This window comes from Cetorhinus maximus, chromosome 4 (genome assembly GCF_964194155.1).
Source record: "Cetorhinus maximus chromosome 4, sCetMax3.hap1.1, whole genome shotgun sequence".
In the NCBI taxonomy this organism is placed as follows: domain Eukaryota; kingdom Metazoa; phylum Chordata; class Chondrichthyes; order Lamniformes; family Cetorhinidae; genus Cetorhinus; species Cetorhinus maximus.
In genome coordinates this window covers 48,231,570-48,648,815 of record NC_135882.1, presented here as the reverse complement: position 1 = coordinate 48,648,815, position 417,246 = coordinate 48,231,570, and the positions used below count along the sequence as shown (strand labels likewise).

The window sequence follows — 417,246 nt, the reverse complement described above, 5'->3', positions numbered from 1 at the left end:
TAATCAGCTGCATGCACACAAAATCCTACACATACATATAAACCGCTATAGATATAGAAATGTGAACGCAACAATATGCACACAGACACAAACATTTGCAAGCGCACATGTGTGCACAGTTGTATCTATACATATAGGCAACTACACAAATAAAGGGAAATATATCCATCGGAACAAATTACTTTACTCTTACTGATTTATTAAGTCTCGCGAGATATTCACATAATTTAAGGCGGTTTTCTTGTATTTCTATGGCAGACGCACTCTATACTTCTATATTTGTGAAAAGGATGCATTGATGATTCAGGACCGCGGATCATCGTGCCGAATTTAACACGTGGCATAAATGCACACACGATCCAATCTGTAGCATTGCATTTAGAAGTAGGTTACTGGTGATTTTTATTCTGTACCTGTAATTTATTTATATGCTTAGTTATTGCTAACTGGAACTTGGAAAGTTGAGAATCTTTCGGCAAAGTGATGTTTACTTGTCGATAACATTCTGCTCAATATCATTAATTACATGAGTTTCTATTTCCCATAAAAATAGCACAAGCAGAAAAACGAAGGATTCATTTTCCAGTTGCGAAAGGGATGTGGACCCATTGATCTAACCGCGATTCCAAATCCTGAGCCTGTGTCTCAACAGTGTGATTAAGTTCAGAAGGGGTTATATGTGTCGCAGGAAGTTCATCAGTGTTCAGTGTCTGCTTAAGGTTGGTCAAACCTTTCCTTAAAGGCAGAAAAGAAACGTGATGATGGAGTAAAGTCGAACTACGTCTGGAAGGTGTTAGTTGAACTTAATTTGTTAAAATAGACAGAAATTTATCTTATGTCCACAATTTTTGTTCTTTCATTACAGCTATTAACTCTGCTTTTTTCCCCCCCAAGGTCAAATCTCAAGGTTGCACATTTAGCTAGTTGAAGTTCCCCACCTCCATCAAAATGAATGGTTCCTCCTTCCTGGTGAGGTCTACACATGATCTTGCCAAAGTAAACCATGGACAGAATTTTGCCCTTGGTGGGCGGGCTCAGCAGAGGTGGGCAGGGACGGTTGGGAAGGTGACTGCTGCCTACGATTGGGAATGAACTGCGATTTCACGCTGGCAGGCCAATTAAGGCCCAGGCAGCGTGAAAGGCAGCTGGGGAATCTGTGAGAAGGGGTGGGCAGGGGAGGGGGCATGACGTCTGCCAGGTCCAGTGGCAGCCAGGCGGCCCCTGGAAGGCTGCCATGGAAGAACACTGAACTCTCGATGGATTCCCGCGCGGTTGGACATGGCAGGTGGGAGGGCAGGTTGGCAGGGCAGTTGGCCCTGCATTACATAGCTGAGTGCCTTGCAGCCCTCCTAGAGGAGGTGGCAGCCGGGAGAGAAACCCTTGTCCCCAGAAACGGGAGGATGAGGCCCCCGCACCTCACCAAAAAGGCCTGGGAGGAGGTGGCATCCAAGGGTGAGCAGCCATGATGTGGTAAGGTGCACATGGGTGCAGTGCCAGAAGCGCTTCAATGATCTGCTGCAATCAAGAAGGGTGAGCACTGTGTTGGCATGGGTCACTTTGCAGAGCAGTTAAGAGCTACCCATCCCCCCCGTGTAGCTCAGGGTTGTTAGTCTGAGTGTCAACTGTCAATGATACCGGAGCTGGCCAAGTGGGTGAGCCCTGGCTGCTTGGACTGAGTGCCTTGCGGCTCCAGGGCCATGAATGGGCTGAGCCATATGAGGTGGTCCTCAGCTGGAGTTGGCCAGGCTGCAATGCCACTGCAGGTAGAGAGTGGACTAATCAATGCTTCTCTATCCTTTCAGGAGAAGACATTGCATAACAATATTGAGGGGCTGCAGACTGGCAGGGGACCCCCCACACCTCCTCATCCTCACCCACTATGAACACTGGAGCTCGAGAGGTGGCATGCACCTCGGTCAGCCAGCCGCGGTGAGGTTGGGGTGTCAGACAAAGGTAAGAGTGCAGTGCACTGAGGTGAGAACATCAATTATTGCAACTATTCTACTATAGTCTCTTCACTGATGTGAGCCTCGAACCTGGAATCCCCACTGATAATCGAAAGATGAGGGCACTAAGATGCAGATCTCCATTGTCTCACCAGGGTGCCTGGCATGCACACTGCCAGTGTGATGACTCTCACTAATGGCATGTCCTTCTTCTCCCTTTTAGGTTCACCATCAGGCGTTCGCACTGAGGACCCTGAAGGCCCACCCCTGACCTCGGAGGACCATCATGCTCAGCACGCACCTGCATCACACCCTCTCTGTCAACCAGGCAAGGGTGCAGATACCAGCACATCAGTGTGTATAAGATCGCCGTCTAGTATCTCAGTGCACATTGGTGAGGGCACTTCACACTCGCTTGAGGTGCAGGTGGAGGCAGAGAGTACCCAGGGTGCTGGCAGTCGGAGGACTGCTGGAGACCAAGACAGTGCTCAGTTGAAGGCTGATGATAAGCCTCTGGAGTTGTCCATTAGGCAGCAGATGCTGGATGTCCAGCAGGGTGTGCGGGAGGATCTGACAGAGATACATGAGGGAATGTGTGCCATGGTCTCCATTTGGTAGGAGTTCCTGCAGAGCATGAACACTGTGCTGACCCTCATGGCTGAGGCACTGCCTCCTCCATGGAGAGAGTGGCAACTCTCATGGAGAGGCTGCTCCAGTGACATAATCAGGGGTCCCTGGGGATGAGCTCGGACCTGCAAGCCCACACACATGCAATTACTTCAGCTGGTCAATGTCAATGTGGGAGATGGATTGGGCACCCAGTATCCCAGCTAGGTGCCCGTCCATTAATAGTGAGCAGGGAGGTCCAAAGTGACCTCATGTTGGTGCATGAGCTGCCTGTTGTCTCGGCGGGCTTCTCTCAGGGTGCTCCGGATGATGCCAGTGGCTCCTCCACCCCTCCGCCAGTGACCATGGCATCTGATGAGGCTGCGGTAACTGGGGAGATGCCAGCCATGGCACTGGCTGCTCCCCCACAGATGGGGCCTTCGCAATCTCCACAGGCCAGAGGACGATCGCCAAGGTCATCAAGGCCAACAAGGCAGCAGAGTCAACAGGCTGCCTCCAATGCCGGTGCCAGCGAGTGGGGAGCACCTAGACATAGCACCCACAAACGTAAAAGTAAAGCACCTTAAGTACAAGATGGGCTTATCACGGGTGATATTTTGTTCCCCCATTTTGCTTTATCTATTTTAATGGTGTGCTAAACAACACCGGTTAATGTTCATTTCAGCTATATTTCACATGCACAATTAAATGTGATTTCATTTTGTGCTATTGGCCTCAGTATGCTTCATTTGTTCTGTAGGTGCAGGTTAGGCCATTATGTAATGATGGGCATGTGTCTCCTGAAACTTTATTACACAGGCACAGAGTGTATGTTGGTGGCCAAGGGAATGTTCCTCTCTGGGATCGAGTATGGAGGTTGCAGCCCTGGCATGTGGTGGTGGTTCTTATTTGGTAGGCTAGCTGAAGGAGTGTTAGGTCAAAGTGTCCCGGGTATCCCTGCCTCCCTGGAAGTTACCCAGGTCTGCATTCATGCCCTCAGCATTCTCCTCAACACTTGTCCTCAAACTTACTACTGGACTCATCATCTGTGACCTGTGCAGCTGTGTCAACAGCCTCTTCCTCCAGTGGGGTCCCCCCCTTGCCAGTGCCAGATTGTGGAGAGCGCAGCATGCAGCCACTATCAGTGACAAGCGCTCTGGGGGGGGTATTGCAGTGCATCCCCTGAACGGTCCAGGCATTGAAAGCGCATCTTGAGAAGACCTATGGTTCTCTCTGCAACGTGCCCTTGTGGAGGTATGGCTCCTGTTGTACCACTGCTTGGCCTCTGTTCTTGGGTGGTGGAGAGGCATCATGAGCCATCTTTTCAAGGGCCCTTGTCACCCAGCAGCCATCCATCCAGTCGGGCTGGAGCACTGAAGAACCTTGGCGCCTGGGAGTGTCTCAGGATGTAAGCATCATGGGAGCTGCCTTGTACCAAATTGCAGAATCTGCATCTTGTGATCACACACTATCTGCACGTTCATGGAGTGGAATCCCTTCCTGTTGATGAAGGCACCCGCTGGTGCCTTGATGGCCAAATGTGTGCAGTCGATGGCACCCTGGGCAAAGGGGAACCCAGCAATCGCTGCAAAGCCTCTGACTAGCTCTGCTCATAATGAATGAAAGTCAATACTCGCCTGAACAGCGCTCCTATCGCCAGTTTGACGCAACTGTGGACAGCTGATTGGGAGATGCCACAAAGAACCCCCACTGACCCCTGGAAAGAGCCCAGGGCCTAGAAGTTGAGGGCCACTGTGACCTTCAGGGCCATTGGCATAGGATGTCCACCCACAAAGTCGGAGCTGATCCCACCCCCGATCCTCTGACAAATGGATGTCACTGCCTCCCTTGAGAGATGGAGCCTCTTTCGGCATTGCACGTCAGACATATTTAGGCAGTTTCATCGCCACCTGTAAATCCTGGCAGCGGGATAGTGTTGTTTTCTATGGCCACTTCTGCCTTGGACTGCCAGCTGGCCCTGCACCCCTTGTGCCTGCACCTCACCTCCCACAGGTCGCTCCCCTGGAAGCTGCATTGGGACACCTGGCCTCCTCTCCCTTCTGCCCTTCTGCCCCTCTCTTCCTCCTCAGAGGAGGTGCCTCCAGTGGAGACCACAATCCACATTACCAGGGTTATGGAAGGCTGTCTGATACCTGGAAGGGCCCACATGGTCTGAATCCCCTGGGGGTCTGGGAGACACCAATGAGTCCTGAAATTAAGCCTAGAAATGCTCAGAATGAAGCTCTGAAGCGAGATATAGCTGTCCAGTTCACAAAAGCAACCAGCAACACACGATCTTCAAAACTCCTCACTACTCACATTGACAATGTTCCTGACCCTTCTTATTCTGCCCATGCATGAGCTTTTGCAAATTGTGGCCTACCCATTTTGCCCGTGCGACGGCCGAAAATTTGCATGGGCTACATAAACTCAGCGACAATTGGGTTGTCAAGGGCATTAACTGGCCTCTTAATTAATGGCGGGCGCGTCTCTGTCTCCCTCGCGCATCCGCCTAGCAAAATATCGCGAGAGTGCGCGTTGACGTCAGCACACTCGGCCAAGTCAACACGTGTTAATTCACGCTTGAGTGGGTCGGGCGGTGCCCACCGAGCAAAATATTCTGCCCTACGTTGATTTACGAGTTGATGAAAGCAATGGAAAATTGGAGAAAAAAACATATTCTCCCAACAAAATCAGGACCAATTCAGGAGGATCTTGACTTCTCGAATACTGTTTCCTATCGTTTGGCCATTGATTGAGATCTGCTCTAAACTCTACATTCTCTGGTTACACTGTGTACAGGAATCAGTAGACATCTCTTTCCATTCAACCTTGCAATTCCTTTTGTGATGCCTTCTCATTCGACTCACTAGCTGTCCGTGGAATTTACTTACAAGTGATTACTAACAAATAAAATATTCAATTTTATTTGGGCTGTGAAAATAACCTCATACAAACATGTAAGTTGCCAATGCCACTGTCAGTCTCATGCCCCCTTCCTTTCACGTGTTGGTGTCAGGTCCCACATCCCTCTTCCACGTGCTGGCAGATACCACAAAAGTGCCATAGTTCACATGGTTTACTCCAAAACCAAACTGGCACTGGATGGCAGGTTTAGTGGCTGAGGTGTTTTACCATGTTCTCACCACCTCCCCACCGACCGCCCCACATTTACAATGATGTGGGTATCGGATCTGAAATTGCTTCCTTCTGATGTATGGACATAATGTTTGTTGCTTTTCACTGAAAGAAGACTGTAGTGCTCATTCTTCAGTGTTTGGTTGTATGTGTCTGGTAAATATTCTCTATTCTCTGAGTGGGATTTGTTAAGCTTGGGTGTGGTTACTGAGAAACTCAACTGAACCAAGCATTTGCAAGCTTGCGAGCAGACATTTTTGGGCAGAATTTTACATTCCCATGCCAATGGGTTTGTAGGTAGGAGATGACCACAAATTTCTTTGGAAGGCTTTCCCACTGGGCTCCCACTCACCCTGACCTCTCTGCAATTTTATGGTGTGACAATGAGGCCTAGACTGGTCCGCCCACCCTTGCCCTAGTTGAGGCCCTTAATTGGCCAATTATTGACTACTTAAGGGCCGCTTCCCATTCAGCCTCAAATTTCAGGCTGGCGGGAGGAGTTCAGGGCCAGGGAGAAGCCCAAAACATTGACCCTGCTCAGGCCTTGGGCAGACGCTGGAGGGAGGGGGGAGTGGGGTTGGGGGGCGGGGTAGTGGTGCCTATCAATAAACAGTCTGCTTTTAACATTAGGTGCCCTCCCCAAAAGGTCTGGCCTCTGTGGGCCTTTCCACAGCCTCTCTGCTAACACACCCCCCCCCCACCACTCATCTCTCTGGGCCTCAACTCCTCTCCTCACCCTGAGACCCCCACAGTTATCTGGTCCTGGACTCCCAGGACTTAAGACTCTAGGAACTGCTTGTAATCCCAGTCCTGGCCACCATAGCTTCTGGTGCTGTGGGACTAGAGAACTGCCAGCCAATCAGATTGGCCAGCAGCTCTCGGAGGCAGGACTTCCTCCCGACACTCATTGGAGATGGTAGGAAGGGGAAACCCTGCCATCCTAAAATCTTAGCCATTGAATAAAACTCCTGCCCAGACATAGAATCTGGAATGTATCATCGCTGCATATCGGCAACCACTGGCAATGAGGATGTTGAAGATTAGTTTAAATTTAATGACTCCTGCACCTTTCCTTTCTTTGCCGGGAGATGCACCCTTGCTTTAGGATCACTGGATTTCGAGATTCAAGACCTACTTGCTCACTATGGGGATGGACAGTCCTGATGTAGCAGCAATCTGCAAGAAGGTGATTCTCATACATTGTCTTAGAGCAGAAGGCTAGTGAATATTCAAACAGCTCACAGAAGACACATACACACTTGTTACAGTGGGAAGTGCTCTCAAAAAATACTTCAGGCCAAAGAGAAATGTGATGATCAAATAATATACATTCTGCCAGAGATGCCAGAGAGCCCATCAAGGTCAGAAACCCATAAAAGTGTGCCCAAATAGTGGAAGTGCTCGTCAATTCACAACGGCATGCCCAGCTCGAGGGAAAAAGTGTAACTCATTCTTAAAGTGGAATCACTTCGTAAAGGTGTGCAGGTTGAAGAAGAGGACTTCATCAGTTTGACATGTGGAGGAATCCCTTCCTAAAAGTGAGGTACGAAGTGTGTATGCCATCACATGTGTGTATCATCATAGACATTAAAGTACCAGGTCATTTTAAGAAATGCTAAGCTGAGATCGCGGGCATCTCAATGTTGCTTCTCATCGATATTGAGTGACAAATCCTACCATTGGTATTTTTTGCAACTTTCTCTCACTCCTGTGACAGACACTGTTCAAGCTTACTATTCAAGCTCTCTATTATTCTGGTATAGGGAAGGATCACAGTTCCAGTACACTACAAAATGTCACCCTAGCCAAGTTCACATTCTACATAGACAAAGGCAGAGGCCCTATGGGGTAAACCTTTTCAGTAGATTTGTTTTCAAACTTGCAGAGCCCACTGGAGCATATATTAACATGATTGATAACACTGACTATATCAACCAATATCCTTCCTTATTTACTGGATTTGGGGAGATTAAGGAGTATTGTCTTGATCCTCATGTCAACACATTAATTCCGTCAGTTTTGCAAAATTCGTGACGGTTGCCATTTTCAATCTGTGCCAAAGTGTCACAGGTACTGGAGCAACTAGAAGCAGATGGAATCTTTGAACAATGGACTCATCACCATGGATGTCAAATCCAGACAATGCAACACAAAAATGGCAAACTTGGGCTATTCATCGATAATAAGACAGTCAATAAATCTATCATTCCAAACAAGTATCCACTTCTTGTGATCCAAGAACTATCAGCATCATTTCATGACTCAGCAATTTTTACAAAGCTTGACATGAGACAGAGCTATCTCCAGGTACCACTAGTGGAGCAAAGCCAATATCTTGCAGTTTTTGTTGCTCACAGAGGTGTGTTTCACTACCGCAGAATGCCCAATGTATCAAGATCAGCATCTAGTGCATTCCAGAAGATCATTTCTTCAGTCATGTCAGACGTTCTTGACAATCTTCTTGACACTGTCATTTTCCATGGAAGAGGCAAAGCAGAACATGATCAGTGGTTATCAGTGGTCCTTACTTGATTCAAACAATACAATTCGATGCTCAACAAAGACAAATGCACATTTGCAGCATCGAAGATTGACTTTCCAGGGTATAGAGTGACATCAACTGGAGTAAAGCCTACACACGACAATGTCAAAGCTATTCCTATGCTTCTGACCCTGCCTAACATATAAAAGTTGGCATTGTTCCTTGGTTCTCCCAACATTTATCGCAAGTTCAATCCTAAATACGCAGAGATTGTGAAGCCTTTTTGAAAGACCCTATGCAAGGTTACACAATGGGAATGGACGATCACACAGCAAGCAGCGTATGATAACTTAAAGGCAAAGGTAGCATCTCTACCAGTCCTCGTGCATTCAAACCACATATGGAAAATTATGTCACAACAGATGTGTCAGGAAATATGATTGGAGTTGTACTCCCACAGTAAATTAAAGGAGGTGACCAACCAATTGCTTATGCTTCACGCCTGTTGTCAAAAACTGAATGCAATTACTCCACTGGAGAGTGGGCAGCACTAGCCTGCATCTATGCTTGTGAACATTGGCACATGTATCTCCATCCCAAACTCTCTGATCGAAAAGGCACCAGCCAAATTTATGACTGGTCATACCTTTCACATGCTGCTGACCATTCTTAAGCCATCACCACTATCCAGTGCGAATGTCAGAGTGAGAGTAGAAGAAATTGCAAAGCAACAAGGTAAAGCAAAAGTATGTACACACATTTGTTGTTTAGGATGGTTTAATTTAAAATAAGGCATTTAGTTTTACAAGGGGGAGAAGATATAGGACAAGACTTTCCCTTCATCGGGCAGGCACGGCAGGCGGGCCCGGGAGCGGCTGCAAAATGGACCGCTGCCTGCGATCGGGCCCCGACTGCGATTTCACACTGGCTGGCCAATTAACTGCCAGCCAGCAGTGCTGAGAAACGAGTGCTGAGTACCTCAGTGCTGCTGGGGTGGGGACGGGAGGAGCGTGAGTGCGAAAGTCTGCGCATGCGCGGGAGAGCACGCACTGAAAGCTCCCTGAAGGCACAGAGCTGTCTCAGGGAGTTGAAGAATTTTACAATGAAAAATAAAGATTTTAAAAATAAGCGAAACATGTCCCCACATGTGACTCAGTCACATAAACAAGGACATATTAAAAATGATGTTTAAAATTTTTTATTTTTTAGAAAATTACTGTTGGAAACCTCATTCTGCCCGTGGATGAGGTTTCCCAAAAAATGCAAAGGCTGCCTGGCCTATTCACCTGCCCGCCAAACCTAAGGCTGGACAGGCAGTGAAAAATACAAATCAGTTGCTAGTGTAATGGCCTTAATAGGCCTCTTAATCATCGGCGGGCGCACTGCCAACTCTTACGAGTGCCTGCCAACCAAAATATCGTGCATTATTTTACTCCTGATTGGGTTGGGTGGGCGCCCACCCACCTGCGCAATGTAAAATTCTGCCCATAGTGTTCAAATTTTCTGTGTTTGATTATGTTACTCTGTTTACTATTGATAGTTATTATGCTTGACTTGTTGAGTCTGGGTGTGGACTCAGAAGTGTAAACAAACTGTAGAAAGAGCTGGAAGCTATAGCTGAAGCATGAAGTAGACATTTTAAAGCACTGTGAATAAAATCTGTTACTCACATAGAAACTAGTGTCATCGCTGCATAAATCCAAGATATAAAATATACAATATGCAAGAAGAGGTTCAACGACCTCAAGGTCAGTATAACGCTAAATCCTCATCAGAGGCCTCTGGCAGTTTCATATGTCAAGGAGTAACTGGTATTGGCCATAGATTGGCCATTATCTCTCTATGTCTCTCTTATTTCCTCGCAGGAGAAATGGGATCATAATGCCCACAAGAGGCCCAGATAGGATAAGGGATCCCCAACTTTCACATTGTCACTTCCATGGAAGTGGGAGCGCTAGAGATCACTAGGGACTAGGGTTGTTGACCACGAGCAAGTCAGGAAAGGCAAGATAGGCATCTCTATGGAGAGGAGGAATTGAAACTGGAATGGGTAGACTAAGGGATGCATTGTGCTTAGCATAGCAGAGGTTTCTGCTCTCCAAGATTAGTTCTCAAGATCTCTTCTTGTATCTCCCATTGGGCCCACCATGCAGGAACAATGACAGACTCCTGCATCATCACCGGACCAGGCACTGCCAAAGGAGACCTCAGGGCAAGCACAGTCATAACTTATAAGAGAAACCACCATCAGCGAAACTACAGTCACTTTGGTGGGTCCTTGTGCAGCACAGCTAGGGTGGCACTGGGTGTTAAGCATGTCATGAGTGTGCAGGAGGAGGTGCAAGAGGCAGAGGCAGCTGTAGGTGGTTCCCCTCAGAGGATGGAGGACAGACTTAGCCTTGCTCAGGTAGGCACAGATGTAGGGCCTTGAGAGAGACAAATATAGGGTCTACTTAGACAAGCAGCAACAGATGTGTTCCCATATGTCAGAGCCCCCTGAGGCAGTGCAGGGTCATGGGCTGTGAATAGAGGAGCCCATTCAGCTGAAGTGTGCTACCATGACTCAGGGCTTTGAATACACAAGCTCTTCCATTGAGAGAATGACCAAACTCATGGAGAGCCATTGCATGCATTCATCAAGGGGCATCATCATCAAGGGCCTCCTTGACCCCTTTAACTGTGGGGACATCAGTGCAGCAGGGCACAGTGATGGAAGCTGCCCATGCAATGATACTGGTGCAGCAGCCTCTGGAGCTACCCCACTGGCATTTCCACAATGAGGACAACCACCATATGCACCTCAGCCACAATCAGAGACAAGTGGGCAGGCTGCCTCCACCTCCTTCCAGGCCATAAGGGAAGCACAGCATAGAAATGCCCAAGAGTGGAGGCCACCACATCGAGCTAAGCATTGGGTGGGTCACTGGAGTTTATTTCATCTGTAAATATGTATTTTTTTACTTCTTGAACACCATGCAAATATTGGCAGATGAAGCCAGATTTGTGAACACCCTTTCATTAATGGCCGGACAGAAAGAAGGGATGACGTGATGAAGGGGGAACAAGGGTTCTTGAAGGGGAAAATGCTGTGCATCTTTTATTGGTGGTAGAGTGGATCTATTTCAGGCTACATCTTCAATAGGCAGCTCAAAGTGAGTTCTAGACTATAACGTCCTCTTGGGTTAGAGGGGTTCAGCTGAAACATGCCTGGATCAGATATCCCTGACATTGGTGGCATCCTAAAGAGACCCTTGAGCCCTGTACCATGCCTGGCTACCTTCCTGTGCAGCTGGAGCACATCTGTGTTCTGCATCTTCCTCCTCCTCCTCTTTCTCCTCCTCTTCCTATGATGAGCTGTGTCATTTCAGGGCCTCACTCACTTCAAGGTCCACACCTCTGTAGAAGGTCATGTTATTGAGAACACAGCAGAACACCACAATATGCAAGACCCATGCAGGAGTTTACTATAGAGTGCCATCTAACTGGTCCAGGCACCAGAACCATATCTTCAGAAGCCCAATGGCCTGCTCAATGGTGGTTCCAGTGAGTAGATCGTTCTATACCTCCTTCTTGGGTTCTCAAAAAAAGGTAAGTAGCAATCTCTTCAAGCCTTGTCCCCTGGGATACATCCACAGGCTTTGGAGGGGAAGGGCATGGAATGAAGAGCAGTGGTAGCTGGAGGATGAAGGAATCGTGGCAGCTGTCAGGAAAGTGAGCGCACACAAAGAAAGACCATAAGACATAGGAGCAGAAATTAGGCAATTCGGCCCATCGAGTCTGCTCTGCCATTCAATCATGGCTGATAAGTTTCTCAACCCCATTCTCCCGCCTTCTCCCCATAACCTTTGATCCCCTTACCAATCAAGAACCTATCTATCTCAGTCTTAAATACACTCAATGACCTGGCCTCCACAGCCTTCTGTGACAATGAATTCCATAGATTCACCACTCTCTGGCTAAAGAAGTTTCTCCTCATCTCTGTTCTAAAAGGTCTTCCCTTTACTCTGAGGCTGTGCCCTCGGGTCCTAGTCTCTCCTACTAATGGAAACATCTTCCCCACGTCCACTCTATTCAGGCCTTTCGGTATTCTGGAAGTTTCAATCAGATCCCCCCTCATCCTTCTAAACTCCATCGAGTATAGACCCAGAGTCCTCAAACGTTCCTCATATGTTAAGCCTTTCATTCCTGGGATCATTCTTGTGAACCTCCTCTGGACCCTCTCCAGGGCCAGCACATCCTTCCTGAGATACAGGGCCCAAAATTGCTCATAATATTCTAAATGTGGTCTGACCAGAGCCTTATAAAGCCTCAGCAGCACATCCCTGCTTTTATATTCTAGTCCTCTCGAAATAAATGCCAACATTGCATTTGCCTTCCTAACTACCGACTCAACCTGCAAGTTAACCTTAAGAGAATCCTGGACTAGGACTCCCAAGTCCCTTTGCATTCCAGATTTCTGAATTCTCTCCCCATTTAGAAAATAGTCTATGCCTCTATTCTTCCTACCAAAGTGCATGACCTCACACTTCTGCACATTGTATTCCATGTGCCACTTCTTTGCCCATTTTCCTAACCTGTCCAAATCCTTCTGCAGCCTCCCCACCTCCTCAATACTACCTGTCCCTCCACCTATCTTTGTATCATCTGCAAACTTAGCCAGGATGCCCTCAGTTCCTTCATCTAGATCATTAATGTATAAAGTGAAAAGCTGTGGTCCGAACACTGACCCCTGCGGAACTCCACTACTCACCAGCCACCATCCTGAGAAGGACCCCCTTATCCCCACTCTCTGCCTCCTGCCAGACAGCCAATCTTCTATCCATGCTAGTACCTTGCCTCTAACACCATGGGTTCTTATCTTACTGAGCAGCCTCCTGTGCGGCACCTTGTCAAAAGCCTTCTGGAAGTCCAAGTAGATAATATCCATTGGCTCTCCTTTGTCTAACCTACTCATTACCTCCTCAAAGAATTCTAACAGATTTGTCAGGCATGACCTCCCCTTGATGAAACCATGCTGACTTTGCCCGATTTTACCATGCACTTCCAAGTATTCTGAAATCTCAACCTTAATAATGGCCTCTAAAATCTTACCAACGACCGAGGTCAGGCTAATCAGCCTGTAATTTCCCGTCTTTTGCCTCACTCCCTTCTTAAACAGTGGGTTACATTAGCGATTTTCCAGTCCTCTGGGACCCTCCCTGACTCCAGTGATTCCTGAAAGATCGTCACTAACGTCTCCACTATCTCTTCAGCTATCTCCTTCAGAACTCTGGGGTGTAATCCATCTGGTCCAGGTGATTTATCCACCTTCATACCTTTCAGTTTTCCTAGCACCTTCTCCTTGGTAATGGCTACCATACTCACCTCTGCCCCCCGACTCTCTTGAACTTTGGGGATGTCAGTCGTGTCTTCCACTGTGAAGACTGACGCAAAGTACCTATTCAGTTCCTCCGCTATTTCTTTGTTCCCCACTACTATTTCTCCAGTGTCATTTTCCAGCGGCCCAATGTCCACTTTTGCCTCTCTCTTACCCTTTATATATCTAAAAAAACTCTTGCAATCTTCTTTTATATTACTGGCTAGTTTACCCTCATATTTAATCTTCTCCCTCCTTAGTTCTTTTTTAGTTGTCCTCTGTTGGTCTTTGTAGGCTTCCCAATCCCCTGGTTTCCCACTGCTCTTCGCCGCTCTTGTTCTTGCATACCAGCTGAACATTGAGGAAATGAAAGTCCTTCTTGTTAATGAATCTCACTAAGCAGCCACTTGGCTCAAATTGAATGTACTGCCCAGCTTTCGCAAATCTCTTCATTCTTTCTTGTCTGCCCTTCAAGTAGAAGATGATGTAAAGAACATATCTTTTTTATTTCTGTTGGACTGTGGATTAAAATTACAATGGCTGCAGTTGAAGGGCATGTCTAATGGAACAGTTGAGTGATATATACAAAGTTGCTGCCCTGGAACAGTGTGCCATGAAAGACAGGATGGTGCCGAGGAGGAGTCTGATCTAATGGGAACTGCCTGGCAACAACATTTTAATTGGCTCCTAACCAGGTGACTAAGGTTTGTGTGAGAGTAGTGCTACAGAATAGCTCCTAGCCTGAAAGGAAAAAGACCTAAAACCTCTCTATTGTGTGTGTAAGATTCCAGTAATCCTACAATATTAGCTAGCTGGCTTTTTCTCCTCATATCTCTATAACCTGCTCTCTCTCTGAAAGCCCCCGTTAAGAGGCAAAGGGGAAAATCACTGTTAGAGACATTGAAAGGCTAGTGCTCAACCAGTGAACTAAATACTGAAAGTGCTGGAAGACCACCTTGTGTCATCAACAAAGAACTGAAAGGAAGTTGGAAGTTATCAATCAAAATCAACTCATCGAATCCTGTACTCTGGAATTGGTGCTATTGAACTGTTTTATCCCACCCTTTAAACCTATGTTTTTGTGTGTCTTATGTATCTTGTATGTGTGTGTATATGGATTTAAGAAGGGATAGAGTTTAGGTTATAGAATTAAAAATTAGCAGTTCATATTTCTTTCTTTTGCCACTGGCTAAAGGCAATTTGTTCAATAAACAGTTATTTACTTATTAAGTTTACAAGCCTGGTACTCATATTCTGTTAACCTAAATTAAACAGTTAGGTGGTTTGATCAAACTTTTTCACATTTGTCACAGCTCAGGGAGCAGTGGGGCTTGATATTGCAGCGCACTATCCCCAGTGAGTCTTGACAATGACCATGGTCATGATCTGGGGCATTCGTTTGGGTTCTGCTGGATATGTAGGTGACTAGTAAGGTGACTACTAAGGCCAATTTGCATGCAAAGGACTCTGCTGCAAATAGGACAGGTTAATGAAGTCAACTGAGTTTTGGATGAAATGCTGGTTCGGGATTTCCTTGCCCTGTGTTTTCTCTCTGCCTCTGTTATGTGCTTGCTTTTTAAGGAGGCCGTGCCATTTTTTATTCAGTTGCACCAGGTGGAGCGATCCTGGGCAAGAGTGTCTCAGGACTCAAAGTTGATATCAAAACTCCTAAGTGAAGCCTTCAATGTCCTTGTAGCAATTCCTTTGACCATCATGAGAGTGCATCCCAAACTCAAGCTTTCCATTAGGGATTCACTTTGATAAGTGCGTGTCAGGCATTCTGGCTATATGACCAGCCCGAACTTAGTTGTGAATGCCTCAATATGATGTAGATGCCTGGCATGCCAGCTCGGGTGAGCACCTTAGTGTCTGGTATTTGTCCTGCCATCTGATCTTCAGAAGCTTCCAAAGGCAGCTCAAGTGAAAGTGGTTGAGCTTCTTAGCATGATGCTGTTGCACAATCGAAGTCTCGCATGCATAGAGTGGACAGGACTATTGCTCTGTAGACTTTCAATTTGGTACGCAGTCTTCACAATGGGCATTTTCACAAATAGGGCATCAGTAACCCATGAGATGCAATAGTATGTAGCTTTTAGTGAAATGACACCAAGGTCCTCAGCTGATCCTTGGAAGGAACCAGAGGCAAAGAAGTTCAAGGTCACAGTGACTGTCTTAGCTACTAGCAGGGCCTGACAAGCAGCGCTGTGAGGTGTGAGATTCTCCATGATGTGGGTACAAATCTCTCCAACCTGACCTCAAAATCCAGCCCATGATGTTTAAAGATTCTGCTGAACTATATCAATAGTTTAGGGGTTAAAATAAATACTGTTTCACAAGGTCAAATCTTTCTTCCTTTGTTGCCAGAAAATCTTACATGGTATGATAAGTCAGCTTGTTATGAGCTGGTGAGGCAGCCAGATGCATAATTCAATTACTCTTTCCAAAAAAAGTTTAATCGGCCATTTCAAATAAAGCTCAAATCATAATAGCAGAATGAATGTCCGAATCTTTGATAGACACAAGTCCATGTTACCTGTCCATTAGCTAATTGATCAAGAATGTTCAGCAGCTTTGTAACAACTTTGGGAAACTCCAGAGTATGGTAGGTTTAACATAATGTCTTATGGTGTAATTGCCTGAATTTTATGCCAACCACAAACTAATAGTATGGTTATTTTCATTACAATTTTACAACTAACAGCATGCCAAAGGAATAATTTTCTGACTTTTTTGTCACCTGGCTGGAAGAGCCATCCTGAAGCATGTTTTGAAGTTCGGGCCTGCTTCTGAATTTCCAATATGGGCTGCCAGTGGGTAAGAATTCAAACCATGAATTCGGAAAATTATTCTGTAGATACAAACCAAAGCTGGATGAGATTCTACGGCACATTTTCCAAAGTTAACTATCCCTTTGAAGCACAGCAATGTGTCAATACCTCACCTCCAGAACCAACATGCACCCTGCAGATTGTTCAATTTACACTGAGTGCTGAATAGTTAATTAATAGACCTTGTGAGGTTCACACCAAGCATGTCTAACGTACAATGCGTTCATGGACTTCAAATGGGAAATTAGCTTTTAAGTAGTCATTACATCATTCTGAAAATGAGTGCATTTAGGGAGGGAGAAGCATAACATTAAAAATCGATCTCTATGGAAAAACAATATTTTGCACAGAGAATTAGATACGCTTTATCCATCTCTCCACCATGATACTAGTCCCTTTGGAAGAGAAAAGGAAAATGTCTTTAGCTATATCACACTTACTTGGTATGGCAATTGCACTAAACTGCTGCTGTCAGAATTTTTTTGTTTTTATGACTCTAATAGACATTTAAATCAGTGCATCAAGAACATATAGAAATGCTCATGGGCATGGAACCAAACCTCAAATACTGCAACTAAGCATTTTGTATCTTACAAGTTGAACTGATTCGCTTCTCAGTCTTCAAGTTAAAAAAAAATCTATGTTATCAGGGAAACAGAAAGGCCCAGCGCTGGGAACATTATGATAGTTGGAATTAAAACAAATATAGGAAAAAATGTGGAAGTGGGGAAAAGGGAAGACAAGATGGTAAAAAGTAATTTACATTCTTCAGTTAAAATGTTTAAAGGCTATTTTGGCAGTTTAGCATTACTATTATAGTAATACATATACTCCTGACTTATTTAATATGAGTTTGTTTGGTGCCATAGGGCATCTAAACTGCTGGCATTCTCTTTATTAACACTGGTCACAGCTAGAACTGCAACACTTAAATTGCAAAAATTGAGGTTTGATCATGATAATGAAATTATAAACAAAAGGCCCTAGAATTGCATGTATGATGGTAAATTAGCCAGCCTTCTTTCTCTTGCTTGAACCAAGGGTTGATTGGTAACATTGGTACTGCAGTGCAATTGAATAATTACTTTGTGATTTTTCTTTCATGTGAGTCATTCATTGATAGGGGCAAGTAGCCAAAAATTATTAGCTCAAGAAGAAATAATTCTAGGCACAATCTTTTTAACGTGGCCAACAAGCAAATTAATCATTTCATTTAAGAGCTCATGGCATGCATTCCTCTCACTCTCACTCACAGAACCATTTCATCCAATTCAGGGGAGTCAGAGCCTATCCCAGCAGGCAATGGGCACTAGACAGGGTACACCCAGGACAAGACACCAGTCCATCACAGGGTACACACACTGTGGGGCAATTTACCATAGCCAATCCACCTAACCAGCACATCTTTGGATGGTGGGAGAAGCAGGAGCACCCAGAGGAAACCCACACAAACACAGGGAAAACATGCAAATTTCACACAGACACCCAAGGTCAGAATTGAACCTGGGTCCATACAACTATGAGGCAACAACACTAACCACTATGCCACCACAATCAGATGAAACTGTTAATGTGAAATTATCAACCCGCTCAATTGTGGCAGCGGCAGATCAATTTTCAAGGAGTGGAAGCCTAAGAAGATTTCAAAGGTGTCAGGGGTCTAAGACCTCACTCTATATTTTAATAAAATATATATATAACATCATGGCTAATTTATAAAGTTGTAAAAACTGCACAAAGACTTTAAAATTAAATAGTCATTTGGAGTACAGAACTTGAGTGTTGCTGGAAAAAGGGACTTTTTTTGTCAAAGCTTTTCATCTTGCAGTCATCAGGGCAATTCACGAGAAAATGCCAATGTCAAGGGAAACAACATTCTTATACTGTATGAGAAAAGAATGCTGATTGGTTGGCAAGTGGGCTCTGATTGGTAGAGGGGTTGCCATGGAAAATGTAGTTAATGGTGACTGACAGTTAGCTGCCAAATATTGTTTGAAATTTAAACTAGGCAGCTTGACTCTGCTTGGTCAAGATATTGCCCTGGCGAATGAACCAGCAAATGATTGTCACTTACTTTGTTCAGCTGAGTTTAGCCTAACATCAGTAATTGGGAAAATGCTGGAGTTTATATAAAGGATGTGATAACAGGACACTTAGAAAATATCAATGGGATTAGACAAGGTCAACATGGGTTGAGGAAAGGGAAATCATGGCCAGAATTTTTCGCTAATTCGGATCGGGCGTGCGGCGTCCCACGTCACCACGCACTTGCGCGATATTTCAGCCAGCAGGCGCATGCAGGAGTCAGCAGCATGCCCGCCAACAATTAACAAGCCTATTAAGGCCATTAAAGCACTAATTAAATGAAATTTTTCAATGCCCATCCAACCTTATGGTTGGCGGGCAGGTGAAAAGGCCAAGAGGCCTTTGGATTTTTTAGGAAACCTCATCCACGGGTGGGATGAGGTTTCCAACAGCAATTAAAAATTAAATAAAAATGTTAACATTTCATTAATAATGTGTCCCTGCTCATGTGATAAAGCCATTTGAGCAGGGACATGTTTTTTACATTTTAAAAGCCTTTATTTTTCATTTTTTAAATATTCAGCTCCCTGAGGCAATTCTGTGCCTCAGGGAGCTTTCATTGTGCACTCTCGCGCGCATGTATGAACAGCGTGAAATCACAGTTGGGCCCCAATCACAGGCGGCGGTCAGCTTCCCGACCGCTCCCGCTTGCCCCCGCTGAGCCCGCCCGACGAGGGCAGAATCCTAGCCCATGTTTGACAAACCTGCTTGAGGTTTTTGAGGACTAACTAGTAGAACAGATAAGGGAGAACCAATGGATGTGATGTATTTTGATCTTCAAAAGGCTTCTGATAAAGTCCCACATAAGAGGTTAATAATTAAAATTAAAGCACATGGATTGGAGGTAATATATTGGCATAGATTGAGAATTTGGTTGACAGACAGGAGACAGAGAGTAGGAATACATGGGTCTTTTTTCGGAGTGGCAGTCGGTCATTAGTGGCATACCACAGGAATCAGTGCTTTCGGCCCCAGATATTCACAATATATATCAATGGTTTAGATGAGGGAACAAAATGTAATATTTCCAAGTTTGCTGATGACAAAAAACTAGGTGGGAATATGAGTGATGAGGAGGATGTTAAGAGGCTTCAAGATGATTTAGACAAGTTGAGTGAGTGGGCAAATACATGGCAGATGCAGTATAACGTGGATTAGTGTCAAGTTATCCACTTCGGTAGGGAAAACAGAATGGCAGAGTATTATTTAAATGGTTATAGATTGGGAAATGTTGATGTACAAAGGAACGTGGTTGTCCTTGTACATCAGTCACTGAAAGCAAACATGCAGGTCCAGCAAGCAGTTAAGAAGGCAAATAGTATGTGGAATTTACTACCACAGAAAGCTGTGGAGGCCAAGTCACTGAATATACTTAAGAAGGAAATAGATAGATTTCTAGACACTAAAGGCTTCACGGGGTATGGGGAGAGAGCAGGAAAATGGTGTTGAGATAGAGGATCAGCCATGATCATATTGAATGGCAGAGCAGGCTCAAAGGGCCAAATGACCTACTCCTCCTATTATTTGCAATGTTTCTATGAATAGCTTTGACAAGAAACTTTTTTTTTCAGCAATACTTTAAAGTGACTGAAGCTATGGCTGGTTATAACTCAAACAGAAGAAATTTTCTGATGTTATGATCCCCAGCTGATGTTACAACTGGACAAGCCTGATCCCAGGGTGGAACCCAACTTGATAGATCCTAACTTTTATTTTGTTGTTTAGATATACGGAGAGTAGCTACTGAACAGAGTCACAAGAGTCAGCTGATGAACTTTTAACAATAGAATAAAACATTTATTAAACAAGAAAAGATTAACTCTGTTACAATACTCCTTCACCCACAACTATACCTTTACAGATATATACAGATTTGTAAGGAGAACACAAGTTACAAAAACTATCTTATACTCTAATGTTCACAGTGAGTACACAGTCCATGTAAACCAACAGGCAACCTGTCAGACAGACCACTCTCTGAAACCAAGTGACAGATGCCACCCCAGACAGAAAGCCACACCGTGAACCAACCGGTCTCACTGAACTCCGTCTTTCACATGAGGGCTTCCAACCCCCACTCTCCAAGAACTTGCTTTGGGATCTTCTCCCAAACCGACTCTTTCTCTCAGATGCCTTCCGCAAGGGTTCACCTCCAGGATTTTGAATTCTCCTTCCGATGTTCCTCTCCCCCGGGTCACCACATGCATTCAAGCTTTCTTCCATGCACTCTCCCTCTCTAATTCAGCCGTGCCAACAGTACACATTCACATGCCCATAGTAAAGAGTTACAGACCTTCAGCTGTCTCTTTAGACCTTCTGACTTCTCACAAGCCGTTCTCACTTTAAATCTGCTTCCTGCAGCTTTCTCCCTTTAAGCTCAAAGTTTGGAGCCTTCCTCTGCTCCTCACTCTTAACTTCATTTAACAGGACTTTTCCAGGTTCCTGTCCTTCCTTTGACTAGAAGGTCCTCTTGGGACTTTCTCCTGTTCCACTCCTCTGGATTTGGAGACTTTCTTCTATAGCTTGGAACTTGCTATCTGTCCCTTTGCTCCATCCTCTCTCTGGCAGCTACTTTCAACTGAACTCAAAATGCTTTCAACTGCTCTACCTCTGTGTGTGTGCGTGTGTGTGTGTCCCTCTCTGGACCCCTGCTGCTAGGCAACAGAGTTTGCTTTAACTTCTCTTCCAGTGATAAAACTCATTAGAAATGCAGGTAAACATTTTTCCCTCAAAAATGAAACTAAATCCCAGGTTTCACCTTTTAAAATGGAATTAAAGCTCAACTTGACCTTTTCTTAACACACAAATACAGAAATACTAATTAAACTTAAACATTAAAGTTAAAACTCATACCTAACACCCACAAAATATTACGGAACCACAGAATCTTAACGGCCCATCATGTCTGCAGCAGCTCTCCAAATGAGCATTATGACCTAATGCCATTGTCCTGCCTTTTCCCCATACTCCTGCACATTGTTTCTATTCAAATAATCATCTAATGCCCTTTTGAATTAATTACTTAAACTATCTCTATTTCCTAACACTGGCATTCAGAACAGCTGCCACCTCATTATTTCTGAAGAGACGCTAATAACCAGTGAGCTGCAGAAGACCAACTTCCAAGGGAATTATATAAAGGCCATTTACATATCTTAAGCCAAGCCTGGCCGATGGAGACGGCCAGTCTGCTAGGACAAGGGACCCTGAAACCTCTTTTGAAATCCGTAATGGTTAAAACATTACCAATCTCAAGAATCCAGGCTAAGGAATGTACATCCTTTGTCCAAGCCAAAGTGGAGAGGTGGGAGTCACATGACTCCTATACCCCCTAAGCTGGTGGAACCAGTAATATTGTCTTGTGGGGCTGCAAAGCAGTCTGCCATCTTCCACCTAGCAAGCAGCAGCTCAGAACCAGAGCTCTGTCCAGGTTAAAATACCTGGCCCTTTCTACACTGGACGGAATTCTCCCATGCCCCCCTCGACAGGATCAATGGTGGGTGAGGGGGGAGAGTTTGGTGGGAGGTCTAAAATTCAGTTTCACAATGGCATGAAGTGATAGTGGGAGCTTCTGATATTGCCCGACATGGCAGATCATGATTCCTGCTAGACACCGACGTGGAACCGATGTTGGAGATCTGAAGAAGCAGCATGGGAGTTGTGTCAGTGGGTGGGTGGAGAAGAAGGTCATCTCAACTGGACAACTGAAAAGGAACCCCAGCATGTAGTATTGACAATGCTAGGGACCTGGAGCACATGAGACTTTGATGGATGAAGGTTCAGTGTGTGTGGGAGAGTGCTTGCATATGGCTCGCAAAGACCCTGCCACACACCCTTCTCCCAGCAGAATCACTCGGGGGGTCAGGTGTTTGCAGGAGAGGTGCAGGGGGTGGAGGGGTCAGCTTTCCCTAAGCCTTAAGAGCCACGCTGAAAAAATACAGTAGACATTACTGCAGTGAAAGTGATTACATTTACAGAAGTTATAATTGTGACAATCAATTTTTCACCCATGCAACCAGTTGTGATCAAAATTTCTTTATTTTCCATGGCCTACTACTTCTTCTAGGTGCTCCCCAACATCCGCAGCAGATGCTGGCTATTTTGCCCTGTTGCCATTGATGACTTCGGCAGCCGTCCTCTGGAAAACCAAGGTCTGGAGGGCCGCGGCTTCCTTTGGCTGTCCTGTGGGCCAGCTGCTCTCCTCTGTGCTCCCAGAGGACGAGGCTGAAGGGGGCCACAGGCAGATGGGAACTGGAAGGTCCGTATAACCTCTGAGATGCCTGAATGGATGACCCAGGGATGTCCAGCTGCTGCTGCTCCTCCCTTAGGGTGTCCAAAGGCCCTGGCCTGACTCCCTGAGAGGAAGAGGCACCTTGAGGGAGGTTGAGGTGCCCCGTCCATCTCTCCCATGCCAACTACTACAGATCCCTCATAGCTACTGCAGCAGAGTGCAGGTCTGCATGCATCTCTGATAGGATCTGTTGGTCTCTCTACATGGAGTCCACTAACCTCCCCATAGGGACCTCGATGCATGCACAGGTTGACACCACTTTATCAGAGAGCAGGCAGACGGACTCACATGCAACTCTGTTGAGCGCCTCCAACATCTCTGCCTAGATGATCCCCCGCCTCTTGCTGACTGTCCAGTATTAGTTGGAAGGCCGATTCCAGAGGCCTGTCATCGAACTTGGACCTCAAAGATGCCTCTTCCCCAGCAGTCCTCTGAGTGTCAGAGAGCTCAGCTGTCCCTGCCTCCTCCTGCTGCAGGCACGTGTTCATGTGGTGACCACCAGATTGTGAGACCCTTCCTAAACTAGAACTAATACCCACTGAAGTGTCTCTGCGCTGGTGGGGGGCGCAGGTGTCTGCTGTGATGCCTCTACAGGTGTACATCTCTCCTCTTGTCCACTCTCCTGGCTCCTCTCCAGACTCGGGCTTCTGCTGAGGCCTGACACGGAGTACTCTTCCTCGGACCTAGGTCTCTTCCTGGTAGCACCTGTAAGTGAAAGAGGAGAGAGCAAGTGACAATATGAGCTACCTCCAACATGGAGGCATTTTGACTCTCAAGTTTCTATAATACGGATGTATTCTTCTTGGGTGGACACCTGTAATGAGCTTGAGGTACCGGACAGGTTTCTTACTTGAAACAGATAACTTTATTACAGAGCTCATTTAGAAGCCACATGTTTGAACCAGGTCCCTGACTAGAAAGCTCCGCCCCTAAGATTACCCGTGCTTAGGGATCATTCGTCAGTGCAATCATTTGACCCTTAAAGGAAGTAGGAAATGTTATAATTACAATCACTACATTTCCTCCCCCTTTGGTTTTTTTTTACATTTCCAAGTTACAAAGAATATTTTAATCCATATACATATGTACACATGTCATGTGATTAAAGATTAAGGGCATAATATTGTGCTCGTTGGGCAGGCATGCACCCAACCCGAATGAGCGTAAAATGACACGAGGTGAGCGTCCCGACGTCATTGCACACTCACGCGGTGTTTCAGTCAGCGGGCGCGTGCAGGAGTTGGCAGCGTGCCAGCCGACAATTAATTGTTTGGAATTTTCCATTGTCCATCCAACCGTACGGTTGGCAGGCGGGCGAAAAAGCCAAGCGGCCTTTGCATTTTTGGCAAAACCTCATTCCTGGGCAGGATGAGGTTTCGTCCAATGATTTAAAAAAAAGGAAACTTTTTGCACTCATATTTTGCATGACCCTGCTCATGAGGGGACATGTTTTCATTAATTTAAAATTCTTTATTTATATTGATAAAAATCTTCAGCTCCCTGAGGCAGCTCTGTGCCTCAGGGAGCTTTTACTGCACGCACCCGTGCACATGCGTGAACATCAGCGCTCGCGCTCCTCCCGCCCCCAGCCCGGCAGCACATGATTCATGCAGGCTGGTCAGCTGGCATGAAACCCAAGTCGGGGCCTGATCGCGGGCGGCAGTCAGCTTCACAACTGCTCCTGGGCCCACCCCCACACCCACCCGCGAGTGCAAAATTCTGCCCTAAGTTTCTGAGGTGGTTTTCTAATTCGATTCGAGCAGCATAGCTCTACTACTTGAAATTCTCCCACTGGATCAACATGATCAGGCAGTGCAGCCTGAAGGACATCCTTCAAAAGTGGCAGTTCAGGATTAGGAATTCAACAGAGACATTAGGTGTGTCTATTCTAGGTCAGTCTGTCACCTCAGGGATTAAAGACATCAATTAGAGACAGAATAACTGGTTGTTGGAATGTTTTTCTATTCCTTAGTTGATCCAAATGTTTTTGAACAATCTGGTTTTCCACATCCACTTAGAATGACAAGGATGCAGTTTCAGAGACAGTTATACCAGGAACCCAACTAGGACCATTTTCAAAATTCTGCACGATAACTGTATCTCCCACAGTAAATCGTCAAGCTCTGCTATGAACATCGTGATTTAATTCCTGACTACTCTAGTTCTTCTCTACCTTCCCCCCTAAGTTTGGAAATGCCAAACTTAACCTTGTACGAAGGCAACATTTCATCAGTAATTCAGACGGTGTTGAATCCGTAATTGCATGAGGGACCGTACGATAATTGAGAAGAAAACGTGAAAGTCGAGTTTCTAAAGTACCTTCGGAAAACCTCTTCATCCCTGAATTGAAATTTTGCACTGCTGTTTCAGCTAAGCTATTTGATGAGGGATGATATGGTGCTGTTTTAATATACTTAATTCCTCTTAAACTCATGAATCTCCAAAATTCCATACTAGTGAAGTCAGTACCATTATCTGAAACAATGAATTCAGGTAGGCCATGTACACTAAAACATTAGCTCAGCTTTTCAATAGTTGCATGGAATGATCTCATCTCTTCAGACACTGGTGAATTTGGCCATCCTTGCAATACCTGGTCTCGGACTTTTGACAGAATTGGATCTCTGTTTGTCCAATTCCTTATTTGCTTTGCACAGATGGTGAAGAGTCCAAGAAATTCAACACAAGCACAAATTGTTGAGGCACTGGAACATGTACAGAGCTATCTGGTAACGGAAGATGACTGAGTGCGTCTCCATTTGCAATATGCACACCAGGATGTTGCATAAGGATGTAGTTATATACCAATAATTCTTGCTGAAGCTATTGGCGGAATGGCTTTATCCTCATTAAATAAACCCATTCATGGCTTATGGTCCGACACTATGGTGAAATGTCGACCATGCAGATACTGATGGAATTTCTCTATTCCAAATATTACTGATAAACCTCCCTTTTCAAGTTGTGAATAACCCTTCTTGGCTGCAGAGAAGGTTCTGGAGACATAGCCGATTGGCCTTTCGGAACCATCTTCCATCCTGTGTGACAACACAGTTCCCACGCTGTAAGGAGATGTATCACAGGTTAATATTAATTCTTTTGATGGGTCATAATGTACTAGTAGGTATGACAAATGTAATAGCTTCTTGATTTTTACAAAGCTGCTTCTTGTTGCGCATTCCATGATCAACGATGGTACTTTTTCAATAATAAGTGTAAAGGTGCTAACACTGTTGGCAAGTTTGGCAAGAAGCGACTGTAATAATTCACCATACCCAAAAAAGACCTGAGTTCAGTGACAGTGGTAGGACATGGCACCTCTTTGAATGCCCTGACTTTATCCTCTACTGGATGCAATCCTTTGGGATCCACTCAGTGACCCAAGTAAGTGACTTCAGTCACTTGGGATGTACATTTCTCTTTCTTCAATTGTACACCAACTTCCAAAAACCTTCTTAAAAGCTCTTCTAGGGTGGCCAAATGTTTGGCTTCCGTTGATCCTGTGATAAGGATGTCATCCAGGTACACCACTACTGGGGAAGTCCTTGCAATAGGTTTTCCATGGTCCATTGGAAGATTGTACATGCAGATGATACACCAAAGGGTAGGCGTGTATATTGGTGTGTTGAGCATGTTGATGGTTACATACCCTCTAGATGTGCTGTCCAGCTCTAGCTGTTGGTATGTATGGCTCATGTCCAGTTTGGTGTAGGATTTTCCTTCATATCTCCATATTAGCATACAAATCTTCAATCCTTGGGATAGGATATTTATCAAATTTAGCAGCCTTTTTCACAGTTAATTTGTAGTCTCCGCAAATGCGAACACTTTGATCTAGTTTCATCACAGGAACTATGGGCACTGCCAATTCTGAAAATTGGACTGGCTGGATGATGCCTAGCTTCTCTAAGCAGCACAATTCTGCATCCACCTTCTCCTTTAGGGCATAAGGCACAGGTCTGGCCTTAATGAAATGGGGTGTCACCTCCAAATCTACATATATTTTTGCTTGTAAGCCTTTTATCTTTCCCAATTCAGCATGAAATACACTGTTGTATTTCCTTAACAGCTCAAGAATTCCTCCTGTTCTCACTTGAAATATTTCTGACCGGTTGAGCTTAATTTTTTGTAACCAATCGCAGCCCAGGAGACGAGGTCCTTCACCTGTTAGTATGATCACTGGAAGCTGGGCTGTCTGTTGCCTATAGGACACAGATACTGTGGTGACGCCCTTTACCTGTATTGACTTTCCAGTGTATGTCTTCAGTTGGGCTATGGTTTGCTCCAGATTCAGTAGCTGGGTACCTTCATTTAGGTATTTAAATGTGTGTTCTCCCACCATTGTGGTCAAGGCTCCTGTGCCTACCTCCATGACCAGGGGCTTCCCGTTCACTTGAAGGGTGATGGTGATTGGTTCAGTTTTTACTGCTTTGACATTGTAAAAGGAATAGATATCAGTATCAACAGCTTCTGCTTCAGTTATATTGTGCACTTCAATCATTTTGGTCTGCTGTCTGATTGGCTGTCTTGATTTCACCCTGCTTTATTACTTGCCTTTTTTTGTGGCAGTAATGGCATTCTGCCTCTTTAAATCTGCAGGTTTACGGTACATGGTTACCCCCACATCGGTAACAGATTAACTTCTAAATTGCTACTGAGATGCTTCCATTATGTCTTTTCATTTTTTGAGCAGCAGAGGCTGTCTCTTGCTCCGTAGCTGTTTCTCTGGATTTTGTGCCATGCATGGCAGTAGGTTCCCGCACCAACTGAAGAATGGCGCCATGTTGCACATTCTGTAAAGCTTGTGAGTTCCTCTCAGTGCTCTCCATTGCTAGTGCTATCTCCATGGCACGCTTCAAATCAATATTAACTTCTGCAAGTAAATGGCACTGAATGGCGTCATCATGAATGTCACAAACCAACTGGCCCCGCAAAATGTCATTGCGTGTATCTCCGAAGTTGCAGTGCTCAATCAACTGCTTCAACTTCGCTATATAATTTGCGATGGACTCTCCCGGGGCCCTTACTCTGGAGTTAAATTTAAATCTCTGCACAATTACCAATGACTTCGGCTAAAAATGCGTCTTCACGAGGTCAACCAATTTGTTAAAAGATTTAGAATTAGGCACGTTCGGGGCCGTCACACTGCAGATGAGGTTACATGTCTTGCTGCCTCAGACACTTAAAAGAATTGCTTTCTGCTGATATTTCATTCACCACAAAGTAAAAACTTAGGCGTTCTATATACTGGCTTCAGTTTTCCATGGATGAGCCATAAGGGTCGATTCTGCCGAAAAGTGACATAACTGATGAGCATACTTTTTTTCCTTTCCTTAAGAATTGGTGTACTCACATTCACAAGGCAAGCTGCAGTGCCGGAGCTATTTAGCCCCGTTGCCAATTGTAATGAACTTGATGTACCAGACAGGTTTGTCACTTTAAACAGATAACTATTACAGAGCTCATTTAGAAGCTACATGCTTGAACCAGGTCCATGACTAGAAAGCTTTGCCCCTAAGATTACCCACACTTAGGGCTCATCGTCGGTACAATCTCATGACCCTTAAAGGCAGTTGGAAAGGTTATACCTACAATCACTACAACACTCAAGTCCAAGCTCCCCATCGCCAACTGGTTGGTCCTGCTCAATGCCTGCCAGCTGAGCTGCCCTCTCTTCGAACTCTGTGAGAGGCCTCAGATGTGGGCGCACCCTTTCTGTCTTCTTCCGTTCTCGATGATTGTGCTTCATCTTCTCCTGCCAATGACAACAGAAAATATGGGTTTGAGAGGAGTTTTATATTGCATCCATTTGTACATTGCAATTTGATGTTCAATTCTCATACTTCCACTTTTAGATAGCCCACTGTTGTGTGGCATGGCATTACCGTGCTGCCAGTTGTCCAGACTGGTTGTGGGCCTGCTGCCTCCAGAGCGCTGAGCCCATCCACATGCAAGGAGAGGGCTCAGACAGGCATCTGATTTGCGGAGATTACTGGTGTCCTCTGCACCTAAGCCTATTCCACCCCACAACGACCACCCCCATCCATACAGCGATCTCTGTATGCGAAAGGGTGAAGGAGGCACAGTAGTCACTCCACTGCAGGGTGGATGTACTGCAGTGGGGCTCTGAGGCACAATGACGTTGTTGTCACTGAGGCCCATGTACCCTGACATATTGGTCTCGTGGTTAATATGAGCAGTTGAAGCTTTATTTACCCCGGCGGAGCAAATGAGGTCATTCATCCTTTCACAACATTGTGTTGCTGACCTGCTCTGGACAGCTGGACACCTATGGCATCGAACACCTGCTCCCATGCTGGTAAAAGCAAAATACTGCAGATGCTGTAAATCTGAAATAAAAACAGAGCAGGCTGGAAAAACTCAGCAGGTCTGGCAGCATCTGTGGAGAGTGAAACGAGGTAACGTTTTGAGTCTGGATGGATTTCATATGGACTCAAAATGTTAACTCTGTTTCTCTCTCCACAGATGCTGCCAGGCCTGCTGAGTTTTTCCAGCGTTTTCTGTTTTTGCCCATGCAGGGTTGGTTTTCCCGCTCGGCCTCCTCCTCCCATCAGCCGGGTACGGTACATTCTTCTGGACCTCAACATAGTCCAGGAGGATGCGCAGGGAGGTGTCACTGAACTTTGGCACTGGATCTTCACCTCTCCTTCCAGACATCTCTGTAGTTTGTATTGACAGTGAGGATGTCCGGGTACCTTTTAAATGTGGTGCCCGGATATGACAGCGGGGCATATGCCATCCAGCCTGCCTCGCCACACAAGACGTCGGGAAATTCCTGACTGCATAATTAACAATGCAGAAGCCAGAAGAAACTGTGGGATTTCCCATTGGCCTCTGCAGTGGGAAACACTCCCCAACCCCACCCCGCCACAGGATTTAGTCTCGGATGGGAGAATTCTGCCCACTTCTGAACTTCTGTGCCAGCACCAACAAAACTAATTCATCTCTACATGCCTATCACATTGTGGATGTATCACCTCTACTGGAAAAGTGAATTATCCAGCATCAGTCTTCAACCTGCCAACTCGGCGAAGGAATACTCCATTGGAATTTGATTCTGGACTCTGGATTCACGTGAAACAATAATTCTTTATCCTGTGGTTTTTGCCTTGTAAACTCCTTTCTTTCTCTATTCCCCTCTTTTTTTATTGTATGAGTGATAAAGGAAGCTATGTTGCAACCCCTCCTCTTGTGTTTGAGTGTGTGCAAATAAACTACCCCTCCAAGTTTACCCTATCTCAAGTTTGCTGAGGAGTTGTTAATAGAAATTGGATCATGCCAAAAAGGGGGAAATCAAAGTCAAAACAACTTTCTGTTTATCGACAGGTGGTGAAGGGAGAAATCAGGGCTGTTTAAATTAAACCCTCTCCTGTCGTAACAAAGGAAGTTATTAGAGTGTCTGCCTTGTCTCAGTACTTTCATCACTAAGTCAGATCATTGATCTGAATCCCACTGCAAAGACTTGACCACAAATCTAGGCTGACAATCCAATTCAGTACTCAGAAAGCACTGCTTGTCAAAGGTGCTGTCTTTCAAAAGATTAACTAAAATGAGACCTAGTTTGTTCGCTCCAGTGGACATAGAAGATCCCACGGCAGTATTTCAGAGAACATGCAAGTTGCCCTGTAGTCTTTACCAATACGTATTTTTCAACCAACAGCACCAGGCAACCTGGTCATAATCTCATTGTTGCATAAATTGGTTGCTGCTTTTTGCTACATTACAACAATGACTACACTTCAAATGGTATTTCACTGGTGATGAAGCACTTTGGGAAATGCTGAGATTGTGAAAGAACATATGAACATACAAACTAGGAGCAGGAGTAGGCCATTCATCCCTTTAAGGCTGTTCCTCCATTTAATAAGATCATGGCTGATCTGATAGTTACCCGAAATCTGCATCCCACCAACTACCGATAACCTATCACCCATTTGTTTACCAAGAATCTATTCACCTCTGCCTTAAAGACATTCAAAGACTCTGCTTCCACCACCTTTTCAGGGACAGATTCCAAAGACTCATGAGCCTCTGAGTGAAAAAATTTAACCTCATCTCTGTCCTAAATGGGCGACCCCTTATTTTTAACCAGTGACCCCTAGTTCTAGATTCTTCCACAAGAGGAAACATCCTCTCCACATCCACCTTGTCAAGGTCCCTCAGGATCTTACATGTTTCAATCAAGTTGCCTCTTACTCTTCTAAACTCCAGCAGATACAAGCCTAGTCTGTCCAATCTTTCCTCATAAGACAACCCATTCATTCCAGGTATTAGTCTGGTAAACCTTCTCTGAACTGCTTCGGACGCATTTACATCCTTCCTTAAATAAGGAGACCAATACTGTACCCAGTAATCCAAATGTGGTCTCACCAATGCCCTGTACAACTGAAGCATAACCTCCCTATTTTTGTATTCAACTCCCCTTTGCAATAAATGATAACATTCTATTAGCTTTCCGAATTACTTGCTGAACTTGCACACTAGCCTTTTGCGATTCATGCACTAGGACACCCAGATCCCTCTGCACCTCAGAGCTCTGCAATATCTCACCATTTAGACAATATGCTTCAGATTTATTTTTCCTGCCAAAATGACAATTTCACATTTTTCCACACATCTGCCAGATCTTTGTCCGCTCACTTAACCTATCTATATCTTTTTGTAGCCTCCTTATGTCCTCTCCACAATTTACTTTCCTATCTATCCTTGTGTCATCAGCAAATTTGGCAACCATCCCTTCAATCCCTTCATCCAAGTCATTTATATCAATTGTGAACAGTTGACGTCCCAGCACTGATCCCTGTGGCACGCCACTCGTTACATCTTGCCAACCTGAAAAAGACCCATTTATGCTTAGTCTTTCTGCCTGTTAGCTAGAGAATCTTCTATCCATGCCAATATGTTACCCACTATGCCATGAGCTTTTATTTTCTGCAGTAACCTTTGATGTGGCACTTTAACAAATGCCCCTATATCCACAGCACATGCTACTTCCTCAAAGAACTCCAATAAGTTGGTTAAACATGATTTCCCTTTCACAAAACCATGTTGACTCTGCCTGATTACCTTGAGTGTATCCAAATGCCCTGCTATAACTTCTTTAATAATAGCTTCTAACATTTTCCCTACTACAGATATTAAGCTAACTGTCCTGTAGTTTCCCGCGTTGTGTTCCCCTCCCTTTTTGAATAGTGGAGATAGATTTGCTACCCTTCCACTCCCCAAATCTAGGGAGTTTTGGAAAATTAAAATCAATGCACCAACTATCTCACTAGACATTTCTTTCAAGACCCTCGCATGAAGTCCATCAGAACCCGGGCACTTGTCAGTCCGTAGCTCCAACAATTTACTCAACACCACTTCTTTGGTGATTGTAATTTTCCTGACTTCCCTCCCACCTCCATTTCCTGGTTTATAGCTGCTTCTGGGATATTACTTTTATCCTCCATAGTAAAAACTGATGCAAAATATCTGTTCAATTCATCTTCCATCTCCTTGCTTTCCTTAATCAATTCTCCAGACTCAATTCCTAAAGGACCAACACTTACTTTGTTAACTCTTTTCTTTTTAAAATATTTATAAAAATCCTTACTATCTGTTTTTATATTTCTGGCTAGCTTTCTCTCATACTCTAATTTTTCCCTCCTTATTAATCTTTTAGTCATCCTTTGCTGTTCCTTATATTCTGTCTAATCTTCTAGCCTTCCACCTATCTTTGCACAATTATATGCTTTTTCTTTAAGTTTAATACTACCTTTAACCATTCTAGTTAACTACGGATGATGTGTCCATCTCTTGGACTTTTTCTCACTTGTTGGAATGTATATATTCTGTGCATTCTGAAATATCCCCTTAGTCTCAGACCCACTCCTCTCTCCCTCAAACTGAATGCAAAATTCAATTATATTATGGTCACTTCTACCTAAGGGCGTCTTCACTAAGAGATCATTAATTACTCCCTTCTCATTGCACAATGCCAGGTCTAGTATAGACTGAAACAAAAACCAAAATTGCTGGAAAAACTCAGCAAGTCTGACAGCATCTGTGGAGAGGAAGACAGAGTTAACGTTTCGAGTCCATATGACACTTCATCAGAACTAAAGAGGAATAGAAATATAAGCTGTTTAAGGGGGGTGGGACAGGTGGAGCTGGATAGAGGGCCAGTGATAGGTGGAGGCAAAGGAGAGATTGCCAAAGATGTCATAAACAAAAGGACAAAGGGGTGTTGACACTAGTGATATTAGCTAAAGGATGTGCTAATGGTGACATTAAGGGTAGAAAGCAGGATAAGTAAGTGACAGATGGGGCAGGAGGAAGGGATTGAAATAGGCTAAAAGGTGGAGATAAAACAATGGATGGAAATAAATTTTAAAAATAATAATAGAATTAGGTGGGAAAAGAAAAAAAATATATAAAAATACATAATAGTTATTAGAAAAAAGGAGTATAGCCTGCTCTCTGGTTGGCTTCAGAAGATGCTGTTCTAAGAAACTATCCCGTAAACATTCAATGAACTCTTCATCTAGGCTATCTTTGTCCATCGGACTTTTCCAGTCTATATGTAAATTAAAATTTCCAGGATTATCACCGTGCCTTTCTGACAAGCTCCAATTCTTTCTTCCTTTATGCTCAACCCTACCATGTGGTTATTGTTAGGGGGCCTGTACCCAACTCCCGCAAGTGGCTTCTTGCCTTTACCATTTCTCGTCTCTACCCAAACTGTTTCCACTTCCTGGTTTCCTGAACTTAGGTCATCCCTCTCTATTGTGCTAATACCATCACTGACTAAGAAAGCCATCCCTCCACCTTTTCCTCGCTTCCTGTCCTTCCTAAATGTCCTGTACCCTTCAATATTCAGGCCCCAATCTATGTCCTCCTGCAGCTATGTCTCTGCAATGGCTATCAAATCGTACTTATTTATTTCTATGTGTGCTTTCAGTTCATCTGTTTTGTTTCGAATGCTACGTGCATTCAAATACAGAGCTTTTAGTTTTATCCTTTTATTCTCTTTATAACCTTTAGTTTCATCTGTTGATTTACTGTTAGATTTGTACTCCCTATCCCTTCCTGTCACGGTCTGTTTTTCACTCCCTATAATAATTCCTTTTTCTTTCGTCTTGTCTCTGCTCTTTGATTTACCACATCTTCCCAAATTTGATCCCTTGCCCCCACTATTTAGTTTAAAACCCTCTCTACTTCCCTAGTTATGCGGCTCACAAGAATACCGGTCCCAGCGCAGTTCAAGTGTAGACTGTCCCAACGGCACAGATCCCACTTTCCCCAATCCTGGTGCCAGTGGCCCATGAACCAGAACTCACTTCTCCCACACCAGTCTTTGAACCACACATTCATCTCCCTAATCTGGTTTGTCCTATGCCAAGTTGCACGTGGCTCAGGTAATAATCCAGAGATTATGACCTTTGAGGTTTTGCTTCTTAATTTGGTGCCTAGGCCCTCATACTGACTATTCAGAGCCTCCTTCTTTGTCCTGCCTATGTCATTAGTACCTACATTGACCACGGTGACTGGGTCCTTCTGTTCCCACTGAGCATATGTCCCGCATCCTGTCACTGGGCAGGCAACACAGCCGTCTGGACTCACGCTCATTGCTGCAGAGTACGGTGTCAATCCCTCTGACTATGCTATCCTCTACTGCCACTACATTCCTTTTTTCTCCCCCAACTTGAATGGCTTCTTGTACCACGGTGCCACGGGTAGTTATGTCATCCACCCTGCAGCCCCACTCTCATCCAAACCAAATCAAGCTGAAATAACCTCAAACCTATTGGACAATTGCAGAGGCTCACACTTCTGCGCTCCTGCCGTCTGAGTCCCCTTACCTGTCTCACTCACAGTCACACTCTCATGTCCCTGACCTCTGACCAAATCAGAAGATCCTGTCCTAAGAGCTGTGACTGCCTCCTGCTACAACAAATCCAGGTAACTTTCCCCCTCCCTGATGCATTTCAGTGTCTGTAGTTCAGCCTCCAGCTCATAAATTCTGAGCTGAAGCTGCTCAAACTTCAAAACACTTACTGCAGACGTGCTTGGATCAAACTGGCTTGCAGGAGCTCCCACATGCTGCAGCTGTGACACATCACCTGTCCTGACATCCTTAGTGTGTTCTAATTAAGTATTTTATTCAATTATATATTTTATTTCTGTTTTTACATATTTTATTAACCTTACCACCAGTTGCTATACTATTTTGAACTTTAGGAATAGCATAAACCTTAGTCACTTACCAGATACCCACCAAATAACAAGCTTCTTCTCCTGTAGCAGAGTATGATTGCTTGCTGAAGGCTGAGAAAGTTGGAATACAGAAAGCAAAAGAGAACCTCTTTCCCCTCCTTCCCTAACACCCTTAATTACTCAGCATTCTATTCTAAGTCACACTTCTTGCAGTAAACATTACCTACAGCATCATCGCCCCCTGAGGCACCTAATTCCCACTTGAACCAAATTCCCAAATATACTCATTCGGTCTCACACTTTATAAATGCAAGTATTTATTTTTCTTTCTCCTGGCATCACTTTTTCCTCCAAATATTGTCCCCTTTCTTTAATTGTATAATTTTGATGACAGTAACCAGTTACATAGGGGTAAGCTATCTTGGTCATTTTTGGGTGGTCTCCACTCTGGGCCTTACTACTGATCTACCAAAATTAATGTAGGAAATTTATCAAGATTATTGAACTCAGAAGATGGAGACAACCATTTTTGCTCCCTGACCTAAAAAGTTATTTGTAAAGGATATTAATGTTGAAGGGATTGTCCTTCAGTAATCTCCAGGATTGATAGACCAGTGATATCAGAACTTGGCTTTTACTTGCATGAAATTCTCCACAGAAGTTTAATATGATATATCTATCTGGTATAATGTGAATTTTATGAATCATACTGATTCCTGGAGATCTTCACAGATTTCTATGGAATAGTACGTAAGTCAGATTTGAGGCACAGACTTAGCTTGTATGTTTCCTATTAAAGGTCCCGATGATTATATGCTGAGGTACTGCTTTAATTTGTGTCATGAAAAGCCGATTATAGCCACGAATTACTTACAGGCATATTGAACTTTTTGAGGAAGAGGTGTGTGCTTTTAAATAAATATAAGGAAGGACACTGAGCAAAAGATGGCTGATTATGTAAAGTGACCACCTTCTGGAAAATTCCTATGTGGATAAAACTGACAGGCCTGTCCTGAGAGAACATGGAATGTTGCACCTAGAAAGGTGTCATGGCTTCTTCAAGCAGAGACACTTAAAAGGGAGATAGGAAAGATGCAAAAGACTGAACTTTAATCTCCTGTGATTGCAGAGACAAAAGACTGATTACCACATCTCAGCAGTCATCTAAAATCCATCTCCCGTTGATTCATATCTCAGAATGTGCAAAATGGTTAGAGATAAAAGAAAACAGACTCTAGGCGCAAGTCATGGTTTTTTCCCCCTTACAGGAATACACAATGAAAAATGGTTAAAAAGCTAGCTGCAGGGCAGTGCAGTGTGTGCTAGTGTACTAGAGAGCTAGTGTGCTGTGAGAGTGACAGCACAAAAAGACCCACTAGTCACCCCTGCAGCTACAGGCAAATTCTCCCTCTCTCTCTTGCTGGAGGCAAGGCAGCTGAAGCCACAATCAAAAAGGATATAGGGCAGCTTCTTTAGCTAGCCTGCAGAGTCAAGTGTCTCCAAACCCACTGTGAAATTGCAAAAGTCAACTCTACCAGAATTACACAACTTAACAGCACAACATTTTGCCATCTGCATCTCGCAAACAAGCCAAAAACTGATTCATATATCTTTTTTAACTTTTATTTGGACTCTTAACTTCTCAATTCTGATCTGTCTGTTGCTTTATTATTATTTTATTCAGGTTTTTAGTAACTAATAAACTTACTCTTTCTTTGACTCAAGAAAGCCTGGTTAAATTGGCTCTTTCCAAAAAAATAAATACATTTGGGCTGGGAAAAGGTATCCACAGGGGAAGGGATCTCTTTTAGATTAACCTTGCTGTGACCAGCCAAGCGAGTTGAGTGAAGAAGGGGAGCCAGCTCATTCCTCCTCACCTGGGAGCATGACAAAATTAGGGCCCTGTTTGGGAAGTCAACAAATGGGGGAACCTTGCCTGGGGACTAGTTGTAACATCTGGAATTGAGCAGCTAAATTGTGAGCTCATTGCTTTTCCAATATTGGGGAAATGACATCAGAGATAATAACTGCTAGTATTTTCTTTTTCATTCATTCATGGGATGCAGGTGTGGCTGGCAAGGCCAGCATTTATTGTCCATCCCTAATTGCCCTTGACAAAGTAGTGATGAGCTGCCTTCTTGAACTGCTGCCATCCATGTGGTATAGATACACCCACACGTGTTGTTAGGGAGGGAGTTCTAGAATACTGACCCAGTGATAGTGAAGGAATGGTGATATAGTTTGAAGTCAGGAGGTATGTGATTTGAAGGGGAACTTGCAGGTTGTGGTGTTCCCTTATGCCAGCTGTCCTTGCTTTTCTAAATGGCAGAGGTCAGGGCTTGAAAGGTGCTATCGAAGGAGCCTTTACAAGTTGCTAAGGTGCATCTTATAGATGGTTCACACTGCAGCCGTTGTGTGTTGGTGGTGGAGGGAGTGAATGCAGAAGGTGGTGAATGTGATGCCAGTCAAGTGGGCTGCTTTGTTCTGGATGGTGTCGAGTTGCTTGAATGTTGTTGGAGCTGCACTCATCCAGGTAAGCAGAGGGTATTCCATCACAATCCTGGCTTGTGCCTTGTAGATGGTGGAAAGATTTTAAGGAGTCAGGGGGTGAGTTACCCACTGCAAAATACATATCCTCTTATCTGCTTTTATAGTCACAGTATTTATCCAGTTGGTCCAGTTCAGTTTCTGGCTAATGGTCATACACAGGATGTTGTTGTGTAGAATTCAGTGAAGTTAATGCCATTAAATGTCAAGGGGAGGTAGTTAGATTCGCTCTTGTTTGGGATTGCATTGCCTTCACTGTGTGGCATAAATGTTATTTGCTACTGATCAGCCCAAGCCTGATTGTTGCCCAGGTCTTGGTGCATCCAGGCATGGATTGCTTCATTTTCTGAGCAGTTGCAAATGGAACTGTGCAGTGTGAAATCATCAGCAAAAATCTCCACTTCTGGCCTAAAATGGGGGGAAGGTCATTAATAAAGCAGCTGAATATGTTTACACCTAGGGCATTACCCTGAGTAACCCCTGATGTCCCGAGGCTGAAATGATTGGTCTCCAACAACCACAACCATCTCCATTGTGCTAGGTATGATTCCAAACAGCAGAGGGATTTCCCTTAATTTTCATTGGCTTCAATTTTACTAGGACTCCTTGATGCCTCACTCAGTCAAATGCTGCCTTGATGTTAAGGACAATCACTCCCACCTCACCTCTGGAGTTCAGCTCTTTTGTCCATGTTTGAACCAAGGCTGTAATGAGGTCTGGAGCTGTGTGGTCTGGCTGATTATTGGTGAGTAATCCATCCTCAAAGATGATTTGTTACCAGTGGTGTCTGCAATATAGGTCAGGGAATGTATATTGCACCTGAAATCAAGATACAAACAAATCTTCCAGAAAGTAAGGGAAACATTTTGAAATTGTCACAATCCTGCCAAAGGTCCAAAAGTGCCATAGACATTGCTTTGCATGCTCCACATCTCAATCCTGTCATCTTTCTCAATAGAAAGGGAAACCACAACCTCCTTGTCCAGGTTATTTGCGACCGCAGGCAGTACTTGAAGTAAGGCTGTGCCAAGCTTCCAGTGAGCAGTCATAATGCATTCATCCTGCACCAGTCCTCTGTTCCACCATTAGTCCAGACAAGCTGACAGGTCCCAGGCTGACTACTGGACAACAAGATTATATCTCCTATCAGGAACCTGGGCTGTCATGAAACTAACATATTATTTTCATTATATTATTGTGGTTTATTGCAAAGTAGGTTTATGGGTGTGAGTGTGGATGGTTGCCAGTGTAGCTGATTTAATTGAATTAGAGTCAGATAGACTGCAAGCTTGAAATTATCAAAAGAAGTTGGGGGATGAGGGTTTAGCATGTAGGATGTGGTGGAAATTTGCATTTTTAGAAATGTGACGGGGTTGTTTAGGTTGAAAGGGATGATAGGATGTTTATAACTAACAAGATAAGCAAGGCCAAACAGTGTGTTTATTTTTCCCAAAGGTACTGACCATATTGGCAACATGAAAGATTTTTATATTATGGGAAAAGTAAATTTCCAAAGACATATAGAACAATGGAATTTACAGGTTAAAGAGAGAGAAGCCTATAGAGAGAGGAATGGAAGGCTGTGTTGGGGGCTATGTAAGATCTAAGATGACCATGTAAAACAGCCTTGGTGAAGCTCCCAGCCACTTTTGCAGAAGTCTGCTGTGTCCAATACCAAAGGTGGAGGAAAGCCTTTGGAGTTCCACTGTCAAGTAGGTGCTGTGGTAAACTTGCTGGCTTGCTATTTAAATTTAAAATCTATTTTGGATTGTTGCCTTAGTTACTTCAGGTTAGTTAGGAATTTTGGGATTTGCTATCATATTAAGTAACTGTAATCTTATGTTTGTTCTTGAAATCTTTTCTTTTGTTAATGAATGTTTTAATTTCATTTTTTTAAATTTCTAAAGATTTTAAAGATTTTGTGGACTTATTACTTCTGAATTCAATGCACAAATCTTCTCGTAATGAATGCAAATGGAAAAACCATTGTGATAACGTGGCCAAGTTTCCCATGTGGATTTGGTCCACCTGGCACACATCACCTTCCACATCATAACAGGGCACAGCCACAAAGGTGGCCTTTAAGTGGCATTAGTCGGTCCCATTTCACACCACCCCTCCTGTTCTCTGTGCTGCAGACTCTTCTAATTTGAAACAAGATCGATCTATCACAGTGCTGCTATCTTAAGAAAAAAGGTCAGACATGCAGTTTTACTGACCAAAGGAACAAAATTTCTACAGGCAGGTTTGAGTGCTTGCGGGGAGTTAACTCTCCTAAGTGTCGTCGGACCAAGATTCTGACATCATCCCACTTCTGGGTTTTACCCAGGCGAGTCTGAAGGTGAGCTAGAAAGCCCCTTACAGCTATTGGGTATGTCATTTAAACAATCCAATAAGTAATTAAATGCTGTTTTAAACAACCATTCTGGCTTTTACCACTGCATCTATTTCCTGGACTGTCAGCAACTTGCCAGCAACCAGGTGAGTGGCCAGTGATCTTCTTCAGTGAAACTGACAAGCTGGGAAGGCTTTGATCAGTGAAACTGAAGACTGCAGTCATGGCCAGGTGAGAGTCTGCTTCTCACAGCACTCCTTCTCTGAGAGAATGTAATCACTGCTTGACAGGTCAACTTACCTGTCTTCCAATTCACTCACCTTCAGCTTCACATCCCTGCTGCCATGATACGGGAACAGCTTACGTAGCTCAAACTTGCACCTCTGATGAGGATGGAGATGAGCGGCAACACAAAACACCAGCAATGGCAGGGGAAACACCACCAACAGCTGCAGCAGCTGCTTACTCATCAGCCACATGCCAGTTCACAGGAAGGAGTGGATGGTCACAGAAATCCAGTTGGAAGGAAGCAAGACTCCAAACACCAGGACTTGAATTTTCAGCTCGGCAGGCGGGTGTGATCTGCGGGCCCGGGATTGGCCAGGAAACCAACCGCTGACCGCGATTGGCCCCCGACTGCGATTTCACGCTGGCTGGTCAATTAACAGGCAGCCAGCATGAAGCGCGCGCTGAAAAGCTCAGCACTGCTGGGGTGGGGGCAGGAGGAGGATGGGCGATGATGTCAACGCAGGCGTGGGTGAGTGCTAACAGAAAGCTCCCTGAAGGCAGAGAGCTGCCTCGGGGAGCTGCAGATCCAAAAATGTTCCAATAAAGTTTTGAAAAGCAGAAAAAAATGTCCGATCACCACAAGCAGGCACCTGAAAATATAGATGATAAAAATGCTGCCCACAGATTTTTTATTTTTATTTGATTTCATTACAGAAACCTCATCCCGCCCTTGGGTGAGATTTCATGAAAAATGTAACGGCCGCCTGGCCGATTCGCCTGTCCACCAACCGAAAGGTTGAATGGGTGACGGACAATAGCAGACAATTGTGCCATTAATGGGCTTAATTGCCCTCTTAATTGTGCGCTTCCAATTTTTGTGCATGTCTGCTGAGCGAAATATCGCGCGAGTGCGTGATGACGTCAGGACGCTCGCCCGACATCATCTCGTGTGGTTTCACACCTGATCAGGTTAGGCGTGCGCCTGCCAATCTATGTAAAATTCTGCTCCAGGTCTAGCAGCAGCGGATCAGCTGTCTTAACATGTCTGAGCACCAGTGCTTCAGGAGTCTCAGGCTGTAATGGCAGGTTGTTGGTGACACCTGCAGCCCCCTGGAACAAGACCTCCTTCACAATGGACCAGGTGGGTACACATTGCCTGTCACCCCCACAGGGCTCTGCCTCTCCTCTAAGGTTTATGGTCTCTTCCCCTGCGAGGAGGGAAACCAGAGTGTTATGAGCATTAGAAATGGATTGTGTGGAGAGAAGGGAAGGACAACATTTGTAGAAGGTGACTGTGAGGATTGGGTGCAAGAGGAGAATAGGATGAGGATGTATGTTGGCTATTGAGATGGGGAAGTGAGGTGCCTGGAGAGTGAAGAATGAGTGGGGCTACAAAGTGAGTTGTCCTGACGAATGCTGAGCAGGAAAATGCTGGACAAATCAGAGTGTGGGGCTTGGCACCTGTATGTTTTATGCCCTCACCTTCCTGAGGCCATCCTGAGGTCCTGGATCCTTTTGGTGCACTGTCTCTGGGTTTGGGGGGCCACAATACACCTGCTAACTACCTCGGCCAATTCTATCTATGCCTGCTTGGTTGGAGAGCTTGTCCTCTTCCCATCCTTGGCAAACTTCCTACACTTGCAGCAGGATCTCTGGGTAAGAGTGAGAAACCCAGGGAAAAGCCTTCCCAGGTCCTCTCTCCGTTCCTATGATGTGCAGTTCAGCCTTCTGCTGTCTGTCGGGGTCCTTTTAATTGGAAGTACTTCCTTTAACAGGTCTGAAGTGTGATCCCATCCTCTGTCGCTGATTGGTTGGGGATCCCAGAAACAGGATGCAAATGTCATAGCCAGTAAAGAAATTTCAACGCGTTTCCGACCTCTTAAAGGTTCAACCATTTTGGCAGGGACTCAGGGCTGGATTTTCCCAGAGGGTTCAGGTTCCCGCATCAGGACCAAATGGGTGTCTTGAGCCAGCACTTGCTGGCAGCAAGGCAGTGGCATAATCTTCTGGGAGTGGGCCTGCTAATTGGCCACCCCCACATTCGGCTTCCTATTAAGGAAGGTGAGTGGGCTGTTGATGTCTCTGGCTCATTCAGAGGAGCTCTTGTGCTTTGGCAGCCCCACCAAGAGAGGGAGGGGCTGAGGCAGATCCAAAACCACGAGGGTGCCCCAACATGGAGGTGCTCTTCGAGGTGTGACATGGGACCTTCACTGCTGACCTTCACCTGACCTAGCCATCAACTGAAGGTGTGGCGATACCCAATAGAAAATGATCAGGTCTGAAGCCATTAAGCCCTTTGGAGTGGAGAGAAAACATCTTCCGCAGAATCGTTCGGGCTCTGGGTATAGCTTTTCCTGCCCACGGCCCTGTCATTGAGGTATGGATCCTCCAGCTCTGATGGCCCCTCTGACATGTTGCAGCGAGGCCTCCTCCATTGAGCTGGTGGCCTCCGCACAGTGGGTGGGTTGCCCCAGCATCATAAAATGCTGCTGAGGGCACACAGTCACCCCCAACTGTGTCCCTACTAATGTTAATTGGCTGCCCACTTGCCAACCGACCCCAGGGAAAGCTCTCCAGCAGCAGAAATGTTTTGGGGAGTCAACCCGTTGCAGCTCCCTCCCCCTTTTTTCCCAGCGCACCCCACCTCCAAGCATGCCACCGTGGGGCAGGGACAAGTCAGTGCGACATATTGAAAATTTCACTCAAGATCTCTAACTTATGAGATAACGAATGAAAATTTGGCTTATTGATGACGCACTTATCACTCTGAGTAGCTTCTTGTGCATTGCTTTGCCACACCCCTAAACATCACCTCAGTTAATGGCTAGGTCAGGTGAAGGTCAGCAGTGAAGGTCTTATGTCATGATATTATTACTGGTGGATGAGATAGGCCCTGTCTGCTTGTGGGAAAGGCCATAATGGTGTAGTGGCATTGTGATATGGAAGTGGATGGATATAAAGCCAGATGCAGGAACAATCATGGCCATCCATAGCATGCAGGCAATTCCCCTTCTGTCCCTAGGTTTGCCATGCAAAGCAACGAAAACAAAAAATGCTGGAAAAACTCAGCAGGTCTGACAACATCTGTGGAGAGAAAGACAGAGTTAACGTTTCGAGTCCAAATGACTCTTCTTCAGAGGAGGATTCTTTGCCAAGCAAAGAACGTGCAACAACAAAGCAGCAAAGCAACTAGCCCACTTATATCCTACTCAAGACTGTAATGTTTGAGACTGGAAGTGGAGTTAAGAATTGAAAATACTTTGGGAATTGGCAAGTGACAAAACAATCACCCTAAATGACAATGGTGATTGAAGTTGTACATCTGCACATAGACATCTCAATCCAAAACTGAAGCAGCTCCATCTCCTGGTAGTATCCTGAGTGACATGGCAACACTTTTTAGATCACAGTAAGTGGAGGGAAGAATTCAGGTGGAAAAGGTAATAACAATTCAAAAACAAATACAAGGGAAGAGAGTAAGGGGAAATCTAAAAGATGTAAAGTAGTTAAGCCAGGAGAGAAAAATAAGAAATGTGGAAGTAAAATATTAGAGCAGAAATAAAGGTTAGGACGTGTGCCCCAAATAAGCATACTTTATAAAAATGTATGGAGTATGGATTGAAGGTGCAAATGTAACTTGGGTGGTATGACATGGGTATGACACAACTGAGGCATGGCTGCAGGACAGTCAAGGATTGGGAACTAAATATGCCAGGTTATCAGTTCTACAGGAAAGGTAGGGAAAATGGTAGAGAAGGAGGAAAAGTCTTAGTGATTATGAATGAAACCATTTCAATGATAAGAGAAAATATAACAAGAGGTATGCAGACAGTGAAGACTTTATGGCTAGAATTAAGGAAGAGAATAGGATCTGAGACTTAAGTGGGAGTTGTGTATAGGCCTCCTGGTAGCAGCCATGAAATGGTAGATTGTATAAGTGTCGAGGTTAGTCAAGCACATAAGAAAGATAGAATGGCTTTAATGAGAAATTTTAACTTTCATATAGATTGGGATAAGCAGAGTAGCACTTGTCAGAAAGTTGGTGAATTTCCTGAGTATTTCTGGGATAGTTTTCTGCAGCAACATGGCCGAAATTTTACAGCCCTGTCATGGCGGGGATGGGCCGTAAAATGTGGCAAGCCATTCTAAACTCCATTGACTTTGGCAAGAACGTAAAATTGCACTGTTGTAAAATTTCACCCTGTGTCTTAGAACCAACAAGGTCTATGATTTCGTAATGAGTAATGAGTAAGATTTAGTTAACAGTCTAACAGTGTGTGAACAAGTATCTAGTGACAATCAAAATACAACCAAGTGCTTAAAAGGGATTAACACAAACAGCTACTAAAGTTCTAGATTTAGGTAAAGCTAACTTCGATGGGATGAAATAGAGACTGTCCACAATAAACTGGGAAAATCTATTAATGGATAAAATGAGAGAAGTTCAGTGAGAGATGTTCGAAAAAGAATTTAATATTTTACAGAACCAGTTTGTTACCCTAAGGGGCAAGAGCTGTACCTGCCAAAAAAGACAGCCAATGACAACTAAAGAGGCAAGAGACAATATAAAGCCAAAAGAAAAAGCGTACAAAAATGCAAAAAGAGAAGAGCAGATCCTAGTTAATGGGAAAGATACATGGAACAGCAAAAAGGTGACAAAACACTACTAACTACAAAATGGTAGTACGAAAAGAAACTTGTAAGGGATTTCAAAATCAATACAACATTTTTACAATTATGTTAAGAAAGCAAGGGTGGTCAGGAGCAATGTAGGCCCCTTAGCAGCTGATTAATAGTGATATTGTCAATGAAAATAAGGAAATGCTGAACATGTTGAATAATTACTCAGTGTCAGTATTTACAGCAGAGGATGTGAACAGCACGCAAAGCATTCCAAGGAAACTAATATTGAATCAGGGTCAGGGACTTGTTATGATCCTGTTAGGTACCATTAATATTTAAAGAGAAATCCAAAAACTTCATTTTAACCAACTAAGCCACAAGATTTCAGGTTTATAAACAAAAACAATCTATATTGTATACAATATAAAAGACTAAAACAAAACAAGCACTGGTTTATAACTACATATCTTTGCACTCAGTTTTACTTCTTACTTCTCTCAAGTCTTTTCCTTCACATCATATCAATCTTAAAGTTATTTACTTCTGTAAGGACCAGCCTCTTGTGGCCCAGTGAATAGAGTCCCTGCCTCTGAGCCAGAAGTGCCAGATTCAAGTCCCATTCTCAAACTTGATGGCAGATGAAGGTGGATCCATAACATGAACAAATATGTTGAGTATCAACTTGGAACTGCTTCCAAAATATGCCAATGGCTGTGGCTGAAATTCCTGGTCAGCCATGTGATGGAAAGAAATTGGAGCCTCTACCATCACTATCCATAACTCCAGGCTACAACATGTATGTAAAAGTGTATGTTGCCACAGCAGCTTGGGGTCTGGTTGGCTCAGATGGCTGGTGTGGATCAGATTGGTACCAACAGCACAGGGTTTAATCCCTGTTCTGGCAGGGATGGATTCAGGACCTGGCTGTGGTGCTATGGGTCAGACCTGCCTTTGGGTGGAAAGCTCAATACAAAGAATGGACCATCCATAAGTAGGTCACAGTCCTCTGAAATTCTCCTCAGTTCCAGCTGTTCTCAGGGTAAAACTTTCATTTGACAATGACAATGAATGCCTCAGTCCGTTGTTCTGGTGAAATTCTCAATACTTCCAAACTAATCTGCTGGTTGCTTTCTTTTTCACTAGCTGCAAGCTAGAACAAATTTTCCAATTTCTGTTCCCTCATGAAATCCAAACTGAGATTAAGCCTCACCTGCATTCCATGCAGTGAATGACAAAGATAACTTTTCCTCTGCTTAAGCTGCAGGCCTAACTAACTGTATCTACCATTTGGTCAGTCAAATAAAGTATCTAAGCCTGGTTTTATTGTTGGTGTTACTATGGGTGGAATTGTCCCAGATTTGCTCTAAGTGCAGTAGCAGGTGGAAAAAAGGATGTTTTACCCGCCGGCCGCAATGGTGGCTTTTCATGCCATGTTATCCCAATCCCACCTCATTAATCATGCATTCTCAGGAACAATGCCGTTTCAATGGCGGCAGGCTCTCTTTCACCCGCTATACCATCACCTCACCTCTTCATCACACCAGGCACCATATTTAAAGCACAGCCGCGCAAACACCTCTCAGAGCTTCCAGCCCAGGACTGCTGCAAAGAAGACATGGCTCTGAAAGGCAAGAAGACTGCAGCCCCCCCAGTTTAATGACAAGTTCCCCAAGCGCCTTTTGGATGCGGTGAAGGCCTGCCATGATGTCCTCTACCCAGGTTCTGGCCGCAGGAGGGGTAGCAACATCACCAATCCAGCACAGTGGCAGCAGTGGTCAGTGCCAACGCCCTACAAAAGAGGACAGCCACCCAGTGCCAAAAAGGATGAATGATCTCCTCCATTCCACTAGGATAAGTCACTCTTTTCATCACTCTCAACTCACATACTCACAAACCCATCACTCATCCACAGGGCCTTCTCTCACTGCCAGTTCAAGGGACATCACCATTCACTCTCTCATACACACCTTCATTGTCCTCATCTCATTCATGGCACCACTCGCCACCCATACATGCCAGGCACACTTATCATCTGGCCTGGCAGGTGTCTTGGTTACACTCTCTCCATCTCCATCTCATGCAGGACAAGCTCGCACACAACAACAGGGCAAGGTTGTAGACTGGTGGAAGAATGCCTGAAATCAAGGTCCTCACGGACTTTGAAAACAGAGTCATCCATCAGGCCGATGAGGATCTGAACCGTTCCTGTGCTGACGGTGAGGTCGGCGCTGCTCTACCAAGTGAGGATCCAGCAGTGCAACACCCATCAGACAACCATGCTGTGAGTGATGTTTCCTGTTTCACAGGCCACTGCCATGCACTGATTATCTCCCCTTGCTTTCGCAGGCACATCTGGGAAACAGCCAATGGAATCTATGACCCACGCCCTCAACTCAAGCCCCAAAGTTACCTCAGAAGAGGAATCTGCTTAAACCCTCCTTGAAGTTCCGTCACAGCACTCACCCACACCCTCCACCAGCGCAGAGACATGTACCTCAGTGGGATCTAGCTTTAGAGTAGCCTAGGGGTCACAATCTGGTGAGCACATTGCACTGTCTGATCCACAGCAGCCGGAGACAGGGACTTCCCAGGTTTCCGGCACTTGGAGGACTGCTAGAGACCAGAAATCTGCTGAGTCTGAGTCAGACGATGAGCCTCTGAACTCAGTCATACCTCAGTTGCTGGAGCTGCAAAGGCAAGCTTGGGAACATCAGGGAGGGATGTCTGCTCCACTCCTCAGATTGCAAGGCATGATGAATGAGTCCATCTGCCTTCATGCTGAGGTGATAGCGCTGGCATGCCAATGCACTGAGGTCAACACTGGTAGGATGGCGGCTGCCAAGGAGACCTTGGTCCAGGACATCGGTCCTGCACTGCTGCGCAGGCAGAACTCCATCGCTGATGCCATAGTTGGCCTCCAACCGTGTGTACTAAAGGGTGCAGGGCAGCTCGATCTCACTCCAGCTACCCCTTCTCCTTAAGGAGTCACCCAGGGGCGCTCGGGCACCCCCAGAGGCGAGGATCAGCAGGTGCACACCACTGTGCCATCTACCCAGGTGACTCTGAGAGTGTCTGGCACGTCCGAATCCCCTCTTCCTGGGACCCCAGCAGCTCCAGCCCCACAGGCCGAGGAGGGTACCACTGCCACACAGCAGGACCCTGAAAGCAGGCCAGGGCCCTCCAGGTCTCAACGCTCCAGAAGACACCCGCCAAAGTCATCACAGACAGTGTGTGGCAGTCAGTAGGCTGCCTCCACCTCAGCTGTGAATGTCAGGGGGGCACCAAGATGTAGCAGGGTTAGGAACGTTAAGAAGATGCAGTGGCACAGTCTGAGCTCGGGTATTAATCACTTGTACATAATGTTCACTATTGTAAATAAACTCCCAAGAATGTCTCCCTGCCTCTGGCTCCTTGTTATGATGAGCGGTGTTCGTGTCACTCAGATGTGAAACCTTGGTTCCTGCACAAGATAAAGGCAGGTGTCTGAGTCCAGGGCCTCTTCCCTGTGCTTTGTGCAGTCTTCAGGGCAAAGTGATAGTCTGGCCCCACACTCACAGGACACATTAGTGATGGTGCTTGTCATTGTTTCCAGAATGTCGCGGGCAGGCGTCACAGGGTTCCGTCATTCTCTGTGTGCTCCCAGTACCTTTGAGGTGGGGCTGGTCCCCATCTCTTCAACATTGTAACCAGGGACGCTGTGGTCCTGAAGCAGTCAGATGCTTAAGGCTGACAAAGGATCAGGTGCATTTAAAGTTTCACAGCTGCATCTCCACGATATGACCCTGATCACAGAGCACAAGCGAGCTGCCCTTAGCCAGACAGGAGTCAGACATTCACAGAGACCATGTGAAGATCGATGGAGTGTCCTCATCATCCTCCTGGAATCTAGTGACTATTAGGGCCTCTGTTGCATCTGCTTGACAGGGGATTCTCACAGAGGGTATTCACGCTGCCATCAGCCAGACTGCAGTCAAACGTTCACAGATGCTATATGAGGATCAATGGTGTCTCCTCACTGCATGTCATCATCATCCTCCACAAATCTAGCAGCTATGAGGGCCTCCCGAGCGCACCTGCCTCATCTGGCTAGTGCGTTGGCCTCATGGCTGTCATCATCACCTTCAAGGACCTCCTCACCATTATCCCAATCAACATCCTCCTCATCGGAGGAGACGTGCAGCTCCTCCATCTCCTCCTCAGCCCTTTCAGCTCCTCCTCAGCCAGCTCCTTTCCCCATTGCAGTGCCAGGTTGTAAAGGGTGCAGCAGGCGACGATGATGCATGACACCCTCTGTGGACTATATTGCAGGGCTCCACCAGACCAGTCCAGGCACCAGAGCCTCATTTTCAGCATCCCAATGGTTTGCTCCACCAAGATGCCGGTTGCAGCATGAGCCTCGTTAGACCTTTGTTGCTGCAGTCTGAGGCCACTGCATGGGTGTTATCAGTCATGTCCTCTGTATGTAGCCCTTGTCCCTGAGGAGCCATCCCTGCAGCCTCTGTGGACCCTAGACGACGTCAGAGATCTGAGACCGACTGAGAATGTAGGAGTCGTGGACACTCCCTGGGAACCAAGCACAGACCTGCAGGATGCATTTCTAGTGGTCGCACACCAGCTCAACATTCAGTGACTGGAAGCCCTTGTGGTTGACATAGTTGACCACATTTTGCCATGGAGATCTGAGCACCACATGAGTGCAGTCGATGGCACCCTGCGCTTGTGGGAAACCTGAGATCTGGGCAAATCCCAGCGCTCTTGCATCCTGGCTCTCCTGGCCCCGGGCAAAATGCACAATGTTGTGTGCCTTCACGAAGATGGCATCTGTGATCTCATGGATGCACTTGTGGGTGGCAGCTTGTGATATCCCACAGAGGTCACCTGTGGAACCCTGAAAGGAGCCATTGACGTAAAAATTGAGTGCTGTGGTCACTTTCACGACCACAGCAGTGGATGTCCTCCATGTCCCTGTGGCACCAAATCCTGCAGCAGCTGGCAGATGTCACCGACCAGGCCCTTAAGACATGTGCAGTCTTCGGCAACACTGGTTCTTGGTCATCTGCAGGAATGAAAGGCAGTGTCCATAGACCCTGGGTCTAGCTAGGCCTTGACCAGCGATGGTTCACTGTGGCTGTTCGGCGGCGTGCGCAGGAGTCCCAGCTGCCCCTTCTTCCAGAGGGTGCTGCTCTTCCCTCTGCCCAGCCAGGCACCTCCTTTCCTCTCTTTTCCATCGTCTTCGCTCTCTGTACATCACGGGGCATACAGCTAGTTCACCAGGCTCCATGCACCCGTTGTACTCCTCCTGCAGAATGAAAGAGAGAGATGTGTGGGTCAGCTTGGGTATACTAAGAACCTCCCTTGGTTAAGTTTGACGGCCCCTTAACACATCCCGGAGAGTGCTGGCCACCACTTGGATGGCCAGAGTTTAGTGCGCTGCATGGCTGCCTGAAACCCCACCCACTGCTACCCCACTCCACCGAATGGCGGCAGCTTTGCCCACTGGGCCGCATGCTGTGCTCTCAGCTCAGGCACAGGCATTCTCCTAACCCGCACTGCAAGGCTGCACTGTTAGCTTGAACCATGGGGGAGACTGGTCCAAATCTGAATGAAGACATTGCAAGGGGCTGTGAGAGTCTCCACCAGTGACTGCTCCATGGCCAGCTTTAGCAAGGAGATTGTACAATGTGCCCAGTTATCCAACTGTTCTGCAGTCCACTAAAACGCTCATTAATTTGCAGTCTGTACCTGAGGGGTGAAACGTTCAGGAGCATTTGGTGGCACTTTCATGCCTCTGGTTTGCTTGAGTGGTCAGATAAGCTAGAGGCCCAACTCCAAACATGTCATTGTGGCTGTGTCTGAGCTGTCTCAGCTGTGGAGGAATGGTCATTTTATACAAGATTTCCCTAATGCATGGCCGCTTCCCTCCCTGCATGCCGCACATACTTGTGCAGTACCATGAACTGCAGTGCAGTCCTTGCTCCTGCCAAGTCACCTCAACTGCAGAGAATCCCTTGCCCTGGCCAGTCAGCCAGGAAAAGGCAACTTTTTTGAGAATGAGGGACAACACACATTAAATCTATTATTATCACATATTATTATTGCTGTTACGATAAAGTGAATTATAAATACTGTAATGCTGAGTTCATGTTCTACTCTTGTTGAACTCAATGCCGGCATAGTTGGCCTTTAAATCTCACTCATACCGTTTTGCTATATTCCTACTTCACACTTTCAGTTGATCCCCAAAGTTCACTTAAACTTGACATTGCAGCAGAAAGATGCAGGCTGCTTACTTCTATAGAAAATAGCTACAGTGTAGCATATTTGTAATGCTCCAATTGGGTAAGCATCAGCAGTGAGAACATGAAAGAGCCATCAGGAGGCAAATAAGGCTTAGGGAGATCCCATTGATATACACTGCCGTGGGTCTGTTATCCCAGCCACATCTATCTAGAAACAACTTGAGGAGCAGCGGCTGAGGGAGATAAGACTGATGGCAAGCAAAGGGGCTATGAAAGTCATCATCTCTTCTATGAAGCTGTGTGGAGGTGGTGGTGTGTTACAGTTCACCCAAGGAGTCCAAGTTGCTGTGGCAACATGCACTTTACATGCATTTTGTAGTCTGGTGCTATGGATAATGATGGTAAGGGCTCCAACTTTCTTTTCATTGCATGGCTGACCAGGGATCTCTCAGGTTCTTACCATTAGTGCGTGTTGGAAGGATTTTCAGGTTGATACACAACCTGCTTGGCTATGTTATGAACACATCTTCCTTAGTCATCAAGTCCTCGGGTGGGACCAGAGCCCAGAACTTCTAACGTAGAGGCAGGGACACTACTCACGGTGCCACAAGACTCCCCCATGAAGCTGTGCAGACATGGGCATACATCCACTTTTCAGTACAAAAGGCTATATAATTCACCAGGACCCTAAATTTTCCATGGTCTTTACAAGTTAGTGATGTGACATGGATGATACTAGACCAAAACAATTGGGATCCTGATGCAGTCTGTCTGATACCTAGACTGATGATGGGGCGGCATTCTTCCCCATGGTTGTCAAGAACAACTAGCACTTACTGCTTAGGTTTACTTTGCAAATGGGTTTTACCATCGAGGAAGAGCAGAATATTGAAGTTGGAGCACAGGAGAGTGCATGACAATGAAGTATCCACTGCAGAGTCACTAGTAGGGCTAGCAAAGCTGCTGTGGCAGCCAATGGGTTAAGGTGCCTTCCAAAAAGTGCCAAAAGCTACCTCTTTAATAAACCATTAATGCATATCCGCAACTTAACCTCCCCCATACAATCTTCTCCAACACTGCTCTTCAAATATCATCTACTACTATTCTTGCTGAGATCCTCACCTTCTCAATCATTGACACATAATACTTGGCACAATATATGAATCAGCCACCCAGTGCATTAACTGAACGTTATCGCTGTGCATCGCCACAGTGCATTTGCTTTGTACTTGTGATTTGTTTGTGGCATGAGACACCAAGCCTAACAGATGTAAATGTGCAGGCTGATTTTCAAGTTTCATTGCATGCTTATTGCATGGTTTGAGACCCCACCGTGGCATGGGTTCCAATGCTCCTGTATGAGTTAATCATGACCGGTGCCGTTCTGGTTACCTGATCCCGCATACTTTATGACAAATTAACTGTCACTTAGTAACATAGGGACATAAGACTTAGGAGCACGAGTAGGCCATTCGGCCCTTCAAGCCTGCGCCACCATTCAATAAGATCATGGTTGTGATCCCAACTCCACTTTCCTGTCTGTCCTCCATAACCCTTGACTTTCTTGTCTATCAAAAATCTGACTAACTCTGCCTTGAATAAGTTCAATGACCCAGCTTCCAATGGGTTTTGGGAAAGAGAATTCCACATACTAATGACCTCTTGAAAAATAAATTCTCCACATCTCAGTCTTAAAAGGGAGATTTCTTATTCTTAAATTGTATCCCTTGATGGCTTCAATGTGGCTTTGTCATAAAAAAGGAACAACACCATGCATTTATATAGAATCTTTAATGTAGTAAAATGTTTCACAGCTATGAAGCCAAAGGAGGAGATATTGGGAGGGGTGATTAAACGTTTGGTCAAGGAGGTAGGTTTTAAGAAATCTTAAAGGAGAAGAGATGGAGAGGTGTAGGGAGGGAGATACAGAGCTGAGAGCCCAGACAGCTAAGGCACAACTATAAAAAGGACCAAAGGGTTTTCAGTTGTAGGGCTGTTGGGTGTTACAGAGGCAGGGAAGGTGAGGCCATGAAGGATGTAAAGATGAAGATGAGAATTTTAAAATGGGAGTGTTGCTTGGTTTCATGCCAATGCCGGTCAGTGAGGGATGAGTGAACAGGACTTGGTGCATGTTAGGATACAGGTAGCAGAGTTTTGGAATGAGCTCAAATTTAAGCAGAGACTCAACCATCTGATCCTTACCAACAGCACAGAATCCAGCAATTGAGTACTTCTTTGAGATATTGATTAATTTGTCTGAGAGTTGAACTTTGACCATCCATGAAACCCATGAATTCTGGGTTAAAGATTATCTTTATCTGTTCTTCAGGACAAGCAGCAGAGATTTGAGGTTGGATTCAAAACCCTTATAACAGCAATAGGAGCATTCATGGGCAATGCTCCCATTATGCCCATCACCTGTAGCATTGAGGGTTCCGCTGGAGTTGCACATTTTCATTGTTTGGTTTTCGGTGTAGGCAGCCAATCATTCATGATTGACTTGGGCAATGAACTCCTTCACAACCATCTCAAAAACAAAACAAAAAGCTTCCTCCACATTCTTTTGTCATGTACTGAATAACATGTTACAATGTTCCTTATCTATTTAATACAATGCAAACTAAAATTATCCTTACAGTCTTCAATTCAATTCCAAAGGAGCTCAGATAATTAGTGTTAACTAACTCCACACAATACTCCACACACCAATCAATTTCAGAAAAAAATCCTACAAAATCACTAGTCCACGGTGGTTGGTTACTTTTAATTTATGTTCTGTAGTCTCATAATTACACTCAAAACTGCAATCAAAACTCCAGCTGCCTTTCCTGAAATCATTATTAATATTTAACAAGTTAAACATCAGTAATACTTACCCACTAGATTTCAAGGTAATTGCAAAGATTTTCTCAGCATGATAATAATTTTATTAAGGCTTCCAAGTCTGTCCCAATGACCCATTTTAAAATACCAGAATTATGTTGAGACACTTCTGAATCTTGAAATATCTCTCTCTTTCCAATCTGATCAGCAGAATCCTTTGCAAGTTAAAATTTCACTAATTTCAATCCCCGTCTCTTGAGATTCATGGGTGCAATTTGCCTGGAACCAATATTTTGTCTGTTTTAAGAGAATCTGACCTTTTGTAACTATATATCTTTCATTTTTGCCATTGCTGAAAATCTGATATTGTTCATTATATAAAAACTTCCACCCTCATCTTAAAGCAAAATTATTCTATCTTTTATTGTGGGCGCATTTAATGACCTATAGTTACAATGATGTTCTGATTAGTCATCCTTCTTTTGACTGCCCATTACTTTTGTTTGTATCTATAATATAATCAATCCCTAGTTTACTAGATTTCATGCACATTTGAAAGCTGTGCTAATACTACCCTTTACATGACAATATAATCATATTGGTCTTCTCCTTTTAGTGAGCACCAGGGATTCGATGTCTTCATACCAGTTACCAATCTTACAAAGAATAATTACTTATTTCTAAAGTTAATTACTCTAAATTTATATTGTAACGTTGGGGCTCTTCCTTTACCCTATATGCAAGATTATAACCAGTACATTCTTAAAAATATGCCTCAGCACTGATCAGACTTGTCAATTATCCAACACCTTTCTTGAGGAACGACAAGGACTTGATGTAGCACATTGTGTTCTCTAAACAAAGATAACTTTCTACAATATGCAGCATATTATGACAAAGTTATCAAAATGGTCATAAGCATAGCAAAAAACTCAATTTCTAGAGATGAAATTGATAAGATCCTAGTGCCCAAAATTACACAACACAACATAACCTTAATCAATGGAATGTACAATCACAAAGTTATTACGTTAAATAGCATGGCAACAAAACTGAAGTTTTCTTTTGTAATGATAGGTTATGCAAATGATTTAGCTAAGGCTTTATTTGCTGGTAGTAAATAGTTTTTCTGTCTGCCTTTTTGGGAACCACTCCAAGGGATTGATGGAAATAATATGGCTGGTGTCTTGTCTGAAAAGACTCACTTTGTTCAACAGAATATGTTTTATCTCTTTCTGTGAGGTCTTCAGAAGCAAATGTTTGTCAAAAGATGCTGAATGGAAATGCACACTGAATTCTGTTCACATAAGGTAATCTTCTTTATACACATCAAAATGCACCTCAATTTTAAAATTCTCATCCCTGCATAGTCTTGTTCCACCCTATCTCTGTAAGACCCTTGAGGTCTAAAATCCTTTGAGATCTCCATGGTCCTCCAATTCTGGTCTCTTGAGCATTCCTGATTTTAATCACTCCACCACTGATGGCTGTGCCTTCAGCTGCCTGGACCCGAAGCTCTGGAATTCCTTGCCTAAACTTTTCTACCTCTCTCCCTTTCGTTAAGATAGAGTCATAGAGTCTTAGAGGTCTACAGCACAGAAAAAGGGCCTTTGGCCCATCGAGTCTGCGCCAGTCAAACAAGTACCTAACTATTCTACTCCCATTTTCCAGCACTAGGCCCATGGCCTTGTGTGCCATGGCATCGCAAATGCACCTCCAAATACTTCTTAAATGTTATGAGGGTTTCTGCCTCTATCATCCTTTCAGGCAGCGAGTTCCAGACTCCCACCACCTTCTGGGTGAAAACATTCTTCCTCACATCCCCTCTAAACCTCCTGCCCCTTACCTTAAATCTATGCCCCTTGGTTATTGATCCCTCCACCAAGGGGAAAAGTTCCCTCCTGTCTACCCTATCTATGCCCCTCATAATTTTATACATCTCAATCATGTCCCCCTTCAATCTCCTCTGCTCCAGGGAAAATAACCCCAGTCTATCCAATCTCTCTTCATAACTAAAACTCTCCAGCCCAGGCAACATCCTGGTAAATCTCCTTTGTACTCTCTCTAGTGCAATCACATCCTTCCTATAATGTGGATTCCAGAACTGCACACAATACTCTAGCTGTGTCCCAACCAACGTTTCATACAGTTCTAGCATAACCTCCCTGCTCTTATATTCAATGCCTCGGCTAATAAAGGCAAGTTTCCCATATGCCTTTTTAACCACCTTATCTACCTGTCCCGCTACCTTAGGGGACCGGTGGGCATGCACACCAAGGTTCCACTGATCCTCGGTACTTCCCAGGGTTCTACCATTCATCATGTATTCCCGTGCCTTGTTTGCCCTGCCCAAGTGCATCACCTCACACTTATCTGGATTAAATTCCATTTGCCACTGATCAACCCATCTGACCAGCCCGTCTATATCCTCCTGTAACCTAAGGTTATCCTCCTCACTATTTACCATCCCACTAATTCTCATGTCATCCGCGAACTTACTGATCAACCCTCCTACATTCAAGTCTAAATCATTTATATATACCACAAACAACAAGGGACCCAACACTGATCCTTGTGGAACCCCACTGGACACAGGCACCCAGTCACAAAATTAACCCTCAACCATCACCCTCTGCTTCTTGCCACTCAGCCAATTCTGGATCCAATTTGCCAAATTGCCTTGGATCCCATGGGCTCTTACCTTCATTATCAGTCTCCCATGCGGGACCTTATCAAAAGCCTTGCTAAAGTCCAAGTAGACTACGTCAAATGCATTGCCCTCATCTACACACCTGGTCGCCTCTTCGAAAAATTCAATCAAATTGGTCAGACATGAACTCTCCTTAAAAAAACCATGCTGACTGTCCTTGACTAATCCCTGCCTCTCCAAGTGTAGATTAATTCTGTCCCTCAGAATTGCTTCCACTAGTTTCCCCACCACTGAGGTTAGACAGACTGGACTGTAGTTCCCTGGTTTATCCCTTCCTCCCTTCTTGAATAACGGTACCACATTGGCTGTCCCCCAGTCATCTGGCACTTCTCCTGTGGCCAGAGAGGTATTGAAAATTATTGCCAGCGCCCCTGCTATCTCCTCCATTGCCTCACTCAACAGTCTGGGATACATTTCATCTGGACCAGGAGATTTATCTACTTTTAAGCCTGCCAGACCACTTAGAACCTCCTCCCTTTCAATGCTAATTTCTTTAATTATATCACATTCCTTCTGCCTAATTTCCATACCCACGTTGTCCCTCTCACTTCTAAACACCGACACAAAATATTCATTTCGAACCCTACCCACGTCTTCCAGCACCACACACACATTACCACTATGGTCCTTAATGGGTGCTACTCTTTCCCAAGTTATCCTCTTACTCTTAATGTACTGGTAAATTAACTTTGGATTTTCCTTTATTTTACCTGCCAATGTTTTTTCGTGCCCCCTTTTTGCTCTCTTAATTTCCTTTTTAAGTACCCCCCTACACATTCTAAACTCCTCTAGGGCTTCCACAGTTTTGAGCCCTCAGTGTCTGCCATAAGCCTCCCTTTTTCTCTTTATCCAATCCTGTATATCACTTGACATCCAGAGTTCCCTGCATTTGTTGGTCCCACCCTTTATCTTTACTGGAAAAGTTGGCCCTGTACTCTCCCTATTTCCTTCTTGAATGAGTCCCAATGCTCTGACGCAGATTTACCTAAAAGTAGCTGCTCCCAGTCCACTCTGGTCAAATCATATCTGATCTTATTAAAATCGGCCTTCTCCCAATTTAGAACTCTGATTTCTGGCCCTTCCTTGTCCTTTTCCATAACAACCTTGAACCTAATGGAGTTATGATCACTATCTGCAAAATGCTCTCCCACTTATACCTCTACCACTTACCCAGCTTCATTCCCTAAAATTAAGTCCAGGACCGCCCCCTCTTTTGTAGGACCTTCTACGTACTGGCATAAAAAGCTCTCCTGGATGCATTTTAAGAATTCCACTCCCTTTAAACCTACCACACTATGACTAACCTAGCTAATGTTGGGGAAGTTGAAATCCCCCACTATTATTATTATTTTTATTGTTATTAGTTTTACACTTCTCTGAAATTTACCTGCACACCTGTTCTTCTATTTCTCTCTGACTGATTGGGGGCCTATAGTACACTCCCAGCAATATGATTGCTCCTTTTTTGTTTTTGAGTTCTACCCATATGGCTTCATTTGAGGAGCCTTCTAAGATGTCATCCCTCCTTACTGCTGTAATTGATTCCTTGATCAATATTGCGATACCCCTTTACCTCCTTCCCTGTCTCACCTGAAGACCCTATATCCTGGAATATTGAGCTGCCAATCCTGCCCCTCTCTCAACCATGTCTCTGTGACAGCAATGACATCATACTCCCATGTGTTAGATTGTGCCCTCAACTCATCTGCCTTATTTGTCAGACTCCTTGTATTGAAATAAATACCATCCAACCTTGCTAACCTTCCTTGTGCCTTAACTGGCTTATAATTTCTATGCCTTCCAGATTCACTTGCTCTCTCTTCTAATTTTGGCTGTGCATCTCCCCCTGCTGAACCTCTTCTCAGGATCCCATCCCCCTGCTAAGTTAGTTTAAACCCTCCCCAACAGCACTAGCAAACCTCCCCGCAAGGATGTTGGTCCCATTCCCGTTCAGGTGCAACCCGTCCGTCTTGTACAGGTCCCACCGCCCCCAGAAATGGTCCCAATGTCCCAGAAATCTAAAATCCTCTCTCCTGCACCATCTCTCCAGCCACGCATTCCTCTGGACTAACCTTCTATTTCTATACTCACTAGCACTTGGCACCGGAAGTAATCCAGGGATTACTACCTTTGAGGTCCTGTTTTTTAATCTGCTTCCTAGCTTCCTAAATTCTACAGGCAGGACCTCATCCCTCTTTCTACCTACATCATTGGTACGAATATGTACTACGATCTCTGTCTGTTTGGCCTCCCCTTTTAGAATGCCCTTCAGCTGTTCAGTGATTTCCTTAACCCTGGCACCAGGGAGTCACGTCTACGGCCGCAAAAATGCCTGTCTGTTCCCCTTACTATCGCGTCTCCTACCGCTATTGCTCTTCCCCTCTTTTTCCTCCTCCCCTGTGCAGCTGAGCCACTCACAGTGCCATGAGTGTGGCTGCACTCCCCAGAGGAACCGTCACTTTCGCCATTTTCCAACATAGAAAAATGGTTCTTGAGCGAGATGCACCCTGGGGATTTCCTGACTACCTGCCTGACGCCTTTCTTCTGACTGATGGTCACTCATACCCTCCCTGTCTGCACTTCCATAAGCTGTGGGGTGACCACGTCTAAAAATGTGCTATCCACAGAACTCTCAGCCTTGCAGATGCACCTCAGTGCCTCCAGCTGCCGCTGAAGCTCCGAAACTCAGAGCTCAAGTTGCTGCAGCTGGTGGCATTTCCTGCACACGTGGTCGGTCAGAGCACAAGGAACATCTAGGACTTCCCACATGTTGCAGGCGGTACATAACACAGGACTGAGCTGCCCTGCCACGCCTCTATTTGATAAAAAACCCTTTACTTTAAGGTAAATACAGTAAAAAAACTTTAATTATTTATGTATTTTAAATAAAAACTAGAACTCTTACCTTTCCTTGGCTTAATCTATTTTAAACTGGAGAAAAACTGGAGAAAAACACTTACCCACTACTCACCAATCAGCTCTCACCTTTGTGCTGACATCACATTTTGAAGCTTCCCTGCACTCACGCTGGTTCTGAACTCTCCACCGCTCTCTCGCGCTGTCTTGTAATGTTGTTCTTGTTATTTTCAACAAGAACTGACTGCAGGACACTCTTCCCAGACTGCTTCACTGCGATGCTGACTGCAGGTCACTCTTCCCAGACTGCTTCACCATGATGCTGACTGCAGGACACTCTTTCCCGACTCATGCTGTTTAAATTCTATCCCTTGGACTAAGCATTTGATCATATCTCCTAATGTGGCTCATTGTAAAATTTTGTTTCATAACGCTCCTGTAATTTGCCTTGGAATGTCTTACTCTATTAAAGGCAACATATAAATGCAAGTTATTGTTGTAGTAGTAAAATTGAGGATAAGTAGAGAACACACAAGAGGAGATTTAACAATCTACCAAACACTAAAAACATCCAGGTTACTTTTACTTAAATCTTATTTATCGAACTATGAAGAGAACATTAATACCTAATTAAAAGGAAGCCTGATCCATGGAATGGTTCCCAATAGAATACTTCTGCAGTACTTCTACAGTTGAGATAAGTATCCACCAGCAACATTATATTTGCTATGGCCACAGAATTTTGAGACAGAAATCTTCATTTGTGCATCTGTAAGAGGAATGGAATTGAACGGGTGTAGGTATTTAATAGTATTTGAATCCTGACCCCTCTTAAATAACAATTGTGGTACTAATGAAACTCAGTTTAGGTGCATTAGTTTTCTTTTGCTGTAAATTCCACATTACCCTGGAAGTTCTTACTGTCATCAAAATTATGTTTTTAAAGCAGTATTAGACAGTGATTTATAAAGGTGTGGCATGAATCACTTGCTTTCGTGCTCCCTGGATGGAATTTACTGGAATTTGTCCCTGCCAAAATAGTTGGACATTTTTTTTATTCATGCACGGGATGTGGGCTTCGCTGGTTGGGCCAGCATTTATTGCCCATCCCTACTTGTCCTTGAGAAGGTGACGGTGAGCTGCCTTCTTGAACCACTGCAGTCCATATGGCATTGGTACACCCACAGTGCTGTTAGGGAGGGAGTTCCAGGATTTTGACCGAGGCAACAGTGAAGGAACAGCAATATATTTCCAAGTCAAGATGGTGAGTGACTTGGAGGGGAAATTCCAGGTGATGGTGTTCCCATCTATCTGCTGCCCTTGTCCTTCTAGATGGTAATGGTCGTGGGTTTGGAAGTTGCTGTCTAAGGAACCTTGGTGAATTCCTGCAGTGCATCTTGTAGATGGTACACACTGCTGCTACTGTGTGTCGGTGGTGGAGGGTGTGACTGTTTGTGGATGTGGTGCCAATCAAGTGGACTGCTTTGTCCTGGACAATGTCCAACTTCTTCAGTGTTGTGGGAGCTGCACTCATGCAGGGAACTGGGGAGTATTCCATCACACTCCTGACTTGTGCCTTGTAGATGGTGGACAGGCTTTGGGAAGTTAGGAGGTGAGTTATTCATTGCGTGATTGCTAACCTCTGACCTGCTCCCATAGCCACTGTATTTATATGGCTAGTCCAGTTCAGTTTCTGGTCAATGGTGACCCCCAGCATATTGATTGTGGGGGATTCAGTGATGGTAATGCCATTGAATGTCAAGGGGCGATGGTTGGATTCTCTCTTGTTGGAGACGGTCATTGCCTGGCACTTGTGTGGCGTGAATGTTACTTGACCTTTGTCAGCCCAAGCCTGGATATTGTCCAGGTCTTGCAGCATTTGTACATGGACTGCTTCAGTATCTGAGGAGTTGCAAATGGTGCTGAACATTGTGCAATCATCAGCGAACATCCCCACTTCTGACCTTATGATGGAAGAAGCTGAAGGCGGTTGGGCCGAGGACACTACCCTAAGGAACTCCTGCAGTGATATCCTGTAGCTGAGATGACTGATCTCCAACAACCACAACCATCTTCCTTTGTGCTAGGTATGACTCCAACCAGTTTTCCCCCTGATTCCCATTGACTCCAGTTTTGCTAGGGCTCCTTGATGCCACACTCGGTCAAATGTGGCCTTGATGTCAAGGGCAGTCACTCTCACCTCACCTCAGGAGTTCAGCTCTTTTGTCCATGTTTGAACCAAGGCTGTAATGAGGTCAGGAGCTGACTGGCGGAACCCAAACTGGGTATCAGTGAGTAGGTTATTGCTAAGCAAGTGCTGCTTGATAGCACTGTTGATGACCCCTTTCCAAGTTGGGAACCTGTTTGATCAATTTGTGGGCTTTGCTGAGGCTCTTGCACTGAGTGACGGCATTATCATCCCACTTCCTGACAGTCGAGCAGGTGGGGTGAAATACCCAAACATGCAACAAAGGATGTAAAGGGACCCCAGAAGAGTTCATAATGGCAGCAGTGAGTGCAGCAGTGAATGTCCCAGTGGATAGGAAGAAACTGCTGCAGGATGGAAGCAAGACATGGGAAGGTTTCCACCCACCCTATTTCCCAAATTAGTCCCTAGAGGTCATGATGAAGACAGTCAGGGCCAGAAGAGATGTCCTCTAGCTCGAGGATGAGAGGCAAAGAACTAGGAGAGTGGACCTACAGCTATGAGCACCCTGACTGTGATGGAGGAAGATGCTGTTAAGATTAGCAGGGTGGCACAAATACTGGCCATTGATGGAGAGAGGGGGGTGTCAACAGCTGAGGCTTTTTGGTGTACAGAACACATATGGTATATGAGACTGCCAAAGGATTAAAGAGCTATGGTGGCTCCCTGGATACCTGGCACAGACATGCATGATGATCTTGCAGTGATCGCAGACCAGCTGTACTTTAAAGGAGTGCAAGCTCTCGTGATTCATGGAGACATTTAATTGTCCTGATGGGCCTTGATTTCCACATGGGTGCAATCAACGCCACCAACCCCCCACCACTGAGCCTGTGGAAATCCTGTGAGTGAAGCTAAGCTGACACCCTCTGGGCTTTATCAATGTCAAACTCAATCTAGTGGGGGCAATGGCAAACAAGGCATCTGTGACCTAGGTGATGCAGTTGTGCACAGCGGATTGTGAAATCCTGCAGTTGTCACCAGCAGATCCTCAGAAAGAGACAGATATAAAGAATTTGAAGGCTGTAGTGACCTTGACAGCTGTGGACAATACATGGCCACCTGCTCCTCTTGGGTGGAGGCCAAGCACAGGGTCCATAGGCCAAGGGTCAGCTTCTTTGACGTGTCTGAACAACATGGCCTCTGAAAGGCTCAGGCTCTTGAAGCAGGTAGTTGCAGACATCTATTGCCTCCTTCAAGTTACAACTGTATGTCCATCCTCTTTGTCCTGTGAAGGTGCATGTGGCTGTGGAGGAGGCTATTTTTTTCTTTATTCATGGGATGTGGATGTCGCTGGCTGGTCCAGCATTTATTGCCCATCCTTAATTGCCCTTGAGTATGTGGCGGTGAGCTGCCTTCTTGAACCGTTGTGGTCCATGTGGCTGCTGAGATGCATCAAGCTGCTGTTCCTCTTCAGATCCAAGCTACTGCTGCATAGGTAGATTACATGTTGCAGGGAAGTATCACAGGCAAGATGTTGAGATTCAGCTCAGAAGACTCTAAGGCACTTGAAAGTTATTGCACAAGTTGCAATTCCCAAAGGAAATAGTGAATTCAGGCTGAAAGAACTACTCCTGTCAGCACTAGCCTTTCACTGTGGCTAACCACAAGCTTGCTGATTTCAGCCTTTAAAATGTGATTTTCAGATCAATTTCATTCAGCAATGATTTCCCACAGTGCACTTGCCTCCTCCAACCCCACGAGATGTGGAAACAGTGCAGAAACATGCACTGGCTTGGAAAGTCAGATTGCAGGGTTAAAGGATAACGTAAGTCAAAGGTTATACCCAGGCAGGAAAGTAGAGGCCACAATCCGATCAGCCATGATCTTATCAAATGTTGGAGCAGGCGCAAGGGGCCGAATAGCTTACTCCTGCTCCTAACTTGTATGTTCATATGTTTAAGTGTCTTACCTCTCACCTCAGAACCCCCCTAGGTGAAAGCTGGAAGAAGTTGGTGTTGATGTGATGATGCTGTCATCTTAACCTTTTTGTCACATTTAGTGGATTTAACCACCCACCAAACACACCAAAATCCACCTCTCCCCAGGTCTCTATTTATAAAGCCAAATATGCTTTAACAGCCTTACCAACCTTTCTTGTCATCTTCAAGTATTTATGTGAACTCCCAAGTGCTGCTGTTCACGCACCCCTTTAAAATTGTACCACTTAGTTATATTGTCTCTCCTCAATCTTACTTCCAAAATATATCACTTCACACTTCTCTTCATCAAATGTCATCTGCCATGTGTCTGCCCAGTTCACCAAGCTGTCATATGTACTCCTCAGGTCTCTTATTATCCCACTAAAAAATCTGTCTGTGCCACCCTGTTTATCACAATTAAATTTTGATGCTGTTCTAGCTCTTTCAATTACTATTTCCCTGGCTCACCAATACTAATGGTGTAGGAAGTTGTCAGGAAGTTGAGTGTAACCAGATGGTGTTTCAGTCAATGCAGATTTCATGCACATTCAGCTCCTGTTTAAAGAGCCACAGGCATTAAACAGAGTGCATATATACTGTAAGGTTTTATCAACCTAGTGAAACCTTCTATAAACTGCCTCCAATGCAAGTATATCCTCCTTAAAAAACAAGAGATCAAGACTGTACACAGTACTCCAGGTGCAATCTCACCAATGCCCAATACAGTTACAGCAGGACTTCTTTACTTTTATACTTCTTCCTCCTCTTTCAATAAAGGATAACTTTCCACTTGCCTTCCTAATTACTTACTGTACCTGCATACCAACTTCTTATAACTGATGTGATGACCCATGTGCTTTGGAAAGCATTATTTTATTTTTAAGGCAAAAATAGACTGGGGCATTTTGAAAGAGGGTTAATTGGTTTCCTGGTTATGACATCATTAGGTTCCAAGGATTGCCCATCTCATCTGGTGCTGCCAAGGGATGAACAGCTAGGAAGCAAAGGGTAAATGGAAAACTAATTGCAGTGCAGCTGGATCAGCCTGTTGTTTTCTATTTGGCAGTTCAGAACACAAATTAGAATTCACGTAAAGAGCAAAAAAGCAGGATTTCCTCTAAATGGAAGTTTTGTGTTTGGCATTCTTTGAACTGATCCTGGTGTTGAAGTGGTTTTCTGAGAATAGAGCACCGTTTCTGTGTGTGTTACATAGTTGGAAAGAGCAGATAGCAGAAGACAGGATGGGCAAGGAATTGTGGATTGGACCACACCCATTACTGCTCGGTGTTGTCAGAGCCCATTAGAGTATTTAAAGAGGTTGGAAAAGGGAGTCTCTGGAGATTCTGTGCCATCAAAACTGTCAAGATATGAGTGAGAAGAGGCTTGTAGATGTGTGCCTTGTCGATGGTAACCATGTCCAGGGAACTTCAGAAGGAGTATAGCTGCTGGTGAATGAACTTGTGCAGGAAGTAATATGAGTGAGGCATATCTTTGCTGTATCAATTCAAACATTACTTAATTAGTTATGTTGAGTTTAGTTCGTTTAAAGTAAAAAGTTTTTTAAAGTGCAGTTTTCTTTCTGCTGGCATTGTAGGGATTTCTGTCTTTTCTCTTTGCAAGTTATCAGTCTCTGAGGACACCTAAATCCCTTCATACCACAGCATTCTGTAATCTCTATTTAAATAATATTCTGCATTCTATTCTTCCCACCAAATTGGACAATTACGAATTTCCCCATGACATACTCCATCTTGCCACATTTTTGCTCACTCACTAAACTTATCTATATTCCTTTGCAGGCATCCACACAACTTGCTTTCTCGCCTATATATTGTCAGCAAATCTGGCTGAAATGAACTCAGTCATTTCATCCAAGTCATTGATAAATTTTGTAAATAGTTGAGGCCCCAGAACTGATCCCCGTGGTACCCACTAGGTACAGTTTGCCAACTTAAAAGTGACCCAGTTATCCTGACTGTTTTCTGTTAGTCAGTCAATCCTCTATCCTGTTAACAAATTACCTCCAACACCACAAGTTTTTAACTTGTGCAGTAAACTTTTAGGTGACACCTTATCAAATGGCTTTTGGAATCCAAATGCATTCCATCTTCTAGCTCCCCTGCTTGTTACATCCTCAAAGAACTCTAATAAATTTGTCAAACGTGGTTTCGCTTTCATAAAACCATGTTGACTCTGCTGATTGTATTATAATTTTCTATATGTCTTGCTACTACTTCCTTAATAGTAGATTCCATCACTTTCCCAATGTCAGATGTTAAGACTAAATTGGCCTATAGTTTCCTGCTTTCTGTCTTCCTCCTTGCTTGAATAGGTGCACTACATTTCCAATTTTCCAATCTGCTGGGACCTTCCCACAATCTATGGAATTTTGGAAAATCACAATCGATACATCCACTATCTCTGCAGCCACTTCTTTTAAGACCCTAAGATGCATATCATCAGGTCCAGGGGTCAGCCTTTAGTTCTGATAGTTTGCCTAGTATCTTTGCCCTAATGATTGCAGTTGTTTGAAGTTCCTTCCTTCCTTTTACTCCATGAATTTCAAGTATTCTTATGATGCTTTTTTTGTGTCTTCTACAATGAAGATAGAACAAAGTACTTCACCTAAGGAAAGATCTACTTGCCATAGAGGGAGTGCAACAAAGGTTCACTAAATTGGTTCCTGGGATGGAGGATTGTCCTAGGAGGAAAGATTAAATTTATTTTCTGGAGTTTGGAAGAATGGGAGGTGATCTCATTCAAACATACGATATTCTTACAGGGTTTGACAGGGTAGATGCAGAATGTTTTCCGTGGCTGGGGGATCTAGAACCAGGTACACAGTCTCAGAATTAGGGCAGGCCATTTAGTGCTGAGATGAGGAGGAATTTCTTCACTCAGAGGGTGGTGAATCTTTGGAATTCTCTGCCCCGGGGGCTGTGGAGGCTCAGTCATTCAGTAAGTTTAAGACTGAGATTAATATATTTTTACATATTAAAAACATCAAGGGATACGGGGATAGTGCAGGAAAATGGTTTTGGAGTAGATGATCAGCCATGAGCTCATTGAATGGCAGAATGGGCTGAATGGCCTACTCCTGCTCCTATTTCTTATGTTTGTATGTAGCTGTTCAAAGCTTCTGCCATTTACTTGTTTCCCATCATTAATTTCCCAATCTCACCCTCTAAGGAACCAACACCCATTTTAGTTATTCTTTTCCTTTTTAAATACTTGTAAAAACTCTATCTGTTTTATATTTTTAGCTAGCTTTCTCTCAGACTCTAATTTCACCTGCTTTTTACCCCAGTTGTTCTTTGCTAACATCTGACATTGGGAAAGTGCTGGAATCTACTATTAAGGAAGTAGTAGCAAGACATATAGAAAATTATAATACAATCGGCATGGTTTTATGAAAGCGAAACCACGTTTGACAAATTTATTAAAGTTCTTTGAGGATGTAACAAGCAGGGGAGCTAGAAGATGGAGTGCATTTGGATTCCAAAATCTGTCCAATCTTCTGGTCTACCACTGATCTTCTCAGTATTATATACTTTTTCTCTCAATTTGATACTATCCTTAACTTGCTTAGTTAGCCACAGATGGTGCATCCTCTCATAGAGTCTTTCTTTCTCATTGGAATATATCTTTGCTGAGAATTATGAAATATCTCCTTAAAAGTCTGACACTTCTTCTCTACTGTCCTACCTTATAACCTATTTTCCCGGTTCACTTTTGCCAACTCTGTCTTATTAATTTAAATAAAGGCAATTACAAGTCTTAGATCCACACTTCTGACCCTCAAATTGAAGTGAAATTCTATCATTCTATGACCACTGTTACCTAGAGGCTCCTTTACAATGAGGTTATTAAGTAATTCTGTCTCATTGCACATTTCCAGGTTGAAAATAGCCTGCTCCCTGGTTGGCACTAGAAGGTACTGCTCTTAAGAAATTGTCCCGAATACACACTATAAACTCATCTTCCAGGCCACCTTTGCCTATCTGAGTCATCTAATCTGAATGAAGATTAAAATCACCCATGATTATTGCAGTACCTTTCTCACAAGCCCTTATTATTTCTTCCCATATACTCTGTCCTTCAGTGTAGCTACTGTTAGGGGGCATATAAAGTACTCCCACAAGTAGCTTCTTTGCTTTGCTATTTCTTACCACTACCCAAACTGATTTTAAACCTTGATCTTCTGAACAAAGGTCATATCTCACTCCTGTACTAATGTCATCCTTATTTAACAGAGCTACCCCACTACCTTTTCCTAGTTTCCCCGAAATATCAAATAGTCTTGAATATTTGGGTCCCAACCTTGGTCACCTTGCAACCACTTCTCTGAAATGGCTTTCAGGTCATGCATATTTATTTCTATTTGCGCTATCAATTCATAGAGTCATAGAGGTCTACAGTACAGAAAAAGGCCCTTCGGCCCATCAAGTCTGCACTGGTCAAACAAGTACCTAACTATTCTAATCCCATTTTCCAGATGTTTATCTGTTTTGTTACGAATTCTATATGCATTCAGATAGAGAGCCTTTTTACCATTCTTGTGAACTCGTGCCTTATCTGCTGGTGCACTGTTAAGATTATATGCTCTGTCCCTTCCTGCCACACTCTGGTCATTATTACCCACATCGCAATCCAGGTCTATTGCCTTATCCTTTCTCCTCAATTTACCACATCTCCCCCGTGATCACTCCCAACTATTATTTAATTTAAAGCCCTCTCAACCACCTTAGTTATACAACTCGCTAGAACACTGGTCCCTGCATGATTCAGGCTAAGAATGTCCCATAGGTACAGCTCCCAGTTTTCCCAGTGCTGGTGTATTGAATTGAATTGAAACCTATTTCTCCCACACCAATCTTTAAGCCACTCTCTAATCTTATTTACCCAATGCCAATTTGTCTATGGCTCAGATAGTAATTCAGAGATTATTACCTTTATGGTTCTGCTTTCTAACTTAGCCCCTAGCTGCTCATAAAGTCCAAGCAGCATATCTTTTCTGGTCCTATCAATGTTGTTGCTACCCATTTGGACCAGGATAACTCCAACCTTTCCCCCATCCCTTCCTGCCCCATTGCAAGCTCCGCTCCAGCCCCGAGCAGATGTCCTAAACCCTGGCACCAAGCAGGCAACGCAGGCGTCTGGACATATGTGTTCAGCTGCAGGGAACTGTGTCTCACCCTGATCCTAGTATCCCCTCCTGCCACAACATTCCTATTTGCTCCCTGCACTTGAATTGCTCCCTGCACCACGGTGTTGTGGTCAGTTCATTCATCCACCTTGCAGCCCACGCTCTCATCCACACAAGCAAGAACCTGAAGGACAATTGCAAGGCTCAGGCTCCCCCAGTGCTGCCTTCAGGGTCCCCATACCTGCTGAACTCGCAGTCACAGCCTCCTGTCCCTGATCACAGACCAAATGTTATTCATTCACGGGATGTGGGCTTTGCTGACTGGGCCAGTATTTATTTCCCATCCTTAGTTGCCTTTGAGAAGGTAGGGTGAGCTGCCTTCTTGAACCCCTGCAGTCCATGTGGTGTAGGTACACCCACAGTGCTGTTAGGAAAGGAGTTCCAGGATTTTGACCCAGCGGCAGTGAAGGAACAGTGATATATTTCCAAGTCAGGATGGTGAGTGACTTGGAGGGGAAACTCCAGGTGGTGGTGTTCCCATCTATCTGCTGCCTTTGTCCTTCTAGGTGGTAGTGGTCGTGGGTTTGAAAGATGCTGTCTAGTAACCCTAGCCAAGTTGTTCCAGTACAGCTACAACACTGGCATCTGCCCGGCTATGTGGAAAATTGCCCAGGAATGTCCTGTGCACAAAAAGCAGGACAAATCCAACCCGGCCAATTACCGCCCCATCAGTCTACTCTCCATCATCAATAAAGTAATGCAAAGGGTCATCAACAGTGCTATCAAGCGGCAGATGCTTAGCAATAACCTGCTCACTGGTGCTCATTTAGGTTCCACCAGATCAGCTCCTGACCTCATTACAGCTTTGGTTCAAACATGGACAAAAGAGCTGAACTCCAGGTGAGGTGAGAGTGACTGCCCTTGACATCAAGGCAGCATTTGACCCAGTGTGGCATCAAGGACCCCTAGCAAAACTGGAGTCAATGGGAATCAGGGGAAAAGCTCTCTGCTGATTGGATTCATATTGGTTGTGGTTGTTGGAGGTCAGGACATCACTGCAGAAGTTCCTCAGGGTAGTGTCCTAGGCTCAACCATCTTCAGCTGCTTCATCAATGACCTTCCTTCCATCATAAGGTCAGAAGCAGAGATTTTCGCTGATGATTGCACAATCTTCAGCACCATTCGTAACTCCTCAGATACTGAAGCAGTCCAGTTCCAAATGCAGCAAGACCTGAACAATATCCAGGCTTGGGCTGACAAGTAGCAATTAATATTCGTACCACACAAGTGTCAGGCAATGACCATCTCCAACAAGAGAGAATCCAACCATCTCCCCTTGATGTTCAATGGCATTATCATCACTGAATCCCCCACTATCACATCCTGGGGGTTACCATTGACCAGAAACTGAACTGGACTAGCCATATAAATACTGTGGCTACAAGAGCAGGTCAGAGGCTAGGAATCATGCAATGAGTAACTCACCTCCTGACTCCCCAAAGCCTGTCCACCACCTACAAGGCACAAGTCAGGAGTGTGATGGAATACTCCCCACTTGCCTGGATGGGTGCAGCTCCCACAACACTGAAGAAGCTTGACACCGTCCAGGACAAAGCAGCCCACTTGATTGGCACCACATCCACAAACATTCACTCCCTCCACCACTGACATACAGTAGCAGAAGTGTGTACCATCTACAAGATGCACTGCAGGAATTCACCAAGGCTCCTTAGACAGCACCTTCCAAACCCACAATCACTGCCATTTAGGACAAGGGCAACAGATAGATGGTAACACCACCACCTGGAAGTTCCCCTCCAAGTCACTCACCATCCTGACTTGGAAATATATCACTGCTCCTTCACTGTCGCTGGGGCAAAATCCTGGAACTCCCTATCTAACATCACCATGGGTGTACCTACAGCACATAGACTACAGCGGTACAAGAAGGCAGCTCACTACCGCCTTCTCAAGGGCAAGTAGGGATGGGCAATAAATGCTGGCCCAGCCAGCGAAGCCCACAGCCTGTGAATGAATAAAATAAAAGGGAGCCTTGGTGAATTCCTGCAGTGCATCTTGTAGATGGTACACACTGCTGCTACTGTGCGTCCTTGGTGGAGGGAGTGAATGTGGCAAGTTTTGGAGCACAAGTCTTCAGTACTATTGCCAGAATATTGTCAGAGCCATAACCTTGCCGTATCCAATGCTTTCAGCCATTTCTTGATATCACATGGAGTGAATCGAATTGGCTGAAGAGTGGCATCTGTGATGCTGGGGACCTCCAGAGGAGGCCGAGATGGATCATCCATTCGGCCCTTCTGGCTGAAGATTGTTGCGAATGCTTCAGCCTTATCTTTTGCGCTGATGTGCTGGGCTCCTCCATCATTGAGAATGGGAATATTTGTGGAGCCTCCTCTTCCAGTGAGTTGTTTAATTGTCCACCACCATTCACAACTGGATGTGGCAAGACTGCAGAGCTTAGATCTGATCCATTGGTTGTGGGATCGCTTAGCTCTATCACTTGCTGCTTATGCTATTTGGTACCCGAGTAGTCCTGTGTTACAGCTTCACGGATATGCAGTCTTGAGTTGCTAGATCTGTTCAAAATCTATCCCATTTAGCATGGTGGTAATGCCACACAACACGATGGAGAGTATCCTCAATGTGAAGCCAGGACTTTCGTCTCCACAATGACTGTGCGGTGGTCACTCCTACCGATACTGCCATGAACAGATGCAACTGCGACAGGCAGGTTGGTGAGGATGAGGTCAAGTATGTTTTTCCCCCTTGTTGGTTCTCTCACCACCTGCCGCAGACCGAGTCTAGCAGCTATGTCATTGAAGTCCCTCACCCAGAGTACTTTCTGCGCCCTTGCCACCCTCAGTGCTTCCTCCAAATGGTGCTTAACATGCAGGAACACTGATTCATCCACTGAGGGAGGGCGGTACATGGTAATCAGCAGGAGGTTTCCTTGCCCACGTTTGACCTGATGCCATGAGACTTCACGGGGTGCGGAGTTGTTGAAGATTCCCAGGGCAACTCCCTCCCGACTGCATAACACTGTGCTGCCACCTCTGCTCGGTCTGTCCTACCAGTGTGACAGGACATACCCAGGGATGGTGATAGTGGAGTCTGGGACATTATCTGTAAAGTATGATTCCATGAGGATGACTGTCAAGCTGCTGCTTGACTAGTCTGTGAGACAGCTCTCCCAATTTTGGCACTAACCCCCTGATGTTAGTAAAGAGGACTTTGCAGGGTCGACAGGGCTGAGATTGCCGTTGTCGTTTCCCTTGCTTAGGTCAATGCCGGGTTGTCCGTCCAGTCTCATTCCTTTTTTGTGACTTCGTCCTGGAACAAAGTGTCCAGGTAATTATCCCCTCCCCGAAGCTCATACTCCAGCTCATCAACTTTCAAGTGAAGTTCCTCGAAGCGGTTGCTGTGGATCACAGAGGTGTCCACCAGCTCTCACATACTATAGCTGCCCTGCCATCTTTTTTCAGAATCACTAAGTTAATAGCACAGAAAGCAGCCATTCAGCCCATCATGTCTGCACCGGCTCTCCAAATGAGCATGATGACTTAGTGCCATTGCCCTGCCTTTTCCCCATACCCTTGCACATTGTTTCCACTCCAATAATCATCTAATGCCCCCTTAAATGCCTCGGTTGAACCTGCCTCCACTACACTTCCAGGCAGTGCATTCTAGACCTGTACCACTCGTCGTGTGAAAAAGTTTTTTTCATGTCACACTTGCTTCTTTTGCAAATCACTTTAAATCAGTGCCCTCTAGTTCTTGATCCTTTTACAAGTGGGAACAGCTTCTCCCTATCTACTCTGTCCAGCCCCCTCATGATTTTGAATGTCTCTATCAAATCTCCTCTCAGCCTTCTTCTCTCCAAGGAGAACAGTCCCAACCTCTTCAATCTATCCTCATAGCTGAAGTTTCTCATCCCTGGAGCCATTCTTGTAAACCTCTTCTGCACTCTCTCCAATGTGTTCACATCATTCCTATAATATGGTGCCCAGGATTGTACATAATATTCCAGCTGAGGTCTGTGTGTCTTATATAAATTCAGCATAACCTCCCTGTTCTTGTACTCTGTGCCCCTATTAATAAAGCCCAGGATACAATGTGCTTTATTAACTGCTCCCTCCACCTGTCCTGCCACCTTCAATGATCTTTGCACATATACACCCATGTCCTTCTGCTCCTGCAGCCCCATCAAAATTTCACCCCTTATTTTATGTGTGCATATGTTCTTCCTACCAAAATGCATCACCTCATACTTCTCCGCATTGAACTTCATCTGCCACCTATATGCTCACTCCACTAAATTGCATATGTCCTCTTGAAGTTCCACACCATCCTCCTCGCAGTTCACAACACTCCCAAGCGTCTTTTTTCCGCAAACTTTGAAATTGTCCCCTGCACACCAAGATCTACATCATTTATATCAGGAAAATCAAGGGTCCCAATATAGACCCCTGGGGAACTCCACTACAAACTTCCTCCAGCCCGAAAAATATCCATTGCCCATTACTCTCTGCTTCCTATTTTTCAGCCTATTTTGTACCCACGTTGCTACTGCCCTTTCTACTCCATGAGCAATAACATTCCATGTGTTTTGTTTAACTAGTTAAGTTTAGAAATATCACTCAAATTATCTGCAGTTATATAAAGCGGTTAACCAGTTAAGCTATAAATTTAATGCAATAATTATATCTCCACGGTATCAGTTTAAACTACTGTCCCCATTTAGAGAGAGAAAAAACTCACCAAGTACTCACCTGATTAATGCTTCCAGGGTTTAGCTCTTACATCTGCATAAATTTCAAAAGGGAAAGTTTTGCTTGACCAACCTCACTGAACTCTTTGAATATGTAACAAAATGTAGACAAGGGTGATACAGTAGAAATAATATACCTAGATTTCCAAAAGGTCTTCGGTAAGGCGCCACATAATAGACTAATGAATAAGAACATGCAGTCAGGGGTAATAGATAATTAGCTATAGTAAACAAGGGACCATAGGCATCTCTTTATGTTAGAGAGAGATAGACAAGTGGTCATATGGCTTGAGGGGCACCACTCCACATCAAGCATGGGGCAAGGCAAGGAGACAAGCCTCCATGAACTACAAGAGCTGGTACGGGGATTGAACCTGCACTGTTGATATCATTCTGCACCACGGTCTTGCCATCTAAACAAGGGACAAGTAGTAGAATGGAAAGCTAGAAAGCAGAAGATAGGGGGAAAGGATAGCTATTCAGATGGCAGAAGGTAGAAAGTGAGGTTCCACAAGGATCAGTGCTGGGATCACTGTTCATAATTTATTTTAATGATTTAGCCTTTGGAATCAATAGAACTATTTCCAAATTTGCAGATGAGACAGATTGAGGAAATCCTTAAAATTGAGGAAGACTACAACAAATTATAAGAAGATATTAGTCACCTTGCAGAATGGGCACATGACTGGCAAAAGAGTTTTAGCACAGAGAAGTGTGAGGTATTACATTTTGGTAAGAAAAATAAGGAAATATTACTTGGAAAGTAAAATTCTAAATGTGGTAGAGAAGCAGAGAGATCTGGGACCACAAATGTACAAATCCTTAAGTGGTGCAGGGTTAATATGGCCACAATAAAACAAACCAAGCACTAGGGTTAAATTCTAAATGGATGGAATTGAATAGAGAAGATACTCTAAACTTATATTGAGCCTTGGTTAGAGTGCATGGAATATTGTGCACAGTTCTGGTCACCATATTATGAAAAGAATATAGAGGCACTGGGCGGGGTGGGGGGTTGCAAAAAATATTTACAAGGATGATGCCAAAAATGCAAGGCTATACCCATTAGGAAAAGATGAACAAGCGGGGTCTCTTGTCTCTTGAAAAGAGAAGGCTAAGGGTGACTTAATAGAGACCTTTAAAATTATGAAAGCTTTTGCTAGAGTAGACACATAGGGTGTTTTTCCACTTGTGGGGCAAAGAAAAACTAGAGGGTATCAATATAAGATAGTCACCAAGGAACCAAAAAGCGAACTTGGAAGAAATTTCCTTACCCAGAGAGCGGTCAGAATGTGGGACTCGCTACCATAAGTAGTCGAGGCAAATAAGTGGAGCATTTAAGGAGAGGTTAGGTAAGTAAATGAGAGATAAGGGAATAGAGGGTTGTGCTGATATAGTTAAGATGAGAAAGGATGGGAGGAAGTTTAAGTGGAGCACAGACGTCGGTATGGACTATTTAGACGGATTGGCCTGTTTTTGTGCTGTATATTCTATTTATTTCTATGTAATACTTAACTCAAAATATACAGAAAAAGATGCTGAGGAGGAGCTGTGTCAGTGTGTGCTGCAAAGTGTGCTTCACTACATTAGGCCAAATAAGAAAATAACCATAGTCAGTCTGGAATTTATGAAACAAGTTATTTATCACAGGATATTTCATACATGGTTACCTCTGCTGCACAGCAACACATGTAGCTCAGATTTATTTAGAACGGTAATGTACAATTACAAAGGCAAAGAAATTTTAACCAGGCTGTAACTTTAACAAACACTAAAGCTATTCTGCAAAAGGTCAGTCATTGCATAAAAGACAAACAGGCAACCTGCGCTCAAGACTGCTTGCTTACTGCATTTAGATGGAGTTACATGCAGTTCTCCAAGTGCTTTCTCCTCTACGAGTTGGATGATTCTAAAGTAACTTTTATTGATAGTTGGTATTTGACATTCATGCAAGTACTAACTTCGAAGAAGCAAGCCAATATTTGACAGAAAACAACTTATATTACAACAATTCGGCCATTTTAAATTAGTGGTCCTCAGTCAAATTCATCTCATGTTTTAAGCCTCACTCAATCCACTGGCAGGTCCTCGACGTTTTGCACTGCAGATATTGCAGAACTGTTTAAGATCAAAAAAAGGTGTTAATCTGTACTGTTCCCACAATGAAGAAGCTGAAATAACATTTTTCCTTAGATACTAGAAGACAGGAAACATTACAGAAAGTTGTCACTATTACTGACATTTTTGACACTTTAGGATAAGCTTTTTTGAGGAGAGGATTAATGTGACTTAATTACTAGCCCACAGCAGAATCCCTTAGTTTATTATTTACTTGCACTGTTACAAGCAATTTCACAAACCAAAGGTTTAAAATGGAGAAAAGCAGTAGAAAGATCCATGACAAAGCTTTTTTCGCTAAAATAGTGATTTTTATTTTTTCTTTAAGAAACTTAGGGCTATTTATCACATTTTCTATCGGTGATCTAGAATGTTAATAAGTTTTCCAAAAACAGCTTCAGCTGAAGTAAGGGCTTATGCCTGACATGTCTTGTGACTGAGTGCACTTCCTCCATGTCTAAGCAAGCTACCCCACACTGCAAACTGGATGTCCTTACCATCAGTGCAGGAAATTGCAAGCATGCAGAACTGCTTGCGAAAGTAACTCTGCTTTAAAGGACTTGTTTCATGGAGCTTAAGTGCTTTCTGTAATATTTTTGCAAGATAATGTTCATCTAATTAAATATTGGGTAGACCAAAGCCAGTGTCTTCAGCAGCTGCCACAAACTCCACTCCCAAGCTATGGATTCCATCCCCCTCCCTGGCCATTGTTTGAGGCTGACCCAGGCTATTTGAAATCTCAATATCCTATCTGGCCTTAGGCTAATCTTCCGATTCCATATTCTCTCCATCACCTAGTTCACTTACTTTCACTTTCATAATATCGTTCATCTGTTGTTGAAACCCTCACCCATGAATTTGTTAACTCCTGATTTGACTGCTTCAATGTTCATCTGGCAGGTCTCCCATCATCCTCTGGAAACTTCAGCTTCTTCAAAATTCTGCTGCCAGTATCCTACTCACATCAAGCCCTGTTCACCCACTCCTGTGCTTGCTGACTTACATTGGCTTTCAGTTCAGCAATTCCTCAAATTTACAACTTTCATCCTTGTGTTGAAATCCCTCCAAAGCGTCCGCTCTTCCTGTAAACTCCTCCAGCTTTTACAACGGTCTTAAAAACTCTGAGGTTCTCCACTTCTGGCCTCTTGTGCATATCCAATTTCTTTCACCCCACTACTGGCAGCTGTGCCCAAAGCTTTGGAATTGCTTCCCTAAATCTCGCTGCCTCTCTCTTATTTAATGGCACCCTTTAAAGCCTATCTCTTTGAGCAAGCATTTGATCACCTGTCCACTATCCCCTTATGTGGCTCAGTATTTTGTTTGATAACTCTCCTCCGAGTTGTCTTAGGACACTTTACTGTGTTAATGGTGCTATATAAATCTCAGTTGGCGCTGCTGTTTCTCAATGGAAAAGAAAATTGGGTGGTTTTAATTCCCTATCATCCATTTTGTACTATCAGCCCATGGTTAATTTCAGTCCCATGGGATTTGTAGAGCCATTCAAACCTTTCTGCCTGTGCCGAGCTTTCAGAGACTGTTTTACATATTCTCATTTTCCTGCTTGCTATTTCCCTTTTAAATAGAAGAATCTCAGAAGGGATTAATTTATTTCTAATGGCATGCTTAAGAGATGAGATGAGGTAAAACTTTTCAGGTTAGACTAGATGGTGCCTCTGCATGCAATTGAAAGAAGCCTTCAAAGAAAATCTCAGGAGACAAACTAAAGATCTTTTGGGAACTCATGTAGGTTGACAATCAGCTCTCCTGTGCAAAGTTGTTATCAGAAAATCCAGTAAGACATTGTTTTAAAGAGTCAATATATATTGATTATAAACTACAAACAAAGACGACTTTGTTATCAACATTTAAATCTAAAGAATTCTAGATGTCAAATAGTACTTAATGCAAGGTTTACCAGGCTAATACCTGGAATGGGAGGGTTGTCTTATGAGGAAAAGCTGGACAGGCTATTCTTGTATCTGTTGGTATTTAGAAGAATAAGAGGCAACTTGATTGAAACATATACGATCCTGAGGAGTCGTAACAGGGTGGATGTGGAAAGGATGTTTCTTCTTGTGGGAGAATCTAGAACTAGGTGTCACTGTTTAAAAATAAGGGATTGCCCATTTAGGACAGAGATGAGGAGAAATTTTTTCTCTCAGAGGTTTGAGAGTCTTTGGAACACATTTCCTCAAAAGGTGGTGGAAGCAGAGTCTTTGAATATTTTTAAGACAGAGGTAGATAGATTCTTGATAAGTAAAGGGGTGAAAGGTTATTGGAGGTAGATGGGAATGTGGAATTGAGGTTACAGTCAGGTCAGCCATGATCTTATTGAATGGCGGAGCAGGTTCGAGGGGCCTACTCCTGCTCCTAATTCGCATGGTTGTATGTAGGACTTCCTACTGCAATTGGATAAAAATGGAAAAATATTCCTGTTGCATTTGTAGAATCTTTTTCTTCTCAAGTTTTGTATGAAGTTGGACAAGAAACTGTCTTGGAACCATCATTTTCGATCGCAATTTGTAGTAAGTGGTTTAGGGCAGTGTGCCCCCAAATATGAAAAGATCCAACAGCAATGCACAATGGAGCAAAATTGGAAATAACAATACCACAAATGATATATAACCCTTATTACTCTACACAAACTGTCATAGTCAACAACATACCATGCCAGGAGTTGGAAGGCAATCCTTGTGAAACATGTGCCTGCAGTGAAAGACCACCACATTGAATGTTTTTGCAGTGTCTAAAATGAGGAAACACAAAATATTCACTTAAAGAACCCATACATTAAAAGGACACTAATACAAAGGAAAATACTGCAGATGCTGTAAATCTGAAATAAAAACAAAATGCTGGAAATACTCAGCAGGTCAGACAGCGTCTGTGGAGGGGAACAGAGTTAATGTTTCAGGTACTGATGATGGATCAGCATGGCAATGTTAACTTTGCTCCTTTCCATAGATGCTGGCTGACTTGATTATTTCCAGCATTTTCTGTTTTTATTATACAGTAAAAGGTCTAAATCTAAATGTAGTAAAGTCAAAACAATCAGTGCTTTAAAGGAGCGTATGGGGAAAATGGAGTAGCAGAGTCTTTTGAGACCTCAGAGGGTAGTCGTACCTGCCCTCTGGAGTCTCATCTCAGGCCCAGGTGAAGGTCCTTTGCTCAGGATTATGAACCATGGCCAATAGTGGAGCCAGAGGATTTTCGGTGGTGATGGCAGAACAACAGGAACAATTGCTGCTTACAGGCGGAGGGTAGATCCTTCTGGAATAGGACTTGCGTTTCCTTTGAGCACATGAGGAAGGCAATGGGAAATTACCTAACGTATTCTTTTCTCTAGTCATAATGCACATCGAAATTGAAAATGGGAGACTCTTACGATCAACTGAAGAGGAAAGCAGGAGACCATGAGGCATGGAGAAATGAGCTGAAGACCTGCCCTTAGGCAGATCACTACCATATGGGGAAACCTGAACACCGGTCAAAATACAGAGACACCAAAGCTTGCTGCAATATGGAACTCTGACTGGATGTTCTATAGAGTTGAAAAAAACTAGGTCAAAGTTTATTGAGCTGTTCTCATTGTTCAGCCATGATGAGTGCCATATTGCAACCACACAAAAGGACATCTGCATCAAAGTTGAATGTAATCTGGAATCAATTCAGCAGAGAATAAAGACCAGACACTGCTGACTTTTCTTTCTTGCAGGCCAACTGGGAACTGTGTCTGCTTGGAAACTTGGAGCATTTTCAGAGATTCATTGAAAATATGACGAGAACCCAAAGATAGGAGAAAGCATAGGCAATGCCAAACAGAGGCAGCAAGGCAACTAGATGCCAACGGTGAATCCCTGGAGAAATATGGATGATAATGAATCTGCATGAGTTTCTGGGAGGGAGATCATGATTGAAAAATCTAATGGTTTACTTTGAGAAGATAAGTAGAAACCAACAGGGATTGTACGTTTATATTTTAGCAATAGTCTGAGAAGATGGGGAATAGGGAAAAAATATTTGGGAATGATCAGAATGTAGCTTAATTAGAGAGAGCAGAGTTACTGTACATGGAGTTGCCCCACATTTAGGAAGATTGGCAGACAATCAATTTCAAATTCCAAACTGCAATTACCTCCAAGAATCATTAGTTGATCCTCGAGGGGCTGAAGGAAACAAGATCCAATACCATTTACCATTCGAGTCAGGTAATGCTATGATTGCAACCACCACCAAAATATGAGCCAGGTGCCAGACACAACTGACAACTATGAACATTAACCATGTGAAAACCCAGAAATTTTACACCATTGCTAACAGTGGAATGGGATTGTAACTGAGGTACAGGAGCCTTCTATTCAGTCATGCAAGCCTACCCCACCATTCAGTTAGATCATGGTTGATTTGTAACTCAACTCCAGGGGCTGGATTATCCTCTTCGAGGTGGAAATTGTGGGTCAGGAGATTTCCCACCCTGCTCACCCACACTATTTTCATGGTGGAGTGGTGGGGACAGGCTGGAGTCAGGGTTGCGACCTTCTGAAACAGGCCCGAAGCAGGAACAAAGGTGGACAGGTTAGAAGGCCTGACTCCGTTCACTGGGACATTGGTGGAATTCTGTACAAATGTTTGGCACCCTAGCCCTCACTGCACCCCCCCCCACTCACAGCCCCCCCTTCCATACTCCCCCACCTCCCATATCCTCCCTTGCCCCTTCTGTACTCGCCTGCTCCTCCAAATATTCCCACGCCCCCTCCAAAGACCCCCATGCCCACTCAGCTAGTATGCACTATGGGCAGAACTCATGAGCCCAATAATATATTGGAAAGTCTTTTGACATGCGACATGCTCATGAACTGTCAAAATAAACAAAGAGCCATTTAAAAAACACTCAAAATGTAATCCTTTAGGGGCTCATTAAACTGTCAATCTAAACAAAGCTCACATTCCCCTTGACAGGGTCGGGGAAGCAGTGGCATAGTGGTATTGTCACTGGGGTAGTAATCCAGGCACCCAGGATAATGCTCTGGGGGCCTGTATTCGAATCCCACCACAGCAGATGGTGAAATTTCAATTCAATAAAAATCTGGAATTAAAAGTCTGATAATGAACCTGAAGCTATTGTTGATTGTCGGAAAAACCCAAATGGCTCACTAATATCCTTTAGGGAATAAAATCTGTCATCCTCACCTGGTCTGGCATACAAGTGATTCTGAAATGGCCTAGCAATTCACTTAATTATATCAAACCGCTACGAAGTCTAAAAGGAATGAAACCTGGACGGACCATCGACCTAAGCGCTGGAAACGACAACGGCAAACTCAGCCCTGATGGCCCAGCAAGTCCTCCTTCTTAACATCTGGGGGCTAATGCTGTTTCACAGGCTAGTCATAGTCAGGAATCATGGAATCATACTTTACAGACATTGTCCTAGACACCACTATCACCATCCCTGGCTATGTCCTGTCCCATCAGCAGGACAGACCTGGCAGAGGTGGTGGCACAGTGGTATACGGTCGGGAGAGAGTTGCCCTGGGAGTCCTCAACATTGACTCTTGACCCCATGAAGTCTCATGGCATCAGGTCAAACATGGCCAAGGAAACCACCTGCTGAATAGGTGCACAACCACCACCCACCCACATCAAGTGATAGATAGAGCTAAGCGATTCCACAACCAACGGATCAGGTCCAAGCTCTGCAGTCCTGCCACATCCAGTCACGAATGGTGGTGGACAATAAAACAACTCACTGGAGGAGACGGCTCCACAAATATCCCCATCCTCAATGATAGGGGAGCCCAGCATATCAGTGCACAAGATATAAGGCTGAAACATTTGCAAAAATCTTCAGCCAGAAGTGCCAACTGGATGACCCAACTCGGCCTCCTCCAGAGTTCTCCAGCGTCACAGATGCCAGTCTTCAGCCAATTCAATTCACTCCACGTGATATCAAGAAACGGCTGAAGGCACTGGATACTGCAAAGTTTATGGGCCTTGACAATATTCCGGCAATAGTACTGAAGACTTGTGCTCCAAAATCTACCGTGCCCCTAGCCAAGTTGTTCCTGTACAGCTACAACACTGGCATCTACCTGGCAATGTGAAAAATTGCCCAAGTTTGTCCTGTACACAAAAAGCAGGACAAGTCCAACCTGGCCAATTACTGCCCCATCAGTCTGCTCTCAATCATCAATAAAGTGATGTAAGGGGTCATCAACAGTGCTATTATGCACTACTTGCTTAGCAATAACCTGCTCACTGATGTTCAGTTTGGGTTCCAAGAGGGTCACTCAGCTCCTGGCCTCATTACAGCCTTGGTTCAAACATGAACAAAAGAGCCAAACTCGATAGTTGAGGTGAGAGTGACTGCCCTCGACATCATATGACCAAGTGTGTCATCAAGGAGCCCGAGCAAGACTAGAGTCAATGGGAATCAAGGGGAAAACTCTCTGCTGGATGGAATCATACCTAGCGCAAAAGAAGATGGTTGTGGTTGTCGGAGGTTAATCATCTCATTTCCAGGGCATCACTGCAGGAGTTCCTCAGGGTAGTGTCCTAGGCCCAACCATCTTCAGCTGCTTCATCAATGACCTTCCTTCCATCATAAGGTCAGAAATGGGGATGTTCGCCGATGACTGAACAATGTTCAGCACCATTCGCGACTCTTCAGATACTGAAGACGTCCTTGTCCGAATGCAGCATGACCTGGACAATATCCAGGTTTGGGCTGGCAAGTGGCAAGTAACATTCACATCACACAAGTGTCAGGCAATGACCATCTCCGACAAAAGAAAATCTAACCATCGCCCTTTCACATTCAATGGCATTACCATTGCTGAGTTCCCCACTAACAACATAGCCAAATAAATACTGTGACTACAAGAGAAGGTCAGAAGCTAGGAATCCTGCGGCGGGTAACTCACTTCCTGACTCCCCAAAAAGCCTGTCCACCATCTACAAGGCACAAGTCAGGAGTATGATGGTGTACTCCCCACTTGCCTGGATGAGTGCAGCTCTCACAACACTCAAGAAGCTTGACATCATCCAGGACAAAGCAGCCCACTTGATTGGCACCACATCCACAAACATTCACTCCCTCCACCACCAACACACAGTAGCAGCAGTGTGTATCATCTACAAGACGCAGTGCAGGAACTCACCAAACCTCCTTAGGCAGCACCTTCCAAGCCCATGACCACTACCATCTAGGTCAAGTGCAGCAGACAGATCAGAACACTTGGAAGTTCCCCTCCAAGCCAGTCACCATCCTGACAGTGTAGGAGATGCTGCTGCAGTCTTTGTGGTAACTTTTACTGACACACTTAATATCATGGAGCAAGGTCCTATAGGCAAGTGACTGTGCTTTGACACTGACACCGTCAACTAGAATCTTGTTCTAGTAAACCAGTTTAGTAGATGTCAAGCAATGGAAGGTCCCTGAAAAGGCAGTGAGTGACCAAGTAAGAAAACACCACTTAGTGCAGATTTACAGAATCACAGAATTGTTACGGTGCAGAAGGAGGCCATTCGGTGCCTTTTGGAAGCCCATTCACATCACATCAATGGCCTTGCTCTCATCAACCATCTCTGTTACCTCTTCAAAAAACTCCAGCAAGTTAGACACGATTTTCCTTTAACTAATTCTATCCCGAATAATTGTTTCTAGAAGTTTCCCCACCACCAAAGTTAAACTGACTGGTCTGTAATTGCAGGGCAGATCTTTGCAACCTTTTTTTAACAAGGGCATCATTTTTGCAATTCTCCAGTCCTCTGCCACCTCCCCTGAATCCAGGGAACATTGAAAGATTATTGCCAGTGCCTCTGCAATTTCCACTCTCACTTCCTTCAATATCCTTGGATGCATCTCACCTGGTCCCAGTGCCTTATCAACTTTAAGTACCATCAGCTTATCCTATACCTCGTCTTTATCAATTTTAAACCCTTCTAGTGACTGAGTTTCCTCTTCTGTTGCCATGGCCTGGGCAGCATCTACTTCATTGGTAAAGACAGGTGCAAAGTATTCATTTAACACCTCAGCCATGCCTCTCGCCTCTATGTGTAAATCTCCTTTCTGGTCCCTAATTGGCCCTACTCCTCCTTTTACCACCCTTTTACTGTTGATGTGCTTATAGAATACTTTGGAATTTCCTTTGATGTTAACTGCCAGTCTTTTTTCATAATCCCTCTCTGCTTCTCAGATCTGCTTTTTCACAGCCCTTTTGAACCTCTGTATTCAACTTGGTTCTCAACTGTATTTGCTACCTGACACCTGTCGTAAGCACCCATTTTCTTCTTTAACTTAATTTCTATCTCCTTTGTCATCCAGGGAGCTCTGAATTTGTTTGTCCTACCCTTCCCTTTTAAGGGAACATACCTCGACTGTTCCCAAACCATCTCCTCTTTGAAGGTAGCCCATTGTTCAGCTACCATTTTTCCCACCAATCTTTGGTTCCAGTCTACCCTGCCCAGCTCCATTCTTGTCCCAATGAAGTCCGCTCTATGCCAGTTGATTATTCTTACTTTAGATTGACCAATATCCTTTTCCACCGTCATCCTAAACCTTATGATACAATGATTACTGTCCCCTAAATGGTCCCCCACTGTCACTTGATCTACTAGGCCCACCTAAATCCCAAGAACCAGGTCTAGCAGTGCCTCCTTTCTTGTTGGACTGGACACATACTGCTGTAGGAAATTCTCCTGAACACAATCTAGAAACGCTTGTCCCTCACTGCCCCTTACACTACCACTATCCCAGTCTATATATAGGTAATTAAAGTCCCTCATTATAACTACTCTACGATGTTTACATCTCTCAGTAATTTCCTTACAGATTTGTTCCTCTAAATCTTCCCCACTAGGTGGTCTATATATTACACCGAGCAATGTAATTTCACCCTTCTTATTCCTTAGCTCTAGCCAAATCGATTCTGTCCTTGAATCCTCGACACATCCTCTTTCTCCAGTACTGCAATACTCTCCTTAACCAAAACCGCCACCCCTCCTCCTTTTGTCCCTTTCCTGTCTTTTCTGAACACTTTGTGACCAGGAACACTTAGCACCCAGATCTGCCCTTCCTTGAGCCAGGTCTCCGTTATCGCCACAACTTCATAATCCCATGAAGCAATCTGTGCCTGTCACTCCCCAATTTTATTAACTATACTCCATGCATTCACATACATGCAGTGTAACCCTGATTTAGACTTCATTACTTGCTCTCTTACTCTGACTCCATCTATTAACTTCTTATTCTCTATTTTAGTGCTATCTGCCTCTCCCAACATTCTATGCACCCTGGTATTACTTCTAATATTCTCTCCTGGTTCCCTGTGAGTTCGTTTAAACCCTCCCAACAGCACTAGCAAAACGACCCACAAGGAACTCAGTCCCGGCTATGTTCAGAGGCAACACGTCCGGCTTGTACAGGTGCCATTTCTCCAGAGCCAGTCCCAGTAACCCAGGAATCTAAAGCCCTCCCTCCTGCACCATCTTTCCAGTCGCACATTCATCTGCCTTATCTTACTATTTCTGTACTCACTTGCACGTGGCACTGGGAGTAATCTGGAAATTACTACTTTAGAGTTCCTGCTTGTTAATTTTCTACCTAGCTCCCTAAGTTCCAATTGCAGGATCACATCCCCCTTCCTACCTATGCCGTTAGTACCAAAGTGGACCACGACCTCTGGCTGTTTGTCCTCCCCCACAGAATATCCTATAGCTATTCTGTGATATCCTTGGCCTTAGCACCAGGGAGGCAACAAACCACCCTGGAGTCACGTTGACGGCCGCAGAAACGCCTGTCTGCTCCCATAACTAAAGAATCCCCTGTCAGTACTGCCCTCCCGCTCTTTTTCCTCCCCTCCTGTATAGCTGGGCCACCCGTGGTGCCACGGGCTTGGCTCTTACTGCACTCCTCCAAGGATCCATCGCCCTCACCGATATCCAGAATGGAAAACCAGTTAGTGATCGATACCTCTCGAACTCTCGCTGTTTTATCTTCCGAACTCTTGCTGTTTTACCCAAGTAGAAAATTATTTTAGTTGGCCCTACTTAATGAACCTTACCAAAAAATACAGTTCATACTTGATTTTAAACCTTAGGAATAGGATAAACCTTAAACACTGACCAGATATTTACCAGATACTCAGCAAACAGCTAGCTTCTCCAACCAATCAAATTGCTTCTTTCCTGTCCTATCACAATTTGTTTTTTCACTTTCCTTTGAACTTAGCGCGGGCTGGTTCCGAGCAGCTGACAGCTCCGACTCGCCGACTGCTCTTCCCCAAGGTGAGTGATCTAGCGATTTAGTCTTAATCTGTGCAAAGATATGACTTTTCCTTTATGCCTAACCGTTTAGACTTTGTGTTGAGAAGTATAAGATTTTTCTCCTGAGAAACAGTCTACCTTTGTCTTCTTAACATCCAAAACAGTAGGTATAGTACTAGACCACACGCCACTGGTTGTGAGGTCAAATCCCATCATGGAAAGTTGCATTGTTAGGAAGAGTGAGAAAATGAAAAAATTTGTTTCACAATATGGATTAAGGAAAGGAGAAATTTTGAGATGGAATAGTTTGCACGCTACAGACACAAGAAATAATATTCTTCCCTGAGTACAGACGTGCTCCAGATTGTAGATTTTAGATAGATTAATATATTGATCATTTGGATGAAAACTCCATGGATTCACAGGGCTGTTCTCTTTACTCAGGAGGGGAGGGGAGTGGGTTAAATGGTTAATCTTCCTTTGTGCTAAATCATAATAGTAACTTAACACTAAAATTATGTTTTAACATCAAATGAAGAGAAAAGAAAGTTAATCTGAAACGCACCTGCAGAAAAGTACTTTGAATAAACTGAACTGCTGTATCACATATCCTGCTGCTGAACATTGAAAGGTAAGACCTCTAGCTCATTGAGTTTTACTTTGTATTCAAGCCACATAAAGAACACGACAAAGTGCTTTGTGTAGTTCAGATTTACAAGCCTTCTTCCCCATTTCTGTTACCTACCTGCAGGCAATATGGGTGAATGGCATGATTCACAAATATTCTCTTCTGCAAGAAAATAGACGGCAATTATCATATATTTTGCTGACAAGACATAATTTCTATGAAAGAATAATTATCTGACCCCAAACCAGTCATTTATTAAATCATACAGCCTAGGGGAAGGTCATTTGACCGATTGACTTTGTGCCAGCTCTTAAAAGAGCTATCTAGTTAGTCCCACTCCCCTGTTCAAATATTACTTGGTGTGAAATGTACAGTGGGTGCAGAATTCTTAAAATATATTCAGGACAACTTTTTGAGCCAGTACATAGCAAGCCTAACGAGAAAAATGGCAGCTCTGGGCTTAGTTTTAGGAATGAGAAGCCTAGGTAGAGTTTTCTTTTCATTCCTTCATGGTGTGTATGTGTGTGTGTGTCACTGGCTAGGCCAGAATTTATTGCCCATCCCTCATTGCCTTTGAGAAAGTGGTGGTGAGCTGCCTTCTTGAACCATTGCAGTCCCTGTGGTGTAGGTACACCCACAGTGCTGTTCAGAAGGGAGTTCTAGGATTTTGATCCAGCAACAAGTGGAGGAACGGCAATATATTTCCATGTCAAGGTGGTGCGTGACTTGGAGGGGAATTTGCAGGTGGTGGTATTCTCATGCATCTACTGCCCTTGTCCTTTTAGGTGGTAAAGGTCATGGGTTTGGAAAGTGCTGTCGAGGGAGCCTTGGTGAGTTGCTGTAGTGCATCTTGTAGGCGGTACACACTACTGCCACTGTGCGTCAGTGGTGGAGTGAGTGAATGCTTAAGGTGCTGGATGGGGTGCCAATCAAGTGGGCTGCTTTGTCTTGAATGGTGTCCAGCTTCTTGAATATGGTTGGTGTTGCACTCATTCAAGCAAGTGGAGAGTATTCCATCACACTCCTGGCTTTTTGGGGAGTCAGGAGGTGAATTACTTGCCGCAGAATTCCCAGCCTCTAACCTGCTCTTGTAGCCACAATGTTTATATGCATTTAAAAAAAGTCTTGGATATGCATCTCAGGTGCAGTGACCAACAGGGGTATAAACCAAGTAATGGAAGGTGGGATAGGCTGGATAGCTTTTTTCAGCCAGCATTGATAATGGACTGAATGGCCCCCTTCTGTGCCATAAATATTTCTAGGTTTCTCTATCTCCAACACACTACAAATTTTTTCCTTTTTAAGTATGTATCCAATCCCTTTCTGAAATTTATAATTGCATCTACTTCAACTACCCTTTCAAGCAATACATGCTAGACCTTTATAAGTCTGTGCCAAAAAAAACATTTCTCCACTAATTCTTTTGTCTATTACCTTAAATCTGTATCCTTTGGTTAGCAGCCCTTATGCCACTGGATGCTGTTTCTCTTTTTTATTCTGTCAAAACATTCCTTAATTTTGACCTCAATTAAATCACTCCATAACCTTTTCTGCTCTAACAAACAATCTCTATTTCTCTAGTCTCTCCACATAACTGAAGTCCCACAGCCCTGGTATAATTTCAGCAAATCTCCTTTGCAACCTCTCCAAACCCTGGTTTCTATTGTTTGTAAATTGTGGTGCACAGAATTGGACAACACTACAGTTGAGGTCTAACCAGTGGTTTATGAAAGTTTAACATAACTTCTTTGTTTTTGTATTCTTCCTCTATCTATAGAGCATTATCAACTTGTCATATCACCTTCAAAGATTTGAGAATGTAAAGCTCCAGTTCTCGGATTCTGCATCCTCTTTAAAATTGTACCATTTCACTTATATTGCATCTCCTTATTCTTCCAAAAGGGATCACTTAACACTGTATATAAAATTTAATCTGCCATGTGTCTGCCCATTTCACCAGACTGTCTGGGCCCTCCTTTAGTCTACTATTCTCATTACTATTATCAAGAAACTCAGAAATGTTGTTATCTGCAAACTTTGAAATTATGCTCTGTATAACCAAGTCCAGATAATTAAAACATAACAAAAAAGCAGTAGTCCTGATACCGACATGTGGAAAAGCCCACTGTATATTGAACTCCCTCTGAAGAACAATCTTTACCACCACTCTTTGCTTTCTGTCCCTGTGCCACATTCGTATCCTCTCTGCCACTTGTCCTTTAATTCCACGGGCTATAATTTAAAAACATTAAAACCAGTAGAGACCCTGAGAAAGAAAGCTCCAAAAAAAAAGTCAAATTCCACTCATAAAACCAGATTTCTAAATTTAACTGCACTGACCTCGATGTTTCCTCACTAGGGGAGCATTTACATTTTAACTTTGAACATATTTTATTGAAGGTTGAACAGCATGATGAGTCAGTGGTTATTCAGTGTGAAAATATAATCCCTCAAGGAATATTTCTATGGAGAAAGTCGAAATACTCAACAACATTGACAGTCAGCACAATTTTAATTATAGCCTCGCTATAAGCGCAGCAACCTCTGTTGTATGGATAGACACAAATTTTTTTTTACCATCAACGCAAACTCCTCTCAGCTGGGTTTTATGCATTTTTCTCAGCAACGTCAGACAATCAGAAACAATAATCTTTTTACAGCCCTCCCGCAGCAAAATCTGTAAGAAAAGATGAGTATAGTTGAAACAATACAAAACATAACGTTCGCTTCTCTAAGACAGTTGCCTATTAAGACGTCAGCAGGCTGGAGTGTGTTGGGTGAGGGGATCAAGAGAGAGGTTGTGTATACTCTTGTCACAGAACAAAAACTACTGTTGAATATAAACCAAAGTGAGTATTTGCATTTATATAGAACTTACGTCCTTAAGGCACTCCAAAATGCTTTGCAGCTGTTTTGTGAGGAGTCACAGAGAAAACTGGCAGCTGGTTTGCATAAAACAAGGTGCCATAAACAACAAATAAGTTGAATAACCAGTTCATCAGTCTTAGTTGGTGTTGGTTGAGGGAAAGGATATTGATCAGGCCACAGAGAAAATTCCCTGTTCTTCAGATAGTGCCATGGGGTCTTCTAAATCCACATGAACCACTGGGGGAGTGAGACGAGGGCTTAGTTTAACACCTCAACCAAACAAAAGGTACCTCTGACAATTGCACTGAATTGTTACCCTAGGTTATGCATCACCCAGGCTTGAGCCAACAGCCTTTTGATTCAAAGGTAAATTGGCACGATACTGTACTAGTTTAAAGAAAAACAGGAACCATGTGACAATCAGCTCAAAAGCACCTAATTTGTTGAAAACTTGCAAGAACTAAAATAGCATTCCTCACCACGGGCTCATCCAGTTGAAATTCAAACTCTATTATGGACTAGATAAATCCAAAACCATTCAAAAATGGAGTCACTTACAAAAAGACATTTGTTAAAACCTGCTATATTGCCTCATTCTTTACAAATGTCAGTATCTCCAATGAGATAAGATGACAACGGTTGTCCTAATGCACTGACTTGTTTGGAAACAGTGCTGCGATATTTATGAGGAGGCAGGGGGTGCAGATTGGTAGGGGAGAGAAGGCTGGTTGATCACAGCAGAATATCGGAGTGGGGGGCTGGGAGGGGCACTCTTGCTCCTCCTGGCGCACAAACAGGACCATAAAAAGCAATAACCTCCTCGATCTGACTGTTCCATTCTTCCCTCGGCTGCCGGATTTCCCAAACCCCTGGAAACCTATGTAGGTAGCGTTAAATACAAATTACTGTCAAAATATCAGGAATGAAGCCCTATTTACATATTATAACTTGTGGGCCCACCTCTCCACTGTAGGTTACTCAGACGCTCAGAAAGCCTCTGTGGTTAAAGTGAAAGGAGGTGGGTTCTGACTCCATAAATGTAATTATTTAACTCTACACCCCCTCAGTGATACACTAAAGCTGAAACACCCTTCTGTCCTTAGCAGCTTGTTTTTGGTTTTTCACAATATCTCATCGGGTTTAGCTAGTTATTGGCTGTGGAGGTCCTGTGGCACAGCGGTAGCGTCCCTACCTCTGGGCCAGGTTCAGGTCCCACGCCAGAACTTGCTGGCCATGGAAAGAACATTCATGGTGCAGTTCAATGGACAGATAACCAGACACCTACCCACTATTCCCCAAAGGAAAAAAGTGTGTGTGTGTGAAGAAAAACTAAAAAAAAACGTGAGTGGTTAAGCCCCAGACAGATTAAGAAAGTCCCAGGTTTGATTCCTGGTTTGTGCTGAGGAACAATGGAGGGCAAAAAGTCTCTCGAAACTTCACTGTGTTCCCACCTCTCAGTCTCCTCTCCCAAACTCCATTGTAATTCCAGCTGCCAGTCTCCTCTCCCCATCCATCTGCATTCTTCAGGGTGTGCCAAAGCACTTCCCAATTGAAAATTTCTGAAAGTCAGTTGTGATTGTCATGAAGCCTATTTTACAAGGCCTACAATTCAGTTGCATGCAAAATGTTGGAATCTATTTAGGTAGCAGCAGCAGGGCATTTCAAAAACCATAATACAATCGGGCAGTGTCAACATGGTTTTATGAAAGGGAAATGGTGTTGACAAATTTATTAAGAGTTCTTTGAGGATGTAACAAGCAGGATGGTTAGAAGGGAACCAGTAGATATAGTGTACAAGATAAGAGCTCATGGTGTTGGTGATGATATATTAGCATGGATAGAGGATTGGCTAACTACCAGAGTGTCAGGATAAATGGGTCATTTTCAGGTTGGCAAACTGTAACTAGCGGGGTGCCACAGGGATAAGTGCTGGGGCCTCAACTATTTACAATTTACATTAATGACTTGGATGAAGACACCGCGTATATTGTAACCAAATTTGCTAACAATTCAAAGGTAGGTAGGGAAGCGAATTGTGAGGAGGATGCAGAGTCGGCAAAGGGATATAGATAGGTTAAGTTGAGTGGACAAGAAATTGGCAGATAGAACATAATGTGGGGAAGTGTGAAGTTGTCCATTATGGTGGGAAGAACAGAAAAGCAGAATACTATTTAAATGGAGAGAGACTGCAGAATGCTGCATTAGAGGGATATGGGTGTCCTCGTAAGTGAATCACCAAAAGTTAGCATACAGATACAACAATGAAGAGGAAGGCAAATGGAATGCTGGCCTTTATTGCAAGGGGCATGGAGTATAAAACTAGGGAAGTCTTGCTACAACTGTACGGGGTATTGGTGAGACCACACCTGGGGAAAAATTTTCCCCATTTGTGGGGGGAGAGTGTGTGTGGGAGTGGGCGGGTGGGCACGCCTCCGATCGGCGTCCCCAAAAGGGGGCGCACCACCATTTTACATGGGCAGGCCAAATAATCCGTTCACCAGGAAGCGCTATGTGCTCCCTGTGCGGGCAGGGGGGAATTCCCTCAGCTGGGAATGCGCTCTTTCGTGCATGTGTGCAAAAGAGCGCACAGATCTCCCTGAGGCAAAGTGTTGCCTCAGGGAGATCAGCTCCGATTTAAAAGTTTTATTAAACGTGTTTAAAAATTTTCCCTGCCATGTCCCCTCATGTGTCACTGTCACATGAGTTGGGACATGTCCATAAGTTTTACTGAAACCTTTCTTAAGATTTAAATACCCTCATGAAACCTCATCTCGCCCACGGATGAGGTTTCATGCTTTTTCCGAAGCCCGCTAGGGCACCCAGCCTAGGTCCATTAACGACCTTAATTACTTTCTCAATGGCCTCAATAGGCCATTGACAGGTCGTCGGGTGCGCAGCTGACTCAGCTGTGCCCCTGCCGACCTGAAAATGGAAATGATGCGGGGTGACGTCGGGAGTTCCACCCAACGTCATCCCGTGTCATTTTACGTGTTGGCGAGCGGGCTCCGCCTCCGCTCGCCGACCGGAAGATCCTGCCCCTGGAGTACTGTGTACATTTTGGTCTCCTTACTTAAGGAGGGATATACTTGCATTGGAGGCAGTGCAGGGTACGTTCCCTAGGTTAATTCCTGGGATGAAGGGGTTGTCTTATGAGGAAAGGTTGAACAGATTAGGTTTATATTCCTTGGAGTTTAGAAGAATGAGATCTTATTGAAACATATAAGCTTCTGAAAGGCTTGACAGGGTAGATGCTGAAAAGGATGTTTCCCCTTGCGGGGAAATCTAGAACTAGGAGGCACAGTTCAAAAATAAGGGGCCACCCACTTAAGACGGAGATGAGGGGGAATTTCTTTTCTCAGAGGGTTGTTAATCTTTGGGATTCTCTACCCGAGAGAGTCATGGAGACTGGGTCATTGAATATGTTCAAGGCTGAGTTAGACAGATTTTTGATCTATAAGGGAGTCAGGGTTTATCGGGGGTAGGCAGGAAAGTGGAGTTAAGGCCACATTCAGATCAACCATGATCTTATTGAATGGCAGAGCAAGTTTGAGGGGCCGAATGGTCTACTTCTGCTCCTTTTTTTTATGTTCTTATATAGAATAAATACTTGGTTAGTTTTACAATGACAATGGAAAACTTGGCTTTGGAACAAACATTGGTAAAATTTCCACAGGGCTTCTCTGCATCAAATACCTCAATTTCAGTGGAAGACTGGTGGAAACCAAACAGCATTGGCATCACCAGCCATTTTACTCTGTTTCTCTGAGGGATCTGCCGATTTTCAGCTAAAGTTAACTGCAAGGAATGAGGAGAACTCCTGTGGAAATTCTACCCAAGGCTATTGTTGCTCCTTTTTCTCCAACCCACTACCTCCCCCACTGAAACTGACCTGCAAGTTATAATCTTGAAGGATCTTCACTAGTGAATCACGCAGGTTAGGGATCTCCATGCCTTCCTTTATTCGGTAGATCAAGAGGATAGGGTCAACATGGGTCCCAATATTGTTCAACAGTCCAGTTATAAATGCTGTGGGGGTAGAAGCAAAACTCTTGTTAGCAGGCAGTTTCAGGTACTGGGCCAATGCACGATATTTGTGTACCAGCCAACTGCAAATCAACGTCTTACCTAAGTGCTGAATTCCAACCTCTCAGGTCCCATCCTATGCTGTAGTATGTTAGTGTCTTTAAAGTGATGAAACATCTTAAAGACTTGTTTAAAAACCACAATTAGCAACTGTTTGGAATAATACCATAATTCCCATTTTCCTCAAATGTGGCCAAAGCAAGGAAGGTCATCAGCAATCAGCCAAATCTAAATCAGACATTAAGTTAAGCCTGTCTCACAAAAGTTTGATTTAGAAGTTTGCTATAGTCAATTGGCACTCAGTGACCAAAATAGGGGCAACCCCAATCTTGCTATCTATCTACACTTAGCTTGCTTTACTTGCAAGCAAGTCTAGGCATTCAGAATTCTGCATAACTGTACATACGTTTAATCTGAATGGGTCATGGTATAAGAGCATTTGCTCTGAGGGATTCTAGTTATACCATGATCAGTCCAATTACACAAATTTCAGGTGACAATAAAATCCTGTGTTTTAAAAAACTTGAATAGGCACTTGTGGTCTCAAAATTATTTACTGATTACATCCAAATTCATGGAAAGCAGAGTGAATGAGAACCTACGGCATCAACGCAAGTCACAATGCATTTGACCATAATTTCACTTTGAGAGCAAATTAGCTAACTTGACAGGTTTAATGCTCAGAAATAGGATTTTTGATGTACATCACTGCAACTGTTACAGCCTTTCATAGGTTATAACATTGTAGCCCAGCAAACTAAACAGGCAACTTCCTCGGAGGAGACAACCATCTGAGAATGATAGGTGGACAAGCCTCTTTTTTTTTTGTGCATCCCCTCAGGAAATCAATTTACTCGCAGTTTAATTTTCACCAAAGGTCTGGCGAATATTATCTCAAAGATGACACTAACCATTACTGTAATGAACTTCAAATCTAAAAGACAAGCAGAGGAGAGAGGTAGGTTAAGTTAAGATGTTTAGAGAGTGTTCCAGAGTTTAGTAACTCCATCATTGATGATGATAGTGGGTTGGGCAGGGGATATGCACCGAGTTGGAGAACGTGGCAGAGGTTAGTTCAGCAGATCACGCAGGAAAAGAAGTTAAAGGGGAATGAGGCCAGGAAGGAATAGGAATTAAACAAATACAAAGTTTTCAGTTGTGGTATGGTGTTATTTTTCACTCAGTATAAGAAACCATAAGTTATGCTAAGGGTAGAAAATACATCTTGAAAGGCTGTCATGACTGAGGAGATCACGAGAACAAAGTTAGAAACTAAGGTAATGTTTTTTTTCTCCCATAATTTTTTGAACTTTATAGAATTTATTAGGTTTGGGCAATTCAGTCTTGACTATGTAGCATTTATTAGTGGCTTGAGAATGACCTATAATTGGCCTTATAAAAGTTGCCATATTATCATGGACATAAATTGTGATTAATTTCTTCTTAGATAGCAATGAATTTAAAAAGTGAAGACAAAAAAAGATAAAATTGCACCAAACAAAAATAACTTGATAAATCTGTTTTCTTCACAGTAGTATAATGAGCTAATAATAGGTACCAAGCCAAAGCACGCAACAACAGCACAGGAGACCATTAGCCTGACCAGAAGAGTGGATTTAAGGACCATCTTAAAGGAAGAGAGTGAGGTACAGAGTTAGAGAAGTATAGGGAGGGAATTCTAGAGATTTGGGCTTCAGCAACTGAAGGCATGACCTTGAATGCTGCTATGAAGGGAGTGGGGATGCACAGAAGTCCAACAATGGAGTACGAGAGAGTTTTTTTGGGAGGAGCAGCTGTATGAGAGTACAGAAGTAGGGGAGGGCGAGGATGTGAAGGAACTTATAAAGGGGATAAGAATTCAAAATTGGTGAAGTTAGGGACTGGGAGTCAATCTGGTCATCAAGCTCATGGGTGATGGGAACGTGAGACTTGGCAAGTTAGGATTCAGGCAGCAGATGTTAGGAAGATCTGAAGTTCACATGGAAGGTGAGAGCTTGGCCAAGAGGGTATTGTAATAGCTCAGTCTCGAAATGAGAGATTGAGCAGTTGATGGGGTGAGGGAGGAGTGATGTTATGGAGATGGAAGTAGGCACTCTTTAATGGAAAAGATATGGGATCAGAAGTTCAGTGTTGAATAGAATGCTAAGGTTGTAAATCATTTGGTTCAATTTGACACAGTGACTGAAGAGGGTGAAGGGTCAATTAGAAGGGAACAGGTTTGTGGCGGGGCCTGAAGATGATGGCTTTTGATCTTCCTAATGTTGAACTAGAAGAAACAAGCTAATACAAGACTGGGTGTTAGGCAAGCAAATGGACAATACAGAGGCAGTGGAGGGATCACAAGAGATGGTAGAAACACACTGCTGCGGTTTTATTAGTGCAATTGTGCAAACTGACCACATGTCTTTGGGTGATATCCCCATAGGACAGCACATAGCTGAGAAAGTGGAGGGGCCAAGGGTACATTCTTGGGGAACTGCAGAAGTGACAGCACAGTGGAGGTTGAGAAGCCATTTGTGGAGATGTTCTGGATAGATAAGAATGGAATCAAGGGTAGTCCCACTGTACTAGACAATGGAGGTGAGGCCATGGAGGAGAATACTTGTGATTAATTGCATCATAAACTGCAGACAGGTTGAGAAGGCGAGGAGGAAATGTACCATGATCACAGTCACTTAGAGTGTAACTTGTGACTTTGATTAGGGTCGTTTCAGTACTGTGGAAGAGACAGAAACCTGATTGGAAAGATTTAAGCGTGGAGTTGCATGAGCAATGGGCACACATTTGGGAGACAACATCCCCAAGGACTCGAGAGCAAAGGAAGATTGGAAATGTGGTGGTGGTTTGCAACAACACAGGGGGTCGAGGATATATTTTCTGAGGGGAGGATACCATTTATACTATCAGCCAGCATGGGGCCCAGGGACCTAATTTGGGTGGTCTGCAGTTTAGTGGGAATATTGTCAAAGGAGCAAGAGGTGGGTCTCATGGACAAGATGAGTTCAGAAAGGGCATGAGGGAAAATGGAAATCTGAAGAATGACCCTGTTTACTGCTTCTTCACTTTCCCCCTTGTCCACTAAGTGGGAGAGTTTGGCTTGGTGGAAAGGAGAAAGAAAAGAAGCAAAGTCTCAAAGTTACTTATGAAGAAATCCATGAGTCCCTCACACTTCTTGTTGGTGAGGATGGAGGGGGTCAGGGAGAGGAGGTTTAAACAGACAACTGGTAGAGGAGAAAAGTAAGCAGTTTGATCTACTCTCCAGGAGATCCTGGAGTCCAGTATTGACAGAGGAGAGTGAGGACCTGACGATGTTTGATGTGGGTCCATCCAGATCTGGTGATGGATGGCTAAACCAGTTGTGCACCACACACACACACCCTTGAACTTGAGGCCATGACAAAGGGGAACAAACAGGACAGGAGTGATTGAAAGTTTTACTTGGGTGGCAAAGTTGGAGGTGAAGGAATGATTGAGCAGATCGACATTTACACAAGTGGTAATGGAAGGCCCAAAGGTTAGGCATTGGGAGTTTGAAAGGGCCATTGTAAATGCCTTAACAGGTTTTGGCACATAAGCAAAGTGAGTTGTTGAATATTAGAAATGTCCAACAGTGCTAATGTTTTAAGGCAATTTACATACGTGGCTTGTCAATGGAATGGGAGATAAGGTCCTCCCACAGTTCAGCATCATCTTGCTCCTTAGCAAACTCAATGGCCTTGTCTACGTCTTGCAGCTCCTCAGTTATCATCTGGAGTGCACGCCGGCTATTACCCATTCTACCTGTATGAGAAAAGAAAGCATTAGATTTCAGTTGTGGAGAGATGCAATCACCAACCCCAAAATTTTATTCATTCTGCTCCAATAGGAATGACAGTGGGGTAGATTTTAAAACTTATAACATTGGGAGGAAAATATATAATAGCAGATCGACGCCCTATTTACATGCCAGGCTGATTTTCCTTTCTACTGACTTCAAAGGAAAAAAAATGATAGCAAAGAAACCAAGGACGTGGGACAACCATCTCTCTAACACAAGATATTCTGAATATTCTTCCAGCTTTCTAAGTTACTCCTCATTTTAATATCCAGAGACTTGGCGATTTTTGCTACAACAACCAGATATTTGCACAACCGAGTTAGTAGTGGGCATTTTCACCAGTGGTTTAAAAGTTCTGTAGAAGAGTGGGTCTAATCCGGTCCTTGAACTGCACAGCTCCAAAAAGGACAGTTAAATTGGTAATTTTTCTGGGTGTGTAAATGGCTAATGAATTTCAATGTCAATGTACATTATGGTAGTAGAAATAAGGAGGCCACATAAGCCTGGGAAAATAAAAACCTAAGGTGCAAAGAGCTGCAAAAGGATCAAGGATTACAGGTTCACAAATCATCAAAGGTATCAAATAAAACAGAAAATGCTGGAAATGCTCAGCAGGTCTGGCAGCATCATTAGAAAGGGAAACAGACATGCTTCAGGTCGATGACTTTCCATCAGATGGCTGGCAGCTCTCGTGGGGGTTGGGGGGGTGAGGAGGTGGGACTTCCTCCCCAGATGAGAGCGGAGGGCCCATCTTCAGCTAATTAACAGGGCAAGGCTGTAGGGCAGGCGTCCAGAGGGGACTGGGGGCTGAGCTTCGAAGACGGGGTCGGGAACCTTGCCACCCGTTAAATTTTGGTTGATATTACAAAAAGGTTAGAGAAGCACTGGAGAAAAAGGATGCCACCAGAACAGAGAGGATATAGCTATCAGGACAAGACTGAACAGATTGGGGCTCTTTTCTCTAAAAAATAGAGAAGGATGAAGGGTGCCCTAACAGAAGGTTTTAAAGTCATGAGGAGTTCAATAGGGTAGATTTAGAGAAGATGTTTCCAGTTGTGAAGAAGGCTAAAACCAAGGGCCATAAATGCAAGATAATCACTAACGCATTCTATGAGGAATTCAGGAGAAACTTTGTTGTTCAAGAGTGGTGAGAATGTGGAACTCCCTACACATAGATCGGTTGAGGTGACAAGCATACTATAGATGCATTTAAGGGGAAGTTGGATGAATACTTGAGGGAGAAAGGAATAGAAGGATATATCGATGTGGTGAGATGAAGTAAAATGGAAGAAGGCTTGTATAGAGCATAAGCACCAGCACAGACTGTTTGGGCCAAATGGTCTGTTTCTACACTGCAAACTCCATGTAATTCTCTAACCCGCTGGCCACAGACCTCATTGACTAGAAGGCGACACTGGGGAAACAAAGTTGAAAGAAAAAGGCTTTTAATGATACAAGTTAAGTAAAGAAGTCATCTGTAGCTTTGTGACTCTCAGTCTGGTTTCCGGTCCTCCTGGCTGCAACCTGAATTGCCCCACTCCCCATGACTCAGGTGTTTCAGGGTGAGCCAAGTCCCAGCAACCAACCAGCTAGTTTATGGACAATGACTCTGGTGGTGCAGAAGCCGAACGGGGTGACACTGGGCGTTGTGGAAGGTGCTCAGTGCATGGGCTTGAACAGGTAGGCAAAGCTTCAGTTAAATACTGCATCTGAAAGATGGCACCTTCGGTGATGCTGCACTCCCTCGACAATATGCTGTAATGTCACAGCCTACATTGTGCAATTTGAACACTCAACCTGTTAACTTGGTGCGAACTGAGACAATCTGACAGGCTGAAATTCTCACCCTATAAGCCCTTAATGATTCGGCAACCTGTAGGAAGTTTCTCATGGCAGTATAGTGGGCACCTTCCTGCTAATGCAATTTGCCCACTATACACGTTGGGCAGTAAATCCATGACAGGATGCAGCATGTGACAGCTCCTATAGTTAACAGTGTGAACAGCTGATTGAAGCGAGGAGGTACATTAGCATGGAAAAAAAATACTGAAATGTGAAACATATGTGAAGTAAACCATTAGTTATCTGATGGTTGGCTTGGTGCTGCAGAATTAATTTGTGTGCATTCCCCTTGTTGCACAGTTGGACCTTTGGAAGTCAGTGTCTCCACTGTTGCTCCATCTCTTTGGCTTGTGTCTTCCCCTCTTACTGCTGCCTCCCTCACACACCAGCATCTCCCGCCCTGGCCTGTCCATCCCCTCAGCCTGAGCCAGGTCCCAGCCCCAACTCATGTGCCACTGCTGCTGAGCTTGGATGAGCATCGCTGACTGAGGCCTCCCGCTGCTTGTAGCTATCCTGCTTTTCCTCACATAGGTTGGGCTCAGTGTCAGGCCATCGATGGAGATTTCCAGCTGGCAGAGCTGCTGGCCAAGTCCAAGTTAAATGCTACATGTGGATGTATAGACTGCATGATGAATTTTTATTACCGCACAAACCAAAAAAACAGTATGATGCTTTCATAATTTAATTGTGTGAAATCGCCTGAGCAGAATACAGGCTTGAAAATCAACCTAACTAGGTGACAATCAGCCCAGATTTCTGAATTACCAATCTCTGTCGATTTATAAAGTAGCCCCTCAGATCGGCTCACAAAGTGAATCTTTGGTTATGCGCACATTCCCCCATTGAGACAAGTCTGGAACATCGCTGAGGGGTTGGTCTGGAGGAGAGGCCTATGGGTGAAATTGCTGCGCTAAATTCATAGGGGAGAATTTTCTCCCCATTGGAGGGGGGGGGGTTGGACGATAGGGGGCACGGGCTGCGCGCTGCCATTTTACGCGCGCGAAAGAGCACAACAATCTCCAAGGCACAGAGCTGCCTCAGGGAGATTAGTTTGATTTTTGAAAATTTTAATTAAAAAAAGTAAATTTTTAAGACATGTCCCCTCATGTGACAGTTTCACATGAGCTGGGACATGTCAATGAATTTTATTAAAATTTTTTATTAATCTTTAAAAACCCTTATGAAACCTCATCTTGCCCGTGGATGAGGTTTCATGATAAATGCGAAGGCCGCCTGGGCTCTTCGCCTGCTCACCAACCTTAAGGTTGGACGGGCAGCTCAGTTAATTAGTTTAATTGCTATTTAAATGGACTTAATAAGCCTTTGACAATTTGGCGAGTGCGCAGCCGACCCTGGTGCACGCCCACCGAACTCAAGATCTGAATGATGTGCGGTGACGTTGGGACACACGCCCGACCTCACCGTGTGTCATTTTACATGTCGGTGTGCGGGCCCCGCCCCCAAACCTGAAGATTCTGGCCATATTGTATCTGCCTGTGGCAAAGTATTTTAGTGCATCAATTCTTTTACTCTGAAATATGAGTCCCATCACTTTATAGAGATTTTTTCCAGGGATCATTGTCAAATCGTGCATTTATTTCCCTGCTTTGATAGTCCTGATGTCAATGTGTATAGAAAGACAGTAGAGGGCAGTGGTTACCATAAAGTAAGACACAATCAATTATACTCCGAGATTAATGGAAAAGTTCAAATTTTTCCCAAAATTAGACAGCCAAAAATGCTTTTCCTTTTGGATAGAAATTACAATAAACCATCATTTTAGCATTCCTATTTTATCAGCTTTTGAGATTAATCTTGCAGAACAGAACCACTAATGGTCAACTTCAACCACAATACCGAGAATGTCACAATGCTTTCGCTAGTTTTATTTCTGGGCTTATTACTTGCAGGCTTTAGTTCTTTTGTATCGTGTAACATTCCAGGAAGGTTTTGAACAGCAATGGTTGAGGTGGGGTAGAATGACTTCTGCATTTCAGCTGCAACAAAGCAACATATTCTACTGGACTTGGGGCTTCTCATATTAAACGGTTCTCTTCACTTTAACAAATGAATCAGCCTGGAGAGACACAATTCAGTTCTAGATAGTTCTCCCCCACCCTGCTCGACAACAAATATGTTCTTACTTAAGAGAAAAACGGTCTCTGCAACAAAGTTCCGTTGCTGACAAATTTCAAGGGCCTGTGGGAGAGAAAAAAATTATTTAAGTTGTCACTCTACCTTATTAATAGTTCAGTTTTACATTGCCTGCTTTTTCTCCTTCAGTGAAGGTTTGGGATGTTTCTACAAAGTTGCACGTCTGTACTTTACATATATTTATTCTTGAGTTCGAAGATGATATTTGTTTCTCAGGAAAGTTTGGTTCTGGGGGTGTGTTTCACAGAGACCCAAATCTGATCTTGGTTCCTCCTTGTACTTGATCTCAGCTGGGGAAACCCCATCAGCAGGACTTTTAGCTAATGTTCCAAAAGGTGGCTATGCAGGACGCCAGGGGTTGGGGGGTGTGTGGAGAGGTGGTGGTGAACTTTTATACCCCGCCCCATTTTCTTTTCCGCCTTCAATCTTACCACCTAAGTCCAATTTAATCTTCATTGCTTCTGCACCATGAGCCATTTCCCCAGTATTACCCTAATTCTCAATCATGATGCTCCTACTTTAACCCTAGTTTTGCAAGATTTCCTTCATTCTCATCATCTGCTATTTTCCCCTTTAATAAATATCATTCTTTATTTTTAAAAGCAGCAATTTCAAATGTAAATTTTTCTCGGACTGTCCATTTACATTTCTCCTGGGGCTCCAATTTCACAGATGGTCTCCAGTACAGGTGGCCAATGTTCAGCCTTGAACCTAGACAATGAGTTTATTCCAAATTAACGCTGTCAAATGTTTCCAGTTATTTTGCTGGGGGTTGTGGGGAGCCTGTCACTGGATTTAAATCAAGAACAGCCACTTTCCCCTTGGTGCCTGCTGCAACATTCTCTACCACAATCACAGCACAACACCACTGGGAACTGATACAGAGGGAACCTTCTGTTCTATATTATTTAGTTGCCCTCTTCCTTACTAAATGAGCCTTCATCGGTTTACAGCCTATAACTCCAGTCTCCTCTTGCAACGTGTTCCCCCTTGTAAACAAATGCTTTCCACACCCAATTTACTGAATGGATTTGTATGGCAATTTCCAGTTTTGTAAGGTAAACAGCAAATTCTCAACCTCTGGCCTTAATCACCTTAATGACTGAAACAAACTGCAGACAAATGGCAAAATTAAGGAGGTTCCATAGCCGAGTCCTGCATGCCCAAAAAAACCATTTCATTTACTTGGTATACTCCAGCCTATGCAATGCCTGAGCTTATGACACCATCCTAGTAGCATCCAACTAAGACAAAGTATTTTGAAATATGGAGGGAAAGGGGCGGAGTATTGAAGTGTAATAAGCCCTCTTGTATTTTATGTACTCTTAACAAAGTGTAATCAAAACAAAAGCCAAAGGAGATATTAAGAGTGGCTAAAAGCTTGGTCAAAGTTGTAGGCTTTAAGAAGGGACTTAAAGGAGAAGGTGATAGAGAGATTTAGGGAGGAGAGTAATATACTCTAAATAGTTGAGTTATTTATTACATTATTTCTGCCCTTAGCCTTTGGCACAAAACGAGATTTAAAGCAGTAGAGAGCAGAGCCCACTTGATAAAGAAACAACAAAAACAGAGCAAAACGAAGGACGGTAATTATGATACAGTCTATCCTTTCCATACCTCAAACAACAGCTTTTAAAATGAAAATCTTGCATTGTATTTATATTAGTGTATTGGCTGAGGAGACAGACCTAACTCATAATACAATAGTATTATAATCACAACCAGGCAGTATTTGAATACCAATAAGGTGCAATACCAATTGGGTGGTGCTTGTAATAGTGGGCTGGTAGCCTTGTGCCAGCTGCCCCATGCTATGTGGAGTCCTGACTGAATTCAATTGCAGATCTCAGCAAGGAAAGGATATCACATCTCCCACTACAGCAGCCACTTGCTTTTTAGGAATGATAAAACTGGTTAAAATACTACTCTGGAAGGATGTTGAAAACTAACATGGCAAACTAATGCCTTTTCGCTAACCAGGCCTCTTTGGCCTCTATAAACCATAAGTGTATGTGCATTGGGCCTGTACCAAGGTAAGAGCAGGAGTTCTCCTTGCTGCACTAATATGCTCCTATGAATTTTACATGTCCAAACAAATAATTTTTCAAACCACAAGAGTAACAACAAAATTATAAACTTGCATTGAAAACATTCAGTCGTCTCAATTTCTGATAGAGGGCGTTAACATTATGAAGGGGTTTGATAGGCTACAAGGTGGGAGATTGTTTCCACTACTGGGTGAACCCAGAACAAGTTTGCATAAAGACAAGGCAGCCACAAGCTGATCAAATAAAGAATTTGGAAGGAATTTCTTTACACAGAGAATGGTGAGAATGTGAAACTTGCTGCCAGATGGTGTGGTTAAAGCATTTTTACATTTAAGGGAGGCTTGAACCATACATGTGAATGGAGAAGAGAATTGAGGGTTATGGGGGTAGGGTGGGAAGGGGTAATTAGAATGAAACAAGGCTCGAATGGACAGCGTAAGCACCAGCAAAGGTCAGTTGGGCTGAATGGCCTGTAGATTTGGTGCAACATAACTCTCTTGCACGTGCCATTTAACAACCAAAGTCCTTGCATTGCACTATGATAATCACTTAGCAGTAGCATTCTTGCAACAAGACACATAAGAGAGCTACTAAGACCAATTTACTTTTTCCAGTGGACAATGGGTGCTGTCTCTCAGGAATGGCAACAGGTTTGGTCGATCATATTCGGCGTATAGGCTGATCTGTTGTTCATGGAACTTCTGTCCTTTATGGTGATCTCGTTTGAACAGGTTATGCAAATACTGTTTAAAGAAAGCACAGAGCAGGGCTTATAAAACAACTACATAGCTTGTTAGATATAAACTTTAGAATAAAATTAATGGGTTTAGCATCCATAAAATCTTTTTTATAATTGTATTCTCCAAGAGGAGAATGCTAATACAACAAATACTGATAAACACACGTTCAGACACTTCCTCTAATACAGCTTGTAGAAAACAGGACAATGACGAAAGAGGTAAGAGCTAAACACATTTAAAGGAGCAGAAATACCAACAGAGATAAAACTTTGGCATTTTCAGGTTGTAATTCTGTCCAAAGATTACCATAAAGCATATAAGCTATCCATATTGGCTCACATTTTACTGTCAGCGGCAGAGAACCAGCACTCACTGTTGACTTTAAAGACTGTCCAAAATATCTAGCATGGTTTCTCCCCCAGCTCAATGGCATCAAATCTGGCACCTTAATTCCAGAACCAAGTGAAGGGGGTGACTTGGCGTGCAGTATGGTGCTGTTAGCAAGCAGTCAGTCGCATGGAAGTATTCACGCACAACAAACTAGGAAGTTAAAAACGCTTAATATCCTAATATTAATTTAAATTTTCAGATAGTGAAAGAAATTATTACTATTTGATTCATTTAGAAGCTAGAATAAAATAAAGATAAACAAACTTAATTTTTTTTCTGCATTATTTTGAGCATGTGTGGATTCCAGAATTTGCTGTTAGTTTTACTGGAGCAATGACAATGAACGCTGACTGTTTCACCATCATTACCACTGCAAAATCCTGGCCATTATGCTCATGATTTTCAATGTCATCCAAGCCCAATTACATTCTGCAATTGCAATGGCTACAACCTATCCAACAAGCAACAGTCCTGATCTCTACTGTAAAGTAAAACATGGAAATAATGGAGAGTAAGTCACAAAGTGATGAATGCCCCATGCAAACACTACCGCTTCTCACAACACTGAAGGGGCAAGGAGACAGCAATTTAATTTTACACGTTTGATAATGAAAAGACCCATCAGAAAGAAGCAAGCTAAGGCCTAATCTTAAACTGTAGAGAGTAAACTCTTCGATTAAGTTGCTGAATGCTTCAAATTATGGCCTCATCTGCCTCCTTAGATGACACATTACAGATCCCCAGGAGCTATTTGAAGAGCAACAGTGGAGTTGTCTATGTCGTGGCTAGCATTCGCCTCTTCATCACCTCACAGTCAAAAACAATTAACCAGCCATTCACCTCATTGTCATTTGCAGGGTTGTGATCAGTGTAAAATGGCTGCGCCACACTTGCCTGGATAAGACAGGGCTCAACATTTCATTTGAAAGACAACATCTCGGACAATGCAGCATCCATCAAGACTGCACTCAAGTCTCTGGAATGAGGATTGAACACCTGCTCTTCTGATGGAGGCGGGAGAGCTACCACTGAGTGAGGACTGATACCTTATATGTCATTTTGGGACAAGTGATGCTCTTTGAGCAAAGGTCATTTATTTTATAAGGTTCCATTTTAAAAAAAAACTCATTTCCTGCAACAAGTATTTTAAATAATCATGACAACATGAGTAAGCCATCCCAGATTGTGTAACAAGGAATACTACACCATGGAATTGAGCTCCCACTTCAGGTTCAATCGGCGATCCAGGTGCAAAATAATCTAAATTTACACAAGTTTTGAGAAAACTAGTGCAATATCTAGATGCAAACTTATTTGCATCTCTCTGAAACGAAATCTGCCATGAACCAGCACAATCGAGCAGCATTTGGTACTGTGATTTTAGAAAAGATTTCCTTGATATATTTAAGAATGGTAACTTGGTGCAGTTTGATTCATGTAGGTGAAAATGGAATTATCTACAAAAAAATAAGCATTTTTATCAGTGTCTAGTCCACCACCTGTGAGTAACCTGATTTTAAATAACTGGGAGTTTCACTCATATTTAAAGTCATTTTCAATGATGATTAATTTGATCTGGGCCAGTTTTGAGGATGGTGCCATATTCCAACATAATTCTTTTCAATATAAAGGCAAAATACTGCAGATGCTGGAAATCTGAAACAAAAACAAAAAATGCTGGAAAAACTCAGCACGTCTGACAGCACCTGTGGAGAGAAAGGCAGACTTAACGTTTCGAGTCTGTATGACTCTTCTTCAGAGCTGAAGAAGAGTCATATAGACTCAAAACATTAACTCTATGTTTCTTTTCAAACTAGTGCAAAAGATTGTGGAAACTTGATTTGCAGCGAATGTGACTTGCGCTTGAAAATCTTCACCTTCCTTGACGGCATTCCGTAGGGATCGTTCCCTCTGGGACACCCTGGTCCACTCCTCCATCACCCCCTACTCCTCAACCCCCACTTATGGCACCTCCCCATGCCCACGCAGAAGATGCAACACCTGCCCCTTCACTTCCTCTCTCCTCACCGTCCAAGGGCCCAAACACTCCTTTCAAGTGAAGCAGCATTTCACTTGCATTTCCCCTAACTTAGTCTACTGCATTCGTTGCTCCCAATGCGGTCTCCTCTACATTGGAGAGACCAAACGCAAACTGGGCGACCGTTTTGCGGAACACCTGCGGTCTGTCCGCAAGAAAGACCCAAACCTCCCTGTCGCTTGCCATTTTAACACTCCACCCTGTTCTCTTGCCCACATGTCTGTCCTTGGCTTGCTGCATTGTTCCAGTGAAGCCCAACGCAAACTGGAGGAATAGCACCTCATCTTCCGACTAGGCACTTTACAGCCTTCTGGGCTGAATATTGAATTCAACAACTTTAGATCTTAAACTCCCCCTCCCCCTATCCCCACCCCGTTTCTTTCCCCCCCCCACCCGCCTTTTTTTTCAATAATTTATATAGATTCTTCTTTCCCCACCTATTTCCATTATTTTTAAATCTAAAACTAAAACCTTTAGTCTTTCCACCCCACCCCCACTAGAGCTGTACTTTGAATATCCTGTCTTGCATTCTTAATTATCACTTTTCTCAGACAAAGACCACCACCTTCAACACCTCTTTGACCCTTTTGTCTCTGACATCTTTTGATTATCTGCTCACACCACACCCTCAATGTGTCTCTTCCCCCCCACCCACCTTAAACCAATTTATATTTCTCCCTTGTTGAAACTATGCTTCAGTTCTGCTGAAGGGCCATGAGGGCTCGAAACGTTGACTGATTTCTTCTCCGCCGATGCTGCCAGACTTGCTGAGTTTTTCCAGGTAATTCTGTTTTTATTTTGTTTTGGATTTCCAGCATCCGCAGTAGCTTTTAGCTTTTTGTTTTAATCTTCACCTTGTGTTGGTTTGGTCAATTTCTGATGACTTGCCACTGAAATTCAAGCGCAACCTAATGGAAACGCCAAGCTTCTCAAATTTATAATGTGTGATACACTAATTTTAACGTTCCATTTCATTTTAATTTGAGATGTTCATGCAGCACCTGATGCACTGATCAATACTAACATTGCATTATAAATTGCAATTGCAAACCGACTTCCTTAAGCTACATTTCATCATAATCTCTACAAGAATTATAACATTTTACTAACATTATGTTCACCCTAACTTATAACTCTACAGTAGAGCATACTTAGGGTTAGCATATGAAATTAGCTAGGTAGCCCTGATTTGGTGTTTAATTTCTTTGAGCTCTAACATAGATCTTCGATCTGAACAGCTGCGTTTCTAATGTGTACAGCACAGCACAAAAAGCAGCCATCCAAAACTAATAATCACACTATCCCCTCTCTTATATTTCCCTCTGCTTAAAATATTTATCCAATTTTCGTTTGAAAAATGTAATGGTCTCTAGCTTAACCACTCTCTGTGACAAAGCATTCCATGGTCCAGCAATCCTGTGTAAAGACATATTGCCTACCTCTCTCCTCACCCTCAGTGACAATTTTAAACTGATAATCCCTTGTCACTGACTCCCTTACTGGAGATAGCATTCCTTCCCTATATCTTTCCTATCAAAACCCTTCATAATTTTAAATCTCCTCTTAGTTTTCTCTGCTCCAGTGGAAATAATGCCATTATTTCAAATTTCTCTTCATAACTATGGATTGACTAATATCTCTCGTCTTGTGCATAAAATTACTTCTTTCCTGTCTCATGTAGTTATTTACATTACAAAAATCTGGCCTTTTACATGCAGCACAGCAACACTACAAGAAACAGGAACATCTTACCAAGCTTCATGGGACACTGCACACCAGCCACAATTTTGAAACAGATGAAATGCAGTCACCTCTTACTTTGAGTACATTGGAAATCAATAGGTTTGTCTTCTTGTTACAAGCTTTGAAAATTGATAGATAAACCTTCCTGAAGCATGCAATAGTAAAATAAATCCTTTTTGTCACAGTACAAGTTTTTAATCATTGAGACACAAGCTGTTATCTCCATGTAGCTAATCACCTGATGACAAATTCCAAGTTTCCAAATCGCTGTAAAACTGATGAGAGGAACCAGTATACTGCACAAGGCTAGAAAGTTGTTTTGTATTATAGCCAGAGCCCAACACATCACATGATTGTGGAGGAGTAGAATGGGGGTGAGACCAGTTAAAGTATCTCAAACCTCACTGGAATTATAGGAACAGGAATAGGTCGCTTAGCCCCTCAAGTGTGCTCACCACTCAATTAGGTCCTGACTTATCTGCACATCAACTCTATCCACCTGCCTTTGTTCCATATTCCTAAAACACAACAAAAATCCACCTGTCTTCAAAGCTCCAATTTACGAAGCATCTACAGCCTTTTGAGGGAAGAGTGTTCCAGATTTCCACCATCCTTTGTGTGAAAAAGTGCTTGCTGATTTCATTCCTGAACAGCCTAGTTCGAATTTTAAGATTATGCCCCCTCATTCTTTATTCTCCCAACAAAGAAAACCGTTTCTCTTTATCTACCCTATCAAATCCTTTTAATATTTTTAACACCTGGATTATATTACCTTCAATCTCCTATACTCCAAGGAAATACAAGCTAAGTCTATGCAATCTGTCCTCAAAATTTAACCTTCACACCCCAGTATCATTCTGGTGAATTGCGCTGCACCCCTTCAAGGTCAATATATCTTTAATGAGGTATGGTCCCCAAAACTGAATATAATACTCCCAGTGGGCTCTGAGCAAGGCTTGATACAACTGAAGCATAGCTTCCTTTCTATTCCAGCTCTCTAGAGATAAAGGCAATATTTCATTCACCTTTTTGTTGTTCCTGTGCCTGTCTACTAGTTTTCAATTGTTTTTGTACTTGAACTTCAAATCTCTTTGCTCCTCCACAATTCCGAGTTTTTCATCCTTTAGAAAATACTCCATTTATTTTTCTTGGGTGAAAAGTACATGATCTCATACTTCCCCCATACTGAACGTCATCTGCCGTAGCTCAGCCTACTCGCTTAATTCAGCTATGTCCCTTTGCAACTTCCTGATCTCATGCCCACAATTTACTATCCTTCCTAATCTGCAAACTTGGATATACAACTCCCTGTAACTTCATTCCAGTTATTAATAAATATGGTGAAAACTTGATGCCCCATGACAGATTCCTAGTGAATATCACTTGTCACATCCTGCCATTCACAGCATGCATATTTATCCCCACTCTCTCTCCTATCTCCCAAACAATTTCAAGTCCAAGTCAGAGGGCTACTTCCAATTCTATGCTCTCTCATTTTTGCTGATAATCTCTTATGTGGAATCTTATTGAAAGCTTCCTTGAAGTTCATATAGATAACACTATAGACATTCCCTTATCTATCCTATTAGGGACCTAAAAACAAATTCAACTAGATTACATAGCTACTCTTAACAATGCCATGATTTCTCAGATTGCATTTGATCCAAGTGCGGCATCCTACACAAATGACAGATTCTAGCAGTTTCCATAAGTGATGTTACAACGGCAGGGTTAGAGTGATCTGGCTTCTCCCTTCTGTGCTCCTCAAAATAACAGGATGACATTCGCAAATTTTCAAACTAATGACACAATCCCCAAATCAAGGGAACTTTAAAAGATTATGACTAATGATTCTCCAATTTCCTCATCTTCCTTCATATCCTGGGGTGGAAAATATCAGATCCTGCTATTTCCCATTATTTTCTTGATTATGATTTTCTTTAAAACCCAATGAATCCAGTAAATTCTTCCACCTTGATTTATTCTTTGTTTCCCTTCCCTCGTTGGTATTTTATCCTCATCTTTTACAATGAAAACAGATTTTTAAAAATTGCAAATAAAATCTGCCATTATCACCTGCATCTGCCTTCAATGGGCTGACAGCTCCCTTAGCCAGTCATAATATATTAATACAGTTTAACTATTCTTTATATTAATTGCAGTTTTATTATTTCTTTGTTGCAGTTCTTAATAATGCCTGAGTTCCCCTTTATTATTTTCTATATTCCTCCCAGTTTTCTGGATAACCACTTCCCTTGCCAATTGTTTAGGACATTTACTGTAGTTTTGTACTGCGTCTGACGTCATTTGTCTGACCATGGTTGCTGGTCTTGCATTGTACAAAACACTACTTTGAATACCATCCACTGTTTCTTCTGTAGGTTCAGTTTAACATGTTCAGCATTGTCATGAAGATATTAATGTATATAATTTTATTGGAAATTATTTTAAATCGGACTTGTAGTAGGGTCTGTGTCTGTGGGTGTGAGTGTGTGCCTCTTAATTGGATTAAAGCCAGCTAATCTGGGTGCTTTGATGTATAGTAGTTTTGAGATGCTAAACAGTAGAGTACATTTGCATTTTGTTGAATAAACCATTCAAAGACTGGGGTGAAATCTTGCACCTAGCTAGGAGATACCAAGCAACATGTTTATAATATTACTAACAAAATTGGTACTATAAAAGGGTTTTTATTGTTAGAAGAGGTGGAGTTCAAAGGGCCTGGTGATATATTGAGAATTTGCATTCAAAGGGAAGGCTAGGTATATACAGAAAAGAGTTTTGTGCGTGAGTCAGAGGCATGCCACCTATAAGCCAACAACTGTGCGAAAGAACCAAATTGAAAGGAACCTCATTTTGAATTTGTAAGATAAAATTTGCTTTGCCTGGTGTCTGTTTAAGTCTATGGGTTATTGTTGCCTTGGTGAAGATTTACCTAGGAGTGAATTAATTTGGGGTTTGTTTAAAAGTTGTTATGGTAGAAATTTGTAGGCATGTGTACGTGTTTAATTCCTTGTTAAATTAATAAAGGTTTAATTTAATTTATATAAAAAAAAACCTCTGGAGGTTTGGTGGTTTCATTTCTGAATTCAGAGCTGCATCTCAAACATACCAATTGAAAGTATAGGTTATGACAGTTGTTTAAAACTTCCCTTGGGATTCTAAATCACTCACCCTTTACCAACTGCTGTGTCATAATAAGCATGAGTCTCACTGTTTCAAAGTCAGGCTTACATAAGTTTAAAACACTGGTTTGTGTGTGATCCTTCTCGTTCTCAAACTTAATGTCAAACTCTTAGGTTATGGTCACTGATTTCAGGATGCTTCCTTACTATCAGGTAGTTCATGAATTCTAATGTGTTACTCATTTTAAATCTAGTACAGTCTGTTCCCTTGTTGGTTATAAAAATATTGGGCTGGATTTGGCTGACAAAGCAATAACGATGAGGCTAATGGCACTCTATTATTTATGCATAAATGGTACAGAAACTTCAGGCAAGGGGCAGATGGATCGTTAACTATGAATATCCAAATGTTGCTTTCTGAGTTGCACTGCTTTACTTTGCAAAAACAGTATTTCACTTTCTGTTTCACTGTTGATGGCATGGACAAGATCATAAACTCGCAGCTGCAAACCCACATCCAATAACTTTGTGGCATCTTCAAATGTAAAATGTTGCCCTCAAAGGCAACCATTCTGAACAGAGATATTTGATGTTTATATAAGGCACAAAAGAAAACTAACCACATGCTGCAGTTCTGGTTGATCCTTCAGCTCCTCCACAACTTTGTCAATCTTCAACAGAAAAGCAAAATGAAAATTAGTCAGAACTAAAAACAATCTAATAAGCAAGATGTTGACCTCTGGCCACAGTTAATTCTGGCTCATTACTTCCTGTTCCAAAGTATTTCTCAAATGCACCGCTCATATTCTTACATCACAACGGTGCCTATACTTCAAAAATATGTTATTGGTTGTAAAGTGTTTTGGGGCCTTCTGAGATTGTGAAAGGCACTACATAAATGCAAGTCATTCTTTTTTTCTGTAGTTTCATTTTAAAGTTTATGCTTTCAATGAAAGGCAAAATTGTAGCTAAAAGAATTTGTTACTTACTGAAATTTTATCTTCATTGTCCAGGAGCATGTTAACTGCTTGCTGTAGATGAAATACAGAATAATGGTTAGAAGAGGCTGGACTAGTAATCAAGAGAACCAGGAACCCAGAATCCAGAATCCTGCCATGGTAGATGTTGGAATTTGAGTTCAATAAAAAATAAATAAATCTGGAATTAAAAGTCGAATGATGACCATGAAACCATTGTTGATTGTTGTAAAAACCCATCTGGTTCACTTATGCCCTTTAGGGAAGGAAATCTGCTGTTCTTACCTGGTCTGGCCTACATGTGACTCCAGACCCACAGCAGTGTGGTTGACTCTTAAATTGCCCTCTCAACAAGGGCAATTCGGGATAGGCAATAAATGCTGGCCTAGACAGTGATGCCACATCCCATGAATGAATTAAAAAAAAATGGTTAAAAAATGTAATGTTTAAAAGTAGGCAGCAATGAGTCAAACAGTATTTTTTTTAATAACTTGCCATCCAGTTGGCTCCTAGAGTAAGCTTTCTAGCAAATATTGGAATTTGAAATCACATGCTATCAGCAGTATTTTAGTCGAGCTTCCCTGATACACTGCAATAGGCACAACCTATTCAGCACCATTAGTGCAGACAAACATCCCAAGGTGTTTCATGTTGTGGGGCAGAGAAACGAATGGCGACCGCATTCAGTGAAAAGTGAGGAAGCAACTGAAAGTTTGTTGAATAGGATAGATTTAAATACTTCTAGAGGCAGGGAGATTTAGAGAGATAAGCGAACATTTAACCTTGTGGTGGCTGAAGGCACACCAAGGGATTTTATACCAATGAGACTGCCCAGAGCTACTATGGAATTGGCTTTACTGCTTGACTTGTGCACTAGTAAGTAGAGAGAAAAAAAGAGGGGATAAAAAGAGATGTTTATGTTTGCACTGAGAACAGTGAAATTGTTTGCACTTCAGTAATACCTCCACTGAAATTTCTCATGTGTGTAATGTCAAAGAACATAGCTGAGGATTCAAATTCATACAACAATAGCTCATCTTTGTTGCCATCATAACAATGTACATTGGAGTTGTTCGAATAAATTCACTGTGAAACATGCAATCCAGGAGTGCTTCTAGTACAATCCATGGTCTCTGATGAGCTGGTTAATCTCCACTGCGGCACTGGCAGAGACACATATTTGTGCCTCAGTGTCTGGTGGTGGAGAAATCAACATTCCTGTTCCTGATCAATACTCTGTGGCATCTACAGGAAAATGCCCATGTGGTTTAAATCGGGCTGTGGTTCCTTCTGTGGTTGAACAACATGCCAAAGCTCAGCATCTAAGCTCATTTATGAGGAATGGTCACTTGGGAGGAGATACCAGAGAACAGTGGATGCCCATGGAATCATGCTGTTATTGGAAGAAGAGCTGTGAATATCAGAAGTAGAGAGACCCTTGAGCCTCACGGAGAGCTTGGATTTACATAGGTCAATAATATGATTCCTATCAATGAATCATCGAAACTTTCTCCTTATGACAAAAGTCAGCAGGTCCACTTAAGGGACAGGTTTAAACATAGGATGAAACTTGAGGCACACAGAGATCTGCCAGGTAATTATTTACAATGCACTGACATGTGAAGGAATGACCTATGTACAATATCACACCAATTCAGACTTCCAGTTACAGGGGTGCTGCTAATGTGACTGCATGGTGAATTTACAGCAGCTTCCAATTAAAATGTACTTAGTTACTGTGGTGTAACAAATGATTACTAATTACGGTTTTCCAACCAAGGAATTTAACTTAGATCTGTTGTACATGCCACGGGCTGAATCTTCGGCTCAGTGAGCTGGGGCGGGGCCCGCTCGCCGAGGCGTAAAATGATGTGGGGTGATGTCAGGCGTGCGTCCCGATGTCACTGCATGTCATTTAGATTTTCAGTTCGGCCGCTCGCCTGCCAAACTGTCAAAGGCCTGTTAAGGCCATTAATGAACTAATTAAGCCTATTGTGAAGGCTGCCTGTCCAACCTTAAGGTTGGCGGGCAGGTGAAGAGCCCAGGCGGCCGTCACATTTTTCATGGAACCTCATCTACGGGTGGGGTGAGGTTTCATGAATGATCTAAAATTTTCAGAAAAATTTTAATCAAAATTAATGCACATGTCCCAGCTCATGTGACAGTTTCACATGAGGGGACATGTCATAAAAAATTTTACAACACTTTAATGCACTGTTTAAACTTAAAACTAATCTCCCTGAGGCACAGCAGCCTCTGTGCCTCAGGGAGATTTCTGTGCTCTTGTGCGAAAGAGCGCACTCCCTGCCCGCACAGGGAGCGCTCAGCGCTTCCGGGCATGCGTCACACTGGGCGTGCCTTAATTGGCCCGCCCACGTAAAATGGCGACACGGACCCGATCGGGGACGCCGATCGATTCTGTGCCCGCCTGTGCCCAACTCTGCACACCCCCCCACCGACGAGGGGAAAATTCTACCCTACATGTACCAGCTTTAGACTGCACAGAGAAACATGGGAAAGGATTTTTCCCTCGTCGGGTGGGCTCAGCGGGGGCCATCGAGAACCTGACCACTGCCCACAATTGGGGCCGGACCGCGATTTCACGCTGACAGTCAAATTAAGGCCCATCTAGCATGAGTAGCATGAGTCGCACGCAGCAGCACTGCCTATGTGTGTGGGGGGGGCGGGGGAGGTAGGAGGGTGAGCATGAACTTCGCGCATACACGCGAGTGCACACTGGAAAAGTTCCAAGGCACAGAGCTGCCTAAGGAAGATGAAGAGTTTTAAAAATTAAAAAAATGGCTTATAAAATGTTATAAAACATGTCCCCTCATGGGACTTTGTCACATGAGCAGGGACATGTTATTAATTAAATTTTAAAATTATTTTATTTTTATTTGCTGTTGGAAACCTCATCCCGCTTGTGGATGAGGTTTCCTAGAAAATGCAAATGCCGCTCGGCCTTTTTGCATGCCCACCAACTGCAAGGTTGGACAAGCAACAAAAAATTTTATTCAATTACCTTTTAATAGGCCTTTTACATGTTGACGGGTGCACGCCGGCCGAAATATCACGCGAGTGCGCAATGACATTGGGACACTCGCCCGACATCATCGCGCATCATTTTATGCTTGGTTGGGTAGGGCGCAAGCCCACCCGACAAGCAGAAAATTCTCCCCATGTGCACAGATAGTGCTTAAACTACCAACAGCACATTGGTACCAGCTCACATTTATAGTACATCAACTATGGGTGTGGCCAGATAACATAGCCTCGCATCTGGCACTACATGAATTGCTCATTTAAAACTGATGCAGTATATGCATGTACTGATCTTTTGGCTGCACACTTCCTAAGTTGGTAAGTATACTTTAAAAAGTACTTAGTTAACTGGGCAGTTCTGATGAAAGGTCATTGACCTGAAATGTTAACTCTGGGTGGAATTTTCCATGCCCACTGATGTTGGGCATGCTCGGCGACGTGAGCGGACAACATGGAGAGAAGTCCAAAAATCGGTTTCACGATGTTGTGAAACCAGTTTGCGATCATCCGCTCAGCCTGTCGATGGTGGACCGTGCTTCCCGCCATCGGACGCAGGGAATCTCATTGTAACACATCTGCATATCAATATAAGGCTAGCCCACCGGACTCATCCCCCTATGTTGGATCGCACACCATGTTTCACAACAGCACAAAAGCGACGTGTACCTGGCAAGCCCCACTTCGCTTGGGACTTTGAGATTTGTTTGCCTACCTTGCTTCGGGCAGCACTCGCAGTCATCAGCGCCAGGCTTCGCAGACAGAACCTTTAGGGGGGCTCACGGGCAGGTCTCTACCTACCAGGCCAGCCGTAAGGTGGGGGTGGCTTTTCAATGGCTGCAGAGCGAGGAAGGGGGAGGGGAAGTAGCCTCAGGCAAAGGAAGAGGTTGCAGGGTGAGGGCTGTACTGGGGAAGGGGGGTATCCAAGGATTTCTATGGGGGCACAAGTTGATCTGTGCAAGTAGCCTCAAGATGGTGATGGCTGAGGAGGCAATCTCCTGAGCAGATGAGGCCAGACGGAGATGTGAGGGTGTGAGTGAGTGCTGATGTCCCTTGAGCTGGCAGTGAGTGAGATGCCAGTGCATGTGCGATGAGCTTGAGTGTGTGAGTTTAGAGTGACGAGATGGTTGCCTTATCCTGGCGGCACGGATAACATCATTCATCCTCTTTCTGCATTGGATGGCCAAACTCTTCTGTGCAGCATTGGCACTGATCAGCATTGCCATCACCTACCAAGCTGGAGTGGCAATGTAGCTGCCCCTCCTGCAGCCTGAAGTGGGGTAGAGGACATCACAGCAGGTCTCTACGGCGTCCAAAGGGCATTTGAAGGACGCGTCACTAAACCCGGGGGCTGCAGTCTTCTTCCTATCAGGGCCATGTCTTACTTGCAACAATCCTGGGCTGGAAGCACAGAGGTGTGCATGCGGCTGTACTTTAAATATGGCACCTGGCGTGATGAAGTGGCGAGGTGATGGCGTGCATAATTAATGTGGCAGGATTGGGACGATATATGGTGAGAAGCCGCCATTGTGACTGGCAGGTAAAACGTCATTTTTCCCGCCCACTACCGTACTTAGTGCAAATCTGGGATGATTCCGCCCTCTGCCTCTCTCTCTCTCTCTCCCTCTCTCACTACAGACTGCACGTAGGCACAGGTGCACAGATGTGCCTGACCTGTGTATTTCCAGCATTTTCTGTTTTCATTTTAGATTTCTAGCATCCATAATATTTTGCTTTTGTGTCAAAAGAACTTAATTTGTTGTGAAGTACTTTGAGACATCTGAAGTAACGACAAGTGCGATATACATACAAATTCCCTCTGTTTTTTTAATGGAATTAGTTCAAGTTAGATGTGGAACGATGACGTTCTGCTATGGAAATATTTAATATCCAAGCAAAATATACCAAGTGTGTCCTTGTTTCCAGCTCACACTGCTTTGGCAACTCAGATCTGTCATATATCATTCAATAAAAATGTTGAAAAATTTAATTACTTGGATAAAAGCCAGTCTTTAAAAAAAATACTAGTTGGTTTGCAACCCATGTAATTGTTGATGAAAATAAACATCACTTGTAACACTTCCCCGATATTGACGTTACTGGTAATATAGGATGAAGTAAATGCTAGCATTTCTTGTTAGACAGTGGTTGGTTTGTATCTAAATACACTGATTTAGGGACATATATTGAATGCATCATTTAGCAAGGTCAGTATATTGCTCACTGACCAGCAGCATCAGCAGAAGCCAACAACTCAACTCTACAGATATGTGCTAGCTTTATAAGAGTCACGGGATTATTGATTGTGTCCATCCGACTCATGACCCAAAAGGGTTTGCGCTCCAATTAATGTGGTCTACAACCACAAATTCAGAATTACGTTGCTTAGTCCCTGTTTACTCAATGCTTTCCACATTACCCATCTCCTCCAGCCTCATTTAAAGGAACAGGTAAAGGGCAGCTCTTAAAAGACACAGGCTACCTTCTGCCATTGTCTAATGGAATCATTGTGCCAGCCAGAGACAGAAACAGAGCACGAATATCTCAAAGTCACTGATACTGCCGGATAATTTTGGGCATACCATTGCAACTGTGAAACAGCATTTCGGATGAACAACAGGTGACAGGATGCAATGCAGTACGACCCTATGGTTTGGAGAGTTGTTTTCCATATAGAGAAACCTTGCCACTGAGCAAAAGCAGCTGAAAATAATTTATTCTGGAAAGTTAATTAAATAAAAGTTGATATAATTTACAATCGACTTGATTATTTGACTACTCAACGGAAATACACAGGAGTGTAACACAGCAGGATTACATGCCCTATCAGCTGGTAATTAGGGATAGTGGAACATTATATGCAACCTCAGATGGTATATAGCACTGCCTACATTCTGACCCCTACCATGCTCTGCAACTCTCTCTACATTCTTCCATATTCAACGCTCCATAGCACACTGTGCAATCTGCCCCCAATGTGCTCTACATTCTTTCCTCTATCATACTCTGCTGCACATGCTGTTCCATTTCATTCCATCATCAGTAACACAGTATTCAGCCATCACGCCCCAGAACACTTCTTAAATCCTTCCCCTTCGCTACCACTCTCCTCACCTTCAAGTCTCCTCAATACCTACCTAGTTGACCTCAGGACCTCTCATATAATTTTTTCCCCCCTACTCTGTGTTTCCCCCATCCAGGGTTTATTCTACAGAAGAATGTGATAAAATCCCATCCATTTTAGAGATGAGCATTTCTGGCTTTGTTGCATGTAAGAAAAAAAGTAACACAATCAAATGAAAAGTAAAAATGGAGAGCAACATGAAAATTAAACTTCTGACCTCCTTATCAAACTCCATGAGCAGAACAATCTTATCCTTGATGGAACTGAAGAGATTGTGCTTGTGTATGAGCTGGAAGACATCTTTATGTCGCAACTTTAAGTAAATTTCAAGAGCTTTGTCATAACGCTGGTCGTAGGTGTACCTGGGTGGAACCGAAACAAATGTTAACCTTGATGCCAAGTACAGTCTTAATTCAAAGTTGCATAATTCAAGATAGATGATAATTTGTTTTTGCACCAGGTTCCCATTTTTCTATTTTATTAAAGTTGCTCAATTCAAATTCTGGGATAATTCCTACTTTGTAAGCACAAAATTAGTGATCCAGTTTAGATTGTAAACGTAAACCCAAGTAGGCAAACAACACAGCAGATGCAAAAACATCACAGTTTCTAGAAAATCATTGCAGAATTAACTAGAAAGGGCAGTTATTGTAGAATGGGTTGGATAGAAAACACATCTGTACAGAACAATGGAAGATTAAATTTAATATATAGAAGCGTAAAGTACTACACTTAGAAAAGAAAAATAATCCACACACAATGCATTAATGGCATTGAAATATCTAAGGATGTCGATATAAGTGATCTTGGACTCTTCATGGAGCTGGAGCTTAATGTGTCTGACCAAATCAGAGCAGCAATCAATAAAGCCAATAGAATGCTGAATTACATGGTGCAGAGACAGATGATTTTTATAGAAGTACATTTCTTCTTCATAGAAGAACAAATAGTTAAAGGCATGATAAAAGATAAATATTACTTTAAATCAAATTGAGAGAGTAGGACATAGGGACATCTGTTCAAACTATAAAAGGTAAATTTAGGATTGTTTAACAGGAAGCTCTTCTTCACACAACAACTGATCAACATAAAATGGACTCCCTGATAGAGTAGAGAAAGCAAATCCCCTGCATTTTTAAGAAATAGCTAGAAGTAGCCATAATAATGAGGTGGACGGTGAAGGCAATATGGTCTTTGTCAATGGATGAATTAAGATGGGCTAAATGGTCTTCCTCATCCAATTTAACATTCTCAAGATCAAAGTACAAAAACAGACTATCAAGTTTGTGCTGATTTTTTTCTCCATATAGGCTCGGGCTGCTGAGTCTAATCACACACTTCTGCTTTTACCCCATATTGTTTAATACTTGTCCTGTTCATACAACTATACAATTCACAATAAAAAATATAATTTTTTATGTCCCCAGATTCAACAAAAGTTTGCAGCAGGAAATTCAACATTCCAGCCATTCTCTGTCTGTCTCATTTAGTTTTGTATTGTAGCAAATTGCCCTCCTTAGCAACGAAACTCTGAGGTCTGTGATTGATAAAGTGCTACATAATAGGCTTGTCAGCAAGTTGAGGCCCATGGAATAAAAAGGACAGTGGTGGTATGGATAAGTTGGCTGAGTGACAGGAAACAGAGAGTAGTGGTAAACACAACAAAAATAAAAATACCTGGAAAAACTCAGCAGGTCTGGCAGCATCTGCGGAGAGGAACACAGTTAACGTTTCGAGCCCGTATGACTCTTCAACAGAACAGTTGCTTTTCAGGCTGGAGAAAGGTATTTCGTGGTGTTCCCCAGGGATCAGTACTAAGATCATTGCTTTCCTTGATATATATATTAATGGCTTAGACTTTAGTGTACAGGGCACAATTTCAAAATTTTCAGATGGTACAAAACTTGCAAGAATTGGGAACTGTGAAGAAGATATTGATGGACTTCAAGGGGACACAACACAGGCTGGTGGAATGAGTGGACACGTGGCAAATAAAATTTAATGGTGAGAAATGGGAAGTGATACATTTTCGAAGGGAGAGACAATATAAACAAAAGCTACAATTCTAAAGTGGGGTACAGGAACAGACAGATCTGGGGGTATATGTACACATGTCATTGAAGGTGGTAGGGAGCAGCTTGAGAAATTGGTAAAAAGTTATATGGGTTCCTGGGCTTTATAGATCAAGGCATAGATAGGGCACAAAACCAAGGAAGTTATGATGAACCTTTATAAGATACTAGTTCAGCCTCAACTTGTTTACTGTTTCCAATTCTAAACACTGCACTTTAGGAAGAAAGTGAAGCCTTTAGAGGGCACAGGAAAGATTTCTGAGAGTGGCTCCAAGGATGAGGGGCTTCAGTTATGAGGATAGATTGGAGAAACTGGGGTTGTTCTCCTTAGAGAAGATTGAGAGGAGATTTGACAGAGGTGTTCAAAATCACGAGTAGATAGAGAGAAACTTCTTTTTGGTGAAGGGTTCGAGAAGCAGAGGACACAGATTTAAAGTGATTGGCAAAAAGTCTAAAGCTGACATGAGAAAACACATTTTTACACAGCGAATAGTTAGGATTTGGTATGTATTGCCTGAGAATGTGGTGGGAGACTGTTTCAATGATGGCTTTCAAAAGGGAATTGGAAATTATCTGAAGAGAAAAAATCATGCAGGGCCAGAGGGAAAGGATGGGGAGAGGGACTAATTGAATTGTTCTTGCAGAGAGCTGGTGTAGACTCGACAGGCCGAATGCCTTCCTTCTGCACTGTAAACATTTTATGATCCAAGGACACTGATGAGAACAGACAGATGCACAGAAACAGGTACTCACAATTCTGCTAGCGTTGTCAACAACGTTCTGTTACTTGGAGCCCGATCCAGATGGTCCAATACAGAGCGGACTACAGTCTTGTTGTTATAAATGTCACCTGGCCACTCTCTTATTAAGGATGCAAACCCCTTTAAAAAAAGATAGCAGACATGAATTAACAGCTCTGTAATTCAAGGAAAGAAACAAAGAACTTGCATTTATATAGTGCTGTACCACACCCTGATGACATCACAAGAACTGCTTTTTGAAAATACAGTCAATGCAGATTATGTGGACAAATAGTCACAGCAAGGCCCACAAGTAGCAAGTGGCTGAACGACGAGATAATTCTTTTTTTGGCAGTACTGGGTGAGCAGGAAAGTAACCTTTTTATGAAGGGGCAAAAATGAACTGCACAATGTTGTTGGTCTTGGAGTGGGATCCCACATGTAGTCTTGCAACATTAGTATTACTAATGTGGCTTCTCCAGAGCCAATGAAGCTGGGACTGTACTCCTTATGGCATGTGATGAATAATTAGAGGAACAATGTTCACAGAAATGGCTTTCATATTGCTGCAGAATAAAATATTTTACAAGCCTGTCTTTTAACTTCTGTATGAAATCCACAAGTATTGGGCAATTGAAAGCTGAGAACTGTTGATCTTGTTGCCAGTCATAGGGCGGAATTTTCCATTTTTCACGCTAAGTGTGGAGGCGGGACCAGAAGTCAGCTTTGAACTTACTCCATGGTGAGCGGGAAGAACTTCTACAATTATGTGACGCTCAGCTTAATAGCTATGCATGATCATGAAAAACGGTGAATCTTGAAGCAGGGCAGGCAGGAAGTTGATGCTCCCAATACCTCATGGGTTCAAAGGTCTGCATGCCATATTTAAAGGGCATCTGGACAGATATTCATTATCTGAATCCCAAGAATGGCTCCCTTCATCGCTAAGCACCACCTCTGGAGGTTGACACCCCCTACCTCTCCTGCCTGCAGGTAAATGCCTGAAACCAGACAGCGTGTGGCTCCACATTTTAGCGATGTCTCGCTGCAGGTTCCCTTCCAGGCCATCTGGGAAAGGAGGGATGTCCTCTTTTCCCAGGAATGGCAGCAACAGGCCATCCTGCCAGACCAAGTGTTATGGCGCAGTGAATGGTAAATGCTGAGCTGTTCAAATCCCAGAGGGAAACTTGAAACAACTGCCACAACTATTTTACAATTTGTATTTATTTCGAGATGCATGCCTTGAGTTCAGTAGTAATAAGACCACCGAGTCTTATTAGTTTCTTACAAAATTAAATTAAACTTTTATTAATAGAAAAAAGATTTTACGCACATACACAGGCTTACAAATTACTACGATAACTCCTAGATCCCCTAGTTAATCTAACTCCCAGTTACAGCTCCGTAAGGCAACAGTAAAATACAGATTTTAAAAGTAACACAATATCCTGAACAGTCAAATTCAAAGTGACTTTTCTTCTCTTCAGTTCATTTAGACAGCAACTTGAGCCTTAAAGGCTGGAGGTTTCTTACACGTATTAGATCTTAGAATGCCTTCCTCTTACACATAATCTCATCTCCTTTATACAGGTTTCTCCCTTTTTAATGTAAATCTCATTGTCCCAAAATATCTTTTCAACTCTACTTTTCTAATAATAAAAATCTTTCGTAGTACCAATTTTATCAGTAAGCTTTGGGAGAAATAAACATACTGTTTGGCTTCTTCTGGCTAAGTGTAACAATTCGCTGCCTCTTTTGAAATTCAAATTACTCTGGTTTATCTAAAAAAGCAAATTTTCCCTTTATACCTCAGATTCTAAAACTCCATGTTTACCTATTTAACATTTCAAACCTAGCTTCTCTTCTGATACATCAAAGCCTTCAGGCCAGCTGTCTTTAATTCAATTAAGTCCCATCCACACACAGGTCCCACTATTCCTACCTTACAATAAATTCAAATAACATGACGAAAATTATTATATTTTCTTGACACCAAGGCAGTCTGGATGGAGGTAGCAGCACAAGTTAGTGCTGGTTGGGCCCACAGGAGAACCTGTGCTGCAAAAGGAAGAATGATCTGCTGTGTGCCACCAGGGTGAGTGCCACTTTCTACTCAATGCAAAGTCACATTTACAGGGGCATGAAGCATTGTAAGTTTGCAGAGGGTTGACACAAGGGAGGATGGGTTTCAGGCATCTCCATCAGATGCACAAGTGGGTTGAATGTGTGAGTTAATTAATGATTTGAATGTTCCACAATGTTGTTAGTGGGTCTCGTGCCTGTGCAGGGGTTTAAAATAAAAACAGAAAACGCTGGAAAATGCTCAGGTTAGGCACCGTCTGTGGGGAGAGTGTGTCAACATTTCTGGTCTGTGACCTTTCATCAGAACTAGGCAAAGTTTGAGATGTAATAGGTTTTGAGCCAAGGGTAGGTGGGACAAGGACAAAGGGTGGCTTTTGAACAGGAGAGAGAAATCCCATTGCAAGATGAGAGACAATACGTGCCATTCTTGTAACTCTTCCAAAACAAGAACAGCATGTATTCAACAGCTATTACTGCTTAAATCCCCATAGCAGATTCTTCTCACTAGTAAGGTGGACACAGAAATTGGCAGCTGTGGGGGTGGCAGGAGAATATGTAGCCATGAATGCTGCAAAACTGCTCATGTACCCATGCCAATGTCTCTCAATGCTCCTCTCTGTCTGCAGGAGAAGAAAGAGCACAATAAGCAAAAGCATGCACAGATGGGGAGGAATGCCTGCCATCAGGATCCTAACCCCATTTGAAGAAGAGGCCTTGGAAGTGGCAGGAGAAGAGGGTGACTATGCCTGTACCGAAGAGGAGATTGAGGTTGTCCACCATCTAGTGAGAATGCCTCCTGTCTGCTCCCTGCATCTGGACATGAAGCAGCTTTTTCGATGTTATTGCCAATCTTTCGTGTGGTTTTGCTAATACCATGCTTTCTCGTCTTAGTGAACCTTAATGAGGCTTTGCTTCTCTCTGACAAATTTACTCTAGATTAATCCATTACTCTACAGCAGCCTTTTACACATCTTGCGTAAGCCTCACGGCTCACAACACTAATAATTCTTATGTTCTCCAGAGCCCATTTCCATTTGAGGCACAAGAACAGAAGACCCCTGTCCCAGCTCACCTCTGAGGAGGAAGAGTCGGGACCCTCAAGGATGCACGCGTTCCTCTGCACCTTCCACCGGCACAGAGACATTCATCTCGGTTGGTAATCTATCTAGAGTAGGCGCAGGGTCACAATGTGGTGATCGCGTCACTGAAATGGGTCCACAGCTGGCGGAGGAAGTGACAGCCGAGGTCTCTGACACTTGGAAGGTTGCTGGAGACCAGACCCCTGTTGAGCCCCATGCAGATGATAAGCCTCTGGAATTGGCCATAAGAGACTTGTTGGAAATGTGGAAACAGGCAGGGGATCATCAGGCTGATATGCCAAAGACCATACGCAGACTGGACCAAAGGCTGGAGGAGTCCTTCCACGTCTTGTCAGCTGTCGTGGCTCCAGCATGCGGGTACTTAGCTGCCTCCGTGGAAGGAGCCCACCTTGGAGACCAAGGTCTAGCGGAACGCGCAGTGGCTATCGGATATGCGCTTGCACCTGCGCTCCATCGCTCTAGTTATGGGATGCAGTGCAGCAGTGGCTAGATAAGAGGGGCATGGGGCACCTCGACCGCCCTCCAGGTGCCCCTTCTCCCCGAGGAGTCAGGGAGATGCCATAGCGCACTGACAAGGAGGAGCACCAGCAAGGCACCCCAGGGACTTCATACTAGGATGCTCCAAGGGTGCCCTGCCGCTCAACCCCCTCTCTGCCAGCGACCCCATTGCCTCCAGCAGGTCAGGCTGACAAAGGTGCACGTGCACAGGAGACCCTTAGCAGGCTGGAGCCCTATAGGCCACAGATCACCAGAAGACACCCATCAAAGTCATCACAGTCAACAGGGCATAGCAGTCAACAGGCTACCTCCACCTCAACTGTGGATGTCAGGGCTGCACATGAACATGGCAATAGAAAAAGGCAAAATTTTGAAGCCGCATAAGTGGCATGGGTGACCAATCACAGAAAAATGATTTGCACATGTATTTAAATGTTTAACTGCACTGTGTTCAGGTTTGCTGCATTTTCATTATGCTGCTAGTTGCTGCATGGTTGCAGGGATTTAAGGGCATTGCACTTCATTCCCATTCAGATTCCGAAGATGGGGTTATCCTGATACATCATCAGTGCCATCACTGAGTATTCTGACATGAGTGTGTTTCATCTTTGGCCATCATTCGTGAATGTGTGGCCTTGGCACGCATCAGGCAACCCAGCAGGTATTGCTCACATGGTTTTGAGCCCTCTGAGAATGCGGTCCGTTCAACATTTGCAGCCAAGTCATTGCATGTCCTGCTGGTGTTCTGATGCGAGATGAAGAGGTCTCAAAGTGAGTCAGATAGGCTAAGTGAGTGGTCAGGATCATGGTTGTCGCTGTTGACGATGGGGTCCTGGAGGTTGAACTGAAGGTACTGGACAGTGGACGGAACAGTCAGAGTGAGACAGGGCAGTGCGCTGTGGTAGGGTGGCAGATCCACGATAATGGTCGGGTAGCGGTCAGTGTCATGGAGGTGGGAGGCCTCGTGCATGCCTCTTACATATTTTTTTCTGAAAGCACATTTTTCTCACTCATTACTAACAAGATTGTGACCGTGAACGTAATACTGGCAGGCTGGGGTTTTAATGAATATGTATGGCATGCTAATGAATGTAAAAAGGCTTCCCGATCATTAGCGTTGGGAAGGTCAACTCGCCTGAAACGTTCTTCTATCTTAATACCAAAAGCTTAACCCATTGTCGGGAATCTGAATTTTGGCCTCCCATGCGATTAAGTTCTCCCTCCTGCCTTTCTTCGCGTTCCAAGTGGGGCTGGAAAATTCTGCCCATAGTTTCACTCTAGCTACTGCTTAGAAAATGGACAAGAATATGGATTTCATGCAAATATCTAAATTCAATAAACATTATTTAATTACACTGGTGCTTGACTGTGAATCTATTTTAACACTTTTAGGAGAAATCCTAAATCTAGTCATTGACCTGGAGACAGAGAGAATATTCAGATTTATTTCTGGTTAGAATTGAATTGTTGCTGCATTTTTTTTGATCCAAACTATAGTGTAAAGTTTCATTTCAAGTTTATGCTTTCTTAGGTTCCAGCACACTGGAGCTGGATCAACTAGCGAGAAAACCTCAATCATATTGAAATGATGCATCTATTGCAGATCAGAAGCATTACATGTACACTGAATGGGAACAGTGCCTGTTAATCCAGTGAGACACTCTTCTAAATGAGTGAGATGAAGGCATATAGATCATCGTCATCGGGAAAACAAAGTACTTCAGTAGTTTTTAAAGGAATAGATTAGCCCAATATCTCCTAGTACACCGGTAAAATGACAGGTGCCACTCATGGTTCAGTGGTAACACTCGAGCCAAAGTCAAAATGTTGTGGATTCCAGTTCCTTTCCAACAGTTTGAGCACAATCTCGGTTGGCAGATTTCCTAAGGGGGTGCTACACAGTTGGAGGTGCCATTGGTCAGATGAGACGTAAAGCTAAAATGCTTGCCCTCTCATGAAAATGTAAAAATTGCACAGTGCTATTTGAAGAACAGAGGAGTTCTCCCTAGTGTCCTGGTAAGTATTTATCCCACAACTAACAATCACAAGATTATCTGGTTATTTAACTTATTGATATTTGGGGAACCTTGCTATGTGCAAACTGGCTGCTAAGTCTCCTATGTTACAGCAGCGACTACACTTCAAAAGTATTTCATTAGTTGCGAAGTGTTTTGAGGCATGTTGATAATCATAAAAGATTTTTTTGTTCTTAATAGTGTTACAAATAATTGACCTTTGTATTAATACAATCCCACCTGTTAGCCATCATTTTAAGCATATATGAGTTTGATGTGAATGTTCCATGGCAATTTTACACATACCAAATATTTCGTAGTGAACAGAAAACCACCCAGAAATATACCTACTATTCCCCTATACAATTTTTCATCTTGCAAAAGCAATTTTCAGTCATGCATAAAGTATTCCTACACCAATTTTAAATGAAGCACAATTGAGAAAACATATTTAAGTGGTTACAATTTAGGTGCTTTAAAAATGTCAAACAGCAGTATTCTTACACGAGCCCATCTTCCCTCCAAATTATTCATCTTCATGTCTTGTCTCTAAGAGTTTCCATCAGTAGTGCACAAGTAGTTTTAACTGGTCACATATAATACACATTGTAATGGCATCTCTTTCTGCCACCACACCAACAGCTCTGGAGTTCCCCAAAGATATATCCTTGGCCCCTTCCTCATCTACATATTTTTCCTTGATTGCATCAACCAAGAATACAATGTCAAGTTTTAAATGTATGCTGATGATACCCGGTTATGTTTCCATAGAACCTCTCTCAATTGCTCCATTGTCTCTATGCTGTCAGGCTTCTTGTCTGACATCCATTTTTGCCTGAGCTTCAATTTTGTGGCTACAGATAGGAAGAATGAAGCCATCATCTTCAATTCCCATCAACAACCCTGTATCCTTGTCACATACCCCATCCCCCTCTCCAGCCACCGTTTCAGGTGAATTATTTTCAACCTTGGCAGCCTATTTGACCCAGAGTTGAGCTTCTGTCCCCATATCCTCTTCATCACAAAGACTGTCTGCTTCCACCTCCATAACATCAGCTGCATTCACCTCTGCCTTCGCATATTGGCTACTGATATCCTCATCCAGGCCTTTTTCACCTCCAGATTCAACTACTGTAATGCTTGCCTGAATAGCTTCTCCCCCACCACACACTAACTTTAACTTATTAAAAACTCTGCTGTCCGGCTCCTATCCCACACCAAAGCTGCTCAGCCATCACCTCTACATTTTCTGACATTAATTAGCTCCAATTACTCCAACACTTTCAGTTTTAAAATTCTTATCCTTGTGTTTAAATGGCCTTGCACCATCCTATCTCTATGTGTTCCTCCAGCTCTACAATCCCCCCTGAACTCTCCATTCCTCTAATCCTGGCCTCTCATGCATACCCTTTCCTTTTGACTGTACTTCAGCCGCCTGTGCCCTGTGATGTGCAATTCTCTCCCTAAACCACTCCAATTCTTCAACACACACCTTTTTGATCAAGCTTTTAGTCACCCCATCCTAGTATTGCCCTCTTTCACTCAATACCCATTTTTCTCTGATTACACCTTCGTGAGACACTGTGGGAAGCTTTTCTACATTAAAGGCGCTATATAAATGCAAGTTCTAATAATAATGCCTTGCTCACTTCTCTGTTATGACCGGGTTGGGAGGAGTGTGCAAATTATCAAGCTCCACTACTCCACAGGCCGTACCATTAGTTTAAATGGCCAGTTGTGTACTTAATACTTCTAGTACCCAGGAGAGACTTCTTTCAAAAAACTCAATGATTAATTTATTTTAAAACAAAACTTCTTTTAACAAGTTTCAAGTACTAGTTAACAGACAATTGTAATCGGGAAGTATAACTTTCTATCTCTTCCTAAAGAATTCTCTTGCGTGCGCACGCACACACACACAGGACAGAATTTTCCCGTTGGCGTGCAGGGGCTGGCCCCGCACGCACATGTGTAAAAGGACGCGCGGTGATGTTGGTCAAGTGCCCCAACCTCACCGCACGCCATTGCGATATTTCGTTAGACAGGCACGCGATGCTCTCCCGCCATTAATTAACGGGCCATTTAAGGCCCTTGACGCTCCAATTGACCGTGACTTTTCGGCGCCCGTGCAATCTTTGGATCGGCGCATGGGCGTAATGGGCAGGCAGGTAGGACACATTTGTATAAACCTCATCCACGGGTGGGATAAGAGGGCTCAGTGGGGTGGCGAGTGTGCTCTGTCTAATATTGATGTTTCAAAATTTCTGAAACTTGCTTGATCTGCAATACTTCAAAACACATACCAGTTGCTTGGTCTAGACTCACAACCTTCAGGTCAGCACTCTGCAGTGAGGAATCTTTTTTGGGCCTACATGTTTCAGGAAGCTTTCCCTTAGCCTGGGAATGGGAGCTGAACTCTCCACTGGAGGCGCCTCCTTTGAGGAGGAAGGGAGGACTAGAAGGGGCAGGAGGCCAGGAGTGCATTCAGCCTCCAGAGGAGCCACCTTTGGGAGGTCAGTCGCAGGCACAAGGAGTGCAGGGCCAAGAGATAGTCCAAGGCGGAAGGGGCTGCAGAAGACACCACTATCCTGCTGCCAGGCGGTGAAGCAGCTACCTCAACATATCTGAGGTGCAGTGCCAAAGGAGGCTCTACCTCTCAAGGGAGACAGTCAACTATATCTGTCAGATGATTGGCCCTGAGATCTCCGCTAACTGTGTAGGTGGACATGCCAGTGGCTATGAAGGTCACAGCTGCCCTCAACTTCTATGCCTCTGGCTCCTTCCAGGGCTCGGTAGGTGATCTTATGGTGTCTCCCGATCAGCTGTCCACACCTGTGTCAAGCAGGTTACAGATGCTCTGTTCAGGCGTGCATTGACCTTCATCCACTACCGTTGGGACCAGGCAGGACAGACACAGCGAGTCAGAGGCTTTGCGGCCATTGCTGGCTTCCCCCGCATCCAGGGTGCAATTCTCTGCACACATGTGGCCATCGAGGCGCCAGCAGGTGAGCCCGGTGCCTTCGTCAACAGGAAGGGCTTCCACTCCATGAACGTGCAGATAGTGTGTGATCACAGGATGCTGGTTCTTCACGTCTGTGCAAGGTACCCAGGCAGCTCCCATGACGCCTATATCCTTAGACATATTCAGGCAAGCATTACAGTAGTTGAATCTGGAGGTGAAAAAGGAGGTGCCGGGGCTCTTCAGTGGCTCATGACGCCTCTCCGCGGTCCAAGAACAGAATCTGGGCAGTGGTACAATAGGAGCCACACCTCCACAAGGGCTGTGGTGAAGAGAGCCATTGGTCTTCTCAAGATGTGCTTCCGATGCCTGGGCTACTCAGGGGGCGCACTCCAGTACCCCCCAGATCACGTGTCGCTGATAGTGGTTGCATGCTGCGTTCTCCACAATCTTGCGTTGGAAAGGGGGACGCTGTGGACAACGAAGACGTGACGCATTGGCTGCAGATGCACACAATGAATCCAGCAGTGAGTCTGAGGATGACCACGGACAGGGAAATGCTGAGGGGGTACATGCTGACCCGGGCATACTCCAGCGAGGAGGGACAACCGGGAGGCTTTAATCCAACGAACCTTCAGCTAGCAAACCACATATGGGCCTCCAGGACAAGCCTGGGCTGTAGGCTCCATATTCGAGACACAAGTGCATAATTTGCCTGGTTTGGAACATTAACTAAGGTCCTTGTTAATAAAGCTGACTGTCCCACAAAGCACACATTACATTATTGGAAACCATCCACCTGCAGAACAAAAGAGGCAACCTCAGCCATGGTGACATTTCTGAATTTATTTTTGCAAACAAAGAAACTTAATGAAACAAAATAAAAAAGGTATTAAAAATCACACCAACTCATAAAAATCTCATTGCGGGCCAACACAAAAGCACCAGTTAAAACCCGTGGTGTGCCTAAGGTGCCTTATGTTTACGTTTTCGGGTGCTACGTCTTGGTGCTGAACCCTCGCTGGGACTAGCATCTGAGACAGCCTGCTGACTCTACTGTCCTGTTGGCCTCGATGACCTTGGCAGTCGTCCTCTGGCCCGTGGAACCTGTGCTGACCCCGCCTGGGAGGGAGCTGCCAGTTCCACAGCTGGCATCTCCCCAGTCGTCACAGCCTCATCGGATGCTACGGCCATTGGGAGAGGGGCGGAGGAGCCACCACCCTCATCCGGAGCGCCCTGAAAGGAGCTCGCAGAGATGACAGGCAGCTGCTGCACCAACGTTAGGTTGCTTCGGACCTCCCTGCTCGCCATAGATGGATGGGCACCGAGCTGGGAAACTTGGTGCCCAGGCCATCTCCCACACTGGCACTGACCAGCTGAGGTCAATGCCGATGTGAGGGCTTGCAGGTCCAAGCGCATCCCCAGGAAGCCCTGATGGGTCTCCTGGAGGAGCCTCTCCACGAGACTCGCCACTCTCTCCATGGAGGACGCATGGCGCTCGGACATGAGGCTCATTGCTTCAGTGATAGTCCGTGTAGACTTCTCCACCACGGACACCAAGCCAAGCATTGCCTCATGTATCTCTACCAGATGCTCCTGCACATCCAGCCGCAGTTCCTGCGTTTGCTGCATTGCGGACGACTCCAGAGGCACATCAGCAAGCCCAACTGAGCATGTGTCTGGTCCCCTGCAGTCCTTCGACTGCTGGCGTCATGGGCACTCTGTCTCTGCCAGCTCCTTCAGCGACTGTGAAGTGCCCTTCCACTGTGCCCCGGTACACTAGCCGATGCTTTAATTCCCACCGAGGTGCTAGTATCTGCGCTGGTGCCTGCCTGGCAGAGATGGTGTGACGCTGGTGAGACTTCAGGGCCCTCAGGTATGAGAGGGGACCCCTGTTGCTCCTCCTCCCGGCCCTGCTCCGCTGGTGCTGAAAAGAAGAACAAGGACATTGAATCAGTTAACGTGGAGACAATGTCAAAGTGCATCCCTGTCCCCCGGATCATTATGCGCTCATTCTTCCATGGCCATGGTCAAGCTATGTTGCAAACTTCAATCACTGAACATTCAGCACTGCCATGACTGTTGGGAGAACAATGATGACCTCACTGCTGGGCAAACATACCTGCCTGTGGCACCCCAGCCTCACCGACGCCAGTGGACCTGGGTAGATGGCGCCTCTCCAGATCAAGGGCCTCTTGCTCAAAGCAGCGGAGAATCGCCAACCAGGCCGGCCCTCCGCCAGTTCTCACCTGCTCGGCGGCATTATGTGCATTCTTCTCCTGAAAAGGAGAGAAGAGCATTGATTAGAGCTATTTGTACCTGCATTCTCTTCGTGGACCGCCCACCCCAACCAGAGTGGGACATTGGAGGGCTCCAGTGCCTCCTCACCACACTGCTGCCGAACACTCACACAAAGATGCTAGGCCTATCCCCACTCCGCCCTCCCACCATTGGCCAAATGCTGCCTACATTAAGCACCACACGGTCTAACCTTCCATAGCAAGGAGGCGCAAGCACATGGAGCGCAGAGGACAGCAGATCGATCGGTGCCACACTACCATGAAGCTCTCCTCCCAGCATGTCATCATCCTGACTTTGACATGTCCTGGAGTTCCAGCTCTGCGGCTAGGTGCAGCTCCTCCAGGTTGCCCCCAAAACAGTAATGTGGGTCTCACTGTACCACTTGCTGCGGGGACAGAACCCATCTCTTCACCACCCTCTCAGGGTGACCTTGGCATGGGCAATATCTGCTGGCCCACTCAGCGAAGGACGCTTGCCGTCAATGATTCAATGCAGTCACTACATTCAGACTTAGTCGGGGGGAAGGTGGGGGGGGGAGGAAAGAGTGGGGGTGGGGAGACGCCGGGGGAAAGCCTACCTGCTGGGTTAAGTGACCAATACCAACATGGTACTCACCCTTCCTGAGCGCAACAGGTCATTGAAGCGCTTGCGACACTGGATCCAGGTGCACTGCCCCACGTCGCGGGAGCTCACCATCTCTGCCACCTCCTCCAAGGCACGTTTAGTCATGTGGGGGGGCCTCCTTCTCCTGCCCTGGGATCCCAGGACCTCCCGCCGTGCTGACACCTCCTCGAGGAGGGCAGCAAGGCAATCATCGGGAAAACGAGGGGCACAGTGCCCCCCTGCCCTACCCTCCTGTCTGGCCTGCTCACCAGCAGCGCTCTGGGAAGCCCTTCCACTGGCCATAATTTGCAGCCTTTGAAAGGCTGCAGCAACTTTTTAAAAACAGGCCGCCGAGTCAGCATTGGACCCGGTGGTCTTTGTAGACCCACCGTCGCCTGCCCACTCCTGCTGTTCTAGGGAGTCGTGATTCACGCTGGGTGGGCCTTAATTGGCCTGCCTGTGTAAAATGGAGGCGTGGACCCGATCGCGGGTGGCGATTGGGTACGCACCCACCCCCGCCCGCTTCGCCCCCGCCTGCCAGAAAATTCAGCCCACAGAGACAAAGGACAAACAGATAGAGTATCTCTGCAGAGAAGGGTTTTGGAGGATGGATGTTATAAAATAAAGGATAAAGTCTGCAGAGACTTGATGCTGTCAACCTGGAGATCCCTCATGTGAAGACGGGTCGCTGGTCCTGGTGGGTGTCTGGAAGTTCTCACCAACTGGTCTCAGCTTTGCAGGTCCAAATGCAGACTAGTTACACTCAGATGAGGGTTCTCTGGTTACAGGTTGATAGCCACACACAATTTTAGGTAAAGTTAGAGAGAAGGAACCAGCTAAGGTAGCCTTCCTTCCTCAACTTGTTCTCCAACAAAATTGCCTTCAAAACCAGCAGGAACACAAGTTAAGTTTTTTTCCTTTCACCCACGTGATTGGCAGCAAGTTACCAGCCTTTTCAGTTTTTTCTCCCCATCAATTAAAGTGCTTGCAGTTCAAAACAAAACAACCAGATCTTACTCAGGTGATTTCTCGGAAGAGACCTGATGGCTAACAGTTCCAAGGTGAACTTATGACCTTCCATTAAAAAAAAATCCCAGGTTAGTATCCAAATGTCCAGATCATGCCATATCCTTCCATTTTGTAAAAGAAAAATTCAGTCTTGAGTGATAGGGTTCTAACACCTCCTTGTCACATATACCACAAATATAGCCCTGATTGCATCTCCATGTTACTTATAACACACGTATGGCTCAAATCATCCCTCATCACATAAACAAAGCTCTGATCATACGTTCTGTCACTTATAATTCATGTATGCCTCTATTCACCCCTCACAGATAATAATCACATTGCCCTAGGTATTATTTTAAAAATCGAATGCATTTGTACCTGTTATGGGGCTATGGAGTGCTGTAACAAGCTGCTATGTGGACTGTCATATCCCAAACTGCTGAACAACTACAGTCTGACAAAATATACCCAACCCAATTGAGAGTGAGTCGAGTCAGGGACTTAAAATAACCTCAGGAATTGGCAATTAAATGCTCAATCGCTTCAGTTACTGAACCAGCACCGTCATAGGAATTAAAAACCACCGTACCTCGTAATCACTCTCCAAGAACTCATACAAGATCATTTCGTATATAGCAGGCCTCAGGCGTAGGTCACCTCTGGGTAAGTACTGACTAATTGCCTAAAAGGAACAAGTTAACTTGGTATAAGTACATAGATCATTGTGTAAGAATTTTGACAACAGCTGATAAAAAAAACAATTAATTCCTTTCTTTTATTTTGTACCAAAGCCCTTTGAAACTGAAATGCATCTGGCTGTTTTGCAGAGTTTTACGCCCAACACAGGAGAAATTGCCGCACCAGTATACTCAGAAAGGAGGCCCCCAGAGCCGATTGTTATAAAGCTATAAGAGACGAAGGCTATTCAGAGCAGGAAACATTCCTTTGGGATCAGTGCTCACTCCATCCAAGGAAATCAAGCTCTCTTGTCTCCTACTAGATGTGATTGGACCAGAGCTGTGAGGCCAAAAATCTTTTTTTTTGTGTCTAGTCATACTTGACAGTCCTCGTGTAAGGTGGCTGTAAATCTTATAACTTCTGTCTTAAGGTTTAGATGAAAGGACTGTGTTAGTTTGTGGCTCCATCTTAGGGACACAGGATGCATTAGATCTCAATTTAAAGTTCTTTCCAAAGCACAGAATAATGTTTCTTCTTTCTGGCCATAACAGTACTGCTCGGGTTTGTAGTATAGTTTGCAGTCAAAAAAGCTATGAACAAAAAAGCTATCTAAAACCATAAAGTGCTTTTGTTAGAGATCCTCCAATAATTTGTCTTTGTTTCATGGATGTAAACCCCTCAAACTATTCAAGGGGCATTGGTTAATTGCCACACCACTAATTTTGAACGCATTTTGCACAGGAAGAATGTTCACAAGCATTACATTAGCAGATTTAACAGTTATAACACTAATTCCTCAAATGTTTTGGATTCATTGATGGTAAGGTAGACTTTCTAAAGATCACATCTTAAATCAGTGTACAGCATGACATTAATGATGATTATTGTTAAAGGAACTTAGAGACAACTCAGAGAATGTTTTTTGCATTAACAGCTGAGGTCAATAAATGGCCCTGTTTTACATGCCCCGACAATTTGGATAGTAGTACATTTCTAATTTAGCCTTCTCAGCACCAAGTTTGGATCACCAGAGTGACATGGTTATCTTTAATGCATCGATGCTGGATTGAATTAATCCTTGCTATCCATTTTGGTCAGTGTTTATGCAGATAGAGATGGTCACCTTTTGAACAGAGGTGGCTGCTTTTCTTGTTTTATCCAGTTAATTCTAAGTTTGAGAATTGCTTAAGAATCTGTTTGGCAACAGTTCTTTTTCTCTCTCTAGCTTTCTTTCCCTCTCTACGCATTTTTTCTGGGAGTTGTATATACTTTGGGTTTGTGCAAATATCCCAATTAGACAGTGGCTCCAATTTGACAGCTGTGTTTTCACCTGGTGATTCACACCTCACAAGTGAGCTTGAGCTGACACTGGTAGCAGGGGCAGCTTTTATCTTTATCCTTTCAGGGGGTGTGAGCATTCCTGGCAAGGCCAGCATTTGCTGTTTCATCCTAACTCTCCTTGAGGAAGTGGTGGTGAGCCACCTTCTTAAACCGCTGAAGTCCATCAGGTGTAGGTAGGAAGGGAGTTCCAGGACATTGATTCAGCCACAGTGAAGGAACAGCAATATAGTTCCAAGTCAGGATGGTGTATGGCTTGGAGAGGAACCTGCAGGTGGTGGTGGTCCCATGCATCTGCTGCTTTTGCCCTTCTTTGGCATTGGTGAGACCGCACCTGGAGTACTGTGAACAGTTTTGGTCCCCTTACTTGAGGAAGGATGTAGTTGCATTGGAGGCGGTTCAGAGGAGGTTGATTGATTCCAGAGATGCGGGGCTTGTCTTATGTGGAGAGATTGAGCAGTTTAGGCCTATACTCACTAGAGTTTAGAAGGATGAGAGGAGATCTAATTGAGGTATGTAAGATGCTAAAGGGGATAGACAAAGTAGACGTGGAGTGGATGTTTCCCCTTGTGGGGCATTCTAGAACGAGAGGCCATAGTTTTAGGCTAAGGGGTGGGAGATTTAAATCAGAGATGAGGAGGAATTACTTTTCTCAAAGGGTCGTGAATCTGTGGAATTCACTACCTCAGAGTGCAGTAGATGCCGGGACACTGAATAAATTTGAGGAGGAGATAGACAGGTTTTTAATTGGTAACTGGTTGAAAGGTTATGGGGAGAGGGCAGGAAATTGGAGTTGAGGCTGAAATGAGGTCAGCCTTGATCATATTGAATGGTGGGGCAGGCTCGAGGGGCTGAATTGCCTACTCCTGTTCCTAGTTCTTATGTTCTTAAGTAAAGGTCATGGGTGTGGAAGGTGCTGTTGCAGGAACTCACTGAGGCTCCTTCAATGCATCTTACAGACGATACACACTGCTGCCACTGTACTCTAGTGGCGGAGGGAGCGAATATTTAATACGAACATACGAGTTAGGAGCAGGAGTAGGCCACTCTGCCCTTCGAGCTTGCTCTGCTATTCAATAAGGTCACGGCTGATCTGACTATAACCTCCTGCCTACCCCAGATATCCTTTCACCCCCTTGTTTATCAAGAATCTATCTACCTCTGCCTTGAAAACATTCAAAGGCTCTGCTTCCACAGCCTTTTGAGGAAGGGAGTTCCAAAGGCTCATGACCATCTGAGAGAAAAACATTTCTTCTCAACTTTGTCTTAAGTTGATGACCCCTTATTTTTAAACAGTGACCCCTAGTTCTAGATTCTCCCAGAGGAGGAAACATCCTCTCCACATCCACCCTGTCAAGACCTCTCAGGATCATATAATTTTCAATCAAGTCGCCTCTTACTCTTCTAAGCTCCAGCCGATACAAGTCTAGCCTGTCCAATCTTTCGTGATAAGACAATCTGCCCATTCCTGGTATTAGTCCAGTAAACCTTCTCTGAACTGCTTCTAAAGTATTTACATCCTTCCTTAAATAAGGTGACCAATACTGTACACAGTACTCCAGATCTAGTCTCACCAGTGTTCTGTACAACTGAAGCATAACCTCCCTACTTTTACATTCAATTCCCTCACAATAAACAATGACATTCTACAGGCTTTCCTAATTACCTGCTGTACCTGCATATGAGCCTTTTGTGATTCATGCACTAGGACACCCAGATCCCTGATTCTCAGAGCTGTGAAATCTCTCACCATTTAGACAATATGTTTCTTTTTTATTCTTCCTGCCAAAATGGAAATTTTCACATTTTCCCACAATATACTCCATTTACCAGACCTTTGCCTACTCACTTAACCTATTTATGTCTCCTTGTAGCCTAAGTCCTCTTCACAATTTACTTTCCTACCTATCTTTGTATCATCAGCAAATTTAGCAACCATACGTTCTGTCCCTTCATTCAAATCATTTATATAGATTATAAAAAGTTGAAGCCCCAGAACTGATCCCAGTGGCACACCACTCGTTACATCCTGTCAACCAGAAAAAGACCCATTAATGGCTACCCTGTTTCATGTTAGCTAGCCAATCTTCTATCCATGCAAATACCTACACCATGGGCATTTATTTTCTACAATAACCTTTGATGTGGCACCTTATCAAATGCCTTCTGGAAATCTAAGTGCATCCACTCCTTTATCCACAGCATATGATTCCTTCAAAGAACTCCAATAAATTGGTCAAACATGATTTTTCCTTTACGAAGCCATGTTGACTCTGCCTGATTGACTTGAATTTTTCTAAGCGCCTTGCCATAACATCTTTACATTTTCCCTATGACAGACGTTAAGCTAACTGGTTCCTAGTTTCCTGCTTCCTGTCTCCCTCCCTTTTTGAATAAAGGAGTTACATTTGCTATTTCCCAATCTAATGGCATCTTTCCTGAATCCAGGGAGTTTTGGAAAATTAAAACCAACCCATCAACTATCTCACTAGCCACTTCTTTTAAGACCCTAGGATGAAGTCCATCAGGACCAGGGGTTTTGTTAGCCTGCAGCTCCAACAATTTGCTCAGCACCACGTCCCTGGTGACTGTAATTTTCCAGAGTTCCTTCCTCCCTTCCAATTGCTGATTTACAGCTATTTCTAGGATGTCACTTGCACCCTCTATAGTGAATGCCAATGCACAATACCTGTTCAATTCATCCGCCATCTCTTTATTTTGCATTATTAATTCCGTAGGCTCACTTGCTATAGATTCAACGCTCAGTTTGTTAACTCCTTTCTTATTTAAGTATCTATAGAAACTATTACTATCCTTCTTTATATTTCTAGCTAGCTTTCTCTTGTACTCTAATTTATCCCTCCTTAGTAATCTTTGTCATTCTTTGCTGTTCTTTATATTCTGCCCAATCGTCTGACTTGTCACCTGTCTTTACGCAATTATATGCTTTTTCTTTAAGTTTGATACTGTCTTTAACTTTTTTAGTTAATCATGGACAGTGGGTCCTTCCTTGGAACTTATTTCTTTCATTGGAATGTATCTATTCTGTGTAATCTGAAATATACCTTTAAATGTCTGCCGCTGCATGTCTATTGACTTATTCCTTAACCTCATTTGCCAGTTCACTTTAGGTAGCTCTGCTTTCATTCCCTTTTAAGTTTAAAATACTAATCTTGGATCCACTCTTCTCTTCCTCAAACTGAATGTAAAACTCCATCATATTATAATCACTGCTACCTAGGGGTGCCTTCACTGTGAGATTATCAATTAATCCTATCATGCTGCACATCGTTAAGGTGATGGATACAGTGCCGATCAAGCGGGTTGCTTTGTTCTGGATGGTGTCAGTCTTCTCAAGTGTTGCTAGAGCTACACTCATTCAGGCAAATGGAGCCTATTCATTCATACTCCTGAGAGTCAGGAGGTGGGTTATTTGCCACAAATTTCCCAGCCTCTGACCTGCTCTGTAGCCACAATGGCTAGTCCAGTTAAGTTTCTGGCCAATTGTAAACACAGGATGGTGATAGTGGAGGACTCAGCAATGGCAATGTCGTCGAATGTCAAGGGGAGATAGTTAGGTTCTTTCTTGTTTGAGGTGGTCATTGCCTGGCACTTGTGTGGTGCAAATGTTATTTGTGTCATGCTGAACAGACATGAGGACATCACAAACTTTTAAAAGCCTGTACGTCCTCTTTAAAAAAGGACACTGTTGATCTTTAAGATGGCTACCCACAGGTTACCTGACGTTTAGCACTGCAAGTTGGCCAAGCTTCAGGAAGCTTCTAAAAGGTGGATTACAATGCACATGCCTAGGCCACATCCTGGTAGAATGTCGCACCTGCCTTTGTCAGGACTTACCCCAAAGCAGAAAGGACAAAGCGGCCTCACTTTGTTTCCAGAACTACCAAATAACAAAGGAGAACTAACAAAACTGATTATGAACAAGGGAAGTGCAAAGGGCCTCTACTGTGTGGATGGGTTTTTGACCATGGAACTCCATTAACATGAATAGACGATCAATTGTTTTCCATTGTGTATTAATGGCCATTCATTACATGGCCCAAACTCTTTGATTTTTGAAAGCCTTTTACTATATGTGAGGATGGATTTTTTAAAAAAAATTTTGGGAATGTGGTGATATTCTGTAAAGATGGCTGTGTGTGTGTGTGTGTGTGTGTGTGTGTCCATGATTAATTAAACTGGGTGAAGGATTGGTAAAGATAGCTTGTCTGTGCGAACTGAGAGATGAAAGGTAAAGGTGCTAGACGCACGCATTTGTAATGAGAAGCCATGGTAAAGTGGGCTTATAAATAAATAGATTAGGTTTACAAATTTGCATTAAGAGATAGATAGATTTTCAACTGTTGAGTTTCAAAGGGGAGTAAGGGGCTTTTATAACTTGCAAAGCTTTCATAAGTAAACAAGGGAAGGTTATTAAATTGTATTTGACCTGAAAGGGGAGGCAATAGGAAAACATGAAATATTTTATATTTTGGAAAAGTGGAGTTCAAAGACACGCTGAGGACAAGGGAATCGAAGATGAAAGGGAAAAAGGATATTTAAAGAAATATGTTGAGTTGTGCTGAGTTGTGTTGGCTGTGTGGAGGAGGCATCCTGGGACCAGCTCAGTGTTGAGAGAAGTTGTGAAATCTGAAGCAGCCATCCAGAAACCAGGAAAGTCTTTGTTTCAGAAAGCAATCTTGTTTCTGCATATTCTTTGATTTCCAAAGCAGAGTGGAAGAGAGTGAGAAGTCATTTGGTATACCTTTACTAAAGTGACAGCAGTTTTGCCTTGGGTAATATTACTGGACTTTTAGAGCTATAAATCTATAAGAGAGTGTTGCCAAGAAGGCGTTTACTTTTATGTTCTGATCAAGTGGGTTCTTTTGGGGAGGTTTTGTCAGACTATTTTAACTGTGTAATTGTAATTTTAATCCTATGTGCTTGTTTTCTTTTATTCTTGTTAATAAATCTTTTAATTTTTAAAATCCCAAAAGTGTTACTGGAATTCTATGCTTCTGGGATCAGTAGGTTTTTTCTCGTTTTCAGAATGCAAAAAAAAAGGTTATGATCAGTAAGGCAAGTTTCCTTCTTGGATTTGGCTTGCTCAGCAAACAACATCGACTGTGGTTATAACATATAAGCCCTGCTTGCTTTTTGCAGCAGAATGCAGAGTAACATTAGAAGGGATCTGGCTATAACATCTCACCTTCTATCAAGCCAGAAGGCTTAAAGTTTTAAAGCCTCCTTGAAAGTCTGTTTCCAAAAGATCCAGAGTTGCCTGAAAAAAAGGAAACTGTTTCTCTGGCTATAAGCGTCATCAAGACTGTCTACTCTGCTTGCTGTGCATCTCTCATTCCAAAGAAACTCCACAAAATCCTGTCTTTAGCTATCTGGACTTGTCCGAACTTCAGTTCCCGAGTGGAAAGCCCCTATTACTGGACTCTTACAAACATGTGAACTGTTAACTATTCTGTTTGGCTTTAACATTCGTAGAAGTGAAATTCCTTTCTTTTACTGTATCTTCCTTGTGTGTATGCGGTGTGTGTAAAGTAGCGGTAAACCTTTCTGGAAAAAATGCTCATGAATAAATAATGCTCCTGGTTTTAAAAATCCATGAAAGTCTGCTGCTTGTGACTCTGTAAAAACTGACCACACACAAATGGGGTTTGGACCTCAGCCTTATTTAAATTAAATCACACAGATTACAGAGAGCAGGGTAGAAGAATTAGGGTGCTTCAGTCTGTCTCCCCTATCTGTAACACTTGCCACTGATCAGCTTAAGCCTACACACTAATCTGACTCAGAACTATGTTGCTATTCCTTTACTGTTGTTGGGTCAAAAGCCATACAACCTGTTCCACTTTGAGGTGCCTCAATACAATTGCAATACTCTTGATATTCACAATATACATTCCTTTTCAGGCATATAGTCCGAGGGCAACATATTGCAAATGAAATATTACAGAAGGTGAAGCAGAACTCAACTTTTCTCCAGACAGCATGTTGCACTCTCAGGCATCTCAATACATTTTCAATATTCTTGACATTTGCAATATGCATTCTTGTCAGGAATACAACCGTGCGGTTTTACATTGTTTCCCCTCAGTGTACTATGGCTGAAAGGCCTTAGAAGGCGATCTTTTCCCATTGCACCTGTGGCAGCTGCCCCAAGCTTTAGTGCATTCCTCAGCACGTACCTTTCCTCTTTCTCATTTACATGCTGCCCCTCAGTGGGTTCATCTGAAAACATGGTGTCCATTTCCACATTTGCATTGACAACTCCCAACTTCACAGCACCACCACCTTTCTCAACCCTTTCACTGGGTCTAAATTGCCTGACGTTCAGTACTGGTGAACAGAAATTTCCTCCAAGTAAACATTGGGAAGACCAAAGTCATGGTTTTTCAGTCCCCGTGACTAACTTTGTTCCCTATCAAGCTGCTCTATCCCTCTGCCTGGCAACTGTCTGATGTTGAACCAGATTGTTTGCAACCTCGGTGTCATATTTGTCCAGGAGATGAGCTTCCAAACACATACCTGTGCTTTGCCTTGTTGCGTCCTCTCTTAATTATATTAAGGCCCCTGTAAAAGGTCCTGCTTATCTCCAAGTTTTAGATCTGCAGAAGCAACCTGAAGCATTGATCTACCTTTACTATTTTGCAGATACTGATAGGCTTGCTATACACTGCCAGCATTTACCATCTTTTAGCTCAGCAATACATGCTGAATGTGTCCTTTCAGTCATTTTCGGATTTGAAGGTAGTCTTACAAACTGCTTAATTGGAAAATATATCAGAACATCGTGGATGAAAACTAACAGCGGAGTACTTTAATTTTTAAGGCTTGTACACTTTTATTTGCTGCTGGGATGTCTGGTCTCATTTGTGGACTATATCAGAGAGTGGGGCCTTACTACTGTTCTATTGATAAAGTTACTTTTAATGGCCCTAAATTACCACACAAATATATCTCTGTGGAGTTTCTTCATTGATTATTTTTTCCTCCCCCTGCACCCAATGAAGAAGGTTCCTGTGCCCAGGATTTCTTACAACGTAAGCTGCTTTTGTATCAGAGCCAGGCATGAGGAGAGTAAGCTGTCCATGTAGTGTCCAGTGCACAATAGTGACTTCACAACTTAATGTCCACAATTAGCAGCGTGCATATGTGAGAAGGGTAAAAAATGTAAAAGTTCTACATTCATCTAGTTGCTGACTGCTGAAGATACAAACTACAGGAATCAACTATGGAACATCAATACAAAAGCAGTTTAAGGTTTAATGCTCAGTAACTCAGTGAATTAAACCTGCATCATGCTGCTTGGTTGCATTTCACTTCACTGCACCACCAAGCTACAACTTATAAATTTGGTTTTATGTTGACACAAAAAGAAACTCAAAAAGGCAAATTATATAAAACCCGAAATTTTCCAAGGAAATGGATTTTAGAGGTTTATTACTCATTTACAGAAGTTTCTTACTATGAGCCATTACCACCCTATTAGGCATCACAACGCCAACATATGCTGTACTTACTTTAAGTTGCCCTATCTTTTTAAATCGGTACACTTCATTTTCCCAGAGATCCATGTTTTTGCCAAGAATCTTCTGACATTTTCTAGAAGACAACAGCGCAAACATTAAAAAAAACATGAAATTTCCTTCGAGGTAATCTTTAAAAATATGTTAACATGCATTACCTTGCAGCTCCATGATAGTCTCCCTTGTCCACCAGGTAGTTTACATAGGCTCTGCCAATATCCTACAAAATGAAAGGCCATCAAAACAGATATTTAATTCTGTACTGACATATTTCAATGTGACATATTATCATCTATTGTCGACCAGATACTTGAATATCTTTGTCATTTAGAATGCACTGCCTACTCGCTCACAATTACCTTCAAGTTTCCATCTTCTGTTACTCTAGCTGTGGCCTATTGAGTGACAGTGGTCACAATGGGTTGGGGGAGGGGGGTCAAATCACCTGTGTTCTCTGCTCCTCTCCCATTTACATTGGAAAAGGAGTAGGCTATTCGAGTAGCCCCTCAAGCCGGTTCAGCCATTTAATTAGAATTTGACTGCTGTGTACCTCAGAGCTAATTTCCAGCCTTTGATCCATATCCTTTCCTTATAAACATCTGTAAACCTCTGCCTTGAAAACTTCAACTGACCTAGCTTCCAGAGCGTTCTTGGGGAGAGAACTCCAGGTTTCCACTGCCCTTAGTATTAAATGGGAGTATTAAATGGGGGCTTTCACCCCCGAATGGCCTGTAAAATCTCTGTTCATAATGTGAAATTCCACTGAACGACAAAGCTCAGCTTTGTGCCAAATACATCAAATATTGTGACAAATTCCAGTTGTAGCCCGAGTAAACTGTAATGCCTTCTCTTTTAACTCCTACACTGTTACCTCTGGTGTCTCCCAGCTCCCACACCTCTATCTCTGGTATTCCCCAAGGATCTATCCTTGCCCTCCTCCTAATTCTCATCTGCATGCTGCCATTCAGCAACATCTTCCAAAAATGCAGGAGTTTCCACATGTATGCTGGAAACACCGAACTCTACCTCATCACTAACTCCTTCAACTCTGGCCTCCTTCTGCGCTGTAAAGATTCTGTGATTCAAATTGCTTGCCCAACATCCAATACTGGATCAGCAGAACTTTTCTCCAACTAAATATTGGGAAGAACCAAGGCATCGTTTTCTGTTCCCACCACAAACTTTGCTTGCCACCCACCGAATCTATCCCTATCCTGGAAATTGTCTGAGGATGAATCAGGCTGTTCACAACATTGGTGTCATACTGGACCCCCGAGATGAACTTCCAACCACCATATCTGTACCATCAATAAGACTGCCTATTTCCTCTCCCATAACATCTGTCGACTCCTCCCCTGCCTCAGCTCATCTGGTACCGAACTCCTCATCCTTGCCTTTGGTACCTCTAAATTTCCGTGCTCCAATATCGGCCTTCTACATTCTATCCTTAATAAACTTAAGGTTATCCAAAATTCTGTAGCCCATGTCCTAACTCCCGCCAAGCCCCACTCACTTATCACTCCTGTGCCTGCTGACCTACACTGAGGCATTGCTTTATCCGGAGCCAAATTTAAAATTCTCATCCTGTTTTCAAATCCCTCCATGGCCTTGCCCCTCCCTATCTCTGAAATCTCATCCAGCCCCACAACCTTTTGAGATATCTGTGCTGCTCTAATTATGGCCACTTGAGCACCCCCAATTTAAATTGCTAAATTGGTGGCTGTGCTTTTAGCTGTCAAGGCCCTAAACATTGGAATATCTCCCCCTAAGCCTCTTTACCTCTCTCTTTCCTCCTTTAAGACACTCCTTAAAATCTATCCCTTTGACCGGGTTTTTGATCATTTGCCCTAATATCTTTTGATTTGGCTAGCTCTCAAATTTTGCTTTATAATATTCTTATGAAGCACCTTAGGATGTTTAACTACTTTAAAAGTATAAATGCAAGTGTTGTTATTTACTACCACGTGCTTGAGTTACCAGTATATTATGTCTTTTTATATTCTTCTGGCTAATTTCGGCTGCCATCATAGCTTCCTAAAACACAAAAAGAAAAAAGAAAAATTGGCTAGCCATTTCAGAATCCAGCATTAAAAAACAGCTTTTATCATCATTTTGATACATAGGAATAAACGTAAAGGAAAAGAAAACTTACTTCATACTTCTTTTTTCCAAGTAGCCATTCAATATGGTCATCTTGGTCCCGCTCCTTTGCCACAACAATGTCCCTTGGGCTGATGATATAAAACAGCGATTCGCCGTCAGAGTGTTCTGTATGAGAGAAAGGGTATTTTTCTTTTAAATTAAACCAAACACATTTATACAAATTGCTTTGCAAATTAAATTTTAATTTTGAAGTAGTAAACCATCACTGAAAATTTGCACCAAGTGTATATCCATATGGGCAACAATTCTGCATCTATCATAGCGGCAAGTGGGAAAATATCCTGCACAAAATTCATGTCAAGATTACAGTAGCAAAAAATGTCATTATGAAAAACATAGATCAAATCAATTACTGTTAAATGAATGATGCTGATTTGTTTGAAATATTATCAAAAAGCCACTGAATGAATAAGTAACAAATAGGTAGGAAAATTACAATGAAGAGGCAGCAAACAACTGCATTAAACAACAAGCAAACAAGTGGTATCACTGAAGTAATTCCAAAAATCTTCTGAAAATATTTTCGGTCACTGTCTATTATTATTAGGCTTGTATCATAACAAACATGTAAAAATAATTCATGGAAAAATTATTTCAATAGATTCATAAAATAGAACTCATGGGTCCTTTTGTAGCACAATCTTCTTCATTCAGTGCTGACACTCTTGTCTGACTCAAAAGGTTGTGATTGCAAAAACCCCATTAGAGACTTCAGCCCACAATCTGTGCTGATCCTTCAGTACAGCACTTCAGGTGCTGTCTTTTGGGTGAGTTGTTAAGCTGCAAACCTCTCTGTCCTGTCCTGTCCAGACCTTTTCTGGACGTAGATCATCACATGACATTACTTGAAGATCAACGACGTTGATCCTGTCCAATATTAATCTCTTAGCTAAACATTAGTAAACAGGATTATCTGGTCATTTATTTGATCGTTATTTGTTGGAGCAACTTGGTGTGCAACTTTGCTGCTCTTTTTCCTGCATTACAACAGTGACTAACTTCAATATTATTTAATTAGCTGAAAGGGGCTTTGAGTTGTTCTGAGGTTGTGAAAGAGGCTATAGAAATACAAGCTTTTTCTTTCCATATATGAGAGACTTATAGGAGTGTGAGTCACTTGTCAAGTTTGCTTTAAACTGAATTGAAATCTGATGATTTTGTTATTGTTGTGGATTGAAATCCTGACTTTTACTGGATTAGTGTCATTAGATTTACCAAAAACTGCAGATATAATTTTATTGTTAAAGTCACATTTTGGGGAAAGAAAGGATCAAAAAAATGCACAAAATCTGAAGTGTAAAAAAAGATGTTATGAATGTATATTTCTAAATATAATTTGAAATTCACTGTACTCTTATTCTTGAGGAAGAATCATATGGGCTAAATTTGTGGAATCACACGCCCAGTAGCGAGTCTGACTGTTCGGGAATTTGAGCTCCCTGAGATTCCTGGAAAATTGTTGGGAGTGTGTACCCAATTCCAGAGTTGCACTCTTGATGGCTGAGGATCCCAGACAGTAACAGAAATTTACAAAGTTACTCCATGAAGGTCTGATTAAGAGAAGCACAAGGCAATAACATAAACATATTATGTTCTAACTTTGCCCCAACATTTTTAGAAATTAAACTAAACTACTTTCTTTGCTAATCTCCCCTTCCAGGGCTGACACTTAACTTCCAGCCACTTGAAAAATTGTCATTTAAGGATGTGGGAGTCTGCACAGTGAGTGTTGGTAGGCTATTTAAACAGAGTGCATCATAGCCAAGCTTGATCCTGTCCTCAAGTAATGCCAGCACATCTGTACTTTCCAGTGGCGAGCATTAGGTAGAAATCAGGAGTGGGAAGCCTATAGACCAAGACCACAATACCAATTGTAGTCTCCCAAACACAACCTGTGCTGAGGTTAGCAAACCTTTAGGTTATATGATTCAGTGCTACAAGAGGCACTGAGCTAGAGAGATCTAAATTGATTTGCACTTGACCTGGCTATGTGACTGTTCTCAAATTGAACTGTGGTAGGCAACAGGATGGATGATTGGTAAATATTCTGCAATTTTACCCCCTTATCAAATGCTATAGCAGAATTTCATAGAGCTTGTTGGTTTGGGTAAGACTGATGGCTACTTTCAAACTGATCTATAATTCAATGCAATGTTCAAATAAGGTTGATTTGTTCATTTTGGTACCTGACTGTATGAAACAAAATCAGTTTTCATAGGCTGTGTTAAAACCTACACGCCTGTTTTCCTATGTCCCGTACAGCAAAGCTTATTTTCAACAGTTAATTACGGTCTATTTCTCACCTAAGCTGTAGTCTCTGCATTCATTTTCTTGGAAACCTCTTACAGATAGAGCATCAGAAGATATCTCCTCATATGAATCAGGCAAGTGGTGAATGATGTCAAGTCGAGGTCTTGCACAGTGTTCTTTATCCTATTGCACAAAGAAAGAGTATCTTATTTCTTGTTCATGTAAATGCAGAAAAAAACACTGCCCTCCACCTCTTGATTTCTTCTCTCAACATATCTCCCATCAATGCTAACCACTGTTTGATTCATTGCGCTTCCATGATGCACAATGGAACCTTCCGGTCCATTTTTATTTAAAAGTTTCCCTCATAATTTAACTAAAAGCAACAAACTTGCCCTCCATTGCAAAATGGATTCCAAATGACAGTGGAAACTGGGCTATTATCTCCGGTCTTCTGATGCATAAGTCCATGCCAGGATTCAGCCCTGACACATGATCATCACTGATTCTTTTTAACCATGTTTAAAAGTCACTCATGTAGACACTCTGACATTAACAACAAATGTCTGGAATCATCTGTTCCTGTTGGCGGCGGCCATCATGGCGAGCGTGAGTGGACAATATGGCAAGACGACCAAAAATTGGTTTTACGGCGTTATGAAACTAGTTTGCGGTCGCCCATTCCGCCCATCAATGGAAGGTCACGTTTCTTGCCGTCCGAAGTCAGGAACTTAATTTTAACGCATTTGCATCTCATTATTGTGGCTGCACACCACATCCCCCCACATCAAATTTACCTCCCACGTCGACATGACTTTAGAATGGTGTGATTTCTGACTGCCTTTAAAAGGCATGCACCTAGCGAGCTGAACTTCGAGGGGAACTTAGAGGTCAGTGCACACAACCCTTGTGCAGCGCTCACGAGGATCGCCCGTAGGACATCAAGGAACAGGCGCTGCGCATTTGGGGGGAGTACAGGCGAGTCGCTTTTTCCCGGCTGGCTTTCAGCGCGGTGCTGGGGCTAGGGCTCCAGTGTGGGTGAGGCTGGTGGGAGGACAAGACAGCACAGACTGAAGGAAGGAAGTACGGAAGCACATGTCGGGCGTGGGGGGTGTGGAGAAAGAGGGCGAGGAAAGCAGCCGTGCACTTGGGAAATCAAAAGTGAGCATTCTTCCGCAGCTGAGGCCGTTCAGCAGCAGCTCCAAAGACATAAAGCAAAATACTGCAGATGCTGGAAATCTGAAACAAAAACAGAAAATGCTGGAAAAACTCAGGTCCGGCAGCATCTGTGGAGAGAGAAACAGAGTTAATGTTTCGAGTCCGTATGACCCTTCTTCCGAGCTGAAGAGAAGTGGAGATGTAATGAAATTTATACTGTTTAAGGGGGGTGGGGCAGGTGGAGCTGGATAGAAGGCCAGCGATAGGTGGGGACAAAGGAGATATTGACAAAGATGTCATGAACTAAAGGACAAAGTGGGTGTTAATTGTAAAAACAAAAAGCTAAAAGCTACTGCGGATGCTGGAAATCCAAAACAAAAACAGAATTACCTGGAAAAACTCAGCAGGTCTGGCAGCATCGGCGGAGAAGAAATCAGTTAACGTTTCGAGCCTTCATGGCCCTTCGGCAGAACTGAAGCATAGTTAGAAGAAGGGAGAAATATAAATTGGTTTAAGGTGGGTGGGGGTGGGGGGAGAGAGACACATTGAGGGTGTGGTAATTGTGGAGATGAGCAGATAATCAAAAGATGTCACAGACAAAAGGGTCAAAGAGGTGTCGAAGGTGGTGACATTTGTCTGAGAAAAGTGCTAATTAAGAATGGAAGACAGGATATTCAAAGTACAGCTCTAGTGAGGGTGGGGTGGAAAGACTAACAAGGTTTTAGTTTAGATTTAAAAATAATGGAAATAGGTGGGGAAAGAAGAATCTATATAAATTATTGAAAAAAAAGGGGAGGGGGGGAAGAAACGGGGTGGGGATGGGGGGAGGGGGAGTTTAAGATCTAAAGTTGTTGAATTCAATATTCAGCCCGGAAGGCTGTAAAGTGCCTAGTTGGAAGATGAGGTGCTGTTCCTCCAGTTTGCGTTGGGCTTCACTGGAACAATGCAGCAAGCCAAGGACAGACATGTGGGCAAGAGAACAGGGTGGAGTGTTAAAATGGCAAGCGACAGGGAGGTTTGGGTCTTTCTTGCGGACAGACCGCAGGTGTTCCGCAAAACGGTCGCCCAGTTTGCGTTTGGTCTCTCCAATGTAGAGGAGACCGCTGTTAATTGTAGTGCTTAGTGCTAAAAAAAAGTGCTGATAATGGTATAAAGGTAAGAAAGCAGAATGTGATAATAGCAGAACAAAGGTGACATTGTGTGAAAGAACATGGAACAAGTAACAGATAGCCCTGTAGGGGATGGGGTGGGAAAAAGATAGAAAATAGGATAGAAGGGGGGATAAAACTGCAGATAAATGAATAAAAATGAGTGAATAAAAAAAATAAAAACGTAGAAAAAAAGGGATTAGAAAAAGGGGGGTGAGGATGGAGGAGAGAGTTCATCGTCTGAAGTTGTTGAACTCAATGTTAAGCCCAGAAGGCTGTAAAGTGCCTAATCAGAAGATGAGGTGCTGTTCCTCCAGTTTGCATTGGGCTTCACTGGAACATTGCAGCAGGCCAAGGATGGACATGTGGAACGCCTCTGGTCTGTCTGCAAGCATGACCCAGACCTTCTGGTCACTTGCCATTTCAATACACCATCCTGCTCTCACGCCCACATGTCCATCCTTGGCCTGCTGCAATGTTCCAGTGAAGCCCAATGCAAACTGGAGGAACAGCACCTCATCTTCCGATTAGGTGCTTTACAGCCTTCCGGACTTAACATTGAGTTCAACAACTTCAGATGATGAACTCTCTCCCCTCCATCCTCACCTTTTTCTAATCCCCTTTTTTCTACATTCATTTTTATTTTTTATCCACTTATTTTTACTTATATTCATTTATCTGCGGTTTTATCCCCCTTTTTATTCCCCACTTCAATCCCATTTTCTACCCTTTCTTTCCCCCACCACCGCCTCGTCTCCCATCCCATCCCTTACAAGGCCATCTTTTACTTGTTCCATGTTGTTCTTTCACACAATGTCACCCTTGTTCTGCTATTATCACATTCTGCTTTCTTGCCTTTATGCCACTATCAGCACCTTTTTTAGCAATGACCACTACAAATAACACCCCTTTGTCCTTTAGTTCAAGACATCTTTGTCAATCCCTCCTTTGTCCCCACCTATCGCTGGCCTTCTATCCAGCTCTACCTGCCCCACCCCCGCTCCCCTTCAACAGTATAAATGTAATCACATTTTCACTTCTCTTCAGCTCTGAAGAAAGGTCGTACGGACTCAAAACGTTAATTCTGTTTCTCTCTCCACAGATACTGCCAGGCCAGCTCCATCGACATGCTTGGAGTCGGGCCTTTGAAGCATTCCTGCCCACACAAGCAATGCAAAAGCATGAATATGCTACCAAACGCTCGAGAACTTATCATCTCTCGGGCACAGGCTGCGCGTTTTAGGGGCTGCAGAACAACTGGACAATTGGGCAAGTTGCACAATCCCCTTGCGAAAAGTGGCCATGGCGCAGTCAAAGTGGAGGTGCTCAGAGCCCGTTGTGATGTCTTTATTAAGGTTTGGACTAGAATTCCTCATGGCTTAAGCTAGCAGTGCAGCCTTGCAGCGTGAGTTAGGAGAATGCCTGCGCCTGAGCCGATAGCACAGCATGCATTCCAGTGGCTGAAGACGCCGCCAATCAGTCGTGGAGTGGGATCGGTTTCGGAAAGCCATGAAGCACACAAAACACTGGCCATCCAAGTGGTGGCCAGCACTCTCCAGCAGGCGTGAAGGAGCCTTGAGACTCAACCAAGAGCGGTCCTTAGGGCGCATATGCAAACCCATGCGCCTCTCTCTTTAATCATGCAAGAGGAGAGCATCAGGATCATGGAGCCTGGTGATTTAGTGGTATGCCTCATGGCTTACAGGAGGAAGAGAAGAGTGCAATGGAGGCACCTGGGTCACCAATGGGAGGAGCATCACCCTCAAAATGAAGGTGTGGAAGGGCTTCCTGCGCATGCAGCTGAAGATCCACAGCAAGCCGTTGCTCATAGGCGTCTCGCTAGACCCAAGATCTATAGACAACACTTGTCATTCCTGCAGATGACTAAAAACCAGTGTCGTTGAAAACTGCACAACTGGGGAACTGGTCAGTTACATATGCCACCTGCTGCAGAATTTGGCACCACGGGGACATGGAGGGCATCCACTGCCAGTGGCTATGAAAGTGATCATGGCGCTCAACTTTTACACCAGTGGCTCCTTCCAGGGCTCTTGGAACTCACAGGTGACCTGTGCAGGATCTCGTAAGCCTCCACCAACAAGCACATCCAGGAGGTTACAGGCTCCATCTTCGTGAAGGCACAGAACTTCGCGCATTTCGACCAGGATCAGGAAAACCAGGAAGCAAGAGCACTGGGATATGTGCAGATCTATTGTTTTCCATAGGGGCAGGGTGCCATCAACTGCACTTGTGATAACGAGCAGTCAACCATAAGGGCTTCCAGTGTCTGAACATTTAGCTGGTCTGTGATGCATCTCAGGAGTCTGTGCAGGATTCCCAGGAAACATCCATGACTCCGACAGCCTTAGTAGGTCTCAGAACCCGACTTCTTCCAGGGTCCAAATCTGAATTCATACGAACATATGAAATGGGAGCAGAAGTAGGCCATTTGGCCCCTCGAACCTGCTCCGCCATTCAATAAGATCATGGCTGATCTGTTTGTGTTTTGAATTCCATATTCCCATCTACCCCTGATGGCATTTGATTCTCTTGCCTAACAAGAATCTATCTACCTCTGCCGTAAAAATATTCAACGACCCCTCCTCCACCACCTTCGGAGGCAGAGTCATACAACTCTCAGAGAAAATATTTCTCCTCATCTCTGTCCTAAAAGGGCAACCTCTAATTTAAAAAAAAGTGGCCCCTAGTTCTGGACCCACCCACAACGGGAAACATCCTTTCCACATCCACCTTGTCAATACCATTCAGGATCCTATATGCTTCAATCAAGTCACTCTTCTAAACTCCAGTGGAAACAAGCCCAGTCTGTCTAATGTTTCCTCATAAGATAACCTGCTCATTCCAGTTATCAATCTAGTATACCTCCTCTGAACCACCTCCAACCAATTTACATCCTTCTTTAAATATGGAGTCAAAAACTGCACACAATATTCGGATGTGGTCTCACCAATGCCCTGTATAACTGAAGCATAACATTCTTATTTTTATGTTCAATTCCTCTTGTAATAAAGGATAGCATTCCATTAGCTTAATCATCCTTCTTAATTACTTGCTGTACCTGTATACTAACATTTTGTGACTCACGCACAAGGACAACCAGATCTCTCTACAGCTCGGAATTCTGCAGCTGTTTTAAGTAATATTCTGTTTTTTTTATTCTTCCTGTTAAAGTGAACAACTTCTCACTTTGCTACATTATACTCCATCTGCCAGATTTTTGCCCACTCACTCAGACTATCTATATCCGTCTGCAACCTCATGTCCTCTTCACAAGATACTTTCCTACCTATCTTTGTGTCACCTGAAAATTTAGCTCCCATGCCTTCACTCCCCTCACCCAAGCCATTGATATAAATTGCAAAAAGTTGAGGCCCCAGCACTGTGGGACTCTATTCATCACATCCTGCCAATCAGAAAAAGATCCATTTATGAATACTGTTTTCTGCCAGCCAGCCAATCTTCTATCCACGCTAATATATTACCTCCTACACCATGAGCTTTTATTTTCTGCAATAACCTTTGATGTGGCACCTTATCAAATGCCTTTTGGAAATCCAAGTACAGCACGTCGACAGGCTCCCCTTTATCCACAGCGCATGTTATCCCTTCAAAGAACGCCAACAAGTTGGTTAAACATGAGTTCCCTTTCACAAAACCATGCTGAATCTTCCCGATTACCTTGGGTTTCTCTAAGTGCCCAGCTAGAACCTCCTTAATGATCGATTTTAACACCTTCCCCACAACAGATGTCAAGCTAACTGGCCTATAGTTTCTTGTTTTCTGCCTCCCTCCCTTCTTGAATAGAGGAGTTATATTTGCTACTTTTCAGTCTGATGGAACCTTTTCAGAATCTAGCGAATTTTGGAAAATTAACACCAACGCATCTACTACCTCATTAGCCGCCTCTTTTAAGACTTTTAAGACTCTTTTAAGATTAAGGGTGAAGTCCATCAGGACCTGGAGGCTTGTCAGCCTGCAGCTCCATCAGTTTGCTCAGTACCACTTCCCTTGTGACTGTAACTTCATCAAGTTCCTCTCTCCCTTCCAACTCCTGATTTACAGTTATTACTGGAATGTTTTTATGCCCTCTATAGTGAAGACAGAAGCAAAATATTTGTTCATTACATCCTCCATTTCCTTATTATCCACTCTTCACTCCCCATTCTCACTCTCTAGAGGACCAACACTCACTTTACTTACTCTTTTCCTTTTTAAATGCCTGTATTTACATTTCTAGCTAGCTTCCTCTCATACTCTGTCTTTCTCCTGCTTAACCTTTTAGTCATTCTCTGTAGTTTTTTATATTCTGACCAATCATCTGACCTGCCACTCATCTTTACGCAGTTATATGCATTTTCTTTAAGTTTGATTCTTTCCTTAACTTCTTTAGTTAACCACGGATGGTGGGTCCTCCCCTTAGAATTTTTCTTTATAGTAGGAATTCTGAGTATTCTGAAATATCCCCTAAATGTCTACCACTGCTTCTCTATTGATTTATCCCCTAGCCTAGTATCCCAGTTCACTTTAACTTCAATAAAAATCTGGAATTAAAAGTTTGATGACGACCTTGAACCCATTGCTGATTGTTGTAAAGTTCACTAATGCCCTTTAGGGAAGGAAAGCTGCCATCCTTAACTGGTCTGGCCTACATGTGACGCCAGACCCACATCAATGTGGTTGACTCTTAAATGCCCCCTGAACAAGTGGCAATAAATGCTGGCCTAGCCAGCAATGCCCACATCCCATAAATGAATTTTAAAAAAGAGCTACGCATCTCCTCCGATGAGGATGATGTCGAAGGGGATGAGGGTGATGAGATCCTCGAAGACAAGGCTGCCAGCGATGAGGCCATCGCACTGGTCAGGTGAGGCAGGCACGCTCATGAGGCCCTAATAGCCGCAAGGTTCATGAAGGATGATGACGAGATGCAGTGAGGACAGTCCTGACATTCTCATCTTGCATTTGTCAATGTTTAACTCCTGTGTGGCTGATGGCAGCACACAAACCCTCAGTACTCAGACTTATGTCATGGAGACCCTAATAATGGTGCCCTAATAGTCTCAAGATTCCAGGGGGATGAAGAGGACATGCAGTGAGGACACTCCATGGATATTCACATTGCCTTTGAGAATGTCTGACTCCTGTCTGGCTGAGGGCAGCTCGCTTGCACTCTGTGATCAGGGTCATAACATGAAGATGAAAGCAAAATGTTCTGGATATTGGAAATCTGAAATAAAAACAAAATCTGCTGGAAAAGCTCAGCAGGTCTGGCAGTATCTGTGGAGAGGGAAACAGAGTTAATGTTTAGAGTCCGTATGACTCTTTTTGTTCATACCATGGAGACACAGCTGTGAAACGTTAAGTGCACTTTGGAAGTCTTCAGCACTTGTTCTGTTTAGGACCACACCATCACCGGACACAGATGCTGAAGAGATGGAGGGCCAGCCCTACCTCAAAGGGTAGCACACGGAGAGAATGACTGTACTCTGACAACTGCCCATGACATTCTGGCAGCATGACAAGCACTACTGAGGCGCAGGCATCACTGATGTGTCCAGTGAGTGTGAAGCTGGACCATCACTTTGTTCTGAAGGTTACACACTGCACAGGGGAGAGGGCCCTGGACTGAAACACTTACCTTTATCTTGTGTAGGAACCAAGGTTTCGCAACTGAATGACAGGGACACTGCTCATCATAATAAGGAACCATAAACAAGGAGACATTCTTGGGAATTTATTTACAATAGTGAACATTATGTACAAGTGATTAACACCTGTGTCCACACGATGCAATTACATCTTCTTAACCTTCCTAACCCTGCCGCTAAGTCTTCGTGCTCCCCTGACATCCACAGTGGAGGTGGAGGCAGCTTGCTGACTGCCACGTCCTGTTGTCTCCTCTGGAGGCTGTGGACTACTTTGGATATCCCGCTGTGGGCCAGGTGCACCCTCCTCGGCCTGTAGAGCAGAGATGATGGGGTCATAGGAAGAGAGGACTTGGATTGGCCGGACATTCCTGGAGTCACCTGGGTGGATGGCCCCGGGGTGTTGAGTTTCTGGTGGTCCTCCCTGTGGGTGCCTGACGGAAGCTGGAGTGAGATCGAGCTGCCCCACACCCCTCTCGCATTGACACTGTTGGAGGCCAACTATGGCGTCAGTGATGGAGTTCAGCATGGGCAGCACTGCAGGACCATTGTTCTGGACCAAGGTCTCCATGGTAGCCGCCATCCTGCCAGCGTTGACCTCTATGAGTCAGCATGTCAGTGCTATCATCTCAGGCTGAAGGCAGATGAACTTTTCCACCGTCACTTTCAATCTGAGGATTGCACCAGACATCCCTTCCTGATGTTCCTGTGATTGTCTTTGGAGCTCCAGCAACTGACTGAGGACTGAATCCAGAGGCACATCATCTGACTCGGACTCAGCAGATTCCTTGCATCCAGCAGTCCTCGGATGTCCCTGCCTCTGCCTACTGTGGAACAGGTTGTATGCTGTGTTCAACAGAATGTGATTCAGAGGCTACTCTACATCTAGGTCCCACCGAGGTATGTGTTGCTGCACTGGTGGAAGGTGTGGTGAGTGCCGTGAATGGTTTTCAATGGTGCTGCCCTCAGGGTCCTCATCCAAAGTGCCATCAGCACTGATTCAAGGTCAAGGATGCCTGAGAGTGATGTGACAGATGTGCCTAGGAGAGTAAATGGAGGTTATTAGTGCTTGGCAGCCTCATAACAAACAGAACAGTGGACTCAGAGTAGTGTTGATAGAGGGATGACGTGGTGCAGGATCCTCATGTGGATGCTTGCCACCAGCCTCACCATTGCCGCAGGAACAGTCCACGTCCTCTCCGGCTAGCTCAACACACGATTCTTGAACGGAGTGAGGACTTTGATGACCAGCACTCCATCTTCGGTCTGGGACCTCTCCCGATGATTGTCTGTGATCTTGTCCTGCACAAAAACAGATGGAGACAGTGTAAGCAAGCCGTATGCTCGGCCAAATAAGCAGGATACCAGACATGCGTGTGTGCTGAGTGGAGCCATGGATGGGATGAGGAGGTGATCTCCAGAGGAGATGAGGCCAGATGGAGATGTGAGGGTGGGTGTGAGAGAGTGAGTGGTGATGCCCCTTGAGTTGGCAGTGAGTGAGATGCCAGTGAACGTGTGTTGGGCTTGTGAGTAAGAGAGTTTGGAGTGGTGAGATGGTTGTCTTACCCTGGCGGCACGGATGAGATCATTCATCCTCTTTCTGCACTGGATTGCCACTGCCTCCCAAGCTGGAGTAGTGAGACTGAAGGGCCTCCTGTGGCAACAGTGGGGGTAGTGGACATCGCGGCGGACCTCCACAGCATCCAAAAGGCATCCTATGGATGCATCACTGAACTGGGGGGCTGCACTCTTCTTGGCTTTTGGGGCCATGTCTTCACCGGAGCAGTCCTGGGCTGCAAGCATCGAGAACTGTGCGCGTGGTTGCAGTTTGAATATGGTGCCCAGAGTGAGGAGATGGTGAGGTAACGGTGTGGCGGGCAAATCGGATCCAGCCACCAATGATCTGGCGTGACTGCGTAATTTATGAGGCGGGAAGGGGACGATATGGTGTGAAAGTCTGCCATTGCGCCCGGCGGGTAAAACATCTTTTTTAACGCCCGCTACTGCACTTAGTGCAAATCTGGGACGATTCTGCCCAATGTTTTATTACCAGGCTGTGACTCTAAAGCAAGTGATGTTAGCTTTGCTGGTTTTAACACCTGATAAATAGTATGCTTTATTATAAATTGAGGTTATTTCAAAGAATTAAATCTTTCACAGGATGAAATACTTTGGAAATGGCACTTTTATTCCTTTTTGCACCACACAAAATCCCTGTAAATAGAAATCCTCTCACGTCATGACAAAAAATTTCTTATGGCTTAATTTATTCCCTATACAGAATATCAAACTTTCATTATATTTTCAAAATTTCCTGCAAGAAAAAATACTGAACATAGTAGAGCTATTGGTACATTTACATCCTGTAGATTGCCTACAGATGTGTTAATTCTCACTTTCACACATTGTTCAGAAATAAGTACTGCATTAAATTTGGAGAAGTACTTAAGACATTTCTCACTGAAAGTTTTAACATTACCCAAGAGTCTTTTTAGGCAGATTATATGCAAGCAGAACTGAATGCAAAGTAACTATGCCCCTCCACCTGACTAGATAACACAGAGACTCATTCAATATGCAAAAATATTAAATAACAAGGTGCATGGGAGTAAAGGGGGTGGTGGAAGGAGGGCAGTGCAAGCAAGTAGCGTATCCATATCACTGAAGATTTATTCCCTTTGTGATGGTCAAGTCAAAGCTTATTTAGTTATTGTCTATCTTAATTCTCTAACATAGAAGAATAATGGTAAATGAAAGAGTTCCCAAGACATTAAGGTTTGATTTTCTAAGAAGAAATTGAAAAATACAATATCCTGTTATAGCTGTACCAGTCAACAAGGGATGTGCGATACAATGGATACCTTTGCACTTTGGTGTACATACTGAAAATATTGACCAAATGTCTGTCAATGAGTTGCGTAACTTCCCAGGGACAATCTAACTACAAATAACTAATTTCAACAATGTGCACCTGAATGACAGATTATAAAAAGAGAAATCTATCGGAGCATTTTTATCGGGTGGGGATAGTGAGTAGAAACTTTAGCAGTGAAGGTTGAAGGATAAGCATCAAGAAAAGGCAAAGGACATTCAAAAACAAGGGTTTTAAAGAGAATGACGGGGGTTAAATTATTAGGAGAGGCTGTATACTCAAGGCTTTTATTCCCTTGAATATAGAAGATTGAGGGTTGATCTGATGAGGGTGTTTAAAATGTTCAAAAATTTGATTGGATAGATAGAGAGAAATGATTTCCTCTGATGGGGGGAATAAAGAACAAAGAAACAATTTTAAAATCAGAACTGGCCATTCAGGAATGAAATCAGGAAACACTTTCACAGAAGTTTTACTGTGAATCCCATAACTTTGAGCTTAACTGTCATGTGAAACTTGGTCACGAGTGATATCATACAATGATCTGACAGAAAAGAGAATAAAACGGTGGACCTTTGTTTTACAAAGGTCAAATTTCTCAACCACACAAATCCATTATTTTAGTATTGTTTTTAAAAACCAATGCACAAGAAGAGTCTGAACAAAAAGTATTCCTCCTACTCTTCACCTTTCCTTTAACTGCACAGTCTTTAAATCGCTACTGTTTGAATATTCCTTTACCGTTTGTTCCAACATCTCGTTCACATACATTAGGAGAACTAGACGCTCGCCAAGTGGTGCAAGTCCACTGATGTGAAACTCTGACTCGAAGGCAGACACTGCAAAGAAAAACATTACACATCACAGACACTTTTTTTTAATCTTCAGAGATGCAAAGCACCATTAGTTTACTCAAGTTATGACTCAGTTAATGTTAACATTTCAAAATGAATATTGATAAATTGTGTCCAAATTAATGAGAGCCAAGTGAGAAATAACAGTGGGTGGACTCTCCAATGAAGCTATTTCGCCTTTAAAAAAAGTAATTTTCTCCATGTGTCCTAATCTTATCCTTGGTAAGATTACAGCTCTTAAAAACGCTGTTACCGTACAAAGTGCTGAAAAATGTCTGAGTGCATCGCTATATTTATAAAGTCACGCAAAATCCATTAGATCTAAAGAATGATCCTTGTCATTTTTTTGGTTGAAATACTCGAGAATTGTTGTAGAGCAGAGGGTAAAAGTTCAACATTATCACCAGAGCCGTATGGGCGTGGCTAATATCCAAAGATCTCCAGTTCATTATATGCACTTTTTGACTGAGTGCTCTCCCCTCCCCCGCAACTTGCACTTCAGGAATTTATCAGTTATTGATACCAGAGGTGGTATTGCAGGTCATGATCTCAAAACTTCTGTCATTTGGACAAAAGTGTGGGCTGTCTTTGCTAGAATAGCACTAGCTGAAGTGATGGATCTTTTCACAAATGGGCTCCTTGTGGGGTTGGAGGAATGGTAATGCTGTGTGAGTAACCAGAAATGCAGAACTTAATTTTAAACAGATTCAGCTTAATGGAGCTATGGCAATTGAACCCATGCTATGAATCTTTTTCAGATAAGTCCTAGCTGGTGCTAAAGCCTAACTTGGCCTCTGGTTAAGGCAACACATCCCCAGAATAACTATCATGCTTACAGACTGCTAGCAAACACTGCAGCCCATTATGAAATCAACTGCATTTCATTAAGGGGATACTCAATAACCTTGGTCTGCAGGCAGACCAAAAATATGCAGCCAAGTATTTGGATATGCTGTTAGCAGAAGGCTGCACTCATTTTCAGATGTGCAATAGTATATTACCGTACTGCAGGAAAGTGGCCTACATAAAAGCTCACTAAAAAAGCTTCCTTACAAGGATATTGCACAGTACACATAAAAACTGGGATGCCCTTTACTGCAAAAATACTGCCAATGAAAATGGTAGCAGGATAATTAGATCTTGAGTTTTCGTAAGCTAGAGTCCAACAACTTGCACCTTTTATTCCAACTGGAGCACAGAGGTCTCTGCATTCCCTCCAGAGCACTAGGCCCACATTTTGAAGGCTGGTTTTGCTGTTTTTATACTTCAGTTAGGAAAAGAAAAAGTAGAATCAGTTGATAAAACATACAACTGGCTTGTGTAACTTATACAGTTATCACTGCCATCACAGAGGCTGTGCAACACCTTACCCCATAGTGGTCTGCAAAGTCGGACCTGTTATAAACCCAAATAAATGTCCCATTTCTGTAGTTAATACCCGTTGTGCAATCTAGAAACCCCAAGTACGCTTGTAATTATTCAAGCCTGCTTGAAAACCGCCTCCAAACCCTAGTCATGGCCACTGATGAGCCTAAAAGCCTAAATGCTTACTGCACAGTGTTTGAAGGTCCTTGGTGTGATAATTGGTTGATGATAAAAAAGAGAAAACACATTGTTGTTTGTTTTTCAAAGAGCCGTTGTCAAAGCAATGAAGAGAAGCACTTCAGCATGAGAAATTACAGTATGTTCCTTGTTGGCACTCTTATGTATCAGGCCAGAGTCTCTATACAATATCAATCATTCTCACCCTGAATCCACGCAATTCCTCATGTTGACAACCTGGGCTTCTTTCTGACCAGAATTAGGTGTAATGACTGAATGAGGGACAGTTTAACTTAATGGCCAAAATAGTCTTTTGGTACAACAGAACATTGCACTGGTTACATACATTCTTACGCTACTCAAACTTGTGGGTTTTTCACATATGCAGAAGGATGTGAGCAATAAAGCCCTATTAGGAAAGCTTCTTGATTGAACATAACTTGTCAGCACTTGTTTTGCTCATGGGTATATATGCACTTTGTATGATCCAATGCTTCTGCATTGTATGTCCTAAAAATGGCTTCATGTACTTTCTTTCTAAAATTCAACATTCCTTCAAACTTCTGTGGAAAGTGTTTCAACTAGCAGGAGCTTCAACAACCAGGGTTGAATGAGGAGATTTCTTTTTGCATAACAAACCTGACAAACTCATTAAAACTGACAATCGCATTATATTCATGATAAAAAAATTAGACCACACGACATTCAAAACTAATTGCTGTGCTTGCAGTTCCTGTAGCAACTCAACTAGCTAATGACAGAATTACTATTTCACAAAGATGTGCGTTGAAGTAGAAACGTGGCTGACTTAAGAGAAGATTTTTTACCGATTTCAACATAACGAGTGGGCAAGTCCCTCAGATCAGTGGGATCACGCTCCTTCACCACACATACCTGAAAAAAACAAGATGGCTTACAAATTAAAACAATCAAAAATTCTCCTCCTGATCAGAGGGTGCCACCTACTATGGCATTTTACAATTTATGAGGTGATGCTGTGTTCCAAACAAATTGCTCTGTCCTAAGTCACTTTCTAATCCTTCGCTATAAACATATCTGAAAGAGCATGTGAATGACAGTACACCACATTCTAAGGGAGTATGCCCAACATTTGTGTCAACATCAACAGGTTTCACTAACATAAGCATGTTAAAGACGCATCACACAGAACTTCAAATATCTCCCAATTTTCTTTACTTTGGCCTATAGTACAGAGTAAAGACAAAGGTGCAAAAATGCTGTTCTCTTGAGAGTGCTTTTAACCAAAGGTGTTTTAAGAAAACATTTCAACTCACTACATCCTCCAATTCACAAAGAACCCTAAAATAACATTGTCCTTCCTGCATTTACAGCCTGTAACTCTGGTCCCTTGTTTCCCCAGCTTCTCCATTTATAGCCTCTAAGTATGGTCTCCACCCCTTCCCTCAGCATCTGCATTCAAGCCTTTAGCTGTAGTCCCCATTGCCTCAGCAAAGCATTCAGTCTACAACTGTTTTCCCAACCCACCCCCACTCCAACCCTACCTGCCAAGGTAGACCAGATCTCAGGCTGCTTTGAAGTCAAGCCACTCCCCTGCGCTCCCAAACCCCCTCACCCGCCCGTATCCAAACCAACCTCTATGTGCAACAGAGTCAGCTCAGGTGGCTTGCTGCAACAGATGTAATTGGAGTCTTCTAACAAGGTAGGAGACAACTTCTTGAGATTTGTCATGGTGAGGAAACTGGTATTTTCAACAAGAAAAAAGTCATGGAAATTTAAAACACATTCAACTCTTTCTTCCACAAAAAGGAAGTAAAAACAAAAACACTTGGACTTTCTTTCCCCTTGAAGTGTAGAGACGGTAAAACTAAATGATAAATGACAGGCTCTATTTGCAAATTCTAACAAATCTCTTCATGGATCAAGATCTAAAGCAATGCAAGCCAACTGGCATAAAATTTAAAAATCCGCTATAAATCACTACACTTACTGTCGTGAACTGAGGGAGAAAAACAGCAGATTGGATTTTTATTTGAACAGATTTTAATCTATTCAGTTTTATTTTTCATTTAAGCATTCTGAGCAACTGTCAAGAAAACGACCAGGGAAAGAATGCATAAAATATTTCAAATAAATTTATGATGAGTTACTTTCGATTTCAGTGGTGCTGTTTACCTTTTCTTTTTAAGTGCTTTGGCTGCCGCAGCAAAATAAATCTTTTAAAAATTATTACTGCATTCTAAAAAATTTACAATATCTACTGTGCATATTAAAAATATAGATACATATCTTATTCTTCCCTTTTACTTTGAAATTTGGTCATGTCACAGTCTCACCAACCAGAGAGCAGAGAAATCTCATTCAGGTCTCAGCTAATTTTGCTGGTCACTAGGAGATTTTTAACAAAGGCCAAGGGATAAGGGTTTCCCCCCAAAAATAATTCACTCACTAATCTAAAGATTGAAAAGTTTTCAAAATAAGAAATGTAACTAAGAAAATGCATGGACATTAGGATTAATTGCCTTAACTGATCTACCTTCATAATTTTGGGAGAATTTAAAACTTTCACAAGATTGCCGTTGATATTAACTGGAACGTACCTTAACAGATGTTGCCCAGCCAATAATGAGCGTTATGTTGTCTTTCCAGCAGAGGCTGCAGAGGTACATATCGGGACGAAAGTTTAAATTGTCTCGAGATATGTTTGTGATTCGTTGCTTTGAGCTAAAATCATATATCTTGACCCCCTGAAGGAAGAAAAGTAGCTTGAGTGTGATCAGAAAGGAGTTTTAAAAAAATGTAGAGTTTTTCCATTGAAATAAGTCACAACACAGCAGAGATGGTTCTTGTGAGAAGGGGGGAACCACCTCATAGCACATCATTTAACCATCTTGATGTATTCTATGGGCATGGGCTTTGGTTTCTTTTTTAAACTGTTGGCATGAACATGACGGCTCAAATAGCTTCCTTTTCTGCTGTAACCATCCTATGATTCTCGTCGATGATGAATTAAGACTAAGCATTTTCTAAAATCCTGCCCTGCAATGTCCAGATGTTTCAAGTAAAGGTGCTCATGGGGGTCAGTGGTCACCACAGTTATTACTACAATGAAAAGCAGACCTCAACATGATAAAGATGTTCTTTGTTGCCAATATCATTAAGGAAATCAACACTAAAATTAGGCATTCAATGGAAACATCATTGTTAAAATCACAAAGGTGGGGACACTTTAGAAGCAAAGACGACATTTTGCATTGTTTCTCTCATTAAGGCAGCACTCTTAAGATGCATCTAAACATTTTATACATGGATCATATAATAAAAAAGCAACTAAGTACTGTTGAATATGTATAAGATTTTCCTTAGATTACAAATGGAGTATTGTCATTTTTGGCCATGCCAATATAGCAAGGATAATAAGGGTCATCTTTCTCTTTCATTTAGTTGATGTAGATGTAGAACAACAAAGATACTTTTACAGTCTGATCGTTAAACTAGATAATTGCATCAGCAATGGAGTGTTTCGCTATGACCTCTTTTGTATTTGTGAATCGGGTATTGAGTTGTCATATGTTCCATGGTCTGTTCTGGATGATCACAGTTGCACATGGAATTTTTAATTTTCCATTTGTGCATCAAGCGTCCACATCTGATGCGGTTGATGCAGATGTGGTTTAGGGTTATCCATCAGCTTTGCAAAAGAACAAAACCAGGGATCTTTTACGTCAGGTCTTTCACAAGGCATTTGTGACTTCCCGTGAACATTCGGCTTTCCAAGCTTCTTCAGGGTTGAAATCACATTGTTGAAGGTTAAGTAAAGATGTAAAGTGGCTACAGGAGGATTTGGACATATTTAGTAAGTGGATAAGAAAATGACAGATGATATATAATGTGGAAAAATGTGAGGTTATCCAATTTTGTAGAATGAACAGATCTGCAGAGTATTTCCTAAATGGTAAGAGATTAGAAAGTGTAGAAGCACAAAGGGACCTGGGTTTCCTTGTCCAGAAGTCATTGAAAGCTAACATGCAGGTGCAGCAGGCAATTAGGAAGACAAATGAAACGTTAGCCTTTACTGCAAGACGGTTTGAGTACAGGAGTAGTGAAGTCTTGCTCCAATTGTATAGAAGCTTGGTTAGACTGCACCTGGAGTACTGTGTACAGTTTTGGTCCCCTTACCTCAGAAAGGATATTATTGCCATAGAGGGAGTGCAACGAAGGTTCACCTAACTTGTCCCAGGGATGGCGGGGCTGTGTTATGAAGAGAGATTGGGGAAACTGGGCCTGTATTCTGTAGAGTTTTGAAGAGTGAGAGGTGATCTCATTGAAACCTACAAAATACATCAAGAAATAGACAGGGTAGATGCAGGTAAGATGTTTCCCCTGGTTGGGGAGTCTACAACCAGGGGACACAATTTCAAAATATGGGGGAAGCCACTTAGAACCGAGATGAGGAGAAATTTCTTTTCTCAGAGGGTTGTGAATCTTTAGAATTCTCTACCCCAGAAGGCTATGGGAGCTCAGTCATTGAGTATGTTTAAGGTAGAGATTGATAGATTTCTGATTAACAATAACTTGAAGGGTTATGGGGGTAGCGTGGATAAAAGGCATTGAAGTGTTCGATCAGCCATGATCGTATTGAATGGCGAATCAGGTTCAATGGGCTGAATAGCCTTCTCCTGTTCCTATGTCCCTAAGTGTGCACAGGTCCAAACTTCAAGTGATGTTGGGGGATGTTGTTGAAGGCCTGATTGTATAGGGAGATGTTAGTATTCCTCAATTCACTGGACTTCCTGGAGAGTTACGGCATCATGGGGAATGGATGTGTGATGGCATGGGCAGCAGAGTGTTGGGGATTACTCAAAGGTTCCAGTGCTATATCGCATTGCAGTGTTCAGTTGGACCAAGTCAAGTGTGACTGGTCCCTATCTATGCACGGTACGCGGATACACAGTACACAAGGGCTGTTGTCCGAAAAACTGACGCTGATGATCCACATCCGCTTGTATTTTCCAGTTAATGGACCAGGCTGACCCAGTCTTCATCTTGGTGGACACCTTCTTCAGTTGGTCCTGGAAGGTTAGGGTGCAGTCCAGCTTCCTAGAGATAGTTTGGGCTGGAGTCATGTTGCATAATATAACTGCAGAAAGTCACTTTCAGGGTTTGCTTAGTGTTCCTGTAATGAAGATGGAATGCACTAACTGTTTAGTGCAGGTTTAGCTTTAGTTTCCAGAAATATTCCTCCATGTTATTTAGGCCCCGATTCAAAATGAACTTAATGTCGTAGATGATGGCTGCAAGTGTTGCGAGGGCAAGGTCATCGACATGCAAATTTGCATGAATTTGTTGGTGGCATTGAAGAGCATCGATGTGAGTACTGAGGTTTTGTGGAAATCCATTGTTGAGGAACTGCAGCAAGCTGGCATTGTCATCCAAATGCACACAGTCATCTATTGGCAAAATTACAATCACTAGGGAAGTGGTACAGAGCAAACTGATGGAGCTGCAGGCTGACAAGTCTCTGGGTCCAGATGGACTTCATCCTAGGGTCTTAAAAGAAGTGGCTAATTAAGTAGTAGATCTGTTGGTGCTAATTTTACAAAATTCCCTAGATTCTGGAAAGGTTCCATCAGACTGAAAAGTAGTAAATATAACCCCTCTATTCAAGAAGGGAGGGAGACAGAAAACAGAAAACCATAGACCAATTAGCCTGACATCAGTTGTGGGGAAGATGTTAGAGTCGATCATTAAGGAGGTTATAGCTGGGCAGTTAGAAAAATACAAGGTAATCAGGAAGAGTCAGCATGGCTTTGTAAAAGAAAAATCATGTTTAACCGATTCATTAGAATTCTTCGAAGGAGTACGTGCTGTGGATTAAGGGGAGCGTTACTGTGCTATACTTGGATTTCCAGAAAGCATTTGATAAGGTGCCACATCAAAAGTTACTGTGGAAAATAAAAGCTCATGGTGTAGTGGGGTAACATATTAGCCTGGACAGAAGATTAGCCGGCTGGCAGAAAACAGAGAATATGCATAAATGGGTCTTTGTCTGATTGGCAGAATGCGACTAGTGGAGTCCCACAGGGGTCCGTGCTGGGGCCTCAACTTTTTACAATTTACATCAATGACTTAGATGAGGAAAGCGAAAGCATGGTAGCTAAATTTGCATACCACACAAAGATAGGTTGGAAAGTATGTTGAGAAGACGACATAAGGAGTTTGCAGATGGATATAGATATGTTGAGGGAGGGGCTAAAATCTAGCAGTTGGAATATAATATGGGAAAATGTGAAGTTGTTCACTTTGGTAGGAAGAATAAAAAAGCAGAGCATTACTTAAATGGAGAACGGCTGCAGAATTCCGAGGTGCAGGAGGATCTAGGTGCTCTTGTGCATGAGTCACAAAAAGTTAGTATGTAGGTACAACATGTAGTCAAGAAGGCTAATGGAATGCTATTGTTTATTACAAGAGGAATTAAACATAAAAGTAAGGATGTTACGTTTCAGTTATACAGAGCATTGGTGAGACCGCATCTCGAATACTGTGCACAGTTTTGGTCTTCATATTTAAGGAAAGATGTAAACACGTTGGAAGCGGTTCAGAGGAGGTTTACTAGGTTGATACCTGGAATGAGTGGATTGTCTTAAGAGGATAGGTTGGACATACTGGGCTTGTTTCCACTGGAGTTTAGAAGAGTGATTGAAGTGTATAAGATCCTGAATGGTCTTGATAAGGTGGATGTGGAAAGGATGTTTCTTCTTGTGCTGAGTCCAGAACTAGGGGGCACTATTTTAAAATTAAGGGTTTTCCTTATAGAACAGAGATGAGAAGATTTTTTTCTCTCGAAGGGTTGTGCGACTTTGGAACTCTGCCACAGAAGGCAGTGGAAGTGGAGTCACTGAACATTTTTAAGGCAGAGGTAGATCGATTCCCTCGCCTAACAAGAATCTAAGATTATCGGGGGTAGATGGGAATGCAGAACTCTAAACACGAACAGGTCAGCCATGATCTTATGGAATGGTGGAACAGGCTTGAGGGGCCGAATGGCCTACTGCTGCTCCTATTTCATATGTTTGTATTGCTCAGCATCATCCATAGTAAATGTAGTATTTGAAGTAGGGAATAATTATTGCGAGTTTCAGCATCCACCCTTTAATCCAGAACATGTCATAAACTGAGGACAGGTCTACAAAGGCTGCACCAGTCCTGGATTTCTTCTGGAATCCTACCTTGATGCGCACTCAAGAAAACTTACTCACAGCAACAGAATCCTGCCTGTTCATCAGGGATTACTGACTCAATGAGATGCTGATTCTCCAGAGGATGATAAATTCCAGGGGTTTGTAAGTCACGTGCAAGAATGAGTTTGGCTAGTTTCCAGAACAGTTTATTCAGTTTGAATATGACAATGACTATCATTTTATTCCATGGTTTTGATGCATCCAGATTCTATGGTATTGATGTGCACTTTCAACAGCCATTGAAGTCCCTCAGGCCTAGCTAATGAAGGAATTCCAGCGGAGATACGTCTCCACTGACCACTTTCCCTTTCTTCATCGCGGCTAAGCCCTCCTTCACTTCATCTATGCTGATGATGGTGGGTTCTTGTGGAGGAATTGAAGTCGTTGTCCAGTGTAGTCAAAGATCTCTTGTTTGGTATTTTTGATACCCAGTTCTTTTGTGCTCTCTGCAAGTTTGGAGTCTAAGGAGTGGGACAGGCTTTTGAGATCCAATGTTCTGTTGGATTAGTGGCGCCAAGATGTTGTAGCAGGGCCCAGGCACAGTGACTAAAATGTGTGAAATCCACACCATCAACATACTCAATTCACCATCACATTTTGGCTTAGAAACTTTGGTCGGGCCTTTGAAATCTGTGCCCTACTGGTAGCACCGTCAAGCCGGTCCAGAGTCTCTTTTGTAGATCAGAGGGTTTACAATTCCTGGAAGCTATATGGGATGCTTTTCTTGGTGGCAGCAATATGGAGTCCAATGAACTGATGACAACATTCTGGTGTCATGGGGGTTTGGATCACCAATTTCTCAATTGCTGCCCTATAGCAGTCCCACTTGGCTTTGCCAGGTTCCACTGTGGCATTTGTTTTGACAGTATCTCAGTGCCAATGTGAGTGATGATGGGCTTCTGTTGGCTGTTAGGGAGGTAGGGAAGCATTCTGCAGAATGTCTGAGGAGGCTCCTGTTTTGATCTTTAGGTACAATGGTGAGGTCCAGGTTGTAGTTGTGTTGTCATTAAGCAGACTGGAAAGCTGTTCTCTGTTTTGGAAAGAAGGCCAGTTGCAGATCTTCCGTGGATATCTAGTCTGTGAAGCCTTCACCATTGGCTTTATAAGTCCACATAATGTGGTGGCCATTAAAGTCACCAATGTATAGGCCAGGATTGGTGCGCTTCAGGCCACTGGCTTTGCTCAATTCAAATTCGTGTCTTTGTACATGTTGGTAATGTGCAGCTCCCTGATCTTGATGGTGGTGATGCAGGTGGCATCTCCCACAGTTGTGGAGGGAAGGTAGATATTGAAATCCGTGATGGTGTTCTTCACAGATATGGCCAGGGCATATTTCAGGTAATAGTAGCAAGTCAGGAGGTTGCATCTGTTGTGTTTTCTACCTTACACAAACATGCCAAACACAGGTACTATACATGCTGTTGGGTGTTCGTACATGGTCCTGGACAGATGCTAATAATTTTTGCTGGATTCCATGTTCCATCGTTTGGGTGCTGTATTTGTACCTTTTGTCCAATGTTTAAGTTGGGTAATTCTTTGCCTGCATGTCTGTCATGTGCATCCTTCATTTTCTCCTGTTTTTCAATGAATGTATCTCGTACTCCTGGAAGTTTTGATGAATGACGACTGGGAAGGGTTGTTTGCACTTGCCTGCTGAACAATAATTCTGCTGGTGAAGGAATGGTTGCACTGAGTGGTGTTGCTCTAAGGTATAACATTGTGGCATGCAAATCTTGCTTAATTTGTAGGCATTTATCAGTTGCAATTCTGGTCTATGGACGTGCAGGTGCTTCGCAAGGTAATAATGATTCTTTTCAGTTTGTCGTCTTCGCCATTGTCTTGTTGATGCCATGAACGGTAATCAAGGTCAGGTCTCTGCATGCTGGTAGGCCAGCAATCACAATCAGTGTCCACATTATAGAATATCTGGGATGAACATGGCGAGTTGTCATAGCAACATTCAAGTATGATGGATCCTAGAGATGGAATCTTCAAGCCATTGTAGGCTATAAGCTTGGCAGTGGTTGGTTGAGCCATCACCTTCCACTTCTGCAAGTATATGTTCTTTAGTATACAAAGTGGAACAACATTAGCACCTACACCTATATTGATTTTTGTCCACACTATGTTTCTCAGGTTTCTGTGGGCATACAACATGAATAATGGTAAAAAGGCTTCGGATAGTTTAACAGTGTCAATACGTTCTGTGATGTTGACTGTATGGAATGCCTGCTCACTGTGTGTTAATGCTCTGGTCATCCTCATCATCCAACTTTGTTTGGATGCTCATTTTGTGGATTTTTGTTTGTGATATTTGGTACACTCCCTTTGTTTGTTGGAATGCTGTGCCTGTCTTACATCTGACCATGTTGTGGCGTAGAGCCACTTGTTCTGGCTTTGGTTTCCTACATTGGCACTTCCAGTGTCCTCTGGTGCCACATGCTTTGCCTATATTGTGGAAAGCTGGGCAATTTCTGGGTGTATGTATGGGTCTGCAACACCTGCATGGCTTAGAAGGTTTGTTTGAATTGGCTATATGCCAATGGTACATGTAGCATGTAGACTCTGTCTACCTATAAGGGTTGCTTCATACTTGTGTCCACTTTTTGTCCATGGCAGGAACAAATATTCAGCCTTGCACAGTTCTTCAAGGCTTAAATTTTGTGGTTCCACTTGCTTGCAGTTCCTTGGATGGCCATAGCCTATTGTTAGACATCAGGTCGATGGCGCTGTTGCTGCCATCCCACGTTTTTACTAGGCCCTGCCCACGAAGCTTTGATTCGGTGTGAACATGTCCCGACATTGAAAGAAATAATTTAATGGCGATGAAGTTCTTTTTTAGCCTTCTTCAAGCTAATGGAGGCTGTCGCTCAACAGACTCTTTTGCTTGGCCCTGTTACAAACGTTTGGTTGCCCCCACCAACACCACTGCCCTCACCGCCCCCCCACCCCCCCCCCCCCCCCCCGCCCCGGGTACTCCCGATCTGATGACCTGCAGGAGAAGCAGTTGCTCACGTTAATGGAGCCCTGCCCAGTGCTACACCTCACCAGGTTGTCTACCAGGTGTTCTCGTGCAAGCTGTTACAGTGGCTGAATTTACACTCCCTTGATTTACAGTTTTTTTTTAACCAGTACCAGGACCCAACACCTGCCTGTTGGAGCAAGATGTGATGTCCCGAACACGCAGATCTGCTGTGTACTGGACACCTGCACTGCTGCAGAATCACTCATGGAGCCTTCCATGCTACTGTAAGGACTGCAGATGTACTTGGTGGGTCTTCAAACTTTAACACACTGGAATTCTGTTGCATGTGGAGGAGTTCAGTGTTGCAAGTTCTGCAAAACTTCAATTCAAATCTTCAAACACCACCAGCTGCCATCATGTTGTGTTTTCTACCTTACACAAACATAGCAACCACATGAAGAGGATTGGTAACTCAATTAGGTGGATCCTTTTATTTGAACAGATGAAACTATATACAGGAATATCTGAGAGGGCTCCATCTTCTGTCCAATGATCACATGAGCATATACATTACATCTTATCTGGTGATGCACAGTAGTTTAGTACCTTAAAGGTATGCCACAACAGTATCCATGGATACAGTAGCGGCTGGCCTATTGATCATTGGTGTGTGATGATGTTGTGCATCTTCACATATTTGCTAGATACTTGCAGTTAAGCCTGGAAAGACGCTCAATGTTGAGTTGGAGAATTCCTGTTCCAGGGCCTATCTGGCATGTTGCTTGATAGAACCATGAGAAGGGAACAGTGAAGAATCAGTAAACAATACTGGGAATAAGGAAAGGCTTGAAAAATTGGAACTTTTTACAACTGGTGTAGAGAAGGTTAAATGGGATTTAATGAAGATTTTCAAAATTACCGAAGATTTTGAGGGTAAATAATGGAAAGATGCTTGCACAGCTTGACAACTGAGCAACATGAGGGCAGGAACTTAGGATTATAACTAGAAACAGAAAACAAGGTGAAACTATTTATACATAGAGGATTATTACAACATGGAATGCTTTATCAAATAGTTACTGAGGCAGGGCTTAATTTAAAAGTGAACTAAAGAAGTAATTGAAAAAGAATATGAAACAAAAGAGCAAAGGAATGGGAATGGGACAGACAGCTCCAATTTATAGTTCCCTTGTACCCAGAGCTTCCAGTGAGAATTTTTCAAGTTCCATATATTATTAGTACAGCAATAGATTTCATTACCACACTGTTTGACCATGCAACAAGGTTGCCCCTCCATTTGACATTCATTATGGTGCCTTCTCCTTCGTGTAAAATAGTTGTTTTCCACCGGTTCAACCAGTTCCGTTCATACAGCAGCAACTTGTAGGAAAGATTTGGGAAAGGGTTGTAGAGGAAGAATGAATAATAGAAAAGTTACTGTCAGAAAAGCACCTTGTCAAAATGCAATTCCTACAACCTTTGCACAAGTTTCTGTCAGTAATTATCTTTGCTTAACTAAATCAAATATAGAGATACATCCTTATAAAGATGAAAAGGACTTGTAATTATGGTCATCAGTGTTGTAGCTGTCAGTTGCAATGTACAGTTTTAAAAATCTAAATGAAATGCTGATTGTTAATTCTTGACTATTCTTTCCATTGCTTTTTATTTTATTGCATTTTTCAAATAGATTTGTAGCTTTCTGCAAACATCTATTTTTGACACTTGTAACCTTGAATCTGTATGCAACCTTATCATTGCCATTACCTTGGTAGGAAGTCAATGCAGTTATAACATCAACCACAAGGGGGCAGAACAATGCAAAGAATAAAAGAATGACATCAGTTACTGAGAGCTCGGTGAGCAAAAAATGAGTGTGATAAGAAGGAAATTACAAATAGGGAAGGAAAGAAATTAAATTAAATCCAAGTGAAGTAAAAACAAATCTCATCTGGCACCAAGGCTCCATCTATTTAATGTTGTTGAAATTGAGATTTATCATTATATTTTGAAATGTATCTTTAAATTTAGGTTAAAATGAGGGGGTCATGTGACTATTCCAGATTTGCCCGAGAATAAGCCTGGCTTAGTCAAGGGACTGGTGAGAAAAGCGCAAAGTTCTCACACTTGGGAACAAAGGGCAAGGGCAGCTGTGCTAACAGTAAATAAACGTACTGACTCCAAGCTTTTGGGGCAGAAGGGAAAGAGAGGGAGGAAAAGAACAGCAGTTGATCTGGTCAGCAAAGAGAAGCTGCAGGTTCACTGTGAACTACCAACAGCAGGTGTGGGAGGGAGATGGTCTCTAATCAAAGAAATGCATTCTGTAGCCATTTAAAGAAACTGGGAGATTCATCCTGCCTTGGACAGAAGGGAAGGAGAATCATCTGAATGGACTTTACTACTGGTGGTAGATTTGGGAAATACTCCAAAAACTGAAGGAAGTGCCTGGCGATGGTCATTCAAAGTTGCTACTTGGCGAAACAGGAAAAAAATGAACCCCCTGGAAGCTGGATGCAACTGTGGATTGTTTGCTATAAGGACTGAATTCTGTGGCGAGTGCAATGTGTGGTGAAAGGCGAATGTTCTTTTGTATAATTTAAAATATAAGTTGTCTAAAAAAGTGTTTAGTTAATATTGTTTTTAGTCACTTGTTACAATAAAAATCTTAAAAAGTGAAATCTTGTCGTCATCCTTTTCAGCTACTAACTGGAAGTTTGAATTTCTTTTCAGACATTATCTGCCTCCACAGGGCTGTCCAGACTCCTCTACCAACTTTAAACAGTGACGTCTTTGGTGCTGTGCACCTTGGAGGTGATGTATCTGTTGCTCTTGTCCTCCTGGGTGGTGGAAGTCACAAATTTGGGAGGTGCTACCAAAGAAGACTTGGCGAATCGCTTCAGTGCACCCTGTCGACAGTACACACACAATGCGCCAAAAAGATACCATTGTGTTAGACAATTCATATAAATGATATTTAGATACCATTGTCCTATCGTGTGCAACACACTGTTACAAGAATAATCTATATACAATGAGGGAGCTCAGTAAACATTAAAAGAGCCAAACAATTATTTGTAGTTGAAAAGCAGGGTGTTGGAAATCTGAAATAAAAACGGAAAATGCTGGAAATACTCAGCAGGTCAGACAGCATCCATAAAAAGAAAACAGAGTTAAAGTTTCAGGTTGATGACTTTCATCATAACTGGGAAAAGTTAGAGATGTAATAGGTTATGAACATGCGGTGGGTGGGATAAGGGCAAAAGGAAAGTCTGTGATAGGGTGGAAGGCAGGAGAGATTGAATGACAGAGGGTTGGTCTTACAGTATACTTCTGTTCCAGTGAAGCTCAACGTAAACTTGAGGAACAGTACCTTGCCTTTCGATCAGGCACTTTACAGCCTTCTAGGCTCAACATAAGAGTTCAACAATTTCAGATCATAAACTCTGTTCTCCAATTTTGTTTCCTTTTCTTTGCATATTTCGGTTTTTCTCCTATTTTCGTTTTTAGACAGCAGCACACCTGCTCTAGGCACATCTTTTGTTTCTTTTCTTGCCCCATCACCATTCCCTTTGGCCCTGTAAGACTAACCCTTCTGCTTTCATTTTAGTAGTAATATCTTAGCCTAGTGATAAACTTGAGCACAAGGCAAACTTTCCATTAGTTGAAGGTTTTCACTTTGAATTGTTTAACACAGTGGAATCATTCAACCAGCACTTACCACATGAAGAATGCATTATATAACTTGAAACACATCACTGTGTAAAGGTAGAGGAGCCTGAATAGTGCACTCTGATTAGTTTCTCCACATTAAATAGATGGAGCTAAGATAATAAGTGGTCTCTTTCTTTTGACGTGGCCTTTGTTTTATTTCTTCCCTTCCCCATTTGTCTCCTTTCCTTTCTCACTTCCAGTTTCTGCTTGCCTAGTTTTCAATAACCAGTGTGTCATTCTACAGTTTCATTTTCCTCCATTTCTTTTATTGACTGTTGCGACTTTGTACGTTTAAAAAAAATATATTTTATTTATTGCATGGTCAAGGAATTGATACATTTTAGGTTGTTTAGTAAACCCAAGTGTTCATTTCCATTGCCAACAAAAACTTATGCACATTTCTATAGCGGTAATTTTCCAAACTCAGTGCTACCTTACATAAATTCAATACTACACAGCAAACCAGAATCAGCCCTTTATTACAGCTGTGGCTGAGTAACAGTACTTTTGCCTCTTAAGTTAGGAGATTCAGGTTCAAGTACAACTGAAACTCCAATGCAAACTGGGAAAGTGCTGCACTGTCAGCAGCTCTGTTTTTCGGGCGAGATGTTAAACCGAGGTCCCATTTGCTCCCTCAGGTGGACACTAGGATTGCATGCATTACTTGAGATTGAGAAAGGTGGTATACGAATGCAAGTTTTTTCCTATCATTTCTTGAAGGCTTTGATGAATGAAATGAATTATTTTAAAATGTAAGCTAAATTACTTATTGACAGTGCTGTATAACTAGCACTCAAAGTCATGATTAAACTAAGAAAATGTAGCCTTAAAATTATATACTGATCAGGGATGTTATGGAAATCATACTTCACTAAAGGAGTCTAAACTTCTGTAGCTGTACAGAAGCAAACTTCTTATACTCTATTAAATATCCAACAATCAGTTCTGCTGAAAGCTACTCATAAAACATTAAACAAGACCAGAAGAAACTGAAAAACTCAGACAGCAACTGGGCAGAGAATAGGCAAAGTGATGATTTAGGTATGGACCCTTTGTCAAAACTGGAAATTATTACAACAAATGACATTTAGAAAGGAACAAAGGGAAGAGAAAAAATAGAAATAAGAATTAAAAAATTAACCTTTCCTTTCCAGGCAAGCCCTGAAATCACTACCAGTGGAAGCTAAGCTTTAGTGTGTCAATAGTTGTACTGCTGAGATTTATGGCAGGATATCTATTTGACTGAAAAAAAACAATTAGATCACAATTAATTGGGAAAAAACTATACTAAATTGCATACAATTTGCAATTTAAAACTGTATAAATTGAAGAATCATACAGTACAGAAGGAAGTCATTCGGCTTGTACATGTGCTGATTCTTCAAAGAGCTATCCAATTACCTGTATTTTCCTAAGAGCCCTATAATTTTTTCTTTTGAAGTATAGATCCAATTCCCTTTTGAAAGTTACTATTTAAACTGCTTTCACCGCTCTTTCAGCCAGTGCATTCCAGATCATAACAACTTGCTACATAAAAAAACTTATTTCCATCTCCTCTCTATTCCAATTATAAATTACCTTAAATCTGTGCCCTCTGGTTACTGACCAACCTGCCAGTGGAAATGGTTTCTATTTATTCTGTCCAAACCTATCATAATTTTGAACACCTCTATTAAATTTTCCCTTAATCTTCTCTGAACTGTTGCAGCTTCTCTAGTCAATCAAATTACCTTTGGCAGACAAATGTATGTCCACCTTTAAAAGAACCAGAAGCCAAGTTTGTTGAAATATTTAGGAAAGAAAATGACAAGTAGAAGTGAGTTGTAAGATGGCAGTTTGAAGGATGTGAAAACTCTTTAATTTTGTCCATATTATAATTGCATTAAAAATCAGCTAAAATATAATTAAAGTTTATCATCTGAATTGGATATCAATTTGAAGCAATAGGCAATAAGCAATAAATTAATTAGGTGAACTTTTGACAAAAAAAAAGTCTCAGGTATTAAAATGATTCAACACCTTCTACCAGAAGAAAGACACACATGGACCCCATGACTTCTAGCTGCATTAGTATTCCTGCATAGTTGTTTTGCTTACACCTACCTTGTCTATTGTACAGGGCCAATCACTAAAATGATTAAAAATAAGACAAATCACAGCAAAACAGTGTTACACCATATATGATATACACAGGCCAGTTTTGCAAACTGGCAGGAACAGCAGGTCAGAGCCAATCAATAATAAGCAAGGTGTAGTTGTCAACTAAATGTCAAGATTAGATTAAATAATGTTGCCAATTCCTGCAGCCTTCACAAAGTATGGCTTCATTAAACTACTACAGTAAATACTCTCCCTAAATTCAGAAAAACTGCAGAAATACCTTGTTTTCCAGTCTTTTAGGCTGTGAGAAAAGTCTTTTATCAATCGATCCTGCATAACACAAAGGCAATACTGAGGCTTCCTCAACTCTCAGGTAATTCTATCAGCTTTCCTAAGCTATAGCACTTGCATTATAGTGTACTTTTAACATAGTGAGTGCACCAAGACATTTCAGGGAGGTGAAAAGAAAGAAAGATTGGGAGAGCTATTCAGTGGGGAGGCTTTTAAAAGTGTGTGCTGCAGAATGCTGAGCCAAGCCAGATGAAAGACTTGTGACTGAAGTACGGAGTGAATGTCCAAAAGAAGCCAGGGTTGGTAGTGTAGAAGCACGCACTTATTCTGAAGCAGGTCCCTGATGTAGGGAATATTTGCAAAAAAGAGAATTTTGAATTCTGTAGAGAAGTCAACAGAGGGTAGCATGGAGAGGATAGTAACCATATGAAAATGAAATGAAAAACTTGCATTTATATAGAGCCTTTTACAAGCACCAGATGTCCCAAAGTGCTTTACGGCTAATTAAGTACACTTTGAAGTGCAGTCACTGTTGTAATGTAGGAAACACAGAAGCCAAACTGCAGACATCAAGTTCCCACAAACAGAATCCGATAATGACCAGATAAATGTTTTTCTTGTGATGTTGAGGAATAAATATTGCCAGGACATCAGGGATGACTTCCCTGCTCTTCTTCAAAACAGTACCATGGGATCTTTTATATCCACCTGAGCAGACAGATGGGGCCTCTGTTTAACATTTCACCTGTTACGATTCCCATGGAGATCAATAACTTTTAAAAAGAAATTCAAGCTTCCAGTTAACAGCTGAGTGGGTGATCCAACAAGATTTCACATTTAAGACATTTACTGCAACAGAATAAAAGCACTATTAACTAAACACTATTTTTGTAGACAGCTTATAGTTAAAACTACAGCACAGGACTTTGAAAACAATTGGAAAAAAAAACACCATCAGGTATACATTACACTGTCCTTTAAGTAAACATTCAACTCTCCCAGAATCAGTGGTAACTTCTAACCCTGGAACTGTCCTTCTTGGTGAGAGTGTTCCTGGTGATCCTCCCTCTAGCGCAAGCTAGGTGAATCTTCCAACCTTGTTTTAACTCCTGACAGACTTTCAATCCAAGCACAAGCTTCCACCTGCATTGTGGCGTGGTGAACCATAGAGACTTTTGGTCTCTTGTTGCGCTCTCTCTCTCCTGAATCTGGGAAGACTAACCCGCCTGTGATATTCAGTGATATTTCAGGAAAGCCGGTAACCCGATATCACAATGGTTTTGTCTATACCGTTGCCATTTCAAAGCTCAACATGAATCACATGGGTCTTTTACCCAGGTAGAGATGCTGGTGAGCAATCCTTGACATTCCAACTCTATCTTGGAAATAAATGGGCAGTTTACAACTCAACATCCTCAACACTTTTCTGAGACTTCAGAGACTCTCAGTCTATTCACTGTTTACACACAGGCTGATGCCATTGTCTCCAAGTGTAAATGCCTTGCACCTTTTCCCCAGGTAAAAAAAATCTGGGTCCCCTCTAATCTCTAACAATCAGGCCACCCATGCTTGCTGTCAGATAGTCTTCAGAATAGATCATATGACCCCCTTCATTTTACCTTAAATTAAAGACACAGTCCCAAAACATAACAATCTTATGCACCTCATAATTGTAACACATCTGAAAGTCAGCACCTCCAACAACACAACACTCCCTCAGTATTGCACTGGAGTGTCAACATAGAGTTTTGGGCTCAAGCCCTGGGCTGGGTTGGACTTGAATCCAGAACCTTGCGACTCAGAGGTGAGGGTGCTACCGACTAAGCCACGGCTGACACAAATGTGGCGATGAAATTCTGCACGAGTTGATGTTTATAGGGTGAAGCTCAGGAAGCCTGTCAGAACACTTCTGAATGTTTGGGGGTCAACAAAAAGTATTTTTTGTTGTAGAGTGTGAGAGAGAAGGTTGGAGAAAGTTAATGCTAAAGAAAAATAAAACTTGCACTTGTATTACACCTTCCATGGCCTCAACATCTCGATGCACTTTACAGGTAATATTACTAGTCAAATTAATCTTCCTTACAAGACAGGTCGGTTTTTTGTCTATTTGGTGGTTCTTAAACTAGTTGAGTCTTTAAGCACTATGCAATGTTATGGCAGCACTCTAACGTTCAGGAATCTTCCATGATTCAGTGCTAAAGTACCTAGAAACGATTGCGAGACTGAAAAAGCTTGAAAACCTAAAAACATTGTGCACTTTTCTAATGATTTTTAGAAAGTTTTCATATAGAAACGGCTTGCATTTATATGGTGCCTTTCACAACTTCAGAATGGCCCCAAGATCTTTGCAGCTTTTGAAGTATAGTCACTATATGAAACCCCTTTGACCCAACCCAACCCCGACCACCCGACTAACCTTGACCCAACCCAACTAACCTCTGAGCACCTGACTACCCCCCGATCTGACCCGACCACCAACTTGACAAACCACCGAACTGACCCGGCTAACTGCCAACCCAATCTGATGACACCCCACACCCAGACCCACCTACCCACTTGACCTATCCCCGACCTGATCCGACTAAACCCCTGCCTGACCCAACTAACCTCCAGACACGACCTGACCAACCCCCTCCGACCATCACCCTGATCCAACTAACTACTCACCCACCCTACTCATTCACATTCAAAGAACGGAAACTTAAAAACTTACCATAAGGCAGCCAGTGCCGTAAAAAGGGGGCTTGTCCTGTCTTCCCCTGACTCTACTCCACTCTGACGGAGTTCCACGAGGGATATTGTGCTACGCATTTCTTTGACAGCTGGGATTGAAAGATCCCAGAAGAAACGTGCAGCAGCACTGAGTCAGGGAAATCTTCGAGCACAGCTGAAATCGGCTCAGCTTTGCCGCTGCTTGGAAGATTCAGACCAATATTTTAAATAACTTGCAATGGAACAGCTTACTTACAAAAACTCAACTCTATATTCCAACAACAGAAGGCTATTCTTGAATACAGCATGGAAGGATGTTCATGTTTTTCTTTTAGTGAGCCACACATTAAGTTTAAATCTCTGTTCCCCTTAAAATACTAGATAAAACCAAGAGAACTGATGGAAGAATAATTCATCCTATTGAGCCTATTGAAGCTTCATGTGTTCTCAGAAAATAGGCATGATAATTAATCTACAGATGGGTCAGTCACTAAAATGAATTGATGAATAAGCCTGGAGTGCATTACACTAGATTTATTTATAGCTAAACATTCATTTTATATGTTAGAAAAATATAAGCACAAGAACACAACAAGATGTGACAAGACTGTATTACTTGTCTGGGCTCATTCCACTAGTACCCCAAACTTTGTAGCTTAACTGCTTGTGGAACATACCAAATAAGGAGTTGCCCTGGGAGTCCTCTACATCGACTCTGGGCCTCATGAAGTCTCATGGCATCAGGTCAAACATGGGCAAGGAAACCTCCTGCTGATTACCACGTACCACTCTCCCTCAGCTGATGAATCAATGCTCCTCCATGTTGAACATCACTTGGAGGAGCACTGAGGGTGGCAAGGACACAGAATGTACTCTGGGTGGGGGATTTAAATGTGGCTCAGTAGCACCACTACTGGCCGAGCCCTAAAGGACATAGCTGCTAGACTGGGTCTGTGGTAGGTGGTGAGGAACCAAGAGAGAAAAACAAACTTGACCTCATCCTTACCAGCCTGCCTGCCGCAGATGCATCTATCCATGACAGTATTAGTATGAGTGACCACTGCACAGTTATTGTGGAGACAAAGTCCCCCCTTCACATTGAGGATACCCTCCATCGTGTTGTGTGGCACTACCATCATGCTAATGGGATAGATTTCAAACAGATCTAGCAACTCAAGACTGGGCATCCATAAGGCATTGTGGGTCATCATCAGCAGCAGCAGAACTGCAATTTGCAACCTCATGGCCCGGCATATCCCCCACTCTACCGTTACCATCAAACCAGGGGATCAACCCTGGTTCAATGAAGAGTGCAGGAGGGCATGTCAGGAGCAGCCAGGCATACCTAAAAATGAGGTGTCAAGCTGGTGAAGCCATAAAATAGGATTACTTGTGTGCCAAGCAGCATAAGCAGCAAGTGACAGGCAGAGCTAAGTGATCCCATAACCAACGGAGCAGATCTAAGCTCCACAGTCCTGCCACATCCAGTTGTGAATGGTGGTGGACAATTAACAACACACTGGAGGAGGTGGCTCCACAAATATCCCCATCCTCAATGATGGAGGAGGCCAGCACATCAGTGCAAAAGATAAGGCTGAAGCATTCGCAACAATCTTCAGCCAGGAGGGCCGAATGGATGATCCATCTCGGCCTCCTCCGGAGGTCCCCAGCATCACAGGTGCCAGTCTTCAGCCAATTCGATTCACTCCAAGTGATATCAAGAAATGGCTGAAGGCACTGGATGCTGCAAAGGCTGTGGGCCCTGACAACATTCTGGCTATAGTACTGAAGACTTGTGCTCCAGAACTTGCCGTGCCCCTAGCAAAGCTGTTCCAGTACAGCTACAACACTGGCATCTACCTGGCTTTGTGGAAAATTGCCCAGGTATGCCCTGTACACAAAAAGCAGGACAAATCCAACCCAGCCAATCAGTCTACTCTCCATCATCAGTAAAGTAATGGAAGGGGTCATCAACACTTGCTTAGCAATAACCTGTTCACTGATGCCCAGTTTGGGTTCCGCCGGGGCCACTCAGCTCCTGACCTCGTTATAGCCTTGGTTCAAACATGAACAAAAGAGCTGAACTCCCGAGGTGTGGTGAGAGTGACTGCCCTTGACACCAAGGTAGCATTTGACAGAGTGTGGCATCAAGGAGCCCTAGCAAAACTGGAGTCAATGGGAATCAGGGAGAAAGCTTTCTGCTGGTTGGAGTCATACCTAGCACAAAGGAAGATGGTTGTGGTTAAAAGCAAAATACTGCGGATGCTTGAAATCTGAAACAAAAACAAAAATAGCTGGAAAAGCTCAGCAGGTCTGACAGCATCTGCGGAGAGGAATGCTGTTAATGTTTCGAGTCCGTATCACTCTTCATCAGAACTCTTCTGAAGAAGAGTCATACGGACTCGAAACGTTAATTGTATTCCTCTCCGCAGACGCTGTCAGGCCAGGTGGCTGTGGTTGTTGGGAGGTCAGTCATCTCAGCTCCAGGACAGCACTGCAGGTGTTCCTCAGGATGGTGTCCTAGGCCCAACCATCTTCAGCTGTTTCATCAATGGCCTTCCTTCCATCATAAGGTCAAAAGGGGGGATGTTCGCTGATGATTTCACAATATTCAACACCATTCGCGACTCCTCAGATACTGAAGTAGTCCATGTCCAAATGCAGCAAGATCTGGACAATATCCTGGCTTGGGCTGACAAGTGGCAAGTAACATTCGCGCCACATGAGTGTCAGGCAATGACCATCTTCAACAAGAGAGAATCCAACCATTGCCCCTTGATGTTCAATGACATTACCATCACTGAATCCCCCACTATCAACATCCTGGGGGTTACCATTGACCAGAAACTGAACTGGACTAACCATATAAACACTGTGGCTTCAAGAGCAGGTCAGAGGCTAAGAATCGTGTGACGAGTAACTCACCTCCTGATTCCCCAAAGCCTGTCCACCATCTACAAGACACAAGTCAGGAGTGTGATGGAATCCTCCCCACGTGCCTGGATGAGTGAAGCTCAAACAACGCCGAAGCTGGATATCATCCTGGACAAAGCACCACCGCTTGATTGGCACCACATCCACAAACATTAACTCCCTCCACCACCGACGCACAGTAGCAGCAGTGTGTACCATCTACAAGATGCAGTGCAGGAACTCACCAAGGTTCCGAAACAGCACCTTCCAAACTCACGACCACTACCACCTAGAAGGACAAGGGCAGCAGATAGCTGGGAACATCACCACCTGGAAGTTCCCCTCCAAGTCACTCGCCATCCTGACTTGGAACTATATTGCCGTTTCTTCACTGGGTCAAAATCCTGGAATTCCCTAACTAACAGCACTGTAGGTGTACCTACACCACATGGACTGCAGGGTTCAAGAAGGCAGCTCACCACCACCTTCTCAAGGGCAACTAGGGATGGGCAATAAACGCTGGCCCAGCCAGCGAAGCCTACATCCTGTGAATGAATTTTTAAAAATGTACTTACTTCTACAAATCTCTTCTCCATCTTCATTGTATAAAGATCCAAATCTGGTTCAGTTAGAGGTTAATAAATCCCAGAATGTTCCCATATCTTCTTTAATATGCTCTTCTATATTTTAACTAAGCACGCTTATGAATTTACAACAGGAAACTGACCATGTCCATACATAAAATAGAAAGCGCCGATGTAAACCTGTCACATTCTAACTACACCATCCTGTCAGTGGAGATGCTGCAGGGTCCTCACGAGTAGGAAGGTTTTCTTACAGCATAACCAGTTCTTATTGTCAGTTCCATTATAAACTGGTAGATAAGAAGCTAGAATAGAAATATATCAACAGGTGGACAACATATGATCTTAAAATAGGGTTAAAATTACATCTTCATGCCCTGGTTCAATTATTCCCTGTCCTCCACTACATTTTACTTGATTGCTTTCCCAGCTCATACATGTCCCAGACCCCTTGTAGAGGACGCTGCACTATGTCGGCTCTCAATTACTCTAAATCTCAGTGCACATAAAACCTTGCTGCCTGTGCCCTGTCATGTCAAATCTTCCCTGTCCATATCACCATCCTCCATGACCTACATTGGCTCCTGGTCCCTCTAATGCCTCAAATTTAAAATCCTCAGCCCTGTGTTTAAATCTTATTATGCTCTCACCTCTCCCGATCTCTGCAATCTCCATATAACGAACTCCCATTGCCCCATAACCCTCCATTCTTGGGACTCTGTCATCTTTTCAGCCCCCTCCTTTGTCCAACCATGTCCAATCTGATAGCCATGCATTCAGCCACCAAAAGTGGTTCCACTCTCTTATTTCCTCCCAAAGCCCTTCAGTTTCTCCACCTCCCTCATCTCTTTAAAGACACTCAATAAAATGCACTCTTTGATCAGGCTTTTGGTCAACTTTCCTAATCTTCCCTTCTTTGGCGCTGTATTCATTTTTCCTTACACCCTTGCATACTGTTCCTACTAAATGCAGAATGGAAAAGGCAAATTGCTGTTGGTTCACTCCTGTCAGACTAAATGAAGAATTACTAATTCTGCGAACTTACTTCCTTTGATAAACTTTCAACTAAGCGGAACGGAGATCCTAATGAACTACAACAGTCGATACCTTATGATATTATTTTATCTGTTTATTCGTGCAAAACTGTTTTTGCTTAATGTGCGCTGTATAAATGCCAATTGTTGCTATTGTGGACTAAGTAACAATGGGTGCACTTTAAAATGCCTGTTAAATTAAGTAGATAAAGAAATGATATTCAGTGGTCCTGGCACAATTTGTAGCATTCAGACATAGATCAACATGCTTACCTTGTTTGCCCCTGTGATGAACTGCTTACTGCTGGATCTGGCAAACTGTGGGTGAAGAGCCACTACCTAAAATAAAAATGAAAACAAAAATCAAACTGAGAATGGTGAACGGCATTTTTACTGCACACTTTTAGTTCTTGGGATATGGGTGTCACTGGCAAGACCAAGAATTACTTCCTGTTCCTAGCTACTGTTAGGGAATAGAGATACTTTAAGTTAAGTTATATTTGTGGATGTTAGGAATGAGTTTTAGCTTTAATGTTTAAGTTTGAATGTTTTTCTATATTTGTGTTAAGGTCAATTTGAGTTTTAGTTTCACTTTAAAAGGTGCTTACATTTCTAATGAGTATTTTACAACTGTAAGCTAAGTTAAACAAATAAGAGTAGAAAAAAAACAGTCCTGTTGCCTAGAAACAGGGGTCCAGAGAGGCAGGTCCCTCCACAGATACACAAGAAAAATAGTGGTTTGATTTTGGAAGCTGTTTGAGTTCAGCTGGTTTTGAAAGTAGCTTCTTGGACAGACTGGAGCAAAAGGGACAGGTAGCCAGTCCCAAGCTAAAGAAAAGACCCCAAAATCCAGGGGAGTGGAACAGGAGGAAGTCCCAAGCAGGCCTTCTAGTCAAAGAATGGACAGGAACCTGGAAAAGGTCCTGTTAAGTGAAGTTAAGAGAGAGGGGCAGAGAGAAAGTGCTCAAAGCTTCAGATTTAAAGAGAAAAGCTGCAGCAAGCAGATTTAAACGAGAACAGCTTGCAAGAGGCCAGAAGGTCCAAAGAGACAACTGAAGGTCTGTAACTCTTTGCTATGGGCATGTGAAGCAGTGGTACTGTTGACGGCTGAGTTGGTGAGCGAGAGTGCGTGGAAGACAGCTTCCATGCAGTCACCCAGGGAAGAGGAACATTGGAAGGAGATTTTGAAATCCTGGAAGTGAACCCTTGCAGAAGGCGTCGAGAGAAAGTATCGGTTTGGGAGAAGATTCCAAGGTGAGGTCTTGGAGGGTGGAGATTGGAAACCCTCATGTGAAGGGCGGAGTGCAGTGAGACCAGTTGGCTCGTGATGTAACAAGCGTCTGGGGGGGGGGGGGGGGGGGGGAGTTCAGGAGAGATGCATAGCATCTGGCTGAGGTGGCATCCGTCACTTGGTTTCAGAGCGTGGTGTGTCTGACCACAGGGTGCCTACTGTTTTACATGGACTGTGTATTTACTGTGAACATTAAAGTATAAGATAGCTTTTGTAAGTTGTGTTATCCTTACAAATCTGTATATATCTGTAAAGGTACAGTTGTGGGTGAAGGAGTATTGTAATATAGTTCATCTTTTCTTGTTAAATAAATGTTTTATACTTTTGTTAAAAGTTCATTAGCTGACTTTGGTGACTCTGTTCAGTAGCCCCTCTCCACATATCTAAACACATAAATAAAAGTTAGGATCTATCAAGCTGGGTTCCACCCTGGGATCAGGTTTGTCCAGTGGTAACCTCAGCTGGGGATTATTACACTACCTCCAGAAATTGGGGGCAGCAGATCCATGTGAAGAAGGTGAGCCCACAGTGCTTTAGAGGTAGGGAGTTTAGGAGATGTACAAGGAATGGCTCATCCTTAGCCTGACAACAATTGTCTGCAATTAGTTGACTGCCCCCTCTAGTATTTCCAATATTCCTCTAAATTCCTCTATACATACCCCCTGCATTGGAGTTAACTCACTACAATTACATCAGTAAATATTACTTTGCCTCACTACATCCAATTGGGAGCATCAGGATCAATGTATATTTGCAATTCCTACCATGTGTACACAATGTTCATGGTTTTAACTCCCAAGTTTGCTTTGCCCCAAGTGAACATATATTTCTTTCCACAAATTTTGAACGGGGGCTGGTTAAGAAAAACAGTAAAAATGCAAATGGCACTTGAGGCTCATTTGTGAAGTACAATACAGAGTGACAATGTATATGTCATTGATAAGTCATTCCCCTGCATTACACACTTCCCTCAGCTATCATATTTTCTGGCAATGCATGTGCTGTCAAAGTAGGCAGGTATTGCTTCTAAGTCCATGCAACAAGCAAGCAGGTAGTGAAACAATTTTAATTTACTTATGTGATCAATTACTGCTGCATGAGATATGTATATGAGCAGGAGAACTGGTGTTTACAGAATTTTCTGGAATTAATCACTGATGTACAACCTTTTTCTGTTACTACACAGTGGTTACAAATGAGTTCTGCTTCAATAGATTTTCAGCTTTTCACAAGATTGAAAATCGATAAAACTCTTACTAGCCTCAGGGGTACAGCAATGAATGGCAGAATGTGGGCTCCTTTCAAGAAATTCCCAACACAGGGAGTTCCTAACCTCAACACCATTGATCCACATGTACATTACCAAGGAAGGCAGGAAAATTGGGAGGATTTAACCAATGTGTGGCATTTCAATTTAGCTGGTTAACAGATGGTGCTTACTGTATGTGGCAGCAAGAAATGTGAATGAATGAGAAACTCAACAGACATTTTAGTGACAGCATTTATCCACCCAAATCTCACACTACCTATGCTTCTTTTTAAAAGCCAAGTCATTACAAGTATTAATGATTAACTAATCATTTTTTGTTTAGAAGAGCTGAATGGCAAAGCGTGTTGTCACAATGCCTTTTCAACAGAAATGTGGGTTTGAATTCAGCTGAACTTGTGGCACAGCATGATCATATCCCAGTCCAACGGTCTGTATTTCATCAGTCTCAGTGCAGAGATAAGAACATAGTGTGGGACTGGTAATAATTTAGAGGCACATGAGCGCATAAGTGGGGAGAGTGCCACATTGTCGGGTGGCATCCCATGGGTGAGTTAACCCAGACCATGTATGCCTGACCAAGCAGACATTAAAAAAAATCTCATGACACTAATTTTAAAAAAAAAAGGAACTTTTCCAGAATCTTGACCAGCATTTGTTCCTCAACCAACATGACTGAAAGCAGATTATCCAGTTGTTAATCTCATTTCTGACTGCGGATTCCTGCTCTGCATATAGCTGCTAACTTAGTTTACGAAATAACTGTGATTATACTTCAAAAAGTAATTAATTGAAGCACTTTGAAATGGTTTCAAGAGATAGAATGAGACAATATATAAATACAAGCCTTCTGCTTTTCTAATTGGCAATTAAATTCAATGTAAAATGTCTATTGGGTATGAGGGAAAAAATGTTACACTGATGCAAGAGGCACTTTTCAGAGGCTGGTACAAGAGCACATTTTTGAGACAGACTAAAGGGTGCTTTCTGGTACTGGCACTTTTGCAATGTGCTGTGGCTTCAGCTGTGTATTAATACAGAAGTGGCAGTGCATCTCTGGAATCAGGTTCTGATTTAATTTTGCAGTGCACTACAAATGGTGAGAGGATCCACTGGGACATAATTGCATGCTGCTTGGATTTAGCATCATGTGCAGTACAAATCCAGTACAATGTAAAGCTGGATCCACTTCATAACCTGGCAACTTTACAAATTTACAGCACACTCTTATTTTCAATTCTTTGAAAAGTAGGCATGTCTGCTTTTTCAAAACAGAACATCTTAAACGGGACTCTTGGACCAGATAGAAACACAGGTAGGTAACAATATGTGATTCACAGCCATGGGAAGTGCTAATATAACATTAGCCTTACTAGCTATGTTTCACATTCTACAGTTATTGATTTCAAGAGCATTGGGCCAGCACAACCACAGTCTTAATTTGCATCTAATTCATGATCTACTTGGCCTGGTGGGACTTGATACGGTCACTAAAATAAATATAGTGAATTTTACAACCTCAGGGCATCCCACAACCAATTACTATTTTTGAAGTGTAATCACTGTTGGAATGTCAGTAACAACTTGGACACTGCAAGGTCCCAGAAACAACAGGAAATAATGGTCAGGTAACATATTTTTACTACTGCTGGTTGAGGGAAAAACTGGCCAAGGTATTGGGAAGAGTATTCCCTGCTCTTCAATAGTCCACTTGAGCACAAATCGAGGCAGAGACTTAGTACAATACTTAGCAAGTGCTGCACTGTTGGATGTGCAGTCTTCCAGCTTAATTATTAAACAGAGGCCCCATCTGTCCTCCAAGTCAATATAAAAGTTTCCAAAGAGCAGCAGGGCCATTCTGCAGTGTCCTGGAAAAAAATTCCCCTCTCAACCAACATAATTTAAAAAAAAATTCTCTCATCATTTATCTCACTGCTTTTTGTGGGGCACTGCTGTGTGCAAATCGGTTGCCATGTTTCAGAATTACTGCATTAGCAGTGAAGTGTTCGGTGATGGTCTAAGGTTGTGAAAGGCCCAATATAAAACGTGAGCTCTTTCTTTATCACTGAGCTGAACAATGGGAGTGAATTGCACTGTCATTGATTAACAACATGTCCCTTAGGTCAAGCAACTTCTCAAAGTCAGTTTTCCCCTGTAAGGTCACCGTTTAAGAGAGTAATTAAAAACAAAAACAGAGAGTTGGTAAACTAAAGTCTTTGTAGTGTTTTGATTTTTAAAAGGCGGCAAATGACAGAAAGAATTCTGTCCCCTTGCTAAATTTTGGTTCCAATAGTAATTTTGAAGTGTGAGGTCACCAACTCTTGTAACAGAAATTGCCATCTGTAGTTGTAATGCTTAACTTTTGTGAGAATTCAACAGGAAAACTATTAAATATTGGTAAAACCATCAATCACTTCAAAAAGAGTGATGCAAGGCAGAGAAATACCTTCATGCTGAGTTAGTTGTGAATCAATTTTAGATTTTGTAATTACCAAGAAAATTCTGAATGCAGTCAATCACCTTGACATGCAATGAAAAACTCCCACCATGAAAAGGAATGGTCTCAATGATAGGGGAGGATCATGATTTCCAACTTGGTATCAGTTCACCACAAGATTAAAGAGTTCATTTTGCAAGACTGCCTAGCCTGTATGGAGCCACTCTAGGTGCAAGCACAGGTCCGAGATAGAGCTTATATAGTCCTGATTCTTCAACTTGCAGTCATTCTTAGCAAGATTGCGTGCTTCCTGTGGAATTGTGCCACATTATCCCTTGTGATTATCGAGAAATGAATGAACTGACCAAGTTACTCAGATACACAGCAATTAACCAAAAATATGGATGTTGTTAATGGTGATCCATAGGAATTATTTTGATAAACCAAGAGAAGAACTGATAAGAGAAGTCACTGGGTGCATCTGGCTCACTCTTCCACAGAAGCATATAATTTCTCCTACCCTAGCAGCCAATTGCTAAAATGACAGTTTTTGCCACATGACCCTCGCCAGTTGTTAGTCCAGGGAGTGATCAGCGTGATCTGAATCTGAAATAAGGGTCCTAAGCCTAAACAAAGGAAACTACGAAGGTATGAGGCATGAGTTGGCTAAGATAGATTGGGGAACTTCATTAAAAGGCATAATAGTGGATAGACATAGTGGTATTGTTGCTGGACTAGTAATCCTGAGACCCAGAGCAATGCTCTGGGGGCCCGGGTTCGAATCCCGCCATGGCAGATGGTGGAATTTGAATTCAATAAAAATCTGGAATTAAAAGTCTAATGATGACCATGAAATGATTGCCAATTGTTGTAAAAACCCATCTGGTTCACTAATGCCCCTTAGGGAAGGAAATCTGCTGTCCTTACCTGGTCTGGCCTACATGCTATCACTTTCACATGCAGTGTGGTTGACTCTCAAATACCCTCTGAACAATAAATGCTGGCCTAACCAGTGACACCCACATCCAATGAATAAAAAAAAAGGCAATGGCTAATATTCAAGGAACTAATGTACACATCGCAACAGTTATATATTCCTTCCAGGCGCAAAAATACAACAGGAAAATTAGCCTACCCATGGCTAACAAAAGCAGTTAAGGATAGTATTAGATCCAAAGGGGAGTCATATAAATTTGCTAGAAAAAGTAGCAAGCCTGAGGATTGGAACAGTTTAAAATTCAGCAAAGGAGGACCAAGAGATTGATTAAGACGGTAAGATACAGTAGGAGGGTAAACGTGCAAGGAACATAAAAGACTATAAAAGCTTCTATAAGTATATAAGAAGAAAAAGATTGATGAAGGCAAATGTAGGTCCCTTACAGTCCGAAACGGGAGAATTTATAATAGAGAACAAGGAAATGGCAGTGCAATTAAGCAACTACTTTAATTCTGTCTTCACGGAGAAAGATATAAATAACTTGCCAGAAATGCTAGGGAATCGAGGGTCTAGTGAAAAGGAGGAATTGAAGGAAATTAATATTACTGAAAAATTGCTGGAGAAGTTAATGGGACTGAAAGCCGATGAATCCCCAGAGCCTGATAATCTACATCCCAGGGTGCTAAAGGAGGTGGCTATGGTAATAGTGGATGTTTCAGTTGTCATCTTCCAAATTCTGTAGATTCTGGAACAGTCCCAGCAGATTGGAGGATGGCAAATTTAATCCCACTATTTAAAAAAGGAGGGAGAGAAAAACGGGGAATTACAGACCGGTTAGCCTAACCTCAGTGGTAGGGAAAATGCTAGAGTCTATTACAAAGGACGTGATAACAGGACACTTATATATCAATGGGATTAGACAAAGTCAACATGGATTTATGAAAGGGAAATCATGTTTGACAAACCTACTGGAGTTTTTTTAAGGACGTAACTAGCAGAAAAGATAAGGGAGAACCAGTGGATGTAGTGTATTTGGATTTTCAGAAAGCTTTTGATAAGTCCCACATAAGAGGTTAGTGTGCAAAATTAAAACACATGGGATTGGGGATAATATATTGCCATGAATTAGGAATTGGTTAGCAGACAGGAAACAGTCGGAATAAATTGGTCTTTTTCGGAATGGCAGGGGTGCCGCAGCGATCAATGCTTGTACCCCAGGTATTCACAGTATATATCAATGGTTTGGATGAGGGAACTAAATGCAATATTTCCAAGTTTGCTGATGACACAAAACTAGGTGGGAATGTGAGTGGTGAGGAGAATGTTAAGAGGCTTCAAGGCGATTTAGACAATTTGAGTGAGTGGGCAAATACATGGCAGATGCATTATAACGTGGATAAGTGTGAAGTTATCCACTTTGGTAGGAAAAACAGAATGGCAGCATATTATTTAAATAGTGATAAATTGGGAAATACTGAGGTACAAAGGGACTTGGGTGTCCTTGTACATCAATCACTGAAAGCAAGTATGCAGGTGCAGCAAGCAGTTAAGAAGGCAAATGGTCTTTGGGCCTTCATTGCAAGAGGACTTGAGTACAGGAGCAAGGATGACTTACCTGCAGTTATACAGGGCCTTGGTGAGACCACACCTGGAGTAATATGCGCAGTTTTGGTCTCCTTACCTAAGAAAGGATATACTTGCCATAGAGGGAGTGCAGCGAATGTTCACCAGACTGATTCCTGGGATGCAGGATTGTCGTATGAGGAGAGATTGGGCTGACTAGGCCTGTATTCACTGGAGTTTAGAAGAATTAGAGGGGGTCTCATTGAAACATATAAAATTCTGACAGGGCTGAACAGACTGGATGCAGGGACGATGTTGCCTCTGGCTGGGAGCTCTAGAACAAGGGGTCACAATCTCAGGATACAGGGTAGGTCAGTTAGGACTGAGAGGACTTCTTCACTCAGAGGGTAGTGAACCTGTGGAATTCTCTACCATACAGGGCCAAGCCACTGAGTATATTTAAGAAGGAAATAGAAAGATTGCTAGACTCTAAAAGCGTCAAGGGGTATGGGGAGAGAGTGGGAGTATGGCGTTGATTTAGAGGATCAGCCATGATCATAGTGAATGGCAGAGCAGGCTCGAAGGGCTGAATGACCTACTCCTGCTTCTATTTTCTATGTTTCTATGATCATATTTCATAAATATCATACTCACAAAGGATAAAGATGACAGACAGCAGAAGAGAATAGTTAAGACCATTTGAATTTAAATCCAGGAACAGACTGAAGGAATGGCATTTATTTAATTTGAAGCAAAGGTTGCTAAGAGTGATACAATTTAATAAGAGATGGAAGGAATAAACCACAAATGAGTGAATCTGAGATACCAGAGAGATCCTATAGACCAAGTACAAAAGCAAAATTGTAAAGAAAGGAAATGAGGAAAAGTATTTTCTGAGACTAGTTGAAGCAGTTTATAATTGTCACCTCCTGTGCTTGCATAGGGCCCACTATCACTGAATTTGATAAAGGTAGGCAAATTGAGGGTTAGGAATTGGTTTGGATTTTGCATTAAAGTAACGGTGAGGCTAACAATGCTCGCTGTTATTAGGGAGAAAACTGGACAGCAACCACTGCCGTCTGCACACACATGTTTATAACATGAAACTCTAAGTTGCTATTAGAAATACCCTGCTCCTCCACAGGATGCCTTGCAGCAGTCCTCGTGAATCAACTCAGCTTTAAGAAACATGCAATAACCTGAAGTTGGGGTGCATGCCCACTGTTTTCCTAATATAGATGCCAGAAAGAGTTAAGTCTGGTCCATTCAGGAGTAATTGAATTTCTAATGGCACGATCATTGATAAATACTGACAAACAACCACTCTGGTCCTGAAAATGTAATTATAAAAGTGTGCAGTCACATTCCTCCAGAAGTTAATTAGTGTTGGAGTTTAATTTTTTTTAACCTTTCCCTTTCATCGCTCTTTCAATCTCATCTGTCTCCCCCAATCTTTAGCTCATTTTCTGCACATGATTTAAATCAAATTTGGACTTCTTGCTTCACATGTGTCTCAGTGAGGATTTTTCAATCTGATTGATTGAAAAGCCTCACTTTTTATCTTTCCCTGCTCACAGACACCCTTTAGAGACCACCACAGTGGATCAAATGCTGGATTAGAGCAAGTCTGGGCTGTAAAGCCCACAAAAACTTTGGAAGGGCAGCTGTCAGTGAAGTGAACAAAAAGCATCATTCCTGTGTCGCTGAATGCAAAATTTGATTCTAGTTATCAAGGAACAGGGAAACATTGAGGCCCTGGAAAAGGTGAGGGGCAGCAGCATGAAGCTGATTCATGCTTCCAGGGGACTGAACTATGAGGAAGGGTTAGAAAAGCTTAGACATTTCACCCTTGAATAGAGATGAGTGAAGGAGGGCCTTAAAGTTCAGTAAGGTTCTAAGTGAAATAAAAAGGGTTGACCCTAAGACATTATTCCAAGTTAAATTTTATGACTGAACATGGGTACAAACTATTAAAACGAAAGCTTTGGACTGACTTCAGGAAGCTTTTCTGCACACAGTTATCAATATCCAGAAGAGTCTCCAGTGAGGGAAATTGGAGGCATTAACTCCAGAAACACTTTGGCTGTAATGGAAAAAATCATAGGGTTTTACAGAAAGGATAAGCTAAATGAGAAAATGGTCTCCCACATCTACCATTCCCTTGGTTCACAAAAAACATTTCTGTGGATCACCAAGAGTTTAATCCATTTATTACTATGGAATTATTTGCCATCAAGTATTTAAAAAGTAATTTCTCCTGTGTGATTATTTATTATATACTTAGGACAAAAGTCCCTTTCTTCCCCACGCCATCTTGCTTCCTAAGAGAGGCAACCTGTAGCCAATTCAGGATTTCTGCCAAAAGTGTCTCTCTGACTCATCAAACACAACGATCCCAAAATGCTCAAATCTTTAGCGATTACCCAAAGTTTTGTCTCAATTATATGATAATTACACCAAATTTTTAATGCACCAATGTGATGAAGTGTAAGGGGTCAGCCCTTGCTACCATCTCTGGACTCCTATCCCCAGGTAAACCACCATCTGAGTAAAGAATTCTTCTGCATGTCCAATCACTCTCCCCAGTTCCTCAATTTCCATAGATGGTCCCTAGTTCTATACAAATCCACCAACCCTCACAACTTACCAATTTGTACATCGTCTATGATTTCAAATCCCTTTCACGTCGTCAACTCTCCAACAAAGCCAAACCCAAGGCATGAAGTCTACCTTCATTGCTCAATGTATCTATGCCAGTCAGTACTCATTCTTGTAGCCTTTCCATAACTTCTCTGAAGGCACAATGTCTTTCTTGCTGCTTTAACACAATTACAGTCTGTTACACCTAAGAAGTTGTTTTTTTAAAAAAGAACTTACTTTGATAGGACAGTCAAAGTTTTCATGAAAGCCTTCTCTGGTGTACAGCCCAACCACCTGGACCTGTTAGGCAAAAAAAGCAGCAAAGTCACAAAGGGAATCACATAAGAAACCAGTACTAAGAAAAATAAAACTACAATCGCCAAAAACATAAAACATAGAAAATGCACAGTTGGTGAATCACCTTTACAGAGAGAAGACAGGTAAATACTTTGGGGTATTATTCTTTGACAGGTCTGTTCTGATGATAGATCCAAACAAGACGTTACCAAAATTCTCACTTTATGGCTACTAATGGAGCTGCTGTATATTTCTAGCATTTTCTGTTCTTAATTTGAATCACCAAGGTGCTCTCAGTAATTAGCTGTCACCGGAAGGTCCATCAGTACATCTCCTGAATTACTGAACATAGCCCTTTCAATTCTAGACCTTCTTTAAGATGTTTATGTTTTAATCCGCCTCTTCAATTTAAGTGAATTGCAGAAATGAAGGGTCATGTGATTTGCTATGAATTCTGCCTGACAACAAACCTGTGTGGCTCAGTTACCATGGTGACTGCTAGGGTGGGGGGGGGGGGGGGGGGGGGGGGGCAGGTTGAATGTTGTTGAAATGCTAGGTTTAATACACAAGAGTCAACTGCATTGCTATGGGTCTGGAGTCACATGTAGGCCAGACTGGATAAGGATGGCAGATTTCCTTCCCTAAAGGGCCATTAATGAACCAGATGGGTTTTTACAATTACGACAGTCACCGTTACTGAGACTAGCTTATTAATTGAATTTAAATTCCATAAGCTGCCATGGTGGAATTTGAACCTATGTCCCCACAGCATTAGCCTGGTCCTCGCGATTACTAGTCCAGTGACATTGTCATCGTGCCACCATCTCTCCCCAATTCCTCAATATGAATAGATGGTCCCTAGTTCTATTCAAATTCATGAAGCTTCACAATCTATCAATTTGTACATCATCTATGATTTCAAATCCCTTCCAAGTCAATTTCGTTATTGTAGATTTTCTGACTCAGAGACTTTAAACTAGAACGAAGAAAAAGGGCAAGAGACAGAGCAGCAACAACAACTATGAGCAGCAGGGAAAGGACAGTTTTGTGTTAGCTACCAAGGAGAATGCTGATGGCAACTGGTGCTCTAGTCAAGCAGAGGGAACGGCAAGAATTTATGAACTTCGAGAGTCGTCCTGGTTTGGCCAGATGAAAGAATCATCAGGGTGAGTCATGCTGCTGGAGGTTGGCTCAGGATTTCTCAGAAGACAGAGGGATAGTGTTCGATGGATGCTGGATGGTACAACTCAGCAAAGCAGGGAGAGGTGTACCCACTGGAAGTGACTTTGGACTGTTTCCTCAAAACACTGCAATTCTGTGGAAAGTGTGCTGTAAAGTATATGTTGCGTGGCATTATTGGGCCCATTAACACAATAATAAGGGTTATCTTTTCTGTAGGTTAGAGTATTAGTTGCCTACTAAGTAATATTTAGTTGATGCTGATGTTAGGCTGTTTGTCACAGTAAACGTCTTAAAACTGCGATTCTTTAAAATTAGTCCATGGGAATTCAAATCTTCCTTTTAAAGTTATCCGTCTAAGGGGGTCATGACAAGATTAATAAATGGTGGTAGTACTTGAATTTTCCCTCGCTTAATGAATCCCAAAAGCTTGAAGGCTCATCCCCATGTACTTACCTTTCCCCTCCCTCTAACCAATCTCACTGGGGACGAAAAGATTCATAAGAATATGCAAAATAGGAGCAGGAATAGGCCATTTAACCTCAAGCCTGTTCCACTGTTCAATAAAGTTATGACTGATCCACCAGCTTAACTCCACCTTCCTGCATGAATACATGTCCCCAGCTTCCCTTTGTATCTAAAAAATATATTGTGTCAGTCATGAATATGATCAATGATTGAACTTGCACAGCTCCTTGGGCTGAAGAATTCTTTTAGTGAAGAAATTTCTCCTCATCTCACTTCTATATGGCCGATTCCTTATTCTGAGACTGTGACCCCTAGTTCTAGACTCTAGACAAGGAAAACACCCTCCCAGCATCCACCCATCAAGACCCTTAATAATTTGATACGTTTCAATGAGATCACTTCTCATTCTTCTAAACTCTAGCGAATATAGGCCTGGCTTACTCAGTAAGGTTATTACTGATTTACCAACTTAACCCCACCTTCCTGCATGAACCCACGTCCCTAACTTCCCTTTGTATTTAAAAAATATATCGTGTCAGTCATGAATATAGTCAATGATTGAATTTCTCTTCATCCCAGAAATCAGTCTAGACTTAAGATGCTCATAGCCAGTTCAGGATTTGTCAAAATTTCCTCCCTAATCCCTCAAAGGCAAATTGGCTAATCATCGAGATGCTGCAGTGGACATAGGCCAACAAGCCACAATAGGTGTCAATGGCCAAATCTTGGAATTGAGTTGGGAAAACTAGGTCTGACTGAGTCTACCACATTGGTCTCAGCAGGTTGGCTGAAGGCTCACCAGTTTGACAAGAAAGTATGACCAAATCAAATGAATGCTATCCCTTGCAGCTCTGGAGAACCATTGGTAATGTTAAGGAACAGGCTGCTGACTGCACATCTGAGCGTGGATTGCTCAGACACACAAAAATTGGGATGAAAGAAATTTCCTTGGCTAGGAGCAGAGCTTATCCTTGAATGTCAGCAAGGCTCGGTGATAGCAATCTGACCTCTGACTCAGGTGATTGTACATTAAAGGCCCACTAAAGACCTGAACACTTAAATTAGTTTAACGTTTCAATCCACTGCCAACTGCTGCGCTGTCTGAGGTGCCAGTTTCCATATAAGACTATCAACCAAGGCCCCTTTTTCTTATTAAAGATGAATATATAAGACTCGCTGCACTTTTTGATGACGAGCATAGCGTTTTTCTTGTCTGACATTCCTCCCTCAAATAACACAAACATTTCATTGGACCTTGTATGCAAACTGACTGCTGTGCTTTCTTTTATTCTTTCATGGGATGTGAGCGTTGTTGGCAAAACCGGCATTTAATGTTAGTCCTAATTGCCCTTGAGTAGGTGAGTCACCATCTTGAACTGCTGCAGTCCATTGGTTGTAGGTACACCTACAGACCTGTTAAGGAGTTCCAGAATTTTGAACCAGTGACAGTGAAGCAATGACAATATAGTTCTAAATCACGGTGGTGTGTGGCGAGGGGATCTTGCCGGCAACGGTGTTCCCATGCATCTGCTGCCCTTGTCTTTCAAATTGGTAGAGGTCCTGGGTCTGGAAGGTGCTGTCAAAGGAGGCTTGGTGACGCTGCAGTGCACATTGTATACGGTGCACACTGTTGCCACTGTGCATCGGTGTTGGAAGGAGCGAATGTTTAGGGTGGTGAATGGAGTGCCAATCAAGTGGGCTGCTTTATTCTGGATGGTGTCGAGCTTCTTGCATGTTATTGGAGCAGCACTCATACTATTCCATCACACACCTGACTTGTGCCTTGGAGATGGTAGACAGGCTTCTGGGAGTCAGGGGAGTTACTCGCCACACAATTCCCAGCCTTTGACCTGCTCTTGTAGCCACAATGGCTGGTCTAGTTCAGTTTCTAGGTAACCCCCAGAATACTGATAGTGTGGGATTCAGTGATAGTAATGCCATTGAATGTCAAGGGGAGATGGCTAGATTCTCTCTTGTTGGAGATGATCTGTGTTGCAAATGTAACTTGCTACTTATCAGCCCAAGTCTGAACGTTGTCCAGGTTTTGCTGAATATGGACGCAGTCAGCTTCAATATCTGAAGAGTTATGAGTGGTGCTGAATATTGTACAATTATCAATGAACATCCCCACTTCTGACCTTAAGACAATGTCACTGACAGATGCATCTGCGACAGGTAGTTGGTGAGGACAAGGTCTAAAAGGTCTTTTCCTCTTGTTGGTTCCATCACCATCTGCTGCAGGTCCAGTCTGGCAGATATGTATGAGAGGATCTGGCCAGTATGGTCAGTAGTGGAGCTACCAAGCCATTCTTGGCAATGGACATTGAAGTCCCACATCCAGAGTACATTCTGTGCATTTGTTACCCTAAGCGCTTCTTCTAAGTGGCGTTTAACATGGAGGAGTACGGATTCATCAGCTGAGGAGGAGCAGTAGACGGTAATCAGCAGGTGGTTTCCTTGTCCATGTTTGACCTGATGCCATGAGCGATCATGGGGTCCAAAGTCAATGTCTAGGACTCCCAGGGGAACTCCCTCCCAATTGTATACCACTGTGCTGCTGGAACCAGATATACTCAAGGATGGCGATGGTGATGTTTGGGGCATTGGCTGTGAGGTATGATTCGATGAATATGACTATGTCAGACTAGTCTGTGGGATAGCTCTCCCAATTTTAGCACAGATGTTTGTATGGAGGACTTTGCAGGGTCACCAGGCTGTGTGTGCTGTTGTCATTTCCAGTACCGAGGTCAATGCTAGGTGGTCTGCTTGTTGCATTCCTCTTTGTGACTTTTCTGTAGCAGTATGGTCCAACCATTCAGCCATTACAAAGGACAATTAAGAGTCAACCATATTGATGTGGGTCTGCAGTCAGACTTAGGCCAGGCCAGGCAAGGGCGGCAGCTTTCTTTCCCTAAAGGACATTAGTGAACCTATTGGGTTTTTATTACAATCAATGATAGTTTCATGGTCACCATTACTGAGACTGGCTTTCACTTCCAGATTCATTAATTAATTGAATTTGAATTTCATCAGCTGCCTTGGTGGAACTTGAATCCATGTCCCAAGGGCATTAGCCTGGGCCTTCGGGTTACTGGTCCAGTGGCATGACCACAGTGCCACCGTCTCAAGTGCATACACAACATGGATTCATTGGCTGTGAAGAGATGAAAAGTGCAATATAAATGCACTCTACCTTTTTTTGAAGAAAAGAAAAAAGAGAAAGTGCAATGGAGTCCATTGTTCCCCGCTTCCAACTCCCATTACCCACTGCTGTATAAATTGCTTTTCCCACTCATATCCAGCAAAGTTCACATTACATTAAGAAAGGGACAAAGTTACATGGGAAACATGGCTGCTTGCTATTGTTGATCACACCCATGCATGATGCCCACACCTTTCAAACTACAAGTTGTTGAGTTTGGTCATCTTTCTCTGCATCGTTCTCTCTCTGCAAGACCTAAAGAGACAACACTGTTTTAAATGGAGCAGGTGGTAGTGATGATGGGTTTCAGGGAAAGAAAACTAGCAGCTGAGTACCACTTCTCTGGTGTAGCTCGGACGAAGGTCACGACCTGAAACATCAACTCTGTTTCTCTCTCCACAGATACTGCTGGTATTTTCAGCATTTTCTAGAATTAAGATTTCAGATTTCCAGCATCTGCTGTATTTTGCTTTTAGTTTGGTTTGGGGACAACCTGTATCATACAACTATATTATACCTTTAAAAAAAAATTGTACATGTTTTGATAGCAGATTGAAAACCGCATTCTTTGTTCATTGGCCTATCATGCTAATACAAATGAAATGAACATTATAGAGTGCAACAGTAAACATCAAAAATTATATCAGGCAATCAGTCTTGCATTGTAGCCCAAGGTGTTTGTAATCTAGGTATTGAGATGAAGGAGGCACCAACATCTAGGTGTTTGGTTTATACCTAAGTGGATCAATGTATCAAAAATCAATGCATGAATTACAGCCTTTGCAACCCTGTTGCTGAATGAATGATTTGAAAGGTAAGGATGGGGTTTGAAAGCAAAATCACTACTCAACTAGTGTTACAACTGCAGCTGATGTTAATGCTGAGCAAGCCAGATCTCAGGGGGAAATCCATCTGGGCTGATCGTAATCTTTTTTTTCTGGATTGTAGAAACGAGGAGGGAAAAGCAAATATATTTAAATATCCCTTTGAGAACTCAAGTTCCCAAATATCAAAACCTTTCTTGTTCCTATTTTACCTCTATTTTGGGACAATGAAATTAAACCGCCTGCCCCTGTTTACTCATAATCTCCTGTAAAATGCAAATGTTCATTTCACCTTTGAGACTCCTTTGAAATGCAACAGATACAAATCAATTTCAAAACTCATTCCCAAATGCAAATTTCAGATCTATTCAGTTTCCTTGTAAGTTAAGACCCACCATAAGGGTCATTACAAAATGCAAGATGATAACACCTTTAGTCTTTCGTCCCTTATATTCTACAGACAATCTGACTCCAACAACCTCACCTTTGATTAACCCTGGACACACACACACAGCTTACCCTTGCCTACACAAAATGCACACATAAACACAGAAATATAAAAATATGCACATATCATCACAACTAGTCAAACGTTGAATTCCTTCCAGTTCATCAATAACCTTCAAGAGGAACAGCAGAAGGGAAAACGGCACTGAGGAGTTTGAATGGATGAGGTTTACATTATTAGAGGGACGTGTAAACAAAAACATAAGAAATTACAAGAATCAAAGCAGTAATTAGAATGGAAGGACATTATGTTGTATGTATCCTTAATCAGTTGGTAAAGACTGGGAATTAAATATTTCTTGCTATAAAATCTTCAGGAAAGATAAAAGAAAAAAGTTAAAGTGTTGGCCTTTAAAATTCAAGACACAATTATGCTATAAATTTTTTTTTGGAGTGGTGCTCAGAGTCTGTCTAGTTTAAGTAATAGTAAGGGATGTTAGAATATTGGGAGTAATTTATAGGCTGCTCGATAAAACATTAGAATTTCAGTGCATCAAATCATTTGGTCCTTTTTGCCTGCACTAAAAGTAGGCCATTTGTGGGTCTAATTTACAGTCCCATTTTCCTGCTTTCGCCTCATACCCTTTTGTATTTTAAGGAGATGAGCATTGCCCCTTTTGAATGTTACAATAGATTTAGCTTCAATCACCAGATGATTCTTCACATGAGAAATGTTCTTCCAATTTGAAAAAAATTGTTCTAAAAGAAATTGTAGATAATTATGAGGGATTTATAACAGCAGTGGAACTGTAATATGGGAGAATATATTATCCTATAGCACACAGAGAAAAAGAAAGGTTTTTGGATAAAAATGGGGAGGGATCATTGCAATATATTTAGACTGTTAATTTAATCAGTACATTCCACGTCCAGCAAGGAATGACAGCACTGGATCTAGTTGTGTAATGAAGCAGAACATGCATGGATATGTCAGCATGCATTAATAGAGGGTAGGGTGAGAATTCATGAATTTAGTGACCTTGTTTGACAATAGAGTGCTTAGAACTTACATTTATGTGGTGCCTTTCAAGTCCTCAGGATATCCCAAAATGTTTTACAACCAATTTAGCTTTTCTGAAATGTAGGGTTATAATGTAGGAAAGTAGATGTTTGATAAGATTCACATGAAACCGTATATGAAAAAGGCTTGCAGTTTTAAAGGGAATGTAGCCAAATGCATAGAGGCCGAAAGCAAATAATAAGAGTAAACGCACAGCTTTCACCTTAGAAGAAATGTTTCCAGAGTTTAAGATTATGTAACATTTTACTAACAGGGGAAAGTGAGACAGAGGCCACATCATTATTTGAAAGGGAATTTCATTAGTATTTGCAAAGAAATTGTATAAAAGGATGTGGGAAAAGGGCAGGAGCATGGGATTGAAGTAAAGTGTTTCATTTTAGGAATTAGTTTGGGAATAAGAAACACATTACTCTGTACTATAATTTCGATATACTTATTAATTGTTCCAAATGTATTTTGCCAATGAATACCTAAATGCATTGATACCCTTATCGTATTGATTGTTTTGGATTATTATTTGTTCACATCAATATTTTATATCAAATGATTAAAATTTCAAGTTGGTGCAGTTTTTAACCTGAAATGCCACACAGGCATCAAAATGCTTTTCTTTCCTTGTGTAGTTTCAAGCTAAACTTCTCAAGTAACATTTATCTACCTGTGCTTTAAGTCAATCCTTTAAGCCCAGAATACACTTTGGTTCAGCATTGGTATTTTTTTAATTCATTCATGGGATGTGGGCTTTGCTGGCTAGGCCAGCATTTATTGGCCATCCCTAATTGCCTTCGAGAAGGTGGTGGTGAACTGCCTTCTTGAAACGCTGTAGTCCATGTGGTGTAGGCACACCCACAGTGCTGTTAGGGTAGGAGTTCCAGGATTTTGACCCAGCGACAGTGAAGGAATGGCGATATATTTCCAAGTCATAATGGTGAGTGGCTTGGAAGTGAACTTCCAAGTGGTGGTGTTCCCATCTATCTGCTGCCCTTGTCCTTCTAGATGGTAGAGGTTGTGGGTTTGGAAAATGCTGTCGAAGGAGCCTTGGTGAATTCCAGCAGTGCACCTTGTAGATGCACACATGGCTGCCACTATGTGTCGGTGGTGGAGGGAGTGAGTGTTTGTGGATGTGGTGCCAATCAAGTGGGTTGCTTTGTCCTGGATGGTGTTAAGCTCCTTATGTTGTTGGAGCAGCACTCATCTGGGCAAGTGGAGAGTATTCCATCACACTCCTGGCCTGTGCCGTACAGATGGTGGATAGGCTTTGGGGAATCAGGAGGTGAGTTACTCGCCACAGGATTCATAGCCTCTCACCTGCTCTTGTAGCCACAGTGTTTATATGGCTAGTCCAGTTCAGTTTCTGGTCAATGGTAACCCCTAGGATGTTGATTGTGGGGGATTCAGTGATAGTAATGCCGTTGAATGTCAAGGGGCAATGGTTAGATTCTCTCTTGTTGGAGATGGTCATTGCCTGACACTTGCTTGGTGCGAATGTTACTTGCCACTTGTCAGCCCACGCCCCGAACATTGTCCAAGTCTTACTGCATTTGGACATGGACTACTTCAGTACCTGAGGAGTCATGAATGGTGCTGAACATTGTGCAATCATTAGTGCACATCCCCACTTCTGACCTTATGATGGAAAGAAGGTCATTGATGAAGCAGCTGAAGATGGTTGGGCCTAAGATACTATCCTGAGGAATTCCTGGATGATGTCCTGGAACTGAGATGATTGACCTCCAACAACCACAACCATCTTCCTTTGTGATAGGTATGACTCCAACCAGCAAAGGGTTTTTGCCCTGAATCCCACAGACTCCAGTTTTGCTAAGGCTCCCTGATGCCACACTCGGTCAAATGCTGCCTTGGTGACAAGGCCAGTCACTCTCACCTCACCTCTGGAGGTCAGCTCTTTTGTCCAAATTTGTACCAAGGCTGAAATGAGGTCAGGAGCTGAGTGACCCTGCTGGAACCTAAACTGAGCATCAGTGAGCAGGTTATTGCTGATCAAGTGCCACTTGATAGCACTGTTGATGACCCCTTCCATCACTTTACTGATGATCGAGAATAGATTGATGGGGAGGTCATTGGCCATGTTGGGCTTCTCTTGCTTTTTGTGTACAGGGCATACCTGGGCAATTTTCCACATAGCCGGGTAGATGCCAGTGTTGTAGCTGTACTAGGGGCACAAGAAGTTCCGGCGCCCAGGTCTTCAGTTCTATTGCCAGAATATTATCAAGGGCCAAAACAAAAACAGAATTACCTGGAAAAACTCAGCAGGTCTGGCAGCATCGGTGGAGAAGAAAAGAGTCGACGTTTCGAGTCCACGTGACCCTTCAGCAGAACTGTTGAACAACAGTTCTGTTGAAGGGTCACGTGGACTCGAAACGTCGACTCTTTTCTTCTCCACCGATGTTGCCAGACCTGCTGAGTTTTTCCAGGTAATTCTGTTTTTGTTTTGGATTTCCAGCATCTGCAGTAGTTTTTTGTTATTATCAAGGGCCGTTGCCTTTGCAGCATTCAGTGCTTCAGCCATTTCTTGATTTCACGTGGCATGAAAACTGGCATCCGTGATGCTGGGGATCTCAGGAGGAGGCTGAGATGGATCATCCACTCGGCACTTATGGCTGAAGATTGTTGCATATGCTTCAGTGTTATCTTTTGCACTGATGTGCTGAGCTCCTCCATCATTGAGGATAGGGATATTTGTGGAGCACCTCCTCCACTGAATTGTTAATTGCCCACCACTATTCACAACTGCATATGACAAGACCGCAGAGCTTAGATCTGATCCGTTGGCTGTGGAATCGCTTAGCTCTGTCTATCGCTTGCTGCTTATGCTGTTTGGCACGCATGTATTCCTATGTTGAAGCTTCACCAGGTTGACACCTCATTTTTAGGTATGCCTGGTGCTGCTCCTGGCATGTCCTCCTGCACTCTGTATTGAACCAGGGCTGATCCTCTGGCTTGGTGACAGAGTGGAGAATATGCCTAGCTATGAGGTTACAGATTGTGGCTGAATACAATTCTGCTGCTGCTGATGGCCCACAGGGCCTCATGGATGCCATCTTGAGTTGCTAGATCTGTTCTAAATCTATCCCATTTAGTACGGTGGTGGTGCCACACAACACAATGGAGGGCTTACTCAATGTGCAGACGGGGCTTCGTCTCCACAAGGGCACCTACATCGTCATGGACAGATGCATCTGCAGCAGGCAGGTTGATAAGGATGAGGTCAAGTTTTTCCCTCTTGTTGGTTCCCTCAGCAGCTGCCGTAGGCCCAGTCTAACAGCTATGACCTTTAAGACTCAGCCAGCTCAGTCTGTAGTAGTGCTACCAAGACATTCTTGATGATGGAAATTGAAGTCCCCCATCCAGAGTACAATTTGCACCCTTGCCACCCTCAGTACTTCCTCCAAGTGGTAGTCAACATGGAGGAGTACAGATTCATCAGCTTAGCGGGGACAGTACATGGTAATCAACAGGAGGTTTCCTTACCCATGTTTGACTTGGTGCCATGAGGCTGCATGAGATCTGGAGTCGATATTCAGGACTCCCAGGGCAACTGTCTGTGCCTGCAACCTCCTTCCATGAGTAACTTGCATGGAGCTAATCCATTCTGCAGGAGTGAGGGTTGGTAACTCAAGAGCGCTAGTTGAAAATCCTCATTCTTTTTTAGTAATGTCTTTACAGTTCAAACACCTGTCTCTGTTTTTTCATTAGCCTGTGGAAACCTCAGTGAATGGTTGTTTGAACAAATCCAAATGATTCTGTAAATTCTTTATTGGCAAATTGTGGACTATTACCTGAAATCATTATCAGGAATCCCATCGACTGCAATAATTTCTTTCAATGACATTATCATTGCCACTGATGTGTGACCATGTAACTGGTTCACTTAAATCCACCTTAAGTGGTAATCTATGACTATTATGAACATTTTCCCTCTATGCTCAAATAAATCCATTCCTAGACCTTCCCAGGGCCTTGTAGGAAAAGGTGATGACATTAGTGGTTCTTTCGATTCTTGCCTGTGAATTGATCTTGTTATGCATCAGGATTTTAATTTAACCAATGATTCGAAAGACCTGGCCACCAAACCGAATACTGTGTTCTGACTCTACACTTAGTAATATCTAAATAACCTTGATGTAGGCAATCTCAACTCTTAATGCCCTTGGGATTACTATTCTTTCATTGTATACCAGTTAATCGTTGATCACTGTCAGATGTGCTTGCTGCTCGAAATACGGTCTCAAGATAGGACTATGTGGTATATATGTTGGCCATCCTCTACTTCAAAATTTTATGATCTGCTTACATTCCACGTCTGATTTCTGAGCCTCTCTGATTTCACTCAATCTTCACGTAGTTGCTGATAATGTATGGACTGTCCTTATAGCAAACTCCTCGACTTCTCCCACAAATTCAATATTGCGTCTTTCTGGGTTCTCTATTTCAATGTGTAATAATGCACCTGCTGTTCTCTGTTTCCTTTAAACATATACCATATAGGTATCAAATGTCATCAATCTCAATTTAAAACTTTGAACTCTTGAATGCATTGTTGCAAGCTCTTTCACATTCTATAGTGCAACTAAAGGTTTTTGGTCTGTTTCTACCGTAATGTGAAGGCCTAAGACGTAGTCAGCAAATTTCTCACATGCCCACGTGGCTTCCTTATCCATTACTGCAAATCTCTTCTTTGTATCTGTTAAACTGTGATGCGTAATAGACTGGTCTGTTTTCCATTTCTTTGTACCTGAAAAAGTACTGGCCCCAATCCCGTAGAGGATGTATCCATTGTGATAATTGTAGGTAACTCTAGATCGTAACGTGCTAATACCTCTGATGACAGCAACCTCTCCTTGGTTTTTACGATTAATTTCTGATGTGCCTCTTACCAGCACCATTCATTGTCCTGGTGTGACAACTGACCATTTCACCAGAAAATTATCCACCATTCCATGAACCTTTGTAACTCCGGAATGTTCCTGCAGATGGAATATTTTTAATATGGCTCCGGTCTTCAGTGGATCAACCTTTATTCCTGAGGCACTCACCATGTGACCAGGAAACCTGATTGTTGGCTGTGAGTGTTGAGTGTCAATCCTCTCTCTTGTAGTCTTCTCAGCACTGCTCTCACTATCATGTCATACTCAGCTTGAGTGAACCCATGTATCAACACGTCATCCATGTGGTAAACAACTCCGTGTATGTTCTCTAAAAGATTTGACATTGGGCTTTGAAAGACATTTGGTGTTAATGTTATTCCAAAGGGTAAACCGGTAAAACAGGATCTTCCAAATGGTGTTATGAACATTGTGAGAAGCTTGGACTCCTCTTCTAGTGGTATTTACCAGAATCCGCAGTTAGCATCTAATTTAGAGAATATTGAGCTCTTCCTTAATTTAGCTAAACTCTCATTTTCTGATACCATTGGATAGATTTATCTTTCCACAGCTTTGTTTAGTTATGAGAGATCAACACACATTCTTATGGAACCGTTTGGCTTCAGAACACTGAGTGCCAACTCGTTCGCTCTTTTACAGTTGAAACAACTCATCTTACCATTGAATCAATTGCTTTCTTTACCTTTGGAAGTAATGGGTGTGGGACCTTTCTGGGTGTATATAAGCGCATTGGTTTTGCTTCTGGGCTTAGTGTTATACAATACGCTGTTCTCAACTTTCCCAATCCTGTAAACAACTTCGGGAATCCTGTTCTGAAGTCTCCTGATTGACCTTGACCATTCTCTATTTCTTCTATTCTGTGAATTAGATTCAATTTCATATATGCCTTTCTACCGACGAGCGAAGAACTTGGATCTTGAATTATGTACAGTATTTCAGCAATTACTTTCTCTCTGTGCTTTAGAAGTAGCTGTTGGTCCTCCCAGAACCTTCAGCTCAGTCCCTCTTGGTCCGTGTAGCTTCCACTTAATTCTTTAATCTTTCTTAAGAAGGGTATCTCGATGTCTTGTGAATCTTCTACTTAATGGACTGTTTCCTTTTAAAACTCTCTCTTTGAGCATTCTGCCCATTTTTTCTACTGCAGCATACTGCCTGAAAATGCCCCATCTTTTTACACCAATGGTATTGTGCGTCTTTGGCAGGACAATTCCCACACCCATGTCTTTCTCTGTCACATCAGCAACAGCTCGCCTGGGCTGTCCCATTAATTGCTCTCCTCCCCTGACTACCAATCGGTTTTGCCTCCTGGTCTCGGCCTGTTGGCTTGATTGATCACCTTCGCTAGAGTCAAGTCATCTCGGGACTGCAAATTATCTGCATCATGCACTGCTCCAACAACTATTCTGTCATGAATTAGCTCCTCTTTCAGATTACCATACTCTGTCCTCTGCTAATCGGTATAAGTCATTAAATAAATGCTTCAATGCTTTCCCATTGTCTTTGGGTATGTTTGTTGCATTTTGCATGTTCCACGACGGTGTTCTTGCTGTGATTGAAGTATGTCTCCAATACATGAATAACCTCAGCTTTACTCTCATCGATCCGCAGGATAACTAGGTTGTCATCCGCACAGTTTTGCCCATTGCATAAAAAAGTGCACTGATGGGCTTTGAGTCTGGCTTCACCGTGAGGCCCAATGCATTGTGAAATCAAGCAAATCTCTTATACCACTTTGCTCATGCTTCAGCTTGATTTAGGTCTGCGACTATCTCAAAGCGCTCCAGTTGAGGTAGAGGTTTTTCTAGTGCCATTTTTTTTTTTTTTTTTTTACTGCTGGCACCATATATTATTGTGTTGCTGGGTTGGAGCAGTTTCATTAAACCCTCAAAGGCTGCTGGCTGCAAGACACACTAACTATAAATATGTTACAACAAAGTTATAAGAACACTCAACACACGCTTCTGGCCATGCTTATTCTCAAGTCCCAGATCACTTGAGTGTACGTCACTTCCTTCCATGATATCACAGGCTGCTTCAGTTAACCCTTAATGGGACTTAGTCTACCATACTCCATTGTGCTACAGCATCAATTAATCAATCTTGATTAAGTACAGAAGACTAACCCAAGGTTAACACGTTGGAGCAGATCTTCATTACGTGTTATGTTCATACTCCTACACCGTTTTGACCTTGGAGTTGTGTTTTTTCCCGATTGTAACTTAATACATTTGTTGCTAATCTGACCACGTAAACACTTGTGATCACCATGGGCTGAATCTTCAGAGAAGTGGCAATCACTATTGCACTGCCACTACATTCCTATTTTTTCACACTAAGGTGGAGCTCTGCCCTTCTGACCCAGACCTCTGAACCGGGCCTCTTCAGATATGTGGAGCACACCAATTCTGAGAATCCTCCTTCAAAGTGCAGGATCATCAGGGCAAGCCAGGCCCCTTAGCTACGGCACTAGCTGCCATATTTTGCTAAGTCTTCATTAACTAACACACTGAAGAACTTTGGGACATTTAAATAACTTATCAGTGTGTCAGTAAATTATTGTCAATGAGATAGGTGGGTAAGTGGCCAGGGTAGCCAATGCAGCTGGGTGGCTGGGATGACAGGGTGGGTAGGTGCTGAGGTTGGGTCAGGTCTGGTTAGGGGAGGGGGGGCCTTGGGGGATGTAACGGGGCAGGGGCCGGGGGGATGTTGGGGGAGCGTCGGGGGAGCGTCAGAGGGTCAGCGTGGGAGTCCGAGGGATGTGGGCAGAGTCAGTCATACTTGGTGGGGGGGGAGGGAGTCGGAGGGACGTGGGGAGGGAGTCGGAGGGACGTGGGGAGGGAGTCGGAGGGACGTGGGGAGGGAGTCGGAGGGACGTGGGGAGGGAGTCGGAGGGACGTGGGGAGGGAGTCGGAGGGACGTGGGGAGGGAGTTGGAGGGACGTGGGGAGGGAGACGGAGGGACGTCGGGAGGGAGATGGAGGATTGGGGGCAAAGAGTCAGAGGGTTGGGTGAGTGTCAGAGGAGTGTCAGAGGGTCAAGGGGAGGAGAATTGGAGGGTTGGGGGCGTAGAGTCGGAGGGTCGGGGTGGTGTCAGGGAGTCAGTGCAGGGCTGTATATTTGTGTAGTTACCCTGGAGTTAGACATGTTTTTTTCCGGTCTAATATTCCCTGGGTAATTATCCGGGTAACTGAGTCAGAACCCTTCGACGTTTCCGATTCTTATTCAGAGTTGGAAACATTTTGGAAGGTTTTGGATGCAGGGGAATTGTCCATCGGAAGTTCAAACTTCCCGAGCAATTCCCGCAGGCTTGCATTGGGATATCCAGGGGTCTTGAAGCCCATCTTCTGGGGTACTCATGCAGAGGCTGGAAGATCTGGGCCTATATGTTACCTCTATTCTTATCACCAGCCTCCACACACACCATCCCCCAACTAAAAATCTGGGAAATTAAAATTATTTCCAACACTGACTGAAACTGGTACAGAAATTGTGCAGAAGTAGTCATATGACAAGCTACAGACCACGTGCCTTGAACAAGCCAACAATGGGTGTTTACACTTTCTTTGGGGTTCCATTAATTTCTTGGAGTTTTAGTGGGAGTTTGGCCAACACCCTAACCTAGAGAAATTCAGGGCCATAACAACTTGCATGTATATAGCATTGTCACTTCAACGGGGCATTCCAAAGCATTTCACATTCAACAAACTATTTCTCAAAAACAATTACTGCAGCGATGTAGGAAATAACTACTAATTTGTGCACCGATGGTTTGATTGGGCAAGAAACTCTTTGCTCTCCAAATTGTGTCATAGGACCTTTTATGTTTACCTGAACAAGCAAGTCTGGCCTCAGTTTAATGTCTGATTGAATAGATTATTCCAAATTTGACAAGGTTTTCTCACACTAGATGTAATTACATGCAACATTTGATTAACCTTGTTAATTTTAGCTTCATAGTCAATGAATGGCCCATAGCGGCAACAAAATACTTTTCTTCCTTTGCTATTGTGCACCTATTCACCATGTAGCAGCATCATGCTCTAAGGTGCATTACCTTAGACTTATTCATACTAAAAGCTATATGTCATTCCTAAGTCCATACGGTTAATTGGTACAGGTTTTCTGAATGTAATAAATTTCTCTGATACTAGCAACCTGCCAATATCAAGGTATCATCAAAAATGTTTTTGTTAGATGCATACATTTCAATATTGTTTCTGACCAGCATCAACAGCAGAGGACCCAAGACAGATGCTTGAGGAACTTCATTACTAACTGACCCCCACCCCTCTCCAGGTAGCCAAGTTCAGTTCAATGGATGTTAAAAAATAGAAATAGGCTATTTGGCATAAAATTGGGCTCGTTTATCCTCAACGCTTTCCATTTTCAAAGAACTTAAAAATTCAGACAGCTAGGTTGCCATCAGTTCTATAAGCCTTCTTCGGTAAAGGCCTCACAAATGAAACATTATCGAATCCTTCCAAAAATCCAAACCAATTACATCCTCCAAATAACCTCCAACCGCTAGCTTTAATTACTTTCACTTTGGTCAATTACCAGGTTGGGGTTGGTGATGTTTGCAGTCAACCAGGAGGTGTGTCATCAAGAGTTGGGGCTGTTGTCAGTTTGTTGGGTGTGGAGTGTTCCAGTCGGGGCCACAAATGGAACATGAGCAACAGCTCAAACTGTGATGGCAGCCATGCAAGTCAGGCCATTGCCCATGTACTGAAATTCTGCCCTGGGAAATCATTTCCTGTGCTATCGCAACCATTCACGCTGCATCAGCTGAATCCATTGAATGGGTTGTTAACCTCAACATTAAACCATAACTGAAATAGTTGGAAAAACTCAGCAGGTCTGAAAGCATCTGCGGAGAGGAATACAGTCAACGTTTCGAGACCGTATGACTCTTCATCCCGATAACTTTGTGTTATGACTGTGCCCTCTGAGATCTAGGGATGGGCAATAAATGCTGGCTTTTCATGTCCCAAAAACAAATAAAGCAATTCTTTTTGATAAATGCTTTATTCTACTATGCTTTCAAAATCCCTGCGCCAAAATAAAAAGGATCTTGAACTTGCGCAGTCATCATTTGAATACGGATATGAAGAACTCATCCTGATGAAGAGTCATACGGACTCGAAATGTTGACTGTATTCGTCTCCACAGATGCTGTCAGACCTGAGTTTTTCCAGCTATTTTTGTTTTTGTTTCAGATTTCCAGCATCCGCAGTATTTTGCTTTTAAACTATAACTGCTTTGCCAGCCATAAGAGAAAAGCTGCCTTCACATGACCTATTGCTTCTAAGTCCATCTGATTACTCCTTATGGACTTTGGACTGCTATTGATAAGAGTCAGTAAATGATAAAACATTTTCTTCACTACAGTATAAGCTAACTTGCCTAGAAATTACAGATCCATGTCTCACTTCTGCTTTGAGTATTCAGGTCTTGCTCTTCTCCAGTCTGCAAGTAAAACTCGTATTTAATGGAATCCCAACAAATATTAACTTGCGTCTTATCAATTTCCTCATTTTCTTGAAGAGTCTAGGTAGGTTGTATGTTATCTGGTCTGGCTGTTCTGCAGTCATTTAGGTAGAGTAGCCTAGTGGTGATGGTACTGGATCAGCAAGCCAGAGGTCATGAGTTCACATCCTACTGTGGCAACTTGTGAAATTGAATTCAATAAATCTACTAATTGGTGAGCCAGCAGCAAAAAAAAGATTGTTAATAAAACCCAACTGATTCACTATTATCCTTCAGGAAAGGGAACCTACATTTCCTTACCCAGTCTGGCTGACATGTCATTCCAATTCCATACTTTGTGTTATGACTGTTGTGCCCTCTGGGATCTAGGGATGGGCAATAAATGCTGGCTTTTCATGTCCCAAAAACAAATAAAGCAATTCCTTTTGACAAATGCTTTATTCTACTATGCTTTCAAAATCCCTGCGCCAAAATAAAATGGACCTTGAACTTGCACAGTCATCATTTGAATATGGATATGAAGAACTCATTCTCAACTCATTTTGTTTTTTTAAACAAGGAAAAGGTCTTTAACTTATGTGGAAAAAAATTCTTTGAATTCTTTTGCAAGCTCCACACAGATTGTTAGATATTCTGAAGTGTGCAGATAAAATCCAAATAGCTACTGTCATTTCGTCTTTTAAACTAGAATCAGCACTTTATTCCCTGGAGCTGGCTTTTCATTTTCCCACTACAAGGCAATTAGTAGACTTACAGCAGGTTGAATCAAAGCAATCAGCTTTTAAGAGCAAAACAGCTCTTATACCATTCTAATTAAGCACTTCATTTTGATTTAAAGCAAATGGTGCAAATTGCTGAGGCAACTGCAGAGCACCTGTTCCAGAAAAATCAAGTGTCAAGCAAAATCTTCCTCTGAGGCAGTAATCATGGCTGTCTTCGTGAGACTACACATAATACGAAAAGGCTTTAAAGAGAAAGACACCACACTTTGGGAACTTGTATAGTCTACATTTATGGTGCTGCCATTATGTTAATATAGAAGTTCCAGGAAATATTGTCATGAGTGACTTAGCTTTAACTGCATCATAACCTTTGTGCACATCTGCTGTTATTATCATGGCTCCATGCCATTAAAATCAATAGCGTTAGTCAACTTGGAGTTCAAGCCTTAATGACTTGGTGTATGGTATATGAGGAAGGGGGTTGTTTTATTTCTCAGGCTTTACAATAAGAACATAAGACGTAGCTTTTGAACTCCAGGGCAGTGAATCTGATCTTGACCTCAATTCTACATTTCTGCCTGCTCCCCATTATCCTTGACTCCCCTGAATATCAAAAATCTGTATAACTCAGCCTCCACAGTTCTTTGGGCGAAGAATTCCAAAGATTAACGAGCCTCAGAGATAAAATTCCTCCTCATTTTGTCTTAAATGGGCGACTCCTTAATCTGAAACAATACCCCCTAGTTCTAGATAGCCCACAAAACCCAAAAATCCTCACAGCACCTACCTAGTCAAGCCTCCTCAGAGTCTCATGTTTCAATAAGATCATCTCTCATTCTTCTAAACTCCAACGTGTATAGACCCAACCTGTTCAGCCTTTTCTTGTAAGACAACATTTTCATCCCAGGAATCAAACGAATGAACTTTCTCTGAACTGCATCTACTGCAAGTATATCCCTCCTTAAATAAGGAGACCAAAGCTGTACATAGTTCTGCAGGTGCAGTCGCACCAATGCCCTTTTCAGTTGTAACAAGGCGTCCCTACTTTTGAAAGCCTTTGTGAAACTTGGCACAGGCCACACCATCAAGTATTGCCTATTGATTCAAATTACCATGAAATGAACAATCGGGAAATGATCAAAGCAATCCAGAACTTACCCTTAATGCAAAGCTATTGAATTTTGAAATAAAAACAGAAAATACTGTAAATACTCAGCAGATCTGGCAGCATCCGTGGATTCATTAATTGGGAATTAGCCTGATTCTTTGTGAGAAGCATTCAAGTGTCCTAACTCCATGAAACCAAGCGGATCTCAGTCAGTCACTTTTAATGCAAGTGACCACTTAAAAACCCTGCTCCTTAAAGAGGCCATAGAAGTTTGTTACACGTCCTGACCCAAGCTACAGAGATACCTGAAATTAAATGTTTGCGTGAATAAATGTTTGCATTTTCGTCAAAACTCTTCCACAGATTATCGGGAACCAAGACAAATCTCTTCACTGTGTCAAAAGCCATTTAGCATTGTCTGTAAAATCTAGGTTAAATTGACTGTTTTGATGAAGTAACAGAGAAGGTGATTGAAGCAGTGCTGTTGATGACATGCATATGACTTTCAAAAGACATTTGACAAAGCACCACACATTAGACAATTTAGCACAATTGAAACCCAAGGGGATAAAAGGGGCAGTAGCAACATGGATACAAAATTGGCTACGGGACAGAAAACAGTCGTGGTGAACTACTATTTTTCAGACTGGAGGGAGGAACTGCAGTTCAAGGTTCAGTACAGGGCCATTGTTCTAACATACCTCAATGATTAAGACTCGGGGGTACAGGGCACAATATTGAAATTTGCAGATGATATGACATTTGGAAGGTTTAGTAAACAGTGAGGAAGATAGTACAGTAAATCCTCACTTAAAGTTGTGGTTGTGTTCTTGAAAATAGCAATTTTAAGTGAAACAACTTCAAGTGAATCGTGAGTTCCCATAGGAATCAATGTTAAAGCTGGAGTTGGGTTCCTTCGGACATTTCTTATCCGGAAAAACTGATGTACAGTGTGAAATACTGTACCATACTTGTGCAGCACTGTGCATTCCTAGCTGGAATAACTTGCAAAATAAAATAAATCACTGAATATAACAGAAATACTACATAAATTCAAATAAAATAACACTAAATCACCCAAACAAGCCCCGAGTAGCACAACTTCTGTGTCTCACTCACAGCATTCTTGAAACTCAGTTCAACTTTTAGCTTGCTTTCCTTTCCCACTCTGCCCATCTGTCTGGCTCTCTCACTCTCCTTCCCCCTCATCCTCAATCCCACCCCAGCCCAGGGGAGCAACTGAACAACCTGAGGCTCTGGCCAAGTCCCACTCTGAGGCTGCAGCTGGGCCCAGTGCCTGGACCCCTCCCTGGGCCAGTGATTGAGCCAGAGATTGGGAGGGGGTGAGGGTCATGGGACTGAGACAGGAGGGGCTGCGGATTGAGCCACGAGGGGCTGTGGATTAAAGCCAGTGCTTGCTCACACTTCACACCCAGTCAGTAGCTTCCTGTCCCAAACCACCATGTAACCTCTCTGTGGCGGTGACTGTCCCAGCAAAGCCTCTGGATCAGGCTCCCTGCCCTGCACGCCTGCTCCCGGATCACTGGCCTCGCTCTTTCCTCGCAGCCTCGGCCTATAGTGACGGTGGTGGTGACTCTGGCATTGGAACATGGCTGCAGCTGAACCAGAGTGGGGGAGCGGCGGGGCCAGGGTGCAAATGACATTAAGGGGAAAATGGCGACACAAGTCAGAAAAACAGGTCCTAAACAACATTAAAACAAAGTGACGTTAAGCAGAGTGGCTTAAAGCGAGGATGTACTGTAATAGGCTTTAAGAGGATATAGGTTGGTGGAATGGGTGGACATATGACAGATGAAATTCAGTTCGGAAAAGTGAGGTGATGCATTTTGGTAGGTAGAAGAAGAAACAACAATACATGCTAAATGGTAGAATTTTAATGGGGGTGCAAAAAGATGAGGTTGGGGCTACCTGTACACAAATCTTTGAAGGTTTGATTGATTATGAAGGCAGTTAATAATGTATATGGAACATGGGATTTATAAATAGAGGTCTAGTATACAGAAGCCAGGAAGTAATGCTGAACCCGCTAGCCTCAGTCCAGTGGACTAGAAAACCGCAAACCTAATACCACGATTCAAGAAAGGAGGGAGACAGAAAGCAGGAAACTATAGGCCAGTAGTCTAACATCTGTCATTTGGAAAATGCAAGAATCCATTATTAAGGAGGTGGCAACAGGACATTTAGAAAATCATAATATAATCAGGCAGAGTCAACATGGTTTTGTGAAAGGGAAATGATGTTTAACGAATTTTAGATTTCTTTGAGAATGTAATAAGAGGGTGGATAAAGAGGAACCAGTAGATGTAGTGCATTTGGATTTCCAAAAGGCATTTGATAAGGTTCTAGATAAAAGGTTACTGCACAACGTAAGGACTCATGGTGTTGATATATTAGCATGGCTAGAGAGTTGGCTATGCAACAGGAAACAGAGTCGGGATAAATGGGTTATTTTCAGGTTGGAAAACTGTAACAGGTGGTGTGCCACAGGGATCAGTGCTGGTGCATCAACAATTTACGATTTAGATCATTGACTTGGTTTAAGGAATTGGCTGAATTACAGCCAAATTTGATGATGATACAGAAGATTGGTAGGAGACAAAGTTGTGAGGAAGGTACGAAGAGTATGCAAAGGGATATACATAGGTTAACTGAGTGGACAAAAAATTTGCAGATGAAGTATCATGTGGGAAATTATGAAGTTGTCCATTTTAGCAGGAAGGCAAATGGAATGTAAACCTTTGCTGCAAGGGGGATGGAGTATAAAAGTTGAGAAATCTTGCTACAACTGTACAGGGCATTGGCGAGACAGCATCTGGAGTACTGTGCAAAGTTTTGGTCTCCTTACTCAAGGAGGGATATATTTGCATTGGAGGCAGTTCAGAGAAAGTTCACTAGGCTGATTCCTGGGAGGAAGAAGTTGTTTTATGAGGAAATGTTGAGCAGGTTAGGCTGATACTCATTGGAGTTCAGGAGAATAAGAGGTGATCTTATTGAAACAGGCTAGACAAGGTAGATGCTGAGAATGTTTCCTCTCATGGGGGAAATTTTGAATTGGGGACACAGTTTAAAAATAAAGGGTCTCACATTTAAGATGGAGGTGAAGAGGAATTTCTTCTCTCAGGGATGTATTAATCTTTGGAATTCTCTACTGCAGAGAGCAGTGGAGGCTGGGTCGTTGAATATATTCAAGGCTGAGTTAGGCAGATTTTCGATCAACAAGGGAGTGAGGAATTATTTTGGGCGGGTGGGGTAGTCCAGGTAGGAAAGTGGAGTTAAGGCCACAATCAGATCAGCAATGATGGCCCCTGATCCTATTCCTTATGATCTTATAACGCCATGCTGGAAGGATATCAGAACCCTAACACGTTGAACATTACCACGGGATCTCAGCCTGTATAGAAAAAACCTGCCGCTGCTACTTTAACAGAGGTTTAAACCCATTTAAATGATGTCTGGTTGTAAACTGATAACTAGAAGAAGCACTTCTGTGCATCATCTGAGGAAGCGTTACATTATTGGAGGTACCCATCTATTCGGCATAGCACCTGTCTTTCTGCTCAGGTGGACTAGAAAGAACACACATCACTGCTTGAACAAGAACCTGGGATTTCTCTGGTGCCCTGGCTAACATCCACCCTTTAAGCAATGCTACCAAAAGTAGATTCATTTCATTCACTCTTTCTGGGACTTTGTGATGAGAAATTAGATGCCACATTTGCCTACAAAACATTGATTGCACTTCTACAGTAGTTAAATGGCAGTGACGCATGCTTGAATCTCCTCAGGTTCTGAAAACCCCCATACATATATATTTGTTCATGGGATATGGGTGGCACTGGCAAGGCCTGCATTTATTGCCCATCCCTTATTCCCCCTTGAGAAAGGGATGATGAACCACCTCCCTAAACCAATGCAGTCCATGTGGAGTAGGTATTTCCACAGTGTATCTTGCACATGCTGCCACAATGTGGTGGTAGTGGATGGGATGCTTATCAGGTGGGTTGCTTTGTCCTGGATGTCGAGCTTCATGAGTCCTGTTGAGCCTGTGGTCATCCAGGCATGAGGAGACTATACCTTCACATTCCTGGGTTGTGCATTGTAGACAGGCTTTGGGAGAGTCAGGGGGCAACTTACTCACCCGACTACCTCTTCTAGCCACAGTATTTGCTTGGCAGGTTCAGTTAAGTTTCTGGCCAGTGGTGACTCTCAGGACTTGGATGATGTGGGATTCAGCACTGGGAATGCCACAGAATGTCAAAGGGAGGTGTTTGGATTCCCCCTTGGTAGAGATGATCAGTGCCTGGCACTCATGCTATGCAAATGTTACTTGCCACTTCTCAGCCCAAGCCTGAATGTTATCCAGGTCTTGTTGCATATGGACACGGACTGCTTTATTACCTGAAGCGTTGTGAATGGATCTGAACACCGTGCTATTATCAGCGAATATAGCCCCCTTCTCACCTTATGATGGAAGGCCACTGATGAAGCAGCTGAAGAAGGCTGGGCTTATTACAATGCCTTGTAAAACTCCTGCAGTGATGTCCTGGGGCTGAGATGATGGGCCTCTAATAAGTGCAATCACCTTCCTCTATGCTAGGCATGACTCAAACCAGTTCTCCCATGCCCACCGATTCTCATTCACTTCAACTTTACTAGGGCTCCTTAACATCACATTCAGTCTAATGTTGGCTTGATGTCACGAGCAGTCACCTCATCTCTAGAATTCAGCTCTTTTGCTCATGTTTGGACCAAGGCTGTAAGAGGTCTGACGTTTAGATGGGCAATAAATGGTCCTGGTGGAACCCAAGCTAAGCATCAGCCAGCAGGTTAGCAATGAGCAAGCGGCGATTGGGAGTGTTGTGTTTTTATCATGGTATAAAGGCACCAATCACTCATAAGGGATTAGGTAAACACCTAAACTAGGCACATGAGAACATACATACATGGATTGAAAGCTTAAAGACATCAGCAGCAGAGTTGTGTGCTCTGCTCACAGGCCAGAGTGAAACTGAGGCCGGATCACATGATACACTTCCCTTCACTGCCATTTAATTACTGTGGAAGTGCAATCAATGTTTTGTAGGCAAATGTGGCATCTAATTTCTCATCACAAAGTCCCATAAGTGAATCTACTTTTGGTAGCATTGCTTAAAGGGTGGATGTTAGCCAGGGCACCAGGGAAATCCCTGGTTCTTGTTCAAGCAGTGATGTGTGTTCTTTCTAGTCCACTCTCTAGTGATGGCCTGCTGCTATCCCTTAAAGGCATATTACAAGGCGAGCACTGTTGCTGGCCCTTCCACCACTTTGCTGATGCTTTTTGTGGAATGGACACATTTGGGTAATTATCAACTATGTTGGTTAGATTCCAGCGTTTACCTGGTTTCCTGATAATTTCAGATTTTTTCTACAATTTTTGCTGAGGGGGACCCTGGTGTATATGTTTTACATGCAGTTTATTCATAAAGTCTCTCACAGATTTACAATCTTACCACTAAAATAACATGTCAATAATAATGTCCAAGGAAACAGCTGCCTCCAACCTATATATTAAGTATCCAAAAGAAAGCAAAAGTTCAGGTGCAACCTAACCTGCTGAATGTTGCTAGTGACATTTCTGTACTTTAAGCCTTGGGTGTCTTTCCATTCTCTCAGGCTCTTTAATTGTGTATAAACACTAAAGATTTTTAATAAAAGCTTCTGCAGGAAAAGAAATGCCTTCAATTTAACTTTTGTGAGGGAGAAATTTTAAAAATCCTTGGATTTTGGGGAGATGGTGGCATAATGGTAATATCACTAGGCTAGTAATCCACATGGACTGCAGCAGTTCAAAGAGGCAACACACCACCACCTTCTGAAGGGCAGCTAGGATGGGCAATAAATGCTGGCCCAGCCAGTGAAGCCCACATCCCTTGAATGAATAAAAAGTTGGTGTTTGTCTCTGTGCATCCCTGGGAACAGCCCGTTCAGCAGAGTCCTGCATCACGGAGCTGCTTGGGGTAAACCTCAACAAAAACCACTGCGTTTCTCTCCAGACCTTCTTTGCAAAGGCACATTCCACAAGGTGGACAACAATGGTCTCTTCCCCACCAAAGCCACGTCAAGGGCAATGTGCAGAGGGGGGTGAGACTCTGGGCGTGTAAGGAGGATCTGATGGGGAGAGCCTTTCTCACAACCAACCAAGTTGCATCTTGGTGCTTGTTTGAAAGTTCTGGTGATGAGGCATTCTTACAAATGACTTTGACAATCTGCTCAGGGATCCGACAGGATCTACCATCTCTTTTTCCCCACAGGGCCTGTCAGATGTTACATGCAGATCACTGCCTGATGGACTTGTGGTCAAAGGTGTTTCTCTGTATAAATTCTTCCATGAGGGATAGATGGTATAGAATGGTGCAACTACTTAGAGTGTTCCATGGCAGCTTGGCCAGGCCCATCTTTCACAACACCGGGGACAGGTAGAACTTCAGCATGTCTTGGCACTTGGTGTTTGCGTAGAGTCTATGCACAGCTTGATGCAGCCACACACAAAGGTAGTCATCAGGATGAGGGCGATGTTGGGTATGTATTTCCCCCTATATCTAGAGGTTTGTACATCATGTCCCTGTGAACACGGTCCATTTCTGACCTTCAGATAAAGTGCAAGATAGCTCAGGTGATTGCCACAGAGCAGGAATGAGGAATGGGCCAGACCAGCAACACAGAGTGCCTCACACTTGATGACAAGGTCCTTACCTGCAATGGAGAGGGAACGTCGCTCCCACATGCCTAGCCTTTTTTTGAAACCATAGCTACTCGCTTCTTCCAATTTCTAATGCATGACCTGGTCACTCCAAACCATATCCCTAGCACCCCAAGGTAATCTGACCCAACGGTGAAGGGGACAAAGGATCGGTCAGCCCAGTTCCCAGAGAACATGGCCTTGCTCTTGCCATGATTTACCTTGGTTCCCAAGGCCAGTTCAGACTGGTCGCAGGTTAATCAGTCTACACACTGACAGTGCATCAAGGCAGAAGATGGTGACATCATCAATGCACAGGGAGGTTTTAATCCGAGTGCCTCCACTGCCTGGGATTGTCACTCCTTTTATGCCTGAATCCTTTCTGATAGATTCAGCAAAGGGCTCTGTGCAACATACGAACAGGACAGGGTAGAGAGGGCAGCCCTGCCTGACTCCAGATTTAATTGGAAAGCTTTCCGATTCCCACCCATTGATGGAAACTGCATTACCAATGTTTGTGTAGAGCTGTTGGATCTAATTGCGGATTCCCTCCCAAAACCCCATTTTGGAGAGCACATCTATCATGTAGGTGTGCAAAACTCTGTCAAAAGCCTTCTCCTGGTCGAGGCTGATGAGGCAGGTGTCCACACCCCTGTCCCTTACATAGGCAATAGTATCCATGAGTAGCGTAAAGCTAGCAGAGATCTTCCTGCTGGGTACAGCACAGGTCTGGTCAGGGTGGATCAACAATTGCAACTTGGCCCAATTGGCGATGACCTTGGACAGAATTTTATAGTCCACATTCAACAGTGAAATGGGTCACCAATTTCTAATTTCCTCCCTTTACCCGCATCAACAAGTGGAAGGGGGAATGATGCCTTTCCTCATGGATTCTGACATGCTGCCGACCTGGAGCACACTCTTGCACACTTCCAGCAGGTCTGGGCCAATCCAGTGCCACAGAGCTGAATACAACTCAGCCAGTAAGCTGTCGCTTCTGGGAATTTTACTCTTCTCAAAGGACGCAAGGGCCTTAGTCAGCTCATCCAGAGTTAGCGGTTGGTCTAGGCTCTCCCGCGTAGTGTCATCTAAAACCTCTGTGATAGAGGACAGGAAGGACCGAGCGACCGTGCACGTCATACAATCCGACCTAAAAGGATTTGCTGATCCTCAAAATGTTGGACTGCAATGAATTTAGGGTCGTCTTCTTCCTTCAGGCTGCTGATCACAGAGCTCTCTCTCTGTACCTTTTGGAAGAAGAAACACGAGCACATTTCATCCTGCTCCATGGAGCGGACTCTGTACGGGAAGATGATCTTGGAGACCTCCGAGCAAAGAACGAGGCTTGCTGGCCCTTTACTTCTTGGGGATCCTCTTGACTTTGACCCCCATCAACTCCAGGTGAAGTAGATGCTACATGCTTTTCTGGAGTCGGGACACTTCCCTCTGTTCCTTTCTAGCCTTCTGAACACCTTTGAGGAAGGAAAATCTCTTGATGTTCTCCTTGATTGTTTCCCACCACTGTGTCAGGGACTCAAAGAGGGGTTTCACGGTTCACCAACCCTTTTGAGTTCCTCAATGTTTTCTGGGGTCAACAGTTTCACGTCCAGGTTTCATGTCTCCCTGCCAACTCTCTGGTCCTCTTCTAAGTGACAGTGAGCCGGTAGGGGGCAGTGGTCAGAAGAGAACACTGGCTTGATGTTGGTGGATCTGACTGTGAACGCTTGGGACACAAAAATGAAGTCTATCCTGGAAGGGATGAACCTTGTCTGGCCATGGCCAGGTGTATCTATGCTGCGCTCCATCTGCAGGGTTGCTGAAGGCGTCGTGCAGCTTGGCATCCTTTACTCCTGTTTCCATCAGGAGTCTGGACATGGCACCCAGTCTGTTGTCAGTGCCGCCGGATTGCCCAGCTGCATCGGTGATGCAGTTGGAGTCACCGCCCATAACAGCCGGCCTGGAAGTTGTCAGTAGCAGTGGGATCTGAAGGATAGCCAGCGGCTCGCTGTTTTGAGCCGGGGCATATGTGTTAATTAACCGGAGAGGAACATTCTTGTGCAGTACGTCTGCTACGTGGAGGTGCCCGCCCACCACCATCTTAACTTCCGAGATGGTGAAGTTGCCTTCCTGCAGCAGAATACCCAGGCCGGAGCAACATGAGTCATTTCCTCCTGACCAGATTGATGGCTCATGGGACCACCATCGTGACCACTGCCTATAGGAGCTGAGATGCGATGGCACACTCTGTAGAAACAGGTCAGCTTTGACTTTGGCATGGTAATCCAAGGTTGTAACACATCGCATAGTAGATTTAACACTACGCACGTTAATAGAAACGAACTTTAACCCCATTTTGAAGCATTCTGTCACTTACCAGGCCTGTTGTCTTTGACAGTTCCAGTCCTTTAGTCTGCTTCTATATACCCATAGAGTTCACAAATAGTGATGGGCTGAGGAAACCGTCCTGAAACACCCCATTGGAAATGTTGCGCCCAGGTGACATCAGTGGGCTCGTGCAAGGAGAGAGGTTTGGATTGTTCTCTGTTGGAGAATCTCTCCCATCCATTCCCCCTCAGGGGTGTTGCTGCTCCCAGTTTCCTAGAGCCAGAGTGTGCCGAGCTCTTCAATGCTCCTGGGCTTCCTGGAGCTGGGGTGCGCTGGCCTCTTCTTTTTGGATTGTGCTGGTCTCCAACATCCTGGAGCTCAGGTGCCTCCAAAGTCCTGGAGCTCGGCTGTCTCCAACGTCCTGGAGCTCCCTAGAGCTTTGCCACTTCTTCTGCAGGTGCTACCCTTGCCCTTCATCTAAAGGGAGCAGCACTGTCATCCGTGTCGGAATGGAGTTGCCTCTTGACACTTATTTGGGAAGTGGCTTGGTCCATTCTTCTTCTGGTCTTTTTCGCCAGCTGCCACTCTCCCAGTTGGTCCTCTGCTGGTTCCTCCTCCATTGATTCAGTCTGCTGAGGAGTGAGAGGTTCAGGGGCAGTGCTGTTTTTTTGGCCATCTGCTTCCCCACTCTTTTCCTTCCTCTTGTCTCTCTCTCTCTGTCCTCCTTTGACCCATTCTGCTCACTGGAGGCTTTGGTGGGTGGAGATTTGCAAGTTTTCTTAGTGTTTTTCACACACACTGTTCCATCTATTTGACCCACCTTGGATTTCGCTGCCTGTGCAGAAGCAGTGAGGCAGCATTTGCGGCAGGTCTTGTAAAGGTGGCCTGCTCCGCCACACAAGTTGCAGCACTTATTCCACTTGCAGTCCTTTGTCTGAAGCCCTTCCTGCTTGCAGATGTCGGCGTTGTAACTGGCTGCCACATGTGCAGATCTACTACAGGAATGACCAACTTTGGGCTGCCTGGTATACACATGGTAGCCATAGCTTCCCCCGATAGCGAAGCTGGAGGGAGAGCAGAGGATTGATTCCTTACCATCCGTCTTGAGAATCACCCTGACCTGCCATTTGCTTGTCCAAATCCCGAAGGCATCCTTGACCTTGGTGCAGTTGCCAACCTTGTTGACATACCTGGCAAGGAAGGTGAGCACATCAACAACAGGAACAAGGGGGTTGTAAAGGTGCACATTCACCATACGGTCCTATTGTGACGGCAGAGTAAACAGCAGCTCTGCCTTGAGGATTCTCAGCTGTGGCAGGTCTCTCTTCTCCTCGAACACCTTCAGGAACTTCTTGCACGCAGCAACATTCTTGAAGATCACGTCAAAGTATCCAGCGCTGGGGAAGTCCTGCAGACAGTAGATGCCCACAGCTTTGAATCCACTTAATAAATAATTTCTTTTTTGAAAAATATACTTTATTCATAAAATATCTGAAAGAACATCACAAAACATTTCAAAATGGCCATCACAAAAAGTGCAATCATATTCAGCTTTTCCACATAGATCATGAGGTGCTTTAATACAATGAACATTACAGACATTTCAATGTGGTCATTACAGACCGTCAGGCAGTGCAATGGTATTCAAGTTATCGACGTAATCATGTTGCACTGAGGTGCTTCAATATAATTACGAGACATTTAGTATTCACTACATACATTCATTGTGAGTAATACAGCCCAAGGGGTCTATACAATTCCCAGACCCTCGATGCACTATAGCAAAAAGGTCTTAGAGAGTGACCTTCCCCCTTTGCGCCTTTGCAGCGGCTGCCCCAAGCTTTAGTGCATCCCTCAGCACATAGTCCTGGACCTTGGAATGTGCCAGTCTGCAACACTCAGTCGGGGACAACTCTTCATAGTGGAAGTTTCGGGCAGACCAAAGAGCATCTTTCACCGAGTTGATGATCCTCCAGCTGCAGTTGATGTTTGTCTCGGTGTGTCCCCCTGGGAACTGCCCGTAGAGCACAGAGTCCTGTGTCACAGAGCTGCTCAGGATGAACCTCGACAAAAACCACTGCATCTTTTCAAGCCTCCTTTGCAAAGGCACATTCCACAAGGTGGTGAACAACAATCTCTTCCCCACCACAGCCACCTTGAGGGAAACGTGCAGAGGGGGAGAGACTCCTGGCATGTAGGAAGGATCTGACGGGGAGGGCCTTTCTCATCACCAGCCAAGCTACATCTTGGTGCTTGTTGGAAAGCTCTGGCGATGAGGCATTCTGCCAACTGACTTTGACAGTCTGCTCGGGGAACCATCCCACAGGATCCACCCTCTCCTTTTCCCGCAGGGCCTCTAAGACATTTCGTACTGACCACTGCCTGATGGACTTGTGGTCAAAAGTGTTTTTCTGCATAAATTCTTCCACGAAGAATAGGTGGTTCCAACTACTTGAAGCGTTCCGCGGCAATGTGGCCAGACCCATCATTCGCAACACTGAGGCAGATAGAACCTCAGCACATAGTGACACTTGGTGTTTGCGTATCGAGGGTCTATGCACAGCTTGACACAGCCACACACAAAGGTGGCCATCAGGATAAGGGTGATATTGGGCACGTTTTTTCCGCCTTTATCTAGAGGCTTGTACATCACGTTCCTGCGAACACGATCCATTTTCGACCTCCAGATAAAGCGGATGGGTGATTGCCACTGCACAGGAGTGGGGAACGGGCCAGACCTGCACCATGTACAGCAACACCGGGTGCCTCACATCTGACGACCAGATTCTTACCCACAATGGAGTGTCGCTCCCACACGCCCAGTTTTCTTTCCATCATAGCCACTTGCTCCTTCCAGTTTCTAACGCATCCCCTGGTCCCTCCGAACCATATCCCCAGCACCTTCAGGCAGTCTAACTTGACTGTGAAGGGGGCAAAGGATTGGTCAGCCCAGTTCCCAAAGATAATGGCTTCGCTCTTGCCACGATTTACCTTGGCTCCTATGGTCAGTTCAAACTGGTCGCAGATGTTGATCAATCTGTGCACCGACAGCACAGATTCGAGCAGAAGACGTTGACATCGCCAATCCACTTAATAAATAATACAGAACTCTCAAATGTGCTTGAGCCAGAATGACTTCAGAAGAAATTCAGGTCATTTGTCTGGCTGGGCATTCTTGCTCCTTTTTAAATTTATGCTGCCTGTCTCTCATTAAGTTACAACTATGAAGGTGCATCAGCCTGAATAGATTGTATTAATTTATACATTATTCATTGATAAGCTGCAAATAGTGTGAGATATTTAAAACAAACACATTAATGAACACATTAATGATTACCTTCAAGTGGCAGCCAGGAAAATTTCCACATTCATACACGGAAGTACTTAAATGCAAAATTTGCAGTTTGTTGCACCTTAAATCTTGATTTGCTTGTAGCTATATGTTGCATTTTACAGAAGTTACTAAGAACAATCCTTGAGCTTTGATTTAAAAATCTAATACTGCATTAGAAATATGCTGGAACCACATGGTTTTTTGATAACTATACTCAGTAACAGGTTGTTTAAAAATAATCAATTGTTTCTTCCTTCCAAATGCTTCAATGGTTCAATCTTATAACAAGCCCATTGATCATCATTTTCCCAAATACACACATACACAGAAGTTAGAACACACTGGGAAATGAAACTATTTCCTTAATTCATTTCTATTTAGTGTGCTAGTGAGGAAAAATACAGGAAGGAGCAGGGAAACAGGGGAAAATGCGGCAATATCAGCAGGGAAATGGGGAAAATGCACCAACAGCAACAAGGCAATACAGGAGATGTAGGAAAAGTTACAGGAATGTAGCTGTAGAAAAAGATATAGGAAATAAGTTATTACAGCTCCTACCTTGCCATCTTCTGAACAAATCCCAATATGCTCTCCACTTTCATCCAAGCTAACTTGATTCACCTTCACAGTGCTCTGAAATGCAGCAATTAAAGCACAACATGTCACTGCTCATTGCGTCATGAACATAGATGTTGTAGTCTTATTAGACAGCTGTTCTGGGCACTCATATTAAAGGCAGATGCAGGAAGGAAACATGAACAGGTCAAGAGAATGTTTTACAAATATTAATAAAAATTTGTATCTTGAAGCCCAAGTTAACAGTACTCAAAATCAGACAAAAATGTTAGACATTTCAACAGACTAATCAATTGTGTGCTTAAGTAACACTGGCAAACTTAAAATCCCACCATAGCAGTTTGAGAATCTGAATTTAGTTTTATAAAAAATCTGTAAAAAGAATGTTGATACTAATAGACTGTGAAAGCTGTTGGATTGTTATTCAACTGGTTCACTAACATCCTTTAGGAAGGGAAGCCTGCAATTCATACACGTATCTGGCTGAAATGACTCCATTTTGACACCAATGTAAATTATTTTTAACTGCCCTCTGAATTGGCCTGGCAAGCCACTCAGTTGTACTTGGGTTTTAGGGATGGGGCGGTAACCATCAAACTGATCATACCCACATCCTGAAAATGAACAAAAACAATTTGTTCCATAAAGTAGGCAATACTATTCCAATAGGTACATCATGGAATAAATGTCTGCTTGTTTTGCAAACAATGGAATAAACTGATCACACTTGACATTGAATATAGGCTTTGTTCCCAGTGGAAAAGGCTCAAGGTCATGTCCTGAAAACATGATTACCTTCTTCAGCACAAATATTATTTGGGATTTCTGTTGGAGTTTCCCCAAAATGGTAAGTGGGCTAATCAAATGCATGAAAGATTTAAATTAGGAAAATTTATTTTATGATGACTTAACAGACTGCAGCCTGGTAGCATGGGGAAGAGGAGAACTTTTAAAAAAACAGACTGGGATGCAGTTAGTCGTTGAAGAGACCATGTCAACATTTAAGAATGCGTTAGATTGGCATATGAAGAAAAGGTGTGATAAACAGATTAGGAACAGGGTGGGAGCATAAGATTAGGACAATGCTCATGTTGAAGATAAACATCAAAATGAACTGTTTGGCATGGGATAGCACCATATAACTTTCTTCCACAATTTTGGCCTAGGAACGGGGAAACTAAAAAAAAAAATGTCCATATCTCATCAGTATCTAAAAACTTTTGTTTATAAAGTGAGTGATATGGATAGGGGTGAGGAGAGGAAGCTTACTTCAGTGTGATATTTACAAAATATAAACATGCTGGGTACAGTTTCAACACAGAGTTCAATTGCCAATCCAGATGCCAATTGTACTAGTTTTGAGAACTTTACATTAACAAATTGGATTTGAGTAAAAAATACAGTTTCTAAATTTGTGGATGACACCAAACTTTGGGGGGCGGCGGGGGGGTTGGTGGAAACAGTCAATACTGAGGAGGGAGGACTGCAACAAGTTAAAGGAGAACATTAATAAAGTTGCAGAATTAGCAAATAATTGACAAATGAAGTTCAACACAGATAAATGTGAGGTAGCACATTTTGGTCAAAAGAATAGGGAGGTCACTAACTACTTGAAAGGTGCGTGTGTAGGGTGGGGTAGCAGAACTCAGGAATCTCAGCACAAAAACACCAATCACTAAAAGTTGTGCAAGGTCATAAAAAAAGCAAACCCCTGAACACTTGTCTATATTTCTAGAGGGATAGAATTGAAAAGTAGGGAAGTTATGCTAAACCTATATTGAACCTTGGTTAGACTACACTTAAGAGTGCTACAAGGATCTGGTCCCCATATTGTAAAATGGATATAGAAGCACTGGAGAGTGTGCAGAGAAGATTTACAAGGATAATACCAGAAACGTGTGGGTAAACATATCAGGAAAAGATGGAACAGGCTGGGCCTCTTTTCTCTTGTAAAAAATGCTCAGGAGTGACTTAATAGAAGTCTTCAAAATTAGGAAAGGCTTTGATAAAGTGGATAGAGAAAAACGTTTCCACTTATGGAGAAGGGCACAACTAGGATCCATCAATATAAGACAGTCACCAAGGAATCCAAGTTTCTTGGGTAAAGAAACTTCTTTACCCAAAGAATGGTGAGAAAGGGGAACTTGCTACCACAGGGAATGGTTGAAGCGAATGGTATCGATGCATTTAAGCGGAAGCTAGACAAGCATATGAAGGGGAAGGGAATAGAGGGTTACAATGATAGATTTAATTAAGGAAAGATGAGAGAAAGCGAGAGGAGCATAAACACTGGCGTGGACTGGTTGGACTGAATGGCCTGTTTATGTGCCATATATCCAATGCAACTCTAGATTTTTTTAAAGTTTCTGCTCAAACTCATTTGCATAGTGCGAATGTAAAGCCTGCCTTGAGGCAGTGCAATTGAGCAGCATTTTACTATGCTTTTTTTCCCTCAAAATTGTTTTTAAAATACTCCTTGCTATATCTAAATATGATCATTTGACCTAGGTGCAGTTTGATTAACATAATTAAAATGGGTTTATCACAAAAAATAAGCATTTTTAATCACAATGTCAGTTCACCACCTTAGAATAACACGATTTTAAATTACTATAAATGACTAAAAGGATATAAACCATTTCTTACTTATATTTGGGGTACAATAGTCAGTTTGTACTAAATTTTTAAAAAATACAACATTTCTATTAGGATCCTTGAACCCAAAAGAGCCAATTTAATTTTTAAGAGTCTCCTTGAAGCCCTGTGAATGAACACAATTAGCAGAAACTCTCAATGGTGGTTAATTAATCTTGGGGATGTGGCCAGTTTGTAGGCAGGGCCAACTTTTTTTTTAAACACTAGTGCAAAGGGCCACAGAAACTTAAGGTTATACTGAAAATGGTTTGCACTTCCACAATTTTATCTACTGGCTAAATTGTTTCCTGCGAATTGTGCTGAGTGGAAATTCTACCTTTTAAAAAACAGAATGTGCTCACAGTTTCACTGCAAATGAAGAGAAGAAATCTTACTATAAAGATGCAATAAGATTTAGGCTCAACTCTAGTGCCATTCACAATTAAATTGTATTTGAATACTTTGCCTAATCTTACACATGAAGAATGGTCACTGGGATGAGATCCAAAGGACTGTTAACATCTGTGTCCCAAGCGTAAACTACACAGATTTACATTGAAATTACAAGATGGAAATAGGCTGTTCAGCCCAATCAGTCCATGTTGATGTTTATCCTCTACATGAGAAAGACTAATCCTATGTTCCTGTCTGCTTTTATTGCATTTTTCCTTCAATCACCTATCTAACCATTTCTTGAATGCTGACATAGTTTCTGCTTCAATCACTGCATTGCATAGTCCCACAATCTTGCGTAAAAGAAGTTTCTGCTGCTGTCCCCTTAAATCTCTCACATTCTATGTTCCCTTATCCTAGATCCCTCAATGACTGGAAACAGTCTGTTTCTATCTATCTTGTTCCATCCCTTCAGAATTTTAAACACTTCTATCAAATCACCCTTTACTCTGTTTTAATTAAAAGAGTGAATAAATGCATAAAGCAGGCGAAAAAATTTAGAAGGGAATGAAATTATAGTTTTTTACGAGAGTATCACAATTTGAAAGGAAATTACCTGAATTTAATGTTATCACAGAATTCTTACAGTGCAGAAGGAAGTCATTTGGCCCATCATGTTTGCACTGCCTTTCCAAATAAGCAATTCATTTGGTACCAATCTCTTGCCTCCTCCCTGCAACCATATGCATTCTTCCGTTTCAGATAATCATCTATTTCCCTCTTGAATGCTTTGATTGCCTCCACCACACTCTCAGGCAGGGCATTCCAGACCTTAAGCACTTGCTGCATGGCCATGTTTTTCCTCATGGCACTATTACTTGTTTTACCAATTCCTTTAAATTCTGTGCCCTCTCGTTCTCAATTGTTTCAGGAGTGCGAACAGTAGGTCCCTATCTACTCTGTCTATGCCCCTCATGATTTTGATTGCCTCTATCAAATCTCCTCTCAGCCTTTTTTTCTCTAAGGACAACAGTCCTGGGATACAGTTCAAAAGCTACAGTTCAACACACACCTGACAGAAAAGCAAACCCAACACAAATTGACCTTAGAGTTCAACTGTGCCGAGTGGAGGACCAGCAATACAAGTGGTAAGATCTCATTGCAATGATGTTCTGTGAACTGCTTAAAACTGTAGGCCATTGTCTGAAATGACTGAATCTGGAATGCCTTTTGTGACAATTTTTTAAAATTTAAGGACTGCTTCCAAGATTGGACCATGAAGACGTTTAACATCAATCCATCTGGAGTAATAGTCAACAATTATGAGGAATGTCTTCCTCTCGAGTTTGAAAAGATCCATTCTGAGACATTCCCACATTCTGGATGGAAATGAGGATAACATCAGTAGTTCCCTTGGCTTCTGGCGATGGATTGCACAAGTGATGCAGCTCAAAATCATTTCCTCTAATGATTTTGAGATCCCTGGCCACCAAACACAATTGCGCACTCTAGCATAACACTCTGTAATGCCCAGGTGTCCCTGGTGTATTCTCCGAAGGATCTTGAGTCTGAAGACTCTGGGTATGACCAATCTCTCATCATAAATCAGCAAATCATCCATGACACCAAGATGTCTTTGTTGCTTGAAGTATTGCTTCAGGGTGATATTATTTGGAACATATTCTGGCCATCCATTGATGCAGTATTACTGTATTTTAGCACATCCTTCATCTGCTTTTTGTGCTTTTTGCACTTTATTTAGCCTTGGTGTTGCTGCTGGTAGAAATTTTGTGGACAATGAAGTATAGGACTCCACATCACCAATGAAATTTATGTCCTCTTGTTCAGGCTTTTCAACAAGAATGTGTAGCAACATTGCTGTTTGTTATTTTCCTTGCTCAAGCTTGTCCATGTGTTCCGTGCTTGATGCAAGCTGCCCTTCCCAGCAATGAACTTGGGCTTTCTTCACCTGCAGTTCATGGGAAATCTGTCAGGTTTTCTCATGGTTCTGTTGGATTCTGATGATCCTGACTCAGTCTTCTCAAGGGCTCTAAACCAGTTCAGAAATTCTGTCCTGAATTCGGTTTGGCTTGGCCCCCCAGTTTGTCTATTTTATAGATGAGTTGTAGATCTGTGCAAGCTTTTCAGCTTAACAGTGAACATTCTTGGTTTTGGATCGCTTCCAAAGTTTGTGATTTCTCCTCCTTTCTACTGAAGTTTAGCAGTCAACTGCCCTTTGACCTTCAGCCAAATGCCTCCTAGACAGAGTTTTATGGTCGATGGTTAGAGGGATTCATGCTTTAGCCACTGTTCAGTATCTGAAAGAACTGAAACTCCTGCTCCAGTGTCTAATTTGAAGTTTGTTTTAAGTCCGTTCACCGTAATGTCTGCGCTCCAATAGTTCCCATTAGAACCTGCAATTTCTCCCAAGAATGGCATTTCACTGTTTTTCATATTCAATTTGTTGAATGCTACATATTTTAATTGGTTTCTGCTTCAATTTCTGTATTAGGAGCTTTTTGCTGAGGCATACAGATTTCAAATGTCCTTTCCTCTTACAAGAATGGCACTCTGCATTTTTGGTAGGGCATTATTTGCACTGGTGAAGCTTTTTGCTACCACACAAGAATACTAAGTAATGGTGGCTATCGCGCCCTCTTCGCTCTTTCCCTCTTTTTGAGTAGGTGCGTCGCTACTTCTGTGTCCTACAAACTGCAGTGTCAGTCATTTTTTTCCATGTTGCCTCAAATAAATACACGATTTTGCTTTCCCAATTCTGCCTGCCTTGTTAACTGCACAGCCTTCAATAGTTGTTAAATCTTCTCTTGACTGCAGAAAATCTGATAAAGTCTCCTCTAAGACGCCTACAACAATGTGATCCCAAATTAATTAGTCTTTCAGGGCTCCACATTCACAATTCTCAGCTAGTTGATATAAATCATTAATGAAAGAATCTACACTCTCCCAGTTGTTGGTTAAGTTTATTAAATTTGCTGTTTTTATAACGGTGTTTCTTCTAAGGCTGAAGGCTTTTATAACCTCTTTGTATGTCGCCATCTCTTCATTTATGTCCTGTCTGTCCACTATGTCATCTGCATTACTGCCTATGACATAGAGAAGGGTAATGGCCTGTTCCTTGCTAAGCTTCTCTGCTTGTCCCAAAGTGTTTCTGAACCTGGTAAACCTATGAGACCAGTTCTACCACTTCTTGACTTGATCTGGGCCTTCCAAATGGTCAAAGCACTCTGGAAAGGATAAGATATTCTCTATGGCTTTCCTTCACTGTAGCCTTTCCTCGAGTTCTACTGGCATTTTTCCTGCACTGTCCTTGTCCTGCAGTCATTTTTCTTGCTGCTTTTTCCTGTCGCTGGGCTCTTCCTCGGCACTTTTTCCATTGTCTTTTCTGCTGTCACCATCTGTTATCATCGTTGTGAGTCTTAGATGAGGTTCTCCTTGGTCAGGATTGATAGAGACTTCTGGAGGCAAGGTTATTGGCAAATTTCACCTTTTATTGAACATTCTACAAACTATGTACAGTACAAGGCTTAGCACAAGGTTTCACATAGAATTCTCTCTCAGCATACTCTGTTGTCATGTGATCTTACATCACTGATGATGTAGACTGTCTGTTTACATATTTAACATTAATTCCTCTTAGGTGTGATGATTGCTAGGAACCAAAATCACAACAAGCACCGAAGGCCTATGGCTTTGGATCAGCCCACTCAACCAAGATTTAACATTTTTAAATTACAAATGCTACGCTGTTATGTTTCTGAAGTTGAAGTCTTCCTGTCCTCAGCATAGTAACTGTTTTCAGGGAAGCCCACTTTGCATTACTTATTTTTTCTAGGCACTTGCCAAGTCTTTACACAGAAGTTCCCATTAGTTATTTTACTCACAATCAATTCCAAGGCAACAAATCATGACAGTACACCTTGGTGATCAGCCACAAATACACTTCAATCTCCTTTTTCTATGCTACATGTAATATCCTCAAAAAACTCCCAAGTTTGTCAAACATGATTTCTCTTTCATAAATCCATGTTGATTCTGCCCAATTTTACTATCCTTTTCTAAATGTCCAGTTATTTTACTCACTTCATCACCCACTTCTCACCATAGTTTCTTCAGCCTTGATTGCCTTGCTTCTGGACTGCTATATCTCAGTACCCCCTACCAAACCATAAACTAAAATGTTGAGCTCCACCCTACTGTCCATCCCTTAAACCATATTGTTCAGCATCATTCTGCTCATTCCATAAGTAAACTTGTTAATTCCCACTATCAACAACTTGTATTTATATAGCATCTTTAACATAATAAAACATCCCAAAGTGCTTCACAAGAACATTATCAAACAAAATTTGATAACAGAGCCACATAAGATGATATTAGAACAGGTGAAAGAAAGCTTGGTTAAAGGATAAGTTTTAAGGAGCATCCTAGAGGAGGAAAGAGACAAAGAGAGATGGAGAGGTTTACAGAGGGAATTCCAGAACTTACAGCCCAGAGAGTTGAAGGCACTGTCTCCAATGGTGAACAATTTAAAACAGGAATGCTCACCAAGCCAGATTTAGAGCAGCACAGATATCTTGGAGGGTTATAGGACTGGAAGAGATTACAGAGACAGAGAAGAGGTCATGGAGGGATTTGAAAGCAAGGGTAAGAATTTTAAAATTAAGGAGTTGCTTGACTGGGAGCCAATGTAGGTCAGCAAGCACAGGGGTGATGGGTGAACAGGATTCAGTGCGAGTTAGGACAGAGACAGCAGACTTTTGAATGACCTCAAGCTTACAAAGGATAGAATGAGGAGGCAGGCTAGGAGTGGACTAGAATAGTCAGGTCTGGAGGTATGGAGGCAACAAAGGCATGGATGAGGTTTTCAGCAGAAGAACTGAGACAGAGGTGATGTCACATCCAATGGTGTTAGAGGTGGTAATAGGTGGACTTAGTGGTGGTGGGTCTCAGGGCCACATATTACACCAAGGCTGTGAACTGTCTGGTTCAGCCTCAGACAGTTGCCAGGGAGAAGGATGGAGTCAATGGAAAGGGAGTGAAGTTAGCAGGGGGGCACCAGCGACAATGGCTTCTTGAGAAGACTGGAAAGCAACAAATGTAACTCCACTATTTAAGAAGGAAGAGGGAGAATGGAGAACTACAGACCTGTCGGTTTGACGTCAGTAATAGGGAAAATGTTTGAATCTATTATTAAGGTTGTGATAACTGGACATTTAGAAAAGGATAGTAAAATTGGGCAGAATCAACATGGATTTATGAAAGAGAAATCATGTTTGACAAACTTGGGAGTTTTTTGAGGATATTACATGTAGCATAGAAAAAGGAGAGCCAGTGGGTGTGGTGTATTTGGATTTTCAGAAGGCTTTTGATAAGGTTCCACAACGGGAGGGTAGTAAATAAAATTAGAGTGCATGGGATTGGGGGAAACATATTAGTATGGATTGAGAATTGGTTAAGAGAAAGCAGAGTAGCAGCAATAAACAGATCATTTTCAGGATGGCAGACTGTTACTACTGTGGTACCGCAAGAATCAGTGCTAGGTCCACAGCTATTCACAACCTATATAAATGATTTGGATCTGGGGACCAATTGTAATATTTCCAAATTTGCTGATGACACCAAACTGGGTGGGAACACAAGTTGTGAGGAGCATGCAAGGAGGCTTCAAGGGGTCTTGGATAGGCTAAGTGAATGGGCTAGAACATCATAGATGGAATATAATGTGAATAAATGTGAAGTTATTCATTTTGGTAGAAAAAACAAGGCGGCAGAGTGTTTCCTAAATAGTGAGAAGTTGGGAAGTACAAGATTCTAAAGGGGCCTCGGTGTCCTTGTTCATGAGTCAATTAAAAGCTAGCATGCAGGTGCAGCAAGCAGTTTGGAAGGCAAATGTTATGTCGGTCTTCATCGTGAACGGATTTGCGTACAGGATTAAAGATGTCTTACTGCAGTTATATGGAGCCATGTTGAGGCCTCATCTGGAGTATTATGCATAATTATGGTCCCCTTATCTAAGGGGGCATATACTTACCGAAGAAGGAGTGCAACGGAGGTTCACCAGATTAATCCCTGGATGGCGGGATTGTCTTATGAGGAGATTAATATGGCTGGGTTTGTATTCCCTAGAGTTTCAAAGAATGAGAGGAAACCTCATTGGAACTTACAAATTTCTTACGGGCATGACAGGGTGCATGTAGATAAGATGTTTCCCCTGGCTGCTGAGTTTAAACCAGGGGGCATAATCTCTGGATAATGGGTAGGCCATTTAAAACAGAGATGAGGGGGAATTCCTTCCCTCAGAGGGTGCTGAATCTTTGGAATTCTCTATTCCAGAGGGTTTTGGAAGTTCAATCATTGAGCATGTTCAAGACAGAAATTGATAGATTTCTGGAGACCAATGGCATCAAGGAATATGGAGTTAGTGTGGGAACGTGGCATTGAGGTAGATGATCAGCCATGATCAGATTAAATGGCGGAGTAGGCTTGATGGGCCGAATGGTCTACTCCTGTTCCTATGAGAGGAATGATGACGGCTGATTTGAAGAAGAAAAGGAGAGAACCATTAGCAAAGTCAGCTAACACTGGGGCCAGGAAGGGAAGCTGAGTGATTAGTAGTATAGTAGGAATAGGGTCAATAGAGCAAGAAGTGGGTCTCATGGGCAAGATGAGCTTGGAGAAAGCATTCACTAAAGGCGCGTGAGGAGACAGGCATCTATGCCGGAGTGAGATGGAGACTGAGTGAATAGCAAATTCGGTTCACGTTGATAAGTTCTGGTAAGTCCTTTTCAGGTTTTAACTATAGATAAAGAATCAAGATCTGACATGCTACTAACCTCCAAGTAAGTTAGGTTAGCTTGTCAAGTAGACAAGGGCCTGGAGTGGCAGTTATCTGACAATCACCTGAAAGCAGTTGGTTCAAGTGGTGTTAATTACTGTAGCAAGAAGCTAAACTAGCTAGTGACTCATCAGAGGAGATGCAATTGTCATGGTCCATGTAGGTACCAACAACATAGACAGGACAAAGAAGAAACTTCTGCATAGTCAGCATGAGAAGCTAGGTACCAAATTAAGAGGCAAACCTCAAAGATAATAATCTCTGGAATATTACCTGAGCCACATACAAATTGGCATAGGGCAAATAAGGTTAGAGAAATAAATGCGTGGCTCAAAGTCTACTGATGGAGAAATGGGTTTTGGTTTGTGGGCCACTGGCACCAGTACTGGGGAAAGTGGGGGCTGTCCATTGGGAGGTCTACACCTGAACCGTGCTGGGGCGAGTGTTCTTGTGAATTGCATAACTGGGGAAGTAGGGAGGGCTTTAAACTAAAAGGGGGTGGGGTGAGGGATCAGGTTTGGGTAGATGTGACAAATCAAGGGGTAGATTCAAGGCAGGAGACCATAATAGTAACATGGGAAATGATGGTCATAGAATAGCAGGAAGGGGCAAAGAGATAAAACCTAAGAATACACCAATAATCAAGACTAGATGTTACAAAGGTAACAGAAAGACAAACCTAAAGGCTCTGTATCTGAATGCATGTAGCATTCATAACAAAGTAAATGAATTGAAAGCGCACATCAAAGTAAATATGATCTGATAGTCATTACAGAGGCATGGCTGCAGGATGACAAAGATTGGGTCCTGAATATGAGGGGATATATGACATTCAAGAAGAATAGGAAGCTAGGTAAATGTGGAGGGTTAGCACTGTTGATCAAGGATGGCATTGGTGCAACAGTTAGAGATAACCTTGGTGGGATCAGGGTGTAGAATCGGTTTGGGTGGAGATGAGGAATAGGAGAGGAAAGAAGTTACTAGTGGGAGTGGTCTACAGGCCCCCTAACAGTAACCACAATTTAGGACAAAGTATACAAGAGGAAATATTGGGTGCTTGTGATAAAGGGATGACAACAATCATGTTTAATTTCAATCTACACATTAACTGGAAAAATCAGATTGGTAGTAGTGGCCTGAAAGGGGAGTTTCGAGAGAGTTTCTCAGAGCAGAACATTCTGGAACCAACCAGAGAGCAGGTTATATTAGACTTGGTATTGTGTAATGTGACAGGATTAATTAATGACCTCAGAGTGAAGACACCCCTAGGTAGCAGTGACCATAGTATGATTGAATTTTACATCCAGTTTGAAAGGGAGAAGAGTGGGTCTAAGACTAGTATTTTAAGCTTAAATAAGGGCAACTATGTGGACATGAAAGCTGAGCTAACTGAAGTGAAGTGGGTTACTACGCTAGGGGATAGATCAATGGAGAAGTAGTGGAAGACATTTAAGGGGATATTTGAGAATACTCAGAATAATTATATTCCTACTATAAAGAATAATTTTAAAAGGAGGATCCACCATCTACGGTTAACTAAATATATTAAGGAAAGTATCAAACTTAAGGAAAAAGCTTATAACTGCACAAAGATGAGTGGCAGGTCAGATGATTGGTCAGAATATAAAGAACGGCAGAGAATGACTAAAAGGTTAATCAGGAGTAAGAAGCGAGAGTATGAGAAGTTAGCTAGAAATGTAAAAATGGATAGCAAGAGTTTCTACAGGTATTTAAAAAGGAAAAAAGTGTGTTGGTCCTCTAGATTGTGACAATGGAGAGTTAACAGTAGAAAATAAGAAAATGGCTGATGAAATGAACAAATATTTTACTTCTGTCTTCACTATAGAGGATACAAAAAACGTTCCAGTAAAAGCTGTAAATCAGGAGGTGGGAGGGAGAGGGGAACTTGGTAAAATTACAATCACTAGGGAAGCGCTACTGAGCAAACTGATGGAGCTGCAGGTTGACAAGTCTCCTGATGGGCTTCATCCTAGGGTCTTAAAAGAAGTGGCTACTCAGGTAGTAGATCCATTGGTGTTAATTTTACAAAATTCCCCAGTATCTGGAAAGGTTCCATCAAACTGGAAAGTTGTAAATATAAACCCTCTATTCAAAAGGGAGGGAGGCAGAAAACTATAGGCCAGTTAGCTTCACAGCTGTCGTCGGGAAGGTGTTAGGATCAATCATTAATGAGGATATAGCTGAGCACTTAGAAAAACCCAAGGTAATCTGGGTGTTCTAGCAATTGGAACACTCAGCACGGTTTTAGGAAAGGGAAATCACGTTTTATCAATTTATTGGAGTTCTTTGAAGGACTAAGGTGCGCTATGAATAAAGGGGTGCCGGTAGACATGCTGTACTTCCAGAAGTCATTTGATAAGGTGCCACATCAAAGGTTATGCGGAAAAAAAGCTCATGGTGTAGGGGCTAACATATTAGCATGGGTGGAAGATTGGCTGGCTGGCAGTAAACAGAGATTATACATAAACTTTCTGATTGGCATGATGTGACGAGTGGAGTCCCACAGGGGTCAGTGCTGGGGCCTCAACTTTTTACAATTTATATCAATGACTTAGATGAGGGTTGTGAAGGCCTGATAGCTAAATTTGCACATGACACAAAGATAGGTAGGGAAGTATGTTGTGAAGAGGACATAAATAGGTTGCAGGTGGATAAAGATAGGTTGAGTTAGTGGGCAAAAATATGCCAGATGGGAGTGAAATGTAGGGAATTGTGAAGGTGTCCACTTTGGCAGGAAGAATAAAAAAGCAGAGTATTACTTAAACAGAATGGCTGCAGAGGGATCTGGGTGTTCTAGTGCATGAGTCATAAAATGTTAGTATGCGGGTACAGCATGTAATTATGAAGGCTAATGGAATGATATCCTTTATTACAAGAGGAATTGAACATAAAAGGAAGGATGTTATGCTTCAGTTATACAGGGCATTGGTGAGACCACATCTCGAATACTGTGTGCAGTTTTGGTCTCCTTAAAGGATGTAAATGCATTGGAGGCGGTTCAGAGGAGGTTTACTAGGTTGATACCTGGAATGAGCAGGTTGTCTTATGAGGTAAGATTAGACAGACTGGGCTTGTTTTGACTGGAGTTTAGAAGAGTGAGGGGTGACTTGATTGAATTATATAAGATCTGGAATGGTACTGACAAGGTGGACGTGGAAAAGATGTTCCCTCTTGTGGGTGAATCCAGAACTAGGGGCCATTTTTTAAAAATTAGGGGTTTAGGACAGAGATGAGGGGAAGTTTTTTTCTCTCAGAGGGCTGTGCAACTTTGGAACCCTGCCTCCAAAGGCGGTGGAGGCAGGGTCAATATTTTTACGGTGGTGGTAGATTGATTCCCTTGCCTAAAAAGAATCTACGATTACCAGGGGTAGATGGGAGTGTAGAATTCGAAACACAAACAGATCAGCCATGATCTTAATGAATGGCGGAGCAGGCTCTAAGGACTGAATGGCCTACTTCTGTTCTTATTTCGTATGTTTGTATGTATGTTCGTGTGACGGGAGATAGGGAGACTGCAGGAGAAAGATACAAAGTCAGTGTTAGAAAAGCAAGGAACCTGAGAGGAAGTTTGGCTTGGTGGGCTAAGGAATGGGAGGGAACTGTCGGACGCTGATCAGATGATCTCAATAATAGTGACAAATCCATGAGCTCCATCCACATATCGTTGGAGGTGAGGGCGGAGGTGGCAAGGGGGGCGGGTTTAAGAAGATGGCTTGCAGTAGAGAAAAGAAGTTGGGTGTTACTTTTGCATTCTAGGATGATTCTGAAAAATGGGACAGTAATCAACCCCATAAAACACACTGCTCAGCCCTGACCCCATTATCAGTCCCATAAATTAAGATGCTCAACCCCACCTACACTGAACATCTCATAAATGGCACTGCTCAACACCCATCAACACAGCCTCCATTTAGTTAATTTATTGTAATTGTAAGAAACCAAAAGACAAAGGTATTCTAACAAACAAAATGTGGCTTAGTTCTTATTATAGATCCTTTGCCAGATGGTACTTGAAATCCATCTATGTTAATCATATTTGACATGAATAATATATTATAACCATACATCGCTGGAAATATATCATTATTGCTGCCTTTGAATTTCTGAGTGCACATCATGAGATGCACTGTTCTCACAGAGTCATAGAGGTCCACAGCACAGAAAAAGGCCCTTCAACCCATCGAGTCTGCACCAGTCAAACAAGTACCTAAATATTCCAATCCCATTTTCCAGCACGAGGCCCATAGTCTTGTATGCCATGGCATCGCAAGTGCACATCCAAATACTTCTTAAATGTTATGAGGGTTTCTGCCTCTGCCACCCTTTCAGGCAGTTCCAGATTCCCACCACCCTCTGGGTGAAAAAATCCTTCCACACATCCCCTCTAAATCTCCTGCCCCTTACCTTAAATCTATGCACCCTGATTATTGATCCCTCCACCAAGGGGAAAAGTTCCTTCCTATCTACCCTATCTATGCCCCTAAATTATATACACCTCAGTCATGTCCCCCCTCAATCTCCTCTGCTCCAGGGAAAATAATCCCAGTCTATCCAATCTCTCTTCATAACTAAAACTCTCCAGCCCAGACAACATCCTGGTAAATCTCCTCTGCACACTCTCTAGTGCAATCACATCCTTCCTATAATGCGGATTCCAGAACTGCACGCAATACTCGAGCTCTGGCCTAACCAGCGTTTTATACAGTTCCAGCATAATCTCCTTGCTCTTATATTCTATGCCTCGGCTAATAAAGGCAAGTTTCCCATAAGCCTTCTTAACCACCTTATATACCTGTCCCGCTACCTTAAGGGACCAGTGGACATGCACACTAAGGTCCCTCTGATCCTCGGTACTTCCCAGGGTCCTACCATTCATCGTGTACTCCGGTGCCTTGTTTGTCCTGCCCAAGTGCATCACCTCACACTTATCCGGATTAAATTCCATTTGCCATTGATCAGCCCATCTGACCAGCCCGTCTATATCCTCCTGCAATCTAAGGCTATCCTCATTATTCACCACCCCACCAATTTTCACATCATCCGCGAACTTACTGATCAACGCTCCTACATTCAAGTCTAAATCATTTATATATACCACAAACAGCAAGGGACCCAACACCGATCCCTGTGTAACCCCACTGGATACAAGCATCCAGTCACAAAAACACCCCTCGAACATCACCCTCTGCTTCCTGCCACTCCGCCAATTCTGGATCCAATTTGCCAAATTGCTTGCATCCCATGGGTTCTTACCTTCGTTATCAGTCTCCCATGTGGGACCTTATCAAAAGCCTTGCTGAAGTCCAAGTAGACTACGTCAAATGCATTGCCCTCATCTACACACCTGGTCACCTCTTCGAAAAATTCAAACAAATTGGTCAGGCATGGCCTCCTCCTTAACAAAACTATGCTGACTGTCCTTGATTAATCCCTGCTTCTCCAAGTGTAGGTTAATTCTGTCCCTCAGAATTGCTTCCAATAGTTTCCCCAGCACTGAGGGTAGACTGACTGGCCTGTAGTTCCCTGGTTTATCCCTTTCTCCCTTCTTGAATAATGGTACCACATTGGCTGTCCTCCAGTCCTCTGGCACTTCTCCTGTGGCCAGAGAGGTATTGAAAATTATTGCCAGCGCCCCTGCTATCTCCTCCCTTGCCTCACTCAACAGCCTGGGATACATTTCATCCAGCCCTGGAGATTTACCTACTTTTAAACCTGCCGGACCGCTTTGAACCTCCTCCCTTTCTATGCTAATTTCTACAATTATATCACAGTCCTTCTGCCTGATTTCCATACCCACGTCATCCCTCTCGCTCGTAAACACCGACACAAAGTATTCATTTAGAACCCTACCCACGTCTTCCAGCTCCACACAAATTACCACTTTGGCCCTTAATGGGCCCTACTCTTTCCCAAGTTATCCTCTTACTCTTAATGTACTTGTAAAATAACTTTGGATTTTTCTTTATTTTACCTGCCAATGTTTTTTCATGTCCCCTTTTTGCTCTCCTAATTTCCTTTTTAAGTTCCCCCCCTACACATTCTATACTCCTCTAGGGTTTCTGCTGTTTTGAGCCCTCGGCATCTGCCATAAGCCTCCCTTTTTCTCTTTATCCAATCCTGTTTATCCCTTGACATTCAGGGTTCCCTGGATTTGTTGGTCCCACCCTTTGTCTTCACTGGAATATGTTGGCCCTATACTCTCCCTGTTTCTTTCAGGGATGTCTTGCTGCAATTATGCAGGCCTTGGTGAGACCACATCTGGAATAGTGCGTGCAGTTTTGGTCTCCTTATCTGAGGAAGGATGTTCTTGCTATAGAGGGAGTGCAGAGAAGGTTTATCAGACTGATTCCTGGGATGGCAGGACTGACATATGAGGAGTGATTGAGTCGGTTTGGATTATATTTGCTGGAGTTCAGAAGAATGAGGGGGGGATCTCATAGAAACCTATAAAATTCTAACAGGACTAGACAGGGTAGATGCAGGAAGGATGTTCCCGACGGTGGGCGAGTCCAGAACCAAGGGTCACAGTCTGCGGGTACGGGGTAGACCATTTAGGACTGAGATGAGGAGAAATTTCTTCACCCAGAGAGTGGTGAGCCTATGGAATTCGCTACCACAGAAAGTAGTTGATGGCAAAACATTGTATGCTTTCAAGAAGGAGTTGGATGTAGCTCTTGGGGTGAAAGGGATCAAAGGATATGGGGAGAAAGCGGGAGCAGGCCACTGAGATGGATGATCAGCCATGATCATAATGAATGGCGGAGCAGGCTCGAAGGGCCGAATGGCCTACTCCTGCTCCTATTTTCTATGTTTCTTGAATGAGACCCACTGCTCTGACGCAGATTTACCTAAAAGTAGCTGCTCCCAGTCCACTCTGGCCAAATCATATCAGATCTTATTAAAATCGGCCTTCCCCCAATTTAGAACTCTGATTTCTGGCCCATCCATGTCCTTTTCCATAACTCCGTTAGATTCAAGGTTGTTATGATCACTACCTGCAAAATGCTCCCCCACTGATACCTCTACCACTTGCCCAGTTTCATTCCCTAAAACTAAGTCCAGGACCGCCCCCTCTCTTATAGGATCTTCTATATACTGGTACAAAAAGCTCTCCTGGATGCATTTTAAGAATTCTGCTCCCTCTAAACCTATCACACTATGACTAACCCAGTTAATGTTGGGGGAAGTTGAAATCCCCCACCATTACTACCCTATTATTTTTACACTTCTCTGAAATTTGCCAACATATCTGTTCTTCTATTTCTCTTTGACTGTTTGGGGGCCTATAGTACACTCCCAGCAATGTGATTGCTCCTTTTTTCTTTTTAAGCTCTACCCATATGGCTTCATTTGAGGAGCCTCCTAAGATGTCATCCCTCCTTACTGCTGTAATTGATTCCTTGATCAATATTGCGATACCCTCTCCTCTTTTACCTCCTTCCCCATCTTGCCTGAAGACCCTATATCCTGGAATATTGAGCTGCCAATCTTTCCCCTCTCTCAACCATGTCTCTGTGACAGTAATGACATCATACTTCCATGTACTTATTTGTGCCCTCAACTCATCTGCCTTATTCATCAGACTCCTTGTATTAAAATAAATACCATCCAACCTTGCCAAACTCCCTTTTGCCTTAACTGGCCTATAATTTCTATGCCTTCCAGACTCATTTGCGCTCTCTTCTAATTTTGGCTGTGCATCTCCCCCTGCTGAATCTCTTCTCAGGATCCCATCCCCCTGCCAAGTTAGTTTAAACCCTCCCCAACAGCACTAGCAAACCTCCCCACAAGGATGTTGGTCCCATTCCGGTTCAGGTGCAACCCGTCTGCCTTGTACAGGTCCAACCGCCCCCAGAAACCAATGTCCCAGAAATCTAAAGCCATCCCTCCTGCAACATCTCTCCAGCCACGCATTCATCTGGACTAACCTCCTATTTCTATACTCACTAGCACGTGGCACCGGAAGTAATCCAGAGATTACTACCTTTAACAATATTACTAGTGTATTCACCATTGGAACCTTGTGACCTTCTTCAGTGAGTTCCAATTTGCTCCTTTTCCAAATAAACTCATTCCAACAAAACAGATAAAATCTCAGGTAAAAGGTAATTAGACATAGCCAACTTGTTGTGGCTCATCACACAAGCAAGATTTCCAGAACTTCAGATTTTCTGAATTCCAAGTGCAAATGGAACCATTCAGTGCAGGAAGGCTCTCAAGCTCCCAGTGAGTGCTGGACATTTGAAGCACTATTCAGGTGATAGAAGGCCACAGCTATAAATGGATTGCAGCTAACCCTAATTACCCGCAGGATAAATTAATATATTTCATTGTCAAAATATGCTCACTAACTCATGTATAAAAGTTGCAATTGGATTATTGAGGGAGATAGTTACATATCAAGTAAAGCTGCTATGGACAACACTGAACTTATTTCTTTCGTTAAGGTGAAGTCTCTCAATATTTTGGACGCAACCACTCGCTCGAAATCGGGGCTACAATGTCACATTCTTAGTTCAAAATTATAGTTCTGCCACTTCGCAAGATATGCAGCAGGTCTCACCTGATGACTTCAATTCTGCATCACAAATGCAGCCATATTTTAGTGTCAATAATTCAGGTTTACATTCAGAACAACTTAGCCAACTTGTGATTCTGAATTCCCCTTACAAAGAGGTCGCAGCCGAATTATTCACATGGAGACGTATCTTTCATCAAGCAATCTCAGCATTGGAGGAGAACAGAGCTACAGAACTAGTGAGCACATCGCAAAGCCAGTGCCTTCGTTCACCCTCCAACAGTGACTCTGTATGTAATATTTGCAATCCGATTTCCAAATCAAGGCTTGCTTTAACATCTGGTGAGATGACACCAACCTTGACAATGAACAACTGATCTCCTTGTTGAACACTCATGTAAAGCAGCGGGAGAATCTACAAAACGTTTCAGATTGTTCCACTTTTAGATTCTCATTTGTACATTGGTCTACTGCTCTTTATAAACTGACACATATTGTATGTGTAGATTACTTCTTGCATGCCCTGATGACCAGGTTACAAAAACTGCTTCCAAATCCCTCCATGGTTTTGCCCCTCCCTATTTGTGCAATCTCTTCCAACCCCACAATCCTCCGAGATATCTGTGCTCTTTTAATTCTGACCTCTCGTGCATTCCAAATTATAATTCCTCCACTAATGGTGGCCGTGCCTTCAGTTGCCTTGGCCTCAAGGTGAGGTCTGGAATTCCCTCCCTACACCTCTCTGCCTCTCCACCTCACTTTCCTCCTTTAAGACACTCCTAAAAACCTACCTCTTTGACAAAGCTTTTGGCCATCTGACCTAACATCTGCTTACGTGGCTAAGTGTCATACTTTGTTTTATAATGCTGCTGTGAAGAAGTACCTTGAGACGTTTCATTTTGTTAAAGGTGCTATATGAACATAAGTGTTGCTGTATACAGGAAAGTCTGCAGAACTCAGTAAACCAGCCTCTAGTTTATCCAAAACAACTGGTGGACCGAGCTCGCTAACAAGTTACAAATGTATGAAGATATGGGAGATAGAAGATCCTTCTATGAAACCTGGAGATCTGTATATGGATCTTCTCAACAGGTGAAGGCACCACTAAAATCTTCGAATGGCACAATGTGGTTCATAGATGATGGTTGGAATACTTTGCTATTTAGTGATCAGTGGATGTTGAAGGAAACGTTTGTTGTAAAAGATCTCAGAGGGAAGTTAAGTCTGAACCACCAACTTGTAAATAAATCAAGACTGCTGCAGCACAATTAAAATCACACAAAGCACCTGGGATAGATAGGATTCCAGCGGAAGTCTATAAACAGGAAGGAGACATGATCCTTGATAGGCTTACAGATCTGTTTACAGGGTGCTGGGAGAAAAGGACAGTGCCACAGGACCCTCGAGATGTAGTGATTGCCTCCCTCTACTAAAACAAAGAAAAAAAAATCTAACTGTTCAAACTATAGTGGCCTCAACTTACTTGCCACTGCAGGCAAAATCTTGCTTCCAAATAGATTTGTTCCAACTATAGCTGAAGAAAGTCTCCCTGAAAGTCAGAGCAAATTCAGGCCGATGGGGATGATTTTTGTGCTGAGACAGATCTAGAAGTACAGTAAGTCCTCATTTAACTTTGTTTTACTTTTAACAGTCAGTTAAGGGGGCCTGTATTATCGTTTGGTCACGAGATTCAACTTCAATTCATTTCCCGCAGGTCTGACATAGGGCTCCGTGACCCAATTAGTGCCATTTTGGAATAGCCTCTCCGGCTCCTTGATTCTGTGTGTCATTGCTGACCCTCCAACTTGCGGCCTGTCCTGCTGTTTAGCCCACCCTCTTGCTGCCGAGCCTCTGGTTTGTAGCCACTGCTGCTCCCTGACTCACCCTCTCGCCGATCCTTCCTCTCACCGAAACTCCTCCTGCTTCCCAACTCTTCCGCTTTCCTCTCCTGAACCTGTGTTTCCATTCAAGGAAGGTCCTAGGTCCAGATCCAGGTTCGATCCAAAGCTCTGGGGTTGTGAATCTGTGGATCCAGATCGTGCAGAATTGCGAACTGGAACTGTTACAAACAAGGTTCTCTCATAAATGCATACAATAGTATGTGAAACGAGGAATGAGTTTACTTTTGTTCCATATCAGTCTGCTGTGCACTTTTCCATCACTCCTCACCGCAGTTGCATCCCCAGGATCCTAGTGCCACTGCAGCTACATTTTCCCACGGTCACATCTTGAAAACCCACTCGCTGTGTGCAAACCATCTTCCTCCTTTCGATATTCGAGGCTAAATAAGCCATGGAGTTCTTTCTTTTTATTTGAGTTGAAAACTTAAGTCAAAGCTGCTCCTCCTGTCTCTCACTTCCAGAGCCTTCACTCAAAGTGAGGGTTCAGGAGAGGGAAGCGGCGAGTTGGAGCATTTAAAACAAAAACATTGATTATAACAGCCCTAGCTCATCACTTCTGCACTATCGGGGACTTGCACTTTCACAACTCTGGAGCTCCAGCTTCGGATCAGATCTGGATCTTGAACAGGGACACAGGTTGAGGGGAGTGAAGTGGTGAGCCGGAGAGTTGGGAAGTGGAAGGTTCGGCAAGAGGGTGGGTTAGGGAGTGGGAGAGGCCGCATGTCGGAAGGTCAGCATCAAGAGAAAGGGTCAAGGATCAGGAGAGGCCACAAGTTGGAGGATTGGCAAGAGGAAGGGTCCACAGTGAGGAGGGGGAGAGCAGGATATGTGGCAAGTGGGGAGTTCGGGAAGCAGGATCAGCTGCGAGCAGGAGGCACGTAGAAAAGAACCATATTTCTTTTATATTGTTAAATTTATTTTATTTTAAAAGTGATTTCCTTCATCAAAATAGTAATTCAGCAATGTGCAGCATTTCAACTTACAGGGTACAATGTTTTAAAGTTTTTTTTTATGAGGGAGGTCCTAAGATTTACAGCTTTTACATTAATTTTATCAGGAAAATGTGAGTCACTTGAAGTTGTTTCATTTAAGGTCACAATTTTCAGGAATGCAACAGCAACTTTAAGAGAGGACTTAATCTACAGAGAACAAGAGGGGCCTGTACATGATTTTCATAGGTCTTATCAAGGCATTCGACACAGTCAGCTGTTATGGCACAGCCGATGGTAAATGCTGAACTGCTCAAATCCCAAAGGGGAAATTTGAAACAACTGCCCCAGCTGTTTTGCAATTTGTATAAATTTTGAGGTGTGTGCCTTGAACTCAGTAGTAATAAGACCTTCAAGTCTTATATTAGGTTTCTTACAAAACTAAATTAAACCTTTATTAATAGAAGAAAATATTTTAAGTACACACGTAGATCTACAATTTGCTACAATAACTTCTAAATCCCCTAGTTAATCTAACTTCCAGTTACACTTTCGTTAAGGCAACAGTAAGACACATAGATTTGGAAGACCCAGGCAAAGAAACACGCTACCCTGAACAATCCAATTCAAAGTGAGTTTTCTGAGCTTCAGTTCTTTGTAGACAGCAGCTTGAGGCTGAGGCGCTGGAAGTTTTTCACACTTGTTTTAGATCTTAGAATGCCTGCCCTTACACACAATCTTTGCTCCTTTATACATATTTTCCCCTTTGAATGCAAATTCCCATTGTTTCACTATGTCTTTGGACTTTACCTCTTTAATAATAAAATCCATCAAAGTACCAATTTTACCAGTAATCTTTGGGAAAAATAAACACACTGTTTAACTTCTCCTGGCTAGGTGAAACATTTCACCCCTCCTTTGAAATCAATGTAGTCTGGTTTATTTAAAAATGCAAATGTTCCCTTTACACCTATGTAACCGATTTACCATTGCAAACTTAGCTTATCTTCAATTCTGTCAAAGCCTTCAGACTTTACTTCAACACGCACCCCACTATTATTCTACAATAAATTCCAATAACATTATGAAAATTATTATATCTCCCTGACACAGTTGAGATGGTAGATACTAGCTAGATCGGGGTGACCTCCATGGCGCCTCATCATTTTCAGTCAACTGCACAAAGACCAGAAAGATCAGGACAAGCAGAGTGGAGCTCTTTCAGACAGCTTCCCGATCTCCAATGTTATTAAGCAAGGATGAGTTCTGGCACCGACTGTTTTCTCTATTTTCTTCAGTGTGATGCTTCAAGAGACAAAGGCAGGCTTGACAGAGGGCAGATACATCTGCAGTCTTCAACCTGCAACAACTGCTGGCACATCCAAAACCAAACAGCTTATTGTGGAGCATTTGTTTGCTGATGAATGTGCCCTTCTGGCTCACACAGAGGCGGCAATCCAGCTCATTGTAAAGCGTTTCTCTAAAGCAGCAGATGCCTTTGGCCTTACTAAAGAAAACAGAAGTGTTGTACCAGCCATAGTCCTGAGAAAATTACAATCCACCACAGTTCAGCATTGACAGCAATCTCAATGCAGTAGAACATTTTATCTAAATGGGCAACAGTATCTCAAATGACGCCACAGTCAGCAAGGATACAGACATAAACAATCGGTTGCCCAAGGCCAACAGCTCCTTTATCCACGTCTCGAAGTGCATCTGGCGAAACCATTCATCGCGCATTGTTACGACCCCTATGGGGGAGCCGTAAACCAAAGTAACCAAATTTACCAAACAACCCCCAAATGTAGAAATTACCAACACAATTACACTTTTTATAACTTTAATTTTAACACGAATCAAAATCATCGCAAATTAAACAGGAATTAACAGGCAAATGATACTCCAGATAAAAAAGATAAAATTTGACTTTAAATAGTTATAACAAATGTCGTCCACAGCCACAAGAACCCACATCACTCCCCTCAAAGGTGGCACCATGTGCAATCTCATTCTTTCCAGTTCAACCAATTTGGCCCTCAAGTCGCATTCACTGGCAGGCGTATTCCATCTGAGGTCCTTGGATATGGTTAGCACCGACAGGGTGCACCTTCTACCAACCCCCTCTCACTTTGGTCATGACAGACTTGGTGACATAGCTTTCCAAAGTTCCTTTGCAACTGAACAACCAACCACATCCAGTTCATGATCTAGTCCTCGGATACAAACTCTCAGCCCTTTCGTATGCTTGAGCTATTCACACCACTTTTCAGGATTTAGTCCCTTTTAGCTCACTTGTACATTACCTCCCCAAGAGCTTCTGGAATTCTATTCTTCTTCTTACTGCCAAATAGAAAATCGACTTTGTAGAGCTGTGCTGGCTTCTCCACACACAAATTCTGCGTTCCTCTTTCTGGCTCTCTTTGTTTTCTCTGCATGTCTGCACTGGTGTGCTGATCACCTTCTCCCTGCAGCTCTCCAGCTTGTAGCTGTCCTTTGCATCTTGCCACACTGCTTCTGTCTTAACTTCCTTCCTGTTGGTACTGCTTCCAAATTGAGGGCTGCCAGGTGACATGGACCAGTATTTCTTATTGTCCAAGAAATTACAATTGGTCTCTTTACAATTGATGCAAACTCTTAGAAGTCCTTTTCAAACGTACTTATAAACAATTACAGATCCCCAAACATTTTAAAGAAGTTACAAATTTTTTTAATGTACTCAATCGATTTGGTCTTCAAGTTGCATTCCATGTCAGCTGTATTTGATCAGTGGTGGCGACAGTTGTTATCTGAACAGCACACTCCTGCAGAATCTCCTTAGCTAGGTCCATGACAGTCTTGATGGCACAGATTCCTCAGAGACTCCTTTATCTGAACCCATTAATCAACCCCGTTAAACAGTCTGGTGGGGTCTAGCAAAATTGAAGCAGCAGCAGTGCAAATGACAAACCTGATGCATTTGCAACCATCATCAGCCAGGAGTGCCGCATGGATAATCCATTTTGGCTCCTCCTGAGCTCCCCAGCATCATAAATTCCAATCTTTCGCCAATTTGATTCACATCATGTGATATCAAGAAGTGGCTGAAGGCACTGGATGCTGCAAAGGCTATGGGCCCTGTCAACATCCCGGCAGTAGCACTGAAGACTTGGGCGCTAGAATTAGCTGTGACCTAGCCAAGCTGCTCCAGTACAACTACAACACTGGCAAGGGTCAGTGTTGGGACCACAACTTTTCACTTTATACATTAATGATCTAGATGAAGGAACTGAGGGCATTCTGGCTAAGTTTGCAGATGATACAAAGATAGGTGGAGGGACAGGTAGTATTGAGGAGGCAGGGAGGCTGCAGAAGGATTTGGACAGGTTAGGAGAATGGGCAAAGAAGTGGCAGATGGAATACAACGTGGAGAAGTGTGAGGTCATGGACTTTGGTAGGAAGAATAGAGGCATGGACTATTTTCTAAATGGGGAGAGAATTCAGAAATCTGGAGTGCAAAGGGAGTCCTAGTCCAGGATTCTCTTAAGGTTAACTTGCAGGTTGAGTCGGTAGTTAGGAAGGCAAATTCAATGTTGGCATATATTTCGAGAGAGCTAGAATAAAAGCAGGGATGTGCTGCTGAGGCTTTATAAGGCTCTGGTCAGACCACATTTAGAATATTGTGAGCAATTTTGGGCCCCGTATCTCAGGAAGGATGTGCTGCCTTGGAGAGGGTCCAGAGGAGGTTCACGAGAACGATTCCAGGAATGAAAGGCTTAACATATGAGGAACGTTTGAGGACTTTGGGTCTATACTCGATGGAGTTCAGAAGGATGAGGGGGGATCTGATTGAAACTTCCAGAATACTGAAAGGCCTGGATAGAGTGGACATGGGGAAGATGTTTCCATTAGTAGGAGAGACTAGGACCTGAGGGCACAGCCTCAGAGTAAAGGGAAGACCTTTTAGAACAGAGATGAGGAGAAACTTCTTTAGCCAGAGAGTGGTGAATCTATGGAATTCATTGCCACAGAAGACTGTGGAGGCCAGGTCATTGAGTGTATTTAAGACCAAGATAGATAGGTTCTTGATTGGTAAGGGGATCAAAGGTTACAGGGAGAAGGCGGGAGAATAGGGTTGAGAAACTTATCAGCTATGATTGAATGGCAGAGCAGACTCGATGGGCCAAATGGCCTAATTTCTGCTCCTATGTCTTATGGTCTTATGGCATCTAGCTGACAATTTGGAGAATTGCAGAGATATTTCCTGTCCACAAAAAGCAGAAAAATCCAACACAGCCAATTACCGGCTCATCAGTCTCCCTTAGGGGTCGTTGACAGTGCTATCAAGCGGCACTTATGCAGCAATAACCTGCTCACTGATGCTCAGTTTGGGTTCCATCAGGGCCACACCGATCATGACTTCATTACAGCTTTGGTCCAAACATGGACAAAAGAGCTGAACTCAAAAGGAGAGGGGAGAGTGACTGCCCTTGACATCAAGGCTGCATCTGACAAAGTATGCATCAAGGAGCCCTGGCAAAACTGAAGTCAATATGACTAGGGGGAAAAAATCTCTGTTCGTTGGAGTTATGCTTAGCAAAAAGGAAGGTCGCTGTGGTTGTTGGAGGCCAATCACCTCAGTCCTGGGACATCACTGCAGGAGTTCCTCAGAGTAGTATTCTAGGCCTAACCATCTACAGCATGCTTCATTAATGCTCCAAAATAAGGTCAGAAGTGGGGGCATTTGTTGATGATTGCAGAACATTCAATATAATTCGCAACTCCTCAAATACTGAAGCAGTCTGTGTTGCATGCAGTAAGACCTGGATGACATTCAGGCTTGGGCTGATAAGTAGCAAGTAACATTCACACCACACGTGGCAGGCAATGAACATCTCCCCCTTGATATTCAATAGCATTGCCATTGCTGCATTCCCCTCTATCAATATTCTGGGGGTTACCATTGACCAAAAACTGAACTGGGCTAGCCATAAAAAAACTGTGGCTACAATAGCAGGCCAAAGACTGGAAATTCTGAGGCAAGTGACTCATCTCCTGGCTCCCCAAAGCCTGTCCACCATCGACAAGGCACAGAAGTCAAGAATGTGATGGAATACTCTCCACTTGCCTGGATGAGTGCAGCTCCAACAACACAAGAAGCTTGACACCATCTAGGACAACGCAGTCTGCTTGATTGGCACCCCACCCACTACCTTAAACATTCATTTCCTCCACCACTGATGCAAATTGGCAGCAATCTGTATACAAGATGCATTGCAACAACTCACCAAGCCTCCTTCGACAACACCTTCCAGACCTCTGACAGCTAGAAGGACAAGACTGACATATGCATGGGAAAACCACCACCTGTAAGTTCCCTTCCAAGTCACACTCCATCTGGACCTGGAACTATAACATGATTCCTTCACTGTCACGGGATCAAAGCTCCTTTCCCAACAACACTTTGGGTGTACCTGCACCAGCAGTTCAAGGCGGTAGTTCTCCACCACTTTCTCAAGGGCAATTAGGAATGGGCAACAAATGCTGCCCTTGCCAGTGACACCCACATTTTCCGAAAGAATTTTTAAAAAGTAAAATTGCCCAATTCACAATCCCTTCTCTAACCCAGTCTTCATCTTTCTGTCCTGTTTCACTGTACTTCACATATACAGCTCCTTATAAATGTGCCTTCTCTGTTCTCCCCTCTGCTGCAGTTCTCCTTTGCTCTTTACAGCAGAAGCTTCTTTGTCTGTCTTCTCTATGTTTGGCGCATGGCAATTTTATATCCCAGCTTCCTTCCTGTTGGCACTGCTGTCAGGGTCGTCACAGGTCACATGGACCAGTATTTCTTATTATCCAACAAAATTACAATTAAACCCTTTATAATTAATGCAAACCTCTTAAAAGTCCTTTCTGAACATTCTTAGAAATAATTACACATTCTCTATATACAGGATTGGATAAAGAGAAAAAGGAGGCTTATGGCAGATACCGGGGGCTCAAAACAGCGGAAGCATTAGAGGAGTATAGAATGTGTAGGGGGGGAACTTAAAAAGGAAATTAGGAGAGCAAAAAGGGGTCATGAAAAAACATTGGCAGGTAAAATAAAGGAAAATCCAAAGTTATTTTACAAGTACATTAAGAGTAAGAGGATAACTTGGGAAAGAGTAGGGCCCATTAAGGACCATAGTGGTAATGTGTGTGTGGAGCCGGAAGACGTGGGTAGGGTTCTAAATGAATATTTTGTGTCAGTGTTCACAAGCGAGAGGGACAACGTGGGTATGGAAATCAAGCAGAAGAACTGTGATATAATTAAAGAAATTAGCATTGAAAGGGAAGAGGTTCTAAGTGGTCTGGCAGGCTTAAAAGTAGATAAATCTCCAGGGCCGGATGAAATGTATCCCAGGCTGTTGAGTGAGGCAAGGGAGGAGATAACAGGGGCTGGCAATAATTTTCAATACCTCTCTGGCCACAGGAGAGGTGCCAGAGGACTGCCAATGTGGTACCGTTATTCAAGAAGGGAGGAAGGGATAAACCAGGGAACTACAGGCCAGTCAGTCTAACCTCAGTGGTGGGGAAACTATTGGAAGCAATTCTGAGGGACAGAATTAATCTACACTTGGAGAGGCAGGGATTAATCAAGGACAGTCAGCATGGTTTTGTTAAGGGGAGGTCATGTCTGACCAATTTGATTGAATTTTTCGAAGAGGTGACCAGGTGTGTAGAAGAGAGCAATGAATTTGACGTAGTCTACTTGGACTTTAGCAAGGCTTTTGATAAGGTCCCACATGGGAGGCTGATAATGAAGGTAAGAGCCCATGGGATCCAAGCAATTTGGCAAATTAGGTCCAGTATTGACCGAGTGGCAGGAAGCAAAGGGTGATGTTCGAGGGGTGTTTTTGTGACTGGGTGCCTGTGTCCAGTAGGGTTCCACAAGGATTGGTGTTGGGTCCCTTGCTGTTTGTGGTATATATAAACGATTTCAACTTGAATGTAGGAGGGTTGATCAGTAAGTTCGCGGATGACACGAAGAATGGTGGGATGGTAAATAGTGAGGAGGATAGCCTTGGATTACAGGAGGATTTGGATGGGCTGGTCAGATGGGCTGATCAATGGCAAATGGAATTTAATCCGGATAAGTGTGAGGTGATGCACTTGGGCAGGACAAACAAGGCACGGGAATACACAATGAATGGTAGGACCCTGGGAAGTACTGAGGATCAGAGGGACCTTGGTGTGCATGTCCACTGGTCCCTTAAGGTAGCAGGACAGGTACATAAGGTAGTTAAGAAGGCTAATGGGATACTTGCCTTTATTAACCGAGGCATAGAATATAAGAGCAAGGAGGTTATGCTGGAACTGTATAAAACGCCAGTTAGGCCAGAGCTCGAGTATTGCGTGTAGTTCTGGAATCCACATTATAGGAAGGATGTGATTGCACCAGAGAGAGTGCAGAGGAGATCTACCAGGATGTTGCCTGGGCTGGAGAGTTTTAGTTATGAGGAGAGATTGGATAGACTGGGGTTATTTTCCCTGGAGCAGAGGAGATTGAGGTGTATAAAATTGTAAGGGGCATAGATAGGGTAGGCAGGAAGGAACTTTTCCCCTTGGTGGAGGGATCAATAACCAGGGGGCATAGATTTAAGGTAAGGGGCAGGAGGTTTAGAGGGAATGTGAGGAAGAATTTTTTCACCCAGAGGGTGGTGGGAATCTGGAACTCACTGTCTGAAAGAGTGGTAGAGGCAGAAACCCTCATAACATTTAAGAAGCATTTGGATGTGCACTTGTGATGCCATGGCATACAAGGCTATGGGCCTAGTGCTGGAAAATGGGATTAGAATAGTTAGGTACTTGTTTGACCGGCACAGGCTCGATGGGCCGAAGGGCCTTTTTCTGTGCTGTGGACCTGTATGACTCTGGACATTTTAAAGAAATCACCAATTTTCCTTACTTTTCTGCTTCTTGGCCAAATGTCATCACAGTATCTCTTCACAAACTGAGAGCAGTTGTCATCACCATCCTCTTTTACGGGTCAGAATCATGAGTTCTGTACAGAAAACAAATGCGACTGCTGCAGCACGTGTCACACATGGAGTATTCCAGAATGTCAACAGCAGTGATTTATGGTGAACTATGCTCCGCTAATAAGACTGAGGTGCATCTTGTAACACTTCAAAGACCAGTTGAAAAGATAACTCTCTGGCTGACGCTGATCAATGGGTGAACATACGAATTAGTAGCAAGAGTAGGCCATTCGGTTGCTAAAGACTGCTCCACCATTTGATAAGATCATGGCTGATCGGATTGTTGTCTCAACTCCACTTTCCTACCTAACCCCCGATACCCTTTGACTCCCTTGTTCATCAAGAATCTACCTACCTCTGCCTTAAAAATATTCAATGACCTTGCCTCCACTGCTCTCTGGGGAAGAGTGTTCCACAGGCTCACGATTCTCAGAAAAAAAAACTCATCTTTGTCTTAAATGGGCAACCCGCAATTTTTAAACTGTGACCCCCCCAGTTCAAGACTCTCCCACAAGGGGAAATATCCTTTCAGCATCCACCCTGTTAAGGTCCCTCAGGACCTTATATGTTTCAAAAAGATCATAAGAACATAAGAACTAGGAGCAGGAGTAGGCATTTCAGCCCCTCGAGCCTGCCCCGCCATTCAATACGATCATGGCTGATCTCAATACAGCCTCAACTCCAATTTCCCGCCCTCTCCCCATAACCTTCCAACCCATTACTAATTAAAAATCTATCTCCTCCTTAAATTTATTCAGCGCCCCAGCATCCAATGCACTCTGAGGTAGTGAATTCCACAGATTCATGATCCTTTGAGAAAATTAATTCCTCATCTCTGATTTAAATCTACCACCCCTTAGCCTAAAACTATGGCCTCTCATTCTAGAATGCCCCACAAGGGGAAACATCCGCTCCACGTCTACTTTGTCTATCCCATTAGCATCTTATTTACCTCAATTAGATCTCCTATCATCCTTCTAAACTCTAGCGAGTATAGGCCTAAACTGTCCACTCTCTCCTCATAAGACAAGCCCCGCATCTCTGGAATCAATCTAGTGAACCTCCTCTGAACTGCATCCAATGCAACTACATCCTTCCTCAAGTAAGAGGACCAAAACTGTGCACGGTACTCCAGGTGCGGTCTCACCAATGCCTTGTACAGTTGCAACAACGCTTCCCTATTTTTATACTCTATTCCTTTCACAATAAATGCCAAAATTCCATTTGCCTTCCTTATTACCTGCTGTACCTTTCAGCGATTCATGCACGAGGACACCCAGATCCCTCTGCACTGAAGCATTCTGAAGTTTCTCTCCATTTAAATAAGTCGCCTTTTTATTCTTCCAACTAAAACGGATAATGTCACACTTATCCACGTTAAACTCCATCTGCTAAATTTTGGCCCATTCACCTAACCTGTCCATATCCATTTATAAATTTCTTATTTCTTCATTGCAACTTAATTCCTCACCTATTTTGGTGTCATCGGCAAATTTAGCTATAGTACCTTCTATCCCTAAATCCAAATCATTTATAGATTGTAAATAGTTGGGGCTCAAGGACCGAACCCTGTGGCACCCCATTAGTTACAGCTTGTCATCCAGAAAAAGACCCATTTATCCCGACCCTCTGCTTTCTGTTGATTCACCCATTATTCTTCTATACTCCATTGGATACAGACCCAACCTGTCCAACCTTTCCATTCCAGGAATCAGTCAAGTGAACCTCCTCTTAATTGCTTCTGATGCGATTATGTCCTTTCTATAGGAACTGTAGACAGTAGATGTGGTCTCACTAATGGCCTGTACAACTGTAGCAAAGCATGCCTACTTTTATATTCCATTCCCCTTACAATAAACAACAACATTCCATTTGCCTTAATCATTTGCTGTACCTGCATACTAAATATTTGTGATTCATGTACCAGGACACCCAGATCCCTCTGTACCTGAAATCTACAATCTCTCCCCATTTTAGTAGTATATTGCTTTTCTATTCTTCCTGCCAAAGTGGTACAAATTCACATTTTCCCATATTATACTGCATCTGCCAAATTTTTGCCCACTCATTTAATCTATCTATATCCATTCGCAGACTCCTTATGCCCTCTTCACAAATTACTTTCCTACCTATCTTTGTGTCATCAGCAAATAAGCAACCACATATTCAGTCCTTACATCCCAGTCATTGGTATAGATTGTAAATAGTTGAGGCAGCAGCACTAATCCCTGTGGCACTCCACTCAGTACATCCTGCCAACCCGAAAATGACCCATTTATGTCTACTCTGTTTCTTGTTAGCTAACCAATCTTCTATCCATACTATGTTATCCCCTACACCATGGGCTTTTTTGTGTAGTAATCTTTGAGGTGGCACTTTGTCAAAATGCCTTCTGGAAATCCAAGTACACCATATCATAAGTTCCCATTTATCAACCCTCTTGTTACATTCTCAAGGAACTCTAATAAATTAGTCAAACATGATTTCCCTTTCTCAAAACCATGTTGACTCTGCTTGAGTGCACTGAGATCTTCTAACTGTCCTGCTGTAACCTCCTTAATAAATTCCAGCATTTTCTATATGGCAGAAGTTAAGCTATCCGGCATGTAGTTTCCTGCTCAGTCTCCCTCCTTTCTTGCAGAGGTGAGTTACATTTGCTATTTTCCAATCTGATGGGACCTTTCCAGAATCTAGGAAATTTTGGAAAATTAAAATCTATGTATCTATTATCTCAGCAGTCACTTCTTTCAAGAACCTAGGATCAAGTCCATTAGGACCTGGGGCATTGTCAGCTTTTAGTTTTGATAATTTTCTCAGTATCCATTCCCTGGTAATTGTAATTGTTTTAAGTTCCTCCCTCCCTTTCACCTCTTGACTTATAATTCTTTCTGGGATTTTATTGGTATCCTCTAGTGAAGACATATGCAAAATAGCTGTTCAATTCATCCAGCATTTCATTACTTTCCATTATTAATTCCCCAGGCACTCTCTCTAGAGGACCAATGTGTGAGAGCAGGAGGATGTTGATAGAAACAGATGGTGCACAACATGAAAAGCAACCCACAAGCTCAAAACAAATAAGTGCGAGGCTGCTGAACAGAGGCGCAGACAACAGGAGTCTGCTTAAACCGGAGCGCCTCAAAACCAGGACTTTCTGTGCCCCAAATGCTCAAGAACTTGACGATCAAGAACTGGCCTGTTCAGTCACTATGATCATGCCAACTAGCACAGAGACAAGCCTTCCCGTGATCTTCAACTAGAAGAATCTGCCATTATCATCTTCATTGTAGCTGCATTTAGATTTTGCTCCAGAATTAAAGTTGATGAACTAATCTTAAACTCTCTATTAAAATTACATGGTGCACTCCTGTAGAGATGCAAGCGATTAAATGTCATTTTTTATTGGTTATAACTTTGGTTTCAATGCTATTATGGTCCGTCGTGCATTCTGAAATCTTTTCTATTCCTTCTTTGTTAAATGCTTTTCAAACTTAGCCCTCAAAATTTGCTTATATTTTCTCACTTGGATGCCTATAATCACCATTACAAATCTGTGTGTTTTGCGTCCAAAACAAATTTTTAAATTTAGTTGTATTTTGTAGCAATTTCATAGATATTCTGTGCTCTTAAGATGCAACACTAGTGTGAAACATTAAGAGGACAAATCAATTGAAAAGATCAAGTAATCTGAGTTAATTGGCTCATTACAGACCCTCCCTGCATCTTTTGTTCAAAATGAAATTCCAATTCAAGTACACAGTGGAGACACCAGAGTTTAAAGAGAGGAAAGAAAGAGAATCTAAGATTTTTAGCACTATTTATACAACAATTTCTATTAACTCACTTCTTCTATCAGGTTCCTGAGAGGCATGAGCTGAAGCAACTGCAAGATCAGATCCGTACTGCTTAAAGCAATATACGGCAAGGGGTGTGAGAGGGCACAGCACATTGCAGCATGTAGCACAGATGTGTATGCAAGGCGCTCCAGTGAGACCCTGATCTTTTCTGGCAGCCATGAAGAAGTTTGAAATGTGGATGTGATACTTCCCCAGACAGCGAATGGTCCTGTCACACAGAGGGAAATAGGAACATTTCCTCCTTGAGATGATATCCCACCAATATTGAAAAAGCAGCCGTTTCCCTACCCCTCCACCTCTAAATCGAGTAAGGGAAGGGTGTAAGCTCATTTCAATAGTATTCTTTACCATCTATGTCTGTATTTTGCACTGGTTGAGAGTGGTGGCCAATCAAACCATTATGCTAGAAAAAATACATTGAAGGAAGTGCAGGCCCACTTTAGCCAAAACTATGCAGAGCAGCTCATTCATTGTGCACTTGATATAATTACAATTTTATACAGATGTATTATTTAGTTACAATTTTATTAGTGCTTCTCACCCAGGAGCAACATTTTTTGGAACTTCAACATTTTTTTAAAAGAATGTCTATGTAGAACACTAACCGTAGAAAGCATGATCCAGGCATTCCAATAAATTCCCACTTCATCCTGCACTTGCCTACCAACTGGGCAGAGGGAAAACAAGCAGTAAATCAAAAGACCTTTTTAAAAAAATTTTGCAGGATTTCTTGGTCTCTCTTCCACCCCATTATAATTTTCATTCCTTTGTCCTTTCTATATAGCTGCATTGTCTCAGTGACAATTATATCAATTGAGCAGTGAAGGTTATTTAACACATTAATTCCATCGCTGTGACTGATGCATTTGTTGATTTTCGCATCACAGCCCCCTCCCTTTCGCCTGCACACACTATGTTTCCAACTTTAGTAATATTTATTTCATAGCAGCTAAGTCTGATAACTGAGGTCTTGTGGCACAGTGGGTAACATCCCTGCCTCTGAGCCAGAAGCTCCGGGTTAGAGTCCAACCCCAGGACTTGATGGTCAAGAGAGATGCGTTCATAACAGCCAAACAGGTTGATCATCAGCCTGCAAACCCTGCCAACACATGCCGATGGCAGACAGTATGAGTGGGAGAGATTCCTGGTCAACCATGTGATGGAAAGAAAGTTGGAGCCTCTACCATCACCATCCATAGCTCCAGACTACAACATGTATGTCAACGTGCATGTTGCCACAACAACTCTGACTCCCTGAGTGATCTTAAGCGCGCACACATACACACACATCTAATAACGGTTACAGACCTGAAATGTTCCCCTATATTACAATAATGACTACATTTGAAAAATACTTAACTGGCTTTGGAACATCTTGAGGTAATGAAAAGGTGTGTAAATGTATTTTCTTTCTTTCTTTCAAAAAAGCAATGCAGACCATCAGACACTAGGTGGCACTATTGCACCTCCAAGTATATAAGCAGTCCACGCAAATTCCAACCCCGCTGTAAGCAACTCACTTTTATTTAAAAATATATAGAAAATATCTGGATCCCTTGTTTCCTCTATTCCCTGCAAAGTCCTGACAAAACTGTGCAGCTTTGTCAAATCAAAAGTGCAAGCCAGCCTTACTCCTTCCTGCCTTGCTCCTGGCTACACCTCTGGCTAACTGGCCATGCTGTCTCTTGCTATACTCTGCTAAATACTTGCCAGCATGTCCCAGCACTTCCATTCCCCGTGCCATCCTCTTGGATTCCAGATTCTCTCTGGCTCTTGCTATGTTCTTCCCTATCCTTCTAAAAATGTTGCTCAGCTCCCAATAAATCTAGGCTCTTGACATGTGGGTCAGTATTTGCAGCATTGGTGGAATATAGGGCCAGTTTTTTTTTCATTGCATTTACAAAACCATGAGGAACAAGATGCAGCATCTGCTCGCAATCTACACACTGTCTTCAAGTCACATCTGCTTCCTGTAACATATCTATTGAGGGCAAAACAGTAATTTCACCATCTCACAATGAAAAGTGTCAATGGGATATAAATATATCATGAAACATATTATACATAATATCTGCTTCTTGCAGTAGGACACATGCATGTATAACTACTGGTATAACTAAAGTTGATTTGATAGAAGACTAATTATTTTATTGCAAAAAATACAACTAGTGAAAAATTCATTACAAGAGACTTGACAATTAAACCCCTAAACTTAGGTTGTAAAATACAGACAAAATACTCTTAAGCATGGATTTTGGCAGCTTTTCAATTTGGAATATTCCTAGCTATTAGGAGAACCTTTTATAATCACATACTTTTTGGCAAAAGCCATCTCCCTCAGCATCCATCACACCAGCTTCCACTACTCAGATACCCAACAGAGGCCAGAGTAATCAATCAGCTAATGGGTCATTTGTAAAGCTTGCCTTGCTAACAAATAGGTAATTGATTCTTTTGCAAATGTTGCATCCCCATGGAAAATCTGTTTTGGAAGTGACTACTGTAAGGAAAAAAACGAGAGTAACTGAAGGAGAGTGAATGACTGTTTGAACAATCCCCTCGTTTTTATCAACCCCCAAAGACAAAGACAAGGAAATAACTGGTGAGATCTTGTACGGTAATAGGCTGCTGCTGAGTTTTATAGTGCCACCAGCTGCATACCTTCAAAGACATGTACACAGCCTTATTTATATTAAAGCTGCTGCTGAGGTTGAGATAAAAAATGGGATTAAAAAAGAAACATTCAAAATTTAAATTTATTTGGAAGGTTACTCAACTAGATATTAGGAATTTCTTTATCAGGAAAGAAATACAAATAATTGTAATTATATAGTATGATGTCAGATCTTCAGGGCATTCCATAACAATGAATTATTTTTTGAAGTGTAATCACTGCTGTATTGTTTGCAAATTAGACAATTTGCATACAGCAAGCTCCTATATATGAGATAAATGATTAGTAAAATTATTTTTGGTGGTTGCAATTGAAGAAATAAAAGTTAATTTGATACAGTGAGAACTTTCTGCTTCCCACGAATTAGTGTCATGAGATTTTAATATTTACCTCTAGGCAAGGTTTAATGCCTCATCCAAGAAACTACACTTGTGACAATGCAGCATCACTTTAGTACTGCAGTGAAGTGTCAGTCAAAATTATGTGCTCATTTTTGTACTGAGGCTTGAACACACAACCTTTTGACTTCGAGGTGGATGCTTTCACCTGAGCCAAGGTTGACACTTCAACCTATGAAGCCTAGATATAATACAGGTAAGAGCTACAAATTATTTACCAAGGTTAAACATGAAGAAACCATTCAAAAATAACAAAATCTGAGTTTTTCAAATTTTAACAGATCAGAGACAATAATCTATAACGACAGTATTTGTGAACCGGATCCCAATGTTTATGATGTTCTGTCCCTTGAGTTAGATCTGAATCTGCTGAACTATGGTATATAGATTTAAGGGTATAAATGACAGGAGCCAACTGCTGCATGCCCTGCTCCTAGAATCTCAATTAATATATAAAAACAGTTTGGTCAACACAGTGGAAGGAAAGCAGTGAGACCGTTTGACATTCAAGCAACTACATGTTATGTTATAACAAAATGTCTTACAAATGAAGTGTTAAACAGAGATCTGCCCCCTCAGGTGAGTATAAAAGATTCCTTGACACTATTCTAAGATTAGTGGATTTCTCCCAGTGTTCCCTTAACCAAACTTGAATGCATTTGATCTGGTCATTTATCTCACTGTTGTTTACAGGACCTTGCTGTGCATAAATTGGTTACTACATTTCTTACATTAAGTGAATATACTTAAAGCACATCATTGGCTGTGAAACACTTTTGTGACATCATGAGGTCATGATAGGTGCTACATAAATGCAGGTCCTTCCTAACAATGTTTGATAGATAGCGGCCAAAATCTAGGACTGCCAGGCCCAGTACATTATATGCTTGAAAAATAAACCTGGTCAAATAGGGAGCACTATTCCCTTGGCTTATAGCCTAACTTCCTCCAAGAATCCCCCTTGTCATAAATCTGAATTTGCATCTTTCTCTTCTTTCTCCTCTCATTTCTTCTCTGCATTCATCTCGTCACTAAGACACATGAATCAAAAAAAGGATCTACGCATGGAGGTAGAGAGCATGGCTGACATACTAAATGAATATTTTGCATCTGTCTTTACCAAGGAAGATGATGCTGCTAACGTCATAGTGACAAAGGAACTAGTTGAGATACTGGATGGACTAAAACTGGACAGAAAGTGAGAGCTGCTGGCTGTTAAAGTTAAAAAAAAATCACCAGGGTGTATGAAATGCATTTGAAGATGCTGAAGAGAATGAGGATAGAAATTACTGAGATAAGAGCCACGATCTTCCAATCCTCCTTAGATATAAGGGTAGTGGTCAGGAGGCTGGACAATTTCAAATGATACACCCTTGCTCAAAACAGAGTGCAAGAATAAAATTAACAACTACAGGCCAGTCAATTTAACCTTGCTGGTGAAAGTGTTTTTAGAAGTGACAGTCCGGGGTAAAATTTACAGGCGCTTAGACAAGTGTGGATTAATTAAGGAAAACCAGCATGGATTTATTAAAGGAAAATCATGTTTAACAATGTGATTGAGTTTTTCAATGAGGTAACAGAGAGGGTTAAAAAGGGTATGCAGCTGATATGGTGTAAATGGACTTTCAAGGCATTTGATAAAGAGCCCATATAATAGGCTTGTCAACAAAGTTGGGACCCATGGAATAAAAGGGACAGTGGCATCATTGATACAAAGTTAGCTGAGTGACAGGAGTTAGAGTAATGGTGAGCGGTTGTTTTATGGAATGGAGGAAGGAATATAGTTGGGTTCTCCAAGCGTGGGTCTTAGAACCGCTGCTTTTCTTAATATACATCAATGACTCAGGCTTGGATGCACAAGGCACAATTCCAAAATTTGGAGATGACTCAAAACTTAGAAATATTGTGAACTGTGAGGAGGATAGTGATAGACTTCGAGAGGCCATAGATAAGTTAGTAGAATGAGCAGACTCATGGCAGAGAACATTTAATGCAGGCAGTGTGAAGTGATACATTTTGATAGGAAGAACAAGCCCAGGCAATAGAAAATAAAAGGGTACAATTCTAAAGCGGGTACAGGAAGGACCTGGGAGTATTTGTGCATAAATCATTGATGATGGCAGGGCAGCAGTTTGAGAAAGTGGTTAAAAAGGCAATGGGATTCTAGGACTTATAAACAGAGCTATAGGTACAAAAGCAAGGGGGTTATGATAAATTTTTTAAACACTGGCTCTGCCTCAACTTGAGTACTGTGACCAACGCTGAGCACCGCACTTTAGGAAGGATGTGAAGGCTTTAGACAGAGTGCAGAAAAGATCAAAGAGAATGGTTCCAGGGATGAGGCAATTCAGTTACATGAAAAAATTGGAGAAGTTGTGACTATTTTCCTTGGACAAGATTTGATAATAGTGTTCAAAATCGTGAGGGGTGTAGGTAGAATAGATAGGGAAAAACTGTTCCCATTAGTGGAAGAGTCAAGAACCAGAGGACACAGAATTAACATGATTGGTAAAAGAACAATTGGAACATGAGGAAAAATGTTTCACACAGCAGATGGTCAGGATCACCAATGCAATGTCCGTGAGTGTGGCGGAGGCAGACTGAATCACAGCTTTCAAAAGGGAATTGGATCAGCAACTGAAGAGGAAAAAAAAATTGCAGGGCCATTGGGAAAGGCCAAGAAAGTGACTAGTTGAGTTGTTCTTGCAGAAAGCTGGCAAGGGCATTACAGGCTGTGCTGCACCATTCTATGATGAATCTACCATCATATCCCTCTCCTCAATACCAACCATTGACCCCTCTGGTCATGCAAACTAACACCCCATCTCCAACCTCTCTTTCCTCTTGAAAGTCCTTAAATATGTTGTTACTTCCCAGAGACATTTCTTTTTTCTTGGAAATCCTTGTTTGAATCTATTCAATTAGGTTTCCACTCCCTCAGCTATTTACAATCTATATTAGTGACTTAGACGAAGAGACAGAGAGTAATGTATCTAAGTTTGCTGATGATACAAAGCTAGATGGGAATGCAAGCTATGAGGAAGACACAAAGAGACTGCAAATGGGTATATTAGACAGGTTAAGTGAGCAGGCAACAAGGTAGCAGGTGTATTAGAATGTGGAGAAGTGTGGGATTATTCACTTTGATAGTAAGAATAGAAAAGCAGAATATTTTTTATAAGGTGTGAAACTTGTAAATGTTGATATTCAGAGAGACTTGGCTGTGCTTATACAAGGAATGCAGAAATTTAGCATGCAGGAACAGCAAGTTGGCATGCTGGTCTTTTTTGCAAGGGGGATGGAGTACAAGAAAAAAAAACTTTTGCTACAACTATTTGGGCTTTGGTGAGCTGGAGTACTGTGTGTAGTTTTAGTCTGCATATCTAAGGAAGGATAAATTTGCCTTGGAAGCAGTACAGCGAACATTCACTAGATTAGTCCCTAAAATTAGAGGGTTGCCCTATGATGAGAGGGTAAGTAAATTGGTTCTATATTCTCTGGAGTTTACAAGAATGAGGGGTTTTCTCACTGAAACATACAAGATTCTGAAAGGACTTATCAGAGTGGACACAGAGATCATTTCCCCTAACTGACGAATCTAAAACACGGGGGCACAGTCTCAGGATAAGGTGCCAATCGTTTAGGACTTAGATGAGGATAAATTTCTTCACTGAAAGGATTGTGAATTTTTGGAATTCTCGACCCCCGAGGGTTGTGGATGCTCCATCATTGAGTGTATTCAAGGCAGAGATAGATTTTTGATTTCTCAGGTTGTCAAGGGATAAAGGAACAGGCATGAAAGTGGAGTTGATGCAGAAGATCAACCACGATCATCTTGAATTGTGGAAAAGTCTCGAGGGGCCATATGGTTTACACTTGCACCTCTTTCTTACTTTAGGTCAAGAACCAAGGAGCTTCTTAACAAAGTCACAAATGACATCCTTGTTCACTATGATAAGGGTAAACTACCCGTCCTCATCCTGTTCGCAGTCTCTGATGTGGTTGACCATGAAATTCTATTCTCAACCCACTCTATTGTCATCCAGATGGGTAGGACTGCATTTGCCTGGATTAATTTCTATCTATCCTATCGTAGCCAGAGAATTACATGCAAGGGTTTCTCTTCTTACTTTTGCACTTTTATCACTGGTGTCCCCCAAGGCTCTATCCTTGCACCCCCCCCACTCCTTTTCCTCATCTACATGCTGTCCCTCGGTGGCATCATCTGAAACCATGCCACCAGTTTCCCTACGTACACTATCTATCTCCTCGTCACCTCTCTTGGCCCTTTTTTTGTCTCTAAATTGTCTGTCTGCTTTTCTAACATTCAGTATCTGAAGAACAAAAATCTCTTCCGATTAAATATTCCCAAGGCAGAAGCCATTGTCTTTGGAAGCAGCTGCAATCCTGTTCCTTCACCACCGACCCCATCCCTCTACCTGGCAACTGTCTGAGGTTGAACCAGGCTGTTCACAACATTTGACCCCAAGATGAGCTTCCTACCACATATCTGCGCCATCACTAAGACTGTCAATTTCATCACTAACTTTGCCTGACTGATCTTGCCACAATTTATGTGCTGCTGAAACCCCCATCCATGCATTTGTACCTTTAGACTTAATTATTCCACTCACTCCTGGCTGGTCTCTCACATTCTACCCTCTGTAAACCTGAGGTCATTCAAAATTTTGTTGCCTGTATCCTAACTTGCACCAAGTCCTGCTCATTGATCTACACTGAGGTGTTGCTTGACAGGGAGCCAATTTTAAAATTCTCATTTGTCTTTTCAAATCAGTCCATGGCCTGACCCCTCCCTATCTCTTAAGCTCCTTCAGCTTTACAAACCCCACCTTGAATTCTGCTAATTTGGTCTTCTGAGCATTCCCAATGGCAGTCATATCTTCAGCTTCATAGGCCCTCAGCTCTGATCTTTTCCAACCCTCTTTCCTACTTTAAGATGCTCCTAAAAATCTCTTTGACCAAGCTTTTGGTCATCTAGCCTGATATCTCCTTATATGGCTTGATGTCAAATTTTGCTCCATAATGTTTCTGTAAAGTGTCTTGGAGACATTTTATTCCATTAAAGACATTATATGAATGCAAGTTGTAGTGTAAGATTTTGCCTGAGCTGATTTTTAAAAACCTGGCATTGAGGATGGTTTTAAAGAATCAATCATCAATGTAAATCTAGACAAAATTACGAAAATCTCTGCCTCTCTAAGAAAGGGAATTATGAGAGAAAGTAACACCAACACATCCTGTAAAAATGGCTAGCCACGACCTAAGTGAACATTGAATCAGGTACCCTTTAGAAAGGTCTTAAAATGCAAAGTCATAACACAAGTGGCAGAATAGCTTGCTAGCTGGCTTCAAGGTACGAAGTAGACTGTGGAATTAAGGGTGGTTTTTCCAGAGTGGCAGGAGTAGGATGTGGTGTTCCCTAAAGATCAGCGCTGGCACCATGGCCATTTACAACTGACATGAATGATTTTGACTTTGAAATCAAGGGCACAATTTCTAAATTTGCAGATGACATCAAGTTGTGAGGGTTAGTCAATATTAAGGAGGAGGTATGCAACATATTGGACATTAATAAACTTGCAGAATGGACAAATAACTGGCAAATGAAGTCCAACACAGATAAATGTGAGATAGCACATTTTAGTAGGAAGAATAAGAAGGTCACTTATTACTTGAATGGTGCAAATCTAGGTGGGATAGAGGAACAAAGGGATCTCAGAGTACAAATACATCAATCACTAAAAGCTGTGCCACAGGTTAGCAAGGTAATAAAAAGCAAACCAAGCTCTAAACTTTATTTCTAGAGTAAGAGAATTGAAAAAAAAAACACGGTTGGACCACAATTAGATGACTGTGTGCAGTTTGAGTTGCCGTATTGAAAAAAAGTTATAGAGGCAGTGGAGATGGTACAGAGAAGATTTATAAGGATGATATCAGAAATGCATGGGTATACATATCAGGATAGGATTCACAGGCTGGGTCTTTTCTCTCCTTGAAGAAAAGTGCCTGAGGAGAGACCTATTCGAGGTCTTTAAAATTATGAATAGTTTTGATAGAGTGAATAGAGAGAGAATTGTTCCTTTGTGGGGAAGAACATAACTAGATGCCATCAATATAAGATAGTCACTAAGAAATTCAACAGCGAATTCAAAAGAAACTTCTTTCTCCAAAGAGTGGTGAGATTGGGAACTTGCTAGCACAAGGAGTGGTTGAAGCAAATGGTATAGACGCATTTAAAGGGAAGCTGGATAAATATATGAGGGAGGAGGGAATAGAGGATTGCAATGATAGATTTAGATGAAGGAAAATGGAAAGACTCTTGAGTGGAGCATAAATGCCAGCATGGACTATTTGGGTTGAATGGCCCATTTCTGTGCCATATATCCTATGTAAAAACATCTCAACGTGCTTCACATGGATTTAATCAGACAAAAACCTGGTCAAACAGGTGGGTTTTAAGGAGTGTACTAATGGAGAGGGAGGTGGAAACAGAGTATTTAAGATACGTCTTAGGTTAACAACACAATTTAAATGGCAGTCCAATAATGAAGCACCGATAGCACATCGGTGGGATAAGGCATCGATTCAAACTTTCACTTCGCCCACTCTGAGTCTCAGTTGAGCTGTTAAAGGGTCAGGTGGGGAGCAAAGCAGGGTACAAAAAATGATTGAAAAGGGCAGTCGATCTGGACCTCTCTCAAGAAACTTCTTGTGACCAGCTCTGGAGGAGTGTGAGGACTTCAGCAGGAGAATAAGCAGCTTATTTTTTCATCCTTTCAACAGGGGCGGGGGGAGGCGAGAATTATACATACTCAGGTGGTGCCAGAAGAGCAGGGGTCTTAAAAAGATGGCTTGGAGAAAACAATTCAATGTGAGTGCAGAAATGAAAAGATATCACACTAGTAATTTTTGTAACAATATCAATTATACTCACAATGTCAAAACGTTGTGTCGCATCCCCCTGAATGTCCAGCAAGTAGACTTTACCATGATGTGTTCCCAGTGCCAAAAACTGAAACAAAACAGCAGCAGAGTAAAATTTATTTACCCTATATGCAATCCTGATGCACTTCTATCGATAGGAACCGTTTACTTTGTTTGATATAAAATGCTTAGAGCTACCTTTGCTGTTATTCCAAAATAATTTAGATGAAAATAAAACTTCGATACTTGCTTCATTTCAGTTCTGGAACGATGTGTAAATCTGCCCATGACATGCCAAGTATATAGTCGGGGAAATGGAGGCGTCAATACATTGTATCGGTCCGACAAGGGGAGTTCCAATATCCTCGTTATATTACAACACAGCCAATAATGGCTGCCCCAACTTCGGGGCTGGTGATTTAAAACAAGCCAGGTAACGCCACTGCTTCATTCTGAAGCTGTACCTGATCACCAGCTTCCAGGCAGCCTGCCAAGTATAAAGCCTGTATGTACGTTGTTTTTCTGCTAGTGGTGGCAAGTTTATGCCACAGTGGAAATGTAACAGATTTAAACACTGGCAGCTCCAGGGCACTGCAGAACCACTTCTTCCTGAACAGACTCCATTAAATAAAAGGGGTCCATAAAATGCCCCCAGTCCTCAACTCTTCTGCAGAAACAGATGGATTATGCAATACATATCATTTCTCAATTCCAGCAAGTGTGTTTACACTGGCCCTGATCAAAGAACTTATAAATAAAGACTATATATGAATTAGTCTATTCTTGTCATGATATCCAAATTATCTATCACACAAGCTTGAAAACAGAAGAAGAACGGGAACACATTGCATATTCATTGCCCTGTAGTTCCCCAGTACATATAAAATCAAATCATTGGAATAAAAAAAATCTATTTACTCATTTTAGCATGCTTTTAAATTCCAAATCCTTCAGGACATTTGTGTGCCGAGCTAAAGAAATTCACAAGCCGCAGTAAAATCACAGCAATTTTTTATACTCTCATGCTCCTTTCAGAGTAGGATTTTGTTGCCTTACATACATGGTGGCTAGAAATGTGTTCCTCAGCATGGACCTATAATTCTCTTTATGCACAATGTTCTTTTCAAAACAAACATCGTTCTACTGTTATCATAATTAGTGTTTCTTTTCTAAATGCTGCAATGTTAACCTGCCTCCCAAAAAAGGGAACATTTTCTCCTTAAGTCAGTAACATCTTTACGCAAAATGAAGCAATATGATTGTGCAAGTACTTGTTACCTGTCAAAATGAGTCACAAGGAAGCCTCATCTACTGACAACAAATTGTGTGCAGTTTGTGCACACTCACTGATGAACTGTGGCAGCTAATTAAAAGTGTAGCAATAAAACAAGAGGAAGATGCACATGCACAGCAAGGACGACAAAATATTTGCGGTATTATTTAATGAGGAGAGTTATAACTGTGTAAAATAAATGTAAAAATTCAAAAGAGCTGAAAATGCAAAGTTTTGGGAATAATTGATTAAAAAATCAAAATACATAACAAACATTCAGGATTTTTGCAAACACAAAGCAACATTTTAAACATTCTCAACTTTTTTCTTAAAGAAAAGGAATCGTAAACAGAGAATCAATATATTTGAGTTCAATGCATTAACCAAATTCTGGGACAACTCAAATTACAGTCTCTCTGTGCATCTGAGCATGCTTGATTGGAGGCTCTAATGAAATGCTCATATTTACAGGCACTACCAAGCATGTCAGTCAAGCAGCACCATCTAAAAAATAACCTTCCATTAACTTGAGGTTTAAAAAGGATTTATCAAGATGGAATTGCTAAACTGAAAATTAAATTCAGGCACTTATAACATGAACCTGCATTAAAGAGCAGAAAGGAAGAAGAGGTTCATTACAAATTCAGCCCGGCAATGTCTTTCGCCCCTGCAAGGTTGCTTTTTTTCAGGAAGAAGAAAGTCCCCCGGGTAAAGAAAATCAATACTGGTTAATAAAACATCAGGTGTGCAGACATAACTAGGTATGACTATTCCACTGCACAAGCCTGCTTGACTGCACCAGGTGCCATGACGATTAGTCATCTAGTACAGACTGATGCTTGTGAAAATGTGATGCTTTAGAAAGGAAAGTGGCTACTAGAAAAATGGGAAGAAAATTCTGAATAAATGCGGAACATTGAATTGTGTGAAACCCATATGTTTTATCAAAACATAACCATCGCTGCTTGATCTGAATCACAATGAGGTGGATAGGCTATGCACACGATTTTAAATTAGTCACCTATAGCTCTGATCAGCTCTATAATTTGTATAGCTTGTTTCAGTGGCCTTAAAGATTGTAACAGGTAAATTAAGTTTTTTGAAAATTACACGTTAAAATTGCTGGAACGAAGAGACTACCTTATCATGCACAGTCATACAACTTGCTGCATCTTTCTGAAGGATTGTTGTCACTCCATTAGCCAGTCTTTCATATTTAAGCTTTGGTTCCTCTTCACTTTCTTCCTCCTGCATTAAGAGAATAAAAAAAAATCAACAGCTAAATAAACTGATAATTTCCAGGTTTTACTCTATTAAAACTATAAAGACAATTACTTAGGAACTCCTGTTATCCCAGGACAACCATGAATTATTGATTGTCTGCCAGGATTCCACCTAGGGGAAATTAAAGTGGCAAGCCAACTATTTATAATTTCTTGAGTCCGCCAAATAAACTCATGTGTCCCGTTATGGCATTTACAGCAATATTTTATTACCATATGGCTGCTTTAGTGAGTAATTCTGCATAGTTTTAACACAATCAACAAGATCTAAACACATTTCACTCACTGAAAACAACAAATCCAAACCATTGCTCCTTTGTATAATGTTTTTCTGGATTGGAGTGATGGATGACTATGCTAGGGACAGGAATTTTTTTTCTCCAAATAACTGACAATGCCAAGCTCTAAGATTAGAAAAGCCAGGAAGCTGTCTCATTCCCACTGCCAAAGCCCACCGCCTTCTTTTCACAACTTAACCAACTGACCTCAATCCCAAGGAATTAAGAGTGAATCCCCACTGCAACATCATTATCCTAATATCTTTAAATAGCCTTTACAACTCTGATTGAAAAGTCCGGGTTATAACGTCAAATTAGCCCAAAGGTGCAAAACACAGGATTTTTTTCTCCTTAGAGTAGATAAGGTTGAGCAGATTTAATAAAGGTGTTCAAGGAAGACAGTGCACATGGAGAAGGCGTGGAAAGAGGAGAAAAGATGAAAGAGAAGACTTTCATATTATAGTGCCTTTCATGACAACTGGGTGCCCCAAAGTGCTTTACAGCCAATGAGGGACTTGTTGAAGTGTCGTCACTGTAATAATGTCGGAAAGGCAGAAGCCAATTTGTGCACGACGAGCTCCCAACCAAATTATGGCCCATAACTTCCGGTGGAGTGGCAACTGAGTTGGATTGTCACTCTGCTCCTAGTTTCTTACCTTAAAATGAAGCTGCTCCTATCTCTCCCGACCTTCCAACTCAAGCCAGTCAAGATCACACCAGCGCAACAGGTTCCCATGGACTACTGTCGAGTCCAGGAGAATCAAAGGTAAGTAAACTGCACCTTTTTTTTTCTAGCACCAGGTAGGTTTAATGGTCCTGCCACTTTGACATGGAGTCCCGTGGGGGTCAGCACTGTAGTTACCCAGAGGTAGAAGTGGTTTTAATTCTAAATTTTTCTGGGTAACTATGCTATATGACCGATGGAACCATCCAAAGTTTGCGATTTAAATTGCATTATCGATGGTTCCCAGGGCAGGGCAATTGCCCAAAGGGAGTCTGAACTTCCCTGAGCATTTGGCGTTCAATCCTTACCTGGGAATTTGTGGGGGTGGGGGGAACAACATATATTTGGTAGTTATGGGCCAATAAGTTTTTGCGGTGTTGATTGAAAGATAAATATTGGTCAGGGCACCAGGGGTAACTCCCTTGCTCCTTTTAAAAATAGTGCAATGGGATCTTTTACATCCACCTGAGTGTGCACAGGACCTTGGTTTAATGTCTCATCTGAAAGACAACAGCTCAGATGGTAGAGTACTCCCTCTGTACTGCACTCTAGTGTCAGCCTTGATCTGTGTTCCTGGAGTGGGGCTTGAACCCACAACGTTCTGACTCAGAGGCAAGAGTGCTACCAACTGAGCCATGGCTGACAAGACCTGCTAACTTGATGTCAGCAGCAAGTGAAATATGACTGTGCTAATAATGATCATTTAAAACAGTCCTACCGTAACAGTTCTATTTCACGTCCTTAGTCTTCCACAGGGCCTTCAAGCATCCTGCAGATGGTCAAGGAGAATAATGATAACTCCTAAGAAGAGGTCATGCACACCAAGGATTCACTATCACAGGACTCATGCAGACCATGCATCAGCTTAACTAGTCATACTTCAGTGGGACTGGTAAGACAGATAGTTGGGTTTTCATCTAGTGACTCATACATCATGCAACGAGCAAGAGCAGATGATAGAGGCAGGGATAACAATGGGGAATCCACAGAGGTCACAGGACAGTCCAAACCCTGTGCATTTGGGTACAGATGTTGTACTTTGGGGCGGTCGACAAATAGTATACATCTAGAGCCACAGCAAAGAACGTGCAGCGTACTGGCAGGCTTTCTGAGAAATTGGCAGAGCTTGTTTCAAGCATGAGTGACATGTTATTGCAGGGCCCTTGTGATGCTTTTGTCCATGGAACATAAACATGGCAATCAAACAAGTGCATGCTGGCCTCGCCAACAGTTTTCACTCTATAAGTGCCACCTTAAACGGAAGGGCGTTACTCAAGCTTTGGCTATTCATCACCCCACTGATCTGGGTAGTGCCTCTGGACTATAAGGGATGATGATTGGGAATATAGGAGGGACTCAATTCAAAGCACTTCCACTTCTCACCTCTGTCAGGATTCCATATGTTGCCTTGTTTCTCAATGGCTGGCTCTGCCCCTGTACATTTCAGGTACAGTAATCTTTACTGGGCTCCAAAGCTCACAGAACATTGGCCAAGAGCATCTTAGCAGTCAGAGCAGGAATCTGAACAGACTGCTGAGATCACAGGAGTTGCACCATGTAGAAGTACAGGGAGAGGAACAGTCAAGACTTATACATACACAGGGGTATGCACTTGGGTGTGTTACACAGTCAGAGTGGTAAGTTTGTTTTATCTTTGCTCCATATAAATATTATTTCTTCCCATCACATTCCCATCTTGGCCATTTTTGTCTGCTAACTGGAAGGTCCTTTTCACTTGTGCTGAATGCCAAGACATGAATACCAAGCAATGGGAGTGGTGTGAAAGTGCTTGGTTGTGTACAGGACTGTTTTGTGTTGGGGATATGGTTGGCAGGGTAGTGACTTTTGAATGTGGTTGCTAGATGGGAGGACTGAAGTGAACTTCACAATAACAAGGACGCCCCGAGCAGCAATGTGCACTAATACTGATGCATTGGCCACAGCTCCTCCTCAGAATCATTGGAAGAGGCTCTATACTCTATGCCTTCTTCCACCTGAAAATCCAAACCTTGCTGCAATGCCATATGCAGCACATCACAATCATTCTGGAGACTCTGGCTGATACGTATTGAAGGGTATTTCCAGATCTGTCCAGGGATCCAACCTGCATTTTCAGCATGCCGATGAATTACTCAATGGCATATCTGGTAGCCCTGTGGCTCTCATTGTATTGTTCCTGGGACTCACAGGATGGATTTATCACGGTTGTCATCACCCACATTTTAAGTGAGTATCTCTCTCATCTCCAAGTAGCCAGTCAGTAAGTCTGCTTCGAGGTAGAAGTGGGTCAAGGAGGGTGGACTGCTGCAGGATGAAAGTATCACGGTAGCTGTCCAGGAATTTTGTGCACACCTGCATAAAGATTGAGTGGAAGCCCTTGCAATTGATGAATATTCCTGGGTGATCTGGGTCAGGGCTTATTTGCTATATGCATGCACTCATTGGTCCCTGCACTTGGGGGAAGCCAGCCAGAGCTGCAAACCCAAATACCCACTCATTCCAACTGGCGCCATCACAGGCAAAGTTGATATAATTGCCTGCCCTGGCAAACAAGCCATTAGTCACCTTTCTTATACATTTGTGGGCTGCCAACTGCAACATCCTAAAAAGTCTCCGGCAGATTCATGGAAAGATCAGAGGCGAAGATGTTGAGGGTGATGACGACTTGGGCAGCCACTAGTAAAGCATGGCCAAGAGATCCAGCTGACAGCTGGTTTTTTTTCCCAGCAGGTTGAAAATGTCTGCCATCACATGATGCAAGATTTTGAGCCTCTGAGACACCGGTGTTCCAACATGTCAAGGAAGTTTATCCTCTGCTGGTGGACCCTGTGTGCCAAGAATGTGTATTTAAGACCAAGATAGATAGGTTCTTGATTGGTAAGGGAATCAAAGGTTACGGGGAGAAGGCGGGAGAATGGGGTTGAGAAACTTATCAGCCATGATTGAATGGCGGAGCAGACTCGATGGGCCGAATGGCCTAATTTCTGCTCCTATGTCTTATGGTCTTATGGTATGGCTTCCTCTAAGCTGCATCTCTCAGCTGATTCCCTCGTTCCTGATGAGGATGATGATGCCCCCATCTGATGACCGAAGAAGCACAGCAAAATGTCAACCAAGATGATGGTAGATCAGACGTACAAACCTCCAAAGTTGACAAAGCAATCTCCAAAGTTGTAAACGTAATCTTCAAAGTGCGTAAAGTTACCCCTCAGCACAAATACTATGAGTGAAGCTATTTACATAAGCAGGCATGAGGTTTCAGTGCCAATATATATATATCCCTGTCGTCTTCAGCCCCTCATTTGCCAAGGTGCGCTCACATTGCTTTCACTGGTTGAGTTCCAGGAGGCCCAGGAAACCTGTGAGCCCACAGTTAAGTTGCAAAAGCCAGGTTAAGGTCGGTGTAATTGACTGATAATATACTGAAATTGACCGCCCTTCTCTCCCGAGGGGGTTACGGGTATGCAGCCTAACATGCTACAGTTAAATGTGGAAGTTGGTGAGTTAAAGCCAGCTTACCAACTTGCTTCCAATTTCCCCAGTCTTAAACTGCGTGCCCCCCCACCCCCAACTGTCAAATTCCTGCACAGTAAAATTCAGACCTTCACCTTTGCAGCTTTTCAGCTGAACCAATTGTGTTTCCTACATTGAATGCTGGAAATCTGAAACATAAACAGAAAATGCTAGAAATACTTGGCTCAGGCAGCTTCTGTGGGGAGAGAAATAGAGTTAGGTTTCTCTCTCTCTCCACAGATACTGTCAAATCTGAGTATTTACAGCATTTTGTGATTTTTATTTGCTCACTATACATATATTTAATTTGCTGCCCTGAGGTCATTAATGGAGCCATAGAAATAAGAGTTTATTCTTTAATGCTTTCTTCCGTTGTTATTTATGACACTTTACTTCCCTTTGCCCAGATTTGCAATTCCTTCATCTTCACTAAGAAACCATATTACAAAAGAAAGACCACGTATCTGATATCACTCGCTGACGGTGCAGCATTTCTGCATTATTAGCCCAAATGTTGGACAATAACTTTCGTAGCATGGTAATCTGTTGGATTTCCACTCTGCTCCTTCTTACCTACACTAAAATGCAGCCGCACCTTTCTCACCTGCCCTTCCAACTCAGGCTGGGTGAGAATAGTGCAATGCAGCGGGTTCCCAAGGTCTTCATTGACTCCAGCAGTGTTGGAGGAAAGGAAGCCACCTCCCTTTTTTGGCACTAGCTGCCGTAAAGTAGGTAAGTTTAAATATCCAGTCACTTTGAGAAGCCAGGGAGAAGATAAATGTGTAAAGTGGGTAGGATGGGGTGGGGTGGTGGTCTTGGGTGGTCAGTGGTGGGGGGATGGTCAGAAGGTAGTCAGGGGGTGGGGGTGTAGTTGGGAGGGTAGTTGGGGGACCAGTACTATAGTTACCCAGGAGTTGGAAGTGATTTTAATTCTTTTAATTTTTCGTGGTTATCTATTGCTCAAGACAGTTGGAACCATCCAAGGTCTGCGATTTAAATTAAAGTATCAGATAGTTTCTTGCGCATGGCAATTGCCCATCAGCAATTTGAACTTCCTGGGCAACTGCTGTGCAATTCTTACATGAGGACTTCCGGGGGGTCCCCTAGCACATCTTGGGATCCCTCCTCCTCCCGCCAGACCTCCTCCCACCTCCCGGGAATGACGCCCTGGAGACCACAAGTTATGGGCCATTGGTCTCCGGATTGGGGCTTGAATCCATGACCATATAAGTCAGGATGAGTGTGCTACCACTGAGCCACAGCTATATATTCCTAATATATGGCAGGTCAGGTGTTCAAAACTGCTACTGTAAAGGCAGTACTACCTGTGCCTAGTCAATGCTGAATGCTGAACAGTGGTTTAAGTAGCCCAGTCACCTCCACAAAGTGACAACAGTTTTGGGTGGATAAGCACCTGGAGGAGGGTAGCAGGACTTGAAGGAGAAAATGTTATCAAAAGGCAGATGAGCTGATCCTTGAGTTAGCCCCTGGAAGCCACTACCTCCAAGCTGTAATGCAGCTGCAACATATCAGCTCTACACATATTTAAGGTGAGACATGGCGCATACTCGAGGGTAAAAGGTACAGAGAAATACAAGGGGCAGGATGGGGAAAAGATAATTAGTAGGAGGAGGCTTGTATTAAGTCTCAAGTATTAAGACTGCTCAGAACTAGTTGGGCCGAATAGCCTGTTAGTGTTCTGTAGATTTGATGCAACAACAAAGATCAGTGCAGATTACAGTTCCAAAGAAACTCCTTCATTTGGAAAGCTCCAAAACAAGCAATAGCAGGGTTTCTTCCATCTGTAGAGAACATATAAACACTGGAAAAAGTATAAACAAAATTACAAGGATGACACGAGAACTGAGAGGTTATCGCTACCAAAATAAATTGGACCAGATAAAGCCATTTTCTCTAGAAAAGACAAAGAGGTGACCTGATAGATATTTTTGAAATTATGAAGGTATTTGATAGAATAGATAAAAGTTGTTTCCCCTCGTGAGGGAGTCCAAAGCTAGGCACCACAAATAAATCCAATAAAGAATTTAGGAGAAACCTTTGACCCACAGAATGGTTAGAATGTGGAACCCACTACCACTTTAAGTAGTTGAGGCAAACAGCATAGAAGCATTTAAGGAAGCTTGATAAGTACATGAGAAAGAAAGGAATCGAAGGATATGTTGATATGGTGAGGTGAAAAGGGTGGAACAAGGTTCGTGTGGAGCATAAACCAGCTGGGCTGAATTCTTAGTTTTCTGCTGCAAAATTCTATGTAATCTGTGTGACATATAACAAGTTAATAAAAAAGCAACCACATGCAACCTAAAACACAACACCAGGCTTCAAGTTCCTGCCTTAGAATGGAATGCAGTACCAGGAGCTCCAACGATGATCGACTGATGATGCTGATATTCCTATACCATGTCCATTCAATTTCTTTTAAAAATTACAAAGTATTTGCTCATATCACTTCATGGTAAATTACATATTTACTTAAAAAATACTCCTTACTTATTTAAAACGGAGCATTTTAATATCACCGCCTCACATGTCAAAAAAGCACAGTGCAAGAAAGCTTTGTTCTTCAAAAACAACTACCTGGAGAAAACTCTCACAAGCATAAATAAAAGGAAAATCAATAATTTTGTTAAATTTTAATAATCCTGCAAACCCACAAATATAACCACTAATGTTCTGAGTTGAAATGACAGTTAGTTGTGTTTCTATGGCAACCTGGTGCAACCAGTAACAAGTTTTGACTTGTAGCAGGACAAAGACATGAACAGAAAGACATTCTACCCTTACACCATGAGAGAAAAGAGGCATCACTGAGCTTCAGAAAAATCAATTGTGTGTGCAATAAAGTTCTACCACATAATATATTTTAATTTGTTCTATCTCATAAGATTTAGCATTATTGATTTATATTGGTGTGGTGTTTCCTAGATTTAAAAAAATCAACATGAAGATTGTATTTTCCCTGATTTAAACGAAGCTTGTGCGACTTTGATTTTATAGCATCATAATGAAATTGTCATTTATAGTGGGCCTTAAGAGACCTTTCATTTGGCTATGAAAATAAAACTGACCCTAGCCCTCCAGACTGTTCTGCAGAGCAGTGATTGAATTGATCTGAGACCAGACCAAGGTATAATTTGTTGATTCGCACACTTAAGATCTCACTTAGGTTGGGATTCCGGTGATTTCCATTAACACATTCTCTTACTGGAAGCAATCCCAGTAACAACATGGACAAGATAAATATTACAGAACATTAAAAACAGTCAAACAACATGTGTGGGGAAGACTTGTCACCTCCCACTTTCCAAAAAGATGCAGGAAACAATTACTTGTAACCCTAAATTTGTTTTCTTGCCCCGACCAGGCGAGAATCGACTCTTAAACAAAAGCAGAAAATGCTGGAAAAATTCAGCACGTCGAACAGCAACTGTGGAGAGAAAGATAGAGTTAACGTTTCGAGTCCGTATGATTCTTCTTCAGAGCTAAAGAGAAGTAAAAATGTGATGAAACTTATACTGTTTAAGGGGGGTGGAACAGGTGAAGCTGGTTAGAAGGCCAGCGATACGTTGAGGCAAAGTAGAGATTTACAAAGACGTCATGAACAAAAGGACAAAGGGGTGTTAATGGTAGTGGTACTGGCTAAAGGAGGTGCAGATGGTGGCATTAAGGTCAGAAAGCAGAATGGTGGTATTAAGGTCAGAAAGCAGAATGAGAGAATCAACTCTTGATTGTCTCAAGTGGATGTAACGATCCCATGGCATTACTTGAAAAGCTAGGGAGTTCTCTCAGTGTCCTGGCCAATGTTGATCCCTCAACAGAAGACCTAAAACATCTGGGCATTGTTTCATTACTGTTTCTGGGTGCTTCCAGTATGTTAATTGACTGCTGTAATTCAGACATAACAGTGACCACACTTCAAAAGTACTTAATTATAATGCATTATGGGGTGCCCTTTGTTCATAGGTGGTGCTGTACAAATGCAAGTCTGTCTCTCTTTACACTGCTGGGTCTCATCTTACTCAAAATGCAGTTGATGGCTCTTTGATCAGAACTGATCAAAAGACTGATTCCTGGGATGAGGGATTGTCCCATGAGAAGAGGTTGGGTAAACTAGACTTACATTCGCCACAGTTTAGAAGAATGACAGGTGACCTGATTGAAAAACAATTCTTAAGGGGCTTGACAGTGTAGAAGTTGGGGGGGGAGGTGGGGGGGGATGTTTCCCTGACTGGGGAGTCTAGAACTAAGGATCACAATCTCAGAATAAGGGTCAGAGATTTAGGACTGAGATGAGGAGAAAGTTCTTCACTCATAAAGTTGTGAATCTTTGTAAATCTCTAACCCAAAGAGCTGTGGATGCTCAGTCGTTGAGTGCATTCAAGACAGAAATGTTTTAAGTTTGGATTCTAAGGGAGTCAAAGCATATGGGTTAATGTGGGAAGGTGTAGCTGAGGTAGATCATCAGCTACAGTCTTACGGAACGGCACAGCAGGTTTGAGAAGCCAAATGGCCTATTTTTGCTCCCATTTCTTATGTTATGAACAGAGACTAATTTATTCCAGATGCTGCACCTGCCTTTTATGTACTAAAAGTTGCTGGTTAGATAGATGAGATTGAATAGCATTGAAAGAAAAATGATTAAAACAAGAGAGAGAAATAAGGAGTAAAAATGATGACCACATTTAATTAAAATTGTATTTTAAGTGTTTATTCTTATACAGCGATGCTTAACAAATGTATAATAAATAAATATCCTGTTTTAAATACCCTTGCACATATAGCTATTCCCCCAAATTTTTCTAGATTTAGTGCAGGAGCTTCCAAGTATTTTGTCCTCAGAAGCCAAGACACACCTATTTATTTCTATATAGTATTTACAAGCTATTCGGCCCAATGATTCCATACGAGTGGTTTTTCTCTACATGTGCCTCCCTCTTCATCTAACCATATCAATATATCCTTTTGTTCCTTTATCCCTTGTGGGTTTATTTATTTCTCCTTCAATGCATCTATGCTGGTCACCTCAGCAATTCCCTGTGGTAGCATGTTCCACATTCTATCCACTCTCTGGGTAAAGCAGTATCTCCTGAATTCCCTATTGGATTTGTTAGCAACTGCCTGATATTAATGTTGTCTTGTTCTGGTCTCCCCGACAAGTGGAATCATATTGGTTCCCTATGCCCTGGCAAACCCTTTCATAATCTTAAAGGACTAAATACCAGGTGACCCTTGAACCTTATCTTTTCTAGAGAAATGAGCCCCAGCCTGTTCAACATTTCCTGAATGGCATAACCTCTCAATTCTGGTATTAAACTAGCAAATCTTTTTTTGCACTCTCTCTAGTCCCTCTGTATCCTTTTTAATAATATGGAGACTAGAACTGTTCACCAGCACCAAATATGGTCTAACCAACATTGCTTAAGTCCAACATCTATGCTTTTCAATTCTCTCTCTTTAGGAATGAATCCTAGTGCTTGTGTTTTTCCCCCCTATGGTATTATTAACCTGTGTAACTACTATAGTGGTTTGTGTATCTGTACCCTCCCCCCGCCTTAATCATCCTCCCAAATTGCACCCTCACACTTATGATGTGATGCTAATTTGCCAATTACATGGCCATTCTGCAAATATATTAATTTTTTTTGCAGGTCTCCCTTCTATTAGGTACACTCCCCTATTTGGTGTCATTCGCACATTTTGAAATTGTACTTATGGTTCCAGAGTCCAAATGATTTATGTAAATATTGAATAAGAGTGGTCCCAGCACCAATCCTTGTGCTACACCACTTCCTAACTTTTGTCTGTCTGGGTACCTACTTTTAAACACTACTTACTGTCTGTTTTTTCCTTTGTAGCCATCTTACTATCCATTCTGCTACTTGTTCCCCGACTCCGTGTTCTGATCTTAGTCATGAATTCACTTGCATAGTACCTTACAGGCATTTTGAAAATCCAAATATATTATGCCTACTTACCCTTTTTGTTACTTCTTCAAAAAATTCAATAACGTTTGTCAAGCATGACCGTCCCTTTCAAAATTTGTGTTGGCTACACTGTCATATTTTCAGTTTATATATATCTTTCAAGACAAATTACAGTAAGGATTCCATTATTTTTCCAAACAGTGGGGTGCACTGTTACAGAGTGGGATTGCTGTGGTGAGATTGGTGAGAATGGAGTTTAGGGGGGGGGCGCTCCTTTCTTTATCTTTGTCTATCTTTCTCAGCCTGCAGGAATTGAAAAGCTGCACGAGAGGGCTGAGTTTTGAAAACATCCAAGAATGGCATCACAGGAGGAGCACAAGTTCATCGGTTGCTGAGAAACTGCTGTTCGGGAGGGTCTTCAAGTAGCTGAAAATTAGGAAAACATTTTCTTCTTAAAAGGAGCTACTTAGATTTCAGTAGGAAACACAAGCAATAGGGAAGTAAAATTAAGCCAAGGCCAGGTAAAATAAAGTTGTATATGTAAACCAAAGTAAAATAAAGTTAACATAAGGGAAATAAATTGAAGCAATGGCAGGACAATTCAGTTGTGTGGAATGCTGTAATATGTGGGAAGTCACAGACGCAACTGGTGTCCTAGGCGACCACATGGAAGTGTCACCAGCTGCAGAGCCTTGAGCTCCGGATTTCAGAGCTTGAGTGGCAGCTGGAGTAACTGTGATGCATCCGTGATGTTGAGAGCTACATGATAGCACATTCAGAGACACCTGCAGCTTAGGAGCCTGGAGGCAGAAAGGGAATGAGTGACTGCCAGGCAGTCCAAGGGAACTAAGGTCGTGCAACAGTCTCCTGGGGTCCTACTCACCAATTGGTTTTCCTTTTTGGATTCTAGTGAGGACGTTGGTTCCTCAGAGGAGTGCAGTCAGAGCCAGGTTTGTGGCACCACAGGCAGCTCTGCTGTACAGGAGCGGAGGAAGAAGAGGGGAAGAGCAGTAGAGATAGGGGATTCATTAGTTAGTAGAACGGACAGGCATTTCTGTGGCCGGAGATGTGACTCTAGGATGGTATGTTGCCTCCCTGGTGCCAGGGTCAAGGATGTCACGGAGCAGCTGCAGGACATTCTTCTGGAGGTGGGTGATCAGCCAGAGGTCGTGGTCCAAGTTGGTACCAATGACTTGGGTATGAAAGGGGATGGGGTCCTGACAACAGATTTCAGGGAGCGAGGAAGGAGATTGTAAAGCAGGGCCTCTAAAGCAGTAGTTTCAGGATTACTCCCAGTCCCATGTGCAAGTAAGTATACAAATAGCAGAACAGAGTGATTGAGCAAGTGGCTGGAAAGCTGGCGTAGGAGGGAGGGCATCAGATTTCTGAGGCACTGGGACCGGTTCTGGGGAAGGTGGGACCTGTACAAGCTGGGTGGTCTACACCTGAACAGGACTGGGATGAATATCCTGACAAGGAGATCTGCTCGCACTGTTGGGGATTGGGGGGGGTGGTGGGTGTTGGCAGAGGGCTGGAAACCCGAGGGCAAATTCAGAGCAGGGAACAGGAGGTGGAGAATTATTGAGTGACTCTGAAAGACAGAAGCAGCACAGGTTAAAAAGTGTACAGCCCAGGAATTTGGCAATGTTAGGTGTATATGCAAATACAAGGAGTATAGCAAATAAAGCTGATGAGCTGAGGTGTCAGGAAGATATAATAATTTCCATAATGTTACTGGAATTTGTTGTAAAACAGAGTAATTAGTGGGCTGTCTGTGTGTGTGTGTGTGTGTGTGTGCGCGCGCGCGCACACATGTGCGCGTGCGAGAGAGAGAGAGAGACTGAGACTTAATTGAATTAGAGGCAGCTACTCTGGGTGCTTTGGTGTAAGAAGAGAAGTTAGGTTTGAAATGCTAATTAAGTAAACATGGAGAAGTTTAGAAACATAGGTGTCAAGGAAACATTTGCATTTTTAAATAAACCAGACTAGATTGTTTTCAAAGGAGGGGTGAAATGTGTCACCTTGCCAGGTGAAGTTTAGAAAGTGTGTGTTTATTTTTCCCAAAGATTACTGGTAAAACTTAGTGCTACGAGAGATTTTTATTATCAGAAGGATAAAGTCCAAAGACATAGTGAAACAAAGAGGATTTGTACTCAAAAGGGAAAATATGTATTAGGGAGAGAAGACTGTTTGTAAGGGGGGGGCAGTTTAAGATCCAACAAGTGTGAAAATCCTGCAGCCTGTATGCACCAAACTGCTGACTCCAGGAACTGAAGTCAAGAAAACTCACTTTGAATTCAACTTGTTCAGGGCATCATGTTTCTTTGTCTGCATCTTTTAAAATCTGTGTGACTTACTGTTATCTTAACGAAAGTGTAACTGGGAGTTAGACTGATTAGGGGATTTAGAAGTTATAGTAGTAATTTGTAGATCTATGTATGTATTTAAAGTAATTTCTCTTATTAATAAACGTTTAATCTAGTTTTGTAAAATCTATAAGACTTGGTGGTCTTATTACTACTGAATTCAAGGTATGCATCTTGAAATTTATACAAACTGCAAAGCAGTGGCGTAGTGGTATTGTCACCGGATTGGTAATCCAGAAGCCCAGGGTAATGCTCTGGGGACCTGGCTTCGAATCCCACCACGGCAGATGGAATTAAAAGTCTAATGATGGCCATGAAACTATTGCCAATTGTCGTAAAACCTATCTGGTTCACTAATGTCTTTTAGGGAAGGAAAACTGCTGTCCTTACCTGGTCTGGCCTACATGCGACTCCAGACCCAAAGCAATCTGGTTGACTCTTAAATGCCCTCTATACAAAGGCAATTAGGGATAGGCAATAAATGCTGGCCTAGCCAGTGAGGCTCACATCCCATCAATGAATTAAAAAAGTTGTTTCAAGTTTCCCTTTAGGATTTGAACAACTCAGCATTTGCCATCGGCTGTGCCATAATGTGAGGGCACAGGCAGATACATGGCAGCATGATATCATCGCTATAACGCAAACTTGGCTTGAAGAGGGGCAAAAATGGCAGCTCAAAATCCTGGATATAGAGAGGTCAGGCAGGATAGAGAGGGGGATAAGAGAGGTTGGGGTGTAGCATAATTGGTTAAAGAAACAATTACAGCTGAGAGAAGGGATGATATACTATAGGAAGCACCAAATAAGGCAAGGAGTATAGCAAATAAAGCTGATGAGCTGAGGTGTTAGGTTGAGCTCAGAAATAAAAAAGGGGCAGTTACGTTGCTAGGGGTGTACTATAGAGCCCCAAATAGTGGAAGGGGAGCTAGAAGAGCAAATATGTAGACAAATTTCAAAGTGCAAAAACAACTGGAGATTTCAACCACCCTAATATCAATTGGGATACGAACGGTGTGAAGGGCATAGAGGGCACAAAATTCTTGAACTGCATTCTGAGAGATTTTTCAGCCAGCATGTAATGAGCCCAATGAGACAGGGCGCAATTCTAGATTTAGTCTTAGGAAATTAAGCTGGGGCAAGTAGCAGTGGGGTCCATTTTGGAGATAGTGATCATAATATAGTTAGATTTAGCATCAGTATGGAAAAGGACAAACATAGAACAGGAGTAAAAGTTCTAAATTGGGGGAAGACAAATTTTACAAAGCTGAGAGGTGAACTGATGAAAGTGGACTGGATACAGCTACTAGAAGAGAAAACAGTGTCAAATCAGTGTTAGGTATTCAAAAGCGAGATTCAACAGGCACAGTGTAGACATGTTCCCACAGAAGGGTGGTACTGCCAAACCTAGAGCCCCTTGGCTATCCAGAAGCATACAGGGTAAGATAAAACAGAAAAAGAGCGCTTATGACAAGTCACAAAAAGCTTAATACTGTAGAAAACCTAGAGGAGTATAGAAAGTACAGGGGTAAAAGTAAAAAAAGAAAGTAGGAAAGCAAAGAGAGGATACAAAAAAATATTGGCAGGTAAAATCAAAGAAAACCCAAAGATGTTTTGCCAGTACATTAAGAGCAAGAGAATAACTAAGGAAAGGGCAGGGCCTATCAGAGATGTACATGGTAACTTGTGTGTTGATACTGAAGATGTAGGCAGGGTTCGTAATGAGTACTTTGTCTCTGCCTTCACACAGGAGAGGGATGATGCAGATATTCTAGTTAAAGAGGAGGAGTGTGGAATACTAGATATAATAAGCATAGAGAGAGAGGAAGTACTGGAGCGACTGACATCCTTGAAGGTGGATAAATCACCAGGGCTGGATGGATTGTATCCCAGATCGTTAAAGAAAGCCAGGGAGGAAATAGCGGATGCTCTGAGGATAATTTTCCAATCCTAACTAGATACAGGCGAGATACCAGAGGATTGGAGGTCTATGAACATTGTACCAATATACAAAAACAGTGCGATGGATAGGTCAGAAAATTATCGGTTGGCCAGTCTGACATCGGTGGTGGGCAAATTATTGGAATCAATTCTGAAAGGCAGGATGGATAAACTGTCACTTAGAAAGGCACGGATTGATCAGGGACAGTCAGCATGGTTTTGTTAGGGGAAGATTGTGCCTATTAACTTAATAGAATTTTTTGAGGAAGTAACAAGAAGGGTTGATGAGGGTGGTGCAGTGGATGTTGTCTACATGGATTTTAGTAAGGCAGTTGACAAGGTCCCACAAGGCAGACTGGTCAGAAAAGTGAGATCCCAAGAGATGCAGGGGAAGGTGGCGAATTGGATCCAAAATTGGCTAAGTGACAGGAAATAAAGGGTAATAGTCGATGGATGTTTATGCGAGTAGAAAGCAATTTCCTGTGGCATTCCATCATATATATATGATGGATTTAGACTTAAATGTGGGAGGCACGATTGGGAAATTTGCAGATGACACAAAAATTGGCCACACAGTTGATAGTGAAGAATCACAGAGTCTCTCAGTGCAGAAGAGGCCCTTCAGCCCATTGAGTCTGCAATGACACATGAGAAACACCTGACCTACCTACCTAGTCCCATTTACCAGCACTTGGCCCATAGCCTTGAATGTTATGACATGCCAAGTGCTCATCCAGGTACTTTTTAAAGGATGTGAGGCAACCCGCCTCTACCACCCTCCCAGGCAGCACATTCCAGACCGTCACCACCCTCTGGGTAAAAAAAGTTTTTCCTCACATTCCTCCCTAAACCTCACCTTGAACTTGTGTCCCCTTGTGACTGACCCTTCAGCTAAGGGGAACAGCTGCTCTCTATCCACCCTGTCCATGCCCCTCATAATCTTGTACACCTCGATCAGGTTGCCCCTCAGTCTTCTCTGCTCCAACGAAAACCATCCAAGTCTATCGAACCTCTCTTCATAACTTAAATGTTTCATCCCAGGCAACATCCTGGAGAATCTCCTCTGCACCCCCTCCAGTGCAATCACATCCTTCCTATAAGAAGCCAGCTGTTGTCTCCAGAATGATATTGATGTATTGGTTAAGTAGGCAGAAAAGTGGCAAACAGAATCCAATCCAGAGAAGCATGCGCTAATGCATTTGGGAATGGCAAGCAAAGCAAAGGAATACTCAATAAATGGGAGGATATTGAGCGGGGTTGAGGAAGTGAAAGACCTTGGAGTGCATGTCCACAGGTCCCTGAAGGTAGCAAGTAAGGTGGGTAGGGTGGTAAAGAAAGCATATGGAATGCTTTCCTTTATTGGATGAGGTTCTGAATACAAAAGCAGGGATGTAATGCTGGAACTGTAGAAAACACTGGTTAGGCTACAGCTGCAATTTTGTGTACAGTTCTGGTCACCAGATTACACGAAGGACATAATTGCTCTGGAGAAAGTACAGTGGAGATTTACAAGATTGCTGCCAGGGCTTGAAAATTGCAGCAATGAAGAACGATTGGCTAGGCTAGGGTTGTTTTCCTTAGAACAGAGGCGGTTGAGGGGTGACCTAACTGAGGTGCACAAAATTATGAGGGGCCTAGATAGGGTAGACAGGAAAGGCCTGTTTCCCCTAGCTGAGGGGTTAATTACCACAGGCCTTAGATTTAAAGTGATCGATAGAAGGATTAGATGGGATGTGAGGAAAAGTTTTTTCACCCAGAGGGTTGTGGGCATCTGGAATTCACTGCCTGAATTGGTGGTTGAGGCTGAAATGATTAACTCATTTAAAAGGTACCTGGGTCTGCACTTGAAGTGATGTAACCTGCAAGGCTATGGACCAGGTGCTGGAAAGTGGGATTAAAAATGAGCGGCTAGCTTATTTTTTCTCTTTTTTTTTGCTGTCACAGATGTGATGGACCGAATGCCCTCTTTCTGTGCCGTAGCTTTTCTATGGTTCTAAACACCAACATGAAGCTAATTGATCTACAGTTCCCAAGATTTGTTCTATTTCCCTTTTTAAATGTAGGACTAAGATTAGCTGTCCACCAATCCTTTTGCACTACACTGTTTCTTTTTCTGATAATTTTAGATATATATATATATATATATATATATATATAAATAATAGTGCATCTGCTATCTCCTCCCTAACTTATTTTCATATGCACGGATGCAATCCATCCAGACCAGTTTTATCCTTTGATTAGTTTATCAATTACCTCTTTCATTTCTATTTAAATTCTTTGATAACTTTAAAAGTAAACCTCAAAAAAGAGATGGCCACAATGTTAGTCTCTCTTTAAAATACCTAGGCAAAGTAATTATTCAATATTTCTTAATTTTTACTGTTATTACTTGACTTTATCACATGCATCCCTTTGTTGCCCTACCTGACTTTCTTTGTTATGCATCTATAGAATACACTTTTTTTTACATTCCTTGACAATCTCATTTTTTAGTCTCTCTTTGCTTTCCCAATTTTTTTTTTTACTCCCATTTTCATATTCCATGGCGTCAACCCCTCCTTTGTTGGTTATGTGCTTAGCTTATGCCTTTTTCTCCAGTTTCAATTTTACCCTTTTTTCTTTATTCATCCACAACGTCACTGCTGGATTATGTTTTCTTTTGATTTTTGTGGGATACATTTCTCTCGGATTTTACCAATCACTGTTTTAAATGTTTCCCGTTGCTGTTCTGTTTTTGTTTGCCAGGAAAATTTCCTATTTTACTTTCTTGAGTTCCATTATCATACTTATAACATCTGCTTCTTGCCAATTTTTACTTTGGTCTTACCATAGATTGCGGCATACAAGTCGATCCAACATATAAGACAGCCCCATTTTTATGGCACCAAAAATTATGTTCCAGCCTATGCTCGGCATATAAGTTGACTCCCACTTTCTGTCAAAAAGTGCTATACTCGCATTAGGAGTCAGCCTCAAATTTTCACCTCAGAAATGCCTGTTTTACTCACCTTATAAGTCGGCACATAGGATCAAGCAGGCAATACAGGTCATGTTGCCAAGAAGGTGCAAAGAAGTTTTAGACACGCTCATACAGAGCAGACCTCGTGTGCTGAGCAACAAACAGAAATGAGTCCTCCGGCAAAAAGTGTAAAGTACAAAACTGTTGTCAAGCTAAAAATCATAACATTTGCAAACTCATCAAATAACTGAGGGGGAATTTGGTGTTAATGAAAAACTGTTGCGAAAATGGGAGGAGGAATCTGTCCTAAAGAAGATGCCCAAGGCCAAATGCGCCATGAGAGTAGGAACCAGTCATTGGGCTGATCTTAAGAAGCATGCATCAGAATGTGGCATCGTCACCAGGAATGCAAAGCAGATATATGCACTTACCATGGGCCAAATCAAACCACGAGCCAAATCAAACCATGAGCCCAGCAAATATTTCAGATCAACAGCTGGTTGGTGTATCCACTACATGGAACAAAAATGTCTCGTGTTGCAGAGAAAAAACCTTCACAAACAGAGCAAATATGCACGCTGCCCAGTTTGAAGTTTTTGTAGTTTTGTCATCAAATCGTGGGATGCCATTAGTGCACAGACTGTCATCAGATCATTCAAAAACTGCAGAATATCCAATTCAATGGATAGAAAGGAAAATGATTTGTTGTGGAAGAATGATTCTGAGATCAAAAATGCCAAATCTGATGCAGAGTGGGATCCTTACCATCAAAGGAACAAAAGAACATAAGAAATTGAAGCAGAAGATTATCATCTAGCTCACTGAACCTGATCTGCCATTCAATATGATCGTGGCCGATCTTGGGCTTCAATGCCACTTTCCCACCCGCTCTCCATATCCCTTAATTCCCTGAGACCAAACATTTGACTGCCTCAGCCTTAAATATATTCAATGATGGCAAACCCACAATCCTCTGAGTGAAGAAATTTTTCCTCATCTCAATCCTAAATGATCAGCTCCTCATCTTGAAACTGCAATACCCCAGCCAGGCGAAACAATGGCTGGGATTTTGCAGCCCCATCGTGGCGGGATCTGCTGTGGGAAATTCAGCGGCTAGTCAAATGCCCACTGCTGACTTTCAGCAGGACCGGACGATCCCAGCGGCAGGCGGGACCGGAAAATCCCGCCAATGTCACAGCATCTACCCTGTCAGGCCTCTTCGTAATCTTGAATGTTTCAATGGGTTCACCTCCCATTCTTTTAAACTCCAAAGAACACTAATTTACTCAGCCTCTCATCATAGGACAACCCTCTCATCCCAGGGACCAATCTACTGAACCTGCCTATAATGCAAATATATTCTTCCTAAATATGGACACCATATTTGCACACAGTATTCCAGGTGTGATCTCACCAAAGCCATGTACAATTGTAGCAAGGCTTCTTTATTCTTGCACTCCAATCCCCTCACTATAAGGGCCAACATTCCATTTGCTTTCCTAATTGTTTGCTGTACCTTGTACAAGTACACCCAAGTCTCTCTGAAGATCATCATTTTACAAGTTTCACATCTTTTAAAAAATATTCTGCTTTTCTATTCTTACAACCAAAGTGAATAACCACACACTTTTCCACATTATACACCATTTGCCACTTGTTGCTCAGTCACTTAACCTGTCTATATCTCTTTGCAGCCTGTGCCCTCCTCACAGCTTGCAATCCTACCTAGCTTTGTATCGTCTGCAAACTTTAGATGTATTAATCTGACTTTTCATCTAAGTCATTAATATAGATTGTAAACTGTTGAGGCCCCAGCACTCCAGTGGTCACAACCAGCCAACTTAAAAATGCCCCATTTACCCCTATTCTCTACTTCCTGTCTGTTAACCAGTTCTCAATCCATGCTAATTTATTAGAGTTGCTAGCATTGACCAGAAACTGAACTGGATTAGCCATATAAATACTATGGCTACAAGAGCAGGTCACAGGCTAGGAATTCTGTGGCAAGTAACTCACCTCCTGACGCCCCAAAGCCTGTCCACCATCTACAAGGTACAAGTCAGGAGTGTGCCTGAATGAGTGCAGCTCCAACAACACTCAAGAAGCTTGACACCATTCAGGACAAAGCAGCCTGCTTGATTGGCACCCCTTCCACAAACATTCACTCCCTCTATCACCGATGCAGAGTGACAATAGTGTGTACCATCTACAAGAGGCACTGCAGAAACTCACCAAGGCTCCTTAGTCAGCACCTTCCAAATCCACGGCCACTACCATCTAGAAGGACAAGGGCAGCAGACACATGGGAACACCACCACCTGGAAGCTCCCCTCCAAGCCACTCACCATCCTGACTTGGAAATATATTGCCCGTTCCTTCTGTCACTGGGTCAAAATTCTGGAACTCACTCCCTAACAGCACTGTTGATGTACCTATGTCACAGGGACTGCAGCGGTTCAAGGCAGCTCACTACCACCTTCTCAAGGGCAATTAGGGATGGGCAATAAATGCTGGCCTAGCCAACGACGCCCACATCCCGTAAATGAATTTTAAACAATCATGCCCAATTCCACGAGCCCTTATCTTGTGTATTAACCTTTTGTGTGACACCTTATTGAATGGGTTTTGGAAATCCAAGTATGCTACACCTACCGGTTCCCTCTTTTCTACCCAACTAGTTACATCCTCAAAACACTAATAAATTTGTTAAACAGTGTTCCCCTTTCATAAAACCATGATGACTCGTTCTACGCTTTTTTAGCACTTTCCAAATGACCTATGTTAGGCTAACTTGTCTGTACTTCCCTGCGTTCTCTCTCTCCTTTCTTGAAAAGCCAACTTCCAATCTGATGGGACAGTTCCTGAATTTAGGGAATTTTGGAAAATCATAACCAGCGCATTGACTATCTCTACAGTTATCTTTTTTAGAACCTTAGGATGTAGGCCATCAGGTTCTGGGGATTTGTCAGATTTTAGTCCCTCAAGTCTCTCCAGTACTTTTTTTATGCTGATATTAATTACCTTAATTTCCTTGTTATCATTAGTTTCTAGGTTACCCTCTATTTCTGGTATGTAACTTGTGCCTTCTACTGTGAAGACAGACACAAAATATTTGTTCAATGTCTCCACCATTTCCTCATTCCCCACGATAATTTCTCCTGTCTCTGCTTCTGAGGGACCAATATTTACTTTAGTTACTCTCTTCCTTTTACTATACATTGTAAGAGCTTTTACAATCTGTTTTTTATATTCCTGGTTAGTTTACTCTCATATTCTAATTTTTTTCTTTTATCAACTTTTGATGGTCCTTCGCTAGTTTCAAAAACAACCCCAATCCTCAGTCTTACTACTATTTTTACAACATTATAAGCCTCTTCTTTTTATCTAATGCTATCTTTAACCTCCTTAGTGAGCCACGGACAGATCTTTCTCACTGAGTTTTGTTTTTCAATGGAATGTATTTTTGTTGAACATTTTGAATTTTTATTTAAATGTTGCCCACTACTTATTTACCATCACACCTTTCAGTCCATTTACTCAATCAATCTTAGCCAGCTCTCCCCTCATACCTAGCTAATTGGCTTTGCTTAAGATTCTTGTTTGGGATTAGAGTATGTCATTTTCAAAGTTAACGTGGAATTCAATTGCATTATGATCAATGTTTCCCAGAAGACCTTTAACAATGACATTACTAATTAACCTGCCTCATTGTTCAGTACTAGATGTGAAATATCAATGTCCCTAGCTGTTTCTGCAATGTATTGTTCCATGAAGCTGTCACTAAAGCATTTTACAACTCATCTTCCAGACCACCTTTGCCAATTTGATTGGTTCAGTTTATATGAAAATTAAAGTCCCATGCCCACCCCAACAACTATTACAATGCCTCTGTTACAGGCTCCAATAATTTGTTTAATGCTCTGTCCAATGGTATAACTACCTTTAGGGGGCCTATAAGCTACTCCCACCAGTGTTTTCAGATTCTTGCTATTCCTAATCACCACCCATTCTGTTTCTTTTTCCTGATTTTCAGGGCCAATATCCTTTCTCACTAATGTGCCTATGTCATCCTTTATTATCAGGGATATCCCTCTCCCTTTTCCATTCTCCCTGTCTTTTCCAAATGTTGTGTATCCTGGAATATTTATTTCACAACCTTGATCACCTTGTAACCATGTCTCTACAATGGCAATTAGACCTTAACCATTTATCTCTATTTGTGCCATTAGTTTATCTTATCTTATTGCAGATGCTCCTTGCATTCAGAGAAATGACCTCAATGTTATTTTTTTACTACCATCCCCTGCATGGACCTCTCTCTCTGATGGACAATTACCGTTAAACACTGTCCTTTCCTGTCCCACTCAGCTTGTCTTTACCCACATCGAAATACTTTTCCATTGCATCAATTCAATGAACTCTTGCGTCGGATGCCAAAGAAGATGAATTTGATGGTTTTTAAAACATTTTAATTGTGGTTAAAGGTAACCTTGTAGAATTAATTCATTCAATAAAACCTATTACATTGAGTTAAGTTGAATTACCGGTGTTATTTTTATTCAGATTTCAAGATAGTGACCACCTACATTAACATCAGCTTCAAAGTATACACTATGATCTATAATATGTTGATTTCAGTCTTTATCTTAAGCCTTATTATGTAGTGATAGCTGTTGCCTGGATGCTCCCCTAAGCTTACTTTCTTATTTATTCTGGTTTATTTTCCATTATCAGGTCCAGTAATACTTCCTTTCATGTTGAGCATTTTACATACAGGGCAAGAAAGGAGTCCTACACACATTGTAAAAGTTCCATTCCCTGTATCCCTTTTACTACCTCTTCTCGCAGGTTTATTTAGAGATAGAATAATAATCATGGAAGATTTCAACTATTTCACATATTTGCTTAAATATTTTTCCTCCACTTCCTTTCCACTATTATGTAACCTGTGGTATACCCCTGTTAACAGAATCGATCCTTTATCTTTTATTTCAATCCATATATATTGTTCCTAACTTTCTATTAGTTGTAGTCCATTTTTCTAAAGTAATTACGTTATTACTTAATTAGTGCATCTACCCCAGTCTGCTTCTTCCTTTTCTATCCGTTCCAATTATGGTATAACCATCAATATTTAGTTGCCGTTACGTTCACTATGTAGCCATACTTCAGACATCCCTGCTACATTTGGTTCCTTGCTATGGGTTGCTGCTTCCAGTTCCTACATTTCAAATTGATGATATTAACAGATTTTGGTGATTAGATTAAGAAGTTACCCACCAATGAATCATCACTAAATAAAAGAACCCAACCTTAGAGACTCCACAATCTTCCCAGGCTGCCTCACTTGGCTGTGACATCTGCTGCATTTCAATCTGGCAGAGTGGGTAACAGTAGTGTTAGCAGAAATAATAGGGAAATGGGAACATCACATGGTAAAATAGCCCATTTAAATAGTCAAGTTATGTTGGGGAGCAGATGGGAATCCATTTAATATTACAATAATGCAGCTACTTCTGACATGCAAGCTCAAGAGCTGAAAACCAAAACAGATCAAAGACCTGCAAGCAGTCTACAGGTTAAACATACATGCATACATTTTCTTTTAAATTCATTCTTGGGATGGGGGCATCACGAGAAAGGCCAGCATTTACTGCCCATCTTTAATTGTCCTTGAAAAGGTGGTGGTGAGCCACTTTCTTGAACCACTGCAACCCTTATGGTGTAGGTATGCCTGCAGTGCTATTAGGCAGGGAGTTCTATGATTATGATGCAGTAGGAATGGAACAGTGATATATTTCTAAGTCAGGATGATTTGAGATCTGGAGGGGAATTTGCTGGTGCTGATGTTGATGCGTCTGCGGTTCCTTGCTCGTCTGTAAAGCCTGTGCCAGCAGTGGGAGGAATTTTTAAGGCGGTAATACAGAGCAAACTTGTGAATTTGGTGAGTGAGGGAATTCAACTCAGTGAAGGAAGAAGTTTGGTCTTTTAGAGAATATGGTGCGGTGCAAGAGAGGGGGCGAGAGACACAGACTTGACAGCTGAAATCTAGAGGCATTAAATGGTTAAGCAGATAAGCGATTAGTTGGTGAGTTTTAAGGTTGCTTTTTTTCCCTAAACTGGGACAGTAGTTTAAAGTTGTACCAGTGAAATATTAGAACTGTATCACATTTATAATATAATTAGTTAAACTTCAAATCCTAATCAATTAAACAAAATACAATAAAGGTGGCAGAGCAGGTGGTGTGTTGCAGCTGCAACAAGTAGGAATTGGTGGACATCAGTGTTTTACACAGTAACCACATCGCAGTAAGTGTCGGCAGCTTGAAGAAATTAATTCGGCTTAGAGTTGATGAGCTAGAGTACAAACTTAGGACACTGAGATGTAGTAGGGAGGGGGGCGCTATCAGGACACTTTGTTCCAGGAGATAGTCACACCTCTTAAGTTAGGTAACTCAGATTTAGTCCGTGGTCAGGAACAGGAGGACATGACTACGAGTGGGGCAGGTATGGGTTTCCAGAGGTAGCAATGGAGGAGCCTCAGCCCTTGCACTTATCTAACAGTTTAAGGTACTTGCAGCCTGTGTGGATGAGAGCAGGGACTGCAGGGAGGATTAGCCCACTGATCACAGTATGATGGTTCAGGAAACCATTCAAGTGGGGGCAGTAAAAAGGAATATCAGTATTTAGGAATAGTTATAGTTAGGGGGATAGATGCTGTTCTCTACAGCCAAGAGTGTGGGTCCCAAAGGCTGTGTTGCCTATCTAGTGCCAGGGTTAAGGACATCTGCTCAGAGCTGGAGAGGAACATAGAGTGGGAGGGGAAGGTTCCAGTTGTTGTAGACCATGTTGGTACAAATGACATGGATAGAACTAAGATAGAGATTCTGCTAAGGGAGTATGGGTAGCTAGGGTTAAATTGGAAAGCAAAACCACAAAACTAAGAATTACTAGATTACTATCTGACTTATGAGAAAATTGCCATAGGGGAAGAAAGATCGGAGAGTTGAATGCATGGCTCAAAGATTGATGTGGCAGAAAGGAGTTTCCATTCATGGGCCACTGGAGCCAGTACTTGGGAAAGAGGAAGTTCGTACTGTACCTCAACAAATAGGGTCAGAGTAGAGAGAAATTGTAAGAAGAATTAAAGGCTCTTTATCTGAATGCATGCATTTGTAACAAGATGGATGAATTGATGGCACAATTGAAATAAAATGGTATATGATGGACATTACAGAAATGTGGTTGTAAAGTAACCAAGGCTGGGAACTGAACATTCAAGGATATTTGACATTTTGGAAGGATAGTAAGAAAGGACAAGGAGATAGGTATCTCTGTTAATAAGGGATGAGATCAGTACACTAATGAAAAATTATCTTGGTTCGGAAGATCAAGATATAGACATTTTGGGTGGAGATGAGAATAGCAAGTCACTGGTGGGAGTAGTTTATAGGCCCCCTAACAGTAGCTACTCTATAGGTTAGAGTATAAATCAAGAAATAATGGGGCTTGTAAGAAAGGTACTGTATTAATTGCAGGGGATTTTAATCTTCATATAGATTAGACAAATCAAATTAGCCAAGTTTCTTAGAATAATACATTCTGAAGCCAACTAGGGAACAGGTTATTTTAGAGGGGCAATGTGTAATGACTCAGGATTAATTAATGATCTCATAGTAAAGGATCATCGAGGCAAGAATGATCATAACATGATAGAATTTCACACTCCATTTGAGGGTGAAAAATTTAGGTCTGAAGCTAGTGTCTTAAAATTAAAAAAGCAATTGCAAAAGGAGTGAAGATAGAATTGGCTACAGTGGACTAGGAAAATAGATTAAAAGGTAAGATGGTAAATAAGCAGTGGCAAATATTGAAGGAGATATTTTCTAATTCACAGCAAATATATATTCCATTGAGAAAGAAAGACTACGAGAAGGATGCATGATCCCTGACTAAGGAAGTTATCAAATTGAAAGGTATAAAAAGCTGCAAAGATTAAGTGTAGCCAGAAAATTGGGAAGATTTTAGGAACCAGCAAAGGATGGCTAAAAGAAATAAAAAGAAAAAAATTAGAATATGAGAATAGAGTATAAACTGGCAAAAAATGTTTTAAAAAAAGACAGTAAGACCTTCTACAAGTATATAAAAAGGAAGTTAGCAATTAAAGTAAAAGTTGGTCCCTTAGAGGATGAGACTGGGAAATTAATAATGGGAAAAAAGGAAATGGCAGAGACTTTGAACAAGTATTTTGTATTTGTCTTCACAGTAGAAGACACAAAATGCATTCCAAGAATAGCAAAAGGGAGGGAGGAACTTAAAACAATCACTATTACTAAAGAAAAAGTACTGAGAAGGCTAATGGGACTAAAGGCTAACAAGTACCCTGGGCCTGATGGCCTGAATTCTAGGGTCTTAAAGGAAGTGGCTGCAGAGATAGTGGATGCATTGGTTGTAATCTTCCAAAATTCCCAGCAGATTGGAAAACCACAAATGAAACATCACTATTCAAGAAAGGAGGAGGGAGGCATGAAGCAGAAAACTATAGGCTGGTTAGCCTAATATCTGCCATGCACAGCTGTCCCTTGATTCGAGGATGATATCTACTCAGGGTCATGAGTTTCTGCCATGGATCTTCATGTGATTGAACAGGCCAATTCTCGACCCGCAGATCTTTGGCACATAGGGCAGGTCGTCCCGGGAGGTATTGGGATCCAGAGTGCATGATCTCTTCCTTTTCTTTTCTTCTCTGCTGCCACTCTGCCTCATCGTTAAGGTGTTTGGACTCAAAGCATAATGGAAAAGTGTCACTATTTTAACGATTGGTACCAAGCTTCCCCCAGTCATTAATGTCAATGATGCCAAGCTTCAGGGAGAGCTTCAGAGTGTCTTTGAAGCATTTTCTTTATCCTCCCCTGGGACACTAGCCACTTGAGGAAAGAGGACCTGGTGTGGGAGATGCTTTATGGCCATCCAGAGCCAGTGTCCAGTCCAACATAGTTGATTTTGCAGGAGTTTTGCCCTAATGTTTGTGGAGCTGGCTTCAAGAAGGACACGAGTGTTTGTTTGTTTCATCTGCCATTAGGAATTGCTGGAATCCATTCTTAAGGAAATATTATCATGACATTTAGAAAATCATAATACAATCATGCAGAGTCAGCATGATTGTATGAAAGAAAAATAGTGTTTCACTAATTTATTAGTGTTCTTTGAGGATATAACAAGCAGGGTGGATAAAGGGGGACCAGTAGATGTAGTTTATTTTGATTTCTAAAAGGCATTCAGTAAGGTGCCACATAAAAAGTTACTACATAAGATAAGAGCTCATGGTGTTCGGGATAATATATTAGCATGAATAGAGGATTGGCTAACAACAGGAAACAGAGAGTTGGGATAAATAGGTCATTTTCAGGTTGGCAACTGTAACTAGTAGAGTGCTGTAGTGATCAGTGTTGGGGCCTCATCTATTTATAACCTACATAGACTTGGTGAAAGATGACTTGGATAAAAAAGGTAGGAAAGGAAGTTGTGAGGACGACAGAGTCTGCAAAGGGCTATAGGTTAGGATAAGTAAGTGGGACAAAAAAAGAGAGATGATCATCATTGCCAACAGCGCAATGACTGCAGAAGATGAACTATGCCCGAAACAACAAAATGCAAAACAGCCATGAATGACAGTCAAATGTTTAGAGAAAAGGCATGATATGATGCAAAGACCAAAGGTGTACAAAGCAGAGAATTGCTGATGTGAAGAACGCATGTATAAAAGTCAAAAATAACAGGCTGAAAGAGCTGAAGTAGCAGAGGAAACTTTCAACAATTGTAACACCAAGAAAGTATATTCACTAGACAAGGCCATAGCTAGAAAGAAGTATGAAGCCCAGAAATAGGTATTAAAGACAAAAACGGAGTCTTGTTAAATGACAAGGACAAGATCAGGCTGAGATGGGAAAATTATTGCAGAAAACTGAAAAACAGCCAGAAACGAAGATTTGAAGTTAAAAGAACTAGAACCTGAGGTACTGAAAGATGAGATAAGAAAAGCTACAAAGAACATCAAGACCAGAAAGGCAGAAGGACAAGGTCAGAAACAAGCAGAAACACAAAGCAGGAGCGAAAGAGTAGCCGATGCAATGAAAGAGATTATTGAAAAGATATGGGCAACATGTCTGCCTTGCGAGTGAACTATATCTGAAATGGTCACAATGCCCAAGATAGCAGACACACAGTACTGCTCAAACAAGTCTCAAGCTAAGTCTCATTAGTCATGCATCTAAAGTCATTTTGACACCATCAGGCAGAGAGTCACCTCATGTATGAACAGAGAAATGGCAGAGAAGGAATCTGACTTCATTCCTGGAACGGGTACAACTGACGCTATGCTTGTGCTCAGAAATCTCATGGAGAAATGTGAATAAAAGCAGGAAGGTCAGCTTTGACTCATGTTCATAGACTATGCCAAAGCTTTTGACACAGTCCAGCATGATGCTCTATGGAAGGCACTTACAGACTTTGGTACATCCAAACATCTTGTGTGAATAATACAAGAGCTATACAGAAATGCATCAGGAGCTTTCAGAGTTGGTGACGGGCATACCTAAGTGCAACTCCAGCAACATTCAAGAAGCTCAACACCATCCAGGGCAAAGCAGCCCGCTTGATTGGCACTGCAGCCACAAACATTCACTCCCTCCACCACTGACGCACAGTAGCAGCAGTGTGTACCATCTACAAGGTGCACTGCAGGAACTCACCAAAGCTCCTTAGACAGCACCTCCCAAATTCACGAATGCTACCACCAGAAGGACAAGGGCAGCAGACACATGGGAACATCACCAACTGAAAGTTCCCCTCCAAGCCACTCACCAACCTGGCTTGAAAATATATCGCTGTTCCTTTACTGTCGCTGGGTCAAAATTCTGGAAGTCCCTCCCTAACAGTACTGTGAGTGTACGTACACCACATGGACTGCAGCGATTCAAGAAGGCAGCTCACCACCACCTTCTCAAGAGCAATTAGGGATGGCCAATAAATGCTGGCCTAGCCAATGACCCCAGCATTCCGTGAATGAATATAAAAAAATACAAACCAATTCCAGTTTGAGAAGGGATTCAGACAGGGGTGTCTTGTATCACCCATGCTGTTTAATTCTGTGGGAGAGAAAATATTGATGAAGTTGCAGGAAGAGTTATCAGAGAGACGTGGTATTATCATAAGGGGTCGCAGCATTGCGAATCTCAGGTATGCAGAGGACACCACACTCAGCCAGAACAAAGGAAGAGCTAGAGGCTTAGCAGGCCTGGTCAAAAGGCACAATGAGCCTTTTGGACTGAACAGAAATGAGGCAAAGATAAAGTTATGGCTCTAAATGGCAATGGAAAAGTTCTGCCGAAGGGTCATGAGGACTCGAAACGTTAACTGATTTCTTCTCCACCGATGCTGCCAGACCTGCTGAGTTTTTCCAGGTAATTCTGTTTTTGTAATGGAAAAGTCAAGATTGGGAGCATTGAGATAGAGTAAGTAGACAATTTCAAGTATTTTGGCTCACTGATAAACACCAAAGTTACATCAAAGAATGAAATCCGGGTTAGATTAGCTACAGCAAGAGGAAGACTAGTGATGTATGTTATGACCACAGCAGATGTTAATTGCTAAGCAAACCAAATACCATAGGGAAACTTGGCTTAAGGGCCATACCCTATTTTTTGAATGTTGAAAATGAGAAGAAAACATACTGATCTCAGCAGCAAGGAGTCCAGTATACTTTTACTTTAAATTTTTGAAATTCCAAAAGTTTTATTAACAAGAAGTAAAGGAAGCTTAAGCACATGGATTTACAGTTACACAGTTAAAATTAGTCTTATAAAACGTTCCCCCAAAAGGCTGCCTAATTGATCAGACTCACAAGTAAAGACCTTCCAGGCAACAATTCCTTATAGATGAAAAACTATAAAAATCCTCTAATATTACCTAAGGCAAACTGCTGTAATTTTAATAAAGGCATACCGCACAACCTCTTAAACTCTCTTCCACTCTGCTGTGGAAATCCAAGGCTTCAGAACAAGACTGCTTTTTACAGCCCAAGACTTTTCTAGCTTGACTGGATGGCTGATTCAAACTGCATCTTCTCCCAGCCTAGAGCTGTTTCCAGGAGACCTTCCTCACAGCCAACAGCCAAACCCCTCCACAGGCACTCTAAAATACCTTTCCCCGCCTTTCATCTGAGGTTCCATTGTTCTCACTAAAATAAAAGCAAAATACTGCAGATGCCAGAAATCTGAGACAAAAACAGAAAATGCTGGAAAAACTCAGCAGGTCTAACAGCATCTGTGGAGAGAAAAACAAGTACTTTTTTCTCTCCAAAGATGCTGTTAGACCTGCCGAGTTTTTCCAGAATTTTCTGTTTTTGTGTCCATTGTTCACACATCTCGTTGAAACTCAAATCCTTTCAAATATAAAATCTTTCATGTTTCTATTTTGTTTGTTTTGGGGTCAATAAAATGTAACATACCCTCTTCTGTTTACCCATGGAACTCCTGTAAGATGCAAAAATGTTTCTTGTCACCTTGGACTTCCTTTGATATTCAAACAAACTCTCAGCTTATCTAAAAATGCAAATATTTGATCCAACCTATTTATTTGTGCCTCACACCCACCATATTTTATTACAAATACACAAACCTAACACCTTTGTCCTTTCATGTCTTAAACATCCCAGACAGCTTGTCTCTAGTAACCTTTCCCCAGCTTAACTGAATAATTCACAGATACACACACAGCCTTCTTCACAGGACAACACAATATTCTCCAAAAATGTCTTTAAAAATACCATCCGTTCTCACACTTTAGTGTTTCAAAGTCCAAAAGCATCAGCATGAAGCTGAAAACACATTTACCTACAGTCACTAGTGTGGAGTGTTGCATTCTATGGATGTGAGAGTTGGACTCTGAAGAAAGAGAATGAAGGGAAGATAACAGCTTTTGAAATGTGGTTACAGTGAGTTTGCTCAGAGTCAGCTGAATGGACAGAAAGACGAATGAGTGGGTTAGATCAAGAGTAGAAGATCAGGAGTCAAAACTGTTGCTAAGTACAGTTAGAAAGAGAAAGATAGCCAGGTACCGGCATTGGAAACAAAGACCCGAGAGATTTGTCCAGGCAATAGAAGGAAAAATTGAAGGTAAAAACACAAGAGGAAGAAGAAAAATTGGATGGGTGGATGACATTGGGACATGGACTAAGGGAGGCTTGAAGTAAGTCAAAACAGCAAGACAATGGCAATGGATCCACTAAGGCAATGTTGAAAATGAACTATCAAAGTGAGTGGGCAAAAATTTGGTAGATGAGGTATAATGTGGGAAAATATGAGGTTGTCCACTTTGGCAGAAAGAATAGAAAAGCAGAATATTATTTAAATGGAGAGATCCTGCATAATACTCAGTACATAAAGACCCGGGTGTCCTTGTACACAAATCACAAAATGTTCGCATGCAGGTACAGCAAGTAATTAGGAAAGCAAATGGAATGCTGGCCTTTATTGCAAGGGGATGGAGTATAAAAGTAAGGAGTCTTCCTACAACTTACATTGCATCGGTATGACCGCACCTACAGTACTGCGTAAAGTTCTGGTCTCCTTATTTAGGAAGCAATATACTTGCATTCAAGGCAGTCCAGAGGAGGTTCTCTTGGTTGATTCCAGGAATTAAGTAGTTGGCTTATAAGGAAAGATAGGTCGGGTCTATACTCGTTGGAGTTTATAAAGATGAGAGGTGATCTTATTGAAACATATAAGATTCTGAGACGGCTTGACAAGGCAGTACCTTCATAAAGCTCTGCTTAGGCCCCAACTAGAGAATGTGAGGAATTCTGATCACCACACTTTAGAAAAGATGTGAAGGTCCTTGAGAAGGTGCAGAGGAAATTTACCAGAATAATTCCAGGGATGGGGGGATTTTAGTTACAAGGTTAGGCTGGGATTATTCACCTTGCAGTAAAGGAGATTGAGGACAGATTTGGTAGAGGCATACAAGATTATGACAGGCTTAGATAAGGTAGACAATGAAAAACTCTTCTCATTAGCTGATTGTACAAGATCTAAGGGGCACAGACTTGGGAAAGAGATGGAGGGAGAATGTGAGGAAGAACTTTTTTTTAAACGCATCAATTGGTAATGACCTGGAACTCGCTGCCCACGAGGGAACTGGATGCAGAAACAATTTTAAAAAGAAACTGGGTCAGCTGTTGAAGGAAATAAACTTGCAGGACTACAGGGGCCAAGTGGGGGGCCGGGGGTGGAGTGAGACTGAGTAGATGCCCTGCAGCAAGCCGGCTCAATGGGCCGAATGGCCTCCTTCTGTGTCATAAATAAATGAGATGCTGAGATGATGATTCTCCTTGTGGGAGAATCCAGAACTAGGGAGGCACAGTTTCAAAACAAGAGGTCTCCCTTGTTTAAGGCAGAGATGAGGAATTTCTTTGCTTAGAGGATAATTATTCTTTTGAATTCACCACCCCAGAGAGCAGTGGAGGCTGGGTCATTGAATATTTTCAAGGCTGGGTCACTGAATATATTTAAAGCTGAGTTAGTCAGATTTTTGACCTACAAGGGAGTCAAACATTATGGGGGCAGGTAGCAAAATAGAGTTAAAGCCTCAATCATATCAGTTATGATCTTACTGACTGGCAAAGCAGGCTCAAGGAGCCAAATGGCCAACTCATGCTCCTATTTCTTATGCTATGTGGTGGACAGGATGACAAACAAGCTTGTTTTGCCCTTGATGTTGTTGAGCTTCTAAGGTGTCTACTGTGGCTCAGCTGACAGCACTCATCTCTGAGTCAGAAGGTTGTGGGTTCAAGTTCCACCCAAGACTTGAGCACAAAAATGAGGCTCCAGTGCCTTACCTCCAGTGCAGTAGAGGGAGTGCTGCGCTGTCAAGGGTGCCATCTTTCAGATGAGATATTAAACTAATGCCCCCAACTGCCCTGTTGTGCGGATTTAAAAGCACTCCCATAGCACTATTTCAAAGAAGAGTAGAGGAGCTAGCCCAGTGCCCGAGCCAATTATTTGTTGCTCAATCAATATCATTAAAACAGATCATCTGGTTATATCAAATTGTTTGTAGGAGCTTGCTGTGTGCAAATTGTTTGCCATGTTTCCTACATTGCAACAGTACTTTAAAACCACTTTATTGGTTGTAAAGGGCATTTAAATGTCCGTTGGCGGTGGTAAGAGGCAATGTATAAATTTAAGTCTTTCTTTTGAGTGTTGTTGGAGCTGCACTTACCCAGACAAGTGGGCAGTCTTCCATTACACACCTGACTTGTGCCTTGTGGGTGGTGGACAGGTTTTGGGGAGTCAGGAGGTGAGTTACTTGCCACAGAAGTCCCAGCATCTGACCTACTTTTGTAGCCACAGTATTTATATGGTTGGTCCAGTTAAGTTCTTGGTCAATAGTAACTCTCAGAATGTAGATGCTGGGTGATTCAATGATAGCAATGCCATTGCATGTTAAGGGGAAATAGTTAAGATTCTCTCATTGGAGGTGGTCATTGTCAGCCACTTGTGTGGTGGGAATGCTACATGGGGGAAAAACCCATACCTCTTTTCCCCCACATAATACTTATTAATGCACTAGCCCTCTGTGAACAGAAATTGCAGTTTCTTTTTTTAAGTTGTTAGCTAGTGTATCAGACACAACATTGACTCCATTTGTGCCTTTACACTAAATGCATTGCAGTTCTCAAATCAATACAAAATTGTAAAAGACCCTCTGGCCCATTGAATACCAAACCTACCATCTCATTACAGCACAGTCTTTCTCAATCTCTCATTCTATTCTTCACCATTTGTCCGAAATTTCACAAGTGATAATCCTGTGCCATTTTGTCATGCTCCGCTTAAATATCTCAGAAGTATTGCTTCGCGTTTCCTTTCACTGTTAAATAGCTTATATAACATCTCAGAAATCAACTCAAAAGGCTGATGCTCATCAATCTCACTGCTCTTCACTGGACACAACAATTAAACTGGTTATTCTCCTCTGAGCTGGTTTCAAGGCCTGTATGGACTCCATATGTTATGCCCACCAGAACTATTCCCAAGGTGCAGCCTGACCAGCTTCCTCAACAGTTTCAACATGACTTTTGGGAATGTTAAGTAAATTAGTTAGCCACTATAACCTGGCATATATTTACTGATGCATCACATTGTGCAGGCATGGTAAACAAAGAGTCAACTGACACCCAAAGATCACTTTTAATTAGTTATGTTCTATCTGAACCATGGAGTACAGTTGCTTCTCAATTTTACTTCCAACATTCAGAACTTCTTTCTGTCTATTTGAACTCTACTTAATAATGATCTGCCTAGATGCAAACCCTATAGAGCTCTCTGTAAGCAATTAGCTGCTTCCTTTGACTAGATATTGTCCCCCTGTTCCCTAATTTCAACATCTGACTCCTACTGGTTGACTGCCACTTAGAGAAGGACCAGAGGGTGGGCAGGGGGGTATGGAAGCTAAACGTGCAACTGCTGACCCCAGAGAACATTGAGGAGCTCAAGACGGATTACAAAGGTTGGAGAACCGTGAAACCCCTCTTTGAGTCCCTGACACACCGGTGGGAAGCGATCAAGGGAAACATCAAGAGGTTTTTCATCCTCAAAGGCACCCAGAAAGCTAGAAAGGAACAGAGGGAAATGTCTCGACTCCAGAAAAACATGCAGAATCTGCTCCGGCTGCAGTCGATGGGGGTCGATGTCAAGGAGGAACTCCAAGAGGTGAAGAGCCAGCAAGCCTCGCTCTTTGCCTCCGAGGCCTCCAAGATCATCTTCCGTTCCAGAGTCTGCTCCGTGGAGCAGGATGAGACGTGCTCACGTTTCTTCTTCCAAAAGGTACACAGAGAGAGCTCTGTGATCAGCAGCCTGAAGGAAGAAGACAGCTCAGTAAAGTCATCACGGTCCGACATTTTGAGGATCAGCAAATCCTTTTATGCCGGATTGTATGACGTGAAGCCCACAGACAGCACGGCCTCCCAGTCCTTCCTGTCCTCTATCACGGAGGTCTTAGACGACAGTACACGGGAGAGTCTGGACAACCCGCTAACTCCTGAGGAACTGACTAAGGCCCTTGAGTCCTTCGAGAAGAGTAAAACTCCCAGAAGCGACGGCTCGCCGACGGAGTTGTATTCGGCTCTGTGGGACTTGATCGGCCCAGACCTGCTAGAAGTGTACGAGAGTATGCTCCTGGCCGGCAGTATGTCAGAATCCATGAGGAAAGGCATCATCACCCTCATCTACAAGCACAAGGGGGAAAGGGAGGAAATTAGAAATTGGCGACCCATTTCACTGTTGAATGTGGACTATAAGATTCTGTCCAAGTTCATCGCCAATCGGGTCAAATCCGCTCTGGAATTGGTGACCACCCTGACCAGACCTGCACTGTGCCGGGCAGGAAGATCTCAGACAGCCTCACGCTGCTCAGGGATACGATTGCCTATGTACAGGACAGGGGTGTGGATACCTGCCTCATCAGCCTGGATCAGGAGAAGGTCTTTGACAGAATATCGCACACCTACATGGTGGATGTGCTCTCCAAAATGGGGTTTGGGGAGGGAATTCGCAATTGGATCCAACTGCTCTACACTAACATCAGTAGCACAGTCTCAATCAATGGGTGGGAATCAGATAGCTTTCCGATTAAATCTGAAGTCAGATAGGGCTGTCCTCTCTCGCCTGTTCTTTTCGTGTGTTGCATAGAACCCTTTGCGGAGTCCATCAGGGAGGATCCGGGCATAAGAGGAGTGACGATCCCGGGCAGTGGAGGCACTCAGATCAAAGCCTCCCTGTACATGGACGATGTCGCCGTCTTTTGCTCGGATCCGCTGTCGGTGCGCAGACTGATCCACATCTGCGACCAGTTCGAACTGGCCTCGGGAGCCAAGGTAAATCGTGGGAAGAGCGAGGCCATGTTCTTTGGGAACTGGGCTGACTGATCCTTTGTCCCCTTCACTGTCAGGGCTGACGGCCTGAAGGTGCTGGGGATATGGTTTGGAGGGACCAGAGCATGCATTAGAAACTGGAAGGAGCGAGTGTCTATGGTGAAAAGGAAACTGGGCATGTGGGAGCGACACTCCCTCTCCATTGCGGGCAAGAACCTGGTCATCAGGTGTGAGGCACTCTCGCTGTTGCTGTACGTGGCGCAGGTCTGGCCCATTCCACACTCCTGCGTGGTGGCGATCACCCAAGCCATCTTCCGCTTTATCTAGAGGTCGAAAATGGATCATGTCCGCAGGGACACGATGTACAAGCCTCTAGATAAATGGGGAAAAAACGTGCCCAACATCGCCCTCATACTGATGGCCACTTTTGTGTGTGGCTGCATCAAGCGGTGCGTAGACCCTCAGTATGCAAACACCAAGTGTCACTACGTGCTGAGGTTCTACCTGTCCCCAGTGTTGCGAAGGATGGGTCTGGCCATGCTGCCGCGGAACGCTCCAAGTAGTTGGACCGTGCCGTACCACCTGTCTCTCGTGGGAAAATTATGCAGAGAAACACTTTTGACCACAAGTCCATCAGGCAGTGGTCGGCATGTAACGTCTTAGAGGCCCTGAGGGAAAAGGAGAGGGTGGATCTGGTGAGATGATTCCCCGAGCAGACTGTCAAAGTCATTTGGCAGAATGCCTCATCGCCAGAACTTTCCAACAAGCACCAAGATGTAGCTTGGCTGGTAGTGAGAAAGGCCCTCCCCGTCAGATCCTTCCTACACGCCAGGAGTCTCACCCCCTCGGCACGTTGCCCTTGAGGTGGCTGTGGTGGGGAAGAGACCGTTGTTCACCTCCTTGTAGATTGTGCCTTTGCAAAGAAGGTCTGGAGAGAGATGCAGTGGTTTCTGTCGAGGTTCACCCCGAGCAGTTCTGTGACACAGGACTCTGTGCTCTACGGGCTGTTCCCAGGGACACACACCGAGACAAACATCGACTGCAGCTGGAGGATCATCAACTCGGTGAAAGACACTCTTTGGTCTGCCCGAAACTTGTTGGTCTTCCAGCGCAAAGAGTTGTCCCCGACCGAGTGTTGCAGACTGGCACATTCCAAAGTCCAGGACTACGTGCTGAGGGACGCACTAAAGCTTGGGGCAGCCGCTGCAAAGGCGCAATGGGGAAGGGTCGCTGCCTAAGACCTTTCTGCAACAGTGTACCGAGGTACTGGGAACTGTTTAAATCCCCTCGGGCTGTACAGCTCAAAATGAATGTCTGCAAATGATTGTAATATTCATTATTGTATTGATGCATTTCGTGATACACGTTGTAAAAGTTGAACCTGATTGTATTTTTGTGATGGTGATTTTGAAATGGTTTGAAATGTTGTTGAAGATATTTTGTGAATAAAGTATATTTTTGCAAAAAAAAATTAAAACACTAGTCATGGACCCACATTTCTCCATTTCAAACAGAATATGAAATTCTATCATGCTGGGGTCGCTGTCACCTCGAGGCCTCTTTATCATGAGGTTATTGATTAATCCTGTCTCATTGCGCATTACCAGGTCTAAAATAGCCTGCTCCCTGGTTGGCTTTAGAACATACTGCTCGAAGAAATAACCCCAAAAACACACTATGAACTCATTTTCTAGGCTACCTTTGCCAATCTGATTTTCCCAATCTAAGAGTAGATTAAAGCTAGCCATGATTATCGCAGCACCTTTCTTACACACCTCATTTATTTCTTCCTGTATGTTCTGTCCTACAATGCAACTACTGTTAGGGGGCCTATAAACTAGGGGGCCTATAACTTACTCCCACAAGTGACCTCTTACCTTTATTATTTCTTATCTCTACCCAAACCAATTCTATATCCTGCTCTTTCAAGCGAATATTTTCTCTCAGTACTGAACTAATGCCATCCTTAATTAACAGCCATCTTTTCTTAGCTTCCTGTTGTTCCGATATGTCAAAAACCCTTCAACAGTCAAGTCTCAGCCTTGGCCACCTTTCAACCAGGTCTCCATAATGCCTATGAGGTTGTACATATTTATCTCTATCTGTGCTAACAATTCATCCTTTTTTGTTACAAATGCTATGTGTATTCAGATACAGGGCTTTAAACTGTTTTGTTTACTGCTTCACCTGCTGGTGCACTCTTATGATTCTATGTTCTGTCTCTTCCTGTCACACTCTGGAACTCATTACCCAAATTGCAGCCCTGCTCCATGACTTTGTTGTTTCCCTTTACTTTAGTATATATCCTCTCATATGACCCCTTTCCCCGCTATTTAGTTTAAAGCTCTCTTTACCGCCCTCATTATATGATTCGCCAGAACTCTGATCCCAGTGTGGTTCAAGTGTGGTCTATCCCAATGGTACAGCTCCCACTTTCCCCAGTACTGGTGCCAATGCCCTGAGTCGAAACCCATTTCTCCCAGGCAAGTCTTTGACCCATGCACTCATCTCTCTCTCACAAGTACAAAGTGTAGAAACATGCTGTCCATTGAGGACTCCCTGATGTACTAAGTTAGGAAGGAGTCAAACACCATTGAAAAGTTCAGAGATCTGCCCCACTTTATATTGGGCTGGTCCAGGTTCCCGAACAATGCTATCTTTTTCCTTTCTTGTTCACCACTCTAATAGGTTAACAATTCCTTCTCTTTTATTTTTGACCTGACGAGTCTATAGCAGACCCCAAACAATGGGCAGGATTTAACAAAGGTGAAGGAGGCAGGTGTTTCCCCCTCACCTCCATAAAATATGTCATGATGACATTGCAATGCCAACCCAATGTCATGACGCCAGTTTTGGATAATATGGAAGATGGGAGGAGCCCGAGGTCAGAATCCCGCTCGCCTACCATTGCAAACTGATCAATTAAACGGTCATTAAAACAAATGAAGGCCAAACTGCCTGCAATTTAACTGAGCCTGTTCCATTTTACGGCTTGCTCGCAGGCCAAACGGGAGGAATGATTTCTAGCAGCTATGAGTGGGCAGCACAAGGGCAATTGAAAAGGCCTGGAGACGGGGAAAATCTGAGAGGTAGATTGCAGTAGCTGAGTCTGTTGCTGAAGGTGAAAGTGTCCAGCTGTGAACTGTTGACATCTTTGTGATGTGCAACAGGCTGAAAGAAGCATAAGGAGGAGAGTGAGAGAGCAGGTGGCCTGGAGACAGGGGTGTGCTGGAGAGTTAAGGCTCCAACAGGGGATCCAGAGGTCACTGTCCCCATGGGGATTATACACTCTGGAGAAGGGTCCTCCAGCAAGGAGAAAATCAGGAGGGGGTGATGGTTCAGGAGGGCAGATGGCCAGGGGGAAGTGCGCCTTGGGAACTAGGCATGTAAGGGACCTGGTGCTGCACAAGGGCTCGAAGAACCCAGAGACCAAAAGCAGTCAGTCCTTCAAAGGAGAAGAGTTTACCCCACATGAAGGGTGCAAATTAGAGGATAAGCTACCTCCAGCTTTCAGAGCATCAGTGTCTTCACAGACTGCGTCTCTCTCTCTCTCTCTCTCTCTCTCTCTCTCTCTCGAGAGAGAGAGAGAGAGAGAGAGAGAGAGAACGTCTCTCCTTCCCTTTGTGAAATGCTGGCTGGGGAGATCAGTTCTAATTGTGTGGATAGCCAGCCATTAATTGTCCAGTTGAAACTTGATTGAGGTGGAAAATCGACGAGGGCAGAAGCAATCAGACCACATACTTTCTCTTCCACCTCTCTGACCCCACTGAAAAACATTCAATTCAACCCACTGGTCTTGCCCTATTCTTGTTGAACGTTTCAACAAAAATAATGAAAAACAACACCATCAGGCAGTCCGTGTCCATATGCAGCAAGACTTGGACAACAGTCCAGCTTGGGCTGAAAAGTAGCAAGTAACATTCATGCCACACAAGGGCCAGGCAATAACCATCTCCAACAAGAGAGAATCTAACCATTTCCCTTGACATTCAATGGCATTACTATCATTGAATCCCTCACTATCAACATCCTTGGGGTTATCATTGATGAGAAAATGAACTGGGCCTGCCACATAAATACTATGGCAACAAGAGTGGGTCAGAGACTGGGAATTCTGCAGAAATTAACTCACCTCCTGACTCCCCAAAGCCTCTCCTCCATCCACAAGGCACAAGTCAGGAGTGCGCTGCAATATTCTCCACTTGCCTGGATGAGTGCAGCTCAAACAACACTAAAGAAGCTCGACAACATCCAGGACACAGCAGTTCGCTTGACTGGCATGACATCCACCACCTTAAACATTCACTCCCTCCACCACGAGTGTGTACCACATACAAAATACACTGCAGTGACTTACCAAGGCTCCTTTGACAGCACCTTCCCAACCTGTGACCTCTACTAGAAGGACCAGGGCAGCAGATGCATGGGAATACCACCACCAGCAAATGCCCCAGCAAGCCATACACCATCCTGACTTGGGACTATATCGCTGTTCCTTCACTGTCACTGGGTCAAAATCCTGGAACACTCTTCATAACAGCATCTTGGGTGTACTTACACCACATTGACTGCAGTGGTTCAAGAAGTCAGCTCACCACCACCTTTTCAAGGGCAATTAGGGATGGGCAATAAATGTTAGCCTTGCTAGCGACACCCACATCCCATAAAACAATGAAAGAAACCTCTGAAATGAGAACTCTTCTTAAATATCCAACAATCTCACAACTTGCACTGTGTATATGAAATGTGGTAAGTGCATTCCATATTGTACATGCCAAGTATTTGCATCTTTCACAATACGTTTTGCATGTTTTCACATTATATAGCATTTTTTAAGGTCTTTCAACATCAGATGATTTGAATCATACATCCATATGTCATTGCAGAGATGCTATATCCACTTCTCTGAAGCTTCTGTAATCTGTTTTGGTTATAATTGCAAAATGCCTTCCTCTCATAAGTCCTTCAAAAACAATAGGCATGCAATAGGCATCCGTTTCTCTCCACAGATGCTGCCATTACGTACTGAATAGCTTCAACATTTTTTGTTTTTATTTCGAATTTTCAGCATCCGCAGTAGGGCTTTTCAACATCTAGCCAAGGTTTTGTATAGATGCAGCATGACTCGTACCCCCTTGCATCCTAGTCCTCGAAGTGTAAGGCCAGCATTCCAATAGCCTTTTTGATCATTTTCTGCACCTGTTCATGACATCTTACTGATCTGTGAATTTGGACCCATTGCTCCCTCTAAACCAACCCGAAATTCCTGCGCAGGCCACATGCAAGTCAGCCTCTTTAAATTGTCATAAACAAAAGAGTTTTGCACTTAAATAAATTGCCCATGCACTTCAAAATAAAAAGTTAGAGGGAACAATGCTTGGATGCCAAAATTCTTTGGACCTTCACTGTTTCTAGCTTTTCACCATTAGAAAACACCGTGTTTTATCGTTTTTGATTCAAAATGCACAACCTCACATTTTTCTATATGGAAATACACTTGTCACGGTTTTGTCCAATCACTTAATCTTTCAAAATCTCTTTGTAATTTTATGCTTTACCTACACTGCTCACAATTATCTTTGTGTTATCGGCATATTTGGATAAGTAGCCTTCTAGCCTGCTTCTAAGTCTTTGATAAATGCGGTGAATAATTGAGGCTCCAAAACAGATCCTTATAGGTTACATTCTAACAATTAACATGCCTATTATCCTTACTCTCTGTCTCCTCCTGCTCAGTCAATTTCCAAACCAGGTCAATAATTTGCTTTTAATTCCACGGACTTCAACTGAAGTTAATAGAGTCTTGAGAGGGACTTTATCAAATACTTTCTGGAAATCCATATAAATACAACAATAACATTTACATAGTGTCTTTAATGTAATGAAATATTCCACGGCACTTCATAGGAGTATTATAAAACAAAGTACAACACCGAGTCACATAAGGAGATATTAGGTCAGATGACCAAAAGCTTGGTCAAAAGGTAGGTTTTAAGATGTGCCTTAAATGGGGAAAGCAAGCTAGATAGACATGCATAGACATTCCCCTGTCCACTGCTTTAGTCACCTCTTCAGGCATGACCTACACTTCACAAATCCTCACTAGGAAAGGAAAATAGAGGTGGCTTCTCGTTGCATTCCTTGTGGTTTTATCTTTGGAGTACCTTCTCCTAGATGTGTGTTTAGGATGGGGTGGGTAGGAGCTTCGTTATCTGCATCCATTGGATGCAAGCATCCCCACTAAACATCAGGCAGTAATCCCTCAGGATGTTGTCTGAGGTGGGGCTTGAACCCAACCTCTCAAAGGCAGGAATGTGACACAGTCATTCCTTTCAGAAGCAACTACCCTGCTGGCATGTCAACCCAGTATTGAGAGACCATATTCTAGTCTCCATTTGCGAGGGGCGCAAACACTTCAGCTTCTGACTAGAGGCAGGAATGCTACTGCTAAGCAAATGGCCAATCCCAAACACCAAGATCCACAAATTCCCTCAAATTGTCCATTCAATTTTCCTTAAATTTTACTCTGTTTCTCTTGGCAGTCTGTTTCACACACTGCACAGAAATAAGTTAAATCTAAACTACCCACTTTTCAGGATAAAGGGTAGATCATTTAGGACTGAAATGAGGAAAAGCTTCTTCACTCAGAGGGTTGTATGAGCATACATACAAGCATACGAATTAGAAGCAGGAGGCGGCCATTTAGCCCCTTGAGCCTGCTCTGCCACTTAATGAGATCATGGCTGATCTGATTTCCACCCCCTTGCTTATCAAGAAGTGAATCGTTGGAATTTTCTACCCAAGGAGGTTGTGGATGCTCCATCATTGAATATATTTAGGGCACAGAGGGGTAGATTTTTGGTCTCTCAGAGAATCAGGGGATATGGGAAGCAGGCAGACAAGTGGAGTTGAGGGAGAAGTTTAGCCATGATTGTACTGGATGGTGGAGTAGGCTCAAGGGGCCATATGGTTTGGTCATGCCCCTACTTCTTATGTTGCAAGCATGGGGTGAAATTCTATGGACAAATTCAGAAGTCATCAGGGGGTTGGAACCTGCAATTTCAATTCAACTGAACCAAGTACTTTTGACTTCCAGGTTTGTATTTCTGCAGATGAGATGCGCATTCGCATGGTGCTATTTCAGCTGTATAAACGGTGCATAAATACAAATTGGAAGTATTCAGGTTGGATGGTAGAAATAGAGCAAGGTCAGCACCAAATTTAATGACACCTAGTTGAAATTACTGTTGGGTGCAATCAGTCAGGAGCAGGAAGGACATATTTTTCCCCAGCAATGGGAGGAAGGAACCTGCTGTTCTCACTAAGGTGGTGTGGTTGGATGTTGCTGAAGAGAGCAGCAGGACAGTTGTACCCAGATGTTGGATTCAATATGAGGTGGTTTTATGACCTATGAAGGTCAGGAAAAGGGAGTACATTTGATGATTCAACTACATCCTGTGCTTTAAGCCCCTCCACACCCCTCAAGCTGTCTTGCCAAGTTCTCTGTCACATCATTTCTCAAACCCATTCAATTTTAAACAACACTTAGACTTCACTTCTTAGGCATTTCATCTCCTTTATCCATCCACTGTTGCCAATCACGTCTTATGCGATGTGATGTGCACACGCATGGCAGGTGTGTCGCTATTACCAATGCAGTGCTGATGTTTGGGTGCTAGTTGTGTTCATACTAAAATAACATATTTATGCTACATTTAACTTACCTCAGATTCATCTGTGGATTCTTCATAGTTTTGAGTCTCCTGTAATACAGACAGACTAGGATTAGAGTATTATATATAATTTAAAATAGAATTGGCTATTACTTGAAAAGAAATAATGCTACAGGATATAGGGGACAAATAGGCAAGTGGGACTGGAGTACACTGCTCCACTGAAGAGCTAGCACAGGCCCAAGCATGATAGTCCAAATAACCTCCCTCTGTGCTGTAAATTCCAATTGTTTTCCAGTGCTACACATGAGCTGCTACCTTAGAGGGTTTAATGGAGAAAGTTTTTTTTAATATTAAAGACGACCTTGGGCCATTTGGAATTTTTATGATGATCAGAAGGTAAAGGTGAGCTTCAATTGAGTGGCTTGTTGGGCCACAGAGGCGTTAACTTTCAAACAAGAGATTGAATCATAAGTAGACCCAATTGCATAGTATGTCCACTAATACTTGTACTTCACCACCCACTGCCACCCCCACTTCCACAAGCTGTTTGTTAGTCATCTTGCATCTTGACAGCAAGTATCAGGAGGCTATTTGACAATGAGGGCACCAATTGAAACTAAGCTCAAATATATGCAAATGGACACAGGTACAGTTCAACCAGGGGCCATCAGAGTGTAACTAAGAACAATGACCTGGCTAATTTTCATTCAATAATCCAGAGCACTGGCCCTACCTCAACCCCAAGCAAGTGCAGCTAACTGAACACAGACCAGTTGTGTGTGCTACAGATGCTTACTTGATTAGCTCAGTGAGCCAGAGCATGGGTTGGTGCGTTAAAGGGTTGTGCAGCTGAAAACTGCAAAACGCATCAAGTAGTACAGTCCATGTCTGCTAATTGTATAAATATTGAAGTTCTTAATCAATAAATACGGACCAAATCTCATTTCCGGATCTGCAGAAGGTACACAGTCATTCACTTGTCTGGCACTTTCTCTAGGTGTCCTGTCAAAGCTTTATTTTGGAGTTGGAATTGTACTGCTATGCTCCAAGGATGCCCCAAAGTTGATGAAATGCAATGACATTTGTTCTAATCACTTATTACCACTATTTGTACCAAAGTCAGAAATCTACTACATCCACAGTTTAATTGGCTGGACGGTTTCAATGTACATGAATTCATCTTCAAATGACCCTATCCCTCCAAAGAGGGAAACAATGAGGGCTGAGTATTCAAAGTAAGAAAATACAAATTTAGGATAAAAATTCAGGATGTTCTTTGCACAAAGCGATTAACACATGGAATGGACTCCTGATTTTGTAAAAGGCAAAATTCCTTCAAACATTTAAGGAACAGTACAAAGCCATGATTTGGGGAAGTTAAGGTCTTTCTGGATCACTTGCACTGGCTCTCTAAAAGAGCTGTCCAATTTAGTAGTCCTACACCACAGCTTTATCAAAAGGCACCAAATCTATGGTAGCTAAATTTGCTGATGACACCAAGATAGGTAGGAAAGTAAGTTGTCAGAAGGTGGTGTTGAGAGTCTGCATAGGGCTATAGATAGGTTAAAAGAGTTGCAAAAATTTGGCAGATGGGGTATAATGTGGGAAAATATGAACTTGTGCACTTTGACAGGAAGAATAGAAAAGCAGTATGTTATTTAAATGGAGTGAGATTGCAGAACTCAGTGGTACAGAGGGATCTGGGTGCCCTGGTACATAAATCACAAAAAGGTTAGTCTGCAGGTACAGCAAGTGATTAGGAAGGCAAATGGAATGTTGACATTTATTGCAAGGAGGGTGGAGTATAAAGGTAGGGAAGTTTTACTGAAGCTGTACAGGGCATTGGTGAGACCACATCGGGAATACTGTATACAGTTTTGGTCTCCTTATTGGAAAAAAAGATATAATTGCGTTAGATCAGTACAGAGAAGGTTCACTCAACTCATTCCTGTGATGAAGGGCTTATCCTATGAAGAAGGGTTGAACAGTTGGGCCTGTACCCATTGTAGTTTAGAAGAATGAGAGGTGGTCTTTTGAAACATACAAGATCCTGAGGGGACTTGATAGGGTAGATACCGGGAGGATGTTTCCACTTGTGGGGGAGACTAAAACTAGGGTATACAGTTTAAGAATAAGGGGCCTACATTTTAAGATGGAATGAACAGAATTTTTTTCTCTCAAAGGGTTGTTGGTCTATGGAATTCTCTTCCCAGAAAGCAGTGAAGGTTGGTCATTGAATTTATTTGAGGCGGAATTAGATAGAGTCAAGGGTTAGGGTGGCAGACAGGAATGTGGAATTGACTCCACTTTCCTGCCTGCACCCCCAATAATCCTGGACTCACTTGTCAATCAAAAATCTGTCTAACTCAGCCTTGAAAACATTCAATGACCCAGCCTACATGCTTGCTGGGGAAGAAAATTCCAAAGACTGACAACACTGAGAGAAGAAATTCCTCATCTGTCTTAATTGGGAGACCCCTTATGTTTTAACTGTGCGCTCGGTTCTAGATGCATCTTTACTAAATGAAGTTGAAGCCAAAGGTCAGCCATGACCATCTTGAAGGACGGAGCAGGCTCAAAGGGCTGTCTGATCTAACCCTACTCTTGTTTATGTTCTTATAACTACTCTTTATTCCACTTTCTGTTTTGTGTCTTGAAGCAGCTAGCAATCCATTCTGCACTTTCACATACTCCACAATTTGTGGCCTTATTCAGCAATCTATTAGGGTGTAAAGAAAAATATCATTTTTTTCTAACATTATTGTGGGATACTGCGAAGCAGGCTTGTGGGAGCTGTGTGTATGTTTGTGTGCGTGTGTGTGACTGGCTAAATTAATTAAACTGAAGACAGTCAGGCTGCAAGGTTTAAATCAAAGGGTTAGGTGTAAAAGCAGGCATTTTGAAGTGGAGATGAACAAGCTAAGATAGGATACAAGTAAATACAGCATGAATAGGAATTTGCATTAGGAGATAAATGAGTTTTAACTGTTGAATTTCAAAGAGAAATAAAAGGAAGCTTTACAACTGGTAAAGTTCATAAGTGAATAAAGCAAAGTTAAGTTTCTTTTTCCTGAAAGTAGTGGCCATAAAAACATGAAACATTTTTATATTCTGGGAAAGGTAACTTCCAACATTAAGAACAATGGGTTTAAATATGATAGAGAAAAGATATATTTAAGAAAAGATTGAAAGTTGTATGAGAGGTGTGGCCATTTGATATCTTGAAGAGTATGTTGTACGAGGTCAAACCTGTGAAGCAAGCAGCTTCTAGCCACCCCAGAGAAGTTTGTTTGTTTGTTCCAAAAAGTAAGCTTTGGATTTCCACTGTCGAATGAGAGGGAGAGATAAGTCTATGAAACACCTCCCCTATAACAACAGTGGGTGCCTGAAGATAATATTGCTGGATCTTTTGTAGATTAAGCATCTATAGGGACTGTTGCCTGAAAAAGGGTGCTAATTTGTGAGCCTAGCTGTAGGAGTAGAAATCTTTTGGGAAATGTTATAAGATTAAATTTAACTGTGTAACTGTAATCTTTTATGTTTATGTTTTTCTTTTATTCTGTTAATAAATGTTTTAATTAAATATTTAAAAATCACCAATAGTGGTAGTGGAATCTTTACTTCTGACTTCAGTACACATACCTTCTCATAATAAAAATACAATTTGCAAATCGTTGTGATAGCTTGACTAAGTTTCCCTTTGGGATTTGGTCTGAGTGGCAATTACCACCTGCCATATCATAATAATGGGGCACCTTAAAGGCCTTTTGAAAATCCAGATAAATTACATCACCATTGTCTACTCTGTCACCTCAAGACTGTCAACCAAGCTTTTCCATTTTGAAATCCATGTTGACTATTCATTATTATATTTCTCATCTATTCTCTCTTTTAGTAAGAAATGCATTATTTTTCTTACTGCTGCTGTTAAGCTGACCGGTCTTTAATTCTCTGGAAATGTTCCGTCCCCTTTTTTTTTTACATATAGGAATTATATTAGCTATTTGCCAGCTCTCTGGCACTATACCTTTTTCTAACAAATTAATAAATGATAGCAAAGGCTTTACTATCTCTTCCTTAGAATATTTCAAAATACATGGATGCAATCCATCTGAACCAGGTGTTTTATTCTCTGAGTTTGTTTAGTATATTTAATACATCACTTTGTTTTATTTTAAATGCACTTATCTCATTACTGTTCTCATCAATGTCATGTCTACCTGTTCCATAGTCCTAGTAAATATCAAAGCAAAATAATCATTTAATGTTTCTACCAAACTTCTTGACGGTCCAGTATTCACAGCCATACATTGTCACTGGCCACACAAGGGCTTTCAGAAGGCAAATTTTCATTGTACTCAAGATGCTGTGGCTAGTCCATACTCGTAAGTGAGTTCATAACGCAATGACCCTTGTTAAGTCAAGCCTGAATTTATTTGGTAGACTGCGTCTCGCATCATGAACGACCCAAGATAGCAGAAGGTATCAACCCATTCGAAGCTGAATTCTGTTAATCAGAATCTCGCAGGTCTTTCCACCCATCCCCATCACCTTTGTCTTGTCCTAATTGATCAGGAGACTATTTCTAGTTAACTTGATCACGGTGATCCACCAACTCCTGTAGTGTGTATCATGGATGGCCAGGCAGAATGGGTGCTCGAGGTAGCTGATGTTAAAAGGAACTTGTTTGAGGCAGTAATATCAAGAAAGCGCACATATTTTGGACATGTGATGTGAAGAGGAGGGGAGTGTTTGGACAAAAGAGGTAATACAAGGAAAAACACCTGGAAAATGTGCACAAGACTCAAGATGGCATGGATGGATAATATCACAATGTGGACTGACCACTCTATGGGGCAGGAGGCAAGGGTAATGGAGAAAGATTGTTCATAGTGTGGCCAACTCTCAGGATGAGGACAAATGAAAGACAAGGCAATATTTCTACCATCTCTCTATTGCCGTGGTATTATCCTGTCTGCTCCTTAATGTTCCGATTCTCATCACAGCCTTTTTTAAAATTGATATGCCTTTAAAATATTTCATTATTTTGCTTTATTGCTGAAAAAAGAGACATGCACTCTTCAGAGCACTTCACAAGAATACCAATATAGGGGGAAGACAACAATTTATATTGTATGTGAAAATAATGCTGATTGGTTGGCAAGTGGACTCTGATTGGTGGAGTCATTGCCATGGAAAATGTATCAGTGATGGTGGCTGACAGTTAACTGCCAAGCATTGTTTTCCCTGCACACTGTTGAACACCACTGAACATCATTTAAATGTTTCCCACTGTTGTTCTACATCGTGGTTTGCCTATATAGTTGCCCATTTTATTTTCCCCAAGCTCTCTTCTAAGCCCCTCAAAAACCAGCCTTTCTCCAATCTATTAACAATTTTTGTCATACCTATGTCCTTCTCTATCATTTTAAAGCACATTATGGTCACTATTGCCTACGCATTCCCCTACTTTTACTTCTCTTACAGGTTACAGAGATAGGGAGGAGCAAAGCCATGGAGGGATTTGAAAATAAGGATGAGAAATTTAAAATTGAGGCTATGCTTAACCTGGAACCAATATAGGTCAACAAACAGGGGCAATGGGTAAATAGAACTTAGGACGAGATATCATACAGGCAGCAGAGTTTTGGTGAGCTTAACTTTATGGGTGGGGGGGAAGATGGGAGACCGTCCTAGAGTGCATTGGAATTGTCAACTCTAGAGTTAACATATGTATGGATGTGGGTTTCAGCAGCAGATGAGCTGAGGCAGAGATCGCATTGGACAATGTTACAGAGATGGAAACGGGTGGTTTTAGTGATAGCGAGGATGTCTGGTTGAAATCTCAACTTGGGGTCAATGACACCAAGGTTGCAAACAACCTGGCTTAGCCTCAGGCAGTTGCCAGGGAATAGAGTTGATAACAGAGATCCAAGACAATGTCTTCAGTTTCCACAATATTTAGCTAATGAAATTTCTGCTCATTCAGTACTGGATATTGGACAAGCAGACTGATAGTTCAGAGACAGTGAAAGGGTTGAGAAAAGTGGTCGTGAGGTAGAGCCGGGTATCTTCAGTTTACACATGCAACTTGATAATTCGTTTACTGATGATATCGCGAGGGGCAATGGGTAGCTGAGAATTAGTAGGGAGCTAAGGATAGCTCCTTGGGGGATACCAGAAGGAACAGTACAGGATCAGGAAGAGGGGAAAAAACAATCTCAAAATCTTCTCCACATCAACATCTCTTTGAATACTAGATGCTGAAAAATTACAAACACAGCCCTCCTCAGCTATCTGTTATATCAGCAGATAGCTGCCAGGAAGAAGCATTACACTGGATTGACTAGAGATGTTGGCAGGGACGAGTGGTTCCAGAGAGGTTTGAACAATTAAGAATTTCTTCATTGGCATTGAGAAAGTTGAAGAATAACCCAATGCTGGTCTTCAAGATCTTGAAGGATTCAGGGCAAATAGTCATAAATTGTTTTCACTGATATACAAGAAAACCTGCTTTTGTTGCAGATGAAATTTAATACAGAACAGTACGAGGTGATGCATTTTTAGCAGAGGGATAGAAAGAAGCATATATGCTTAATGGCACGTTTTTAAAGAGTGTGCACAGAGGGACCTAGGGGTTTATGTGCATAGATCTTTGAAGATGGCAGGATATATTAAGAAAGTAGTTTGCAAAGCATTTGAGATCTTGGGTTTCATAAAGAGGAATTGAGCACAAAAGCAGCAAAGTTTGTTGACCCTTTAAAAAGCTCTGGTTACAAGAGTATTGCAACCAATTCTGGTTGCCACACTTTAGGAAGGATGTGAAGGTTCTCCAGAAGCTGTAGAAGAGATTTATTAGAATGGTTCCAGGGATAGGCGATTTTAGCTACAAGGTTAGCTTAGAGAAGTTGGTGGCGTTCTCCTTGCAACATAGATGATTGAGTGGGAATTTGATAGGGATGTACAGATTGTGACAGGTTTAAGCTTTTTCTATTCTTAGGGCTAGGAGAGCAATTATAGTTCGATGTTGAGGTTAACAATCCATTCAAGGGCTTCAGCTGACACAGTGTGAATGGTTGTGATGCTAGCAGGCATGGACGTCTCAGGGCAAGAGTTCAGTATATGGGAAATGGTCTGACTTGGGTGGCCACAGTCAAATTTGAGCTGTTCCTCATGTTCCATTTGTGGAGCACATGGCCACATCTTCCCTGGCCTGTCATGCAGTGGAGGATTATCCAGGTTTTCCACAGAAGGTTGAAACCTGGGGCTTCTCTCAGGTCAGTTACCAGGTTTTGGTTGGTGATGTTTGCAGTCAACCAGGAGACACACCATCGAGAGGTGGGCTGTTTTCAGTTTGTAGGGCACGGAGTGTGTTTCAGTAGCGGCTAGGCAATTTTAGGTGAGTGTGTGGATTTTTTTGAGGTCCCGTGTCGATAGGAGTGCTTCATTAGGTGTCAGCCAGTGGTGTTCTTCGAGGTGGATGTTTTCCCTACAGTAATCAGGAGGTTTAATGCGTGCTAGCACAGGGAGCCACTCAAGCTCTGTTGGTCTCAATGTGCTACAATGAATCCTCAGGGATAACAGATTTAGATAATGTAGACAAAGAAAAGCTGTTCCCATTAGCTGATCTGGGACTAAGACAAGGGAACACAGATTTCAGCTTGTGGGTAAGAGATAGAGGGAATAAATGAAAGAACAAATTTTAAGCAGTGAGTGGTTTGACCTGAAACACACTGCCAACAATGGTGGTGGAAGCAGAGATTATCAATGATTTCAAAAGGAAATTGGATGGGCACTTGAGAGAAATAAACTTGCAGGGCTGGGGGGATAGATCAGGGGAGCAGGACTGACTGGATTGCTCCACAGAAGGCAGGCATGGACTTGGTGGGCTGGATCACCCTCTTTTGTGCCATAAGGACTCTCTATGGTTCTTATATAATGCTTTTTAACATAGTAAAACATCCCAAGATGCTTCATCAGAGCGTAACCAGTCAAAATTTACACCAATCAACGAAGGAGGCCTTAGGAATTAAACGGGTTGGTGAAGGCAGAAGATTTTAAAGAGTTTCTTAAAGGAGGAGAGAAGAGACAGAGGTAGAGAGATTTAGGGGTGGGGTAATTCAGGACTAAGGGTCTAGATAGCTGAAGGGGTGGCTACGAATGGTTTGAAAGAGGTGGGGGATATGCAAGTGGCTAGAATTGGAGGAAGGGCCCTTCAAGAATTGTAGGGCTGGAAAAAGTTAGAGATAGAGAGGGGCAAGGCTACGCAAGGGACTTTAACATGATTAGGATTTTAAAATCAAGATATTCGTACAATGGGAGTCAATGTAGGTCAACAAACTGAGGGATGATGTGTGAACAGGATTTGATGCAAATTCTGGCAGAGTTTTGGGTGAATTTAAGTTTCTGGAGAGGGCCTAAATTTAAGGTAATCACAAAGAATTCAAGTGAAAAAATGTCTTCACAGATGGTGGTTAGAATGTACAAAAATGAGGTCTATCAAATCTGTACTGTCAACCTACAGATTCCATTAAACCCATCCACCACTTCTCACCACCAGCACCTGTGCAACGCCCACCCCACCACTCTACGGTAGTCACTTTATTTCCTAGGAGAGGCAAAGTGAATCAAATACAGAATTTATCGCTACAAACCATTGTTGAAGCAGAGTTCATATTTCTCTTCAAAAGGAATTATGTATTTGTTTGAAAAAAGATAAATATTAAAATATGGTGGGAGTGAGTAGGAGAGTCGATTAGTCTGGGTGGGTCATATGGAGAAAACAATAGCATAGGTCTGATGGGCCAACAGCCTGGAATATCCAAGGCCTCGTGTATTTGATAGCTCTTTCTACCATTAAAAATTCTTCTTTCATTACAGAACACTCCAAGGTATTATTTTCAGAGAACAAAAGCATTTAACGAGTTAAATACATGGGATATCTTGGTGAAAATAGCAGGGTTCAGAAAAGTAATTTTAGTTAAAATGAATGAGTTGACTCCTGGTAAAGGGGAATTAGATACAATCATGACTTCATTTACTAATAAATCCAAAGTTGCTTTCTGCACTAAAAACTTAACCAATAATTTGAATTAAGCAACATAAACATGGATAATCTAGTGCCGAGCAAAGTTAGATATCTTGAACTAAGGGGAATTGATTTTTTTAATATTATCTAGTCAGCTGTGCATTTCTACAATATATGCCTAAAACTAGGCTGGAGATGCCACACAAGGTTTGATGGACAGGTTTCCTGGTGGATATCAGAGTTTTATGTTCAGAACTTGCTGGGCTTAGCAATTTACAGATGTAGAGATTTTCACCAGATCTCCTCAGATAAAATCAGTCCCGAGTTCATGCTGCAAACGCTGCCAGTAATTACATACATAGCCAAAGATTTAATCAGCTGAGTTGAGATGAGGAAAGATCACAAACCCGAAACATTAACTCTGTTTCTCTCTCCATAGATGCTGCCTGACCCGCCGAGTAAATAAATTCAAAAAATGCTGGAAATAATCAATGAAATAGAAAGCCCTAAAATACAGTACTATAACATTACATGCTGTACTATAACACATGACTGTACCAAATCCAGGAGCACTTTTTTTTGCTTCATCCTATTAAAGAATAAATATGGTTGAATGCCACCTTGAAATAAAGTAAATGTGGCATCCTGTAGCTTGCAAACCTCAATGGACCAAATTCTGCTGAATTATGTATTTTATGCCATAAATGCAGTGTCGTACGAATGTAGAAGCTACAGCCATTGGCCCATTTGAACTTTAACAAAATATAGGCATGGATTTGCATAGCTGATCTTTACAATGTCATATTGTTGCCAGCCAAGTTAATCCACAAATAAATACTTTAGCGTGATACTCTTGAAAAGTTTCATATTTCAGTTACTTCCAAAAGATTGTCTAATGAAGCATAAACATTCATCTGAAGGCAGTGCCCACCATGATCCTCTAGGATATTAACTCTGCCATCTTCCCAACAGCCTGGAGCTGCTTCTTCGAGAGAAGATCAGTGTCCTAGCCTCAATCTCCTATAGAAGCTGTTAATTACCCTCAAAGTAAATACTTCTTGATGTCTATCCTAAACTTGCCCTTCACAACCACTTGACCCTATGCCCTCTAATCATGCTGCCCTGGCACATATGAATTTCTTCATGTTTACTTCCTGTCTCATTGACTATCTTGTATACCTACACAAGGTCCCCACTGGATCGCTTTTTTTTTTAAAAGGCAAATTTACGCTTGAGGGTGAAGCTTATCTAAGTGTACCTCAGAACTTACTTCCAAACACAATTGATCTCCTGGTTAGGCAAAATATTCTGACATTCTTTAATACCATCAGGCTTCTGCAAAATTGTTCAGCAAGTCAAGCTAGTGTGGCTTTGAAAGGACACTTGTCATTTGACTAAGCACCCCGCTCAGTTGTATTAAGTCGCTACGAAGTCTAAAAGGAATAATGAAACCAGACGGATCCAAACAATCTACCTAGGCACTGGAAACAATAAGGGTAGATCCAGCCCTGTCCATCCCACAAAATCCTCTTCACTAACATCTTGGGGCTTGTGCCAAAATTGGGAGACCTGTCCCACAGACAAGTGAAACAATAGCCTGATACAGCCATACTCTCAGAATCATATCTTACAGATAATGTTCCAGACACCTCCATCCCTGGGTATGATCTGTCCCATTGGTCCCACCGGCACAGTGATATACGGTCAGGAAGGAGTTGCTCTTGGAGTCCTCAACATCGATTCTGGACCCCATGAAGTCTAGGTGTGCCTCAGAACATGCTCCCTATCTAGGTGTGCCCATCATGAAGCTATTAATGTATATAATATTTTGGAAAATATTTTTCTTTTAAAATAGAGGTTTAGTCTGTGGGTGTGTCTTAATTGAATTAAAGCCAGCTAGTCTGGGTGCTTTGATATGTACTAGTTTTGATATGTAAGAGAGATAGCATGCATTTGCATTTTTTGAATAGGGCATTCAAGTAGTAGGGTGAAAACTGACACTTATCTAGCAGCTACTAAGCAATACGTTTATATTACTAATTAAATTGGTGCTATGAAAGGGGTTTCATTGCTAAAAGGTGAAGTTCCAAGAGGCTGGTGAGACAATGAGAATTTGAATTCTATCAGTGGTGGTAGGTATAACTTCAGCAGTTTTCAGGTGTGCAGGGCAAAGGCAATGTAAGATCAAAATGCAGCTGCAAGCCTCCAACTGGCTCCACAGTGAAAAGAACCTCATTTTGAGTTTGTAAGGTGAAAATACTTTGCCTGGTGTTTGGTTAAGTGTATGGGTTGCTGTTGCCTTAATGGAGATTAGTTTGGGAATTTGTTAAAAGTTACGATAGTAGTAATTTGTGGCCATGTGTATATATATTTTTAACCTGTGTAAATTAATAAAATGTTTCATTTAGTTTAATGTAAAACCTCAAACTGGTGGTCTGATTCCTGAATTTAGAGTCGCATTTCAAACATAATACTTAAAATTATAGGTTATGATAGTTGTTTAAAGTTTCCCTCTGGGATTTTTAAATAACTCTGCTTTACCAACTGCATCGGTCATAACAGTACCTCAGATTACTCCCCATCTAAGCATACCCCCAAAATGGGCAAGGAAACCTCATGCTGGTTACCACCTACCGTCCCCCCTCAACTGATGAATCAGTACTCCATGCGGAGCACCACTTGGAGGAAACACTGAGGGGAGCAAGGGCACAGAATGTACTCTGGGTGGGGAGTTCAATATCCATCACCAAGACTGGCTCGGAAGCAACACTACTGACTGAGCCCTAAAGGACATAGCTGCTAAACTGGGTCTTGGGCAGGTGGTGAGAGAACCAACAAGGGAAAACTAACTTGACCTCATCCTGGCAAATCTACCTGTAACAGATGCGTCTGTCCATGGCAATATTGGCAAGAGTGACCACCACACAGTCTTTGTGGAGACAAAGTCCCATATTCACATTCAGGATACTGTCCATCATGTTGCATGACACTATCACTGTGCTAAATGGGGTAGATTTCAAACAGATCTAGCAACTCAGGACTGGGCATCCATGAGGCGCTGTGGGCCATCAGCAGCAGCAGAATTGTACTCAAATACAAGCTGTAACCTTATGGCCTACTCTACCATTACCATCAAGCCAGGGATCAACACTGGTTCAATGAAGAGGGCAGGAAGGTATGCCAGGAGCAGCACCAGATGTCAACCTGGTGAAGATACAACATAGGACTCCTTGCATGCCAAACAGCACAAGCAACAATGCAATAGACAAAGCTAAGCGATCTCACAACTAATGAATCAGATCTAAGCTCTACAATCCTGACACACCAACCGGTTATGAATGGTGGTGAACAGTTAAACAACTCACTGGAGTTGGTGGCGCAACAAATATCTCCATCCTCAATGATGGGGGAACTAAGCACATCAGTGCAAAAGATGAGGCTGAAGCATTTGCAACCATCTCCAGCCAGAAGTGCCGAGTAGATGATCCATCTCAGTCTTCTCCTGGAGAGTATTCCATCTCTCCATCACAGATGCCAGACTTCAGCCAATTGTATTCACTTCAAATTATATCAAGAAATGGCTGAAGGCACTGGATACTGCAAAGACTACAGGTTCTGACAATATTCCAGCAAAGACCTGTGTTCTGGAGCTTGCCACACCCCTGGCCACACTGTTCCAGTACAACTGCGACATTGGCAATGACCCGGCAACGTGGAAAATTGTCTAGATATGTCTGGTCCACAGAAAGGGTGAACCCGAGCCAATTACTGTCCCAATCTAGTCTTGATCATCAAAGTGATGGAAAGTGTGGTCGACAGTGCTATCTGGCAGCACTTACTCAGCAATAACCTGATCACTAACGCAGAGTTTGGGTTCAGCCAGGACAACTCCGCTCCTGAACTCATCACAGCCTTGGTCCAAACATTGACAAACAGCTAAACTCCAGAGTAGGTGAGAGGGACTGCCCTTGACATTTAAGCAGTACTTGACCGAGTGTGGCATCAAGGGGCCCCAGCAAAACTGAAGTGAATGGGAGTCAGGAGGAAAACTCTCCACGAGTTGGAGTCATACCTAGCACAAATGAAGATGGTTGTGGTTATTGGAGATTAATCATCTCAGTCCCAGTACATCTCTGCAGGAGTTCCTCAGGGTAGTGTCCTAGGCTCAACCATTTTTAGCTGCTTCATCAACAGCCTTCCCTCCATCACAGAAGTGGGGATGGTCTTGGATGATTGCACAATGTTCAGCACCATTTTCAACTCCTCAGATACTGAAGCAGTCCGTGTCCATATGTAGCAGGACCTGAACAATACCCAGGCCTGGGCTGACAACTGGCAAGTAGCATTCATGTCACAAAAGTGCCAGGCAATGACCATGTCCAACAAGAGAGAATTTACCAATCTCCCCTTTACATTCAATGACACAACCATTGCTGAGTCCCCCACTAACAACATCCTGGGGTTACCATTGGCCAGAAACTGAACTGCACCTGCCATATAAATATTGTGGCTACAGAGCAGGTCAGAGGCTGGGAATTCTGCAGAGAGTAACTCCCTGACTCCCCTAAGCCTGCCCACCATCTACAGGAGTGTGATGGAATACTCTCCACTTGCCTGGATGAGACATTCAAGAAGCTGGACACCATCCAGGACAAAGCAGCCCACTTGATTGGCAATCCATCTTAAACATTCACTCCCTCCACCACAGACATACAGTGGCAGCAGTGTGTATCGTCTACAAGATGCATTTCAGTAACTCAACAAGGCTACTTCAACATCACCTGCCAAACCCACAACCTCTACCACCTGGGCTCAACCAAGGGCAGAAGCATGGGAATGTTACCACCTGCACGTTCCCCTCCAAGTCTCGCATCATCCTGACTTGGAACCACTGCCATTCCTTCACTGCTGCTGGATCAAAAGCCTGGAACTCCCTTCCTAACAGCACTGTGGGTGTTCCTAGAACACATGAACTGCAGCGTTTCAAGGAAACAACACACCACGGCTTTTGCAAGGGTGATAAATGCTGGCCCAGCCAGTGACACCCACATACTATGAATAAATAATTTAAAAACCCTATACACCTCACAGCAGTATTATCAAACAAAGTGCAACATTGAGCTACAAAATGAGATGCAAGGACAACTGACCCAAAGCAGGTTTTGAAGAGAAAATGGAAGTAGGGAGATAGAAAGGTTAAGGGAGGGATTTCTAGAGCTTAATGCCTTGGTAGCTGAAGGCACAGCTGCCAATGGCAGAGTAATTAAAATCGGGGATACACAAGAGGCCAATAGTGGAAGAGCACCAAAATCTCAAAGGCTTCTTTAGAAGTCAGAAGCTGCAGGGATGGGGAGGACAGTTATGTTAAACACCTTTGAAACTTCAACTAAGAACTGAGTATCTTGACTACCTAATTTAATTCATGATGGGACAAACACGCGAGTTACGGTATGAACTCGTACAATTGCTTTCGAATATACATTCTCATAACGTCATGCCGTTTTATTCCTGTGGAGCGGAAGTTTTAACAGAATGAAGCAGAAAGCTGAACTAAGTTAATCCCTCTGTCTGCAACCTTGCGTGATTTTAAACAGGAACAGAACTCCCACAGCTGACAGCATCCTGAAGGCCCTTCACCAACCTACCATTCCCATAATGGCTGAACCCCTAAATCACTTCCTCCTCAATCTACAGCTATCGTCATATAAAACTCTCCTAGAAAGAACAAGCACACATTGAACATTGGCACAAAAACATCCTGCACACTTGTATTTACCTGTTTGACTTCCGCCATGGTGCTCGTGACTCCCCATGTCACGTGAACACTGAGGGCGAACGGCCGGCGGCGCATGCGCATCACTCGCGAAGGCTGCTGGGAGTTATAGTCCAGCGTTCCTCAGCTTGACGAAGCACTGGGAGAAGAGGAAAGGTAAAGGGGACAGACTGTAATGCTAAAGTTTAATTACCAGGAAAAGTCCACAATTTCCATCCCACTCGACCATTTGACTGGATATCCCAACGACTATATTCTGTCTTGAATACATATTTTTATCCCAACACTATGTCTTCAATCTCCTAACGAATTTCCTACCCATATCAATAGATTACCTCCAATTCCATCCACTTATTTTTGTTAACAGTCTCTTGTGTGGAACCTTACTGAATGCCTTCTGGCAGTCCATACACATAATAGACACTCCCTTATCCATCACTTCAGTTAGATCCTCAAAAAAATCCATAAGATTTGTTGCACACGGTATTTATAAATCCATGCTGACTCTCTCTGATCAGTTCATATGTGTCCCATCTTGCACTCTCCCTAAACTTGAACTCATTCAAAATTCTTCTGCCAGTATCCAAGCTTGCACCAATTACTAATAAGCCATCACTTCTGTGTTCATTGGCCTACATTGATTCCTGGTCCAGCAATGCCTTGATTTTAAAATTCTCATTCTTATGTCCAAATCTCTCTATGTCCATGCCCCTCTGAATCTCTGTAACCTCCATGATCCTTCTAACCCTCCAAGAGTTTCATGTTTATTCAACTCTAACTTCCCCGTTTTCTTTGTGCTGCAATTGTCAGCTGTGTCTTCAGTTGTCTAAGTCTTAACCTCGGAATTCCATCTGTAAACCTCTCTGCCTCTACACTTCTCTCTCCTTTAACACACTCCTGGAAACCACCTGTTTGACCGTTTGGTTATCCATCCTCATATAATGTCTGTAGTATCAAATTTTGTCTCTTAATGCTCATGTGAAGCACTGTGGAATGTTTCACTTTGCTAAAGGTGCTATATAAATGCAAGTGGTTATTATGCATTCGCTTGAATGGGAGTGTGAATTTTTTAAGCGTTTTTTTGTGTGCATGAGCACTGAGGTCATTCGGAGTAGCCATAGAGGTTCAGACATGGCCACTACCCCTGGGGTGGGCAATGTGCCAGGAGAACTTGTGCTGTATCAGACAGAAAGGTCCAGTGCTTTTTTAAAAAAATGAAACACACCCAAATAGACCACCAGCTGCAGCAGTGGAATGCATGATGCTAGTCTTGAAAACACTATGGCATAGTAGTACAATGGTTAGGTTACTGGACTAGTAATCCAGAGGCTTGGATTAATTATTCAGAGATGTTCTAATGCCACCATGGCAGTTGGGGAATTTAAATTCAGTTAACTAAACGCATCTGGAATAAAAAGAGACCAGTAGTAATGGTGACCATGACGCTACCCAATTGTTTCAAAACCTCAACTGGTTCACTAATGTCATTGCAGAAAGGAAACCTGCAATCTCTATCCCTTCTGACTTACATGTGGTTCCTGGCACACAGCCATGTTGCTGACTCTTACTGCTCTCTGAAAAGGCCGAGAAGCTCATTTAGTTTTCTCAAAATCACCTATACTATAATAAGAATAAAATCAGAAGAGCCATTCAGCATCACCCTAGGCATAGAACATGGGCACAACAAAGACACACCCAGGCTATGTAGTCCTGTAAAGTCCTCGTCATTAACATTTGGATGGTTGCTGAAGCCACAGGAATCCATGCACAGTTCAGCCATTCTGATCACTACTCATGTCCCTTTAACTAGAAATCTATCCTTTGACTGATTTGATGCACCATCCCATCTGCCCTAGCTGATTACTATCCCGCTTCCTGATTTCATGGCTAATGCTATGGCTGAGTTAAAGAGCCAAGGGAAAGCCCACTTCAAGTACAAATGGATTCCCAACCCTCTACCAGCCTTTCCACTGTGTCCATGTTTATTCAGTTGAGATTCCATTCAGTGAAGCAGTTTGTGCCCTTGTACAGCATTCAGGCTTGGGCTGATAAGTGGCAAGTAATTTTTTTATTCTGTCATGGGATGGAGACTTCGCAGGCAAGGCCAACATTTATTGCCCATCGCTAATTACCTTCAAGAAGCTGGTGATGAACAACCTTCTTGAACTGCTGCACTCCATCTGGTGTAAGTGAACCAATAGTGCTATTAGGAAGGGAGTTCCAAACTTTTGATCCAGCCACAGTTAAGAAATGGTGATATATTTCCATGTCAGGATGGTGTGTGACTTGAAGAGGAACTTGCAGGTGATGGTGTTCCCATTCATTGGCTGTCTTTGTATTTTTTTATTTCAAGCTTATTCAAGGTAGTGTGTTTGGAAGATGCTATTGAAGGAGGCTTGGACATTGTTGCAGTGCATCTTGTATGTGGTGCACACTGCTGCCTCTGTACTTCAATGGTGGAGGAAATGAATGTTTAAGATGGTAGATGGAGTGTTGATTAAGTGGGCTGCTTTGTTCTGGATGGCGTCGAGCTTATTGAGTGTTGTGCGTGCTGCACTCATCCAGGCAAATGGAGAATATTCCATTACACTCCTGACTTGTGCCTTATGGATAGTGGAGAGGTTTTGGGGAGTCAGGAGGTGAGTTACTCTCTGCAGAATTCCCAGCCTCTGACACACTCTTGGCAGCACAATATTTATGTGGCACACCCAGTTCAGTTTCTGGTCAATGATAACCCACAAGATGTTGATATTGAGGGATTCAATGATGGTAATGCCATTGAATGTCAAGGGGAAATGGTTAGATTCTCTCTTGTTGGAGATGGTCATTGCCTGTGTAGCACGAATGTTACTTGCTACTTTTCAGCCCAAACTGGAATGATGTCCAAGCCTTGCTGCATATGGACATGGCCTGTCTGATAGTGTTTCATGAATATTGTTGGAATTGCACTCATCTAGCCAAGTGCAGAGTATTTCATTATACTCATGTCTTGTGGCTTGTAAATGATAGACAGACCTTGGAGAGTCAGAAGGTGAGTCAGTGTGACTCACTGCAGTATACCCAGCCTCTGACCTGCTCTTGTAACCACTGTATTTATTTGGCTGGCCCAGTTCAGTTTCTGATCAACGGTAACCCCTAAGATATTGATAGTAGAGATTCAGTGATGGTAGTCACATTGAATGTTAAGGGAGATGGTTAGATTCTGTCTTGTTGGAGATGGTCATTTGTGTGGCACAAATGTTACTTGTCACTTTTCAGTCCATGCCAGAATGTTGTCCAGGTCTTAGTGCATGCGGGCATGGATTGCTTCAGCATCTGAGGAGTTATGAATGATACTGAACATTGTGCAATCATTAGCGAATATGCACACTTCTGACCTTATGGTGGAGGGAAGGCCATTGATGAAGCAGCTGAAAATGGTTGGGCCTAGGTCACTAGCCTGAGGAACTCCTGCAGTCCCAGGAACTCCTGCGACTGAGGTGATTGACTTCCAACAACCACAATCATCTTCCTTTGTGCCAGATATGACTCCAACCAGTGGAGTTTTCTCCCGATTCACGTTGACTTCAATTTTTCTAGGGTTCCTTGATGCCACACTCAGTCAAATGCTGCCTTGAAGTTAAGGGACCACCCTCACCTCACCTCTTGAGTTCGGCTGTTTGTCAGCTACTTTCAGCTCACATTTGGACCAAGGCTGCAGTGATGTTGGGAGCCGAAAAGCCCTGGCAGAATCAAAAGTGAGCATCGGTGAGCAGGTTATTGCTGTGTGAGTGCAATTTGAGAGCACCGCTGACGATGCCTTCCATCACTCTGCTGATGATCGAGAGTAAGCTGATGAGGTGGTAATTGGCTGGATTGGATTTGTCCTTTTTTTTGTGGACAGGACATACCTGAGCAATTTCCCACATTGCTGGGAAGAGGCTAGTGTTATAGTTGTACTGAAACAGCATGGCCAGTGATGCGGCTAGTTCTGGAGCACAAGCCTTCTGTACTACTGTCAGGGCCCAGTCTTTACTGTGACCATGCCTTCAGCCATTTCTTGATATCATGTTTGTGAGAGTGAGATGTTTTATGAATTTGAGAGTATGAGGGTATGTCCAGGAGTGTACAGAGCAGGCTTGTCCAACATACAGCCCGTGGGCCGCATCCAGCCACGAAGCCCCTCTCTGCTGCCTCCAGAGTCAGTTTTCAAAATTTCAGTAAACAGGTGACTTTCAATGAAAGATTCTGCATGGAGTTGCTCTTCCAATCAGAGACTGCTTCTCACCCGTGTTGCTGCCTATCAGCAGCAAATGAGGGTAAGAAACAGTCTCTGAGTGGAGGAGCAGTGAACACCTGGCATTGGCGAGTGTGCTGAGGGCTGCCGGGCCGAGGGGCTGGAGCCAGGAGCTTTGGGGCTGGAGCCTGAGGAGCCAGGTATGTCCAGAGGGTGAGGTTTTGGCGGCCCAGGTGGGAAGTTGCACTGGGCCCTGGGGGAGGGGGGGCGGTGTGATGCGAAGTCTCGTCAGGACGTGGAGGGTGAAGTTTTGGTGGGCCTGAGGAGGAGATGGTACTGTGGTGAGTATGTGAGAATGAGAATGTGAGTGTTTCAGGGGGAGTGAGGGTGACTGAGTGAGTGTATGGGCGAGTGAGAGAGCGTGAATATGTGAGTATGTATGGGGGCAGTGCGAGAGACTGGGTGTTTGTGGAGGGGAGTGCGAGAGACTGGGAGTTTGTGGAGGGGAGTGCGAGAGACTGGGTGTTTGTTGAGGGGAGTGCAAGAGACTGAGTATGTGGGGGAGGGGGGGAGTGCGAGAGACTGGGTGTCTGGTGGGGCGCATACGAGAGAATGTGTGTGTTGGGGGTGGGGCGAGTGCGAGACTGCCTTGTGCCTAGTCTCAGGTTTCTCACTCACTCTCACCACCACACACTGACACATACACATGTACCGGCTCACAGTGGGTGTGGGTGAGTGAGTGAGCACCCTGAGACTGGGAGTTAGCTGGACACACATACTCTGACCGTATCATGCTCTGGTCATTTTTATTAATTACTCTTTTTAAAAAAATAACAATTTATCGCTATGACATTGCTGTACTTTTGCTTAGAAATTGTTTCTTTCCTTAAAACCCAATTTTACTTTTGAAATTCAGTTTGTTGTTGTGCCAAACCTTATCTTTCTGAAATTTGCTCATTGGCCCCTTGATTGAGAAAAATATGCAAATGTGGCCCCCCGAGTGAAAAGGTTGCACAAACCTGTTATAGGGGCTGTAGGAGTGAAAGTGTGAGGGTATGTGTGGTAATCTGAGGTGCAATACACCTTTAAGGGAATGTGAACAGATTGACCACATGACCCAACAACTGTGTAATGCAGGCTACAATGTTAATATTAGTCTAGGTTAGGGTCTGTTTGGAGAAGCACACATGATGTAGGTGCCCTGTTGTCTGTGTAAATAAATAGTATGTGCTTCATTTCATATTGGTCTCTGCATCTGCAGTATATTGTAATCGACTCACCTGCCGACAGATAAGCGTGCAACCGGTTCGCGAGCAAAGTGACCCCATAGTAGAATAAAACAACTGGCGACGAGGAAAAACACGACCAGCCAACAGTACCAAGGAAAGCCATGAAAACTCAGCTGAAGTGAATCAACCGTGCCTTGCAGGCTGATTGTAAGTACAGCCCTCACCATAGTCGTCGAAGTTAGCTCCCACCAGTATGCCATAAATTGGCCGTATGAAACCGTTTGATCAGACCACCGATAACTGGTCACATTATCACAGAATCACACAGTGCAGAAGAGGCGCTTCGGCCCATCGAGTCTGCACCGACAAGTGAGAAACACCTGACCTACCTACCTACCTAATCCCATTTACCAGCACTTGGCCCATAGCCTTGAATGTTATGATGTGCCAAGTGCTCATCCAGGTACTTTTTAAAGGATGTGAGGCAACCCGCCTCTACCACCCTCCCATGCAGTGCATTCCAGACCATCACCACCCTCTGGGTAAGAAGGTTTTCTCTCACATCCCCCCTAAACCTTCTGCCCCTCACCTTGAACTTATGCCCCCTTGTGACTGACTCTTCAACTAAGGAGAACAGCTGCTCCCTAGCCACCCTGTCCATGTCCCTCATAATCTTGTATACCTCGATCAGGTCGCCCCTCAGTCTTCTCTGCTCCAACAAAAACAACCCAAGTCTATCGAACCTCTCCATAACTTAAGTGTTTCATCCCAGGCAACATCCTGGTGAATCTCCTCTGCACCCCGTCCAGTGCAATCACATCCTTCCCATAATGTGGCAACCAGAACTGCACACACTACTCCAGCTGTGGCCTCACTAAGGTTCTATACAACTCCAACATGACCTCCCTACTTTTGTAATCTATGCCTCGATTGATAAAGGCAAGTGTCCCATATGCCTTTTTCACCACCCCACTAATGTGCCCCTCGGCCTTCAGAGATCTATGGACACACATGCCAAGGTCCCTTTGTCCCTCAGAACTTCCTAGTGCAATGCCGTTCATTGAATACTTCCTTGTCAAATTACTCCTTCCAAAGTGTATCACCTCACACTTTTCAGGGTTAAATTCCATCTGCCACTTATCTGCCCATTTGACCGTCTATATCTTCCTGTAGCCCAAGACACTCAACCTCACTGTTAACCACCCGGTCAATCTTTGTGTCATCCGCAAACTTACTAATCCTACCCCCTACATAGTCATCTGTATCGTTTATATACATGACAAACAATAGGGGACCCAGCACAGATCCCTCTGGTACGCCTCTGGACACTGGCTTCCAGTCACTAAAGCATCCTTCTGTCATCACCCTCTGCCTCCTATAACTAAGCCAATTTTGAATCCACCTTATCAAATTACCCTGTATTCCATATGCATTTGCCTTCTTTATAAGTCTCCCATGTGGGACCTTGTCAAAGGCTTTGCTGAAATCCATATAAGCTCCATCAACTGCACTACCCTCATCTACACACCTGGTCACCTCCTCTAAAAATTCAATCAAATTTGTTAGGCATGACCTCCCTCTGACAAAGCCATGCTGACTGTCCCTGATCAAACCTAGCCTCTCCAAGTGGAGATAGATACTCTCCTTCAGAATTTTCTCCAATAGTTTCCCTACCACTGACGTGAGACTCACTGGCCTGTAGTCCCCTGGCTTATCTCTGCAACCCTTCTTAAATAGCGGAACCACATTAGCTGTTCTCCAGTCCTCTGGCACCTCTCCCGTGGCCAGAGAGGAATTAAAAATTTGGGTCAGAGCCCCTGTGTTCTCCGCCCTTGCCTCCCCCAGCAGTCTGAGACACAAATCATCCGGACCTGGAGATTTGTCCACTTTTAAGCCTGCCAACACCTCCAATACCTTGTCACTCCCTATATCAATTTGCTTAAGAATCTCACAGTCTCTCTCCCCGAGTTCGATACCTTCATCCTTATTCTTTTGGGTGAAGACAGATGTGAAGTATTCATTCAACACTCTAGTGATGTCCTCTGGCTCCACCCATAGATTGCCCCCTTATGGGCCCTACTCTTTCCCTGGTTATCCTCTTCCCATTGATATACTTATAGAATATCTTGGGATTTTCCCTACTTTTACCAGCCAGAGCTTTCTCATATCCCCTCTTTGCTCTCCTAATTGCTTTCTTAAGCTCCACCCTGCACTTTCTGTACTCCACTAATGCCTCTGCTGATTTGCTTCCCTTGTACCTGCTAAAAGTCTCTCTTTTCCTTCTCATCGTAACCTGAATATCTGTGATCATCCATGGTTCTCTGGGCTTGTTACTCCTACCTATCACCCCAGAGGGAACATGTTGAGCCTGTACCCTCCCCATTTCCTTTTGAACACTCCCCATTGCTCCTCTGTAGATTTCCCCACAAGTAACTGTTCCCAGTCTACCTTGGCCAGATCCTGCCTTATTTTACTAAAATCCACCCTCCCCCAATCCTAAACATTTTTTTGTAACTTATCGATTTCTTTGTCCATAACAAACTTAAACTGTACCATGTTGTGGTTGCTATCGCTAAAATGCTCGCCCACCACCACCTCAGCCACCTGTCCGGCTTCATTCCCCAGAAATAGGTCCAGCAATGCACCGTCCCTTGTTGGACCCTCTACATATTGACCTAAAAAGTTCTCCTGTACACATTTCAAGAAATCCACTCCATCCAAGCCCTTAACACTATGTCTATCCCAATTAATGTTGGGAAAGTTGAAATCACCTAATATAATTACCCTATTATTGTTTTTGCACACCTCCACAAATTGTGCACATATTTGCTCCTCAAACTCCCGCTGACTATCTGGGGTCTATAATAAACACCTAATAATGTGGTTGCCCCTTTTTTATTCCTGAGCTGTACTCACAAAGCTTCATTCGATATCATCTCTCCTTACTGCAGTAACTGACTCCTTAACTAATAATGCAACGCCTCCTCCTCTTTTACCCCCTCCCCTGTCTCGCCTGAAGATTCTATATCCCGGAATGTTGAGCTGCCAATCCTGCCCTTCCCTCAACCACGTCTCAGTGATGGCTGCTATATCATAATTCCACGTGTCAATCCTCACCCTTAACTCATCCGTTTCACCTGTAATACTCCTGACATTAAAGTAGAGGCCATCCAGCTTTGCTTTACTCCCTTGAAGCTTATTGCAGCTGTACTCCCTCTGACTTGATTGTTTTACTGTATTATGATGTGTCCCTATTCTGCTAACATTCTGTGTCCCCTCCCCCTGCCAAATTAGTTTAAACTCCTCTCAACAGCACTAGAAAACCTGCCCGTAAGGATGTTAGTCCCGCTCTGGTTCAGATGTAGACCGTCCTGTTTGTCCAGGTCCCACCTTCCCCAGAAATGGTCCCAGTGATCCAGGAATCTAAAACCCTCCCTCCTGCACTAACTCTTATGCCATGTATTCATCTGCGCTATTCGATTTCTGAGCTCGCTAGCACGTGGCACTGGGAGTAATCCGGAGATTACAACCCGAGAGGTCTTGCTTTTTAGTCTACTTCTTAACTCTCTGTATTCTTGATGCAAGACCTCATCCCTCTATCTACCTATGTCATTGGTACCAACATGTACCATGACCTCTGCCTTATCACCCTCCCCCTTCAGGATGCTCTGCAACTGTTCAGCAACATCCCGGACCCTGGCACCAGGGAGGCAACATACCATCCTGGAGTCACATTGACGGCCACTGTAGTATTATCTGTTCCCCTGACTATAGAATCCCCTATTACTATTGCTCTTTCTCCCTTGCTCCCCTCCTGTACAGACAGGCTGCTTGTGGTGCCAGAAGCTTGGCTCTGTCCGCACTCCCTGGAGGAACCAGCACCCTCATCAGCCTCCAAAATGGAATACCAATTTGCGAGCGGGACCCCAGCGGACTCCTGAACTACCTGCCTGTTTCTCTTGGACTGCCTGATGGTCACCCATTCCCTTCCTTCCTCAAGTCCCTTCAGCTGCGGTGTGACCACTTCTCTAAATGTGCTATCCACGATGCTCTCAGATTCGCGGATGCTCCACAGTGTCCCCAGCTGCCATTCCAGCTCTGAAACCCGAGCTTCCAGGAGCTGCAGCTGGACACACGTCCTGCACACATGCTGGTCCCGGGCACTGGAAATTCCCCCGGCTTCCCACGAGGAGCACACCACGGCTTTGAGTGCTCCTGCCATGACTTATCCCTTTAAATTAAACCTTTTAAGTCAATTACTCTAGCGCCCTTCTTTCCTGATCGGATTGTAGAATATACAAACTGTAAACCACAAAAAGACTTTAAACTATAAGCGATTAAAGTAGTGAATACCTTACCCACTACTTACCAGTGATTCCTTTCCCTTGTAGCCTCTCCTGCTGCAGCAGGCTCTGTTCAATTTCCGCTTTGCCCCAAATTCCGAATACCCACTCTGGCTGTGTCCCACTCAGGATGTGCTGTCTCTCCTGTTCGTGTTTTTCTTTTTGGCCAACGGCATACCTGGGGAGGAGAAGAGGCGGGCGATCCTCTTATTAACATGTGGCAGTAAAACATACGGTCTAATTCATCGTCTAACTGCACCCAATGTCCCAGATTCCAACAGCTTTGGTGAGTTGGTGAATCTTGTGAAAAGCCACTTTCACCCTCGGTAACAATACAGCGTTTAAAATTCAATTTGTGTTGTCGTGCCCCCGGAGAGACAGTCGCTTGCTATGTAGCAGCCTTAAAACAATTGACAGAGCACTGTGAGTTTGGGCCGTCGATTAACGACGTGTGAAGAAACTGATTAGTATGTGGGATTAATGAAGACGCCATTCAAAAAAGGTTGTTGTCAGAAACAAATTTAGACTTCAGCAAGGCACTGGAGTTGGCGCTCACAATGGAGAGCACAGTCAGGGATTCGGAAGCAATCGAGGGAGCACAAAATGGCGCCATCCTTCACGTCGGGAGGGAAGCATTGGTTAGAAATGGCGTGGAAATGCAGTGCTCCACGGAAAGGTGGGAAACAGCCACCATTAACAGACCAGCAAAAAGCAATGGTTTAACGGATAAAACCCATATTAATAATGGCAGAAATGGAACCAGACAGCCTGCAAACTAACGACAATTTAAAAGAACCGAGTTTTTCTACTGCCATTGCAATAGGCACATTATGTGATATTGTAAAGACAGATTGAGACAAAATTTCAAACGAAAATGCAGAAATTTATATAATGGAGGAACCAGAAGAAACAGAGTCAGATATTTACCCGATACGCAACTTAAAAATGGGTAAAACAAAGCTAACCTGTGTGTCAATAGAAGTCAACGGAAAACCCATCTGAATGATGGTGGATACAGGCGCATCCACGACAGTTATAGGGGAACACACATTTAAATGTCTGAATGGAGGAGGCCACTCACTGAAACTGGAAAATTCAGATGCTAAATTAAAGATTATACTGGCGAAGACGTACAGGTAAGAGGTATATGCAAGGTCCCAGTAAAGTACGGAAGCCAGTCTGCTAACATACCCCTGCAGGGGAGGGTCCAACTCTACTTGGTCGGAACTGGCTTAAGAAATTAAAGTTGGAGTGGACTGGGATTTTTCAACTCAGAATGAAAGATCTGCAAGAATTATTACAGAAATATGCCCCTGTGTTCAGGGAAGAGCTCAGGAAGATTCAGGGGCTGCAAGCTAAAATCCATGTGGACCCTGGGGCAACCCCCAGATACTTCAAGGTGAGGCCAGTCCCATATACATTATGAGAAAAAGTGGATATTGTATCAGACAGGCTGGAAAGCTTGGGAGTCTTACAACCTGTACAATTTTCCGAATGGGCAGCGCCCATAGTTCCAGTACTAAAGCCTGACTAGAGTGTGCGAACATGCGGGGACTACAAGTCAAAGGTCAGATAATCAGAGGACATCTAGATCACCTCAGAAAAAGGGAAACAGATCCACAAGAAAAGTTGTGCCAAGTATTCCCGTTGGAGTCTACACCACAGGTAGAAGGAACTCCTCATACTTTGGAAGTATTTGTAAGATCTGTTGAGCCTGATAGAGTTGAAGAGGCAAACTTACAGGTTCCTACAGGGGAGCTGAGTGGACAGAAAATTCGTAAGAGGGAGGCCTCAAATAAACCATCTGAAGTCGTAGAACTATGACAGTCGACACGTTTGAAAAAGCCTCCAGAGAGCCTGAATTTGTAAATAGTTTATTTATGTAAATAGTTAATATATTGTAAATTGTACTTTCAATTAAAGGGGGAGGGATGTGGTAACCTGAAGTGCAATACACCTTTAAGAGAATGGGAGCAAATTGACCATTTGACTGTATGAGCCAATAGCTGTTTAGCTTGGGCTACAATGTTAATGTTAGTCGAGAGTAGAGCCTGTTTGGAGAAGCACACATCATGTTAGTGCTCTGTTGTCTTTGTAAATAAATAGCATGTGCTTCATTTCATATTGGTTTCTGCATCTGCAGTATATTGTAATCGACTCACCTACCGGCAGCTAATTGTACAACCGGTTCACGAGCAAAGCGACCCCATAGTAGAACATAACAGTATGTATGAGTGTTTCCATGTTAAAGTAGGTGTTTGTAAGTGTGTGTGGTGTCTGTGACTATGAGGGTATGTGTTTAAGTGTTTTTTAAATTTGTTCTTGAGACGTGAGCATCACTGGCAAGGCCCGCATTTATTCCCCATTCGTTACTGCCCTTGAGAAGGTGTTGGTGCACTTCCTTCTTGAATCATTGCAGTCCACGTGGTGTATGTACATCAACTGTGCACAGCATGTTGGGTGTGTGTTTGTATGTGAGTGTGGCTAGGGTATGTGTGACTGTGAGGGGTATGTCTGTGAGTGAATATTTGTGATGCATATGAGTATGCAAATATGAGAGTGCACACGTACATGTGAGGGGTGTGAGTGTGACGGAGCGTATCTCAATGGTAAGAGTAAGGGTGTGTGATGGTGCATCTGTTTGAATGCAGGATGTGTAAGAATGCGTGGGTATGAAATGGGTGTGAATGCATGAGGACGTGTGTGAGTGAATGAGTGTGTGGGGCTATGTGTGAATGTGTCGGGTATGTTTGAGTGCAGTACATGTGGAGTGTGGGTGTGTGTGTGTGTGAATGTGAGGGTGCATATGACTTTGTGGGTACGAGGTTTGTTTGTGAATGCCTGGGGTGTTTAAGTGTGTGATTGTCCCAGTATGTACGGTGCCTATTAGTCTCTGGGTGTGGATGTGAGTGGGTATATGTGAGGGATGTATATGAGTTTGTTAGTGTGTGGGTATATGTGTGAGTATCAGGGCAGGTGGTGTAGGAGTCTGAGTGTTAGACTGGGTGTGTGAGTGCAAGGGGCATGTATCAGTGTGAGGTTGTGTTATTGTGTGTCTGGGCTGACTTTTGTGCACATAGCCTGGGTCTCAGTGGCGGCACTGAAAGTGTGTGCTGCACGAGAGAAATGTAGCCAGCTGATCGCGACCACGTGGTGGGTGGCCAATTAATGGCCTGGAGGTACTGGGCACGTCCAATGGCCGTGAGGCGCCGATCTTGCATCACCTGACAGAGAGGCTGGCACAATTTTTAAAGGCCTGCCAGCCCTTCATTCAATCCTGCCCTGTTGATTCTGATTGTCGCAGCAGCAGTCTTGAAGAACCCTTTGTCTCCAGTTTGCACCCTTCCAGCACTGTGGCTGAAGCCAAAACACCTGAAGAACCCTAGAGGCTCAACTGAGAACTCAAGGAGCTCACCAGAGACTGGTACCACCATGGCAGAGGGAAGACCCCAAGCGGCCCTATGATTCAGCTATACCTCCCTGCAGGTCCTCCTCCAGGCTGCAAGGGAAAGGCAGGAGGTCCTCTTCCCAAGGGACAGCAAAAAGCAACCCTCCCATCTGACCAAGCAAACCTGGACAGAGATTGCAGAGGAGGTCAGCAGCTGTGGGATCACCATCCCTGCCAATCTCCTGCCCATGATCCTGGATGCGGTGCCTCAAATGGATCTATTACTCCTTCGCTCACCAGAGTATGTCCTAGATACTGCTCTACTCTTTGGGACTTGCATATGGCACTGTGGATGGTGCGCTACATGGGGAGAGATTGAGCACCCAGATGGTGGCAAGTGGGAGCAGCAGCAGCAGATGCTTTCTATTGCATGGCTGCATCTTGAAAAGAGGCAGCCATCTGTTTTTGCTTGTCTCCTCCATGTCCCTGGAGAGCAGATGTTTGCAGGTTGCATTCCAGAGCCCTCACCATATCCCAAAGGACTGTTACCAGCGTAAGTGTGTGTTAGTCTTTGTGGAAAAACTAACAGTGTTCCTCCTGCTTGCAGGAGAAGTGAGCTCACAACAACAAGGAGCAGGCAAAGGCTAGTGGAGGCATTTCTGATATTTGTTCTCTGATGCTGGCAGAGGGGGAGGCCCTGTCTTGCAGGGCAGCAATGAGAATACAGATGGCGAGACAGGAATGTGATCCCAAGAGAGTGAGGTGTAGTGCTCATGTGTTCACCACTGGACATATGGAGCTCCGCACATGGTTAGGATGAGGAGATATGAAGCACTTAATCCCTAAATGTTTGTGTTCTCTCATTCAGGTCTTGGCACTCCAGAAGGAAAATAATCTGCAGAGACCGGGGGCCTGCAGTTCATCCCTGAGGAGAAGGGATCCTCAATGGATATAACATCATATCATTCCTCTGCTCCCGCTACCAGCGCAGATACTTTCATGTCTGTGATTAGATTGCGGGTCACAATATCTTGTCACAGCTCGTCACAGATATGCCCAAGTAGCTGACGGAGGCTGTGACAGCCGAGGCTACCGACAGTGGCAGAACCGTGGAAGGTCAGGCCCGTGCTGAGCCCCAGGTTGACGATGGCCCTCTGGTGTCAACAACACAGAACCTGCTGGAGCTGCGGTGAGAGGTGAGCAAACCTTTGTATGGTTTTTTGGTGTCTCTCAAAGAGGTCTGAAAGCTTGATGGTTGAAAATAACTGTTTATTGGTAACCCATAACTATATACATCTCCGAGGTGTAGCCCTGTATGGGTGTTGTCTCCAGCCTGGCTCCTTCCAGGCTTCACCACACACAGTCTACTATCATGTGACTCTCCACATCATACCGTGTGAGATACCGTTCTCCAGTCCCACATTAACCCTTGCACTGCCCGAACACCCTTATACTACAGAAGAATTTGGTGAAGCTTTGCGTAGTCATGCACAGATATTGAAGCAGTTCATCCAGGCTGTGAGTGTTGTCATGTTTCAGGCATGTGTGCCCCTGGCTTCCTTTAGGGTTGACCACCTCATGGCCAGATGCAGCAGACCACTCAGTGGGTACCTGAGGTGCATCACACCCTACATACTGTCGCTTTGGCCACAAACTCAATGCAGCAGTAGCAAGGTGAAAGGAGACATGGCGCCTGAAGTCTCCACCAGATCTTTGTTCTTCTCAGGTTGACCCTGATCAGCAGAGAAGTATGAGGGCACCTCGCAAAGGAGGTGGTGTGGCTGCCTCCCATTTCTGGGGGATCCCCCAGGCTACTGCGAGTGTAGACAGCAGCTCCTCAGCCTCTCTGCTTGTGACCCCAGCTCCAGTAGCCACAACGACAGAGGAAGTGCAACTGTGTAAGTGTCCCTTAGCGTGCCGACAACCTTGAGGCAGCCGGAGGATGGCTGCCAAGGTCATCCCAGGCCACGGCATCGTGATCAGCAGCCTTCATCCACTCTAGCAGCAAGCACAGGGATCGTACCTTGTAGGAGCGCTCATAAATATGTTAAGAAGAGCACCTGGACACACTTGGGGGTTCGCAGGTGTTTAGCCCTGTTGGAGTAGTGCCAATATACATGTCACAGGTCCTGTTTTTAGTCGTCCATGGATTTCTTGCTGCCTTATCAGATGTCACCTACAGCCTTGCTCCCTCAGTGGGCTGCTAGTGTAGGGGTAGGTCATGTTTGGTCAGCTCCTGCGCATTGTGAACACTGTGAGTCTGGGTGCTGGGGTGTGAGATGAAGAGACGATAATAGGTCAACATTGCACTGTTACTGAGAGGGTGTTAGGTTTACAGGAAGCTGGTGTGTATGAAATTGTCCTGAGCCTCCCTGCTGCATTCTTAATTCCCCTCGCCTCTAGTGTAAGGGATTCCTCACCTTGTCTTGCCTGCTCAGCAGCCTCCTCCACAACCTCCTCATCAGAGGAAGAGTGGTGATCAATCATGTTCTCATTACAGAATCACAGAATTTTAACGGCACAGAAGGAGGCCATTTGGCCCATCATGTCTGCCCTGGCTCTCCAAATGAGCGTTATGACCTAGTGCCATTGCCCTGCCTTTTCCCATAACCCTGCCCATTGTTCCTATTCAAATAATCATTTAATGCCCTCTTGAATGCCTCGATTGAACCTACCTCCACCACACTTCCAGGTAGTGCATTCCAAACCTGAACCACTGGTTGTGTGAAAAAGTTTTTTCTCACTTCATATTTGCTTCTTTTGCAAATCACTTCAAACCTGTATCCTCTCGTTCTTGATCTTTTTACGAGTGGGAACAGCTTCTCCCTATCTACTCTGTCCAGATCCCTCATGATTTTGAACATCTCTATCAAATCTCCTCAGCTTTTTTTCTCTCCAAGGAGAACAGTCCCAACCTCTCCAATCTGTCTTCATAACTGAAGTTTCTCATCCCTGGGACCATTCTTGTAAACCTCTCTGCACGCTCTCCAATGGATTCACATCCTTCCTATAATGTGGTGCCCAGACTGTACACAGTACTCCAGCTGAGGTCTAACGAATATTTTATAAATTCAGCATAACCTCTTTGCTCTTGTATTCTATGCCCCTATTAATAAAGCCCAGGATTCTATATGCTTTATTAACTGCTCTCTCCATTTGTCCTGCCACTTTCAATGATCTATGCACATATACACTCAGGTCTTTCTGCTCCTGCATCCACTTCAAAATTTCACCCCTTATTTTATATTGTCTGTCCATGTTCTTCCTACCAGAATGCACCACCTCACACTTCTCCAAATTCAACTTCATCTGCTACCTATCTGCCCATTCCATCAACTTGTCTATGTCCTTTTGAAGTTCTACACTGTCCTCCTGCAGTTTATAACACTCTCAAGCTTCGTATCATCTGCGAACTTTGAAATTGTCCCTGCACACCAAAATCTAGATCATTCATATCAGGAAAAGCAAGGGTCCCAATACCGACCCCTGGGGAACTCCACTACAAACCTTCCTCCAGCCCGAAAAATATCCATTGACCATTACTCTCTGCTTCTTATTTTTTGGCCAATTTTGTATCCACGTTGCTTTTCTCACAAGTCTGTTGTGTGGCACTGTATCAAATGCCTGTTGAAAGTCCATGTACACCACATCAACAGCATTACCCTCATTGACCTTTTTTGTTACCTCTTCAAAAAACTCCAAGTTAGTTAAGCACGATTTCCCCTTTTGAAGTCCATGCTGCCTCTTCCTTATCAACCCATATTTTTCCATGTAACTACTAATTCTATTCCAAATAATTGTTTCTAGAATCTTGCCTACCATTGAAGTTAAACTGACTGGTCTGCAATTGCTGGGCTTATCCTTGCAACCATTTTGGACCAAGGGCATAATGTTTGCAATTCTCCAGTTGACTGGCACCTCCCCTGAGTCTAGGGAAGACTGAAAAATTATGGCCAATGCCCCTACAATTTCTGCTCTCACTTCCTTCAACATCCATGGATGCATCTTGTCTGGTCCCAGTGCCTTGCCAACTTTAAATACCGGCCTTCTATTCAACACTCCCTCTTTATCAATTTTGAACCCTTCTAGTGACAGAGTTTCCCCATCTGTCACCATGGCCTGGGTAGCATGTACCTCCTTGGTAAAGACAGATGCAAAATATTCATTTAATACCTCAGCCATGGCCCCTTCGTCCATATGTAAATTCCGTTTTAGGTCCCTAATCGGCCCTACTCCTCCTTTTACCACCCTTTTACTATTTATATGCCCATAGAAGACTTTGGGATTCCCCTTTATGTTGGCTGCCAGTCTTTTCTCATAATCCCTCTTCACTTCTCTAATATACTTTTTCACCTCCCCTTTGAACCTTCTGTATTTCTCTTGGCTCTCAATTGTAGTTTTCTATCTGACACCTTCGATAATCGTACTTTTTCTTCTTTATTTTAATTCCTATCTCCTTCTTCATCCAGGGAACTCTGGATTTGTTTGCCCTACCTTTCCCTTTCGATGGAATATACCTTGACTGTACCCGAACCATTTTTTTTTTAAGGTAGCCCATTGTTCAGCTACAGTTTTTCCCACCAATCTTTCATTCTAGTCTATCTGGCCTAGCTCTGTTCTTGCCCCATCGAAGTCAGCTCTCGTCCAGTTAATTATTCTTGCTCTGGATTGCCTATCGTCCTTTTCTATCATCATCCTAAAGTACAATATAATGATCACTGTCTCCTAAATGCTCCCCCACTGACACTTGATCTACTTGGTCCACCTCATTTCCAAGAACCAGGTCCAACAGTGTGTCTTTTCTTGCTGGATTGGACACATACTGCTGTAGAAAATTTTCTTGAACACAATCTAGGAACTTTTGCCCCTCTCCACCCTTTACACTACCATTGTCCCAGTCTACATTCGGGTAATTAAAGTCCTTCATAATAACTACCCTACAAAGCTTGCAACTCTCTGTAATTTCCCTGCAGGTTTGTTCTCCTACATCTTTCTCACTAGTTGGCGGTCTATAGACTACACCGAGCAATGTATATACACCCTTTTTGTTCCTTAGCTCTAGCCAAATTGATTCTGTCCTTGAATCCTCTGGGACATCCTCTTTCTCCAGCACTGCTGATCTTCAAGGCCAGTGGCATTGTGTGCCCACCAAACCGGATGGGTCTCAGCTTATTCTGCAGCATGGCTCTAAATTGGTGCTGACCTCCCTAGAGAGTTGTAGTCTTCACTGACACTGTCACTCAGGCTTTTACAGATAGTTGAGCCATATATTGTTAGGCCTTTCATTACACAGCAGTTTGTTACCCCTCCCCTCTGCACACTTCTCCAGTGTGTGTGGGCCGTGCATCCCATTCGTGGGCATAGGTTGGGCAATGTGTTCCTTCAGTTGTTCATGGTGGGTGGAGTGCAGACCACGTTCGGCTGGCTCTTGCTTGTGGGACCTAGGATGGTGCGTCTGCTGTTGGGTGTGGTTCCGAGGTTAGGCGTTGCTTGCTGCGTTCTCCTAGGTGCACTGGTAGCTGCACTGACAGCCAGTTTGGGATGGTCGGTCGGGCTCGTGGCATGGCTTGTTTGCGCTTGCTGGAGGCAACGTGCATTCGTGCATGGAGGCCTTTTCTCTGTGGGTATGGAGAGTGTGTTCAGGCCTTGCACCTTTTTTGGGTTGCCTGGGTGCTTGTGGTTCCCTGTTGCTTTCTCCGTGGCAATGGCTCAGCTGGTCAGAGTTGGCTGGTTGGCTCCCTTCACTACTCTGATGTGGATTGTTGTGATTGTTTGAAATTTGGCATTCTTGAGTTTTAATTAAAATAGTAAGCTGCATTTATCCTGTTAAATATCTTAATAGGATGAGAGTGCTTTTAATAATGATTTGACCAATAGCTTTTTGTATTGTATGTGATCTGTAATATGATTAGTTACCTCTACAATTAACAGACAATCTTTAAACACATTAAAAGCTGTTCAATTAGCATGCACTAGAAGGTTAGTTGAGTCACACTTATCCTTTATCTGATTTGTTTTGTCTGTCGCATTACTGTCTACTTCAGTAAAATAGTTCTCAAATTGGTGCTCTTAAGTAATTACTTTAAAATCATTATTAAAACAATCTTTACATGCAGCAATTTTGTATTATGAGTATTCTATAGTATTATAATTTTGATGGGGGTGTGTTGTGAAGAGGGGTTTTCAACCAAAAAGGTTTGAGAACTACTGATACAGGAAAAACAACAACCAATTAGCGCACAGCAATTTCCCACCAACAACAATGCAATACTTTGTTTTTAGCAATGTTGATAGGGACAATGAAGAGAAATCCCCTGCTCTTCTTCAAAGAGTGCAGTTTAACGTCTCATCTGAAAGATGACACCATCAACAGAGCAGCATTCCCTCTGTACAGCTCTGGAAGCATGAGCCTCGATTATGGGCTCAAGTATTTCAAGTGGGACTTGAACTCATGACCTTCCGACTCAGAGGCATAAGTGCTACCAACTGAGCCAAGGCTGACACCTTGATAGTGAATGAATTAGGTAGGATACTTATAAATAAGAAACAAATATAGAAACATTTGATGGAATCTATAGTGGTAGAGCACCCATCCCTAATAACATGTATCCTAGAATGCTGAAGGAAATCATTGAAAAAAACAGAGGACCTAAATGTCAATCTTTCAAACAACCTTGAATATAGAAGTTCTGCCAAAGAACTAGAGAGTTGCCAATGTAACATCTCTGCTCAAGGTGAAAAGGGATTAAAAAAAGAAATGTGATTAACAACAACAACTTATATTTATAGAGCATGTTTAACATAGCAAAGTGTCCCAAGGAGCTTCACAGGAGTATAGTCAAGAAAGAGCTATTAAATGGGGTTGACAAAAAAGTTGATCAGAGATCAGTTTTAAGGAGGGACTTAAAGGAGGAGAGAGATAGAAAACATTAGACAGGGAACTCCAGAGCTTAGGGCCTGGACAACAAAAAGATGCCTAACGAAGGCATGGTCACCAATGGTGTGGTGAAGGGAATGAGGAATGCACAAAGTTGGAGGAAGGAAAAGTTTCAAGAGGGTAGTAGGGATGGAAGAGATTTACAGGAGGAAATAGGGAGGGGTGAGGTCGTAAAGAGATTTGAACATGAAGATGGGAATTTAAAATTGGAGGCAATGGAGAACTGGGAGCCAATGTAATTCAAAAAGCACAGTGTAAGGGGAACATTGCAAGTTAGGATACTGAGTACTGAATTTGCAATGAGTTGAATTTATGGAGGATGAGAATGGGAGGCCATCTGGAGATTATGGGAATAGTTTAGAGGTAACAGTGGCTTGAATTAGGATGTCAGCAATGGGTTTGCTGAGACAGGGATGCAGATAGGCAACATTTTGGAGGTGGAAGGAGACAGTCTTCACAATGGAGGGGAAGTTTGAATAGACAGAAGATCAAATGGTGTTTTTTTAAGGAGAGGGGTGATGGCACCAGTTTTGGAAGGGAGGGGGACAGTACCCGAGGAGAAGGGTTTAAAATGTTATTTAACAGGGGACCAGAAAAGGAAGTTGTGTGATCTACAATTCAGTGAGAATGAGGTCCAGAGAATATGGAGTGGGTCTCATGGACAAGATGAGCTTGGAAAATGTGTAAAAGGAGATTGGAGAGAAGCAAGTGAAAGATGTTCAAATCAGACCTATGGCCAGAAAGAACCTTGCGGTAAGTTTGGTTTGGTGTAAGAGGAAGGGGGAGATATGTTGGAGAATGGATAGTCTCAATCTTAGTGACAAAGAAGTCCATGAGCTCCTTGAACTTGTTGTTGAAGGGGGTTAGAATCAAGAAGGAAGGGAAGAAGGATTTGTAAAGACAATTCATAGTGGAAAAAAGAAGCCAGGTATTATCTCTGCATTTGAGGATGATCCTGGAATGGAAAATGGTTTGGGCAGAAAAAAGTAAGAGCTGTTGGGCTTGATGTGGTCCAAACTGATCTGGCAATTGATTGTTAAATCACTTGTGTTCCAGATAGATTTAAGTTTGTACCCCTTGGCCTTGAGGAAGCCATACCAGGGAGAACAATGGAAGAAAGTAAAGCTTTCAATGGGGACCAAGGCATCAAAGGTGGAGCTGAGGGGCTGATTGAATATACCAGCACCTGATGGAGTATCATGGATAATGAAGAACCAAAGCATACAGTGTATTCGTACAAGGAACGTAAAAAGTTAGCATGCAGGTGCAGCAAGCAATTAGGAAAGCAAATAGCATGTTGGCCTTTATTGCAAGGGGATTGAAGTACAAGAATAAGGAAATCTTGCTACAATTCTACAGGGCCTTGGTGAGACCACACCTGGAATACTGTGTGCAATTTTGGTCTCCATATTTAAGGAAGGACATGCTGGCATTGGAGACAGCACAGGGAAGGTTCACCAGATTGGTCCCTGGGATGAGAAGGTTGTCCTACGAAGAGAGACTGAGTAAATTGGGTCTATATTCTCTGGAGTTTAGAAGAATGAGAGGTGATCTCACTGAAATATTCAAGATCCTGAAGGGGTTTGAAAGGGTAGATACTGAGACATTGTTTCCCCTGGCTGGGGAATCTAGAACAAGAGGGCCACAGTCTCAGGATAAGGAGATAATCATTTAGGACTGAGGTGAAGAGAAATCACTTCACTCAAAGGGCTACAAATCTTTGGATTTCCCAGATGGTTGTGGATGCTCCATCAATGAATAAATATAAGGCTGAGATAGATTTTTGGTTTCTCGGGGAATCAAGGAGTAAGGGGAGTGGGTAGGGAAGTGGAGTTAAACCATGATCATATTGAAACGCAAAGCAAACTCAATGGGCTGTATGGTCTTCCACTGCTGCTATTTCTTATGTTCTTTTGTGCCCATCTGGAGGCTGGCCCTCTTGCTGCTACTGCTGTTGCTGCTGTGGCCCATGTGATCTTCCTCCTTAGCACAGGGAGCCATGAAGACTGGGTGGATCAATCCCATGCCAGTTGGTCTCCCCCCATTATTTGCGCCAGCCTTGCATTCGACCTCCCTTGGAAGCTTCCCCTTTTGAATATCTACTACTACCCATTCAAATCCCTTCCAGATCATCCACGACCTGATGCAGCTCCCCTTAGAGGCCTCCTATTGCTAACTAGCAATGGCCTTTATTTCCCACTCTTCCCCTTGGAGACTTGAACAACGGTTGGTTTCCATAGGCGGTGCTGAGGCCTCGCCTTGTTGCTGTCGCCTTTAACTGGTCGGAGAACTGAATTCCCATGATCCCTGTGCACAGTTTGTTAAATACAAAATGCCCCATAAAATTACATTCAGTTGCATGAAAATTAATCTTAATTCCCTTCTAAACAAGCAAAGTTGATGCCCTGCTGCAACTCTGCCCTCCATCTTTCCAACTGCTCATAAATACAGAACCAACGTCATGACACTGTGCTTCTGAATGAGCACTTCTCCTATCCCACTCTTTCAGGCAGGGTAAAATTCTGTTTGTCTGTGTGTGTGTGTGTGTGTGTGTGTGTGTGTGAGCATGTATGTGGTTTTGAGAGTATGTGGAGTGTGTGAGTGTGTGGGGTGAGTATGAGGCTGTGTTTGAGAGGTTGTATATGAGTGTGTGAGTATGTGTATTGTGTGTGAGCCTCTGGGCTGGCTTTTAACAGCCCTTTAGAGATGGGCTGGGAGGTGGGGGAGCCCCATAAAATGTCGAGAGGGCAGGGATGGAGTGCCTGTTGCCTTTCAGATGCCATGTCATTTTGCCAATGGCGGGGAGAATGACCCTCTTACACAGAGGCCAATTGTGCCAGTTAAGTGGGCAAGTAAACACCTCACCCCACTGCCGCTGGCATTTTAACAGCGGCAGGTGGGCCATTTGTTGTGTGAGGAGGTTACCTGGTGGACCCTGGCGGCCTCCCTAAGGGCTCAGGAATGGGCAGCATCCTAATTGGGCACTCGGTTGAAATAGCAACCCCCCCTGCCCTCAACAATCTGCTGGGGTCTGCCTGACTGGCCTTGGCAATCCATAAGAAATAGGAGCAGGTTAAGGCAATTTGGCCCATTGAGCATGCTCCACCATTCAGTAAGATCATGGCTGATCTGATTGGGACCTTAATTCCACTTTACTGCCTGTCCCCATAACCCTTGACCCCCTTATAGATCAAAAATCTGTCTAGCTCAGCCTTGAATTTACTCAATGACCCAGCCTCTGCTGCTCCCTGGAAGAGAATTACAAAGACAAATAATTCTCTGAGAGAAGAAATTCTTCCTCATCTCCATCTTAAATGGGAGACCCCTTATTTTTTAAACTGTACCCCTAGTTCTAGATTCTTCCATGAGGGGAAACATCCTGTCAGCATTTACACTTCAAGCCCTCTCAGAACCTTATATGTTTCAATAAGATCCCTGCTCATTCTTCTAAACCCCAATGAATATAGGCTTAACCTTTCCTCATAAGACAACTCCTTCCCAAGTATCAACCTAGTGAAACCTTCTCTAAATTGCCTCCAGTGCAAGTATTTCCCTCTATTATGACACAGCTGATGGTAAAAGTTGAGTTGCTCAAATCTCAGAGGGAAACTTGAAACAACCGTCATAACCCATTTTTGCAATTTGTATGTTTCGAGATGCAGGCTTTGAATTCAGTAGTAATAAGACCACTGAGTCGCAAGAGGTTTTTATAAAACTAAATTAAACATTTAGTAATACAAGAAAAATTGTAAGCCCATACATATGTCTACAAAATTACTACTGTAATAACTATTAAAATTCCCTAATTAATCTGACTCTCAGTAACACCCCTGTTAAGGCAACAGTAAAACTCATATATTTAAAAGAGACCCCAGGCAAAGCACATGTGACCGTACAAATTCAAAATGAGGTTCCTTGCAAGTTGGTTCCTTGCAGACACAGTTGGAGGCATACAGGCTGGTTAGATCTTAAATGCCTCTGCCTTACATACACAAACTCCTTTATGTTTAAACCTAGCTTTTCCTTTTGAATGTAAATTTTTCATTGTATCACTAGGCTTTAAACATTACATCTTCTAACAATAATATCCTTTCATTCCACCAATTTCATTAGTAAGCTGAAAAAATAAACACATTGCTTGGCATCTTCTAGCTAGGTGCAAGATTTCACCCATTCTTTTGAATGGTTTATTTAAAAATTCAAATTGCCCCCTTGACACCTTTGTTTCTAAACTTCCCCATGTTTATCTAATTACCATTTCAAACCTACTTCTTTCTATAAATAAAAGCCTCTATGCCAGCTGGCTTTAATCCAGTTAAGGCACACACATATATACACACATGGACGCAGACACCGCTAAAATCTATTTTAAAAAATAATTTCCAATAACATTATGGAAATTAATCTCTTCATGACACCCTCCTTAAGTAAGGAGACCAAACCTGTACACAGCACTCTTATGTGTGGTCTCACCAATGCACTGTACAGTTGTAGCAAGACTTGCTTACTTTTTCATGGAATCAGAGAATGGTTACAACACAGGCGGAGGCCATTTGTCTGTGTCTGTGCCAGCTCTCTCAGCTAATCCCAATCCCCTCCTTTTTCCTTAGCCCTGCAATTATTTTTCCCCCTTCAAGTATTTAGCAAATTCCCTTTGAAAGCCATGATTGAATCTGCCTCCACCACACTCTCAGGCTGTGTATTCCAGATTCTAACCACTAGCTGCATAGAAATGTTTTTCCTTATATCACTTTTGGTTCTTTTGCTACTCACTTTAAATCAGTGTCCTCTGGTTCTAGACCCATCCATCAATGAGTGTGGTTTCCCCCTTTCTCCTCGGTCCAGACTACTCATGATTTTGAACACTTGTATCAAATCTCCTCTCAGCCTTCTCTTCACTAACAAGAACAACATGAACTTCTCCAATCTATCCTTGTCAGTGAAAGCCCCTCATTCCCCGAAACCATCCTCACAAATCTTTTCTGCAAACTCTCAAAAGCCTTCACGTCCTTCCTGAAGTGTGGTTCCCAGAACTGGATACAATACTTCAGCTGACACTGAACCAGAGCTTTATAAAGGTTCATCACAACTTCTTTGTTTGTACTCTATGTTTCTATTTATAATGCTCAACATTCTATATGCTTTTTTAACTGCTTTCTCAACCTGCCTGCCACCTTCAACGATTTGTGCAGACATATCCAAAGTTCCTCAGATCCTGCACCACCTTTAGAAATGTGTCCTTTATTTTATAATGCTCTACCTCATTCTTCCTACCAAAATATATCAGTTCTCTGCATTAAATTTCATCTGTCATGTGTCTGCCCATGACACCAGCTTGTCTATGTCCTCTTGAAGTCATTCGCTTTCTTCCACACAGTGCTTCTATATTTTGTGTCATCTGCAAATTCTGAAATTGTTCCTGTAAACTCAGATCTAGCTCATTAACATATATCTAGAAAAGCAGTGACCCTAGTACTGACCCTTGAGGAACCCCACTTAGCTGCCTCCAGTCCGTTAAACAACCATCCATCATAATTCCCTGCTTCCTGTCAATTCAGCCAACTTATGTCCATATTGCCACTTTCCCTGTTATTCCATAGGCTTCAACTAAGCCTGTTATGTAGCACTTTATCAGTCCATGTACACACATCAGCTGCATTGACCTCATCAGCCCTCTCTGTTACCTCATCAAAAAAACTCAACTTAGTTTAACAGGATTCACACTTAACAAATCCATGCTGGCTTTCCTTAATTAATCAACATTTGTCCAAATGGCTATTAATTTTGCCCTGGGTTATTGTTTCTAAATGCTTTCCCAATGCTGGGGTTAAACTGACTGGCCTTTATTGCTGGTCTAACCCTTACATAGTTTTTGGAACAGGGATGTAACATTTGCAATTCCCCAGTCCTCTGGCACCACTCCTATATCTAAAGAGGATTGTAAGATTATGGCCAGTCCCTTCGCAGTTTCCACTCTTACTTCCCTCAGTATCCTTTGATGAATCTGATCCAGTCCTTACTAACTTTAATAATCCATCCTCCTTGCAATAAAGGTCAACATTCCATTTGCCTTCCTAATTAGTTGCCGTACCTGCATGCTAACTTTTTGTGATTCATATGCAAGGACACCAGATCCCTTTGTACCACAGCATTCTGCAGTCTCTCTCCATTTAAATAATATTCTACTGTCTATTCTTCTTGCCAAAGTAGACCACCTCACAATTTTTCCACATTATCCTCCACCTGCCACGTATTTTCCAATCCAATTAACCTATCTATATAACTTTGCAGACTCTTTGTATTCTCCCCACAACGTGCTTCCCTACCTATTTTTGTATCATCAGCAAATTTGACTACAATACAGCCAGTCCCTTCATCTAAATCATTCACATAGATCACAAATAATTGAGGCCCCAGAACTGATCCCTGTGGCATTCCATTCGGTATGGTTTACCAACCTGAAAATGATCCATTTATCGCAACTCTCCATTTCCTGTTAGTTTGCCAATCCTCTATCCATGCTAACATATCACCTCCAACACCATGAACTCTTATCTTGTGCAGTAACCTTTTATATGGCACCTTGTTAAATGCCTCTTAGAAATCCAAATACACTACATTTACTGATTCCCCATTATCCACACTGCCCCTCTAATAAAGTTGTCAACACTATTTCCCTTTCACAAAACCATGTTGACTCTGTCTGATTGTGTTATGATTTTCTAAATTCCTTGAAAATGGATTCTAGCATTTCCCAATGACAGATGTTAGGGTAAATGGACAATAGTTCCCTGCTTTCTGTCTCCCTCCTTTCTTGAACAGAGACGTTACATTTGTGGCATTCCAATCTTTTATTTTTATTAATTCATGGGATGTGGGTATTGCTGGCTAGGCAGAATTTATTGCCCATCTCTAATTGCCCTTGCGAAGGTGATGGCAAGCTGTCTTCTTGAACTGTTGCAGTCCCTGTGGTGTAGGTACACCCACAGTGCTGTTAGGGAGGGAGTTCCAGGATTTTGACCCAGTGACAGTCAAGGAACAGCGATATATTTCCAACTCAGGATGGTGAGTGGCTTGGAGGGGAACTTCCAGGTGGCAGAGTTCCCATGTGTCTGCTGCCCTTGTCCTCCTAGATGGTAGTGGTCATAGGTTTGGAAGGTGCTGCCTAAGGAGGCTTGGTGAGTTCCTGCAGTGCATCTAGTAGATGGTACACACTGCTGCCACTGTGTGTCAGTGGTGGAGGGAGTGTGTGTTTGTAGATGTGGTGCCAATTAAGTGGGCTGTTTTGTCCTGGATGATGCTGGTTCCTTTCCAGAATCTAGGAAATTTTGGAGATCACAGCCAATGCATCCACTATCTCTGCAGTCACTTATTTTAAATCCCAGGATGCAGGTCTTCAGGTCCGAGGATTTGTCAGCTTTTAATCCCGTTAGTTTTCCTAGTACCTTTTCCTCTAATGATTGTAATTATTTTAAGTTCCTCCCCCCCTTTTGCCACTTGATTTTCTACTCTTCTTGGGACGTTCTTTGTTTCTTCTACTGTGAAGCCAGATACAAAATACTTGGTCAAAGCATCTGCCGTTTTCTTGTTTCCCATTATCAATTCCCCAGTCTTATCCCCAAAGGGACCAAAGCTCACTTTACCTACTCTTTTCCTTTTTATATGAGTAGAAGCTTTTACTGTCTTCTATATTTCTTGCTAGTTTTATCTCATAGTCCAATTTCTCCCTTATTAGTTTTATGTCATAATTAGCATAAAATTTTCCCAACCTTCCTCTGGCTTATCACTAATCTTTGCAACATTGTATGTCTTTTCTTTCAATCTGATAGCATCCTTAACTTCCTTAGCTTGCCATGGATGATACATTCTTCTCATAAAGTCTTTTTTTCTCAATAGAATATATCTTGGATGAGAGTTATGAAATACCTTCTTAAATATCTGCTATTCATCTATCATCTTACCTAGTTTTAGAGTCTGCTGTAGCCAACTCTGCCTTCATTCCTGTTGTAATTGCCTTTACTTAAGTTTAAAACAGTAGTTTCAGATCCAAGTTTCTCACCCTCAAACTGAATATGACATTCTATCATGTTATGGTCATTCTTGCCTAGAGGATCTTTTATTATGTGGTCAGTAATTAATCCCGGGTCATTACATATTACCAGGTCTAAAATATCCTGTTCCCTAGTTGGTTCCAGAACAGATTTTTATAAGAAGCTATCCCGAATACATTCTATGAACTCATCCTCCAGGATACTGTTGCTAATTTGATTCATGCGATCTATATGAAGATTAAAATCTCCCATGATTATTGCACACTTTGCTTAAAACCTCTCATTACTTCTAGATTTAGACAGTGTCCTATAGTGTGGCTACTGTCAGTGGGTTTATAAGCTACTCCCACCAGTGACTTCTTTCCTTTGTTATTTCTTTCCTTTGTTATTTCTTATCTCCACACAAATTCATTCTACATCCTAATCTTCTGAACCGAGAAGATCTTGTTTCACTATGGTACTGATCTCGTCATTTATTCACAGAACTACTCCACTTCCTTTTCCTTTCTTCCAGTCCTTCCGAAATGTCAGGTACCCTTCAATATTTAGATCCCAGCCTTGGTCACCTTGCAGCCATGTCCTTGTAATGACTATCATACGATTCTCATTTTTTTCTATTTGTGCTGTAATTCATCCATCTCGTTATAAATGCTATGTACATTCATATAAAGAGGCTTTAATGTTGTCTTTTTACCATTTTTCCCCTACTCTGACCTTATTTACTGGTGAACTCTTATGGTTGTATGTTCTGTTCCTTCCTGTCACACTCTGGTTATCATTACCTGTATTATTACCTTGCACTATTGCCTTGTTCTTTCTCTTCAACTTTCTAAACCCCCCATCACGCGAACCCTCCCTCCCATTTTTTAAAATTCTTGGACAGGATGTGGTTATTGCTGGCAAGGGCAGCATTTGTTGCCCATCTCTAATTGTCCTTGAACTGAATAGCTTGCTAGGCCATTTCAGAGGGCAGTTAAGAGCCAACCGCATTGGCTATATGTAACTGCAGACACACAGCAGACTGGGTAAGGATGGCAGATTTCCTTCACTAATGTGAACCAGATGGGTTTTTACAACAATCATCGATAGTTGGCATGGTCACCATTTCTAAGACTAACTTTATATTCCAGATTTATTAATTGAATTTAAATTCCACCAGCAGCCCTTGTGGGATTTAATTTAGTTTAATTTTGTTTTATTTAGTTTTAAGCCCTCTTGGCAACCCTAGTTATACAATTCGCCAGGACACTTGTTCCAGTGAGATTCAGGTGAAGACCAACCCAAAGGTACAGCTCCCTCTTTCCCCTGTAATGGTGTCAGTGCCCTACGAATTGACACTAATTTCTCCCACACCAATCTTTGAGCCACGCATTTAACTCTCTGATCTTATTTACCCTATGCCAATTTGCTTGTGGCTTAGGTAGTAAACCAAAGATTTGTTGTATGTTTTTTAATTTAGGCTTCTCATTGCTCATACTCCCTCAGCAGAACCTCTTTCCTAGTCTTACCTATGCCGTTAGTGCCCACATGAACCATGACAACTGGATCCTTCCCCTCCCACCCAAGTTCCTCTACAGTCCCAAGGAAATGTCCTTACCCCTGGCACCGGCCTGGCAGCGCAGTCTTCGGGACTTCACCCTTGGCTGCAGAGAACATTATATATCCCCCTAACTATACTGTTCCCTCTCACAGCTCCATACCTTTCTACTCTCCCTACTAGAATGCCCCCCTGAACCATGATGCCATGATCGGTTTGCTCATCTTCTCTGCAGTCCCTGCTCTCAACCACAAACTGCAAGAACATCAATTCTGTTGGACAACTGCAAGGGCTAAGGTTCCTCGATTGCTACCTTCTGGATCCACATACCTGCCTCACTTGCAGTCACATCTTCCTGTCCCTGACCATGGACCAAACCTGAAGTACCTAGCCTAAGGGGTTCTGCTTCCTGAAACAAAGTGCTCAGGTAACTTTTCCCCCTCCCTGAAGCATCCCGTGTCTTGGACTCAAGCTCATCAACTCTGAGCTGAATTTCCTTGAGCTGCAAACATTTAACTGTAGCTGTGGTTGTCTTGGATCACACAGGTGTCCACCAGCTCCCACATGCTGCAGCTGCAACATATCACTTGCCCTGCCATCCTTATTTTGTTCTGTTTAACTAATTAGGTTGCAAGTTTAGAAATATTGCTCAGTGATTTTCTATAGTTATGGATGAGTTTAACCAGTTATGCTATAAATTTAATACGCTGCTTGTATCTCTTTAGTACCAGTTTAAGTTATTGTCCAAATCTCCTACCTGCTCATCTAATTAATGCTTCAACTCTCAGGTTTCGTCATCTTCGGCTCCCCCACTCGGACCACCCCATTTTTGTACAAAAAACAAACAGCACCTCCACCCTCAGTGCACTGAATTCCCTCACTCACCAAACTTCCAGAGTTAAACTCTCAGCCTTGCTGCACTCAGGTAAAGCTGCACTGTTGTGCTACTCACCTTGTTCCATGGGCAGTGCCCAACTCTGTGTCCTGTCAGCTGCATGCAATCCCAGCAGTGGCCACTACTCCTGGTGACCCTGCTGGGTCAGAAGATTTGCCAGCCCTCCAATTGGCCTGCAGCTGAACAGAAGAACTCAAGGATTAGGAGCAGGAGTAGGCCATTTGGCCCCTTGAGCCTGCTCCGCCATTCATTAAGATTATGGCTGATCCGATTGTTGCCTCAAGTCTACTTTCTTGTCTACCCTCTATCCCTTTGACTCCTTTGTAGATCGAGCATCTATCTATCAATCTAACTCAGCCTTAAAAATATTCAATGGCCCAGCCTCTACTGCTCTCTTGGGGGCAGGCTGTTATCCAGTAAAGGGAAGGAAGTCCTGATGGCAGTTAATTAGCTGCCAGATAGGCCTAAAATGCAGCCCACAAATGACTGAGGCAGGGTTTCCCCCGGCTTTCAGGCCCATTGTCAGGGCCCCCACCGCCGTGACAAATTCCAGCCCTGTGAGTGAGAGGTGTGTATGGGATGTGTTAGAGTGTGCGCATGAGTGTATTGGGTATATGTGAGGGTGTGTTGAGTGGCTGCTTGTGAGTATGAGGGTGCGCTTGAATATGTGAATATGAGGGTGTGGGGTGATTGTATATTGGTTGTGTATCAGTGTGTGAAGTGTATGTATGTGAGTGAGAAGGATTTGTATGAATGTGTGAGGATATGGTGTGAGTGTGTGTGGGGTGCGTATGAGGGTGTGTATGTGTGAATACAAAGGTACATCTGAGTATGAGGGTTTGGGGAGATTGTGTGTGCGAATGAGAGAGTTATCTATGAATTTGTAAGTGTGAGGGTGTGACATAGAATCACAGAACGGTTACAGCACAGAAGGAGGCCATTCAGCCTGCTGTGCCTGTCGGCCCTCTGCAGGAGCCATTCACCTAGTGCCATTCACCAGCCTTTTTCCTGTCTTGCACATTTTTCCTTCTTAGGTAGTGATCCACTTCCCTTTTTGCATGCTTTGATTGAGCCTGCCTCCACCACACACTCAGGCAGTGCATTCCAGACCCTTACCACCTGCTGCGTAAAGGTTTACCCTCAAGTCGCCATTGCTTCTTTTGCCAATTACCTTAAATCTGTACCCTCCGGTTCTTGGTCCTTCCACCAGTGGGAACAGTTCCACTCAATCTACTCTGTCCAAACCCCTCATAATTTTGAATACCTCTATCAAATCTCCTCTCAACCTTCTCCAAGGAGAAGAGTCCCACATTCTCAAATCTATCTATGTAACTGAAGTTCCTCATCTCAAACCATTCTTGTGAATCTTTTCTGCACCTTCTCCAATGCTTTCACATCCTTCCTAAAATGTGGTGCCCAGAACTGGACATAATACTCCAGTTGAGCCCGTACCAGTGTTTTATGTAGGCTTAATATAACTTTCTTGTTTTTGTACTCTATGGCCATATTTAAAAAGCCCAGGATTCAATTTGCCTTGCCACATTCAATGGTTGCCACATTCAATGGTTTTTGCACAAATACACCCAAGTCCCTCTGCTCCTGAGCCCCCTTTAGAATTGTACTCTTTATTTTATATTGTCTCTTTGCGTTCTTCCTACCAAAATAAATCACTTCACACTTCACTGCATTAAATTTCATCTGCCATTTGTTCACCCATTCCACCAACCTGTCTATGCCCTTTTGAAGTTCTACACTATCCTCCTCGGAGTTCACAATACTTCCAAGTTTTGTGTCATCTGCAAATTTTGAAATTGTGCCCTGTACACCAAGGCCTAGGTTATATTTAATATGTATCAGGAAGAGCAGGGGTCCTAACACTGACCCCTGGGGTATTCCACTATAACCCTTCCTCCAGTCTGAGAAACAACTGTTCACCACTACTCTGTTTCCTGTCACTCAGCCAATTTCATATCCATGTAACTACTCTTCCCATGAGCTCCAACTTTAGTTAGAAATGTGATGTGTGGCATTTTATCAGAAGCCTTCAGGAAATCCATGTACACCACATCAACAGCATTGCCCTCATCAAGCCTTTCTGTTACTGCATCAAAAAACTCAAGCAAGTTAGTTAAACACAACTTACCCTTAACGAATCCATACTGGCTTTCCTTAAACCCCATCTGCCCGAATGACTATTAATTTTGTCCCAGACTTTCGTTTCTAGAAACTTCCCCGCCACTGAGGTTAAACTGACAAGCCGAGGCTTCCAAAATTGTGCGTCGTGACCGATGAAATTTTGGGGTCGTGAGCATTGGCGCAGCAATGGTCGCCGTGGAGCTTAGGATAATTTCTGACACCTTCCAGGCCCCTTTAAATGTTTGCATTTTTGTTGGTGGGCATGGCCTTATACACTGCTCTGAGGCCTGATTGCTGCTGCAGAAAATGCCTGTGAGAAGGTAGTGGAGAAACTTGGCTTTTCATCAACCCCCACCCCACCCCCCACATTCAACTGCTTTCCCCCACCTGCCCCTGCTCAAAACTGAAGCTTCACTCCCCCATAGCCAACCCCACCCCCAAATTTTCACCCTGGAGTCACACAAAGTCTGAGGTATTGAAATGGAGTCACATTGAGAAAAATTTGGGAAGCATTGGACTAACCTGTTGGAAAAGTTTGGGAAACACTGGACTAACCTGTCGTTGCTGGGCTTATCTTGACACCATTTTTTTGAACAAGGATTTAACATTTGCAACTATCCAGTCCTCTGGCACCACCTTGGAGTCTAAGGAAGATTGGAAAATTATGGCCAGTGCCTCTTCAATTTCCACTCTCACTCCCCTCAATGTCCTTGGATGCATCTCATCTGGCTCTGGTGTATTATCAACTTCAAATACAGACAGCCGATCCAAAACTACCTCCTTATCAGTTTTAAACCCTTCAAGCATCTGAACTTTCTCCTCTTTCATCATGACTTTTTTTTATTCACTCATGGGATGTGGACTTTGCTGACTGGGCCAGCATTTATTGTCCATCCATCGTTGCCCTTGAGAAGGTGGTGGTGAGCTGCCTTCTTGAACTGCTGCAGTCCATGTAGTGTAGGGACATCCACAGTGCTGTTCGGAAGGGAGTTCCAGGATTTTGACCCAGTGAAGGAACGGCAATATATTTCCAAGTCAGGATGGCGAGTGACTTGGAGGGGAACTTCCAGGTGGTGGTGCTCCCATGTGTCTGCTGCCCTTGTCCTTCTAGGTGGTAGTGGTCGTGGGTTTGGAAGATGGTGTCTAAGGAGCTTTGGTGAATTCCTGCAGTGCATCTTGTAGATGGTGCACACTGCTGCTACTGTGCGTCGGTGGTGAAGGGAGTGAATATTTGTGGATGTGGTGCCAATCAAGCAGGCTGCTTCGTCCTGGACGGCATCAAGCTTCTTGTGTTGTGGGAGCTGCATTCATCCAGGCAAGTGGGGAGTATTCCATCACACTCCTGACTTGTGCCTTGTAGATAGTGGACAGGCTTTGGGGAGTCAGGAGTTGAGTTACTCGTCACAGGATTCCTAGCATCTGACCTGCTCTTGTAACCTCAGTATTTATATGGCTAGTCCAGTTCAGTTTCTGGACAATGGTGACCCCCCAGGTTGTTGATAGTGGGGGATTCAGCGATGGTAGTGCCATTGAATGTTGAAAGGCGATGGCTAGATTCTCTCTTGTTGGAGATGGTCATTGCCAGGCACTTGTGTGGCATGAATGTTACTTGCCACTTGTCAGCCCAAGCCTGGATATTGTCCAGGTCTTGCTGCATTTGGACATGGACTTCTTCAGTATCTGAAGAGTCACAAATGGTGCTGAACATTGTGCAGTCATCAGCGGACATCCCTACTTCTGACCTTGTGATGGAAGGAAGGTCATTGATGAAGCAGCTGAAGATGGTTGGGCCGAGGACACCACCCTGAGAAACTCCTGCAGCAATGTCCTGGAAGTGAGGTGACTGACCTCCAACAACCACAACCATCTTCCTTTGTGCTAGGTATGACTCCAACCAGTGGAGCGCCTTCTCCTGATCCCCGTTGACTCCAGTTTTGCTAGGGCTCCTTGATGGTACACTCGGTCAAATGCTTCCTTGATGTCAAGGGCAGTCACTCCCACCTCACCTGGGCAGCAACGTATTCCATAGTAAAGACAGATGCAAAGTATTCATTTAGTACCTCAACCATGCTCCTTTCTTCCATGCATAAATCCCCTTTTTGGTCTTTAATCAGACCCCCTCCTCCTTGTACCACCCTTTTACTATTTATGCATGCCAATAGAAGACTTTTGGATTCCCTTTTGTGTCAGCTGCCAATCTCTTCTCATACTCTCTTTGCTTCTCTTATTTGTTTTTTTCATATCGCCTCGGAACCTTCCATATTCAGGCTGGTTCTCAATTGTATTATCCACCTGACATCTGCCACAAGCTTGTTAAAGTTCCAATAGCTGCTTGATAACAAAGTCAGACCAAGACTGGCTTCTCCATTCTGTTGCATAAAACTCCACAGACACATTGTCTCACCTTTATACACACACCAAGTGAAGTACTTAGCTTGTTAACTTACAATTACCACTTAAACATTCCTTGACGGTTAATTGTTTTCTTCCCTAACAAAGCATACTGTCTGCTTCTTCTTAGTCTCTATCTCTTCCGTCATCCAGGGAGTTCTGGATTTGATTGCCCTACCTTTCCACTTCGTGCAAATGTACCATGACCTTACTCAAACTATCTTTTATTTAAAGGCAGCCCATTGTTGAGTTACAGTTTTTCCTGCCAGTCTTTGATCTCAGTTTATCTGGGCCAAATCCACTCTTACCCCAATGAAGTTGACTTTCCTCCAGTTAATTATTCTTACTCTGGATTGTATCTTGCCCTTCCTATAGCTAACCTAAATCTTATGATACACTAATCACTGGCCCCTAAATATTCCCCTACTGATGCTGAGCACTTTAAACTAAGTAGTAGGGAGAAGGGATCATGTGAGAGGAGATGTGGTAAATTAGAGAGAAACAATGAGGTAATAGAGCAGGGTAACAATTTGGGTAATGATAACCAGAGTGTGGCAGGAAGGGACAAGGCATACAAACTTAAGATTGCACCAGCAAATAATGCCAGAGGTTGCAAAAATGGTAAAAAGACAGAGCTAAACACTCTGTATCTGAATGTGAGCAGCATTTGTAACAAAATAGATGAATTGTTAGCACAGATAGAGATAAATATGTATGATCTGATAGCCATTACAGAGACATGGTTGCAAGGCGACCAAGGTTGGGACTTGAATATTGAAGGGTATTTGACATTTTAAAAATGCAGAAAGCTAGGAAAAGGTGATGTTGTAGCTCTGTCAATTAAGGATGTCATTAGCACAGAAGTGAGAGGTGACCTTAGCTCGAAAGAACAAGATGCAGAATCAGATTGGGCATCATCCATGGCTAAATAAGGAAGTTAAGGATAGTATCAAACACTGTACAAATCTGCAAAGATTAGTGGTTGGTCAGAAGATTGGACAGATTTTAAGGACCAGCAAAGAATAATTTAAAAAATTAAAGAGGGAGAAAGTAGAGTGTGAGAGAAAGCTAGCTAGTAATATAAAAACAGATGGTAAGAGTTTCTACAAATATTTAAATGCGAAAAGAGGAACTAAAGTTAGTGTTGGCCGTCTATTATGTGAGTGTGGGGAATTGATAATGGAAAACAAGGAAATGGTGGAGGCATTGAACAGGTATTTTGTACCTGTCTTCACTGTAGAAGACCTAGAACACCTCCCAAAGATACTTGAAAATTAAGAGGTAAAGGGGAGGGAGGAAATTAAAACAACCCCCACCACCAAAATAAAAGTGCTGTGAAAACTATTAGACCTAAATGCTGACAAGTCCCCAGGACCAGGCGGCCTGCATCCTAGGGCCTTAAAAAAAGTGGCTGCAGAGTCATAATCTTCCAAAATTCCTTAGATGCTGGAAGAGTCCCAATGGATTGGAAAATAGCAAATCTAACACCTTTATTCAAGATAGGAGGTAGACAGAAAGCAGGAAACTATAGGCCAGTTAGTCTAATGTCTGTCAGAATGAAATTGCTAGAATCCATTATTAAGGAGGTTAAGCAGAAAATCATAATGGGATCAGGCAGAGTCAACATGGTTTTGTGCAAAGGAAATCGTGTTTAACTAATTTGTTCGAGTTCTTTGAGGAATTAACAAGCAAGGTGGATAAAGGGGAAATCTGTAGATGTGGTGTACTTGGATTTCCAAAAGGCATTTTATAACGTGCCATATTAAAGTTACTACACAAGATAAGATCAGTTGGTGTCAGGGGTAACCCCCATTAACATGGATAAAGGATTCGTTATCTAACAAATAGGTCTTTTATGGGTTGGCAAGATGTAACTAGTGAAGTGCCACAGGGAACAGTGCTGGGGCCCCAAATATTTATAGTCTACATCAATGACTTGTATGAAGGGACCAAATGTATGGTAGTTAAATTTGATGATGACATCAAGATATGTAGGACAGTAAGTTGTCAAGAGGAGGTAAAGAGCCTTTAAAAAGACATAGACAGGTTAAGAGAGTGGGCAAAAATTTAGCAGATGGAGTATCATGTGGGAAAATGAGAACTTGTCTACTTAGACAGGAAGAATAGGAAAGCAGTATACTATTTAAATGGAGAGACAATGCAGAACTTGGTGGTACAGAGGGACCTGTGTGCCTTGGTGCATGAATCTCAAAACGTTAGTATGCAGGAACAGCACGCGATTGGGAAGGCAAATGGAATGTTGGCGTTTATTGCAAGGGGAATGAAATGTAAAAGTAGGGAAGTTTTACTGCAGCTGTAAATGAACACTATGGCCAGAATTTTCCCATTGGCGATTTGGGGGCGGGGCCTGCTCGCCGATGGGAAAATGGCGCCGGATGACGTCAGGAGGAACCCTCGACGTCATCCCGGTCCATTTAAATTTTTAGGAAGGCGGGCGGACAGCGAAATCAGCTGTTCGCCCGCCGACCTGTCAATGGCCAATTGAGGCCATTGACAGGATCATTAAGCTCATTGAAAGACCTGCCCGTCCAACCTTAAGGCTGGCGGGCAGGCCAGGAGCCCCAGCGGACTTCTGAAAAAAGATAAAACCTCATTCCACCAGTGGATGAGGTTTCATCTCAGTTTTTTAAAAGTTTATTAAAGTTTCACTCATATTTATTAACATGTCCCATCTCGTGTGACAGTATCACATTTGGGGACATGTTAATAATGTTTTTCTTTCTCTATTTTTAAAGTTTTTTAAACATTCGTATGCATGCGTGAAAGAGCGCACTTTGACAGATGGGGAATTCCCACCCCCCCCCCCGCACAACTGTCGGGCAGGCCACTGGGCGGGCCTTAATTGGCCCACCCACGTAAATTGGCGGCTGGCCCCGTTCTGGCGGCTGAGCTCGGCTGCCCGCCCGTCGCCGAGTTGGTGGGGCCCGCCTGCCCAGCAAGGTCAAAATTCTGGCCTATGTATAGTTTCGGTCTCCTTGTTTGAAAGAGGATATAATTGCATTGGAAGCTGTTCAGAGAAGGTTCATTTGACTCATTCCTGGGATGAAGGGCTTATTTAAAGAAGGCAAGTAGAATAGCTTGGGCCTATACCCTTTAGAGTTTAGAAAAATGAGAGGTGATCTTATTGAAACGTATAAGGTCCTGAGGGGACTTGACAGGGTGGATGCTGAAAATACATTTCCCCTTATGAGAGACCCGAGAACTAGGAGACACGGTTTAAGAATAAGAGGTCTACCTTTTAAGATGGTGATGAGGATTTTTTTTTCTCGCAGAGATTTGTTAATCTGTGAAATTCTCTCCCCCAGAAAGGAATGGAGGCTGAGTCATTTAATTTATTCAAGGCTGAGTTAGATAGATTTTTGATAGACAAGGGAGTCAAGGGTGATGGGGAGCAGAGTAGGAAATTGGAGCTGAGACAACCAGATCAGCCATGATCTTATCAAATGTTGGAGCAGGCTCGAATGGCCAATTGGCCTGCTCCTGCTCCTAAGCCCCATGTCCCTATATTCCTATGACACTTGATCCACCTGGCCCACTTCATGCTCAAGATCCAGGTCCAGCAATTCCTCCTTTCTCATTGGACTGGAAACATACTTAGAAAATTCTCCTGAACAGACTCTAGGAACTCTTGCCCCTCTCTGCCCTTTACACCACTACTATCCCAGTCTATGTTGGATAATTAAAGTTCCCCAGTAGAACCACTCTATAATTCTTGCAAGTCTCTGTAATTTCCTTGCAAATTTGTTCCTCTGCATCCTTCCCACAAATTGATGGCCTACAGACTACACCGAGCAATGTAAGTGCACGTTTTTTGTTCCACAGCTCAAGCCAAATAGATTCTGCTCTTGACGCCCCCCGCCCCCCGCTGGCAATCTGCACCTGCAACTCACCAATCTTATTTAGCACACTGCATGCATTCACATATTCACATAGATGCACAGTAGCCCTAATTTAGACTGCATTGTTTTTCTTGTTACATTGACCCTATTTACTACCTTATTTCCTACTCTTGTGTTGTCTGTCTCTTCCAATATTCTGTGCACCTTGGTGTTCCTCTCTTGTATAATCTTCTGGTTCCCACAACCCTGCCAAGTTAGTTTAACCCCTCCCCAATGGTATGGATGTGTATGTGTGAGTGTGAGATTGGGTGGGTTATATATGAGTGTGAGGGAGGTTTGTGTGTGTGTGTGAGATTACTGTGTTACAGTGGGTGTTTGTGAGTGTAAGGGGTGTGTGTGAGAGGCTGTGTTAGAGTGGGTGTGTATGTGTGAGAGAGCATGTTGCAGTCTAATGTGAGGGTTATTTTGTGAGGGGGGTGTCTTGTGTGCCATGTATGAAAGCTTGGGGTGTGTGAGTGAGTGGGATGTCTGAGTATGTCTGAGTATGTGTGAGTGTGAGAAGTTTTTGTGAGTGTGAGGGGTATTTATAAGTGTGTGTGTGTGTGTGATTATGAAATGAATGAGTTTGAGGAGTGCGTGTGAGTGGGGTGTTTATGAGTGTGAGAGTTTGAGGAGCATATGGGAGTATGTGTGGGTATGAAGGGTGACTGAGAGGGCGCGTGAAAGTACAGGATTGCATATGATGGGTGGGGTGTGTTTGTGACTGCGTGGGATGCTTGTGATTGTGTAGGATATATGTGAATGTGAAGGGGTGTGTGTATGTGTGTTACAGTGTGTATGTGTCTGAGTGTTTGAGCCTGAGGAGTGCATGAGTGTGAAGGTGTGTGGAGGTGAGTACATGAGTGTAAGGGTTTTTGTGAGTGTGTGGGGTATTATTGTGTGTATGGGGGTGTGGAAATGTATGAAGTTTGTATGAACGTGAGGAGTGTGTATGAGTGTGAGAGGCTGTGTTGCAGTGGGCATGTTTGAGTGTGAAAGGTATGTGTGAGTGTGAGGGGTTTATGAGTTTGAGGGGTGTCTGTGTGAAACTGAGGGGTGTGTGAGCGCGTGGCGTGTCTGTGAGCACGTGGCATGTTTGTGAGCGGGTGGTGTTTTTGTGAATGTGTGTGACAGTGTGATGGGTGTGTTTGTGGAGTGTGTTATATGGGTGCCTGTGAAGGATATGTGTGAGAGGGTAAGTGCCTCTACAGTGTGTGTGGTTTGCTTGTGAGGGGAGTGCCTGAGGGTCTGTACAGTGGATGTGTGTCAGTGTGTGCACAGTGGGGTTGTGTGGAAGTGTGTTTATTACAGTGTGTGGATGTAAATGTTGGTGTGTATAGTGTGATTGCCCGCAGCATCTAGCTCCTGTTTACAGTCCTTGGACACGCTCCGCCTATTGTTCATGACCAGGATAGCGGCTCATCCTCTCTGTGTGGCAGTCCCAGGTTAAATGTAGCTCAGGGAATAGTCTTATTCAGTGAGTTTCATCAGTGTTGGCTAATATTGTTTAAGAAACCTAATTTATGTCCAAAATTAAACTTTTCAAAATTAATCAATCATAACTTTCTAATGTCCCCCAGAGTGGCAATAATTAAAGGTTTGACAACAGAAAAATAGCTTGTCTGCCTGAAGCCGGATGCTGTGAATACTTCACAGGTAAAAAGATAAAAGACTGAACCCATCAAACATTCCCTTGGTGATGATGTTTTATAATTTGCAGCAAAGGGGAACAGTTTGATGCAATCTACTGGAGCAAGTGTTGCAGAGTTGGTGGTAGCGTTCATTTGTCAACATTGTCTTGGAACAGAAGAAATATGAAGCAAATTAAAATAAACAAGGGTATGTGCTACATTAGAAACAGGGTGAATGCACCCCAGTTCTGCCTTTTGTTAAATGATGTGTGGGGAGTACCTTACAACACAAAGGTATTGTGTTAGAAATGTTTTTCCACATCAATCAAATTACAAAACTCAAACTTCTAATGCTCTTTATTTGAATTGAAATGACATTTGGACATTGATTTACTAACTTTCAGTAATGTACAAATATGTAAAGTGCAAATTAAAAGGTGGTTTACTTTCATCTTAAAAGTATATTGTATTGTAGATGCAAAACAACTAGACAACAATTAATTGCCTCGTTCATTCCCCACAAGTACATATGAGTGCCTCGATCTTTGGTGCTCACTTTTGACAAGCAGCAATATTTCCTTGCTTTTAGTGCAGGATATTTTGCACTCAACAGTTATTTGCACTTGTGTACTATTTTAACATTTTGGTACTATATATGTTGGAAAAAGGTGTTACAGACCATTTAACACAATTTTGACATGAAATTTTGTAACGTGGTACACACATAAACATTTACCTTCCTTTATTATAGAGATAGGTTTTCAATTAGTGCACTGCATAACACTAATATTGAGATTCTAAGTATATCAATAATCTTTAGTGTTCAGCTGTAGATATAGTTTTTTGAATATCAGTGACTTAATCTGATGTTTTACAAAAATGGTACAAAATTACAGAAATCATTGTCTTTCCAAATAAAGCTTTATTTATTTGTTTTTTTCATTTAAAACAGGCACTTATAATCAGATAATTGAATGGGAAATTTCTGAATGTTGCAATTTTGAAGCAAGGTCACTTCTTATGTGCAGGAAATACATGCAGTGTGTTTGTGTGTGTGTATGTGTGTACTGCTGTCATGTGATTTTTTTCAATCCTATTTGGTGAAGCAGCTTGACTTTTTGCTTTTGCCTCTGTTTGGTGAAGATTTTGACTGCAAGCATTGATTGACAGATGCATGGCAGAAACCCCCATTCTGCTCTTCACAAGATATGTATGATGGATAGCGATCTCTTGGCCCAGCAGGATACAGGGACCATGCATGCTGTAATTGGTCAGGTATGGAGTCAGCCATTTCTCAACTCCTCTCTTATTTTTCCATGGGGGTATAACAGTATGATTCATATAATTCATATTTACAGTACCTTTTTTTCTATTAACCTGTCTGCGCAGCTATTGTTAGTGAGAAATTCAACATCCCACCCTGACAATTAATGTTGTAAACTATTTGCAGCTTTTTGGTTTTTGTTTACTGCTTAATATGACTTTATCATCAAAAAAATGTTTAATTCCCTTTCTACTGTTATTTTATATATGCAGTACACCATTGAGGAGATGTAAATACTCAGATTTGGTGTACATTCATGCGAGATTTACAGTATTCTATGAATGTGACTGCTATGTTGTTCTGCTTTTATATTTTACCCCTGATCCAAATGATGTGTGCCTTTAGTAAGTATAGTAATTTCTGTTGTTGCAGAAGCCAGTCTGCAAATTAAAAAAAAAACTACAACAATCTAAAAGGTCCAGGTGGTCTGCTCCGTCTAATGTAATACAGCAGAGTAGCTTTAATAAACAGCTCTATTTACTCCCTCAAGCCACCAAGATAAACTGGTCTAGGGCTGCTGTGATGAAATGCCAGAAGAATATTTCTCAAAGGCCTCACATGCTGGGCTTTAGAGCCATTTCGTCTTTGTCTACTGGATACCAGATGGGTCACTAGTGCTTCTTGTGTTGTTTGTATTCTGAGTAGTCCTGGTATACGTGTCCTTTGCTTTTAAGCACAATCATCTAGAAAGCAATCCTAGGCTTGTAATCTTCTTGTTTATCTGCAAATAATCACAGGAACTGGTGGAATTATGCTCTTCTGGGTAAGGAAGGTTGGTTAAGAACAGGTTGTGTAAAGTAAGCATTTTCCAGAGAATATTTTAGTAAAATGATATAAAATCAAAACAATATGAATTATAATAAATTTGTTCCAGGTCAAGTATATCAATATGTAATTTTATATATTGAAGATGCAAAGAACAGCTTTATAAATGTATGTGTGTGTAAGTTTCCTTAATATGTAAGGTTTCTGTGAAAGGTGTTACTTGGAAGCATCTCACTCTGTTAGAAAATTGATGGAGAAGTGCTCCAAATGTGATTGAAACGTGAGCCTGCCCACTCGCATTTACCCCAGTGCCTTAGAAGATTTAATGAGCAGATGTACTGTTCATGGAAAATATAATTGTTTTGAAGATTATTTGTAATATTAATCATCAACAATTAGTGTTCTGCATTCAGACAACAATCCAGATTTGTTTTGGTCTGTTCATAATTTAATTTGAATAGCTACAACCTAGAATACATAGAGTAGCAATACTCGTTTGTTGGACTTGTACTTTTTGTGTTGATATCACTTTGTTTTTCTCATTACCTTTTGTACCTTTTTTATTAACTTGAATTACTTGATACTTTAACGATAAACTAATCAGCTAATCCAAATATAGATCATAAGAATATTTTCTAATTGTATTCTGGCACATTGCAAAACTATGTGCTGCAGTGCAAATATCATGTGTTCATTATTACTGAGTTATTCTGAACTGATTAATTCTCTGTTCATGTAAATAAGTGGATTTTATAACACAGCTTTATCATTTTAGTGATTTAAGCTTTGCTTATCTGGTAGAAAAACACAAACTGATTTATCTCCTCAAGTTTTCAAACACTTAACATCAAAGATAACAAAGTACTTTTGAGGAATTCCATAAACTAATGGTAATGTTAATGCTCAGCAGCAGTTGCAGCAGCAAATGTGCCTTTTAATTTTTCCTCTTGTTTAAATAATATGCTGTCTGTGATTTGGATAACATGGTGCAGCCAAATTGGCAGGCCTGTAATAAACAATATTTTTAAAATTTGTACAGGGCATCTTTCCTGTTGCAAGATTCAGCTGATTTTATTTCACAACTGGCCATAATCAAATCATAATGCCACTGCCCAAAAGAAACGTCTATTCTTCAAAATTGAAAATGTAGTATTTCTGTTACAGTGTTCCACACAGGACTTCCTTGAGCCTTGAAAGATGGCTATCAGGGTATCTAATCTCACAATATTCATCTCTGCAAAGGTTATATTTGTTGAAGGAGATGTCATGGGATTTTATGTAGATATAATTTAAAATGTTATTAAATCATTTCTAAATGGACCGAAAAGGTTACTTTTTCTTACTTTCCTTCTGTACGTGTGTGTGTCTCTGTCTGTTTGTTTCTGTCTCTGTCTCTCCCTCAGCCCCTCTTTCTTTCCTTCCATCAACTCCCACCCAATTCCACTACTGACAAAAGAATCAAATTATTTTAAGAACAAAATTTCACTCCACAGAATAAGCCTTTTTTTATATTGCATTCCCTCCTTCTCCATGCAATTTTTATTTTGCATATTTCAAAGCACATAGTTCGTTATTTAATTGCACTGTTTGGAAATGTATAATCTCAATTTGCGTTATTCAGTTGGTGCAAATCCACTCATTGACCACAATAATCTGCATCCTTTTAGCATTGATTCTTTAAACAAAAAAAATTTGAAACATTCCTCGTAAATAAAAAATTGGGGAGAATTATGAATACTGAAGAAGTATTTAATTTATCATTAAAAAATCAGCGTGACATAAGCAGGGCGAACTCTTGCATCTAAATACAAAAAAGTTGCTTGTTTGAATGAATAGAGAAACATTACTTAATGTTGTATGTTTTATAATTTTACTTTTAAGAGATTCAGTCTTTTCAGTGCCTAAAATAATGTGTTTCGATATTTGATGACAGCACTGGAAGTGCTCAAGGAATTAATTTGAAAGAAGATGAAGAAGTTGGTGTATCTCGATAAACAGAATTTTACAACTGTCTTACATTCCTATATATTAATTGTAAAGATTTAAATAAAATGGAATATATGAACCCGAGAGGGACTTCACAAATACCCCTTAAAAATTTCAGTATGATTCTATCAATAAAATTCTTGAACGAAAACACTCCATGACGATAGAAAAAAGAATCTGTTTTCAATCACCAGAGGATTAGAGATATTCTGCTCTTGTACATTGTTCAAACCAGCTGTTACGTGAAACTAGGCTCCACAAAAAAGCTTCTGCTGTTCCCAGAATCATCTTAATTTGTAAAGAACGATCATTAACTTCCCTTTATTTAATTTTTTTTTTCAAAAATGAGATTATAATATTAGAGGGCAAAACTATTTAAATTGTTCAAATTTGGCTTTTCGGATAAAAATTAGATAAATGGAAATGGGTTTAGGATGGAAATTAAATAACAATTTATGTTACAGAATATCACATTGTTTATTAATCATCCCTTTGTATAAAATTTGAATGTACTTACAATAAATAATTTAAAATAAATAATTTAAACTAAGGGTTATATGTTGAATGATCAAAGTTCATTGTAAAGAATTAAATTTGTGTTAATGACAGAGGTCAGCAGTTTTTAATTTTTCGGTTTTAAGCATATTTTATACAATTGTCTTGATCTGAGTGAGGCCTCATTCTCCGCGTGACAGGTATGTTCATCAGTATTACTACCCTCCTGTTTATGTCTCAGCTGAGGCAGGCAGGTCACAGCGTCCAGTCACCCTTCTCACACTGCTGTCCCCAGGGAACAGTCCAACCATGCCATCATGATCCCTAGGCCTGAGGGCTTGGACTAGCTGTGCATTTGTATGTTCGCTGGGTATGAAAACCATAATACAGCTCAGCTTGTTAAATGAGGTACAGAGGGAGCAAAACTGCCATGACATGAAGCAGGAGAGGGATGTGTGTATGTGTGTGTGTGTATATGTGTGTGTGTTGCAGCAGTGGTGGTGGTGTGAATGTCTGTGCACAGGCGCAGGTGTGTAAGGGGATGGGCAATGGTGTTAAGGGAGCTGGAGACTAATATTCTAAACTGTTTGTTATTTTACTGCTTCAGGATGTAAAATTACTTCATTTTCAATATTTACCCCTTGAAGATGGAAAAAGTTTGTACCCCAAAATAAAAATATATTTTAATATAACTCACCTGGTTTCGGCAGCAGTTAAAAGATTTGTTTTGGGTTTGAACTATTTGCTTACTGAATTTGAAATGTTCACTATTGCAATTTTAAAATTGGCTTAACATTTAAGAGTTCATGGGGGTTATGTGGCAGTGTTATTTAGACTCTGCTTCATTAAATTGGCTTTTTGTGTTTTGCTTGCAATTCAATGATGAGTCTTTGCCTACTTATAGTATACCCTTAAATATTAAACATTAACTTAAATTAATGTTTCAATTTGTCAATACCAGTATTAGTATGTTTTCTGTAAAGTGGTATTGCTCATGGCAGGAAATCATAAGTGATTCTTGCTAAATATACAACAAGTAAATGTAATTAATGTAGGAAAAATAGATGCTTTCTGTCTGGTACCCCAGATGAAAATCGTTGGTGCAATAAAGAACCTTTTACTAGAAGACACTTTTCAGCAGTAAAGCAGAAATATATTTTTGTATTCTGTTGAAAAAAATACATTTTAATTTTTAAGATTATTATCCTCTGTTCCCAGCAGTTACACAACAAAAATGTTCTTGAAAAGATTTTATAAATTCATTAGAAATGTTTGTTAGTTTCTTCAGAACCTTGTTTTCATAAGTGAGAAGCTTTAGTAGATTTTTAAATACTTTGGGGGAAAGTCTAGTCATTATTTGCAATATTAGGGTACGAGTATTTAATATGTTTGTGGTGACATTTCTTTATTCACTTAAAAATAAAATGGGTGGACACCTCAACCATGACAAAGAAATGAAATTTAAGCAGTTGTGTTGGGAAAACAGTAACTTATAGGTTATTATCTCAATCTATTCAAGTTTACATAAGTCAAAGTTCATTCAAGTTTTATTTTACTGTGTGCTAGAATTCTACTGCAACCAGCTGAGCAATATTCTATCCCAACATGTTTGGATCATTTTGTTTCTCCAAATGTATTTCGGTAGGTGAGTTATTGTAGGGTTATTGATGCAGCTTGTAGTCATTCAATTTTGAGTTCTTTAATGTTCCCTTTTCCTCTGCAAACAAAGTTCTCATTTTTTAACAAAAAAAAACCTTTATATGGGGGCTTCTATATGTAAAGTCTGACAGAATATGAAATAATTGTATTCAGATGGTTGTTCATTATGGTGTGCTCTCAGAAGATATTGGGTACAATATCAGTGTTTATTTGTAAACGTGGTCCAACTCCTGCCTTAGTTACTCTCACCCGTGTGCAATTCTGTCTCTTCCTAATTATACATACAGTGAAATGAATTTGACTTATTTCTCAGAACAATCCCATATCCCAGTAATAGAGACTTTGTTTTTTTAAATACCCATGCCTATCAACTTTCTACTGTAATTGTTGTCAATATACAAAAGGAATGTCTGATTTTTTTACATCTTCATGGGTCACTTATTCCACACAGTGGAGTCTCATAGCCTACATGTAAATAATTACAATACAAAACATTGACAACCCCGTCTGAATGGGAAAGCTAATTTTATGTAATGAGAGACATAAAAGCAGTTCCTCCAGCTTTGTCACAGATGGATTTAGAATGCTTTCAACAACAGGATAGAGCATTATTTCCAAAAAAATGGAGGCTCGTGATATCCAAAGGAGCAAGGCGGCAGAGTTTGGGATATAAGTCCAAATCTGATATAAGCCCAGTTTTGAGTAGCCACACCTGGATACTGATTAAAAAAAAAACTATCATCAAAATTTGAACATTTTAAATCATATGTCAGTGTGTTTCTCAACAAAAAAACCTCTGCTGCTTCATGTGTTAATTAGCAGACTGCTAATCTGCAAGTTAGTTGCAATCCTGGTAAATTTATGCATCTAACTTGTAATAAGAAGCGAGGTGACAAAAGAAATAGCTTGTAATTTGTTCTGGGAAGGAGCATATGTATAGATTTGTAGATAAGTATATTATAAGTAAACATGTAATTCCTTGCCCCACATTAGTATATTTAAAGTGACTTATGTTCTAAGAACTGAATATAAGCAGTAAGGATAAAAAACATTTTGCATGTTTCAAGTGCAAATACTACAGCTTAATCATTTTGTACAAAGTAATAAACTTGTTAAATTCACTGCCCTCCCCCACAAAAAAAATCACCAAAATCCACCAAAAGTACAGTTGCTGGCTATTTAAATTGCTATTATTATGGCAGAATTTTAGTACTGGGGGGGAGGTGAGGAGGTGCCAAAGTCCCTGCGAGTCACACCAACATTGGTGATGCTGGTTGTTTGAGGTGCCATCAGCATGCATTCCCTGGCTAATTGGTGCTCACAGCCAGTCATTAGTAGTTTTTGGCAGGCCGGAAGTTTTACTCTGAGGGCAGTTGAATCTAAGGACCTTCGCCTCCCTACTCTGATCATTTTTCTCGAGTCCAGCCAAGAATTATTAACAGGTCTGGGAAATATTGTATTTTCATTGTGTTAATGTTTTTTTTGTGTATGACAGCAAATGAAACAAAAGTAGACTTGCATTTTTTATGCACAAGACTTGACCTAGATCTTCTAGCACCGAGAGACCTTGAGGCAAATGGCGATTAAAGGTGGCATTAGCTTTCTGATATACAGTACAAATCTTATTTAAATAAAAGAATCCCAAATGTTTTTAAATTCAAGAAACCATCTATTCAGGATATTTAGAAAATGGATGAGATCTGTGTGTATTTTAATCCCACCAAATGCATATTTCAATGATCATTAATACACCTGAAGAAATTAGGATACACTGAGGTAGAAATTCATCTTGGATGGCATCGCCTGTTAACTGCTGTGCTTGATATTCAGTTCTGTTGAAGTCAATGGAACTGAATTTTGAGTCAGGAGTCTAATATCAGTCAGGTTCAATACCGCCCATTTTACGCTACTGCCCAAGGCAAATTTCTACCCCATTTATTTTGATCAAAATTCTATGGCTTGCTTGAAAATTCTTTGTGTTTTGAAACCATGGAACTGTTTGTGTAATGGGGAGCATTGGAAAACTGTTTTGTGTAGATTCCAAAGGATTTGTAATCAGATTAAATTAACTAAATTAACTTTCATCAGAAGCAAGTTTTCAATATCTCAAGGGCCAGGTTAGCTGTGGAATGACATGCTGGAGATTTTTTGGAAAATGTTAATAAAGAAAAAGTGTGTTAGCCTGAAATTTGGAGAATTGTAGAAACTGACCAAGTGAATTGAAATTCAGTAAAACGCTTGTGAGTGATGCTAGAGGAGAGAGATGCTATAGATATGTGACAGAATGCTAAGAGAAATTAAACATGTTCTCACTTTATTCAGGTATTGTACCAAAGTACTCAATATTATTGGTGATGGAAATGCTGCAGAGGAGAGCTTTAATGAGTCAACTATGGCTTAGTTTCGTTTCTGAGGCAAACGCTTATGGGTTCAAGTGTCATTCCAGAGATTTGAATACCTAATAGACACTGGCATTTCAATGCAATACATGACAGAGTACTGCATTGTCATAGGCATTGTCTTTCAGAAGAAATGTTAAACCTAAGCCACGTTTACCTTCTGAGGTGGACATAAAAGATCCCTTGGCACAATTTGGAGACAAACAGGATTTATCCAATTGTCCTGAACAATTTTTATTATTCAATGAACGTCGCTAAAACCAGATGATCTGGTCATTAACTCATTGCTGTTCGTGAAACCTTGCTATGTGAAAAAGTCTGTGTGTTTCCCTACATTGCAATGGTGACTAACTACACTTGAAAAGTACTTCATTGACTATTAAGCACTTGGGACATCCTGAGCTAATGGAAGACACTTTATAAATCCAAATTCTTTCTTGCAGTGAAAGAGGCTTGTGAATTAAAGGGAAGACTATGCGATAGGTAAACACTGATGGTATATGAATAGACTAGAGTAAATTTAACTGTGTGAATGTTTATAAGTAACAATCTCAGTGCAACAAGCGATCACTTGTTTGGGCATAATTTAATCAACAGAATCTTTGTAGTCTGTCTAATTCCTCTTTGAGAAAAAATTTCTTTGAGTTGTAAAATGTATTTTGTAATACAGCAATGCATTATTTCTGATATGTGCCCCATTACATTTCGTGCCTCGTAAGATAACTCACCTACCTCTTTTCATGCTGCTATAGGTTAATAAACTTGAGCTCCTCTAAATCTTTGCTATCCAAATCTTAACTCTGACCAAGTCTTGTTCACCCATCACCCCTTTTCCTGATGACTTACATTAGCTCCCAGTCCATTAAGACCTCAATTTCTAAAATTCTCAGCCTATTTCAAATCCTTCCATAGTCTTGCCCTTCCCCACCTCTGGACCCTCGTCCAGTCTTAGAACCTTCTAAGAACCCTGTGCTCACCCAAGTCTAACTGCTTGTGCATGTCCACTTTCTTCACCCAGCCTTTAGCTGTCTAGGCCCTAAAAGCTGGGATTCCATTTCTAAACCTCTGTCTCTCCAAATCTCCATCCTTTACCCTAAAACCTATATCTATGACCAAGCTGTTAGTCACCTGCCCTAATATCTCTTCCTTTGGCTTGGTGTCATTCTTTTTGTCTGATTGCACTCCTTTGAATTGCCTTGGGATGTTTTATGATATCAAAGGTGCTATATAAATGTAAGATGTTGATATTGTTAATGCACCATATGGTGTGGCAGTGAGCAGCATAGGTCAGGAGGTTGGAGGTTCCAAGGTTCAGTTTTTCGTTTGTGCTGTGTTACTGAATCACAAACAGTATTAGAAGAACTGTACATACTCTCTGCATCGCAGGGAAGAAAGATAGGCTTGTGCACATCCTGGTTGCTCTCCAGAGATCCCTGCTGGTAGATAGTGGATAAGGACAACGCTGTGTGCACCTGTGGTGGTCCCTTGGTTTAATAGCACTCACATGATCAGAGACAAGGCCATAAAGTTATAATTCTGATTTTCTTATCTGGCTTCCTGAGAGCATGGAGTGCAGGGTGTGTAGGATTCTGGAAATACTCTGTATATTCCAAAAGTAAGCACCACTCTCAGGAAAGGGCAGTAAAAACATAAAAGCCGAGCGGAGATAGGGAGGGAATTTACTGCACAGAACAAGTGAAAAAATGTAGAATGTTTCTTCCCTGTGTAACTCATTCCTCCAATACTGGCTGTATGTCCCTTCCCTGCATCATCTATATCAGCATATTTCTATCCTGTGGAAATCAGTGCCTATTGAATGCCACTGTGAAAATTACCATTTTCTGACAGTAGGAAATTAAACTAATTTCTAGTAGTTGAAATTTAGTAACTTTAGCAATATCTTGGCAGCTTAGAGCTAAAGTATTCTTGTGACTTCACTTCTGTTTGGAATTTGACTAGATTGACACCCTAACCAGAAATGAGACAGCACTGTTTGTGGAGTTCTTCACTTGTTCTGTTCATTTTTCCGTGTTTCGCACCCTACCGCCCCCAACCCTTTGTTATTAACAGTACTTGTACACAAGCTGAGAGAACAGGTGAAATTGAGCTGCTGGTCCCTTTGTATGAATACATGGCTTAAGACAAAAGTATTTGTGCTTTATTCCTATTGCAGAATGGAATCACAGCTTGAAACACTTGTGAATCCATTCCGTGTGAAAGTCTTTCTGCTGGTGCCTCTTTGTTTGGTCGCGGAAAGAAGCAGAGGAACTTTGTGTGCTGATTTGAAACGTTTTCTTTGCTTAAATTTCCTCCTAGCTTCTTGCAGCTGTTGAAATAACGTTGCTTGTTTTATTATAAGAGTGTACAAATAAAGGTCCCAATTACGGGTTTTTGTCCTGGAATGGGAGAGTGCTTTTTTTATTTGATTGGTCAAAAAATTCAGTCACAGCCTGCTATTTTCATTTTTGTTTCCTGTTGGATTTTACCCTTGTCAGAACTGGATAAGATTGAAGGTGATACAAAGAACAAATCCAGTGAGATAATTCCGTCACCTTCCTCATCAGCATAATCTCTCTTTAGCTTCCTCTGCCTCATAACCTGGCTATTGATTGTGTCACGAGCTACAGTAGGCCAAGGCAGGGAACTGAAACAACCACCATGGCAGTAGCTTGCTGATGTGACTGCAGCTCAAAGTGGGGAAAAAAATCACACTGAGAAAACAATCAGTGCATTTACTTTTCATCTAAGTAATTCCAGCCAGGTCGATGCCTCTTGTTGATATATTGAAAAACATTTAAATCATTTGAAGAGCTTGACTTTCAGTTGGAGGAGTGTAGCATGTTGTCCTTAGTGTTTTAAAATAGTTATTTAACTGCTGCAGCAAATAGTTCTCTCTTGTCACAACTTAAACCAGTAGAAAAAGAAGGCCATTAATCCATGTACTTTTATTAATGTTACACTGTGAAGTGTTTGAGGTGTTTTTTTTTTGAAAATTTACATGGCTACATTGTAAACCAGATGAACACAAAATTCACACCCTGATCACCCAGAACTTTCTCATTGTAACTAGTCGTTGGCTTGTTCCATCTTCTGCATCTAAACTTAATTATCTGCAGTACATTGTTTCGGACAGATTTACAAATTGCACACCATGTTTCTCATTAGTGTAGTAAAGCACTCCAGTTAGGTATCTTAGGACTATTCAAGTATCTAGAACTCAGTATTGAGGTGACGTGCTGGCACTGTGTTTAGATTGTTTTAGACTTCCTAATGTGCTGTCAATGGAAGAATAATTTTTTCTTTGCAATCTACTTAGCAAAGATTTATCGATTCAGTTTTTTCCCTTCATAGAGAATTACTGATCCATTTTGGAAAATCAGATTTTCACACCTTCCATGAGAATGTGCACAGCACAGTTCCCATGAGGCTGCCTGGGAAGTTGACTTTGACAAGAAATCCCTTGGTAGTAGCGTACAACAAAATATGTTCTCTTTGCTGTTGTACATTTTGCAAGGTGGTTAAAAATAAATTTCTTTATTTTATTTGAGAAGTAATTTGCTTCTAAGTCCTCATTTTGTCGGAAGAGTGTCCATGGAGATTAAATTCATTTGTTTGTAATCATTATCTTAAGTTCAGGTTGTTAAAACTTTATTAAGGTGATGGGCAACATTTGTAACTAAAGTCCTGAAATTTAAATACAGCACAGTTTGGTAAAGGTTGTATTAAAAAAGAATCAGGAGAAAACTATCTGTAAATTCCCTCTTCGTCAAAGCAAGGGTAGATAGAGGAACTGCAGTGAAAGGACAGTGTAAGGATATTATAGCTTCAAAATGGCGTACTATGTAGGTAGTGAAGTGATTCAGCTGTCTTGGGCCGAGGATTGCCATTTGAACTATGCTGTGCTACTGAAAGACAGACAAATAGCTCAGCTGAAAGAATATTGAGCTCAGTGGCACTGGGTGCAGAAGGAAATGCCGACTGCGTGAAGTGTTCTCTGCAGGAGCAGTTCTTGAATACTTTATTACATATTTGAAGGGAGTATGGCGTGGACTGTGAGTATCCCGTGTGTACCGCTAGCACACCTAAAGCTAAGGTCAGGTTAGGTCCGTTTTGAATCGTTCTTACACCATAAGGTCACTGACAGATCAGTGGCCACAGGTGAACCCTAAGGTTTCTTTTGATTTGCTTGAGTTTTTTTTGTAAATTTTTCATCGGTGTGTATTCAGAGCTAAGTTTTAACCTGCTAGTTTCCTTCGATCTGTTGGAATTTGTGGACGTATATGAAACTTGCTTCTTCCGCTATCTGTAGGGTATTTGTGTTCATTACACTCAAAGGAAATAATCTGATCTTTCGCTACCTTGGAGTAATAATTAATATCCAGCTAGAAGCATTTTCAATGGCTAAATAAAAAATACATAGAAAATAATCATTTTTGAAGAGCAGCAATTATACTGCTTGTGTAGAACTTGCTTGTAAAGCTTGCTGTATACCATTAGCCATTCTATGGTGAAAGTAAACAAGAGTAGGCATTAAGAAAGAAAATGTGAATATCCAACAAAAGGAATGTGGAGCACGAAAGGTTAATTTAATGATCTTCGATTTTAGAAAATGCCACTGTTCAGGCTCCAGCATTTTACCTAGCCTCTCTGTGGTGAAAGCTTCACATGTGCACAGAGCAGCTGAATTTTTTTTATTTCTTTTATTATTATTTACATGTTGGAACAATATTGCAGCCTAATTATCTCTGGAAGTATGATGCTTTGGGAATAATGTTTATTTAGTAATTAACAGTGCAAAAAGGAAAAAGCTGTCATGTTGGTTGTGGAACCAGAGATTGTGATGAAAGATGATATCTACGGTCTCATCCTTTCCACTTGTTTAGGATTGTCAGGATGAGGAATGTCAGCATTATGAAAGCTCAGCTCTGCTCTTGATATGATAAAACGTTTCAGAAACAGCCTGCTTCCATGTGTGCAGCTGTGTTCTATTTCCCCTTCTTTTTTTGCGCTTGAATCTCAGAAATTAATTTATTTTCGGAGTGTGCCCTTAACCCAGTCACTTTTCTTTCCACAGCCCAAACCTAATGCGTGCTGAAAGTTGCATTGTTTAACGGTAGCATGTTAAAATCATGAATCCTTTCCAACCTTCCCCGTGAGGTTTCAAACAGCCATCAGATTGTAAAGAATAAATAATAAAAAATATTGATTATTTTGATGACTGTGAGATTCAATTAAGTATTAATTTTGCCCTCCAGTGGACCTACCAAAGTATTCAAAGGGGAGGATTTACTGCAGCTAAATGCATGTGGAGTGCATCTGTCCTAAAAAGAGGAAAATGTGTTTACCTCTTTGAAGACCAGCACATTGATGCACTGAGTCCAATATTTAAGTGCTGTGCAAATTAAGCCCTGATGACAGTGACATTGTTTGCAGCGATATTAGTATTGACTAAAGGAGTGCATTTGATGACAGCTTAAACTATTTTTATTGATTAACATTTTCATAGATTATCATGTGTCATATCAAATACCATTTTCAGAAATGAATACATTAAAAACCCGCAGGCATTCATCGACCAATGTGGTGAGTGGACACCGAGGGCAGGCTATCCAGCCAACAAAGAATTCCAGTCACCTGTTCTCCACATAGAGCCATTTAGGCATAAACTTTTCAATAAATAGCAGAAGTGCAGCTCAGGGAGATTAGTTATTCCCTATTTTCACCAGTGAAGGTTTACAAGAGCAACGGTAGCCATCAAAGGTAAATGTCAGAGAGTTTAATAACAAGCAGTTTACCCTTTCCTTGCCTGTTGTCCCTGACACAGATCAAACTATAATCTAGGAAAGAGAATGCTGAAAGTTATTACTTTAGCTGGATCTTCTCTGAAGTAACCAGAAATCACCAGCTTCCTGTTGAACTAATTTGTGGATTTATTAAGTAATCCTTGCTCGTAGATATGAAACGCAAAAATTGTTCCATCTGTTGGTTTTTATTATAAATGGTAGATTTTATTTTATTTACAGTAAACGAAATAACTTAGAGCCAATGCTGCGGAACACTCACTGTGGAGGATGAAAACTTTTTGTCTTTTTCTTGAGAAAGTTTATGACTGGTTATGTTAGCACCAGTTAATGCATCTGATGTTGCCAATAACTGCACATTTTTTGAAAGAGTAAATGCACTTTAAAAAATTACTGGGCTGCATGTCTTACGCTGCAGTGTTTCTTCAATCAGCTTTCCTTGAAAAGAGTATTTTGACAAAGGGTAGCAAAATCCTCACATGCTAGTAGATCTTTAATAGGGCGGAGAGTAATGGAAAACTCATTGAATCTGTAATAGCTCTTCACTTGACTGCAGCTAGCAATAGCAGCCGAAGCTGCCTGGGACTTAGATAAGGAAGAGAGTGTGCACCAAAGCTAACCTTGTTTCACCCATCGTTTTCTTTCCCAGGATCCCATGATTTCTGGACAACAACTCAGCAAACCCTTGCTGTCCCTCCGAGCTGAAATGAATGCAGAATCAAGAGGTGAGGACAAGGCGACCACTTCAGACAATGAGCTAAGTGAGTCTCTGCTTGTGCCTGTGGAATCAAATGACAGTGAGGACACTCCCAGCAAGCTCTTCGGTAAGTCTGTTTAGATATTTGTTTCAAATGCTTCTATTCCGTGTAAAGGATCTGCTCCTCTTTTTCTTTTTCAGTCGCCTGTGCTGCTGAAAGGAAATGGACCAAATCCGTTTTTAGTATTTTAATTCTCATGCCAACCAAATGCGTTTCTTCCCTCACAAAATCCAGTTCCTCTCCCCCACCCTCCAAACAAAATCAAAACCGCCTGAAAATTAATTGTTAACTTATTCACTGGGCGCTTACAAATAAGCCAGGCATTGCTTATATGGTTTTGAGATCTGATCTCATAATCCTTAATGGGGATCTGTCAGAGATTAAAAGCTAAGAAGTCCCTGTGCATCAATTTTAGCCGAGTGATGTTTTGATGTTATGTTTTAACACTGTGTGCATTGTTACATTGTGTTTGTCAAACATTGAGAAAATATTTGTGAAACACTTTAATGAAGGTTGTACCTCTTTTCATAGCATTTCTGAATGGTTGTTGCTGTTTCCGGTGTGAAACCTAACTGAATGTAGGTTTAGGTCACTCTGTTCAGGCTATGAAGGAGTTGAACTACTGCATGCCTATTGATAGAAGGTATTCAAATTAATTGATTAAATGTCTGTTTAAAACAGCAACAGAAGACTGTCAGCGATGATCCCTGTTTCAGTAAGTTAGTTATGTGATTGACTGACTTCACTTGACTTTTATGTATAGACAAGGGACGAGCGATGATGTACGACATTACTGTTACATTGAACTTCCTCATGATGGTGTTAAAGATTGCTGAATGTATAACTTCTATAGCATTCAAGCTGAAAGAATTAGGAAAAAAAATGTACTTCTTAACTTCCTTTTTGTATAATCAAAACTATTGAATTTTCATTGTCAGCAGTGAGTAAACATGGTTTATTTAACCCTGTTAGAAACTGGACTTTTCTTTGATTAAAAGCCTTGCAGTTATATGATTTGAAGTTAATAATACATCAGAGATCCATACATCAAAAGAAGTAGGTGAAAATTTGAGAATTACCTGTTAAATCTTTCTTCATTTCCCCTCACCACCCAACAAACCTCTCTGGTGGACGCATTTTTTTTGTGCATTTGACGTGTGATTCAGAATTACATTTATAAGTGTCTTTGCAAAGCTCCAGTTTAATAACATCCATTTGGATTTTTCCAGTGCTAAGGAGTGAGGGCTGTTGAAAAACTTCAGGATGGCAAAGTGACAAGAGAGCGATCTGTGTAAAGTGTCATGCTGTGAGGTTAATAAATTTTTCAGCATATCCAAAGGCATGAATATCTTTAGAATACTTATGGCAGCAAATGCAATTCAGCCCATCTGATCCTCCTCAATATCCAGGATAGTTTCTATTTAAATGAACAGTTCAGTTATATAGTTCCTTCTTTCACCATTAGACTACTGGACCAAATGTTAGCAATAACTGACTCTTACCTCATGTGCTGTCTTTCATTATGTTACTTTATTTACATTTGAGCTTTTACTTCCTTTCCTCATCCATGCCCTGCATTTATCTGCTATTGTCTCAAGCCATAAGCTCTTGACACTTATCTTGTTTTTGTATCATTGCAAATTCCCATTTGATGGAAATTTACAATAGTTTTATTGTAAGTGGCCAAGCCTAAATGGTAGATGGGTAACTTCCTGTGATCCTGTTTGAAGCAATTGTTTTTGGAGTTGCAGTTGAAGTAGGCTGGTGCAAATGCCCAATGTGAAACTCCTGTGTGTTTGATGATCACATGAATCTGGTGATTAATTATTCTCTTCTTAGCTTCTTGATCCAAACTGTAAGTGATCTGTAAATGGAGCTCAGATCTGTGATGAGCTTCTGCCTTCTTCACAGAGTTATGCAAAGCTCATCTCAGGTTTTGGAATTATAGGCTAAAGGGACCTTCAAATATAGAGGCATTGGCAAGATTCTATTGTCACGATCAGTAGTGTTGTTAACAATGTGCTGGGCAAAGAAATAACGTAGGGGATTTCTGCTGTTTCAAAATTGCCTTGATATCAAGTATTGATATGCTAATAATTTGTGGTGTCACCGGGAGATTAGACTATCATGCATTTTTGCTTTTGGATGGACTGTTTTGTGGACTTCGACAGGAAGAGACCATAGGCCCAAAATCCCTCTGTAGCATCTCTCTTCAGCTATGCGTCTACCCAACTCAAACTGTCCAATTGATAATTTATTCCACAATCCTGCATGATTGTCTTTTCCATTGAAATCAGCAGAAAAGAAAAATGGACGCGGGGAAAAATGGGCTCCTGATTTGCTATTGCCCATTTTATACTACTACCTGAGATCAATTTTACCCCCATTTTGTCTCGTCTCTTTTCTGTTAGCAACTGATTTATAAAAAGTGGACTATGCAGTGTTGAAGTCATGCCTTGTTGGGACTGGGACTAATACATTTTCATTTTTAAAAGAAGTGTTATCCTGATGTAGCTGATGAGTCATTACTGAGCAGCTTTTACAAGTACCGTTGGCTCAGGTGCCTTTACAATGTGAAAGCTGAATGGAATACTATACTGAACGTTTTCCGGTGCTTCTTTAGCAACATTATCAAATCTGTCATTGGAGGTGAGTGGGGGACAAATTGGTGGGGGGGGGCTTTCTTCTTCTGTAAATAGCTTTAGCATCAAATATTGAGTTGGTAACTGAGGGTTATTGCACATTTTTGTCCCTGCATGGAAGGAATTGAATCTTCAGGGATAGACGACGTTTATGCTGAGAGAGACAAGGGAGGAGATTTGTGAGGCACTGACTATCGTCGGGAGTGTTTCACAGAATACTGGAGAGGTACTAATAGATTAGGAATAGGTCAAATGTGGTGCCTGGGTTCAAAAAATGCAAAAAATACAGACCCATTAGTCTTACTTTAACCTTGTGTGAAATGTTTGAATTCAGGATTATCTATGCAGTAATAAACTAATTAAGAGTAGTCAATATAAATTCAGAAGGGAAAGCTCCTGCCTGAACAACCTCCTGGGCTCCTTGCAAGTAAATGATAACCCAAATAGACTGTGGTGTACCCAGAATTCCAAAAGATTTTTGACAATTAGACTTGAAAGTTAGACTTTCAGGGCAATTCTTGAGAGTGGGTAATAACTTGATTAGAGAAAGAAAGAACTTGAATTTATATAATCTTAGGTCATCCCAAAGTACTTTACAACCAATTAAGCATTTTTGAAGTGTAGTCACTTAATTATGTTGGGAAATATGGCAGCCATTTCACACACAATAAGATCATAAACAGCAATAAGGTAATGATCATTAATTAGGATAATTAGGTGATGTTGATCAGATAAAAAACAGTGAGTATTTCTTAGAAAGATTATGTCAAGGATGGGGGCGAGGAGCACTGATTGAGGCTCTCTGTTGGGACCACTGCTGTTTCCAATTTATATAACTGATTTGGATTCAGAAACTTAATGTAAATTGGCTAAATTTGCAGATGATGCAAAACTAGAAATGGCAGTTGATTTGGCGAAGAAACTCAAAAGTTACAAAATAAGTGGGATAAGTAAGCTTGTGTAAATCTCTGCAGAAGAAGAAGGAAAAATATGATATGTCCCATGAATTGTACTGAACTAACTAAACATAAAGTTGAACGAGACCTACCTAATCTTGAAAACCTTGATTAAATCACCAAAGACAAGTCAGGCGATGGCAAACCCAATGTTAATCTGCTGCTTTTGGCTCAAATGCAACTGGTTGTGCAGGGGTAGCCAAGGATAAAAGTGACCATTTCTGTTTCTGTTGACCAATATTGCCTGTAAGCTATGCCTGTATGCTGATGCAAAGCAGCATAGGAGGGACCTTACGGGCTGCTGAAAAGTTATCCCCCTTAAGATACTACAGGGCAGGTTTTATGGAGCACACAAGAGTGGGAAACGTGGTGTGCAGAGTGACTGAATTGGGCGGGAAACTTTCAATTTCCCAATGGTGGGTTCAGATGCCGAGATTAAGTCATCGGCCTGTTTGCAACATGTTGGGCCCCAAGCTGGTCTGTGGCGGGTTCGTACTTGTAACATATTTGTATGCCATGAATACTCATTAGTTTGAAACTTTCTAAAAAATAAAGTCCTATCTTTCAAAATAAAATCAGTGGTGAGCAAGAATCTCATGCACCTGATTCATCTTTGTTTAAAGGTGGTGTGCATCAGTCAGCTTTGTGCACTTATGTCTGAGGTCAGCGGTTTTCCTTGTTGAACTGTATGGCACAAGGGAGGGGAGCAGGGGTATGGCAGCTTGCATGGAGGCTCGGGACCGGCAAGGCTGAGAAAGTGCTGGGGGAAGGGTGGGATGTAGAATGTGGAGGTTTTTTTTAATTTATTCATGGGATGTGGGTGTCTTTGCTAAGCCAGTATTTATTGCCCATCCCTAACTGCCCTTGAGACGGTGGTGGTGAGCTGCTTTCTTGAACCGCTGCAGCCCATGTGGCGTACATACACCCATTGTAAGTGCTGTTTGGGAGGGAGTTACAGGATTCTAACCCAGCGACAGTGAAGGAATGGTGGAATATTTCCAAGTCAGGATAATGAGTGGCTTAGAGGGGAAGTCCAGATGGTGGTGTTCCCATGTGTCTGCTGACCTTATCCTTCTAGATGGTAGCAGTCATGGGCTTGAAACGTGCTGCCTAAGGAGGCTTGTTGAGTTCCTGCAGTGCATCTTGTAGATGGTGCACACTGCTGCCACTGTGCGTCGGTGGTGGAGGGAGCGAATGTTTGTGGAAGTCGTGCCAATCAAGTGGGCTGCTTTGTCCTGGATGGTGTCAAGCTTCTTGAGTGTTGTTGGAGCTGCACTCATCCAGGCAAGTAGAGAGTATTTAATCACATTCCTGACTCGTGCCTTTTAGACGGTGGACAGGCTTTGGGGAGTCAGGAGGTGAGTTCTCACCGCAGGATTCCTAGCCTCTGACCTGCTCTTTTAGCCATGGCTCGTCCAGTTCAGTTTCAGATCAATGGTAACCCCCCCAGGATGTTGATATTGGGGGATTACCACGATGGTAATGCCTCTGAATGTCAAGGGACGATGATTAGATTTCATTTTGTTGGAGATGGTCATTGCCTGGCACTTGTGTGGTATGAGTGTTACTTGCCACTTGTCAGCCCAAGCCTGGATATCGTCCAGGTTTTGCTACATTTGGACATGGACTGCTTCAGTATCTGAGAAGTTGCGATGGTGCTGAACATTGTGCAATCATCACCCACTTCTGACCTTATGATGGAAGGAAAGTCATCAATGATGGAGCTGAAGATGGTTGGGCCGAAGACACCACCTTGAGGAATTCCTGCAGGGATGTCCTGGAACTGAGATGATTGACCTCCAACAACCACAACCATCTTCCTTTGTGCTAGGTATGACTCCAACCAGTAGAGAGCTTTCCCCCTGATTCCCATTGACTCCAGTTTTGCTAGAGCTCCTTGATGCCACACTTGGTCAAATGCTTCCTTAATATCAAGGGCAGTCACTCTCACCTGACCTCTGGAGTTCTGTTCTTTTGTCCATGTTTGAACCAAGGCTATAATGAGGTCAGGAGCTGAGTGGCACTGGCGGAACCCAAACTGAGCGTCAGTAAGCAGGTTATTGCTCAGCAAGTGCCACTTGATAGCACTGTTGATGACCCTCTTCTATCACTTTATTGATTGAGAGTAGATTAATGGGGCAATGATTGGCTGGGTTTGACTTGTCCTGCTTTTTGTGTACAGGACATACCAGGGTAATTTTACACATTGCCGGGTAGATGCCAGTGTTGTAGCTGTACTGGAACAGCTTGGCTAGGGCGTACCAAGTTCTGGAACACGTCTTCAGTACTATTGCTGGAATATTGTGAGGGCCCATAGCCTTTGCAGTATCCAGTGCCTTCAACTGTTTCTTGACATCACGTGGAGTGAAATGAATTGGCTGAAGTCTGGCATTTGTGATGCTGGGGACCTCCAGAGGAGGCCAAGATGGATCATCCACTTGGCACTCCTGGCTGAAGATTGTTGCAGATCTATCTATTATCTATTTATCTATTGCACTGATGTGCTGGGCTCCCTCATCATTGAGCATGGGGATATTTGTGGAGTCTCCTCCTGCAGCGAGTTTTTAAATTGTCTACTACCGTTCATGACTGGATGTGGCAGGATGCAGAACTTAAATATGATCCGTTGGTTGTGGAATCGCTTAGCTCTGTCTATCACTTGCTGCTTATGCTATTAGGTACGCAAGTAGTCCTGTGCTATAGCTTCACCAGATTGACACCTCATTTTTAGGTATGCCTGGTGCTGCATCAAGCATGTCCTCCTGCATTCTTCATTGAACCAGGGCTGATCCCTCGCTTGGTCGTAATGGTAGAGTGGAGGATATGCCTAGCCATGAGGTTGCAGATTGTGGTTGAGAACAATTCTGCTGCTGCTGATGGCCCACAGAGCCTCAAGGTTGCCCAGTCTTGAATTGTTAATGTGTTCGAAATCTATCCCATTTAGCACAGCGGTAGTGGGGTCCAGAGTTGATGTTGAGGACTTCCAGGACAACTCCCTCCTGACTGTATACCACTTTTCCGCTACCTCTGCTGGGTCTATCCTGCCAGTGGGACAGGACACACCCAGGAATGTTGATGGTGATGTCTGGGACATTATCTCTAAGGTATGATTCCGTGAGTATGACTATGTCAGGCTGTTGCTTGACTAGTCTGTGAGACAGCTCTCCCATTTTGGGACTAGTCCCTAGATGTTAGTATGGAGGACTTTGCAGGGTCGACAGGGCCGAGTTTGCCATTGTCGTTTCTGGTGCCTAGGTCGTTGTTGGGTGGTCCTTCCAGTTTCATTCCTTTTAGACTTTTTAGCAGTTTGATACAAGTGAATGGCTTGCGGAACAAAGGTAGGTAGGAAAGTAAATTGTGAAGAGGACATAAGGAGGATACAAAGGGACATAGATAGGTTAAGTGAGTGGGCAAAGATCTGGCAAATGGAGTATAATGTGGGCAAATGTGAAATTGTTCATTTTGGCAGGAAGAATAAAAAATAAGCTTATTATCTAAATGGTGAGAGATTGCAGAGCCCTGGGATTTGGAGGGATTTGGCTGTCCTAGTGCATGAATCACAAAAGGCTAGTATGCAGGTACAGCAAGTAATTAGGAAAGCTAATAGAATGTTATCATTTATTGTGAGGGGAATTGATTACAAAAGTAGGGAGGTTATGCTTCAGTTGTACAGGACACTGGTGGGGCCACATCCGGAGTATTGTGTACAGTACTGGTCTCCTTATTTAAGGAAGGATATAAATGTGTTAGAAACAATTCAGAGAAGGTTTACTAGACTAGTACCAGGAATAGGTAGGTTGGCTTATGCGAAAACGTTGAACAGGTTAGGCTTGTATCTATTGGAATTTAGAAGAGTAAGAGATGACTTTAAGATCCTGAGAGGTCTTGACAGGGTGGATGTGGAGAGGATGTTTCCTCTTGTGGGAGAATCTAGAACTAAGGATCACTGTTTAAAAATAAGGGGTCGCTCACTTAAGACAGAGGTGAGGAGAAGTTTTTTCTCTCAAAGGGTAGCGAGTCTTTGGAACTCTCTTCCTCAAAAGGCGGTGGAATATTTTGAATATTTGAATATTTTTAAGTTAGAGCTGGATAGATTGTTGATAAACAAGGGGGTGAAAGCTTATGGTGGTAGGCAGGAATGTGGGGTTGAGGTTCCAAACATTATCTTGTTGAATGGCGGAGCAGGCTTGAGAGGCTAAGTGGCCTACTTCTGCTCTTAATTCATATGTTCGTATGTGAGGTCATTTTAGAGTCAACCGCATTGCTATGGGTCTGGAGTTACAACTAGGCCAGACCAGGTAAAGACAGCAGATTTTCTTCCCTAAAGGCTTTAGTGAACCAGATGGATTTTTACGACAATTGACAATGGTTTCATGGTTATCGTTAGACTTCTAATTCCAGATTTTTATTAATTGAATTCAAATTCCCCCATCTGTCATGGTAGCATTCAAAACGGGGGTTCCAGAGCATTATCCTGGGTCTCTGGATTATTAGTCCATTGACAATACCATTATGCTATTGCCTCCCCTAGAGTGGGGTTGGGGGCATGGAGGAGTGAAGTGGGAAGGGCCTGGTGCCTTGGATGTGGAAGAGGATTGTTGGAGATAGTCAGTCAAGCAAGAAAATGAGGGGCCTAAAGGATGAGGGCAGTACTGTCCACAGGTGGGTCCATCTCAGGGTGCTGTCTGCAAGGTGGTATGTTCACAGTCACAGGGGGAGGTCAATTTGATGGGGAGGCCAGGTCCAATCTGAAGTTATGACAATCGAAGGTCTCATAGGGTGGGTCTTGGAATCTAACGACAACTCTAATGATGATGCAGGGAGAGTCTAGGATTAAAGGAGGAATGTTAGGGTTGAGTGTAGGCTCAGGGGGAGAGATGACATTTCCAAATCGACAGTGACAGGGTCCAGGGAAATGCAGGGAGGTTGAAAGGTTATAGAGGAAAGGTGCAAGGTGATGTTGGGAGGGTCAAGGGTGATGGGGACAAGCTTGAAGGTGACGGGAGGAGAGTGCAGGGTAACTGAAATGAAACAGAACAGATTAACCGTTGAGTACCAAATTTTGAAACTTGCACGTTTGTTTGCAGGGAACTGCTAAAAATGATTTTTCCTCACAATGACCATTTTTGCAATGTCTCCAGAAGCACGTGCAGTGCCAGTAGTGGAGGTCGAAGTGGGAGGAGCCCAGTGTGCGGTGGGTGAAGTTTTGGTTGTGGATAGTGCAATGAATTGAAAATCTCCTTGCTTATCAGTTCTATGGGTGAAATCTGTGGACACACATGTTCTCATATCACTGTCCGCCTTCTTCACGTAGGAATAACAATGTGTTTCATACATCCAATAGTCCTGCAACCTCAGGAGCTGGAGTAGAGAATATGATAAAGGAGGGCTTTTGCCAGTCAACAACAGAGGTTGCAACACTAGCAGCAAGCACCATAAGGGGAGGCTGCACAGGATGCAGCCATCCAGGGAAGGCATCGTAGAAGACGGGCACTGGCTTTTGGCAGATGCAGAGCCTCCCTTTTTTGTCCAGGAGGCTCTTTTGTTGGCTGCCAGTAGCTGCAGCATTGACAGCTAATGGAGGGCTTCACCAATGAAAAACTTGCCCTGCTACGGAACTGTATTTGTTTCCCATGCATGCCATGGGCATTTTAACTTTTAATTATAATTGTGAGGGAAATGGCAAAAGGAGAAAGGGCGGAAGTGATGCACACTTTCAATTACACCGTCAGAAATGGCACATTGTTGACAAAATCACCCTCTTTGTGTGCACAGCTGTGCAAAAAAATTTAAAAGTACCAGACACTAAAATGAACAGGCTACACACAGTGAAAAATATTTAGGGGGGCCATTGCTGCTGACATGTCAGATGAACCAAGCTACCAAAATTCTTATGAACACAAATCCAGTTCAGTTCAGAGTGTTTTCTCCTGTAAGAATGGGGAATAGCAAATAAATGCAGCTGTGCTTTGACCTCTGGGCAAGTGATGTGGTTAATGCAGGATTTGAATTAATGTAAAAGAAAATCAAAACAGCACCTGAAATAACCAGTATAGTTTTTGATACCTCTCATGAAGACCTTTTAGTAATCTAATGTTGTGTATAAATAGGGTGTTAAATTGAAATGTACTTATAAAAATTTATCCAATTATTAAGATGTCCAACTGAGCCAATTTGGAGATCAGTAAATTCACAAATAACACTTGCAAGAAAATTAGATTCCAAATGAGTTTCTAAGTATTTTCAACTATTTAAACTGACGGTAACCTGACAATCTCTCTAAAGCTAACTCAGTTTGTCTTGTGATCTGTTCCTGTGATTCATTTTGCCTTTTGTAAAGTGTATGGATTTTTATTATTTTTATTATAAAATGACTTTGCTTATACATTAAATCAATCCGATGTGTTTTTATTAAGAAATCATTAGAATGTTATTCCCCAGATTCCTCAGCTATCTCTTAATACTGTGGCCAGCGTTTATTATTCTAAGTTGGTTATCATTATGTTGTGAAATATGAGACACTCAATTTAGTATAGCTGGGGAAAACCAAAAGCTGATGTGTGAAGCAGTGTGAAAGATTTTAAATGGCTGGGTTGTACTACGGCATTCTTAATGATCCTTTTTTCCTGGTATTATGCCCAGTTTCAAATTGTGTTTGTGGACATGCTTAACTGTACCAAATTATTTAGATTATTAAGCATTTCACGATGTCCTTTGCCTCATGCAGTACATACATCTTACCGCTAGAAGCCACCAATGAGCTATGTAGCCAGTTCAGCTCCTGTTGTCGAGAAGCTTTCAGTATTTGTTTTACTTCACTACACAGGTCTTGTGCCTTTAACACTGATATTTTCTGCATGTCCTGACTTCGAAAAATGTATTTCCAAACTTCACTCCTTGGAATGTTCCAATCCACCATATCCAACATGTGTTCCTTAACAAATTAACTAACATATAATTTTAGAATTTTGTTTTCTATTCTTGGGATGTAAGCTTCACTGGCAAATCTGAGATTTTATTGTCCATCCCTGAAATGGTGGTGGTGGGGTTTCTTGAACTGCTGCAACCTATATGGTGAAGGTTTTTTTACAGTGCTGTTAGGGAAGGTGCTCCAAGATTTCGTGACTTATATCACGTTCCACAGATGGTGCTGAGAACACTGGGCATAGATGATTTGGACTCAGGAATCTAAAGTGCAATATCAATGGTTGTGAATGACACCAAATTGGGGAATATAGTTAATAGTAGAGAGGATCATAACAACAGAAAATGCAAAAAACTTGCAGAATGGGGCTGTAAATGGCAAATGAATTTCAATATAGATAAATGTGAGGTGGTGCAATTTAGTAGGAAAAACAGGGCCGCCTATGGAAAATAAGAGTCCAATTGGTTTATCAGCATTGAGGGATCTAGGACTACAGATCCACAAATCATTAAAAGTAGCAACTCATATTAACAAAGCCATAACGTGCAGCCGAAGCACTGGGATTCATTTCCAGAGGCATAGCATTCAAAAGTAGAAGTTATGTGGAACTTATATAGAACTTCAGTTTGACCACACACACACAGTAAACTTTTCTGGTTTCCATAATTACAGAAATGATATAGAATCATTGGTGATGATACAAAAAAAAAAATTACAAGCATGTTACTAGAACAGCGATGTTATTATTATCTGGAATGACTAAACAGGCTCCGACTCTTTTCTCTAGAAAAGGGAAGGCTGAGAGCTGACCTGGTAGAGATCTTTAAAATTATGAAGGGATTAAATAGGGTAGATGTAGAGAAAATGCAGAGAAGATGAAAACTAAGGACCATAAATATAAGAAAGTTACAAATAAATCCAATAAGGAATTCAGGAGAACCTTGATAACACAGAGGTGAGAATGTGTAACTTGCTATCACATGAAGTGGTTGAGGTGAACAGCATAGATGCAGTCAACGGGAGGATACATAGGCACATGAGAAAGAAAGGAGGAGAAAGTATACTTATAAGGTGAGATAAAATGAATGGAGTGGGAATGTAGAGCAAATCAATGGTATAAGCTTGTTGGACTGTATGCTCTGTTTCTGTGCTGTAGATTCAATGTGATTTTGACCCACTCCTAGGAGACCTAACAATGTCTTTGTACATGCACCACTGCCTCCACAAAAGCCATTGTTTCTGCAGCCAAAATACTTTTAACAATCTTTTTTATTTTCTTAGCTTTCTAAGTGAATGGTCATTTTTTATTTTCAACCATCAGAAATATTATGAAACCAGCTGCACTAATACCTATTAGAAAGATTGGCATATGCAGCATCACTAAAGATAACCAGTACTATGTACTTTGGATCATCTAAAGATAGCAACTTAAGTACGCATTTCTCCAGATGTAATATTTTTAATGTTTGATCTGTCCTTAAAACATTCTTGAATTTAGGGTGTTTCATTATAGTACTTAACTCCAACACATCAAAACTAGTATATGGTCTAGTTTGAGTGCCCAGCAGTTCAACCAGCCAGTCAAGTTTCACAATTTCTCTGTTTTTTCTTTAGATGTAATATCAGCTTTCAGTGAGGACCTAGAACGTCTAACTGAGGTGGGAGTAACACTCACTAAATAGGATCGTTATTGTAGACATACCCTGCTTAATAGCTAAACTAATATTTTTAAAAGCCCCCGAAGCCTGACTCCCAATTTTAAATTCGATCCTACAGGCAGTCCTCAGACTTACGACACAATTGGTTCCTGAAAACAGCATCTTAAGTCGAAACGTTGTAACTTGAAACTGATTTTCCCCTAAGAACAATGTTATAAATGGGGGATTGGTTCCTGAACCAAGGCCCAATACCCTATTTTCACTAAAATATCCCAGAAGTTTGTACTCTTGTCTATTATAGTTGAGTAATATAGCAACATTAATGTATTTATGTTATAAATAGCAATTATATTGACATAATAAAATCACATAAGCTAAAAACACATATAGAAATATAGCACAGCACTGTACTAATGGCATCGGAACAGTAATTGAGCATCTTGAGTCAGGGAGATGGGTGGCGCAGAACGTTGATGTGCACGTGTGAACGTTTGAACTTGTTCGCTGGCATGGTATCGGAAAGTCGAAACTGACATGGGAAAGTCAAAGCGGTGTCAATTTATAAACGTCGTAAATGCCGTTCATCGTAGCTCAAACATCATAAAGTTGAGGACCGCCTGCAGTCTAATAACATATTTCTCAAATTTTGGAGAACCATCCTATAAGAAATCATTATCATGTGTCATGTAGATGTCTGAAAGTTTTTGTTTATGATATCAATAAATATTGCAGGATCTGCTTTTACTTGAAAATGTCAGTTTTTCAGCAAAACAAATCGCACCAAAGAAAACTGATACCCTGAAAGCATCACTCAAGCCATTTAGGCATTTGTTTAGTTTCTATAGTTTTCTGTCTGTATCTGCTGCCAACTCTGAACGGTTACGGGAATACTGAAAAGTATCACCCTGCAGAAATGTGACTTTTATGTCAATTGATACGCTACTGTGAATATGTTACATAGAATGACAAAGGAATAGTGTGTCCAAAGAGACAGAATCATTTAAGATTACTTTTCCAGGTGTGGGAGAGTCTGCTCCAACATTTGTATCATCCAGTCATTCTTCAAAATCTCTAGCGACTAGTCTCGCTTTAATAAGTCCCATCTGCAAGGATTTTTTCAGTACAAATCCACCCATGTGACAAAGCTGGTTGCCCCTTATTTGATTCGTCAGAATAAACTCCAAACCTTCTTCAATCAACTAAGTCCCTTTGTTTGCCTCCCTTATTTGTTTATCTTCAAGTTTATTGGCAGCTGCCAAACCTTTATGGTCATGAGGACTTCTGCTTCCAGTTCTGCTCTGATGTGACCTTTATTTCATTGTCTACTCTATTCAAGCTACTGCTTCTACTTGTACTTTATGTCTGTCAGGATGACTACAGCATGATTGCTTTCCTGCACTACTGGAGGGTCTTTCTCTGGCGTGTTATTGTTTTCTGATAAAAGAGTCACTTCTGGACCTATTATCAGCACTTGCACTCTCCTTACTTATACTCCACTCATTCATGCCATTCACTTCTTAGCTGTCATACTGAACAATCAACCAATAGGAACAAGGTGGACATTGAAATGATGTTTCCTCTCATAGGTGAGTCCAGAACTAGGGGGCACTGTTTTAAAATTAGGGGCCGCCCTTTTAGGACAGAGATGAGGAGAATTTTTTTTGTCTGAAGGTTATGTGACTTTGGAATTTCCTGCTTCAGAAAGCAGTGGAGGCGGGGTCATTGAATTGGAGGTAGATAGATTATTTTTGGGCAAGGAAATCAAGGGTTATTGGAGGTAGATGGGAATGTGGAATTAGAAATACAAACAGACCAGCCACGGTCTTATGGAATGACTCGAGGGCTCAAGGGGCCGAATGGCCTACTTCTGTTCCTATTTTGTATGTATGTACTTAAACTTGCCAGTAGCTTTTCCTGCATGTCCCACAATTGTTGAATCTCTCCATTCTCTAGACCTTTGGTATATTTGTCACCTGAGTTCCCATGCTGAGCAATTGGCCTTTTGATATGATAGCTCTGTCCTGTATGTCATGATCACTCACATTACCTCTACCTAGCCCTTGATCTGCTTACCATGCTCTGTTCCCAGGACCTTCATCTCAAAATACATGAGCATTTCAGGTTCAGAGTAGCTTGTTTACTTCCATCAGCTGCTCAGAATCGGAGGTTTTGTATTTAATTCTGATTAATCATGAGGAATGAACCTTAACAGTTTTGTTGCAGTGTTTTACCATCATGATCTATTCCAGGGTCTCGGCGTTCCCCCGTTTCCTCCTTTTTTAAAATACACCAAATTTCCTGTATTAAATTCTGTCGCTGAAGGTCTTACACAATGCTTCAGTGCTCTGAATCTTCTCTGAGACCTCAGCCTGCCTCCCTGCACGTAAAGTATCCAAATATGCAAAAAAAATGGAACCAATTGTAGTATTTTCTAGAGCAGGAGGACTATCAGACAGCACAGAGGCAATTTGGGATATTGTCTATAGGCTAACTGGTAGGGTGTATACCCTCCAACCATCTGGACCAAATTTTTTACATGAACCATGGTGGTTGCCAACTTGAAGTTTGGTTGATCAGCTGAAATGTTAGGCAGCATTTCATCGATCACCACATGATTCCTTTCACAGAGTTCATTATAGAAAGGACTTCAGCTGCAATATTCATGACTATGGTGTTCATGTTTTCACACATCTCTAAAGTCATCATTGGCAAATTCCCCTCTATTATTAGTCATAAACTTTGCTGGTGCCCCAAATCTTGTCCCTATCTATTTCTCCATGAACTTGTTTATTATAACCCTTTTGTCCTTAGTGTATATTATTGTAGAAAGATTAAATCAGGTCACCAGGTCTACAAATATAGAATGAAAATATTTTTGTCTTTATCCCATACCTTTAGATCTGCCTCATCAAAGCCATGTGTCAATGGAAGGTTTACAACAGGACATGGTGGTGTCCGCTGATACTTTTTACAGATTTCACACTCAATAATCTCTTCCATTAGCCTTGTATACTCTTCGTCAACCACACCTGCATTTTTCATAGGGTTTTTAACCTTTAAAAGTAGGCTGAGCAAATTTTGTATGTAACTTTGTAACAATTTGCTTTTTGTGTCTCTGATTCTTATCACCTGATGCCATTGATACTTGTCAACACTCTTGATGAGAAACATCAGATTTTGTTAAGAGGATTCAATAATATCCTAACTGGGTAAACTACAGGTTCACTGACCTCCCAAAAATAATTGCCTTTTCACTCTCCATGTCATTCGTGCCTTTTTTACAGAAGGGTTACTAAACAGCATAAATACCTCGCTGGAGACTAGATCAGTACTTATGAAATGGGTTACTGTGGCTATTTTACATGGACATTCAACTCTCTTTAGTGATCTCAATGTACTGTCATCACCAAACCTAAAGCAAGCAGTAATTCTTTTCTTTAAATTTACATTGATTCTCACTACTTAGTGAGTCAAGATAACATTTTAAACCATCCAATCCACATACTGTAGAAGTGCTAGTACTATGTAGCACTGCACAGTTACGTGGGCACATGACCATCACATTCAGCATAGGACTAAAACTTCTGGTTACCATTAAAATTTGTTCAGATTCATCATTATTTCATTCTTTTCCTCAGAATTTTCTGTTTAATGTGTCAGTTTAAGGACTCTGCCTCTCTCTGCTTTACGCAGTTCATCGCATAATGATACTTAAAGTTGCACCTGAAGTACCTATTAACTATTCCTTGGCCATTCCTGGCACTCATTTGTCTATTATTACTGTTCAAATTCTGTCTTCTGATATAACAACCTAATCTGCTAAAGGTGCTTTCATCCTCATTCTGTCTGTTTTTAATCCATCCATTGCATTGGGGCCTGCATCCAGTATCTGTCAGATTTCAACATGGTCCAGTAATTGAGTCATTATTTATGTCATTGTGGAATGCCCTATTTGTTCCACGAAGGCTGAAGGAATTGACTGTTTCTCCAAAAATGTTTTCGAGGCAACAACATCTGATCCAGCAAGAAGACTCTCTGAGAACGGAACACCAGTTGAAACCAGTACGCTGTCTACATGAGACACCTTAGTGCAATTTGAATGCTAGAACAGATCATGGCATTTCACCAATCTTTTACAAATGTGTTAAAGGCAATGATATATTCTTCCATAGAATGCCCATCTGTTTTCAGAAATCTATCAAAGTCTGACCATGCCTCAGAGGTACTTAATGGATCATCTTTCTTATAAATTTCATCCAAGAACTTTAATAGAAGGTCCAGACCTTCATCGCTATCCAACTGACACCGATCCAACTTACAAAATACTTCAATCCTGATTTTACTTCTTGTAAGAAGCTACAACACCAAGGCCATACTTGTTTCCCTTTCAGTAGGAACATAACCCAGTGTCTACACATCCCCTTCACTTTTACAACGTGGTTTGGACTCTGAGAACATCGGATGGTAATCATACCTCAAGCATTCAGACTTGCTTTGTGCTGTTTTTCACAATGGCTACTGTGATTGTAGTTCTCTGTCGGAATTTATTTTCTTAGCTCCAACATTCACCTTTAGGCAACCATCCTCAGCCACTATGTTATAGCCAGTTGGTGAAGGATATAACTGGAACCAGTCTTTACAAGCTTTCATATTTATTTACAGAGTTACACATTATAAATGTATACTTCCTAATCCAAAAACCAGAGTTTCAGTCAGTGTCTATTTGCAGGGATTCAAGTGAATCACTAATTAATAGCCACTACCAACATTTTAGTAAACACAATTAATATACAATTAACACTTGTCAGATGAGACATTAAACTGAGGTTCTGAATGCTTTCTTAGTTGAATGTGAAAGATCAGGTTGCTATTTAGAACAGGAGGAGGTGAATTCTTCTCTGTGACCTGGCAAATATTTGTCCCTGAACTTGCATCACTAAAAACACAGATTCTCATATTATCTCACATTGCTGTTTGTGGGACCTTTTTCTTTGTTAATTGGCTGTCATGTTTTCTACATCGCAGTGGTAACTACACTTCAAGAGTGCTTTGTTGCAGTAGGGCACTTTGTCGAGATCATGAAAGGCACTATATGGGCAGGATTTTACCGTTGGCAAGCGGGGGCGGGGCCCGCTCGCAGACGTGCAAAATGACGTGGGATGACGTCGGGCGGAACTCATGATGTCATCCCGCCCCATTTAAATTTTCAGGAAGGCGGGGGCGCAGCAAAATCAGCTGCGGGCCCGCCGGCCTGTCAATGGCCAATTGAGGCCATTGACAGATCAATTAAAGCACTTAGTGGACCTGCCGTCCAACCTTAAGGTTGGCGGGCAGGCCAGGAGCCCTGGCGGCAACTAGATAAAACATGAAACCTCATCCACCGGCAGGATGAAGTTTCATGTTGGGTTTTAAACATTTTAATAAACTTGTTATGGAAATTATGAACTCATGTGACATTGGCACATGAGGGGACATGTAAGGGCATTTCTTTTTTCTATCTTTAATATTGTTGACAGTGAAGGCGATTTCCCTGAGGCTGCACTTTGCCTCAGGAGATGAGTGCGCTCTTTTGTGCGCATGCGCGAAAGAGCGGAATCTCGATTTAAGGGGTTCCTCCCCCCACCGCCCCCCTGCTCGCACAGGGAGCGCACAGCGCTTCCGTGCAGACGTCATGCTGGGCGGGCCTTAATTGACCCGCCCACATAAAATGGCGCCGCACCTCCGATTGGGGGCGCCGATTGGAAGCTCGCTTGCATGCGCCCGCCCATCAACTTCCCCCCACGACAGGGAAAAAATTCTGCCCTATAAGTGCAAGTTCTTTTTTCATTCCTCATATGCTAATAACGTTGTAATGTAAATATGTCATGAGATCACTTATGAGAAGCATAATTATTAACACATGTCTTTTCAAACTCATAAAATTCTATAAATAAAGTGCCACTTGCTTTATTGAAGAAATGTTCCTTTAAGGAGCTAAAATACAAAATTCATTTACAACTTCAGATATTTTCAAAACTGAAGACATAGAGATCGACGTAGCTGCTCATCCAGCCAAACACTTGGCTCTTTACTAGAAGATTGTTATTTCAAGCCTCACTGCAGAGTGAGTTCTTTACTGGAACAGAGTATGGAGCATCATACAGAAATAAGGTGTTTAATTTTAGAAGGAGAGGAGGTGAGCTGGTGTCGTTCAGGTTTACCCCTGCTTAAATTTTATATTCTGCTGACCAATTACAAAGCAAAGCCGATCACAGTCTTGCAGTCATTCTGATTGGACAACGATGTATGGCCTGCCAATGGGAGAATAGATGAAAATGTGGGAGAGGCAATAAAATAATCTTTAAAAAAAATAGTCATGGAAAGCACAGAACATGAAAGGGACACTTTAAACCCTAATTGTATTGTAAAAGTTTTGTTTCATTTTAACGCTAGTGATGTTTGCAGTATTTCTCTCAGCTTGATAAGTTGCAATGTTTTTCTCACAATGCTTGTGCCATGATCTATCCACTCTGCACCTGACTTTGTTTCTTTCTATGCCAGAGTGCATCTCACTCAATGTAAGCATCTATTTCACTTAGTGCTAGCGCCAGATTCTATCGTTACAAGATCCTGTCTTATTTAATACCGGTTTCTCGGTTACCTTGTTTAGTGCTGCCACCTCCTACTCTGGGACAATGAGGTATATATAATAGCATGCTGTACACTATTGCTAGATATCACAGTTCCTCAGGATATGTAGCCACGATATAATGGATTGAAGTTTGGCACAGCTTTGGGTGGGGAAAAAAGATACCAGGGAGCTGTTGGAAAGCATGGGAGCAAGTTTGTGTGAGTGTATGCACACTTGGACCGCGGGATGGAATGGAATTTGGCACTGTAGTCGGGATAGTGTGTCTGCCGGTTAAATGCACAAGATAGCTGCGTACTGGGAATGGAGTTGGGGCCTTGGAATATGCTGTAGAGTGGGTGAAGCATTGAGAGTAGAGTTTCCAATAATGGGTTGGGTTCTTTTCCACCCAGCTCAGGTGACATTCTGACCACATGACACCTGACCATTTAATGCCTAATCATGTGACATAATCACATGATGAAATATTTATCCCATTCCCTTTGAAATTAAGTCTTAGTCTCTACATATGCTACATATATCTCAATAGGCCATACCAACTTGATTGATGTAGAAAGGGATCATTATTTAATGGGCCAATTGGTTATTGGGATTGGGCCTATTTTATTTACAGAATAATAAGTGTAAATATGAATTAGATTTCCAAAGTAGATCAGTTGGATCTGAATCAGATTGCTCACTGCAGGATTTGAAGTGTTGCCTTCTGTAAACAAATATTTGTTTATGATATTTAAAACAATTTAGAAAAAGTTAACTTAAAGATATAGGGCAGGTTTTTGCCCCTCTTTAAAAAAATAGAGGAATCTCCGACGTCATCCTGGTCCCTTTAAATTTTTAGGAAGGCGGGCGGACAGCGAAATCAGCTGTCTGCCCGCCGACCTGTCAATGGCCAATTGAGGCCATTGACAGGCTCATTAAGATAATTAAAGACCTGCCCGTCCAAGCTTAATTCTGGCGGACTTCTGATTATTCATGAAACATCATTCACTGGCGGGATGAAGTTTCATGTCCGTTTTTTAAACATTTAATAAATTTTGTGTGCTTATTATTAACATGTCCCATCTCATGTGACATTGTCACATGAGGGGGACATGTTAATAATTTCAATATTTATCTATTTTTAGACTTTACTTACCTGTCACGAATCTCCCTGAGACACCACTTAGTCTCAGGGAGCAGTGCGCTCTTTTGCGTGCATGCGCGAAAGAGTGCACTTTGACATTGGGGATTCCCCCCCAGGACAGGAAGTGCACAGCGCTTCCTGTTGGGCAGGCCGCTGGGTGGGCCTTAATTGGCCCGCCCACTCAAAATGGCGGCGGGCCCCATTTCAATGGCGGGGGTTGGCTGTGCGCCCGCTGCCGAGCCGGTGGGGCCTACACGCCCAACAAGGGCAAAATTCTGCCCATAAAGTATTTTTCAGCTGCCTGCTTTGCACATTAGTGAACATTATTTGACAGGCCAATAGCTGCTTGCTGTGATGTAGCCTGCAACCACTAAGTTGTAATTAACAAATATATTTCATTACAGTGTATTAGAGTGAGTTGGTAGCAGTCTCACCTCTGAGTCAGAAGGTTGTGGGTTGGGGGTTTAAGACCCATTCCAGAGATATGAGCACAAAGTGACACTCTAGTCCAGTACTGAAGGAGTGCTGCACTCTCAGAGATGCTGTTTTTTGAATGAGAGGTGAACCCAAGACTCCATCTGTCCTCTTAGGTGAATGCAAAAAAATTCCATGACATTAGAGAAAAAGAGCAGGAGCTCCCCCCAACACCCCGACCCCCTGGGTGTCCTGACTAATATGTATCCCTCGAACAATATCACTAAAAATCAGTAATACAAAATCAAAATACTGTAGATGCTGGAAATCTGAAATAAGAACAAAAAAATTGGAGAAACTCAGCAGGTCAGGCAGCGTCCGTGGTGAGAAACAGAGTTAACATTTCAGATCTGATGAAGGGTCATCGACCTGACACATTAACTCTGTTTCTTTTCACAGATGCTGCCTGACCTGCTGAGTTTCTCCAGATTTATTTTGTTCTTATTTCACCAAAAATCAGATTATTGGGTCATTATCACATTGTTGTATGTGGGATCTTGTGCACAAATTGGCTACTACTTTTCCTACTTTACAACAGTGACAGAGTTCAAAACTCTTTATTGGCTGTAAAGCGCTTTAGGACGACCTTATGTGGTGAAAGGCACTATATAAATGCAAGTCTTATTTTCTGGTTACCAACCATCATTGGAACCCTTAGTAAAACTCAGCTCAATTATTCTATGCATCAAGGTTTTAATATTGTTTTATGTTGACAGATCTGAAACTATTATTAGCTGTATTAGTAGCTATTAGATTATACTATATTGTAGAAATTAGTGACCAAAAAAATGTTCAAAGTACCTGAGGCTTTGAAATTTGCTTCATGGGGTAAGTTTTATGAGTCAGCACTCGCAATAAGGAACTTTGCTTGGTGGGAAGACTGATCTGACTGTCTGGCATTGAAGGTTGGAGCATCTGGTTCAAGGCCCTCACAATATTCCAGTTATTAATTTTAATCAGGACCACTGACTACACCTGATTGCCTGATCTCTCCTCCCCATGACTAGCAGATTCTAGTTTGTAAAGTTGACCTGCTTTTCAACTGCAGCTCCATGAAACGTTACTTTGCAATTTAAACTATTGTGAGGTGAAAATTGTTGACCCTAATATTCAGAGGTGCTATGTGGGAGTGGGGAAGCGCGTTTGTGGGTGGGAAGGGGAGGAGTGGCTGGGCAGTGTAGCAGGACGATGGAGGTGCGTTAACAGCAGGACATATTTTTTATTTAGTTTCCCACCTGTCAGCCAGCTAGAGTGACAGATTAGCCGGATGCGATGTGGGAAAGTCAGCACTTGAAAGCTGCAACCGGGGACTCGTGGAAACGGTCCCTGGGACAGATTGTGGGGCTTGGACCTGGAGAAATATGAAGCAGAAATGGGAGTGTTGAACCACTGCCAACAACAGGGACAGGCCCAGGGTCATGGGGCTGGATTACACACTGAGGGTGGGTGCCCTGAATCCCAGTATAAATGTCAGTTACAAGCCCGCCTCTGCCTGGCAGTTTGAGGCTAGCTTTCTGTCACTCTCCAGGAACAGTGGCCACTGCCAGTACTGCAGAAGGCCCAGGAGGACGAGCAGCCACGGATGCCCTGGAATCTAAGCCTGGGATCTCGCCGGGCCTGGTGAAAGGGATGGCGGGGAGCATGTTGGACAGGGTGGGGTGTGAGATTTTTGATTAGATTAAGGTTAATTAGATTAGGATGTATAAATTGTACATCTGAATCCAATCATAAATCAGTTTACCAATACTTAAAGTACTTTTGTGAGGCTTTTAACAGTTATAGGTATAGATCATGAGACTTCAGTGCTGAAATTAGAAGGTTTATTTTAAGGTGGAATAATGAAATAATATGTAGGACTACTGATAAATTCTAGACTGAATAGATTCTAATTAAGACATATAGAAGGTGAAATTTAAATGCTTAATTAACTCAATTCTTTGCAACTAGCAAACGACACAATTTGCAGATTAGGTGAACCTTAAAGTGATCAGTTCTTAAAATTTGCCACCCTTCCCTGGGAGATGCCATGCAGAGGATACATCTATCCTTTCTGATATGATACTGGAGGAAAGATGTTGCTCAGAACCTCTACTTTTAACCCCTAAATTACCTTTATCTCATGCCTAATCATGCCTGATGTAATTTTGCAATTGGTCAATTTCACTGTTGAATTATTTTCATTGGATTTTAGCTACCTGTGTACGTTGTCTATCTAAAGGAACAATGTATCTTTTGCAGTGTCTTCTTATTTGAGTCTGCACAATCTATTGTCACCAACTATTGTCTGTTCTCAACTTTGAGATGGTCAAGGCTAAAGCGATGCTGAGCTGACACAGCATCTGATTTGATGCTGTTCCCACAGGCAGAATTCTCAATGGCTAATTATACATTTTAAAACTCCTTACAGGCTTTTGGAATATAACACAGTCTTGATAAATTATTAGTTCTTCAATTATCACTTATTTGAGGTACATTACTTAGTCAATCAACTGTTTCTGGCTGGTTACTATCAGTCATTGATTAATACATGTGAGTGATTGTAAATTACAGAACACAAATGGCTTTGTTAGGCCCAATGTTAGTACACAATGGTTTCTATACCTTGTCAGCTTACTATAGTGAATATGACATGAAAATAGTCTGTACATGGTATATAGGTTTTAAGAAACTATTCTAATTTAAGTTTTAAAAAGGTCAAATAATACTATAAATTTAAAAGTGTTAATGGGTCTCAGATCTAGGGTTAATTCTTCGGCTTGCCACCAAAGTGCATTGCTTTCAATCAATCTGTTTCTTCTGCCATGTGTTTTGGTACGTTATTGTGGTTATAGACACACCTATCTCTACATTTTTTCTACAATTAAATACATTAAATATTAAGAGCACATAATGTTTTTGCTGACCCACAGAAATATAAAAATCAATTCTAAGATGTCGGTCACGTGCTGAACCTAATAGCTTCTAGCTATGCTATTATCTTAAAACTGGCCTAAAAATGATGGATGTATGGAGGGAAAAATGTGGGATGGGAGTCTCTGATTGGCAAGGGGCCACAGAAAGGAGGCACCCCCCTCTTTCACTGACCAGCACTCCTCAGGGACAAATCTGTTGGGCACAAGCCTCTTCGGTCACCTAGTTAATTCTGAGCGGCAGCAGGATCAGGCCATTAAATGGACATTAGTTGCCACTTAAAGGGCTCAATTGGGCCAGGGGTGGGGAACCCATCCAATGCCTCTCTCGCCACTTGTAAAATTATGACGGGCAGGAAGGATGGCAGGCTCACCATTGATGGCACAGCACTCTATTTTGTGGGTCCACTCGTCTGCTTCCCTATCCATGGTACCTGTAAAATTCAGTCCAGGGTTTTGGAAGGGGTACCTGCTGATCAGAGCAGAAGAATTGCTTGAAGAGCCCACAAAGAGTGCTCTTAAAAATTATTTCACTCCTTCAGCAGGTGACTCCCATCTCTATTTTGCTGCCAGGCCAACTGCACTACAGCAACCTCGTTTAAATGTAATGAGGATGAGGTGTAGTTCCCCTCTAGAATGGTACACAGACATATCATTGGAAAATGACAGTAGGCATTTATGTGGTGGATTGGGGTGGGTTATATGTTTTTTTTTGTTTTTACCTTATGTCCCCACCCCTGACCCTCTTCTCATTTAAGGGAAGGGTTAAAATTTCCACCATTGTCGCTTTGTTTACATTTTCTAAATTAAACATCATTTATGAGTCAAAAGCCCAATTCCCTGGCACATTTAAACCTGTCTGAAGTCATCGAGTATTGTGTACGCTCCAAAAACACACACATTTTAGTATCATCAAGCTTTCAAATTGTTTCCATAACACCTAATAACTCACTAATACCTGAAGCTTCAATCTTCTAGAGAACCCTTTTTTGCGGCACCCAGTCAAAAGCTTTTTGAATGTTTATGTAATGCCGACTGGGCTTCCCTCATCTTCCATCTTGGGGTGACTTCTTCAAAAAACATAGTCAGATTTGTAAGACACAACTTCCTTTTTCCGAAGCCATGTTCAAGCTCCCTGTTATGTCTTTCTCTGTCTAAATAGTCATATGTTGTATCCCTAATAATTCCCTGAAGCATATTCCCTGTTACCAATGTCAGACTAATGGGCTATAGTTTCCTAGATCTGTCCTACCTTCTTTTTTAAAGATGACACTAAGAAAAAGATTGGCTTTTAGATTGACTTTTTCTAAAGATCAGAAATCAATATTTGTACGGCTCAGAGAAGCTTCAAGCTCTGATGACTAGTCAGTGCTTCAAACTGATTCAATGCCACATTTTAGTCAACTTATTAATTTTTCATATAAATATAAGTAAAATGATTGGGTGACCAGGCAAAGATTTTCACTTCAGTGTGGTAAAATCATAAACCTATTCTTGGTAAATGTGCTTCTGAATTTGTGAGTGCACAGTTCAAACTTTCTCCCAGAGAAAAGCCAGCATATTGACTTCAGTGATGTTGAAGCAAAAAGTACAACATATAGGCCAGAATTTTACATCTTACGGGCGGGCACATGCCTGGCCCATCTGGCCGCAAATTAGTACAAGATGACGTTGGGCGAGTGTCCCAACGTCATCGTGCACTTGTGCGATATCTCGCTCAGCGGGCGGGCACAGCAGTCTGAAGTGCGCCCACCAACAATTAAGCGGGCAATTAAGCTCATTAAGGACAAAACAAAAACAGAATTACCTGGAAAAACTCAGCAAGTCTGGCAGCATCGGCGGAGAAGAAATCAGTTAACGTTTCGAGCCTTCATGGCCCTTCGGCAGAACTGCAGCATAGTTTCAACAAGGGAGAAATATAAATTGGTTTAAGGTGGGTGGGGGGGGGGGGCGGTGGGGGGAAGAGACACATTGAGGGTGTGGTGTGAGCAGATAATCAAAAGATGTCACAGACAAAAGGGTCAAAGAGGTGTTGAAGGTGGTGGTCTTTGTCTGAGAAAAGTGCTAATTAAGAATGGAAAACAGGATATTCAAAGTACAGCTCTAGTGGGGGTGGGGTGGAAAGACTAAAGGTTTTAGTTTTAGATTTAAAAATAATGGAAATAGGTGGGGAAAGAAGAATCTATATAAATTATTGAAAAAAAAGGCGGGTGGGGGGGAAAAGAAACGGGGTGGGGATGGGGGGAGGGGGAGTTTAAGATCTAAAGTTGTTGAATTCAATATTCAGCCCAGAGGGCTGTAAAGTGCCTAGTCGGAAGATGAGGTACTGTTCCTCCAGTTTGCGTTGGGCTTCAACGCAATGAAGCCCAACGCAAACTGGAGGAACAGCACCTCATCTTCCGACTAGGCACTTTACAGCCCTCTGGGCTGAATATTGAATTCAACAACTTTAGATCTTAAACTCCCCCTCCCCCCATCCCCACCCCGTTTCTTTTCCCCCCCACCCGCCTTTTTTTTCAATAATTTATATAGATTCTTCTTTCCCCACCTATTTCCATTATTTTTAAATCTAAAACTAAAACCTTTAGTCTTTCCACCCCACCCCCACTAGAGCTGTACTTTGAATATCCTGTTTTCCATTCTTAATTAGCACTTTTCTCAGACAAAGACCACCACCTTCAACACCTCTTTGACCCTTTTGTCTGTGACATCTTTTGATTATCTGCTCACACCACACCCTCAATGTGTCTCTTCCCCCCCCAACCCCACCACCCACCTTAAACCAATTTATATTTCTCCCTTGTTGAAACTATGCTGCAGTTCTGCCGAAGGGCCATGAAGGCTCGAAACGTTAACTGATTTCTTCTCCGCCGATGCTGCCAGACTTGCTGAGTTTTTCCAGGTAATTCTGTTTTTGTTTTGTTTTGGATTTCCAGCATCCGCAGTAGCTTTTAGCTTTTTGTTTTTAAGCTCATTAAGGAGGTAATTGAAAGAGATTTTTTGTGGCCCGTTCACTTTTAGGGTTGGCGGACGGGTCAATCGGCCTGGCGGCCTTTGCATTTTTGCTCAAACCTCGATCCAGGGTGGGATGAAATCTCCGTGGAGAAATAAAATAAAAAGAAATATCTGGGGACTGGTTTTTTATGAGGTTTGCTTTTAGGTGCTTGATTGTGCTGCATGGACATATTTTGCAGCGTTTTGTTGTTTCGTTTATTCTGTGGAGGTTTGCAGCTTCCTGAGGCAGTTGCCTGCCTTCAGGGAGCTCAGTGGAAGCGCTCACCAGCACCTGCGGCGATGTCGGCGCATTCCCTCTTCCCGCACCCAGCGGCAGTGCTGAGCCTTTCTCAGTGAGCGTTTCATGCTGGCTGGCCGAAATCATGGTCGGGGGCCCATTTCCCGTCCGTTCCCGGGCCCGCCGATCACGTGCGCCCGACGGGAGAACAATTCAGGTCGTAATTTTGTCTCTTAGAGGTGTGAATTTGTAATTTTGCAAAGCATTAAGTTACCTTTTTAAATTTTTTTTTTAAATATACAAATTAATAAACTGTAGATTTTAAGTACTGCTGTTGCTATTGGCTGAATTTTACTGGCCACAGGGGTGATAGGATTGGGGGCAGGAACGTGGGCAGTTTAATAGCGAGGGAATGCATTGGAACAGCATTCCTGTTGCCAGTGAATTTTTCCGGAGGTGTTTGAGCAGTGAGGTCGAGGGCATGCATTTAAGAAGTTAAGAAGCTAAATGAATGCTATTTTGAAGAGGTTTTTAAATTTTACTGGGGGCACATGGGATTCATGGAGCTTCATTGGCTCTCCAACTACAAGGAAATGAGAGCACAGCAGCAGGTGGCTGAAGGTAGAAACTATTGAGAGCAACAGTGTTTCAGCCCAGGAAGGGTGAGAGGCGATAAAGCATGGGAGGGAGAAGCTGGAGGCAGTGCTAAGTGGGCAAACTCATTGGAGGTAAATTATAGAACGGTCTGTCTGAGGTGCAAATCATGCATGCAGAGTCAGGGGATTGAGAGACTTTGAGATATGAACGCATCAATTAGAAATGGCTCTCTCTCACTCGGGTTTGACTGGGAAATGAGAGAGAGAGAAAGACAGACTGACAGACAGGTGCATACACAGGGCTATAATGCCCAGTGGGGCTGCAGGCTCATGAGAGTAGAAGGGAAGAGCGGACGCCATCCTGCTGAAAGGGTTTATTGCCAAAGACTTTGCTACATGGAGATGTTGGAGTATAAGTGCTTACAAAGATTGCAGCTGTCTAGGCAGGTGGTATCAGAGCTGTGCACAATGCTGGAGAAGGATTTGAGGCCAGTGGGATGTGGCAGCTACCCATTGCTTGTGGCTGTGAGGGGCACCATAGTCCTCATCTTTTATACCTCCGGAACATTCCAAAGATCCTCTGCATCTGTGGGATTTCCTAGTCAGCAGCCATCACTGAATCAGGCTGGTCACAGATGCCATATACCAGCTGGCAGGCCAATACATATGCTTTTGTACATATCAGGCCAGTCAGGCCGAGGGGGGAGGTTGGATTCCAGGCAGTCACTGCATTTCTCCAAGTGCAGGGGTTAATAGATTGAATGCATTCGACCATCAAGCTTCCTGCAGAGCAGCCAGGAGCCTTCAAGAACAGAAAGGGTTTCCATGCGCTGAAAGTACAGCTAATAGATGACCACCGCAAACAGATCCTGCAGACGTGTGCAGGAAGCTGTCACGATTCTAACATCCTGACACCCAGGTGCTTCAGATTTTCAAGCCACCTTAACAGCTTCTTGGATGGACACTGTCTTCACTGATGACATGGCTCCTTTCCCCTGAGGCAATCCAACACAGAGGCAGAGAATACTGGTGCTACATGACTACAAGGGCAGCTACTGAACAGGCCTTGAGGCCTTCTGAAAATGAGATTCCAATGTTTTTATAGATCTGGGGGAGCTCTGATCCATGAACCATCAAGGGTCTTGCATATCGTTATGGTATGTTGTGCTCTGCACAACCTGGCGCGCCAGAGGGCAGGAGCCTTGGAGAATGAGGAGCTCCTTGAACATGCACCCTCCTCCTCCTCCTCCTGGGACCTTAAGGGGACTCAAGCCCAGGTGGCTAATGTCACTGCACCCAAGGGCCAATATTGGGTCTTGACATGTGCCAGGGAGAAATACAAATCACTGGTATGGGCATGTTTCTCCTGAGCCTACCTTAAATGCCTGTCTAAATGCTTCACTTTTCTCCCTCACACAGCCTTGTTACCCTTTCCTTGAATGCCCTGACCATCTCAGTTGACCCATCATGACAGGACTCCAAGGCATACATTCATCATTGCCCCCATGCAGTGCAGACCTTCTCCTTACCTTCTCCTCAAGAGCTCACCAGCTGGTGACAGCTCAATGGTGCACAAATGAGTGCTCGAGACCTTAACCTAACAAAATATCACCTTTCATTTTACACATTGAGCCAAATCTTTACCATTACACAATAAACTGCACCCGATGAGACCCAAATGCAACCGGGCGGTTATATGTGAATAACGTTATGCTGACTTGGCACATGCAGCTGCTTGTCTTTCTACACTGATGCATTAGATGACCACTGCGTACATTCTCGAGGTTGCTGTGGTCTTGAGGGCCCTTGCACATGGGGAGCCAGCTGCTTCTGTAGGAGATGCCTCTGTCATTCTGGCTTCATGATGTGTTGGTGTCAACATCAGAGGGACCAAGGAGCTGCCATTAACGCCAAGAGCACCCTGAGAGGAGCCCCCAGGCATTTTAGGCAGTCACTCCTCCACCCTTCCAAAGCCTGCCTGTACACCCCTACATGAGTAATTAGCAAGGGATCTGTGCATGGTTGTGGATGAGGCAATGTCCTACACTCACTGGGTGGTTTGCTGTATGTGGCTCTCCATGAGGGTCGCCATTCTCTCAGTGGAGGAGGTTATATGCTCATAAGTCAGAGACATGGTGCCATTCATGGATGGCCTGCTCCATCATCCGCGTATGGGTGCTGTTGTCGAGTGTTGGTAACAGTTCAATAGGTCTGAAGAAATCTTTGTAGTCATATGTAGGTTAACTGTAAGTCTTTATTGACTCTTAGAACTATTTACAAATGTACAGTTAAGGGTAAGCTAGGAGTGTCTCCATGCTTGCTGGTACACACAGCCCTGTCCAACATTAGACTGACCCTGGGTGCAGGTCATGTGCTGTCTTACATCACTGTACTCAGTGCTGCAGCACTGCACTCAGTCCCACATATATCCTATATGTGCCAGACGCTGGGAACTCTGGCAGATTTCCACACATTTCACACAGCTGCTCGAGCATCTATCACTTTGCTGAAGATTCCCAAGGCTCATCATCTGCATGAAGCTGAGCATCATTGGGCCCTTCAGCAGTTTTCCAATGTGGAGTGGTCACTGCTGTCACTGCCTCTGTTTCTGCTCACATGCTTCATGTCACTCTTTCTGTGTACTAATGTCCATCATCGTGTGAGTATCTGCATTGAAGATGCACTAGAATCATGTGACAATGTCTTTTGTGATGGTGGCTCCTTCTCTGAGGTCACAAACGGTTGCTCTGCCTTCATTGTTGCCTCATCTGCTAAGTGACCTGCGAGAGAGACGAGTGATGTTGGGGACTTGCATTTTCCCCCAACTCGTTCTGCCTGTCCTTCACCTGGTGTTCTCTGTGTTCATCACTGGCCATAGGTGTATCATAGTTAGTCATAAGGTTCAATGGACACTTCCATGCAGCAACCCACTTTGTATAGGATCTACACCTGTCTTGCCCTCAGCAATAGTCTGCCCTGCTAATACCCCTGCAAGCTCCATTGTCTCCTCTTCCATCTGTTTCAGTACAGTGAGCAATGGAAGCCCTCCTCTAGTTTGTCTCCCCTCCCTGGCAAAGTGAGCTCGCTTCTCCTGCAAACACAGACATACACCATGTCACTGAT

General features: G+C 42.6%; 2 protein-coding genes across 3 annotated transcripts in view; one reads left to right on the top strand and one right to left on the bottom strand.

Annotated features, from left to right (window-relative positions):
* Positions 1 to 74,991: 74,991 nt before the first annotated feature.
* Positions 74,992 to 331,224, bottom strand: vps41 (VPS41 subunit of HOPS complex). 2 transcript variants are annotated; one of them, XM_078540140.1, is made up of 29 exons: positions 331,144 to 331,224; positions 316,388 to 316,426; positions 272,863 to 272,970; positions 270,460 to 270,537; positions 227,306 to 227,380; positions 194,866 to 194,928; positions 184,767 to 184,832; positions 172,409 to 172,528; positions 163,543 to 163,689; positions 161,791 to 161,857; positions 159,309 to 159,406; positions 147,777 to 147,906; positions 145,463 to 145,578; positions 145,288 to 145,344; positions 143,469 to 143,530; positions 143,305 to 143,386; positions 134,343 to 134,435; positions 121,198 to 121,325; positions 118,590 to 118,734; positions 112,222 to 112,263; positions 111,853 to 111,903; positions 103,802 to 103,939; positions 101,139 to 101,193; positions 96,975 to 97,115; positions 93,142 to 93,278; positions 88,962 to 89,061; positions 86,502 to 86,546; positions 78,157 to 78,236; positions 74,992 to 75,490 (listed from the first exon to the last, which is right to left on the bottom strand). In XM_078540140.1, the coding sequence occupies exons 1-29, from the start codon at positions 331,222 to 331,224 to the stop codon at positions 75,431 to 75,433; spliced, it is 2,604 nt and encodes an 867-aa protein (XP_078396266.1). In that variant the 3' UTR covers positions 74,992 to 75,430. The 2 variants fall into 2 exon arrangements, 1 of the variants encoding a protein (XP_078396266.1); XR_013576374.1 differs by lacking the exon at positions 101,139 to 101,193.
* Positions 331,225 to 336,712: 5,488 nt separating this feature from the next.
* pou6f2 (POU class 6 homeobox 2) overlaps positions 336,713 to 417,246 on the top strand; it is an 821,005-nt gene continuing 740,471 nt past the window's right edge. Inside the window, exons 1-3 of the mRNA XM_078540141.1 lie at positions 336,713 to 336,792; positions 372,937 to 373,068; positions 386,872 to 387,046. Of these exons, the coding sequence (XP_078396267.1) occupies positions 372,964 to 373,068; positions 386,872 to 387,046 (280 nt within the window). The 5' untranslated portion in view covers positions 336,713 to 336,792; positions 372,937 to 372,963. The remainder of the gene's footprint in view (positions 336,793 to 372,936; positions 373,069 to 386,871; positions 387,047 to 417,246) is intronic.

What these genes read in the sequence shown, in the direction of transcription:
- vps41 (XM_078540140.1), bottom strand. Translation starts at nt 331,224, where the DNA reads ATGCGCATGCGCCGCCGGCCGTTCGCCCTCAGTGTTCACGTGACATGG. An exon ending in TTGACAACGCTAGCAGAATT is followed by an intron (nt 118,735 to 121,197) that starts GTGAGTACCTGT and finishes GGTTCCACCCAG; the next exon opens with GTACACCTACGACCAGCGTT. An exon ending in ACAATGAAGATAAAATTTCA is followed by an intron (nt 111,904 to 112,221) that starts GTAAGTAACAAA and finishes TTTCTGTTGAAG; the next exon opens with ATTGACAAAGTTGTGGAGGA.